Below are 576,716 nucleotides of genomic sequence, written 5' to 3' on the forward strand. Positions count from 1 at the left end.
TCTTTGTCCGGCGACGCGCGGTGCTGAGATCTAGAGTTAGAGACGAGGGAGAGATCCAGATTCCGGGGGGTGTTTCAATAGGCATAGAGGGAGCTAGGAGAGTCCAAATGAGGTGCGGTTTTCGGCCACGCGATCATGATCGAACACTCTAGATGATGGAGCAGAGTTAGGTGGGTTTTGGGCCAAATTGGAGGGTTGTTGGGCTGCAACACACACGAGGCCTTTTCGGTCCCTCGGTTAACCGTTGGAGTATCAAACGAAGTCCAAATGATACGAAACTTGACAGGCGGTCTACCGGTAGTAAACCAAGGCCGCTTGGCAAGTCTCGGTCCAATCCGGAAATGTTTAATCCCCACACACGAAAGAAAGCTAGAAATGACCACCGGAGGAGAACGGAGCCCCGGAATGCAAAACGGACAACGGGGAAAAAGCTCGAATGCATGAGACGAACACGTATGCAAATGCAATGCACATGATGACATGATATGAGATGCATGACAATGACAACAACACACGGAGACAAAGAAACCGAACCCGAGGAAATAAATTAACTTAACGCCGGAAACGGCAAGAGTTGGAGTACAAATTGGGAAAGTTACATTCGGGGTGTTACATTGAGTAGTTGTGAATTTGAGAAATACTTGTGTTGAAGTTTGTGATTACCGTAGCATGCACGTATGGTGAACCGTTATGTGATGAAGTCGGAGCATGATTTATTTATTGACTGTCTTCCTTATGAGTGGCGGTCGGGGACGAGCGATGGTCTTTTCCTACCAATCTCTCCCCTTAGGAGCATGCGTGTAATACTTTGCTTTGATAACTTGTGGATTTTTGCAATAAGTATATGAGTTCTTTATGACTAATGTTGAGTCCATGGATTATACGCACTCTCACCCTTCCACCCTTTGCTAGCCTCTCTAATACTGCGCAACTTTCGCGGTATCATACACCTACCATATACCTTCCTCAAAACAGCCACCATACCTACCTATTATGTCATTTCCATAGCCATTCCGAGATATATTGCCATGCAACTTTCCACCATTTCGTTTATGACACACTCCATCATTGTCATATTGCTTAGCATGATCATGTATTTGACATCGTATTTGTGGCAAAGCCACCATTCATAATTCTTTCATACATGTCACTCATGCATCATTGCATATCCCGGTACACCGCCGGAGGCATTCACATAGAGTCATATTTTGTTCTAAGTATCGATTTGTAATTGTTGAGTTGTAAGAAAAATAAAAGTGTAATGATCATTATTATTAGAGCATTGTCCCAGTGAGGAAAGGATGATGGAGACTATGATTCCCCCACAAGTCGGGATGAGACTCCGGACGAAAAATAAATAAAAGAGGCCAAAGAAGCCCAAATAAAAAAAGAAAAAAAGAGAGAAAAGGCCAATGTTACTATCCTTTTACCACACTTGTGCTTCAAAGTAGCACCATGATCTTCATAGTAGAGAGTCTCTCATGTTATCACTTTCATATACTAGTGGGAATCTTTCATTATAGAACTTGGCTTGTATATTCCAATGATGGGCTTCCACAAAATGCCCTAGGTCTTCATGAGCAAGTAAGTTGGATGCACACCCACTTAGTTTCTTTTTGAGCTTTCATATACTTATAGCTCTAGTGCATCCGTTGCATGGCAATCCCTAATCACTCACATTGATATCTATTGATGGGCATCTCCATAGCCCGTTGATACGCCTAGTTGATGTGAGACTATCTTCTCCTTTTTGTCTTATCCACAACCACCACTCTATTCCACCTATAGTGCTATATCCATGGCTCACGCTCATGTATTGCGTGAAAATTGAAAAGGTTTTGAGAATGTCAAAAGTATGAAACAATTGCTTGGCTTGTCATCGGGGTTGTGCATGATTTAAATATTTTGTGTGGTGAAGATAGAGCATAGCCAGACTATATGATTTTGTAGGGATAACTTTCTTTAACCATGTTATTTTGAGAAGACATAATTGCTTTGTTAGTATGCTTGAAGTATTATTATTTTCTATGTCAGTATGAACTTTTGTCTTGAATCTTTCGGATCTGAATATTCATACCACAATTAAGAAGAATTACATTAAAATTATGCGTAGTAGCACTCCGCATCAAAAATTCCATTTTTATCATTTACCTACTGGAGGACGAGCAGGAATTAAGCTTGGGGATGCTTGATATTGTTGGGTTTCATAGTAATTTCAAAAAAATTCCTACGCACACGCAAGATCATGTGATGCATAGCAACGAGAGGGGAGAGTGTTGTCTACGTACCCACGCAGACCGACTGCGGAAGCGATGACGCAACGTAGAGGAAGTAGTCGTACGTCTTCACGATCCAACCGATCAAGCACCGAAACTACGGCACCTCCGAGTTCGAGCACACGTTCAGCTCGGTGACGATCCCCGGACTCCGATCCAGCAAAGTGTCAGGGAAGTGTTCCGTCAGCACGACGGCGTGGTGACGATCTTGATGCACTACAGCAGCAGGGCTTCGCCTAAACTCCGCTACAATATTATCGAGGACTATGGTGGCTGGGGGCACCGCACACGGCTAAGGAATAGATCACCTAGATCAACTTGTGTGTTTCTGGGGTGCCTCTACCTAAGTATATAAAGGACCAAAGGGGGGAGGCTGGCCGGCCACAAGGGGTGCGCCAGGAGAGTCCTACTCCCTCCGGGAGTAGGATTCCCCCCCCCCCAACCCTAGTTGGAATAGGATTCGCGGAGGGGGAAAAGAGAGAGAGGGGGACGGCCACCTCTCCTAGTCCTAATAGGACTAGGGGAAGGAGGAGGCGCGCAGCCCATGTAGGGCTGCCTCTTCTCTTTTCCACTAAGGCCCATCATGGCCCATTTAGCTCCCGGGGGGTTCCGGTAACCTTCCCGGTACTCCGGTAAAATCCCGATTTCACCCGGAACACTTCCGATATCCAAACATAGGCTTCCAATATATCAATCTTACGTCTCGACCATTTCGAGACTCCTCATCATGTCCATGATCACATCCGGGACTCCGAACAACCTTCGGTACATCAAAATGCATAAACTCATAATATAACTGTCATCGTAACCTTAAGCGTGCGGACCCTACGGGTTCGAGGACAATGTAGACATGACCGAGACACGTCTCCGGTCAATAACCAATAGCGGGACCTGGATGCCCATATTGGCTCCTACATATTCTATGAAGATCTTTATCGGTCAGACCGCATAACAACATACGTTGTTCCCTTTGTCATCGGTATGTTACTTGCCCGAGATTCGATCGTCGGTATCCAATACCTAGTTCAATCTCGTTACCGGCAAGTCTCTTTACTCGTTCCGTAATACATCATCTCACAACTAACATCTTAGTTACAATGCTTGCAAGGCTTATGTGATGTGTATTACCGAGAGGGCCCAGAGATACCTCTCCGAAAATCGGAGTGACAAAACCTAATCTCGAAATACGCCAACCCAACATGTACCTTTGGAGACACCTGTAGTACTCCTTTATAATCACCCAGTTACGTTGTGACGTTTGGTAGTACCCAAAGTGTTCCTCCGGTAAACGGGAGTTGCATAATCTCATAGTTATAGGAACATGTATAAGTCATGAAGAAAGCAATAGCAACATACTAAACGATCGGGTGCTAAGCTAATGGAATGGGTCATGTCAATCAGATCATTCAACTAATGATGTGACCTCGTTAATCAAATAACAACTCTTTGTTTATGGTTAGGAAACATAACCATCTTTGATTAACGAGCTAGTCAAGTAGAGGCATACTAGTGACACTCTGTTTGTCTATGTATTCACACATGTATTATGTTTCCGGTTAATACAATTCTAGCATGAATAATAAACATTTATCATGATATAAGGAAATAAATAATAACTTTATTATTGCCTCTAGGGCATATTTCCTTCAGATATGTCTCCAACGTATCTATAATTTTTGATTGCTCCATGCTATATTATCTACTATTTTGGACATTATTGGGCTTTATTATCCACTTTTAGATTATATTTGGGACTAACCTATTAACCAGAGGCCCAGCGCAGAATTGCTGTTTTTGCCTGTTTTAGGGTTTCGAAGAAAAGGAATATCAAACAGAGTCCAAACGGAATGAAACCTTCGGGAACATGATTTTCTCATCGAATACAACTCAGGAGACTTGGACCCTACGTCAAGCCACGTAACAGGAGGCCACGAGGTAGGGAGCGCGCCTACCCCCCCCCCCCCGCCAGGCGCGCCCTCCACCCTCGTGGGCCCCCTGTTGCTCCACCGACGTACTTCTTCCTCCTATATATACCCACGTACCTCCAAACAATCAGATACGGAGCAAAACCCTAATTCCACCGCCGTAACTTTCTGTATGCACGAGATCCCATCTTGGGGCCTGTTCCGGAGCTCCGCCGGAGGGGGCATCGATCACGGAGGGCTTCTACGTCAACACCATAGCCTCTCCGATGAAGTGTGAGTAGTTTGCTTCATACCTACGGGTCCATAGTTAGTAGCTAGATGGCTTCTTCTCTCTTATTGGATCTCAATACGATGTTCTCCCCCTCTCTTGTGGAGATCTATTAGATGTAATCTTCTTTTTTGCGGTGTGTTTGTTGAGATCAATCAATTGTGGGTTTATGATCAAGTCTATCTATGAATAATATTTGAATCTTCTCTAAATTCTTTTATGTATGATTGGTTATGTTTGCAAGTCTCTTCGAATTATCAGTTTGGTTTGGCCTACTAGATTGATCTTTCTTGCAATGGGAGACGTGTTAGCTTTGGGTTCAATCTTGCGGTGTCCTTTCCCGGTGACAGTAAGGGCAGCAAGGCACGTATTGTATTGTTGCCATCGAGGATAACAAGATGGGGTTTTCTTCATATTGCATGAGTCTATCCCTCTACATCATGTCATCTTGCTTAAGGCGTTACTCTGTTTTTAACTTAATACTCTAGATGCATGTTGGATAGCGGTCGATGAGTGGAGTAATAGTAGTAGATGCAGGCAGGAGTCGGTCTACTTGTCTCGGACGTGATGCCTATATACATGATCATACCTAGATATTCTCATAACTATGCTCAATTCTGTCAATTGCTCAACAGTAATTTGTTCACCCACCGTAGAATACTTATGCTCTCGAGAGAAGCCACTAGTGAAACCTATGGCCCCCGGGTCTATCTTTATCATATCAATCTCCTACTGCTTAGTTATTTACTTTGCTATTTAATTTGCCTTTATTTTACTTTGCATCTTTATCATAAAAATACCAAAACTATTATCTTATCATATCTATCAGATCTCACTCTCGTAAGTGGCTCTATAGGGATTGACAACCCCTATTTGCGTTGGTTGCGAGGATTTATTTGTTTTGTGCAGGTGCGAGGGACTCGTGCGTAGCCTCCTACTGGATTGATACCCTGGTTCTAAAAACCGAGGGAAATACTTACACTACTTTGCTGCATCATCCCTTCCTCTTCGGGGAAAACCAACGCAGTGCTAAAAGAGGTAGCAGCCGCCGTCGCCGTCGGGCAGTGGCCCGACGACACACAGAGCACGGCAGAGGAGTCGCTTCCCACCGCAAGACGCCCCCGCCGCCGCCGCATAATCTAAATTTGCCATGAAAAATGTTTGGATTGCCATGCTTAAAATCCGAAGTTTATCATTTCCGTTTATTTTAGATCGATCGTCGTATAATTTAAAGTCAGAGTCAGACTGAACGAAATCTATGGTTTGATTGATTGAATGTTCTGCTAGAGCCGTATCAAATTAAATATAAAACATCATCAAGCCACATGTATTCCGTGTCATCCAACGACATAGACTGCTTCAATGTCGAGCGATCAACACGTTTAGCGTGCAGTTAATTTCATGCCAAAAATAGTGCTAATCACATAATAACACACAAATAATATCCTACTTAATATCCGCATGCAATTAATATACTTCCAAATTAACGTGCATTGCACATACACACTGACTAGTGCTGCTAGCATGTGAAACTGGTGCCATAACTTGTGAACGCATCCAGATATGGTTAACGGCAACATCGCTCGCGAGTTCTTTGTGTTTGCCCGTGCGTCTAAACGAAGAAGGGGAGGAGAGAGAGAGAGCACACATGGAACCCACCAGTAAGTGAAGGCAAATAGTACTAAAAATAATATTACATGTTATCAATTAAATAGGCTGTGGTAATATAAAAACATTATGTGAACAAAGGGAGGTACAACAAACATTGTTGTTCTACGTATGTTGCCTATTGACGTGCGGCTTGAAGGCCCTGGTCGCATGTTCGATCCTCGTCCTTTATTTTTTAATTTTTATATGGGTCCAAATTTGTTTCATGACATGTGGGCCCCTCGGTGTGTAGTTTGTAGCACTTTAATTTGTGGGTCGAAATTTGCTCCATCCCAAGTGGACTATCGGTGTGTAGTTTTGTAGCTTATTTATAATAATTAAAGAGAACAACAGAGTTTTTTTTGCAATAATACCATGGTGCAACATTGAAGGAGAGAAAGGACGTGTGAGAGAGCGATGACCGAGCCAGAGGGGAATCAACTAGGGGAGTTGCGGGGGTTGCAACGGTGTTTCGAGTAGTTGTGGACCGAATGCTACGAAAGTATAATCTAAACCGACCGGAATAAATGCCTACACAAATTAATCCAAGGTTGGAGTGCCCCTCGCAATGTAAATAGCTCCGGCTTTGCGAGGGATGGAGAGGTAGCTTCAATGTGTGGAAGATACGGCGTGAGAAAGCAAGGTCAATCGAGAGACATATAGGTAGAGAGACAAAGTGAGTGTGGTCCGACATTCATTGAACAAATATATATGCTCTGGAGAGATATTGTACGATTGAGCTTTTGGCAAGGGTGAGGGCTGTAAGATAGAGCTTGAGAGATGATCCACTCACAGACGTGTAGATATATTTTGTGCGTGGGAGGAAGCAAGGTCAATCGATCACATAGGGTCGTCGTGCGATCGAAAGAGTGAGACGGGTTGGAGAGAGTGACCTAGATAGACAATGTGCATGAGAGAGTATACAATGTGAATAAGTCGAATTGGGCTCAAACATGGTGATATATCATTTTTGTTTGAGAAAGAGCGAGGTCAATCGAGACATACAAAGAGAGAGAGAGAGAGAGAGAGCGTGGCCCGCCATGAGGTCGAAAGAGTGGGGGCGGCTTCGATGGACTGACCTAGATAGACAATCTACGTGAGAGAGTATAGAGTGTGTTGATCGAGGCCCGAACAGGGAGATATATCATTTGTGTGTGAAAGAAAACAAGGTTAAACGAGACTCAGATAAAGAGAGCGAGATTGAGTGAGTGTGGCCCGCCGAGCGGAAGAAAGAGTGAGACAGTCTCGAGGGAGTGACCTAGATAGAAAACATGCGTGTGTGCGCACGAGAGGTTGGGGGCAAGATAGCAATGCATGTATTTAGCGCGAGAGGGTGAGAGGGAGAGGTAGAGAGAGAGAGAGAGAGCTCAGCATGGGGTGCAATGGCGGGTGTGTGAGGTAAATACATTTCGTAACAGAGTGGAAAAAGGGGGTTGTGTTGTTGAGAGAGTTAGAGATCGAAACATGGAGAGAAAGAATGGATGTGTGTTGGAAACCGATAGATTCCTAAGGTGGTTAGGAGAGGAAGATTGACCGATACAGGAATTATGTAGCGTGTGTGCGGGGGGGGGGGGGGAGGGGGGGCTAAAAACAACATTTGAATGTAGATAGTACGAGACTTAATATCGATGTTTCAATTCGGTGTACATTGTAAGATTTGAACTGAGGACCATGCATATGGGTAATTATTTCGAATTCGTGCCATACTAGGTTTCGAAAAGTTGACATTGACTCAATTTGTTGTGCTATTTTGTAGGTCATATGTTTGAATCCATCCAAAAGTTTTCTCACTACCATGGTGTTCATCATATACATATGAATTTGTATTAAAAAGTAGTGTGGATACAGTGAAATGCGAAATCCACGTTAGAATTGGAGATCGCTATATGACACACACTCTAATTCAAATAACTAATTATGTGACACACACTCTAATCCACGTTAGCGTGGATACCGTGGATACCGTTTCAATTTTTTTCAAATAACTCCTCATTAATTAATTTATAGTATCTCGTTTCGAATGTCTAATTATTGCAAGGAAAACACGGGCATGGTAATACATACAGATTTGTTTGCAAATGAAAGAAGATCCGTTTGCATTCTCAAATGTAGGCGCACTAGGCAGACCAGGGTCGTGTCGTGGTGGTCGCATGTGTCGGACAGACGCTTAGCACCCAGCCACCCCCCTCCCTCCCCCCTCCCCCCCCCCCAAAAAAAGGACGACAACAAAATAAGTTCGCGCTTCCATGTTTTGGATTGAAATATCTGGCGGCCCCAATTCCAGCCCTGCAAAATCTTCCTTCTCCACCGTCCCCTTCTGCGCCCAGATTGCTCAAATCCCTAATTCGCTGCCAACCCAAGCAAAGTTCGAATCGCCCCTCGTCTCGTCTCTATGCGCACCTCTTTGCCAGACGACGACGACGACGAAGACGACAGTCTCGCTTCACAACCGCACCGGAACTACCTCATCTACGCCATCGTCCACCACACCGGGTGGTCCACCGACAACGTCGGCCGCCGCAACCGACGTGCCTCAGAGACACCGACTTCCACCGCATCAGGAGCGCTTCACCGACGCCGTCTCCCAGCTCACCGGGGCTACTTCACCGAGCACATCGTCGCACCTCCGCCCCCCGAGGCCGCTGGGGCTTCACCAACGGTCTCGTCCACCGCATCATAGCGCTCCGCTGCCACTCAAGATCTGCATCCGTGCGCGGCCAGCCAACGCAAGCACATCACCCTCAACGGCTCTGAAGTGACCCGCACTCTAGCTAGGCGAGCATGCCCAAACGCCGGCCCGAACTAGGTATCCACACATCACTCCATTGTGCACTGTTCCGACGATGTTTGGATATCCTTTCACTGCTCTCTTAGCTTACACGCCTATCCAACTCTGACTTTAACTCTTATTTCTTCTGGAGATATCATCTGAAACAAGCAAATCCATTTTTTAGTGAAGCATGACGGTGCTACGGGATCTGGTACACATCCTCCACACCCGTATAACCTTGTAAGTATCTGTCCTCCGGTACAACAGCAAGACCGATTCCTCTTATTTGATCAGCCATTTGCCGTGTCAAAAAATGCAGAGGGGGATGCAAGGAGCACAAGGCCTGCACATCCAAGAAAGTGGTAACATGGACTTGTACATGGAACATCCCAAGCGCAAGCAGAGCTACAGTGAGCCTGTACAACGAGCTAGCGTAAGTCCCTGCATTTCATTTAATTCGTACTGGCATTCGTGTATGATTTGTGTGTAGTGGCGGATCCACGAACTCAAGTTACCAGGGGTGAACATTTAACTTAAAAAATAGAAGGCACTTGAACTCCGAAAATCAACATAACTTGAGAAATGTGAAGCTACATGCACTTTGAAAACCAGCTAATGATCCAAAGTAGTTCAGATTATAAACACTAAATGATGCAAGCACCAAAAAACACAAAATGCAACATGGTGTACAAGGACTACAAACATGGTATGTACCTGCTTGAATTATTCGTTCTCTGGCTGAAAATATCGAAGTGTAATTGCACCTATAACCAGTGTGGAAACTGCATATCAATATATCTATCCTGCACAAGTATGCCAATAGTTTCAAACAACAGATTAGAAAAGTATTTATGCTACGTTGTCATGATACGGGGACTTTCTGGTAGATGGCCTCGACGTTTCCTCAAGCCATGAAAATGCACTATATTTTGCTTGTCATCAATGCCTGCAGATCTCTATGTCTCTCTCAACATAGCAGATCATCATTAGACACTAAAATCATGCAATGGGAGCTTGCAAAATGCTTGCATTAGATGCCTCATTAGACACTATATGTTCATCACCAGGAGCATGTAAAATGTTTGCATCAAACCCTTCATTAACAGTCGGTTCATTAGACACTTCAGGCTCAAGAACAACATGAGCTTGGATATTTGCACCTGCAAACTTGATTAGATTCATCAGATTCAGTCAGTTCAGTATTGATTGGGGGAGTTATAAAATAAGTAGAAATTGGTTTCATTTTCTCATAGATTCCCTACATACAAGCAGCTTTACAACACCGTCGGGTTTAATTACTGGCCAGAAATTGAAGAGTTGAATTAGATATAATCAGGGGTGTGATGTACCTGCTCGTTGCGCATGCTACTCGTGCAAGCTGCGACTGTCCGTTTACACAAGCTCGATGCCATGCACGTGCTGCCGCTGCTGCCTCCTACGCAGGCTACACCCAGGGTTGGATCTTCATATTCTTGTCCTTCCGTTCGCTTGAAGCCCGGCGACTGCCCTCCAACGAGGGCGCGAGGAAGTGCTGTGTCGGTCTGTCCAACGGCAGCTAGGTTAGGAGCGAACCAGACTGGAGGCTGGAGCGGATGAATTGAGATTTTTCCTGCTGTCGATCGATATGGGAGGCGCTCGTTTGGGCCGCGAGCCTGCTATAGGGCCTGCCTTGCACTTATGTTATTGTCCTATCCAAATTGAATCATTTTTCTTCATTTTTTACATTGTTTGCTCATGCGTTGGGACGGAAAAAACTAGCCTGGGCAAACCTGGACGACTCAAACTAGGTGCACACTTTCGATCCACCCGAGGCGGCCGCCCATACCAGCCCCTATGGTTGCGTCGCCCCTTTTTGCGTGTATGATAGGGGTAGTGAAAAATATTCCAGTGGCGCTTTTGATTTACCCACAAAATGGTTGAATTGCTTGTTTCTATGAACTGAGTTCGCCGATAATGTGAAGGATGACAGTCTTTTCATCCTATTGTAGATTGCTTAGATCTCGATATGCCAAAAGTAATCACATGAAATATACAGTAAAAGCCAGTGTGATGTGTGTGGCTACAACTAGTCTGACTGCATGTCCTCATATAACATATCAAGGACGCACCATCTTACCAGATTAACCATTCGACTTACCAATGCAGTGTGGGAAGAAAGAAGTATTGAGACTGCGTATCCAAGCAATTGATGCCATGGACTCCTTTGTACAACCTTGTAAGCGAAAAAGAAGTTGCAGTGCGCCTGTACAAAGAACTAGCGTAAGTTCAGTTACCTGCTTCTCAGAATTTTAGTTAGCCACTTATTGCAAAATTGTTCAATTACGTTGCTTGGCTTAATTTAGTTTGCTACTGAATACATAATGCCACAGCCTGTTAATCCTATTATAGACTGCGCCTATCTATGTGTTGGATACTTACTGTTAAGAATTACCTATTTGCCTGAACATAAATAGCTACTTGTTTGTTTAACTGCTTTGCTGCTGCAACAACGAGTTACAATGATGTTAATAATTACTTTTCAGCATCGAATTGGAACTCTTTAATTCCTTGTTTGTTTAACTGGTTTGCTGTTATAACTCCCAGTTTAAGATGTTTTGCTAACTTCAACTTTTCTAAATCCAATCGAAACTTTAATGGCAAAACAGGTTAGCCTAAGATCAAAGAGGGAGGTCCCCGTGGACGTTGTATCATCCCACAACAGTGGCGCCGGCCCAATCGTGCATTATGAATTGCCAATTGCTGATGCTCTAGAGGCTAAACTAGTGGTAGAAAGAGATTCTGCTTCTGCACTTAGATATGAAGTTGACATGTTGAGGAAGCAAACAACACAATCAGTAGCAGTACTCAAGACAACCATTAAATATTTGGTGGATTTCAAAACGAAGCAAGCTGAGACTGACCACACTGTTAAGGTTCTGAAGGAGAAAAGGAGATTAAATTCCCACTTGGTAAATCATAGGTGAAATGTTCTTTCCATCGTTGAATAACCTTTGTGTTGTTTGTTCATGTAATCAATCAAAACATTTGTTTTAGAGATCATGTAATAATTGTTTTTTGTTTTTTGGTTTGTAATTTTATTTGAGCACAAGTCTGTATTAATTGATAAGACTCGGAGACATTTCATTTTGGTTGTTGTGCCAGACCTACAAATATGCCAATCGGGCTGAATGTGCATTCAGCAATAATAGTAGTATAGATGGTCCATAAGTGGCACGCATCGGAAAGGGCCAAGATGATGTAGTAGTTTGGCTAAAAAAAGGATGTTGTTGTAGCAAAGAAAAGTACAGCGGCCTGGCTTATGTATGTTAGTTGATATTACCGATCCATATACTCTATAAGTGTTTATATGTCTGTTAGTACATTCTTGGTTGATTGACTCGGTATTTGAATCTTGATACATCGCTTGTGTACATATCTAAATGGGAGTACAAATTATGTTGCGTGTGACATTTGAGTTGGACATGAAGTGTTCCAAATATTCGAATTCACCTTAAACTAGATTCTAGCTTCTGAATTTGAGTATCGGCATTTGTAAACCATATTCATATATGACAGTGGAATACATCTTTGTCGTCCTTTTGAAGATATATAAAAACACATAGAATGATTTATAAAGATTCGTATAGGAATACAAAATGGATTCGAATTTAGTTGCCAGGGTAAACGTGGATGCTTATTGTCCCAAAATTCGGAAGAAGCGGCAAAATATTCACTCCCACGTCGGCTGCCCGAAGCCAAGTGTTTGGGAGATGGAAATTACTGTCTACCCATTACACGGACAATCCATCGGCCCGATTTCCACTGCTCTAAATAGGGGTAGGATAGTAACTTCAATTAGACGTGACACGACCACCTCTGAGCCCATTCCGACACGGTGGGCACCAAACATGGGTGGCAAAACACATTTGATTCAAGCTCGTCCGAAAAACCTCTGTTTCTCCCTCCATTTCCCCATTCATACACGGTGGGCGGCAAAACAAACTCGACTCGGGCGAAACTGATGTAGGCAAATATTTTCAATAGGGGCAGGTTTGTAACTTCACTCAGACATGACACAACCACCCTACCTGTCAGCCCCGTTCATACACCGTGGGCGCCAACCATGGGTGCCAACCACCCTCTCATCGCCCAAAATCGCTCTGGGCAAATATTGGCGAGATGTGAGATTACCGTCGTATCCCCAACCGACGAACGTCCAAATTTTAAACGGGGGCTAAGTTCGTAACTTTCCCATATTTCAGACAGGCGCGTCCCAAAAACATGGTTCCCCGTACCTCTCCCTCCATTTTCCCATTCATACACCGTCCGTGCTAGAACACCATCCCCACACCAGCCTCCGTCCGCCACCCCATCCATCGCCGCCGTCCTCCACCACATCCATCGCCGCCGTCCTCCACCACATCCATCGCCACCGTCCTCCACCATGACGGAGCGCCTATCAAGACCGCGTTGTCCACTCCTAGAGATGGACGTTTCTCATCCATGGCGACGGACCAAGAGCCTTGCATCACGTCCTCTCGCTTCATCAACGTCGTCGTCCTCTTTGCCGGGGCCACTCACACGACCTTCTCTTCCACCGCAACGGGACTTATCCCCAGATGCACCCGTCTACCGTCGCAGATCTGCTTCAACGCCACAGACAGCCATCGCACCCCTGACGCCTACACGGCGCCGCAAGAGAGGTGGTACTTCATATCTCACCAACTTTTTGATCTCAACCAGAAAATAGATCTTAACTTAGTTACTCTACTTTCTTTACAGATCTTAGAGTTTAGTTCTTAGTTCAAAGCAAACAATGGCTGGTAAATATCATTTCTCCGGTTTCCCCCTTTATGATCATTATACGATCAGAATACGTGCTTCGTGTCATAATAACACTGCTCGACCCATCAAGCTAGACAAGCTTAATTGTTCAAATACGAATCTGATATTATTAAAACAGATTTGTTTAATTGGTCAGCTGAATGTTCCTAAATTATTTTTGAAAATGCATGTTCGCTGCTCGGGTGTGTATCTCTACAGGGTGCCCACGATGGGCCGGCCCACCCTGGGATTTTGGGTCGTCCCAGGCCCCGATTCCCCTCTATTCTGCTGCGCACTTCTGATCTCTACTCTCCCCCAGCCGCCTGTCTCGCCGGCGACCTGTCGTCCCCGTACGTCATGACTCTAGGAGGAGACGCCGGACTAACCGGAGGTCAGGAGCCGCTCGCCCAACAGCGTCACCGCTGCCCGGACGCGTCGTCGTGCCTACCTTCCTAGTCCGTTCAGGGCTCAGGCGTGCATCACCCGCTAAGCCAACCCTATTTATCCTGAGATAAGCCCTCAACACTCAGTAGCCACTCCTCATCACCCATTTTCTAATTGATTCATTACTCATTAGGCAGGACTATCATTAGGGTTTGTTGTGTGCTCAGTGCTACCTACACTTAATGGTTCAGATGTATTTTGGCAATCTTTAGTACCAGTAAAGTTCACAGGGTTTTCAAAATTCCGGCCCTAGGAATAGACACTAGTCATTTTGGATTGTTGGTCATAGTGACATTGACCCAGATTACTACTGCAAGCCAGGTTTGTTGACAATTTTACTTGTCTTTCTTACTCATTTGATATAATATCCAATTATTCACGTCGATTAGCTGGAAACAATAAGTGCTAGACAAACTTCTTGATTCAGATTTTGGACGGTCTCTATTGCAGTTACAATTCTACATACTTGTCCTAGTAAGCTCACAAGTAAATAATTGATTCAGTACATCTATGCTTGCCTTGTCATATTTGTTGTCAATATTCTTTTAGGGTGGACCACCCCGTTTCTAAATACTGCAACCGTAGGCATGAGTGAATAGTATTTCTCTATGTGATCTCTTCCATCATATGTGGGCAACGAACACTGCATTGTATAGAAAGAAATTGTCATTTCCAGCTTTTACATAGGCTTTGATCTTTTAAATGGAATACAATCTGCCTACTTGCTTTGTGTCGCACTACCAACACTCCACCCTTAAAGCTAAACATTATTCTACTCATAATTCCTTAGTTTATTTGTTCAAATACGAATTTCATATGATTCTAATGTTCCTACTTCAATTTTGAAATGTGTGTCTGCCTGTTATAGAGACATAAGGGGTTTGTATTTCTGTGTGTGGTCTGGTCAGCACGGTTGGGGGGTGAACTTTGCATATGCAGGGGTTTATAGGGAGACACTCTTCGAGTTGAATCCGCAATGCATTCCATAGATAATCTGACTACTTTTTATGTTTTCATGAATCTCAGATTCTAAACAGCATCATAATGATTATGAGCTTGCGCGCATGAAAAGAATAAAGCAGGACAATGCCATGGCTATCAAACCTGGCATTAAGGGACTGAAATCAACTCTGGATGCAATGCAATGCAAACGCTCTCCACCTACAGATTCATGCTCAGAATATGATCCTAACAGTGATTCTGAGCTAGAGGGAGACCTAAGTCAATGTAGCTCCCTAGTGGAGGAGTCAGAGGAAGATACCCTATCTTATTCACCCATCAAGGTGCTTCCTCTAACTTTCCAAGGTTATATTTGTCGCACATATCTTGCAACTGATGCTTTGCATTGCTTCTACTTTGTTGAACTGCGATTAGCTTAGTTTACACATCATGTATGTGAATACGCCCTGCCTATCCATTTTCAGTACATATTCCATCTGTCATCATACCATATTTGTCCATTCAAATGATGTTCTTGTGTATCAGACGTTCAAAAGGAAGAGGGCGATTGCTGATCGTGGAGGAGCACAAGCAAAGTATTTGGAAAAGGTAGTGGCACCTGATAAATCAAATAGCACATTAGGTGTAGTTGCAATATCACCTGACCCACAAAACACCCCAACTTTAGCAGACTCTAGCCCTACTACACAGGTCATTTCTGATGCCCCAACTGCAGCAAACATTATGATTACGCCATTTGACATAGCACCAACTCTATGACGCAAACCCCCCTTTCCAACAAAGAGTACACCAAATCCAATTCCCAAATCCCTTTTCGAGCCAGAGAGAGCCCCAATTGCAACAAATAGGACCCCTTTTCCATTTCTTCCCAGTTTAGAAGACAAAGCTTATATTGTTGTCAGGAACTTTGTGCGCATTTTTCCTTCATCGAAAGATTATACCACAGACACAGAATAATTTCCGGTCTTCCTCCCCAACTTACGCGTAAGTAATGTACTAATGTTATTCATGGTCATTGCTGCATATGTTTCTGCCGACAGAAGACACAAGATTTCATTCTTTTAAATAGGCGAGGACCAAACTGGATTGTGAAGACGAGCAAGGGTTGGTTGCGCTTTTCAAGCACTCATTGATGAAGTATAGTTCCTACCTGAGGTAAGTGCACTTCAATGGCAAGCCTCTAAACGAAATTTATGTAAAGTCTCCGGTGCTACATTTATCCGACGGTGACTGGAATAATCTTGTTACACATTGCTCTCGGCTGCAGCGTAAGGTACTATATATGATATCACATCATAATTTGAACTACATTTCTGCATTTGCCTTAACATCTCACTTGTACGAAAACTATTAGCAGAAGAACATTGTCGGTGTCAAAACCGGCGAATCTCGGGTAGGGGGGGTCCCGAACTGTGCGTCTAAGGCGGATGGTAACAGGAGGCAGGGGACACGATGTTTACCCAGGTTCGGGCCCTCTTGAAGGAGGTAATACCCTACGTCCTGCTTGATTGTTCTTGATGATATGAGCAGTACAAGAGTTGATCTACCACGAGATCAAAAGAGGCTAAACCCTAGAAGCTAGCCTATGGTATGATTGTATGTTGTTCTACGGACTAAAACCCTCCGGTTTATATAGACACCGGAGGGGGCTAGTGTCGGCGATATACCCTGCGGTATGACCCGGCTGGAGTTGTAAACCGACTGGGACTTGGTAAACCGGCGGATGGTAAACCGGCGAAGAGTTAAGACAGAGAGTCAAGACAGATGGCTAAGACAGACGGTAAACCGTCTGGTGGTAAACCGACAGACAGTTAAGACAGATGGCTAAGAAAGACGGTAAACCGGCGGGTGTTAAACCGGTAGATGTTAAGTCAATCATAACTCGGCAGACAATGTTAAACCGGCAGACGTTAAGAAGCCCAGGAAGGGAAGTCAAAATAGTTTATGTCTTAGTCCGAGATGGACTCTACATGTAACCCGCCCCTTCAACATATATAAGGAGGGTTAGGGCTCCCCGAAGAGGAGGCGACAGGCAAGAAGAAACAATCTTAGGGCTAGACACAAAGAGGAGAGACGGTTTACGGCGACTCCCTCGTAATGATAATGAGATCTAGCCTCAAACAGCATGTAGGGTTGTTACCGGATAATGTTTCCCGGGGCCTGAAGCTGTCTAAATCCCTGTCTTGTGCTGCGTCTCTCGATTCCGCTCAACCCCTCTCAAGCTACCACATAGATGTGTTGGCCTCACGACTAAGTCCTCACCCTAGGACATCTGCCGTGACAATTCTACGACAGTTGGCGTCCACCGTGGGGCCGGCACAAGATGGTGTTGAATTTTTGGAGGGATCTCTCTGAAGGTTCGAGAAGTTTGCAATTTTCGGATGAAAAAGAATCATCAAGGAAGGATTTGTATTTTCGAAGGCAAATTGTCAGATCAAAGGCCAGTATAAGTTTGAGTTTAAAAGAAATTAGGGTTTGGCGGTTTGTGCGCTATCGGCGTGATACGCGTCACCGAGGTAGACAAAAATCCATAATCGCCGCACGCCGGGTCAAGATCAATCCGTATCAACATGTACTATTGCTAGAAAGCTGATCCGCCAGAGAAAAGAAAAGGAGGATTTAATCCATGGTCCAATGATGACACACAAAACTTGGCAAGTCCATCCTAATCCAGGAAAGAAAAACGGTCACAATCCGGACTCTGAGTCGCCCGACCGAGCGCCTCGCTGCAGCCTTCGAGTCGCCCTACGCCCGCCAAGCTACCAGGGTCGTGCCGACCTCGTTTCTGCAGCTGAGAAGAATCACCGAGCCGCCGAGCCGCTGCTTGTTTTTTATTAAATCACAGGCCTCACCCACGCCTTGCTCCGGTTCACTAAAGCCTCCAAGTCACAGTCGCAAACCGGCTCGATCTCCGTGTTGTTGGGTCGCCTCCTTCTCGCATATGCCGTCTCCTCCGGTGGGCCTCAGTGCCACCTCTACAGCGTGGCCGCAGCCCAGTCAAATCGCCGCGGCTGCCTCGCCTTGCCTCTGAGGCGTCCTCCGCAGCTACGCCACGCTCGAGCGCCTGAACTGCCACCACCGAGACTCGCCATAGCTTGTTCCGATTGATCTCAGCCAGTTCTCCTCCGAGCCTCCAATTGCTCCGCCTCGTTTGTTGCGAAATCATCCCGCGCCTCCGTCAAATTGCCGTTGCCGGTTCACCTCAGCCTCAAGCCGGATGCTGCTTCGCCAGATTTGCTCACCCGCCATGGGATGAATTGGTGACGATAGGGCAGCATGCACCGTGGATTCAGATTTGGATGAGTTCAAAGTTCCATCAATCACAATCGCGACTTCATTATTGCGTCGTCAGGTGACTTGTGGGTTTGGAAATCTTCAACAACATGTGCGCCGTTCCACTAATTCCCTAATTCTCTGTTCGGGTCAGGTTCTAACTCGGCTAGTTCCAAGCCGGTTTTGCGTTGTATCAAGGGATTCGTCGCTTCAGGAGTTCTGACGTATTTGGAATCAACCCGGGGGTCCAACGTCTGCCTCTGTCCAAGGAAATTGTCCGATTATTGGAGAGGTTAGAGTCACGTGTGGGTGCACTGCGGCGAAGTCACCGAGACCAAGTCCACGGCGGTGTTCTTGTCGATCTACGGTCTACGCTATCGGCAATCTCGCAAGGCCTCCAGGGTGAGCCCGTCCGGATCGAAATCTGCAGCAGGCAAACCAGCTGGAGTCCCAAAGCACACAGAGCTTTGACCGATCGCTGCCGCTAAATACTACTCCCTCCGTTCCTAAATATTTGTCTTTCTAGACATTTTAAATGACTACTATATACGAATGTATGTAGACATATTTTAGAGTGTAGATTCACTCATTTTGCTTCGTATGTAGTCACTTGTTAAAATGCCTAGAAAGACAAGTATTTAGGAACGGAGGGAGTATATCATATACAAGAAGTGATCTGCTATGTCATGGCAAGTGGAAACAAAACTAGCCACAGCCGGCTGATTAACATGTCCGCGAAAGTTCCAAAGGAAAACGCGGATAGGGATTTGTGTAACCGACCGCGACTCGGGAGCAGCTTCCGCCGGTGTGACCTTGCTGTACGGGCGCCCGACGTCGCCTCCGAGCTGGCCGCCTCCGCTGTCCACTCTTGAGCCGCCGCTGCCGATGTGCCAAGCTGCCACCGACTAGCGCTGCGCTGAGCGCCGTCTCCCTCACGACGGGTTCGGCAGCCTCAAGCCCCCGTAGTTCCGCAACAGCAAGCCGCCCGCGGCCTCCCGCCGGAACCAGCCGCCGACGCGTCTCTGCCTCCGGGCAGAGTTGCCACGGCCTCGCGACCACTGCCGCTGTTGGTCTCCGCCGGATTACCGCGCATTCAAACTGCCGTTTCCCGAGCCGTCTTCGCCATGGCCCCGGGCTGCCGGTCTATGCCAGCGCACCTCAGCGGGTGAACCGCCGCCGTTTCTGCGTCCTCAAGGTGCCTCTGCCCGCTCATCTCTGTACTGAACCATCGCCGCCTGTTGAGGTTCTGCCACGGCCCTGTTACCTCAAGTCGCCAGATCACCCCCGTCTTGCCAAATCACCGCACCCCTCCACTGCTACGATCAGTTACAAACCGCCTTTGTTGACCTCTGACTCGGACTTATCACCGGGTTGCCGCGCCGTAGAGCGCCCCGACCACAGTCACCGCCTGTAAAGTCGCGGTTTTGTTGAGTGCCGCCGCCTCCGAGCTGCCGTATTCACCTCGGACGGACTCCGTTGAACCGGCGTAACCGCTTCAAACCGCCACCTCGCCAATGCGCCGCCTCCGCGCCTCCGAACTACCATCGCCGGCTTCGGCCTCTGCCGGTGCGCCCTGCGCAGCCTCCGTCATGGCCGGCTCCACGCGCGGTCGCGGGCTCGCCTCGCACCTGTCCCCTGACAAACCGCCGGAGTTGCTTTAATCCGCCTCTGCGCTGGGCTCGCGCACTGACGAACCGGCCTCGGGTCAGTGCCCCGCCTTGGTGCTACCACGGCGGCCCTGCGGCGTTGCCTGACGAACCGCCGGAGTTGCTCCGACCCGCCCTGCACCTTCGTCGCTTCACCCCGAGCCGGTCCGGTTGCCTCTGCTATTGCGTCTTGCGACGCATCAGTGTGCTGATAGTTCTTCAGCAGCAAACGGGATATACGAACCAGGAAAGAAGATGTGATATGAGAAAATAAACCGGCGCGGTCCTGCCTCCGCCTCTGCGACATATGTTGACAAGTTTAAGAAACATCAGTGGTACTAGTGGTAATCCGGTTGATGGAAGACCGGCTGATAAAGTATTTTTGACCAACATCCCGGATCAGTTAATGGAAGCAGGATTGACAAGTCAATAGAGGTGTATGCAAAGATTTGATCCTGGGTTTGGAATTAACGAGGCACGTACACCATTCAACCTTCCACGTGAAGACTACGGCTACAGTCATTATAAAAAGGACAAAGGAAGATTGTCAAAACATCTGCGTCCATCCAGCGAAAAAATACCGGATGATATACACTGATCGTTCATCGTTTGAATAAATCTGATGAAATCCATCCATTCAATTTTTAATTGATATATTTTGTTTTCTTTTGAAAACAATTACTCGGTCTTGCAATGTTTGTTGTTTTCAGGACGATTATGCACGGCAAAAATAGTTTATACCACGGGTACGGAGCATGTGCTGGCAATATTTCGACTGGCGTTAGTCCATGCCACATTACACGGGTGTGCGTAAGCCGCCGCCCGTGCAGCTTGATCTACATCAACTCACTGGGACTGCGCCTGCGATTGATTGGCCCGTCCACACCAACATCGGCTTACAACGCCGTGGTTGACTCATCTGCCTGCTCCTACGGCGGACTCATCCATGATTAATTCCCGCTTCACCGTGGTGATCATCAATTCCGCGGTGAATAATTTCTGGCCTAATATATCAGGTGAAATCCATCTAGTATATTTTTTATATATTGCTTTCTTTGAAAGAGCAATTACTCCGGCTTGCAAAGTTATTTAATGTAGGACCCTAAACCGCCATATTGGTGCAAATTTAAAAACCGTTAGAAAATTTCTGGCTTAAAAAAAGGATTCCGGTTTAAAAATCCGACTCAAGGGAAGGTTGTCTCCCACAAAGCTTTGAAACTCTCAAAATCCGGTTTAAGAATTTTCGGCTCAAGAAGAGTATTATTTCTCGCAAAGTTCGAGCTCTCAGAAAAAATTAAAGGGACCAAAGAGAGTCTGCTGCACAGCACAGCTCAAACATAGGTACCCCTTGAGCACAGCTCACAGTATCATTTGGGAGCTTGGTCGTATTCGAACCATAGTTGCACCTCTTGATCCGGCTATCAAGCCAATATTATCATAAGAGCACAGCTCTGGTTACTTCGGTAAATCCGGCTATCAATCCAAATATTATCATAAGGGGCCAAAGAGAGTCTGCTGCACAGCACAGCTCAAACATGGGTATCCCTTGAGCACAGCTCACAATATCACTTGGGGGCTATGCTCGAACCATAGTCACACCTCTTGATAGGCTTAAAGCCACCAGGGAAATCATTTGGGGGCTTTGGTCGTATCCGAACCATCGCCACACCTCTTGATAGGCTTAAAGCCACCAGGGAAATCACTTGGGGGCTCTGGTCGTATCCGAACCATCGCTACACCTCTTGATAGGCATAAGGCCACCAAGGAAATCACTTGGGAGTTATGGGTTCGAACCATAGTTACACCTCTTGATATGCATAAGGGCACTAGGAAAATCACTTGGGGGCTTGGTCGTATTCGAACCATAGCTACACCTCTTGATCGGCGTAATGCCACAATTATGACTACATGGGGGCTCTGGTTGTATCCGAACCATAGTGTCGTGGAATTGTCACGGCAGATGTCCTTAGTGTCAGGACTTAGTCATGAGGCCAACGCATCTATGTGGTAGCTTGAGAGGGGTTGAGCGGAATCGAGAGACGCAACACAAGACAGGGATTTAGACAGCTTCGGCCCCCGGGAAACATCATCCGGTAACAACCCTACATGCTGTTTGAGACTAGGTCTCATTATCATCACGAGGGAGTCGCCGTAAACCGGCTCTCCTCTTTGTATCTAGCCCTAAGATTGTTTCTCTTCCTTGTAGCTTATCCCTCTTGGGGTGCCCTGCCCCTCCTTATATATCTTGAAGGGGCGGTTTACATGACTAGTCCTATTAGGATTAGGTTTATTCTATTACAAGTGGAGTCCTAGTCTTGCTTCCTTTGTAAGGGAATATTCTTTGTGCTTTCCTCATAAACCGGCCCACCATTAAACGTGAACCGGCCTTCTGGGCCATGGGCCTTATCATCCATCTGACCCGCCCGCCGGGTTACTAATGAACCGCCAAGACGGGACGGGTAGCCCGTGAATCGCCAAGCTCCAGGCGGGTTACCAGTGAGTCATCCAGTCCGGCCGGTTTATACTTCCGGTCGGTTTACGCCACGGGGTATATCCCCGACATTAGCCCCCAATTTAATTTGGATTTATCCATGTTAAACTGATCTGCAACATAAACTCAAGAGCAAATTTGATAGGTTATGCTCCGGGTTAAGAATTTTTGTAAACCGGTACCTGATCATCCTTAAGTCCTTGTTATTTCCTCCTTCTGGGAAATCCGGGTCAACAGACCAGCTTCATAATCAATTTTGTCGACATTGGTTTGTCACCGAGAAATATTGTGAAAAATAACTCCTTTGACTCAGCTCCCAAAGCGCCGATTTAAGAAATATGGGTCTGAAAATACTTATCTGATTTTCAGCCGGTTTGAAGATGTAAAACTTGCCGATTTAATATTACCAAAAATGACCGGTTTATATATATTGATGGCACCAGGTCATAATTGTTATCAACACCGGGTCATGTAATTGATCTTCCTGATTTGCTCAACACTGATAAAAAGAAGATGTTCCTCCTTTATATGCATAATACCTGTAGCCCCAAGTCTTAAGAGGAGAACATAGTGATAACTTAAGACTTACTCCAATAAGTGTTTCAACCTTGAAGAAATCTGGTTTGTTCAGCTCAATCATATAAACTGAATACTCCATATATGTAGCTCCCAAGTGTCGGGTTGTCATGCTTGCAGCTACCTGGGACTTGTAATTGCTTAAAAACTTCAATCAGTGTAGCCCCCAAGGGCCAGGTTATTTTGCAATAATTAGCAGGGACTTTATAAATATAATCATGTAGACTTAAGCAGTGATGCGTAGCCCCCAAGGGCCGGCTTAGTAAAATAATACTGAACCGGTACTTGACATATATTTCAATGAAAATAACACCTTATAATGTAGCTTCCATCGTAGGGCTTGAACCCACGTCCACAAGGTTAAGAGTTTTGTGCTTTACCAACTGAGCAATGAATCCTTCAATATTATGGACAAAAATTTGTGTACCTTTAATTGTTGACAGGAGCAATTGGTAGCCCCCAAGGGCCGGCTCATTATAATATGATGAGTCGGGTCTTCACTGAGACTAGTAAAAATGACTTTGCATTAGCCCCCAAGTGTCATGGTGCATGCTTGCAGCGACATGAGACTTGCATGTAATCTCAATTTGAATAATGTAGCCCCCAAGTGCCGGGTCGTGAGCCTGCAGCGACTCAGGACTATTCCTTCCATTGTAGAATAAATCATATCCTTTGATAAAATAATAACTGTTGCGCTAAAGCGACTTTTGAAAACTCAATAATGCCGGTTATTAATAACCATAAAAATCCAGCCATGTTGGCTATTCAAGATAATATAATCCGGTATGAAAACCTTATTCATTCAATATCATAATGAAAATCCAGCCAAGTTTGGCTATTTGAATAATATAACCCAATGATTTATAAGCGCATAATTCCGATGGCGCAATCCAAATATATATATGCTGGTGACTTATAGTCCAAAAACCAGGTCGGTTTAACAAACCTGTTTCTGCATACAACAAGTTTAAAGTGTCCTGGCGGTTTACCGCCGGACGGGTCATAATATCCAACATATAACCTGGGTTTATAACCAAGGTTGCATTTAGAATAATCAAATATGAAATATATCATACCTGTGACATTGAATCACATCGTTGGTTTTACCAACTTTTTGTAGTAAGGGTGATAACCCAAATCTTGAGTACTAATAACTCCTTCCATATTGTGCCGGTTTATGATAAAACCGTGCCGGGTTGTGATAAACACTGGTTTACTCCATAAGAGGATGTTAAACCGGGCAAGTAGTCTCCGGATTGACGTGAACTGTGTTCCGTCAATTGAAAATAAAATTTGTCGGTTTAAGAAACACAATGAAAAGCAAAAAAAACCCTTCAAAGAAAAGTGTGAAGCAAAAGAAAAGTTTTATTTAAGCTGATCAAATGGCGTTACCATGGCTAAACATGACCAAGTTCCCGTTAGGTGTAACTATGGTTCTAGTTAGCCAGGTCCCCAAGTGATTCTTGTGGCATTTATGCCGACCAAATGGCGTGGTCATGGTTCGGGTTCAACCAAGCCCCCAGTGATTCTGTGGCCTTTGGCCGATCAAGAGGCATGACTGGTTCGGACATGACCAAGTCCCCAAGTGATCTGGTGGCTTTCGCCTATCAAGAGGCATGGTATTGGTTCGGACATGACCAATCCTCCAAGTGATATAACACGATACTTTTAGCAAAGCGAACTCAAGGGGTAAACCGGAGGCCGCTTTAGAGCAACTCCGTGTAACCTCACATGATGTAAAAGAACAAAGACCCCGCTTTATAAAGCAGAAGCCCCCATGTGATCAATATTATGTCAGGCCAGTAAGGCGGGATACCCATGTTTGAACCGCGCATCATGGCAGCAGGTCCTCTTTGGCAATTTTTAAATTTTTTGCAAGAGATAAATTCTTCTTGAACCGGGATCTTGAACCGGATATTGAGAGCTTCAAAGCTTTGTGGGAGACATCTTTCCCTTGAACCGGATTTTAAACCGGAATCTTCAATTTTAGCCGGAAATTTTCTGACGGCCTTTAAACTCGAACTTGCGAGAAGTTAATTCCTTTTTGAACCGGACATTGTTAAACCGGATTTGAGTGCTTCAGAGCTTTGTAGGAGAATAGGTTTTTCTTGAACCGGACTATAAACCGGATATTTGAGATCTTCAGTCAGACTGACTTTCCTTGAGCCGGATTTTAAACCGGAATCCTTTCTGATGACCCGGATCTTCTTCATTGAGCCGGGATTTTGTAACCGTCATATACTTTCTAAACCAAAAAATTTCTGACGGCCTTTAAACTTTCATCAATATAACAGTAGCCTCCGGGACCGGGTTATCCTTCCCTCCATCGTCCTGGGTTTTTTTAACTTTGCTGAAACTGGCAATATTCGCTGAGTCATGTCATCGTAGCCCCCGAGTCTCAAAGGTGACTCGAGGAGTTGGCTTGAGGCTCTCCATATTTGACCGTGATATAAACCGGCATAACTTGTATATCATTGGCGTTGATAGCACGATGTGAATCCATAGAAGGTTGAGGTGACTGCGGCGGGTTGTAAATGATCCCATATGAGCCGTGTCAGCAACTCGGCCAATGGTTCCTTCCAACTGGCGACTTGAAGTTAACCAAACTGTAGTGGCAGCGACTTGTGCGCCAACCCATTGAACCATCCAGTGCAGACGGCGGCTGATAATATATGATAATTTCCCTCCAATTTGTTGGAAGAAAAACGGGCTTCCCAAGTAGTGACTTGCTCATAGTCAATAAACAGTTCATCCAGACAAGTGCGGCCCGGTATGTTGATGTAGACTAGGCCGCGGGGGCAGACGACAAAGACGACCGCAGCATCACAGGCGGCACAGACAGATGAGTCGGTCGCAGCGTTGTAAGCCGGTGCAGACGAGGAGAGTCGGCACTGGTGTTCTAAACTGGTGCGGACGCATGAACCGGCCACGGGCATTGTAAACCGGCGCGGACGGAGAGTTGGCCGCGGGCATTTGCAAACCGGCGCGAACGGAGAGTTGGCCGCGGGCATTGTAAACCGGCGTGATTGATCGTCGGTGTAGACAGACGCCAGCAATGTGCTCTCCGTATCTGTGGCACGGTAGCCACTCTTATAATGAGTAATTTTCCTGCATATCAAAATATACGGTCCAAAGTAATTGTTCCCTTGATAAAAACAATATATACCAAGAAACTAGATTTAGATGGATATCACCTGATGTTTTTTGTTCGGACAACGGATGATCTGTTTGTCGCGACAAAGGCGGTTTAGGCTGGTCGGCGACTCAATATGGTCCCGGCGGTTCAAGCAGAAACCCTCCGGGTTATTCTCCAGGTCTTTAAACGCCCGACACGGGTGGTGCAGATGTATACGTTGCCTCCGACGCTGGTGCACGAGGACCGGATCATACCTTGGCCATGAGTCCGTTGACCTGTGTATAGCATAGCATACCGTGGAAAAAACTTTGGATGATACTTAATTATACCATTAAAAGTTTAGAAAAATAGCACCTGATTTGTTCATATGGCAGATGATCCATATGTAATATCCATCAATAAATTTGGGAGTGAAGCGCAGCAGAAGAGGCAGGCAAGCCGGCAGGCATAGCGGTGAAAACGCCGTGGTGAGGTCAGCGGAAACGCGGCCAGCCCGTGACTTCGGCGACTTGGAGCAGAGGACGGCTTCAGGTCGTAGCTACTCCTCCCATTTTTTTATCTTTTTTTTCCGCAAAGGCTGTCGCATGTCCTCATTAGTTCTGACATTTATCTGGAGGTACGTGGCTGACGATCCTTTGATATCACATCCTTGTGAGATTTTGGGCCCTGTGCTAATTCATTTGATGAATAGTACTAGTACTAGACCTCCCGTACTAATAATAGTCCTTTCCTTATTCTCCTTTTCTCTTGGCCTTTTGACTCCCGCGGATTTCTCCTGCATGTGCGTGCCCCGTCAAACAAGGCTAGCGGGCACATGCCCCGAGTACCTCTTTGTCCGCGGCCTTGGGCGTCTGCTATTGTATATATTTCTTTTGTCGCAGGTGACAGCCATAACAGTAGATCCTGCCGCTGCCCCTTTACTTTGTTGATGCTTTCCACACGCAGCCGCTAATCATCGTCCATATGATTTCTATCAGTATTAAAACCCAAGCCCTCCTGACCGCTGCTCCATCAATCGGTTTAGCCGACCGATCCCAATAAACCGCCCGCTTTTTCATCAATCCGGTAGGCATCGTCCAATTTGAGTACGCAACACGGGCATGGGCCCGAGTCCAACTCTAGTACAACTCGGTGTTATTGCTTCTGCTTTATGCTTCCGAGTCGCCGAATCCGTATTGTCCTCCGGTGCAGCAGCAAAGTCCCTGATGTTCATTGAAGAAAATCTGACCAGCTAAAATCTCAATCACGCGCACAACGCTCCACGCGAACAGCCACTCTCGGGAAAGCCAACCCTAATTTTTCTTAAACTTAAATCTCATAGATTGTAAATCTGAACCGATGAACTTGAAGTTGATGAAGATCTTTCAAAACTGACTCTTCTTATCCGGAAAATCACGCTTCTCGATCTCTCGGAGAAGTCCCTCCAAGAACTCAACACCACCGTACGCAGGCCCCACGGTGGGCGCCAACTGTCGTGGAATTGTCACGGCAGATGTCCTTAGTGTCAGGACTTAGTCGTGAGGCCAACGCATCTATGTGGTAGCTTGAGAGGGGTTGAGCGGAATCGAGAGACGCAACACAAGACAGGGATTTAGACAGCTTCGGGCCTCGGGAAACATCATCCGGTAACAACCCTACATGTTGTTTGAGGCTAGGTCTCATTATCATCACGAGGGAGTCGCCGTAAACCGGCTCTCCTCTTTGTATCTAGCCCTAAGATTGTTTCTCTTCCTTGTAGCTTATCCCTCTTGGGGTGCCCTGCCCCTCCTTATATATCTTGAAGGGGCGGTTTACATGACTAGTCCTATTAGGATTAGGTTTATTCTATTACAAGTGGAGTCCTAGTCTTGCTTCCTTTGTAAGGGAATATTCTTTGTGCTTTCCTCATAAACCGGCCCACCATTAAACGTGAACCGGCCTTCTGGGCCATGGGCCTTGTCATCCATCTGACCCGCCCGCCGGGTTACTAATGAACCGCCAAGACGGGACGGGTAGCCCGTGAATCGCCAAGCTTCGGGCGGGTTACCAGTGAGTCATCCAGTCCGGCCGGTTTATACTTCCGGCCGGTTTACGCCACGGGGTATATCCCCGACACATAGCTTAAACCCCCTTGATCGTACATATACATCATCATATATTACATCATATATCATCATTACATCATCATAGCATGTATCATATGTGCATGGATATACCATCTTATATGGCATGAATCAGTTTTCAATCCAGGTTATATTATTCAAAATGTTTAAAAGCCAACACGGCTGGATTTTATTATGGTTATCAATAACCAGTATTATGATTAAGGTTTTCAAAGTCGCTTTAGCGCAATGACTATCATATTATCAATGGATATGATTTATTCGACAATTGAAGGAATAGTCCCGAGTCGCTACAGGCTTACGACCCGGTACTTGGGGGCTACATTATTCAAGTTGGGATTACATCAAATACACAAGTCTCATGTCGCTGCAAGCATGCACCATGATACTTGGGGGCTAATGCAAAGTCATTTTTTGCTCACCTTATTGAAGACCCGACTCATCACATTGTAATGAGCCGGCCCTTGGGGGCTACCAATTGCCTCTGTCAACAATTTAAGGTACAAAGCTTTTTATCCATTACATTGAAGGGTCCACTGCTCAGTTGGTAAAGCACAAAGCTCTTAACCTTGTGGACGTGAATTCAAGCCCCATGATGGGGGTTACATCATATGATGTTATTTTCATTGAAGAATATATCAAAGTCCCAGCTCAATATTATCTTACTGAGCCGGCCCTTGGGGGCTACACGTTGCTGTTCAAAGTTTACAAGATTATATTTACAAAGTCCCTGCTCATTATTGCATAATAACCCGGCCCTTAGGGGCTACACTGGTTGAAGTTTTCATGAGCATAAGGCAATTTCAAGTCCCAGGTTGCTGCAAGCATGACAACCCGCCACTTGGGGTCTATATATATGGAATACTCAGTTCTGACTGGTGATTGAGATGAACAACCTGGATTTCTTCAAGCTTGTGACATTCATATTGAAGCAAGTCTTAAGCTGTTGCTATGCTACCTTCTTAAGACTTGGGGGCTACAAGTGATAGGCATATAAGAGGTATATGATGTTAACAAACAGTTCTGATCTGGTGCCATCAATATTCTTAAACCGGTAATTTTGGCAATGGTAAACCGGTAAAGTTCTACATTCTTAAACCGGTTGAAGATCAAATGAGTATTTCAAAGGCCAATATTTTTGTTAAGCATTGGGAGCTGAAGTCAAAGGAGTTATTCTTCACAATATTTCTCTATGACAAACCAATGTCAGCAAATTGATTATGAAGCTGGTCTATTGACTCGGATTTTCTAGAAGGAAATGACAAGGATTTAAAGATGCTCAGGATCGGTTTAACATGGATAAATTCAAATTAAACTGGGGGCTAATGTCGGGGATATACCCCGCGGTATGACCCGGCTGGGACTTGGTAAACCGGCGGAGAGTTAAGATAGAGAGTCAAGACAGATGGCTAAGGCAGACGGTAAACCGTCTGGTGGTAAACCGGCAGACAGTTAAGACAGATGGCTAAGAAAGACGGTAAACCGGCGGGTGTTAAACTGGCAGAGTTAAGACATATGGTAGTACCGATAGATGTTAAGTCAATCATAACCCGGCAGACAATGTTAAACCGGCAGATAATGTTAATCCGGCAGACGTTAAGAAGCCCAGGAAGGGAAGTCAAAAGAGTTGAAGTCTTAGTCCGAGATGGACTCTACATGTAACCTGCCCCTTCAACATATATAAGGAGGGGTATGGCTCCCCAAAGAGGAGGCGACAAGCAAGAAGAAACAATCTTAGGGATTGACACAAAGAGGAGAGCCGGTTTACGGCGACTCCCTCGTGATGATAATGTGACCTAGCCTCAAACAGCATGTAGGGTTGTTACCGGATGATGTTTCCCGGGGCCCGAAGCTGTCTAAATCCCTGTCTTGTATTGCGTCTCTCGATTCCGCTCAACCCCTCTCAAGCTACCACATAGATGTGTTGGCCTCACGACTAAGTCCTCACCCTAGGACATCTGCTGTGACAATTCCACGACAGCTAGGGTTACACAAGGTCGGTTAAAGAGAAGGAGATATACATATCCGTATTGCCTAGCTTGCCTTCCACGCCAAGTAGAGTCCCATCCGGACACGGGACGAAGTCTTCAATCTTGTATCTTCATAGTCCAACAGTCCGGCCAAAGGATATAGCCGGCTGTCCGGAGACCGCCTAATCTAGGACTCCCTCAGTAGCCCCTGAACCAGGCTTCAATGATGATGAGTCCGGCACGCAGTGTTGTCTTCGGCATTGCAAGGCGGGTTCCTCCTCCGCATACATCATGGAAGAGTTTTGAATACAAGGATAGTGTCCGACCCTGCAAAATAAATTCCACATACCACCATAGAGAGAATAATATTTTCACAAATCTAATCTGCTGACATGTTTTGACAGCACGACATTGCGCCATGGCCCGGTTATTATTCGAACCGCTTTTCTCAACTAGCTCCGCACATATCGCGAGGCGGTTTTCTTGACACGTCTTGTTAAAGCAGAGATCGTGTTCCCCTTATCATGGGATTCTCATCAATACGGACGTGGGTAACCCAACCGCGCCATCAATTACGGTGCCTGGGGAATAAGCGGTTTTACCAGGCAAGTGGGGAGACACATCTCCTCTTCCGCCCTTATAAAGGGACAAGGATTCACTCTTTTCACCCACGCCTTCTTCCTCCTTGCTTACCCATTCCCACACACTCGAAATCTAGCGCCCAAGCTCGCGTTCCTCTTCTCAAACCACTCCAGCCATGTCCGGAGCAGGAGGCAAGTGGATGGTCTCCTCCGTCACGGAGGATAACATCAAAAAATTATGGGAAGCCGGATATTTGGCCACGAATATCGCGCACCGGCTGCCAAATGCGGGGCAGATCATCCCGACGCCCGAACCCCATGAGAGGGTAGTTTTTCTTACCCATTTTGTCCGCGGACTGGGATTTCCCCTCCACCCATTTGTCCGTGGGCTCATGTTCTACTATGGGCTGGATTTTCATGATCTGGCCCCCAATTTCATCCTCAATATCTCGGCATTTATCGTCGTGTGCGAGGCCTTCCTCCGCATCAGGCCCCACTTCGGCCTATGGCTGAAAACCTTCAATGTCAAACCAAAGGTGGTGGGTGGCCAGCAAGCAGAGTGCGGAGGCGCCATGGTGGGCAAGATGCCTAATGTCACCTGGCTCGAGGGCACCTATGTGGATACCATAAAGGGGTGGCAATCGGGGTGGTTCTACATCACCGAGCCGCGCGGCTCCAACAGGGTGGCGGCCCCCAAATTTCGATCCGGAATCCCCACGTGGCTCACCTCCTGGAAAAAGAATGGCCTGTCCTGGGGCTCTTCGGCAGAGTTGACCAGACTCCAGACCTGCATCCAGAACATGACGAGAAGAAAAATCAAGCTTGTCAATGTGGTCCAGGTTATGCTCTTCCACCGGATCCTTCCATGCCAAAGACGGGCATTCAATTTGTGGGAGTTCGACTCGGCCAAGCACCAGGCGCTGCGAGAGCTTTATGACACGACGCATGAGGACGTCTGGAGGGTGCTGTTCAAGGGCACCGAGATTGCTCCTTCCCTCACCGAGGACCGCGGACTCAGCGCAAAACGCCGCGTCAATCCGGTAAGTTTTTATATCTCTCAGGGTATTTATTTGCCCCGGTATAGTTATATGCTGGATCTAAGCTTCCATGTCATTAACAGGACTGGATAGAGACAGCGGAGCAACTTGATTGTCCAGCCCCCTGCCCGAAGATCCTGCAGACGCTCTTCTAACGAAGATGCTAACTCCGGCACCTTACGAGGTCCCGGCAAAGAAGGCCAAGAAGAAGGCCACGGGGACCCGAAAGGGTCTCCGGTGCAAGGTTGTATCGGACTCATCGTCCGATGACTCCGACGCGCACTCCTCCCACGGAAACGAAGAGGAGGAGGAGAAAAGTTCTCCCCCCAGCCGGGGGAGACAAGAAAAGGAAGGCCGACCCATCCGGGGAGGCCGAAGGGTCCAAGAAGGGAAGGACCCTCCCTCCGGACTGTGCCACGATGGCCGCCGACAGCGGTGACGAGTGGCTACCCAGGGACAAGCCCCTGGCGAAGTCGTAAGTGTCCGGACACCATAGTACTTCATGGTATGTTTTATTGTACTACCTCTTCTCATGCCGAACATGATTATGCAGTCCGTCCCGAGCTCATCTTGACGTACCCTCGTTGAGCGGCTCTTTGGACTCGTCGGATATGAACAACGGTTCTCTTCCGACCGCTTCCACCCCTCGCCCTACGGACAATGCCGAGGTGTTGTCTCAAAAGGCACCGAGCCAAGGGGAGGTGGTCCTGGGGGCGCCTCGCGGCGACTTCCCGGACCCTGGGTACCAAGGGAGCGAGGCTCCTATGGGCTTCGAGTTCGGGCCCAGCCAGACACTACGCCGAAACCTTTGATGGTTCCGGACTCCGGCAGGCGGTCCCCAGTCAAGGGGGGCCAACCATTCGTGCCGGTGTCCTCTGTCCAACCAGAGGCACCGGACAACCTGCTGGAAGCGCTTCGCAGCGCTTCCATTAAAGAAGAGCACCGCACTATCATGAGTGCGGTGGTCGAGAAGGTTCAGTCCGCCAAAAACGGACTGGCCGAAGCTTGCGCCAGCCTCCTAACAGGCTTTTTGGTAACCAATCAAAATATAAGAAAATATTACTGGATAGATAGTAGCCTGTAACGCCCTCGATGCGGCTATATCTCCTACATGTTGAAGCACGACTTAGAGGCATAACCGCATTGAAAGCAATGTCGCAAGTAAGGTAATCTTCACAACAACCCATGTAAATAGATAATAGGGGAAAAGGTACATAGTTGGCTTACACTCGCCACGTCACACAAATACATGAATAACATTACAATCATCCAATACACTCATGGTCCGACTACGGTACCAAAATAAAAGATCAACCCCAACATGCGACACGGTCCCCGATCGCCCCAACTGGGCACCACTACTGATCATCTGGGAAAGACACATAGTAACGACGAGAGTCTTCATCGAACTCCCACTTGAGCTCAAGCGCATCATCTGGAACGGTATCATCGGTCCCTGCATCTGGTTTGGAAGTAATCTGTGAGTCATGGGGACTCAGCAATCTTGCACCCTCGTGATCAAGACTATTTAAGCTTATAGGTAAGGCAAGGTAATATGTGGAGCTGCAGCAAGCGACTAGCATATATGGTGGCTAACCTGTTCGCAAAAGAGAGCGAGAAGAGAAGGCAAAGCACGAATGAAGAACTATGATCAAGAAGTGATCCTATAACAACCTACGTCAAGCATTACTCCAACACCGCGTTCACTTCCCGAACTCCGCCGAGAAGAGACCATCACGGTGACATACGCGATTGATTCATTTTAATTAAGTTAAGTTTGATGTCATCTACAACCGGACATTAACAAATTCGCATCTGCCCGAATGTGCCGACAAATCCCGATAGGAGCTACACATATCTCGTTCTCAGGGCACACTCAGATGAGACATCCTACGAGTAAAACCAACCCTCAAGTTGCCCCGAGGTGGCCCCGCAGTCTACTTGGTCGGACCAACACTCAGAGGAGCATTGGCCCAGGGGGTTTAAATAAAGATGACCCTTGGGCTCCGGAAACCCAAGGGGAAAAGAGGTTAGGTGGAAAATGGTAAAACCAAGGTTGGGCATTGCTGGAGGAGTTTTATTCAAGTCGAACTGTCAAGGGGTTCCCATTATAACCCAACCGCGTAAGGAACGCAAAATCCGGGAACATAACACCGATATGACAGAAACTAGGGCGGCAAGAGTGGAACAAAACACTAGGAAAAAGGCCGAGCCTTCCACCCTTTACCAAGTATATAGATGCATTAATATAACAAGATAATATGGTGATACCCCAACAATAAACAATGTTCCAACAAGGAACGATCTCCAATCTTCACCTTCAACTAGCAACGCTATAAGAGGGGCTGAGCGAAGCGGTAACATAGCCAATCAACAGTTTGCTAGGACATGTGTTGGGTTTCGTAGTAATTTCAAAAATTTCCTACGCACACGCAAGATCATGGTGATGCATAGCAACGAGGGGAGAGTGTGATCTACGTACCCTTTGTAGACCGACAACGGAAGCGTTTGGTTGATGTAGTCGTACGTCTCGACGATCCGACCGATCAAGCACCGAAACTACGACACCTTCGAGTTCTAGCACACGTTCAGCTCGATGACGATCCCCGGACTCCGATCCAGCAAAGTGTCGGGGAAGAGTTCCGTCAGCATGACGGCGTGGTGATGATCTTGACGTACTACTGCTGCAGGGCTTCGCCTAAGCACCGCTACAATATTATCGAGGACTATGGTGGCTGGGGGCGCCGCACACGGCTAAGGAATAGATCACGTGGATCAACTTGTGTTCATGGGGTGCCCCTTGCCTCAGTATATAAAGGATGGAGGAGGAGGAGGCCGGCCAAGGCTAGGTGCGGCCAGGATGTGGAGTCCTACTAGGACTCCAAGTCCTAGTAGGAGTCCACCAAGAGGGGAGGAAGGGAGAAGGAAGTGGAGGAGAAGGAGAGGTGGCCGGCCCCCTTTTCCCTAGTCCAATTCGGACTAGAGGGGAGGGGGGCACAGCAGCCCCTTGGCCCTTTCTCCTCTTCCCACTAAAGCCCATCAAGGCCCATTGCTTCTCCCGTAACTACCCGGTACTCCAAAAAATACCCGAATCACTCGGAACCTTTCCGATGTCCGAATATAGTCGTCCAATATATCAATCTTTACGTCTCGACCATTTCGAGACTCCTCGTCATGTCCCCGATCTCATCCGGGACTCCGAACTCCTTCGGTACATCAAAACTCATAAACTCATAATATAACTGTCATCGAAACCTTAAGCGTGCGGACCCTACGGGTTCGAGAACAATGTAGACATGATCGAGACACGTCTCCGGTCAATAACCAATAGCGGGACCTAGATGCCCATATTGGCTCCTACATATTCTATGAAGATCTTTATCGGTCAGACCGCATAACAACATACGTTGTTCCCTTTGTCATCGGTATGTTACTTGCCCGAGATTCGATCGTCGGTATCTTAATACCTAGTTCAATCTCGTTACCGACAAGTCTCTTTACTCGTTCCGTAATACATCATCTCACAACTAACTCATTAGTTGCAATGCTTGCAAGGCTTATGTGATGTGCATTACCGAGAGGGCCCAGAGATACCTCTCCGACAATCGGAGTGACAAATCCTAATCTCGAAATACGCCAACCCAACATGTACCTTTGGAGACACCTGTAGAGCTCCTTTATAATCACCCAGTTACGTTGTGACGTTTGGTAGCACACAAAGTGTTCCTCTGGCAAACGGGAGTTGCATAATCTCATAGTCATAGGAACATGTATAAGTCATGAAGAAAGCAATAGCAACATACTAAACGATCGGGTGCTAAGCTAATGGAATGGGTCATGTTAATCACATCATTCTCCTAATGATGTGATCCCGTTAATCAAATAACAACTCTTTTGTTTATGGTTAGGAAACATAACCATCTTCGATTAACGAGCTAGTCAAGTAGAGGCATACTAGTGACACTTTGTTTGTCTATGTATTCACACAAGTATTATGTTTCCGGTTAATACAATTCTAGCATGAATAATAAACATTTATCATGATATAAGGAAATAAATAATAACTTTATTATTGCTTCTAGGGCATATTTCCTTCAGTCTCCCACTTGCACTAGAGTCAATAATCTAGTTCACATCGCCATGTGATTTAACAGCAATAGTTCACATCACCATGTGATTAACACCCATAGTTCACATCGATATGTGATCAGCACCCAAAAGGTTTACTAGAGTCTATAATCTAGTTCACATTATTTATGTGATTAACACCCAAAGAGTACTAAGGTGTGATCATGTTTTGCTTGTGAGAGAAGTTTAGTCAACGGGTCTGTCACATTCAGATCCATATGTATTTTGCAAATTTCTATGTCAACAATGCTCTGCATGGAGCTACTCTAGCTATTTGCTCCCACTTTGAATATGTATCCAGATTGAGACTTAGAGTCGTCTGGATCAGTGTCAAAACTTGCATCGACGTAACCCTTTACGACGAACCTTTTGTCACTTCCATAATCGAGAAACATATCCTTATTACACTAAGGATAATTTTGACCGTTGTCCAGTGATCTACTCCTAGATCACTATTGTACTCCCTTGCCAAAATCAGTGTAGGGTATACAATAGATCTGGTATACAGCATGGCATACTTTATAGAACCTATGGCCGAGGCATAGGGAATGACTTTCATTCTCTTTCTATCTTCTGTCGTGGTCGGTCTTTGAGTCTTACTCAATTTCACACCTTATAACACAGGCAAGAAACTCTTTCTTTGACTGTTCCATTTTGAACTACTTCAAAATCTTGTCAAGGTATGTACTCATTGAAAAAACTTATCAAGCGTCTTGATCTATCTCTATAGATTTTGATGCTTAATATGTAAGCAGCTTCACCGAGGTCTTTCTTTGAAAAACTTCTTTAAAAACACTCCTTTATGCTTTGCAGATTAATTCTACATTATTTTCGATCAACAATATGTCATACATATATACTTATCAGAAATGCTGTAGTGCTCCCACTCACTTTCTTGTAAATACAGGTTTCATCACAAGTCTGTATAAAACTATATTCTTTGATCAACTTATCAAAGCGTATATTCCAACTCCGAGATGCTTGCACCAGTCCATAGATGGATCGCTGGAGCTTGCATATTTTGTTAGTACCTTTAGGATTGACAAAACCTTCTGGTTGTATCATATACAACTCTTCTTTAATAAATCTATTAAGGAATGCAGTTTTTTTATCCATTTGCCAGATTTCATAAAATGCAGCAATTGCTAACATGATTCGGACAGACTTAAGCATAGATACGAGTGAGAAACTCTCATCGTAGTCAACACCTTGAACTTGTCGAAAACCTTCTGCGACAATTCTAGCTTTGTAGATAGTAACACAACTATCAGCGTCCGTCTTCCTCTTGAAAATCCATTTATTTTCTATGGCTTGCCGATCATCTGGCAAGTCAACCAAAGTCCATACTTTGTTCTTATACATGGATCTCATCTCAGATTTCATGGCCTCAAGCCATTTTGCGGAATCTGGGCTCATCATCGCTTCCTCATAGTTCGCAAGTTCGTCATGGTCTAGTAACATGACTTCCAGAACAGGATTACCGCACCACTCTGGTGCGGATCTCACTCTGGTTTTCCTACGAGATTTGGTAGCAACTTGATCTGAAGTTACATGATCATCATCATTAGCTTCCTCACTAATTGGTGTAGTAGTCACAGGAACAGATTTCTGTGATGAACTACTTTCCAATAAGGGAGCAGGTACAGTTACCTCATCAAGTTCTACTTTCCTCCCACTCACTTCTTTCGAGAGAAACTCCTTCTCTAGAAAAACTCCGAATTTAGCAACAAAAGTCTTGCCTTCGGATTTGTGATAGAAGGTGTACCCAACAGTCTCCTTTGGGTATCCTATGAAGATATATTTCTCCGATTTGGGTTTGAGCTTATTAGGATGAAACCTTTTCATATAAGCATCACAACCCCAAACTTTAAGAAACGACAACTTTGGTTTCTTGCCAAACCACAGTTCATATTGTGTCGTCTCAACGGACTTAGATGGTGCCCTATTTAACGTGAATGCGGCTGTCTCTAATGCATAACCCCAAAACGATAGTGGTAGATCGGTAAGAGACATCATAGATCGCACCATATCTAATAAAGTACGGTTATGACATTCGGACACACCATTATGCTGTGGTGTTCCAGGTGGCATGAGTTTGTGAAACTATTCCACATTGTTTTAATTGAAGACCAAACTTCGTAACTCAAATATTTTACTTCTGCGATCATATCGTAGAAACTTTCATTTTTGTTACGATGATTCTCCACTTCACTCTGAAATTCTTTGAACTTTTCAAATGTTTCAGACCTTTGTTTCATCAAGTAGATATACCCATATCTGCTCAAATCATCTGTGAAGTTCAGAAAATAACGATACTTGCCGTGAGCCTTAACACTCATCGGACCGCATACATCAGTATGTATTATTTCCAATAAGTCAGTTGCTCGCTCCGGAGAACGGAGTCTTAGTCATCTTGCCCATGAGGCATGGTTCGCAATCATCAAGTGATTCATAATCAAGTGATTCCAAAATCCCATCAGCATGGAGTTTCTTCATGCGCTTTACACCAATATGACCTAAATGGCAGTGCCACAAATAAGTTGCACTATCATTATTAACTTTACATCTTTTGGTTTCTATATTATGATTATGTGTATCACTACGATCGAGATCCAACGAACTATTTTCATTGGGTGTGTAACCATATAAGGTTTTATTCATGTAAACAGAACAACAATTTATTCTCTTACTTAAATGAATAACCGTATTACAATAAACATGATCAAATCATATTCATGCTCAACGCAAACACCAAATAACACTTATTCAGGTTCAACACTAATCCCGAAAGTATAGGGGAGTGTGCGATGATGATCATATCAATCTTGAAACCACTTCCAACACACATCATCACTTCACCCTTAACTAGTCTCTGTTCATTCTGCAACTCCCGTTTCGAGTTACTACTCTTAGCAACTGAACTAGCATCAAATACTGAGGGGTTGCTATAAACACTAGTAAAGTACACATCAATAACATGTATATCAAATATACTTATGTTCACTTTGCCATCCTTCTTATCCGCCAATCACTTGGGGTAGTTCCGCTTCCAGTAACCAGTCCCTTTGCAGTATAAGCACTTAGTCTCAGGCTTAGGACCAGACTTGGGCTTCTTCACTTGAGAAGCAACTTGCTTGCCGTTCTTCTTGAAGTTCCCCTTCTTCCCTTTTCCCTTTTCTTGAAACTAGTGGTCTTGTCAACCATCAACACTTGATGCTCTTTCTTGATTTCTACCTTCATCGATTTCATCATCATGAAAAGCTCGGGAGTCGTTTTCGTCATCCCTTGCATACTATAGTTCATCACGTAGTTCTACTAACTTGGTGATGGTGACTAGAGAATTCTGTCAATCACTATCTTATCTGGAAGATTAACTCCCACTTGATTCAAGCGATTGTAGTACCCAGACAATCTGAGCACATGCTCACTAGTTGAGCGATTCTCCTCCATCTTTTAGCTATAGAACTTGTTGGAGACTTCATATCTCTCAACTCAGGTATTTGCTTGAAATATTAACTTCAACTCCTGGAACATCTCATATGGTCCATGACGTTCAAAATGTCTTTGAAGTCCCGATTCTAAGCCATTAAGCATGGTGCACTAAACTATCAAGTAGTCATCATATTGAGCTAGCCAAACGTTCATAACGTCTGCATCTGCTCCTGCAATAGGTCCGTCACCTAGCGGTGCATCAAGGACATAATTCTTCTGTGCAGCAATGAGGATAAACCTCAGATCACGGATCTAATCCGCATCATTGCTACTAACATCTTTCAACACAATTTTCTCTAGGAACATATCAAAATAAACACAGGGAAGCAACAACATGAGCTATTGATCTACAACATAATTTGCAAAATACTACCAGGACTAAGTTCATGATAAATTTAAGTTCAATTAATCATATTACTTAAGAACTCCCACTTAGATAGATATCCCTCTAATCCTCTAAGTGATTACGTGATCCAAATCAACTAAACCATGTCCGATCATCACGTGAGATGGAGTAGTTTCATTGGTGAACATCACTATGTTGATCATATCTACTATATGATTCACGCTCGACCTTTCGGTCTCCGTGTTCCGAGGCCATATCTGTATATGCTTGGCTCGTCAAGTATAACCTGAGTATTCCGCGTGTGCAACTGTTTTGCACCCGTTGTATTTGAACGTAGAGCCTATCACACCCGATCATCACGTGGTGTCTCAGCACGAAGAACTTTCGCAACGGTGCATACTCAGGGAGAACACTTCTTGATAATTTAGTGAGAGATCATCTTATAATGCTACCGTCAATCAAAGCAATATAAGATGCATAAAAGATAAACATCACATGCAATCAATATAAGTGATATGATATGGCCATCATCATCTTGTGCTTGTGATCTCCATCTCCGAAGCACCGTCGTGATCACCATCGTCACCGGCGCGACACCTTGATCTCCATCGTAGCATCGTTGTCGTCTCGCCAAGCTTGTGCTTCCACGACTATCGCTACCGTTTAGTGATAAAGTAAAGCATTGCAACGCGATTGCATTGCATACAATAAAGCGACAACCATATGGCTCCTGCCAGTTGCCGATAACTCGGTTACAAAACATGATCATCTCATACAATAAAATTTAGCATCATGTCTTGACCATATCACATCACAACATGCCCTGCAAAAACAAGTTAGACGTCCTCTACTTTGTTGTTGCAAGTTTTACGTGGCTGCTACGGGCTTAAGCAAGAACCAATCTTACCTACGCATCAAAACCACAACGATAGTTTGTCAAGTTGGTGCTGTTTTAACCTTCGCAAGGACTGGGCGTAGCCACACTTGGTTCAACTAAAGTTGGAGAAACTGTCACCCGCAAGCCACCTATGTGCAAAGCACGTCGGGAGAACCGGTCTCGCGTAAGCGTACGCGTAATGTCGGTCCGGGCCGCTTCGTCCAACAATACCGCCGAACCAAAGTATGACATGCTGGTAAGCAGTATGACTTATATCGCCCACAACTCACTTGTGTTCTACTCGTGCATATAACATCAACATATAAAACCTAGGCTCGGATGCCACTGTTGGGTTTCGTAGTAATTTCAAAAATTTCCTACGCACACGCAAGATCATGGTGATGCATAGCAACGAGGGGAGAGTGTGATCTACGTACCCTTTGTAGACCGACAACGGAAGCGTTTGGTTGATGTAGTCGTACGTCTTCACGATCCGACCGATCAAGCACCGAAACTACGGCACCTCCGAGTTCTAGCACACGTTCAGCTCGATGACGATCCCCGGACTCCGATCCAACAAAGTGTCGGGGAAGAGTTCCGTCAGCACGACGGCGTGGTGACGATCTTGACGTACTACTGCTGCAGGGCTTCGCCTAAGCACCGCTACAATATTATCGAGGACTATGGTGGCTGGGGGCGCCGCACACGGCTAAGGAATAGATCACGTGGATCAACTTGTGTTCATGGGGTGCCCCTTGCCTCAGTATATAAAGGATGGAGGAGGAGGAGGCCGGCCAAGGCTAGGTGCGGCCAGGATGTGGAGTCCTACTAGGACTCCAAGTCCTAGTAGGAGTCCACCAAGAGGGGAGGAAGGGAGAAGGAAGTGGAGGAGAAGGAGAGGTGGCCGGCCCCCTTTTCCCTAGTCCAATTCGGACTAGAGGGGAGGGGGGCGCAGCAGCCCCTTGGCCCTTTCTCCTCTTCCCACTAAAGCCCATCAAGGCCCATTGCTTCTCCCGTAACTACCCGGTACTCCAAAAAATACCCGAATCACTCGGAACCTTTCCGATGTCCGAATATAGTCGTCCAATATATCAATCTTTACGTCTCGACCATTTCGAGACTCCTCGTCATGTCCCCGATCTCATCCGGGACTCCGAACTCCTTCGGTACATCAAAACTCATAAACTCATAATATAACTGTCATCGAAACCTTAAGCGTGCGGACCCTACGGGTTCGAGAACAATGTAGACATGACCGAGACACGTCTCCGGTCAATAACCAATAGCGGGACCTGGATGCCCATATTGGCTCCTACATATTCTACGAAGATCTTTATCGGTCAGACCGCATAACAACATACGTTGTTCCCTTTGTCATCGGTATGTTACTTGCCCGAGATTCGATCGTTGGTATCTTAATACCTAGTTCAATCTCATCACCGGCAAGTCTCTTTACTCGTTCCGTAATACATCATCTCACAACTAACTCATTAGTTGCAATGCTTGCAAGGCTTATGTGATGTGCATTACCGAGAGGGCCCAGAGATACCTCTCCGACAATCGGAGTGACAAATCCTAATCTTGAAATACGCCAACCCAACATGTACCTTTGGAGACACCTGTAGAGCTCCTTTATAATCACCCAGTTACGTTGTGACGTTTGGTAGCACACAAAATGTTCCTCTGGCAAACGGGAGTTGCATAATCTCATAGTCATAGGAACATGTATAAGTCATGAAGAAAGCAATAGCAACATACTAAACGATCGGGTGCTAAGCTAATGGAATGGGTCATGTCAATCACATCATTCTCCTAATGATGTGATCCCATTAATCAAATAACAACTCTTTTGTTTATGGTTAGGAAACATAACCATCTTCGATTAACGAGCTAGTCAAGTAGAGGCATACTAGTGACACTTTGTTTGTCTATGTATTCACACAAGTATTATGTTTCCGGTTAATACAATTCTAGCATGATTAATAAACATTTATCATGATATAAGGAAATAAATAATAACATTATTATTGCCTCTAGGGCATATTTCCTTCAACATGGTGGGTTAGAGGTTTGACATGGCAATATGGAAGGCATGATAAGCAAGTGGTAGGCATCGTAGCATAGGCATAGCAAAAGAGCGAGCATCTAGCAAGCAAAGATAGAAGTGATTTCGAGGGTATGATCATCTTGCCTGCAAAGTTGTCAGAGTTGACTTGATCCTCGTAAGCAAACTCAACGGGCTCCTCGTTAGAGAACTCGTCTCCCGGCTCTACCCAAACAAGACAAACAAGCAAAAGGAACACAATCAACCACGTGCAATGCTCGAACAACATGATGCAAACATGGTATGCTATGCGGGATGCGATATGTGATGCATATGCAAGATTTGACAAGGAATGATTGAACCTGGCCTCAACTTGGAAATCCAAGAGTGCCACTGGAAAGGTGAGATGATTTCGGTTGAAATCGATATAAAGATCACCGGAATCGGATGCACGGTTTGGAAATGGCAAGCAAAACAAATATGACACCGGCCTACGATAAACAGCAAATAGCCATCTAAAAGCATCAAGATAATTATGCTACAGCACTCAAACATGACAACAAAATAGATAGAAGGGATCCACTCATGATGCTTGACAAAAGATGAACACTGAGCTACGGCCAATTCATCCATTAACAGGTTTAAACAAGCATGGCAAAAGTGCAAATGATAACAGGTTTCGGACTTAGTGAAATTAACACAAGTCTGGAATTTAACATCAGGTAGCACACTTTGGAGCATGAAAACTACATGCTACAGGAACTTAACATGGCAAAGCAAGGAACGACATGAAGCTACTCAAAGCACTTAACAAAAGTCCTTTAGTGACCTTGAGCCAAAAGGGATCAGACAATACAATTGCAAGCATGTGAACATGGCAAAAACATAATCAGATTACAAACTTGGTGAAAAACTGGAGCATGCAAATCTCTTAACGAGTAGGCATGTTTACGAGCTCGATGCACTCACTACAGAGCATGGCATGACAAACTAAGCATACACCCATCAAGAATACATGACATAGAAGCTAGACATGGCAACAACAACGACATAACATGCACGGATCAATAGCAACATCCTTGGCAAAATCGCTAACAAGTCAACAATCTGCCAGGATTCACGAAATAGCAAAAGTAGAGATCGATTGACTCAAGCTAGGGTGCTCCATAAATGCAAACAAAGACATGGATGGATAGAGCACCCCAATGTTAACAAATCATCCTTACTGATCATCCTCAAAAGAGGCACGGATCACTCGGAAACAACATGAACATATGGCATATTGACAAAATCAGATCAAGGACTTAGTGAAATTCTAAGTCCCTGAAATTAGCATTACCGATTGCACTACTTTGCAAGCTTGTGCTAGTCACCACACATATCACAAAAATACATGGTAAGCACCTCTGTAAATATGGCATGGCATATAACAAAACACTTGTAGAGATCAGGAGCATATCATGCACACATTTAACTTGGCAAAAATGACAAATATCTATTTGATGAAACAGATCTGGCAATTTTATCACATAGCCCTCTTCCAACAGCATTTCGGGCATCAAGATGAGCTCAAATGAAAATGATGCAATGAGATGAAATGATGTACTCGTCGAGGCGAACATTTTGATATGCTCCACGCACAAATCGAAGCTACGGATGCGGAGTTACGGCATGCCAAAGATTGCAATATAAATCTGAGAGAGGGGGAGAAAGTCAACCCAGATCTAGGGTTTACTGTAGCGGGTACTGTAGCAGCAGCGCGAACTCGAGGTCTCCGGCGAGGTTCCTCGCTCCGGCGAGGTGGCAAGGGCGCGGGGTCGACCAGAGGAGGCCGGATCCGTCCAGATCCGGACCGGGACGCGCGGCGGCGAGGTCGGGGAGGCCGGGCGGCGAGGTAGGCGCCGGCGAGGTGGTGAGGGCGAGGCGGCCGGCGAGTGCTCCGGCGAGGTCGCGGTGGCCTACGGCAGCGGGCGGCAGCCGGACGCGAGGAGGAAGACGGGGCGCGGGCGGCGCGAGGAGATGGGCGGCGCGAGTTCGGGCCCTCGGGGGCCGGCTACGGGCTCGGCGGGCCTCGCGCGGGGGCGGCCGGCGGTTGCCACGTGGTGGCTGTTCACTGGCTCGGGGCAGTGTCCGGCGCGGAGGCGGACATGTCCGGCGGCGGTGCGAGGAATTTTAGGGTTAGGGAAAGAAGAGACCCGGGATTTGGAATGAGGGGTCTATATATAGAGGTAGGAGGAGCTAGGAGACTCCAAATGAGGTGCGGTTTTTGGCCACGCGGTCGTGAGCGAACGCTCTAGATGATGGAAGGGTATTTGTTGGGTTTTGGGCCAAATTGTAAGGGTGTTGGGCTGCAACACACACGAGGCCTTTTCGGTCCCTCGGTTAACCGTTGGAGTATCAAACGAAGTCCAAATGGCGCGAAACTTGACAGGCGGTCTACCGGTAGTAAACCAAGGCCGCGTGACAAGTCTCGGTCCAATCCGGAAATGTTTAACCCCCACACACGAAAAGAGGTAGAAAGGACCACCGGAGGAGATAGGAGCGCCGGAATGTAAAGCGGGCAACGGGGAAAATGCTCGGATGCGTGAGACGAACACGTATGCAAATTCAATGCACATGATGACATGATATGAGATGCAAGACAAAGCAACAACACACGGAGACAAAACCCGAACCCGAGGAAAATAAAATAACTTAGCACCGGAAACGGCAAGAGTTGGGATACATATAAGGTAAATTACATCTGGGGTGTTACAACACTCCACCACTACGAAAGGATCTCGTCCCGAGATCTAGGACTGGAAAAACGCCGGGTACTCAGAACGGAGGCGATCCTCGCATTCCCAGGTGGCTTCACGGTCGGAATGGTGTGACCACTTGACTTTGAGGAATTTGATTGACTTATTGCGAGTCTTGCGTTCAGTTTCTTCAAGGATAGCAACGGGGTGCTCACGATAAGAAAGGTCTTCTTGGAGATCAATGTTTTCGAAGTTGACGGTGCGGTTAGGAGTCTTGAAGCACTTGCGGAGCTGAGAGACATGGAACACGTCGTGCACATTTGCAAAGTTGGAGGGAAGCTCGAGTTGATAGGCGAGGTCGCCTCTCTTGCTAACGATTTTGAAAGGACCCACATATCTAGGGGCAAGCTTCCCTTTGATACCGAAGCGACGAGTACCTTTCATTGGAGAGATGCGGAGGTAAACATGGTCTCCGATCTCGAAAGCCAAATCACGACGCTTACTATCATAGTAGCTCTTCTGGCACGATTGCGCTGCTTTGAGGTTATCACGAATGACTTTGCACATTTCCTCTGCCTCTGTGATCAAGTCATTTCCAAGAAGTTGACGTTCACCGGTCTCTGACCAGTTAAGAGGAGTACGGCACTTCCTGCCATAGAGAATTTCAAATGGGGCCTTTCCTGAACTTGCTTGAAAACTGTTGTTGTAGGAGAACTCGGCATATGGAAGACAATCTTCCCACTTCATACTGAAGGAGATAACGCAAGCCCTGAGCATATCTTCGAGAATTTGATTGACACGCTCGACTTGGCCGCTAGTTTGAGGATGGAAAGCAGTGCTGAAGCGGATGTTGGTGCCCATGGCCTTTTGAAAAGAATCCCAAAATTTGGAGGTAAAGATGTTGCCACGGTCTGAAAAGATCAACTGTGGAATGCCATGCAGAGAGACAATCCGAGAGGTATACAGCTCCGCCAATTGAGCTGCAGTGATAGACTCTTTGATAGGCAGAAAGTGAGCCACTTTAGTGAGTTTGTCGATGACAACGAATATAGCATCATTGCCACGCTTGGACTTTGGAAAACCTGTCACGAAGTCCATCTCAATGTGGTCAAACTTCCATTCTGGAATGGCAAGAGGTTGGAGGAGACCAGCTGGTCGCTGGTGTTCTGCCTTCACTCTTCTGCAGACATCACATTCATTCACGAACTGAGCAATCTCGCGCTTCATTCGAGTCCACCAATAAGCCTGCTTGAGGTCCTGGTACATCTTCGTACTCCCAGGGTGGATGGAGAGGAGTGAATTGTGAGCCTCATTCATAATGACTTTACGAAGGTCACCTTTAGGCACAACAATGTGATCCTCAAAGAAGAGAGTATCCTTGTCATCAAGGCGATAGCACTTGTACTTGGGTTGACTCTTGGCAATCCCAATCTTCACCTTCTTCACCATAGCATCAAGAAATTGAGCCTCGCGAATATGATCTTCCAAAGTAGGAGAGACTTGAAGGTTGGCGAGGAAACCTTGAGGAACAACTTGCAGATTGAGTTTGCGGAAAGCTTCACAAAGCTCGGGCTGGTAAGGCTTGAGAATCAGACTGTTGCAGTAAGCCTTCCTGCTCAAAGCGTCAGCAATCACATTGGCCTTGCCTGGAGTATATTCGATACTCGGATTATACTCTTGAATCATTTCGACCCAACGAGTCTGCCTGAGGTTGAGATTAGGCTGAGTGAAGATGTACTTGAGACTCTTGTGGTCAGTGAAGATGTCCACTTTTCTTCCCAATAAGAGATGTCTCCAAGTCAAAAGAGCATGCACAACTGCCGCCAACTCGAGGTCATGAGTGGGGTAGTTCTTCTCGTTGGGCTTCAACTGGCGAGAGGTATAAGCCACAACTTTCTTCTCTTGCATCAACACTGCACCAAGACCTTGAAGAGAGGCATCGCAGAAGACCTCGAACGGTTTGGATTCATCAGGAGGAGTCAGAACTGGAGCAGTGACTAGTTTCTCTTTCAGGGTGTTGAAAGCGATGTCACATTCCGCAGACCAAACGTACTTGATGTGCTTCTGGAGAAGGTTGGAAAGCGGCTTTGCGATCTTTGAAAAGTTCTCAACGAACCTTCGACAGTAGCTAGCGAGACCAAGGAAGCTGCGGAGTTGCTTCACGTTCTGAGGTGGTTCCCAATTCACAATGGGACAATTCCAGTTCTGCCCCTAACTCGAACCCACTACTCAGTTTTGCCCCTAATTTTCAGGTATGCTCAGTTTTGCCCCTCCGCCGTTAGTGTCACTTATAGAAATGCCCTTTTGCGCCGTTACAGTCCGGTCAAAGTACTTTGACCATCCAGAAAAAAATAGCAAAAAAAATCAAAAAAATATGAAATTTGGTGGGATCGAAGATAGTCATGTCCGCAAGGCGCGTGCACAATTTTGTGTTGGTTGGACACTCTGGGAACTCGTGGCAAAGGAAAAAAAAATAATTTATGCTTATGAACAGTAAATTCGAAAAAAAATAGCAAAAAGGTTAAAAAAATTGAATTTATTTGGCGTCAAAGAGGCTTGAGTGCACAAGGTGCTTGCAAGTTTTGGTGATCAAATGACGTACGAGGCGCTCTAGAGAAAAAAAACAAAATACTGCATTTTTTCAAAGTTTTTTTGAGCTAGAATTTGTTTTTTTCTCCACGAGCTCCTACGATGTCCAAACACAACAAAAACGTGCACACATCTTGCGAACCTGAATATCTTTAGTCCCACAAACTTCCATATTTTTTGATTTTTTTCTTTTTTTTTGAATTTACTGCTCGCATGCGTACAAAATTTATGTTTTCCTTTGACACGAGCTCCCGGAGTGTCCAAACGACATGAAAATGTGCACGCGCCTTGCGGACATGACTATCTTCGATCCCACCAAATTTCATATTTTTTGATTTTTTTTGCTATTTTTTCAGGACGGTCAAAGACCTTTGGCCGGACAGTAATGGCAGAGAAGGGCATTTCTATAAGTGAAACTAACGGCGGAGGGGCAAAACTGAGCATACCTAAAAATTAGGGGCAAAACTGAGTAGTGGGTTCGAGTTAAGGGCATAGATGTAAATGTCCCATTCACAATTGCAGACACCTTCTCCAGATTCACCGCTATGCCCTTGGCAGAGATGATATGCCCAAGATAAAGAACCTCATCGAGCCAAAACTCGCACTTTGAAAACTTGGCGTAGAACTGATGTTCTCTGAGCTTATCGAGCACCAAACGCAAGTGCTTGGCATGATCTTCCTTGTTCTTCGAAAAGACCAGAATGTCATCGAGGTAGACAAAAATGAAGTCATTTGTGTAGGCGTTGAAGATGAAGTTCATCATGCGAGAGAAAGTCGGCGGAGCGTTGACGAGGCCAAAAGACATGATAGTGTATTCATATGAACCATAGCTTGTTCTGAAAGCCGTATTGGGAATATCTTGCTCACGGATTCGAATCTGGTGATAGCCCATACGGAGATCAAGCTTGGAGAATACTTGAGCACCTTCAAGCGTGCTTCGACTTGTCACGCGGCCTTGGTTTACTACCGGTAGACCACCTGTCAAGTTTTGCGCCATTTGGACTTCATTTGATACTCCAACGGTTAACCGAGGGACAAAAAAGGCCTCGTGTGTGTTGCAGACCAACACCCTTCCAATTTGGTACGAAACCCAACAAAGACCCTTCCATCATCTAGAGCGTTTGCTCACGATCGCGTGGCCAAAAACCGCACCTCATTTGGAGTCTCCTAGCTCCTCCTACCTCTATATATAGACCCCTCATTCCAAATCCCGGGTCTCTTCTTTCCCTAACCCTAAAATTCCTCGCGCCACCACCGGACATGTCCGCCTCCGCACCGGACACCGCCCCGAGCCAGTGAACAGCCGCCATGTGGCAACCGCCGGCCGCCCCTGCGCGAGGCCCGCCGAGCCCGTAGCCGGCCCCGAGGGCCCGAGCTCGCGCCGCCCATCTCCTCCTCGCGCCGCCCACGCCCCGTCTTCCTCCTCGCGTCCGGCCGCCGCCCGCCACCGCAGGCCACCGCGACCTCGCCGGAGCACTCGCCGGCCGCCTCGCCCTCACCACCTCGCCGGCGCCTACCACGCCGCCCGGCCTCCCCGACCTCGCCGCCGCGCGTCCCGGTCCGGATCCAGACGGATCCGGCCTCCTCCGGTCGTCCTCGCGCCCTTGCCACCTCGCCGGAGCGAGGAACCTCGCCATAGACCTCGAGATCCCGCCGCTGCTACAATACCCACTACAGTAAACCCTAGATCTGGGTTGACTTTCTCCCCCTCTCTCAGATTTATTTTGCAATCTTTGGCATGCCGTAACTCCGCATCTGTAGCTCCGATTTGCGCGTGGAGCATATCAAAATGTTCATCTCAACGAGTACATCATTTCATCTCATTGCATCATTTTCATTTGAGCTCATCTTGATGCCCGAAATGCTGTTGGAAGAGGGCTATGTGATAAAATTGCCAGATCTGTTTCATCAAATAGATATTTGTCATTTTTGCCATGTTTAATGTGTGCATGATATGCTCCTGAGCTCTACATGTGTTTTGTTATATGCCATGCCATCTTTACAGAGGTGCTTACCATGTATTTTTGTGATATGTGTGGTGACTAGCACAAGCTTCTAAAGTAATGCAATCGATAATGCTGATTTCACGGACTTAGAATTTCACTAAGTCCTTGATCTGATTTTGTCAATATGTAATATGTTCATGTTGTTTACGAGTGATCCATGCCTCTTTTGAGGATGATCAGTAAGGATGATTTGTTAACATTGTGGTGCTCTAACCATCCATGTATTTGTTTGCACTTATGGAGCACCCTAGCTTGAGTCAATCGAGCTCTACTTTTGCTACTTCGTGAATCCTGACAGATTGTTGACTTGTTAGCGATTTTGCCAAGGATGTTGCTATTGATCCGTGCATGCTATGTCGTTGTGGTTGCCATGTCTAGCTTCTATGTCATGTATTCTTGATGGGTGTATGCTTAGTTTGTCATGCCATGCTCTGTAGTGAGTGCATCGAGCTCGTAAACATGCCTACTCGTTAACAGATTTGCATGCTCCAGTTTTTCACCAAGTCTGTAATCTGATTATGTTTTTGCCATGTTCACATGCTTGCATTTGTATTTTCTGATCCCTTTTGGCTCAAGGTCACTAAAGGACTTTTGTTAAGTGCTTTGATTAGCTTCATGCCATGCCTTGCTTTGCCATGTTAAGTTCCTGTAGCATGTAGTTTTCATGCTCCAAAGTGTGCTACCTGATGTTAAATTCCAGACTTGTGTTAATTTCACTAAGTCTGAAACCTGTTATCATTTGCACTTTTGCCATGCTTGTTTGAACCTGTTAATGGATGAATTGGCTGTAGCTCAGTGTTCATCTTTTGTCAAGCATCATGAGTGGATCCCTTCTATCTATTTTGTTGTCATGTTTGAGTGCTGTAGCATAATTATCTTGATGCTTTTAGATGGCTACTTGCTGTTTATCGCAGACCGGTGTCATATTTGTTTTGCTTGCCATTTCCAAACCGTGCATCCGATTCCGGTGATCTTTATATCGATTTCAACCGAAATCACCTCACCTTTCCAGTGGCACTCTTGGATTTCCAAGTTGAGGCCAGGTTCAATCATTCCTTGTCAAATCTTGCATATGCATCACATATCGCATCCCGCATAGCATACCATGTTTGCATCATGTTGTTCGAGCATTGCACGTGGTTGATTGTGTTCCTTTTGCTTGTTTGTCTTGTTTGGGTAGAGCCGGGAGAAGAGTTCGCTAACGAGGAGCCCGTTGAGTTTGCTTATGAGGATCAAGTCAACTCTGACAACTTTGCAGGCAAGATGATCATACCCTCGAAATCACTTCTATCTTTGCTTGCTAGATGCTCGCTCTTTTTCTATGCCTATGCTACGATGCCTACCACTTGCTTATCATGCCTTCCATATTTCCATGTCAAACCTCTAACCCACCATGTCCTAGCAAACCGTTGATTGGCTATGTTACCGCTTCGCTCAGCCCCTCTTATAGCGTTGCTAGTTGCAGGTGAAGATTGGAGATCGTTCCTTGTTGGAACATTGTTTATTGTTGGGATATCACCATATTATCTTGTTATATTAATGCATCTATATACTTGGTAAAGGGTGGAAGGATCGGCCTTTTGCCTAGTGTTTTGTTCCACTCTTGCCGCCCTAGTTTCCGTCATATCGGTGTTATGTTCCCGGATTTTGCGTTCCTTACGCGGTTGGGTTATAATGGGAACCCCTTGACGGTTCGCATTGAATAAAACTCCTCCAGCAATGCCCAACCTTGGTTTTACCATTTGCCACCTAGCCTCTTTTCCCCTTGGGTTTCCGGAGACCAAGGGTCATCTTTATTTAAACCCCCTGGGCTAGTGCTTCTCTGAGTGTTGGTCCGACCGAGTAGACTGCGGGGCCACCTCGGGGCAATTTGAGGGTTGGTTTTACTCGTAGGATGTCTCATCTGAGTGTGCCCTGAGAACGAGATATGTGCAGCTCCTATCGGGATTTGTCGGCACATTCGGGCGGTGTTGCTAGACTTGTTTTACCATTGTCGAGGATGTCTTGTAAAACCGAGATGCCGAGTCTGATCGGAATGTCTCGGGAGAAGGAATATCCTTCGTTGACTGTGAGAGCTTGTGATGGGCTAAGTTGGGACTCCCCAGCAGGGATTTGAACTTTCGAAAGCCGTGCCCGCGGTTATGGGCAGATGGGAATTTGTTGACGTCCGGTTGTAGATAACATGAAACTTAGCTTAATTAAAATGAATCAACCGCGTGTGTAACCATGATGGTATCTTCTCGGCGGAGTCCGGGAAGTGAACACGGTGTTGGAGTAATGCTTGACGTAGGTTGTTATAGGATCACTTCTTGATCATAGTTCTTCGTTCGTGCTTTGCCTTCTCTTCTCGCTCTCTTTTGCGAACAGGTTAGCCACCATATATGCTAGTCGCTTGCTGCAGCTCCACATCTTACCTTGCCTTACCTATAAGCTTAAATAGTCTTGATCGCGAGGGTGCGAGATTGCTGAGTCCCCGTGACTCATAGATTACTTCCAAACCAGATGCAGGGACCAATGATACCGTTCCAGATGATGCGCTTGAGCTCAAGTGGGAGTTCGATGAAGACTCTCGTCGTTACTATGTGTCTTTCCCAGATGATCAGTAGTGGTGCCCAGTTGGGGCGATCGGGGACCGTGTCGCATGTTGGGGTTGATCTTTTATTTTGGTACCGTAGTCGGACCATGAGTGTATTGGATGATTGTAATGTTATTCATGTATTTGTGTGATGTGGCGTGTGTAAGCCAACTATGTACCTTTTCCCCTATTATCTATTTACATGGGTTGTTGTGAAGATTACCTTACTTGCGACATTGCTTTCAATGCGGTTATGCCTCTAAGTCGTGCTTCGACACGTAGGAGATATAGCCGCATCGAGGGCGTTACAAGTTGGTAATCAGAGCCTTCCCCGACCTTAGGAGCCCCCCTGCTTGATCGAATAGCTGGCGTTGTTAAGTCTAGAAAAATGTTTTGAGTCATTTAGGATTATATATATCGGAGAGTTAGGACTTCTTTTTACTCCCAGTCCCTTCATCACTCTGGTAAGGCATCCTGACGTAGAGTTTTGACTCTTCCAAGAAGCGAGGAAGGGACTGGGGAGTAAAAAGAAGTCCTAACTCTCCGATATATATAATCCTAAATGACTCAAAACATTTTTCTAGACTCAACAACGCCAGCTATTCGATCAAGCAGGGGGGCTCCTCAGGTCGGGGAAGGCTCTGATTACCAACTTGTAACGCCCTCGATGCGGCTATATCTCCTACATGTCGAAGCACGACTTAGAGGTATAACCGCATTTAAAGCAATGTCGCAAGTAAGGTAATCTTCACAACAACCCATGTAAATAGATAATAGGGGAAAAGGTACATAGTTGGCTTACACTCGCCACGTCACACAAATACATGAATAACATTACAATCATCCAATACACTCATGGTACGACTACGGTACCAAAATAAAAGATCAACCCCAACATGCGACACGGTCACCGATCGCCCCAACTGGGCACCACTACTGATCATCTGGGAAAGACACATAGTAACGATGAGAGTCTTCATCGAACTCCCACTTGAGCTCAAGCGCATCATCTGGAACGGTATCATCGTTCCTGTATCTGGTTTGGAAGTAATCTATGAGTCACGGGGACTCAGCAATCTCGCACCCTCGCGATCAAGACTATTTAAGCTTATAGGTAAGGCAAGGTAATATGTGGAGCTGCAGCAAGCGACTAGCATATATGGTGGCTAACCTGTTCGCAAAAGAGAGCGAGAAGAGAAGGCAAAGCACGAATGAAGAACTATGATCAAGAAGTGATCCTATAACAACCTACGTCAAGCATTACTCCAACACCGTGTTCACTTCCCGGACTCCGCCGAGAAGAGACCATCACGGTTACACACGCGGATGATTCATTTTAATTAAGTTAAGTTTCATGTTATCTACAACCGAACATTAACAAATTCCCATCTTCCCATAACCGCGGGCACGGCTTTCGAAAGTTCAAATCCCTGCAAGGGAGCCCCAACTTAGCCCATCACAAGCTCTCATGGTCAACGAAGGATATTCCTTCTCCTGAGACATTCCGATCAGACTCGGCATCTCGGTTTTACAAGACATCCTTGACAATGGTAAAACAAGTCCAGCAACACCGCCCGAATGTGCCGACAAATCCCGATAGGAGCTGCACATATCTCGTTCTCAGGGCACACTCATATGAGACATCCTACGAGTAAAACCAACCCTCAAGTTGCCCCGAGGTGGCCCCGCAGTCTACTCGGTCGGACCAACACTCAGAGGAGCACTGGCCCAGGGGGGTTTAAATAAAGATGACCCTTGGGATCCGGAAACCCAAGGGGAAAAGAGGCTAGGTGGCAAATGGTAAAACCAAGGTTGGGCATTGCTGGAGGAGTTTTATTCAAGGCGAACTGTCAAGGGGTTCCCATTATAACCCAACCGCATAAGGAACGCAAAATCCGGGAACATAACACTGATATGACGGAAACTAGGGCGGCAAGAGTGGAACAAAACACTAGGCAAAAGGCCGAGCCTTACACCCTTTACCAAGTATATAGATGCATTAATATAACAAGATAATATGGTGATATCCCAACAATAAACAATGTTCCAACAAGGAACGATCTCCAATCTTCACCTGCAACTAGCAACGCTATAAGAGGGGCTGAGCGAAGCGGTAACATAGCCAATCAACGGTTTGCTAGGACATGGTGGGTTAGAGGTTTGACATGGCAATATGGAAGGCATGATAAGAAAGTGGTAGGCATCGTAGCATAGGCATAGCAAAAGATCTAGCATCTAGCAAGCAAAGATAGAAGTGATTTCGAGGGTATGATCATCTTGCCTGCAAAGTTGTCAGATTTGACTTGATCCTCGTAAGCAAACTCAACGGGCTCCTCATTAGCGAACTCGTCTCCCGGCTCTACCCAAACAAGACAAACAAGCAAAAGGAACACAATCAACCACGTGCAATGCTCGAACAACATGATGCAAACATGGTATGTATGCGGGATGCGATATGTGATGCATATGCAAGATTTGACAAGGAATGATTGAACCTGGCTTCAACATGGAAATCCAATAGTGCCACTGGAAAGGTGAGGTGATTTCGGTTGAAATCGATATAAAGATCACCAGAATCGGATGCACGGTTTGGAAATGGCAAGCAAAACAAATATGACACCGGTCTGAGATAAACAGCAAGTAGCCATCTAAAAGCATCAAAATAATTATGCTGCAGCACTCAAACATGACAAAAAAATACATGGAAGGGATCCACACATGATGCTTGACAAAATATGAACACTGAGCTACGGCCAATTCATCCATTAACAGGTTCAAACAAGCATGGCAAAAGTGCAAATGATAACAGGTTTCAGACTTAGTGAAATTAACACTAGTCTGGAATTTAATATCAGGTAGCACACTTTGGAGCATGAAAACTACATGCTACAGGAACTTAACATGGCAAAGCAAGGCATGGAATGAAGCTACTCAAAGCACTTAACAAAAGTCCCTTAGTTACCTTGAGCCAAAAGGGATCAGAAAATACAATTGCAAGCATGTGAATATGGCAAAAACATAATCAGATTACAGACTTAGTGAAAAACTGGAGCATGCAAATCTGTTAATGAGTAGGCATGTTTACGAGCTCGATGCACTCACTACAGAGCATGGCATGACAAATTAAGCATACACCCATCAAGAATACATGACATAGAAGCTAGACATGGCAAGAACAACGACATAGCATGCACGGATCAATAGCAACATCCTCGGCAAAATCACTAACAAGTCAACAATCTACCAGGATTCACGAAATAGCAAATGTAGAGATCGATTGACTCAAGATAGGGTGCTCCATAAATGCAAACAAAGACATGGATGGATAGAGAACCACAATGTTAACAAATCATCCTTACTGATCATCCTCAAAAGAGGCACGGATCACTCAGAAACAACATGAACATATGACATATTGAGAAAATCAGATCAAGGACTTAGTGAAATTCTAAGTCCCTGAAATCAGTATTACCGATTGCACTAATTTGCAAGCTTGTGCTAGTCACCACACATATCAAAAAATACATGGTAAGCACCTCTGTAAATATGGCATGGCATATAACAAAACACATGTAGAGCTCAGGAGCATATCATGCACACATTAAACATGGCAAAAATGACAAATATCTATTTGATGAAACAGATCTGGCAATTTTATCACATAGCCCTCTTCCAACAGCATTTCGGGCATCAAGATGAGCTCAAATGAAAATGATGCAATGAGATGAAATGATGTACTCCTTGAGACGAACATTTTGATATGCTCCACACGCAAATCAGAGCTACGGATGCGGAGTTACGGCATGCCAAAGATTGCAAAATAAATCTGAGAGAGGGGGAGAAAGTCAACCCAGATCTAGGGTTTACTATAGCGGGTACTATAGCAGCGGCGGGATCTCGAGGTCTCCGGCGAGGTTCCTCGCTCCGGCGAGGTGGCAAGGGTGCGGGGACGACCGGAGGAGGCCGGATCCGTCCGGATCCGGACCGGGACGCGCGGCGGCGAGGTCGGGGACTCCGGGAGGCGAGGTAGGCACCGGCGAGGTGGTGAGGGCGAGGCGGCCGGCGAGTGCTCCGGCGAGGTCGCGGTGGCCTGCGGCGGCGGGCGGCGGCCGGACGCGAGGAGGAAGACGGGGCGCGGGCGGCGCGAGGAGGATATGGGCGGCGCGAGCTCGGGCCCTCGGGGCCGGCTACGGGCTCGGCGGGCCTCGCGCGGGGGCGGCCGGCGGTTGCCACGTGGCGGCTGTTCACTGGCTCGGGGCGGTGTCCTGCGCGGAGGCGGACATGTCCGGCGGCGGCGCGAGGAATTTTAGGGTTAGGGAAAGAAGAGACCCGGGATTTGGAATGAGGGGTCTATATATAGAGGTAGGAGGAGCTAGGAGACTCCAAATGAGGTGTGGTTTTCGGCCACGCAATCGTGAGCGAACGCTCTAGATGATGGAAGGGTCTTTGTTGGGTTTTGGGCCAAATTGGAAGGGTGTTGGGCTGCAACACGCATGAGGCCTTTTCGGTCCCTCGGTTAACCGCTGGAGTATCAAACGAAGTCCAAATGGCGCGAAACTTGACAGGCGGTCTACCGGTAGTAAACCAAGGCCGCGTGACAAGTCTCGGTCCAATCCGGAAATGTTTAACCCCCACACACGAAAAGAGGTAGAAAGGACCACCGGAGGAGATAGGAGCGCCGGAATGCAAAACGGACAACGGGGAAAATGCTCGGATGCGTGAGACGAACACGTATGCAAATGCAATGCACATGATGACATGATATGAGATGCAAGACAAAGCAACAACACACGGAGAAAAAAACCCAAACCCGAGGAAAATAAAATAACTTAGCGCCGGAAACGGCAAGAGTTGGGATACATATAAGGTAAATGACATCCGGGGTGTTACATAGCCCCTGATGCTCTGTTCGGCGTTCGCGAAGAAAAGCCGAATAGATGATCAAATGATGACTCAGGGGTCTAATTAGAGTATGTCTATGTGTATGTGCAGGCTTCACTGCTGGCCGCTGCCGCACGTACTGCGGAGGTCTCTGCGCTGAAGCAAGACCTGAAGCGGTCCGACGACGAGCTCGGCCTTACCAAGAGGCAGCTCGAAGAGAGCAAAGGTAAGAAATACCCATGTCTATATAGTTAAAAAAGAAGTTCGGGTGTAAAGTAATAGGATCATCATGGATTTGTTAGGGGCCACGACCGAGGTGGCGACCCTGAGGAAGGTGTTGTCCGAGGCCGAAGACAAAGCGGCCAAAGAACGCATTGAACGGGAGAAGCAAGAAGCCCGAGTAGGCGAGGTGCTGCAAGAGCTCGAGGCTCTCGCCAAAAAGCACGAGTCCTTGGAGCTTGACTCTAAGACGCAAGAGTCCAAGCTCGCGCAGGCGCTTGAAAGCGTCCGGAGAGCCAAGGCCGAAGCTCACAAGGCCCTCCAGGAGATTGACGCAGTGAAGAAGATAGCAGCGGGTAAGGCATTCATTATGCAAAGCAAGCACGTGAAGGAGACTTTCCTTTTTCTTACCCGAGTTCGGAGCTCTCCAGGAGCATTTGCAGATCTTCCCCGCAGTGTATTGGATGTCGTGGAGTCTTACCGGGCTGAGGAGGGGAGCTCAACGGAGAAGTTGTTCTGGTCTCAGTATACTGGGACCGAACACCCCGTTCCTTTGAGCGACCAGCTGAAGCAGTTGGTCGAGGTTCACAAGGCGGCCGAATAGGCCATGAGGGGCCTTATAGTCCGGATGTGGCCTGGCGAGCCCCTGTCCGGCAGCTACTTCGGTCTGGTGAGGCGGCTTGTGGAAGCCTGCCCATGGCTTGAAGTCATCAAGCAGTCCGTCTGCATCGAGGGTGCACGCAGGGCTTTTTCCGGGTGAAGGTGCACTGGGAGAAGCTGGACGCTATGAAGATGGTGAAGGAGGGGCCGCCGGAGGGCAAGGAGCATCACTGCCCCGAGAATTATTATGAGAGTGTCCTGAAGGGTTCTCGCCTAGTGGCAGATGAGTGTGCCAAGGATGTAATTTTTGAATGAACATGCTCATGTGATCCTGTAATATGAAACGAGTTCATTTGCGCCATGCGATGCTTCCTTAATTTAAAATATTACCTTCTGTGCGGCCGTTTATAAAATCTAAGAGTTGTCCAGTCGTTGGCTTCGATCCCCATGTAACTAGTACTGGGGTGTTCGGGATAAACCTGAACACTCTTTACCCCAATTTTGGGTCCTTCAAGGGAGGTGTTCAGCGCAACGAACCAGGCAATCGGACTATAATGCTTTATCACTCTCACTTAGCCATAGAAGTCTATGATTTTAAATTTTGGCGAAGCCCCTGGTATTCGGAGGGCCGAATTTGGGGCGCTATACACGCCTAAGCCGGACAAGGCCGACTCCTCGCCCAAAGCCGAAAAAGTCTTTAAGGACTTGAGACCTCTCAAAGAGCGACCAGTCTCTCGCCTTATCATGACAGTCAGTGTTTGGCTTTCTCTACTGAGGTGCTCGTCCGGAAGAACCGGGACACAATCGCAGTAGTTCTCCCACCTCTACCTTAGCCGATATAGCGGAACGCAAGGTACCAAAGCGTGGGAGCCGGGCAACCCAACATTTGACCAAAGACATGATTCAGAGCTGATGCATATAATGCTATAAGTTCGGGGTGCCGCACTGTCGAAAGTGTTCGGACTTCTTGCGTTGTATTATGGGGTAAACGAGAACCCCTAGCGAACTGACCATACCCGAACGTGCGGGTGTGGATTGTCGTAAGTGGACATATAAGAGAAAGAGAAAAACTTAAATAATGCAATGACAGATTAATGATATGCATTGCTATGTAAATAATACGTCAAAGCGTACTTGGTACAGGTAATGCAATAAGCATAAAGTAGGACAATTCGAAATGTCCTATCCCAGGGCAAGCTATGCATAAATAGTGAAAAGCGGGTATATCAATTATTACTAGAGACCACCCGGCGGTTCCCGTGTTCATCTTAGCTTCTTGCCGCCTTGGTTGTTGCTTCCGGAATGTGTCCGGCAATCGTACTGTCAGAAAGGGCTTCCAGAGAGTTAGGACCTGAAAGAGAGAAGGAATGACAAAGGTATACAGCCCCTAGTGCGGTTAAGCCACAATGCGGGGCATGTCCTGGTCGTGCCCCCGCCTATGTCCATGGTATTTTCAATGCGTAGTTATGTACGCGCGGCACATATTTTGTTGCTTCACTAGGACTGGGACGGGGGCCGAATTTCTAGGCGAGCTCTGATCATGCCAGGCGATCCTGTTGCAGCTTGTTCCGGAATCGCTTGAAGGTGTCCCGGGGCTGTGACACCGAATGAGTGGTCTGTCTGAACAGGCTGCTTTGTGCTTCTGCTGCAAGGGCCACAGTGTGCTCTTCTGTACGGAGCGAGCGCTCTGTGTTTCCATTTACTGTTATGACCCCGCGAGGTCCTGGCATCTTGAGCTTGAGGTATGTGTAATGTGGCACCGCATTGAATTTTGCAAATGCTGCTTGTCCGAGCAGTGCATGATAGCCACTGTGAAACGGGACGATGTCGAAGATTAACTCTTCGCTTCGGAAGTTATCCGGTGATCCGAAGACCACTTCCAGTGTGATTGAGCCTGTGCAATGGGCCTCTACACCTGGGATGACGTCTTTAAAGGTGGTTTTGCTGGGTTTGATCCTCGAGGGATCGATACCCATTTTTCGCATTGTATCCTAATAAAGTAGGTTCAGGCTGCTGCCGCCGTCCATAAGGACTCGAGTGAGGTGAAATCCGTCAATGATGGGGTCTAGGGCAAGTGTGCTGGATCCGCCATGACGGATGCTAGTGGGGTGGTCCCTGCGACCGAAGGTGATCGGGCAAGCAGACCATGGGTTGAACTTTGGGGTGACAGGCTCCAGCGCATAAACGTCCCTTAGTGCATGCTTCCGCTCCCTCTTGGGAATGTGGGTTGCGTATATCATGTTCACCGTCTTCACTTGTGGGGGAAACCCCTTCTGTCCTCCTGTGTTCGGCGCCCGGGGCTCCTCCTCGTCGTCGCTATGCAGCCCCTTGTCCTTGTTTTCAGCGTTTAATTTGCCGGCCTGCTTGAACACCCAGCATTCTCTATTGGTGTGATTGGCTGGCTTGTCGAGGGTGCCGTGGATTTGACACGAGCGGTCCAGTATGCGATCCAGACTGGACGGAGCCGGAGTATTTCTTTTAAATGGCTTTTTCCGCTGACCGGATCTAGAGCCTCTGAATCCGGCATTGACTGCCGTATCTTCGGTGTTATCGCCGTTATTGCGGCGCTTTGGTCTGTTACGACGCTGCCTACCATTAACATCTTTGGTATCTGAGGTGTCCGGATTCCTCGATGTGTTGTTGCTACGAGCCAGCCAGCTGTCCTCGCCCGCGCAAAAGCGGGTCATGAGTGTTGTCAGGGCTGCCATAGATTTCGGCTTTTCCTGGCGGAGGTGGCGGGCGAGCCACTCATCGCAGATGTTATGCTTGAATGCCGCTAGGGCCTCTGCGTCCGGACAGTCTACAATTTGGTTTTTCTTAGTCAGGAACTGTGTCCAGAATTGGCTGGCCGATTCCCCTGGCTGCTGGGTTATGTGGCTCAAGTCATCAGCATCCGGTGGCCGCACATAAGTGCCCTGGAAGTTGTCAAGAAATGCGTCTTCCAGATCCTCCCAACTGCCGACGGAATCTGCTGGCAAGCTATTCAGCCAATGTCGAGCTGGTCCTTTGAGTTTTAGTGGGAGGTACTTGATGGCATGTAGATCATACTGCAAGCCATGTGGATGTGAAGGAGGAAATCCTCGATCCATACAGCGGGATCTGTTGTGCCATCGTATGATTCGATATTTACGGGTTTGAAACATTCCGAGAATTCATGATTCATAACTTCATCAGTGAAGCATAGGAGGTGTGCGGCACCTCTGTACCGAGCTATATCCCGACGTAGTTTGTATGAGTATTGTCTGCTGTATTCGGCCCGGTCGAATTTACTCTTGGTGTATCCGACACGACGATCGTCGTCCCATGTGGGCGCACGTGCCCGTGTCCCGTATATTGACCTTGCGATTTTTGCCTTACTGTCAAATATGTCTCGCAGGTCCTCTGTGTTGCCCCAGGCCTTAGTATTTTTGACTGAGTGGTGACGGGGTGCAGGATGAAATTTAGGCTGAGACGCCTCTCTGGCTCGGCCGCGTAGTGGTCGGTCAGCCGCATCGTACACTGGTGAATGAGGTTTCAATGCTTCCTCCTCAAGGTGACGTAGCAACCTGCATTTTGGGTAACTCTTGGACGGGCACTCGAGTTCATGCTCCTCGGCCGCAAGGACTTCGGTCCACCTGTCTACTAGCAAGTCTTGATCAGCTTGAAGTTGTTGCTGTTTTTTCTTTAGGCTATTTTCCATGGCCATAAGCCGGCGCTTGAAGCGCTCTTGCTCGACGGGGTCCTCAGGCACGATAAACTCGTCGTCACCGAGGCTCGCCTCGTCTTCGGAGAGAGGCATGTAATTGTCCTCATCCGGTTCTCCATCCGTTGCCTGCTCTGGAGGGCTAGCTTGTTCGTCCTCTAGCTCTACATCGTGCTGGAGGGGATTGTTGTTGTCTTCGGCGCTATCCGGAGTGTTATTATCTCCTGTGTCGATATCACTGCTCTTGCTGTGGCGGGACTTAGAGCGACGCCACTGACATCGGCGCTTGGGTTGCTTCTTGGAGGGGTCGTCCTCCGCTGTCTCGTCGCCATTGCCTTCTTTGGGGGTGTCCACCATGTATATATCATATGATGAGGTGGCGGTCCAGCGCCCTGAGGGCGGTGGTTCCTGTTAGTCTCTGGCTTCGTCGTCCATACCGTCGAAGTCTTCGGAGTCGAAGTAGAGCATGTCGGTTAAGTCGTCGACAGTGGCTACTAAGTGGGTGGTGGGTGGGCAGCGAATTTCTTCGTCATCCGCATCCCATTCTAGCCGAACATAGTTCAGCCAAGGTTCTCCTGATAGGGAGAGAGACCTTAATGAATTTAGCACATCTCCGAAAGGTGAGTGCTGAAAGATATCTGTGGAGGTGAACTCCATGATCGGCGCCCAGTCGGATTCGACGGGCACGGATGTGAGCGGCTCGGAGTCCGTGGCCGGAGATGAATCCGGTGGTTCGGCGACACGGCTCTCGTAATGGGTGAAGTCAGTATTTGGCTCTATCGCCACTAAGAGTGCGGCCTCCATGGCGGGGTCTATCCCTCCGCTCTCGGATGGCGCGATTTACCCCGGATTAACGGTCGGAGCAGTTGCGGATGCGATCTCCCGAACATCGTCCGACGGCGGAGTTACATCATGCTCATCATGGCTGTGCGGCGCGTCCAACATGGGCTCGAATCCGTCGAAGATCAAGTCTCAGCGGATGTCGGCCGTGTAGTTCAACTTTCCAAATCTGACCTGATGGCCAGGGGCGTAGCTCTCGATCTGCTCCAGATGGCCAAGCGAATTGGCCCGCAGTGCGAAGCCGCCGAATACGAAGATCTATCCGGGGAGGAAAACCTCACCCTGGACCGCATCGTTAGCGATGATCGAAGGAGCCATCTAGCCTTATCGTGACGACACAATGGAACTCTCAATGAAAGCACCGATATCGGTGTCAAAACCGGTGGATCTCGGGTAGGGGGTCCCGAACTATGCATCTAAGGCGGATGGTAACAGGAGGCAGGGGACACGATGTTTACCCAAGTTCGGGCCCTCTTGAAGGAGGTAATACCCTATGTCCTGCTTGATTGTTCTTGATGATATGAGTAGTACAAGACTTGATCTACCACGAGATCAAAGAGGCTAAACCCTAGAAGCTAGCCTATGGTATGATTGTATGTTGTCCTACGGACTAAAACCCTCCGGTTTATATAGACACCGGAGGGGGCTAGGGTTACAAGGTTAGTTACAGAGAAGGAGATATACATATCCGTATTGCCTAGCTTGCCTTCCACGCCAAGTAGAGTCCCATCCGGACACGGGACGAAATCTTCAATCTTGTATCTTCATAGTCCAACAGTCCGGCCAAAGGATATAGTCCGGCTGTCCGGAGACCCCCTAATCCAGGACTCCCTCAAACATTCATTCTCAAGGGACCACAGAATCTCGCAACTATACTGCACACTGCATTGCTCTTGTGAGTACCTCTTGCCCTATATGACCATACTTACTTTCATAGCTGTTGGATTATGTAGCATCACTGCACATGTTAGCCTCGTTATCGTCCATTTGGTGGACATTATAAGATCCGTATGGACTCTTACATAAATTTAGAATCAAACCAATGCTTTTGAAGAGGTTTAGCTCTGCAGTCCTCTTATAAGGACTGAACGTCGTCTATCACTGTACTTACATTAATAGCTACTCCCTCCGTCCCATAATATAAGAACGTTTTGTATAGTACACCAGTGTTCAAAACACTCTTGTATCATGGGAAGAGGGATTGGTTCATTGTGTAGCATTCTGCATCTTATCTCCCTCGCCCACCATTTACTAAAAAAGATCAGATCTATATTTAATCTTACCAAAAAGTAGAATACATAGACAATGTCAGTGCAGAAGTGTAGCCCATTCCTCTTGTCGGTACATTTTGTCCTGTAATGCTTGTACTTCCAGGGATTGGTAGTTGATTATGTAGCATCAATCTGCATCTTATCTTCATTATCCTCTGTCCCTTCTAGTATTATCATATCTATAATTACTCTCTACAAAATGTAGAGTATAAGCAATGCTTATGAAGAAGATTTTGTGCTGAAATTCTTGAGTTATCCTTCCTTGACATGGAAAAGGGCATTATAAAGCCGGTGTTAACTGTTAATGTAAGTCAGTCCTTCTAAAGCCTTTATCCTCAATTGCTGTTAATTTGCTCATACTCCATATCATTTACTGCTGTTTAGTTTGTTGTTTCTACCAAAATGCATGTTTGCAAGAACCATAAGTTCTAAGTTTTACTTGTAAAACCAAATTCCTTATTCATACCATGCACATTACTCAATAGTCCCTATATGTATGCTTGTTTTGTGGATCTATAATCGAGTGTGTGGTGAAGCAGCCACGTTTGCACCTTGTCATCTCCTGTTTTATCTTACTGATGTGGCTGATGATATGAACAACATGCCATGCACGTTAACCAAAATAGATACAATGATTTTCTTTGCCCTTCATCTATGCTTGTTATATTGACATGGTAATCCAGTAGTGTGGTGAAGCTCCCCGCATTATGAACAATGCCAAATTATGCTATTGATATTTTGAACTTACTCTTTATTTTCTAATTTAAAATTGGATGGAATTGACAGCACAGTTATCATCTTTGTTTATACACGTGCAAAACATGTCATCTCTCTACTTTGTTTCAGGGTGATATGCCTGATGGCATGCACAAGTCTGCTGAAGGCTGTGAGACAAACCCAACATATATTGCAGCAAAGAAGGCAAAACATCTTGAAGGTAGCGAGACAACCCCAAAGTCTTGTCTTGATGCGGTGTTCAAGTTACTTGAGACTAGCAGTCAGACAAGCTCACAGAGTTCGTTGTCTGAATCAGTTCGACTTCTTCAGTCCCAAGTTCTAGCAGAAAGGCATTCTGCAACTCAACTTCGACTTGAAGTCCTATCTCTAAGAAAGATTGCGGAGAACACCAATGAGAACCTCATCGCTAAACAGCTACACCTGGCAGCTATGACCGACATGCTAGGCCGGTTTCACAGCCTTGCTCAGCAGCTTGCGTAGCAGTTCCCGCGCAAGGCTAACCTTTCTTGAACTGTCTTAGAAGTAGTCTCGGTTCAGTATTATTTTGTTACACTGCAATGGTGCCCAGTTTTTGTAATCTGCTTCTTCGTTGCATGTTATGATCACTGGTGGCGAACTTCGATGCCCAGTGGATGTAATATACCATAAATCCTTTATGGTATAGTGTAGGTTTATTCTTAGTTACTATGCTGTAATTTCTTTATTGTATAGAGTAGGTTTGTTCTTAATTCCTATTAGTTACTGCCATCATTCGCTATCTAAAAAAAATCAGATGTAGTCGACCGGGCCGAAACATTCGCCTCTAACGGGCCTAGTGTTTAGAGGGCCACAATTGGGTCAGCTTGCATCTTTCTTGGGCCCGAATCATTGGGGACTTCACACTTTGCGCGAGGCCCACAACTTACACTGGCCTATATTTTAGTTGGGGCTTTTGTGGACCCAGCGCTTAGTTTGGCCCGGGTAGCGTTGGGCCATTAACAGGTGATGTCTACTATACAACCTTCTTCTTGTTGTTGGGCCTCCAAGTGCAGAGGTTTGTAGGACAGTAGAAAATTTCCCTCAAGTGGATGACCTAAGGTTTATCAATCCGTAGGAGGCGTAGGATGAAGATGGTCTCTCTCAAGCAACCGTGCAACCAAATAACAAAGAGTCTCTTGTGTCCCCAACACACCCAATACAATGGTAAATTGTATAGGTGCACTAGTTCGGCGAAGAGATGATGATACAAGTGGTATATGGATAGTAGATAATGGTTTTTGTAATCTGAAAATATAAAAACAGCAAGGTAACTAATGATAAAAGTGAGCGTAAACGGTATTGCAATGCGTTGAAACAAGGCCTAGGGTTCATACTTTCGCTAGTGCAAGTTCCCTCAACAATAATAACATAATTGGATCACATAACTATCCCTCAACATGTAACAAAGAGTCACTCCAAAGTCACTAATAGAGGAGAACAAACGAAGAGATTATGGTAGGGTATGAAACCACCTCAAAGTTACTCTTTCCAATCAATCCGTTGGGCTATTCCTATAAGTGTCACAAACTGCCCTAGAGTCCGTACTAGAATAACACCTTAAGACACAAATAAACCAAAACCCTAATGTCACCTAGATACTCCAATGTCACCTCAAGTATCCGTGGGTATGATTATACGATATGCATCACACAATCTCAGATTCATCTATTCAACCAACACATAGAACCTCAAAGAGTGCCCCAAAGTTTCTACCGGAGAATCACGACGAAAACGTCTGCCAACCCCTATGCATAGGTTCATGGGCGGAACCCGCAAGTTGATCACCAAAACATACATCAAGTGGATCAATAGAATACCCCATTGTCACCACGGGTATCCCACGCAAGACATACATCAAGTGTTCTCAAATCCTTAAAGACTCAATCCGATAAGATAACTTCAAGGGGAAAACTCAATCCATTACAAGAGAGTAGAGGGGGATAAGCCTCATAAGATCCAACTATAATAGCAAAGCTCGCGATACATCAAGATCATATCACCTGAAGAACACGAGAGAGAGAGAGAGATCAAACACATAGCTACTGGTACATACCCTCAGCCCCGAGGGAGAACTACTCCCTCCTCGTCATGGAGAGCACCGGGATGATGAAGATGGCCACCGAAGAGGGATTCCCCCTCCGGCAGGGTGCCAGAACGGGTCTAGATTGGCTTTCAGTGGCAACGGAGGCTTCTGGCGGCGGAACTCTCGATCTATTGTGCTCCCCGATCGTTTTAGGGTATATGGAGATATATAGGTGGAAGAAGTACGTCAGAGGAGCCACGAGGGGCCGACGAGGGTGGAGGGCGCGCCCAGGGGGGTGGGCGCGCCCCCCTACCTCGTGGCTTCCTTGAAGCTTGCCTGGCGTGGACTCCAAGTCTCCCGGGTTGGTTTCCTTCCAAAAATAAGTTCCGCAAAGTTTCAAGTCAATTGGACTCCATTTGATTTTCCTTTTCTGCGATACTCTAAAACAAGGAAAAAACAGAAACTGACACTGACACTGGGCTCTGGGTTAATTGGTTAGTCCCAAAAATAATATAAAAGTGTATAATAAAGCCCATAAACATCTAAAACAGAAGATAATATAGCATGGAGCAATCAAAAATTATAGATACGTTGGAGACGTATCAGCATCCCCAAGCTTAATTCCTGCTCGTCCTCGAGTAGGTAAATGATAAAAACAGAATTTTTGATGCGGAGTGCTACTTGGCATAATTTGAATGTAACTCTTCTTAATTGTGGCATGAATATTCAGATTGGAAAGATTCAAGATAGAAGTTCATACCGACAGAAAAATAATAATACTTCAAGCATACTAACTAAGCAATCATGTCCTCTCGAAATAACATGGCCAAAGAAAGTTCATCCCTACAAAATCATATAGTTTAGTCATGCTCCATTTTCGTCACACAAGAATGCTCTCATCATGCACAACCCTGATGACAAGCCAAGCAATTGTCTCATAGTTTAGTAATCTCAAACCTATAAACTTTCACGCAATATATGAGCGCGATCCATGGACATAGCACTATGGGTGGAATAGAATATGATGGGGGTTATGTGGAGAAGACAAAAAGGAGAAAGTCTCACATCAACGAGGCTAATCAATGGGCTATGGAGATGCCCATCAATTGATGTCAATGCAAGGAGTAGGGATTGCCATGCAATGGATGCACTAGAGCTATAAATGTATGAAAGTTCAACAAAAGAAACTAAGTGGGTGTGCATCCAACTTGCTTGCTCACGAAGACCTAGGGCACTTGAAGAGGCCCATTGTTGGAATATACAAGGCAAGTTCTATAATGAAAATTCCCACTAGTATATGAAAGTGACAAAACAAGAGACTCTCTATCATGAGGATTATGGTGCTACTTTGAAGCACAAGTGTGGCAAAGGATAGTAGCATTGTCCCTTCTCTATTTTTCTCTCATTTTTTGGGCCTTATCTTTTTTATGGCCTTTCTATTTTTTTGGGGGGGGGGGCTTCTCTTTTTTTATTCCTCACTTGGGACAATGCTCTAGAAAATGATGATCATCACACTTCTATTTATTTACAACTCAATGATTACAACTTGATGCTAGAACAAAAGATGACTCTATGAATGCCTCCGGCGGTGTACCGGGATATGCAATGGACCAAGAGTGACAGGTATGAAAGAATTATGAACGGTGGCTTTGCCACAAATACTATGTCAACTACATGATCATGCTAAGCATTATGACAATGATGAATGTGTCACGATAAACGGAATGGTGGAAAGTTGCATGTCAATATATCTCGGAATGGCTATGGAAATGCCATAATTGGTAGGTATGGTGGCTCTTTTGAGGAAGATATAAGGAGGTTTATGTGTGAAAGAGTGTATCATATCACATACTTATTGAAAAAATCTACAAGTCATCAAAAACCTCGGCACTACGCGCATGCTCCTAGGGGGATAGATTGGTAGGAAAAGACCATCGCTCGTCCCCGACCACCACTCATAAGGAAGACAATCAAATAACACCTCATGTTTCAAATTTTTTACATAACGTTTACCATGCGTGCATGCTTCGGGACTTGCAAACTTCCACAAGTATTTCTCAAATTCACAACTACTCAACTAGCACGACTTTGATATTATTACCTCCATGTCTCAAAACAATCATCAAGCATCAAACTTCTCTTAGTATTCAACACACCCATAAGAAAGTTTTTACTAATCTTGAATACCTAGCATATTAGGATTAAGCACATTACCATGTTGTTTAAGACTCTCAAAATAATCTAAGTGAAGCATGAGAGACCAATAGTTTCTATAAAACAAATCCACCATCGTGCTCTAAAAGATATAAGTGAAGTACTAGAGCAAATGACAAACTACTCCGAAAGATATAAGTGAAGACAAATGAGTAGTCGAATAATTATGCAACTATGTGAAGACTCTCTAACATTTAAGAATTTCAGATCTTGGTATTTTATTCAAATAGCAAGCAAAACTAAATAAAATAAATGACGCTTGAGGGAGTCCTGGATTAGGGGGTATCCGGACAGCCGGATTATATCCTTTGGACGGACTGTTGGACTATGGAGATACAAAATTGAAGACTTCGTCCCGTGTCCGGATGGGACTCTCCTTGGCGTGGAAGGCAAGCTTGGCAATACGGATATGTAGATCTCCTTCCTTGTAACCGACTCTGCGTAACCCTAGCCCCCTCCGGTGTCTATATAAACCGGAGGGTTTAGTCCGTAGAACCAACAACAACAATCATACCATAGGCTAGGTTCTAGGGTTTAGCCTCTTCGATCTCATGGTAGATCAACTCTTGTAATACTTATATCATCAAGATCAATCAAGCAAGAGTAGGGTTTTACCTCCATCGAGAGGGCCCGAACCTGGGTAAAAACATCGTGTCCCCCGTCTCCTGTTACCATCCGCCTAGACGCACAGTTCGGGACCCCCTACCCGAGATCCGTCGGTTTTGACACCGACATTGGTGCTTTCATTGAGAGTTCCTTTGTGTCGTCATCGTCAGGCTTGATTGCTCCTTCGATCATCGATAGCAATGCAGTCCAGGGTGAGACTTTTCTCCCCAGACAGATCTTCGTATTCGGCGGCTTCGCACTGCGGGCCAACTCGCTTGGCCATCTGGAGCAGATCGAGAGTTACTCCCCTGGCCACCAGCTCAGGTTTGGAAGCTTAAAGTACACGGCCGACATCTGCGGAGACTTGATCTTCGACAGATTCGAGCCCCTGCCGAGTGCGCCACACGGTCACGATGAGAACGATTTAGCTCTACCATCGGACAGTGTTCAGGAGACCGCACCGGCAACCGCTCCGACCCTCAATTTGGAGCCAATTGCACCATCCATGGACAGGTGGATAGACCCCGTCACGGAGGTCGCATTCTCAGCGGGATCGAGCCGAGTATCGACCTTACCCTTCACGAGAGCTGTGATGCCAAACTGCCGGATTCTTCCCCGGCCACGGACTCCGAATCGCCTGCGCCCATGCCTATCGAATCCGACTGGGCGCTGATCATGGAGTTCACCTCCACGGATATCTTTCAGCACTCGCCCTTCGGCGACATACTGAACTCATTAAGATCCCTCTCCTTATCAATAGAGTCTTGGCCGAACTATGTCCAGCAGGATTGGGATGCGGATGACGAAGAAATTCGCCGCCCACCCACCACCCACTTAGTAGCCACTGTCGACAATTTGACCGAAATGCTCGACTTTGACTCCGAAGACATCGACGGTATGGACGATGATGCAGGAGACGAACAAGAACCACTGCCCACAGGGCACTGGACAGCCACCTCATCATATGATATATATATATGTGGTGGACACACCCAAAGAAGGCAATGGCGACGGGACAGCGGAGGATGACCCCTCCAAGAAGCAACCCAAGCGCCGACGTCAGCGGCGCCGCTCTAAGTCTCGCCAAGGCAAAAGCGGTGATACCGACACAGGAGATAATAGCACTCCGGACAGTGCCGAAGATGACGACAATCCCCTCCAGCAAGATTTAGAGCAGGAGGATGGAGAAGCCAGCCCTCCCGAGAGAGCGGCAGGTGGAGAGGCGGAGGATGATAATTACATGCCTCCCTCCGAAGACGAGGCAAGCCTCGACGATGACGAATTTGCCATGCCTGAGGATCCCGTCGAGCAAGAGCGCTTCAAGCGTCGGCTTATAGCCACGGCAAATAGCCTTAAGAAAAAGCAACAGCAGCTTCGAGCTGATCAAGATTTGCTAGCTGACAGATGGACTGAAGTCCTTGCGGCCAAGGAATATGAACTCGAACGCCCCTCCAAGAGTTACCCAAAGCGCAGGTTGCTACCCCAGCTGGAGGAGGAAGCATTAAAACCTACATCTCCAGCGTATGACGCGGCTGATCGGCCACCTCGTGGCCGCGACGGAGAGGCATTTCAGCCAAAAGCTCAGCCCACACCCCGACGCCACTCAAATAAAAATGTCAAGGCATGGGGAAACACGCTAGACCTGCGAGATGTATTGGAGGACAAAGCAAAACACGCAAGATCGATCTTAGGATCACGAGGGCGCGCCACTATGCGAGACGGTAACCGTCACGCCGGATACAGTAAAAGTAAATCCGGCCGGGCCAAACACAGCGGACAAGACTCATTTGAGCTGCGTCGCGATATAGCCCAGTACAGAGGCGCCGCACACCCCCTATGCTTCACAGACGAAGTAATGGATCACCAAATCCCAGAGGGTTTCAAATCCGTAAATATCAAATCATACGACGGTACAACAGATCCTGCGGTATGGATCGAGGACTTACTCCTGCACATCCACATGGCCTGACGATCTACACGCCATCAAATAGCTCCCACTCAAACTCAAAGGACCAGCTCGGCATTGGCTCAACAGCCTGCCAGCAGAATCCATTGGCTGTTGGGAAGATCTGGAAGCCGCATTCCTCGACAACTTCCAGGGCACTTATGTGCGACCACCAGATGCCGATGACTTGAGCCACATAATTCAGCAGCCAGAGGAATCGGCTAGGCAATTCTGGACACAGTTCCTGACAAAGAAAAATCAAATTGTCGACTGTCCAGATGCAGAGGCCCTAGCAGCTTTTAAGGACAACATCCGCGACGAGTGGCTCGCCCGGCACCTTGGCCAGGAAAAGCTGAAATCTATGGCAGCCCTCACGACACTCATGACCCGCTTTTGCGCGGGAGAGGATAGCTGGCTGGCTCGAAGCAATAACATATCAAAGAACCATGGTACTTCGGATACCAAGGATAGCAATGGCAGGTCACGTCGCAACAAACACAAGCACCGCATCAACAGCGACAATACCGAGGATACGGCAGTCAATGCCAGATTCAGAGACTCTAAACCCGGTCAGCGGAAAAAGTGATTCAAAAGAAGCACTCCGGGCCCGTCCAGTTTGGACCGTATACTCGATCGCTCGTGTCAAATACACGGCACCCCCGACAAGCCAGCCAACCACACCAACAGGGAACGTTGGGTGTTCAAGCAGGCCCGCAAGTTAAATGCCGAAAACAAAGATAAGGGGTTACATAGCGATGACGAGGAGGAGCCCCGGCCGCCAAACACCGGAGGATAGAAGAGGTTCCCCCCACAAGTGCGGACGGTGAACATGATATACGCAACCCACATCCCCAACAGGGAGCGGAAGCGTGCGCTAAGGGACGTATATGCGTTGGAGCCAGTCGCCCCAAAGTTCAACCCATGGTCCTCCTGTCCGATCACCTTCGATCGCAGGGACCACCCCACTAGTATCCGTCATGGCGGATTCGCCGCACTGGTCCTAGACCCAATCATCGACGGATTTCACCTCACTCGAGTCCTTATGGACGGCGGCAGCAGCCTGAACCTGCTTTATCAAGACACAATGCGCAAAATGGGTATAGACCCCTCAAGGATCAAACCCACAAAAACGACCATCAAAGGCGTCATACCAGGTGTAGAGGCCCATTGCACAGGCTTAGTCACACTGGAAGTGGTCTTCGGATCCCTGGATAACTTTCGAAGCAAGGAGTTAATCTTCGATTTAGTCCTATTCCGTAGTGGCTATCACGCACTGCTCGGGCGAACCGCATTTGCAAGATTCAATGCGGTACCGCATTATGCATACCTCAAGCTCAAGATGCCAGGACCTCGGGGGGTCATCACAGTCAATGGAAACACAGAGCGCTCTCTCCGCACGGAGGAGCACACCGCGGCCCTCGCAGCAGAAGCACAAAGCAGCCTCTTCAGGCAATCCACCAGTTCGGTGATTAAACACCTGGACACCGTCAAGCGCGCCCAGAGTAATCTGCAACAAGACCGCTTGGCACGTTCCGAGCTCGCATAGCAATGTGGCCCCCACCCTAGTCCCAGCCAAACGGCAAAATCTGTGCCACGCGTACATAATTACGCATTGAAAATACCATGGGCATAGGTGGGGGGCACGACTACGGCACGCCCCAAAATGCGGCTCAACCGCACTAGGGGCTTCCCGCTTTGTTATTTTTTCTCTCTTTTAGGACTTTACTCTCTGGAAACCCCGTCCGGCAGTACGATTGCCGGACACACGATACAACAACCAAGGAGGCAGAAAGCTATGTCGCACCATGGAACTCGCAGGTGGTCTCTGATAACGAGTGAAATACCTGCTTTAAATACCATTCCTCAGCTTGCCCTTGGAGGGGACATGTCAAATAGTCCTACTTTTTGCTTATCTCACTACTTGTATCATTCTGCTTCGACACACCTTTTTGAAAAACAATGCATAGCACTAGACTATTACCGCATTCTCTATTCTTTTTAATATATATGTTCATTCATGACATTCAGCAGCCGTACACTCTGGTACGGCCAATACGCCAGGGGCTTAAGTGTACCCCATAATACGGCGTGAGAAGTCCGAACACTTTTGACAGTGTGGCACCCCAAACTTATAGCATTATATGCATCAGCTCTGAATCATGTCTTGGGTCAATAGTTGGGTTTGCCCGGCTCCCATGTTTTGGTACCTTACGTTCCGCTATATCGGCTAAGGTAGCACTGGGAGAACTACTGCGATTGTGCCCCGCTTCATCTGGGCAAGCACCTTAGTAGAGAAAGCTAAAACTGACTGTCATGATAAGGTGAGAGATGGTCGCTGTTCGAGAGGTCTCGAGTCCCTAAAGACTTATGCCGCTTAGGGCGAGGAGTTTGCTTTGTCCGGCTTAGGCGTGTATAGCGCCCCGAATTCGGCCTTCCGAATACTAGGGGCTTCGCCAAAATTTAAAATTGTAGACTTCTATGGCTAAGTGAGAGTGATAAAGCATTATAGTCCGATTGCCTTGTTCGTTGTGCTGAGCACCTCCCTCGAAGGACCCAACAATGGGAAAAAGAGTGCTCAGATTTATCCTGAACACTCCAGCACTCGTGGCATGGGGGTAGAAGCCGACGACTGGCCATCTCTCAGATTTGATAAACAGCCGCACAGAAGGTAATATTTTAAATTCAAACAAGTGTTGCATAGCGCACATGAACAAGTTTTCATAATACAGAATCACACGAGCAAGCTCATTCAAAAATTACATCCTTCGCACACTCGTCCGCCACAAGATGGGCACCCTTCAGGACACCCTCATAATACATTTCAGGGTGGCAATGCTCCTTGCCCTGCGGTGGCCCCTCCTTCACCAGCTTCTCAGTGTCCATCTTGGCCCAGTGCACCTTCGCACGGGCAAAAGCCCGGCGGTCACCTTCGATGCAGACGGACCGCTTTATGACTTCTAGCCGTGGGCATGCATCCACAAGCCGCCTCACCAGGCCGAAGTAACTGTTGGGAAGGGAGTCGTCAGGCCACATCTGGACTATAAGGCCCCTCATGGCCTTTCGGCCGCCTTGTGCAGCTCGACCAGTTGCTTTAGCTGGTCGCTCACAGGCATCGGGTGTTCGGTCCCAGTATACTGAGACCAGAACAAATTCTTCGTCGAGCTTCCCTCCTCGGCCTGGTAGTACTTTGCGGCATCCGACACGCTGTGGGGCAAATCGGCGAATGCTCCTGGAGAGCTCCGGACTCGGGTAAGTAACAAGTAATTTACTTTCACATGCTTGCTTTGCATAATGAATGCCTTACCCGCCGCTATCTTCCTCATCGCCTCAATTTCCTGGAGGGCCTTTTGGGCTTCAGCCTTGGCATGCTTTGTGCTTTCAAGGGCCGCGGCAAGCTCGGACTCTCGCGTCTTTGAGTCAAGCTCCAAAGTCTCGTGCTTCTTCACGAGAGCCTGGAGCTCTTGCTGCACCTCGCCCACCCGTGCCTCTTGTTTCTCCCGCTTGGTGTGCTCCTCAGCCGCTTTGTTTTCGGCCTCGGACAGCGCTCGCTTCAGGGTTGCCACTTCGGTCGTGGCCCCTGGCACATCCATGATGATCCTATCATTTTGCAACCACATCTTTTATATATATATAGACAAGGTATTACTTACCTTTGTTCTCCTCGAGCTGCCTCTTGGCAAGGCCGAGTTCTTTCTCGGACCGCTCGAGGTTCTGCTTCAGTGCGGCGACCTTCGCAGTCAGTGCGGCAGAGGTTAGCAGCGAAGCCTGCATACGCATATAGACATACTTGTATTAGACTCCTACAGATATTATTTGATCCTCTATTTGGCTTTTTTTGTGAACACCAAACAGAGCATCAGGAGCTACTGTATATGCGGTAATATTTTCCAATATTTTAAATACTTACCTCAAAGCCTGTTAGAAGGCTGGCACAGGCTTCAGTCAGTCCGCTCTTGGCGGACTGAACCTTCTTGATCACCGCACTCATAGTAGTGCGGTGCTCTTCATCGATGGATGCACCGCGAAGCGCTCCCATCAGGTTGTCCGGTGCCTCTGGATAGAGAGAGGTCACCGGCACGGGCGGCTTGCCCCTCTTGGTAGGGGGCCGCCTGCCGGAGTCCGGAACCACTGGAGGTTCCGGCGCGGTGTTCGTCTGAGGGCCGAACTTGGAGCCCTTGCGAGTCTTGCTCCCTTTGCGCCTGGAGTCCGGAAGGTCGCCCTGAGGCGCCTCCAGGACTACCTCCCCTCGATTCGGTGCCCCTTGAGACAATACCTCGACATTGTCCGTAGGGCGAGGAGAGGAGGCGGTTGGAAGTGACTCGCTATTCATATCCGACGAGTCCAAGGAACCGTCCGATGAGGATACGTCGATGCGGGCTCGGGGCGGACTGCATGATCATATTCGACGTTAGGAGAAGTAGTGCAATAAAAGTATGCTATGAGTTACTCTGGTATCCAAGTACTTACGACTTCGCTAGGGGCTTGGCCCTGAGTAACCACTCGTCTTCGCTGTCGACGGCGGTGGTGGAACAGTCCAGAAGGAGAGTCCTTCCCTTCTTGGACCCTCCGTCCTCCCCGGTTGGGGCGGCCTTCCTTTTCCTGTCTCCCCCGGCTAGAGGGGGAGAACCGTCATCTTCCTCCTCCTCGTTTTCACGGGAGGAGTGCGTCTCGGAGTTATCAGACAATGAGTCCGATACCACCTGGCGCCGGGAACTCTTTCGGGTTCCCGTGGCCTTCTTCTGGATCTTCTTCTCCGGCACCTCATAAGGAGCCAGAGTCCGCATCTCCGTCAGGAGAGCATCTGCAGGGTCTTCAGGAAGAGGGGCCGGACAGTCAATCTGTTTTGATGTCTCCACCCAGTACTGTCAAAGGCATGGGAGCTCAGACCCTGTCGGTGTTCTAGGAATGGGGGTCCCCAGACTTGCCTGCCTGCGGCCTGCGGCGTGGCTCGAGTGGGGGCCTAGTGGGGCCCAGCCGCATCAGCTCAAGCTCAAGATCCTCGCAAGGGGCCAAGCCTTGCGGGGCGGACGACATGAGGCTTCCTCAGGAGCAGCCTCATCAGGCAGGCTCGCGAGGAGGCAGAGAGATCAAGGCAGGGGTGCCTCGCGAGGAGCCCGTGGCGCAAGCCATGACGATCGAGATTAGGCGGGCGCCAGGCGGGCGCCGGCCTGCGCAGTGTCCTTGTTTCCCCTTCGGTGCAAAGGGAGCAAGCACAGGCCAAGGCATCGGGCAAAGGTTACCATTCCGGTGCAATGAGACCAAGACCAACAGAGCGGCAGGACGGAGGTCACCGTGGAGCCCAAGACAGCGTCATCACCAGTGCTTTTGGTAGCCGAAGACCACCTTTGGTCAGGATAACTTGTACTAGATGTTCCCCTTTAAAATGGCCAATTGTTGGCGCCCTTCCCGCTCATTTTTTGGGAAGAGGACCAGGGCCTCTATAAATAGGACTAGCCCCCGAGTGAGGAAAAAGAAGAAGGGAGAGGAGAAAGAAGAAGAGAGAGGTCCAGAGAGAAAGAAAGATAGAAGCGAAAGAAAGAGAGAAAGGTCCGGACCAAGTAGAACACACTGCACCAGCTCAAGAACACCTCTCGCGAGGCCGTCCTTCCTCTGTATTGTTCATCATCAGCCCCTGAGGCAATCCACTACACCACACACTGGAGTAGGGTATTACACCACATCAGTGGCCTGAACCAGTATAAACCTCGTGTCCCTTGTGTGTTCTTCTTTCTAGCCTAGATTTCTTGCAAGCCATAGAAGCGCGAGTCGGTAGGGGAAAGATCTCCGTGCGCACCCCAGAGTTCAAACCTTAAGGGTCTGCCGGAACCCGAAATCCGACAGACCCCGCACATGGTTAAACTATGGAAAATAAATACCCTACGAGGTGTACAAAACTTACCGGATTCGCAGGGCGCGTCGCGCTTAGCCCGCGGTCCTCGGTTAGGGGATGGGGGACCTCGGCGCCCTTGAAGAGCACCTTCCAGACGTCCTTATGCGTCGTGTCAAAGAGCTCGCGTAGAGTCTGGTGCTGGGCCGGGTCGAACTCCCATAAGTTGAAAGCCCGTCGTTGACACGGGAGGATCCGGTGGAAGAGCATGACGTTGACTATGTTGACAAGCTTGAGTTTGTTGCCTATCATGTTCCGGATACACTTCTGGAGTCCGTCTAGCTCCACCGATGAGCCCCAAGACAGGCCCTTCTCCTTCCAGGAAGTGAGCCGCGTGGGGATTCCGGATCGAAACTCGGGGGCCGCCACCCAGTTGGTGTCGCGCGGCTTGGTGATGTAGAACCACATTGATTGCCACCCCTTTATGGTCTGCACATAGGAGCCCTCGAGCCATGTAACGTTGGGCATTTTTCCCACCATGGCTCCGCCGCATTCCGCTTGTTGGCCGCCTACTACCTTCGGTTTGACATTGAAGGTGTTCAGCCACAGGCCAAAGTGGGGCCGGACGCAGAGGAAAGCCTCGCACACGACGATGAACGCCGAGATGTTGAGGATGAAATTCGGAGCTAGATCATGGAAGTCCAGCCCATAATAGAACATAAGGTCGCGGACGAATGGATGGAGGGGAAACCCTAGTCCGCGGACGAAGTGGGTGAGGAAAACCACCCTTTAGTAAGGTTCCGGGGTAGGGACGATCTGCCCCGCGGCTGGTAGCCGGTGCGCAATATCCGCGGCTAATTATCCGGCCCCGCGCAGCTTTTTGATGTCTCCCTCCGTAATGGAGGAGACCATCCACTTGCCACCCGCTCCGGACATGTTTGGAGAGGGTTGAGGTGAAGGATGTGGACTTGGGCGCTGGAGCTCGAGTGCGCGAGAATGGATGAGCAAGGAGGAAGAAGGCGTGGGTAGAAAAAGGTGAACCCTTATCCCTTTATAAGGGCGGACGAAACTATGCGCCCCCACCAGCCTGGTAAAACTCGCTTATCCCCCAAGCGCCGTAATTGATGGTGCGGTTGGGTTACCCACGTCCGTATTGATGGGAATCCCGTAATAAGGGGACACGATCTCTGCTTCGACAAGATGTGCCAAGGAAACCGCCTCGCGAAACACGCTGAGGTTGGTTGTGAAAAACGATTCGAATGGTGACCTGGCTGTGGTGTGATGTCACACTGCGGAATGCGTCGGCAGATTAGATTTGTGAAAATAGTATTCTCTCTACGGTTGTATGTGGAACTTGTTTTGCAGAGCCGGACACGACCCTCGTGTTCAAAATCTTCTATGAAGTATTCGGAGGAGGAACCCGCCTTGCAATGCCGAAGACAATCTGCGCGCCGGACTCATCGTCATTGAAGCCTGGTTCAGGGGCTACTGAGGGAGTCCTGGATTAGGGGGTATCCGGACAGTCGGATTATATCCTTTGGCCGGACTGTTGGACTATGAAGATACAAGATTGAAGACTTCGTCCTGTGTCCGGATGGGACTCTCCTTGGCGTGGAAGGCAAGCTTGGCAATACGGATATGTAGATCTCCTTCCTTGTAACCGACTCTGCGTAACCCTAGCGCCCTCCGGTGTCTATATAAACTGGAGGGTTTAGTCCGTAGGAGCAACAACAACAATCATACCATAGGCTAGCTTCTAGGGTTTAGCCTCTTCGATCTCGTGGTAGATCAACTCTTGTAATACTCATATCATCAAGATCAATCAAGCAGGAGTAGGGTTTTACCTCCATCGAGAGGGCCCGAACCTGGGTAAAAACATCGTGTCCCCCGTCTCCTGTTACCATCCGCCTAGACGCACAGTTCGGGACCCCCTACCCGAGATCCACCGGTTTTGACACTGACAACGCTCCAAGCAAAATACATATCATGTGGCGAAGAAAAATATAGCTCCAAGTAAAGTTACCGATGAACGAAGACGAAAGAGGGGATGCCTTCCGGGGCATCCCCAATCTTAGGCTTTTGGTTGTCCTTGAATATTACCTTGGAGTGACTTGGGCATCCCCAAGCTTAGGCTCTTTCCACTCCTTATTCCATAGTCCATCGAATCTTTACCCAAAACTTGAAAACTTCACAACACAAAACTTAATAGAAAACTCGTAAGCTCAGCTAGTATAAGAAAATAAATCACCACTTGGGTAATGTTGTGAACTCATTCTAAATTCATATTGGTGTAATATATACTGTATTCCAACTTATCTATGGTTCATACCTTGCGATACTACTCATAGATTCATCAAAATAAGCAAACAACACATAGAAAACAGAATCTGTCAAAAACAGAACAGTCTGTAGTAATCTGGATCAAACGTATACTTCTAGAACTCATAAAATTCTCAAATAAATTGGTGGACCTGAGTAATTTATCTATTAATCATCTGAAAAAAAGAATTAACTAAATAGCACTCTCCAAATAAAAATGGCAGCAATTCTCGTGAGCGCTAAAGTTTCTGTTTTTTACAGCATGATCAACAAGACTTTCCCCAAGTCTTCCCAAAGGTTCTACTTGGCACAAACACTAATTAAATGCATAAAACCACATCTAAACAGAGTCTAGATGAATTATTTATTACTAAACAGGAACAAAAATAAAATTGGGTTGCCTCCCAACAAGCGTTGTCGTTTAACGCCCCTAGCTAGACATGATGATTTCAATGATGCTCACATAAAGGATAAGAATTGAAATATAAAGAGAGCATCATGAAGAATATGACTTGCATCATGAATAATATGTCGTCTAACCCTCTTCCTATGCATAGGGATTTTGTGAGCAAACAACTTGTGGGAACAAAAATTAACTTGCATAGGAAGGTAAAGCAATCAAAACTTCAAAATTTTAAGCACATAGAGAGGAAACTTAATATTATTGCAATTCCTACAAGCATATGTTCCTCCCTCATGATAATTTTTAGTAGCATCATGAATGAATTCAACAATATAACTATCGCATAAAGCATTCTTTTCATGATGCATAAGCATAGAATTTTTATTACTCTCCACATAAGCAAATTTATTATCATGGATAGTAGTGGGAACAAACTCAACAAAATAACTATCATGTGAGGCATAATCCAATTGAAAATTAAAATCATGATGACAAGTTTCATGGATATCATTATTATTTAAAGCATACATGTCATCACAATAATAATCATAGATAGCAACTTTGTTCTCATAATCAATTGGAACCTCTTCCGAAATAATGGATTCATCACTAAAAAAAGTCATGACCTCTCCAAATCCAGTTTCATAAATATAATCATCATAAATAGGAGGCATGCTTTCATCATAATAAATTTGTTCATCAAGACTTGGGGGACAAAAATATCATCTTCATCAAACATAGCTTCCCCAAGCTTGTGGCTTTGCATATCATTAGCATCATGGATATTCAAGGAATTCATACTAACAACATTGCAATCATGCTCATCATTCAAATATTTAGTTCCAAACATTTTAATGCATTCTTCTTATAACACTTTGGCACAATTTTCCTTCCCGTCATACTCACGAAAGATATTAAAAAGATGAAGCGTATGAGGTAAACTCAATTCCATTTTTTATAGTTTTCTTTTATAAACTAAACTAGTGATAAAACAAGAAACAAAAAGATTCGATTGCAAGATCTAAAGATATACCTTCAAGCACTCACCTCCCCGGCAACGGCGCCAGAAAAGAGCTTGATGTCAACTACACAACCTTCTTGTAGACGTTGTTGGGCCTCCAAGTGCAGAGGTTTGTAGGATAGTAGCAAATTTCCCTCAAGTGGATGACCTAAGGTTTATCAATCCGTAGGAGGCGTAAGATGAAGATGGTCTCTCTCAAGCAACCCTGCAACTAAATAACAAAGAGTCTCTTGTGTCCCCAACACACCCAATACAATGGTAAATTGTATAGGTGCACTAGTTCGGTGGAGAGATGATGATACAAGTGGTATATGGATAGTAGATAATGGTTTTTGTAATATGAAAATATAAAAACAGCAATGTAACTAATGATAAAAGTGAGCGTAAACGGTATTGCAATGCGTTGAAACAAGGCCTAGGGTTCATACTTTCGCTAGTGAAAGTTCCCTCAACAATAATAACATAATTGGATCACATAACTATCCCTCAACATGCAACAAAGAGTCACTCCAAAGTCACTAATAGCGGAGAACAAACGAAGAGATTATGGTAGGGTACGAAACCACCTCAAAGTTATTCTTTCCAATCAATCCGTTGGGCTATTCCTAGAAGTGGCACAAACAACCCTAGAGTTCGTACTAGAATAACACCTTAAGACACAAATCAACCAAAACCCTAATGTCACCTAGATACTCCAATGTCAACTCAAGTATCTGTGGGTATGATTATACGATATGCATCACACAATCTCAGATTCATCTATTCAACCAACACATAGAACCTCAAAGAGTACCCCAAAGTTTCTACCGGAGAATCACGACGAAAACGTGTGCCAACCCCTATGCATAGGTTCATGGGCGGAACCCGCAAGTTGATCACCAAAACATACATCAAGTGGATCAATAGAATACCCCATTGTCACCACGGGTATCCCACGCAAGACATACATCAAGTGTTCTCAAATCCTTAAAGACTCAATCCGATAAGATAACTTCAAGGGGAAAACTCAATCCATTACAAAAGAGTAGAGGGGGAGAAGCATCATAAGATCCAACTATAATAGCAAAGCTCGCGATACATCAAGATCGTATCACCTCAAGAACACGAGAGAGAGAGAGAGAGATCAAACACATAGCTACTGGTACATACCCTCATCCCCGAGGGAGAACTACTCCCTCCTCGTCATGGAGAGCACCGGGATGATGAAGATGGACACCGGAGAGGGATTCCCCCTCCGGCAAGGTGCCGGAACGGGTCTAGATTGGCTTTCGGTGGCTACGGAGGCTTCTGGCGGCGGAACTCCCGATTTATTGTGCTCCCCGATCGTTTTAGGGTATATGGAGATATATAGGCGGAAGAAGTACGTCAGGGGAGCCACGAGGGGCCCATGAGGGTGGAGGGCGCGCCCAGGGGGTGGGCGCGCCCCCCTACCTCGTGGCTTCCTCGAAGCTTCCCTGGCGTGGACTCTAAGTCTCCCGGGTTGCTTTCCTTCCAAAAATAAGTTCCGTGAAGTTTCAGGTCAATTGGACTCCGTTTGATTTTCCTTTTCTGTGATACTCTAAAACAAGGAAAAAACAGAAACTGGCACTGGGCTCTGGGTTAATAGGTTAGTCCCAAAAATAATATAGAAGTGTATAATAAAGCCCATAAACATCCAAAATAGAAGATAATATAGCATGGAGCAATCAAATATTATAGATGCGTTGGAGACGTATCAACAGGCTGAATATTGTACTAGCCTGTTACGGCCTAGATGAAACCATGGGCCTTTAGCAGGCCAAAATGCATATTGGGCCTCAATTTTCACTAGTCGTCGACGGGCCTTCAACGGGCTAAAATGTAGACCGGGCCTTTTTGGGCCCAGTTATATCACGGGCGGTTACCAGGCCGAAACATATCTCGGGCCTTAGTTGGCCCACTGATATCATGGGCCTTTAAGAGACCGAAAGTTTAGTACAGAGACATCAACGAGCCGAATTATGCAATAGGCCTTTAACAGGCCCAAAGTCACGTTGGGCTTAACTGTTGCCACCTTTATCACGGGCCGTTAGTGGGCCCGATGTCCCATAGGACCATATATGGCCCATGGGTAGCACGGGCCATTCCCAGGCCGAAAGTCACACCGGGCTGAAATGGGCCCATGTCTACATCGGGCCTCTAACAGGCCGAAAGTCACTGGGCTATAATTGGGACCAAATATTCGGCGAACAGTTAACGGGACTGGTCTGGCTTCGGGGCGTAAATGGGCCCAAATATTCGGTAAACAATTCATGGGCCAGATCTAGCTTCGCGCCGTAAATGGGCCTTTATTAAGCAGGCCGTTATTGGGCTGGCCCACTAGTACCTGAGTAAGTACTATGGGCCTTTGAATGGGCCAACCTTTTTAATCTATATGGGCCTCTATTGGGCTGTGCCACGTGTCGACGTATCATAGGCGCTTTGGGTCCAATGAGTGGATGACCTTTGTCCCAATAGTGAGCCGACACATGTTTCCTCCAGCCAATGATGATTTTACACGTGGAAAATCCCCATTGGTCGGGGCTGTTAACGGGTTATCGGATCCAAAGCTTAATGGTGTTCCGTTACGGTGGATGCCACGTGTCGGTCACCCTTGACGAAAGCACTTCTGTGACGCGCGATTTATCGTCATGGAAGTGGACACTTCCGTGATGATAATTTTGGTAATGTCATGGAACACTTCTACGACAGCACAGGTATGACTATCTTGATTCTGTCATAAATTTGTCATGGATGTACATGCATGATAGAAAACGTGACCTACTCTGACAAACACATATCATCACGGAAGTGTACTTTTTTTGTAGTGCTCACTGCCGTGCGTGAGTAATTCCATCGTAGGCTTGCCGGACGGTGATGGGTTGGATGAGATTTATCATGTAATCAAGTTAGTTTTGTTAGGGTTTGATCCCTAGTATCCACTATGTTCTAAGATTGATGTTGCTATGACTTTGCTATGCTTAATGCTTGTCACTAGGGCCCGAGTGCCATGATTTCAGATCTAAACCTATTATGTTTTCATGAATATATGTGAGTTCTTGATCCTATCTTGCAAGTCTATAGTCACCTATTATGTGTTATGATCCGTTAACCCCGAAGTGACAATAATCGGGATACTTACCAGTGATGACCGTAGTTTGAGGAGTTCATGTATTCACTATGTGTTAATGCTTTGGTCCGGTACTCTATTAAAAGGAGGCCTTAATATCCCTTAGTTTCCAATAGGACCCCGCTGCCACGGGAGGGTAGGACAAAATATGTCATGCAAGTTTTTTTCCATAAGCATCTATGACTATATTCGGAATACATGCCTACATTACATTGATGATCTGGAGCTAGTTCTGTGTCACCCTATGTTATAACTGTTGCATGATCGATCGCATCCGACATAATTCTCCATCACCGATCCAATGCCTACGAGCTTTTCATATATTGTTCTTCGCTTATTTACTTTTTCGTTGCTATTGTTACAATCACTACAAAACCCAAAAATATTACTTTTGCTACCGTTACCATTATTATCATATTACTTTGCTACTAAATACCTTGCTGCAGATATTAAGTTTCCAGGTGTGGTTGAATTGACAACTCAGCTGCTAATACTTGAGAATATTCTTTGGCTCCCCTTGTGTTGAATCAATAAATTTGGGTTGAATACTCTACCCTCGAAAACTGTTGCGATCCCCTATACTTGTGGGTTATCAAGACTATTTTCTGGCGCCGTTGCCGGGGAGCATAGCTATATTCTTTGAGTCACTTGGGATTTATATCTGCTTATCACTATGAAGAACTTGAAAGATCAAAGAACTAAGATTTTTCCCTCAACTACGAGGGGAGGTAAGGAACTGCCATCTAGCTCTGCACTTGATTCACCTTCTGTTTTGAGTAAACTTGCGACACCTGCACATGCTATTGATTCCGATAGGTCGCATGTTATTGATGATGCCACTTCTGCTTTGCATGATACTTATGATGAAACTACTTCTATGGTTGATAATACTGTGCCACTAGGTGAATTTCTTGATGAACAACTTGCTAGGGCTAGAGAGAATGAAATTATTGAACCTGATAATATTGATGAAAGTGATGATGAAGATTCTCCACCTAGATATGAATTGCCTGTTGTTCCTGAGGGTTATGTTATGGATGAAGAAACTGCTAGAGACTTCTTAGCTTGCAATGATATATCTGATCTTAAGAAATTATTAGCTAAGCTTAAAGAAAAATCTTTGAATGCTAGAATGAAATATGACCTTGCTTTTGCTACTTCACCTATCTTTATTACTGATAAGGATTATGATTTCTCTGTCGATCCTGAGTTAATTACTCTGGTTGAATATGATCCTTTTTATGGCTATGAATCTGAAACTGTTGTGGCACATCTTACAAAATTAAATGATATAGCCACACTCTTTACACATGATGAGAAAACTCGCTATTACTTTATCCTTAAGTTGTTTCCGTTCTCATTAAAGGGTGATGCTAAAACATGGTTTAATTCTCTTGATCCTGGTTGTGTGTGTAGTCCCCAGGATATGGTTTATTACTTCTCTGCTGAATATTTCCCCGCTCATAAGAAACAAGCTGCTTTAAGGGAAATATATAATTTTGTGCAAATTGAAGAAGAGAGTCTCCCACAAGCTTGGGGGAGGCTTCTCCGATTACTTAATGCTTTGCCTGATCATCCTCTCAAGAAAAATGAAATACTTGATATCTTTTATAATGGACTAACCGATGCTTCCAGAGACCACCTGGATAGTTGTGCTGGTTGTGTTTTTAGGGAAAGAACTGTTGATCAAGATGAATTGTTATTGAATAATATGTTGACTAATGAAAATAATTGGACACTTCCTGAACCAACTCCTAATCCAACTCCGAAGAAAAGGGGTATTCTATTTCTCTGTCCTGAAGATATGCAAGAGGCAAAGAAATCTATGAAAGAAAAAGGTATTAAAACAGAAGATGTTAAGAATTTACCACCTATTGAAGAAATACATGGCCTTAATTTGCTGCCTGTTGAAGAAACACATGGTCTTGATAACCCGACACAGGTAGTAAAGGTAAATTCTCTCTATAGATTCGATAAATGTGAAATCCCATTTACTAAGTTTGCTAGCCCATGCTTGGATGAGTTTGATGACTTTATGGTTAAACAAGAAAACTTCAATGCTTATGTTGGTAGACAATTGAAACACAATGCTGATATGCTTGAACACTTGGGTGATTATATGGCTAATGTTAAAGGTGAACTAAAACTTATTAGTAAACATGCTTCTATGGTTACCACTCAAGTAGAACAAGTACTTAAAGCTCAGAATGATTTGCTCAATGAATTAAATAATAAGAAGAATGATAATGTTGTTAGAGTTATGACTAGATGTGGTAAAATGACTCAGGAACCTTTGTATCCTGAGGGCCATCCTAAGAGAATTGAGCAAGATTCTCGGAGAATTAATATTGATGCACCTAGTCCTTCTAAAAGGAAGAAAAAGAAAAATGATAGGACTTTTCATGCTTCTAGTGAACCTGTTATTGACACACCTGAGAATCCCAATGATATTTCTATTTCTGATGCTGAAACACAATCTGGTAATGAACATGAACCTAGTGATAATGTTAATGATGATGTTCATGTGGATGCTCAACCTAGCAATGATAATGATGTAGAGATTGAACCTGTTGTTGATCTTGATAGCCCACAATCAAAGAATCAACGTTATGATAAGAGAGACTTTGTTGCTAGGAAGCACGGTAAAGAAAGAGAACCATGGGTTCAGAAACCCATGCCTTTTCCTCCTAAACCATCCAAGAAAAAGGATGATGAGGATTTTGAGCGCTTTGCTGAAATGATTAGACCTATCTTTTTGCGTATGCGTTTGACTGATATGCTTAAAATGAATCCTTATGCTAAATATATGAAGGAAATTGTTACTAATAAAAGAAAGATACCGGAAGATGAAATTTCCACCATGCTTGCTAATTATACTTTTAAGGTTGGAATACCAAAGAAACTTGGAGATCCAGGAGTACCAACTATACCATGCTCCATTAAAAGAAACTATGTTAAAACTGCTTTATGTGATCTTCGAGCCGGTGTTAGTGTTATGCCTCTCTCTTTATATCGTAGAATTGATTTGAATAAGTTGACACCTACTGAAATATCTTTGCAAATGGCTGATAAATCAACTGCTATACCTGTTGGTATTTGTGAGCATGTGCCTGTTGTGGTTGCAGACGTTACTATTTTAACGGACTTTGTTATTCTTGATATTCCCGAGGACGATAGTATGTCTATTATTCTTGGAAGACCCTTCTTGAATACTGCAGGGGTTGTTATTGATTGCACCAAAGGCAATGTCGCTTTTCATGTTAATGGTAATGAGCATACGGTACACTTTTCGAGGAAACAACCTCAAGTACACAGTATCAATTCTATTGGAAAATTTTCAACAATCACTATTGGAGGTTTTGAATTTCCTCTTCCTACTGTCAAGAAGAAATATGATATTCTTATTGTTGGGGACATGCATATCCCCGTTGAGGTAACCTAGTGTTATTCGAAAATTCTCCAGTTTCATGTTATTCGAAATGAGTTTCTTAACAAGACCTGATCAACCTTGTTAGTGGATTCCTTTTGATGAGCATGAGATGGATGAATTTAGAAAACACAACTCTCTGTACCCTGTTTTTACTTTCTATTATTTATATTAAATAAAGCAAAAATAGTATTTTTTCTGTCTGTTTTCTGAATTACCCATGCAATAAAAAATACCCCGAAAATAAAAGTTCTCCAAATGCCCTGAAATTTGAATATGATTTTTTCTAGAACATTTGAGAATATCTGGCACTGAAAACACAGCAGGGGGAACAGCCACGTGCCCATGAGGGTGGAGGGCGCGCCCACCCCCCTGGGCGCGCCCCCTGCCTCATGGACCCCACGTGGGTCCCCTCCACTTATTCCAGCCACCACACACTCCTTCCTCCCAAAAAAATCACCAACCAGCTCAAACCCGAGTTCTTGCTCATCTTGCTGCCATTTTCGATCTCCTTGATCAAAGCACCATTCACAAAACTGCTTTGGGGGATTGTTCTTTGGTATGCGACTCCTCCAATGGTCCAATTAGTTTTTCTTCTAGTGATTTATTCATTGCAAATTTTTGCTGCTTAGGTGACCCTGTTCTTGAGCTTGCATGTCAAATTTATATGGTCAAAAGTAGTTTTAATGCATGATATATCCTCTGGGCACTTGTAGGAGTAGTTGCTATCAATTTTGTTGAGTTTGGTTCACTTTTATTTTTGAGTTACTAAAAAATTTCAGAAATTTTTCAGAGGAAGAAATATGTTTAGGAAAATGTACCAAGGTGGTTCCTCAAGGAAGCAAGGACCCAGGCCCGCAATACGCAAGCCGGACAATGAACTACCAAGAGATGCTCAAGTGCGGCCTTATGAATGGCCGTCAGAGGACTTCATGATTCGAGTAGGAATCAAGGAGGAATTTGACGCATATGTGCGTAACGCCGATCTTGAGAGCTTCGTGGCAGATAAGTGCCGTCAGTACCTGTACTTAACTGATTCATTTGTGAGAAGGTTTAAATTTTCATCATCATGCAATTCTCAAACTGTCATGTTTGATCTTTATGATAAATCTTATACCATGGACTTAGAAGATTTTAACACTGCTTGTAAACACCCACAGTGGGGTAATGTTAGTGAACCTCTCAAATCTGAATATAAAGACTTTCTTGCTATTATAACTGTGGGGGAATCTAGGGAAATCACACAAGCTACCATAGGGAGCATTCATTTTCCTGTCATACATTATTTTGCTCTCTTCAAATGTAGATGCATAAATGGTAAGGATGAGGCATGTCACATGTGTGTTCCAAATCTTAGTGTTCTCAAGAGTGATGTGTTAGGAGATAGACGATATAATTTGGGGGCCATTGTTGCACGTAAGTTGCATAATAATAGTATTGATGGAGATTTCTTTGGTGGAATTTATGCTACTCGTTTAGCTGATTTTCTTGAGATACCCATTCATGGAGATGATATTGAGTTGCCTCCTGCTTATTTAGATTATAATGCCATGGTTCGTCATCAGTTTGTTGAGAGGAACAGTCAGTTCCTCCAGTACTGCCTAATCTTCGATAGACGATGCACCTACCACGTCACTCTCCCTGCTCCTGCTTTCTTTGACTTTCAGGCAAAGGGGATATATGTTATAACCAGGGAGGAGGCGACCTAGTACGAGAGGAGGGCGGAGGCAGCTCGCCTCCAAGCTACAGCTCATCAGGCAATTGCCGCTGCATCTCAGTACGACCCCAGCTACAACTTTGATCCATGGGCATAGACCAACTTAGCCAAAAGCCTAAGCTTGGGGGAGTATGTATCTCTCATCGACATTACATTCATGTTCACACACTCATGCCAATTGTCGGTGCTCATACTTTTTCATTGTATCATCCATGCTAGTTTATTTTCATTTTCTCGCTTTCTTCTTGTGTGTTTGAAAAACCTTAAGAAAAACAAAAAAAATTAGTTATAGCTTTTAGTTAGTTTACTTTCCATGCCTGTAGTAGTAGTAATTAAAAAGAAAACCCAAAAAGATTTCTCGTTCTTCTTTGCTTGTTGGGAGCTTTCCCGTGTAAATAGTTTTGTTTCTTTTCTTTCCTTTGGCAGTCGAGGGGAGAAGACTGAGGGAGTCCTGGATTAGGGGGTGTTCGGGTAGCCGGACTATACCTTCGGCCGGACTCCTGGACTATGAAGATACAAGATTGAAGACTTCGTCCTGTGTCCGGATGGGACTTTCCTTGACGTGGAAGGCAAGCTTGGCGATGCGGATATTCAAGATCTCCTACCATTGTAACCGACTCTGTGTAACCCTAACCCTATCTGGTGCCTATATAAACCGGAGGGTTGTAGTCCGCAGGCAATCAACTCCATACACAACAATCATACCATATGCTGGCTTCTAGGGTTAGGCCTCCTTGATGTCGTGGTAGATCTACTCTTGTACTACCCATATCATCAATATTAATCAAGCAGGAGTAGGGTATTACCTCCATCGAGAGGGCCCGAACCTGGGTAAAACAAAGTGTTCCCTGCCTCCTGTTACCATCCGGCCTAGACGCATAGTTCGGGACCCCCTACCCGAGATCCGCCGGTTTTGACACCGACATTGGTGCTTTCATTGAGAGTTCCTCTGTGTCGTCGCTTTTAGGCCCGATGGCTCCTTCGATCATCAACAACGATGCAGTCTAGGGTGAGACTTTTCTCCCCGGACAGATCTTCGTCTTCGGCGGCTTCGCACTGCGGGCCAATCCGCTTGGCCACCTTGAGCAGATCGAAAGCTACGCCCCTGGCCATCAGGTCAGGTTTGGAAGCCTAAACTACACGGCTGACATCCGCGGGGACTTGATCTTCGACGGATTCGAGCCACAGCCAAGCGCGCCGCACTGTCTCGATGGGCATGATATAGCTCTGCCACCGAACAGCGCCTTGGAGGCCGCACACGCATCGGTTCCGACCATTGATTCGGAGCCTACTGCACCGATCGAGGATCAGCGGTTAGACACTGCCTCAGGAGCTACGATCTCAGAGGCGATTGAGCCGAACTCCAGCCCCACACTCCGCATGGCCCGTGACTCCAAGGATCCGGATTCCTCTCCGATCTCCGAGCCCCCCGCGCCCGTGCCAATCGAATCCGATTGGGCGCCGATCATGGAGTTCACCGCCGCGGACATCTTTCAGCACTCGCCCTTCGACGACATCCTGAATTCTCTAAAGTCTCTCTCTTTATCAGGAGAGCCCTGGCCGGGCTATGGTCAGCAAGGTTGGGATACGGACGATGAAAAAATTCAAAGCCCACCCACCACCCACTTCGTAGCCACTATCGACGACTTAACCGACACGCTTGACTTCGATTCCGAAGACATCGACGGCATGGACGATGATGCAGGAGACGAACAAGAACCAGCACCTGTAGGGTGCTGGAAGGCCACCTCGTCATATGACATATATATGGTGGATACTCCCAAAGATGGAGATGGCGATGGAACAGTGGGGGATGACGCCCCCAAGAAACAGCAAAAGCGCCGACGTCAGCGGCGCCGCTCTAAATCCCGCCAAAGCAAAAACGGTGATTCCGGCACGGGAGATAATACTACCCCGGATAGCGCCGAAGAACACCCACCTCAGCAAAATTCGGCACAGGAAGATGGAGAAACCAGCCCTCATGAAAGAGTGGCAGACCGAGAGGTCAAGGATGATAACTATACGCCTCCCTCCAAAGACGAGGCTAGCCTCGATGACGACGAATTCGTCATACCATCAGACCCCACTGAACAAGAGCATTTTAAACGCAGGCTTTTAGCTACGGCAAGCAGCCTCAAGAAAAAGCAGCAATAGCTTAGAGCTGCCCAAGAATTGCTAGCTGACAGATGGACTGAAGACCTTGCGGCCGAAGAGTACGAACTCGAACGCCCCTCCAAGAGTTACCCGAAGCGCAGGCCGCTACCCCGATCAGAGGAGGAAGCACCTACATCACCATCATATGACATGGCAGACCGGCCACCTCGCGGCCGCGACAGAGAGGCCTGTCGGCCCTCCACCCAAGCCATGCCCCGACGCCGCTCAACTAAGGCACGGGAAAATGCACCCGACCTGCGAGACATACTGGAGGATAAGGCAAGACAAACAAGATCGATCTACGGATCACGCAGGCGCCCTACGGCATGTGACAATGATCTTCACTCCGGATACAAAAAATCCGGCCGGGCCGAACACAACAGACATAGCTCTTTCGAGCTGCGTCGTGATATAGCCCAGTACAGAGGCGCCGCACACCCGCTATGCTTCACGAATGAAGTAATGGATCATAAAATCCCAGAGGGTTTCAAACCCGTAAACATCGAATCATACGATGGCACAACAGACCCGGCGGTATGGATAGAGGATTATCTCCTTCACATCGACATGGCACGCGGCGATGATCTACACGCCATCAAATACCTCTCGCTCAAACTTAAAGGACCAGCCCGACATTGGCTCAACAGCCTGCCAGCAGACTCAATCGGTTCTTGGGAGGACCTGGAAGCCGCATTCCTCGACAACTTCCAGGGCACTTACGTGCGACCGCCGGATGCCGACGACTTAAGCCACATAATTCAGCAGCCAGAAGAATCGGCCAGACAATTCTGGACATGGTTCCTAACAAAGAAAAAACAGATAGTCGACTGTCCGGACGCAGAGGCCCTAGCAGCCTTCAAACATAACATCCGCGACGAGTGGCTTGCCCGGCACCTGGGACAGGAAAAGCCGAAATCCATGGCAGCCCTCACGACACTCATGACCCGCTTTTGCGCGGGAGAAGACAGCTGGCTAGCTCGCAGTAACAACTTATCAAAGAACCCTGGTAATTCGGATACCAAGGACAAAAGTGGCAGGACACGTCGGAATAAGCAAAAGCGCCGCGTTAACAGCGACAGCAATGAAGACACGGCAGTCAATGCCGGATTCGAAGGCTATAAATCCGGTCAGTAGAAAAAGGCATTCAAAAAGAATACTCAGGGCCCGTCCAGTTTGGACCGAATACTCGATCGCTTGTGCCAGATACAGGGCACCCCCGAAAGGCCAGCCAATCATACTAACAGGGATTGTTGGGTGTTCAAGCAGGCAGGCAAGTTAAGGGCCGAAAACAGAGACAAGGGGCTGCACAGCGATGACGAGGAGCCCAAGCCGCCGAACAACAATGGACAGAAGGGCTTTCCCCCAAAAGTGCGGACGGTGAACATGATATATGCAACCCACATTCCCAAGCGGGAGCGGAAGCGTGCGCTACGGGACATATACGCGATGGAGCCAGTCGCCCCAAAGTTCAACCCATGGTCCTCCTGCCCGATCACTTTTGATCGAAGGGACCATCCCACTAGCATCCGTCATGGCGGCTTCGCCGCATTGGTTCTCGACCCAATAATCGACGGATTTCATCTCACAAGAGTCCTCATGGACGGCGGCAGTAGCCTGAACCTGCTTTATCAGGATACAGTGTGGAAAATGGGCATAGATTCCTCAAGGATTAAACCCACAAGAACGACCTTTAAAGGCGTTATACCAGGTGTAGAAGCCAACTATACAGGCTCAGTAACACTTGACGTGGTCTTCGGATCCCCGGACAATTTCCGAAGCGAAGAGTTAATCTTTGATATAGTCCTGTTTCGCAGTGGCTATCACGCCCTGCTCGGACGAACCGCATTCGCAAAGTTCAATGCGGTGCCGCACTACGCATATCTCAAGCTCAATATGCCAGGCCCTCGAGGAGTAATTACGGTCAACGGAAACACCGAACGCTCCCTCCGTACGGAGGAGCATATGGCGGCTCTCGCAGCAGAGGTACAAAGTAGCCTTCTCAGGCAATTCTCCAGTCCGGCCATTAAAAAGCCAGACACTGCCAAGCGCGCCCGGAGTAATCCACAGCAGGACCGCCTGGCATGCTCTAAGCAAGCGTAGCAATGCGGCCCCAACCCCAGCTTTCGCAACATAGCAAAACCAGTACCTCGCGTACATAACTACGCCCTGGAAATACCATGGGCACAGGGGAAGGGGCACAATAACGGCACGCCCAAAATACGGCTTAAAACGTACTAGGGGCTGCCGAATTCTTCTTTTTCTTACTTTCAGGACTCCATACTTCGGATGACATGTTCAGCAATTCGACTGCCGCACAAACGATGCAAGATCCAGGGAGGCAGACAAGCCATGCCGCATTATGGAACTCCCAGGTGGTCTCTGTTACGAGCGGTATACCTGTTTTAAATACAATTCCGCGGCCTGCCCCTGGTCAGGACATACTGAATAGTCCAATATCTTTTGCTTACCGCACTATTTGTATCGTTCGGCTTTGATAAATAGCCTCTCTATAAACAATGCATAGCTTTTTGTCTATTTTTCGCATTACTCTCTTTTATATATGTTCATTTATGACATGTTGCACCCGTACACTGTGGTACGGCAAGTATGCCAGGGGCTTCAGTACCCTTTAACATGGTGTGAGAAGTCCGTACACTTTCACAAGTGCGGCACCCCGAACTTATAGCACTATATGCATCGACTCCGAATCATGATTTGGGTCAATAGTTGGGTTTGCCCGGCTCCTATGTTTTGGTGCCTTACGTTTCGCTATATCGGCTAAGGTAGCACTAGGAGAACCACTGCGATTGTGCCTCGGTTGAGCTGGGTTAAGCACCTCAGTGGAGAAAGCTAAAACTGACTGTCATGATGAGGTGAGAGACCGGTCGCTGTTCGAGAGGTTTTTCGAGTCCCTAAAGACTTATGCCGCTTCGAGCGAGGAGCTGGATAACCCCAGCCAAGGCGTGGATAGCGCCCCGAACTCGGTCTTCCAAACTAGGGGCTTCGCCGAAATTTAAAATTATAAAGTTCTATGGCTAAGTGAGAGTGTTCAAGCATTATAGTCCGATTGCCTGGTTCGTCGTGCTGAGCGCCTCCCTCGAAGGACCCAAACATGGGAAAAAGAGCGCACAGGTTTATCACCGAACACCCCAGCACTAGTGGCATGGGGGCAGAAGCCGACGACTGGCCATCTCTCAATTTTTGATAAACGGCCGCACAGAAAATAATATTTTAAATTCAATAAGCATTGCTTAAAGCGCCTATGAACAAGTTTTCAGCGCACAGGATAAAACGAGCGAGTTTATTCAAAAATTACATCCTTGGTACATTCATCCGCCACAAGGCGGGCACCTGCAAGAACATCCATGTAATAGTTTTCGGGCTTGCGATGCTCCTTCCCCGGCGGCGGCCCGTCCCTCACAAGCTTCTCACCGTCCAGCTTACCCCAGTGCACCTTCACATGGGCAAGGGCCCTACGGGCTCCTTCGATGCAGACGGACCGCTTGATGACCTCGAGCCTTGGACAGGCCTCCACCAGCCGCCGCACCAGCCCGAAGTAGCTCCCAAGCAGGGCCTCTCCAGGCCACAGCCGAACTATGAAGCCCTTCATGGCCTGTTCGGCCGCCTTGTGGAGCTCGACCAGCTGTTTTAGCTGGTCGCTCAAGGGCACAGGGTGTCCGGCCTCAGCATACTGAGACCAGAACACCTTCTCCGTCGAGCTGCCCTCTTCAGCTCGGTAGAATGCGGCAGCGTCGGATACGCTGCGGGGAAGATCTGCGAGCGCCCCTGGAGAGCTCCGGATTCGGGTAAGTAACAAGTAGTTTACTTTTATATTTCTGCTTTGCATAAAGAATGCCTTACCCGCTTCTATCTTCTTCATCTCCTCCAACTCTCGGAGGGCCTTTTGGGCTTCGGCCTTGGCAGACTTGGCAGTCTCAAGGGCCACCGCGAGCTCGGACGCTTGGGTCTTTGACTCAAGCTCCAAACTCTCATGTTTTTTCATGAGAGCCTAAAGCTGTTGCTGCACCTCACCGACCTGAGCCCCAAGTTTCTCTCGCTCGGTGCGCTCCGCGGCCGTTTTCTTTTCGGCCTCGGACAGCGCCTGCTTGAGGGTCACCACCTCAGTCGTGGCCCCTATAATAAGCAGTGCAATCCTATTATTTTTTGCAATCACGTCTCTCTATAGGCACCTTTTTTTTGTAAGGTATTTCTTACCTTCTTTCTCCTCGAGTTGCTGCTTGGCAAGGCCGAGCTCTTGCTCGGTCCGCTCGAGGTCCTGCTTTAGGACACCCACCTCCGCAGTCAGTGTGGTGGTGGATAGCAGCGAAGCCTGCATACGCGTATTGACTCTTTATTGTTAGACTCCTGCGAAATTTAATAGATCCTCTATTCGGCTTTTCTTTCCGAACGCCAAACAGAGCATCAGGGGCTACTGTCTATGCGGTAATATTTTTACATATTTTTTACTTACCTCGAAGCCTGTTAGGAGGCTAGCACAAGCTTCACTTAGTCTGCTCTTGGCGGACTGAACCTTCTGGATCACCGTACTCATAATAGTACGGTGCTCCTCGTCGATGGAGGCGCCTTCAAGCACCTCCAGCAGATTGTTCGGCACCTCCGGTTGGACAGAGGCTGCCGGCTCAGAAGGCTTGCTCCTCTTGGAAGGAGTTCGCCTGCCGCGGTCCGGAATTGTTGAAGATTCCGGCACAGTGTCCGGATCAGAGACGGACTTGGAGCCCTGGGGGGTCTTGTCCCCTTTACTCCTGGAGTCCGGGAGGTCACCTTGCGGCTCCTCCAAGACCACCTCCTCCTGCCCCGGAGCTCATTGCGACGCCACTTCGGCGTCATCCGCAGTGCGGGGGGAGACAACAGGCGGAACTGAGTTCACGTCCGATGAATCCAGGGAGTCGCTCGACGACTCATTGAGTTCGGCCCGGGGCGGGCTGCATGATTATATCCGACATTAGGGAAAGTTGTGCAACAAAAGGAATATCATGAGTTACTCTGGTATCCGAACACTTACGATTTCGCCAGACGCCTGGCCCTGTCCGGCCACTCCTCTTCGTCCTCGTCGGCGTCGGGGGCGTAGTCCGGCGGAGGGGTCTTCCTCTTCTTGGACCCTTCGGCCTTCCCCCTTGGGGCGGCCTTCCTTTTCTTTCCTCCCTCCGCTGGGGGGGAGAGCTTTCTTCTTCCTCCTCCTCTTTTTCATGGGAGGAGGGCGTCTCAGACTCGTCGGATGACGAGTCCGACAACACCACGTTGCGGGTACTCTTTCGAGTCCCCGTGGTCTTCTTCTTCTTGGCCTTCTTTTCCGGCACCACATAAGGCACCGGAGCCAGCAGCTTCACTAGTAGAGCTGGGGCTGGGTCTTCGGGCAGCGGAGCCGGACAGTTAATCGGTCCGGATACCGCCCGCCAAGCCTGTCAAAGGTAAGGGAGTTTAGATCCCGCATAGAGTTAAACTATGAAAAAAGCTGAACATCCTGTAAAAGGTGAAAATAGCTTACCTCGCTAGCGTGACGCTGCGAGCTGTATCCACGGTCCTCGGAAGCGGATGCGGGAGCCTCGGCACCTTTGATTAGCGCCTTCCAGACGTCTTCATACGTCGTGTCGAAGAGCCTGTTAAGGGTTCGGTGCCGTGCCGGGTCGAACTCCCACAGAGTAAAGTCCCGTTGTTGACACGGGAGGATTCGGCGAACGAGCATGACCTGGACTACATTTACAAGCCTGATTAACTTGTTTACCAGAGACTGGATGCATGTCTTCAGTCCGGTCACCTCTTTCTCGTTGCCCCATGATAGGCCCGTCTCTTTCCAGGACATGAGCCGCGTGGGAGGTTCGGATCGGAACTTGGGGGCTGCGATCCATTTCGGATCGCGTGGCTCGGTGATGTAGAACCACCCGGCTTGCCACCCCTTTAGGGTCTCTACGAAGGAGCCCTCGAACCACAGGACGTTGGCAATCTTTCCCGCCATGGCGCCTCCGCACTCCGCCTGGTTGCCGCACACCACCTTGGGCTTGACATTGAAGGTCTTGAGCCAGAGGCCGAAATGGGGGCGGACGTGGAGGAAAGCCTCGCACACGACGATAAACGCCGAGATGTTGAGGATGAAGTTCGGGGCCAGATCGTGAAAATCCAGGCCGTAGTAGAACATGAGCCCCTGGACGAATGGGTGAAGTGGAAAGCCCAGTCCGCGGAGGAAGTGGGGAAGGAATACTACCCTCTCATGGGGCCTTGGGGTGGGGAGAAACTGCCCCTCCTCGGGAAGCCGGTGCGCGATGTCTTTGGACAAGTATCCGGCCTTCCTTAGCTTTTTGACGTCACCCTCCGTGACGGAGGAGACCATCCACTTGCCTCCCGCTCTGGACATTGCTGGAGAAGGTTGAGGTGGGAAGTGCGGGCTTGGGCGCTGGAGCTCGAGTGCGCTGGAGATGGATAGGCAAAGGAGGAAGAAGGCGCAGGTAAAAAGGTGGATCCTTATCCCCTTATATGGGCGGATGCGGTTGTGCGTCCCCATCTACCTAATAAAACTCGCTTGCCTCCCAAGCGCCGTGGTAAATGGCGCGGTTAGGGTTACCCACGTCCGTATTGATGAGAAACCCGTAAAAAAGGGCACGCGATCTCTGCTTTGACAAGACATGCCAAGGAAACCGCCTCACAAAACATGCTGAGGTGGAAAAGTAAAAACAATTCGAGTAAAGGACTTGGCTGTAGTGTGATAGCGCACTGCGAAATACGTCAGCAGATTTGATTTGTGTCAATATTGTTCTCTCTATGGCAATATGTGGAAACTTATTTTGCAGAACCGGACACTACTCTTGGTGTTTACAAATCTTCTATGAAGGAGTTGGAGGAGGAACCCGCCTTGCAATGCCGAAGACAATTTGCGCGCCGGACTTGTCGTCATTGAAGCCTGGTTCAGGGGCTACTGAGGGAGTCCTGGATTAGGGGGTGTTCGGGTAGCCGGACTATACCTTCGGTCGGACTCCTGGACTATGAAGATACAAGATTGAAGACTTCGTCCCGTGTCCGGATGGGACTTTCCTTGACGTGGAAGGCAAGCTTGGCGATGCGGATATTCAAGATCTCCTACCATTGTAACCGACTCTGTGTAACCCTAACCCTATCCGGTGCCTATATAAACCGGAGGGTTGTAGTCCGTAGGCAATCAACTCCATACACAACAATCATACCATAGGCTAGCTTCTAGGGTTAGGCCTCCTTGATCTCGTGGTAGATCTACTCTTGTACTACCCATATCATCAATATTAATCAAGCAGGAGTAGGGTATTACCTCCATCGAGAGGGCCCGAACCTAGGTAAAACAAAGTGTTCCCTGCCTCCTGTTACCATCCGGCCTAGACGCATAGTTCGGGACCCCCTACCCGAGATCCACCGGTTTTGACATCGACAAAGACCATGATGAAAATGTTGAGTGGCTCTCATATGCATTATTGTTGATCTAACAAAGAGCCCATATTACCTTGTCTTCTCTCTTGAATTGAATGCTTGCAGATTCCAGCTTAGTCCAATGCACGTGCACTATTATTATTATCCACACTATTCAGTCGTGCAAGTGAAAGGCAATAATGATGATTATATGATGAACTTATTGAGATGAGAAAAGCTGGTATGGACTCGACCTCTCTTGTTTTTGTAAATATGATTAGTTCATCGTTCTTGGTTCAGCCTATTATGAAAGAAACATATTTGCAATGACAATTAGAGATTATAGTTGCTTATGTCATGCTTAATTAGCTAGGAGTTTATAATGGTTTACCTTGCATACCAACATGCTATTAAAATGGTTGTGATGTGGTATGATAGGGTGGTATCCTCCTTTGAACGATTCGAGTGGCTTGACTTGGCACATGTTCACGCATGTAGTTGAAACAAAATCAACATAGCATCCATGATATTTATGTTCATGGTGCATTATATCCTACTCATGCTTGCATTCGGTGTTGATTAATTTTAATGCATGTTCATGACTGTTGTCGCTCTCTAGTTGGTCGCTTCCCAGTCTTTTTCTAGCCTTCACTTGTACTAAGCGGGAATACTGCTTGTGCATCCAATTCCATAAACCCCAGAGTTATTCCATATGAGTACACCATACCTACCTATATACGGTATCTATCTGCAGTTCCAAGTAAATTTGTATGTGCCAAACTCTAAACCTTCAAATAAACATTCTGTTTGTATGCTCGAATAGCTCATGTATCAACTAGGGTTGTTTGTATCCTCCATGCTAGGTGGGTTATTCTCAAGAGGAGTGGACTCCGCTCCTCATTCACGAGAAAAATGGCTGGTCACCGGGATGCCCAGTCCCATGCTCAAATCAAATCAAAATAATTGCAAACAAAACTCCCCAGGATTGTTGTTAGTTGGAGGCACCCGTTGTTTCGGGCAAGCCATGGATTGATGCTTGTTGGTGGTGAGGGGGTATAAACTTTACCATTCTGCTTGGGAACCGCCTATAATGTGTGTAGCATGGAAGATATCAAGATATCTCGGTTGTTATGTTGACAATGAAAGTACACCGCTCAAAATATTGTTCATATCTATTTCAAAATTGAGCTCTGGCACCTCTACAAATCCCTGCTTCCCTCTGTGAAGGGCCTATCCATTTAATTTTATGTTGAGTCATCATCCTCTTATTAAAAAGCACCAGTTAGAGAGCACCGTTGACATTTGCATCCATTACTGTTAGTTTACATTGAGTATGACTGTGACTGGATCTCTTTTACCATGAACTAAAATGTCTAGTCAATCCTTGATCTTTAAAGGTGCTCTTCATTTATGTTTTGCGGTCTCAAAAAGGGCTAGTGAGATACCATCTTGTTATATCATATCATGATTGTTTTGAGAAAGTGTTGTCATCCAAGATTTGTTATTATTGCTCGCTGCTACCTATTGAGCACTGCGTTGGATTTCCTTGAAGAGGAAAGGAGATGCAGCAAAGTAGCGTAAGTATTTCCCTCAGTTTTTGAGAACCAAGGTATCAATCCAGTAGGAGGCTACGCGCGAGTCCCTCGTACCTGCAGAAAACAAATAACTCCTCGCAACCAACACAATAAGGGGTTGTCAATCCCTTCATGGTCACTTACGAGAGTGAGATCTGATAGATATGATAAGATAATATTTTTGGTGTTTTTATGATAAGTGAGGGAGTCCTGGATTAGGGGGTCTCCGGACAGCCGGACTATCTCCATTGGCCGGACTATTAGACTATGAAGATACAAGATTGAAGACTTCGTCTCGTGTCCGGATGGGACTCTACCTGGCGTGGAAGGCAAGCTAGGCAATACGGATATGGATATCTCCTCCTTTGTAACCGACCTTGTGTAACCCTAACCCTCTCCGGTGTCTATATAAACCGAAGGGTTTTAGTCCATAGGACAAGAATCACAACATACAATCATACCATAGGCTAGCTTCTAGGGTTTAGCCTCTCTTATCTCGTGGTAGATCTACTCTTGTACTACCCATATCATCAATATTAATCAAGCAGGACGTAGGGTTTTACCTCCATCAAGAGGGCCCGAACCTGGGTAAAACATTGTGTCCCCTGCCTCCTGTTACCATCCGGCCTAGATGCACAGTTCGGGACCCCCTACCCGAGATCTGCCGGTTTTGACACCGACATTGGTGCTTTCATTGAGAGTTCCTCTGTGTCGTCGCCGTTAGGCTTGATGGATCCTACTATCATCGATAGCGATGCGGTCCAGGGTGAGACTTTTCTCCCCGACAGATCTTCGTATTCGGCGGCTTTGCACTTCGGGCTAATTCGCTTGGCCATCTGGAGCAGATTGAAAGCTACGCCCCTGGCCATCAGGTCAGATTTGGAAGCTTAAACTACACGGACGATATCCTTGGAGATTTGATCTTCGACGGATTCAAGCCTCTGCCTTGTGCGCCACGCGGTCACGATGAGCATGACTTAGCTCTCCCATTGGACAGTGTTAAGGAGATCGCACCGGCTGTCGCTCTGACCCTCAATTCAGAGACAGTCGTGCCTTCCACGGACGGGTGGATGGACCCCACCACGGAGGCCTTACCCTCAGCCGCGATCGAGCCGAACATCGACCTTGCCTTGCACGAGAGCCGTGTTGTTAAACTACCGGATCCTTCTCGGGCCACGGACTCCGAACCGCCTGCGCTCGTTCCTATCGAATCTGATTGGGCGCCGATCATGGAGTTTACCTCCACGGATATTTTTCAGCGCTCGCCCTTTTGCAACATACTGAACTCATTAAGGTCTCTCTCCTTGTCAGGAGAATCCTGGCCGAACTATGTCCGGCAAGATCGGGATGCGAACGACGAAGAAATTCGACGCCCACCCACCACCCACTTAATAGCCACTATCGATGACTCAACCGACATGCTCGACCTCGACTCCGAAGACATCAACGGTATGGACGACTATGCGGGAGGCGAAGAGGAACCACCGCCCACAGGGCGCTGGATGTCCACCTCATCATATGACGTATACATGGTGGACACACCAAAAAAAGACGATGACGAGGAACGGAAGGACGCAACAAAGGCTTGTTCCCTCGAGAAGCAGTCAAAGCGGCGGCGTAAGCGCCGCCCCAAATCCCGCCTCGGCAGAAATAACGATCATATAGACCCAGCGTTGGAGCAGGGCGAACCACCGCCGGACCACGGCAATACGGAGAATCAAACCGAACAAACCAAGTCTGTCAAAGATAATAGTCCGGACGACATAACGCCGGACAGGCACCCGGAGCAGCATAATGCCCGTCAAAGGCTTGTTGCCACCGTGAGGAGTCTGAAAAAGCATAAGCAAAGGCTCAAGGCTACGCAGGACACACACTCCAAATCAGATGGAGTAAAGTACTCAACACAGCAGCGAAGTACGGCGGCAATCGCCCCACCAAGAGCTACCCAAAGCGGAAGTTGCTACCTGAATTCGATGAGGAGGCCTTAGACCCCCCCCCCCACAACCAAAAATTAAAACAACCATCTCGCCGAATAGACGACCTCATGGCCAACATAAAGCGGCAAGAAACGCCGCACATAAGCCAATACGCGGTCTACGCGAGGGCTCGCATCAAAAGGACAGCGAAACCAGATCCATCTATGGACCACGCAAGCGTGCTCCAGCATACGATGCAACACAACAAACATCCGAACAACGCGGTACACCCAGATATAGGGGTGTCGCACACCCCCTATGTTTCACCGATGAGGTGCTGGACCATGAATTTCTAGAGGGATTCAAACCCGTAAACATAGAGGCATACGATGGAACAACAGACCCTGGGGTCTGGATTGAGGACTATATCCTCCATATCCACATGGCTCGGAGAGATGATCTCCACGCCATTAAGTATTTACCCCTCAAACTCAAAGGGCCAGCTCGGCACTGGCTTAAGAGCCTCCCCGAAAGCTCCATTGGAAGTTGGGAAGAGCTCGAAGACGCCTTTCATGCAAATTTTCAAGGGACTTATGTCTGACCTCCGGACGCGGATGATTTGAGTCATATAACTCAACAGCCCGGAGAGTCAGCCCGAAAGCTTTGGAACAGGTTTCTTACTAAAAAGAACCAAATTGTTGACTGTCCGGACACTGAAGCCTTGGCAGCTTTTAAGCATAGCGTCCGTGACGAATGGCTTGCCAGACACCTCGGCCAAGAAAAGCCGAGAACGATGGCAGCATTAACAAGCCTCATGACCCGCTTTTGCGCGGGTGAGGATAGCTGGCTAGCCAGATGCAGCACCAGCGACCCCAGTACATCCGAAGTTAGAGATGGAAATGGGAAATCACGGCGCAACAGCAATAACAAACGCCGGAATAAAGAAGACAGCACGAAGAGCATGGCAGTAAACGCCGGATTCAAAAGCTCTCGGCCAGGTCAGCAAAAGCCGCCCTCTAAAGGCGCCAGAGACGAACTGTCCAGCCTAAACAAAATTCTGGACCAAATATGCTAGATCCATAGCACCCCTGGTAAACCCACTAATCATACCCACAGAGAATGTTGGGTCTTCAAGCAGTCCGGCAAGCTCAACGCCATACACAAGGGGGAGGATACACCAAGCGAAGACGAGGATGAGCCTCTCAAGCAAGACATTGGGGAACAAAAGAAATTTCCACCAGAAGTCAAAGCAGTAAACGTGTTACACGTGATCAAGGGAAGAAACAAAACAACACTCCCAGAAAAATATGCCCAAGGGCCTATCACCGCGGAGTCCTGCCACTGGTCGTCTCAACTGATCACTTTCGACCATCGTGATTACTTAGCAAGTATCTGGCGTGCAGGATGGGCTTCCCTGGTATTAGACCCAATAATTGACGGATACCACTTCACACGAGTCCTGATGGACGGTGGCAGCAGTCTAAACCTGATATACCAGGATACAATCCACGAAATGGGGATAGACCCAACGAAAATTTGCCATAGCAACACTACCTTTAAAGGAGTAATGCCAGGCCCAGGGGCTCATTGCACGGGCTCCCTGCTACTAAAGGTTATATTCAGCTTCCCTGATAACTTCCGTAGCGAACATTTAACCTCCCACATCGCTCCATTCCAAAGTGGCTATCAAGCACTACTTGGACGCGAAGCTTTTGCTCGCTTTAATGCAATACCACATTGCGCTTCCCTGACGCTCAAGATGCTCGGTCCACGCGGCATCATTACAGTGAACGGAAGTATTAAGCGATCCTTGCACGCCGAAGAGAATGCGACTGCCTTGGCAGCCGCACACTAAAAACGGCCTCGCCAACTAAAGTATTTGATAGGTCGTCAAGACCACGGACGCGGTTAGACGAGTCCGGCGCTGCTATATGTAATTTATACCGGATTGATGGCCACACCCCTATTACAAATACAAGGGGCCCAACGCGCGTAGACAAGTGGCAATTTATACTCATTTCTAGTTGTACATGGTTTCTTTAAAAAACTATCTCTCTGCATGATAACTTTTTCACCCAAATTCCTCTTTTTTACAGATGACCATCATGCTACACCCGTCCAGGATACGGCACAACGGAGACACAGGCGCAGACGTGTAGCGGGGACCCGCTCCAAGGATTCTTTTTAGATTAAGACCCTGCGTAAACCTTTTTTACTGTCTCTTCTTGATACACATCCACCGAATTCTCAGCACAATTGAGAAGGATGCTGACGTCTTGGCATGTGGCCACGTCAGAATAATGCACGTACCTGGACACAAGGGGCTTCTTACAAAGGGCACTATTTAGGCCCGGTTTATACCATAAAGACCGAATACCTTAGGGAGTGTTCGGCATCGCGAGTTTGGCCTTATATGCATCAGCTCCGAATCATTGTCTTTGGTCAAATGTTGGGTTTGCCCAGCTCTTGTGTTTTGGTGCCTTACGTTCCGCTTTATCGGCTAAGGCACCACCAGGAGAACTACTGCGATTGTGCCCTGGTTCATCCGGACGAGCACCTTAGTAGAGAAAGCCGAAAACTGACTGTCATGATATAGCGTGAGACTGGTCAACCACTCGATGACCTATCAGGATGTTAGAATTCCTCCACCTTAACGAAGGGCCGTTTTCCGGCCAGGCATGTACGCACCCCGAGATCGGGAGAGTGCGGAGCCACCAGGGGCTATCTAGTAGCCCCATTGTCAAACTCCTATGGCTAAGTGAAAGTGTTAAAGCATTATAGTCCGGTTGCCTTGTTCGCTACGCTATCACCTCCTTAATAGGACCAAGACATTGGGTTAAGTGTGAACACGCGTTTTTCGCGAGCACCTCCGCATTATATGCGTGAGGGTTGAAGCCGACGACTGCAATCTTTCAGGTTATACACATGTATACATAAACGGCCGCACAGGAGGCATCATACTACTTTCAGGCAAAAGTATAAACATAGCCTTATAAAATTTCATAAAAGCATTGTGTTTACAATGAGAATACATATCACTCAAACATAATATTCTTCGAGCACTGGGCCTCTATCAAACGAGCACCCTCGAGAACCTCCTCGAAATAGTGCTCGGCAGCCACTCGGCCTATGGCCGAACCCTGCGCCGCAACAGTGGTAGCGTCCATCTCCGCCCAGTATGCTTTAACACGGGCAAGGGCCATCCGCGAGCCTTCTATGCACGCCGACCTCTTCATCGCATTAATGCGCGACACCGCATCAAGGAACCGCTGCACTAAACTGAAATAGATGTTCGGCTTTGGCTTTTCCGGCCATAGCTGATCCACGACAGACCTCATGGCGAGTCCGGACAACCTATTTAGTTCGGCCCATTCGGCTAGTTGATCAATCAATGGAAGCGGACGCTCTGGAACGTTGAATTGCGACCAGAACAGCTTGTCCACTTCACGATCTGTTTGACCTTGGAAGTATTTGGCCGCATCGGCAGCGCTCGCCGCCAAGTCCATATACGCATCTGCTGAACTCCACAGACGATCCAGAGGGGCATACCGTGGATCTCCGAACTTCCTCCGTAGCATGAAGGGCTTCCCAGCCACAATATCCCCGGCTTCCCGCAGCTCCTCCTTCTTCGCTCTCATAGCAGAGCGGGTGTCTTTGTCCGCCATCGTGGCCTTCTCAAGGTCCGTTGCCTTCGCTCGGTTTTCTTTTTCAAGGAGCCGGCAATGGTCGGCAGTGTCTTTTAATTCTACGGCCATCTTGGCCATCTTCTCTTGGCTCTCACAATGTGCGGCCTTCTCAGCTTTCAACTCTTCGGCTGCCTTCAAAGCAGCCGCATTACTAATCCTCGCTTGTTCTTTGGCTCGGGCAAGTTCTGCCCGCAAGGTTTCCAGGGTGGCAGCTCCATCTGCAGTCACGACATATTAAAGATACTGGCATCATGCTGCTCTTAATATGTGGCGTTCACCAGATAATAACACTTACCTTGTGCCTCGTCAATCCTCTTGTTAACAAGCTCAATGTCGGCGTCTGCCGCATCCAGTTGTCGTTTTAATTTGGCAAACTCACTAGTCCGGCTAGCCACCAGAGCTTCCACCACCTGCACATAAGGGCAGTCTGGTTATTGCCTGGGACTATGATCCTCTGTTCGCCGCCGTTCTCGACGACAACCAGAGTCTCAGGGGCTACTATCTACATAGGGCACACCTAACATGTGCGGTTCTATCACATATTATCTCACGTACCTCAAAGCCTGTCAGTAGACTTATAAAGGCTTCATGTGATCCGCTTTCGGCGGACAAAATTCTCTCCATCACCGTACCCATCAGCATACGGTGTTCTTCTGAGATGGCCGCTCACCCCACCAACTCCCTCAGAACATCCGACCGCATACCAGACGGTGCTGGACTCTTTTGTTTGCCCTCTTCGGGAGCCGAACGCTGGGGACTTCGGGGGTCTATGGGATTATCTTCTGGCCTCACCGTATCCGGAGAGGCCCTCCGTGACGACACTTCGGGGTCTCCCGCTTCTTGAGCGGAGGAGGCCGGGGGAGGTGTTTCGCTCTCCATCATCTCTGGAAGAAGATCCCCCAAAGACAAGCTCAGCTGAGAGTGGCTAAGGCCCGAACTGCAAGATATATACGGCGGTTATTTTCTCAGAAGAAAGATAGTATACCTTCACTATTAAAGTATTTTTTGGATCACTTACGACTCGTTGGAGGGATGATCCCCCTGCGGGCTTTGTGCGGCAAAAGCACCCCCCAAGGCAAGACCCTCTGTGGGAGACTTCTTCTCCCGTTTGAAGGCCTCGGCTTCCGGATCCTCGGAAGCAGTCCTTTTCCTCCCCCGGTTTTCCTCCTTCATGGAGATGCTCATTCCCTCGGTTGGAAATGGCAGTGATGGGGGCCCGCGTCCACCCGTATTACCCCCCCCCCCCCCCCCGTATCTTCCTTCGAGGGCTCCGGGCAAGGTGCGAGCTCGAGCATCTTTTCCAATACCAGATTTTCCAAACCCTCGGGGAGGGGGGCCAAACACCGAATCATCTTTGCCTTTGTTAGCCAGTCCTGGTCAAAGAGCGAACTCTCAGAAATAACTTCATGATGAATAAAAGACGGTGTGTTCGGCTAGAGGATTTCTTACTTGTTCGGCGGCACAGTTACTGCTCAAGCCCACGTCCTCGATAGTATCCGGACACTCTATTTGAGGTCCGAAGAATGACTTGTACATCTCCTCGTGCGTCAGGCCGAGGAAACTTTGAATGGCACGCGGTCCTTCTGGGTTGAACTCCCACAAGCGAAGGGGCCGGCGTTTGCAAGGCTGGACTTGACGAACCAGCATAACTTGTATTACCACAACCAAATTAAAATCTCCCTCGAAGAGATCTCGAATGCGGCTTTGCAGTATAGGCACGTCCTTGGCTGGACCCCAGCTCAGACCTCTGCTTATCCATGACATTAGTTGTGGTGGGGGGTGAGCAGAAAGTGGGGGCAGCCGCCCACTTGGCACTTCTGGGAGTCGTGACGTAAAACCACTTCCGTTGCCATAATTCGGACACCTCTGGAAAGGAACCTTTCGGCCATGGAGCTCCTGCCATCTTGCCAATTGATGCACCTCCGCATGCTGCATGTTGCCCCTCGATCATCTTCGGCTTCACTTCAAAGGTCTTGAGCCATAGGCCGAAGTGAGGGGTAATGCGGAGGAAGGCCTCACACACGACAATAAATGTCGAGATGTGGAGAAAGGAGTCCGGAGCTAGATTGTGGAAATCTAGCCCGTAATAGAACATCAAACCCCTGACGAAGGGATCCAGAGTGAGGCCTTGGCCCCGGAGGAAGTGGGAGACGAACACGACGTTCTCGTTGGGTTCGGGAGTAGGGACGACCTGCCCTCGAGCAGGCAGCCGATGCGAAACCTCGGCGGTCAGGTATCTGGCCTCCCTCAACTTCTTGATGTCCTCTTTCGTAACGGAGGAGGGCATCCATCGGCCTTGAAGGCTGGATCCGGACATGATTGAAGATCCGGAGCACCTAACCTGGGCTTTGGGTGTTAGAACTCGAGGCGGGGGATGGTTCGATTGAGCATGAGAGGGAAAAAGCGAAAACCTTGTCCCTTTATAAAGAGGGTGAATATCAAGCGTCCTCTCCATAGCCGTTTAGGACTTGCCTATAATCTAGGAGTCCTAGACACGGTTGGGTTACCCATGACCGCATTAATGAGAATCCCGTAATTGGGGGAACACGATCTCTGCTTTGACAAGACGTGTCAAGAAACCACCTCGCGTTATGTGTGGAGCTGGTTGAAGAAAAACGGTTTGAATAATCACCGGGCCATGACATAACGTCATGCTGCCAAAACAAGTCAGCAAATTGGATTTGCGAAAATATTATTCTCTCACGGCGGTATGTGGAACTTATTTTGTAGGGTCGGACACTATCCTCGTATTCAAATTCTTCCGTGATATATTCGGAGAGGGAACCCGCCAAGCAATGCCGAAGATAATACTGCGCGTCGGACTCATCGTCATTGAAGCCTAGTTCAGGGGCTACTGAGGGAGTCCTGGATTAGGGGGTCTCCGGACAGCCGGACTATCTCCATTGGCCGGACTGTTAGACTATGAAGATACAAGATTGAAGACTTCGTCTCGTGTCCAGATGGGACTCTACCTGGCGTGGAAGGCAAGCTAGGCAATACGGATATGGATATCTCCTCCTTTGTAACCGACCTTGTGTAACCCTAACCCTCTCTAATGTCTATATAAACCGAAGGGTTTTAGTCCGTAGGACAAGAATCACAACATACAATCATACCATAGGCTAGCCTCTAGGGTTAAGCCTCTTTGATCTCGTGGTAGATCTACTCTTGTACTACCCATATCATCAATATTAATCAAGCAGGACATAGGGTTTTACCTCCATCAAGAGGGCCCGAACCTGCGTAAAACATTATGTCCCCTGCCTCCTGTTACCATCCAGCCTAGACATACAGTTCGGGACCCCCTACCCGAGATCGGCCGGTTTTGACACCGAAAATAAGGATGCAAAGTAAAAAAGCAAAGGAAATAACTAAGTATTGGAAGATTAATATGATGAAGATAGACCTGGGGGCCATAGGTTTCACTAGTGGCTTCTCTCAAGAGCTTAAGTATTTTACGGTGGGTGAACGAATTACAGTTGAGCAATTGACTGAATTGAGCATAGTTATGAGAATATCTAGGTATGATCATGTATATAGGCATCACGTCTGAGACAAGTAGACCGACTGCTGCCTACATCTACTACTATTACTCCACTCATCGACCGCTATCCAGCATGCATCTAGAGTGTTAAGTTCATGAAAACAGAGTAACACCTTAACCAAGATGACATGATGTAGAGGGATAAATTCATGCAATATGATAAAAAAACATCTTGTTATCCTCCATGGCAACAATACAATACGTGCCTTGCTGCCCCTACTGTCACTCGGAAAGGACACCGCAAGATTGAACCCAAAGCTAAGCACTTCTCCCATTGCAAGAAAGATCAAACTAGTAGGCCAAACCAAACAGATAATTCGAAGAGACTTGCAAAGATAACCAATCATACATAAAAGAATTCAGAGAAGATTCAAATATTGTTCATAGATAATCTTGATCATAAACCCACAATTCATCGGTCTCAACAAACACACCGCAAAAAGAAGATTACATCGAATAGATCTCCACAAGAGAGGGGGAGAACATTGTATTGAGATCCAAAAAGAGAGAAGAAGCCATCTAGCTAATAACTATGGACCCGAAGGTCTGAGGTAAACTACTCACACTTCATCGGAGAGGCTATGGTGTTGATGTAGAAGCCCTCCATGATGGATGCCCTCTCCGGCGGAGCTCCGGAATAGGCCCCAAGATGGGATCTCGTGGATACAGAAAGTTGTGGCGGTGGAACTAGGGTTTTGGCTCCGTATCTGATCGTTTGGGGGTATGTAGGTATATATAGGAGGAAGGAGTACGTCGGTGGAGCAACAGGGGCCCCACGAGGGTGGAGGGCGCGCCTGGGGGGGTAGGTGCGCCCCCCTACCTTGTGGCCTCCTCCTTTATTTCTTAACGTAGGGTCCAAGTCTCCTGGGTTATGTTCGGTGAGAAAATCATGTTCTCGAAGGTTTCATTCCGTTTGGACTCCATTTGATATTCCTTTTCTTCAAAACCCTAAAATAGGCAAAAAAACATCAATTCTGGGTTGGGCCTCCGGTTAATAGGTTAGTCCCAAAAATAATATAAAAGTGGATAATAAAGCCCAATAATGTCCAAAACAGTAGATAATATAGCATGGAGCAATCAAAAATTATAGATACGTTGGAGACGTATCAAGCATCCCCAAGCTTAATTCCTGCTCGTCCTCGAGTAGGTAAATGATAAAAAGATTTTTTTTGATGTGGAGTGCTACTTGGCATAATTTTAATGTAATTCTTCTTAATTATGGTATGAATATTCAGATCCGAAAGATTCAAGATAAAAGTTCATATTGACATAAATATAATAATACTTTAAGCATACTAACTAAGCAATTATGTCTTCTCAAAATAACATGGCCAAAGAAAGTTCATCCCTACAAAATCATATACTTTAGTCATGCTCCATTTTCGTCACCCAAGAATGCTCTCATCATGCACAACCCCGATGACAAGCCAAGCAATTGTTTCATACTTTAGTAATCTCAAACCTATAAACTTTCACGCAATATATGAGCGCGAGCCATGGATATAGAACTTTGGGTGGAATAGAATATGATGGGGGTTATGTGGAGAAGACAAAAAAGGAGAAAGTCGCACATCAATGAGGCTAATCAATGGGCTATGGAGATGCCCATCGATTGATGTTAATGCAAGGAGTAGGGATTGCCATGCAATGGATGCACTAGAGCTATAAATGTATGAAAGCTCAACAAAAGAAACTAAGTGGGTGTGCATCCAACTTGCTTGCTCACGAAGACCTAGGGCACTTGAGGAGGCCCATTGTTGGAATATACAAGCCAAGTTCTATAATGAAAAATTCCCACTAGTATATGAAAGTGACCAAACAAGAGACTCTCTATCATGAAGATTATGGTGCTACTTTGAAGCACAAGTGTGGAAAAAGGATAGTAACATTGTCCCTTTTATTTTTATTTGGCCTTTTCTTGTTCTTTCTTTTTTATTTGGCCTTTCTCTTTTTTTGGGACAATGCTCTATGAATGATGATCATCACACTTCTATTTACTTACAACTCAAGAATTACAACTCGATACTTAGAACAAGATATGACTCTATATGAATGCCTCCAGCGGAGTACCGGGATATGCAGTGAACCAAGAGTGACATGTATGGAAGAATTATGAACGGTGGCTTTGCCACAAATACTATGTCAACTACATGATCATGCTAAGAAATATGACAATGATGAATGTGTCATGAGAAACAGAATGGTGGAAAGTTGCATGGCAACATATCTCGGAATGGCTATGGAAATGCCATAATAGGTAGGTATGGTGGCTGTTTTGAGGAAGATATGAGGAGGTTTATGTGTGAAAGAGTGTATCATATCACGGGGTTTGGATGCACCGGCGAAGTTTGTACCAACTCTCAATGTGAGAAAGGGCAATGCACGGTACCGAAGAGGCTAGCAATGATGGAAGGGTGAGAGTGCGTATACTCCATGGACTCAACATTAGTCATAAAGAACTCACATAATTATTGCAAAAATCTACAAGTCATCAAAAACCAAGCACTACGCGCATGCTCCTAGGGAGATAGATTGGTAGGAAAAGACCATCGCTCGTCCCCGACCGCCACTCATAAGGAGGACAATCAAATAACACCTCATGTTTCAAATTTGTTACATAACGTTTACCATATGTGCATGCTACGGGACTTGCAAACTTCAACACAAGCATTTCTATAGTTCACAACTACTCAACTAGCACGACTTTGATATTATTACCTCCATATCTCAAAATAATCATCAAGCATCAAACTTCTCTTAGTATTCAAAACACTCATAAGAAAAATTTACTAATCTTGAATACCTAGCATATTAGGATTATTTAAGCAAATTACCATGCTATTTAAGACTCTCAAAATAATCTAAGTGAAGCATGAGATATCAATAACTTCTATAAAACAAATCCACCACCGTGCTCTAAAAGATGTAAGTGAAGTACTAGAGCAAAACTATATAACTCAAAAGATATAAGTGAAGCACATAGAGTATTCTAACAAATTCCAAATCATGTATGGCTCTCTCAAAAGGTGTGTACATCAAGGATGATTGTGGTAAACTAAAAAGCAAAGACTCAAATCATACAAGACGCTCCAAGCAAAACATGTATCATGTGGTGAATAAAAATATAGCTCCAAGTAAAGTTACCGATAGAAGTAGACGAAAGAGGGGATGCCTTCCGGAGCATCCCCAAGCTTTGGCTTTTAGGTGTCCTTAGATTATCTTGGGGGTGCCATGGGAATCCCCAAGCTTAGGCTCTTGCCACTCCTTGTTCCATAATCCATAAAATCTTTACCCAAAACTTGAAAACTTCACAACACAAAACTTAAAGTAGAAAATCTCATGAGCTCCGTTAACGAAAGAAAACAAAAGACCACTTCAAGGTACCATAATGAACTCATTATTTATTTATATTGGTATTAAACTTACTGTATTCCAACTTCTCTATGGTTTATAAACTATTTTACTAGCCATAGATTCATCAAAATAAGCAAACAACACACGAAAAACAGAATCTGTGAAAAACAGAATAGTCTGTAGTAATCTGTAGCTAGCGCAAGATCTGGAACCCCAAAAATTCTAAAATAAATTGCTGGACGTGAGGAATTTATATATTAATCATATTTAAAAATAATTAACTAAATATCACTTTCCAAATAAAAATTGCAGCAGTTCTCGTGAGCGCTAAAGTTTCTGTTTTTTACAGCAAGATTAACAAGACTTTCCCCAAGTCTTCCCAACGGTTCTACTTGGCACAAACACTAATTAAACACAAAAAAACACAACAAAAACAGAGGCTAGGTAAATTATTTATTACTAAACAGGAGAAAAAAGCAAGGAATAAAAAGAAAATTGGGTTGCCTCCCAACAAGCGCTATCGTTTAACGCCCCTAGCTCGGCATAAAAAGGATAGATCTAGGTATTGCCATCTTTGGTAGGAAATCCATAAGTGGCTCTCATAATATATTCATAAGGTAATTTAATTTTCTTTCTAGGAAAGTGTTCCATGCCTTTCCTTAATGGAAATTGGAATCTAATATTTCCTTCCTTCATATCAATAATTGCACCAATCGTTCTAAGGAAAGGTCTACCAAGAATAATAGAACATGAAGGATTGCAATCTATGTCAAGAACAATAAAATCTATGGGCACATAATTCCTATTTGCGATAATAAGAACATCATTGATTCTTCCCGTTGGTTTCTTAATAGTGGAATCCGCAAGGTGCAAGTTTGAAGAGCAATCATCGAAATCACGGAAACCTAACAAATCACACAAAGTCTTTGGAAATGTGGAAACACTAGCACCCTAATCACACAAAGCATAGCATTTATGATCTTTAATTTTAATTTTAATAGTTGGTTCCCACTCATCATAAAGTTTTCTAGGAATAGAAACTTCCAACTCAAGTTTTTCTTCATAAGATTGCATCAAGCCATCAACGATATGTTTAGTAAACGCTTTATTTTGACTATAAGCATGAGGAGAATTTAGCACGGATTGCAACAAGGAAATACACTCAATCAAAGAGCAATTTTCATAATTAAATTCCTTGAAATCCAAAATAGTGGGTTTAGCAACATCTAGGGTTTTAATTTCTTCAATCCCACTTTTGTCAAATTTAGCATCAAGATCTAAAAACTCCGAATTTTTGGAATGCCTTCTAGGTAAAGGTGGATCATATTCAGTCCCATCATTATCAAGATTCATATTGCAAAACAAAGATTTAATAGGGGACACATCAATAACTTTTAGATCTTCATCTTTATTTTCATAGGAACTACAAGAACACGCTCTTATAAAGGCATCTTTCTTAGCACGCATCCTAGCGGTTCTTTCTTTGCACTCATCAATGGAAATTCTCATGGATTTGAGAGACTCATTGATATCATGCTTAGGATGAATAGATCTAAGTTTCAAAGAATCAACATCAAGAGAAATTCTATCAACGTTCCTAGCCAACTCATCAATCTTAAGCAATTTTTCTTCAATCAAAGCATTGAAATTCTTTTGGGAAGTAATAAATTCTTTAATGTTAGATTCAAAATCAGAGGGCATCTTATTATAATTTCCATAAGAATTGTTGTATGAATTACCATAATTATTGGAGGGATTACTAGGATAAGGCCTATGATTAAAATTTCCTCTATATGCACTGTTACCAAAATTGTTCCTACCAACAAAATTCACATCCATAGATTCATTATTATTCTCAATCAAAGTAGACAAGGGCTTATCATTAGGATCAGGAGAAACACTCTTACTAGCAAATAATTTCATAAGTTCATCAATCTTTCCACTCAAGACATTAATTTCTTCTATCGCATGCACCTTTTTATTAGTAGATCTTTCAGTATGCCATTGAGAATAATTAACCATAATATTATCTAGGAGTTTAGTAGCTTCACCTAAAGTGATTTCCATAAAAGTGCCTCCCACGGCCGAATCTAAAAGATTTTTAGAAGCAAAATTCAATCCGGCATAAAAAATGTATAATCATTCACAAATTCAAACCATGAGTAGGGCAATTACGTATCACTAATTTCATCCTCTCCCAAGCTTGTGCAACATGTTCATGATCAAGTTGCTTAAAATTCATAATATCGTTTCTAAGGGAGATGATCTTAGCGGGAGGAAAATACTTAGAGATAAAAGCATCTTTGCACTTGTTCCAAGAATCAATACTATTTTTAGGCAAAGACGAAAACCAAGCTTTAGCACAATCTCTAAGCGAAAAAGGAAATAGCTTCAATTTAACAATATCATTATCCACATCTTTCTTCTTTTGCATATCACACAAATCAACGAAGCTATTTAGATGGGTAGCGGCATCTTCACTAGGAAGGCCGGAAAACGGATCTTTCATGACAAGATTTAGCAAAGCGGCATTAATTTCACAAGATTCAGCATCGGTAAGAGGAGCAATCGGAGTGCTAATAAAATAATTGTTGTTGGTATTGGTAAAGTCACACAATTTAGTGTTATCTTGAGCCATCGTGAGAAGCAAGCAATCCAACACATAAGCAAACAAGAAGCAAGCGGGCAAAAAAGAGAAAAACGGGAAAGAGAGGGAGGATAGAGAGAGACAGGGCGAATAAAATGGCAAGGGTGAAGTGGGGGAGAGGAAAACGAGAGGCAAATGGAAAATAATGTATTGCGGGAGATAAGGGTATGTGATGGGTACTTGGTATATTGACTTTTGTGTAGACTTCACGGCAACGACGCCAGAAATTCTTCTTGCTACCTCTTGAGCACTGCATTGGATTTCCTTCAAGAGGAAAGGAGATGCAGCAAAGTAGCGTAAGTATTTCCCTCAGTTTTTGAGAACCAAGGTATCAATCCAGTAGGAGGCTACGCGCGAGTCCCTCATACCTGCACAAAACAAATAATTCCTTGCAACCAACGCGATAAGGGGTTGTCAATCCCTTCACGGTCACTTACGAGAGTGAGATCTGATAGATATGATAAGATAAGATTTTTGGTGTTTTTATGATAAGGATGCAAAGTAAAATAAAAGCAAAGTAAAAAAGCAAAGGAAATAACTAAGTATTGGAAGATTAATATGATGAAGATAAACCGGGGGGCATAGGTTTCACTAGTGGCTTCTCTCAAGAGCATAAGTATTTTACGGTGGGTGAACGAATTACTGTTGAGCAATTGACAGAATTGAGCATAGTTATGAGAATATCTAGGTATGATCATGTATATAGGCATCACTTCTGAGACAAGTAGACCGACTCCTGCCTGCATCTACTACTATTACTCCACTCATCGACCGCTATCCAGCATGCATCTAGAGTAGTATGTTCATGAAAACAGAGTAACGCCTTAAGCAAGATGACATGATGTAGAGGGATAAATTCATGCAATATGGTAAAAAACATCTTGTTATCCTCGATTGCAACAATACAATACGTGCCTTGCTGCCCCTACTGTCACTCGGAAAGGACACCGCAAGATTGAACCCAAAGCTAAGCACTTCTCCCATTGCAAGAAAGATCAATCTAGTAGGCCAAACCAAACTGATAATTCGAAGAGACTTGCAAAGATAACCAATCATACATAAAAGAATTCGGAGAAGATTCAAATATTGTTCAGAGATAATCTTGATCATAAACCCACAATTCATCGGTCTCAACAAACACACCGCAAAAAGAAGATTACATCGAATAGATCTCCACAAGAGAGGGGGAGAACATTGTATTGAGATCCAAAAAGAGAGAAGAAGCCATCTAGCTAATAACTATGGACCCGAAGGTCTGAGGTAAACTACTCACACTTCATCGGAGAGGCTATGGTGTTGATGTAGAAGCCCTCCGTGATGGATGCCCTCTCCGGCGGAGCTCCGGAACAGGCCCCAAGATGGGATCTCGTGGATACAGAAAGTTGCGGCGGTGGAATTAGGGTTTTGGCTCCATATCTGATTGGTTGGGGGTACGTAGGTATATATAGGAGGAAGGAGTACGTCGGTGGAGCAATAAGGGGCCCACGAGGGTGGAGGGCGTGCATGGGGGTAGGCACGCCCCCTACCTCGTGGCCTCCTCCTTTATTTCTTGACGTAGGGTCCAAGTCTCCTGGATCATGTTCGGTGAGAAAATCACGTTCTCGAAGGTTTCATTCTGTTTGGACTCCGTTTGATATTCCTTTTCTTCTAAACCCTAAAATAGGCAAAAAAAAGAGCAATTCTGTGTTGGGCCCCCGGTTAATAGGTTAGTCCCAAAAATAATATAAAAGTGGATAATAAAGCCCAATAATGTCCAAAACAGTAGATAATATAGCATGGAGCAATCAAAAATTATAGATACCTTGGAGACGTATCACTCGCTAGCTGATTATGCCATTGATATGAGTAAACATGAGACATAAATGTTATTGTGAATAAGGTTAGTTCATAATCTTTGCTGAAAACTTGAGTGCTGGCTTTACATATTTACAACAACAAGAGCAAACAGAGTTTGTAAAAGTTTTTCTTTATCACTTTCAGTTTATCAACTCAAAGGCTTTAGGACAAGCAAAGGTTTAAGCTTGGGGGAGTTGATACGTCTCCGTCATATCTACTTTTCCAAACACTTTTGCCCTTGTTTTGGACTCTAACTTGCATGATTTGAATGGAACTAACCCGGACTGACATTGTTTTCAGCAGAATTGCCATGGTGTTATTTTTGTGCAGAAATAGAAGTTCTCGGAATGACCTGAAAATCAACGGAGATTATTTTTGGAATATATAAAAAATACTGGAAGAAGAATCCATGTCAGGGGGCCCACACCCTGTCCACGAGGGTGGGGGCCGCGCCCCACTGCCTCGTGGGCCCCCTGATGCTCCACTGACCTCAACTCCAACTCCATATATTCGTGTTCGGGGAGAAAAAAAATCAGGGAGAAGGATTCATCGCGTTTTATGATACGGAGCCGCCGCCAAGCCCTAAACTCTCTCGGGAGGGCTGATCTGGAGTCCGTTCGAGGCTCCGAAGAGGGGAATCCGTCACCATCATCATCATCAACCTTCCTCCATCACCAATTTCATGATGCTCACCGCCGTGCGTGAGTAATTCCATCGTAGGCTTGCTGGACGGTGATGGGTTGGATGAGATTTATCATGTAATCGAGTTAGTTTTGTTAGGGTTTGATCCCTAGTATCCACTATGTTCTGAGATTGATGTTGCTATGACTTTGTTATGCTTAATGCTTGTCACTAGGGCCCGAGTGCCATGATTTCAGATCTAAACATATTATGTTTTCATGAATATATGTGAGTTCTTGATCCTATCTTGCAAGTCTATAGTCACCTATTATGTGTTATGATCTGTTAACCCCGAAGTGACAATAATCGGGATAGTTACCAGTGATGACCGTAGTTTGAGGAGTTCATGTATTCACTATGTGTTAATGCTTTGGCCTGGTCTCTATTAAAAGGAGGCCTTAATATCCCTTAGCTTCCAATAGGACCCCGCTGCCACGGGAGGGTAGGACAAAAGATGTCATGCAAGTTCTTTTCCATAAGCACGTATGACTATATTCAGAATACATGCCTACATTACATTGATGAACTGAAGCTAGTTCTGTGTCACCCTATGTTATAACTGTTGCATGATCGATCGCATCCGACATAATTCTCCATCACCGATCCAATGCCTACGAGCTCTTCATATATTGTTCTTCGCTTATTTACTTTTCCATTGCTATTGTTACAATCACTACAAAACCCAAAAAAATTACTTTTGCTACCGTTACCATTATTATCATATTACTTTGCTACTAAATATTGTTGGGGAACGTAGTAATTTCAAAAAAATTCCAACGCACATGCAAGATCATGGTGATGCATAGCAACGAGAGGGGAGAGTGTTGTCCACGTACCCTCGTAGACCGAAAGTGGAAGCGTTAGCACAACGCGGTTGATGTAGCCGTACGTCTTCACGATCCGACCGATCAAGTACCGAACGTACAGCACCTCTGAGTTCGGCACACGTTTAGCTCGATGACATCCCTCGAACTCTGATCCAGCCGAGTGTTGAGGGAGAGTTTCGTCAGCACGACGGCGTGGTGACGATGTTGATGTTCTACCGACGCAGGGCTTCGCCTAAGCACCGCTACAGTATTATCGAGGTGTACTATGGTGGAGGGGGCACCGCACACGGCTAGGAGATAAATGATCAATTGTTGTGTCTATGGGGTGCCCCCTGCCCCCGTATATAAAGGAGCAAGGGGGGTGCAGCCGGCCATAGGAGGAGGCGCGCTAGAGGAGTCCTACTCCCCCTCCTTTTCCTAGTTGGATTAGGACTTGGGGGGGAGGAGGAGAGAGGGGAATGGAAAGGGGGGGCGCCGCCCCCCTCTTTGTCCAATTCGGACTTGGGGGGGAGGGGCGCGCGGCTGCCCCTTGGCCGCCTCTCCTCTTCCTCCACTTGGGCCCATAAGGCCCAATAGCCTCCGGGGGGTTCCGGTAACCCCTCCGGTACTCCGGTAAAATCACTATTTCACCCGGAACACTTACGATATCCAAACATAGGTTTCCAATATATCAATCTTCATGTCTCGACCATTTCGAGACTCCTCGTCATGTCCGTGATCACATCCGGGACTCCGAACAACCTTTGGTACATCAAAACACATAAACTCATAATAAAATTGTCATCGTAACGTTAAGCGTGCAGACCCTACGGGTTCGAGAACTATGTAGACATGACCGAGACACGTCTCCGGTCAATAACCAATAGCGGAACCTGGATGCTCATATTGGCTCCTATATATTCTACGAAGATATTTATCGGTCAGACCGCATAACAACATACGTTGTTCCCTTTGTCATCGGTATGTTACTTGCCCGAGATTCGATCGTCGGTATCTCAATACCTAGTTCAATCTCATTACCGGCAAGTCTCTTTACTCGTTCCATAATACATCATCCCGCACCTAACTCATTAGTTGCAATGCTTGCAAGGCTTAAGTGATGTGCATTACCGAGAGGGCCCAGAGATACCTCTCCGACAATCGGAGTGACAAATCCTAATCTCGAAGTACGCCAACCCAACAAGTACCTTCGGAGACACCTGTAGAGCACCTTTATAATCACCTAGTTACGTTGTGACGTTTGGTAGCACACAAAGTGTTCCTTCGGTAAACGGGAGTTGCATAATCTCATAGTCATAGGAACATGTATAAGTCATGAAGAAAGAAATAGCAACATACTAAACGATCGTGTGCTAAGCTAACGGAATGGGTCATGTCAATCATATCATTCTCCTAATGATGTGATCCCGTTAATCAAATGACAACTCATGTCTATGGTTAGGAAACACAACCATCTTGGATTAACGAGCTAGTCAAGTAGAGGCATACTAGTGACACTCTGTTTGTCTATATATTCACACATGTATTATGTTTTCGGTTAATACAATTCTAGCATGAATAATAAACATTTATCATGATATAAGGAAATAAATAATAACTTTATTATTGCCTCTAGGGCATATTTCCTTCAGTCTCCCACTTGCACTAGAGTCAATAATATAGATTACACAGTAATGATTCTAACACCCATGGAGCCTTGGTGTTGATCATGTTTTGCTCGTGGAAGAGGCTTAGTCAACGGGTGTGCAACATTCAGATCCGTATGTATCTTGCAAATTTCTATGTCTCCCACCTGGACTAAATCTCGGATGGAATTGAAGTGTCTCTTGATGTGTTTGGGTCTCTTGTGAAATATGGATTCCTCCCACTCACTTCTTTCGAGAGAAAGTCCTTCTCTAGAAAGGATCCATTCTTGGCAACGTATGTCTTGCCTTCGGATCTGTGATAGAAGGTGTACCCAACAGTCTCCTTTGGGTATCCTATGAAGAAACATTTCTCCGATTTGGGTTCGAGCTTATCAGGTTGAAGCTTTTTCACATAAGCATCGCAGCCCCAAACTTTCAGAAACGACAACTTTGGTTTCTTGCCAAACCAAAGTTCATAAGGCATCGTCTCAATGGATTTCGATGGTGCCCTATTTAACGTGAATGCGGCCGTCTCTAAAGCATAACCCCAATATGATAGCGGTAAATTTGTAAGAGACATCATAGATCGCACCATATCAAGTAAAGTGTGATTACGATGTTCGGACACACCATTACGCTGTGGTGTTCCGGGTGGCGTGAGTTGCGAAACTATTCCACATTCTTTCAAATGTAGACCAAACTCATAACTCAAATATTCTCCTCCACGATCAGATCGTAGAAACTTTATTTTCTTGTTATGATGATTTTCAACTTCACTCTGAAATTCTTTGAACTTTTCAAATGTTTCAGACTTATGCTTCATTAATTAGATATACCCATATCTGCTTAAATCATCTGTGAAGGTGAGAAAATAACGATATCCGCCACGAGCCTCAACATTCATCGGACCACATACATCTGTATGTATGATTTCCAACAAATCTGTTGCTCTCTCCATAGTACCGGAGAATGGCGTTTTAGTCATCTTGCCCATGAGGCATGGTTCGCAAGTACCAAGTGATTCATAATCAAGTGGTTCCAAAAGTCCATCAGTATGGAGTTTCTTCATGCGCTTTACACCGATATGACCTAAACGGCAGTGCCACAAATAAGTTGCACTATCATTATCAACTATGCATCTTTTGGCTTCAACATTATGAATATGTGTATCACTACTATTGAGATTCATCAAAAATAGACCACTCTTCAAGGGTGCATGACCATAAAAGATATTACTCATATAAATAGAACAACCATTATTCTCTGATTTAAATGAATAACCATCTCGCATCAAACAAGATCCAGATATAATGTTCATGCTCAACGCTGGCACCAAATAACAATTATTTAGGTCTAATACTAATCCCGAAGGAAGATGTAGAGGTAGCGTGCCAACCACAATCACATTGACTTTGGAACCATTTCCCACGCGCATCATCACCTCGTCCTTTGCCAGTGTTTGATTAATCCGTAGTCCCTGTTTCGAGTTGCAAATATTAGCAACAGAAGCAGTATCAAATACCCAGGTGCTACTGCGAGCTCTAGTAAGTTACACATCAATAACATGTATATCACATATACCTTTTTTCACCTTGCCATCCTTCTTATCCGCCAAATACTTGGGGCAGTTCCGCTTCCAGTGACCAGTCTGCTTGCAGTAGAAGCACTCAGTCTCAGGCTTAGGTCCAGACTTGGGTTTCTTCTCCTGAGCAGCAACCTGCTTGCTGTTCTTCTTGAAGTTCCCCTTCTTCCCTTTACCCTTTTTCTTGAAACTGGTGGTCTTATTGACCATCAACACTTGATGCTCCTTCTTGATTTCTACCTCCGCAGCATTTAGCATTGCGAAGAGCTCAGGAATCGTCTTATTCATCCCTTGCATATTATAGTTCATCACGAAGCTTTTGTAGCTTGGTGGCAGTGATTGAAGAACTCTGTCAATGACACTATCAACCGGAAGATTAACTCCCAGCTGAGTCAAGTGATTATGGTACCCAGACATTCTGAGTATATGCTCACTGACAGAACTATTCTCCTCCATCTTGCAGCTGTAGAACTTATTGGAGACTTCATATCTCTCAATCCGGGCATTTGCTTGAAATATTAACTTCAACTCCTGGAACATCTCATATGCTCCATTATGTTCAAAACGTCATTGAAGTCCCGGTTCTAGGCCGTAAAGCATGGCACACTGAACTATCGAGTAGTCATCATCTTTGCTCTGCCAGGCGTTCTTAACGTCTGCAGTTGCATCAGCAGCAGGCCTGGCACTCAGCGGTGCTTCCAGGACGTAATTCTTCTGTGCAGCAATGAGGATAATCCTCAAGTTACGGACCTAGTCCGTGTAATTTCTACCATCATCTTTCAACTTTGCTTTCTCAAGGAATGCATTAAAATTCAACGGAACAACAGCACGGGCCATCTATCTACAAACAACATAGACAAGCAAGATACTATCAGGTACTAAGTTCATGATAAATTTAAGTTCAATTAATCATATTACTTAAGAACTCCCACTTAGAAAGACATCCCTCTAATCCTCTAAGTGATCACATGATCCAAATCAACTAAACCATAACTGATCATCACGTGAAATGGAGTAGTTTTCAATGGTGAACATCACTATGTTGATCATATCTACTATATGATTCACGCTCGACCTTTCGGTCTCAGTGTTCCGAGGCCATATCTGCATATGCTAGGCTCGTCAAGTTTAACCTGAGTATTCTGCATGTGCAAAACTGGCTTGCACCCGTTGTAGATGGACGTAGAGCTTATCACACCCGATCATCCTGTGGTGTCTGGGCACGATGAACTTTGGCAACGGTGCATACTCAGGGAGAACACTTTTATCTTGAAATTTAGTGAGAGATCATCTTATAATGGTACCGTCAATCAAAGCAAGATAAGATGCATAAAAGGTAAACATCACATGCAATCAATATAAGTGATATGATATGGCCATCATCATCTTGTGCTTGTGATCTCCATCTCCGAAGCACCGTCATGATCACCATCTTCACCGGCGCGACACCTTGATCTCCATCGTAGCATCGTTGTCGTCTCGCCAATCTTATGCTTCCACGACTATCGCTACCGCTTAGTGATAAAGTAAAGCATTACAGGGCGATTGCATTGCATACAATAAAGCGACAACCATATGGCTCCTGCCAGTTGCCGATAACTCGGTTACAAAACATGATCATCTCATGCAATAAAATTTAGCATCATGTCTTGACCATATCACATCACAACATGCCCTGCAAAAACAAGTTAGACGTCCTCTACTTTGTTGTTGCAAGTTTTACTTGGCTGCTACGGGCTTAGCAAGAACCGTTCTTATCTACGCATCAAAACCACAATGATAGTTTGTCAAGTTGGTGTTGTTTTAACCTTCGCAAGGACCGGGCGTAGCCACACTTGGTTCAACTAAAGTTGGAGAAACTGACACCCGCCAGCCACCTATGTGCAAAGCACGTCGATAGAACCAGTCTCGCGTAAGCGTACGCGTAATGTCGGTCTGGGCCGCTTCATCCAACAATACCGCCGAACCAAAGTATGACATGCTGGTAAGCAGTATGACTTATATCGCCCACAACTCACTTGTGTTCTACTCGTGCATATAACATCTACGCATAAAACCTGGCTCGGATGCCACTGTTGGGGAACGTAGTAATTCAAAAAAATTCCTACACACACGCAAGATCATGGTGATGCATAGCAACGAGAGGGGAGAGTGTTGTCCACGTACCCTCGTAGACCGAAAGCGGAAGCATTAGCACAACGCGGTTGATGTAGTCGTACGTCTTCACGATCCGACCGATCAAGTACCGAACGTACGGCACCTCCGAGTTCAGCACACGTTCAGCTCGATGACGTCCCTCAAACTCCGATCCAGCCGAGTGTTGAGGGAGAGTTTCGTCAGCACGACGGCGTGGTGACGATGTTGATGTTCTACCGACGCAGGGCTTCACCTAAGCACCGCTACAGTATTATCGAGGTGTACTATGGTGGAGGGGGCACCGCACACGGCTAAGAGATCAATGATCAATTGTTGTGTCTATGGGGTGCGGCCGGCCATAGGAGGAGGCGCGCCGGAGGAGTCCTACTCCCATTGGGAGTAGGACTCCCCTCCTTTTTCCTAGTTGGATTAGGACTTGGGGGAAGGAGGAGAGAGGGGAAAGGAAAGGGGGGGCGCCCCCCCCCTCCTTGTCCAATTCGGACTTGGGGGGAGGGGCACGCGGCTGCCCCTTGGCCGCCTCTCCTCTTCCTCCACTTGGGCCCATAAGGCCCAATAGCCTCCGGGGGGTTCTCGTAACCCCTCCGGTACTCCGGTAAAATCACTATTTCACCCGGAACACTTCCGATATCCATGTCTCGACCATTTCGAGACTCCTCGTCATGTCCGTGATCACATCCGGGACTCCGAACAACCTTCGGTACATCAAAACACATAAACTCATAATAAAAATGTCATCGTAACGTTAAGTGTGCGGACCCTACGGGTTCGAGAACTATGTAGACATGACCGAGACACGTCTCCGGTCAATAACCAATAGTGGAACCTGGATGCTCATATTGGATCCTACATATTCTACGAAGATCTTTATCGGTCAGACCGCATAACAACATACATTGTTCCCTTTGTCATCGGTATGTTACTTGCCCGAGATTCGATCGTCGGTATCTCAATACCTAGTTCAATCTCATTACCGGCAAGTCTCTTTACTCGTTCCGTAATACATCATCCTGAAACTAACTCATTAGTTGCAATGCTTGCAAGTCTTAAGTGATGTGCATTACCGAGAGGGCCCGGAGATACCTCTCCGAAAATCAGAGTGACAAATCCTAATCTCGAAATACGCCAACCCAACAAGTACCTTCGGAGACACCTATAGAGCAACTTTATAATCACCCAGTTACGTTGTGACGTTTGGTAGCACACAAAGTGTTCCTACGGTAAACGGGAGTTGCATAATCTCATGGTCATAGGAACATGTATAAGTCATGAAGAAAGCAATAGCAACATACTAAACGATCGTGAGCTAAGCTAACGGAATGGGTCATGTCAATCATATCATTCTCCTAATGATGTGATCCCGTTAATCAAATGACAACTCATGTCTATGGTTAGGAAACACAACCATCTTTGATTAACGAGCTAGTCAAGTAGAGGCATACTAGTGACACTCTGTTTGTCTATATATTCACACATGTATTATGTTTCCGGTTAATACAATTCTAGCATGAATAATAAACATTTATCATGATATAAGGAAATAAATAATAACTTTATTATTGCCTCTAGGGCATTTTTCCTTCAATCTCCCACTTGCACTAGAGTCAATAATCTAGATTACACAGTAATGATTCTAACACCCATGGAGCCTTGGTGCTGATCATGTTTTGCTCGTGGAAGAGGCTTAGTCAACGGGTCTGCAACATTCAGATCCGTATGTATCTTGCAAATTTCTATGTCTCCCACTTGGACTAAATCTCGGATGGAATTGAAGTGCCTGTTGATGTGTTTGGTTCTCTTGTGAAATCTGGATTCCTTCGCCAAGGCAATTGCACAAGTATTGTCACAAAAGATTTTCATTGGACCCAATGCACTAGGTATGACACCTAGATCAGATATGAACTCCTTCATCCATACTCCTTCATTTGCTGCTTCCGATGCAGCTATGTACTCCGCTTCACATGTAGATCCTGCCACAACGCTTTGTTTAGAACTGCACCAACTGACAGCTCCACCGTTTAATGTAAACACGTATCCGGTTTGCGATTTAGAATCGTCCGGATCAATGTCAAAGCTTGCATCAACATAACTGTTTACGATGAGCTCTTTGTCACCTCCATAAACGAGAAACCGATCCAATGCCTACGAGCACTACAAAAAGAATACACTTCCGTGATGATACGTGTTTGTCACAGTAGGTCGCTTTTTTTGTCATGCATGTACGTCCATGACAAATTTATGACAGAATCAAGATAGTCATACCAGTGCTGTCGTAGAAGTGTTCCATGACATTACCAAAATTATCATCACGAAAGTGTCCACTTCCATGACGATAAATCACGCGTCACAGAAGTGCTTTCATCAAGGGTGACCGACACGTGGCATCCACCGTAACAGAATGCCGTTAAGCTATCGGGTCGGGTTTTGGATCCGATAACCCATTAACAACCCCGACCAATGGGAAATTTCCACGTGTAAAATTCTTAATGGCCGGACAAAACACGTGTCAGCCCGTCAGTGGGTCAGATAGGCGCCTATGATACGTCAACATGTGGCACGGCCCAACAGAGGCCCATTCCTGTGTAAAGGCCGGCCCGTTTGACTTGCTCAAAAGCTGGCGGGCTGGCCCATGGAAAGCATGTTAACAGCCTATTCGAATATAGCCCATTTACAGCCTGCTAACCCAAGGTCCGTTATGCCCTATCCGAATTAGGCCCAGTAGCGTCATCTGGGCCATCCAATATGATTCCAACCCGTTTTCACTTCTGGCCCATGTATGGCCCATGATGTCTTTCGGCCCATATGAGGCCCTATGTAACTCTTGGCCTACTAACGGCCCGTGGTGAAACTGGCCCGTAATGAACAGTGTATCACTTTACACCCATTAACGGCTCGTGGTGAAACTGGCCCGTGATGAACAGTGTATCACTTTATACCCATTGACGGCCTGTTATTCCGTTGGGCCGTTTCCAGCCCATGTTATCTTTCGGCCTTCTCAGAGCCCATTTATTCTTGGGCTCATTTCCAGCATTCGTTTACTTACGGCCCGTTACTGTCATTTTCTGCTTGTGGGCCAAATTCAGCCCGTGGTTACAGTCGGCCCGTTTATGGTCCATTAATTCGTTGGGCCGTTTTCATAGCGTCATCAAATACGGCCTATTAACGATGGCCCGTTATGGTCGGCCCATGAACGGACGATTCCAACTCTAGCCTGTTTACGGCCATAATGAGGCCTGTTATTGGCCCATGTTTGGCCAATCGATCATACGGCCCGTATAATGCCCATTGATGATACGACCCATAGAAGGCCCATTGTTTCTATGGCCCGTAGAAGGCCCATTGTTTCTACGGCCCGTAGAAGGCCTACTATTTCTACAGCCCGTAGAAGGCCCACTGTTTCTACGGCCCGTAGGAGGCCCAGTGTCACTACAGTAAATATTAGCCCATGGTTATTGTGGCCTAGTTTTAAAAAATAGGTTATTGCATCCACTAGCAAACCACGGAAAAAGAACTGCACTGACTACAAGCAAACAAATAAACAAAACAAGGAAATAAATAAGCGAGCAACTTATGCTAGGCTATCACGGCTATTACACATATTACATCCACTGGGCATCAAAGTTCGCCACCAATGCAAATATAGGGAACACACCAGCATATAAACGCTGCAGCAAAACAAGTCCAAGACTGAAACCACTTCAGAAGAGCTCAAGAAACAATATCCTGGGTACCCATAATGCTGGCAAGATGCTTAGCAAGCTTATTAACTTTCTCTTGTTTGGTGCTTAAATCCTCCAGCGCTTGCTGTTGCATAAGAAAGTACGCATCTGAATTCTGCAGGGACTTCCTCAGTCCTTCGGCTTCTTGCCGCAGCACAGCTGACTGATGCCTTTCAGCTTGTAGCTGAGACTGAAGAAGCCGAAGTGATTCAGGCAGCGAGTTGGAAGAGCTTGTGCCAGTGGTACTGGCCAGTAACTCGAACACTACATCAACGCAGGACTGTGGGGTTTTCTCACTGTCTACAAGATCGTTTTTATCACCTTTCTTGGAGACTAACAGGGTTGTCTCACTATCTTGAACCTTATCTGCATTACTTTCTCTACCATTGCATAGTGGGGTGCTCTTCTCCAATATTCTGTTTGCATACTACAAGAGAAACAAGCAGACACATCACAGGTTTAGCTTGTAGTATACGAAACTCATTTTGGTAAACCGGTTCAGTAGTAAGGTGGACAGGATAACAGCATGAAACAAACATATATCTATGTACTATGGTCACTGTATTGTCCATATCATTCTAGTTTATGTTCCCTAATCAAGATAGAGACACAGTTCAACTCATATATTTTTAAGACACAGCAGCATAGACAGAATATAAGTGTGAGAAACTACACAGCATTGGCAGCACTTGTAATGTGCATCACATGAGAACATAACTGTCTATGCAACTTAAACTGAAATCAACATAGAGCAAGAAGTTAGAACAGCAATCCAGTTAAAGAAATAGGTTTAAAACATACCTGTTGCGCCATTGGAGTTTCAATTGGATCCTTCAAATTCGAAAGTAGTTGGTATGAATAAATACAGTGATGCAATAGCAAAGGAGTACGGACCATAGCTACGGTATGAGTAAATACAATGATGCAACAGGTATGAGTAAATACAGTGAAGATGGCATTGCATAATTCCCATATACTCCCTCCGTTCCTAAATAATTGTCTTTTTAGAGATTTCAAATGGACTACCACATACGGATGTATAAAGACATATTATAGAGTGTAGATTCACTCATTTTGTTCTGTATGTAGTCACTTGTTGAAATCTCTAAAAAGACAAATATTTAGGAATGGTGGGAGTATGATATAGAAACCAAACAGGTGGCATTCACACAAAGCAAATCTAAACTAAGCTGATGACATATAAGATGTATAATGTAAGCAATGCAAGGCGCCATATGCATGATATGACCAACATCAGCATGTCAGGTTAGAGCAAACACCTCAGGTGGTAAACAGGCGTGGTCGGCTCCTTCTGAATCTCCATCTGAATAGTTATCTTCCTGAATACAATCTGGAAATGCGGGAGGGGGGCACTTCGCCCACCATGGAGCGGCATCTGCATGACATTATATTCGCATGCAACGGTCTTCTCTTTTTCTCTACATGTTCAGTACGATTGTGTACAATATCTGACATGCATAATAAAAAATAGTTAGATTTTGTAAGGCCTAAGGGGTGCATGCAAAAATCAAGACTGATGGTAGCAAACGAGTGGATGGATCCAAAACTAATGATACCAGGTAGATTATAGCTTCAGTTTAAAAAGATAGACAATGGATCATCTATTGTTTGTTGCCCACCCAACATGAACCACATAGAAGACCCCAGATGAACCAGATAGTAGACAGATACTATTCGTTGCTGGCTCGATATGAGACCCATGGGCAATTCAAAACTCAAGATTGAACGATAAAGTAGCAGGTAATAATAACCGATGTATAACGTAAGCAAACACAAATACTGTGACCTCTCTTCCGAAACTGTGTTGTCCTCAGGTTCATCTGCTCAGTCAGTGATGGTAATGCGGTTGGCGTGGCCGCCGGCAACGGGGAAGATGATCTGAGGCGGCGAAAGGAAGTCTGCAGGGGGATCTCTGCTGCAGTGAACGCTTTTGTCGATGGTGCACCTCAGGTGGGGTGGATGACGGCACGGCAGGAGCAGGACATAACACACAGAGTTTTCTTTGACGCCTATCTGAAAATGAAGTAAATCTGTAAGGGCTCCTTAGAATTGGAGGATTCTATAAACGCAGGGACAGGAAAAACACAGGAATAGGATAGGAATGCACATGCAAAACAGAGCATTTGGAAACATAGGATTTTAGTCAACCTGTGTGTTTGGCTCACATGAATTGGAAGAACAGAGGAATGGAGAAACAAAGTGATGCGACGAGTGTACAACCTCTTTGGCATAGCCTTGTGGACCTTAGCATCATTCAGTTTGGCATGGAGGATGGTGATGATGCTGGTGTGACTGTCGGAGGCGGGGAAGAAGATCCGAGGCCTCTAGAAACGGCGCCGAGGGTACTGCTCCGCTATGATGGACGGTTCCGTCATTGGAGCTGCTCCGCTAAGGTGTACAGCGACGAGGCTGAAGCATGACAAGATAGACAACGTTAATCTGAAGTGGGACCCTAATATCATCTGCAATAGATGATGTAAAATACATCACCAAAAAGTGCTAGATGTAAAACGCATCAGCCGCGCCACGGCCGCTCCGACAGATGCTATAAGTACTGGTCACTCTGAACTTAACTGAAGAAAATGAACTTCACAGTCAAAACTGAATTTTACTGTCGAAACTGATTGAACTAGTAATAGAGCATTGCAATAGATGTTTAGGGCGTTCGAGCACTAGTAGCAGAGAAGTAGTGATCTAAATCAGCAGATGCTCGGGCAGGGAACACACTAGCAGAGAGCAAGTCGTGCAGTAGCACCACGAGCGAGTGCTAAAGCAGCAACTCTTGTAGCTACCGGAGGTCATGCAGCAGCAGCAGCAGCGCAAGCGAGAGCAAGAGCAAGAGCAGAGCAGCGGCACGAACGAAAGCAGGAGCAGTGCAGCAGCGCGACCGATAGCAAGAACAGAGCCGCAGCGCGAGCGAGAGCCGGAGCAGCTGCAGCTAGTGCCGTTGTGGAAGTTGCCACCGAGGAAGCAATGACATGGGGGAGAGACGTCATGGATGATGTGGCCGGCGACGGCGCTGTCGATGGAGACACGCCATGTCTGCTCGGTATCGAGCACCGGCAGCCCCGTGAGATCAAATAAAAGATAAAATGCAGTGGTGAGTGCAGAACCTCCTTGGTTGCGCCGAGTTGGCCTCGGCTTCATCGGAGGAATTGGTGAGGGTGCTGCAGTTCTGGTGGGGCAAGTCAAGACGGCGCTGTGGGGATTGAGGTGGCACGATAGACGAGGCGAACGTCAGGGCAGCTCCTTGGAGGTGAAGGACGGGGCGGCTGATCCGGCGGGACGACGAGATCGACAACGGATCCTCGTCCGGTGCGGTGGATGAGGGACGGCGAGCTGTTGCGGTGGACGACGTAGTCAGGGAAGAGTCTCTGGCTGGGCGGTGGTCGGGAGGCCGATGGAGGAGCGTGGGGTTTCATGGGTTTTGGCGGCCTCGGTGTACGAATGGGGGCGAAGGGGGAGGGGGGAGCCAAGCTTAGGGACGTGCTTGTCCAAAATGTAGGGTAAGTTACCAGCGTACCCCCACCGGTTTTGACACCGCGACGTGGAGCTTCATTTCCGGCTGAGGGGTAGAAGGGGGATTTCGCGTGTCTGGGCTGCGGGAGCGATTTCGGACGAGGAGGGAGTTCTCGCGCACGTCCAAATTTCGGGATAACAAGGCGCGGCGCGAGTTGAAGAAGCGGGAGTTTCAAAGCAGGTGAGACAAAATATACTCGAGCTTGAAAATTTCGGGATAACAAGGTGCGGATTCCTTGTTCGGCAGAACAAACTTAACGTGTAAAAAAACAATTCATATAAGACACAAGAGAACAAACTTAACATGTCCCCTTTTACTATATTGCTATAGATGCCATTGAAAAAACTACAAGAAAAATGTAAAAAAAATCGGGAGAACAAGATTACCCTGCACAGTACCAAATTGATTCGCACATCCCTCAACAAGAACAAAAAACAAATCAATTCCCACCAAAGAAAGAGTAATGTCCCTTTTTATATGATTACAGATGCCATGATCTCGAATTTCAATTTTTGAATCCGCGTTATGTTGAATTCGAATATATCGTTAGGTGACCTTGCGGTTTATAATTGATGTAGTCGTACATTTTGATCTTCCATCATATATGAACATTTTACTCCACCATGTGAACATATATATTGTCGTCTACCATATGGACTAAATTTGAATCAATTTTCCTTATTTGAATACGATTGTTGTCAAGTTATACAATAATTTAAATATTATCTTGATAACAAAAAACATACATATAGCAGTAATCATATTTCACTATGAACTACATGTACCATACGCTCTCCAATTCAAATATTTGTATCCATTTTATGTTGAATTCAAATCATAGTACATTATTGGTCTAGGTAGCGAGATGTTTGGGATAATCTAAACCCTATTTTCATACGTATAATTTTTGGCTGAATTGGGACAAGTTTTCGTATAAGCCTCTTGCAAAACCGGAGATTCTCTCAACAAGCCTCATGGTTCCGAGAGGGAACGTGTCACCTTTGTGTGCGAAACAATATACGCTGCCTCCCCCTGATTTTATTTACAGAGGCAACATAGAACTATATGAGTGCCCTGTTAAATTTTGGAATTATTTCGGGTTCATTTGGCCTTTTTATACATTAATTGAGTTTCTGGACTTTTAATGTGCATAATCTAAATATGAATTGCATGCACATGCTCCGGTGCACCAAAGTGGGTTGAAAAATCACATGTGTGTCCTTGGTTGAATTTCTAGGTCCCATGGAAGAAATGAGAATGAAATTCAAACATCTGGGCGTCATGACTCGGCCGAGAACATCGAGAAACTTTGATTTTAAATTCACGTAAATCCAAAACTCGCCTGGAAATCATGAAACTTGGCATGGTGTCATGTCATGGCACTAACATGTTGTGGTAAAAAATTGGGCCGATTTGGAAGCTCGTGGTTCTAAGAGGGAACGTGCCACCTTTGAGTCTGAAACGATATACGCTGCCCCCCCCCCTTGAGTATAACAAAGGCAACATAGAACTACATTAGTGCCCTGTTAAATTTTGGAATTATTCTGGGTTCGTTTGTCATTTTTTATACATTAATTGAGTTTCTGGTCATTTAATGTGCATAAGTCAAATTTGAACTACAAGCACATGCTCTCGTGCACCAAAGTTGGTTGAAAAATCACATTTGTGTCCTCGGGTGAATTTCTAGGTCCCATGCAAGAAATGAGAATCAAATTCAAACATCTGGGCATCGTGGCTCGGCCGAGAACATTGAGAAACTTGGTTTTAAAATTCTTGTAAATCCAAAACACGTCTGAAAATCATGAAACTTGGCGTGGATGTCATGTCATGGTACTACCATGTTGTGGTAAAAAAATTGGCCGAATAGGAACAGATTTTGGTATAAGCTTCTTGCAAACCCAAGCTTCTCTCAAGAAGGCTCGTGGTTCTGAGATGGAACATGCCACCTTTGAGTGCGAAACGATATACGTTGTCCCCCTTGAGTTTATTTACAAAGGCAACATAGAACTACATGAGTGCCCTGTTAAATTTTGGAATTATTCCAGCTTTGTTTGGCCTTATTTACACATTAATTGAGTTTTTGGTCATTTAATGTGCATAATTCAAATTTGAACTACAAGCACATGCTCCCGTGCACCAAAGTTGGTTGAAAAATCACATTTGTGTCCTCGGGTGAATTTCTAGGTCCCATGCAAAAAATGAGAATCAAATTCAAACATCTGGGCATCGTGGCTCGGTCGAGAACATTGAGAAACTTGGTTTTAAAATCCTGAAACTTGGCATGGTGTCATGTGATGGTAGTACCATGCCGTGGTAAAAAAAATTGGCCGAATAGGAACAAATTTTGGTATAAACTTCTTGCAAATCGGAGCTTCTCTCAAGAAGGCTCGTGGTTCTGGGAGGGAACGTGTCACCTTTGTGTGAATAATTCAAATTTGAAATACAAGCACATGTTCCAGTGCACCAAAGTTGGTTGAAAAATCACATGTGTGTCCTCGGGTAAATTTCTAGGTTACATGCAAGAAATGGGAATGAAATTCAAAATTCTGGGCGTCGTGGCTGGGTTGGAAACATTGAGAAACTTAGTTTTTTAATTCCTGTAAATCCAAAACACGCATGAAAATAATGAAACTTGGCTTGGTGCCATGACATGGCACCAACATGCTGTGGTAAATTTGCAGTCCGATTTGCGAAGGCGCACACATTAACAATCAACAAAGTCATTTTGGAACAAGTGCCGTCACGTTACAATCGGAAACACAAGTATTGTTGAAACCGTGGGCATTCTACTTACTAGTACCATTTACGTGCCGCCACGCGTCCCCATTTTTTATTAGCTAGGAGGCGCCGTGCAGGGTAGCTATTTGAGTAGTACGAGAGGCGTGCGATCAGACCCCTGCGCATGCTTATCGAGAGGAGAGCCCTTCGACCTCCATCTGCCGTCCACCTCTCTCCCAAGGTCTCCATTAATGGCGCCCGAGCCTCTGTTTAATGGCATGGCTATGTCTCACTCGACTGAGATTTAAGAGAGAAAAAGGAAAATCTGAAAGCACGGATCTTGATGTAAGATCCGACGGACCTATATAGCATCTACTACGACTTATAGCAAGACTGATGAATATATAGGGACGATTAATTTATTTATTTTTTGATCAAAGAAGGGCTTGTCCCTTCCGATTTTCATTACTGAAAACCACCACAATTCACAAGAAGTTCAGCACAACTCCAGCCTAACACGAAGGACTAAAAGCTACCAGATTGAAATCGCAACATCCCAAGAGGCCAACAAAGGCCAAACATCCGCCCTAGAACCCAACATTACAACCGACGACACAATCCACATCCTAAACCGATTATTACATCAAAAGAAACCAGGAAACTGAAGGAAGCCCAGCAGCAACTAGAAGAACAACAACGCCAGGGTCGCCACAGCAAGAGTTTTCTTCATCCCAGCCTCGCAACATTGATCTTCCACAGAAAGATAAGGATGATTAATTGTCTTACATAATTAGAAAGATAATTAAAAAATCCACATGCGGCTATGCCCGAAATACACAAGGGCAAAAGAAGAAGGAAGACAAGGATCTGGCTCGCTGATCTCTACTTTCTTGATGCGTTGTTGCAGGCCGCGGGAACTAGTCTCCGCGGTGAGCGGTGATGAGCTCTTTCGTGTCCTCAAGACGCTGCTTGAGAACATCCATGGATTCCTCCACCAGCCTTTGGCGCTCGTTGCGGAGCATGTCATTCTCGTCCATAAGTTTCTTGACGATGACGCCGGTCCTCTTCAACAAGGCACTGGTCTCCTCCTGCTGGTCTGCACTTTGGATGATCTTCTCCCTCAGCAGGTCGCGCTCAGCCCGGAGCCTCTCATTGCCCTCCCTTAGTGTGCCGATAGCCTGTTCAAACGAGGCTTTCATGTCATCCTGCAACCTCGCAAAACGGGAGATCTGATCCATCTGGCCATGGACGATCGCATACATGCGCCTGTAACAGTCGTCGCCTGCACGCAGGAAATTTTCCCAGGCCGCCGCGGTGCGACGGGACATCTCCGCCGCATTCGTGGCGTGGCAGGACATCTCTGCTGCTTCCGCGGTGCGGCCGGACCAGTCTGCTGCATCAACGGCGCGGCGGGACCTCCGTGCTGCTTCAGCGGCGCGGAGGGGCCTCTGTGCTGCTACTTCCGCGCGGCGGGACATGTCGGCTGCTCTCGCAGCGAGGCGGGACATCTCTCGTGCTTCCGCTTCCATGCTCGCCTCTCCCTGGTGGCAATCTCTCGACCCAGAACTCACGCTGGCCATGGCAGACGCAAGGGAAGGATGCTGAATGGCTTGTTTGTTTTTGTGGATGAGGAGTTGAGGAGGAATGCGCAGTCATCTTGGCATACTAGTATTTATAACCGAGTACTAATACACTCCTAAGTGGGAAACCGTTTAGGTTGTGATCGGTGTGAACAGGTTTGCAATTCAATATAGCGTGGAGTAATTTGGAATGTGACGAGACGCAAGCTCAAAATTTATTGACGGTTCAAGTTTCGACGTGCGGCACTATTCCCGGATGGAGTACTTCTTTTTCTACTCTCTCCTTTCCGGTTTTATAGGGCTTATCTCAAAATTTTAGTTTTTCCATTTTATAAGGCTCAATTTGGTTGTTCAACAACACATGTTCAGATTCCAAGGTTCATTAAATCATTGCATGCAAGTATTAAGAGAAAATTGACGTAGTAAGTGACGTAGAGCCCACAGCCTTCGTGCGGGCACTCCACCCTCATTGACGAAAGGACGGAGTCCACCGCCGTGTTCCGCACGTCGAAGCCACCGCCGCGCTCGCACTTCTAGCACTGCCGCTGGTTCCCAGGGCGCTCGACGCGGCAGTCCGTGCAGGCCAGGTGCCCTCCCTTGCACTGCAGAAATCAATCGAACAGCACATCAATCAAGAAACCTGCACCTTGCTCAATCAGCTGAACAGATGAGGTGTATTCGAACCTCATACACTGGAGGCGTCAAGGGGCAGAGGCACAAGGGGCAGTGGAGCACGGTGAGGTCCATCGAGACCTTAGAGAGCTCCATCGTCGGGTCCTGTTCGGTCTGCATGATCTCGCCCTCCTCGTGCACAACCATCTCTCGACTTGGGCCGGGGTATTACAAAGCTTTACCGTCACATATTTTATACTACTTCAAGGTGCATTAAATCAACACATGCAAGTATCAAAAGGAGAGTCACGGCATGCATGCATGTGTTGTAATTAATGCATCGGTAAACGCAAATTATTGAAATATATCGAGTGCGGTGCTTTGATGTGTCGCGTCAACTCGTACATCAACGAGAAGTTTGATTATCCTCTCCCTCGCCGACTTAACTGCACCTGCCTTTGGTTGTATGACAGGTTGGCCACACACATGTCGGGCCCACCTGTCATACACGCAAAGGCAGGAGCGTCCCTCCCTCGCCCATGAGCGTGGTGGCTGGCAAGACTAGGAGAAGCTTTCGCTACACTTTCTCCCTCCCGCGCGCGGTGGACATGCAGCAGTTCAATCGGTGTCAGATGGCCAGAAGCGTACTGTAGTACTCCTCCAGTGCAGTAGTACTCCATCATTGTTCGACTTCCCGAAGAGGCGAAGAGCCAAGCGCAGCCCAGACGCTCGTGTGGCAGTTTCATGTGTAGAGTACTCTAGGATAGCGTGTACCGTGCCTGTAAGCTTAAAATCGTTGGGGTCGGCTCCATGCTATGTGGCCGCCAGCATCCGGGTCGACGTGTCATGCACAAGATTAGAGCGTGGAATGGAAGGGGGGCATTGTTGGGGAACGTAGTAATTTCAAAAAAATTCCTACACACATGCAAGATCATGGTGATGCATAGCAACAAGAGGGGAGAGTGTTGTCTACGTACCCATGTAGACCGGAAGCGGAAGCGTTAGCACAACGCGGTTGATGTAGTCATACGTCTTCACGGCCCGACCGATCAAGCACCGAAACTACGGCACCTCCGAGTTCTAGCACACGTTCAGCTGGATGACGATCCCCGGACTCCGATCCAGCAAAGTGTCGAGGATGAGTTTCGTCAGCACGACAGCGTGGTGACGATCTTGATGTTTTACCGTCGCAGGGCTTCGCCTAAGCACCGCTACAATATTATCGAGGATTATGGTGGAGGGGGGCACCGCACACGGCTAAGAGATCAATGATCAATTGTTGTGTCTCTGGGGTGTCCCCCTGCCCCCGTATATAAAGGAGTGGAGGAGGGGGCCGGCCAAGGAGGGTGGCGCGCCCTAGGGGGGAGTCCAACTCCCACAGGGAGTAGGACTCCCCTTTTTCCTATTAGGAGTAGGAGAGGGAAGGAAGAGGAAGGAGGGAGGAAGGAAAGGGGGGCCGGCCCCCCTCCCAATTCGGATTGGGCTTGGGGGGGCGCCCCCTCCCTTGCTCCTTTCCCCTCCTTTCCACTAAGGCCCAATAAGGCCCATATACCTCCCGGGGGGTTCCGATAACCTCCCGGTGATCCGGTATTGTCCCAATCTCGCCCAGAACCTTTCCGGTGTCCAAATATAGTCGTCCAATATATCGATCTTTATGTCTCGACCATTTAGAGACTCCTCGTCAAGTCCGTGATCACATCCGGGACTCCGAACAACCTTCGGTACATCAAAATATATAAACTCATAATGAAACTGTCATCGTAACGTTAAGCGTGCGGACCCTACGGGTTCGAGAACAATGTAGACATGACCGAGACACGTCTCCGGTCAATAACCAATAGCGGAACCTGGATGCTCATATTGGCTCCCACATATTCTACGAAGATCTTTATCGGTCAGACCACATAACAACATATGTTGTTCCCTTTGTCATCGGTATGTTACTTGTCCGAGATTCGATCATCGGTATCTCAATACCTAGTTCAATCTCGTTACCGGCAAGTCTCTTTACTCGTTCCGTAATACATCATCTCGCAACTAAATCATTAGTTGCATTGCTTGCAAGGCTTAAGTGATGTGCATTACCGAGAGGGCCCAGAGATACCTCTCCGACAATCGGAGTGACAAATCCTAATCTTGAAATACGCCAACCCAACATGTACCTTTGGAGACACCTATAGAGCACCTTTATAATCACCCAGTTACGTTGTGAAGTTTGGTAGCACACAAAGTGTTCCTCCGGCAAACGGGAGTTGCATAATCTCATAGTCATAAGAACATGTATAAGTCATGAAGAAAGCAATAGCAACATACTAAACGATCGGGTGCTAAGCTAATGGAATGGGTCATGTCAATCACATCATTCTCCTAATGATATGATCCCATTAATCAAATGATAACTCATGTCTATGGTTAGGAAACATAACCATCTTCGATTAACGAGCTAGTCAAGTAGAGGCATACTAGTGAGACTTTGTTTGTCTATGTATTCACACAAGTATTATGTTTTCGGTTAATACAATTCTAGCATGAATAATAAACATTTATCATGATATAAGGAAATAAATAATAACTTTATTATTGCCTCTAGGGCATATTTCCTTCAGTCTCCCACTTGCACTAGAGTCAATAATCTAGTTCACATCGCCATGTGATTTAACACCAATAGTTCGCATCACCATGTGATTAACACCCATAGTTCACATCGTCATGTGACCAACACCCTAAGGGTTTACTAGAGTCAATAATCTAGTTCACATCACTATGTGATTAACACCCAAAGAGTATTAAGGTGTGATCATGTTTTGCGTGTGAGAGAAGTTTAGTCAACGGGTCTGCCACATTCAGATCCGTAAGTATTTTACAAATTTTTATGTCAACAATGCTCTGCATGGAGCTATTCTAGCTAATTGCTCCCACTTTCAATATGTATCCAGATTGAGATTTAGAGTCATCCGGACCAGTGTCAAAATTTGCATCGACGTAACCCTTTACGACGAACCTTTTTGTCACCTCCATAATCGAGAAACATATCCTTATTTCACTAAGGATAATTTGACCGATGTCCAGTGATCTACTCCTAGATCACTATTGTACTCCCTTGCCAAAAACATTGTAGGGTATACAATAGATCTGGTACACAACATGGCATATTTTATAGAACCTATGGCCAAGGCATAGGGAATGACTTTCATTCTCTCTCTATCTTCTGCCGTAGTCGGGTTTTGAGTCTTACTCAACTTCACACCTTGTAACACAGGCAAGAACTCTTTCTTTGACTGTTCCATTTTGAACTACTTCAAAATCTTGTCAAGGTATGTACTCACTGAAAAACTTATCAAGCGTCTTGCTCTATCTCTATAGATCTTGATGCTCAATATGTAAGCAGCTTCACCGAGGTCTTTCTTTGAAAAACTCCTTTCAAACACTCCTTTATGCTTTGCAGAATAATTCTACATTATCTCCGATCAACAATATGTTATTCACATATACTTATCAGAAATGCTTTAGTGCTCCCACTCACTTTCTTGTAAATACAGGCTTCACTGCAAGTCTGTATAAAACTATATGCTTTGATCAACTTATCAAAGTGTATATTCCAACTCCGAGATGCTTGCACCAATCCAAAGATGTATCGCTGGAGCTTGCACACTTTGTTAGCTCCCTTTGGATCGACAAAACCTTCTGGCTGCATCATATACAACTCTTCTTCCAGAAATCCATTCAGGAATGCAGTTTTGACATCCATCTGCTAAATTTCATAATCATAAAATGTGGCAATTGCTAACATGATTCGGACAGACTTAAGCATCGCTACGGGTGAGAAGGTCTCATCGTAGTCAATCCCTTAAACTTGTCAAAAACCTTTTGCGACAAGTCGAGCTTTGTAGACAGTAACAGTACCGTCAGTGTCAGTCTTCTTCTTGAAGATTCATTTATTTTCAATTGCTTGCCGATCATTGGGCAAGTCAACCAAAGTCCACACTTTGTTCTCATACATGGATCCCATCTCAGATTTCATGGCTTCAAGCCATTTTGCGGAATCTGGGCTCACCATTGCTTCTTCATAGTTCGTAGGTTCATCATGATCTAGTAGTATGACTTCCAGAACAGGATTACCGTACCACTCTAGAGTGGATCTTACTATGGTTGATCTACGAGGTTCAGTAGTAACTTGTTCTGAAGTTTCATGATCATCATCATTAGCTTCCTCACTAATTGGTGTAGGTGTCACAGAAACCGGTTTCTGTGATGTACTACTTTCCAATAAGGGAGCAGGTATAGTTACCTCATCAAGTTCTACTTTCCTCCCACTCACTTCTTTCGAGAGAAACTCCTTTTCTAGAAAGGATCCATTCAAAGCAACGAATATATTGCCTTCGGATCTGTGATAGAAGGTGTACCCAACATTTTCTTTTGGGTATCCTATGAAGACGCACTTCTCTGATTTGGGTTAGAGCTTATCAGGTTGAAACTTTTTCACATAAGTATTGCAACCTCAAACTTTAAGAAACGACGGCTTAGGTTTCTTGCCAAACCATAGTTCATACGGTGTCATCTCAACGGATTTAGATGGTGCCCTATTTAATGTGAATGCAGCTGTCTCTAATGCATAACCCCAAAACGATAGTGGTAGATCGGTAAGAGACATCATAGATCGCACCATATCTAATAAAGTACGGTTATGACGTTCGGACACACCATTACACTGTGGTGTTCCAGGTGGCGTGAGTAGTGAAACAATTTCACATTGTTTTAACTGAAGGCCAAACTCGTAACTCAAATATTTTACTTCTATGATCATATCATAGAAACTTTTATTTTTGTTACGATGATTCTCCACTTCACTCTGAAATTCTTTGAACTTTTCAAATATTTCAGACTTGTGTTTCATCAAGTAGATATACTCATATCTGCTCAAATCATCTGTGAAGATCAGAAAATAATGATACCTGCCACGAGCCTCAATATTCATCGGACCACATACATCAGTATGTATGATTTCCAACAAATTTGTTGCTCGCTCCATTGTTCCGGAGAATGGAGTCTTAGTCATCTTGTCCATGAGGCATGGTTCACAAGCATCAACTGATTCATAATCAAGTGATTCCAAAAGCCCATCAGCGTGGATTTTCTTCGTGCGCTTTACACCAATATGACCTAAAGGGCGGTGCCACAAATAAGTTGCACTATCATTATTAACTTTGCATCTTTTGGCTTCAATATTATGAATATGTGTATCACCACGATCGAGATCCAACAAACCATTTTCATTGGGTGTGTGACCATAGAAGGTTTTATTCATGTAAACAGAACAACAATTATTCTCTAACTTACATGAATAACCGTATTGCAATAAACATGATCCAATCATATTTATGCTCAACGCAAACACCAAATAACACTTATTTAGGTTCAACACTAATCCCGAAAGTATAGGGAGTGTGTGATGATGATCATATCAATCTTGGAACCACTTCCAACACACATCATCACTTCACCCTTAACTAGTCTCTGTTCATTCTGCAACTCCCGTTTCGAGTTACCACTCTTAGCAACTGAACTAGTATCAAATACTGAGGGGTTGCTATAAACACTAGTAAAGTACACATCAATAACATGTATATCAAATATACCTATGTTCACTTTGCCATCCTTCTTATCCGCCAATTACTTGGGGTAGTTCCGCTTCCAGTGACCAGTCCCTTTGCAGTAGAAGCACTCAGTTTCAGGCTTAGGTCCAGACTTGGGTTTTTCACTTGAGCAGCAACTTGCTTGCCGTTCTTCTTGAAGTTCCACTTCTTCCCTTTGCCCTTTTCTTAAAACTAGTGGCCTTGTCTACCATCAACACTTGATATTTTTCTTGATTTCTACCTTCGTCGATTTCAGCATTACGAAGAGCTTGGGAATCATTTCCGTTATCCCTTGCATATCATAGTTCATCACGAAGTTCTACTAACTTGGTGATGGTGACTAGAGAATTCTGTCAATCACTATTTTATCTGGAACATTAACTCCCACTTGATTCAAGCGATTGTAGTACCCAGACAATCTGAGCATATGCTCACTGCTTGAGCTATTCTCCTCCATCTTTTAGCCATAGAACTTGTTGGAGACTTCATATCTCTCAACTTGGGTATTTACTTGAAATATTAACTTCAACTCCTGGAACATCTCATATGGTCCATGACGTTCAAAACGTCTTTGAAATCCCGATTCTAAGTTCTTAAGCATGGTGCACTAAACTATCAAGTAGTCATCATATTGAGCTAGCCAAACGTTCATAATGTCTGCATCTGCTCCTGCAATAGGTCAGTCACCTAGCGGTGCATCAAGGATATAATTCTTCTGTGCAGCAATGAGGATAAACCTCAGATCACGGATCCAATCCGCATCATTGCTACTAACATTTTTCAACTTAGTTTTCTCAAGGAACATATAAAAAATAAATGGGGAGCAACATCGCGAGCTATTGATCTACAACATAGATATGCTAATACTACCAGGACAAAGTTCATGATAAATTAAAGTTCAATTAATCATATTACTTAAGAACTCCCACTTAGATAGACATCCCTCTAATCATCTAAGTGATCACATGATCCAAATTAACTAAACCATAACCGATCATCACGTGAAATGGAGTAGCTTTCAATGGTGAACATCACTATGTTGATCATATCTACTATATGATTCACGCTCGACCTTTCGGTCTCAGTGTTCCGAGGCCATATCTGCATATGCTAGGCTCGTCAAGTTTAACCTGAGTATTCTGCGTGTGCAAAACTGGCTTGCACCCGTTGTAGATGGACGTAGAGCTTATCACACCCGATCATCATGTGGTGTCTGGGCACGACGAACTTTGGCAACGGTGCATACTCAGGGAGAACACTTTTATCTTGAAATTTAGTGAGAGATCATCTTATAATTCTACCGTCAATTAAAGCAGGATAAGATGCATAAAAGGTAAACATCACATGCAATCAATATAAGTGATATGATATGGCCATCATCATCTTGTGCTTGTGATCTCCATCTCCGAAGCATCGTCATGATCACCATCGTCACCGGCGCGACACCTTGATCTCCATTGTAGCATCGTTGTCGTCTCGCCAATCTTATGCTTATACGACTATCATTACCGCTTAGTGATAAAGTAAAGCATTATAGGGCGATTGCATTGCATACAATAAAGCGACAACCATATGGCTCCTGCCAGTTGCCGATAACTCGGTTACAAAACATGATCATCTCATACAATAAAATTTAGCATCATGTCTTGACCATATCACATCACAACATGCCCTGCAAAAACAAGTTAGACGTCCTCTACTTTGTTTGTTGCAAGTTTTACGTGGCTGCTACGGGCTTAAGCAAGAACCAATATTACCTACGCATCAAAACCACAACGATAGTTTGTCAAGTTGGTGATGTTTTAACCTTCACAAGGACCGGGCGTAGCCATACTCAGTTCGACTAAAGTTGGAGAAACTGACACCCGCCAGCCACCTGTGTGCAAAGCACGTCGGTAGAACCAGTCTCGCGTAAGCGTACGCGTAATGTCGGTCCGGGCCGCTTCGTCCAACAATACCGCCAAACCAAAGTATGACATGCTGGTAAGCAGTATGACTTATATCGCCCACAACTCACTTGTGTTCTACTCGTGCATATAACATCAACACATAAAACCTAGGCTCGGATGCCACTGTTGGGGAACGTAGTAATTTCAAAAAAATTCCTACGCACACGCAAGATCATGGTGATGCATAGCAACGAGAGGGGAGAGTGTTGTCTACGTACCCTCGTAGACCGGAAGCGGAAGCGTTAGCACAATGCGGTTGATGTAGTCGTACGTCTTCACGGCCCGACCGATCAAGCACCGAAACTACGGCACCTCCGAGTTCTAGCACACGTTCAGCTCGATGACGATCCCTGGACTCCGATCCAGTAAAGTGTCGGGGATGAGTTTCGTCAGCACGACAGCGTGGTGATGATCTTGATGTTTTACCGTCGCAGGGCTTCGCCTAAGCACCGCTACAATATTATCGAGGATTATGCTGGAGGGGGGCACCGCACACGGCTAAGATAACGATCACGAAGATCAACTCGTGTGTCTAGAGGTGCCCCCCTGCCCCCGTATATAAAGGAGTGGCGGTGGGGGCCGGCCAAGGAGGGTGGCGCGCCCTAGGGGGGAGTCCAACTCCCATAGGGAGTAGGACTCCCCTTTTTCCTATTAGGAGTAGGAGAGGGAAGGAAGAGGAAGGAGGGAGGAAGGAAAGGGGGGGCCGGCCCCCCTCCCAATTCGGATTGGGCTTGGGGGGGGCGCCCCCTCCCTTTCTCCTTTCCCCTCCTTTCCACTAAGGCCCAATAAGGCCCATATACCTCCCGGGGGGGTTCCGATAACCTCCCGGTGATCCGGTATTGTCCCAATCTCACCCGGAACCTTTCTGGTGTCCAAATATAGTCGTCCAATATATCAATCTTTATGTCTCGACCATTTAGAGACTCATCGTCAAGTCCGTGATCACATCCGGGACTCCGAACAACCTTCGGTACATCAAAATATATAAACTCATAATGAAACTGTCATCGTAACGTTAAGCGTGCGGACCCTACGGGTTCGAGAACAATGTAGACATGACCGAGACACATCTCCGGTCAATAACCAATAGCGAAACCTGGATGCTCATATTGGCTCCCACATATTCTATGAAGATCTTTATCGGTCAGACCGCATAACAACATACGTTGTTCCCTTTGTCATCGGTATGTTACTTGCCGAGATTCGATCGTCGGTATCTCAATACCTAGTTCAATCTCGTTACCGGCAAGTCTCTTTACTCATTCCGTAATACATCATCTCGCAACTAACTCATTAGTTGCATTGCTTGCAAGGCTTAAGTGATGTGCATTACCGAGAGGGCCCAGAGATACCTCTCCGACAATCGGAGTGACAAATCCTAATCTTGAAATACGCCAACCCAACATGTACCTTTGGAGACACCTGTAGAGCACCTTTATAATCACCCAGTTACGTTGTGACGTTTGGTAGCACACAAAGTGTTCCTCCGACAAACGGGAGGTGCGTAATCTCATAGTCATAGGAACATGTATAAGTCATGAAGAAAGCAATAGCAACATACTAAACGATCGGGTGCTAAGATAATGGAATGGGTCATGTCAATCACATCATTCTCCTAATGATGTGATCCCGTTAATCAAATGACAACTCATGTCTATGGTTAGGAAACATAACCATCTTCGATTAACGAGCTAGTCAAGTAGAGGCATACTAGTGGCACTTTGTTTGTCTATGTATTCACACAAGTATTATGTTTCCGGTTAATACAATTCTAGCATGAATAATAAAAAATTATCATGATATAAAGAAATAAATAATAACTTTATTATTGCCTCTAGGGCATATTTCCTTCTTGCATCACCCCGGTCGGAGCGCCAGTAATTCATGACTATAGTGAGTGGTCATATCACAAGTCTTTCCAGCAGTAACGCGCCGTCAAATCGCACAGCCCCACTCGCTCACCCTCCTCACCTCTCTGTCAAACCGCCTACCCGAAAACTGCCGCGCATACTGCCCGAGAAAAGACCCGCCCTCAACTTTTAATTACGCGAAAATAGTTCGAGCTTGTTCGTTCTATATAAATACAGTAAGTACTGTATGTTTATTCACCCGTGGGGTTGTTCAATGAATGGAGGGGCAGGGAGCACAAGTGAACAATACTATAGTACTACTAGTAGTAGTAAGTAGGAGTCGTACAGTAGTCACCTTAAATATAGAGTTTCTTTTCTTTAATGCCACGTACACAAATTGAAACGCTTGTTGTGGAGAGAAAAAAGATAATCACTCCACTATATATGGACGTAGGGGCCTGAGCGCTTGCTTTACTAGGGTTGCTCTCTTCATTCTCTCATCCTCTCCAGATATAAACAAGACAGCGGTAGCGACATTTTCTCTCTGCTCACCGCTGGTCACAGATCCGGCCGGATCCCTTTGGCCGGTGTGTGTAGAGGACTAAAAGGTGCATCGTTCACGCGGTCGCCGCCGAGGGAGGAAACCCACAGCTGCCGGAGGGGCCCGATCCTCTGCCCGTGTCGTTCTCTCCGACACAGCGTTGGCTCGGCAGGTCCTCCAACCCTTCTTCCTTCCTGCCGTATTGTCCGCAGATCCAACCTGCCGCCGCCGACATCCTGGCGACCCTCAGGTATAAGTTCTTCGAAAGCGGCCTTGCTCTACTGCCCCAGCTCCCCACGTGTCTGCATGTGCATCTTTTTCTACTCCCATCAGCTCTTCCAAAGCCACCTAAATTTTTAGTATTATTAGAGGTAAAGCTACTTCATGCATTCGAATCTAGGGCTTTGTTCAAACAACAAAGAAAGGGGGGAAAGTTGTAGCATGAATCTAGGACTTGATTCAAAGAGGAAATAATATGGTGAAAGTAGTAGAGACCGGATACCCAACCGGTCTCTTGGCTGAAAAGGGAAATAATGGGAAAACGCAGTACAAACTGGATAAGGAACAGATCTATTATTGGTTAAAAAAAGGATAGGAAGTGGCGGCTGGTGGACAAGTCAACAGAGTATGTCCAGGATTAGATTTGCTGCCATCACATAGTAAAAGGTCTCCAGGATTAGATTTGCTGTCATCACATAGTAAAAGGTCTCCAGGATTAGATTTGCTGCCCTCACATAGTAAAAGGTCTGAGGATTAGATTTGCTGCCCTCACATAGTAAAAGGTCTCCAGGATTAGATTTGCTGCCCTCACATAGTAAAAGGTCTCCAGGATTAGATTTGCTGCCCTCACATAGTAAAAGGTCTCCAGGATTAGATTTGCTGCCCTCACATAGTACAAGGTCTCCAGGATTAGGTTTGCTGCCCTCACATAGCATGAACAAACTCGGCATCACCACTTTATGCCTCCTTGTAGGTACATTGTGCTGATGCGTCCACTGTCGCATGTCCTTATACCAACCTTTTGCTATTGTTAATGTAAGGGCGCATGTAAAATGAAGCGATCACACTGTTACCTTAGGGACATGTCTAACCAGTGTTATTGTTAATCTAATGCCTCCGGTGATAAGATGCAATTAAACTGTGTTACAAATGGCACTCCTGCTGTTTTCCCCAGTATGATAAGTAAGTTGCTCCTTTACGCTGCTGAGTGTCCTGGTGTCCCCACGGTCCCATGCCCTTAAACCAACTCTTTAGCTGCTGTTGATTTACTGTGTCTGGTAAACAAGCAATGCCACCATTAAAGTAATCCCATATTTGAGGAATCTCATTGTTGAACGTAATGCTTCTGGTAACATGAAGCATTGCTGACGTTTTAAAATTTCTACTGTCCTTGCGTGATTGCCATGAACATAATTAAGATGCTTCTTTTCATTTTGTATATGTTTCGTATATTCTTATTGACCAGCAACTGTTTACTTTCTATCTTTTTGTGCAGATAGGGATATCCATTTCACCTTGTTGCTATTGTGACCTTTTGGTGAACTGCACAAAACACTTTTTTTGGAATGAGTGTCTTGTGCAGTTCAACTAAAATGTCACGTGGGCAACATCTCTCAATTTTGGTGGAACTGCACAAAATGGTGATTGGAGTTTCCAAAATCTCCGTCTAGTTCTGCTGGTAATCTCGTGCAACATTTTATTAGCCTTTGCAAGATGAGCCATCACTGTCACCATAATGGCACTTTATTTTAGTGGAAATGCACAAAAGGATAACAAAATTATAGTTGCACCTTACATGAGCCGGACAGCCAACCTTAATGTTCCTCAATTTTAGTGCAACTACTAAAGAAGAACCTGCCAGCTCACGAGAGCAAGTACTTCTTGCTAGCTAAATGATGCAATCTTTGCTTCATTTCAGGTGAACTGCAGAAAAAGGCGCATGAATTGAATCATGGAAGTCCAGGCAGGCTTCATCCGAGTGGAGCTGCAGGTTGAGTAAAGGAGGCCACTATTAAAGTGAAATCATGCTCTCCTGGTTTGTGCTATGCAAACAGGAATACTCAACTACAGATGTTGTGACGGTCAAGAGCATTCGCCAAGTTCTTCGATTGTATGACATGGCTAGCGAAGATGGATTTAATCCCGATATTCACTTTATCAAAAGGCTCTAATGGGTTGGTTCTGAATCTTGCAAGCTGGGAATCAGTGAGATGTGTAGGGATATTTGTTGTACTTATTATTTGAATCTTATTTGTTGGTTCTGAATCTTGCAAGCTGGGAATCAATGAGATGTGTAGGCATCTTTGTTGTACTTATTATTTGGATCTTATTTGTTGGTTCTGAATCTTGCAAGCTGGGAATCAATGAGATGTGTAGGTATCTTTGTTGTACTTATTATTTGGATCTTATTTGTTGGTTCTGAATCTTGCAAGCTGGGAAACACGGCATGATGATGCAGAGGACAACAACCATAACAAATAGTTCAAACTTGGTAGTATTATCTTTGTGAAAGTGCGACAAATGTGCTGATCATGTGCGTCCTGAGAATAATAATTCTAATTGTTGTGCATGTTGATCCTGTGGCACTGATAGAACGAGCGAATGCATTGCTTGTTTTAAGTATACATTTCTATTAGAGCTAATTAAATTTAAGTAAAGTGACCACTAACTCCTGTTATTACAGTACCAATACAGACCCGCTCGTGAACCGACGTGTGGTCGAGGGTGCATCTTCTGCCGGGTGTGCAGCGGATGAGGGAGGGGTAGTAACTGTTGTCGCATGTACACACTCAGCTTACTGTTGAATCCAGTTTCCCATGAGCTGAAAAACGAACTGCTGCCACCGCCTACACACTCGTTCACTCGAAGAGACTCCAATGGCGATCCGAGGGGTGAGCCTGTTGGATATGGACTTCAGCAAGGAGTTCCCCTTTGAGTTCGCCGTTCAGTCCTATGGCTGCACCAAGTTGAATGTGATGTACACCAACGATACGGACTCGGTGAAGCTCTGCCTCGCCTCAGTCCTATGGCTGCACCAGGTTCTGGAGCATTCGCCCGTTTCATCGGCAGCGCCGACTGCACCTTCGCTACGGTGGAGAGAAGGAAGAACGCGATGATTCGGCCATCTGGTGCAACAAGCTTGTCGACATCCAGAAGCAATACGAGATCATCAGCAACGGGCAGGAGAAGGACTCCGTGGTTGACCTCGCTGAGACCATCATCGACCCCTGATACGCCAACATGAAAGAAGACGACCTGAACACGTGGGAGGTACCTCTGAATCTAGCCTACATAACCTACGCGGCCAAGGACGCATACGCATGCTACGACATGTACAGGCAGATCTTGGACATGAGGGCGTGTCTGCTTCCCGTAACCGACAAGTACACGGACAGCCGCAGCGTCATGATCAAGCGTGCCAGGAAGGTCTAGATGTTGTACTTTATCTATTTATAAGCACATTTATCATCTGAGTGTTTCATGCATTAGCCTATGTGTCGTAATTATCTATTTTGTCCGAAATATTTCTTTTAAGAACCCATTAACCTGATTGCTTTTTTTAGTGAATATTTGCTTATGTATGTAAACTAGTTCACTTGTCCGTAAAAAACTAGTTCACTCGGCTGCCGTGCTTTGAATCTCCTTCCTCCCAACATATTCCCCTCCTCAGGTGGACCCAGCAGGTCTCTGAATTTTCTCCCACTTTCTTTTTTGATGGAAACTGAGTTTTCTCCCAGTACTTTCCCCTAGAACCAACTCAACTATCCCACGTCTAGCCTAAAAAATAATAATACCCCACGTACTATTAACTCATCAAATTCAAATGATATTTTATTTCGTAAGTTGAAAGTTCTTACAAAATAATAATAATAATTGTTTATATATAACTTGGCAAGTTAACTCCTAGTGATTGCGTACATAAGCTTGCAAAGATTTTACTGACGTGCAATCATGTGTTTATGTTTTTATAACATTTCTCCGTCTAGCCCAACATGATATTTTCACCCAGCCCAGCAAGTCCGCGGATTTTGAGAAAAATGCAAATGGGATTTAAACGGGCTGCATAGATGCTACATCATTGTTTCACCCAGCCCACCAAATGGACTAAAAAACGTTCCCCCCGCTGACAGGTCAGACCCACCAGCTATATCTTCACACGCAAGGAAGTGCCTCCTTATTACGCACAAAATAACGATGTCCATCCAACGGCCGTAGTGCTTCTTCAACCTCTGGTCTTCTTGCTCCAGCCGCCCAAAGCAGCGCTGATCGTGCCGCATGCTCCTGCTTCCCGTGGCCGGCTGTGCTGCCGCGGAGGCCTCACCGCCCCCTACTATTCCCACCGCTGGCCAGGCCCTGCGGCGACGGCAGCCTCACACCGCAGCCGAACCAGTGAACCCTCGTACTCCTCTCTGCACGGGCTTCCACTGCCGCGTCGTCCCCTTCCTAGGCCTCGCCGTCGTCCACCGCCGTGGTGCTCTCCGTGCGGCGTGGTCAACATGATCAAGGAACGACTTCCATCGAAAGAGTATGTACGTGGAGAGGCTGACAGCTGGGTTCACGACCACGCCCCAGTTTTTTTTGTGATTTGCCAAGCAAGTCACTTTGTCAGGCCTGTTGGGCTGCAAATCTTTCAAGACGAGGAGAGCTTTCATTCGGCTGGCCGAGAAAATGGCCCATCAGTAATGAGAAATGGGTTGTACATTTTTAAAACACATCAAACCGGCAATTAGTTTCAAATATCTTTTTTTCATTTCAAGATTTTAAATTACATTAATTTTTATGCGTGGAGAATTTGTTGGATTTTATATTGATATACATTTATTTTTAAAATCTGTTTGAATGTGAGTCGAAATTTCGGGATCAAAAACAGTTCGGACCGCACCGAAATATGCAAAATTTCATATATTTTTTTAACCATGGCCACAATTTGGGCTGTAATGCTAACAAAAAGAATATGGGCTCCAAAAAAACCTTAAGAATTAGCAAATGGGCTGAAAATTATTAGAAATAATGGCAGATGGGTTGTATGCTGTTTTCCACAGATTTGAGGCTTTCCTAAAGAAAGGTTGACGCACAAGCAGTGACCGTTGGATGTCCATCCAACGGCCGTCGTGCTTCTTCAATCTCTGCTCTTCCTGCTCCAGCCGCTCAAACAAGCGCTGGCGGGACTGCCTGCTCCCTCCTCCCCGCGGCCGGCTGTGCTGCCGCGCAGGCCTCACTGCCCCACCGTACTCCCATCGCTGGCCTAGCCATCCCTCTACTCACCCACACCTGCTGTTATTCTCCGGCGACGGCAGACGAACCAGTAAACCCTCATACAGTCATACTCCCCTCCGCGTGGGAAACAAAAACAACGGCCGAGTCTTCCCTGCCTCCATGTCGTTCCCTTCCTAGGCCTCGCCGTCGCCCACCACCATGGTGCTCTCGGCGTGGCGTGGTCAGCGTGGTCAACGACCGACATGCATCTAAAGTGGACTGTATGTGGAGAGGCTGACAGCTGGGTCCACGGCTGCACGCAAGAAAATGCCTCCTTATTATGCGCGAAATAATGATTTCCTCCACCTGACATCTGGGACCCACCGGAACGGCCTCTGTATTTCATGAAAAAAATGTTACCGCCGCTGACAGCTCGGACCCACCAGCTATATCTTCGCACGCAAGGAAGTGCCTCCTTATTACGCACAAAAAATGAATACTCCCCCTGCTAGCTGGGACCCAGTATAGTGGGCCTACTAAGTTGACGGGGACGAAGGGCTTTGTCAACTTAGTCAATATGCACGATTCTAGCTCGACTGACCGTACGATGTCCATCCAACGGCCGTAGTGCTTCTTCAACCTCTGGTCTTCTTGCTCCAGCCGCCCAAAGCAGCGTCGGTCGTGCCGCCTGCTCCTGCCTCCCGTGGCCGGCTGTGCTGTCGCGGAGGCCTCACCGCCCCCATACTACTCCCACCGCTGGCTAGGCCATCCCTCCACTCCACTCACCCACACCCCCTGTTATTCTGCGGCGACGGCAGCGCAGCCGAACCAGTGAACCCTCGTACTCCTCTCCGCATGGGCATCCACTGCCGCGTCTTCCCCGGCTCCGCGTCGTCCCCTTCCTAGGCCTCGCCGTCGTCCACCGCCGTGGTGCTGTCGGCGCGGTGTGGTCAATGTGGTCAATGACCGAATTCCATCGGAAGAATACTGTACGTGGAGAGGCTGACAGCTGGGTCCACGGCAGCCGCAAGGAAGTGCCTCCTTATTACGCGGAAAATAATTATTCCTCCACCTGACAACAGGGACCCACCGGACGCCCACCAGTATATCATGAAAAAAACGTTTGCCCCTGACTGCTGGGACCTACCTGACGGGCCACCGTATTTCGCGAAAAAATGTTCCCCCTGCTGTCAGCTCGGACCCACCGGAAGTGCCTCCTTATTACGCACAAAAAAATGAATACCCCCTGCTAGCTGGGACCCACCTTGGTGGGAGGCTAACTTGTGGGCCTACTAAGTTGACGGGGATGGAGAGCTTTGTCAACTTAGTCAATATGCACGATTCTAGCTCCAGTGATCGTACGATGTCCATCCAACGGCCGTAGTGCTTCTTCAACCTCTGGTCTTCTTGCTCCAGCCGCCCAAAGCAGCGCCGGTCGTGCCGCCTGCTCCTGCCTCCCGTGGCCGGCTGTGCTGCCGTGGAGGCCTCACCGCCCCCTACTATTCCCACCGCTGGCCAGGCTCTGCGGCGACGGCAGCCTCACACCGCAGCCGAACGAGTGAACCCTCATACTCCTCTCCGCGTGGGCATCCACTGCCGCGTCTTCACCGGCTCTGCGTCGTCCCCTTCCTAGGCCTCGCCGTCGTCCACCGCCCTGGTGCTCTCGGCGCGGCGTGGTCAACGTGGTCAAGGAACGACTTCCATCGTACGTGGACTGTACATGGAGAGGCTGACAGCTGGGTCCATGGCGGCAGCAAGGAAGTGCCTCCTTATTACGTGGAAAATAATGATTCCTCCACCTGACAGCAGGGACCCACCAGACGGGCCACCATATTTCGCGAAAAATACGTTTCCCCCCTGACTGCTGGGACCCACCAGCTACACCTTCGCATGCAAGGAAGTGCCTGACAGTCGGGACCCACCTGGTCGAAGCGTACGTAGCGTTGTCATTCTGGTCGCGAATGTGTACGTACATATATACTGGTGGATGTAGAGGCGCGCACGTGTCGTAGTAGAGGCGGCCAGGGTGCAAGAAAGAAAATACGGCCACGTATGTGTACATACGGGTGGGGTCTCGAACGCCTACTCGCGCATACGTACGGCGAGGGCTCATGTACATGGCTGGGTCAAAACGGAGAAACAGCGTCGTCGTCGTGTTCATGGGTCGAAACGGAATGCGTGGCCATGTTCATCGGGAGGGCTTGGATGGAAGAGCCAATGGAAACGAGGACCGGGGTACCGCACAATGGAGGAAACTGACCTCCTACGGTCGAAACGGGGGTCCTATTGATCGAGAGGGGTGTGGCGTACCGCAAAACGGAGGAAACGGACCTCCTACAGTCGAAACGGGGGTCCTGTTGATTGGGAGGAGTGTGGCGTACCGCAAAACGGAGGAAACGGACCTCCTACGGTCGAAACGGGGGTCCTGTTGATCGGGAGGGGTGTGGCGTACCGCAAAACGGAGGAAACGGACTTGTGTTGGAGCGCTATGGTCGAAAAGGGGGTCCTGTTCATCGGGAGGGGTGTGGCGTACCGCAAAACGGGACTCCACGGGATACTGTTCATCTCCACCGTCGACCCCCTCCAGCCTCCACGAGCTACTGTTCATCCACCGCCGACCTCCTCCAGCCTCCACGGGCTCCTGTTCATCCAGCCTCCACCGGCTACTGTTCAACCACCCCTCCACCGTCTACTGTTCATCCAGCCCTCCACACCACGGGGTCCTGTTCAACCACCCCTCCACGGGCACCCCTCCACCGTCTACTGTTCATCCTGCCCTCCACGGGGTGGTCCTATTCATCCAGCCCTCCACGGGGTCCTGTTCATCCAGCCCCAACCGGCTCGATCGATCGGGGTCATGTTCATCTAGAGGCAACACCATGGGGTCCTGTTCATCCACCCCCACCGGGAACTGTTCATCCAACCCCCCCCCCCCCCCCCCCGCAACGCTCATTGTTCATCCAGAGGCAGCATCGATCGGCTTCAGTTAGCAGCAGTAGCCAAGGAATCGCTCGATCGGGTTCAGTTAACAGCCATCGATCGATCGCTCGGGTTTAGTAACGCGTAGCCTACAATGCAATCGCTCGGGTTCAGTTAGAGCCCAACGCCTCGCTCGGGTTCAGTTAGAGCCAACGCCTCGCACACACACGCGTACGTGTATGAGAGAAACGCGCATTCCTCGGCCCCCGACCTCCCAGCGTAACTGGGAACTCCCCGAAATTTTCCTCCCCCTCGCTTCTACCATGGTTTTTTCCGTCATGGACGGCCCAAAGAATGTCATGCAGCTGCGTCTCCGGCCCACCCAGGATGAAAAGCCCATTTTCTGTCATGATTTTTTGTCATAGAAGTAGGAGCCCACCACATCTATGATGATACCGGGTTTTGTCACAATTATCGTCATAGAAGTGTCATATGTATGACAGAAAAAAAATTGTTCGGCCCAAAATGTCACGGATGTGTCTTTTTTTGTAGTGGAGCTCTTCATATATTGTTCTTCGCTTATTTACTTTTCCGTTGCTATTGTTACAATCACTACAAAACCCAAAAATATTAATTTTGCTACCGTTACCATTATTATCATATTACTTTGCTACTAAATACCTTGTTGCAGATATTAAGTTTCCAGGTGTGGTTGAATTGACAACTCAGCTGCTAATACTTGAGAATATTCTTTGGCTCCCCTTGTGTCGAATCAATAAATTTGGGTTGAATACTCTACCCTCGAAAACTGTTGCGATCCCCTATACTTGTGGGTTATCACCTACAAGATGGAGGAGAATAGCTCAGCTAGTGAGCATGTGCTCGGAATGTCTGGGTACTACAATCGCTTGAATCAAGTGGGAGTTAATCTTCCAGATAAGATGGTGATTGACAAAGTTCTCTAGTCACTATCACCAAGTTACTAGAACTTCATGATGAACTATAATATGCAAGGGATGAACAAGACAATTCCCGAGCTCTTCGCAATGCTAAAGGTTGCGGAGGTAGAAATCAAGAAAGTGCATCAATTATTGATGGTTAACAAGACCACTAGTTTCAAGAAAAAGGGCAAAGGGAAGAAGGGGAACTTCAAGAAGAATAGCAAGCAAGTTGCTACTCCCGGGAAGAAGCCCAAGTCTGGACCTAAGCCTGAAACTGAGTGCTTCTACTACAAAGGGGCTGGTCACTGGAAGCGGAACTGCCGCAAGTATTTGGCGGATAAGAACGATGGCAAAGTGAAAGGTATATTTGATATACATGTTATTGTCGTGTACTTTACTAGTGTTTATAGTAACCCCAGGGTATTTGATACCGGTTCAGTTGCTAAGATTAGTAACTCAAAACAGGAGTTACAAAATGAACAAAGACTAGTTGAGGGCAAGGAAACGATGTGTGTTGGAAGTGATTCCAAGGTAGATAAGATCACCATCGCATACTCCCTCTACCTTCGGGATTAGTGTTGAACCTAAATAAATGTTATTTGGTGTTTGCGTTGAACATGAATATGATTGGATCATGTTTATTGCAATACAATTATTCATTTAAGTCAGAGAATAATTATTGTTCTGTTTACATGAATAAAACCTTCAATGATCATCACCCAATGTGAATGGTTTGTTAAATCTCGATCGTGGTTATACACATATTCATAATATTGAAGCCAAAAGATGCAAAGTAAATAATGATAGTGCAAATTATTTGTGGCACTGCCGTTTAGGTCATATTGGTGTAAAGCGCATGAAGAAACTCCATGCTGATGGACTTTTGCAATCACTTGATTATGAATTACTTGATGCTTGCGAACCATGCCTCATGGGCAAGATGACTAAAACTCCGTTCTTCGGAACAATGGAGCGAGCCACTGACTTATTGGAAATAATACATACTGATGTATGCGGTCCGATGATTGTTGAGGCTCGCGGCGGGTATCATTATTTTCTGACCTTCACAGATGATTTGAGCAGATATGGGTATATCTACTTAATGAAACATAAGTCTGAAACATTTGAAAAGTTCAAAGAATTTCATAGTGAAGTAGAAAATCATTGTAATAAGAAAATAAAGTTTCTACAATCTGATTGCGAAGGCGAATATTTGAGTTACGAGTTTTGGTCTTCATTTAAAACAATGTGGAATAGTTTCGCAACTCACGCCACCTGGAACACCACGGCGTAATGGTGTGTACGAACGTCGTAACCGTACTTTATTAGATATGGTGCGATCTATGGTGTCTCTTACCGATTTACCACTATCGTTTTGGGGTTATGAATTAGAGACAGTTGCATTCACGTTAAATAGGGTACCATCTAAATCTATTGAGACGACACCATATGAACTATGGTTTGGCAAGAAACCAAAGTTGTCGTTTCTTAAAGTTTGGGGTTGCAAGGCTTATGTGAAAAGGTTTAAACTGATAAGCTCAAACCTAAATCTGAGAAGTGCGTCTTCATAGGATACCCAAAAGAAACTATTGGGTACACCTTCTATCACAGATCCGAAGGCAAGATATTTGTTGCTAAGAATGGATCCTTTCTAGAGAAGGCTCAAAAGAAGTGAATGGGAGAAAAGTAGAACTTGATGAGGTAATTGTACCTTCTCCCGAATTGGAAAGTAGTTCATCATAGAAATCAGTTCCAGTGATTCCTACACCAATTAGTGAGGAAGCTAATGATGATGATCATGAAACTTCAGATTAAGTTACTACCGAACCTCGTAGGTCAACCAGAGTACGGTTCACACCAGAGTGGTACGGTAATCCTGTTCTGGAAGTCATGTTACTAGACCATGACGAACCGAAAAACCATGAGGAAACGATGACGAGCCCAGATTCTGTGAAATGGCTTGAGGCCATGAAATCTGAGATGGGATCCATGTATGAGAACAAAGTATGGACTTTGATTGACTTGCCCGATGATCGGTGAGCCATTGAGAATAAATGGATCTTCAAGAGGAAGACGGACACTGATAGTAGTGTTACTATCTACAAAGCTCGAATTGTCGCAAAAGGTTTTCGACAAGTTCAAGGTGTTGACTACGATGAGATTTTCTCACTCGTATCGATGCTTAAAGTCTGTCCAAATTATGTTAGCAATTGTCGCATTTTATGAAATCTGGCAAATGGATGTCAAAACTGTATTCCTTAATGGATTTATTAAAGAAGAGTTGTATATGATGCAACCAGAACGTTTTCTCAATCCTAAAGGTGCTAACGAAGTGTGCAAACTCCAGCGATCCATCTATGGACTGGTGCAAGCATCTCGGAGTTGGAATATACACTTTGATGAGTTGATCAAAGCATATAGTTTTATACAGACTTGTGGTGAAGACTCTATTTACAAGAAAGTGAGTGGGAGCACTATAGCCTTTCTGATAGGTTTATGTGAATGACATATTGTTGATAGGAAATGATATAGAATTTTATGGAAAGCATAAAGGAGTGTTTGAAAGGAGTTTTTCAAAGAAGACATCGGTGAAGCTACTTACATATTGGGCATAAAGATAGATCAAGACGCTTGATAAGACTTTCGATAAGTACATACCTTGATAAGATTTTGAAGGAGTTCAAAATGGATCAGTCAAAGAAGGAGTTCTTGCCTGAGTTGTAAGGTATGAAGTTGAGTAAGACTCAAAACCCGACCACGGCAGAAAATAGAGAGAGAATGAAAGTTGTTCCCTACGCCTCAGCCATAGGTTCTATAAAGTATGTCATGTTGTATACCAGACCTATTGTGTACCTTGTCATGAATTTGGCAAAGGGGTAGAATAGTGATCCAGGAGTAGATCACTGAATAGCGCTCAAAATTATCCTTAGAGGACTAAGGAAATATTTTTCGGTTATGGAGATGATAAAGAGTTCATCGTAAAGGATTATGTTGATGCAAGCTTTAACACTGGTAGGAGTTGTGTCCTAATAGAACACTTGTATCCTAGGCCTCTCATATATATCAGAGGTAGACACACGATGTAACATATGCCAACATAATAGCACAGGCATGCGGGGGGAGCCGGCGATGTGTGCCGGCGCCAGTCAGGGTGCGGTATTGTAGCGGTGTCATGGGAAGGAGCGCCTGTAGTCATACTCCGGGGATATAGCTATGATGTGAATCTTGTTAACAAATCCCGATGTCGTGCTTGTGTAATTGCTTGATCCTTGATAAATCAACGATGCGCCTCGGATTTATTCTAACACACCAAATCCGGCATGTACATTCAGTCGGGCATGTAGCCAGGCTACACCTAATCTGACACGTACACTAACCAGGCACAGACACACAACAACAAAATTGGGCATCGGACAGCAGGAGCGGGACGGCGACAATGATGATCCTATTTTTTTAGATGAACAATGATGATCCAAATAATAATTTAGGATCGTCATCGTTCAACTAAGAAAAGGAACATCGTAATTTGCAGAAGGTTACAAACAATGTAAGCGCGCTGGGCCATGGCGAGACCAGCCCATCAGAGACCCGGTTGAACACGGCTCACTTGGCCCACTAGAGACCCAATTGAGCACGGTTCACTTGGCCCATTAGAGACCCAGTTGAACACGGCTCACTTGGACCGGGGTGTAGCCCGACTCAATTTCTCTCGGCGTTCACTTCTGTTCCTACGACTTACGGACGAGAGGTCCTATATGGCGCGCCACGCGCTGAGAACGCAGCGGGCGCACACCCCCTGCTCCCCCCCTTCGCGCCCTTCTGGTCCGGCCCATGTGCGGCCGGCATGCCGCCAATTTTTTTCCGTCTTTTTCTTTGCGTTTTTTTCTCTTTTTTCAATAATTCAGGATATCAAATAGTTTATAAATTTCAGTTAAAGTTGCTAACTAAAAAAACAATCATGATTTCGAAAAAAAATCACTATTTCAAATATATACCCGGGAATTCAAAATATGTTCCAAAATTTTAAAAATGTTCACGAAGTAAAAAAAATCATGATTTCAAAAAAAGTTCATCATTCGCGAAATGTTCACGAATTGGCAAAAAAATGTTCACAAATTTAAAAAATGTCCTCTAATTTAGAAAAATGTCCTCTAATTTAGAAAAATGTCCATAATTTCAAAAAAGTTTATGCATTGGTGAAATGTTCACGAATTTGCAAAAAATGTTCTTGATTCCAAAGGAATGAACATTTTATTGAATTTGATGAACATATTTTGAACATCGATGAACAAATTTGGCGTTTGATGAACATTTTTTTTAATTTGAAGAACAAAATTTGTGTTAGAGAAATTTTTTGGAAAAAATATGAACAAAATTTGCATTCGATGAACATTTTTTTGAAAAAATGATGAACTAATTTTTAATCCAGTGAACAAATTTTGAATGTGATGAATTTTTTGAATCTGATGAACAAAAAAGTTAATTAAAAAAAAGAAACCGATGAACATTTTTTTAGTTTGATGAACAACTCTTGCATTTTTGTGAACATTTTCTAAATCGATGAACAAAAAATTGAATTGGATGAACTTTTTTGGATTGTTGAACATTTTTTTGCATGGTTGAACATTTTTTGAATTCGATGAAAAAAAGTTGTTAACGAATTCAAAATAGAAAAATTGTAAAAATAGTCCAAACGTGAAGAAGAAGAAGAAAATAGGGAAAAAGGGAAATAAAAAACGAAAAAGAAAACGAAAGAAAAAATTGAAAAGAACAGAAAAACGAAAAAAAACAGTACAGAAAACATAAAAAAGAGAAAAAAAGGTTCCGGACCAAATACCGGCAGAACCAGAGAAAGGGAAGCGAACTGGGCCGGCCCGATAAGGGAAGAAATGACGCCTGTCAAGCAAACCTTTGGACTTGTCTGAAAAAAAAAAAGCAAACCTTTGGAACGACGGGTCAACCGCCCAGGGACGTACCGGACCAAGACGGGCCTGTCTCTTCGATTCGATCCATAGCTCGTCCTCCCCCAAACCCTACCCCATGTCCGACGGCGGCGGCGGAGAGCCCGGGGCCGGCGGCTCGGCGCCGGTGTGCAACTTTGTTCGGAAGCCACCGAAGAATATCCGGAAGCGTCCCGCCGCCTCCGTCGGCTCTGACGACGAAGAAGGTAGCGGCGGCGACGATTCCGGGGCCATCGCGGCGGCGCGATCTAAGAAGCCGCCCTCTACTACCAGCAAGCTCTTCTTCTCCTCCGCCGACAACTCACACGAGCCCCGCCGTTTCCAGTTCGAGTCGTCCCGGACGATTCAGTCCTCCACCGACAACCGCGCCACTGCGACGCTCGAGACGGAGACGGCGTACGACCGCGATGCGCGCGCCATCCGCGAGCGGCAGCTCAAGCAGGCTGAGGAGTCCCTCAAGAAGAACCCCTCTGCCTCCTCCTCCTCCGGGGAGCTCTACAAGGGGATCCACGGCTACACAGATCACAAGGCCGGCTTCCGGCGGGAGCACACGGTCTCCGGAGAGAAGGCTGGCGGCGCGCACGGTCCCCTGCGGGCGTCAGCGCACATACGCCTCTCGACGCGGTTTGACTACCAACCAGACATCTGCAAGGATTATAAGGAGACCGGCTATTGTGGCTACGGCGATTCCTGCAAGTTCATGCACGACAGAGGTGACTACAAGTCTGGGTGGCAGCTCGAGAGGGAGTGGGATGAGGCCGAGAAAGCCCGCAAACGCCGCATAGCGATGCGTGAGTTGGATGGTAGTGATGCCGAGGCAGAGGAGGAGGACAGCGACGACGATGAGGCACTGCCCTTTGCCTGCTTCATATGCAGGGAGCCCTTTGTTGACCCGGTGGTCACAAAGTGCAAGCATTATTTCTGCGAGCATTGCGCATTAAAGGTACCCCGCAATTTGTTCTGATTTTGTGCTGATAATTATGCCTACTCATCGATGCAAATCTAGTTCATTTGCTTAGCTAGGCTAACAGTTTGTCATATATATAGAGAGATGTAACATGGAACCATGATTGTTTGAGTTCGAGCCATGAACTATTGAAACATTAGCACTTGCGCAAGACTTCTAATTCTGAAGATATTGAGTATTCAGCCCAAATATATATGAATTTACCCTATTACGTAAAGCACCTATGATTATGGATATATGGCAGTGTGGTGGAAACAAATTTCCATATCCATACTGGCTGAATGTGTTTTTTTGGACTAGCTGAATGTTTTGTTGGTTCAAGCTTCAGCCATATGGCCCATTATAGCATGCAGCACTGCATTATATCTGGAATGTCAAATCCAAGTTTATAGTTGATTTGTGAGTTCTTAGAAATTCTCCTTCCCATCTATATTTAGCTGTGTGATATGAATGCTTTTTTAATTGAAATGTTAGTACAAAGAGTACCATGCATGACCGCTTAATAATTGAAATATTATTCACTTGGTGCACCTTTTCTGTTGGAGTTAGAGATCTTTATTTGATTGCATAGGACCATCTTGCAGCCTGTCCTGCGTGCAAATTATAGTTTACATATACAGAGAGATGCCAATGGGGTTCAAAGGGAATATGGAAAATATACTTGACAATAGATAAGTTTTTTACTTTGATATGGAGGAGCAAGTGCATTCACAGAGCTTGCATAGTTGACTTATTCGTTAGCCTCTTGACGTTCTAGGAAGTGCATTCACAGGGCTTGCATAGTTTGTCCAGATCTATACTCTATAGAGAATGTGAGCAAGGAGTCTGGAAACGTAAATTCTGCAGACAACCTGTTACATACAATTGGATGCTGCGTGTCACCAGTGCATGGGTCAATTGTAGTCTTTTGTGTACAAGACTCTAGGGTTTATTTAACCTCATTGTAACAGACTAACAAAAACATTAGGTGTTCCCCTTAGGAAATTTCATCTAGATACTCAGGAGTTACCGAGTAATTGTACAAAGAAAATAACTCTCGAGGTTTCGTAGTTCTCAGAATGATTGTTGCTCATATTGCAAATATAGTTCTGACAATCTGCATCCGTTGATTTCAGCATCACTCGAAGAACAAGAAGTGCTTCGTCTGCAATAAACCGACGCTTGGCATCTTCAATGCGGCACAGGAGATCCGGAAGAAGATTGCCCAGGACAAGAAGCAGCAGGACCTTTGATGACTGTTGCGCAATGTAGCTTGTATCATGCAGGATTACTTCTCTTCTGTAATTGTATTGTTTGAAAATGAGGGGGAAATATCCAGGAATCAGTTTTGTTTCTTTAGCTCTGCACTAGCTCCTACTTACCATTGGCCACCAAAATCTCAGCTTCTTGTGGCATTGCAGAAGCTTGTGTCATCATGTCGAACTGGTTCTGAATGGATGTGAAGTGTCATGCACATTTACGGCTACTTAAAAAAATGGATCTTTGCCGAGGTATTATTTGTCTTGACGGACCTTCATTTGCACTACACTTGCACTTGGCGGCGCCATCTGTCTGCCTTTGACTGCACCGTCCCAGGTCGACAGTGTGGCACATACTTCGGCATTACTCATTGCAGAAATGGTATTTGACACAAAAATGAATGTATTTTTAGCTTTAGATACATCCATTTCTATCTGTTGTCACGAAAATGGATGTATCTAAATGTATTTTAGTTTCAGATACATCCATTTCTATCCATTGTGATAAGTAATTCGAGACGGAGGGAGTAATAGAGACGACAACAAGACCTGATCATCTAAAGAAAGACCTGAAAGTGACAACTCTCTAGGTGGCCAACGTCGTTCGTAAAGAGTCAAATGGCAAATCTTGCAATCCCAGTGTTGGGATATGGGCGACTGCTTCCCCGACCAAGCTCGAGCAGCCCTATGTCACCCAAGGAAATCGCAATTCAAAATTCCTAATACAATAGATTTCGGGCACCTTGCTACATGACATATATTGCGCATTGCATTAGATAATAACTCCTGGAAGTCATCAGCCTGTTATCCCTGACGCATCTTTGATGTGTTGAGCGAGAGACCTTCCACACGTGACTCCCAGGTCACTATGGTCGACTCTCGTCTATGTTCGACCAGTCAGTCTCACAGTCGGCAGACTTATATCATTACGCTCACGAGCAGAATCAACGCTTGAGCCTATCTTCGCACTCCTCTATTCTCTTTAGGAGGCATCCGTCCCATATAAACTACCCATCATGCAGTATCCCCCCACCCCCGGCCCACGTGTGAATGATCGGTGCGGCGATTAGGCATCCTTAGACGAAAGAGTGGTCTTTTAGGATTGGTCGTTGCGTGTCACCACCTCGCACCTATCCTACACTGCTTTCTGAAGGTGCACTCCACCGCCATCTGCGTTTTCATGTGTGGTACAATGGAAATGTGCAACCTTTTCCCCTAGCTCATTGGAATGGCACAAAAATGGTCTTTCAACTTGAGGAGAGGCTCATTTTCAGTCCTATGAGCGCCTTTAAGGAATCTTCATCGTCAACATCCTGGGGAACTATGTGTAACCCTTGATGTCGATGAAACCCATCACCTTGCAGCAAAAAGCAAGGGAATCCCTCCAACTTTTTTAAGAGCTTTTCCACAATTCGAAGTCACATAGCCAAAACTCCCAAGTCGATAGTCATCCATGCATTTATGCAGACTTTGCTCTAAGGGGAGCTAAATTGGGCTCTCAACCTCAAACCGCCCTGAACCACCAAAAAGTTGTACTACAGTAACCTCGCCAAGAGATCGACAGAGGCCCAGAGCCGTGTTAGTCATCCAACGTCCGAACCCAAGAAACTCCTCGAAGACTCCAAGGTTGAAGTCATCCATATCGCAATAAGTGACTGGTCATGGTGGTCATTAATGCCAAGCCGAAGAACCTGAAGAAAACATGTCCTAGAGGCAATAATAAAGTTGGGACAACGCTAACGCCCACGTGTGGTGGGAGCCAAACCCGCCCACACGCTCTATAACACACGTACTATGCCATGTCACCGCATGCATGCATGTGAGAATTTTTTTGGATTTTCTGTTTTTAAAATGTTTTATCTCTTAAATAAAAAATCCGATTGAAGATCCGTTTTCACCATTAAATCCCTCGCGACGAGATCTTCGAAACTAGATCTCATATCAATATATTTCGACGAATTTTTTTTGGTTAAAAGTTGCCGTGTCTATTGCACATGAATTGCCATGATGTTTACACTGAAGTTGCCATGATATGTGTCAGCTATTTTCTTCTACATTTAAAAGTAAATTTTGACATATTATAAAACGGGGAATTAAGAAACTAGACTTATCATGCATCATAAACTAAAATTGCCATGATACATGCACTTAAAATTGTCATGGTTCATACAATTTTTTTTCATGGTCAAAGTACTGAAATTGCCATCATAAAAAAACTAAAATTGCCACATGGCAACTGCAGTGTAAACATCATGGCAACTTTTGGGCAAAAAAAATCGTCGAAACATATCAACATGGGGTCTAGGTTTGAAGATATCGTCGAGACGGATTTAATGGTGAAAACAGATTTTTAATTCCGTTTTTTAATTAAGAGATAAAACATTTTTAAGCCGAAAACCAAAAAAAATCCTGCTGATATCTCTTCATACATGGAAAAATGAGTGGTGATGAAGACATGTGGGCGATGTGCAAACGCCCACACGTGTGGGCGTTAGTTTTTCCGTAAAGTTGTTATTTATATTTCCTTATGTCATGATAAATATTTATTATTCATGCTAGAATTATATTAACCGGAAACTTAGTACATATGTGAATACATAGACAAAGAGAGAGTCCCTAGTATGCCTCTACTAGACTAGCTCATTAATCAAAGATGGTTAAGTTTCCTGATCAAAGACATGTGTTATCATTCAATGAACGGGATCAAATCATTAGAGAATGATGTGATGGACAAGACCCACCCATTAGCTTAGCTTTATGACCGTTTAGTTTTATTGCTATTGCTTTCTTCATGACTTATACATGTTCCTCTAACTATGTGATTATACAACTCCCGAATACCAGAGGAACACCTTATGTGCTATCAAACGTCACAACGTAACTGGGTGATTATAAAGATGCTCTACAAGTGTCTCCGATGATGTTTGTTGACTTGGCATAGATCAAGATTAGGATTTGTCACTCCGAGTATCGGAGAGGTATCTCTGGGCCCTCTCGGTAATGCACATCACTATAAGCGTTGCAAGCAATGTGACTAATGAGTTAGTTGTGGGATGATGTATTACGGAACGAGTAAAGAGACTTGCCGGTAACGAGATTGAACTAGGTATGATGATACCGATGATCGAATCTCGGGCAAGTAACATACCGATGACAAAGGGAACAACGTATGTTGTTGTGCGGTTTGACCGATAAATATCTTCGTAGAATATGTAGGAGCCAATATGAGCATCCAGGTTCCGCTATTGGTTATTGACCGAAGATATGTCTCGGTCATGTCTACATAGTTCTCGAACTCGTAGGGTCCGCACGCTTAACGTTCGATGACGATTTGTATTATGAGTTATGTGATTTGATGACCGAAGATTGTTCGGAGTCCCGGATGAGATCACGGACATGACGAGGAGTCTCGAAATGGTCAAGAGGTAAAGATCGATATACTGGAAGGCTATATTCGGACATCGGAATGGTTCCCAGTGATTCGGGTATTTTTCGGAGTACCGGAGGGTTACGGGAATTCACGGGGGAAGTTAATGGGCCTTATTTGGCTTTAGTGGAGAGAGGGAAGAAGGGCCACGAGGTGGCGCGCGCCTCCCCCTGCCCAAACCGAATTGGACAAGGGGTGGGGCGCTGCTCGTCCTTTCCTTCTCCCTCTCCCTCCTTTCCTTCTTTCTTACTCCGAAAAGGAAAGGGAATCCTAGTAGAACTTGGGAGTCCCAGTAGGACTCCCTATACTTGGCGCGCCCCTAGGAGGGCCGGCCTCTCTCCCTCCCTCCTTTATATACGTGGGCAGGGGCACCCCAAAGACACACCAAGTCTTCTCTTAGCCGTGTGTGGTGTCCCCCTTCACAGTTACACACCTCGATCATATCGTCGTAGTGCTTAGGCGAAGCCATGCGCTGGTAACTTCATCATCACCGTCGCCACACCGTCGTGCTAACGGAACTCTCCCTCGTCCTCAACTGGATCAAGAGATTGAGGGACGCCATCGAGCTGAACTAGTGCTGAACACGGAGGTGCCGTACGTTCGGTGCTTGGATCGGTTGGATCGCGAAGATGTTCGACTACATCAGCCGCATTACTAAACGCTTCCGTTTTCGGTCTACGAGGGTACGTAGACACACTCTCCCCTCTAGTTGCTATGCATCTCCTAGATAGATCTTGCGTGATCGTAGATAAATTTTTTGAAATACTGCGTAACCCCCATTTAACACCATCGTCGACTCTCCTGAAATGCCTCACGAAGATGGAGCCAACCTCCTCAACGAAATCCAGGTCAAGATGTGTAGGAAACATCCTACATGGAGGTCTCTACTGCCGCCAAGGCACTCATACAAAGCTTCTACCAGTCCACAATGGTCAAAGACCAATTTACACTCTTCTGCAGGTGCCGTCACAAAATTGGGCAATGCTCCGGTATGCATACTCAAGAGCATTTATATTGCCAGGGATTGATCGCGAAAGAGCGATAAAAAATGTGGGTCAGGCCCAATACTGTACAAGTGCACATTATAGCTACACCTTTTTTGAATTGCTACAAGCAAAGAATAGGCAATTTCGAACGAAAAGCCTTACTTGGCGCTTAAGGCACACACCAAAATATAAAACCGACCGACCCATAAAGGCTAAAGGGGTTATTCTAGCTTTGGGAACCATCTAGAAGGTTTCCCTGTTTTTTCCAGCCAATTCCACTGTGTTTTTCTTGGCTAGTTTTTACTCATTTTGTCCAGTTTTTTGTACTTTCCATTGTTTATTTTACAAAATATATATTATAAAGAATTTCAACATTTTTTCAAATGCTTGGTTTTTCAAAACTATATACATTTTTCAAAATCTTGAGTTCTTACATTTTTTAATATTTTCTTAAAATTTGTAATTTTTCCAAACTTGCATTTTTTATTTTACCATAAATTTAAAGCAGGCCACATAAAGCGAGCTGCCAGCCAGCCCGACCGTACGAGTTTTATTGGGCAGGCCAATGGGAACCCATGTGCGGCGGGGTGACAGTTGGTGCCTTAACTGTCGCTATATTCTGTTCGGAATTGCCTACGGGCGAGCAAATCGGTCTGGCCCATTAGTACAATTTCTCGCTGCCGCTCTGCTTCGCTCGCTCGCTCTTTTTTTTTGTTTTCTTTTGTTCTTTCCTTTGAGTTTTCACCGTTTTCTTCAGTTTTTTTCCTTCGTTATACTTTGTTTTAACTTGTTTTTCATGGTTTTCTTTGGTTCTTTCTTTCTTCATTATACTTTTGGTTCATTTTTCCTTTCTAAACACATGTCCTCTTTTAGTGAGTACACCATTTATATTTTGTAGCGCACACTTGAAATGTAGTTTTTTTATACAATTTGGACATTTTTAAATACAAGATTCATATTTTTAAATACATGTTTTGAGCACTTTCTTGAATATGTGGAGAATTTTTTTCAAATGTACATGGTACATTTCAAATGGCAATAAACATTTTCTTAAACTACATGAATATTTTTATGTTATAGAAATATTTTTAAAATGTCAGGCTGCATTTTTTACTGAAAATAAAAAAATTAACTTATGAGAATATTTTTTCACACATGTATAATGTTTATTAAATTCACAAATATTTTTTTGAAACAGGAATATTTCTATCAAATGTGATTTACATTTTTTTTATTGGCACAAACATTTTTTCTACATTACGCATTTTTTATGTTGTACACACTTTTTTTCTACACTTTTTTATTTTCACATTAGTTTTTATCATTCTGCACGTATTTCTAAGATTTAGGTTTTTGGGGGGTTATTTTAGTTTTTGGGTATTCGTCTGCTTTTCGAAAGGTTTTGTGGATTTTTTCGCGAACCACAAGTATCATAGAGTTGTTTCATTTTTCTAATGGATGCACATATTTAACTTTCACGAGAAGCAAGATTTGCTCTCTTGAAAACAGAGTTTTGGTTCTGCAAGAAGCACAATCGTGCTTTTCAGGGAAAAACAAGTCTATGCTTCCACGATAACAATGGATTTGCTTACGCATTGCCAAAAGGGGGGGGGGGGGGGGGGGTATATGAAAAAACCGCAATCGTGCTTCCGGGCTCTGATTCGTTTTTTCATTTTTCCTGTATTTGTTTTTGGGTTGTTATTTTTTGTTTTTACTCTATTTTATTCAATATTCTTTTTTTGGTTTCCAAATTTTTTTTCTAGTATTCGTTTTTTCCATGAAGAGATGTTCATCAAAATCTATTAACATGAGATCTAACTGTGAACATCTCAACATTAGAAATCTGACGGTAAAATGATTCAGGGTTTAAACACACAGTTCAAGAGATAAGATATTTTAAACAAACAAATTTACGAAGAAAACGAAAACTCCTTGGTTGTGACAGATGGCACCACTTGTGAGCGTCTGAGAAGGTGGGAGACAACTTTTGCAAAGGACAACCCTTAACTATTAATTAGTGATTTCGCGCACCCCTTGAGTGCTCTATATATGGCTTATAACGACATGTTAGCTCCTCTCGCATGAAGCTTCCCTGCAGCGTGCACGCGTGTGGGCCGACTCAATAGCATGCTATCCATTTCTTCGTCGGTGGTCAGTTCGCTAATGTGCTAGTTTGGGTGTTTCGATTTTAGTGTTTTTGTTTTTATTTTATTTTTTGTTTGGTTTTCTTACTTCTTCATTGGTTTTCTTTCATTTTCCTTTTTCGTCATTGTACTTCATTTTTTGTTATTTCTTCATTTTTTGGTTTCTTTCATATTTTTTGTTGTGTTTTCTCTTATTTCTCATTTTCTTCATTTTTTCGTTTCTTTCTTGGTTTCATTTTTTGGGTTTTCTTTATTTCTTTTTCGGTTTTCATTGTTTTCAATTTTTTTGCATCTGTTTCTTTGGTTTCCTTTTCCCTTTTTTTATTTTTCTGATTTTTTACATTTTTTATTACATATGTAATTTTTTTAATTTACCTTTAACATTTGGAAATTCATTGTTAATATTTTTTCGAATAAATGTTTGGATGTCTATTGTTTCATAGACATTGTACATTTTTGGTATACATCTATGACTTATTTAATACATGTTTAACATTTTTTTGTGCATATGGTTAACATTTTTCAAATATATGTTTTGATGTCTACTTTTTACACATCATACATTTTCGTTATGCATTTGATACATTTTTTACATGCTTATACTTTATGTATGCATGTTTAACATTTTTCCGAATACATGAGTAACATTTTTAAACACATAGTTTTTTCATATACATTGTACATGTTTTGTATACATCAAAAATATTTTTGTACACATTTAATATTTTACAAGTACATGAATAAAATTTTTGAAACTTTTATTTTTTTATGTTAGTTTTTTCCATACACATGGTATATTTTTTTTGTATACATCACAAACATTTTTTGTATACGCATTTAACATTCCCAGGCACCGGCCAGGGCGTGCCGTGCCTGGCCCAGCTGTGCCGGCGTGGTCGCGGGCTGGCCTGGTTGGCCCGGCCCGTTTGGCCAGCTTTGCCACTGGGGGCTCAGCCGATACCGAGTCTCAACGTCACACGAACTCAGTTCCTTCTTTCCTGTACCAGTATTTTTTTTCGTGTTTCTGCGCCCCCCACAGACTCCACACGCTTTCCCCCAAATCGCCGCCGCCATGGAGAAGGAGAAGAAGCTGTCCTTCTCCATCCCTTCCAAGCTCAGGCCGCCCAAGCCGCCCCGCCCCGCCGCCGGCGCTGATTCCTCCGCCGCCAGCGGCAACTCTGCTTCCGCGGCCGCTGCCCCCGCCCAGCAATTCGTCACCGAGTTCGATCCGTCGCAAACCCTAGCCGCCGGCGCCGCGTCCGCCGTCATCGCGCCCCTCCCCAACTCCGGCCACTTCCTCAACCACCGCTCCCGCAAACCCTCCTCCCTCCCGACCCCCGAGGAGGAGGCCGCCCTTGCGGCCTCCACCGCCGGTGGCCCCACATTCGTGCTCGACACCTCCGAGGCCCCCGACAACCCCTCCTCCCACATAGGGTATGGCCTCACCCGACGCGGCGCCGACGCCGACGCCGAGGCTGACGCCACGGAGCCAGGTAAGACGCAGTCTTCCAAGGAATCAGAGAAGAAGCCGACCTCTCCAGCCAGAGATGGCGGCTCCAGCGGTGACCTTATGCTGCGACGGTACAAGGAGGACATGGCCAGCCTCCCTGACCACCGTGGTATAGATGAGTTTGAGGAGGTGCCTGTGGAGGGCTTCGGTGCTGCCCTCCTTGCTGGTTACGGCTGGTCGGAAGGCAAAGGGCTCGGCCGCAATAACAAGGAAGATACCAAGGTTGTTGAGTATAACCGCCGTGCCGGTACGCTGGGATTAGGCTACGACCCTTCTGAGGCAGACCCTAAGAAGACTCGCTCCGGCGACTGGGTTATTGGTGGAAAGAAGCCGACAGAGAATGGTGGAAAGAAGTCCGCAGAGAATGGAAATGCAAAGAAGAGAGATAGGGACAAGGAAGACAGAGTCCGGGAGAGGGATTCAAGTTCCCGACAGAAGAGATCTGGTGATCTTAGGGCCGAGAGGGAGGTTCGAGAGAAAGAGAGAAAATCTCGGGATAGTCGAGAAGAAAAGAGTAGCCGTGATGTTGGTAACAAAGTGCGCTGGTTACAGAGCAATATTAGGGTTAGAGTGGTTAATGAGAGGTTCAGCAGAAGGTTGTACCTGCAGAAGGCAAAAATTGTCGATGTGGTTGGACCAACGACATGTGACATAATGATGGATGACGGGTCAGAGCTTGTGCAGGGGGTGGAGCAGGATATGCTTGAAACAGTCCTGCCACGGACAAACGGCCAAGTGCTTGTGCTCTGTGGGAAGCACAAGGGGGTGTATGGGCATCTGGTAGAGAAGAATTCAGAGGCAGAGACTGCAGTAGTGGAGGATGCGGATACAAAAGACATGGTGCGTGTGAAATATGATCAGATTGCAGAGTACGTTGGGGACCCAGAATTGCTTGGGCATTGATTATTTCTTCTTGAGGAGGGGACATCTGTTTTCCAGGAGCTCTTCTAATGTGCGGTAATATCTGTTCCTTAGTAATAACTATCAGTTGCTGCTTGGATGTAAAATCTTGAACACAATGTTAATTGTGTTATTACTATTATTTGTTGCTTGGATGTGTAAAACCTTCAGCAAACTGTCAGTTTTTGCTTTGTATAATCTGTTTGTTTAAGTCTGCTGCATATGGGTCAAAACCTCATGCTAATCGATGATGTCAGAAGGTGATTCTTGTATCTAAGAGTGATTATCGGAATGCATGCTAAAAATCTCATGAACTTCTTGGCGTCTTGGTGATGGGGTGATCAATAGTTACTATACCGGGACCCTGCCCTTAAACTGCAGATGCTCCGCGCGGGGTTGATTTTGTTTTGGAGTTCTCCTGCTATCCACCATAAGAGATGAAAGTTTTGCTGAAAACATCTAAAGAAAATCTGAACTACAAATCTCTAAGTTGAAGATAAAAAATTAAAAAGTACTACCTCTGTTCCTAAATATAAGATTGAACTGCCAAAACGTCTTATGTTTATGAAGCATCAAACCACAGGATTAAAAGAAAGGTCAACTAACCTGTTGCCAGGGCTCAAACTGTGCTATTGAAGATCTGTCCCTCCGTTCTTTCAAGTATGTCCATTGCATCTGTGTGTGTTGTTGGGGGGGGGGGGGGGGGTGTGGGGGTGGTGGTGGTGGTGGTTAAGGGCCTGTGAGTTGAGCCCTGGGCGTTGGTTGAGCTTGGCCACCACCCACCAACAATTTGGCTGGGTTGTTATAGGTTTCAGTTACCACAGTTGCAAGTATTGAGGCCTTGCTGGCTTACCACAAAGCTGCGACTTGCAAGTAGTGAGGTCTAGCATTTGCATGTTAGATCGTGTGAACCATGAGTATCTTCTAAGTACCGCGTCCTGTTGCCACCAATCCACAACCTAAGGTAAGCATTATGAGCCCGTATTCTTTGTAGGTATTACGCACTGTCTCTCTAATTTTGCTGGCAGCCGCATGCTCTGGACTGGCTGCACTCATCTATTGTATCACATATGTGAAACCTTCCGCATGTCAATGTTAATTATATGCCCCGTTTGTAGATGATTCGATAGACAGTACAAAAAAATTCATTGTAGGTTTGGAATATTTTGGGATGTGAACAAGTTGCAAAGCTCAGTTCTCCATATGAGATCAAGAAATAATACGTATTTAGTTTTGCTCAGTTTCATTGAGGAATGAAACAGTCATATTGGCTTTTGTGTTTAGGTGTTATCTTTTATCTATATGGCATAAGGCTTGTGTGGATTTACTTATGGAACTGCAATTTGTGTTGTCTTATTCGGCATATGCTAACCAATCAATGGTATCTTTCTAAAGACCTAGGTAAATACTCTGAGGAAAGAGGCTGGTATTGATGCCTTCAAAAGGGATAGTGATAGATCTAAGAGAGTGGTGAGGAGAGCCGCGCGGAACACTTAAATACATTTCTGGTTTACTTCAAAATACAACTAGGCTCTGCTTTATAGGGGACTTCTAAAGGATGGCTTGAAAAGGGATGGATGCAAGGATGGTGAAGATTTGGTAATAGATAGTTTTCGCCCAGTTTTATGCAAATTAACTGGGCAATTCTCTTCTGCTTAACTAATAGGTAGAGGCAAATCTTTTGCCTCCGTTTCGAAAAGAAAAAAAGATTCGATCATAGGGGGATGGAAGAAGGAGCCGGGAGGAACGATTAGATACATCCTTGTTTCCTTCAAAATACAACTAAGTTCTGCTTTATAAAGAGGACTTCTAACCGATATTAGAGAACTCTCTGTAGTATAAGATGCAAACATTATTATGAAAGGATACCATCAAAACAAACAGTATACAACTAAAAGATACTGCCTCCTTTCCAGTTTAAAAGGCCTACGCGTATCTCTAGGTTGACAATTTTTCCAAACTAAGACGAGTCATAGATCGTAAATTTATACCATTAGAAACTTCAAATGTTATATTTTCCAAGTTATAATTTTTGTGTATACAATTTGCATCGCATCTACTATATCTAAATAGGAGAACCCCACTACATGATTTCTCTGCACATGCAGCCTATCCACCTCATCACTTGCCACATCAGCCTATCTAAACATGCAGGCGTGTAACGCCAGCCACCTCTTGCGTTTGGTTTTCAGCGGTAAATCACTTTCCCACTTCATGCATTGCATGCTCCCATGTCTTTATAATTTTTGTGATATACAATTTGCATCACATTGGTTGAATTGGCAAGCCCAAACTTGCATGTGACATAAACAACCTTCATCTACAGTATATTTCAGTGGGCCTCTTGACATAGCATGATTACAGTTTTGGGTAATGTTTCTGCTCACCAGTTTTGCATAATAGCAAACTGTACCATAGGCCATAGTCATGTTGGCTTCTAGTTTATGGATTACCTTCCAAGATTTGTCATCTTCATTTTATAAAATAGATTAGTGTGTCACCCAAACATGATTTTTAAATCGAATATGGTTCAGATCAGATCAAGGATATTGTGATTCACTATAATATCACAACTCTGCTATACTAGCATGGCACGGCAATTGGAATTTTGTGCCAATTAGAGACTGTATTCGTCCCTAATAGCGAATCAAACACAACAAGAATTGTATATAATTCAGATAGTAGTTTCTGTGTCTAGCTGTGTTGCACTGAAATTACAAACATTAAAAACTGTAGAGACACCGATATTTGATAATTACAATACGTGCACATGGTATTCAAGCGCATGCATTTCAAACCCTTACTCAGTAGTTGAGTTATCTTTCTCCTTATACTCTCCCTCGTTGTTGCCTTCTGCAACTTTTTTTGACTCGTTGCATCATGTAGCCGACTTGTCAACTTTTTCCTTCTGAGCAATTGCAATCAATGTCTTGTTTATAGGTTGATGACTTTTCTCCTATAGTGCCTACTGCTGAAGATCACAATGGAAATACAGAGCGCCTGGCAAAACAAGTTTCCAGACGACAGGCTTGGCGACCGATATTTACAGGTGCTCTGCTTTTATGTATGACAGTGACATATGATGCCCTGTTTCCAGTTTGCGCATAGCACTGTTTCAATCAGTGTCAATTCCTCCACAATTTACATACCAACCTATTCTATGTGAAGAGTCTTGATCATATTCGGAATGGTAGCTTCCTTCTTTGTGGTATCATCACTTTGTGCATGCGATAATCTGATGGCGGGGTATGCAAATATCACTTTGGTCTACCAGTCAAGATATGAGATGACATGGTTCACTGATACTCAGGTTGGGAAATAATTTTCTTTCCAGCATGGTAGTTGGGAAAAGAAACTGGACTCTGTAAATCAGGGACATGATACACATTTGCTTTGGTCCCAAGCTTCAGTGTGTAAATTACCAGTGTTGCAAAATTGTAAACTCTTGTACCGATGTATAACCGGATGGTTAGCTGAATGGATATCAATTTGAGTCACTTGGGCTCGATTGTGTTGAAACTGCTGGAACTCAGAGAGCCTGAGATATCCAGAGAATGCAAGCAGAGCACGGCCCATGCACAGTACCTGTATGGGCTGACATTTCGGCGCCATAGCCTGCCTCCTGCCGAAAGCATTGCGGAGATCTGTATTTTTACTCCATTTTTTCTGTTTTGCCATTTCTAAATTTATTAAGTGAACTGGTCCTTCCACGAAAGGAATCATTTTGTAAAATAGTCATCTATCCACTGAGAGCGATGTATGTCAACTCCAATTATATGTACCTGCACGGCATAATTCTTATGGTTGGACTTGGATGCTTCCAAGCTAATCATTTCGGAATTTCTCGCTCAACGAACTTCATAATCATTCTGATGATCAGTTAGCAGTTGCCAGATTAATCTCCCCCATTTCTTCTTCTCAGAGGACCAATATTGTTGTTGGCGAGAGACAAGAATGTCCGCCGAGCGCTTCAGCTTGTAAGACCTTTCGTTGTTGTTGAGATAAAGTCCAAACCTGCAATTGCATTACCACTTGGAATCCATAATTTCTAGTACTCCCTCCGGTCTTTTTTACAACGCACATGAGATTCATGTCGAGTCAAACTTTGCAAAGTTTAACCAAAATTATCTTAAAAACTATCAACATCTACAATACCAAATATATTAGCGGGTACCGAGTAAAATGGCTCAATTAATCAGTATTCAGAATTTTCCAGGCAACTCACATCAAGCAAAAGCATTCATTTCACTAAACAAAAGGAAACGGAATGTAAGAGCAACCACAACTCCACAAGACTGGTTAGAAAATGCAGGCCTGATGTTCCTCCCCATCACCCATTCTAAGTCCAACGATTCAAAACAATTGATTAACAGTCGTCCAACCGATGGACACCCACACGCAGCACGTCCCCATGTTGCGCTAAGCAAGGACACGGCCTCATTTCTTTACGGCAACTTGCCACAGTCCCATGAGAAATGATTAGTTCAAAAATGTCAATTAGGGGGGGTGGGGAATCTCCTCTCAGATCACGATGTGCCCTCATGCGCGCCTAATAACAGCGGCATCGCTTTGCAGGCAGGCAGGCAGCACATCCCAGAGGCGAAATTAAGAAGGCATATCACAGTGCATTATTATTAGAAGATCGTGGTGCTCCTCGTGCCCAACGGTAGAGAATTTTGTGAACTGGCTTGGCTTCGATTTTCTTTTCTTTTCCCTCAACTACTGGCAGCGGCATGGCTTAAATTCCTGCGATCCCTCTGAGAGTGTATTTTAATCTTTTCCCATGGAATATCTACAGCTTGAATAACATGAAATAATTCAAGTGGCAGGGCATGGCAGTCTTGCCAGACTAGAGAATATTAGTACAAGAAAGCCAAGTGATTAATAACACGATCCCCTCGATTTAACACAGGGATAGCTAGGATGATTATGTGTTGAGATAAGTACTTACTACGTACTCCCTCCGTTCCGAATTACTTGTCTTAGGGCTTGTTTGATTTAAAGGAATTTTATAGGATTTCTGGAGGATTGAAATCCTTAGGATTTTTTCCTATATTGGTCCTTTGATTCATAGGATTGGATCCCATAGGAATTTTTTCTATGGAATCTTTTGTACTACATTTCATAGGAAATTTAACATCCACTCCAACCTCTTTTCATAATTTCTTTGTTTTTTCCGTGGCATCAAACAATCATTGCTAATTCTATAGGATTCAAATAGGCATGCCACTTCAACCCTACACTTTTCCTATTCCTGCGTTTTCAAAATCCTACGAATTAAAGAGGCCCTTAGATTTGTCTAGATACGGAGGTATCTAGCACTAAAATGAGTCTAGATACATCTGTATCTAGACAAATCCAAGACAAGTAATTCGGAACGAAGAAAGTACTTAACATATTTTACTAGCAGAAGAAGAAGCTGATGGATGGAGCACCGTGTTTGTGCCAGGCGAAAAGCCAAGGGAGGGAATATGCTGCTCGCCGGCAAAGGCAATTTGGGGCTGAGAGCAAAAGGAAGGGGTGGAGGAAAGGGGAGAAAGGTAGCTGGCTGGCTCCCGGAGAATGTTCATTTTGTGCGGTACGTTCTCCGTCGTGGAACGGAGTGCAGCACGTCACGCGCGCTCAATCCGCTCCTCTTGTAGCTTCCACCACCGGACGGAATAAAGCTGCGTGCTCCTCCTTTTTCCCTCGGCATCCTCGACGATCTTTCTTCTTCCTCCGTGGAATAAAACAGTATGCCATATGCGTAATGGGGATCTGGCACTGCCCGGACCGGATCGCCAGCATGGTCACATTGCCATGGCTAGCGCACTAATGATCCATCACGCACCTGCAGCCTCGTCCAAACTGAGATGCCCGCCACGAGATGGGGAAGGAAGCATCGCTAGATCATCTCTATCGTACATATTTTGTTAGAGAAATAATCGTACTCCTTTCGATCCATATTACTTGTGAAGAAAAATGTGTATGGATTGAGGCGACGGTCGATGAGGGGCCATGTACATGATTAGCACGCCGTGGGGATGCATGCATGGCCTTTGGCTTGCAAAATACTCGTACAAATGCATGTGACGCGTCGCCGGCCGTGTCTCGTGCCGCATCGATCCCACTGTCCCAAGCCGGCCGGCGGTTGAATCTACCCTACCCCCTCTCGATCATTGCGTTGCGATGCTCGACATGGGGAATTCCGGTCATATGCTCCGTGTGAAATGAGGCACCGGTACCAGCCTACGTGCATGCACCCAAAATTTGTGACAGACTTAACTATAGCATAATATGTTTCCGAGGGGCCGGGCACGCACAGGACTAGTTTTGTAAGGGCATCTTCAGCCGTTGGCCCCTCAGGGGGCGTCTAAAAGCGCCGTCTAGGGGTAAGCCGGCGCAAAAAATGGCTCTGGGGGCGAGTCGGTCCCCAGCCGTTGGCCCCCAGGGCCGCCACCAGACGCGTATTAAAAAAAAAGGACTGTTCGGTGAAGTTATGATAAAAACTAGTTAAATTTCGGCCAAACATGATAAATTTTGATGAAATTCACGCATTTTCATTACATTAACCTAATCTAAAAAAGAAAAGGGTTGAAGTCGTCGCCGCCATCGTCATCGTTGGCCTTCTCCTCCTTGACGCGGGCGCCCCTGCTGGACCCCTGCTTGGCGTCACCATGGCGGACTGGCGGCGGCGCGTCGTCGTCGTCGTCGTTGTCGCATAAGACGACGACCCCGTCTTCAACGCCGCCTCGTCTCCGGGGAAGCGCTCTGCTATGGCGACGGGCTCGGCGGTGGTAGAGAGGGAGAGAGAGGGGCTGCCGGTGGCGCTTGGGAGAGGAAGACGTAGACGGAGAGAGGGGCTGGGCGGCGGCGAGGGGCGAGTCTGGTGTGGGCACCGGCGAGAACCGCCGGCTTTTATAGCCGTTTCGCGCCAAAACAGTTCGCCCCGACGCCCCCGGGCGCCCCCCCAGCGCGCTGGGTTCGGCCTGGATCCGCCGGCATTGTTTTCGGCCTAGGCCGGCGAAAATCGGGCTACTGGAGACGCGACTGTGCCGTTTTTTCAGCGCCGGCGTAAAAAAAAATGTCTGAGAAGGCTTTCCTGAGGCGCGGCTGAGGATGCCCTAAGCACCCCGATGAGCATAGTCTGCGAATACTTGTAGTCGATTCAGCGCAAAGGACCGGCTGAAACCGACAGCAATATACTACTGAGTACTGACTGCGTGCATATTCTACTCGATCAGATGCTCCTATCCTCGCCTCGTTTGACATCTCGTGCGCGCGCCAGCATCGGGGGCTGACCGGTTCTCTGAACGTGTTCACTTCGCCATCGATCTTCTGACATTTACTAACAACTGTCCGTTCATAATTAAAACTCGGGCGAACGGTTCACGGAATCACGAATGGTGATTACTACTACTAATAGCAACAGCACATCACATCACAAGATGCGTCCACGCACCATTTCCCAGTTATTGCGATTTGTGAACGTACCACTCCTGCAAGTTTCGAACTCTTTTGGGACCTCTTCTGTTAACAAGTTTCCAACCCTTTTCTTTCTCTTGTTCTTCTCACCGGGACGATCTACGTCACTCAATTACTCTTCAACTTGTAATAGCTGACCACACCTGCTGTGCGGTTATCCCTGAACGGAAGTAATTAAGCCCGACGAAGCGGTGAGATATAGACAGATGTAACCGATGAGATCGATCATCGTACGTACATCACACTCCGACAGTGTTAGGAGGAGCTGAGCTAGGCTGAGCTCCGATGTAGCTCAGCTCCGATGCCTCACTCGCTCACTCACTCACATGCAGGCATGGCATGGATTTCAGGCGCCGCGCGTGCTCACTGAAACTGAAAGCAAGCCAAAGACAAAGGCACGTAGTAGCAGCATCGAGGAGGGGCGATAGATACAGTGCACTGCATGGGAGTGCGGGAAAGCGATCACCCGCAAAAGGCACATTCCCTGATCGATCGACCCGGCCTCTCGCCTTTAACCTGCGGCTGTGTCATCGTCGATCTGCACTGCACTTTGGCACCTCTCCCGCCCGGCCAGGACCGGCCGGAGGCCATCGCTTTGCAGGTTTATTCGCATGGCATGCATGTCTCCCTTTCTCGTCTCGTACGTCCTCGTCTGGCCTGGGCCAGGAACCGGCATGGCCATGCCAAGGCCAGCCAGACGCCATTCACCAGTGAGTGTGTTGCATGCGCTGGTGGTGCACACACAAGGTACGTACGTACGTATATATGCATGCGCCTCATGGCTGATGCCCGGCGGCGTGGCGCGCTGGTGACCCCGCGACCTCAGCGCCGGCTACGTAGACGTATGCTAGTGTCGCCGTCGTTCCCCGGCAACCCTCGCTTTCACCTAGAGGAAGAGCAAAACGATGGGAGCATCTATGCGCGCGTACGTACATTTTGTTTAGTTATTGGTAGTAATCATAGGTGTGTGTAGCCAGTACGTACGCCCCCCCACGCTCCGCTGGGTTCATGCATGAACCATCTCCTTGATCGATCCAATCATTGTGTAAGATGCACATAAACTATGAATGTAACAGAAAATGCCAACGACCGAGAGAGGAAGTGCATGCGTCTTCTCTAGTTTTATTCGTGAACCTCCAGATCTGTATACTTATAGTTAGTGGGCCGTTTCATACCGGTCGGTCGGCGAGGCGCACTTCAGGAAAAAAAAGTTTTAATGGGGTCATGTTTATTACAGTAAGGTCATCTCCTATAAATTTATAATGATTAGTTAGTAGTACTAAGTTAGTGAAGGATTTGCTAATTGCATTGGGGACAATTGACCCCAATGCCTACAAGGCAGCTCCGTCCAACTTCACGTAGATTGGTAGTAGTAGGAATTAATACCTCCTCCATTCAGATGCATAAAGCACGTGGTGAAAAATAGATATTTCTAAAGTATTAGTTGCATTTTAATTAGATATTAGTACTAACAAATTTAAGTTGTGATCACCACGTACAATGCATGTGGGCGTGATATAGGCATATTGTTAAGAGATATGACAGGCAAATAGAAAAGAGGAAAATCAAATCAACATAGAGAAATACAAGATTTTAGTGTGAAACCCCTCCCCCTTCAATGCGAAACAGGAGAAAAAATCACGGACGCCGGCCAGTGAAACTTCACTAGATTGGAAGAGATTACAAACACCGGGGATTTTCAACGATGATCTTATCCCATATTGCGGTTTACAAGAGGTATATATAATATCCCTTATAATAGAGGTGATCTAGGTTGAAACTGATCAATACCGTACGCTAGGGTTATCGGAGTCCCCTGGCATGGGCAAGCCATTTTTTTTTTTGAGGGGGGTCAAAGGCAAGCCAATATGAGCTAACTTCAGAGTCCGCTCCGCTATAGCCCAAGCCTCCTAGAAACGGGCCTCCACTCTGCTCGGTTAAAAAATTAGCCTTTATACTTTATATGAATTCGAATCACAACTTGGGAGCACAAGAGAAAGTGTCCAATTCAAGCAAATGTTCAGAAGGGGAAATGTTATAATGAGAGCTCCACAAATTTTCGAATTCAATACACAGTGTTCAAGATATCAGATACTCTACTTGCTGTTGGTCAAAGACGTGATACCCGGACCTGGACTGCTGACATTTAACTTGCGACGGCAACCGGTCAATCTGTCAGAGATGAACCCACTGTAATATAAGTACTACCGCTAAAGTACTACTCCCTCCATTTGAAAATACTTGTCATCAAAATGAATAAAAAGGGATGTAGATGTATTTTAGTTCTAGATACATCTTTTTTATCCATTTTGATAACAATATTTTCGGACGGAGAGAGTACTAGTAGTAGTACCGTTATGAGAAAACAAAGAGGTTCTCAGTGAACAAGGGATGAAGTTTCTCCATATACGGGCACGGATCAAACCATGTCAACGCAGTGACACACATCGCCTCGATCTTTGTACAAACTACAAAGCTCCTCTCCTCCTGCTCCTCACAGCCTCGCCGATCGATCGCGATCCCTTCCATTTCTATACTCTATACACGCCACGAACCCTAATTTACCAGATTAAAACGAACGCACGCAGCAAAAAACACAGGAACTGGAACAGATTCATGGTTTCATTCTGCTCGTCTTGGTCTTCTTGGATCGGCTCTCATGGTTCCAGCTCATCAGCTTGCGGAAAACCCCCTGCCGCTCCTCGTAGCTCGACCTCCTCCCGAAGCTGCTGCTCTTCTTGAAGCTACTGCTCTTCTTGAAGCTGCTGCCGCCCAGGCTGTTCCAGCTCCCGAGCTTCGCCTGCCTGGCGGCGGAGGCGGGGGACGCGGCGGCGGCGGCGTCGGCCTCCGGCACCACCGGCGGCGTCACGCACCGTATCAGCGCCCAGTCCACGCCCGCGAAGAACGGGTGCCGCTTGATCTCGGCCGCCCCGCGCGCGGACCCCATGCGCCGCCGCGGGTCCCTCTCCAGCAGCCTGCCGACGAGGTCCTTGAGCTGCGCGGCCGCCTCGGCCTCGCCGTCCAGCTTCGGGTACGTCACCTGCTTCGACAGGATGTTCTTGAGCGTCACGTCCTTGGCGGGGCCCTTGAACGGCGTGCGCCCATACACCAGCTCGTACAGGAACACCCCGAAGGCCCACCAGTCCACGCCGTTGCCGTGCCCGTTCCCGCTCACCAGCTCCGGCGCCAGGTACTCGTGCGTGCCCACGCAGTCCTTGGAGTTGGCGGCCGTCGGCTCGGCCACGAACTCGAACCGCTCCTTCGCGTCCACGTCGTCCTCGTCGCTGCCGCGGTTGGAAGAGAAGCACGACGGCAGGAGGCTCCTCTTGCGGCGCTGGCTCTGCTGCCGCACCTGGCGCCGGCGGACGGCGGGCTCCACGGACGCCGGGAGCGCGAGGTCGAAGTCGGAGAGCACCACGTGCCCGTCTCCTCGGAGCAGCACGTTCTCCGGCTTGAGGTCGCGGTACACGAAGCCGAGCACGTGCAGGTACTCCAGAGCGAGCAGCACCTCGGCGGCGTAGAACCTGGCCGCTGCGACGGGCAGGCGGCCTCCGGGGCGGCGGCGGAGCACCGAGTGCAGGTCGCCCCCGGAGCAGTAGTCCATGAGGAAGCAGGCGTAGCGTCCGGCGTCGAGGCGCGCGTAGAGGGTGGGCACGAATGGGTGGTCGAGCGACGAGAGGACGCGAGACTCGGCGAGAACGTGGCAGACACGGGAGGGATCGTCGTCTCGGAGGTCGACGACCTTGAGCGCGAAGAGCGGCGAGGCCGGCGGGGAGGACTTGAGGCGGCAGAGGAAGACCCGCGCGAGGTGTCCCTGGCCGAGCTCGCGGACGAGGTGGAGGTGGGCAAGGCGGAGTACGCCGTCCGGTGTGGCGGCGCGGGCGGCTGCGAGGTGCGTCCAGTGCGGGGAGGTGGACGACGAGTGCGGGCGCGGCGAGAGCGAGGTGGAGGAGGAGAAGGACGGCAGGGAGAGCGAGCTCCGCGCGCTGAAGGTGGTGGCGGTGGTGAAGGAGGAGGTGGATGCGGAGGCGGTGGAGGTGAAGGAGAGGTCCAGCGCGCCGGCGCCGGCGTCCGCAATGGACAGTGGGAAGTGTGGGGAAATGTCAGAGAAGAGCGGGGACGGCGGGGCGGGCTCATGGACGTCCATTGGCGGATGAATGTGCGGTGCTTCCATGGGAGCGAGAGCGAGAGAGAGGGGGGGGCAAAGGAAGGGAGGAATTGTTTGGAGTCTGTGTGTGATGACGGGTTGGAGTTATAAAGGCGTCGCCGAGACTTGCGGGGCGTAGAATGAAGCGGGAGATCAACGGAATGGGCAAGCAGTAGTAACTGCTAACCAGCTGGAGGGTTCATTCCGGGTCTGGCCACTGTAATAAATGGACCCAACGGAATGAGTACTGTATTACCTACGTCCAAAAAAGCTTGTTATCTAAGAACGGACGTATCTTACACTAAAACGTCTCTAGATACAACTGTACGTAGACAAATCTAAAATAACCTTTTTGGGACGGAGTATGTGCCAATAAAAAATGACGCCAGGGTGAATGGGCGTAAATTATTTGTATTTCTAAGACTCTAACGTGTTTGTTATTTTTCTGACGGTGGGTCAGTCGATTATGGGAGTGAGACGCGGATCACCAAGCCGAGATGATGTGGCTAGCTGCAACACCGGCAGCGCAGGTGGGTTGACAAGTGCGGGTGCCGCGGGGGGAGGGGGGGTCGTCAGTGCCGAAGGAGAGGGGTTGTTTAGAGGGATGGACAGGACGATGACCGGCAGAAGAGGAGGCGAGGATAGGGCAGGGGCGGCGAGCCGGCGTTATGGCCACATTGGGTGCAGGTGGTGGGTGATATCGCTTCGCATGGTGATGACGAGTGGGTCACGGACGGTGGCGCTCGGTGACAGCAGAGGTGAGAGGTAAAAAGTGAGGAAATAGTTGCCACATTTTTTGGATGCAACCACTTTTTTCTATCTTTGGAAGTTCTTTTTTAGTACAGTAGAGACGCAAACACATACTCACTCATATAAACACACAACCCTACCTCTATGAGCGTCTTCAAGTGACTAAACTGACACATCATCTTGAGATTCACAAAGCCACGATAGGCACCTCCGTAGTCGAGGCGAATGTCTCCGACCATTGAATGAACATCGTCGAAAAGTCTAAAATAAATCCACAAAAACGCAAGCAACAATATAAGTTTAGGACTTGAAGCCTGTTGAGCCGGTTCCACCCCCCCCCCCCCCCCCCCCCCCAAAAAAAAAACTAACACTTGAGCTGTGCTCCGTTCGCTCTAGTTCAAGGATTTGTATATGAGAACTATTTTTTTCCTGATTAAAACACTTGTATTACTCAAAACCCGGGAGGATTACAATCGGCATTGTTCAGCTCTATCACTTAGGAGGGCCAGACCCCGACCAGGTCATGGTTCTACTTTCCACACGAGCAAAAGTAGCTAACCTTATTTTGAGAGCGTCTAATATGAATAATACTAGTTTTAATCATATCATACGAGGCATAAATGAGTTAGCCTATTCTATTTTTTTCTTTGGCATAGGTTTGGCCTTATATGACTTTGTTATTTATCGGAATATTTATTTTTGTGTGTGTGTTGGCGTTTGATATGTGTATCATAGCTATGCAGAGGTTGGATGTGTGTGCTCATTGTGTTTGAATCCCACGGATTTTTATTTTGAGTCAACAAAATCCACCCTTTGTAAAAAAAAAAACTTTACGTTGAGCTTAAATGATTAGCATGCAAAATAAAAGAAAACTATAACTATTATAAGAAGTTAGATGTTATCCTCCTTAAAAAAACTACTCTATGATAGAAAAATGAAAAAAAATCTCTGAAAAGGGAAAACAACAAAAACTCATTATAATTGATAAAATGTTGACGAAAAAAGTGATTACATCTAAAAAGTTATAGTATCGCGCCAGTCGTGGTTCTAAGTCTGACAGTAGTGTAAGGGGGTAAGTATGGAGAGGCAAGATCTTAGCTATGGAGAAGTTGTAAGCACGCAAGGTTTACGAGTCCAGACCCTTCTCGGAGGAAGTAATAGCCCTACGTCTCGGAGCCTGGAGGCGGTCGACTGGATTATGTGAGTATGAGTTACAGAGGTGCGAACCCTTGTCTCGGAGGAGGGGGTGGCTTATATAGAGTGCGCCAGGACCCCGGCCAGCCCACGTTACAAAGGGTTCAATGTACATTAAGGCGGGGCGTTACTGGTAACGCTGGTAATAAAGTGCTATGATGACCATAAAAGCTATTTAATGACCGACCGTTAGCGTGCAGAGTGACTTTAGGTCTCCTGGCCGTCGAGTGGTTGGATCTTGGTCGAGTGATTGCTTCTTGGTCGAGTGTCTTCGAGTCTGTCGAGTGGAACACCTTCAAGTCGATTGAAAGGTGGTTTCTTCTAGAGATGTCCTTGGGTAGGGCAGTTAGGACAGGTCCATGACCCTACCCTAGGTACATAGCTTCATCATTAGCCCCCGAATGGATCGAGGTTTGAGTGGGGAAGGAGTTGAGGACCTCTCCGACTCGTGTTTCATGCTGTGAGCATATCTTGTTCCGGATCAATGGACCTGAGTGATGACAACAACTTCCTTTTCAGTCGCCTTGATCCATTCTTAATTCTTCGTCGAGTGAGTTTCTTTACTTGTAAGGCTCCGAGTGACGGTGCGGAGGAGATCTTTTAGTCTGACAAGTTTGTTTGTTGCCCGCAGATTTTGTGGGATCCGAATTTTGGGAAGCGCGCGGGACGGGGGAGGCCGCAGTAATCGGATGGGATAGAGCGGAGACGCCTTGATCCCCGCGCCGCCTTTTTCGCCACGTACCGCACGCGCGATCGTTACGGGATTTGACAGAGCCACCTGGGCCTACCTGTCAGCCACTCGGAAGCGGCCTCATATAAGGCGTTGGACCGGAGTCTCCCGAACAGTGCGTTCCCATTTCCTCTTCTCCTCTTCACATCCCTCCGCTGCGCTCGCCCTCGCCCCAGCATCATCGCTCCGTACGCGTCTCGCCGGCGACAATGGGGAAGGAGAAGACGGCGGCTCTGGAGCGGGCAAAGAAGGTGACGGCGAGGTCGAAGGGGAAGGCGATAAGCCGGGGCGGATCTTCCTCGCGGACCGGCCTGCCGAAGGGCTGGATCCAGGGCGATTGGATCCACTCGAGGATCACCCAAGAAGACCTCGACGACCTGGCCGAAGGGGGGCTGATCCCCTATGACTCGGCGCGGCTTCCGGGGAAGGAATCTGAGCCGCAACCTCGGGAGGGTGAGCGTGTTCTTCTTGCCACCCACGTCGACCGTGGATTTTCCTTGCCTCCTCACCCTTTCTTTCGAGGGTTTTTGAACTTCTTTGGGGCACAACTCCACCATTTTACCCCCAACTCTATCATTTATCTCGCCGCTTTCATTTCTTTGTGTGAGAATTTCGTGGGTTGCCGGCCTCACTGGGGGCTTTTCAAGCATATTTTCACTTGTCGCTCCCAGACAGTGAAAAAGGCTAACCCGAGTGATGAGAGGACCCAAGTGATCCAGATGTGTGGGGGTCTTGGCATCCAGACGAGAGGGAAAAGCTCCTTTCCGGCCATGATTCTTCCCGACTCAGTTCGCGGATGGTAGTCGACCTGGTTTTACTGTAAAGACCAGTCGACGCCCAGATAATCGACTGGCCTCCCTCCCTTTACCATGGACCTGAAGGAAATATGCCCTAGAGGCAATAATAAAGTTATTATTTATTTCCTTATATCATGATAAATGTTTATTATTCATGCTAGAATTGTATTAACCGGAAACATAATACATGTGTGAATACATAGACAAACAGAGTGTCACTAGTATGCCTCTACTTGACTAGCTCGTTAATCAAAGATGGTCATGTTTCCTAACCATGAACAAAGAGTTGTTATTTGATTAACGGGATCACATCATTAGGTGAATGATCTGATTGACATGGCCCATTCCATTAGCTTAGCACCCGATCGTTTAGTATGTTGCTATTGCTTTCTTCATGACTCATACATGTTCCTATGACTATGAGATTATGCAACTCCCGTTTGCCGGAGGAACACTTTGTGTGCTACCAAACGTCACAACGTAAATGGGTGATTATAAAGGTGCTCTACAGGTGTCTCCAAAGGTACATGTTGGGTTGGCGTATTTCGAGATTAGGATTTGTCACTCCGATTGTCGGAGAGGTATCTCTAGGCCCTCTCGGTAATGCACATCACATAAGCCTTGCAAGCATTGCAACTAATGAGTTAGTTGCGAGATGATGTATTACGGAATGAGTAAAGAGACTTGCCGGTAACAAGATTGAACTAGGTATTGAGACACCGACGATCGAATCTCGGGCAAGTAACATACCGATGACAAAGGGAACAACGTATGTTGTTATCCGGTCTGACCGATAAAGATCTTCGTAGAATATGTAGGAGCCAATATGAGCATCCAGGTTCCGCTATTGGTTATTGACCGGAGACGTGTCTCGGTCATGTCTACATTGTTCTCGAACCCGTAGGGTCCGCACGCTTAAGGTTTCGATGACAGTTATATTATGAGTTTATGAGTTTTGATGTACCGAAGTTAGTTCGGAGTCCCGGATGTGATCACGGACATTACGAGGAGTCTCGAAATTGTCGAGACATAAAGATTGATATATTGGACGGCTATATTCGGACACCGGAAGTGTTCCGGGTGATTTCGGAGAAAACCGGAGAGCCGGAGGGTTACCGGAACCCCCCCGGGAGAAGTAATGGGCCATATGGGCCTTAGTGGAGAGAGAGAGGCTGCCAGAGGTGGGCCGCGCGCCTCCTCCCCCCTGGTCCGAATTGGACTAGGAGAGGGGGGGGGGGGCGGCGCCCCCCTTTCCTTCTCCCTCCCCACTTCTTTCCCCCTCCTAGTAGGAGTCCTACTCCTACTAGGAGGAGGACTCCTCCTGGCGCGCCTATAGGGGCCGGCCGGCCTCCTCCCCTTGCTCCTTTATATACGGGGGCAGGGGGGCACCCCTAGATACACAAGTTGATCTTCGCGATCGTTCCTTAGCCGTGTGCGGTGCCCCCCTCCACCATATTCCACCTCGGTCAAATTATAGCGGTGCTTAGGCGAAGCCCTGCGATGGTAGAACATCAAGGTCGTCACCACGCCGTCGTGCTGACGAAACTCCTCCCCGATGCTTTACTGGATCGGAGCCCCGGGATCATCATCGAGCTGAACGTGTGCTAGAACTCGGAGGTGCCGTAGTTTCGGTGCTTGATCGGTCGGGCCGTGGAGACGTACGACTACATAAACCAAACGCTTCCGTTGTCGATCTACAAGGGTACGTAGATCATACTCTCCCCTCTCATTGCTATGCATCACCATGATCTTGCGTGTGCGTAGGAATTTTTTTGAAATTACTACGAAACTCAACAGTGGCATCCGAGCCTATGTTTTATATGTTGATGTTATTTGCATGAGTAGAACACAAGTGAGTTGTGGGCGATATAAGTCATACTGCTTACCAGCATGTCATACTTTGGTTCGGCGGTATTGTTGGACGAAGAGGCCCAGACCGACATTACGCGTACGCTTACGCGAGACCGGTTCTCCCGACGTGCTTTGCACATAGGTGGCTTGCGGGTGAAAGTTTCTCCAACTTTAGTTGAACCAAGTGTGGCTACGCCCGGTCCTTGCGAAGGTTAAAACAGCACCAACTTGACAAACTATCGTTGTGGTTTTGATGCGTAGGTAAGATTGGTTCTTGCTTAAGCCCGTAGCAGCCACGTAAAACTTGCAACAACAAAGTAGAGGACGTCTAACTTGTTTTTGCAGGGCATGTTGTGATGTGATATGGTCAAGACATGATGCTAAATTTTATTGTATGAGATGATCATGTTTTGTAACTGAGTTATCGGCAACTGGCAGGAGCCATATGGTTGTCGCTTTATTGTATGCCATGCAATCGCGCTGTAATGCTTTACTTTATCACTAAGCGGTAGCGATAGTCGTGGAAGCATAAGATTGGCGAGACGACAACGATGCTACGATGGAGATCAAGGTGTCGCGCCGGTGACGATGGTGATCACGACGGTGCTTCGAAGATGGAGATCACAAGCACAAGATGATGATGGCCATATCGTATCACTTATATTGATTGCATGTGATGTTTATCTTTTATGCATCTTATCTTGCTTTGATTGACGGTAGCATTATAAGATGATCTCTCACTAATTATCAAGAAGTGTTCTCCCTGAGTATGCACCGTTGCGAAAGTTCTTCGTGCTGAGACACCACGTGATGATCGAGTGTGATAGGCTCTACGTTCAAATACAACGGGTGCAAAACAGTTGCACACGCGGAATACTTAGGTTATACTTGACGAGCCAAGCATATACAGATATGGCCTCGGAACACGGAGACCGAAAGGTCGAGCGTGAATCATATAGTAGATATGATCAACATAGTGATGTTCACCAATGAAACTACTCCATCTCACGTGATGATCGGACATGGTTTAGTTGATTTGGATCACGTAATCACTTAGAGGATTAGAGGGATGTCTATCTAAGTGGGAGTTCTTTAAGTAAATTAATTGAACCTAAATTTATCATGAAACTTAGTACCTGATAGTATCTTGCTTGTTTATGCTTGATTGTAGATAGATGGCTCGTGCTGTTGTTCCATTGAATTTTAATGCGTTCCTTGAGAAAGCAAAGTTGAAAGATGATGGTAGCAATTACACGGACTGGGTCCGTAACTTGAGGATTATCCTCATTGCTGCACAGAAGAATTACGTCCTGGAAGCGCCGCTGGGTGCCAGGCCTGCTGCAGGAGCAACACCAGATGTTATGAACGTCTGGCAGAGCAAAGCTGATGACTACTCGATAGTTCAGTGTGCCATGCTTTACGGCTTAGAATCGGGACTTCAACAACGTTTTGAACGTCATGGAGCATATGAGATGTTCCAGGAGTTGAAGTTAATATTTCAAGCAAATGCCCGGATTGAGAGATATGAAGTCTTCAATAAGTTCTATAGCTGCAAGATGGAGGAGAACAGTTCTGTCAGTGAGCATATACTCAAAATGTCTGGGTACAATAATCACTTGATTCAATTGGGAGTTAATCTTCCAGATGATTGCGTCATCGACAGAATTCTCCAATCACTGCCACCAAGCTACAAGAGCTTCGTGATGAACTATAATATGCAAGGGATGAATAAGACTATTCCCGAGCTCTTCGCAATGCTGAAAGCTGCGGAGGTAGAAATCAAGAAGGAGCATCAAGTGTTGATGGTCAACAAGACCACTAGTTTCAAGAAAAGGGGCAAAGGGAAGAAGAAGGGGAACTTCAAAAAGAACGGCAAGCAAGTTGCTACTCAAGAGAAGAAACCCAAACCTGGACCTAAGCCTGAAACTGAGTGCTCCTACTACAAGCAGACTGGTCACTGGAAGCGGAACCGCCCCAAGTATTTGGCGGATAAGAAGGATGGCAAGGTGAACAAAGGTATATGTGATATACATGTTATTGATGTGTACCTTACTAATGCTCGCAGTAGCACCTGGGTATTTGATACTGGTTCTGTTGCTAATATTTGCAACTCGAAACAGGGACTACGGATTAAGCGAAGATTGGAAAAGGACGAGGTGACGATGCGCGTGGGAAACGGTTCCAAAGTCGATGTGATCGCAGTCAGCATGCTACCTCTACATCTACTTTCGGGATTAATATTAGACCTAAATAATTGTTATTTGGTGCCAGTGTTAAGCATGAACATTATATCTGGATCTTGTTTGATGCGAGACGGTTATTCATTTAAATCTGAGAATAATGGTTGTTCTATTTATATGAGTAATATCTTTTATGGTCATGCACCCTTAAAGAGTGGTCTATTTTTATTGAATCTCGATAGTAGTGACACACATATTCATAGTGTTGAAGCCAAAAGATGCAGAGTTGATAATGATAGTGCAACTTATTCGTGGCACTGCCGTTTAGGTCATATCGGTGTAAAGCGCATGAAGAAACTCCATACTGATGGTCTTTTGGAACCACTTGATTATGAATCACTTGGTACTTGCGAACCGTGCCTCATGGGCAAGATGACTAAAACACCGTTCTCCGGTACTATGGAGAGAGCAACAGATTTATTGGAAATCATACATATAGATGTATGTGGTCCGATGAATATTGAGGCTCGTGGCGGATATCGTTATTTTCTCACCTTCACAGATGACTTAAGCAGATATGGGTATATCTACTTAATGAAACATAAGTCTGAAACGTTTGAAAAGTTCAAATAATTTCAGAGTGAAGTTGAAAATCATCGTAACAAGAAAATAAAGTTTCTACGATCTGATCGTGGAGGAGAATATTTGAGTTACGAGTTTGGTGTACATTTGAAAAATTGTGGAATAGTTTCGCAACTCACGCCACCCGGAACACCACAGCGTAATGGTGTGTCCGAACGTCGTAATCGTAATTTACTAGATATGGTGCGATCTATGATGTCTCTTACTGATTTACCGCTATCGTTTTGGGGACACGCTCTAGAGACGGCCGCATTCACGTTAAATAGGGCACCATCAAAATCCGTTGAGACGACGCCTTATGAGCTGTGGTTTGGCAAGAAACCAAAGTTGTCGTTTCTGAAAGTTTGGGGCTGCGATGATTATGTGAAAAAGCTTCAACCTGATAAGCTCGAACCCAAATCGGAGAAATGTGTCTTCATAGGATATCCAAAGGAGACTATTGGATACACCTTCTATCACAGATCCGAAGGCAAGACTTTTGTTGCTAAGTTCGGACACTTTCTGGAGAAGGAGTTTCTCTCGAAAGAAGTGAGTGGGAGGAAAGTAGAACTTGGCGAGGTAACTATACCTGCTCCCTTATTGGAAAGTAGCGCATCACAGAAAACTATTTCTGTGACACCTACACCAGTTAGTGAGGAAGCTAATGATGATGATCATGAAACTTCAGAACAAGATACTACTGAACCTCGTAGATCAACCAGAGTGAGATCCGCGCCAGAGTGGTACGGTAATCCTGTTCTGGAAGTCATGCTACTAGATCATAATGAACCTACGAACTATGAAGAAGCGATGGTGAGCCCAGATTCCGCAAAATGGCTTGAAGCCATGAAATCTGAGATGGGATCCATGTATGAGAACAAAGTATGGACTTTGGTTGACTTGCCCGATGATCGGCAAGCAATTGAGAATAAATGGATCTTCAAGAAGAAGACTGACGCTGACGGTAATATTACTGTCTACAAAGCTCGACTTGTCGCGAAAGGTTTTCGGCAAGTTCAAGGGATTGACTACGATGAGACCTTCTCACCCGCAGCGATGCTTAAGTCTGTCCGAATCATGTTAGCAATTGCCACATTTTATGATTATGAAATTTGGCAGATGGATGTCAAAACTGCATTCCTGAATGGATTTCTGGAAGAAGAGTTGTATATGATGCAACCAGAAGGTTTTGTCGATCCAAAGGGAGCTAACAAAGTGTGCAAGCTCCAGCGATCCATTTATGGACTGGTGCAAGCCTCTCGGAGTTGGAATAAACGCTTTGATAGTGTGATCAAAGCATTTGGTTTTATACAAACTTTTGGAGAAGCCTGTATTTACAAGAAAGTGAGTGGGAGCTCTGTAGCATTTCTGATATTATACGTGGATGACATATTACTAATTGGAAATGATATAGAATTTCTGGATAGCATAAAGGGATACTTGAATAAGAGTTTTTCAATGAAAGACCTCGGTGAAGCTGCTTACATATTAGGCATTAAGATCTATAGAGATAGATCAAGATGCTTAATTGGACTTTCACAAAGCACATACCTTGACAAAGTTTTGAAGAAGTTCAAAATGGATCAAGCAAAGAAAGGGTTCTTGCCTGTGTTACAAGGTGTGAAATTGAGTAAGACTCAATGCCCGACCACTTCAGAAGATGGAGAGAAAATGAAAGATATTCCCTATGCTTCAGCCATAGGCTCTATCATGTATGCAATGATGTGTACCAGACCTGATGTGTGCCTTGCTATAAGTCTAGCAGGGAGGTACCAAAGTAATCCAGGAGTGGATCACTGGACAGCGGTCAAGAACATCCTGAAATACCTGAAAAGGACTAAGGATATGTTTCTCATATATGGAGGTGACAAAGAGCTCATCGTAAAAGGTTACGTTGATGCAAGCTTTGACACTGATCCGGACGATTCTAAATCGCAAACCGGATACATGTTTACATTAAACGGTGGAGCTGTCAGTTGGTGCAGTTCTAAACAAAGCATCGTAGCGGGATCTACATGTGAAGCGGAGTACATAGCTACTTCGGAAGCAGCAAATGAAGGAGTCTGGATGAAGGAGTTCATATCCGATCTAGGTGTCATACCTAGTGCATCGGGTCCAATGAAAATCTTTTGTGACAATACTGGTGCAATTGCCTTGGCAAAGGAATCCAGATTTCACAAGAGAACCAAGCACATCAAGAGACGCTTCAATTCCATCCGGGATCTAGTCCAGGTGGGAGACATAGAGATTTGCAAGATACATACGGATCTGAATGTTGCAGACCCGTTGACTAAGCCTCTTCCACGAGCAAAACATGATCAGCACCAAAGCTCCATGGGTGTTAGAATCATTACTATGTAATCTAGATTATTGACTCTAGTGCAAGTGGGAGACTGAAGGAAATATGCCCTAGAGGCAATAATAAAGTTATTATTTATTTCCTTATATCATGATAAATGTTTATTATTCATGCTAGAATTGTATTAACCGGAAACATAATACATGTGTGAATACATAGACAAATAGAGTGTCACTAGTATGCCTCTACTTGACTAGCTCGTTAATCAAAGATGGTTATGTTTCCTAACCATGAACAAAGAGTTGTTATTTGATTAATGGGATCACATCATTAGGTGAATGATCTGATTGACATGACCCATTCCATTAGCTTAGCACCTGATCGTTTAGTATGTTGCTATTGCTTTCTTCATGACTTATACATGTTCCTATGACTATGAGATTATGCAACTCCCGTTTGCCGGAGGAACGCTTTGTGTGCTACCAAACGTCACAACGTAAATGGGTGATTATAAAGGTGCTCTACAGGTGTCTCCAAAGGTACATGTTGGGTTGGCGTATTTCGAGATTAGGATTTGTCACTCCGATTGTCGGAGAGGTATCTCTGGGCCCTCTCGGTAATGCACATCACATAAGCCTTGCAAGCATTGCAACTAATGAGTTAGTTGTGAGATTATGTATTACGGAACGAGTAAAGAGACTTGCCCGTAACAAGATTGAACTAGGTATTGAGATACCGACGATCGAATCTCGGGCAAGTAACATACCGATGACAAAGGGAACAACGTATATTGTTATGTGGTCTGACCGATAAAGATCTTCGTAGAATATGTAGGAGCCAATATGAGCATCCAGGTTCCGCTATTGGTTATTCACCGGAGACATGTCTTGGTCATGTCTACATTGTTCTCGAACCCGTAGGGTCCGCACGCTTAAGGTTTTGATGACAGTTATATTATGAGTTTATGAGTTTTGATGTACCGAAGTCAGTTTGGAGTCCCGGATGTGATCACGGACATGACGAGGAGTCTCGAAATGGTCGAGACATAAATATTGATATATTGGACGGCTATATTCAGACACCGGAAGTGTTCCGGGTGATTTCGGAGAAAACCGGAGAGCCGGAAGGTTACCGGAACCCCCCCGGGAGAAGTAATGGGCCATATGGGCCTTAGTGGAGAGAGAGAAGGGCTGCCAGAGGTGGGCCGCGCGCCTCCTCCCCGCTGGTCCGAATTGGACTAGGAGAGGGGGGGGGGGCGGCGGCCCCCTTTCCCTCTCCCTCCCCACTTGTTTCCCCCTCCTAGTAGGAGTCCTACTCCTACTAGGAGGAGGACTCCTCCTGGCGCGCCTATAGGGGCCGGCCGGCTTCCTCCCCTTGCTCCTTTATATACGGGGGCAGGGGGGCACCCCTAGACACACAAGTTGATCTTCGTGATCGTTCCTTAGCCGTGTGCGGTGCCCCCCTCCACCATATTCCACCTCGGTCAAATTATAGCGGTGCTTAGGCGAAGCCCTGCGATGGTAGAACATCAAGATCGTCACCACGCCATCGTGCTGACGGAACTCCTCCCGACGCTTTGCTGGACCGGAGCCCGGGGATCATCATCGAGCTGAACGTGTGCTAGAACTCGGAGGTGCCGTAGTTTCGGTGCTTGATCGGTCGGGCCGTGGAGACGTACGACTACATCAACCAAACGCTTCCGTTGTCGATCTACAAGGGTACGTAGATCACACTCTCCCCTCTCGTTGCTATGCATCACCATGATCTTGCGTGTGCGTAGGAAATTTTTTGAAATTACTACGAAACTCAATAGTGGCATCCGAGCCTAGGTTTTATATGTTGATGTTATTTGCACGAGTAGAACACAAGTGAGTTGTGGGCGATATAAGTCATACTGCTTACCAGCATGTCATACTTTGGTTCGGCGGTATTGTTGGACGAAGCGGCCCAGACCGACATTACGCGTACGCTTACGCGAGACCGGTTCTCCCGACGTGCTTTGCACATAGGTGGCTTGCGGGTGACAGTTTCTCCAACTTTAGTTGAACCGAGTGTGGCTACGCCCGGTCCTTGCGAAGGTTAAAAGAGCACCAACTTGACAAACTATCGTTGTGGTTTTGATGCGTAGGTAAGATTGGTTCTTGCTTAAGCCCGTAGCAGCCACGTAAAACTTGCAACAACAAAGTAGAGGACGTCTAACTTGTTTTTGCAGGGCATGTTGTGATGTGATATGGTCAAGACATGATGCTAAATTTTATTGTATGAGATGATCATGTTTTGTAACTGAGTTATCGGCAACTGGCAGGAGCCATATGGTTGTCGCTTTATTGTATGCAATGCAATCGCGCTGTAATGCTTTACTTTATCACTAAGCGGTAGCGATAGTCGTGGAAGCATAAGATTGGCGAGACGACAACGATGCTACGATGGAGATCAAGGTGTCGCGCCGGTGACGATGGTGATCACGATGGTGCTTCGAAGATGGAGATCACAAGCACAAGATGATGATGGCCATATCGTATCACTTATATTGATTGCATGTGATGTTTATCTTTTATGCATCTTATCTTGCTTTGATTGACGGTAGCATTATAAGATGATCTCTCACTAATTATCAAGAAGTGTTCTCCCTGAGTATGCACCGTTGCAAAAGTTCTTCGTGCTGAGACACCACGTGATGATCGGGTGTGATAGGCTCTACGTTCAAATACAACGGGTGCAAAACAGTTGCACACGCGGAATACTCAGGTTATACTTGACGAGCCAAGCATATACAGATATGGCCTCGGAACACGGAGACCGAAAGGTCGAGCGTGAATCATATAGTAGATATGATCAACATAGTGATGTTCACCAATGAAACTACTCCATCTCACGTGATGATCGGACATGGTTTAGTTGATTTGGATCACGTAATCACTTAGAGGATTAGAGGGATGTCTATCTAAGTGGGAGTTCTTTAAGTAAATTAATTGAACCTAAATTTATCATGAAACTTAGTACCTGATAGTATCTTGCTTGTTTATGCTTGATTGTAGATAGATGGCTCGTGCTGTTGTTCCATTGAATTTTAATGCGTTCCTTGAGAAAGCAAAGTTGAAAGATGATGGTAGCAATTACACGGACTGGGTCCGTAACTTGAGGATTATCCTCATTGCTGCATAGAAGAATTACGTCCTGGAAGCACCGCTGGGTGCCAGGCCTGCTGCAGGAGCAACACTAGATGTTATGAACGTCTGGCAGAGCAAAGCTGATGACTACTCGATAGTTCAGTGTGCCATGCTTTACAGCTTAGAATCGGGACTTCAACGACGTTTTGAACGTCATGGAGCATATGAGATGTTCCAGGAGTTGAAGTTAATATTTCAAGAAAATGCCCGGATTGAGAGATATGAAGTCTCCAATAAGTTCTATAGCTGCAAGATGGAGGAGAACAGTTCTGTCAGTGAGCATATACTCAAAATGTCTGGGTACAATAATCACTTGATTCAATTGGGAGTTAATCTTCCAGATGATTGCGTCATCGACAGAATTCTCCAATCACTGCCACCAAGCTACAAGAGCTTCGTGATGAACTATAATATGCAAGGGATGAATAAGACTATTCCCGAGCTCTTCGCAATGCTGAAAGCTGCGGAGGTAGAAATCAAGAAGGAGCATCAAGTGTTGATGGTCAACAAGACCACTAGTTTCAAGAAAAAGGGCAAAGGGAAGAAGAAGGGGAACTTCAAAAAGAACGGCAAGCAAGTTGCTACTCAAGAGAAGAAACCCAAACCTGGACCTAAGCCTGAAACTGAGTGCTTCTACTGCAAGCAGACTGGTCACTGGAAGCGGAACTGCCCCAAGTATTTGGCGGATAAGAAGGATGGCAAGGTGAACAAAGGTATATGTGATATACATGTTATTGATGTGTACCTTACTAATGCTCGCAGTAGCACCTGGGTATTTGATACTGGTTCTGTTGCTAATATTTGCAACTTGAAACAGGGACTACGGATTAAGCGAAGATTGGCTAAGGACGAGGTGACGATACGCGTGGGAAATGGTTCCAAAGTCGATGTGATCGCAGTCGGCATGCTACCTCTACATCTACCTTCGGGATTAATATTAGACCTAAATAATTGTTATTTGGTGCCAGCGTAGCATGAACATTATATCTGGATCTTGTTTGATGCGAGACGGTTATTCATTTAAATCTGAGAATAATGGTTGTTCTATTTATATGAGTAATATCTTTTATGGTCATGCACCCTTAAAGAGTGGTCTATTTTTATTGAATCTCGATAGTAGTGACACACATATTCATAGTGTTGAAGCCAAAAGATGCAGAGTTGATAATGATAGTGCAACTTATTTGTGGCACTGCCGTTTAGGTCATATCGGTGTAAAGCGCATGAAGAAACTCCATACTGATGGTCTTTTGGAACCACTTGATTATGAATCACTTGGTACTTGCGAACCGTGCCTCATGGGCAAGATGACTAAAACACCGTTCTCCGGTACTATGGAGAGAGCAACAGATTTATTGGAAATCATACATATAGATGTATGTGGTCCGATGAATATTGAGGCTCGTGGCGGATATCGTTATTTTCTCACCTTCACAGATGACTTAAGCAGATATGGGTATATCTACTTAATGAAACATAAGTCTGAAACGTTTGAAAAGTTCAAATAATTTCAGAGTGAAGTTGAAAATCATCGTAACAAGAAAATAAAGTTTCTACGATCTGATCGTGGAGGAGAATATTTGAGTTACGAGTTTGGTGTACATTTGAAAAATTGTGGAATAGTTTCGCAACTCACGCCACCCGGAACACCACAGCGTAATGGTGTGTCCGAACGTCGTAATCGTACTTTACTAGATATGGTGCGATCTATGATGTCTCTTACTGATTTACCGCTATCGTTTTGGGGACACGCTCTAGAGACGGCCGCATTCACGTTAAATAGGGCACCATCAAAATCCGTTGAGACGACGCCTTATGAACTGTGGTTTGGCAAGAAACCAAAGTTGTCGTTTCTGAAAGTTTGGGGCTGCGATGCTTATGTGAAAAAGCTTCAACCTGATAAGCTCGAACCCAAATCGGAGAAATGTGTCTTCATAGGATATCCAAAGGAGACTATTGGATACACCTTCTATCACAGATCCGAAGGCAAGACTTTTGTTGCTAAGTTCGGAAACTTTCTGGAGAAGGAGTTTCTCTCGAAAGAAGTGAGTGGGAGGAAAGTAGAACTTGGCGAGGTAACTGTACCTGCTCCCTTAGTGGAAAGTAGCGCATCACAGAAAACTATTTCTGTGACACCTACACCAGTTAGTGAGGAAGCTAATGATGATGATCATGAAACTTCAGAAAAAGATACTACTGAACCTCGTAGATCAACCAGAGTGAGATCCGCGCCAGAGTGGTACGGTAATCCTGTTCTGGAAGTCATGCTACTAGATCATAATGAACCTACGAACTATGAAGAAGCGATGGTGAGCCCAGATTCCGCAAAATGGCTTGAAGCCATGAAATCTGAGATGGGATCCATGTATGAGAACAAAGTATGGACTTTGGTTGACTTGCCTGATGATCGACAAGCAATTGCGAATAAATGGATCTTCAAGAAGAAGACTGACACTGACGGTAATATTACTGTCTACAAAGCTCGACTTGTCGCAAAAGGTTTTCGGCAAGTTCAAGGGATTGACTACGATGAGACCTTCTCACCCGTAGCGATACTTAAGTCTGTCCGAATCATGTTAGCAATTGCCACATTTTATGATTATGAAATTTGGCAGATGGATGTCAAAACTGTATTCCTGAATGGATTTCTAGAAGAAGAGTTGTATATGATGCAACCAGAAGGTTTTGTCGATCCAAAGGGAGCTAACAAAGTGTGCAAGCTCCAGCGATCCATTTATGGACTGGTGCAAGCCTCTCGGAGTTGGAATAAACGCTTTGATAGTGTGATCAAAGCATTTGGTTTTATACAGACTTTTGGAGAAGCCTGTATTTACAAGAAAGTGAGTGGGAGCTCGGTAGCATTTCTGATATTATACGTGGATGACATATTGCTAATTGGAAATGATATAGAATTTCTGGATAGCATAAAGGGATACTTGAATAAGAGTTTTTCAATGAAAGACCTCGGTGAAGCTGCTTACATATTAGGCATTAAGATCTATAGAGATAGATCAAGACGCTTAATTGGACTTTCACAAAGCACATACCTTGACAAAGTTTTGAAGAAGTTCAAAATGGATCAAGCAAAGAAAGGGTTCTTGCTTGTGTTACAAGGTGTGAAATTGAGTAAGACTCAATGCCCGACCACTTCAGAAGATGGAGAGAAAATGAAAGATATTCCCTATGCTTCAGCCATAGGCTCTATCATGTATGCAATGCTGTGTACCAGACCTGATGTGTGCCTTGCTATAAGTCTAGCAGGGAGGTACCAAAGTAATCCAGGAGTGGATCACTGGACAGCGGTCAAGAACATCCTGAAATACCTGAAAAGGACTAAGGATATGTTTCTCATATATGGAGGTGACAAAGAGCTCATCGTAAAAGGTTACGTTGATGCAAGCTTTGACACTGATCCGGACGATTCTAAATCGCAAACCGGATACGTGTTTACATTAAACGGTGGAGCTGTCAGTTGGTGCAGTTCTAAACAAAGCGTCGTAGCGGGATCTACATGTGAAGCGGAGTACATAGCTAGTTAGGAAGCAGCAAATGAAGGAGTCTGGATGAAGGAGTTCATATCCGATCTAGGTGTCATACCTAGTGCATCGGGTCCAATGAAAATCTTTTGTGACAATACTGGTGCAATTGCCTTGGCAAAGGAATCCAGATTTCACAAGAGAACCAAGCACATCAAGAGACGCTTCAATTCCATCCGGGATCTAGTCCAGGTGGGAGACATAGAGATTTGCAAGATACATACGGATCTGAATGTTGCAAACCCGTTGACTAAGCCTCTTCCACGAGCAAAACATGATCAGCACCAAAGCTCCATGGGTGTTAGAATCATTACTATGTAATCTAGATTATTGACTCTAGTGCAAGTGGGAGACTGAAGGAAATATGCCCTAGAGGCAATAATAAAGTTATTATTTATTTCCTTATATCATGATAAATGTTTATTATTCATGCTAGAATTGTATTAACCGGAAACATAATACATGTGTGAATACATAGACAAACAGAGTGTCACTAGTATGCCTCTACTTGACTAGCTCGTTAATCAAAGATGGTTATGTTTCCTAACCATGAACAAAGAGTTGTTATTTGATTAATGGGATCACATCATTAGGTGAATGATCTGATTGACATGACCCATTCCATTAGCTTAGCACCCGATCGTTTAGTATGTTGCTATTGCTTTCTTCATGACTTATACATGTTCCTATGACTATGAGATTATGCAACTCCCGTTTGCCGGAGGAACACTTTGTGTGCTACCAAACGTCACAACGTAAATGGGTGATTATAAAGGTGCTCTACAGGTGTCTCCAAAGGTACATGTTGGGTTGGCGTATTTCGAGATTAGGATTTGTCACTCCGATTGTCTGAGAGGTATCTCTGGGCCCTCTCGGTAATGCACATCACATAAGCCTTGCAAGCATTGCAACTAATGTGTTAGTTGTGAGATGATGTATTACGGAACGAGTAAAGAGACTTGCCGGTAACAAGATTGAACTAGGTATTGAGATACCAACGATCGAATCTCGGGCAAGTAACATACCGATGACAAAGGGAACAACGTATATTGTTATGCGGTCTGACCGATAAAGATCTTCGTAGAATATGTAGGAGCCAATATGAGCATCCAGGTTCCGCTATTGGTTATTGACCGGAGACGTGTCTTGGTCATGTCTACATTGTTCTCGAACCCGTAGGGTCCGCACGCTTAAGGTTTCGATGACAGTTATATTATGAGTTTATGAGTTTTGATGTACCGAAGTCAGTTTGGAGTCCCGGATGTGATCACGGACATGACGAGGAGTCTCGAAATGGTCGAGACATAAAGATTGATATATTGGACGGCTATATTCGGACACCGGAAGTGTTCCGGGTGATTTCGGAGAAAACCGGAGAGCCGGAAGGTTACCGGAACCCCCCCGGGAGAAGTAATGCGCCATATGGGCCTTAGTGGAGAGAGAGAGGGGCTGCCAGAGGTGGGCCGCGTGCCTCCTCCCCGCTGGTCCGAATTGGACTAGGAGAGGGGGGGGGGGGCGGCGCCCCCTTTCCCTCTCCCTCCCCACTTGTTTCCCCCTCCTAGTAGGAGTCCTACTCCTACTAGGAGGAGGACTCCTCCTGGCGCGCCTATAGGGGACGGCCGGCCTCCTCCCGTTGCTCCTTTATATACGGGGGCAGGGGGGCACCCCTAGACACACAAGTTGATCTTCGTGATCGTTCCTTAGCCGTGTGCGGTGCCCCCCTCCACCATATTCCACCTCGGTCAAATTATAGGGGTGCTTAGGTGAAGCCCTGCGATGGTAGAACATCAAGATCGTCACCACGCCGTCGTGCTGACGGAACTCCTCCCGACGCTTTGCTGGACCGGAGCCCGGGGATCGTCATCGAGCTGAACGTGTGCTAGAACTCGGAGGTGCCGTAGTTTCGGTGCTTGATCGGTCGGGCCGTGGAGATGTACGACTACATCAACCAAACGCTTCCGTTGTCGATCTACAAGGGTACGTAGATCACACTCTCCCCTCTCGTTGCTATGCATCACCATGATCTTGCGTGTGCGTAGGAATTTTTTTGAAATTACTACGAAACTCAACAGTGGCATCTGAGCCTAGGTTTTATATGTTGATGTTATTTGCACGAGTAGAACACAAGTGAGTTGTGGGCGATATAAGTCATACTGCTTACCAGCATGTCATACTTTGGTTCGGCGGTATTGTTGGACGAAGCGGCCCAGACCGACATTACGCGTACGCTTACGCGAGACCGGTTCTCCCGACGTTCTTTGCACATAGGTGGCTTGCGGGTGACAGTTTCTCCAACTTTAGTTGAACCGAGTGTGGCTACGCCCGGTCCTTGCGAAGGTTAAAACAGCACCAACTTGACAAACTATCGTTGTGGTTTTGATGCGTAGGTAAGATTGGTTCTTGCTTAAGCCCGTAGCAGCCACGTAAAACTTGCAACAACAAAGTAGAGGACGTCTAACTTGTTTTTGCAAGGCATGTTGTGATGTGATATGGTCAAGACATGATGCTAAATTTTATTGTATGAGATGATCATGTTTTGTAACTGAGTTATCGGCAACTTGCAGGAGCCATATGGTTGTCGCTTTATTGTATGCAATGCAATCGCGCTGTAATGCTTTACTTTATCACTAAGCGGTAGCGATAGTCGTGGAAGCATAAGATTGGCGAGACGACAACGATGCTACGATGGAGATCAAGGTGTCGCGCCGGTGACGATGGTGATCACGACGGTGCTTCGAAGATGGAGATCACAAGCACAAGATGATGATGGCCATATCGTATCACTTATATTGATTGCGTGTGATGTTTATCTTTTATGCATCTTATCTTGCTTTGATTGACGGTAGCATTATAAGATGATCTCTCACTAATTATCAAGAAGTGTTCTCCCTGAGTATGCACCGTTGCAAAAGTTCTTCGTGCTGAGACACCACGTGATGATCGGGTGTGATAGGCTCTACGTTCAAATACAACGGGTGCAAAACAGTTGCACACGCGGAATACTCAGGTTATACTTGACGTGCCAAGCATATACAGATATGGCCTCAGAACACGGAGACCGAAAGGTCGAGCGTGAATCATATAGTAGATCAAAGCAATAATAAAGTTATTATTTATTTCCTTATATCATGATAAATGTTTATTATTCATGCTAGAATTGTTTTAACCGGAAACATAATACATGTGTGAATACATAGACAAACAGAGTGTCACTAGTATGCCTCTACTTGACTAGCTCGTTAATCAAAGATGGTCATGTTTCCTAACCATGAACAAAGAGTTGTTATTTGATTAACGGGATCACATCATTAGGTGAATGATCTGATTGACATGGCCCATTCCATTAGCTTAGCACCCGATCGTTTAGTATGTTGCTATTGCTTTCTTCATGACTTATACATGTTCCTATGACTATGAGATTATGCAACTCCCATTTGCCGGAGGAACACTTTGTGTGCTACCAAACGTCACAATGTAAATGGGTGATTATAAAGGTGCTCTACAGGTGTCTCCAAAGGTACATGTTGGGTTGGCGTATTTCGAGATTAGGATTTGTCACTCCAATTGTCGGAGAGGTATCTCTGGGCCCTCTCGGTAATGCACATCACATAAGCCTTGCAAGCATTGCAACTAATGAGTTAGTTGCGAGATGATGTATTACGGAACGAGTAAAGAGACTTGCCGGTAACAAGATTGAACTAGGTATTGAGATACCGACGATCGAATCTCGGGCAAGTAACATACCGATGACAAAGGGAACAACGTATGTTGTTATCCGGTCTGACCGATAAAGATCTTCGTAGAATATGTAGGAGCCAATATGAGCATCCAGATTCCGCTATTGGTTATTGACCGGAGACATGTCTCGGTCATGTCTACATTGTTCTCGAACCCGTAGGGTCCGCACGCTTAAGGTTTTGATGACAGTTATATTATGAGTTTATGAGTTTTGATGTACCGAAGTCATTTTGGAGTCCCGGATGTGATCACGGACATGACGAGGAGTCTCGAAATGGTCGAGACATAAAGATTGATATATTGGACGGCTATATTCGGACACCGGAAGTGTTCCGGGTGATTTCGGAGAAAACCGGAGAGCCGGAAGGTTACCAGAACCCCCCCGGGAGAAGTAATGGGCCATATGGGCCTTAGTGGAGAGAGAGAGGGGCTGCCAGAGGTGGGCCGCGCGCCTCCTCCCCGCTGGTCCGAATTGGACTAGGAGAGGGGGGGGGCGCCCCCCTTTCCCTCTCCCTCCCCACTTCTTTCCCCCTCCTAGTAGGAGTCCTACTCCTACTAGGAGGAGGACTCCTCCTGGCGCGCCTATAGGGCCGGCCGGCCTCCTCCCCTTGCTCCTTTATATACGGGGGCAGGGGGGCACCCCTAGACACACAAGTTGATCTTCGTGATCGTTCCTTAGCCGTGTGCGGTGCCCCCCTCCACCATATTCCACCTCGGTCAAATTATAGCGGTGCTTAGGCGAAGCCCTGCGACGGTAGAACATCAAGATCGTCACCACGCCGTCGTGCTGACGGAACTCCTCCCCGACGCTTTACTGGATCGGAGCCCGGGGATCGTCATCGAGCTGAACGTGTGCTAGAACTCGGAGGTGCCGTAGTTTCGGTGCTTGATCGGTCGGGCCGTGGAGATGTACGACTACATCAACCAAACGCTTCCGTTGTCGATCTACAAGGGTACGTAGATCACACTCTCCCCTCTCGTTGCTATGCATCACCATGATCTTGCGTGTGCATAGGAAATTTTTTGAAATTACTACGAAACTCAACAGGACCGAGTGGAGAAACCCTCCCCTTTGAAGGTGCTCCTGGAGGAGAAGGCGCACGTGAAGCTGTTGGTCGACCGAGTGGTCCAGCTTATTCGTGATGGGGTCACTGGTATGGATCTCTTGGAGGTCTTCCTTCAGCGGCGTATCCAGCCTCTTCAAGCTCGAGACCATCCGATGTGGATGTATTCGGGTCTTGAAGACTCCACTCGGATCCACCCAGAGGAGGTCGACGACGACACACTAGAGAAGTGACTGTCGGGCATTACCGGGAACAAGGACAATCCCAGGGGATCCAGGAGAGTTCCCCCTTTCGACCAGTCTCATGCTCCAGAGCAGGTCTGATTCTGAGTTTTTGCTTGTAATCTAAATTTACTCGCGCAGCTGTCTATATTGCGTCGACTGACTTTGTTCTCCCTGCTTCCTTTCAGGCCATTATTGAAATGTACTCAATGCCCAACGGGGAGTAAGAGCAAGTACTGGAAGGCGAGGCGTGTGGCGGCGACAGTGGCGAGTGGACTTCCGATGGTGAAGGGGATGGAGGAAGCGACGACTCAAGTGATGGAGAAGAAGTCGAGTTGCCCCCTCGCAGGGAGAGGCGATCCAAGCTCGACCAAGAACGGCCGAGTGCCCGCGACAAGGCAACTACTCAGGCTGGTCAGTCTTCGAAGCGTCCTCGGATCTCTTCACCAACCCCGATTGAGAAGGCGCCAGAGCACCCCAAAGTTGCAGAGCCGAGGACTCGGAAGGCGTTGCCGAAGATCAAGATTGATATCCCCGTTGCCTCCGCGTGAGTGTCTCTCTTTGTATTCACTCGTCACTCCGCGCTGTTTGTTTTTCTTGTTTTAACTGGACGAACTTTGGAATTGTCAGCGCTGCCACTTCCGGGACCTCAGCTTACAGGGATGATGATGAGGTGATGGAGGATGCGGTCACTTCTAATCCGGGTATGATTTCTGCCATACTATCTTTATTCAGTCGATTCAACTGCAATGTGCCTCATTGGGTGACGTGATTTTGGCAATTGAACTTTGCACAGCTCCCAACATTATTGACCTCCCTGATGATGATGAAGAGTCCGAGAGGCCTTTGACGAGGAAGAATAGGCGAGCTCCTGTAAGTGAGGCGCTACATTCGACGCCGAGGGCGGAGCCAGTCGTTCAGGACACTGGCGACGTCAATCGGGGTTATGTTACTTTCGCCGAGCCACTGTCGAGTGCCTTGCCTTCTTCGTCGACTGCTCGAGCCCCTGCCAACCCGCCTTCACTTTTTGCGACCCATCATGTCCCGAAGGACGAGGTGAATGCTGCTAGGGAAGCCATACGCCAGGCGGGCATTATGATGGACAAGATGAAGACGGTGCGGGACGCCAGCCAAGCCACCTATGATGCCAGCTCGGCTCTCCAGAGCAACGTCCAGGTTAGTTGGTCGCCGCTTGTTCTGTTAGGATATGCTATCTGAAGATTCTTTCCGAAAATCTTTTCATCTGTACACCTAGTGGGTGTGTCGATTGAATTTTTTGGACTAGTGGGGGCACGCTGAGTGCACCCACTGGGTGTAGTCCCCGAGACTATGGTGGACTGCTGGCAGTCGACTATAGTCTTTGTATTTTGCCGAATGTATAAACCAAACTGGTAGTTTGTCTCTTCCACTCGGTCTGGTCGAGTGGGATCAGAACCGGTGGGGGCATGCAAAGTGCACCCACTGGGTGTAGTCCCCGAGACTACGGTGGATTGCTGGCAGTCGACTGTAGTCTGAGTTCTACTTTCTCTCTTTCTGCCTTTTTTTGGACTCGACTTCGGCGGGCCGGTCGAGTGGGATCAGAACCGGTGGGGGCACGCAAAGTGCACCCACTAGGTGTAGTCCCCGAGACTATGGTGGACTGCGGGTAGTCGACCGTAGTCTTAGTATTTATTGGCTTTGTTGTTTTTTGCTGTAAAAATAACTTCTCCCCTTTGATTTCAGAAATCTTGTGATCTTGGAGCTCGCTTTGCTGACTTGGAGAAGCAGCAGATTCAACTGAACCTTGACTTGGAGCTGGCCAGGACAGAGCTGTAAAAGGTCAGAGACGGCGCCGCAGGTAAGACGAGTTTGTCGACTGGTCAGTCTTAGGCTTGAGTACCCTTCTGCTATTTCTGAATCAATCATCATTTCTTTGCAGAAAAACTGAGAGAAGCTCTGGCGAAGAAGGATCAGGATTTGGCCGCTGCTCGTAAGGAGGCTGACGACAAGACCGCTCTAGCCGAACAGAAGCAGGCTTCGGTCGGCCAGTTGGAAGAAGAGAATACCAGGCTGAAGACCGCTCTGAATGACTCCAACAAGGAGTGCTCGCGCTGGAAGAAGGTGAATCTCATCCAGGGCGAGAAAATGGAAGGCATTGCTCGTAGGAGGGATGATCTGGAGAGCTATCTGAGAAGTCTTGCCAAGAAGTTGTTCATCAAGCTTAAAAGTGCACATTCTGTTCCGACTGATTTTTTTTGTGTCGACTCAGTGTACGAAAATCGACTTATCCTTGGATCGTGAATGCAGAGTTTTGCCAGAACTTTGAAGAGGAGACTGGGCGGATCGAACCAGGTTTGGATCCAATCAACTCTCCCGTGAAAGATGAAACTGCCATGAATCTGCTCCGTCCGGAATCTCGCATCGACAATGCCGTGGACTACTTGGCTCGATTGAAGGTCTCCATGTCACGGATTGACCCGGCACTTTGGCCAGAGGCTGTGCTCCAAAATGATATTGAGTCCCCGATGACTCGACTAAATGAAATCCCCGACCGAGTGCAGGAGTGGAAGAAGTCTGCTGCTCGGTGTGGCGCTGACATGGCTCTGTCTTTGGTTCATGTCCACTGCAAGGAGGTGCGACAGGACAAACTGGCAGCAATCAAGGTCGCCAACACCCAGAAGCATGACTTCCGAACCTTTATGGAGACTTTCATCGCTGCAGCCACTCGGATAGCCGACGGCGTCGACCTGGATGAGTTCGTCGAGCCTGCCAGCCCTCCTCCCGCGGAGTGAACAAACTCTTATGCCCCACCTTAAATTTGCCTCGGAATGCCGAGTGGTTTTTGTAACCGTTAAACTTTCTCGGGCTGCATGCCCGAGTACTTTGATCTGTGATCTGGAACCTTTAGAATTTACCTGAACTTGGTTTACCGTTGAATATCTTTATGAATCTCCTGCTGAGTGAACCCATTCTTCATTCGAGACAACCTTTGTATTCGTAGCGCAGCTCCGAAGGAGAGGGAAGCAGTTGGCCCATGTCTTGTATTTGTGGCGAAGCTCCCAAGGGGAAGGCGGCGGTCGACCCACACCCCGTTACTGCAGAGTGGACGGAGCGCACATTGTATTTGTGGCGAAGCTCTCCAGGAGAAGGTGGCAGTCGACCCGCACTTTGTTACTGTAGAGCGGGATGAATCGCGCATTGTATTTGTGGCGAAGCTCCCCAGGAGAAGGTGGCAGTCGACCTGACCCTCGTCGTTCTCGAGAATTGAGATGTGTTTCATACTTAAGCGAGTTCTGTACTGCAGCTAAGCCCCCGAGTGGGAGGATTGCCCTCCACTCGGCAGGATTTTTTCAAACTTAGGCGAGTGCCGGACTGCAGCTAAGTCTCTAAGTGAGAGAACTTAGGCGAGTACTGGACTGCAGCTAAGCCCCCGAGTGGGAGGATTGCTCTCCACTCGGTAGGATTTTTTTCAAACTTAGGCGAGTGCCAGACTGCAGCTAAGTCTCTAAGTGAGAGAACTTAGGTGAGTACTGGACTGCAGCTAAGCCCCCGAGTGGGAGGATTGCTCTCCACTAGGTAGGATTTTTTCAAACTTAGGCGAGTGCCGGACTGCAGCTAAGTCTCTAAGTGAGAGAACTTAGGCGAGTACTGGACTGCAGCTAAGCCCCCGAGTGGGAGGATTGCTCTCCACTCGGTAGGATTTTTTCAAACTTAGGCGAAACGGATTCGCGGCTAAGCCCCCGAGTGGGAGGCTGGCTCGCCACTCGGTAGGAAACTGTTTTTACAAACTTAGGCGAAGCGGATTCACAGCTAAGCCACCCACTCGGTAGGATTTCTTATGCAAACAAAAACAATAATAATCACTGGGAAAATTATAACGCTCTTGTCTTTGATAAATAAACTACGGGAGTTTTTCTTATTACATCTCATCCGAGCGAGAATTCAAGTATAAAAGGGGCGGAGTAGCTCCACATTCCAGGCTCGTGGCTCATTAATCTGGCGATCGACATTGTAGAGGTGGTATGCTCCATTGTGGAGGACTCTGGTGACTATGAAGGGGCCTTCCCAAGTAGGAGCGAGCTTGTGTGGTTTCTGCTGATCCACTCGGAGGACTAAGTCTCCTTCTTGGAAGGCTCGGCTCTTCACGTTTCTGGCATGGAATCGACGCAAGTCTTGCTGATAGATGGTCGATCGAATCAAGGCCATTTCTCTTTCTTCTTCTAGGAGGTCTACTGCGTCCTGCCGGGCTTGTTCTGCTTCATCTTCTGAGTAGAGCTCGACTCTGGGAGCGTTGTGAAGCAGGTCACTCGGTAAGACTGCCTCGGCTTCATAGACCAGAAAGAATGGGGTTCTTCCGGTCGATCGATTCGGGGTTGTCCTCAATCCCCAAAGGACTGATGGAAGCTCGTCGACCCATGCACCTACTGCGTGCTTGAGATCGCGCATCAATCGGGGTTTCAGTCCTTTGAGAATTAGGCCGTTTGCCCTTTCTACTTGCCCATTCGACTGGTGGTGAGCGACCGAAGCATAGTCGACCCGAGTGCCCTGAGAGGCGCAAAAGGCCCTGAATTTGTCGGAATCGAAGTTTGGCCCATTGTCAGTGATGATGCTATGTGGAACTCCATATCTGAATATCAACTCTCTGATGAAACTGATAGCAGTGCAAGCATCAAGATTCTTGATAGGCTTGGCTTCAATCCATTTGGTGAACTTGTTGACTGCTACCAGCACATGAGTGAAGCCACTCCTGCCTGTTCTTAGTGGTCCAACCATGTCCAACCCCCAAACAGCGAAAGGCCAAACGAGTGGAATGGTTTTCAGGGCTGATGCGGGCTTGTGCGGCATATTGGAGTAATACTGACATCCTTCACATTTGTCGACTATCTCTTTGGCCATCTCATTGGCTCTTGGCCAGTAGAACCCCGCTCGGTATGCTTTAGCCACAATGGTCCGAGAGGATGCATGATGACCACAGGTCCCCGAGTGGATATCGTTAAGGATCATCTGACCTTCTTCTGGTGTAATACACTTCTGGCCGACCCCAGTCGCGCTTTCTCTATATAACTGTCCCTTTATGACTGTAAAGGCCTTGGATCGACGGACGATCTGTCGAGCCTCTTCTTCGTCTTCTGGGAGTTCTTTCCTTAGGATATACGCAATGTACGGTTCTGTCCAGACAGGAGTGATAACCAATACTTCCATGATCAGGTGGACCACAGCTGGAACTTCAACTTCAGTCGGATCCGTGGCACTTTTTGGCTGCGGGGCCCCTTCAGTGAAGGGATCCTCCTAGACTGATGGTGTGTGGATGTGTTCCAAAAACACATTGCTGGGAATGGCTTCTCTTTTGGAACCTATTTTTGCCAGATCATCAGCTGCTCGATTTTTCAGTCGGGGTATGTGATGAAGCTATAACCCCTCGAATTTCTTCTCCAGCTTTCTCACTGCATTGCAATAACCAGTCATGGCTGGACTTCTGACGTCCCATTCCTTCATCACTTGATTGACCACCAAATCTGAGTCGCCATAGACCATGAGGCGACGGATGCCGAGTGAAATGGCCATGTGCAACCCATATAAAAGTGCTTCGGATTCTGCCTCATTGTTAGAGGAATCAAAGTGGATTTGAAGAACATATCTGAGTTTATCTCCTCTGGGGGAGACCAACACCACTCCGGCTCCGGAACCATTTAGCATCTTGGAACCGTCAAAGAACATGGTCCAATGCTCCGAGTGAACCTGAGTCGGCAGTTGCTGTTCAATCCACTCAGGGACGAAATCCGCGATTGCCTGGGACTTGATAGCTTTCTTTGCCTCAAACTTGATATCTAGAGGAAGAAGTTCAATTGCCCATTTTGCCACTCGACCAGTTGCATCCCTGTTATGCAAGATCTCTGACAACGGAGCGTTGCTGACGACTGTAATGGAATGATCAGAGAAGTAGTGGGCAACTTTGTTTGTGGTCATGTAAATCCTATATACGAGCTTCTGATAATGAGGATATCTTTGCTACGATGGGGTCAAGACTTCAGAAATATAATACACTGGGCGCTGAACTTTGAAGGTTTTCCCTTCTTCTTCCCGCTCGACCGTAAGTACCGTACTGACGACTTGTCCTGTGGCTGCAATGTAAAGCAGCAAAGGCTCCTTGCTGATTGGGGCAGCAAGCACCGGCTGGGTGGAGAGCAGAGCTTTGAGCTCTGCGAACGCTGCGTCAGCTTCAGGAGTCCACTCGAACTTGTCAGACTTCTTCATCAATCGGTAAAGAGGCAATGCCTTTTCACCGAGACGAGATATGAATCGACTTAGGGCGGCCAATCAACCAGTAAGCTTCTGAACATCGTGCACTCGCATAGGACTTTTCATTCGGAGTATAGTACCGACTTTTTCTGGATTGGCGTCGATTCCCCGTTCGGAAACGAGAAAACCGAGTAACTTTCCGCCAGGAACCCCGAATGTGCATTTTGATGGATTAAGCTTGATATCAAACCTTCTGAGGTTGGCAAAGGTTGCAGCAAGGTCAGTCAGCAGGTCGGAACCCTTCCGTGACTTGACCACAATATCATCCATGTACGCCTCCACATTCCGACTGATTTGGGTGAGCAAACACTTCTGAATCATCCACGTGAATGTGGCTCCGGCATTCTTGAGGCCGAATGGCATGGTAACATAACAGAAGCACCCGAATGGAGTGATGAAAGCTGTTTTGATTTCGTCAGGCCCTTACAGACGGATCTGATGGTACCCGGAATAGGCGTCTAAAAAAGACAGTCGCTCACATCCCGCGGGCGAGTCGACTATCTGGTCGATGCGGGGGAGAGGAAAATGATCTTTCGGACAGGCCCGATTGATATGTTTAAAGTCAATGCACATGCGCAGTGACTTGTCCTTCTTGGGGACCATGACAACATTGGCGAGTGTGACGCCCGGATAATCAAGCTACAGTAACCTCTGCTAATGATGCCACGTCACCACTCTTACTGTTGTAAATCTCACGATGGTTCAATCCCGTTCGAATTCAAAATTTCAAAATCAGGTCAAACGGTAAAGTTTTCAAACATTAAAATTAAAATGTTCTAGAGGTGGCAAATAATGCTTAGGTAATTATGGTGGAGGATCACATTTTTATAAAATAATTAAAAGCACTGAACTAAATAAAACAGTGGCTTATACAAATAATTAGATGCATTTTATAAATATTAAAACATTAAACTATTTTATTAGGTATGAGAAATTAATGTGGTAATAGAGTATTTATAAATACTAATTTAGGGGCTAGTGGTATATTTTATAAAACCAAAAAAATAAATAAAACAAAAGAAACAACAAAAAAAACAAAGAAAAGGAAAAGTGCCCCTGGCCCGACTGGGCCAACCGGCCCAGCTGGCCACATCCGCCGGCCCGGTCGAACCGGCCCAACCGGCCACCCCTTATCCCCACGACCGAACCCTAACCCCACCCCGTCGCCCCACTCGCACCCCCCACTCCTCTCCCCCTCTCCTGATCCGATCTGGGGGCGGGATCGAACCCCCCCAGCGCCCGAGGCCGCTGCCCCTGATGCCGCCCCGACGGCCGTGCCCCGCCACCCGGTGCTGCCCGACGCCGCTTGCCGTTGCCCACCGACGCCGTTGCTCGTCGCCTCCCCGACCCCGTCGCTGGTGCCGTCCCAGGCCACCGTCAACGCTCACCGGAGCCCCACGCCGCCACGACTGCGTCGCCGCCCGTCGTCCTCGTCTCCCCCTCGCCGGGACGCGACCTCAACTCCTCCCCGAGCCACTGCCAGATCCCTACGCCCCCCTGTGAGCTCCCCTTCTCCTGGCCCAGTCACCGTGCGACCGCGTCGCCCCGCTCACCGCGGTCGGGCCGCTCCCAGGCCACGCCCGTCGCCCCGCACCAACGCGCCTCGCCTCCCCTGCTTCCTGCAGCCTCGCCTGCGTCGTCCAGCCGCGCCCGCCGTGGACCTCTGGTCGCGAACGGCTACGTCCGGCAGCGCCTCCACGCGCGCCTTGGCTGCCCTATGCGCGCCTTGGCCACGCACCTCGCCCTGCCCCCAGCCGCGCCTGTACCCCTCCTCGACGCCGTTCAAGCCGCCCCGGTCGCCGCCGTCGACCGCCGTCGCGCGCCTGGCCCCAGGCCGCGCCGCGCCCGTGCCCCCTGTTGGCCTCTCCGAGGCCACGACCTTGCACCACCGTGCCGGGCTACGGCCCCGCCGACGCCCTGTTGCCCCGTGCCCTCGCACGGGCGCACGCCCGTTAACCGCGCCCGGTAGGCCCCCTGGGCCTATGACAACGGGCCCCACCGCCCCAGAACGTTTTAATTAAAAAAAAGAGAAGAAAAGAATTAAAAAGATATAATAATAATAAAAATAATTAATTAATTAATTATAATTAGATTAACCTAATCACTAATTAACCTAATTAACTGTTAGTTAATCAAAACAGAGTGTGACGAACGGGACCCACCTGTCAGGTTGACCAAGTCAACTACTGACGTCATGCTGACGTCATGATGACATCAGCAGACACTATTCTGGATAATGTTGATTAAATTAATTAAATAAATCCTAAAAATGATTTAAATCTTTTAAAATTAATATAAAATAAACCGTAGCCCGGATGGAAAAACTTTGTACATGAAAGTTGCTCAGAACAACGAGACGAATTCGGATACGCAGCCCGTTCGCCCACCACGCGTCCCTAGCATAGTGAACCTGCAGCATTTCACCTCTGGTTCATCTGTCCGAAAACACGAAACACCGGGGATACTTTCCCGGATATTATCCCCCTTCACCGGTATCACCTAATACCGCGTTAGGGCACCTCTAACGTCGTTACTTGTCATGTCATGCATCACTATGCATATGCTTGCTTATATATTTATTGTTTCTCCCCCCTCTTCTCTCGATAGACACCGAGAACGACGCCGCTGCTACCTAGTACGACTACGGAGTTGACGATCCCTCTCTCTTGCCAGAGCAACCAGGCAAGCCCCCCCTTTGATCACCAGATATCGCCTACTCTTCTCTATACTGCTTGCATTAGAGTAGTGTAGCATGTTACTGCTTCCCGTTAATCCTATCCTGATACATAGCCTATCCTTGCTACTACTGTTGTTACCTTTACCTGCAATCCTAATGCTTAGTATAGGATGCTAGTATTTCCATCTGTGGCCCTACATTCTTGTACGTCTGCTGTGCTATACTATCGGGCCGTGATCACTCGGGAGGTGATCACGGGTATATACTATTTACCTTATACATGATACATGTGGTGATTAAAGACGGGTCGGCTTGAGGAGCACCCGCGAGTGGAGTTTTGAGGCGGAGCGGCAGAGCAGGTTCCGACCACCTAGGAGAGAGGTGGGCCTGGCCCTGCTCGGCGTTCGCGGATACTTAACACGCTTAACGAGATCTGGGTATTTGATCTGAGTCTGGCCATTTGGTCTATACGCACTAACCATCTACGCGGGAGTAGTTATGGGTATCCCGGCGTCGTGGTATCAGCCGAAGCCTTCGTGACGTCAACGACTGAGTGGCGCGTGCCGGATTGAACTGGAAGGCCACTAGGCTAGGTCTGCTTTCGGCCGCGTTCGCAACGTGCAGGTGTGCTAAGGGCGATGGGCCCAGACCCCTGGGCGCTTAGGTTTAGACCGGCGTGCTGACCTCTCTGTTGGTCTAGGTGGGGCTGCGACGTGTTGATCTTCCGAGGCCGGGCATGACCCAGGAAAGTGTGTCCGGCCAAATGGGATCGAGCGTGTTGGGGTATGTGGTGCACCCCTGCAGGGAAGTTAATCTATTCGAATAGCCGTGATCTTCGGTAACAGGACGATTTGGAGTTGTACCTTGACCTTATGACAACTAGAACCGGATACTTAATAAAACACACCCTTCCAAGTGCCAGATACAACCGGTGGTCGCTCTCTCTCAGGGCATTGAGGAGGGGATTGCCGGGTAGGATTATTGCTATGCGATGCTACTTGGAGGACTTCAGTCTACTCTCTTCTACATGCTGCAAGACGGAGGCTGCCAGAAGCGTAGTCATCGAAAGGACTAGATATCCCCCTCTTATTCCGGCATTCTGCAGTTGAGTCCACCTATGATAGCCTTATTCCAGTTGATACCAATGCATACATATGTAGTGTGGCTCCTTGCTTGCGAGTACTTTGGATGAGTACTCACGGTTGCTTTCTCCCTCCTTTCCCCCTTTCCTTCTTCCTGGTTGTCGCAACCAGATGTTGGAGCCCAGGATCCAGACGCCACCGTCGACGACGACTCCTACTACACCGGAGGTGCCTACTACTACGTGATGCCCGCTGACGACGACCAGGAGTAGTTAGGAGGATCCCAGGCAGGAGGCCTGCGCCTCTTTCGATCTGTATCCCAGTTTGTGCTAGCCTTCTTAAGGCAAACTTGTTTAACTTATGTCTGTACTCAGATACTGTTGCTTCCGCTGACTCGTCTATGATCGAGCTCTTGTATTCGAGCCCTCGAGGCCCCTGGCTTGTAATATGATGCTTGTATGACTTATTTTTATTTGTAGAGTTGTGTTGTGATATCTTCCCGTGAGTCCCTGATCTTGATCGTACACGTTTGCGTGTATGATTAGTGTACGATTGAATCGGGGGCGTCATAAGTTGGTATCAGAGCTGACTGCCTGTAGGAATCCCCCTTCCAAATTCCTTGGCCGAAGTCGAGTCTAGTCAGTGAAAACTGTTTACTAACATGGTTGTGTGGCTTACGGGCCCACGTCGCCATTTGGGTGGTATTAGAATCTTTTATTCCTCGACCTATACTCTGGGACTCTGATCTCTCTTCTATTCGGGTTAAATGATTTTTCTGAAATCTAACTTTAGGTTCTCGAAAATACTTCCTCCCGAAGAGCCCCATTCAGGCCAGATGATCGCCTGCTGCACTAGAAGATTTCGAAGATACTCTCTTATATTCTGTTGAGACCTTGTGCGTGTTGCTTTTGCAATTCCCTTCTATCGATAAACCTCTATGGATAACCACGTACACGTGCCATTCATATAATCATTCCTCATTGATCTTGTTATTACAAGATGCCCCAAAATTCTCTCTATTGTTTTGAGAATACTTTGTGCCTACTGCCTTGCATTCCTTGCCACATGAATACCACTATGGGTAATTTCTAGCACTCACCGGATATTTGCTCATCCCCAGTTGGTTCATGTATTTCACAAAAGTCTTCAAAATACTATTTGAACTTCCGAAAATCCTGAGTAGCCTATTACTCTTGAAGTTCTTACTTGATTGCATTATGGTTAATCCCATAAGTCTATAATTTTATTGGCATCCCTTGTCATTATCATTTTGAGTCCGTTGATTCAAAATGTTGTGAATGCTCGCCAGCCTCAATCAGATCCAATGATTCATCCTTCCGGCTCACACGTCATTTTAAACATGAGCTGGTTATCGACCAATCAAATTGTCGTCGATTGTACCCCTAAGTCTATTTGACTGATCCATTCTTAATGAGAGCGTTGGCTTTTGATCCCTTGATTTGGAAATGCTAATCTGATGCCTTTGCATTCCTTCTTCCTCTGATTGAGAACCGATACTCACATCAGCCCTGTTATGGACCGTCAGATACTTTTTGGATTTTATCTGACATCGTCCTTCATATTCAATAACCTTGTGAGTCTTCCCTCGGATACATAATGCCTTTGGTAAATTGTATCATGTACTTTCTCAACCTTGCTCTACTTTCGAGCTTGTGATATTTACCCTTGAAACTTGTGGTATATGTTTCTAAGAAGCCCCTATGGGTTGAACATATGCCTTCTCTAAACTATGTGAACTCGAAATTTTTCATGAGTCATACACTTCTGGTATTTTGCCAGATGAAATTTCAACACTACAACTTCTTCAAAAGTGAGAAGTGAATGAAAGGTTATGCATTGGAGAAGTGGGAGTCGACCTTGAACTTTGTGTTCATGCCCATGGACACGATGTAGATCTTATCGTTAAAGCTTCCCTTAAATTAAATTATTCCTTTGGTATAAGTTCATCTTATATCTAGGATCTGGCCTTTTGCAATCGTGGTTCCGGCCATGTTCTTCTTTAAATACCATTTTGCGTGCAAGTTTAAGCGCTTGTCTTTTGTAGAGCAATACCCCAGTACAACCTCTACTTTGATCTGTCATCGAGTATTACCCCCTCTGGTATCTCGAGATTATCACGGAACTACATAACTTCTTATGAGTTCTTCTTCAAGTATTATTTGACTTTCACTGCATCATCATTGACTTGATGTCATCGCCAACCGATTACATCTTCATGAAATCTCTCGACAAATGTGTCGTGGTCATCATCAACATCCTGAGCTCTTCCAAGTTATATATCGAATTCTTGATGGGAAATATGATCCTCGCCCCTCAATGGTTTGTGTTATCATCGACCACTTTATTGCCTTCCGTTCAACACAAACTTATTCCTGTTTTGTGTTATATCTTGAGATCCTTGCTATCCAGCATTTGTTCTTCTTTACCTTGGAATATTACCACCTTTTATGTCAAGAATGTCGTGGTAATTTCACCACCTCTTGATAATTCTTGATATAGATGATACTTATCGCCATCACCATTCTTGTCTTGGTCCCCGTGTTGTTCCTAACCGGAATACCGACAAATGGACTAGTAATTTTAAAACTTCTAGCAACCTTATTGCTTTGAAGTTAATGGTCGACATCTCATTCTTAGGCCATTTGCCATCGAATCACCTTCTAACATTGATTATGCTACCTAAGACCGTAGTTCGGGTGCACCTTCTACCAATGTTTAATTGTGTATGTTTTCCTCGAGCATACCTCACTATATCATTTGATCTGACAAATGTTATCTCTTTGTTCGCATAATTGTGGAAATCCATCTTTTGGAAATCCCAATGATTTGTCGCTGAGTTCATCAGCCACCTCCTCATCCTCTCCTTGGTTTACTGATGAACTCTTGTTTCGAAACTCGCTTCCATAGTTCATTTCCCGAGAATCTTACGAGGTCTTCTCATAAATTCTTGTCGTACCTTTTTATCTTAGGCATCCTGAGTCTGATGTATCCTGACTCCAATCAGATCTGAAACTCAGTCAGATATGATGGTTGGAATATTTTCCAAGAGTCATAACATTGGTCCTTATATGACCCGGTAAGATGATGTCATGCCTAGCACACCTGGCCGGAGGACCTATTGTTATAGTTTCCTTTTCAGCAAGGTTATCCATTCTTCCATGAGGAAATCGTAAGACTTATTCTACAAGTTATTCCTAATAGACTCTTTGTGTTTCCAAAGTCTGATATTCACCTGTTGACCATGTCCATGCTATCTTGAAGCATGTCTGTGGTACTCCGATTTTGAACAGGAACAATTGAAGCCCAATGTTAAATGTTTCCTGCTCAATTATCCAAACACCGCTGTATGGATAATGTCATGAAAATTCTCTCCCGTACCTAAAGAGTTTTCTACATTATATCATGTCATGGATATCATGATCTGCTTGTCCTTGGGTAGGATATACCCTTGAAATATGTGTTTAAACACAATTTCCTTTCCATTGTCCTGTTTAATCTGATAATCGTATTTTCCCTTCCATTGGTTGGTTTAACGTTTCTTGTGATCTATATGATCTAAGCAGGAATATTCTCCTGCTTATGTAAACACCTCGGTGTATAACTCTGTCAGTAAGACCCTGTTACTATTGTTGATGACATTCTGGTATCCACCGATGGAAGAGAACTTTGGCTAATGGTCCGCCTCGTTCAACGAGCAGGAAAATGGTTCTCTTTGCCCCTCGCCCTTGGTACCAATGATGCTACCAACATAACTGACCGGTTATTCACTGACATGCCTTGCTAACATGATCGTGCAATACGTCACCGCCCTTCCTGCTTTTAACCCACATGGTGGGCCCATAACCCACAGTTCCTCAGGATCGAAAACTGACTCTCCTGTACACCCCCTGTTCCCAAAGTTATTCCTCACGCGTGGCCTCGTGTGTAATTCATGAGCCACCTTCTGATGAGATCATTAATCTGGTATCTGACGCAATACTTATTCCCATTGCTCCGAACCCCTCTCACACTTCACTTCAGGCAACGAATGATTGCCTATGCGCTTGAAACTTCCCATGTTATCTCCTTACCTTGCTCGCGATATTTTTGTAAATTTCAATTCGAGAGTTACTTTTCGCCACGTTCCCTAATGATTATCTACCGGATAAGCAACCATGCAGAATTCCATTCTTCCGGTATACCCATCCTTTACTCCTCTGTAAGTACGATGGAGCTCCCAAAGGAAGGACGACAGCTTCCTCATGATGCATGGGTGTAGAGAAATGAAGACATCAACGCTATGGATCAACCTCTTCAAGAAGGGCAACCCAGACTGAGAAGACACGTTAGAATTTCGTAACCAGAACTTCCCCCCTACTCCCCTCTTAAATCTCGGGACGAGATTTCTTGTAGTGGAGGAGAATTGTGACGCCCGGATAATCAAGCTACAGTAACCTCTGGTAATGATGTCACGTCACCACTCTTACTGTTGTAAATCTCACGATGGTTCAATCCCGTTCGAATTCAAAATTTCAAAATCAGGTCAAACGGTAAAGTTTTCAAACATTAAAATTAAAATGTTCTAGAGGTGGCAAATAATGCTTAGGTAATTATGGTGGAGGATCACATTTTTATAAAATAATTAAAAGCACTGAACTAAATAAAACAGTGGCTTATACAAATAATTAGATGCATTTTATAAATATTAAAACATTAAACTATTTTATTAGGTATGAGAAATTAATGTGGCAATAGAGTATTTATAAATACTAATTTAGGGGCTAGTGGTATATTTTATAAAACCAAAAAAAATAAATAAAACAAAAGAAACAACAAAAAAAACAAAGAAAAGGAAAAGTGCCCCTGGCCCGACTAGGCCAACCGGCCCAGCTGGCCACATCCGCCGGCCCAACCGGCCACCCCTTATCCCCACGACCGAACCCTAACCCCACCCCGTCGCCCCACTCGCACCCCCCCACTCCTCTCCCCCTCTCCTGATCCGATCTGGGGGCGGGATCGAACCCCCCCAGCGCTCGAGGCCGTTGCCCCTGACGCCGCCCCGACGGCCGTGCCCCGCCACCCGGTGCTGCCCGACGCCGCTTGCCGTTGCCCGCCGACGCCGTTGCTCGTCGCCTCCCCGACCCCGTCGCTGGTGCCGTCCCAGGCCGCCGTCAACGCTCACCGGAGCCCCACGCCGCCACGACTGCGTCGCCGCCCGTCGTCCTCGTCTCCCCCTCGCCGGGACGCGACCTCAACTCCTCCCCGAGCCACTGCCAGATCCCTACGCCCCCCCCCTGTGAGCTCCCCTTCTCCTGGCCCAGTCACCGTGCGACCGCGTCGCCCCGCTCACCGCGGTCGGGCCGCGCCCGTCGCCCCGCACCAACGCGCCTCGCCTCCCCTGCTTCCTGCAGCCTCGCCTGCGTCGTCCAGCCGCGCCCGTCGTGGACCTCTGGTCGCGAACGGCTACGTCCGGCAGCGCCTCCACGCGCGCCTTGGCTGCCCTATGCGCGCCTTGGCCACGCACCTCGCCCTGCCCCCAGCCGCGCCTGTACCCCTCCTCGACGCCGTTCCAGCCGCCCCGGTCGCCGCCGTCGACCGTCGTCGCGCGCCTGGCCCCAGGCCGCGCCGCGCCCGTGCCCCCTGCTGGCCTCTCCGAGGCCACGACCTTGCACCACCGTGCCGGGCTACGACCCCGCCGACGCCCTGTTGCCCCGTGCCCTCGCACGGGCGCACGCCCGTTAACCGCGCCCGATAGGCCCCCTGGGCCTATGACAACGGGCCCCACCGCCCCAGAACGTTTTAATTAAAAAAAGAGAAGAAAAGAATTTAAAAAATATAATAATAATAAAAATAATTAATTAATTAATTAATTAATTAAGGAATTAATTAAGTTAATTAATTATAATTAGATTAACCTAATCACTAATTAACCTAATTAACTGTTAGTTAATCAAAACAGAGTGTGACGAACGGGACCCACCTGTCAGGTTGACCAAGTCAACTACTGACGTCATGCTGACGTCATGATGACGTCAGCAGACACTATTCTGGATAATGTTGATTAAATTAATTAAATAATTCCTAAAAATGATTTAAATCTTTTAAAATTAATATAAAATAAACCGTAGCCCGGATGGAAAAACTTTGTACATGAAAGTTGCTCAGAACGACGAGACGAATTCGGATACGCAGCCCGTTCGCCCGCCACGCGTCCCTAGCATAGTGAACCTGCACCATTTCACCTCCGGTTCATCTGTCCGAAAACGCGAAACACCGGGGATACTTTCTCGGATATTATCCCCCTTCACCGGTATCACCTAATACCGCGTTAGGGCACCTCTAACGTCGTTACTTGTCATGTCATGCATCACTATGCATATGCTTGCTTATATATTTATTGTTTCTCCCCCCCTCTTCTCTCGATAGACACCGAGACCGACGCCGCTGCTACCCAGTACGACTACGGAGTTGACGATCCCTCTCTCTTGCCAGAGCAACCAGGCAAGCCCCCCCTTTGATCACCAGATATCGCCTACTCTTCTCTATACTGCTTGCATTAGAGTAGTGTAGCATGTTACTGCTTCCCGTTAATCCTATCCTGATACATAGCCTATCCTTGCTACTACTGTTGTTACCTTTACCTGCAATCCTAATGCTTAGTATAGGATGCTAGTATTTCCATCTGTGGCCCTACATTCTTGTACGTCTGCTGTGCTATACTATCGGGCCGTGATCACTCGGGAGGTGATCACGGGTATATACTATTTACCTTATACATGATACATGTGGTGATTAAAGACGGGTCGGCTTGAGGAGCACCCGCGAGTGGAGTTTTGAGGCGGAGCGGCAGAGCAGGTTCCGACCACCTAGGAGAGAGGTGGGCCTGGCCCTGCTCGGCGTTCGCGGATACTTAACACGCTTAACGAGATCTGGGTATTTGATCTGAGTCTGGCCATTTGGTCTATACGCACTAACCATCTACGCGGGAGTAGTTATGGGTATCCCGGCGTCGTGGTATCAGCCGAAGCCTTCGTGACGTCAACGACTGAGTGGCGCGCGCCGGATTGAACTGGAAGGCCACTAGGCTAGGTCTGCTTTCGGCCGCGTTCGCAACGTGCAGGTGTGCTAAGGGCGATGGGCCCAGACCCCTGGGCGCTTAGGTTTAGACCGGCGTGCTGACCTCTCTGTTGGTCTAGGTGGGGCTGCGACGTGTTGATCTTCCGAGGCCGGGCATGACCCAGGAAAGTGTGTCCGGCCAAATGGGATCGAGCGTGTTGGGGTATGTGGTGCACCCCTGCAGGGAAGTTAATCTATTCGAATAGCCGTGATCTTCGGTAACAGGACGATTTGGAGTTGTACCTTGACCTTATGACAACTAGAACCGGATACTTAATAAAACACACCCTTCCAAGTGCCAGATACAACCGGTGGTCGCTCTCTCTCAGGGCATTGAGGAGGGGATTGCTGGGTAGCATCTTGGAACCGTCAAAGAACATGGTCCAATGCTCCGAGTGAACCTGAGTCGGCAGTTGCTGTTCAATCCACTCAGGGACGAAATCCGCGATTGCCTGGGACTTGATAGCTTTCTTTGCCTCAAACTTGATATCTAGAGGAAGAAGTTCAATTGCCCATTTTGCCACTCGACCAGTTGCATCCCTGTTATGCAAGATCTCTGACAACGGAGCGTTGCTGACGACTGTAATGGAATGATCAGAGAAGTAGTGGGCAACTTTGTTTGTGGTCATGTAAATCCTATATACGAGCTTCTGATAATGAGGATATCTTTGCTACGATGGGGTCAAGACTTCAGAAATATAATACACTGGGCGCTGAACTTTGAAGGTTTTCCCTTCTTCTTCCCGCTCGACCGTAAGTACCGTACTGACGACTTGTCCTGTGGCTGCAATGTAAAGCAGCAAAGGCTCCTTGCTGATTGGGGCAGCAAGCACCGGCTGGGTGGAGAGCAGAGCTTTGAGCTCTGCGAACGCTGCGTCAGCTTCAGGAGTCCACTCGAACTTGTCAGACTTCTTCATCAATCGGTAAAGAGGCAATGCCTTTTCACCGAGACGAGATATGAATCGACTTAGGGCGGCCAATCAACCAGTAAGCTTCTGAACATCGTGCACTCGCATAGGACTTTTCATTCGGAGTATAGTACCGACTTTTTCTGGATTGGCGTCGATTCCCCGTTCGGAAACGAGAAAACCGAGTAACTTTCCGCCAGGAACCCCGAATGTGCATTTTGATGGATTAAGCTTGATATCAAACCTTCTGAGGTTGGCAAAGGTTGCAGCAAGGTCAGTCAGCAGGTCGGAACCCTTCCGTGACTTGACCACAATATCATCCATGTACGCCTCCACATTCCGACTGATTTGGGTGAGCAAACACTTCTGAATCATCCACGTGAATGTGGCTCCGGCATTCTTGAGGCCGAATGGCATGGTAACATAACAGAAGCACCCGAATGGAGTGATGAAAGCTGTTTTGATTTCGTCAGGCCCTTACAGACGGATCTGATGGTACCCGGAATAGGCGTCTAAAAAAGACAGTCGCTCACATCCCGCGGGCGAGTCGACTATCTGGTCGATGCGGGGGAGAGGAAAATGATCTTTCGGACAGGCCCGATTGATATGTTTAAAGTCAATGCACATGCGCAGTGACTTGTCCTTCTTGGGGACCATGACAACATTGGCGAGTGTGACGCCCGGATAATCAAGCTACAGTAACCTCTGCTAATGATGCCACGTCACCACTCTTACTGTTGTAAATCTCACGATGGTTCAATCCCGTTCGAATTCAAAATTTCAAAATCAGGTCAAACGGTAAAGTTTTCAAACATTAAAATTAAAATGTTCTAGAGGTGGCAAATAATGCTTAGGTAATTATGGTGGAGGATCACATTTTTATAAAATAATTAAAAGCACTGAACTAAATAAAACAGTGGCTTATACAAATAATTAGATGCATTTTATAAATATTAAAACATTAAACTATTTTATTAGGTATGAGAAATTAATGTGGTAATAGAGTATTTATAAATACTAATTTAGGGGCTAGTGGTATATTTTATAAAACCAAAAAAATAAATAAAACAAAAGAAACAACAAAAAAAACAAAGAAAAGGAAAAGTGCCCCTGGCCCGACTGGGCCAACCGGCCCAGCTGGCCACATCCGCCGGCCCGGTCGAACCGGCCCAACCGGCCACCCCTTATCCCCACGACCGAACCCTAACCCCACCCCGTCGCCCCACTCGCACCCCCCACTCCTCTCCCCCTCTCCTGATCCGATCTGGGGGCGGGATCGAACCCCCCCAGCGCCCGAGGCCGCTGCCCCTGATGCCGCCCCGACGGCCGTGCCCCGCCACCCGGTGCTGCCCGACGCCGCTTGCCGTTGCCCACCGACGCCGTTGCTCGTCGCCTCCCCGACCCCGTCGCTGGTGCCGTCCCAGGCCACCGTCAACGCTCACCGGAGCCCCACGCCGCCACGACTGCGTCGCCGCCCGTCGTCCTCGTCTCCCCCTCGCCGGGACGCGACCTCAACTCCTCCCCGAGCCACTGCCAGATCCCTACGCCCCCCTGTGAGCTCCCCTTCTCCTGGCCCAGTCACCGTGCGACCGCGTCGCCCCGCTCACCGCGGTCGGGCCGCTCCCAGGCCACGCCCGTCGCCCCGCACCAACGCGCCTCGCCTCCCCTGCTTCCTGCAGCCTCGCCTGCGTCGTCCAGCCGCGCCCGCCGTGGACCTCTGGTCGCGAACGGCTACGTCCGGCAGCGCCTCCACGCGCGCCTTGGCTGCCCTATGCGCGCCTTGGCCACGCACCTCGCCCTGCCCCCAGCCGCGCCTGTACCCCTCCTCGACGCCGTTCAAGCCGCCCCGGTCGCCGCCGTCGACCGCCGTCGCGCGCCTGGCCCCAGGCCGCGCCGCGCCCGTGCCCCCTGTTGGCCTCTCCGAGGCCACGACCTTGCACCACCGTGCCGGGCTACGGCCCCGCCGACGCCCTGTTGCCCCGTGCCCTCGCACGGGCGCACGCCCGTTAACCGCGCCCGGTAGGCCCCCTGGGCCTATGACAACGGGCCCCACCGCCCCAGAACGTTTTAATTAAAAAAAAGAGAAGAAAAGAATTAAAAAGATATAATAATAATAAAAATAATTAATTAATTAATTATAATTAGATTAACCTAATCACTAATTAACCTAATTAACTGTTAGTTAATCAAAACAGAGTGTGACGAACGGGACCCACCTGTCAGGTTGACCAAGTCAACTACTGACGTCATGCTGACGTCATGATGACATCAGCAGACACTATTCTGGATAATGTTGATTAAATTAATTAAATAAATCCTAAAAATGATTTAAATCTTTTAAAATTAATATAAAATAAACCGTAGCCCGGATGGAAAAACTTTGTACATGAAAGTTGCTCAGAACGACGAGACGAATTCGGATACGCAGCCCGTTCGCCCACCACGCGTCCCTAGCATAGTGAACCTGCAGCATTTCACCTCTGGTTCATCTGTCCGAAAACACGAAACACCGGGGATACTTTCCCGGATATTATCCCCCTTCACCGGTATCACCTAATACCGCGTTAGGGCACCTCTAACGTCGTTACTTGTCATGTCATGCATCACTATGCATATGCTTGCTTATATATTTATTGTTTCTCCCCCCTCTTCTCTCGATAGACACCGAGAACGACGCCGCTGCTACCTAGTACGACTACGGAGTTGACGATCCCTCTCTCTTGCCAGAGCAACCAGGCAAGCCCCCCCTTTGATCACCAGATATCGCCTACTCTTCTCTATACTGCTTGCATTAGAGTAGTGTAGCATGTTACTGCTTCCCGTTAATCCTATCCTGATACATAGCCTATCCTTGCTACTACTGTTGTTACCTTTACCTGCAATCCTAATGCTTAGTATAGGATGCTAGTATTTCCATCTGTGGCCCTACATTCTTGTACGTCTGCTGTGCTATACTATCGGGCCGTGATCACTCGGGAGGTGATCACGGGTATATACTATTTACCTTATACATGATACATGTGGTGATTAAAGACGGGTCGGCTTGAGGAGCACCCGCGAGTGGAGTTTTGAGGCGGAGCGGCAGAGCAGGTTCCGACCACCTAGGAGAGAGGTGGGCCTGGCCCTGCTCGGCGTTCGCGGATACTTAACACGCTTAACGAGATCTGGGTATTTGATCTGAGTCTGGCCATTTGGTCTATACGCACTAACCATCTACGCGGGAGTAGTTATGGGTATCCCGGCGTCGTGGTATCAGCCGAAGCCTTCGTGACGTCAACGACTGAGTGGCGCGCGCCGGATTGAACTGGAAGGCCACTAGGCTAGGTCTGCTTTCGGCCGCGTTCGCAACGTGCAGGTGTGCTAAGGGCGATGGGCCCAGACCCCTGGGCGCTTAGGTTTAGACCGGCGTGCTGACCTCTCTGTTGGTCTAGGTGGGGCTGCGACGTGTTGATCTTCCGAGGCCGGGCATGACCCAGGAAAGTGTGTCCGGCCAAATGGGATCGAGCGTGTTGGGGTATGTGGTGCACCCCTGCAGGGAAGTTAATCTATTCGAATAGCCGTGATCTTCGGTAACAGGACGATTTGGAGTTGTACCTTGACCTTATGACAACTAGAACCGGATACTTAATAAAACACACCCTTCCAAGTGCCAGATACAACCGGTGGTCGCTCTCTCTCAGGGCATTGAGGAGGGGATTGCCGGGTAGGATTATTGCTATGCGATGCTACTTGGAGGACTTCAGTCTACTCTCTTCTACATGCTGCAAGACGGAGGCTGCCAGAAGCGTAGTCATCGAAAGGACTAGATATCCCCCTCTTATTCCGGCATTCTGCAGTTGAGTCCACCTATGATAGCCTTATTCCAGTTGATACCAATGCATACATATGTAGTGTGGCTCCTTGCTTGCGAGTACTTTGGATGAGTACTCACGGTTGCTTTCTCCCTCCTTTCCCCCTTTCCTTCTTCCTGGTTGTCGCAACCAGATGTTGGAGCCCAGGATCCAGACGCCACCGTCGACGACGACTCCTACTACACCGGAGGTGCCTACTACTACGTGATGCCCGCTGACGACGACCAGGAGTAGTTAGGAGGATCCCAGGCAGGAGGCCTGCGCCTCTTTCGATCTGTATCCCAGTTTGTGCTAGCCTTCTTAAGGCAAACTTGTTTAACTTATGTCTGTACTCAGATACTGTTGCTTCCACTGACTCGTCTATGATCGAGCTCTTGTATTCGAGCCCTCGAGGCCCCTGGCTTGTAATATGATGCTTGTATGACTTATTTTTATTTGTAGAGTTGTGTTGTGATATCTTCCCGTGAGTCCCTGATCTTGATCGTACACGTTTGCGTGTATGATTAGTGTACGATTGAATCGGGGGCGTCACAGCGAGCCACTCGGAGTGGTCGATTTCTCGGATGAACTCCGCCGCTAAGAGCCGAGCCACCTCTTCACCAATGGCTTTTCTCTTCTGGACGGCGGACCGTCGGAGATGTTGCTTGATAGGTTTTACTTTTGAGTCGACTCTTAGGCGGTGCTCAGCCAGCTCCCTGGGAACACCCGGCATGTCAGAGGGCTTCCATGCGAAAAAGTCCCAGTTCTCACGGAGGAACTGGATGAGCGCTTCTTCCTATTTGGAGTCGAGTGTTGTCGAGATATGAGTTGGAGCAGCGCTGGGGTCAGTCGGGTGGATATGAGCTGTCTTTGTATCGCCAGTCGACTGAAAAGCTGACTCCGTAGCGGGCTTCTTGGCTCGCAACAAATCACTCGGGTCTGCAATCTTCTGGTATTCCTGCAACTCCACCACTGCCATCTGAGCATCGGCGATCTTCGAACCTTTTTGAAAACATTCTTCCGCTTTCTTCCGATTGCTGAAAGTGCAACTATCCCTAGGTGGTTTTGGTAATTCATAACAACACATAGCTCATTGAGCTAATGCTATTCCAAGATGATTATTTCAGGAAAGCTCAATGATTGGCATGGCATGGATGTGAAAGTGGAACCCTCAAAATGCTAAGGAAAAAGGATTGGCTCAAGCTCAAAAGCTCAAGACTCTTCATTTTATATTTTAGTGATCCAAGATCACATTGAGTCTTTAGGAAAAGCCAATACTATCAAGGAGGGATGAGGTGTTGCTTAATGGGCCTCTTGCATCATGTGCTTAGTGATATGATCCAAAAACCCTCAACTACTTTCCCATATCCACATTTGACCTAAACCCTAAGCCAAACTCGGTCCTACCGATTCTTCCTATCCGGCACCACCGAGTTTCACTTGTCATTAGCCACTGCCAAACCCTAGCAATTCGGTTCTACCGATAGGGATCTCGGTCTCACTGAGATGGGATTGCAAACTCTCTGTTTCCCTTTCGTAACTTTTCGGTCTCACCGAAAGAGCGAATCGGTCCCACCGAGGTTGCAATGTAAATTCAGTGTTTCCCCTTTGTAACTTTTCGGTCTCACCGAAAGAGCAAATCGGTCCCACCGAGTTTGCCTGACCAACTCTCTGGTTAGCTAATTACCAAATTCGGTCTCACCGAGTTTGTGTAATCGGTCTCACCGAGATTACGTTATGCCCAAACCCTAACCATATCGGTCCTACCGAGTTGCATGTCAGTCCCATCGAAAATCTCTAACGGTCACTAGGTTTACCTTTTCGGTCCGACCGAGTTTGTGATTCGGTCCCACCGAGATTGGAAAACTGTGTGTAACAGTTGGATTTTGTGTGGAGGCTATATATACCCCTCCACCTCCTCTTCATTCGAGGAGAGAGCCATCAGAACACATACACCATTCCAACTCGTATGTTCTGAGAGAGAACCACCTACTCATGTGTTGAGACCAAGATATTCCATTCCTACCATATGAATCTTGATCTCTAGCCTTCCCAAGTTGCTTTCCACTCAAATCTTCTTTCCACCAAATCCAAATCCTATGAGAGAGAGTTGAGTGTTGGAGAGACTATCATTTGAAGCACAAGAGCAAGGAGTTCATTACCTACACACCATTTGTTACTTCTTGGAGAGTGGTGTCTCCTAGATTGGCTAGGTGTCACTTGGGAGCCTCCGACAAGATTGTGGAGTTGAACCAAGAAGTTTGTAAGGGCAAGGAGATCGCCTACTTCGTGAAGATCTACCGCTAGTGAGGCAAGTCCTGTGTGGGCGATGGCCATGGTAGGATAGACAAGGTTGCTTCTTCGTGGACCCTTTGTGGGTGGTTGCTTCTTCGTGGACCCTTCATGGGTGGAGCCCTGTGTGGACTCGCGCAACCATTACCCTTTGTGGGTGGAGCCTGTGTGGACTCTCGCAACCGTTACCCTTTGTGGGTTGAAGTCTCCATCAACGTAGATGTAGGATAGCACCACCTATCCGAACCACGGGAAAAACATCCGTGTCTCATATTGCGTTTGAATTCTCCAAACCCTTCCCTTTACATTCTTGCAAGTTGCATACTTTACTTTCCGCTGCCAATATACTCTTTGCATGCTTGCTTGAATTATGTGATGATTGCTTGACTTGTCCTAAAATAGCTAAAATCTGCCAAGAACTAAAATTGGGAAAAGGTTAAGCTTTTATTTGGTCAAGTAGTCTAATCACCCCCCTCTAGACATACTTTCGATCCTACAATTGCCCGTAATAGTGATCACACCTTTGGGGCCAGGCATCTTCAATTTGAGATACACATAACACGGTCGGGCCATGAAGCGTGCATAAGCCGGTCTGCCCAAAATAGCGTGGTAGGCACTCTGGAAGTCTACAACTTCAAATGTCAACTTCTCTTTGCGGTAATTCTTGGAATCACCGAAAACCACATCAAGAGCAATCTGGCCGAGTGATTCAGCCTTCTTCCCAGGAATGACTCCATGGAAACTCATGTTGCTGGCACTAAGTCTGGACATCGGAATGCCCATCCCTTTCAACGTCTCAGCATACAATATGTTCAAACCACTGCCACCATCCATCAAGACTTTGGTCAGTCGAGTGCCTTCAACCACTGGGTCGACCACCAGAGCTTGCCTCCCAGGGGTGGCAATATGCGTTGTGTGATCGGACTGGTCGAACGTGATGGCAGTCTGGGACCATTTCAAATAACTTGGTGTCACCGGAGCAACCATATTCACCTCTCGGTTGATGACTTTCAGTCGACTTTTGCTCTCAACATCAGCAAAAATCATTAAGGTGGAATTGACTTGAGGGTATCCGTCGTCACTGTCCTCTTTGTCCTCGACCTTGTCCGACTCCTTTTCCTTACCTTTGGGCTGCTTGCCCTGGAACTGCTGGATTAAGAGTCGACACTGTCGAGTGGTATGTTTCAGATAAATGAAATTACCCTCTTCATCTTTCTTTGTGTGGACGAGACATGGCAAGTCCAACACATCATTTCCGTCCTAGTCTTTAACCTTTTTGGGGTTCCAAGGCCCTTTAGGTTTCCCTTTAAACTTTCCTTGGGTTAAAGCCAAGGCTTCCCCGGGAGCCGCTGGCTCGGCTTTCCGCTTCTGTTTTCGATTGTAATTGCCTCCGGTTTCTTGGGCGACTGACTTGAGTTTGCCACTCCTGAGTCGATCCTCATCTTCACCATTAGCGTACTTGGTGGCAATCTCCATCATCTGATTCAGGGACATATCCCCGGTTCGACCGAATTTCAAATTCAGTTCTCTGTACTTGACGCCTTCCTTGAAGGCACAAACTGCTTGGTGGTCAGGCACATTCTCCACCGAGTGGTGTAACGTGATCCATCTCTGGATGTAATCCCTCAAAGTTTCATTTGGCTTCTGCACGCAAGACAGCAGTTCCGTCAGCCCTGCCGGTCGCTTGCATGTGCCTTCAAATGTGGTGACAAACACTCGGGAGAGATCTTCCCAAGTGTAAATGCTGCTAGGTGCTAACTGGTTCAGCCACGCTCTGGCCGAGCCCTCCAACATGAGAGGCAGGAGCTTCATGGCCACTTCATCATTGCCGCCGCCAATCTGGACGGCCACTCGGAGTCCTCAAGCCAAGTATCGGGCTTGGACTCGCCAGTGAACTTACTGACTCCAGTCGCCAACCTGAAGTTGGGAGGAATCACAGCGGCCCTGATGGCTCTACTAAAGCACTGAGGACCCGAAACATGTACTCTGCTGCTTGTAGGTGCATCTCTGTCGTGACCTTCTCGGTGAGCCCTGTTCCTGTCGACCAAACCTTGGACGAGAATGGATCTCGCGTCAAAGCCTGGCCCTCTGGGGTCGACTGAAATCCTTCGCCCACCACTATGAGGGCGCCTGTCATCCTGCTGGCGAGGCACATACGACCCGCTCTTCGGGGAAGGCGTGGGCACTCGACGTCGACCGTCACGATTGACTCGGCGATCATACTGCTCCTGGTTCCCATACTGGTAACGCCGGTCTCCACGTCCCTCACGCCTCGGGGGCGATCTCGGGCTGTGAGCCGACTGGACTGTGTCCGCGGCAACGGATCTGCTGTGAATCCTGTTCCACGACTGAGAAATAGCGGAATTCTGATCTCCTGCTGCTCGGAGCAACACTCTGATCTACAGCAAGCCTCTGCCAGCCTCCGAGTGGGAAGGCTGAATCAACTCCGCTATACGGGCCACAACTGCTAAATTCTGAATCGGAGTTCGATATACCTGCGGGGGCGGGAAGAGCCGACGTCGACTGGATTCGGGAACCCGTTGTCGCGCACGCTCATCGAGTGCTCGCTGGAGGTTCTCCAGTCGAGTGCGCTCGGCCAAGTTTGCCAGGCGCGCGTCCTCCAAGGCACGAGCCTCGGGGGTTTCTCCAACGATAGGAGTGTGCAGTGCATCCATGTTCCGGCGGCGAAGTTCTTCTCTTTGCAGCGACGTGAGAGGCTCGGGAAGATACTCCTCGTGGAGACGCGACGGGTCGCCTCCACCCGCGCCTCCGTCGGTGCGGGGAAAATCGGGATGACTAGGCGGTCCATCGACCATCAGAACCTCCGCTGCCGGATCGCTGCTGTCGCACTCGGATGCGGTCTCTACGGAGCCAGTCGACAAGTCGAACAGGCCGTACAGGGATTCGTCGGGCTCGATCGCCGCGACTTGGGGGGTGGCCGACTGACATGCCACCGCGTGCCTCACCCACCGCTGAAGTCTCGACCATCCGGAGCGCTTGCGCCGGCGGGAAACGGGGAGGGAGGACAACACAGGAGCCGGCCGGTAGGGGGTCGACGGTTGCCGCAGGAGAACGCCGCGGACGCACGTGGGCGATCTCGGGCTGTGAGCCGACTGGACTGTGTCCGCGGCAACGGATCTGCTGTGAATCCTGTTCTGCGACTGAGAAACAGCGGAATTTTGATCTCCTGCTGCCCGGAGCAGTGCTCTGATCTGCAGCAAGTCTCTGCCAGCCTCCGACTGGGAAGGCTGAATCGACTCCGCTATACGGGCTGCAGCTGCTAAATTCTGAATCAGAGTTCGATATACCTGCGGGGGCGGGAAGAGCTGACGTCGACTGGATTCGGAAACCCGTTGTCGCGCACGCTCATCGAGTGCTCGCTGGAGGTTCTCCAGTTGAGTGCGTTCGGCCAAGTTTGCCAGGCGCGCGTCCTCCAAGGCGCGAGCCTCGGGGGTTTCTCCAACGATAGGAGTGTGCAGTGCATCCACGTTCCGGCGGCGAAGTTCTTCTCTCTGCAGCGACGTGAGAGGCTCGGGAAGATACTCCTCATGGAGACGCGACGGGTCGCCTCCACCCGCGCCTCCGTCGGTGCGGGGAAAATCGGGAGTACTAGGCGGTCCATCGACCATCAGAACCTCCGTCGCTGGATCGCTGCTGTCGCACTCGGATGCGGTCTCTACGGAGCCAGTCGACAAGTCGAACAGGCCGTACAGGGATTCGTCGGGCTCGATCGCCGCGACTTGGGGGGTGGCCGACTGACATGCTACCGCGTGCCTCACCCACCGCTGAAGTCTCGACCGTCCGGAGCGCTTGCGCCGGCGGGAAACGGGGAGGGAGGACAACACAGGAGCCGACCGGTAGGGGGTCGACGGTTGCCGCAGGAGAACGCCGCGGACGCACGTGGGCGATCTCGGGCTGTGAGCCGACTGGACTGTGTCCGCGGCAACGGATCTGCTGTGAATCCTGTTCTGCGACTGAGAAACAGCGGAATTCTGATCTCCTGCTGCCCGGAGCAGCGCTCTGATCTGCAGCAAGCCTCTGCCAGCCTCCGACTGGGAAGGCTGAATCGACTCCGCTATACGGGCTGCAGCTGCTAAATTCTGAATCAGAGTTCGATATACCTGTGGGGGCGGGAAGAGCTGACGTCGACTGGATTCGGGAACCCGTTGTCGCGCACGCTCATCGAGTGCTCGCTGGAGGTTCTCCAGTCGAGTGCGCTCGGCCAAGTTTGCCAGGCGCGCGTCCTCCAAGGCGCGAGCCTCGGGGGTTTCTCCAACGATAGGAGTGTGCAGTGCATCCATGTTCCGGCGGCGAAGTTCTTCTCTCTGCAGCGACGTGAGAGGCTCGGGAAGATACTCCTCATGGAGACGCGACGGGTCGCCTCCACCCGCGCCTTCGTCAGTGCGGGGAAAACCGGGAGGACTGGGCGGTCCATCGACCATCAGAACCTCCGCCGCCGGATCGCTGCTGTCGCACTCGGATGCGGTCTCTGCGGAGCCAGTCGACAGGTCGAATAGGCCGTAGAGGGATTCCTCGGGCTCGATCGCCGCGACTTGGGGGGTGGCCGACTGACGTGTCACCGCGTGCCTCACCCACCGCTGAAGTCTCGACCGTCCGGAGCGCTTGCGCCGGCGGGAAACGGGGAGGGAGGACAACACAGGAGCCGACCGGTAGGGGGTCGACGGTTGCCGCAGGAGAACGCCGCGGACGCACGCGCTAAAGTGCGTTGCCCCGCGAGCAGGGAGTGCGTCCACGTCGAGCGGAGCCTCCTGGAGCCAAGCAGAGTCGTCGACGATGAACGTGAGCACGCCGAGACGGATCTCGCGGCCCTCCACCGAAACTCCGCCGAAAACCATGATGATTCGGGTCGGAAAAGGTCGCAACTCCTCCAATAAACGCTAAAACACCTGCCCCACGGTGGGCGCCAACTGTCGTGGTTCTAAGTCTGACAGTAGTGTAGGGGGGTAAGTATGGAGAGGCAAGATCTTAGCCATGGAGAAGTTGTAAGCACACAAGGTTTACGAGTTCAGGCCCTTCTCGGAGGAAGTAATAGTCCTACGTCTCGGAGCCCGGAGGCGGTCGACTGGATTATGTGAGTATGAGTTACAGAGGTGCGAACCCTTATCTCGGAGGAGGGGGGTGGCTTATATAGAGTGCGCCAGGACCCCGGCCAGCCCACGTTACAAAGGGTTCAATGTACATTAATGCGGGGCGTTACTGGTAACGCTGGTAATAAAGTGTTATGATGACCATAAAAGTTATTTAATGACCGACCGTTAGCGTGCGGAGTGACTTTAAGTCTCCTGGCCGTCGAGTGGTTGGATCTTGGTCGAGTGATTGCTTCTTGGTCGAGTGTCTTCAAGTCTGTCGAGTGAAACACCTTCAAGTCGATTGAAAGGTGATTTCTTCTAGAGATGTCCTTGGGTAGGGCAGTTAGGACAGGTCCATGACCCTACTCTAGATACATAGCTTCATCAGCGCCCCCGTCTGTGAATCAAATTGATGCACACAACCATATTTATTAATGGTTGATGTACATGTCCCTGGCTATACGGACTTAATTCTTTCTTTCTCTAGCACATACTGTTCACATCATCATCTTCAGCGTGTCTGTCAATTCTAAAAGTAATATACTCATACGATCGGCTATCGTTAATTTTGGCCGGTGTGGCGATCGAAGGCATCGAACTAGGTTCCATGAAAAGGACCAGTCAGTCAAGACGTTTGAACGCTGAAACGTTGGCTTCTGGATGTGTGTCGTGTGCCCTACAAAGGTTAGATTAGCTAGCGACGCCCTCGATTTCAGCTTCTACACGTTCCACAAACCTCTCGTTTTCGCGGCGTCACTTCAGCCTATATATCTCAGATTCGCGCCATGTCCAATTTCCTCTACAGCTCTCGGTTCCCCCGGCGACCAGAAAGGTTGTGTGACATTTGCCGTACTTAATTCAGGCGTGTCGTGGCATCTCGTTGCACGCGTAGACGCGCACTGTTTTCCCTTGTTTTTTCGCAGTGTGCGTGCTGTGCTTGCTACCCCGGCACGCCTGGATAGGTAGCTGCATCCGGTGTTGGCGCACTGTTGCGGGCGATGCGCACGGGGCGTGGTCGGCGTTGAAGTTTCTGGTGATGGATGGATCGGATCGGATCGGTCGAATGATTAATTGACATGATCCGTCGTGTGTTCAGTTCACCGGGCCCCGGCCGGGGCGGCAGGGAGAGGAGCCAGCGCGTCGATCGACATGGCCATGGCCTAGCGTAGCTTCCGCCTTTCGAGGTTTCAGATAGAGCTCTGGCATGCTGCTCCTGCAGGGCTGAAGCTTCCAAGCAGCGGAGCAGCCCCCGGAGCAAAGAGGGCGAAGATTCTCCATACTTTTTCCTGTAGCTTCTCTATAACTCAATCCGAAAATTTGATCCGTGGACTTTGTTGAGATTTTCTGTAAATCTACAAAGTTCAGTATAGCGTTTGCTTCGACCTATCCATTCAGGTAGAAATTCACATGGTTAAACATTCTGGCCACCAATCTATCCTCTGTAAATGATGGTGGTAAAACAACATGGCAAAATAAATAAATTCTAACAATCAATTTGTCCTCGGATTCCTTGATGGAGCAGTATCTTCTTGGGTTGAGCTGCAAAGGCTAAATGCGTGCAAACGTGTGCCACACCTTTGCAGGAATTCAATGCACTTCAATTAAGAACTCCTGCGGTCGCCGCCATAACTCCGAGGTCAACGTCCAGTGGACACACGATGCAAGTGTCCGAGTTAGGCAGCGCATATAGTACATGGCGGCGTTGCCTCGACGCACGCACCGGCCGGTTCGTCACGGATGGCATCACAGCCAAAATACCAGCACAACCGATGAACCGAATGCGTCCGGTGCATTGCATGCCAGGCTTGAGGAATAAGTTGGTGGTAAAAGCCCCAATTCCCGGTCGTAATTCTCGATGCCCCTGTACCAAACACACGGATCAGACGCATCCGCTTAACTTTGACGACGCCGATGATGATGATGATGATGATAGAATTGTTCCCTTGTTCTCTCTCTGACCTGTTGTTGTTCGATTTGCTTCGAGCCAAATCAGAGCGGCTAAACAAATCAACCACTCGGACGCAGATTGTGCAATCATGGCTGGACAAGTTAACTGACCCCTCTGGTCCAGCAACCTACCGTTGGTTAACCCATCTTGTAAAGCTGTACAGTAGTAGCTACGTTGTTCACCTCTAGTCCGTGCGTGCACCCAGACAGTTACGTGCCCGGCCGGGTGGTTGAAGGAAGATTGGACGTTCGCTGGTTGATGCCGTGGGCAGTGGCATCTCCGGCGCCGTCCACCCTTGAGATTCCCTCCCATGCACGCTGGCTGCATGGCAATCGATCTCACGCCTCACGCGCACGCAGGCACAGCTCGACCGCTGTGTTGTTTTATTTTCTTCGCGCAAAGATTCCTGCATTTATTTTTCCCTCCTGCGCCAGTGAAAGGAAATTCGGGCAAGTAGTACGTAGTACAGCTTTAGGAACGGCCGCACATGCCGAGATTTCACGCAGAAAATAAAAGAAGGTTGGCTTCGCTGCGTGCCCCGCGCGCCCCTGCCGTTTGAAACGTACAAAAATCGGCCGGTCGCAACCTTTGCGGCTAACAAAGTTTGCTCTCTGCCTTTGCCCTTTGGGCTCTAGTTTGTTCTGGCTATGGAAGGGGCTACCGGCTAATCGATCCATCGATCTCTAGGCCGCATTATGCACCTCCTTCTTTCCGTAAAGATAATCAGAGGCAAATCAAGGCAAACTTGTTCAAAGGCAAGATTTGCAGGGATACTATGTCGCTGTAACAGCCATGCCAAGTCATTAGAAAAGACTGAAAATAGTGCTACCTGCGATACATGTAGTAGTAGTAGATAGATCCAAGTCAGAGAGGCTGCGAACGCTCTGAGACGGCGCTAGTATAAGGTGCGTGGTCCCGAGCCAGGCGGCAGCCAGCTGACTGTGCTAGCAACACAGAACGTATATATACTCCTACATGGCGCAAGTTGCAAGCTTGGTACCGACCAGATAATCTTTCACCGTCAAACTAGGAGCTACATCATGATCCGGGATCTAGCTAGGCCACACTAACCACTGCATATGCAACAGCCGCTTAATTGAACTATACTATGCACGCCTGATGCACTAGCGCCATAGTTTAGCATTGTACGTACCCCCACTACATTGTCGATCGATCTCCGTATCCCTATTCCTGTATCCAATTCCGATCCCTTGAGTGAGTGCACAACTTTTTTCCCCCGGGAAACCCAATGCATACAATACATAATCGGTCTGGAGTCCCGAGCTACAAGCTAGCTACCGGATACCAGTGCGTCAACAGCTACGTAGTACGTAGATGCTGCCTGGAGCCAGCCAGTTGCCGCCGGCCGGCCGTCCGCCGTCCTCTGCCGATTGTAACATGGACTTCGAGGATCGGTGTATATACAAGTTTCCTCCGTACTACCGCGATCACGTGCATCGAAGGAAGCGCTCTGCGTGTGCGTCGTGGTACCGGTAAAACCGAACCGGGGATAACAATTGGTGAAGGTGACGAGGATAACACATGGCCGATGCCAGAGGCGACTGCTCGCTCATGTTACGGCCAGTTTAATACTGCCGTTCGGAGAGGGTCGGTAGCTGGTTTTGGCTGCCGATGTCGAGGAGGCGGGCGGTTACTTGGAGCGGAGGACGAGGGCACGCACGCACGGACGGACGACTTTGCTTGCTCTTGTGTCGATGGGCGCGTCCGCGTCCGCGTCCACGCGTGCGGCATGTTGGGGCGGCCGAACCCGTGTTGGACATCGCGGATCCCTGCGCAGAACCACCGCGCTCTCCATCGATCTCCGCGCACGCGTCGACCAGCACGATTAAGCAACCTCGCTAGCTTGCTGTGCACATCGTGGTAGATGATCTAGGGATGGCAATGGATAGGGTATGGATGAGTACAACCTCCTTCTACTCAAACCCATACCCACAGAAAATTTTTGTACCCACCCATTTCAATACTCATGGGCATAAATTGGCACCCATGCCCATATCCATCGGATATCCTATACCCAATGGGTATCCAGTAAATATAATATATAGCATTTAAAATTTTAAAATATAGAGAAATGGGATACCCGATGGGTATCCAGTGGATATAATATATAACATTTAAAATTTTAAAATGTAGAGAAATGGGTTTAAACTTCAAGTGATCATGGACGAGTAGTATATCACCAACACATGCTACTATGGTGGGTGGCCTCTTTGAGGCATCAAGGGAGTATGAGCGGCGGTTAGTAGAAACCCGGTACAGTGGGATGTCGTGCTGAGAATGGGGAATCGCTGGATCAAGCATTGGATAGGAGTCTGGTAGCAAAGAGTCAAGATTTCATCTTTTTAATGAGTCACATAGGACGCGTGAGGAGTGGCAAGCGGGTGATTACGGGCCTATGAGCTATGGCCAATTTAAGGAATTGAGATTTAGGATGGGCCATAGGAGATGGATGATGACCCCATATGTCATAGGAGTTATTTTCATTTATTAAATGTTTCTAGGTATCCATTGGGTTACCCATGGGTGCAATGTCATACCCATATTCTACCCATATATTTTGTGAGTATGGATACCCATTACCCATGGGTACAAAATCTCTTCAAGTCTCGTCCATACCCGTTGTTTTTGGGTAGGGTACCCGTGGGTACCCATACCCATGGACAAAACTGCCATCCCTAGATGATCATCGATCCTATGCATTTTTCTTCTTCCGTAGATTTGTGGTCATGAACAACAACTAATAATGAGGTAATAGATTCGGCGTGAATCCATTGCATCCGCTCAAATGGTGCTTGGATCCGTTGGGGCTGGTGGTTTGAGGAGGGTAACCGCCTCGCCGGACGCGGTGGCCGCCGCTTGGCGTCGCAACCCCTTCGGTGGCGCCAAGTCCTCACGGCGTCAGGCTTCGTGCCGAAGGCTATTAAGTTGTCCTTGCATTCCAGCGGAGTAGGGTGTCACTCTGGATTTCAAGCTACTTACCAAAGAGTTTAAGCCTTATTCTCCCAGCCTGCTATGAAACAAACAATACAAGATTATGTGAAGGATTGTTCTGTCTGTCAACAAGCAAAAGCAGAGCACATTAAGAAACCAGGGTTACTGAGCCCTTTTCATATAAGGAAGCCTGGAACATGGTTTGCATGAGTATTTGACGAAAAACTACCACATTTCACGTTTTCGTCCCAGAGAACAACCACATTTTGAAAGCTGACCAAAAAATCCAGATTAGTGTTAATTTCATGACAAAAAACTACCAGGTCGAGTTGAAGACCGCTTTAATCGTTTTAAACGCCTTTTTGATAGAGCTGGCCCACCGGTCAGGACGGCGGCCGCACTAACGACTAACGGCGCTCGCCTGCCACCCATTAGCCACACACGTCGGTCGGACCTGGCCGGACTAGGACTAACCTGGCCGACCGGCTCGCTCGTCGTCCTTCCCCCTCACTTTTCCCCGATCTCACTCACTCACTCTACTCCTCTGCTATCAACTGCTTCTCTTCTTCTTCTCGCACTCCGGCGATGTCGCGACCATGCCGTCGTGGCCCAACAGCAACGAGACGTCTGACGATGATGAGTACATGAGCGAGTTCAGTAGCATGCAGATGGAGTACTTTGTAAGTCAGCTCGGTCTCTCCTCTCATCTGCTAGGGTTAGGGTTTGAAGAAGGGTTGGGATTTCTCCATTTAAGTTCATATATGTGAGGTGTAGTTGATATATATGTGTTTCCTGCTACAGCAAACTCTAGATACTGTCAAAGATCCAAGCTTTTATGGGCTTGTGACTGAATTTGACCGTAGGTGCATCCTGCACAGGCAGAGGCCAGGCAGATTTGTGGCATTTGAAGGCACTAACACTGGCAGGAGATTCATAGGATGTGCAACTGAGGTAATGAACCAAGTTGTCATGGTTGTGATTGATTCATTTTGTGCTTTTCCGAATAATGCCGCTTTTCTCATTGTTGCTTAATTGTAAGAACATTGCTCTGTCTAAATTCTGTACTTGTAGCAAAGAGCAACGGAAACATAGCACTGATTTATATTTGTAGTATAGAGTTAGCTAGTGTAGTGTAGCTACATACTACTATTTTATGATTTGTTAATGAAGAATAAAGCTCACTGTAAATTTAACTGAATTTTCGGGATGGTGTGAACTGTGGTGTTTTAGAGTGGCTAGATGTCCTGTAATTTTGCAAATGTGCTTAACCAAGCTCTGGGATATGTACCATGAGCAGAACCTTGGTAGAGTCCATGATAACGAGGCTCATGAGATAGAGGTTGCAAAACTGAAGAAGGAGCTGGATTCTCTGGCCAATCAGTACAGCCAGCTTGTCAATGATGTTTCCAACTTGTTTGATTATCAGGATGGAATGAAATCTCATGACATGGATTAAACAAGCCAGGCAATCAATGAACTGAAGGAGAAGAAGAAGCAACTTGAGGAGCAGTCAAAAATTGAGGTTCAAATGGAGAAGCTTAAGCTAAAAAATGAACAGAGGTGCATCCTGCAGAGTCAAGCTGGTATAATTCGTAACACCAGGAAGTCCATGAAGGAGACATAGGTGGAAAGGGACCTCCTTAAAGAAGAGAAGAAGAAGCTGGATCATATCATTGCTGAGCTCCTGAAGGCTGGTCATGAGTGCAAAGAAAAGCTAGACAAGATCAAAGAAGTTGTCATGGAGGAGTGAAGTGGTACCTATGGTTGGTAAGTAAATATGAGGCATATATATATAACTGGCTTAGTACTAGAATCTGATGTAGATATGCATCTTAGTATTAATATGAACTCCCTATTAACTGCCATGGTTCATTTTGGTTGTGTTGTTGGGTGCTGTAATGCCCCTGATCTGTAATACTCCAAGATTATCCTATGTGTAATGGCCCCTGAACCATATTATCCAGATATTTTTATATCTCCTACCTGCAATTTGTTGCTGCTAGCTAGTTGTTGCTAATACTTACACTTGAACCTGGTAACACCAAACTACATTGAATCTAAAAATGAAAATGAAACTGAAACTTGCATTACATAGGAGGTAGCATAGATAACACAAATTGTCTGAGGATGCAACATAGATAGCATTACATATATAGATAGCACCAATAGTTTGAGGATAACTGAAACTAGCCAACACTGAATAAAACTAACGAAACTGAATAGTTTTAGATTTAGTTTCAGTTAGGCGCCTGCCCTGCTAAGCGGCCTGAGCGTCATACCTCCTGCTTCACTTGGGTAGGATGATTTGACAGCATCCGCACCTCATGTTCTTGTTCATCTTCGTCTTCATCGATGAAGATGATGGGAGGAGGACGGAGGAGAGCCTGCAGTGCTGGTGGTGCGATGATCTGGAGGTCGTCGTCCTCGTCTTGGTGCTTGTTTGCGTTTGCTTCAGCCGTAGATTGTGCTGGTGAAAGATCATGGATGTCGCCTAGAGGGGGGGGGGTGAATAGGCGTTTTAAAATGATTACGATTTAGGCTTGAACAAATGCGGAATAAACCTAGCGGTTAATTTGTCAAGCACAAAACCTAAAGCAACTAGGCTCACCTATGTGCACCAACAACTTATGCTAAGCAAGATAAGCAACTATGTGATAGCAAGATATATGACAAGAAACAATATGGCTATCACAAAGTAAAGTGCATAAGTAAAGAGCTTGGGTAAGAGATAACCGAGGCATGCGGAGACGACGATGTATCCCGAAGTTCACACCCTTGCGGATGCTAATCTCCGTTTGGAGCGGTGTGGAGGCACAATGCTCCCCAAGAAGCCACTAGGGCCACCGTAATCTCCTCACGCCCTCGCACAATGCAAGATGCCGTGATTCCACTAAGGGACCCTTGAGGGCGGTCACCGAACCCGTACAAATGGCAGCCCTTGGGGGCGGTCACCGAACCCATACACTTTGGCAACCCTTGGGGGCGCTCACCGGTACCCGTCAAATTTCTCGGGGCGATCTCCACAACCTAATTGGAGACCCCGACGCTTTCCCGGAGTTTTACACCATAATGATTGAGCTCTGAACAACACCAACCGTCTAGGGCGCCAAGGCACCCAAGAGGAACAAGCTCTAGGGTGCCCAAACACCCAAGAGTAATAAGCTTCTCAAACTTCACTTCCACGTATCACCGTGGAGAACTCAAACCGATGCACCAAATGCAATGGCAAGGGCACACGGAGTGCCCAAGTCCTTCTCTCTCAAATCCCACCGGAGCAACTAATGCTAGGGAGGAAAATGAGAGGAAGAACAAGAAGGAGAACACCAAGAACTCCAAGATCCAGATCCAAGGGGTTCCCCTCACATAGAGGAGAAAGTGATTGGTGGAAATGTGGATCTAGATCTCCTCTCTCTTTTCCCTCAAAAACTAGCAAGAATCCATGGAGGGATTGAGAGTTAGCAAGCTCAAAGAAGGTCAACAATGGGGGAAAAAATGAGCTCAAGAGATAGAGAACCATTGGGGAAGAAGACCCCCTTAAATAGGTCCCCACGAATCTGCCCGTTATGTACAGAACAACATAGGAGCGGTACAACCTCTATGAGCACCGGTACAACCGGTAACAAGCAATAAGCGGTACAACCAGCCCACAACCGCCCAACAACCGCACCACAACAGAGACCAGTCCGGTGATAGAGCGGTACATGACCGGTACAACCTCCGGACCAATTCTGGAGCGGTACAACCTCTCCATGGGGCGGTACAACCTCTCTGTGTAAAACAGGCAATATCAAAACAGCCACAACTTTCGCATACGAGCTCCGAATTCAACGAAACCAAGTTTGTTGGAAAGCTAATGACAAGGGCTAACACAATCTTGAGAGAAATATCAATAAGAAGCAAATGAGAAAAGGACCATAATAAAATGGTGAGAACCCTTCCTCGGATAAGACCGGTAAAACCTCCAACACCGAAAACATCATAGAAGATGCATGCGAACTCCATTTTCGATGAACTCAAGCTTGTCATAAAGATGACCATAAGATCTAAGACTCACAAATGAAACCAAACAAGAACCAAGAAAGATGATGCAAGGATGCAATGGTTTGAGCTCTCGACCAATGTTACGATCAAGCTACTCCCTAGAGAGCCCCCCTTGATAGTACGGCAATCGATCCTACAACCCGGTCTCCCAACTACCACTATGAGACCGGTAAAATAGAAAACCTATCAAGGGCAAACCTTTGCCTTGCACATAGTCCACTTGAGCTAGATGATGACGATCTTGACTTCCTCAAGTTGGACCACCTTTCTTGATTGTGTTGGCTCGATGAAGACTAGTTGATTGCTCCCCCATACTTCACTATGGGTGAGCCACTCTTTGGCACATCTTCACAATTCCATTGACACCACAATGGACAGCAAGCTTCAAGCTTGATTGCTCCCCCATAATCCATTATGGGTGAGCCACTCTTCGAGTTGCTCCACTTGAACTTGCACACTGCAAACTTGATGACGATCACCACTTGATGTCATCCTCCATGGGTTGTATGAGATCTTCCTCTTGACGCAAGACCATGGATACATACCTAACCCCACAAAGAACTCTCACGTAGACCATGGGTTAGTACACAAAGCGTAATGGACAATGCTTACCGTACCATGGGATCACTTGATCCCTCTCGGTACTTCTTCTACGCTTTGTGAGTTGATCAACTTGATTCACTCTTGACTTAGTCTTGATCAACATTGAATCTTTCCAACTCTCATTTGGATGATGTCTTGAAGGTAACCATGAATGATCACACAATCTTCTTCTTCAAGACATGCTTGCAATAAGCTCAACTCACACATGACCAATCTTTGGATAATTCCTTAAAAAGCACTTTGGCCATCTCAACTCACACATGACCAATCTTTGGATAATTCCTTGAAAAGCACTTTGGCCATCTCATAAACTCCTTGAAACCAACACATGGACTTCAAGACAATCCTATGGACAAATCCTTCAAATATAACTCAAGGCAACCGTTAGTCCATAGAGATTGTCATCAATTACCAAAACCACACATGGGGGCACGGCATGTCCTTTCAATCTCCCCCATTTTGGTAATTGATGACAATCATTTTTAAGAGAGTTTATATAAGGAATTATTTATCACCATGCAATGCAACAACCAATAATGCATGTGTATGAGATGCAAATGCTTAGGTACGAAACCAAAGCAAGAAAAAAACTCTCTAAACTTATCCACAAAACTCTCTGAAACTTCTCCCCCATTGGCATCGATTGCCAAAATGGGCGAAAAGCTTAGAAGGCCAATATAAATTGTGTTCCTCCATAAGTTGTGTATTTCTCAACAAGAGAGTGGAATGCAATACACATATCCAACGATAATACTTGGAGGAAGACCAACTATATTGAGGCACCAAGATTGCTAAAGGAAGATATGCCACAAAGACATAACCGAGAGAGACACAAGCAATCAAGCAACCAAAAGATACCAATTGAAGCAAGCTGTCAAAAGATACCAATTGAACCAACTAGACCAAAGATCCTACGAGCCATGTGAATAAAGGATATTATGATATGAGCAAAGGAGTGTTCTAAAAAAACTAGAGAAGCTCCCCACGATTTGTGCACACATAAGAATATTTGTATTTGGATACAAAGTGCACAAAATAGGATCATAGCTCCCCCAAAATCAATAGAAACTTACAAAAAGTGCAAGTGAGCATATAGGAAACAAAGTCTAGTACTTGCAACACACACATGGTTGAGCAACAAGTAATAAAAGAGGCAACTTAAGAATGGGCTCAACCGAAATGATGTGTGTGAGTTAAGGCAATGCACTTGAGAAGACTAAAGTACGGATGAGCATTAGGCATCAATAAAGTCTTGAAAGAATGAGGCACACGGTGCAAGGCCTATCATTCCCACACACAACTAGCAAATGGGTTCACAAGCTTACTAATAAGCATATTAAGAACCTATGCTTGTGACAACCCGTGGTGAAGATAGAAGATGAAAGCCTCATCAAGACGAGGGATACCAATTAAGATGGCAAAAGCCTCGTAAAGATAAGCATGAGGAAAATAATCTTCACCACACACAAGAGTGCATCAAGATGCAACGATAGAAGACACACACTCAAGGCAAAAGCTTTCACGAAGCCACCAAAGAAATAACATAAGAAAGACAAGGTGGACGTGAAAGAACGGATATCAACTAGATATGCAACTTAATCTCAAGTGTATAAGATTCTAGGTAGACGAAATCATGATGATATATATCTACAAAGAAGGATGTACACCCGAAATAGTTACAACACGAGGAACAAGATATCCAAAGGGAGGTCATACATATACCAATAAGATATTTGCTTGGAAGCATATCACATGGCTAGATATGATCTTATTGTATATAAATGAATTCCTACCACACACCCATCAAAGACATCACAACTAGCAACAAGAGATCATTGTTGGGATGCTTTGAGAAAGGGAACAAGTATCACAAGAATGAATGAATAACATGCCATGATACAACCTACACAAGGTTGATGCAAGAAATGTGTGCATGAAGAATATGAAGATACTTGTTACCGAGTTAACATTGGAAGGATGTAGTAGATACCAATTGAAGGTAGATAGTAGTTCATTGATCATCCTAGCTCGACTCCAATAAGCACATGATGACAACACCTTCCTTATGAGTGAGCCGAGCATCCAATGTATCTCCAATTGTTCCTAGAACAACAACACAAACAAAATGGTACCCAAACTCATTGGGACCAAAGAGTTAGAGAACCAACAATACATAGGACAAACTCCACATAAAAATGTGCATATAGATACGAAAATGAATTTCATGCACATCTCATCCAATTTGAGACTTGGTGGAGTTTCCTCTATATATTGGGTCAAAGAAAGAAAGCATGCCAAAGATACTACACAAAGTTAATATGCATGCTCAAGACTTTCAAGAACCGATACCAAATGACGAAGAAAAACCAAGTGAAGAAAAGATACCAAATGAATAAATCATCACTTGGAGGATATCAATAAAAGATACATCAAGGAATGAGATATCCATTGATACCCACTAAATAAAGGATATCAAACCCCCAAAAGAGAGGATGGTTCCAAACAAACCAAGCTATCTACAAAGTTTCATGATGGCACAAAGTACCAAAACGAAAATGGCTTGCCTTCCACCAACACACGCTTGATAAGGATCGTAAGATGAGTGTTTTTAGAGAAAATAGGATAGCTCCCCCACGACTAGTGCATTATAGAGAATTTGCATTTGAATACAAAATGCACAAGGTGGGATCACCACTTTCACTATATCTAGAAAACACTAGACAAGATCAAGAAATAAACAAGATCCACAAGTGGTATGGAAGACAAAGGGAGTTGATACAATCCTTGGCAAGAGAAAGGCAAATAAAGGCACAAGCCAATGTAAAGACGATCAATAAATTCTACCACAAAAGTGAGTACCAATTGTCAAAAGACAAGAAGTAAACGGAAATAATTCCCGGTGGTAGATAGCAAGGATATCCGACATCATCTTCACACCAAACAAAAAGCAAATTGCAACTTGTAGAGCTAACATGCCACCTAGGAACAAGATAATTAACAATATCAACTCTAGGTGACAATATCTCAAATGTACACATTTTCTAGACTAGTAATATACACATAGCATATTACTCCCCCATAATGTGATACCAATTAAAGATAGACAAGAGGCAATTAAAGGATCCAACAAGAGATAATTAATGGACTATTTAGAATGTGAATTTCTCATGAGAAGACATACCACATAGTGACTAGATAATCTTGAAATATTAATACTAGATGGTATTACTCATGTACACACATTTATAGGATTGTGAGGTGCACAAAGCACATCATTCCCCCATAATGGGATATTCCATTAATCTCTCACAATAGCCTACTAAGTAAGAAATAAACAAGATGCAAAAGGCTCAACGCATGACACACACGTACATGATGTGCAAACCAACACACACATACTTGATTGCTCAAGATAATCAAGTTGGAAGCACAACATATACAAACACATGCAAGGAACAAAACCAAAACATGCAAGGGGGCAAGTAACTTTCAATGTAAGCAATTGAGGTACAAGTTACCGCAAGGAGGCACATTGGATATAAGATATAATCTTGATGATTCAATTGACTTAGCTTGAGACAATAAGAATGATGAAGTCCCCTTAATTCTTCATAATGTAGCCAAGTCTCCAATGACCTCCATCAACACCTATTGATCAAGTATGAGATAGTTGGTCCCCAACCAAGTTGGGTCCTAAGAGGTTAGTCACAATAGGCTTGGATACCCAAATGGTTCTTTTCTTGACACCACTTTGAGTACCAACAAATTTGGCAAACACATTTCCGACCTTATCCTTCCCAAGAGAATAGATATCATCAATTAGAATAGGGTTGTATAAGGTACAATTTGTGCATGAAGAAGCGACATGACCTTTTTCACGACATAGGTAGCAACGTCTACTCTTCACTTTCTTCTCACTTGATTTCTCAACTTGAGAAGCATTAGATCGAGTCTTCTTGGGAAGAGGCCTTTCTTCAACTTGAGGTTGAGCATGAGAATGCACTTGTAGCCGCTTCCCTTGTTGCTTGTCACTAATGGCCTTCTTCTTCAATGGGCAAGATCTAACATGGTGCCCTTCAATTTTGCACTTGAAGCAAATAATCATGGCCAAATTCTTGACGTGTTCTTGGCCCTTCTTCTTGTTGGAGTTGAATCCAAGTCCACCTTTGTAATTGGGAGATTTTTGCACACTCCAGATATTGTTGAGTGTGGATTTCCCTTCATAACACTTTTCCAAGTCTTTCTTCAAAGAAGTGACTTGGGCCTTGAGCTCTTTGATTTCCTCTACATGGTTAGTCTCAACACAAGTACTAGAGGAAGTATAAGCTTCATCATTGGAGCAACAAGGCAAGGAAAGCAATTCATCACAGGATGTACCAATGTTATGCATAGACGAATTACGAGGACTAGCACAAGGCAATATAGCATTTTGACTAAAAGTAGTGCTAATGTCCACATGAGGCTCACTAGATGTTACCTTAGAAATCATAGCCTCATGAGCTATTTTTAGCACATTATGGGATACAAGAAGATCATCATGAGAGCTAGAAAGCTTTTCATGACTTTCTTCCAATTTCCCATAATTGCTAGATAGCAACTCATGTTGAGCCCTTAGCTCAACATTCTTCTTTAAAATGGATGCTTCACAAGAAATAGAGTTAGTAGCACAAGCATCATCATTAACGACAAGAGGAGAAGGCAACTTGGCAAGCTCTTTTAAATAAGAAGCTTCAAGTTGAGCATGAGACTCGGTGAGTTTGATGAGCTCACCCTTGATGACCCTTGAGCCATTTTCGAGGTGCTCAAAATCCTCAAGGAGTCCAGCATGAGCAACTTCAAGCTTAGCATTTTTAGTTTCAAAAACACTGGCCACCTCAAGAGCTCTATCATGAGATTCCTTCACTCTAGATAACTCTAGAGCAAAAGTCTCCTCAAGAGATTCCTTGGTGGTTTGTTCAAGTTCAAGAGCTTGAGAGAGGTCCGCAATCTCATTAGCGTAATCACGCTCATGACCTTCCATTTTATCAATGGTGACCTCATGCTCCTCAAGACGAGATTCCAACTCATCAATATATTTCTTGCCCTCAATAGCAATAGACATGATTTCCATGAAGTTGGAACGAGCAATTTTATTCTTAAGAAGAGCTTTAAAAATTATTTCCCCCTTAACTTTTAAGGAGGCAACATCATCATTCTCTTCATCATAATCGGCATTATCATCACTCTTGCCATCATCAATATTATCACAAGATATATTGGGATTCAAAGTGGGAGATAACTTTGAAGCCTTGGCCATAAGGCAAAAAGCAACCGATGATGATGTAGGATCCCTTAAAGCACCGTTCAAGACCACATCTTGTTCCATGGAGTGTTGGGTTTCCTCTAATTGTTAGCACAACAACTCGAGGAAATAGATACATTTTTATCATGGCAACAAGACATAGCAAGCATATCATCATGAGATTTAGTCAAGCAATCTACATGATATGAAAGGACTATCAACACAAGCCTATGAAGCATTTCGAGTGCTCGAAGTGTTAAAGCCCAAAGAAGGAGCATTGCAATAAGATAGTGATGAAGGATCATACACAATAAGCATACTATCATCATTGCAATGACCAACACTATTCACCATATCATTACCTTGTGGCAAACCACATGTAGGTGAAGTAGAAGAAGTTGAGAAGACTATACAACCATAGGTGGAGGGAGAACAATCATCCCCACAAATCTTGGACACACCATATTTTTCTTGAAGCTTTGTCCACAACTCATGAGCATCCCGGAACGACATGAGTTGAAATATAACTACATTGCTCAAAGCATCGAAAAACACATTAGAAGCTTGAGCATTGAGATAAGAGTTTTTCTCATCCTCTAAAGATAATCTTTGGGGATCCTTTGGAGGAGAAAAACCCATATCTACAATTCGCTCTAAATTTGGGTCCATGACCCTAAAGAGATTAAGCATGCGAATTACCCAAACATCAAAATTTGTGCCATCGAAACTAAGAGTGTCAGAGAATCCTAATCCCCTAGTCGACATCTTTACTATCTAGGCGGTAAAGCCTAATAAAGAGATACGAGGCTCTAATACCAATTGAAAGATCGTGGATATCGCCTAGAGGGGGGGGGGTGAATAGGCATTTTAAAATGATTACGATTTAGGCTTGAACAAATGCGGAATAAACCTAGCGGTTAATTTGTCAAGCACAAAACCTAAAGCAACTAGGCTCACCTATGTGCACCAACAACTTATGCTAAGCAAGATAAGCAACTATGTGATAGCAAGATATATGACAAGAAACAATATGGCTATCACAAAGTAAAGTGCATAAGTAAAGAGCTCAGGTAAGAGATAACCGAGGCACGCGGAGACGACGATGTATCCCGAAGTTCACACCCTTGTGGATGCTAATCTCCGTTTGGAGCGGTGTGGAGGCACAATGCTCCCCAAGAAGCCACTAGGGCCACCGTAATCTCCTCACGCCCTCGCACAATGCAAGATGCCGTGATTCCACTAAGGGACCCTTGAGGGCGGTCACCGAACCCGTACAAATGGCAGCCCTTGGGGGCGGTCACCGAACCCATACACTTTGGCAACCCTTGGGGGCGCTCACCGGTACCCGTCAAATTTCTCGGGGCGATCTCCACAACCTAATTGGAGACCCCGACGCTTTCCCGGAGTTTTACACCATAATGATTGAGCTCCGAACAACACCAACCGTCTAGGGCGCCAAGGCACCCAAGAGGAACAAGCTCTAGGGTGCCCAAACACCCAAGAGTAATAAGCTTCTCAAACTTCACTTCCACGTATCACCGTGGAGAACTCAAACCGATGCACCAAATGCAATGGCAAGGGCACACGGAGTGCCCAAGTCCTTCTCTCTCAAATCCCACCGGAGCAACTAATGCTAGGGAGGAAAATGAGAGGAAGAACAAGAAGGAGAACACCAAGAACTCCAAGATCTAGATCCAAGGGGTTCCCCTCACATAGAGGAGAAAGTGATTGGTGGAAATGTGGATCTAGATCTCCTCTCTCTTTTCCCTCAAAAACTAGCAAGAATCCATGGAGGGATTGAGAGTTAGCAAGCTCAAAGAAGGTCAACAATGGGGGCAAAAATGAGCTCAAGAGATAGAGAACCATTGGGGAAGAAGACCCCCTTAAATAGGTCCCCACGAATCTGCCCGTTATGTACAGAACAACATAGGAGCGGTACAACCTCTATGAGCACCGGTACAATCGGTAACAAGCAATAAGCGGTACAACCAGCCCACAACCACCCAACAACCGCACCACAACAGAGGCCAGTCCGGTGGTAGAGCGATACATGACCGGTACAACCTCCGGACCAATTCTGGAGCGCTACAACCGCTCCAAACACCGGTTGTACCGGTCAAGCGGTACAACCTCTCCATGGGGCGGTACAACCTCTCTGTGTAAACCAAGCAATATCAAAACAGCCACAACTTTCGCATACGAGCTCCGAATTCAACGAAACCAAGTTTGTTGGAAAGCTAATGACAAGGGCTAACACAATCTTGAGAGAAATATCAATAAGAAGCAAATGAGAAAAGGACCATAATAAAATGGTGAGAACCCTTCCTCGGATAAGACCGGTAAAACCTCCAACACCGAAAACATCATAGAAGATGCATGCGAACTCCGTTTTGGATGAACTCAAGCTTGTCATAAAGATGACCATAAGCTCTAAGACTCACAAATGAAACCAAACAAGAACCAAGAAAGATTATGCAAGGATGCAATGGTTTGATCTCTCGAGTAATGATACGATCAAGCTACTCCCTAGAGAGCCCCCCTTGATAGTACGGCAATCGATCCTACAACCCGGTCTCCCAACTACCACTATGAGACCGGTAAAATAGAAAACATATCAAGGGCAAACCTTTGCCTTGCACATAGTCCACTTGAGCTAGATGATGACGATCTTGACTTCCTCAAGTTGGACCACCTTTCTTGATTGTGTTGGCTCGATGAAGACTAGTTGATTGCTCCCCCATACTCCACTATGGGTGAGCCACTCTTTGGCACATCTTCACAATTCCATTGACACCACAATGGACAGCAAGCTTCAAGCTTGATTGCTCCCCCATAATCCATTATGGGTGAGCCACTCTTCGAGTTGCTCCACTTGAACTTGCACACTGCAAACTTGATGACGATCACCACTTGATGTCATCCTCCATGGGTTGTATGAGATCTTCCTCTTGACGCAAGACCATGGATACATACCTAACCCCACAAAGAACTCTCACGTAGACCATGGGTTAGTACACAAAGCGTAATGGACAATGCTTACCGTACCATGGGATCACTTGATCCCTCTCGGTACTTCTTCTATGCTTTGTGAGTTGATCAACTTGATTCACTCTTGACTTAGTCTTGATCAACATTGAATCTTTCCAACTCTCATTTGGATGATGTCTTGAAGGTAACCATGAATGATCACACAATCTTCTTCTTCAAGACATGCTTGCAATAAGCTCAACTCACACATGACCAATCTTTGGATAATTCCTTGAAAAGCACTTTGGCCATCTCAACTCACACATGACCAATCTTTGAATAATTCCTTGAAAAGCACTTTGGCCATCTCATAAACTCCTTGAAACCAACACATGGACTTCAAGACAATCCTATGGACAAATCCTTCAAATATAACTCAAGGCAACCGTTAGTCCATAGAGATTGTCATCAATTACCAAAACCACACATGGGGGCACGGCATGTCCTTGCAGCTGGAGTGACGTAGTGGTGGTCTGCCCACCGCTGCCTCTGCCCAGCATCGGTGGATCTCGCCTCTTTCATTGCCCATAGCAGTATATCTACGGGCAAGATCCCCTTACCTCGGTTTCCATACTGCTGGTCCATGCGTTGCTTCTCCTCACTCGTCGCCTTCTTCCTCACTTCGTCTGCTCCATCCACCAGCCCTTGAACACCGGTGTACCTCACGGCGACCTTCATGTAGTCGACGAAGAGGTCTTGGTCGCCGCACGCTGAACCATAAAGCATGGAAACCCATCCCTTGCTAGTTGGGAATGGGTTGAGCCATGGGTCCGAATAAGAGGAAGAAGCAGCCATGGTTGGAGTAGGAAGTGGTGAGTGCAGTGGTGTTGAGTGATGTTAAGTTATGGTGAGTGAGAGTGATGTGAGTAGAGTAGCGGAAGAAAGAGGAGATGTAGTAAAGTAGGGGGAGTTAAAGAGAGGTGGAGTGAGGCAGTGGAGAAGTAAAACTTGTGCAGCAGTAGTTGACAGGGTGGTAGTTGTGCAATAGTTATTGTGTGGTGAAACTTGTGCTGGTTAAGTGATGTTAGTTGAAACTTGTGCAATAGTTATTTCATGGTGAAAACATATTTGGTTGACTGAGGTACTGTTGAAATCAAACTGCTTCAGAGCACAAGTTCACATACATTCATAGCACAAATTCAGAAAATTCAGTTAAATCCACGCATACAAGTTCACATACATTCAGAGCACAAATTCAGAAAATTCAGTTAAATCCCCGCATACAAGTGTGCATACATTCAGAGAAATTTCAGACAAATCATCACATACATAGAACCAGAGACTTGGAGAATTCAGATAACAATGAAGAACTTAACCTCGAACTATTTCAAGACGCTGAATCAAGGATTCTGCTCCACCTAGTCCCTGTGACTTGATAGCGATGGAAGGTTGCCCTATCTCTAGTCCACCAAATGATCAAATCATCGGTGATGTTTGTTCCATCTGGGAATGCCTCCTTGAACTGCTTCACGTCGTTGGAGTTGCGTTCTGCCATAATCATGGCAGCCAGCCTTGGGCGTTGCTCACATGCATGGGCCCTACGATGCCTCCTTTCTGCTCTTGCGGCCCTTCTTTCTGCTCTAGAACTCTCTTCCTGGTCATCGACAACCTCTCCTAAGCTTGGATCCATCTTTGTGGCTAGGCTAGGGTTGGAGTGGTGCTGGCGGCTAGGGTTGTAGTGGTACGGGAAAGGACAGGTTAGGTCTTTTTATAGACACCTACACAGGCTTGTGGACTGTGGTCCAATACGAGAGCCTAGTCTGAGGCCCATTTCCACAGTTATGTGAACAAAACACTTTCAAACAAATGCACAAAGTGCACAATAGTTTCAGAAGGTGCACAACAGGTTCAGAAAAGTGCACAACAGGTTCAGAAAAGTGCACAATAGGTTCAGAAAATGCACAACGGGTTTCAATAGTTACCACTATAGTAGAAGTAGCCTGCTAATTTTGAGCTTGGGGTCCTCTTCCTCTTGGTCCCAACTTGAATATCTGAAGTGGTTGCAGCTCTTGGTGCAGTGAATCCACGAGTCCTCCCTCCACCTGTAGTCCTACCTCTTTTAGCTCTTGGTGTAGGGCCTGGTGCAGAAGCAGAAGGACCTGGTTGAGATGCAGCACGTCCACTACTGCAGGATGCTGCTAACGTGACACTACAATCAGAGACCCTTCGAGAAACTGTGTGCGATGCCATAATCGCAAACAGTGGTGTATGAAAACCGTCATGAATGTATAAAACATTTGCGATGACGGATACATCAAACACGGTTCAGGTTTTAGTTGCGTGTGCGATGAAGGGCATTCGGTTCAGTTCAATTAACTGTTTGCGATGAGGAGGAACAAAAAAACGGGCAGCCAGATAAAGGCGTGTGCGATACACAACATACGGTTCACTAGGATGAACTGTTTGTGATTAGGTAACACAAAAGAAACGGGCAGCCAGATGAAGGTGTGTGCAATATACAGCATACGGTTCACTCAGATGAACTGTTTGTGATTAGGTAAGAGAACAGAAACGGTTCAATATAACAAGATGTGTGTGATACACGGCAAACAGGTCTATAATCAGAAATGTGTGCGAAGACCGATAATAACGCAGACGATTGCTTCTAATAAGACGTATGTGATATGCTCTGTCTACACAACATCTATTGGCCATTGTGGGACGGGCGGTCATCCGGATACGCCATAAGGATATGAAGAGGAATTCCTATCAGCAAGGACTAGCTGTTCCACCAGTAGCTCATGTAAGAAAACTATCAAGTTAAGTGTGCTCAAGCTGGAGCAGCCATCGGATGGGTGACTGGATGGGAAGTTGTGTCGATGTTAAATTAGCTGATGGGATGGGTCATTTCGGTCAAATGACCAAAATGCCCCATTCCTTCAGCTAATTTAACCTCGAGGTCCTTGTTTTTATTTTTTAACACATGTTAACGTTAATTAAAGAAGGTCTACCGCATTACTTTTTGACAATGTGCGATACGGGCATACAGTTGATCCATCCGACCTATTTGTGATGAAATAGGCCGTGTGTGTTGTGGGCAAACGCTTGCTAGTATTCAACCATTTGGGATTGATGAATTCATCACCGACGGGTTCCCTAGTGTGTTCATCCGGTCATCATCTACGACTTGTGCTAGCTCGATGCTAAGTTTTCATTAATTGATGGCGTTTTATGAACACGCCTTTGTTTCCCGCCATTTCCTCACCTGTTTCCCGCCACCCTGCTATATCACGCATAGGGGGCATGCGACGCATGGAGGTGACAAGCGCAGCCTGTAGCACATCAACTTTTTCCAAGCATGCCAACCCACCAAAGCGCCGCCTCTGCCATCAACCTCGTCGACGAGGAAAACGAGCAAGCGCCATGGCCCATCGAGGCCTAGGCGCTCCCCGGCAACGCAATGGACGACACCGTGATGCGCGTCATCGCCAGGGTTGAGCAGACCTTTAGCGCATGGCGCTTGAGCGCCGCGGATCAAGATAGGCATGTCAGCGCCGACAGGCTGCAGCTCGCCGCACAACATGATCGATGGCGCGCCGCAGAGCAAGCTAGGCGCGTCCGCGCCGATAGGCTGCGGCTCGCCGCACGACGAGACCGTTGGAGCGCCGCAGAGCGAGAGGCGTGGCGCACCGCACAGCAACAACGGATCCATCAACGCTTGTCTGCTGTCCACATGGCGTCGCAGCTGGGTACACGTCCCGTCAGCACCCCCATTCCTCGCCAGGAGTGGGTAGAGGCCCTCAGCGCCGAACTTGCACCAGAGGTCGACCGCGCCGTACTTGCACCGGACGCCCGCAGCGCCATTCGCGTGGGTGCCGCTGTTCGCCTTGTCCGCGGCCCGCTGGATGCCAACGCGCTGATCCGTAGGCTCGACCGCCTCCTTGGCCCAGGTGTCCACCAGGGCGCAGTTGAGGAACATGGCCGTCGCATCCTCGAGCTGGTGATCTCCGATGAAATAGCCAACTTGGAGCTCGCGATCGCGCTTTAGATGTACCGCGAGCGTGTCGACCGCTTGGATGAATGCCTGCACGAGTTCAGGCAGAGCCAAGAGCTACCCTAGACAAGGGTTGCTGGTCATGGTCTTATGGATGCGTTTTATTTTGAAAAGTCGTTTCGACGTGGATAGCTATGTATTCACAGCAATCATACTATTGCTCTGTTTATTGCTCTGTTTCAATGTGTGTACTCTGTTTTTTCCATTTTTATATGTTCTATTTCAATGTGTGTATATATGCTTTCCATTCTGTATATATGAATGATAACAACTAGATTCAAATTAGTATAAAAACAGATAGAAAATGGAATTCATAATATATATATATATTAATTGTTTATTAGATCATCACAGTATATATATATATATATATATATATATATATATATATATATATATATATATATATATATATAGTGGCACTATTCTAATCCTGAGATTGGAATAGTTATTTGGATCTTGACGGCCCTATACAGGAGGCGAGGAGATCTTTCGGAACTTCAGAACTGGCAGCGACAGAAAAAAAAACCACCAACATCCTCGATCCCCAGCCTCCCACGATCCCCCACCAGCGCGCCCTACACCAACCCCGGCAACCTCCCCAATCCACCGTCCGCCTCTCCGCCTTTCCTGGATAACCACGCGTCGCCCACGGTACTGGATCCCGCGCGTTGCCGCCGGCAGTGGATCCTCGCTCGTCGCCGCCGGCCCTGGATCCCGAGCGTCGCCATTGGGCCATGGTTCTCCGCACGATGACCAACCCCCCTGCTTCAACGGCGTCCGTCGTCCTCCCACTGCAGCTAGCCAACTCCGCATCCCTCCTCCACATGCTGACCTGCCTTCACACGCCGACGCGACCTTCCTCCACCTGCCGCCGTGGCCCTCAGTCACCACCATCGTTTTGTTTTGTGGCGCCGACGAACCAAATCCCAACCACCACATCTGCGACGGCGGCACCCTGTGGCCTTTAACACCCATCATCCAACGGATTGGGCAGGAGAAGGCAAGATCCGTCCACCGCACTGTTGCCAGCATCGTCGCCCGCCATGCCGCCTGCCACTGTGAATCCTCTCCCCCAACGAGGCTGCGTACGAGCATCCTACCTGCCTGCTTGAGTCGCTGCTGCCAAAACTCCCATCCGCTTCCGCAAAGTCCAGGCAGTTCGCCGACGGCACCGCAGGCCGTTCGCCTTGGTCGGCCACCGCACGCATGGAGCACACCGACGCTCGCGATTCACCTCAGCTCCGAATCTCCAGCGACCTTCCTCCACCACGCTCGGACTGACGCAGTCAACTGTGCGCCGCCAATGCCCAACCTGTCACCATGGATCCTGCACTCACGCATCCAGCCATGGCTCCTGGCCTTTTCCACGGTGTTCTATCCCCAAATGCCGCTGCTGGTCGTCGCCCCATCCATCGCCGTCACCAACCTCCAGACAAGCAGCCCCGCCCCTGCATCTCCAGCCAAATTGACCTTCTCGTGAGGCCCACCGTGACCTTCCCGAGGAAGGTTCATCCTTGGGGCGGCTACTGCAGAGGGAAGCTACAGAGCGGCCTCCGATCTAAGAGATGGGGGTGGGCTCCCATCCCGACGACATGTTCTGCATCAGAACGGTGACGAGCACAACAGGGCGCCCTCCCGACAGCCGCTCTGCTCCTTTGTCCCATTCTCTGGCCTTCCTCTTGTGCGATACAGAATTGCAACACATACTTGAATTTAATTGCATGCATGCAATCGTCTAGAGGTCAAACATCTCTGAACCTGAACTCTTGCTCCGCCCCGAAGAAGTATTGAGATGATGTGATTGTGTTGGTCATGCTAGATACCATAGCGCAGTGGTGAAGGCTTTGCCAACATGTAGACTGGAAAAAGAGAGAAACAGAAACAAGGAGATGGTGTTGAGTTTAGATAAGCGAAAGGATAAAATTTCAGCATCCTTATCCACTGCGGCACCCTGCATCCTCCATGTAGTAATAATACTACTACTACTTTCGTTTTTGATTCATGGGAAACACTATACTACTTCAAGGTGTCCCATTTCTTCTCTGGTCAAACTTGACTTTTCTTCTAAACAAAGGTTTTTCAAGTTCCTCTTCTCTTCTTCCATCGTAAGTGTGAGTTGTGTAAAAAAAATTGGCATCGGCCTTCCCACCTGCTAGCTTTATGCGCTACTTTTTATTAAACAATGATACTAGCAAATGATTGTAATTAGCATTACGATGTCCCAGTTTTTTGTATGATCAAGTTGTACTATAATGAAGCATTTATATTTTTTAGTGTGTATCTCCTAGAAAATTCAGCAATAAAAAATATAGAAGTTCGGACTGTTCTTCAACTTAGAATGTCTGCAGGCCAATGTTTTAATTTTATGCAGATATTGCATGACTGTAACCTTTTTTTTGCAAGGCCCTCTGGTAGCTAGAAACTTGTTTTTTCTATGATTGTGATAATGCTACATAGAGTGGGGGAGAAAGTTCTACTTCTCCTGTGCGCTAACAGTATAAATATAAATATCATTTTGGGAATTCACATAAGTTTGGGATGCTTGAAAAAAGGATATTGAAGTTAATTTACCAAAACAAATGATTTGCTATGCAAAAGAACATGAGATGTTTAAAAAATAAAGGAAAAATGAAAAGTATAAATATAAATACCGAAAAACCATCACAAAAGTTTGTGTGTTAAATGGCGTAGAGCGTTAGAGCAATAATTGTTAACAAAGCCTCACCCACAAAATGTTAACTCTAGAAGTTCAAATTCAATAAACCGGAGAGTTTGAAAATAATGGGAAAAGCGAAAAGAGACACCTACTTGTTTGTACAGATTCACCCCCCATGAATTTCCTTGTTACTAAATATATTTTTACGTATTAAAAAAAATCTTATGAACCGTCACGGGTATGAAAAAATGATCAACATGGAAAAGTTGAGTGTTTTCAACAGCTTTCCATCGGTATATCATTAGCTAAATTCCGTTAGGTGGTCGGGGAGTTACAGGCAAAAAACAGCACACGAAAAATAGAGTAAAGTTCAAATTGACATGGCCTAGAAGTTCAATTTCTGCACGCAGTGCATCTCCGAACACTCTGTTTTGGCGATGAAAACATAACGCATGATTTCATCGTTTTCAAAATTTATAGAGAAAATGCAATTTCCCCGTTCTACAAAAAAACCTAGAGGTTCATATTTAAATTGGGGAAGTTAAATGTTTATTATAATATCAAGAAGGTCAAATTGAAAAAATCGAGCAGTTCAAAAAGTTTATAAAAATAGATTTTTCCTTCTTTTAGAAATAATACCTAGAAGTTCAACTTTAAATAATTGAGCAGTTCGATATTTATTACATAAGTAGTACTTTTCCCGTTACTAATGAATAACACCAAGAAGTCCAAAATTTTAAAAAATTGAAGTTGTTTAATGTTTATAAAAACGCAGATTTTCCCCAATGCTAAAGATTAAAACCAAGAAGTTTAACTTTGAAAAACGGAGTAGTTCAATGTACATAAAAAACTCAGGTTTTCATGTTACAAGCGAATAAAACCAAGAAATTCAATTGAAAAAGGCAGAGCAGTTTGATATTTACTAGAAAAATTGGATTTTTCTAGTTGGGTAGAGTGGTTCAATGCCTATAAAAAATCAGATATTTTCACATAACCGGGAGAAGTTTAGAATGATAACTGCCAGAAATTCACGTACTACACGATGTGCATTTTCCTTGTTACTAAAGAATAAAATGTTGAAGTTCAAATTAAAATAAAGGAGTAGTTTGATGTATATGAAAAACTCAAATTCTTTCCGTTCTCTATGGAAAATAAAAGCATGAAGTTCAGTTCAAAAAAAAGTTTGATGCTTATTTAAAAACATATTTATTTCTAAGAATAAGGGTAAGAAGTTCAAATTAAAATAATAGTGAAGTCTGAAGTGTATAAAAATCTCAGATTTGTTGCAAGAAGTTCACGTGCACCTCCGTGCACGGTTCAGAGTTTATATTACGGTATGTCCGACCTCCAATTACATGTTTTAAAATGGCAAAAATAATGCCCGACCTTCAATAGTGTGTAATTCAACGTATACACAAAAAATTGACAGAAGTTCATTGTGAAAACAACGAGAAATTCAACTACAAGGTGTGTGTTTAATATGAGAAAAATGAATAAAAAGGCAAGGTCCAATTTTTTTGTTGATATAAGTTCAAGTCCTCCATTGGAGAAAGTTAAAAAATATATTGTGAGAGAGGTTTATACAAAAGAAATACCATTTGTGTAACACTTGACGAATGGATGAGAAAATTATAAATGAAAAATATGTCACAGAAGTTCAACGTGAAAACAGCAGGAAGTTCACCTACTGCACTGAATGAATATCAGATGAAAAACTTTTAAAATCACCGCGAGTATGAAAAAATGATCAACACGGGAAAGTTGCGTGTTTACAACAGCTTTCCATCGGTATATCACTTGCTCAATTCCGGTGAGTGCCTGGAGAGCTACGAGTAGTGGATGGAGATCTACGAGCAAAAAAAGCACGTGAAAAACAGAGTGAAGTTCAAGTAGACATGCTGAGAAGTTCAGGTTCTTCATGTGGTGCATTTTCGAAGAATCTGTTTCGTGATAAAGGCAGAACAAATGATCTCGCCATTTTCGAAATTACTTGAAAACGGCCAGGATTCAGAGAAAACCATCAACATGAAAAAGTTTTGCATTTTCCATAGCTTTTCAGCGGTATATTATTTGCCCCATTCCGATAAAGTTTGTAGAAATTAAGGCAAAAATACGTTTTTAACCATTTTCAAAACTGACATAAAACCGTAATGAATTAGGAGAAACAATACATACAAAAAAGTTTCGTATTTCTTCAAGCTTTCCAATGCCATATCATTTGCTGCATTTGGACGTACGGTTAAAAAATTACCTCGAAAATACGAACTCGGTGGAACTTGTACCGTTTTCTAAATTACTTTTAAACCATTCAAAAATAGAAAAAACTTTTAACATAAAAAGTAGCGCATTTTCATAAGCTTTCAAACACCATATTATTTGCCTCAATTGGATTAGCCGTTTAGAAATGACGTCGAAAATGCGAACTCGGGTGTTCGGTTTGCGAAATTTTACGATTTTCCGAATTACTCTTTAACCATAGGGAATTAGAGAAAACTTTCAACATGTGGAAGGAGCGGTTTTTCAGCAGCTTTCCAACGCCATATTATTTGCCTCATTCCAATAAATGTTTTAAAAATGCGATCAAAAATACGATTCACGTTTTTTGTATGAAGAAAAAACGGTTTTCAAAACTGCTCTTAAACCGCTTACATTTTGCCAAAAATTTAACTTGGGTCATGATACTGATGTCCATAGCTATCCAAGGGTATATCGCAAGCCCCATTTGGACACCTTTTAGCTGAAGTTCAACCTAGTACTCGGGGAAGGTCAGGCACGTTACTCAGGAAGTTCATGTTGTGATCAGAATATTATTCTGATCCCGTGATCAGAATAGTGTTTATGTATATATATATATATATATATATATATATATATATATATATATATATATACATAAACACTATATATATATCACCTGACCTGCCCCGCTAGTACTACGTTGAACTTCCTTATGAACTAGGTTGAACTTCCGCCAACGTTGCCCAAATGGGGCTTGCGATATACCGTTGGAAAGCTATGGACCCCAATATCACGACCCAACTTAAATTTTTGGTAAAATATAAGCGGTTTAAGAGAAGTTTGGAAAACCGTTTTTCTTCGCACAAAAAATGTGAATCGTATTTTCGATCGCATTTCTAAACCATTTATCGGAATGAGGCATATAATATGGCGATGGAAAGCTGCTGCAAAACCGCTCCTTCCACATGTTGAAAGTTTTCTCTAATTCCCTATGGTTAAGGAGTAATTTGAAAAAACGTAAAATTTCATAAACCGAATAGCTGAGTTCGTTTTTTCGATGTCATTTCTAAACGGCTAGTCCAATGGAGGCATATGATACGGCGTTTGAAAGCTTATGAAAATGCGCTACTTTTTCATCTTGAAAGTTTTTTTTTTCTAATTTGGAATGGTTTAAGAGTAATTTAGAAAATGGTCCAAGTCCTACCGAGTTCGTATTTTTGAGCTAATTTTTTAACCGTGCGTCCGAATGCACCAAATGGTATGGCGTTGGAAAGCTTGAACAAATGCGAAACTTTTTGGTATGTATTGTTTCTCACAATTCTTTATGGTTTTAAGTCAGTTTCGAAAATGGCAAAAAACGTATTTTCGCCGTAATTTCTACAAACTTTATCGAAATGGGGCAAATAATATACCGCTGAAATGCTATGGAAAATGCGAAACTTTTTCATGTTGATGGTTTTCTCTTATTCCTAGCCGTTTTCAAGTAATTTCGAAAACGGCGGGATCATGCGTTCTACCTTTATCGTGAAACAGATTCTTCGAAAATGCACCGCGTGAAGAACCTGAACTTCTTCGGCGCGTGTACCTGAACTTCACTCTGTTTTTCACGTGATTTTTTTGCTCGTAGGTCTCCATCCACTGCTCGTAACGCTCCATCCATTCACCGGAATTGAGAAGGTGATATACTCGATGGAAAGCTGCTGTAAGCACGCAAGTTTCCCGTGTTGATCATCTTTTCATACTCGCGGCGATTTTAAAAGTTTTTCATCTAAAATTCATTCAGCGTAGTAGTTGAACTTCCTGCAGTTTTCACGTTGAACTTCTGTGACGTATTTTTGTTTGTAATTTTCTCATCCATTCGTCAGTGTTACACAAATAATATTCTTTTTGTACAAATGTCTCTCACAATAATTTTTTTAACTTTCTCCGACCGAGAACTTGAACTTACACAAATGATATTCCTGTCGTTTTGAGGTAAATTAAAAAATGGCGAGATCATGATTTATGCGTTCATCGCGAATGAAAATGCACTGTGTGAAGTAGTTGAACTTCTGGGGCATGTTTGTTTGAACTTCACTCTATTTTTGACGTGCTGTTTTTTGACGTGTTGTTTTTTGCACCGCGTGAAGTAGTTGAACTTCTGGGACATGTCTGTTTGAACTTCACTCAGTTTCATTTTATTGTATTTTTATTATATGAAATACACACCATGTAGTACGTGAACTTCCGATCGTTATCACTCTGAACTTCTCTCTGGTTTGAGAGAATTATTTTAAAACACAAAAACAACATATATTTTTTTGTATTTTCGACATCTAAATACACGATGAAGCTCTCTCACAAGAATTTTTTAAACTTTTCCTCGCCGAGCACTTGAACTTCTAGCAACCATTTTTTTCGTATATGAGTTGTTTTTAAAAGTGCAAAAAATAGATTGTGTTTTTTATTTTTTTAACAGGTAAATCCTATGTTTTAATAAACTCCGAACTTCTCTGTTATTTCAATTTGAACTTCACCTTTTATATTTTTGAGTAAAGAATTGTATTCGATTTTTATACGAAAAAATCGAACATGGAAATACAAGGTGAACCTCTCTCGCAAGAATTTTTGAACTTCTCTGGACAGAGCACTTGAACTTCTAGCAACATTTTTTTATCCTTTGCTTTTTCGTTCTTTTTCTCATACAAAAATGTAGACTATGTAGTACGTGAACTTTCGACAATTATCAATCTGAACTTCTCTCGGTTACGTGAAAATATATGAGTTTTTTCAATTTTTTGAACCTCTTTTGTGTATTTTTCTAGAAATGTGAAAATTGGAGTTTTTTTAGTAAATGTCAAATTCTTGGTTATTTCAAACCAAACTTCTTGGTTTATTCATTAGTAACGGGAAAAATTCGAGTTTCTTCAATAAATATTCAACTTCTCTCTTTTTTAAATATACCTTCTTGGTTTATCATTTAGTAACGAGGAAAATCCGAGTTTTTCATATACATTGTACTATTCTATTTTTTAAAATTGAACTTCTTGGTTTTTTCAATTTGGATTTTCTTGGTGTTATTCATTAGTAACGGTTCAAGTCCTAGTTATGTGAAAAACATCAAACCGCCGAATTATTTAAATTTGAACTTCTAGGGCTTTTTTAAAAAAATAGGAAAAATCTATTTTATATACTTTTTGAACTGCTCATTTTTTCAACTTGACCTTCTTGGTATCTTAATAAAAGTTGGACTTCTCCATTATTTAAGTTTGAGCCTCTAGGTTTTTTGTAGAAATGAGAAAAAAATCCATTTTCTCTACAAGCACTAGAACAAATAGTTGAACATCGAATTGATGATTTTATTTCTTCGGTAACAGGGAAAATCTAAGTTTTTTATATTTTTTTTTATCTATCTACTATTTTGGATGTGTTGGTTTTATTTCTTTCATTTACGAAAAATCATAGTTTTTCAGTAAACATGAAACTCTTCGCTCTTTTAATTAGAACTTGTAGGTTCTTTTAGAAATGGGAAAATCCATTTTTAGATAATTTTTGAACTTCTCTGTTTTTATAGTTTGACCTTCTCTGTTTTTATGGCAAAAATTGTTATTGTTGCTTAATTTGAACTTCTTGATTTTTTTGGAAATGGGAAAGTTCCAAAAAATTATAAACATTCAACTGATATGTTATTTTTAATATGAACTTTTTGTCCTTTTTGACCCTTCTTTGTTTATTTTACAAACTGCAAGTGTGTTGTTCTTTTTGAACTTTTTTGTTTTTAGTGTAAACAAAAATCTATAGCGTCACAAGAACAAATTAACAACAATCTTTCCGTCATTCTCATTTCGACATTTCCAGAAGAAAAAAATGAGTGCAAGGACACAACCATAATAGAACAATTTTTGGGAATGGGATCCGTATAGAAAAGACACTCGTTTATGGGAATTAAGGTACATTTTGTTTTATACACTAAAAGTCATGAATTGTATCCACCAGTCATTTTTTATGCTTATCCTTTGCCACTTTGACCACCGCACATGCCCTCTGTTTCAATATCCCATGTTGTTTTTCCTTCTGTCGCATTGCACCCTTACGTTGAATGCCTTTTTTTACCAAATTGTTGCTGCAGTACACACATATATAAGTAAATTTATTCCTATTTATATTGAACTGCTTTTTTTTCTAGCAAACCGCTAGTAAACAACTTTTTGGACTGTTGTAATACACATAGAAAACTCAATACAATTTAAACGCTAAAACTAAAAAGATCACAGAATGGTTGAATACAGAATCATTCATTTTTTATATTCAAATTTGATGAGCGAGCACATACAATTTTCCCTTTATCAGGAATAAGAATAAACACCCACATGGGTGGCCAAATTCTACCCATCTACAGTAGCACAACAAGTTGATTTCCCTAAATTTCTGTTAAATTACAGAATCTTCAGAACAACAACAACAGTAGCCAGTAGTGACATCACGCACACACACAACATGCCGTCCACGGTCATCGCCATGCACACTGTTAGCTGATATCAGGATGTCATATGTTGCTCTAGTGAATCTATGATTCAACAAAGAGAAAGCCATGGAGAAATGCGCAAACGGGAGAGGGAGCGAGCAGGAACATAAAACTGAACTTTTTATCTGGCACGAGGCTGAACTTCTTTGAATCTAAAGACATACTGTAGTAGAAGAAGAGCAGCAACAAACCAATCACTTTGTTCGTCCTTGTGTTGGGGGAAGCAACTAGGAGCATGCAGGGTAATGGATGCTGCTTCAAGGCAAGCTAGCTGCTTTTTCCATGAGAACATGGTAAGAGATGCCATCAACACGCTGTTGTGCTGATCCTGTGGCCAAGCAGCCGTTCGATTGGAGGCCTGGACACCAACGCAAGCAAGGAGGAAGCCAAGGGAGGCTCAACTTGGACTGCACTACAGAAATCTGCTGATGCCGACCCGCGCTGCCCATCTTTTGAATAGTAGGAAGCCTGCACAACTACCTGGCAGAGTCACCCGGACGCGTCTACTGTAGAACTGCAGGCCGAGTCCTTCTCTAAATGCAGGTCGAGGCCTCCTCTACCTGCAGGCTAACGCCTTCTCCATTTGCAGGTGGTGGCGATGGCAGAGGGCGGTGGTGGAGGTGGTCGGGGCGGTGGTTGGAGGCGAGGGCGGAGGTGGCTGGGGCGAAGAGTGGGCACGGAGGTGGGGCGGAGGGCAGTGGTGGAGGCTATTGGGGCCAGGACAGCGGCGACAGAGGTGGTCGGGGGAAGGACGGCGGCGGAGGTTGTCGGCGAGAGGACGCCGACGACGGAGGTGGTTGGGGCAGATGGCCAGGGCGTCCGGTAGCAACAAGATCTAGGCGATGCACTGGACGGGCTAGGAGGGGCGACGCGGGGCCGACGGGGAGTGGCGGCGTAGTGCCGATGGGGAGGGGCAGCGCAGTGGCTTGGACGGGGAGGAGAAGGTCGTGGGCTGCGGTAATGGGCTGGTCGGGCTGTTTCTTTTCTCCGTTCGGGATCTCCGCAGCATCCCCTCGGCCCCTATATAGCCGCTCTGTGATCCAAATAACTATTCTAATCCTGGGATTAGAATAGTGTTGTCCTATATATATAATATCATCACATATACGTGATGATACTTAACTACTAGGTAAAGTTGAAAACAATCAATACTAAAACTAATAATCCCTCCTGGCGCCAGTATTCCGATAGCCCCACGCCAGCAGTTCCCTGGTGCACGACGTCTTCCTAGTGCGCGAGCAGTACTCTAACTCCTCCGCCTCGCAGCGCTTGACGTACCGATCTGCCTCTTGCTGGCGGACGCGCGCGACCAATTTTGCCATTTTGTTGGGCGCCCACCGAAGCTCCTCGTCGGTGGCATGCTGGAGCTTATCGGCCCACCTCCACACAGCGACGAGGCGCCCAACGCCTATGACCTTCCCAACGAATTACCCATCTTCGTACACCTCCTTGGCACGACAACGCGCCCGCCCCCAAAGCTCCGCCGCCTCCTTTGTCCAGGCAGCACCACGGGCTTCACAGGCCACCTGGTACCTGGCTTCCTCCTCCGCCATCTCCTTCTTGAAAGCCACTTACCTGGCTTTCTCAGCCGGCGGTAGCGACTTCCACAGACAAAGATTATACTGGCCCCAAAACCAATCCAAAGTTGGGGGGTCCGGCGCAACCTCGTCAGGAGACGCGTAGGGGTCCTCGTCGCTGCTAATCGAGTGAGCGTCCTCGAGGGGCGGCGACTCCTTGTCGGCACGTGGGCAGACCAGCGGCACCATGGCAGAGATTTGAGAGTGAGAGAGAGAAGGCGAGCAAGGGGAGGATGTAGATGAGAATGTAGGCGGGACGAAGTGAGCAAGGTAGTATTTATTGGCGACCGGAATCTAGATCGAAAGGGACAGTACACACGCCGGTCGCCGGAATTTACGAGTACTGTAGTTTGAATTACACACAATTCCCGCAGCAAATCCATGTGTGAACATAATAGCTGACGGTTTCCAATACAAAACCGTGTCTGATTAATGATCCCCGCTAATCACCTACCAAATCTCGAGCCGCGAGATAGAGTGCCAATCGTGTGGGGGCCGGTTGTCTTGCCAGATCTTTACATTTTCTTTTTTGAACACCAGATATTTACATCATCTGATGATTTTTTAACTCACACACAAGTACATAAAATATGATTTTTCAAACCGTGTTGGCTAGGCGTTACATGTAGATGTAGTTCGAATTTGAATTACGGTCATTAAATGGTTACAAAATCAGTTAAATGTCTTTAAAAGGTCAAATGACCCCTGAAAATTTCCAAATTTTCACATGACAGTTGTATTAGTGCACGTTAAACGTAGGAAAAAATTGAACACCGTAAGAGGAAGCTATCTCCCGTCCATCAGCAAACATGCATTGTTCCCTCTCGGAACCACGAACCTTCTAGTGAGTTGCTCCGGTTTGTGAGGGGTGTGTGTCCAAACTTTTGTCAAACAGGCCAATTTTTTACCACATAATCTTGGTGGCATGACATTAAATCAAGCAAGATTTCATGTTTTTCTGATCATTTTTTTTATTTTTTGGAATTAAAATGCCACGGCATGCACTCCATGCATCTGCCCATGCCTTGACACCAATATGTTTGAAAATTCCTTCAAATTTACTGCACATGGAATTAACTCGCACACAACTACACAAAAATATGATTTTCAAACCGTTTTGGTTAGGCGTTGCATGTAGATGTAGTTCAAATTTGAATTACGGTCATTAAATGGTTAAAAAATCACTGAAATGTCTTTAGAAGGTCAAATGACCCCTGAAATTTACCAAATTTTCACATGACAGTTGCACGTTAAACGTAGGAAAAAATTTGAAGGCCGTAAGAGGAAGCTATCTCCTGTTCGTCATCAAACATGCATTGTTCCCTCTCGGAACCACGAACCTTCTAGCGAGTTGCTCCGATTTGTGAGGGGCGTGTATCCAAACATTCGTCAAACATGCCAATGTCTTCACCACATCATCTTGGTGGCATGACATTACATCAACTAAGGTTTCATGTGTTTTTGATCATTTTTCTATTTTTTTTGAATTAAAATGCCATGTCACTCCATGCATATGTATGCGTGTGTCCATGTCATGAGACCCAATATGTTTGAAAATTCCTTCTAATTTACTGCACATGAAATTAACTCGCACACAAATACACAAATATGATTTTTCAAACCGTTTTGATTAGGCGTTGCATGTAGATGTAGCTAAAATTTGAATTACAGTCATTAAATGGTTAGAAAATCACTTAAATGTCTTTGAAAGGTCAAATGACCCCTAGAATTTTCCAAAATTTCACATTACAGTTGTAGTAGTGCGTGTTAGATGTAGAAAAAATTTCAAGGCCGTAAGAGGAAGCTATCTCCCGTTCGTTATCAAACATGCATTGTTCCCTCTCGGAACCACGAACCTTCTAGCTAGTTGCTCCGGTTTATGAGAGGTGTGTGTCCAAACTTTCGTCAAACATGTCAATTTCTTTACCACATCATCTTTGTGACATGACATTAAATCAAGCAAGGTTTCATGTTTTTCTGATCTTTTTTTTAGTTTTTTGGAATTAAAATGCCATGGCATGCACTCCATGCATGTGCCCATGCCTTGACACCAATATGTTTGAAAATTCCTTCTAATTTACTTCACATGGAATTAACTCGCACACAAATACAAAAATATTATTTTTCAAATTGCTATGGTTAGGTGTTGCATGTAGATGTAGTTCAAATTTGAATTATGGTCATTAAATGGTTAGAAAATCACTTAAATGTCTTTAAAAGGTCAAATGACCCCTGAAATTTACCAAATTTTCACATGGCAGTTGTATTAGTGCATGTTAAACGTAGGATAATTTTTGAAGGCCGTAAAAGGAAGTTATCTCCCGTTCGTCATCAAACATGCATTGTTCCCTCTCGGAACCACGAACCTTCTAGCGAATTGCTCCGGTTTGTGAGGGGTGTGTGTCCAAACGTTCGTCAAACATGCCAATTTCTTTACCACATCATCTTGGTGGCATGACATTACATCAACCAAGGTTTCATGTGTTTTTGATCATTTTTCTATTTTTTGAATTAAAATGCCATGTCACTCCATGCATACGTATGCATGTGTCCATGTCGTGAACCAATATGTTTGAAAATTTCTTCTAATTTACTGCACATGGAATTAACTCGCACACAAGTACACAGATATGATTTTTCAAATCGTTTTGGTTAGGTGTTGCATGTAGATGTAGTTCAGATTTGAATTATGGTCATTAAATGGTTAGAAAATCACTTAAATTTTTCTTTAAATGGTTAAATGTCCCCTAGAATTTTCCAAAATTTCACATTACAGTTGTAGTAGTGCACGTTAGACGTAGAAAAAATTTGAAGGCCGTAAGAGGAAGCTATCTCCCGTTCGTCATCAAACAAGCATTGTTCCTTCTCGGAACCATGAACCTTCTAGCGAGTTGCTCCGGTATGTGAGGGGTGTGTGTCTGAACTTTCATCAAACATGTCAATTTCTTTACCACATCATCTTGGTGGCATGACATTACATCAACCAAGGTTTCATGTGTTTCTAATTTTTTTGGAATTAAAATGCCATGCCACTCCATGCATATGTGTCCATGTCGTGATACAAATCTGTTTGAAAATTCCTTCTAGTTTACTGCACATGGAATTAACTCGCACACAAGTACACAAATATGAGTTTTCAAACCGTTTTGGTTACGGTTGCATGTAGATGTAGTTCAAATTTGAATTGTGGTCATTAAATGGCTAGAAAATCACTTAAATGCCTTTAAAAGGTCAAATGACCTCTAGAATTTTCAAAAATTTCACATTACAGTTGTAGTAGTGCACGTTAGATGTAGAAAAAAATTGAAGACCGTAAGAGGAAGCTATCTCCCATTCGTCATCAAACATGCATTGTTCCCTCTCGGAACCATGAGCCTTCTAGTGAGTTGCTCCGGTTTGTGAGGGGTGTGTGTCCAAACTTCGGTCAAACATGCCAATTTTTTTACCACATTATCTTGGTGGCATGACATTACATCAACCAAGGTTTCATGTTTTTCCGATTATTTTTATTTTTTGGAATTAAAATGCCATGTCACTCCATGCTTAATTGTGTCATAGCCGTTAGAACAATATGTTTGAAAATTCCTTCCAATTTATTGCACATAGAATTAAATCGCACATAAGTACACGAAATATGAGTTTTCAAACCGTTATGGTTAGCTGTTCCGTGTACATGTAGTTCAAATTTCAATTACGGTCATTAAATGGCTAGAAAATCACTTAAATGTCTTAGAAGGTCAAATGACCCCTGAAATTTTCCAAAATTTGACATGACAGTTGTATTAGTACTACAAAATTTCTAGTTCATTTAAAACACCATCCGTAGGCACTTTATTCCAAATTTGTCTTTCACTGCTAATAAAAAATATCTACAACATCACACACAGTTGTTTTCTAGGAATCGTTTGCGATGAAAATATCTGGGTCTATTTAAGTCTCCCTCCTTAAGCTTCGCCGACTCGTCTGCTCTAGTGTCGGCAACCCCCGAATCCACAAATCCCGATCCCCATTCCCGCACCCCTTTCTTGTAAAGATGACGCCGTGGAAACGCTTCGCGAAGGCCCGTACGATGGCCGCGTCCCCTCGAGCGCCACCGCCTACGTCAAGAGCGCGGCCGCCTACGCCGAGAGTGCCGCCGCATCCGCATTGAGCGCGGTCGCTTCCGCCGAGAGGGCGTCTGCTGCAGCCGACAGGGCAGTTGCAGCAGCCGAGACGGCTGCATCAGCTGCTGCGACGACGGCTGCAAACACCGAGAGCGCTCGAGCTGCCATCCGTGCCGCTGATGTCGCCCTGGCCCGTGTCGAGGCCATCCACGCCAAGATCGAGGATGCACACGCCAAGATATTCCAGGCCACCTCGGACTCCAGCATGCAACCCACGTCCAAAAAGGCGGCGGTGGCCATGGAGCACCTGCTTCCTCATGAGGTCGCCGAGCGGGAGCTGGAGATGCAGGAGGCGGCGGAGATCGAGGAGCGCTGGGAGGAGGAGTTGCGCGTGGCCGAGGTCAAGGTAGAGAAGAGTCTCTCCGTCGAGGAATCAGCGGTGGAGTACCAACGCGAGCTCTAGTGCAGCCACTAGTACGAGTACTACAACCTTAAGGGCGGTGCCGAGGACGAGGACGAGGACGCGATCGACTTCAGCAGGGGGGACGCGGAGTCCACCAACGGTGGCATGTCACCAGGACAAGTCATCGACATCTCATCTCACACCGGCGATTCATAGGCCGGCGCAGCGGTGGATTTTTAATTATGCGTACTTAGGCTTTGTTTTTAATGCTGGTCTTTTGTTAGATCAATGTTTAGGTCAACTGGCTCTGTGTAATTACTAAAATAGCTCGATTCAGTAAGTGTGGTATGTCTGCTGTACGCTCTTTTGTGTGCCCAGATTAGCAAGCGATGTTAAATTATGCAATGACGTACCCGGGGAAATTTCCACCAAAATTTGAATTATCAAACTCATCCCATGCGCGTAAGGCAGAAAAATCGTTTGCGATGCACACAATCGTTCAAAGTGAATGGTCCAGCGGCACCGCGCGCGTTCAAAGTGAATGTGCCCATGCCTTGAGACCAAAATTTGAATTATCAAACTCATCCCATGTGCGTAAAGCAGAAGAATCATTTGCGATGCACACAATCATTCAAAGTGAATGGTCCAGAAGCACCGCACGCAAAGTTTCCCTCCATATTTCCAAAATTTTGGCCTACCGCCAAAATATCTACCCCCGCCCCCCTTTCCCCCCCTTTTCTCCCCGACCACAAGTCACATTTCCCCTATTTCCTCCTTCCTTCCTTCCTTGCTAAGTTATAGCCGCTTCCTCGCTCTCGCCGTCTCGCATCCTACCGCCGGGGTCGCCATGGTCTTCTTCAAAGACATCTCCAGCGGTTCCTCCTCCGGCGACTAGTCTTTCACCACCCGGGTATGCCTCTCTTCTTTCTCTCGGGCTATGACTTGGAATGAAGGATTTTTACCTGGAGGTCGATGTGAGTCGTTTGTACCTCTTGTAGCTCCCTAAGACCATCAGTGGCAACGAATGGAGCGGGGTGGCTGAAGATCTATCTTCTCGTTGTCACCATCAATCGCCATGCGTGAAGCTACTTCGTTTGATTCTGTGGACACTGGGAGGAAGTTTCTGGCATGTGCAGATAAGGTTAGACCCTCTTCTGTTGTTAAAAATCATTTGTTAGATGTGATTCATACACTGTCACGGTCCCAACCCATTCATACCACACCTTCAACCAAACACATCCTAAGATAGTGACACAGTTTGTACCTAGTATCTTAAATTGTTGCCATCTCATCAGCGGTGCCATTAGAAAATTATTTGGCACCGCTTCAGTAGTTTGTGCAGCCAACTTTGGTCCACACATCCGAGAACCAAGTAGTAAACTACTAAATCTTTATGGCACAAAGGAACTGGGCATCGGAGCAACTACGTGCTCCGGAGTCCGGGTCCCTGGTTTTTTTCCGCTGCATCGGCTCGCCAGTTCAGGGCACCAGTGCGAGATGTAGCAACAGTTGTCTTTACACTAGTTTTGGCATACATAGTGGACGACCTTAGTGCTATTAGTTCTATGTTACTAAATTTGTGCATGTACACATCTGTTAGTATCAATTTGCTGTCATCCAAACACTGTCGCTATGCTGTTGTAGTTATATTTACCTTCCTCATAAAATGTTCAATTTGTTACTTATTGTACATGAGTAAGACCTTGTAGCGTCGTTGTAGTTAATTATAGCTTCTGATGTTCCAGAATTTGGTTGTTGTCTCAGTACCAATTATTTCATTTGCACATTGATCTTTTTGAGAAGATATGTCATAATTAACATGTTTCTTCAGTTTTTCAAAATAAGCATTGGTGATTTTCTATGTTGCTATAAACCCATTTCCCCTACAATTGTTACCGATCTAGTTTCAAATATTATAAGATGAACGGAAGTGTTCTTACTTGGAGTGGGTTGATCAAGAGTGGCCATAGTCTTTGAAGATGTGCCTAACGAAGCTCTGGAGCATGTATGAGGAAGTGAACACACATAGGCTTATAGAAAGTCTTGTCAACGCTGAAGCATATTTCAAGATGCGGGATAAAAACTTGAAGGTGGAGAATGAGCTCAGATTTTTTAAATCAGACTTTGCTAAGATGGTGTTGGCGCAGGAGGAGGCACTTTCCTAGTTGGCCCGTGCAAAACGGGTTCTTACTGAACTAAAAGCAGAGGTGGATAAGACGAGCCTGTATGATCTTGATTAGAGAAATGAATATATTGTTCTTATGAAGTTGAACTAGCTATATGTTGTACTGTGCTGTTTTCATGTAGCTACCGTACTGTGATGTTATAATATATTTATGTGCCTGATATGAAATTGGCAAATAGTTGTTCGATATGAAATGTGAATTTGCGTAATACTGGAATTATTAATTGTAAACTAATAAACCTGCTAAATGTGTCATGGACCTTTGCAAACGATTCTAGCAGTAAGAGCCCTTGCGATGGATAGCCCAATGCCACACAGTTTTCTTCATCAAATCGTGTGTGATATAGTTGATAAAAGCAAACAGTTAACCAAGGAAGACCGTGTGTGATGTACATAAGAACGAAAACGTATTCCTTGGATTGATTGTGTGGGATGTACATAAGAACGAAAACGTATTCCTTGGATTGATTGTGTGTGATATACATACGAACGGAAATGATTTTCTGGGATTCACCGTGTGGAATGTACATACCTACGGAAATGATTTCTGGGATTTACCATGTGGGTGTACATACGTACGGAAATAATTTCTGGGATACACCGTGTGGGATGTACATACCTACGGAAATGATTGGGTTTCGATGCCTCGCCCGATCGCACACGACCCCAGCCTGGGTCCCAGGAGGGCCTACCCCCGACGATTTCTAGGTCGTGTGGGAAGGACCCCCTATCGCCCACACTGACTTGGCGACGGTTCCAAATGCTGTCGCGGAAAGGGGTTTTAAAACGTTTTTTTAGGACCGACGCTCACCAGTGGCCTACATGAAGCTTGTGCTCCTCTTCTAGCTCTTGCAACATGGACTGATGTGGTTCTTGCAGCAGGTATATTAGAGTAAACTACCCTGTTTTCGTACATGTCAAACATAACTTTTATTTCTAAAAAGCGTACTAATTCAAAAGTGTCTGAGATTTTTTCGAAGCTTGCTAATTACCTGGTGTTTGTTTTTCCTCATCTAGAGACTAGGCTTTAGAGTCTTGTTGCGGGTTGTATACATGTGTCCTTCCAAACCATAGTTTCCACATGTGATAGTACCCATCCTACTTGTGCCTCTTTAAGCTGGAACCTCAAACTCCCCCTTCCTTCTTGTTGTCTGCTTTTTGCCTGCCTTTTGTTTAAACACAGGAGGCTGAATGTCTTGAGTGTTTGTATCAGGCCAGCAATCTGGACTAGGGATAGGGTAAATAATTGCTTTGTATGTCTCCATGTACAATGTCTTCTTGAAGAATTCAGAAACATAGTCCTCATGATGCAAATTTTGCTTTGTCACTGCACATATGCCATTATGATACGTCTCCAACGTATTTACTTTTCCTAACGCTTTTCCTCTTGTTTTGGACTCTAATTTGCATGATTTGAATGAAACTAACCCTGGACTGATGCTGTTTTTAGCAGAACTACCATGGTGTTGTTTTTGTGCATAAATAAAAGTTCTCGGAATGGAACGAAACTTTGCAAGGAATTTTTATACAAATAAAGAGAATTTCTGGAGCCAAGAACCACCGGAGGGGGGCACCTGGGTGGGCACAACCCACCAGGGCGCGCCCCCTCCTGGCACACCCAGGTGGGTTGTCCCCACCTGGCGGCCCCGCAGACCCTGAAACCGACGCTATGAAATCCTATTTTTCCAGAAAAAAATCAGGGGAGAAAGAATTATCGTGATCCAAGAGACAGAGCCGTCGTCACCTCCTGTTCTTCATCGGGAGGCCATATCTGGAGTCCGTTTGGGGCTCCGGAGAGGGGGATCTTCGTTCTTTGTCATCACCAACCCTTCTCCGTCGTCAATTCCATGATGCTCCCCACCGGAAGTCAGTAATCCTTCGTAGGCTCACTGGTCGGTGAGGAGTTGGATGAGATTCATCATGTAATCGAGTTAGTTTTGTTAGGGCTTGATCCCTAGTTTCCACTATGTTCTAAGATTGATGTTGATATGACTTTGCCATGCTTAATGCTTGTCACTTTGGGCCCGGGTGCCATGATTTCAGATCTGAACCATTTATGTTATCACCATTATATTCATGTTCTATATCCAATCTTGCAAGTTATAGTCACCTACTACGTGTTATGATACGGCAACCCCGGAGTGACAACAGTCGGGACCACTCCCGGTGAGGACCATAGTTTGAGGAGTACATGTATTCATCGTGTGTTAATGCTTTGTTCCGGTTCTCTATTAAAAGGAGGCCTTAATATCCCTTAGTTTCCAATAGGACCCCGCTGCCACGGGAGGGTAGGACAAAAGATGTCATGCAAGTTCTTTTCATAAGCACGTATGACTATTTACGGAATACATGCCCACATTATATTGATGAATTGGAGCTAGTGTCGTATTGCCCTAGGTTATAACTGTCTCATGATGAATATCATCCAACAAGTCACCGATCCAATGCCTACGAATTTATCCAATATTGTTCCTGCTAAGTTACTATTGCTATCCTTATTGTTGCACTTGTTACAAAACTATTGCTATCACTGTTACTATTACCATTGCTACTGTCACTATTATCAAAACTATCATGCTACCTTGCTACTGATCACGTTGCTGTAGATAATTAATCTCCATGTGTGGTTGTGTTGGAAATATGCCCTAGAGGCAATAATAAAATGGTTATTATTATATTTCCTTGTTCATGATAATTTTCTATTGTTCATGCTATAATTGCGTTATCCAGAAATCGTAATACATGTGTGAATACATAGACCACAACATGTCCCTAGTGAGCCTCTAGTTGACTAGCTCGTTGATCAATAGATGGTCACGGTTTCCTGACCATGGACATTGGATGTCATTGATAACGGGATCACATCATTAGGAGAATGATGTGATGGACAAGACCCAATCCTAAGCATAGCGCAAGATCGTGTAGTTCGTCTGCTAAAGCTTTTCTAATGTCAAGTATCTTTTCCTTAGACCATGAGATTGTGCAACTCCCGGATACTGTAGGAATACTTTGGGTGTGCCAAACATCAGAACGTAACTGGGTGACTATAAAGGCACACTACGGGTATCTCTGAAAGTGTCTGTTGGGTTGGCACGAATCGAGACTGGGATTTGTCACTCCGTATGACGGAGAGGTATCTCTGGGCCCACTCGGTAAGACATCATCGTAATGAGCTCAATGTGACTAAGGGTTGGTCACGGGATGATGTGTTACGCAATGAGTAAAGTGACTTGCCGGTAATGAGATTGAACGAGGTATTGGGATACCGACAATCGAATCTCGGGCAAGTAATGTACCGATTGACAAAGGGAATTGTATACAGGATTGCTTGAATCCTCGACATCGTGGTTCATCCGATGAGATCATCGTGGAACATGTGGGAGCCAACATGGGTATCCAGATCCCGCTGTTGGTTATTGGCCGGAGAGTTGTCTCGGTCATGTGTGCATGGTTCCCGAACCCGTAGGGTCTACACACTTAATGTTCGATGATGCTAGGGTTATTAGGAAGATTTGTATGTGATTACCGAATTTTGTTCGGAGTCCCGGATGAGATCCCGGACGTCACGAGGAGTTCCTAAATAGTCTGGAGGTGAAGATTTATATATGGAAAGTCATCATACGGTCACCGGAAATATTCGGGGGTATACCAGTATTGTACCGGGACCACCCGAGGTGTTCCGGGGGTCCACCGGGAAGGGTCCACCTGCCCCGGAGGGCCTTATGGGCTGTAGGTGGAAGGGAACCAGCCCCTAGTGGGCTGGGCGCCATTCCCCCTAGGGCCCATGCGCCTAGGGTTTTGGGGGAACCCTAAAGGGGGGCGCCCCCCTTGCTTGGGGGGCAAGCCCCCTCCCCCTTGGCCGCCGCCCCCCCTCTAGATCTCATCTAGAGGGGCCGACCCCCTTCCCCCTTCTCCCTATAAATAGAGGGGCGAGGGGAGGGCTGCAGCACCACATCCAAGGCGCAACCCCTCCCCAACCCCTCTCCTCCTCCGCGTGAGCTTGGCGAAGCCCTGCCGGAGAACTGCCACTCCATCACCACCACGCCGTCGTGCTGCTGTTGGAGCCTTCTTCCTCAACCTCTCCTTCCTCCTTGCTGGATCAAGGCACGGGAGACATCACCGGGCTGCACGTGTATTGAACACGGAGGCACCATTGTTTGGTGCTTAGATCGGATTCGGCCGCGATCTGAATCGCTACGTGTACGACTCCTCCAACCGCATTCTTGCAACGCTTCCGACTCGCGATCTTCAAGGGTATGAAGATGCAGTCCCCTCTCGTTGCCAGTTACTCCATAGATTGATCTTGGTGATGCATAGAATTTTTTTAATTTCTGCAACGATCCCCAAAAGTGGCATCATGAGCTAGGTCTATGCGTAGTTTCTATGCACGAGTAGAACACAAGTTGTTGTGGGCGTCAATTCTGTCAATTTGCTTGCCGTTACTAGTCTTATCTTGATTCGGCGGCATCGTGGGATGAAGCGGCCCGGATCGACCTTACACGTACGCTTACGTGAGACTGGTTCCACCGACTGACATGCACTAGTTGCATAAGGTGGCTAGCGGGTGTCTGTCTCTCCCACTTTAGTCGGATCGGATTCGATGAAAAGGGTCCTTATGAAGGGTAAATAAAAATTGGCATATCACGTTGTGGTTTTGGCGTAGGTAAGAAACGTTCTTGCTAGAAACCTATAGCAGCCATGTAAAAAACTTGCAACAACAATTAGAGGACGTCTAACTTGTTCTTGCAGCATATGCCGTGTGATGTGATATGGCGAAAAGGATGTGATGAATGATATATGTGATGTATGAGATTGATCATGTTCTTGTAATAGGAATCACGACTTGCATGTCGATGAGTATGACAACCGGCAGGAGCCATAGGAGTTGTCTTAATTTATTTATGACCTGCGTGTCAACATAAACGGCATGTAATTACTTTACTTTATTGCTAACACTACAAAAAAAGACACATCCGTGACATTTTGGGCCGAACGAATTTTTTTACTGTCATACATATGACACTTCTATGACGATAATTGTGACAAAACCCGGTATCATCATAGATGTGGTGGGCTCCTACTTCTATGACAAAAAATCATGACAGAAAATGGGCTTTTCGTCCTGGGCGGGCCGGAGACGCAGCTGCATGACATTCTTTGGGCCGTCCATGACGGAAAAAACCGTGGTAGAAGTGAGGGGGAGGAAAATTTCGGGGAGTTCCCGGTTACGGTGGGAGGTCGGGGGCCGAGCTATGCGCGTTTCTCTCGTACACGTACGCGCGTGTGTGCGAGGCGTTGGCTTTAACTGAACCCGAGTGAGGCATTGGGCTCTAACTGAACCCGAGCGATTGCACTGCAGGCTACACGTTACTGAACCCCAGCGATCGATCACTGGCTGTTAACTGAAACCGATTGAGCGATTCCTTCGCTACTGCTGCTAACTGAAGCCGATCGATGCTGCCTCTGGATGAACAGTGAGCGTTGCGGGGGGGGGGGGGGGGGGTTGGATGAACAGTTCCCGGTGGGGGTGGATGAACAGGACCCTGTGGTGTTGCCTCTGGATGAACAGAATCCCGATCGATCGAGCCGGTTGGGGCTGGATGAACAGGACCCCGTGGAGGGCTGGATGAACAGGACCACCCCGTGGAGGGAAGGATGAACAGTAGACGGTGGAGAGCAGGATGAACAGTATCCCGTGGAGGGGTGGTTGAACAGGAGCCCGTGGAGATGGCTAGTTGAACAGTAGCCGGTGGAGTAGCGCGCGGTGAAGGCTGGATGAACAGGAGCCCGTGGATGAACAGTCGCAGGTGGAGGCTGGAGGGGGTCGACGGTGGAGATGAACAGTATCCCGTGGAGTCCCGTTTTGCAGTACGCCACACCCCTCCCGATGAACAGGGCCCCCGTTTCGACCGTAGCGCTCCAACACAAGTCCATTTCGTCCGTTTTGCGGTATGCCACACCCCTCCCGATCAACAAGACCCCCGTTTTGACAGTAGGAGGTCCGTTTACTCCGTTTTGCGGTACGCCAGACCCCTCCCGATGAACAGGATCCCGTTTCGAACGTGGCCGGTCGAACACAAGGCCGTTTCCTCCGTTCTGCGGTACGTCAGGCCTCGTTTCCGTCACCTGTTCCGTCCAAGCCCTCCCGATGAACACGACGCATTCCGTTGCCTCCCCATGAACACGACGCATTCCGTTGCCTCCCCATGAACATGACGCATTCCGTTGCCTCCCCATGAACACGGCGACGATGTTGTTTCTCCGTTCCGACCCAGCCATGTACACGAGCCCTGGCCGTACATATGCGTGAGTAGGTGTTCGAGACCCCGCCCGTATGTACACATACATGGCCGTATTTTCTTTCTTGCACCCTGGCCGCCTCTACTACGACACGTGCGCGCCTCTACATCGACCAGTATATATGTACGTACACGTTTGCGACCAGAATGACAACGCTACGTACGCTTTGACCAGGTGGGTCCCGACTGTCAGGCACTTCCTTACTTGCGAAGATGTAGCTGGTGGGTCCCAGTAGTCAGGGGGGTGAAATACGGTGGCCCGTCCGGTGGGTCCCGCTGTCAGGTGGAGGAATAATTATTTTGCACGTAATAAGGAGGCACTTCCTTGCTGCGGCCGTGGACCCAGCTGTCAGCCTCTCCACGTACAGTCCACGTCCGATGGAAGCCGTTCCTTGACCACGTACAGTCCACGTCCGATGGAAGCCGTTCCTTGACCACGTTGACCGTGCCGAGCGCACCATGTTGATCTCGGCAGTTGTTTCCCACGTGGAGGGGAGTACGACTGTATGAGGGTTTACTGGTTCGTCTGCCGTCGCCTGAGAATAACAGCAGGTGTGGGTGAGTAGAGGGATGGCTAGGCCAGCGATGGGAGTACAGTCGTGCGGTGAGGCCTGCGCAGCAGCACAGCCGGCCGCGAGGAGGGAGTGGGCAGTCCCGCCGGCGCTTGTTTGAGCGGCTGGAGCAGGAAGAGCAGAGATTGAAGAAGCACGACGGCCATTGGATGGACATCCAATAGTCAGTGCTTGTGCGTTAACCTTTTTTTAGGAAAGCCTCAAATCTGTGGAAAACAGCATACAACCCATCTGCCATTATTTCTAATAATTTACAGCCCATTTGCTAATTCTTAAGGTTTTTTTGGAGCCCGTATTCTTTTTGTTAGCATTACAGCCCATATTGTGGCAACTCTTAAAAAATTATACAAAATTTTGCATATTTCGGTGCGGTCCGAACTGTTTTTAATCCGGAAATTTCGACTCACATTCAAACTGATTTTAAAAATAAATGTATATCAATATAAAATCCAACAAATTCTCCACGCATAAAAATTAATGTAATTTAAAATCTTGAAATGAAAAAAAGATATTTGAAACTAATTGCCGGTTTGATGTGTTTTAAAAATGTACAACCCATTTCTCATTACTGATGGGCCATTTTCTCGGCCAGCTGAATAAAAGCTCTCCCTGTCTTGAAAGAATTGCAGCCCAACAGGACTGACAAAGCGACTTACTTGGCAAATCACAAAAAATTGGGCTGTGGCCGTGGACCCAGCTGTCAGCCGCTCCACATACAGTACTCTTCCGATGGAAGTCGTTCCTTGACCATGTTGACCACGCCGCGCGGAGAGCACCACGACGGTGGACGACGACGAGGCCTAGGAAGGGGACGACGCGGCAGTGGAAGCCCGCGCGGAGAGGACTACGAGGGTTCACTGGTTCGGCTGCGGTGTGACGCTGCCGTCGCCGTAGGGCCTGGCCAGCGGTGAGAATAGTAGGGGGCGGCGAGGCCTCTGCGGCAGCACAGCCGGCCACGGGAGGCAGGAGCATGCGGCACGACCGGCGCTGCTTTGGGCGGCTGGAGCAAGAAGACCAGAGGTTGAAGAAGCACTACGGCCGTTGGATGGACATCGTACGGTCACTGGAGCTAGAATCGTTCATATTGACTAAGTTGACAAAACCCTTCGTCCCCGTCAACTTAGTAGGCCCACAAGTAAGCCTCCCAGCAAGGTGGGTCCCAGCTAGCCGGGGGAGTATTCATTTTTTTGTGCGTAAGAAGGAGGCACTTCCGGTAGGTCCGAGCTGACAGCGTGGGGGGGGGGGCGTTTTTTTCGCGAAATACGGTGGCCCGTCCGGTGGGTCCCAGCAGTCAGGGGGAAACGATTTTTTTCGCAAAATACTGGTGGCCCGTCCGGTGGGTCCCCGCTGTCAGGTAGAGGAATAATTATTTTCTGCGTAATAAGGAGGCACTTCCTTGCGGCTGCTGTGGACCCAGCTGTCAGCCTCTCCACGTAGAGTACTCTTCCGATGGAAGTCGGTCATTGACCACATTGACCACGCCACGCCGTGAGCACCATGGCGGTGGACGACGGCGAGGCCTAGGAAGGGGACGACGCGGAGCCGTGCAAGACGCGGCAGTGGATGCCCACGTGGAGAGGAGTACGAGCATTCACTGGTTCGACTGTGGTGTGAGGCTGCCGTCGCCGCAGAATAACAAGGGGTGTGGGTGAGTGGAGGGATGGCCTGCCCAGTGGTGGGAGTAGTATGGGGGCGGTGAGGCCTCCGCGGTAGCACAGCCGGCCACGGGAGGCACGAGCAGGTGACACGACCGGCGCTGCTTTGGGCGGCTAGAGCAAGAAGACCAGAGGTTGAAGAAGCACTATGGCCGTTGGATGGACATCATACGGTCACTGGAGTATTGACTAAGTTGACAAAGCTCTCCGTCCCTGTCAACTTAGTAGGCCCACAAGTCAGCCCAACAATATGGTGGGTCCCAGCTAGCAGGGGGGTATTCATTTTTTGGGCGTAATAAGGAGGCACTTCCTTGCGTGCGAAGATATAGCTGGTGGGTCCGACCTGTCAGCGGGGGAACGTTTTTTTCGCGAAATACAGAGGCCCTTCCTGTGGGTCCTAACTGTTAGGTGGAGGAATCATTATTTTGCGCGTAATAAGGAGGCATTTCCTTGCGTGCGGCCGTGGACCCAGCTGTCAGCCTCTCCACGTACAGTCCAGTTCCGATGGATGTCGTTCATTGACCACGTTGACCAGGCCGCGCCGAGATCAACAGGGCGGTGGACGACGGCTCGGCCTAGGAACGGAACGACACGGAGCCAGGGAATACTCAGCAGTTGTTTCCCACGCGGAGGAGTACGAGGGTTTACTGGTTCATCTGCCGTCGCTGGAGAATAACAGCAGGTGTGGGTGAGTAGAGGGATGGCTAGGCCAGCGATGGGAGTACGGTGGGGCCGTGAGGCCTGTGCGGCAGCATAGCCGGCCGCGGGAGGAGGGAGAAGGTAGTCCTGCCGGCGCTTGTTTGAGTGGCTTGAGCATGAAGAGCAGAGATTGAAGAAGCATGACTGGCGTTGGATGGACATCCAACAGTCACTGCTCTCGTGTGTTGACTAAGTTGACAGGGCGTTGCGTGTGCGTCAACCTTTTTTATGAAAGCATACGCGTCAACCTGTAGTAGGCGCACAAGTCAGCCTCAAATCTGTGGAAAACAGCATACAACCCATCTGCCATTATTTCTAATAATATACAGCCCATTTGCTAATTCGTAAGAATTTTTTTGGAGCCCATCTTCTTTTTGTTAGCATCACACCCCATATTGTGGCCACGGTTAAAAAGTATACGAAATTTTGCATATTTCCGTGCGGTCAACTGGTTTTAATCCAGAAATATCGATTCATATTCAAACTATTTTGAAAAATAATTTATATAAATATAAAATCCAAATAATTGTCCATGCATAAAAATCAATGGAATTTAAGATCTTGTAATGAAAAAAAATTGAAACTAATTCCCGGTTTGACGTGTTTTAAAAATGTACATCCCATTTCTGGGCAAACTGAATGAAACTCTCCTCATCTTGAAAGATTTGCAGCCCAACAGGGCTGATAAAGCAAGTAGGCCTTGTTTGGGTATTTCTTTTAAAAAATAGAACTGGGCTAGCCATTTTCAGCAAGAAAAAAACACAACTGGGCTCATGATGTGGTAAACATAAATAAAACCCTGGCTAGACGGGCCACAGCCCCCGCACAGCCCCATTGTTACCCTGATCCGTCGCTAAAACTAGTATAAATAACAACTGCTTGTTCCTTAAAAAAAACTGCGTGACTTGCTGGGTCCCTGGTGTCAGCTGCTCGTAGTGTAATTCTCTCATTTATTGACTACGTTGACAATGGCGTGAGCCCCAGATGTCCAACCATTAGGAGGAACCATATTTTTGGGCTTGTACTATAGAGGCACTTGCTTGTGTACTGCCATGACGCTGGTGGGTCCCTACTGTCATCCTCTCCACATACAGTCATCTCCTTGTTCCTCTCGGTTGTTGACGACGTTGACAACGCAAGAGGGCGTTGCACCGCGCACGGCGAGTGAACCAAGGCCGCAAGGCGGAGGACGACGGCGAGGCCTCGGACGGAACGAACAGGAGCCGTTGAAAATGCGCCGGTCCAGTCGCAGGCGGAGGGGAGTACGAGGGTTGACTGGTTCGGGCACGGGTGCGTGTTGGGGCTGACGTCACCGGAGAATAACAGGACGTGTGGGGGAATAGAGGGAGGGACTGGCCAACGTTGGAGGGTACGTATGGTAGGGCGGCGGAGGCGCAACGAGCCATGGGAGGCGGGAACAGGCGGAGCCAACGGGGTGGTTTGGTTTGGGCGATTGGAGGAAGAAGGAGACAAGAGATAGAAGATACACGACAGATGTTGGATGTCAATCCAACGGCTGGTAGGCAGAATCGTTTGTTGACTGGCTAGTAAGTCAACACCACCTTGGATAGGCTATTTCCTTGCGGGTCCCAAATGTCAGAATCCAAATCTGTCACGGTCATGTAGCCTTTCCTATGAAAATTTACAGCCCATTTGATGTGCTAGTTTGAAATAAGTTTGTGGGTGCTGGTGGGGGCTAATCACTTGGCTTCTGTAATGCATAGTGAGCTCAAGCAGTCGGCGAGGGTGATGTTATTTCCCTTGGTTTGGATTTGTTACAATATTTCACTCTAAATTAAGCGAATGGCAAGCCATTTGCCTTGTTTCAAAGAAAATATGACAGTCACAACCGAGTTGAAAAGGGCAGGAACATCTAACTCCAGCTTACAAACTGTACAAAAGCACGAGGGTTAATTATTCATCAGGTTTACAAAAAAAACCAGATTGAAAAGGGCAACAACATCTAACTCCAGCACTATTTTTGGCAGTCATAGTCAAATGGATCGGTCAGGTCCATAGAATGAACATCCTGGGTCATAAAATTTACTGGATTATGACCACAATATGTTGTAAATAGAAGCCCGGCACATTCAGAAGCTCTTTTGCCCACCTGAAACTCCTTTTTTTGCTCTTTGACATACCCATCCGTCAAAACCATGCTGCTGATAAACTTAAGCCTGATGGACAATAGTAACCTCACATTCAGCAGAAAGAATGTGACAAATCTTATGTTCGCACGGTTGGCTACATATCGCTCTAGCGTTATTGTCTTCAATCGAATCTCATGAGAAGTGAGAAAATCCCGATGCTTACGAATCCACCGATTGGTTATAACTTTCTTACCCCGTCCTGTTGCCTAAATAGACATGAAGATTGAAGACAGTTAAGGTCTAAAAGAAGAGTGTCGAAAGAGCAACAGCTGAACGGTTAATTCTAGTACACTATATGCGGGCTTCCAATGTGCGTGAAATTATCACCTTTATATACAACTTCTCCAGACATGGAAAACATTGCAGCAAGCCAATAATCTTGTTCAGATCAAAACTATTCATTTGTATATATACGATCTTAAAAGAATCCAGCACCATTGATAGGCCATCCATGGAGAAACTCTTCATTGAGCATAGAACATAATATTAGTACAAAATGTGTACTCCAAGATGATATATAAATGATGCGCAGAAATTTAAAATGCAGCTTATGGTTACAAGTGTAGATGATAATATAAAGTACCTGAAGAACTGTGGATCCAAACACCATATTGAAATGAGCACACAGATCATGTATTACACCCAAGGTCTCCAGTTTAGGCGCAGAGAGGACGGTTATTTGCAATGGTGAATAACTAGAATCAAGGATCAACCTTTGAAGTGAAGGGGCATCTTGGATGATGAGCTGCCTTCCGTCAAAAGAAATTCCAATTCTTACAAGGTTAGGCGACTTTATTTGGAGACAACCGATTCTAACTGTGAAAACAAGCACCAAGCACTCCAGTGCAGGGCAACTGGAGTGGATGATGTTATGCAATGAGGACTCAGATATACGAACCCGCACAAGTGAAAGTTTCTTGAGAAATGGGAGTCGAAGGTTTAGTACCAGATTGTCTGGTAGGTAGCACTGCGCAAAGGTGGCGGTGTGGAGAGAGAACGAAAACCCCGGGATGGACATCGGTGCTGAGGGCACAAGTTCATGACGTTCGGTATGTGGTATGTGATTTCCAGGGGAATAGTAGAACTCAAGTAGCTATAGTTCTATGAATTCAGGGGATTCCAGCCAGGCGTCCACCGTGCAGGGCATGGTATGCTTGCTCAGGTAGCATGATGGGATGCAGAGGCTTTGAACGGAGCCCTGGTGGGAGGAGATGATGGCTCTAGGGATTTCAAAATCATTGAAGAGAGATAGCTGACGACAGTCGAGATTAAGGGGAACGGCACGCCATAGAGGGCGCCACCGAATTGAGAGGACTTGAGTGCGGCAGCAATCCTTGGTGGGGAGAAGCGAGATGATCTCCCCAAGGATGGCATCCGGGAGATCGCTGATGCGGTCCACCCGAGATTCAACGGGTTCCTGGGATTCGGTGGGGGCGGTGTCACCGCTTCTCCCTGCGCTGCCGGGTGCGGGATCTACAACAGGCGTTGCCGCTGGCGGGAGCCTCATCTTCTTGGCGCTGGGGTTAGCCGACTCCATTTTCCTCGAGGGCGTCGCGTCGCGCTCACGGATTTGAGCAGAGTAACGAATGACGAGCCTAGTTGTAGTGCGAGCGAAGAAGAAGGGGAGCTTGGGGTTTTCTGTTGGAGTGAGGAAGAAGGGGAGCTGGGGTTTTCTATAGGAGTGAGGTGAGGAATTTGGGGGTACGAGTGGAGCAAGCTGACGTGAGGTGGGTGGGAGCGAGGAGGAAGAAGAGCACCCAGGTTTTTGAATTGATTTTACTATTTACTAGTGTGGATGGGCTGTTTTGTCTTGGGACCTGAGAAACAATTACTACTAGTACAGTGGAGACACTCTACAGCTACCGAGAAAAACAATTACTACTAGTACAGTGGAGACACTCTACCGCTTCTGGCTCCTCCTAGGTCATTGAAACGTCTCCCTCTACTGAATGCCATTATACTTTTGTTCACCGACATGCGGGCCATGCAGCGCGCGGGCCCAAATGCCATCCACCAAATTAGAAGGCAGTATGCAGGCAGAGAGTCACCCCGGTCGTAGCACGGCAGTAACGAGCCGTCGTATCACAAAACCCCACCTCCCCGCAGTCTAAGTTTGATGGACGAAGCAACCATCATTTCACTCTTCGCTGAATCCCCTTCTCCCTCACCGTCTTCAAGAAAGGCAACACTTGCATCTGCCACTGTTCTTCTCTCCGAACGAAGGGAAGGTAAGCGGATCTATGATGTTGGTATATTTTCGTTCAGAGGAAAAAAAAAGAACTTTTGCAAAGCAGTAACCGATCCCCACTCTCCTTTTTGTTTCATTGTCATTGCGATTGTGTTTTCCTTTTAGTGGACTCCTAGTATTCATCAGTTTCATGATGGACCAAGGAGAACCAGGCAAAGATCTGCCGATATTGGAGCAGACGCGGGAGGCTGATCCCCACGAGACAAAGAGCTCCAAGAAGATGGAGGCAACCACCGAGGCGACCCCAGATACTGAGATGGTCAACGCCCCGTTTGAGGTTACAGCCCCCGTGGCACCGCAGGAGCAGTTTTCCCCCTTCAAGAATGTGTCCCCCCCGCTGAGCTGCCCAAGGTGATTTCCTTCTTTGCCGATCTTGATTGTGGTTTTTCATCTAAGTATGTGGTGATTTTTTTAGAAAAGGAAGTATGTGGTGATTAATAATGCACAATTTTATTAGCTTCGATGCCATGGTATACGTAGTGGTTTAAATAACTTGTGTTTCTTATACTGAAAAGTAATTCAGAATTTGTTTCTGTTTCAATTAGAGCCCTGATGCAGACAAGGATTGTGTGGTTGTACATGTCACTCGCTATGAGGCGGACGACCTGAATATACGCACTGGGAAAACAGAGTTCTTAGGCTGTTGGATCCTGGAAGCCATTTGCGGTTATACCAATGAAGAGTTGAATTCCAGCCTCACTGTTGTCAGGCGTGTTGTCCAGGGTGTATTGAAGCACAAGAGTTCAAAGCTACTCCTTCGTTTGTGAGGGATACTGTTGTTGTCAAGCTTACGCAGGAAGATGACGTGGCATGCCTCCACAAACAAGTTTATCAGTGGCAAGGCCACAAGGTTGTCTTCATGAAGGTTCACAGGATTGAGCTGCTGTGGGACGTCCTCGATGATGTTCATGGCAAGGTCCGTCTTGTGTCCAGCCCAAATTAGATCGAGGCATGAAATCGTTGCCCCAGCTTGTTGGGGAACGTTGCAGAAAACAAAAATTTTCCTAATCGTTTCACCAAGATCTATCTAGGAGTTCATCTAGCAACGAGTCATCAGATGCATCTACATACCTTTGTAGATCGCGTGCGGAAGCGTTCAAAGAACGGTGATGATGTAGTCGAACACGACGTGATCCAAATCACCGATGACCAAGCGCCGAACGGACGGCACCTCCACGTTCAACACACGTATGGGACGTGAGACGTCTCCTCCTTCTTGATCCAGCAAGGGGAGGAGGAGAGGTTGATGAAGATCCAGCAGCACGACGGCGTGGTGGTGGATGTAGGGCGTCACAGTAGCAGGGCTTCACCTATACTACGAGGGAGAGACGTAACGGGGAGAGAGGGAGGCGCCAAGGCTGAGGTATGAAGTCCTCCCCTCTCCTCAACTATATATAGGGGTGCCAAGGGGGGTGGCCGGCCCTAGGAGATGGGATCTCCTAGGGGGGCGGCGGCCAAGGGGTGGGGGGCTTGCCCCCCAAGCAAGGGGGCGCCCCCCTTAGGGTTCCCCCCCAACCCTAGGCGCATGGGCCCTTGGGGGGTGGCGCCCCAGCCCACTTTGGGCTGGGTTCCCTCCCACTTCAGACCATGGGGCCCCCCGGGATAGGTGGCCCCACCCGGTGGACCCCCGGGACCCTTCCGGTGGTCCCGGTACAATACCGGTGACCCCGAAACTTGTCCCGATGGCCGAAACAGCACTTCCTATATATAATTCTTTACCTCCGGACCATTTCGGAACTCCTCGTGACGTCCGGGATCTCATCCGGGACTCTGAACAATATTCGGGTTACTGCATATACATATCTTCACAACCCTAGCATCACCGAACCTTAAGTGTGTAGACCCTACGGGTTCGGGAGACAAGCAGACATGACCGAGACGACTCTCCGGTCAATAACCAACAGGGGGATCTGGATACCCATGTTGGCTCCCACATGCTCCACGATGATCTCATCAGATGAACCACGATGTCGAGGATTCAATCAACCCCGTATACAATTCCCTTTGTCAATCGATATGCTACTTGCCCGAGATTCGATCGTCGGTATCCCAATACCTCGTTCAATCTCGTTACCGGCAAGTCACTTTACTCGTACCGTAATGCATGATCCCGTGACCAGACACTTGGTCACTTTGAGCTCATTATGATGATGCATTATCGAGTGGGCCCAGTGATACCTCTCCGTCATACGGAGTGACAAATCCCAGTCTTGATCCATGTCAACCCAACAGACACTTTCGGAGATACCCGTAGTCTACCTTTATAGTCACCCAGTTACGTTGTGACGTTTGGTATACCCAAAGCACTCCTACGGTATCCGGGAGTTACACAATCTCATGGTCTAAGGAAAAGATACTTTGACATTGGAAAACTCTAGCAAACGAACTATACGATCTTGTGCTATGTTTAGGATTGGGTCTTGTCCATCACATCATTCTCCTAATGATGTGATCTCGTTATCAATGACATCCAATGTCCATAGTCAGGAAACCATGACTATCTGTTGATCAACGAGCTAGTCAACTAGAGGCTTACTAGGGACATGTTGGTGTCTGTTATTCACACATGTATTACGATTTCCGGATAACACAATTATAGCATGAATAAAGACAATTATCATGAATAAGGAAATACAATAATAACACTTTTATTATTGCCTCTAGGGCATATTTCCAACAGTCTCCCACTTGCACTAGAGTCAATAATCTAGTTACATTGTGATGAATTGAACACCCATGGAATTCTGGTGTTGATCATGTTTTGCTCTAGGGAGAGGTTTAGTCAACGGATCTGCTACATTCAGGTCCGTATGTACTTTACAAATCTTTATGTCTCCATCTTGAACATTTTCACGAATGGAGTTGAAGCGACGCTTGATGTGCCTTGTCTTCTTGTGAAACCTGGGCTCCTTGGCAAGTGCAATAGCTCCAGTGTTGTCACAGAAAAGTTTGATTGGCCCCGACGCATTGGGTATGACTCCTAGGTCGGTGATGAACTCCTTCACCCATATTGCTTCATGTGCTGCCTCCGAGGCTGCCATGTACTCCGCTTCACATGTAGATCCCGCCACAACGCTTTGCTTGCAACTGCACCAGCTTACTGCCCCACCATTCAAAATATACACGTATCCGGTTTGTGACTTAGAGTCATCCAGATCTGTGTCGAAGCTAGCGTCGACGTAACCCTTTACGACGAGCTCTTTGTCACCTCCATAAACGAGAAACATTTCCTTAGTCCTTTTCAGGTACTTCAGGATATTCTTGACCGCTGTCCAGTGTTCCTTGCCGGGATTACTTTGGTACCTTCCTACCAAACTTACGGCAAGGTTTACATCAGGTCTGGTACACAGCATGGCATACATAATAGAACCTATGGCTGATGCATAGGGGATGACGCTCATCTCTTCTATATCTTCTGCCGTGGTCGGACATTGAGCTGAGCTCAATTTCATACCTTGTAACACAGGCAAGAACCCCTTCTTAGATTGATCCATATTGAACTTCTTCAATATCTTATCAAGGTATGTGCTTTGTGAAAGACCTATGAGGCGTCTCGATCTATCTCTATAGATTTTGATGCCTAATATATAAGCAGCTTCTCCAAGGTCCTTCATTGAAAAACTCTTATTCAAGTAGGCCTTGATGCTGTCCAAGAGTTCTATATCATTTCCCATCAATAGTATGTCATCTACATATAATATGAGAAATGCTACAGAGCTCCCACTCACTTTCTTGTAAACGCAGGCTTCTCCATAAGTCTGCGTAAACCCAAACGCTTTGATCATCTCATCAAAGCGAATGTTCCAACTCCGAGATGCTTGCACCAGCCCATAAATCGAGCGTTGGAGCTTGCACACCTTGTCAGCATTCCTAGGATCGACAAAACCTTCCGGCTGCATCATATACAATTCTTCCTTAAGGAAACCATTAAGGAATGCCGTTTTGACGTCCATTTGCCATATCTCATAATCGTAGAATGCGGCAATTGCTAACATGATTCGGACGGACTTTAGCTTCGCTACCGGTGAGAAAGTCTCATCGTAGTCAACCCCTTGAATTTGTCGATAACCCTTAGCGACAAGTCGAGCTTTATAGATGGTCACATTACCATCCGCGTCTGTCTTCTTCTTAAAGATCCATTTATTTTCTATGGCTCGCCGTTCAACGGGCAAGTCGGTCAAAGTCCATACTTCATTTTCATACATGGATCCTATCTCGGATTTCATGGCTTCTATCCATTTGTCGGAATCCGGGCCCGCCATCGCTTCTTCATAGTTCGAAGGTTCACTGTTGTCCAACAACATGATTTCCAAGACAGGGTTGCCGTACCACTCTGGTGCGGAACGTGTCCTTGTGGACCTTCGAATTTCAGTAGGAGCTTGATCAGAAGTATCTTGATCATTATCATTAGCTTCCTCTCTAGTCGGTGCAGGCACCTCAGGAACATTTTCTTGAGTTGCGCCATTTTCCGGTTCAAGAGGTAATACTTCATCAAGCTCCACTTTCCTCCCACTTACTTCTTTCGAGAGAAACTCTTTCTCCAGAAAGAGTCCATTCTTGGCAACAAAGATCTTGCCTTCGGATCTGAGGTAGAAGGTATACCCAATAGTTTCTTTAGGGTATCCTATGAAGACGCATTTTTCCGACTTGGGTTCGAGCTTCTCAGGTTGAAGTTTCTTGACATAAGCATCGCATCCCCAAACTTTTAGAAACGACAGCTTAGGTTTCTTCCCAAACCATAATTCATACGGTGTCGTCTCAACGGATTTCGACGGAGCCCTATTTAAAGTGAATGCAGCAGTCTCTAAAGCATAGCCCCAAAAAGATAGCGGTAAATCGGTAAGAGACATCATAGATCGCACCATATCTAATAGAGTGCGATTACGACGTTCGGACACACCATTACGCTGAGGTGTTCCAGGCGGCGTAAGTTGTGAAACTATTCCACATTTTCTTAAGTGTGTGCCAAATTCATGACTCAAGTATTCTCCTCCACGATCTGATCGTAGAAACTTGATTTTCCTGTCATGTTGACTTTCAACCTCACTCTGAAATTCCTTGAACTTTTCAAAGGTTTCAGACTTGTGTTTCATTAAGTAGATATACCCATATCTACTCAAGTCATCAGTGAGGGTGAGAACATAACGATAGCCACCGCGAGCCTCAACACTCATTGGACCGCATACATCAGTATGTATGATTTCCAATAAGTTGGTTGCTCGCTCCATTGTTCCCGAGAACGGAGTTTTGGTCATCTTACCCATGAGGCATGGTTTGCACGTGTCAAATGATTCATAATCAAGAGACTCTAAAAGTCCATCTGCATGGAGCTTCTTCATGCGTTTGACACCTATGTGACCAAGGCGGCAGTGCCACAAGTATGTGGGACTATCATTATCAACCTTACATCTTTTGGTACTCACATTATGAACATGTGCAGTATTACGTTCGAGATTCATAAAGAATAAACCATTCACCATAGGAGCATGACCATAAAACATATCTCTCATATAAATAGAACAACCATTATTCTCGGATTTAAATGAGTAGCCATCTCGTATTAAACGAGATCCTGATACAATGTTCATGCTCAAACTTGGCACTAAATAACAATTATTGAGGTTTATAACTAATCCCGTAGGTAAATGTAGAGGTAGCGTGCCGACGGCGATCACATCGACCTTGGAACCATTCCTGACGCGCATCGTCACCTCGTCCTTCACCAGTCTCCGTTTATTCCGCAGCTCCTGCTGTGAGTTACAAATGTGAGCAACGGCACCGGTATCAAATACCCAGGAGCTACTACGAGTACTGGTAAGGTACACATCAATTACATGTATATCAAATATACCTTTGGTGTTGCCGGCCTTCTTGTCCGCTAAGTATTTGGGGCAATTCCGCTTCCAGTGACCCTTCCCTTTGCAATAAAAGCACTCAGTCTCGGGCTTGGGTCCATTCTTTGGCTTCTTCCCGGCAGCTTGCTTGCCGGGCGCGGCAACCTCCTTGCCGTCCTTCTTGAAGTTCTTTTTACCCTTGCCTTTCTTGAACTTAGTGGTTTTATTGACCATCAACACTTGATGTTCCTTCTTGACTTCTACCTCCGCTGATTTCAGCATTGAGAACAACTCAGGAATGGTCTTTTGCATTCCCTGCATGTTGAAGTTCATCACAAAGCTCTTGTAGCTTGGTGGAAGCGACTGGAGGATTCTGTCAATGACCGCATCATCCGGGAGATTAACTCCCAGCTGAGACAAGCGGTTATGCAACCCAGACATAGTGAGTATGTGCTCACTGACAGAACTATTTTCCTCCATCTTACAGCTGAAGAACTTATCGGAGACTTCATATCTCTCGATCCGGGCATGAGCTTGAAAAACCATTTTCAGCTCTTCGAACATCTCATATGCTCCATGTCTCTCAAAACGCTTTTGGAGCCCCGGCTCTAAGCTGTAAAGCATGCCGCACTGAACGAGGGAGTAGTCATCAGCACGTGTCTGCCAAGCGTTCATAACGTCTTGGTTCTGTGGGACGGGTGGATCACCTAGCGGTGCTTGTAGGACATAATCTTTCTTGGCAGCTATGAGGATGATCCTCAGGTTCCGGACCCAGTCCGTATAGTTGCTGCCATCGTATTTCAGCTTGGTTTTCTCTAGGAACGCGTTGAAGTTGAGGACTACATTGGCCATTTGATCTACAAGACATATTGTAAAAAAATTTAGACTAAGTTCATGATAATTAAGTTCATCAAATCAAATTATTAATGAACTCCCACTTAGATCAGACATCCCTCTAGTCATCTAAGTATTACATGATCCGAGTTAACTAGGCTGTGTCCGATCATCACGTGAGACGGACTAGTCAACGTCGGTGAACATCTTCATGTTGATCGTATCTTCTATACGACTCATGCTCGACCTTTCGGTCTTCTGTGTTCCGAGGCCATGTCTGTACATGCTAGGCTCGTCAAGTTAACCCTAAGTGTTTTGCATGTGTAAAACTGTCTTACACCCGTTATATGTGAACGTAAGGATCTATCACACCCGATCATCACGGCGTGCTTCGAAACGACGAACTTTAGCAACGGTGCACAGTTAGGGGAGAACACTTCTTGAAATTTTATGAGGGATCATCTTATTTACTACCGTCGTTCTAAGTAAACAAGATGCAAAACATGATAAACATCACATGCAATCAAATAATAAACGTGACATGATATGGCCAATATCACACAGCTCCTTTGGTCTCCATCTTGGGGCTCCATGATCATCTTGTCACCGGCTTGACACCATGATCTCCATCATCATGATCTCCATCATCGTGTCTGCATGAAGTTGCTCGCCAAATATTACTTCTACTACTATGGCTAACGCGTTTAGCAATAAAGTAAAGTAATTTACATGGCGTTTCTCAATGACACGCAGGTCATATAAAAGAATAAAGACAACTCCTATGGCTCCTGCCAGTTGTCATACTCATCGACATGCAAGTCGTGATTCCTATTACAATAGCATGAACATCTCATACATCACATATAGATCATTCATCATTCATCATAACTTTGGCCATATCATATCACAAACCACTTGCTGCAAAAACAAGTTAGACGTCCTCTAATTGTTGTTTGCAAGTTTTACGTGGCTGAATTAGGGTTCTAGCAAGAACGTCTTGTTACCTACGTTTAAGCCACAACGTGATTTGTCAACTTCTATTTACCCTTCATAAGGACCCTGTTCATCGAATCCGCTCCAACTAAAGTGGGAGAGACAGACACCCGCCAGCCACCTTATGCAACTAGTGCATGTTAGTCGGTGGAACCGGTCTCACGTAAGCGTACGTGTAAGGTTGGTCCGGGACGCTTCATCCCACAATACCGCTGAAGCAAGAAAAGACTAGTAGTGGCAAGAAAGTTGACAAATCTACGCCCACAACAAATTGTGTTCTACTCGCGCAAGAAGAACTACGCATAGACCTAGCTCATGATGCCACTGTTGGGGAACGTTGCAGAAAACAAAAATTTTCCTACTCGTTTCACCAAGATCTATCTAGGAGTTCATCTAGCAACGAGTCATCAGATGCATCTACATACCTTTGTAGATCGCGTGCGAAAGCGTTCAAAGAACGGTGATGATGTAGTCGAACACGACGTGATCCAAATCACCGATGACCAAGCGCCGAACGGACGGCACCTCCGTGTTCAACACACATACGGGATGGGAGATGTCTCCTCCTTCTTGATCCAGCAAGGGGAGGAGGAGAGGTTGATGAAGATCCAGCAGCACGACGGCGTGGTGGTGGATGCAGGGCGTCACAGTAGCAGGGCTTCGCCTATACTACGAGGGAGAGACGTAACGGGGAGAGAGGGAGGCGCCAAGGCTGAGGTATGAAGTCCTCCCCTCTCCTCAACTATATATAGGGGTGCCAAGGGGGGTGTCCGGCCCTAGGAGATGGGATCTCCTAGGGGGGCGGCGGCCAAGGGGTGGGGGGCTTGCCCCCCAAGCAAGGGGGCGCCCCCCTTAGGGTTCCCCCCCAACCCTAGGCGCATGGGCCCTTGGGGGGTGGCACCCCAGCCCACTTTGGGTTGGGTTCCCTCCCACTTCAGACCATGGGCCCCCCCCGGGATAGGTGGCCCCACCCGGTGGACCCCCGGGACCCTTTCGGTGGTCCCGGTACAATACCGGTGACCCCGAAACTTGTCCCGATGGCCGAAACAGCATTTCCTATATATAATTCTTTACCTACGGACCATTCCGGAACTCCTCGTGACGTCCGGGATCTCATCCGGGACTCCGAACAATATTCGGGTTACTGCATATACATATCTTCACAACCCTAGCATCACCGAACCTTAAGTGTGTAGACCCTACGGGTTCGGGAGACAAGCAGACATGACCGAGACGACTCTCCGGTCAATAACCAACAGGGGGATCTGGATACCCATGTTGGCTCCCACATGCTCCACGATGATCTCATCAGATGAACCACGATGTCGAGGATTCAATCAACCCCGTATACAATTCCCTTTGTCAATCGATATGCTACTTGCCCGAGATTCGATCGTCGGTATCCCAATACCTCGTTCAATCTCGTTACCGGCAAGTCACTTTACTCGTACCGTAATGCATGATCCCGTGACCAGACACTTGGTCACTTTGAGCTCATTATGATGATGCATTATCGAGTGGGCCCAGTGATACCTCTCCGTCATACGGAGTGACAAATCCCAGTCTTGATCCATGTCAACCCAACAGACACTTTCGGAGATACCCGTAGTCTACCTTTATAGTCACCCAGTTATGTTGTGACGTTTGGTATACCCAAAGCACTCCTACGGTATCCGGGAGTTACACGATCTCATGGTCTAAGGAAAAGATACTTTGACATTGGAAAACTCTAGCAAACGAACTATACGATCTTGTGCTATGTTTAGGATTGGGTCTTGTCCATCACATCATTCTCCTAATGATGTGATCTCGTTATCAATGACATCCAATGTCCATAGTCAGGAAACCATGACTATCTGTTGATCAACGAGCTAGTCAACTAGAGGCTTACTAGGGACATGTTGGTGTCTGTTATTCACACATGTATTACGATTTCCGGATAACACAATTATAGCATGAATAAAGACAATTATCATGAATAAGGAAATATAATAATAACGCTTTTATTATTGCCTCTAGGGCATATTTCCAACACAGCTAGTGTTTAATAGTAGTTTGGATTGTGTCTAATTATGCGAACCTTGCCTATTATCGACCCCTCTGGGGCTAGTACTCTGTTTGAATCCGTCTATGGGAACTGCTGCTACTTTTGTGTGCCCGTGAATCATGTGATAACCATCGTAATTGTTGCCGAAACAGATGCGTCCTCACTAGTTTTTTCATGAATATGGCATGGTAAGACATAAGTTGTCACGGTTTATCATACGAGCAGTGTGTGTTTTGATGAAATAGAGCACTCGTGAGAGAACCGTGCGCCGACGTATACATAAGTACTTCTAAACACTGTTGGTGCTACCCCACTTGTAAGCAGTGGTGCAAAACACGGCACATTGGCTCAGCTCGCTTGAACACTAGGCTATCGACCAGCTAACAATCAACAATCTGTTATCTGACATATAAGCAACTATGTATCTTGTTACAGTGGTTCATGCAGTTAATTGAGGCCACAATGTAATAAATTCCAAACGTTCACACGCTAGTCCAGCTCTCATGTGGAACACTCACATTAAAATCGTCTTCATAAAAAACTTGAAAAGCATAAGTTAAGCAATTTTATACATCTCAATGATTCATAGAACATAACAAACATATACTAGTTCACAGCAAAAGACAAAGTTGTGAGAAGGTTTACAAATCAGGAAAAAACAAGCAAGGTTTCTCTCTGAGCAAAGGGCCTCCCGGCAGGCTTAAATTTCCTGGAGTTCACTCTGGTTTTTTCTTGTTGCCACCATTCAGGGTTAGGTTCTCTCATTCCAGAATAACCAATTATAATTGTGGTATCAGCTGGAATGCTGAACTGAACCATGCAGTGTATTGACCAACTGAAATGCTTGTGCATTCCACTAAATTTAAGCACCGCTATTTGCAGAAATAAGCAGACCACAATGCCTCTTGTCCGCGCACCTGTCCAAAAAACCGCCGTGCAGCTGTGCCAGCTAGTCCTTGGTCCATGGATGAACTGGTAGAAAGTGCATTCTGGACTAGGATGTAGTTGTTTTCGCTCGTCCCTGCACTGCAATCAGGAAGTAAAATGTACAAATCAACTTATTTTAGATTGCGTTGGTCATTCTACCTTAGTTACTACTAATGTAGGGATACCTTGAAGACGGGAGGTTAGACGACGGCAGCGAGGGATAGCCATCTCATTTTGCGCAGTTGTACTAAAACTGAGGTGTGTGCTTTTGATTGCGCGGATAGAAACGATACGGAGATAGACATCCCAAAACAATATGGAGACAGACATCCCTGTTTGCGCAAATAAGATATACGGTTATTTAAAAAGTGACAGATATTACTACTTTCCCCCGTTTCCTCTTAGAACCAAGTCCTGGTTTCATGCTACAGCTTTCCCACTTTCTTCCCTATTTGAACCAACGCTTTGAGTCGACTGTATGAAATAGCTTTACTTCTAATCTACTACTACTATAATGCGGCAGTTTTGAAATTGGATTTACCACTCCATCTTCGGTTCTCCCGCCCAAACAAGCATTGGCTCAAAATCCACCATTCGTTTCCCCTCTCATGCATATCACTGCCGTCCATCAAACAAAGGATGACATGATCTGACGGCTAAGAGCTGCCGGATTCGCTCCCGCTCCTTGTGCACATGGCCGACTCTGCTCTCCAAGTAAACAAATAAAGAAGTCCCCGTTGAATCTGGATTGCACCTACTGAAGTTGAGAAATGTCTAGAAACTGCTGCCACCTCCTCACATGCAAGTACGACAAGTTGGCAAATAGCTAGCACATTTTGGTTCCCCGTTGTCACCTGGGAAATAAACACTCTACTACTAACTATTTTTTTTAGATTACTGTAAAAATGGATTTTTTAGATGCCGCTATACTGCAAAGTTTACACTGTTCACATAACATAACATTTCATGGCTGGTGCTAGCTAAAGTTTTATTCTGCTTCATCGAGAAATGTAATATTTTTATTATTCGCAGAAAAAGTGTAATATTTTATTTCAGTCATACATAAGCTATACCTCAAGCTAATACAGGACATGAGTGTCTGTCAGACCTAAATGACTTATTTAGTTGCACAAAATAGTCCATAAACATGCATGTAAACCGTCAAACAACTCTGGAACTATACATCAGTGGAACCCAGGAAACAACATATAATAAAACTACAACTTTTATCTTGTAATCAAATTCTTACTTGGAACTCAGTTTGATTTGTGCAAGTGATTTGCTTCTTATTTCAGAATAGTCCTTAGATCATGCAAACAAACACACTATGATATCTACTCAAGATACGAGTACCAATTTCTCTCTCTAAAAAGAAGGTATATGAGTATCTATCATACAGAATATACGTGCAAAGCACGTGCCTTAGTAGAAGTCTAGGTGGCTTTGGAACAACGGACGGAAGTAGAAAAGGATCCACACGAAGGGAGCTGGGGTAGTAGAGCAAGGCAGGTTTCGAAGGAATATATACCTGAGGGTCGTCGGCATGTCGCAAAGACGGCGTCGGGAGGCCACATCTTGGCCACAATACCGCAGGGAGGAAGAAGGGGTCGGAGGCCCTCCCGAGCCGGCGCTCTCTCAGAGAGGACAGCACGGTCGCCGATCGGGACGCGCGGGTAGCCGTTGGTCTCCTCCCTCGCCGCCGACGACAGCGTGAACGATGCACCTACACCCCTGCCCCGGTCGAGGTTGTCTGGCCGGATTTGTGACCAGCCGTGAGTTGAGAGAGAGTGTGGCCACCTATGTGTTGCTTAGATCTGGAGAGCATGAGAGAGTGAATGAGAGGAACCCTAGTAAAGCAAGCGCTAAGGCTCCTGCTTTTATATATAGTGGAGTGATTTTGTTGTACCAGCTTCAAAAAAATGCGCTCCTATGTGTACCCGCGAGTGGGTGTGAGAGAACTAGTGCATGCGTGCACCGCTTCTCTTCATGAGAGTACAACATACTATGTCCAAAGAACGTTCGCCGCAAGAGTAATAGTACAAGTGTGTGACGTGTGAGCTAAAATAAAATGTGCGCGCCGTCTTTTGTTTTTTAGAAGTTCTGAGGGTAGGGTGTGAAGAGCACATATGTGCGTGACGTCTACCTGTAGATAGATGGTGGGTGCGATGTGCGAGTCTGCGAGAGGACTTGGGAGAGTCGTGACTCGTGAGGGTGCGTGTGCATGAGAGAGAGGGGGGCACATATCAATGCAATGCATGTGTCCATAAATCATTATCTGACAAACGTTCGCCACAAGCCTTTTCCTGACGAACGCCGTAAGGACCGTTAGATCGGCATCCGACAGTGTCAGTTTTGCCATGTCATTTAACAGAACAGCCACTCCTCCTACACACAAATCTTCCATGTGAGTGTTAGCAACTGCCGTATGCTCCCTCCGTTCCGAAATGCAGTGCATATAGCTTTATTGAAAATTCGAACCTCGCAAACTTTTACCGAGTTTTCGTGTACCAAATTGCACATGTAGAATACCATGTATATATCATTTCATTCATCTTCTAGAGGTAACTATAAAGTTGGGTGAGGAGTCTACAAAGAAAGACCATCGTATCACCCGCAGCAATTTCAAGCATCCTTTAGTGTCGAGGAATATCATAGGAACTCTATATGATATGATTTTTATAGGATTTTTTCCTTTAGAGCCAATTGGTTCATAGGAATAGATTCATATACTCCACATTTCAAAGGAAATAAACATGATATCATTTCTATAGCTTTAGAGCCACTTGGTTCATATGAATGGATTCCTATACTCCCTTAATTTCAAAGAAAAATAAACATTAGCGTATATTCAATAGAAAAGTTCCTACGATATGAACCAAATTACATCTCTTTTCTAATCCCTCCTCATAGGAATTGAGAAACATGTCATCTCTATATTCAATAGAAAAGTTCCTATGATTTGAACCAAATGACATCTCTTTTCTAATCCCTACTCATAGAAATTGAGATGCTCCATGTCATCTCTTTCCCTACAACTTCCATGTATACATCTTCTATTCCTAAATAGATAGTACAACCTACTAGTAGCTTTTTTCCAAAACATGCAACTATGGCACAAGAACTATATAGTGTGCCAATAACTTTGAAGGATGGTCGCTGGATGAAGCTAACCCGACAGTGTAGAGATAGGCAAATCCGAGCACTACTGGCCGTTGGATATCATCAACATTCCACCAGATCTGCCACATGTACAATTTAGAAGACTCCATGGTTGAACTTAAGCATAATGCACAAACCTCAAAACACAAGCACTTCTCCTTTGTTCTAGAATCTTCTGTATCATAATTGATTATTTTTTTCTAAATGAATTGCCATTATTTTTGTTTTTTACTTTATGATTTACTCCCTCCGTTCCAAAATAGATGACCCAACTTTGCACTAACTTTGTACAAAGTTAGTGCAAAGTTGGGTCATCTATTTTGGAACGGAGGGAGTACAATGCACAACCCCATGAATCTTAACATTTTTATAAAACTTATTGATTTTGAATGAGATGAACTATAAGAACTAAACAAACATCTACATCATGCATATATGACTCAAAACTTTACATCATATAGTGTGTATTTATTCATAATTTGGTTTTGAAATATCATGCGTTCAATACATGTGTACCTTACTAGTTTTGAGTAGAGTAGCAAATTTCACGCGGCCCCGGGTATATCAAAATGGAGGGCCCATGCATCATTGCCTTTCGGTCGAACCTACGTCCACAATTTTTTGTACGTACTATATCTGCACTTGTCCCCGAACCCAAAATGCTGCCTCGTTCCCGTAAAACCAAGCGGCCCACACATATTTAAGGCGTCGGCTCGAACCCGTTTACTACGACGTGGCCCCGCACGCCGTAGTACTCCTACAAACCCTACCGCCGCAATCATCATCGGTTTTCTTCAAGAGGATGAGGGAGAAGCCGATTTGTAGTGGAGGCGCTTTCAAAAAAAGGATCTGAAGTGGAGACCCCTACCCTAGGGTGCCCTAGGTAGCTGCCGCACGCATCATTGTTTTCTCTTTTCTTTATGCTCTTGCGCCCTAGAGTGAAATGATGGTTGCTTCGTCCGTCCAGCTTAATGCGGGAAAGGTGGGGCTTTGTGATTTGACCCCTCGTCGCTCATTTTCTACTACTGCAGCGCTACGACCGGGGTGCCTCCAATTCCAACCGCTGCTCCGAACTGTAATTTGGTGCATCGCACGTGGAACAAGACGGTGGATGAGCCACTTGTCGGCCAAAGGGGTCCTGTTAAGTGTGTCACCATTTCGTGTGCGGACTGACCCTGCTTGAGTTGCTACGCCAACACGACAGGAGCAGCCTACCACTTGGTTTTGCTCCTTGGTGAATCCCGACTATATTGATCTAAAAAGATACGTGCTGAACTACCCTCTCCGTCTCGGTTTTTTTATTTTTAGGCGTCTCGGTTTATAGGGCCTGCACATAGTTCTAGGTCATCCATTTGACTAACTAAATATGAGTTATTATGTCACAAAAAGTATATCATTGGATTCTTAAGCGGATGTAGTTGTATTTAAAAGTCTAGGGAGGGGCTTTTGCTGCGCGGTAGGTGGCGGGGCAGTTCCGCCTAGTCGGTTCGACAAAGACGCGAGAAGATGAGGGAGTAGGCTGCTGCAAACATAGGGCTATGTGATTTGACAGCGAGTTACTGCTGGACAGGTGGGGCCCCGTGATTTGACTTGCCATTATCATTTTAACTGCGGCGCTACGGCCGGCGTGAGTCTCCCGGATTCCTGACCACCTCCATACAGGTGCCTCTCCCAATGCTCCACCATGTAGTAGAGGCTGGCTCTTGCATGAGAGCCCACTTATCCACTTTTTCCTTGCCTCTCTTTCCTCCACATATGCAAAAATGCCATGTAAAGCGCACTATTGTACTTACTTTTACTTGCTCCTACAGGTGTTTAAGCTTGCCACATAAGCATAAAGTCTGATGTGGCAAGTTAATCAAGAAGAGAGAGACTAGTTTGGTGACTGTCGGTGTCAAAACCGGTGGATCTCGGGTAGTGGGTCCCGAACTGTGCGTCTAGGCCGGATGGTAACAGGAGGCAGGGAACACGATGTTTTAACCAGGTTCGGGCCCTCTTGATGGAGGTAAAACCCTACGTCCTGCTTGATTAATATTGATGATATGGGTAGTACAAGAGTAGATCTACCACGAGATCAAGGAGGCTAAACCCTAGAAGCTAGCCTACGGTATGATTGTTGTATATGGAGTTGATTGCCTACGGACTATAACCCTCCAGTTTATATAGACACCGGATAGGGTTAGGGTTACATAGAGTCGGTTACAATGGTAGGAGATCTTGAATATCCGCATCGCCAAGCTTGCCTTCCACGCCAAGGAAAGTCCCATCCGGACACGGGACGAAGTCTTCAATCTTGTATCTTCATAGTCCAGGAGTCCGGCTGAAGGTATAGTCCGGCTACCCGAACACCCCCTAATCCAGGACTCCCTCAGTAGCCCCTGAACCAGGCTTCAATGATGACGAGTCCGGCGCGCAAATTGTCTTCGACATTGCAAGGCGGGTTCCTCCTCCAAGTTCTTCATAGAAGATTGTAAACACCAAGAGTGGTGTCCGGCTCTGCAAAATAAGCTTCCACATATTGCCCTAGAGAGAATAATATTAACACAAATCAAATCTGCTGACGTATTCCGCAGTGCGTCATCACACTACAGCCAAGTCCTTCATCCGAATCATTTTCACTTTTCCACCTCAGCGTGTTTTGCGAGGCGGTTTCCTTGGCACGTCTTGTCAAAGCAGAGATCGTGTGCCCCCCTTTTACGGGATTCTCATCAATACGGACGTGGGTAACCCAATCGTGCCCATTAGCATGTTTTCTCGATTAAAGGCGAGTCCCAAACGGTTACGGGGAGGGCTCCTGGTATTCAACCTCTTATAAAGAGACCAGGGCCTTACTCCTTTTCTCCAATCCCAAAACAAGTTCGCCCGTCGCCTCGAGTTCCAACACCCTAGGCTCCAAATTCTGGGCACCTCAGACCTTTGACAATGTCCAGTTCCGACCTTCAAGGCCGATGGAGGACGTGCTAAAGTTGAGAGAGGCTAAGTTCTTGACCGCCGAAATTTCGCACAGGTTGCCTGCTCAAAGGCAGGCTATCCCCAGTCCCCAGCCCGGTGAGAGCGTAGTGTTCGTGTCTCACTTCCTTCGGGGGTTAGGCTTCCCGATGGACCCCTTTGTGAGGGGACTGCTATTTTATTATGGGCTGGAATTCCACGACTTAGCTCCAGAGTCCATCCTCCATATCTCCTCGTTTATCGTTGTATGTGAAGCGTTCCTCCGTGTTACCCCTCACTTCGGATTATGGCTCAAGACTTTCAAAGTGGAGCCGAAGATGATCAAGGGACGTCACGCAGAGTGCGGAGGCGCTGTTATAAGCAAAAATGCTGATGCTCCATGGCCCGAGGGCTCTTTTCAAGAGGAGCTAGGCTTGTGGCAACGAGAGTGGTTTTATATCACCGCTTCCCGGAGCACCAAGTGGGTGGCGCTTCCTGCCTTTCGCTCGGGTCCCCCACCATGGCTAGCGTCATGGGTTAACAGAGGGTTAGATTGGGGTTTGCCCAAAGACGTGCCCCTGTTACAGGGCCGAATTAAGGATCTCTTGGAAGGAGACCTCAGCTTGGTCAAGGTGACGCAGGTCATGCTGATTCGCCGAATATTGCCCGAAAACGTCGCCCCCTTCGCCTGTGGGAGTTTAATCCAGAGGGACCGCGAGCTCTCCAGAACTTTATGGGTGCAACGCCCGCGGAGATGTATAGACTGTTCTTCGGATCACAAGAGATGTGTCTGGATTTAACCGAGGACGCAGGCCTAAGCTGCAATCGCCCGGATACTCAAGTAAGCAACCTTGTGCCCGGACCTTTTATCCGTATAATTGTCATAAACTTGCCCCTAAAAGAGCCATCCTTTTAAATAGGAGTGGATAGCAAAGGCAAAGCTGATCAGGTGTCCGGCTCCCCTTCCTGAAACCAGGCCGGATCCTGTGCTGGTCAGGATGCTGGAGATAATGCCTTTGGAGGGGGAGGACAAGGAAGCTATGGCCTCCTCGAAGGAGGCTGCTCCGAAGGGAGGAACCAACAATTCCTCCCCTAAGGGGAAGAAGAGAGCCGCCTCTGACGACCCGGAAACCATGGTCTCGAAACAGGGGAGAAAATCCTCGTCAGAGGGTCCGACGCCGGGGAGTTCCTCGGTCGGACTACGCCCTCAAGGGGATCAGCCCTCCAGCGAGCCGTAAGTGGAGAAAAGATTTTCCTTTTGAGGGATGAGGGAAGTCCTTGATTTATATCTGAGAAGATTAACCAAACCTTTATCTTGTAGCTCGGACCTCAGCCCTTCTCAGCAGAGCTTGTCTTCGGGGGATCTCCTTCCGGAGATGATGGAGAGCGGGACGCCTCCCCCTGCCGTGCCGCCTAGCGAGGCGGGCGACCCTGAGGTGTCGTCGCGGAGGGTTTCTCCAAATCCGGCAGGGGCGGAAGGTGGCTATGCGCCCCCCCGAGGTTCTCCGCGTCCGGCCTTCGAAAGAGGTCATGGGACGAGCCCGGCACCGTCTGGTGCTCGGCCGGAGGAGCTAAAGATTCTGCTAGGGCGAGCTTCTATCTCAGAGGAGCACCGCGCATTGATGGGCACGGTGATTGAAAGGATTTCATCCGTAGAGAGCGGATTGTATGAGGCCGTCAAAAGTTTACTGACGGGTTTCGAGGTACATTAGATAATGTATAATTTTGTCAGTTGCGCATGAGTAAGATGCGCCCTGTGTAGATAGTAGCCCCTGAGACTCTGCGCGTCGTCAAGAAATGACAGCACGCGGAGGATCATAATCCCAGGTCTAAGATGTCGCCTTTGAATGTAGGCGGCAAGGTGTCCGGAATCGAGCCGAACTGACGATTTTGCCGAACTAAAGCGGCAACTGGACGTGGCAGATGCCGACATCACGCTTGTCAATAAGCGGCTTGATGAGGCTCAAGGTATGTAATTCCTCGGGCGGCATCAGGTAAGAACAGTTTTATGCCTGTGTCTTACGATGTGTGTGCTTGACCCAGATGGTGCGGCCGCCGTGGAGAGTCTCAGGGCAGAACTTGCCCGAGCTAAAGAACAAGCCAGCGAAAGTGATGCGGCCACCAGGAAAGCCCTTGAAGAGTTGAGAGCCGAACAGGCTGCTCATTGCCGAAGCAAGGAAGAGATGGCCGAGATGGCCGAAAAGTTAAAAAGCTCTACAGACCGTTGCAAACTTCTTGAAAAAGAAGACCAGGCGAAACAGACGGACTTAGAGAAGGCCGTTGCCAATGCCAAGGACGCGCGCTCTGCGATGAGAGCTGTGAAGGAGGAGCTGCGTCAGGCCGAACAGATTGCGGCTGGAAAGCCCTTTATGCTGCGAAGGAAATTTTGTGATCCGAAGTTTGCTCTGTTGGACCGGATGTGGAGTGTGGAGGATACCTATCTGGACTTGGCAGCGAGTGCTGCTGATGCGACCGAACACTTTCGAGATCAGAAAGATCGCGAAGTGGAAAAGCTTTTCTGGTCACAGTTTCACAATCCAGAGCGTCCACTGGCAGTGGATGATCGTTTGGCTCAATGGGCCGAACTGAATAGGTTGTCTGGACTCGCCATGAAGTACGTCATGGGTCACCTGTGGCCGGGGAGATCGGAGCCGAAGAGTTATTTCAGCTTGGTGCAGCAATTCCTTGACGCAGTGCCGCGTATAAATGCAATGAAGAGGTCAGCATGCATAGAGGGCGCTAGGATGGCTCTTGCCCGTGTTAAGACATACTGGGCAGAGATGGAGATCACCGTTGTTGCGTCCCGAGATTCGGACAAAAGCCGAGTACCCTCCGAGCACTATTTTCAGGAAGTTCTTGAAGGCGCTCGTGTAATAGAGACGCAGTGCCCGAAAGATGCTATGTTATGATAGCATATGTAATTATAAAGTAGTATTTTGATAAACTGTAGTGGCCTTTTTTATACTTGTGCCTCCAAGTATTGGGAACACCTCCTGTGCGGCCATTTTAAGATATATATAGAATCTGAAAGATGGCAGTCATTGGCTTCAGCCCCCACGCACATAGTGAGGGGGTGCTCGCAGAAGACGCATTTTCACACTTAACCCAACGTCTTGGTTCTACAAAGGAGGTGATAGCGCAGCGGGCCAGGCAACCGGACTATAATGCTTTAACACTTTCACTTAGCCATAGGAGTTTGACAGTGAGACTATTTAGGTAGCCCCTTGGTGGCAACTGCGCTCGTCCGAGTTCGGGGCGCGTATGTGCCTGACCGGGAAGTGGCCCTTCGTTAAAGCGGAGGAATCTGATAGATTCCGATAAGTCATCGAGTGGCTGACCAGTCTCACCCTACATCATGACAGTCAGTTTTTGGCTTTCTCTACTGAGGTGCTCGCCTGGCCGAACCGGGGCACAATCGCAGTAGTTCTCCTGGTGCTACCTTAGCTGATAGAGCGGAACGTAAGGTAGCCGAACTCTGGAGCCGGGCAACCCAACATTTGACTGAAGACATGATTCGGAGCTGATGCATATAATGCCAAAACTCGCGACGCCGAACACTCCCTAAGGTGTTCGGTCTTTTATGAGTGCGGGCGAAACAACACTCTTTATTAAAAAAGCCCCTAGTGTCCAGGTACGTGCAAAAATTCTGACGTGGCCACATGCCAAGACGCCAGCCTCCTCCTTGGTTATATCAGAAAGAAAAAACCAGGGGATGTGTAGCAACAAGAGACAGTAAAAAAGGTTTACGCAGGGTTTTAATCTGAAAAGAATCCTTTAGGACGGGTCCCTACTGCACGTCTGCGCCTGTGTCTCCATTGTGCCGTATCCTGGACGGGCGCCGCACGACGTTCATCTGTAAAAGAGAGGAACTGAGTTGGAAACGGGTCATGCCGAAAAAGTTTAAAATAAGCAAAGTATAAAGTAAGATATATAAGATTGAGCTTTATTGTCTCTTATTGTATATGCATGGAGCCCCTAGTGCGGGGGTATATGGCTTCTAGGCCTGCATCAATGATGATTTTGCACCGAACTCGTCTATCCGCGTTCGTGGTCTTGAATGACCTATTTCGAAGTTTTTTGGCCGGTGAGGCCGTTTTGCTGTGGGGCTGTCAAAGCGGCCGCACAGTCCTCCGCTTGGGGAGGCGCACTTTAGTGCTTCCCCTTCAAAGAGATGATGCCTCGTGGACCGGGCATCTTAAGCGTAAGAGATGCATAATGCGGTATTGCGTTAAAGCGAGCGAAAGCTTCGCGTCCCAGTAGTGCTTGATAGCGACTTGAGAACGGGACGATCTGGAAGGTCAGCTTTTCGCGGCGGAGGTTATCGGCAGAGCCGAATATGACTTCGAGCCTTAGAAAACCCATACAATGGGTGTCCGGACCAGGTGTTACCCCTTGAAAGGAGGTTTTGCTGCGGCGGATTCTTGCTGGGTTTATCCCCATGTGCTGGATTGTATCCTGATATATCAGGTTTAGTCCACTGCCGCCGTCCATAAGGACATTTGAAAACTGGAGTCCGCCAATTATTGGATCGAGTATCAAGGCAGTCCAGCCTACATTCTTGATATTCCTAGAATAATCTAGCTGATCGAAGATGATCGGTTTTGACAACCAGTGGCGGGACCCTTTGGGGATGGGCCGTGTGGTGCGTACCTTTACGGGCGCCGCACGTTTTGTTATGTGAAGTGAGTTCATTGTTTTTTACTTCTTGTGGGAAGTTCTTTTGTTTCCTGGTGCTCTGCTTTTGGGGTTCGTCCTCGTCTTCGCTTGGTGTGTCGAGCCCCTTGTGTTCGGCATTGAGTGTGCCGGATTGTTTGAAAACCCAACAGTCTCTGTGGGTATGGTTAGCAGGCTTCCCGGGAGTACTGTGTATCTGACATATCCTGTCCAGGACTTTATTTAGGTTGGATGGATCGTCCCTGTTATCCTGGGGGGCGATTTTTCCTGATTTTGTCGTGAGCCTTTGAATCCGGCATTGACTGCCGTGCTCTTCGGACTTTTGTCCTTAGTCCAGCGACGGTCCTTGTTGCGTCGCGGTTTTCCTTTTCCATCCCTAGTTTCGGATGTGCTTGGGTTGTTGGGGCTGCACCTTGCCAACCAGCTGTCCTCCCCTGCACAAAAGCGGGTCATGAGGCTTGTTAGTGAGGCCATTGTTCTTGGCTTTTGTTGGCCGAGGTGTCTGGCGAGCCATTCGTCTCGGACGTTATGCCTGAAAGCTGCTAAGGCTTCGGCGTCCGGACAGTCGACTATCTGGTTCTTTTTAGTGAGGAATCTATTCCAGAACTGCCGAGCTGATTCTTCGGGTTGTTGAGTTGTGTGACTAAGATCGTCTGCATCCGGAGGGCGGACATAGGTCCCTTGAAAGTTTGCTCAGAAAGCATCCTCGAGCTCTTCCCAGCTTCCAATTGTGTTTTCGGGAAGGCTTTTAAGCCAATGCCGGGCTGGCCCTTTAAGCTTAAGGGGTAGATATTTTATGGCGTGGAGATCATCTCCACTAGCCATGTGTATGTGGAGGATATAATCCTTGATCCAAACTCTAGGGTCTGTTGTTCCATCATATGCCTCTATGTTTACGGGTTTGAATTCCTCTGGGAATTCATAGTCCAGGACCTCATCGGTGAAACATAGGGGGTGTGGGGAGCCCCTATATTTGGGTGTGCCGGATTCTGATGATGGCTTCATAGCGTTGCTTACGAGAGCTTGCTTTCTTGGCCCATAAATGGACCTGACTTGGCCATGATGAGAATCCTTAAGTGGGTCACATGCCGATTTAGGTGCGGCGCCGCTTGCCGCTTTATGCGGTCGTCTATCCGACCGTGTGGCTTTTTCATTTTTTGAATGCGAGGGCTCTAGGGCCTCTTCGTCGAATTCAGGCAGTAGCTTTCTTTTCGGATAGCTTTTAGTGCGGTGACTGTCGCCGTACTTATCTGTGGTATTGATTACTTTGCTCCATCTAATCCGGAGTGCATCTTCCGCTGTTTTTAGCTTCCGCTTCTGCTTTTTTAGGCTGCGTGTAGTTGCAACGAGCCTCTCGTGGAGATTCTTCTGCTCCATAGGTTTATTTGGCGTGAGGTCGTCCGGAATGCCGTTTTCGCCAGAGGAGGGATGTTTGGTTTCTCTATTCGTGTTGCCCTGTTCGGACGATTGCTCTAAGGCCTGCTCATCGTCTACCGGCTAGTCCTGCTCTATGGCTGGGTTTTTGTCGAGGCGGGGCTTGGGTCGGCGTTTACGCCGACGCTTTGATTGCTTTTCGGGGGGTCGATCTCCCGTCCCGTCCCCTTTTTCCTCGTTGTCGCTTCCTTTAGGGGTATCCACCATGTACACATCGTGAGATGAGGTGGCTGTCCAATGCCCTATGGGCGTTGGTTCCTCGGTATCTCCTGCATCGTCATCCATGCTGTCGATGTCTCCGGAGTCGAAGTTAAGCACGTCGTTTAAATTGTCGACAGTGGCTACCAAGTGGGTGCTGGGTGGGCTTTGAATTTCTTCATCGTCCGTATCCCATCCTTGCTGATCATAGTTCGGCCAGGGCTCTCCTGATAAGGAGAGAGACTTGAGAGGGTTCAGGATATCGCCACAAGGCGAGTGCTGAAAGATGTCTGCGGCGGTGAACTCTATTATCGGCGCCCAATCGGATTCGATCGGCAGGGGCGCGGGGGGTTCGGAGTTCGGAAAGGAGTCCGGATCCTCGGAGTCACGGATCATGCAGAGTGAGGGGCTAGCGTTCGGCTCGATCACCTTTGAGATCGAAGCCCCCGAGGTGACGTCCAACTGCTCATCCTCGATTGGCGCAATAGGCTCCGAGTTAGGGGTCGGAACCGATGCGTGTGTGGCCTCCAGGACACTATCCGGAGGCAGAGCTAGGTTATGCCCCTCGAGATAGTGCGGCGCGCTTGGCCGTGGCTCGAACCCGTCGAAGATCAAGTCTCTGCGGATGTCAGCCGTGTAGTTTAAGCTTCCAAACCTGACTTGATGGCCAGGGGCATAGCTTTCGATCTGCTCCAGGTGGCCGAGTGAATTGGCCCGCAGAGCGAAGCCGCCGAAGACGAAGATCTGTCCGGGGAGAAAAGTCTCACCCTGGACCGTATCATTGTTGATGATCAAAGGAGCCATCGGGCCTAAAGGCGACGGCACAGAGGAACTCTCAATGAAAGCACCAATGTCGGTGTCAAAACCGGCGGATCTCGGGTAGTGGGTCCCGAACTGTGCGTCTAGGCCGGATGGTAACAGGAGGCAGGGAGCATGATGTTTTACCCAGGTTCGGGCCCTCTTGATGGAGGTAAAACCCTACATCCTGCTTGATTAATATTGATGATATGGGTAGTACAAGAGTAGATCTACCACGAGATCAAGGAGGCTAAACCCTAGAAGCTAGCCTATGGTATGATTGTTGTATATGGAGTTGATTGCCTACGGACTATAACCCTCCGGTTTATATAGACACCGGATAGGATTAGGGTTACATAGAGTCAGTTACAATGGTAGGAGATCTTGAATATCCGCATCGCCAAGCTTGCCTTCCACGCCAAGGAAAGTCCCATCCGGACACGGGACGAAGTCTTCAATCTTGTATCTTCATAGTCCAGGAGTTCGGCTGAAGGTATAGTCCAGCTACCCGAACACCCCCTAATCCAGGACTCCCTCAGTGACCCAAGGAAGAAACGGTGCTAAGGGCGTGTACCTAGGTGAAAAGACAATTTTGAGTCTATAGCTAATTAAATGAAGCAAACTTAGCAACACCATTTCATTGGAAGAGGTCACTCCTTGGCAAATGCAATAAATACACGCGCTTAGCACCGTTTCTTCCTTGAGTACGAAGAAAGAGATAGAGAGGAGTAAAAAAATACACCTATAGCCAACCTTGATGTAGTATGAGTGACTTAAGTGATGACTATGTATGACATGCCAACATCAGATAGCCTAACGCACCGTGTTAAATCTCCAAGGGCGTGACCGCGCGAGCGACGCGGCGGTCGTGGTAGGCGCGACCATGATACGGGCTGCTGGCAGCCCTTGGATCTGAGATCAAACGGTCGCATGCTAAGTTGCTGAAAATTTGCAGAATAACCCTCCAGGATAGGATATTCACCCATAGGTCTAGAATCACGCCATGCAACCGTTCGATCTCAGATCCAAGGGCTCTCGGAAGCCCGTATCATGGGAGAATGGAAAGCCACTACCCTACCGTTCGCACGCTGGCAGTTCGCTCCTACTCGTCCCCGCACGTCCTTCAATACTATGGCGGTTCGCTCCTAGTCATCCCGTCCATTCACATTACGGCAGTTCCACTAATCCTAACCCTCCTCCCAAATCCATGGCGTCCCAAATCTCCACGATCGGCGGTGAGTACAAGGTTAGAACCATCACTGGCGATGAGTTCGATGTCATCTACACCCGTTCTTCCGCGACGGTGAAAGGATGCCTTTCTCGCTTCAAACGCATGTTCGAAGACTCAGATGATGAGTGGGTCGCTGGGTTAGATGTTGAGTACACCACATTCCTGGGACGAGAGAAGGATCTAAAGGACGAAGAGAGGAAGAAGCCCGCCGTGATCCAGGTTTGCGTGCATGACTTATGCTTGGTCTACCACATATGGCATGCCGACGTTGAGTGCCAGGATTTTCAGGACTTCCTCGAGAGCAACCTAGTCAAATTCGTTACTGTAGACTTTGGTAACGACAAAGAAGTCCTGCATCAGATAGGCCTCATTGTAGGCAACACCTTCGACCTCCAGAAGAATCGGCTGGTGTCCTCTCGTCAGCCTTCAATGCTGACCCTGGCAAGAGCCATGGTTCATCCTTCGTACGGTAAACTGGAGAAACCTCATTACACGTTTCATCATCATGCATGGCAGCGGAATGTACTAGATATAAACCACATCCACTACGCTGCAATGGATGGCTACCTTTGCTTCAATATCTACAAGGGTTGGATGAAGAGCAACAACCAAGTGTGCAGTTCAAGCAAAGAAGTATCGGCCAAGAGGAAGAGGGACAAGGACGAAGTCGAGGACGTGGACGAGGACTCCGAGTAAGGTGGCAGTGTCGTTGCTCATGGTGGTTCTAATGCAATGTCTACCGGAATAGTTGCAAAGTTTAATTTCAGGTGTGCTTAATTTAATTTGAGGGGTGTGTTGTGCTGAGCCCCCAGCAGAACTATGTTATGTTTCTTCTCGTTACTTTAACTCTTCAGTACATACATACTAGTATTTCTAACATTTCATCTTTTAGTTGGTATAGTACTACCACTCGTTTCTTCACATTATATACGTACAATATATATGGCCAACATCATATAGCCAGCAGTTTAGTTGTCAAAGAATTTCAGGGTGCTTAGTTTTGTCAAAGAATTCCATGATGCTTAGAGGGTGCTTGGATCCAAGGGACTTATTTTAGGCTGACTAAAAATATTCTCTTTAAGAGGCTAAAGTTCCAAGCACCCCTGACTAAGGCTGGTTGTAATGGGGAGTATCATATACTAGTATCATGCATATGATACTAGTGTATGATACTACCTCCCTAATGCATAGTATCACATATTAGTATCATGTAGTACTCTATTTATTGCCATGCATGACACAAAGTAGCATATCATTTATTATGATACGGTATCATGATATGATACTCCACCCTCTCTTTCTTCATTTAATACTATGACACCTCATCAAAATTGCCTAGTTGGCATGCATGATACTAGTTATGATACTACCATTACGACCAACCTAAAGAGGGGCTAAAACTAGACTTGAGACTAAATTTTTTTAGTCAGGGGTACCCCTACTAAAATGTGGATTAGTCCTCTCTCTACTCATTTAACTCCTCTCCTTTAACACAGGCGAGTTCTGGATTGGAGGGTGTCGGTGTCAAAACCGGCGGATCTTGGGTAGGGGGTCCCGAACTGTGCGTCTAAGGCGGATGGTAACAGGAGGCAGGGGACACGATGTTTTACCCAGGTTCGGGCCCTCTTGATGGAGGTAAAACCCTACGTCCTGCTTGATTTATTCTTGATGATATGAGTATTACAAGAGTTGATCTACCACAAGATCGGAGAGGCTAAACCCTAGAAGCTAGCCTATGATATGATTGTTGTGATTGTGTCCTACAGACTAAACCCTCCGGTTTATATAGACACCGGAGGGGGCTAGGGTTACACAGAGTTGGTTACAAAGAAGGAGATCTTCATATCTGTATTGCCAAGCTTGCCTTCCACGCCAAGGAGAGTCCCATCCGGACACGGGACGAAGTCTTCAATCTTGTATCTTCATAGTCCAATAGTCCGGCCAAAGGTTATAGTCCGGCTATCCGGAGACCCCCTAATCCAGGACTCCCTCAGTAGCCCCTGAACTAGGCTTCAATGACAATGAGTCCGGCGCGCAGTATTGTCTTCGGCATTGCAAGGCGGGTTCTTCCTCCGAATACACCACGGAAGAATTTGAATACAAGGATAGTGTCCTACCCTGCAAAATAAGTTCCACATACCACCATAGAGAGAATAATATTTCCACAAATCTAATCTGCTGACTTGTCTTGGCAACATGACATTAAGCCATGGCCCGATGATTATTCGAACTGTTTCCTTTAACTAGCCCCGCACATAACGCAAGGCAGTTTTTTGACACGTCTTGTCAAAGAAGAGATCGTGTCCCCCTTATTACGGGATTCTCATCAATACGGGCGTGGGTAATCCAACCGCGCCATCGATTACGGCGCTTGGGGGATAAGCGAGTTTTACCAGGCTAGTGGGGGCGCATAGTTTCGGCCGCCCTTATAAAGGGACAAGGTTTAACCTTTTTCTACCCACACCTTCTTCCTCCTTGCTGATCCACTCTTGCGCACTCGAGCTCCAACGCCCAAGCCCACATCTTTCCCCTCAAACTTCTCCAATCATGTCCAGAGCGGGTGGCAAATGGATGGCTTCCTCCGTTACGGAGGGACACATCAAGAAGCTGCGCGGAGCCTGATACTTGGCCGCGAATATCGCGCATCGGCTGCCCGCTGCGGGGCAGATCGTTCCTACCCCTGAACCTCACGAGAGGGTAGTCTTCCTCCACCACTTCCTCCACGGACTGGGGTTTCCCCTCCATCCATTCATTCGTGGTCTCATGTTCTACTACGGGCTAGACTTCTATGATCTGGCCCCGACCTTTGTCCTCAACATTTCGGCGTTCATCGTCGTGTGTGAGGCTTTCCTCCGCATCCGGCCCCACTTCGGCATGTGGTTAAAGACTGTCAGTGTCAAAACCGGCGGATCTCGGGTAGGGGGTCCCGAACTGTGCGTCTAGGCCGGATGGTAACAGGAGACAAGGGACACAATGTTTTACCCAGGTTTGGGCCCTCTTGATGGAGGTAAAACCCTACGTCCTGCTTGATTAATATTGATGATATGGGTAGTACAAGAGTAGATCTACCACGAGATCAAGGAGGCTAAATCCTAAAAGCTAGCCTATGGTATGATTGTATGTTGTGATTGTTGTCCTAGGGAGCAAACCCTTTGGTTTATATAGACACCGGAGAGGGTTAGGGTTACACAAAGTCGGTTACAATGGTAGGAGATCTTGAATATCCGCATCGCCAAGCTTGCCTTCCACGCCAAGGAAAGTCCCATCCGGACACGGGACGGAGTCTTCAATCTTGTATCTTCATAGTCCTGGAGTTCGGCTGAAGGTATTTTCCGGCTACCCGAACACCCCCTAATCCAGGACTCCCTCAGTAGCCCCCAAACCAGGCTTCAATGACGACGAGTCCGGCGCGCAGATTGTCTTCGGCATTGCAAGGCGGGTTCTCCTCCAAATTCCGTGTACCTGCTGAATAATGTCTGATTTTCGTAATGTAGCGCACCTTGGCTTCCACGCCCAGTAATGGCCGTCTTCCACATGTCAAATTAATGTGAAAAGTCGGGGTGTTTTTACATTCACACCCCTAGTCGCATAAACGAGCCACCTATTTAATGGGATGGGGATTCAGATCCAAACCACAGCTTCTCCTCTCCGCGAGTAATCATCAGAGCGCCTCCAGCAAAGGTTCATTCCAACATGGCCAGCCGTCGCAGCTCCTCCTCTCGCCCTTCCAGTCCTAAACCTGGAGACTGGGAGAGGTGCTCCATCCCGCACAGCGAGCTAGTGTCGCTTCAGGCCAAGGGATTTCTCCCTCAGGCCTATATGGTCCCGGTCCGAGCCGGACTCGCCACCTATAATGGCGGAGAGCAAGCGGAGAGCATCCCCAGTCCCTCCAGAGGAGAGCGGGTGTGCCTCGTCCCTTATCTAGTAAGAGGACTTGGATTTCCAATCCATCCATTTCTCCATGGGCTTCTGGAGTTCTACGGCCTCCAGCTGCACGATCTCACGCCCGCCTCTATATTGCATATCGCGGGCTTCGTCGCTCTTTGCGAGCTATTCTTGGGCGTTGAGGCTCATTTCACGCTGTGGGAGAGATTATTCTGTCTGGTGCCCCGCTCTCAAGAGGGGTCTATATATCAAGTGGGCGGAGCCGAAGTGTGGCGTATCGCCGGGACCGGATATCTATCCGGAACCCCAAAGAAGGCGTCCGAGGACTGGCCTTTGGAATGGTTTGATATAGATGATGTCCTTCTACCGGACCCTATCCGGGTCGGTCTCCCCGAATTCAACAGTGCTCCCTTAAAGAAACGCCTAAGCTGGCGTCCGCGGAGCTCTCAGAGAGAAAGCGACAGGGACGTCCTTCACCTGATGGGCCGGATAAGACTATTGGCTCATTCCGGACTAACCATGATTGGAGTCATGGCCGCATGCATTATGCGGGGGGTGCAGCCGCTTCAATATAGAGGCCACCCCATGTGGGATTTTAACAGGGAGGATGACGCCACTCGTTACGGTCGTAAGGGGCCAGCCTCAGCTGCCGCTCTAGTAAAGATCTTATCCTCTTTGTACAAGGGAGAAGAGGAGGAATTCCTCCGCGTCAACCCGCAGGGGGATTTTTTATGTACAACCCCCCGAGTTGGGTAAGTGAATAATTGTGCCTGCCCATCCGCTTTACGTTCCCATGATTAAATATGTAGTCCAACGATTTCAACGCAGGAACTGCGTCAGGAAGTAAAGGATATAAACAGCCGTCCCCCACAACCCGAGGATCTAGAACGGTCCCTCGATTTGGACTCCGAAGAGGATCCGGATATATCGGTGGAGTTGATTGACGGGGTGTTTCATCAGTTAAGCAAGGACAATACCTTGGTGGCCATTACGGTTGATTACCCAGGGTTAATCCTGGCCTCCCAGGTAACAGAGAGCGGAGTCTCATCCCTTTGAGAAGGAATCCATTCTCACGCATTTCAGTTCTCCTGACAACGACCGTGTTTTGCAGGGGAGGTTTCCAAGGCGGGAGGCCGAACCTGCGGCGGCTAGCCAATGAGGGGCCACAGGGCCCCGTGGGGCAAAAAGGAATGTAGTCCGGACTGGGACGCTGGCTCAAAGGTATAGCGCATCCTCTTTATCCCTGGTGTTATTTCTTCAGGGCATATTAACGTTCGTGCTATCTTCAGGACGAAGAGACCTCGCCGGACTACATCCGGAGAGGTTGCCAATCGCGCCTCCACCAGCCAGGCTCCAACGCCTGGCCCAGAAGCGGGAGCAAACACGAGGCGCGCATCGTACGCTCCTCCGACAGAGAATGCGGACAGGCTGTCTATAACGCCCTTGATGCGGCTATAGCTCCCACGTGTCGAGGCATGACTTAGAGACATAACCGCATTGAAAGCAATGTCGCAAGTCGGGCAATCATTACAACATCCCATGTAATACATAATAAAAGGGGGAGATACATAGTTGGCTTACACTCGCCACGTCACATCAGAGTACATAAATAACATCCATCAAACAAACACTCATGGCCCGACTACGGCGCCAAAATGGAAAAGAACCCAACATGTGACAAGGCCCTGAATCTAACTCCGACTAGGCATCACTACTGATCATCCGGAAAAGACACGTAGTATCGCTGAGAGTCCTCGTAGAACTCCCACTTGAGCTCGTAATCGTCATCTGGAGCGGAAACACCTGGACCTGCATCTGGAGTTATAGTATCTGTGAGCCACAGGGACTCAGCAATCTCGCACACTCGCGATCAAGACTATTTAAGCTTATAGGAATGGATGAGGCAAAAATATGTGGAACTGCAGCAAGCGACTAGCATATATGGTGGCTATCTTATACGCGAAAGAGAGCGAGAAGAGGAGGCAAAGCGCGAGCGAGAATCTAGAGGAACAACCTGCGCAAGCATAACTCCAACTCCGTGTCCACTTCCCGGACTCCATCGAGAAGAGGCCATCACGGCATCACACACGGTTGATTCATTTTAATTAATTAAGGTTTAAGTTATCTACAACCGGACACTAACAAATTCCCATCTGCCCATAACCGCGGGCACGGCTTTCGAAAGTTCAATCCCTGCAGGGGAGTCCCAACTTAGCCCATGACAAGCTCTCACGGTCAACGAAGGAATAGACCTCCTCCCAAGACGTTCCGACCAGACTCGGTATCTCGGTAACTCAAGACACTTCGACAGGTTAAAACAAGACCAGCAACACCGCCCGAATGTGCCGACAAATACCGATAGGAGCTGCACATATCTCTTTCTCGGGGCACACTCAGATTGTCTAAACTTCCGGTAGGCCAGCCCAGAGTTGCCCCTGGTAGCCACCGGCGGCTGACGGTTTGGACCAACACTCAGAGGAGCACTGGCCCGGGGGGTTAAAGTAAGATGACCCTTGAGTCTACAGAACCCAAGGGAAAGAAAAGGGTAGGTGGCAAATGGTAAAACCAAGGTTGGGCATTGCTGGAAAAGCTTTAATCAAGGCAAACTATCAAGGGGTTCCCATTATAACCCAACCGCGTAAGGAACGCAAAATCCGGGAACATAACACCGATATGACGGAAACTAGGGCGGCAAGAGTGGAACAAAACACTAGGCGAGAGGCCGAGCCTTCCACCCTTTACCAAGTATATAGATGCATTAAGATAACATAGCAATATAGTGATATCCCAACAAGTAAATAAATGTTCCAACAAGGAACGGCCTCCAATCTTCACCTGCAACTAGCAACGCTATAAGAGGGGCTGAGCAAAGCGGTAACATAGCCAATCAACGGTTTGCTAGGACATGGTGGGTTAGAGGTTCAACATGGCAATTGGGAGGCTGACAAGCAAAAGGTAGGAATCGTAGCATTGGCATAGCAAGAGCGAGCAAACTAGCATAGCAAAGATAGTAGTGATTTCGAGGGTATGATCATCTTGCCTGCACAGTTGTCAGAGTTGACTGGATCCTCACAAGCAAACTCAACGGGCTCCTCGGTAGCGAACTCGTCTCCCGGCTCTACCCAACAAGACAAACAAGCAACAAGGATACAATCAACCACGTGCAAGATCAAGCAATATGATGAAATGATGATATGCTATGCGGGATGCGATGCGGGATGCAAAATGCAAGATATAACAGGAAATGTATGAACCTGGCCTCAACTTGGAATTCCAAGGGTGCCACTGGATATAGGGGATGAAATCGCTTGAAAACAATATAAAGATCATTGGAATCGGAGTTACGGTTTGGAAATGGCAAGCGTTTTAAGATATGACACCGGTCAGCGATTTACAGCAAGTAGGCATCTAAATGCAACGAAAAGAACATGCTACAGCCACCAAACATGACAACAAAATAAATGGCAGGGTTTCCCACAAGATGCTTAACAAAAGACTAGCACTGAGCCACGGCCAATTCATCCATTATGAGGTTCAAACAAGCATGGCAAAAACGCAAATGCAAAACAGATTCCAGACTTAGTGAAATTAACACTTGTCTGAAATTTCAGATCACGATGCTCTCTTCGGAGCAGCAAAACAACATGATACATGACCTGAACATGACAAGTAAGAACATGGCATGGAGCTACTAAACAAGGTTAACAAAAGTCCCAAAGTGACCTGGGGCCAAAAGGGATCACAAAATATATTAACGGGCACACGAACATAGCATAAAACACAATCAGTTTTCAGACTTAGTGAAAACTGAGACATGCTGAAATATAACTCACGAAGGCATGTAAACGAGCTCGATGCACTCACCACGGTGCAAGTCATGGCAAGGCAGGCATACATCCATTAATAATGCACAAAATACAAGCTAGACATGGCAAGAACAATGGCATGGCATGCACGGATCAACTACAACAATGCCGCAAAATCGCAAACGAGTTGACGATCTGCCCAGATTCACCACGAAGCAAAAGTAGAGCTCGATTGACTCAAGCTAGGGTGCTCCATAATTGCAAACAAAGACATGGATGGATAGAGCATAACATGAATAACAAAAGTCCCTTACTGATCATCCTCAAAAGAGGCACGGATCATTAGGAAACAAGCTGATCATATGGCATCATGAACTAAAATATCCCAGACTTAGTGAAAACAACTAAGTCCCTGAAAACAGCAATCTCAGGTACCTCTCTTTGCAAGCTTGCACAAGACAACACACACATCCTAAAAATGCATGGGAGGCACCTCTGGAAAGACGACAAAATGCTTAACAATACATCCCAAAGAGTCACAGGCATATCATGCACGGATTAAACATGGCAAAAATGACAAAAGTCTATGATGAACTAACGGATCTGACAATTAACTCACGAAGCCTCCTTCTAACAGCATTTTGGGCATCAAGATGAGCTCAAATGAAAATGATGCAATGGAATGAAATGATGTACATGTCGAGACGAAGACTTTGATATATTATATGCCCAAAACGGAGTTATGGATGCGGAGATATGAGCAGTCAAACATAGCATAAAAATTATGGGGGAGAAGAGGGAAGTCAACCCAGATCTAGGGTTTCGGCACTGTTCGCGGGCGCGCGAACCGAGGAAGGCCGGGATCTCGCCGGAGTCTCGCCGGAGAGGAGGAGGCGCCGCGGAGGAGGAGGGGGCCGGCCGGACCGGGGCGGCGACGGCGCCCGAGGCGGGGCCGGGCGTGGCGGCGCCGGTCTTCACGGGCGGCGGCGACCTCCGGCTGGGGCGGCGGCGGTGCCCGCGGCGGCGGCGGCGGCCGGCCGGGAAGAGGACGGCGGCGGGGCGCGGGACGAAGGGCGGCGGCAGATCGGGATCGCGGGGGCCCCTCCTGGGCCTCCCGGGCCGGCGGCGGGGATGTGGGCGCGGCCCACGTGGCGGCGCGTGAGTGGACAAGGGGCGGCGGCGGACGCTGTCCGGTCCGATCCGGACACGTCCGTCGGTGGCGGGGGTTGATCTGTTTTTTTAACTAGGGTTTCGGACGGGGGAAGAAGAGATCCGAATGGAGGGGGTATTTATAGGCATAAGTAGAGCTAGGAGAGTCCAAATGAGGTATGGTTTTCGGCCACGCGATCGTGATCGAATGCTCTAGGACATGGAGCAGAGTTTGGTGGGTTTTGGGCCAAATTGGAGGGGTGTTGGGCTGCAACACACACGAGGGCTTTTCGGTCCCTCGGTTAACCGTTGGAGTATCAAACGAAGTCCAAATGATACGAAACTTGACAGGCGGTCTACCGGTAGTAAACCAAGGCCGCATGACAAGTCTCGGTCCAATCCGGAAATGTTTAATCCGCACACACGAAAGAAAGCTAGGAATGGCCACCGGAGGAGAACGAAGCGCCGGAATGCAAAACGGACAACGGGGAAAATGCTCGGATGCATGAGATGAACACGTATGCAAATGCAATGCACATGATGACATGATATGAGATGCATGAAAACGAAAACAACACACGGAGGCAAAGACCCAAACCCGAGAAATAAATATAACTTAACGCCGGAAACGGCAAGAGTTGGAGTACAAATAGGGAAAGTTACATCTGGGGCGTTACAACACTCCACCACTACGAAAAGATCTCGTCCCGAGATCTAGGACTGAAAGAACTCCGGGTACTCAGAACGGAGGTGATCCTCCCGTTCCCAGGTAGCTTCACGGTCGGAATGGTGAGACCACTTGACTTTGAGAAATTTGATTGACTTGTTGCGAGTCTTGCGTTCGGTCTCTTCAAGAATAGCAAGTGGGTGCTCACGATAAGAGAGATCTTCTTGGAGCTCAATGTCCTCAAAGTTGACGGTGCGGTCAGGAGTCTTGAAGCACTTTCGAAGCTGAGAGACATGGAACACATCATGAACATTTGCAAAGTTTGAAGGAAGCTCGAGTTGATAGGCGAGGTCGCCTCTCTTGCTGACAATCTTGAAAGGTCCCACGTATCTAGGGGCAAGCTTCCCTTTGATACCGAAGCGACGAGTACCTTTCATGGGAGAGACGCGGAGGTAAACATGATCTCCGATCTCGAAAGCCAAATCACGGTGCTTACTATCATAGTAGCTCTTCTGGCGGGATTGGGCTGCTTTGAGGTTATCACGAATGACTTTGCACATTTCTTCTGCGTCTGTGATTAAGTCATTACCCAAAAGCTGACGTTCACCGGTTTCAGACCAGTTGAGAGGGGTACGGCACTTCCTGCCATACAAAATTTCAAATGGGGCCTTGCCCGAACTTGCTTGAAAACTGTTGTTATAGGAGAATTCAGCATAAGGAAGACAATCCTCCCACTTCATGCCGAAGGAGATCACACAAGCCCTGAGCATATCTTCAAGAATCTGGTTGACACGCTCGACTTCACCGCTTGTTTGAGGATGGAAAGCAGTGCTGAAGCGGATGTTGGTGCCCATGGCCTTCTGAAAAGAATCCCAAAACTTCGAGGTAAAGATGGTGCCATGGTCTGAAGATATCACTTGAGGAATACCGTGCAGAGAGACAATGCGAGAGGTATAGAGTTCCGCCAATTGAGCTGCAGTGATCGACTCTTTGATAGGCAGAAAGTGAGCCACTTTGGTGAGCTTGTCGATGACAACAAATATAGCATCATTGCCATGCTTGGACTTTGGAAACCCAGTCATGAAGTCCATTTCAATGTGGTCCAACTTCCATTCTGGAATGGCAAGAGGTTGGAGGAGACCAGCTGGCCTTTGGTGTTCTGCCTTCACTCTTCTGCAGACATCACATTCATTCACGAATTGAGCGATCTCGCACTTCATTCGAGTCCACCAATAAGCTTGCTTAAGGTCCTGATACATCTTCGTACTCCCAGGGTGGATGGAGAGGAGAGAATTGTGAGCCTCGTTCATGATCACTTTACGAAGTTCACCTTTGGGCACAACAATACGATCCTCGAAGAAGAGAGTGTCCTTGTCATCAAGGCGGTAGCACTTGTACTTGGACTGACTCTTGGCAATCCCAATCTTCACCTTTTTCACCATAGCATCAAGAAGCTGGGCTTGGCGAATCTGGTCTTCTAAGGTAGGAGAGACTTGAAGGTTGGCGAGGAAACCTTGAGGAACAACTTGCAGATTAAGCTTGCGGAAAGCTTCACAAAGCTCGGGTTGATAAGGCTTGAGAATCAGACTATTGCAGTAGGCCTTTCTGCTCAAAGCGTCAACAATCACATTGGCCTTGCCTGGAGTGTACTCAATACTTGGATTATACTCTTGAATCATTTCAACCCATTGAGTTTGCCTTAGGTTGAGATTAGGCTGAGTGAAGATGTACTTGAGACTCTTGTGATCAGTGAAAATGTCCACTTTTCTTCCTAATAGAAGATGTCTCCAAGTCAAAAGAGCATGCACAACTGCCGCCAACTCAAGATCATGAGTGGGGTAGTTCTTCTCATTAGGCTTCAATTGGCGAGATGTATAAGCAACAACTTTCTTCTCTTGCATCAAAACTGCGCCAAGACCTTGGAGAGAGGCATCACAAAAGACCTCGTACGGCTTGGATTCATCAGGTGGAGTCAGAACTGGAGCAGTGATCAACTTCTCTTTCAAAGTGTTGAAAGCAATATCACACTCTGGAGACCAAACGTACTTGACATGCTTCTGAAGAAGATTAGAGAGAGGCTTCGCGAGCTTGCGAGACCGAGAAAACTGCGGAGTTGCTTCATGTTCTGAGGAGGTTCCCAATTCACAATTGCGGATACCTTCTCGGGATTCACGGAAATGCCCTTGGCAGAGATGATATGATCAAGATAAAGAACCTCATCGAGCCAAAATTCACACTTGGAGAACTTGGCGTAGAACTGATGTTCCCTGAGCTTATCGAGAACCAAACGCAAGTGCTTGGCATGATCTTCCTTGTTCTTCGAGAAAACTAGAATGTCATCGAGATAGACCAAAACGAAGTCATTGGTGTAGGCGTTGAAGATGAAATTCATCATGCGAGAGAACGTCGGAGGAGCGTTGGCGAGGCCAAAAGACATGACAGTGTATTCATATGAACTAAAGCTTGTTCTAAATGCTGTCTTGGGAATATCTTCTTCACGAATGCGAATCTGGTGATAACCCATACGGAGATCAAGCTTGGAGAATACTTGAGCACCTTTGAGTTGTTCGAACAGCTCATTGATGTTGGGAAGTGGGTATTTGTTCTTGATGGTCTTCTTGTTCACTGGACGGTAATCAACACAAAGTCGGTCCGTTCCATCCTTCTTCTTCACAAAAAGAACACCACAACCCCACGGAGAATAACTAGGCCGGATGAGACCCATTCTTTCTTGCTCATCGAGTTGCTTCTTCAGCTCCTTCAACTATTCAGGTCCGAGCTTGTAAGGACGTTTGCACACAGGTTCCGTGCCAGGCTCAAGTTCAATAACGAATTAGACTGGCCGGTGCGGAGGCATTCCTGGGAGCTCTTTTGGGAAAACGTCTTGATATTCGCAAACGACTGGAATTTGAGAGATGGCATCCAATTCACCCTTCGCATTGAGAGAAAACAGACGGATAGTATTATCCCGAGCGGCAAAGACAATTACATCCTCAGACGAATGAGTCAATTGAATCTGCCTGGCAGCACAATCAAGCTGAGCCTTGTGCTTAGAAAGCCAATCCATCCCGAGAATAACATCAATATCCGAGTTGCCAAGAATCATTGGAGAAGCCAGAAACTTGAAATCACCCATCATGATAGAAATATCCGGAACTTCGTAGTTAGCAAGCAAGCATCTACCCGGAGAGACGACTGCTAATGGCTTATGCATAACTTGGGAAAACCACCCATGCTTAGATGCAAAAGGTCTGGAAATGAAGCAATGCGATGCACCCGTGTCAAAAAGAACTTTTGCAGGAACATTGTTAACAGGAAGGTTACCCATGATCACATCTGACGAGTCCTCTGCCTGAGCTGCATTCACCATGTTGACCTTGGCGTACTTGGGGTTATGCTTGACCACAGCTGTACTTGCCGATCTCACAGGAGGAGGAGGAGGAAGGCGCCTCTGGTTGAAACACTTGTTGGCATAGTGACCCTTCTGTTGGCACTTGTTGCACGTGACCTCTGAAAGCGGACGGTGATACGGAGCACTCGATCTTGGAGCTTGAGACGAAGTCTTGTTCTGAAAGCCTGGGTTGGGTGGGTGGGAAGAACCACTGCCACCTTTGCTCTTCTGCTGATACGGCTGACGGAACGGAGGAGGAGGAAGCCAGAACTTCTGCTGCTTGGCCACTTGAGTAGAGGAAGAAGGAGTAACATCTGTGACTCGCTTCCTGGACGCATCACACCTCAACTGAGCAGCCTCTTGCTTCAGTGCCATGTTGTAGAACTCATCGTATCTCAAAGGCTCAAAGAGAACAAGAGCGAGCTGAATATCTTCTCTGAGACCACCCCTGAACTGATATATCATGCTCTTCTCATCAGGCACGTCCTGCTTGGCAAAGCGGGCAAGCTTCTGGAACAATTTGTTGTAGTCATAGACAGACAAAGAGCCTTGCTTTAGATTGCGGAATTCCTCACGCTTGCTTTCAACCATGCTCTGCGGAATGTGATGAGCTCGGAAATCTCGACGGAAATCATCCCAAGTGATAACACGTTCGCCTCTAGAATCCTTGTACTGCTGGAACCATTCTGCAGCTTGATCTTTGAGTTGGAAGGAAGCGAACTTGACAAAGTCCTCAGGCCTGACGTTGCTGCACTCGAAATGCTTACACAGATCCACAAGCCAATCATCAGCATCGGTTGCCTCAACGCAATTACTGAAAGTCTTTGGCCCATTAGCAAGGAACTGGTTGAGTGTAGCAAAGTGACTCTGATTGCTGCCTTGATTCCCTTGACTGCCTTGATTGCGCTCTTGGAGAATTTGCATGATCAGCTGAGTGTTTGCATTGGTTGCGGCCATCACAGCTTGCCATGCCTCTGGAGGAGGTGGAGGTGGTGGCGGATCTTGATTCTGGTTCTGACTGGTGCTCTTAGCGGGAGCCATCCTGAAGAGGTTGACCACCGTTAGCACATTGACAGATAAATATTTAAGCTGAATCCAACGGAATGAAAATTGCAACATATAGCCTTCACATCCGAACAAAATGAACGAATGCATTCCTCTTCAAATGGTCACATATCCATAATTGTGAAGCCACGTAGAATTAAGGTAGAGAAATAAATCAACAAGGTACGGATCAAGAACGAATAATCGGTAAGAAATCCCAATCTCAAACCAATATCCGTGGAAGAAGAACTAGAGCTACTAGAGTTCCCACCTATGAAACTCCCGAACTTTTCCGGTTATGCAATCAGGTGTTGGGGATACAGGGGAAGCATAATATCTCACCCAAACTAGCAAATCCTACATCCAGCTGTATCCATCCTTCAACACATAACCAAGAAAACTTCGGAAACCATCTACCTCAACCTTCGAAAAGCATCCGTTATACAAGTTATGGCGATACTCCCGAACTCCCACCCCAGTACTGGGTGGCGTCGAGGTTATCTCACCAACGAACTGCATAAAAGAGATTTTCGATGTCGGCGAACATATCTCAAGTATTCCAGAATTGCAATGATAAAATTATGATGACAACACCTCAGAGCTCAACTCCCCGAGACACTTCCACTAAACCCCTGACAGGAGGCACCAAGACAGTGTTCTCATCATAAGCCATCGGAACAAATCCAAGATACTCGCGTGATCCTAAATTTTTTTTCTTAGTGAAATTTGAGAAGAGAAGAGTCAAAACTCTACGGCAGGATGCCATACTAGAGCGATGAGGAGACTGGGAAGTAAAAAGAATTCCTAACTCTCTGATATATAAATCCTAAGTGACTCAAAACATTTTTCTAGACACAACTCGGCTGCTAAGATGATCAAGCAATGGGGCTCCTAAGGTCGGGGAAGGCTCTGATACCAACTTATAACGCCCTCGATGCGGCTATAGCTCCCACGTGTCGAGGCACGACTTAGAGACATAACCGCATTGAAAGGAATGTCGCAAGTCGGGCAATCATTAGAACATCCCATGTAATACATTATAAAAGGGGGAGATACATAGTTGGCTTACACTCGCCACGTCACATCAGAGTACATAAATAACATCCATCAAAAAAACACTCATGGCCCGACTACGGCGCCAAAATGGAAAAGAACCCAACATGCGACAAGGCCCTGAATCTAACCCCGACTAGGCATCACTACTGATCATCCGAAAATGACACGTAGTATCGCTGAGAGTCCTCGTCGAACTCCCACTTGAGCTCGTAATCATCATCTGGAGCGGAAACACCTGGACCTGCATCTGGAGTTATAGTATCTGTGAGCCACAGGGACTCAGCAATCTCGCACACTCGCGATCAAGACTATTTAAGCTTATAGGAATGGATGAGGCAAAAATATGTGGAACTGCAGCAAGCGACTAGCATATATGGTGGCTATCTTATACGCGAAAGAGAGCGAGAAGAGGAGGCAAAGCGCGAGCGAGAATCTAGAGGAACAACCTGCGCAAGCATAACTCCAACTCCGTGTCCACTTCCCGGACTCCGTCGAGAAGAGGCCATCACGGCATCACACACGGTTGATTCATTTTAATTAATTAAGGTTTAAGTTATCTACAACCGGACACTAACAAATTCCCATCTGCCCATAACCGCGGGCACGGCTTTCGAAAGTTCAATCCCTGCAGGGGAGTCCCAACTTAGCCCATGACAAGCTCTCACGGTCAACGAAGGAATAGACCTCCTCCCAAGACGTTCCGATCAGACTCGGTATCTCGGTAACTCAAGACACTTCGACAGGTTAAAACAAGACCAGCAACACCGCCCGAATGTGCCGAAAAATCCCGATAGGAGCTGCACATATCTCTTTCTCGGGGCACACTCAGATTGTCTAAACTTCCGGTAGGCCAGCCCAGAGTTGCCCCTGGTAGCCACCGGCGGCTGACGGTTTGGACCAACACTCAGAGGAGCACTGGCCCAGGGGGGTTAAAGTAAGATGACCCTTGAGTCTGCAGAACCCAATGGAAAGAAAAGGGTAGGTGGCAAATGGTAAAACCAAGGTTGGGCATTGCTGGAAAAGCTTTAATCAAGGCGAACTATCAAGGGGTTCCCATTATAACCCAACCGCGTAAGGAACGCAAAATCCGGGAACATAACACCGATATGACGGAAACTAGGGCGGCAAGAGTGGAACAAAACACTAGGTGAGAGGCCGAGCCTTCCACCCTTTACCAAGTATATAGATGCATTAAGATAACATAGCAATATAGTGATATCCCAACAAGTAAATAAATGTTCCAACAAGGAACGGCCTCCAATCTTCACCTGCAACTAGCAACGCTATAAGAGGGGCTGAGCAAAGCGGTAACATAGCAAATCAAAGATTTGCTAGGACATGGTGGGTTAGAGGTTCAACATGGCAATTGGGAGGCTGACAAGCAAAAGTTAGGCATCGTAGCATTGGCATAGCAAGAGCGAGCAAACTAGCATAGCAAAGATAGTAGTGATTTCGAGGGTATGATCATCTTGCCTGCACAGTTGTCAGAGTTGACTGGATCCTCACAAGCAAACTCAACGGGATCCTCGGTAGCGAACTCGTCTCCCAGCTCTACCCAACAAGACAAACAAGCAACAAGGATACAATCAACCACGTGCAAGATCAAGCAATATGATGAAATGATGATATGCTATGCGGGATGCGATGCGGGATGCAAAATGCAAGATATAACAGGAAATGCATGAACCTGGCCTCAACTTGGAATTCCAAGGGTGCCACTGGATAGAGGGGATGAAATCGCTTGAAAACGATATAAAGATCATTGGAATCGGAGTTACGGTTTGGAAATGGCAAGCGTTTTAAGATATGACACCGGTTAGCGATTTACAGCAAGTAGGCATCTAAATGCAACGAAAAGAACATGCTACAGCCACCAAACATGACAACAAAATACATGGCAGGGTTGCCCACAAGATTCTTAACAAAAGACTAGCACTGAGCCACGGCCAATTCATCCATTATGAGGTTCAAACAAGCATGGCAAAAACGCAAATGCAAAACCGATTCCAGACTTAGTGAAATTAACACTTGTCTGAAATTTCAGATCACGATGCTCTCTTCGGAGCAGCAAAACAACATGATACATGACCTGAACATGACAAGTAAGAACATGGAATGGAGCTACTAAACAAGCTTAACAAAAGTCCTAAAGTGACCTGGGGCCAAACGGGATCACAAAATATATTAACGGGCACACAAACATAGCATAAAACACAATCAGTTTTCAGACAGTGAAAACTGAGACATGCTGAAATATAACTCACGAAGGCATGTAAACGAGCTCGATGCACTCACCACGGTGCAATTCATGGCAAGGCAGGCATACATCCATTAATAATGCACAAAATACAAGCTAGACATGGCAAGAACAATGGCATGGCATGCACGGATCAACTACAACAACGCCAGCAAAATCGCAAACGAGTTGACGATCTGCCCAGATTCACCATGAAGCAAAAGTAGAGCTCGATTGAGTCAAGCTAGGGTGCTCCATAATTGCAAACAAGGACATGGATGGATAGAGCATAACATGAATAACAAAAGTCCCTTACTGATCATCCTCAAAAGAGGCACGGATCATTAGGAAACAAGCTGATCATATGGCATCATGAACTAAAATATCCCAGACTTAGTGAAAACAACTAAGTCCCTGAAAACAGCAATCTCAGGTACCTCTCTTTGCAAGCTTGCACAAGACAACACACACATCCTAAAAATGCATGGGAGGCACCTCTGGAAAGACGACAAAATGCTTAACAATACATCCCAAAGAGTCACAGGCATATCATGCACGGATTAAACATGGCAAAAATGACAAAAGTCTATGATGAACTAACGGATCTGACAATTAACTCACGAAGCCTCCTTCTAACAGCATTTTGGGCATCAAGATGAGCTCAAATGAAAATGATGCAATGGAATGAAATGATGTACATGTCGAGACGAAGATTTTGATATATTATATGCCCAAAACGGAGTTACGGATGCGGAGATATGAGCAGTCAAACATAGCATAAAAATTACGGGGGAGAAGAGGGAAGTCAACCCAGATCTAGGGTTTCGGCACTGTTCGCGGGCGCGCGAACCGAGGATGGCCGGGATCTCGCCGGAGAGGAGGAGGCGCCGCGGAGGAGGAGGGGGCCGGCCGGACCGGGGCGGCGACGGCGGCGTGGCCGCGCGGCGGCGGCGCCCTTAGGCGGGGCCGAGCGTGGCGGCGCCGGTCTTCACGGGCGGCGGCGACCTCCGGCTGGGGCGGCGGCGGTGCCCGCGGCGGCGGCGGCGGCCGGCCGGGAAGAGGACGGCGGCGGGGCGCGGGACGAAGGGCGGCGGCGGATCGGGCTCGCGGGGGCCCCTCCTGGGCCTCCCGGGCCGGCGGCGGGGATGTGGGCGCGGCCCACGTGGCGGCGCGTGAGTGGACAAGGGGCGGCGGCGGACGCTGTCCGGTCCGATCCGGACACGTCCGTCGGTGGCGGGGGTTGATCTGTTTTTTTTAACTAGGGTTTCGGACGGGGGAAGAAGAGATCCGAATGGAGGGGGTATTTATAGGCATAAGTAGAGCTAGGAGAGTCCAAATGAGGTGCGGTTTTCGGCCACGCGATCGTGATTGAACGCTCTAGGACATGGAGCAGAGTTTGGTGGGTTTTGGGCCAAATTGGAGGGGTGTTGGGCTGCAACACACACGAGGCCTTTTCGGTCCCTCGGTTAACCGTTGGAGTATCAAACGAAGTCCAAATGATACGAAACTTGACAGGCGGTCTACCGGTAGTAAACCAAGGCCGCATGACAAGTCTCGGTCCAATCCGGAAATGTTTAATCCCCACACACGAAAGAAAGCTAGGAATGGCCACCGGAGGAGAACGAAGCGCCGGAATGCAAAACGGACAACGGGGAAAATGCTCGGATGCATGAGATGAACACGTATGCAAATGCAATGCACATGATGACATGATATGAGATGCATGAAAACGAAAACAACACACGGAGGCAAAGACCCGAACCCGAGAAATAAATATAACTTAACGCCGGAAACGGCAAGAGTTGGAGTACAAATAGGGAAAGTTACATCTGGGGCGTTACTCTGTCTGCCACCAATTCCGAGGTGGAGAGTGCCATGAACCACAGGCGTCACCGGATAGTTCTTCGCGACGCTTGTTTCTCCCGAGAGGCATTAGATGCCTTCAATTCGGGAGATGCGTACCTTCGTGCCGCTCAAAATGGTTTAACCAGAGCCACGGAGCAATATGTAAAAGACATACGGGTAAGAAAATTTTGGTAAATATATATGTATATACCAGTAGCCCCCGAGACTTGAAACAGTTAGAGTAACTAGTTTAAGGATCATTTGTTATGCAGGTTCTTACAGAGAAGAATACCGTACTGTCCCAGGAGCTGAAAGAGTGCAAAGCCCAACTGGAGGCCGCACTAGCCGCGACAGGGGATCCTAAGGAGACCCCCTCTGGTAAGATACACTTCGAAAGATTAATATCTTGCGAAGTGCAGCGTGGGTATGAATCTGCCAAATCATATTGCAGATGGCGCCGGACTGGATCCGGAGAGGCAACAACTCTTACGCCGGCTAAAGGCCGGTGAAAGTATGTTGACAAGGGTGAGGCGGGAGAAGAATGAGCTTCAGGATGCCAACACCAAGCTGGACGTTGAACTTAAAGATGTTCGTGGCTAGCTGTCGGACTCTACTAAGGAGAATCAGCGGCTTCGATGCGGCATATTTAGTAAGTGCTTAAGCGAATCTTTGAAAGAAAAGAGTTTGGCGAGGAAGTCGACTAACAGAGTAATGTCTGTAGGTATGCTAATGGGTCGTCCTGCAGAGGAGATGCCCGGTTCTACGGGTGACCTTCTTCCTGAGCTCTCACAACTGCACGAGCGAGTTCGGCAGGCGATGCGAGGCGTTGCCCAAGCCTTATGGCCTTCCCACTCCATGCCCGAGGGCCTTGGAGAGCTTTTAGAGAAGCTTAGGGGAGCTCGGCGGCGCTTCCGGTTGTGGAAGATATCGGCCTGCCGACAAGGCGCTAGGGAGGCCTGGGCCATGGTGAAGACGCGGTACACGAAGTCTGACCCAAACCACATGGCCGAGATCGGACCTGTGGGGCCTGACGGGAAGGAGATCCCTGTAAGCTTAGTGTACAGCCAAGTAGAATTGGCCGCAAAGTATTCCCAGCAGGACTGTAAGTTAGATAGCCTGTTAGATGGTATTGAAGAGGAATACAATCAGTCAGAGTGACTATGTAATTTTTAATTGACATGTGTAATGCCTTCTAGCCGGATTGTAGATCGTTTGTCGTTGCCAACCTTTTTGCTTCAACCTCAGGACCTGACGGTCCGGAGTGTGTCCGAATACCCTACCGGTTATGTAAAAACCGCGGTATGCATGGAGACCAGGCGTAGGGGTCATTAGTGCTTTATCATACAAGTGCCCAACTAGTTATGTTATATTACATGGTTAGTAAGAAACATCTTCCAGAGAGAATAGTTCCGTTAGGGGTTCCTTTCTCTGGGAGGCATGCCCTAAAGTGCATGTCCGGACTGCAAACGCAGGAAAATCATCTGGGGGCATATACATAAATAAGTAAAAAAGGTCATCTTTCAGTTCACCGACCGAATATTCCCTTAAGAACGCTAGCTTTCGGCTTCACCCAGTCTGAGGTACACATCCGGCTGATCCGGCAGTAACAATCACAGAGGTGCTCCCTTTACCACCTAGCCGAACAATCGGGAACGTAGGGGTAAGCACAGGAGCCAGGCAACCTGGCTTGGCCAAAACTTAAGTCATATCGATGCATATAATGGTGAAGAAAAGGTGCATGCGGAAGTTTGACACATGTGGTGGGCGTGAAGCCCGTATAAATAAGCTTGTGTTAAAGAAGCCCCCAGGTTTAATGAGCGCGAGTAGCACTTCACTTGAGGAGCCTTTAAGGGCTATAAAAGAGAAGAGGGGAAGGAGAGAAATGTAAGACAGAAAATGTAAAAAATGGACAGAAGAAGGAGACAAACACAGAGTCCGGCGCTAGGCATAGAATCTTGGGAGACGGGCTGCGTTCCATGGGTTCGGCTCGAGTCGGTTATCCAACGCATCTCGCAGGCGGTATGCTCCACCGGTCAGGATTTGGTCGATTATGAAGTGGCCTTCCCACTTGGGCTTCAGCTTGTCCTTTTTCTTGTCCGGCAGGCGTAGAACTAATTTGCCAACATTGTAGCTTTTGGCCCGCACTTCTCTGCTTTGATATCTCCGAGCCTGCTGTTGATAGAATGCGGAACGTGCTTTTGCCACGTCGCGCTCCTCCTCTAAGGCATCCAAACTGTCCCGCCGATCGAGCTCGGCCTCCCTTTCTTCGTACATGCGCACTCGAGGTGAGTCATGAATTATGTCGCAGGGCAAGACTGCCTCTGCGCCGTACACCATAAAAAATGGTGTGTATCCGGTGGTGCGGTTCGGCGTGGTCTGCAGCCCCCAGAGTACGGAGTCGAGCTCCTCTACCCAGTGCGTGTTAGATTCCTTGAGGGACTGCACCAATCTGGGTTTGATGCCGCTCATGATGAGACCATTTACACGTTCGACCTGACTGTTAGTTTGTGGGTGATAGACGGAAGCATAATCGAGCCTGATGCCCATGTTTTTGCACCAGAGTTTTACCTCATCGGCCATAAAGTTCGTGCCATTATCGGTGATGATGCTGTGGGGGACGCCATAACGGTGTACGACCCCAGATATAAAGTCTATCACAGGTCCGGATTCGGCCGTCTTAACAGGCTTGGCTTCTATCCATTTGGTGAACTTATCCACCATGACCAGTAAATATTTTTTCTTGTGGGTTCCACCTTTAAGGGGTCCCACCATGTCAAGCCCCCAGACCGCGAAAGACCAAGTGATGGGGATAGTTTGGAGGGCGGTGGGTGGCATATGGATTTGGTTTGCAAAAAGCTGGGAACCGACGCATTTATGGACCAAGTCCTGAGCATCCGCCCGGGCTGTCGGCCAATAAAAGCCTGTACGGAAAGCCTTGCTTACAAGGGACCGGGCTGCGGCGTGATGGCCACCGAGTCCGGCATGAATTTCAGTCAGCAGGTTCCGCCCTTCCTCTTCGGAGATGCACCTTTGAAGGACTCCGGTAGTGCTTTTCTTGTAAAGTTCTCCCTCATGGACTTTATAGGATTTAGATCGCCGCACTATACAGCGTGCCTCGTTTTGGTCCTTTGGGAGTTCCTGCCTAGTAAGGTAGGCTAGGAACGGTTCTGTCCACGGGGCGATAACGGCCATTAGTACGTGGGCTGAGGTTGTTATTTCATTGGCAGAGCCTCCGATTATGTCAGATTGTTCGGCGTCGGACAGTGCGGTTGGGTCCGGACTAATATTGCCATGTTCCCCTTCCCATACTACGGATGGCTTGAACAGCCTTTCCAGGAAGATGTTGGGGGGGGGGGACCGCATCGCGTTTTGCGCGGATGCGTGCGAGGACGTCTGCCGCCTGATTGTTTTCTCGGGCTATATGGTGAAATTCGAGCCCTTCAAACCGAGCTGACATTTTGAGGACGGCGTTGCGGTAAGCTGCCATTTTTGGATCCTTGGCATCAAAGTCTCCATTTATTTGGGATATCGTGAGGTTCGAATCCCCACGCACCTCTAGGCGTTGAATGCCCATGGATACTGTCATCCGGAGACCATGTAAAAGGGCCTCATATTCAGCTGCATTGTTGGAGTCCGTGTACATAATCTGGAGTACATATTGAACCGTGTCTCCTCTGGGGGATGTCAAAATGACGCCGGCCCCTAGTCCGGCCAACATTTTGGAATTGTCGAAGTGCATGATCCAGTTTGAATATGTGCCGTACTCTTTAGGGAGTTCGGCCTCCGTCCATTCTGCGACGAAGTCGGCCAAAACTTGTGACTTGATAGCTCGCTGTGGCCTATAAGTTATGTCGAACGGGAGGAGCTCGATGGCCCATTTTGCAATCCAGCCCGTTGCGTCACGGTTGTTTATAATGTCATTGAGTGGTAGTTCCGATGCTACTGTGATTGAACACTCTTGAAAGTAGTGTCGAGCGGGAAACGGACGGACACAAATTCCCCCTTCAAAAGCCGATGGGTTGCTGCAATGTACAATAGCATTGGTTCACCGATGTTTGGCGCGGCCAGGACGGGGTTTGTTGCCAATATGGCTTTTATTTCCTCGAGTCCGGCCATGGCGACGTCCGTCCACTTGAAGTGTTCGGTGCGCCGAAGGAGGCGATAGAGGGGTAGCGCCTTTTCTCCCAACCAAGAGATAAAGCGGCTTAGAGCCGCCACGCATCCGGTTAATTTTTGTATTTGTTTGAGGTCCTTTGGGATATCCAATTGTGACAAAGCTCGGATCTTGGCTGGATTTGCTTTGATTCCCCTACCGGATACAATGAAGGCCAAGAGCTTTCCGGCTGGAACGGCGAAAACGCATTTTTCCGGATTTAGCTTGATGTCATATGCTCGGAGGTTGTCAAATGTAAGCCTCAAGTCGTCTACTAGAGATTCGACATGTCTTGTTTTTACGACCACATCATCCACGTATGCCTCTACTGTTTTGCCGATCTGGTTTGCCAGACATGTCTGAATCATGCGCTGATATGTTGCGCCGGCGTTTTTGAGCCCGAAAGGCATTGTGTTGAAGCAGAATGGGCTGTATGGGGTGATGAATGCCGTTGCGGCTTGGTCTGACTCGGCCATCTTGATTTGATGGTAACCGGAGTATGCGTCGAGGAAGCACAACGAATCGTGTCCTGCAGTGGCGTCGATAATTTGATCGATGCGAGGGAGGGGGAAGGGATCCTTTGGGCAGGCCTTGTTGAGGTCTTTGAAGTCAACGCACAGGCGCCAGGATTGTCCTTCTTTGGTACCATCACCAAGTTTGCTAGCCAGTCCAGATGTTTTATATCTCTGATGAATCCGGCCTCCAATAGTTTGGCTAGCTCCTCTCCCATTGCCTGTCTCTTGGGTTCAGAGAAATGCCGAAGGGCTTGTTTGACAGGTTTGAATCCCTTTAGGATATTTAAGCTGTGTTCGGGCAGCCTGCGTGGGATTCCTGGCATGTCCGAAGGGTGCCATGCAAAAATGTCCCAGTTCTCCCGTAGGAATTCTCGTAGTGCGGCGTCTAAATCGGGGTTTAATTGTGCCCCGATGGAAGCTGTTTTATTGGGGTCCGTTGGATGGACCTGGAATCTGGCTATTTCATCCGCTGGTTTAAAGGAGGTGGACTTGGATCTTTTGTTGAGTATCACATCATCCCTGTTTACCATGGAGCGCAGCGTAGTCAGTTCCTCAGCCGCTAGGGCTTCGGATAGTGCCTCAAGGGCCAGTGCGTCTGTCTTGTTTTCGGCGCGGAGTGCTATGTCCGGATCACTAGCGAGAGTGATGATTCCGTTCGGCCCGGGCATCTTGAGCTTCATGTACCCATAATGGGGTATTTCTTGGAAGATTGTAAACGCTTCCCGCCCCAGCAGAGCGTGGTATCCGCTGCTGAACGGGTCCACTTGGAATGTGACCTCTTCGGACCTATAATTATCCGGCGTGCCGAACACCACATCTAGTGTGATTTTTCCTGTACAACGTGCTTCCCGACTGGGGATTATTCCTCTGAAGGTTGTGCTGCTTCGCTCAATGCGGTTCCAGTCTATTTCCATTTTCTGAAGGGTTTCCTCGTAAATGAGGTTCAATCCGCTTCCTCCATCCATGAGTACCTTGGTGAGGCAAAAGCCGTCCACTATAGGACTGAGTACCAATGCGGCTGGTGCTCGAGATGTTCGGAATTTAGGTTCGTCGCTGGCATTAAAGGTAATAGTCGTGTCACTCCATGGGTTTATTGTTGCTACTCGATAGACTTCAGCGAAGCTGCGGAGTGTTCTTTTTCACATTTTATTTGATGCGAAAGTCTTGAAGACTATTAAGACTGTACTAGATTCCCTGAGGTGGCTTTCTGCGGCCTCCAGAATTAGGAGATCTTCGCCCCTTTTGGCCACCTGCCGGAGTATCCAACATGCTCTAAGGCTATGAGTTGGTGTGGCGTCCTCTGTACTTTGAATTTTACCGGGTCCATTAAGCCATCCCTCCAGTACGGTTCCATGCCCTGTAGAGGGTTTTGGTTTTTTGGTTTTTAACCCGGGTTTCTGATGATGATGCACCCTTTTATTTTGGGCGAGGTTTCTATTCAAGGCCGGATTGTCCCAAAATTTAGTTTCGGTTTTCCGGGCGCTTTCCATCGCATAGTACTTTTGTACTATGGACGCCAAGTCAGCGAAGCGTGTAAGATCACGACGACCTGTGGTGTTTAGGATTCCCTTGTCCGTGCAATTATTGCAGAAGATTGAGATTGCGTTTTCCTCGCGGCAGTCCTTTATCCTGTTCATAACCAGGAGGAACCTTGCCCAATAATGATGTACTGTTTCTTCAGGCTTTTGCCTGATTTGGGATAGATCGCTTATGTTCGGGTGGGTGGGTGGAATTAAATCCGGAACTTCACCCAATCTCAGACTCAGAGGCCAAGGAGTTTCCGAACTCTGAGGTTCGGATTTTTGGATGTTATCCAGTGAATCTAACCCATTGCCTGGTTCTAAGTTCAGGTCTTGAGTTACATCCTCCCCTCCGCAGGTATCCGGCTTGGAGGGATCTGGAATCCGGACGTAGCTAGTCCTTAAGATAGATGAAGAGTCGCCGCACTGTGCCTCTACTACGGCAACGTGATGGGTGACTTGGGGAGAATTAATTTCTCTTAGATCGGGTTTAAGCCCAACCTGGTCATAATCCGTAGTGACCCCCAAGGCGGCGATGCGATCCAAGAGCTCGTTTACGGAACAGAGCTCCATTGGATCTAACTGCTCGACGAGTTCCGAGCTAACATGAAGATTGCTTTTGATGACCCGAGAGGTCACCGTCGGCGCAACGGCCGAACAGGCGGTCATGAGAAAACTGCCTAGCCGGAGAGTTTGGCCGACAACCAAGGCTCCCTTAGTAACGGCGCCGTCTTTAAAGATGGGAAGAGGCATGCTTCCTGATTGCGACGACACAGAGGAACTCTCAATGAAAGCACCAATGTCGGTGTCAAAACCGGCGGATCTCGGGTAGGGGGTCCCGAACTGTGCATCTAGGCCAGATGGTAACAGGAGACAAGGGACACAATGTTTTACCCAGGTTTGGACCCTCTTGATGGAGGTAAAACCCTACGTCCTGCTTGATTAATATTGATGATATGGGTAGTACAAGAGTAGATCTACCACGAGATCAAGGAGGCTAAACCCTAAAAGCTAGCCTATGGTATGATTGTTGTATGATGAAGTTGTCCTACGGACTAAAACCCTCTGGTTTATATAGACACCGGAGAGGGTTAGGGTTACACAAAGTCGGTTACAATGGTAGGAGATCTTGAATATCCGCATCGCCAAGCTTGCCTTCCATGCCAAGGAAAGTCCCATCTGGACACGAGACGGAGTCTTCAATCTTGTATCTTCATAGTCCTGGAGTTCGGGTGAAGGTATAGTCCGGCTACCCGAACACCCCCTAATCCAGGACTCCCTCAAAGACCTTCAATATCAAGCCAAAGGTGGTGGGCGGCCAACAGGTAGAATGTGGCGGAGCCATGGTGGGCAAGATGCCTAACGTTATATGGCTTGAAGGCTCCTTCGTGGAGACCATAAAGGGGTGGCAATCGGCGTGGTTCTACATCACCGAGCCGCGCGACGCCAAATGGGTGGCTGCCCCCAAGTTTCGATCTGGAATCCCCACGTGGCTCACCTCCTGGAAAGAGAAGGGCCTGTCCTGGGGTTCATCGGTAGAGCTGGACGGACTCCAGAAATGTATGCGGAATATGGCCGGCAAGAAGCTCAAGCTTGTCAATATAGTCCAGGTCATGCTCATCCGCCGGATCCTCCCGTGCCAATAATGGGACTTCAACTTGTGGGAGTTCGACCCGGCCCAGCACCAGACTCTGAGCGAGCTCTTCGACACGACGCACAAGGACGTCTAGAAGGTGCTGTTCAAGGGTGCCGAGGTCCCTCCCTCCCTCACCGAGGACCGCGGGCTAAGCGCGAAGTGCCAAGCGCATTCGGTGAGTTCTATACATCCGGTAGGATATTTATTTCCCCTAGCTTAACCATGTGCGGGGTCTGAGCTCCATGCCTTTGACAGGACTGGGTGGAGACGTCGGGGCAGATTAACTGTCCGGCCCCACTGGCCGAAGACACTGCGGACGCTCTCCTGACGGAGATGCTGACTCCGGCTCCTTACAAGGTGCCAGAGAAGACCAAGAAGGCCAAGGGAACCCGAAAGAGCTCCCGGCGCCAGGTGATATCGGACTCATCGTCCGAGGACTCCTCGGCGCACTCCTCCCACGAAGACGAGGAGGAAGATGAAGACGCTCCCCCTCCAGTCAGGGGAGACAAGAAAAGGAAGGCCGCCCCAACTGGGGGGGGGGGCGAAGGGTCCAAGAACGCAAGGACTCTCCTTCCGGACAGTTCCACCACCGCCGCCGAAGGCGAAGACGAGTGGCTGCCCAGGGCAAAGCCCCTGGCGAAGTCGTAAGTATTCGGATACCAGAGTAACTCATAGAATTCCTTTGTCGCACTGCTTCTCCTAACGCCGAATCGTGATTATGCAGACTGCCCCGAGCCCGTATCGACGTATCCTCATCGGACGGCTCCCTGGACTCGTCGGATATGGATAGCGATCCACTTCCGACCGCCACCTCCCCTTGCCCTACGGACAACGCCGAGGTGTTGTCTCAAGAGGCACCGGGTCGAGGGGAGACAGTCCCGGAGGCGCCTCAAGGCGACCTTCCGGACTCCGGGAGCAGAGGGAACAAGGCCCCCGAGGACTCCGAGTTCGGCCCTCAGCCGAACACCGCGCCGGAACCTCTAGTGGTTCCGGACTCGGGCAGGCAGCCTCCTTCCAAGAGGGGCAAGACGCCTGTGCCGGTGACCTCTGTCGATCCAGAGGCACCAGACAATCTGCTGGGAGCGCTTCGCAGCACTTCCATCGACGAGGAGCACCGCACTATTATGAGTCTGGTGGTCCAAAAGGTTCAGTCCGCCAAGAGCGGACTGACTGAAGCCTGTGCCAGCCTTCTAACAGGCTTTGAGGTAAGTATTTGAAATATGGGGAAAATATTACCGCATAGACAGTAGCCCCTGATGCTCTGTTCGGTGTTCACAAAGAAAAGCCGAACAGAGGATCAACCAATATCGCAGGAGCCTAATATAAGTATGTCTATATGCGTATGCAGGCTTCACTGCTGGCCTCTGCCACACTTACTGCGGAGGTCGCCGCACTGAAGCAGGACCTCAAAGGGTCCAAGGAAGAGCTCAGCCTTGCCAAGAGGCAGCTCAAGGAGAACAAAGGTAAGTAGTACCTAGTCTATGGACATATATGAAAGGGATGTGATTGCAAAATGATAGGATCATCATGAATTTGCCAGGGGCCACGGCTGAGGTGGCGACCCTGAAGCAAGCGCTATCCGAGGCCGAAAACAAAGCGACCAAGGAGCGCACCGAGTGGGAAAGGCAGGAGGCTCGGGTGGGCGAGGTGCAGCAAGAGCTCCACGCTCTCGTGACAAAGCACGAGGCGTTGGAGTTTGACTTGAAGATGCGAGAGTCCGAGCTTGCCGCGGTCCTCGAGAGCACAAAGAATGCCAAGGCCGAAGCCCAAAAGGCCCTCTAGGAGATTGATGCGATGAAGTAGATAGCGGCGGGTAAGGCATTCTATATGCAAAGCAAGCATGTGAAAGTAAATTACCTGTTACTTACCCGAATCCGGAGCTCTCCCGGAGCATTCGTAGATTTGCCCCGCAGCGTGTCGGATGCTGCAACGTTTTACTAGGCCGAGGAGGGAAGCTCAACGGAGAAGTTGTTCTGGGCCCAATATACTGGGACCGAACACCCGGTGCCTATGAGCGACCAGCTAAAGCAGCTGGTCGAGCTACACAAGGTGGCCGAACAAGCCATGAAGGGCTTTATAGTCTGGCTGTGGCCTAGCGACGCCCTTCCGAACAGCTACTTCGGCCTGGTGAGGCGGCTTGTGGATGCCTGCCCATGGCTGGAAGTCGCCAAGAGGTCCGTCTGCATCGAAGGTGCACGCCGGGCTTTCGCCCGTGTGAAGGTGCAATGGGCCAAGCTAGACGCCATGAAGCTGATCAAGGAAGGGCCGCCGGATGGCAAGGAGCATCGCCACCCTGAGATGTAATATGAGGGTGTCCTGAAGGGTGCCCGTCTCGTAGCGGAGGAGTGTACCAAAGATACAATATTTGAGTAAACCCGCTCGTGTAATCCTGTGTTCATGAAAACTTGTTCATACGCGCCATGCAACGCTTGTTTGAATTTAATATATTACCTTTTGTTCGGCTGTTTATCAAATCTGAGAGATGGCTAGTCGTCGGCTTCTGCCCCCATGCCACGAGTGCTGGGGTGTTCGGGATAAACCTGAGCACTCTTGTTCCCATTTTTGGGTCCTTCGAGGGAGGTGCTCAGCACAACGAACAAGGCAATTGGACTATAATGCGTTATCACTCTCACTTAGCCATAGAATTCTATAATTTTAAATTTCGGCGAAGCCCCTAGTGTTCGGAAGGCTGAACTCGGGGCGCGATACACGCCTTAAGCCGGACAGGGCCGACTCCTCGCTCTAAGTGGCATAAGTCTTTAAGGACTCAAAAACCTCTCGAACAGCGACCAGTCTCTCGCCTTATCATGACAGTCAATTTTAGCTTTCTCTACTGAGGTGCTTAGCCTAGCAGAACCGGGGCACAATCGCAGTAGTTCTCCCAGTGCTACCTTATCCGATATAGTAGAACGTAAGGTACCAAAACATGGGAGCCGGGCAAACCCAACTATTGACCCAAGACATGATTCGGAGCTGATGCATATAATGCTATAAGTTCGGGGTGCTGCACTGTTGAAAGTGTCCGGACTTCTCACGCCGTATTGTGGGGTATGCTTAAGCCCCTACCGTATTGGCCGTACCAGAGTGAATGGGTGCTGGATGTCATGAATGAACATATATATATGTAAAGAAGAATGCAATAATAGTCTTAATGCTATGCATTGTTTATTCAAAAAGGTGCGTTAAAGTAGAATGATACATGCGGTGCAATAAGCAAAAAGTAGGACTATGTCCCCTCCAAGGGCGAGCTAAAGAATAGTATTAAGGCAAGTATTACACTCGTTATCGTAATCCGCCTGGGAGTTCCGTGGTGTGACCTAGCTTTCTGCCTTCTTGGTTGCTGCATCATATGTTCGGAAATCATGCTGCCGGACCGGGTTTCCAGAGATTAAAGTCCTGAAAAGAAAAAAATAACAAAACGGGAAGCCCCTAGTGCGGTTTAAGCCGCGTCTTGGGGCATGCCGTAGTCATGCCCCCCTCCCCGCCTATGCCCATGGTATTTTTAATGCGTAATTATGTACGCGTGGCACGAATTTCGCCGTTTGGCTTGGGCCAGGGTGGGGGCCGCATTGCTATGCGAGCTCGGAATGTGCCAGGCGGTCCTGTTGCTGATTAATCCGGGCGCGCTTGAAGGTGTTTGGGTCCTTAAACGCCGAACTAGTGGATTGCCTTAAGAGACTGCTTTGCGCTTCCGCTGCGAGGGCCGCAGTGTGCTCCTTCGTTCGGAGAGAGCGCTCTGTGTTTCCGTTAACTGTAATGACCCCCTGAGGTCCTGGAATCTTGAGCTTGAGGTATGCATAATGTGGTACCACATTGAATCTCGCAAATGCGGTTCGCCCGAGCAGTGCATGATAACTACTGCGGAACGGGACTATATCAAAGATTAACTCTTCGCTTTGGAAGTTATCCGGGGATCCAAAGACCACTTCCAGTGTGACTGAGCCTGTGCAATGGGCCTCTACACCTGGTATGATGCCTTTAAAGGTTGTTTTTATGGGTTTGATCCTTGAGGGGTCTATACCCATTTTGCGCACTATGTCCTGGTAAAGTAGGTTAAGGCTGCTGCCGCCATCCATAAGGACTCGAGTGAGGTGAAATCTGTCAATGGTTGGGTCTAGGACCAGTGTGGCGAATCCGCCATGACGGATACTAGTGGGGTGGTCCCTCGATCGAAGGTGATCGGACAGGAGGACCATGGGTTGAACTTTGGGGCGACTGGCTCCAACGCATATACGTCACTGAGCACACGCTTCTGCTCCCTCTTGGGGATGTGGGTTGCGTATATCATGTTCACCGTCCGCACTTGTGGGGGGAACCTCTTCTGTCCTCTGGTGTTCGGCCGCCGGGGCTCTTCCTCGTCATCGCTTTGTGGCCCCTTATCTTTGTTTTCAGCATTTAACTTGTCGGCCTGCTTGAATACCCAACAATCCCTATTGGTGTGGTCGGCTGGCTTGTCGGGGGTGCCGTGTATTTGACACGAGCGATCGAGTATGCGGTCCAAACTGGACGGGCCTGGAGTGCTTCTTTTAAATGGCTTTTTCCACTGACCGGGTTTAGAGCCTTTGAATCCGGCATTGACTGCCGTATCCTCAGTATTGTCGCTGTTAATGCGGCGCTTATGTTTGTTGCGACGTGTCCTGCCATTGCCATCCTTGGTATTCGAAGTACCATGGTTCTTTGATATGTTATTACTGCGAGCCAGCCAGCTGTCTTCTCCTGCACAAAAGCGGGTCATGAGTGTCATGAGGGCTGCCATAGATTTCGGCTTTTCCTGACCAAGGTGCCGGGCTAGCCACTCGTCGCGGATGTTGTGTTTAAAAGCTGCTAGGGCCTCTGCATCCGGACAGTCGATGATTTGATTTTTCTTTGTTAGGAACCGTGTCCAGAATTGCCTGGCCGATTCCTCTGGCTGCTGAATTATATGGCTCAGGTCATCGGTGTCTGGTGGTCGCACATAAGTGCCCTGAAAGTTGTCGAGGAATGCGGCTTCCAGATCTTCCCAACAGCCAATGGACTCTGCTGGCAAGCTGTTGAGCCAATGCGGAGCTGGTCCTTTAAGTTTGAGTGGGAGGTATTTGATTGCGTTTAGGTCATTACCGCGGGCCATGTGGATGTGCAGGAGGAAATCCTCGATCCATACCGCAGGATCTGTCGTGCCGTCGTATGATTCTATGTTTACGGGTTTGAAACCCTCTGGGATTTGATGATCCATTACTTCATCTGTGAAGCATAAGGGGTGTGTGGCACCTCTGTACTGGGCTATATCGCGACGCAGCTCCAATGAGTCTTGCCCGTTGTGTGCGGCCCGGCCGGATTTACTTTTACTGTATCTGGCGTGACGTTTATCGTCTCGCATAGTGGCGCGCCCTTGTGATCCGTAGATCGATCTTGCATGTTTTGCTTTGTCCTCCAATACGTCTTGCAGGTCTGGCGTATTTCCCCATGCCTTTTTATTTGAATGGCATCGGGGTGCAGGCTGAGCTTTTGGCTGGAATGCCTCTCTATCGCGGCCACGAGGTGGCCGATCAGCCGTGTCATACGCTTCTTCCTCCAGTCGGGGTAGCAACCTGCATTTTGGGTAACTCTTGGAGGGGCATTCGAGTTTATATTCCTCGGCTGCGAGGACTTCAGTCCATCTGTCAGCTAGCAGATCTTCATCAGCTTGAAGCTGCTGCTACTTTTTCTTAAGGCTATTTGCCGTGGCTATAAGCCGGCGCTTGAAGCGCTCTTGTTCGACGAGATCCTCTGGCACGACGAATTCGTCATCGTCGAGGCTTGCCTCGTCTTTGGAGGGGGGCATGTAATTATCATCCTCCGCCTCTCCATCCTCCGCTCTCTCTGGAGGGCTGGCCTCTCCATCCTCCTGTGCTGAATCTTGCTGGAGGGGGTTGTCTTCGGCACTGTCCGGGGTGTTATTATCTCCTGTGCCGGAATCACCGTTTTTGCTTTAGCGGGACTTAGAGCGGCGCCGCTGACGCCAGCGCTTAGGTTGCTTCTTGGAGGGGTCATCCTCCGCTGTTCCGTCGCCATTGCCTTCTTTGGGTGTGTCCACCATATATATGTCATACGACGAGGTGGCTTTCCAGTGCCCTATAGGAGCTGGTTCCTGTTCGTCTCCTACATCGTCGTCCATACCGTCGATGTCTTCAGAGTTGAAGTCGAGCATGTCGATCTAGTCATCGACAGTGGCTATGAAGTGGGTGGTGGGTGGGTGTCGAATTTCTTCATCGTCCGCATCCCAATCCTGCAGGTCATAATCCGGCCAGGACTCTCCTGACAAAGAGAGAGACCTTAGTGAATTCAGTATGTCGCCGAAGGGCGAGTGCTGAAAGATATCCGCGACAGTGAACTCCATGATCGGCGCCCAATCAGATTCGATTGGCAGGGGCGCGGATAGTCCAGAGTCCGGAGGAGAGTCTGGCGATGGGGAGTCACGAGCCTCGCGAAGGATAAGGTTTGTGTTCGGTTCGATCTCCATTGAGGCTGCTGCCTCTGTGGCGGGGTCTAACCACCCGCCCTCGGATGGCGCAGTTGGCTCTGAATTAAAGGTCAGAGCGGTTGCAGGTGTGGTCTCCAGGACACTGTTCGGTGGCAGAGCTAAATCATGCCCATCGTGACAGCGCAGCGCACTCGGCAAGGGCTCGAATCCGTCGAAGATCAAGTCTCCGCGGATATCGGCCGTGTAGTTTAGGCTTCCAAACCTGACCTGATGGCCAGGGGCGTAGCTTTCAATCTGCTCCAGATGGCCAAGCGAATTGGCCCGCAGTGCAAAGCCGCCGAGTACAAAAATCTATCCGGGGAGAAAAGTCTCACCCTGGACTGCATCGCTAACGATGATCGAAGGAGCCATCAAGCCTGATGATGACGACACAGAGGAACTCTCAATGAAAGCACCAATGTCGGTGTCAAAATCGGCGGATCTCGGGTAGGGGGTCCCGAACTGTGCGTCTAAGGCGGATGGTAACAGGAGGCAGGGGACACGATGTTTTACCCAGGTTCGGGCCCTCTTGATGGAGGTAAAACCCTACGTCCTGCTTGATTTATTCTTGATGATATGAGTATTACAAGAGTTGATCTACCACGAGATCGGAGAGGCTAAACCCTAGAAGCTAGCCTATGGTATGATTGTTGTGATTGTGTCCTACGGACTAAACCCTCCGGTTTATATAGACACCGGAGGGGGCTAGGGTTACACAGAGTCAGTTACAAGGAAGGAGATCTTCATATCCGTATTGCCAAGCTTGCCTTCCATGCCAAGGAGAGTCCCATCCGGACATGGGACGAAGTCTTCAATGTTGTATCTTCATAGTCCAACAGTCCGGCCGAAGGTTATAGTCCAGCTGTCCGGAGACCCCCTAATCCAGGACTCCCTCAGAGGGTTTGGAGGATAATAAATGCTCATTAACTTGATTTTAGCCTTTTAGTATTTGGATCCAAGTATGGGTGAGGCTAGCATGTTTTAGTCCCACTACTTTTAGTCATGGGACTAAAACATATCCAAGCACCCTCTTAGTTTTATTTGAGGGGTGGGTTGTGCTGGACACCATTATTGTCACTAGCCTTTTTAATAGTACTATATGCATAATTTGGCGACGAGCGCTCTCTATATGTACCACCTTTTTTTAATTTCAATTTTTTCTCCCTGGCGCAATCCATCGATAGTACTGCTGTACAAAAGTATACATTTTTTTAAAAGTCTAGAGTACTATTCATCACATATATAGCCAGTTAAATTCTCAACCTAGAACGACGTGCATGCCATGTAGTAAACCGATACGGAGGAAGTATAGTAAAAATGAGGTGATTTTACCGAGCGATCGGCGGGGGAGCATGGCTTGTCATGCGGTCCCACATGTCATGATGTACCAAGGCGATGCGCGTGTCCCTCTTGAGGCAGAAGCAATACTAGTACGTGGTTTGAGATGATGGCGAACTGAAGTGTGAAATAATGGCTGCTTCGTCCGTCTGGGAAAGTGCGGCATTGTGATTTGACGTCTCATTGCTCATTACTACTACTGGGCCGGTACGAGTGGGGTGCGTCCCCCTGCTGTTCTGCACTGTTATTTGGTGCTTGGCACGTTGACCCGGTTGCTATATGTCCCACATGTTGGCGATAGGAAGTACATAATTCATGAAAGGGAGCGTCGACGGAGGAGTATACTAAAGAATTCATGAAAGGGAGCGACTTAGTTTTGGAAAAATCTGTTTTTACGGAGTACGTACCCACTAGGGTTTATAGGGCTCATCTAAAAAACATTCGTTTTTCCGTTTGATAAGTCTGAATTCTACTATACTAGTAGTAGTACCATTAAATGTTGGATTTCGAGGTGCGTTAGATCACCCGACGCAAGCAGTGTCAAGAGGAAACTAACCAATGCATGTACAAGTTCAGGGAAATTTAGTGGTCATTCATGCATTCGTTCTAATTAATGCCTCGGTAAACATAACTTCGTGAGAAAAACGAGCGTACTAATTACTTGTGCAAAATACGAAATTAATTCGACCACTCACCATCTACCTTGGTTGGAGAGATTTTGAAATTGAGCCATAAACTGGGAAGGAGGGAGTAGTAACTTTTGTCTCGATTACTATTTGTGGCCTTGTATAGATGCATAATGTATTTTTTATAGTGGCCTTGTATAAGTAAATGGAGGGAGTACTAACCAAAGTACGTAGTAGGGACGAGGAGTAAACGGAGGGAGTAGTAAAATTTTCTCCTCGTGCTGCGAGCCACCGCGCGCGTGGGCGAGGGAGCGGGCGTAAGGCGTACTAGTAAGCAAGCTTCACCTCATCCTGCAAGCCACCGCGCCCGTGGGCGGGGGAGACGGTGTACTAAGCAAGCTTCTCCTCGTTCTGCGAGTTGACGGGACACATCAAAAGTACTCCAGTGTATAGAGCCTTGCCTCTAAGGTAGGCCCCACATGGTTTGCCTCTTTTTTTAATTTAACATAACGCGTCAAGTCGCAATTTGTTTGTTCACCCGTGGTAGACGATCCTCCCTCCACCAAGTGGACAACCAGTACATGTGCCAAATTACCACGTGGGCTGCCTTTTTCGTACAAAAATGAGCTCCACCGTGTACCCGCGTGGGTGTGGTTGGGAAAGAGACCGGAGTACGTGCGCCGTGCGTGCACCTCTTCTCTTCGTGCACGTCCCCCACCTACGTGGGTGTGTGTGAGAGAGATACAAACCTAGACATAATGCGCCATCCATCCCCATGCCTCCGCCCAGTCCGACCACCAGTCACCACCACGCCCCACTCCTCCTCACCTTATCTCTCATCTTTCTCCCTCCATTTTTATATACAAGGGGACACTATCAAAATTACAATTTGCAGATATACAAGGCCACTAACACTAATCAATGCAATATTAATGGTGTTTGCCTCGTGGTACTAGCAAATGAGGACATTAATTATCCCTTGCATGCATGCGGGGGTTTGTAAAAATGCATCTTGATGTTCCGTGCAATGCACGGGCATCTTGCTAGTCCATGAAAACAACACATGGCAAAATTCCACGGCTTGGGGCGGCAACTGGCTCCGTCGGGCGAGGGGAGGGAGGTGGATCAGCGAGCTGCATAGCTCGTATCCGGCGGGCTACCCAGCCGGCTTGGATGCGGAATAACTACTCTTCATAAGCCATTGTAAGAGTGGACAAAATGGTGGAGGAGATAGGGGAGCGGCTCGGTCATGAACGGACGTGTGTCCAGAGTGGGTTTCTCAGCTTCCACACGGGCGGGTTTCATGGAGGCGTTTGAATGCGGCACGGAGGTGTGTTCAGCCGGGCATGCCGCGAGTGGCGCCCTCGACTCTGACCTAGGACACCGCGCCGTTCTTCCAGTGACATGTGGGCTCTTTGGGTGCATGGCATGCATGTCAGTGACCCAACGCAGGCAGCGCACAGCAGAGGAACCTTTGGTGGGCCAGGGCGATCAGAAGCAGGCATTTCATAAACCGATGATTGTTCATTGAGTGTGACGTCATCTTTTTCATGTAGATAAGCCTACTATGTTGATAGCCCGTTCGATACGTTCTGATTCATAAAGACCGCTGCAAACATCAATGTTCTTCTTATCACATATAAGATTGATTAATACCCGTAACAATCCATGTCCTTAACAAAGGGTGCATGCACGTATAGGTTGAACGTGTGTCTTGCGTCGTGTGTTGTGTGCATGCAGGCGTGCGAGTGTTGCGTGCGTGCAAGGGTACGTTTTAGTGTTGCATGCATGGGTGCGTACGTGCGTGTGTTCGTGAGTGCATGTGTACGTGTCAGTGTTGCACGCTAGCATGCGTGCGTGTGTACGTGTCAGTGTTGCATGCCTACTTGCGTGCGTGTCTTGCGTGCGTGTCTTGTGTGCGTGCATGTGTACGTGCGGGGTGAGGCTACACGTTAGTCGGCTGACTTTTTCATCTCTGGTCATTAGATTTTCCAGCCGTTGGATATGAAATGAAGGGCCTCCAGTTTATCATCAAACTCCACCCCCCTGAGCCGCCAGCCACCACCGGCCGAACTGCCAGCCCCCGCCGCCCGCGGCCGGCCCGCCCTCCCCGAAACCACTCATTTATTACCATTTTTGTCCTTCATATACGCGCTGACGGGTGGGCCCTATGGTAATGTGCGCTGCTGAATATGGACTGTTTGACTGGTCAATTGATCGTGTTATCAACAAATTACGGAGCTGTATGGTGAGCCAGTGACCGTATGATCACCCTAAAATGCACTCCTATTTTATTAACACAGTACAGACTCAAACTACCATTTCTTTCTTTCATATACGGGCTGACAGGTGGGCCCCCCGGTTACGTGCCTCGATGGTACAACACTAGTTGCGCCGCGTGGAATGTTTGACTGGTCAATTGATTGTGTCATCAACAAAATATGGAGTTGTACGGGTGAGCCAGTGACCGTATAATCATGATATGTATTTGTCTAACACGGTACAGACGCAAGGGCTCATATATACGCGCAAGCACTCACCGCTATAAGCGTACACACGCGAACCCTACCCCTATGAGCACCTTCGAGAGAGTGGGCCAGCATATATGATCTTGAGATTTTACGAAGTCACCATAGGTGCCTCGTAGTCGAGTGGAAGTATCCTCCCACTGGACGTACGTCGTCGGAAAATACTGAAATTGACACAAGATAAATGCGAGCACCGGGACTTTAACCTTGGTGGGCTCGAGAAACCACTGTCCTCTAACCATGCAACCACATGTTGGTTAGCACGACAAAATGTATGTGGTGACCATGATGAGCTTATTCTGAAGTCCAGTGACCATATCGTGCTTTCGCTTCAAATACAATGACCGTAAGTGTCGTCAACAAAATACGGAGCACGCATCAAATGCAAAGTCCGTCAGTGCCATCAACAAAATATGGAGACGTATCGTGAGGTAGATACCGTTGTACTATTGTATATGCTTATTTTCTTAGTGGCCAATTGCGTGTGTGGTGTGGTGGGCACATAATTTCTAGTTGTGGTGGGTCAACATGAAGACTCATGGGTCGGTTCCATCCAGCGCCACATATAGGTTGGACCGAGACGTGTTATACGAAGACCCATGTGGAGGACTCGGAGTACAACATGAAGCTACCAGAGTCGTGGAGGACTCTATCCCCACTGGAGATAAGCCGACTATATATGATTTGTAACACTAGGCCCTTAGTATGTTATACAAGCTTGGGGGCTAGTTCGTCGATAGTATACACACACGCACAATACCTGGTATTCACGTGTACTTTGTACACACCCCTATCACTAATATACAGTACCAGGAGTAGGCTCTTTCTTCAACTGCAATTGAATTCTAGCATGTGCATGTGTTTATTTCATATTATCGATCCATAGAGTGAGAGCGGTTTGAAATACAGGCAATGGATGCTTTTGCAATTCATATATAAACATTAATTAGTGCACTCCATGTTTTTAGTGTGAAGCACTTTATACATTTGTCACTTGCATGGATACATTCCAAATTGCTAGCTACGAAATAGAATACATGTCGAATTCAACATAAAGGGGGTTTCGAAGATTTAAATTCATAGGAAGTGCATTCATCTATTTGAACCTGAGATAATGGCATTTGTAAATCAGATGTAAAAGGGGGCATCAATCTTTGTTGTGAGTTTGAACATGCTATATATATTCATACGCATATCTAACTTTTTTTTGCAAACAAGGAGATTATATCTGGAACCATGCATGAACTGAGGTAAGTTGCATATTTTTAAATACATACTCGTGTACAATGTATATTCAAATGTACCCCCTCCATTCCAAAATAATCGTAGCTTTAGGATTTTCAAGAGTGAAGATTTGTGAAGTTTGACAAATCCTGAAAGTTCAATTCAAGAGAACCGAAAACGTTAAATGCTTCTGCTCCCAAATATTGAGGGCTCCTTTGATTCAAAGGAATTGCATAGGATTTTTGGAGGATTTAAACCCTTAGGAATTTTTCCTGTGATGCTCGTTTGATTCGTAGGATTGGCATCCTTAGGAATTTTTCCATATGATCCATCTGTACTACATTTTCGAGGAAAATTTCCATCCACTCAAACCTCTTTGTAAAATTCCTTTGTTTTTCCTATGCTATCAAACATTCTTTCAAATCCTGTAGGATACTATGGGACATGTCACCCTATTCCTGCATTTTTCCTATTCCTTCATTTTGACAATCCTGTGAATCAAAGAGGCCCTGAACGAAGCGCCAAATAGGCCTCTGGTCACCCAAAACTGCGCGAGACTAATGTTTTGGTGGTAGGAAATTACTGTCCTGACTCTGGCCCATGTAGCTTATCGGCCCGATGTCCAAAGGTCTAAACCGGGGTAGGTTTGTAACTTCACCAAGACGCCAGAGAAGCATTCATACGCCGTGGGCGCCTACCCATGCGCTCGGCCGAAATCTATCCCGCCCACATTTGGGGCACCTGACATGACTGTCCTACCCCCAACCCGCAATATGTCTGAAATTTTAGATGGGGGGAAAGTTTGTAACTTTCCCCAAATTTCAAACAAGCGCGTCTCAAACCGAAACATTGTTCCCCCTTAGTTCCCCGCCTCCCTCCGTTTCCCCATTCATACTCCGTGGGCGCGAAAACGCCCTCTCCACCAGCCGCAAAACCCCAGCCTCCTCCGTCCTCCACCCCATAGAGGCCAATCCACCGCCGCCCTCCTCCATCACACCGGAGCCGGTACCCCGACGTCATCGTCCAACGCAACAGCAACCGCAACGCCCTCAAGGACTTAGCAGCTGAAGCCGAGGCAGAGCTGCCTCCACGATGCCGACGCCGACGTGCGCCGTACCAGAACCACTCCAACCACGCCGTCCTGTGCATCACTGTTGCGGCTCCACTGTCGCAACCGTCCACTGCACCGGAGCTGTTCCCGCTACACCGTCGTTCGCCGCCTCGGATCTACTTCCCCGCCGCCGACAGACAGCCACCGCACCACACTCAACAACTTGGCCATGGGTTCGTCCAAGGCTGCACCGTCCTCCACAACTTCTGGTTTCCGGCGAACAACAAGAAGATCGTCGGAAAAACAGAAGGAGACAGCACTACCAGCAGAAAGAGGTACTCCTCTTCCCTTATTCATGGAAATCTTACGTCTCCGCTCACACAGTATTCATCCCACGAAAGAAACTAGTTGATCGCTTCTTACTGCATCTTCTTCATGACACTAAATGCATAAGGTTTCCTCCCTTTTACTATTTCACCTTTGCTAGAGGTTAGTAGCCCGCCTGGATTTCAATTCAGGGTCAGTCGAACCGCAATTAAAAGAAGCAGCACCCGCTTAGGCGCGCGGAGCACCTAGTCCGCCTGTTCCCCGGGGAAGCGGCGCATCGGTGTCTATCATAGGGGTGTGGGGCGCAGGAGCTGCTTGCGCCCGATCTGGAGGTCAGCGGGGCTTGAATGGATGGCCGGGGGCGGCGCCAAGCACGGCGGTGCGGTGAGGTCGAGGGGAGCGCGCAGGTAGGGGAGGAATACTGGGCCGGTGGTCGCTGGCGTTTCGAGGAAGATCATCAACACTGACTCGCTGGAGGTAGATGAAGGCGATCTTCCCGTTCTTTGTACATTGGACGGTGCAGAAAAAATGGACTGACCTATTTGCTTTCAGTCGACTGTTATTTTCATCGAATCCTATAGTAATTTAGTGTGCCATGCATGTTGTAGAGCTATCATATGTCTCCCCTCATTTATTTCTCACCGACCTGCTATCTGCTACCTTTACACTGTACTAATTGTGCACACACTTCACCCATACTCACACTATTGTTTTTTTGCATGGGTATTTCAGACTCTGACGCGGTGTTGATGAATGTAGAAAAGAAAAGACAAAAGTCGCTCCAGTGTAATTCGAAGATAAGCACTAAGCGTTCTAGCGCTCTAACGGGTGCAGTGTTAGCAGTTGGAGACAGTAAACTTAGCTCTGCAGTTGATGATCTCAATTGCCACACACAACCATCCCAGGTCCTTGCTTTAACTTCGCGCTGTCAAATGTGGTTGCATGTTGCATATGGTGTCTAGCTTGTATTGCTTCCAATTTGGTTAAATTGCATCTGCTTACTTTACACATTATACCTTTGATAATGACATGCCTTCCTGTTTTTGATAAATACTACATATGTCTATTAACCATGTTCGTACATCAAACTAATGCTCTTTTGTATCCCTCGTCAATCACTTATGGTGAGACAGTCACCCGGGTGGGTTTCTGTGAGACGCCATACTCGCTTAAAGAGTGCAGTGTCATCCTCCCCACATGATTCTCAAGAAACAGCAAGGCTAAATGAAGATAGTCAACGTAGCTCTCTAGTTGATCACTGCAATTCCCCCACACCACCATCGCAGGTGCTTGCTCTTACTTGGTAGTGTGATATGTAGTGCTCGTCTTACATGAAAGTAGTGTTCGTCAGTATCATGCATCAATGAGTTCTGAAGAGCAAATTTTATTCCTTTTTCTTATGGATTTTACTTGACAAGGCAAAATCAAGAAAGAGGGAGGAAAAGAGTAAGGAAGGCGATGATGGTGGTCCTGTTGGGGAACGTAGCAGAATTTTAAAATTTTCTACGCATCACCAAGATGAATCTATGGAGTCATCTAGCAACGAGGGAGAGGGGAGTGCATCTACTACCCTTGTAGATCGCGAGCGGAAGCGTTCAAGAGAATGGGGTTGATGGAGTCGTACTCGTTGTGATCCAAATCACCGATGACCGAGCATCGAACGGACGGCACCTCCGCATTCAACACATGTACGGTTGGGAGAGACATCTCCTCCTTCTTGATCCAGCAAGGGGAGAGGAGAGGTTGATGGAGATCCAGCAGCACAACGGCGTGGTGGTGGAAGCAGCGGGATCTCGGCAGGGCTTCGCCAAGCACCAACAAGAGGGAGAGGTGTCATGGGGGGAGAGGGAGGCGCCAGGGACTTGGGTGCGGCTGCCCTCCCTCCCCTCCACTATATATAGGGGCCAGGGGGCGCCGGCCCCTCTAGATCCCATCTAGATGAGGGGGGCGGCGGCCAAGGGGGGGGACTTGCCCCCAAGTTCGATGGGGCGCCCCCACCCCCAGGGTTTCCAACCCTAGGCGCAGGAGGAGGCCCATGGAGGGGGCGCACCAGCCCACTAGGGGCTGGTTCCCTTCCCACTTCAGCCCATGGGGCCCTCCGGGATAGGTGGCCCCACCCGGTGGACCCCCCGGGACCATTCCGGTGGTCCCGGTACAATACCGATGACCCCGAAACTTTCCCGGTGGCCGAAACTGGACTTCCTATATACAAATCTTTACCTCCGTACCATTCTGGAACTCCTCGTGATGTCCAGGATCTCATCCGGGACTCCGAACAACTTTCAGGTTACCGCATACTAATATCTCTACAACCCTAGCGTCACCGAACCTTAAGTGTGTAGACCCTACGGGTTCGGGAACCATGCAGACATGACCGAGACAACTCTCCGGCCAATAGCCAACAGTGGGATCTGGATACCCATGTTGGATCCCACATATTCCACGATGATCTCATTGGATGAACCACGATGTCGAGGATTCAATCAATCCCGTATTCAATTCCCTTTGTCAATCGGTACGTTACTTGCCCAAGATTCAATCGTCAGTATTCCAATACCTCGTTCAATCTCGTTACCGGCAAGTCACTTTACTCGTTCCATAACACATCATCCCGTGACCAACCCTTAGTCACATTGAGCTCATTACGATGATGTTTTACCGAGTGGGCCCAGAGATACCTCTCCGTCATGCGGAGTGACAAATCCCAGTCTCGATTCGTGCCAACCCAACAGACACTTTCGAAGTTACCCGTAGTGCACCTTTATAGTCACCCAGTTATGTTGTGACGTTTGGCACACCCAAAGTATTCCTACAGTATCCGGGAGTTTCACAATCTCATGGTCTAAGGAAAAGATACTTGACATTATTAAAGCTCTAGCAGACGAACTACACGATCTTGTGCTATGCTTAAGATTGGGTCTTGTCCATCACATCATTCTTCTAATGATGTGATCCCGTTATCAATGACATCTAATGTCCATACTCAGGAAACCATGACTATCTATTGATCAACGAGCTAGTCAACTAGAGGCTTACTAGGGACATGTTGTGGTCTATATATTCACACATGTATTACGATTTCCGGATAACACAATTATAGCATGAACAATAGACAATTATCATGAACAAGGAATAATAATAACCATTTTATTATTGCCTCTAGGGTATATTTCCAACAGGTCCTCTGCAGCAACGTAAACGGAGCATCTATACTGATTCTCCTTGTACTGATAGTGCATTACAAGGTCCAAGTCTCCGCTCCCCTACTCCACCATCCAAGTTGCTTGCTCTAACTTGGCAGTGTGATATGTGGTTGCATGTTGCATATGGTGTCTATCTCGTATTGCTCCTAATTAGTGTAAACTGCATCTGCTTAGCTTACACATGATACATGTGAATATGACACGCTTTCGTGTTTTTGGTACATACTATATCTTATGCTAAGACACTTTTCTTGTGTATCCCTCATCAATGCTCCTAATTTGTTAAATTGCATCTCCTTAGCTTACACATTATACATGTGGATATGACATGCCTTCCTGTTTTTGGTACATACTACATCTGCCTATCACACCATGTTCTTACATCAAACTACTGTTCTTGTGTATCCTGCGTCTATAGCTTATGATGAGACAGTCATGCGTGTGGGTTAATATGAGATGCAATACTCTTATAAAGAATGCAATTTCATCCTCTCCACATGATTCTCAAGAAACAGCAAGCCTGAATGAAGATATTGAGCGTAGCTCTGTACCTGAAGACCGCACTTCCCCTACACCACCATCACAGGTGCTTGCTCTAACTTCGTAGTGTGATATGTGGTTGCATGTTGCATATGGTGTCTAGCTTGTAATGCTTCTAATTAGGGTAAATTGCATCTGCTTAGTTTACACACTATACCTGTGAATATGACATGCCTTCCTATTTTTGGTACACACTACATCTATGTGTTAACCTTGTTCTTACATGAAACTACCTCTTTTCTGTATCCTACATCAATCACTTATGATGAGTCGCCTTTATTCGTTGCATATTGCATATTATTTCTAGCTTGTTGCCATGTATTGCTTCTAATTTGGTCAAATACATTTGTTAGGGCACCCTTTTAATTTGGCAGAGTGATATTAGTTTCATCTTTCATATGGTTTCTAGCTTGCATCGATTCTAACAAGTTCAAGCACCTTGTGCTTAGTTTACACTTTATACATCATAGATGTCAATATGTCACGCCGTCCTATTTTTCATATATATTCCATCCTCCTATCATGCGGCTGCCTTACATGAAAGTAGTGTTCGTCAGTATCATGCATCAATGAGTTCTGAAGAGCAAATTTTATTCTTTTTTCTTGTGGGTTTGACTTGACAAGGCAAAATCAAGAAAGAGGAAGGAAAATAGTAAGGAAGGCGATGATGGTGGTCCTCTGCAGCAACGTAAACGGAGCATTTGTACCATTTCTCCTTGTACTAATAGTGCATTACAAGGTCCAAGTCTCCGCTCCCCTACTCCACCATCCAAGGTGCTTGCTCTAACTTGGCAGTGTGATATCTGGTTGCATGTTGCATATGGTGTCTAGCTCGTATTGCTCCTAATTAGTGTAAACTGCATCTGCTTAGCTTACACATGATACATGTGAATATGACACGCTTTCCTGTTTTTGGTACATACTATATCTGTCTATCACACCATGTTCTTACATGAAACTACTCTTCTTGTGTATCCTACATCAGTCACTTATGATGGGACACCTTTAAGTTGGTAGTGTGATATTGGTTTGCGTCTTGAATATGATTTCTAGCATGTATTGCTTCTAGTTTGATGAACGCCACCTATGACGAGACAGTTTTAACTTGGCAGAGTGATATTGACTGCACCTTCCATATGGTGTGTTGCAGTGTTTCTAATTTGTTGAAGTGCCTTCTGCTTAGTTACCACATCATAGGTGTGAATATGTCAAGCTATCCATTTCTTCGTACATATTGCATCCTCGTATTATGACTTTGCCTTTCATCAGAGTAGTGTTCGTCAGTATCATGCATGAATGAGTTCTGAAGAGCGAATGATATTCCTTTTTCTTGTCGGTATGACATAACAATGCAAAATCAATAAAGCTGAAGGAAATTGGCAAGGCATTGGATGATGGTGGTCCTTCCGAGCAACTGAAACGGAGGTCCTCTACAGATTCTACTCCACCATCCTCCCAACAAGTTGCGCAAGACAATGCAAGGCTAGATAGTCAACGTAGTTGTGTAGATGATGAGCACATCTCCCCTACTACACCATCACAGGTGCTTGCTCTAACTTGGCACTATTATATGTGGTTGCATGTTTCGTATGATGTCTAGCTTGTATTGCTTCTAACTTTGTTGAATTGCATCTGCTTACTTTACACATAATGCCTGTGAATATGACATGTGTTCCTGTTTCTACATCAGACTACTATTCTTGCATATCCCGCATCAGTCACTTATGATAAGGCACCTTTAAGTCGCCACTGTGATATTGGTTGTGTCTTGCATATGATTTCTAGCATGTACTGCTTCTAATTTGTCGAAACGCCATACAGTTTGAACTTGGCGGAGTGATATTGGTTGCATCTTTCATATGGTGTCTAGCTTGCAGTGCTTCTAATTTGTTGAAATGCCTTCTGCTTAGTTACCACATCATAGGTGTGAATATGTCACACCATCCTGTTTTTCATACATATTCCATCCTCGCATCATGTGTTTGCCTTTCATCCGAGTAGTGTTTGTCAGTATCATGCATGAATGAGTTCTGAAGAGCGAATTTTATTCCTTTTTCTTATCGGTTTGACTTCACAATGCAAAATCATTACAGCTGAAGGAAATTAGTCCAGCAGTGGATGATGGTGGTCCTTCGGAGCAACTCAAACAGGGGGTCTCTACAGATTCTACTCCGCCATCCTCCCAACAAGATTCACAAGACAACACAAGGCTGGACAGTCAACGTAGTTGTGTAGATGATGAGCACATCTCCTCTACTCCACCATCACAGGTGCTTGCTCTAACTTGACACTATTATATGTGGTTGCATGTTGCGTATGATGTCTAGCTTGTATTGCTTCTAACTTGAATTGCATCTGCTTACTTTACACATAATGCCTGGGAATATGACATGTGTTCCTGTTTCTAGAACATACGTGTACATGATGAGCACATCTCCCCTACTCCACCATCACAGGTGCTGGCTCTTACTTGGAACTGTTATACGTGGTTGCGTTTTTTGTATGATGTCTAGTTTGTATTGCTTCTGATTATGTTGAATTGCATCTGCGTAGCTTACAACTTATACCTGCAATGATCACTTACCCATAAGACACATTTAACTTGGGACTGTGATGTAGGTTGCATCTTGCATTGTCTTCTAGCTTGTACTGCTTCTAATTTCTTGAAATGGCTCTTACGACGAGACACTTTTTACCTGATAGAGTGATATTGGTTGCATGTTCATATGGTGCCTAGCTTTCATTTCTTCTAATTTTGTTGAAATGCCTTCCGCTTACTGTTTTTTCATACATATTCCATCCTCCTATCGTATGTGTGAATATGAAACGCTGTATTTTTTTGTATATATTCCATCCCCCTATCCTACGCTTGCCTTACATCAAAGTAGTGTTCGTCTGTATCATGCATCAACCAGTTATGCAGAGCTAATTTTATTCATCTTCTTGTGGTTTTGACTTCATAAGGCAATATCAGAAAATAGGAAGGAAAAGAGTAAGTTAGGGGATGTTGGTGGTCCTCCGCACCAATGCAAACAGAGACTCTCTAGATTTGCCATTGCTACTGCTAATGAAGTTGAAGTCCCAAGTCTACATGATGAGTTCATCCCCCGTACTCCACCATCGCAGGTGCTTGCTCTAAGTTGACAGTGTGATAATTGGTTTCATGTTGCATATGTTGTCTAGCCTGTATTTCTTCTATTTTGATTAAATTGCACCTGCTGAGTTTATACGTTATACATGTGCATATGACATGGCTTTCTGTGTCTAGAATACACTTCATCTATCTGTCATACCATGTTCTTACATCAAAGTACTGTTGTTGTGTATCCCGCATCAGTCACTCATGATTGGACGCTTCTAACATGTCAGTTTGATAGTGGTTGCATCTTGCATTGATTTCTACATTGTACTGCTTCTAATTTTTTGAATTGCCACTTATGACAAGACACTTTTAACTTGACAGAGTAATATTGGTTGCATCTTTCATATGGTGTCTAGCTTGCATTACTTCTATTTTCTTGAAAATCCTTCTGCTTAGTTTGCACATCGTAGCAGTGAATATGTCATGCCTTCCTGTTTTTCTTACATATTCCATCCTCATACGGTTGTCTTACATCAAAGTATTGCTTGTTTGTATCATGCATCAATGAGTTCTGAAGAGTGATTTTATTCTTTTGTGTTGTGGGTATAGCTTGACATGGCAAAGTCAAAAAAGAGCAAGGAAAATAATATAGTAGGGAGTGCTGTTACTCGTCGGGTGAAACAGAAAAGGTTCTGCCGTCGAGATTCTGCTGGTAATTATAGTGCAGTAGAAGGTCCAAGTCCACCGGCTAAATCTACAAACACAGTATCACCTGCTCCACCAGCTGCAGCATCCGCTTCAACTGTACCAGCATCTCCACCAGTTACTCGTTCGTTTGCTCCAGAACTGGCCAGTTCCCAAGCTGCCTTCACACCTAACACTACTTTCGAAGCACTGCTGACACAACAGGACTTGGCAACATCAGATGAACCTCATGAGCATCAACACCAAGACGGTACCTGACCGAGTCAAGTTGCAGTTGCATGCTCCTTTATATGTACTCTCACAGTTTGATGTACACTAACACTTTCCATATTCGTTGTTGAACTAGCACCACGGCGCAAGAGGAAACAGACATCAGGGATAATGCTTGACAGATTAACAAAATCTAAAGGAGGAAGAATGGAGATCCATTTTCAGGCAGGTTTAAAAAGGCCACGTGATGCTACAGAGTCATCCAAGTTAGTATCAGAGGCAGCCGTTGCCGTTAGGTGTCATGCACATATCCTCCCAACGTGGATCCAGTACACGAATGAGAAAGACAATACCCAGTTTAACACCTTCCTTGACCATTTATCCGTAAGTAATGTTATTCATCGCAATTAGTAATATTGTCTTGCTCTGTTCCATACTTTCTAGCTTCCTCCTAATAATACTTACATTCTTTTTTCAACAGATGAGGTTCAAGTTGGATCTGAAAGATGATGCAACTAGACAAGCATGCACTCATGTTTTTTAGTCTGCTTTGCGACAATATCAGTACCACCTTAAAAAAATCTCACTTTGAAGGCAAGGCTAACAATGAAATTGCCCAAACATCTCTAGTGGAATATATTACAGATGAAGACTGGACAGCCCTCATTAAACACTGGTCTGATCCAAAGTATCAGGTAGGCTATATGTATTTGATCAGACCACATATTGAACTTATATTTATGTATGTGCCTTACAAGTGTATCTTCTTCTAGTCTAACTGTTTGAAGAACAAAACCAACCGTTCTAAAGTGAAATTCCAACAGACCACAGGATCTCGTAGCTATATTGCACACTGCGAGGCTCTTGTAAATAGCTGCTACTTCCTTCTTTTTTTTGTGCCATATTATCGTATCTATATTGACTTGTTCCAAATACAGAGGAAATCCCATGCGGACCAAAAAGAACTTGAACCGAATGCAGTGCAAATCTTCAAGGATTGCCACACCAGCAAGATGAAGGGCATGAGCACACCAGTTCAAGCCGCTGTTGTAAGTCCTTACTCCTCATGCCTTGAACCGATTGGTATTGTGATGTGTTCATTTAACTACTTGGTTTGCAGCCAATGTCAGTTACTCTATTCACTTTTATTCACAGTTGTCTTAATGTATCATTTCACCTTACATGGATTAAAAGAGAGGAAGGATATTCTTTTGGTCTTGATCTGTAATCTAGTTGTTATGTTCACGTGCGCACACAATGATAAAATAGCATGTTTGTTTTATATCTGTTTTCCCATGATATGAATGATGTCATACTATGTTCATCCTACTTTAAACCATGTCTCTTTATCCTTAGATGTCAACGAATGTGAGGAAATAGACAATACAGTAGGCATGCTACATGGACATATGTTCCGAAAGTGATTTTATTATGTAGTTGGCACTACAATACATGCTAATGTATTACAATAGTTCACCAAAATAAGTTATGTATAAACGTTTAACCTAATTTGTTTGTTTTTGTCTCATTAGTAACTTATCTGGTACACTAATATACAAGTTCAAACTTTCAGGAAGCTATGGAACAAATGATTGAATAGCCACAACCACCTGAAGGTGACGAGGCTACTACAGGCACAATGTCACCTCTTGCTGCACTGCGTCAGTATCTCTCCACTAACAGTGCAAAAAGCACCTTCCTGCGCAATTCTGGGTTGGTTGTCAAGGTAACCTCGTCCAAATCGCCTACTGAACAAAATCTTCCTGCTAGACAGAGTGATATATCTATGCTCTAGACACAAGTCCAATCCCTAGTGGACGTTGTTTCGGAAACAAGAATAGTGGTTGAGAAATGTCGTCAAGATATGAATGGTTTTGAAACCAGACTATGAGACATTCGCTTCGTTGTTCAAGAGCAATGGCGGAAAAAAGGTGGAGATCGTGCTGCTCCATCAGATTATACAGCCTGAAACATTAGCACTCAGGTCAAATAATATGTGCTTCTATACATCTGATGGTGCTTTTATCCGGAAGGACTGCAAACTTTATGCCAACAGGCCTTTTGTTGTATGGTTGGAATTTATTTTGTTGTGATACAACATTTATGATGCAGCCTCAGGCTGCAGTAATTACGACGCTATTTTTGTATAGTGTAGGTTTATCTTAGTAATGTATTCGACCTAAAGCTTCGTAGGAGCCCAACATGCCAACATTCGTCGGGCCCATTCCAATTGGGCTAAAAACGATTATGGGCCGAAATTGGCATGTAGCCCACTAAAAATAGCTGGGCCTAAATCAGCATAAGCTTTCATATTTTTCTGGTAGGCCTGTGCCCATAGTGGGCCTTTAACGGATCTAAGCATAATTTGGGCCCTCAGTAAAAGCAGGCCATTTACTGGTGTAAATATCTCGAGCCCATAAAATACATGGGCCTTTAATAGACCGAAAGTGAGATTGGGCCCTCATTATGGTAAATAACCCATTGGACTTTAACAGGCCAAAATTCGGACGAGCCATAAATGCGCCGACCTAATATACGGGCCTTTAACAGGTCGAAACTTCAGTCGGGCTAGATTATCGTCATTTTTATATGGGCCGTTAATGGGCCCGATATGACGTTGGGCCACATATGGCCCATGGTTTAGGTCCGGTGTTAAGAGGCCGAAAATGACAACAAGCCAAAAGTGGCCCAAAGCTATAGTGGGCCTCTAACAGGCCGAATGTCAGACATGGTCGAATATGACCCAAATCCTTCACGATCGTTTATGGGCCGAAAGTTCTGATGGCCTGTAAATGGGCCCAAATGAAGCTGGACCTTTAACAGGCCGGAAATACACCGGGCCGTAATTCGGCCCAATTACTTAGCGGACTGTTAACAGGCCAGAAGTGACCATGGGCCGCGTTGATGACAAGTTTAGGACAGGTCGTTGACGGGCCGATTTGACAGAGAATGTTAGGCCTTTAGCTGGGCCGGCCCATTATGGTCGGCAGAATCTAGTGGGCCTTTAGCTGGGCCGGCCCATTGTGGTCCGCAAAATCTTGTGGGCCTTTAGCTGGGACGGCCCATTATGGTCTGCAAAATCATGTGGGACTTTAGCTTGGACGGCCCATTATGGTCCGCTAAATTTTGTGGGCCTTTAGCTGGGCCGGCCCATTATGGTCCGCTAAATCTTATGGGCCTTCGGTTGGGCCGGTCCATTTAATCTTTGTGGGCCACTTTTGGGCCGGTCCACGTGTCAACATATCATAGGCCCATCTCGACCATTGGATGAGTGACACCTGTGCCAACGCGGAGCTGACGCGTGGATCCGTCAGCCAATGAGAATTTTACACGTGGAAAATCGGCATTGGTCGTGGCTGTTAACGGGTTATCGGATCCAAAATCCGACCCGATAGCTTAACGGCGTTCCGTTACGGTGGATGCCACGTGTCGGTCACCCTTGATGAAAGCACTTCTGTGACGCGCGATTTATCGTCATGGAAGTGGACACTTCCGTGATGATAATTTTGGCAATGTCATGGAACACTTCTACGACAGCACAGGTATGACTATCTTGATTCTGTCATAAATTTGTCATGGATGTACATGCATGATAGAAAATGCGACCTACTGTGACAAACACGTATCATCACGGAAGTGTATTTTTTTGTAGTGTAACCGTTAGCCATAGTACTAGAAGTAATAGTTGGCGAGACAACTTCATGAAGACACAATGATGGATATCATGATGATGGAGGTCATGGTGTCATGCCGGTGACAATGATGATCATGGCGCCCCGAAGATGGAGATCAAAAGGAGCAAAATGATATTGGCTATATCATGTCACTATTTGATTGCATGTGATGTTTATCATGTTTTACATATTATTTGCTTAGAACGACGGTAGCATAAATAAGATGATCCCTCGCAATAATTTCAAGAAAGTGTTCCCCCTAGCTGTGCACCGTTGCTAAGGTCCATTGTTCCGAAGCACCACGTGATGATCGGGTGTGATAGGTTCTAACATTCGCATACAACGGGTATAAGCCAGATTTACACACGCAATACACTTAGGTTGACTTGACGAGCCTAGCATGTACAGACATGGCCTCAGAACACGAAAGACCGAAAGGTCGAACATGAGTCGTATAGAAGATACGATCAACATGAAAATGTTCACCGATGATGACTAGTCCGTCTCACGTGATGATCGGACACGGCCTAGTTGACTCGGATCATGTATCACTTAGATGACTAGAGGGATGTCTATCTGAGTGGGAGTTCATTATATAATTTGATTAGATGAACTTAATTATCATGAACATAGTCTAAAATTCTTTGCAATATGTCTTGTAGATCAAATGGCCCACACTAATGTTGCCCCCAACTTCAACATGTTCCTAGAGAAAACCAAGCTGAAAGACGATGGCAACAACTACACGGACTGGGTCCGTAACCTAAGGATTATCCTCATAGATTCCAGGAAAGCATATGTCCTTGATGCACCGCTAGGTGAAGCACCTATTTTCCCAGCAGAACAAGACGTTATGAACGCTTGGCAGACACGTAGTGATGATTACTCCCTGGTTCAGTGCGGCATGCTTTACAGCTTTGAACCGGGGCTCCAAAAGCGTTTTGAGCAACATGGAGCATATGAGATGTTCCAAGAGCTGAAAATGGTTTTCCAAGCTCATGCCCGGGTCGAGAGATATGAAGTCTCCGACAAGTTCTACAGTTGTAAGATGGAGGAGAATAGTTCCGTCAGCGAGCACATACTCAAAATGTCTGGGTTGCACAACCGCTTGTCTCAGCTGGGAGTTAATGATGCAGTCATTGACAGAATCCTTCAGTCGCCCCCACCTAGCTACAAGAGCTTTGTGATGAACTTCAATATGCAGGGGATGGAAAAGACCATTCCTGAGGTATATTCAATGCTGAAATCAGCGGAGGTGGAAATCAAAAAGGAACATCAAGTGTTGATGGTGAATAAAACCACTAAGTTCAAGAAAGGCAAGGGTAAAAAGAACTTCAAGAAGGACGGCAAGGGAGTTGCCACGCCCGGTAAGCAAGCTGCCGGGAAGAAGCCAAAGAATGCACCCAAGCCTGAGACTAAGTGCTTTTATTGCAAGGGAAACGGTCACTGGAAGCGGAACTGCCCCAAGTACTTAGCGGATAAGAAGGCCGGCAATGCCAAAGGTATATGTGATATACATGTTATTGATGTGTACCTAACCAGCGCTCGTAGTAGCTCCTGGGTATTTGATACCGGTGTAGTTGCTCATATTTGTAACTCAAAACAGGAACTGCGGAATAAACGGAGACTGGCGAAGGACGAGGTGACGATGCGCATCGGGAATGGTTCCAAGGTCGATGTGATCATCGTCGGCACGCTACCTCTACATTTACCTACGGGATTAGTTTTAAACCTCAATAGTTGTTATTTAGTACCGGCTTTGAGCATGAACATTGTATCTGGATCTCGTTTAATGCGAGATGGCTACTCATTTAAATCTGAGAATAATGGTTGTTCTATTTATATGAGAGACATGTTTTATGGTCATGCCCCGCTGGTCAATGGTTTTTTCTTATTTAATCTCGAACGTGATGTTACACATATTCATAGTGTGAATGCCAAAAGATGTAAGGTTGGTAATGATAGTCCCACATACTTGTGGCACTGCCGCCTTGGTCACATTGGTGTCAAACGCATGAAGAAACTCCATGCAGATGGACTTTTGGAGTCTCTTGATTATGAATCATTTGACACGTGCGAACCATGCCTCATGGGCAAAATGACCAAGAATCCGTTCTCCGGAACAATGGAGCGAGCAACCAACTTATTGGAAATCATACATACTGATGTGTGCGGTCCAATGAGTGTTGAGGCTCGCGGTGGCTATCGTTGTGTTCTCACCCTCACTGATGACTTGAGTAGATATGGGTATGTCTACTTAATGAAACACAAGTCTGAGACCTTTGAAAAGTTCAAGGAATTTCAGAGTGAGGTTGAGAATTAACGTGACAGGAAAATCAAGTTCTTACGATCAGATCTTGGGGGAGAATATTTAAGTCACGAATTTGGCACGCACTTAAGGAAATGCGGAATTGTTTCACAACTCACGCCACCTGGAACACCTCAGCGTAATGGTGTGTCCGAACGTCATAATCGCACTCTATTGGATATGGTACGATCTATGATGTATCTTACCGATCTACCGCTGTCATTTTGGGCTTATGCTATAGAGATTGCCGCATTCACTTTAAATAGGGCTCCATCGAAATCTGTTGAGACGACACCGTATGAATTGTGGTTTGGTAAGAAACCTAAGCTGTCATTTCTGAAAGTTTGGGGATGCGATGCTTATGTCAAGAAACTTCAACCTGAAAAGCTCGAACCCAAATCGGAAAAATGCGTCTTCATATGATAACCTAAAGAAACTATTGGGTATACCTTCTACCTCAGATCCGAAGGGAAGATATTTGTTGCCAAGAATGGATCCTTTCTAGAGAAAGAGTTTCTCTCAAAACAAGTAAGTGGGAGGAAAGTAGAACTTGATGAAGTATTGCCTCTTGAACCGGAGAGTGGCGCAAGTCAAGAAAATGTTCCTAAGGTGCCTGCACCGACTAGAGAGGAAGTTAATTATGATGATCATGAAACTTCAGATCAAGTTGCTACTGAACTTCATAGGTCCACACGGACACATTCCTCACCAAAGTGGTACGGCAACCCTGTCCTGGAAATCATGTTGTTAGACAATGGTGAACCTTCGAACTATGAAGAAGCGATGGCAGGCCCAAATTCCGACAAATGGCTGGAAGCCATGAAATCCGAGATAGGATCCATGTATGAAAACGAAGTATGGACTTTGACTGACTTGCCCGATGACCGGTGAGCCATAGAAAATAAATGGATCTTTAAGAAGAAGACACACGCGGATGGTAATGTGACCATCTATAAGGCTCGGCTTGTCGCTAAGGGTTATCGACAAGTTCAAGGGGTTGACTACGATGAGACTTTATCACCCGTAGCGAAGCTGAAGTCCGTCCGAATCATGTTAGCAATTGTCGCATTCTATGATTATGAGATATGGCAAATGGACGTCAAAACAACATTCCTTAATGGTTTCCTTAAGGAAGAATTGTATATGACGCAGCCGGTAGGTTTTGTCGATCCTAAGAATGCTGACAAGGTGTGCAAGCTCCAACGCTCAATCTATGGGCTGGTGCAAGCCTCTCAGAGTTGGAACATTCGATTTGATGAGATGATCAAAGCGTTTGGGTTTACGCAGACTTATGGAGAAGCCTGTGTTTACAAGAAAGTGAGTGGGAGCTCTGTAGCATTTCTCATATTATATGTGGATGACATACTATTGATGGGAAATGATATAGAATTCTTGGAAAGCATAAAGGCCTACTTGAACAAGTGTTTTTCAATGAAGGACCTTGGAGAAGTTTCTTATATATTAGGCATCAAGATCCATAGAGATAGATCGAGACGCCTCATTGGTCTTTCACAAAGTACGTACCTTGACAAGATATTGAAGAAGTTCAATATGGATCAGTCCAAGAAGGGGTTCTTACCTGTATTGCAAGGTATGAGATTGAGCATAGCTCAATGTCCGACCATGGCAGAAGATAGAGAAAAGATGAGTGTCGTCCCTATGCCTCGGCCATAGGGTCTATTATGTATGCCATGCTATGTACCAGACCTTATGTAAACCTTGCCGTGAGTTTGGTAGGAAGGTACCAAAGTAATCCCGGCATGGAACACTGGACAGCAGTCAAGAATATCCTGAAGTACCTGAAAATGACTAAGGATGTGTTTCTCGTCTATGGAGGTGATGAAGAGCTCGTCGTAAAGGGTTACGTCAATGCTAGCTTCGACACAGATCTGGATGACTCTAAGTCACAAACCGGATGCGTGTATATTTTGAATGGTGGGGCAGTCAGCTGGTGTAGTTGCAAGCAAAGCGTCGTGGCGGGATCTACATGTGAAGCGGAGTACATGGCAGCCTCAGAGGCAGCACAAGAAGCAATCTGGATGAAGGAGTTCATTACCGACCTAGGAGTTATTCCCAAAGCATCGGGCCTGATGACTCTCTTCTGTGACAACACTGGAGCTATTGCCCTTGCCAAGGAGCCCAGGTTTCACAGGAAGACCAGGCATATCAAGCGTCGCTTCAACTCCATTCGTGAAATTGTTCAAAATGGAGACATAGATATTTGTAAAGTGCATACGGACCTGAATGTCACAGATCCATTGATTAACCTCTTCCTCGAGCAAAACATGATCAACACCAGAACTCCATGGGTGTTCGATTCATAACAATGTAACTAGATTATTGACTCTAGTGCAAGTGGGAGACTATTGGAAATATGCCCTAGAGGCAATAATAAAATGGTTCTTATTATATTTCCTTGTTCATGATAATTTTCTATTGTTCATGCTATAATTGTGTTATCCGGAAATCGTAATACATGTGTGAATACATAGACCACAACATGTCCCTAATGAGGCTCTAGTTGACTAGCTCGTTGATCAATAGATGGTTACAGTTTCCTAACCATGGACATTGGATGTCATTAATAACGGGATCACATCATTAGGAGAATGATGTGATGGACAAGACCCAATTCTAAGCATAGCACAAGATCGTGTAGTTCGTATGCTAAAGCTTTTCTAATGTCAAGTATCTTTTCCTTAGACCATGATATTGTGCAACTCCCAGATACTATAGGAATACTTTGGGTGTGCCAAACGTCACAACGTAACTGGGTGACTATAAAGGTGCACTACGGGTATCTCTGAAAGTGTCTGTTGGGTTGGCACGAATCGAGACTGGGATTTGTCACTCCGTATGATGGAGAGGTATCTCTGGGCCCACTCGGTAAGACATCATCGTAATGAGCTCAATGTGACTAAGGGTTGGTCACGGGATGACGTGTTACGCAGTGAGTAAAGTGACTTGCCGGTAACGAGATTGAACGAGGTATTGGGATACCGACGATCGAATCTTGGGCAAGTAACGTACCGATTGACAAAGGGAATTGTATACGAGATTGCTTGAATCCTCGACATCGTGGTTCATCCGATGAGATCATCGTGGAACATGTGGGAGCCAACATGGGTATCCAGATCCCGTTGTTGGTTATTGGCCGGAGAGTTGTCTCGGTCATGTCTGCATGGTTCCCGAACCCATAGGGTCTACACACTTAAGGTTAGATGACGCTAGGGTTATTAGGAAGATTTGTATGTGATTACCGAATGTTGTTCGGAGTCCCGGATGAGATCCCGGACGTCACGAGGAGTTCCGAAATAGTACGAAGGTGAAGATTTATATATGGGAAGTCATCATGCGATCATCGGAAATATTCGGGGGTATACCGGTATTGTACCGGGACCACCGGAGGGGTTCCGGGGGTCCACCGGGAAGGGTCCACCTGCCCCGGAGGGCCTTATGGGTTGTAGGTGGAAGGGAACCAGCCCCTAGTGGGCTGGGCGCCATTCCCCCCTAGGGCCCATGCGCCTAGGGTTTTGGGGAAACCCTAAAGGGGGGCGCCCCCTTGCTTGGGGGGCAAGCCCCCTCCCCCTTGGTCGCCGCCCCCCATCTAGATCTCATCTAGAGGGGCCGGCCCCTTCCCCCTTCTCCCTATAAATAGAGGGGCGAGGGGAGGACTGCAACACCACACCCAAGGCGCAGCCCCTCCCCTCCCCAACACCTCTCCTCCTCCGCGTGAGCTTGATGAAGCCCTGCCGGAGAACTGCCACTCCATCACCACCACGCCGTCGTGCTGCTGTTGGAGCCTTCTTCCTCAACCTCTCCCTCCTCCTTGCCGGATCAAGGCGCGGGAGACGTCACCGGGCTGCACGTGTGTTGAACGCGGAGGCACCGTTGTTCGGTGCTTAGATCAGATTCGGCCGCGATCTGAATCGCTACGTGTACGACTCCTCCAACCGCGTTCTTGCAACACTTCTGACTCACGATCTTTAAGGGTATGAAGATGCACTCCCCTCTCGTTGCTAGTTACTCCATAGATTGATCTTGGTGATGCGTAGAATTTTTTTAATTTCTACAACGATCCCCAACAGGTTGAATTGACAACTCAGCTTCTAATACCTTCAAATATTATTTGGCTCCCCTTGTGTCAAATCTATAAATTTGGGTTGAATACTCTACCCTCGAAAACTATTGCGATCCCTTATACTTGTGGGTTATCAAGACCTTTTTCTAGCGTCGTTGCCGGGGAGCATAGCTATATTTGTTGAGTCACTTGGTATTATTGTCAATTTATCACTATGAAGAATCTGAAGGATGCAAAGTCTAAGATTTTTCCCTCAAAGACGAGGGGACGTGAGGGAGTCCTGGATTAGGGGGTCTCCGGACAGCCGGACTACATCCTTTGGCCGGACTGTTGGACTATGAAGATACAAGATTGAAGACTTAGTCTCGTGTCCTGATGGGACTCTACTTGGCGTGGAAGGCAAGCTAGGCAATACGAATATGGATATCCCCTCCTTTGTAATCGACCTTGTGTAACCCTAACACTCTCCGGTGTCTATATAAACTGAAGGGTTTTAGTCCGTAGGACAACAATCACAACATACAATCATACCATAGGCTAGCTTCTAGGGTTTAGCCTCTCTGATCTCGTGGTAGATCTACTCTTGTACTACCCATATCATCAATATTAATCGAGCAGGACGTAGGGTTTTTCCTCCATAAAGAGGGCCCGAACCTGGGTAAAACATCGTGTCCCCTGCCTCCTGTTACCATCCGGCCTAGACGCACAGTTCGGGACCCCCTACCCAAGATCCGCCGGTTTTGACACCGACATTGGTGCTTTCATTGAGAGTTCCTCTGTGTCGTCGCTGTTAGGCTCGATGGCTCCTACTATCATCGATAGCGATGCGGTCCAGGGTGAGACTTTTCTCCCCGGACAGATCTTCATATTCGGCGGCTTTGCACTGCGGGCTAATTCGCTTGGCCATCTGGAGCAGATTGAAAGCTACGCCCCTAGCCGTCAGGTCAAATTTGGAAGTTTGAACTACACGGCCGACATCCGCGGAGACTTGATCTTCGACGGATTCGAGCCACAGCCGGGCGCGCCGCACTGTCGCGATGGGTATAAACTAGCTCTGCTGCCGGACAGTACCCCAGAAGCCGCGCCCGCATCAGCTCCGACCCTTAGCTCGGAGCCAACTGTGCCAATTGAGGACGGGTGGTTAGACACCACCTCAGGGGCTGCAGTCTCAACGGTGGTCGAGCCGAACACCAGCATAACCCTCTGCGCAGCCCGTGACTCCAAGGTGCCAGACTCTTTTTCTGACTCCGAACCGCCCGCGCCCTTGCCAATCGAATCCGATTGGGCGCCGATCATGGGATTCACTGCTGGAGATATCTTTCAGCACTAGCCCTTCGGAGACATCCTGAATTCACTAAGTCTCTCTCTTTGTTAAGAGAGCCCTAGCCGGACTATGGCCAACAGGATTGGGATGTGGACAACGAAGAAATTCGACGCCCACCCACCAGCCACTTCGTAGCCACTGTCGATGATTTAACCGACATGCTCGACTCCGACTCTGAAGACATCGACGGTATGGACGACGATGTAGAAGACGAACATGAACCAGCGCCTATAGGGCACTGGAAAGCCACCTCGTCATATGACATATACATGGTGGATACACCCAATGAAGGCAATGGCGACGGGATAGCGGAGGATGACCCCTCCAAGAAGCAACCCAAGCGCCGACGTCAGCGGTGCCGCTCTAAGTCCCGCCAAAGAAAAAGTGGTGATACCGGCACAAGAGATAATAACACTCCGGATAGCGCCGAAGACAACAACAATCCCCTCCAGCAAGATTTAGAGCAGGAGGATGAAGGAGCCATCTCTCTTGAGAGAGCGGCAGACGGAGAGGAGGAGGATGACAATTACATGCTCCCCTCCAAAGACGAGGCAAGCCTCGGCAACGGTGAATTCGCCGTACCAGAGGATCCCGTTGAACAAGAGAGCTTCAAGCGCCGGCTTATGGCCACGGCAAATAGCCTGAAGAAAAAGCAGCAGCAGCTTCAAGCTGATCAAGATCTGCTAGCTGACAGATGGACTGAAGTCCTCGCGGCCGAGGAATATAAACTCGAGCGCCCCTCCAAGAACCACCCAAAGTGCAAGTTACTACCCCGACTGGAGGAAGAAGCGTATGATACGGCTGAGCGGCCACCTCGTGGCTGCGATAGAGAGGCATTCCAGCCAAAAGCTCAGCCTCCACCCTGACACCATTCAAATAAAAAGGCATGGGGAGATACGCCAGACCTGCGAGACATATTGGAGGACAAAGCAAAGCATGCAAGATCGATCTATGGATCACGACGGTGCACCACTCTGCGAGACGATAAACGTCACGCCGGATACAGTAAAAGCAAATCCAGCCGGGCCGAACACAGCGGGCAAGACCCATTCGAGCTGCGTCGCGATATAGCCCAATACAGAGGTGCCGCACACCCCTTATGCTTCACAGACGAAGTAATGGAACATCAATTCCCAGAAGGTTTCAAACCTGTAATTATTGAATCATACGACGGCACAACAGATCCCGCAGTATGGATTGAGGACTTCCTCCTCCACATCCACATGGCCCGCGGTGATGACTTACACGCCATCAAATACCTCCCACTAAAGCTCAAAGGACCAGTGCGGCATTGGCTTAACAGCTTGCCAGCGGACTCCTTTAGCTGTTGGGAAGATCTAGAGGCCGCATTCCTTGACAACTTTCAGGGCACCTATGTGCGACCACCGGATGCCGATGACTTGAGCCACATAATTCAGCAGCCAGAAGAGTCGGCCAGGCAATTCTGGACTCAGTTTCTTACAAAGAAAAATCAAATTGTCGACTGTCTGGATGCGGAGGCCTTAGCGGCTTTCAAGCACAACATCCGAGACGAGTGGCTAGCCCGGCACCTTGGTCAGGAAAAGCCGAAATCTATGGAAGCTCTCACGACGCTCATGACCCGCTTTTGTGCGGGAGAAGACAGCTGGCTGGCTCGCAGTAATAACATATCAAAGAACCATGGTACCTCAGATACCAAGGACGGCAATAGCAGGTCACGTCGCAACAAACATAAGCGCCGCATTAACAGCGAAAATACTAAGGATACGGCAGTCAATGCCAGATTCAAAGGCTCTAAACCCGGTCAGCAGAAAAAGCCATTCAAACAAAGTACGCCGGGTCCGTCCAGCTTGGACCGTATACTCGATCGCTCGTGTCAAATACATGGCACCCCAGACAAGCCAGCCGATCACACTAACAGGGATTGTTGGGTGTTCAAGCAGGCCTGCAAGTTAATTGCCGAAAACAAGGACAAGGGGCCGCATAGCGATGACGAGGAGGAGCCCCGGCAGCCGCACACTGGAGGACAGAAGAGGTTTCCCCCGCAAGTGCGGACGGTGAATATGATATACGCAACCCACATCCCCAAGAGGGAGCGGAAGCGTGCGCTCAGGGACGTATATGCGCTGGAGCCAGTCACCCCAAAATTCAACCCTTGGTCCTCCTGTCCGATCACCTTCGATCGCAGGGATCATCCCACTAGTATCCGTCATGGCGGATTCGCTGCACTGGTCCTAGACCCAATCATTGACGGATTTCACCTCACTCGAGTCCTTATGGATGGCGGCAGCAGCCTGAACCTGCTTTATCAGGACACAATGCGCAAAATGGGTATAGACCCCTCAAGTATCAAACCCACAAAAACGACCTTTAAGGGCATCATTCCAGGTGTAGAGGCCCATTGCACAGGCTCAATTACACTGGAAGTGGTCTTCGGATCCCCAGATAACTTCCGAAGCGAAGAGTTAATCTTCGATATAGTCCCGTTCCGCAGTGGTTATCACGCGCTGCTCGGGCGAACCACATTTGCTAGATTCAATGCGATACCGCATTATGCATACCTCAAGCTCAAGATGCCAGGACCTCGCGGAGTTATTACAGTCAATGGAAACACAGAGCGCTCTCTCCGGACAGAGGAGCACACCGCGGCCCTTGCAGCAGAAGCGCAAAATAGCCTTTCAAGGCAATCCACCAGTTCGGCATTTCAAAACCCGGACACCTTCAAGAACGCTCGGAGCAACCGGCAAATAGATCGCCTGGCGCAATCTGAGCTCGCGTAGCAATGCGGCCCCCACCCCAGTCCCAACCAAACGGCGAAACTCGTGCCGCGCGTACATAATTACGCATTAAAAATACCATGGGCACAGGTGGGGAGGGGGGCACAACTGCGGCACGCCCCAAGACGCGGCTTAAACCGCACTAGGGGTTTCCCGTTTGGTTATTTTTCTTTTTTTTTCAGGACCTTAACCTCTGGAAACACTGTCCGGCAGCACTATTGCCGAACACATGATGCAGCAACCAAGGAGGCAGACAACTATGTCATACCATGGAATTCCCAAGTTGATTACAGTAACGAGCGAAATATTCGATTTAATATCATTCCTCAGCTTGCCCTTGGAAGGGACATAGTCCTACTCTTTGCTTATCGCACTATATGTATCACTTTGCTTTAACGCAATTTTTTAATAATCAATGCATGACATTACGACTATTATTGCATTCTTGTTATATATATATATATATGTGTGTGTGTGTGTGTGTGTGTGTGTTCATTAACGACGCCTTGCAAACGTACACTTTGGTACGGCCAATACACCAGGGGCTTACGTACCCCACAATATGGTGTGAAAAGTCCGAACACTTTCACAAGTGCGGCACCCCGAACTTATAGCATTATATGCATCAGCTCCGAATCATGTCTTTGGTCAAATGTTGGGTTTGCCCAGCTCCTATGTTTTGGTACCTTACGTTCCGCTCTATCGGCTAAGGTAGCGCTAGGAGAACTACTGCGATTGTGCCCTGGTTCTGCCAGGCTTAGCACCTAAATAGAGAAAGCTAAAACTGACTGTCATGATAAGGCGAGAGACTGGTCGCTGTTTGGCGAGGTTTTTCGAGTCCCTAAAGACTTATGCCGCTTAGGGCGAGGGGCCGGCCCTGTCCGGCTTACAGGTGTGTATCGCGCCCCGAATTCGGCCTTCCGAATACCAGGGGCTTCGCCGAAATTTAAAATTATAGAATTCTATGGCTAAGTGAGAGTGATAAAGCATTATTAGTCTGGTTGCCTTATTCGTTGTGCTGAGCACCTCCCTCGAAGGACCCAAATATGGGAACAAGAGTGCTCAGGTTTATCCCGAACACCCCAGCACTCGTGGCATGGGGGCAGAAGCCGAAGACTAGCCATCTCTCAGATTGGATAAATAGCCAAACAGAAGGTAATATTTTAAATTCAAACAAGCGTTGCATAGCGCATATGAAACAAGTTTTCATAAATGCAGGATAAAACGAGAAAGTCTCATTCAAATATTACATCTCTTGAACATTCATCCGTGATAAGACAGGCACCCGGCAGAACACCCTTCTAGTACATCTCCTGGATTAGCTTCACGGCGTCTAGCTTGACCCACTGCAATTTCACACGGGAGAAAGCCCGGCGCGCACCTTCAATGCAGACAGATCGCTTGACGACCTCCAGCCGTGGGCAGGCATCCACAAGCCGCCTCACCAGGCCGAAGAAGCTGCTCGGAAGGGCGTCGCTAGGCCACAGCCGGACTATAAAGCTCTTCATGGCCCGATCAGCTGCCTTATGTAGCTCGACCATCTGCTTCAGTTGGTCGCTCATTGGCACCGGGTGCTCGGCCTCAGCATACTGAGACTAGAACAGCTTCTCCGTTGAGCTTCCATCCTTGGCCTGGTAAAATTGTGCGGCATGGGACACACTGCGGGGCAAATCTGCGAATGCTCCTGAAGAGCTCCGGATCTGGGCAAGTAAACGGTAATTTACTTTTACATGCTTGCTTTGCATATTGAAAGCCTTACCCGCCGCTATCTTCTTCATCGCGTCAATCTCTTGGAGGGCCTTTTGGGCTTCGGCCTTGGCACTTTTTACACTCTCGAGGGCTGCGGCAAGCTCAGACTCCCACGTCTTTGAGTCAAGCTCCAATGCCTCGTGCTTCGCCACGAGAGCCTGGAGCTCTTGCTGCACCTTGCCCACCCGAGCCTCATGCTTCTCTCGCTCGGTGCGCTCCTTGGCCGCTTTATCTTCGGCCTTGGTTAGCACTTGCTTCAGGGTCGCCACCTCGGTCGTGGCCCCTGGCAAACATACGATGATCCTGTCATCTTGCAATCGCGTCCTCTTTTATATATACATATCTATAGACAGTGTATTACTTACCCTTGTTCTCCTCGAGCTGCCTCTTGGCAAGGCCGAGCTCTTTCATGGACCCCTCGAGGTCCTGCTTCAGTACGGTGACCTCCGCAGTCAGTGCGGCGGACGCCAGCAGCGAAGCCTGCATATGCATATTGACACAATTATTTTAGACTCTTGCCATATTATTTGATCCTCTATTCGGCTTTTCTTTGTGAACACCGAACAAAGCATCAGGGGCTACTGTCTATGCGGTAATATTTCTACTACATTTTAAAACACTTACCTCAAAGCCTGTTAGAACGCTAGCACATGCTTCAGTCAATCCGCTCTTGGCGGACTGAACCTTCTGGATCACCGCACTCATGATAGTGCAGTGCTCCTCGTCGATGGAAGCGCTACGAAGCGTTTCCAGCAGATTGTCCAGTGCCTCTGGATGGACAGAGGTCACCGGCATAGGCGTCTTACCCCTCTTAGAAGGAGGCCGCCTGCCCGAGCTAGGAACCGCTGGAGGGTCCGGCGTGGTGTTCGGCTGAGGGCCGAACTCGGAGCCCTCGGGGGCCCCGTCCCCGCGGCTCCCGGAGTCCGGAAGGTCGCCTTGAGGCGCCTCCAGGACTGTCTCCCCTCGATCCGGTGCCTCTTGAGATAGCACCTCGGCGTCGTCAGCAGGATGAGGGGAGGTGGTGGTCGGGACTGGATCGCTATCCATGTCCGACCACCCCAAGGAGCCGTCCGATGATACATCAATACTGGCTCAAGGCGGCCTGCATAATTGTGTTCGGCGTTAGGAAAGCAGTGCGACAAAGGAATCCTATGGGTTACTCTTGTATCCGAATACTTACGATCTCCCCGGGGGCTTGGCCCTGGGCAACCACTCGTCTTCGCCTTCGTCGGCGGCGGTGGAGCTGTCCGAAAGGAGAGTCCTTCCCTTCTTGGACCCTTCGCCCCTCCCAGTTGGGGCGGCCTTCCTTTTCCTGTCTCCCCCAGTCGGTGGGGGAGCATCTTATTCTTCTTCCTTGTCTTCGGGGGAAGAGTGCGCCGCAGAGTCATCCGACGGTGAGTCCGACGACGCCTGGCGCCGGGAACTCTTTGGGGTTCCCTTGGCCTTCTTGGTCTTCTCCGGCACCGTATAAGGGGCCGGAGTCAACATCTTCGCCAGAAGAGCGTCTGCGGGGCCTTCGGGCAAAGGAGCCGGACAGTGTATCTTCCGGCCATCTTCTGCCAGTCCTGTCAAAGATACGGGAGTTTAGATCCCGCATAGAGTCAATCTATAAAAAACAAGTAAACGTAAAGCAGCTTACCGCACTGGCTTGGCGCTTCGCGCTGAATCCGCGATCCTTAGTAATAGGCGGGGGGACCTCGGCACTCTTGAACAGCACCCTCCAGGCATCTTCATGAGTCGTGTTGAAGAGCCTGTTTAGAGTTCGGTGCTGCGCCGGGTCGAACTCCCACAAGTTGAACTCCCATTGTTGGCACGGGAGGATCCGGCGGATGAGCATAACTTGGACTATGTTGACAAGCTTGAGCTTCTTGTTCACCATGTTTTGAATACATGTTTGGAGTCCGGTCAGCTCTTCCGAACTACCCCAGGACAGGCCCTTCTCTTTCCAAGAGGTGAGCCGCGTGGGGATGCCAGATCGGAACTCGGGGGCCGCTGCCCATACAGGGTCGCGCGGCTCGGTGATGTAGAACCACCCCGATTGCCACCCCTTTATGGTTTCCACAAAGGAGCCCTCGAGCCATGTTACGTTGGGCATCTTGCCCACCATGGCGCCTCCGCACTCCGCCTGGCGGCCGCCCACCACCTTCGGCTTGACATTGAAGGTCTTCAGCCATAAGTTGAAGTGGGGCTTAATGCGGAGGAAGGCCTCGCACACGACGATAAACGCCGAGATGTTGAGGATGAAGTTCGGGGCCAGATCGTGGAAATCCAGGCCGTAATAGAACATGAGACCCTGGGCGAATGGATGGAGAGGGAATCCTAGTCCACGGAGGAAATGGGTGAGGAATACTACCCTCCCGTGGGGCCTGGGGTGGGCATGAGCTGCCCCTCATCTGGGAGCCGGTGCGTGATGTTGTCGGGCAGGTATCCGGCTCTCCTCAGTTTCTTGATGTCTCCCTCTGTGATGGAGGAGACCATCCACCTGCCTCCCGCTCCAGACATGGTTGTAGAAGGTTGAGGTGGGAAGTGTGGACTTGGGCGCTAGAGCTCGAGTGTGCGAAAATGGATGAGCAAAGGAGGAAGAAGGCGTGGATAGAAAGGTGAATCCTTATCCCTTTATATGGGCGGACGAAGCTAAGCATCCCCACTTGCCTGGTAAAACTCGCTTATCCCCCAAGCGCCGTAATTGATGGCGCGGTTGGGTTACCCACGCCCGTATTGATGAGAATCCCGTAATAAGGGGACACGATCTCTGCTTTGACAAGACATGCCGAAAAACTGCCTCGCGTTATGTGCGGGGTTGGTTAAAGGAAATGGTTCGAATAATCACCGGGCCATGACATAACATCATGCTGCCAAAACAAGCCAGCAAATTAGATCTACGAAAATATTATTCTCTCTACGGTGGAATGTGGAACTTATTTTGTAGGGTCGGCCACTATCCTCGTATTCAAATTCTTCTGTGATGTATTCGGAGAAGGAACCCGCCTTGCAATGCCGAAGACAATACTGCGCGCCGGACTCATCGTCATTGAAGCCTGGTTTAGGGGCTACTGAGGGAGTCTTGGATTAGGGGGTCTCCGGATAGCCGGACTATATCCTTTGGCCGGACTGTTGGACTATGAAGATACAAGATTGAAGACTTCGTCTCGTGTCCGGATGGGACTCTACTTGGCGTGGAAGGCAAGCTAGGCAATACGAATATGGATATCTCCTCCTTTGTAACCGACCTTGTGTAACCCTAACCCTCTTCAGTGTCTATATAAACCGAAGGGTTTTAGTCCATAGGACAACAATCACAACATACAATCATACCATAGGCTAGCTTCTAGGGTTTAGCCTCTCTGATCTCGTGGTAGATCTACTCTTGTACTACCCATATCATCAATATTAATCGAGCAGGACGTAGGGTTTTACCTCCATCAAGAGGGCCCGAACCTGGATAAAACATGGTGTCCCCTGCCTCCTGTTACCATCCGGCCTAGACGCACAGTTTGGGACCCCCTACCCGAGATCTGCCGGTTTTGACACCGACAGGAGGTAAGGAACTTCCATCCAGTTCCGCTTTAGATTCACCTTCTGTTATAAGTAAACTTGCAATACCACCAAATGCTATTAATTCTGATATGTCGCAAGTTATTGATGGTGCTACTTCTGCTATGGATAATGCGTATGGTGATGCTAGAGTACCTTGCTTTATAATGATGATGTGCCACTTGGTGAATTTCTTGATAAACAAGTTGCCAGAGTAATACAACATGATGTTGTTGAATCTGATGATGAGCTTGAAACTGAATCTCCTGAAACACCTGCTAGAACTAGCCTTCCTAGATATGAATTGCCTAAGGTACCGGAAGGCTATCTTATGAATGAGGAGACAAATAGAGATATTCTTGCTTGTAAGGATAGAGATGATCTAGAGAAATTACTATGCAAGTATAAAGAAAAATCTCTGAATGCTAGAATGAAATATGATCCTAAGTTTGCTACTTCACCGATCTTTATTGATGATAAGGATTATGAATTCTCTGTCGACCCAGAGTTAATTACTTTGGTTGAATCTAATCCTTTCCATGGTTATGAAATTGAAACTGTTGTGTCACATTGTACTAAGTTGAATGACATAGTCACCCTTTTTACTGATGATGAGAAAACTCGCTATTACTTTACTCTCAAATTATTTCCTTTCTCATTAAAGGGTGATGCTAAAGCTTGGTACAATACTCTTGCTCCTGGTTGTGTGCGTAGTCCCCAGGATATGATTTATTACTTCTCTGAAAAATATTTCCCTGCTCATAAGAAACAAGCTCCCTTGCAGGAAATATTTAACTTTGTACAAACTAAAGAAGAGAGTCTCCCACAAGCTTGGGGGAGGCTTTGCCAATTACTTAATGCGTTGCGTGATCATCCCCTTAAGAAAAATGAAATACTTGATATCTTCTATAATGGACTAACCGATGCTTCTAGGGATTTCCTAGATAGTTGTGCTGATTGTGTTTTCAGAGAACGAACTGTTGGTGAAGCAGAGGAATTATTGAATAATATATTGAAAAATATGATGATTGGACTCTTCCTGAACCACCGGCTAAACCCACTCCGAAGAAGAGGGGTATATTATATCTCATTCCTGAAGATATGCAAGAAGCAAAGAAATCTATGAAGGAAAAAGGTACTAAAGTTGAGGATGTTAAAAATGTACCTCCTATTGAAGAAATACATGGGCTTAATACACCACCACTACCTAAGGTGGTAGAGGTAAATTCTCTAATGAAGTTCAATGATAATGACAATCCTCACAATATGCACCCTAGCCAATGCCTTTATAAGTTTGAAAATTACATTAGAAAACAAGATCACTTCAATGCAAATGTTATGAAACAATTGAAATACAATTCTGATATGATTGCTCGCTTGAGTGACTTGTTATTTAGAACTATTGGAGATATGCCCTAGAGGCAATCATGTATGATGATACTTCCTATGTGTTTAAGAATAAAGATAGTCCTTGGACATTATCAATGATGTGTATTAGCAAGTACGTGACTTGTTTGTGGGAGATGCATTGTATGATGAACGTCCTAAAAGGTCCCTAGTCAAAAGGACCGTGTGGACGCGCAGCCGACTAGACTATCATATGACACGATCGATGGCTTTGTCTCACTAGCCATGGAGCATTGGATGCTAATTGGATAATATGGACTCGGAAGGATCTGGTCGGATTCGACGTAGTCAGAACTGAGTTGAGATAAGGTCCGAGTCGGACAGACCCAACTATGAGACGCAACGATATGTCATCTGTCAATCTCTAGTACAACATATGTTCTATGTCCTAAGAACTGAGCTGGCGCATGTACTCGGGATGGTGACAGACTTGCTTTGGGCCAACCAAATGCCACTCTATGACTGGGTAGTTACAAAGGTGGGTTTCGGGCTTGTCCAGACCCATGCTGCGAGACGTGGTCGAGCAAGATGGGATTTGCCCCTCTGATCAGGAGAGATATACTCTGGCCCCCTCGTGTGATCCGACCAAGATAAGCATGGCCATGCGATTAGGATTATGAGATAATTCGATTTGTGGTCGACATCACTGGAACGAGAAAGAGGTCGGGCTAGCACAAGGATGATGGACTCGGCTTGAGCCCGACAACATATATCGTGTGGCAAAGGGAACAGAAGTATGATGTACGGGTTCGCCTAACCAGCTTCATAGTCCGCTTGGTGTTCGGCATGCCTTGCTAGGGGCCACTACCAACTGTGCAGTTTGGAGGTGATCCAAACTATGACCAAGTCGGCTTGAACCTCGCGCGCTTAAGGGAAGGAACCTATGAGGTCAGATCCGAGGACAATGGTCGGATGTGATCCGAGCTGTATTCGGATTGTGGTCGAGTAGACTTACGGGCTTTAGGGTCCGTGCGAGGCCCAAGTGTTGAGCCCGTGACGGACGCCTATATAAAGTGGGGGTGCAGCACACTCATTAGATCGATCGCTTCAGCGCTGTCACTAGGGTTTGCATGTGTTGCGAATAGCCACCTCCACTCGACCGCCAACTGTGTGATCGGACCTAGCAGTCCGCTGCACTGTGTTCCTCCTGTATGCGCGGATACCGTTAGAGGCGGTGCACTTGCGCCGCTCCGGCGAACCTGTACGTGGGAACCGATGACCGACTGTTCGAGGGAGATCGGATGAGGAGGAGATGCGCTGCCCCAACTCTTCTTCCGCTGCACGGCACTTTGCGTCTAGTGGTAACGATCCATGATCCATCTCCCGTAGCAAGTTCTTGGTTGTTCTGCGCATAGGAAAATTTTAATTTGCAGTCGACGCACCCTAACGTAGAACCCAAAAAGAATCTCCAATGATGTTAGAGCTGTTGGAAAACATGCTTCTATGGTTCAAACTCAGTTAGAACAAGTTCCTCAATCTCAAAGAGAATTGCTTGATGAAATGAATAATAATATACATGACTTTGCTGTTAGAGTTGTAACTAGAGGAGGTAAAATGACTCAGGAACCACTTTATGCTGAGGGACACCCAAAAAGAATTGAACATGATTCACAAAGGAACAACACCACTGCACCTAGTTCTTCTAAAATAAAAAGAAAAAGAAAATTGATAGGACTTTGCATGCTCCTAGTGAACATGAAATAGAAAAACCTCCTGACAATGATAATGAAGTTTCTATCTACGATGCTGAAACTCAGTCTGGTAATGAACGTTCACCTAGTGATATTGAAAAAGATGATGATGATGTTCATGAAGACTCTCAACCTAATAATAATAAAGAACCCGAAAATGATGTTGAGATAGAACCACCTGTTGATTGATGTCTACTACACAACCTTCTTCTTGTAGACGTTGTTGGCCTCCAAGTGCAGAGGTTTGTAGGACAGTAGCAAATTTCCATCAAGTGGATGACCTAAGGTTTATCAATCCGTGGGAGGCGTAGGATGAAGATGGTCTCTCTCAAACAACCCTGCAACCAAATAACAAAGAGTCTCTTGTGTCCCCAACACACCCAATACAATGGTAAATTGTATAGGTGCACTAGTTCGGCGAAGAGATGGTGATACAAGTGCAATATGGATAGTAGATAATGGTTTTCGTAATCTGAAAATATAAAAACAGCAAGGTAACTAATGATAAAAGTGAGCACAAATGGTATTGCAATACTAGGAAGCAAGGCTTATGGTTCATACTTTCACTAGTGCAAGTTCTCTCAACAATAATAACATAATTGGATCATATAAATATCCCTCAACATGCAACAAAGAGTCACTCCAAAGTCACTAATAGCAGAGAACGAACGAAGAGATTATTGTAGGGTACGAAACCACCTCAAAGTTATTCTTTCTAATCGATCTATTCAAGAGTTCGTAGTAAAAAGCACGAAGCTATTCTTTCCGTCCAATATGTCCTAGAGTTTGTACTAGAATAACACCTTAAGATACAAATCAACCAATAACCTAATGTCACCTAGATACTCCAATGTCACCTCAAGTATCCGTGGGTATGATTATACGATATGCATCACACAATCTCAGATTCATCTGTTCAACCAACACAAAGAACTTCAAAGAGTGCCCCAAAGTTTCTACCGGAGAGTCAAGACGAAAATGTGTGCCAACCCCTATGCATAAGTTCACGAGGTCACGTAATTCGCAAGTTTATCACCAAAACATACAACAAGTGGATCACGTAAATATCCCATTGTCACCACAAATAAGCACATGCAAGACATACATCAAGTGTTCTCAAATCCTTAAAGACTCAATCCGATAAGATAACTTCAAAGGGAAAACTCAATTCATCACAAGGAGTAGAGGGGGAAAAACATCATAAGATCCAACTATAATAGCAAAGCTCATGATACATCAAGATCGTACCGAATCAAGAACATGAGAGAGAGAGAGAGATCAAACACATAGCTACTGGTACATACCCTCAGCCTCGAGGGTGAACTACTCCCTCCTCGTCATGGAGAATGATACGTCTCCAACGTATCTATAATTTTTGATTGCTCCATGCTATATTATCTACCATTTTGGGAATTATTGGGCTTTATTATCCAATTTCATATTATTTTTGGGACTAACCTATTAACTGGAGGCCCAGCCCAGAATTGCTGTTTTTTTGCCTGTTTTAGGGTTTCAAAGAAAAGGAATATAAAACGGAGTCCAAATGGAATGAAACCTTCGGGAACGTGATTTTCTCAACGAACAAGACCCAGGAGACTTGGACCCTACGTCAAGACACAAAAAAGGAGGCCACGAGGTAAGGGGGCGCGCCTACCCCCCCCCCCCAGGCGCGCCCTCCACCCTCGTGGGCCCCCTGTTGCTCCACCGACGTGCTCCTTCCTCCTATATATACCTACGTACCCGCAAACGATTAGATACGGAGCCAAAAACCTAATTCCACCGCCGCAACTTTCTGTATCCACGAGATCCCATCTTGGGGCCTGTTCCAGAGCTCCGCCGGAGGGGGCATCGATCATGGAGGGCTTCTACATCAACACCATAGCCCCTCCGATGAAGTGTGAGTAGTTTACCTCAGACCTACGGGTCCATAGTTATTAGATAGATGGCTTCTTCTCTCTTTTTGGATCTCAATACAATGTTCTCCCCCTCTCTTGTGGAGAACTATTCGATGTAATCTTCTTTTTGCGGTGTGTTTGTTGAGACCGATGAATTGTGGGTTTATGATCAAGTCTATCTATGAACAATATTTGAATCTTTTCTGAATTCTTTTATGTATGATTGGTTATCTTTGCAAGTCTCTTCGAATTATCAGTTTGGTTTGGCCTACTAGATTGATCTTTCTTGCAATGGGAGAAGTGCTTAGCTTTGGGTTCAATCTTGCGGTGTCCTTTCCCAGTGACAGTAGGGGCAGCAAGGTACGTATTGTATTGTTGCCATCGAGGATAACAAGATGGGGTTTTCATCATATTGCATGTGTCTATCCCTCTACATCATGTCATCTTGCTTAAGGTGTTACTCTGTTTTTAACTTAATACTCTAGATCCATGCTGGATAGCGGTCGATGAGTGGAGTAATAGTAGTAGATGTAGGCAGGAGTCGGTCTACTTGTCTCGGATGTGATGCCTATATACATGATCATACCTAGATATTCTCATAACTATGCTCAATTCTGTCAATTTCTCAACAATAATTTGTTCATCCACCGTAGAATACTTATGCTCTCAAGAGAAGCCACTAGTGAAACATATGGCCCCCGGGTCTATCTTCATCATATTAATCTCCTACTACTTAGTTATTTCCTTTGCTTTTTTACTTTGCCTTTATTTAACTTTGCATCTTTATCGCAAAAATACCAAAAATATTATCTTATCATATCTATCAGATCTCACTCCCGTAAGTGGCAGTGTAGGGATTGACAACCCCTATTCGCGTTGGTTGCGAGGATTTATTTGTTTTGTGTAGGTATGAGGGACTCGCGCGTAGCCTCCTACTGGATTGATACCTTGGTTCTCAAAAACTGAGGGAAATACTTACGCTACTTTACTACATCATCCCTTCCTCTTCGGGGAAAACCAACGCAGTGCTCAAGAGGTAGCAAGAAGGATTTATGGCGCCGTTGTTGGGGAGGTCTATGCAAAATTCGACATACCAAGTACCCATCACATACCCTTATCTCCCGCATTACATTATTTGCCATTTGCCTCTCGTTTTCCTCTCCCCCACTTCACCCTTGTCGTTTTATTCACCCTCTCTCTCTCTCTATCCTCCCTCTCTTTCTCTATTTGCCTCTTTTTGCCCACTTGCTTTTTGTTTGCTTGTGTGTTACTTTGCTTGCTTGTCACGATGGCTCATGATAATACTAAATTGTGACTTTACCAATACCAACAACAATGATTTTATTAGCACTCCGATTGCTCCTCTTACCGATGCTGAATCTTGTGAAATTAATACTGCTTTAATGAATCTTGTCATGAAAGATCCATTTTCCGGCCTTCCTAGTGAAGATGTCGCTACCTATCTAAATAGCTTCGTTGATTTGTGTGATATGCAAAAGAAGAAAGATGTGGATAATGATATTTTTAAATGGAAGCTATTTCCTTTTTCGCTTAGAGATCGTGCTAAAGCTTTGTTTTCGTCTTTGCCTAAAAATAGTATTGATTCATGGAACAAGTGCAAAGATGCTTTTATCTCTAAGTATTTTCCTCTCGCTAAAATCATCTCTCTTAGAAACGATATCATGAATTTTAAGCAACTTGATCATGAACATGTTGCACAAGCTTGGGAGATAATGAAACTAATAATACGTAATTTCCCTACTCATGGTTTAAATTTGTGGATGATTATACAAAAAATTTATGTCGGATTGAATTTTGCTTCTAGAAATCTTTCAGATTCGGACGCGGGAGGCACTTTTATGGAAATCACTTTAGGAGAAGCTACTAAACTCCTAGATAATATTATGGTTAATTATTCTCAATGGCATACTAAAAGATCTATTAATAAAAAGGTGCATGCGATAGAAGAAATTAATGTTTTGAGTGGAAAGATGGATGAACTTATGAAATTATTTGCTAATAAGAGTGTTTCTTCTGATCCTAATGATATGCCCTTGTCTACTTTGATTGAGAATAATAATGAATCTATGGATGTGAATTTTGTTGGTAGGAACAATTTTGGTAACAACGCGTATAGAGGAAATTTCAACCCTAGGCCTTATCCTAGTAATCCCTCTAATAATTATGGTAATTCCTACAAAAATTCTTATGGAAATTATAATAAGATGCCCTCTGATTTTGAATTTAAAGAATTTATTACTTCATAAAAGAATTTTAATGCTTTGATTGAAGAAAAATTGGTTAAGATTGATGAGTTGGCTAGGGACGTTGATAGAATTTCTCTTGATGTTGATTCTTTGAAACTGAGATCTATTCCACCTAAGCATGATATCAATGAGTCCCTCAAAGCCATGAGAATTTCCATTGATGAGTGCAAAGAAAGAACCACTAGGATGCGTGCTAAGAAAGATGCCTTTATAAAAGCGTGTTCTTCTAGTTCCTATGAAAATAAAGATGAAGATCTAAAAGTTATTGATGTGTCCCCTATTAAATCTTTGTTTTGCAATATGAATCTTGATAATGATGGGACTGAATATGATCCACCTTTACCTAGAAGGCGTTCCAAGAATTCGGAATTTTTTGATATTGATGCTAAAATTGATAAAAGTAGGATTGAAGAAATTAAAACCCTAGATGTTGCTAAACCCACCATTATGGATTTCAATGAATTTAAATATGAAAATTGCTCTTTGATTGATTGTATTTCCTTGTTACAATCCGTGCTAAATTCTCCTCATGCTTATAGTCAAAATAAAGCGTTTACTAAACATTTCGTTGATGCCTTGATGCAATCTTATGAAGAAAAATTTGAATTGGAAGTTTCTATCCCTAGAAAACTTTATGATGAGTGGGAACCAACTATTAAAATTAAAATTAAAGATCATGAATGCTATGCTTTATGTGATTTGGGTGCCAGTGTTTCCACGATTCCGAAGACTTTGTGTGATTTGTTAGGGTTCCGTGATTTTGATGATTGCTCTTTAAACTTGCACCTTGCGGATTCCACTATTAAGAAACCTATGCGAAGAATTAATGATGTTCTTATTGTTGCAAATAGGAATTATGTGCCCGTAGATTTTACTGTTCTTGACATAGATTGCAATCCTTCATGTCCTATTATTCTTGGTAGACCTTTCCTTAGAACAATTGGTGCAATTATTGATATGAAGGAAGGAAATATTAGATTCCAATTTCCATTAAGGAAAGACATGGAACACTTTCCTATAAAGAAAATTAAATTACCTTATGAATCTATTATGAGAGCCACTTATGGATTTCCTACCAAAGATGGCAATACCTAGATCTATTCTTGCTTGTTATGCCTAGCTAGGGGCGTTAAACGATAGCGCTTGTTGGGAGGCAAACCAATTTTACTTTTATTCCTTGCTTTTTGCTCCTGTTTAGTAATAAATAATTTATCTAGCCTCTGTTTTGGTTGTGTTTGTTGTGTTTAATTACTGTTTGTGCCAAGTAGAACCGCTAGGAAGACTTGGGGAAAGTCTTGTTACACTTGCTGTAAAAAACAGAAACTTTAGCGCTCACGACAACTACTGCCATTTTTATTTGGAAAGTGATATTTAGTTAATTATTTTTGCAGATGATTAATACATAAATTCCTCACGTCCATAAATTTATTTTAGAATTTTTGGGGTTCCAGATCTTGCGCTAGCTACAGATTACTACAGACTGTTCTGTTTTTGACAGATTCTGTTTTTCGTGTGTTGTTTGCTTATTTTGATGAATCTATGGCTAGTAAAATAGTTTATAAACAATAGAGAAGTTGGAATAAATTAGGTATAACACCAATATAAATAAATAATGAGTTCATTACAGTACCTTGAAGTGGTATTTTATTTTCTTTCGCTAACGGAGCTCACGAGATTTTCTACTTTAAGTTTTGTGTTGTGAAGTTTTCAAGTTTTGGGGAAAGATTTGATGGATTATGGAACAAGGAGTGGCAAGAGCCTAATATTGGGGATGCCCATGGCACCCCCAAGATAATCTAAGTACACCTAAAAGCCAAAGCTTGGGGATGCCCGGGAAGGCATCCCCTCTTTCGTCTACTTCTATCGGTAACTTTACTTGGAGCTATATTTTTATTCGCTACATGATATGTGATTTCCTTGGAGCGTCTTGTGTGATTTAAGTCTTTAATTTTTATTTTACCACAATCATACTTGGTGTACACACCTTTTGAGAGAGCCATACATGGTTTGGAATTTGTTAGAATACTATATGTGCTTCGCTTATATCTTTTGAGTTATATAGTTTTGCTCTAGTACTTCACTTATATCTTTTAGAGCACGGTGGTGGATTTGATTTATAGAAACTATTGATATCTCATGCTTCACTTAGATTATTTTGAGAGTCTTAAATAGCATGGTAATTTGCTTAAAATCCTAATATTCTTGGTATACAAGATTAATAATAAAACTTTCTTATGAGTGTGTTGAATACTATGAGAAGTTTGATGCTTGATAATTGTTTTGAGATATAAAGATGGTGATATTAAAGTTGTGCTAGTGGAGTAGTTGTGAATTTGAGAAATACTTGTGTTAAAGTTTGTGATTCCCGTAGCATGCACGTATGGTGAACCGTTATGTGATGAAGTCGGAGCATGATTTATTTTTTGATTGTCTTCCTTATGAGTGGCGGTCGGGGACGAACGATGGTCTTTTCCTAGCAATCTATCCCCCTAGGAGCATGCGCGTAATACTTTGCTTTGATAACTTGTAGATTTTCGCAATAAGTATATGAGTTCTTTATGACTAATGTTGAGTCCATGGATTATACGCGCTTTCACTCTTCCACCTTTGCTAGCCTCTCTAATACCGCGCACCTTTCGCCGGTATTATACACCCACCATATACCTTCCTCAAAACAGCCACCATACCTACCTATTATGGCATTTCCATAGCCATTCCGAGATATGTTTCCATGCAACTTTCCACCGTTCCATTTATTATGACACACTCCATCATTGTCATATTGCTTAGCATGATCATGTAGTTGACATCGTATTTGTGGCAAAGCCAGCATTCATAATTCTTTCATACGTGTCACTCTTGATTCGTTGCATATCCCGGTACACCGCCAGAGGCATATCCAGGTACTGGGCGCGCCCCCCTACCTCGTGGGCACCTCGTGTGCTTTCTGGACTCCGTTTTCTTACACGATACGTATTTTGGTCCGTAAAAACTCATTATATAATCTCCCGGGGGTTTTGACTCCCGTATCATGCAAATATCTCCTGTCTTTGTTTCGAGCTGTCCTGTTGCAGATTTGAACAACATATCCTCCCAATATTCGGAAGGAGAGAGCTATGTGGCCGATTACCTTGCAGATCCTAAAGTCTATGGGGATGTGGAGCATTGTGGTTGGACTACGAAAGAAGAAGAGGACTATGAACCCAAGGGAAAGGAGGAGACGAGCTCAGATGAAGATGAAGTCCCACTACTTCAACCTGGGGACATGCATGTGGAGTTCAAAAAGTCAAGCCTCCCTGACAGAATAAAGAAACCTAAGATCGAGTTTATCCCTTTTCGCCTCTTGCAGGAAAACAAACAGGAACTATGCAAAAAGATACTGAGCCTGGAGCAGGAGATCGAGGACCTAAGGGACCAAAATTCTGTCCTCAAGCGCAAATTAAGGAAGAAGCCTACACCATCAACAAAATCACCACTGTCTCCACCAACAAAGAAGAATTGAGTATATGGTATGGGCACTCCACTTGGCAACTGCCAAGCTTGGGGGAGTGCCCCAGTATCGTATCACCATCACTTTATCTTTATCGTTTTTCTTAGTTCGATCCTTTTGGTAATATTTTGATCTAGTAGAATAAAAGTTCTTAGTATGATCTAATTGTGAGTTTTACTTTATAAATCCTTCTATGTAATCGAGTCCGTGAGCTATATAATAAAGATTAGTGTTGAGTCAAGGGCTTGATTATTTTGCCATGATCCTAAGTGAATAAAAGAAAAGAGAAAGAGATAAAAAGAAACAAAGAGATCATGTGAGCCTTATGGAGAGTAATGAGCTCACATAGAAAGAGTATGATGAATAAAAGTTGTTGAGGGTTAACAAACATAGTTTTGGTCATCGTTGCAATTAATAGGAAGTAATAAAGAAAGAGAGGTCTTCACATATAGATATACTATGTTGGACATCTTTTATGATTGTGAGCACTCATTAAAATATGACATGCTAAAGAGTTGACGTTGGACAAGGATGTAACGCCCCAGATGTAACTTTCCCTATTTGTACTCCAACTCTTGCCATTTCCGGCATTAAGTTATATTTATTTCCTCGGGTTTGGGTTTCGTCTCCATGTGTTGTTGTCGTTGTCATGCATCTCATATCGTGTCATCATGTGCATTGCATTTGCATACGTGTTCGTCTCATGCATTCGAGCTTTTCCCCGTTGTCCGTTTTGCATTCCGGCGCTTCGTTCTCCTCCGGTGGCCATTTCTAGCTTTCTTTCGTGTGTGGGGATTAAACATTTCCGAATTGGACCGAGACTTGCCAAGCGGCCTTGGTTTACTACCGGTAGACCGCCTGTCAAGTTTCGTATCATTTGGACTTCGTTTGATACTCCAACGGTTAACCGAGGGACCGAAAAGGCCTCGTGTGTGTTGCAGCCCAACACCCCTCCAATCTGGCCCAAAACCCACCAAACTCTGCTCCATGTCCTAGAGCGTTCGATCACGATCGCGTGACCGAAAACCGCACCTCATTTGGACTCTCCTAGCTCCACTTATGCCTATAAATACACCCCCCTTCGTTTTCGGATCTCTCACTCCCCGAAACCCTAGTCTAAAAAAAGGATCTCTCCGCGCCGGACGTGTCCGTCCGCCGCCGGACACGCCGCGCCGCCGCCCGCGCCCAACCACGGGGCGGCACGTGTCGCCCGCCGCCGCCTATAGCCGCCGGCACGGGAGGCCCGTTCCCGGCCCCCGCGGCCCGAAGTCGCCGCCACCAGCCTCGCCTACCCCGCCGCCCGCGCCGCCTTCGCCTCCTCCGCGACCGGCCGCCGCCCGCAGCCAAGTCCGGTGCCGGCCGCCCCGTTCCTCGTTGCCGGCGAGAGGAGAGCCCGACGCCGGCCGCCTCGAAGATCGCCGCGCCGCCCCGCTCCGCCGCCTCCCTGCCTCGCCGCCGGCCGGATCCGGCCGCGGGAGAGCCGGATCCGCCGCCGACGACCCCGGCCGCCGCCGTCCTCTTCGTCTCCGGAGAGACCGCCGCCGCCTCGGTTTGCGTGCATCGGGCCGATCCATATCTGGTTGCTACAGTAACCCTAGCGAGGGTTGACTTTTGCCTCTCTCCGTTAATTTTTTATGCCTAGTTTGACCGACCGTATCTCCGCGTCCGTAGCTCCGATTTGGGCATATAGCATATCAAAATGTTCGTCCCGATGAGTAAATCATTTCATTCCATTGAATCATTTTCATTTGAGTTCATCTTGATGCCCAAAATGCTGTTAGAAGAGGGCTTCATGAGTTAATTGTCAGATCTGCTAGTTCATCTTAGACTTGTCATTTTTGCCATGATTATTGTGTGCATGATATGCCTGTGAGTCCTTCATATGTTTTGTTAAGGATCTTGTCTTCTTTCCAGAGGTGCAACCCGTGCATTTTTAGGATGTGTGTGGTGACTTGTGCAAGCTTGCAAAGTGAGGCACCCAGTAAATCTGTTTTCAGGGACTTTGTAGTTTTCTCCAAGTCTGGGATTATTTAGTTCATGATGCCATATGTTCAGCTTGTTTCCTAGTGATCCGTGCCTCTTTTGAGGATGATCAGTAAAGGAGTTTTGTTAATCATGTTATGCTATATCCATCCATGTCTTTGTTTGCAATTATGGAGCACCCTAGCTTGAGTCAATCAAACTCTACTTTTGCTTCGTTGTGAATCTGGGCAGATCGTCAACTTGTTTGCGATTTTGCCGATGTTATTGTAGTTGAACCGTGCATGCTATGCCATTGTTCTTGACAAGTCTAGCTTGTATTTTGTGCCTTCTTAATGGGTGTATGCTTGTCTTGCCATGACTTGCACCGTAGTGAGTGCATCGAGCTCGTTTACATGCCTTCATGAGTTATATTTCAGCATGTCTCAGTTTTCACTAAGTCTGAAAACTGATTATGTTTTTGCTATGTTCGTGTGCTTGTTAGTATATTTTGTGATCCCTTTTGGCTCAAGGTCACTAAGGGACTTTTGTTAATCTTGTTGAGTAGCTCCAATTGCCATGTCTTTCCTTGTCATGTTCAGGTCCCGTAGTATGTTGTTTTGTTGCTCCGAAGAGGGCTATATGATCTGAAATTCCAGACAAGTGTTAATTTCACTAAGTCTGAAATCTGTTTTGCATTTGCGTTTTTGCCATGCTTGTTTGAACCTCTTAATGGATGAATTGGCCGTGGCTCAGTGCTAGACTTTTTTTAAGCATATTGTGTGCATCCCTTACATGTATTTTGTTGTCATGTTTGGGTGCTGTAGCATGTTCATGTCATTGCATTTAGATTCCCACTTGCTGTAAATCGCAGAGCGGTGTCATTCTTAAAACGCTTGCCATTTCCAAACCGTAACTCCGATTCCGGCGTTCTTTATATCGTTTTCAAGCGATTTCATCTCATCTTTCCAGTGGCACCCTTGGAATTCCAAGTTGAGGACAGGTTCATGCATTTCCTATCATATCTTGCATTTTGCATCCCGCATCGCATCCCGCATAGCATATCATCATTTCATCATATTGCTTGGTCTTGCACGTGGTTGATTGTATCCTTGTTGCTTGTTTGTCTTGTTTGGGTAGAGCCGGGAGATGAGTTCGCTACCGAGGAGGCCGTTGAGTTTGCTTGTGAGGATCCAGTCAACTCTGACAACTGTGCAGGCAAGATGATCATACCCTCGAAATCACTACTATCTTTGCTATGCTAGTTTGCTCGCTCTTTGCTATGCCAATGCTACGATGCCTACCATTTGCTTGTCAGCCTCCCAATTGCCGTGTCAAACCTCTAACCCACCTTGTCCTAGCAAACCGTTGATTGGCTATGTTACCGCTTTGCTCAGCCCCTCTTATAGCATTGCTAGTTGCAGGTGAAGATTGGAGCGGTTCCTTGTTGGAACATTTACTTACTTGTTGGGATATCATTATATTGCTATGTTATCTTAATGCATCTATATACTTGGTAAAGGGTGGAAGGCTCGGCCTCTCGCCTAGTGTTTTGTTCCACTCTTGCCGCCCTAGTTTCCGTCATATCGGTGTTATGTTCTCGCATTTTGCGTTCCTTACGCGGTTGGGTTATAATGGGAACCCCTTGATATTTCGCCTTGATTAAAGCTTTTCCAGCAATGCCCAACATTGGTTTTACCATTCGCCACCTAGCCCCTTTTCTTTCCCTTGGGTTCTGCAGACTCAAGGGTCATCTTATTTTAACCCCCCCAGGCCAGTGCTCCTCTGAGTGTTGGTCCCACCGAGCGATGTCCGAGGCTACCGGGGGCAACTCTGGGCTGGCTTACCCGACGTCTGGCTCATCTGAGTGTGCCCTGAGAAAGAGATATGTGCAGCTCCTATCGGGATTTGTCGGCACATTCGGGCGGTGTTGCTGGTCTTCTTTTAACCTGTCGAATTGTCTTGAGTTACCGAGATACCGAGTCTGATCAGAACGTCTTGGGAGGAGGTCTATTCCTTCGTTGACCGTGAGAGCTTGTCATGGGCTAAGTTGGGACTCCCCTGCAGGGATTGAACTTTCGAAAGGCATGCCCGCGGTTATGGGCAGATGGGAATTTGTTAATGTCCGGTTGTAGATAACTTGAACCTTAATTAATTAAAATGAATCAACTGAGTGTGTTACCGTGATGGCCTCTTCTCAACGGAGTCCGGGAAGTGGACACGGTGTTGGAGTAATGTTTGCGCAGGTTGTTCTTCTAGATTCTCGCTCGCGCTTTGCCTCCTCTTCTCGCTCTCTTTTGCGAATAAGTTAGCCACCATACTTGCTAGTCGCTTGCTGCAGCTCCACTCATATATTTGCCTTACCATTCCTATAAGCTTAAATAGTCTTGATCGCGAGGGTGCGAGATTGCTGAGTCCCTGTGACTCACAGATTACTATAACTCCAGATGCAGGTCCAGGTGATTCCGCTCCAGGTGACGAGTACGAGCTCAAGTGGGAGTTGGACGAGGACTCTCAGCGTTACTACGTTTCCTTTCCCGATGATCAGTAGTGGTGCCCAGTTGGGGGTGATTGGGACCGTTGTCGCATGTTGGGTTCTCTTCTATTTTGGCACCGTAGTCGGGCCATGAGTGTTTTGGATGATGTAATGTTATTTATGTTCTTGATTGACGTGGCGAGTGTAAGCCAACTATGTTCTCCCCTTTATTATTCATATTACATGGGATGTTGTGAAGATTGCCTAACTTGCGACATATGCCTTCAATGCGATTATGTCTCTAAGTCGTGCCTCGACACGTGGGAGCTATAGTCGCATTGAGGGTGTTACAAGTTGGTAATCAGAGCCTTCCCCGACCTTAGGAGCCCCATTGCTTGATCGTTTTAGCAGCCGAGTTGTGTCGAGAAAAATATTTTGAGTCTTTAGGAATTATATATCGGAGAGTTTAGGAATTCTTTTTACTTCCCAGTCTCCTCATCGCTCTGGTAAGGCATCCTGACGTAGAGTTTTGACTCTTCTCTTCTCAAATTTCACTAAAAAAAATTTTAGGATCACGCGAGTATCTTGGAATCGTTCCGATGGCTTATGATGAGAATACTGTCTTGGTGCCTCCTGTCAGGGGTTTAGTGGAAGTGTCCCGGGGAGTTGAGCTCTGAGGTGTTGTCATCATAATTTTATCGTTGCAATTCTGGAATACTTGAGATATGTTCGTCGACATCGAAAATCTCTTTTATGCAGTTCGTTGGTGAGATAACCTCGACGCCACCCAGTACTGGGGCGGGAGTTCGGGAGTATCGCCATAACTTGTATAACGGATGCTTTTCGAAGGTTGAGGTAGATGGTTTCCGAAGGTTTCTTGGTTATGTGTTGAAGGATGGATACAACTGGATGTAGGATTTGCTAGTTTGGGTGAGATATTATACTTCCCCTGTATCCCCAACACCTGATTGCATAACCGGAAAGGTTCGGGAGTTTCATAGGTGGGAATTCTAGTAGCTCTAGTTCTTCTTCCACGGATATTGGTTTGAGATTGGGATTTCTTACCGATTATCCGTTCTTGATCCGTACCTTGTTGATTTATTTCTCTACCTCAATTCTACGTGGCTTCTCAATTTATGGATATGTGACCATTTCAAGAGGAATGCATTCGTTCATTTTGTTCGGATGTGAAGACTATATGTTGCAATTTTCATTCCATTGGATTCAGCTTCAATATTTATCTGTCAATGTGCTAATGGTGGTCAACCTCTTCAGGATGGCTCCTCCAACGCGCATGACTCCGAATCTTGATCAGCCACCACCTCCACCTCCTCCAGAGGCATGGCAAGCTGTGATGGCCGCAACCAATGCAAACACTCAGCTGATCATGCAAATTCTTCAAGAGAGCAATCAAGGCAGTCAAGGGAATCAAGGCAGCAATCAGAGTCACTTTGCTACACTCAACCAGTTCCTTGCTAACGGGCCAAAGACTTTCAGCAATTGTGTTGAGGCAACCGATGCTGACGATTGGCTTGTGGATCTGTGTAAGCATTTCGAGTGCAGTAACATCAGGCCTGAGGACTTTGTCAAGTTTGCTTCCTTCCAACTCAAAGATCAAGCTGCAGAATGGTTCCAGCAGTACCGGGACTCCAGAGGTGGACGTCTGATCACTTGGGATGATTTCCGTCGAGATTTTTGAGCACATCATATTCCGCAGAGCGTGGTTGAAAGCAAGCGTGAGGAATTCCGCAATCTGAAGCAAGGCTCTTTATCTGTCTATGACTACAACAAGTTGTTCCAGAAGCTTGCCCACTTTGCCAAGCAGGACGTGCCTGATGAGAAGAGCATGATATACCAGTTCAGGGGTGGTCTCAGAGAAGATATCCAGCTACCTCTTGTTCTCTTCGAGCCCTTGAGGTACGATGAGTTCTACAACATGGCACAGAAGCAAGAGGCTGCTCAGTTGAGGTGTGATGCTTCCAAGAAGCGAGTCAGAGATGTTACTCCTTCTTCCTCTACTCAAGTGGCCAAGGAGCAGAAGTTTTGGCTTCCTCCTCCTCCGTTCTGTCAGCCGTATCAGCAGAAGAGTAAAGGTGGCAGTGGTTCTTCCCACCCACCCAACCCTGGCTTTCAGAACAAGACTTCGTCTCAAGCTCCAAGATCGAGTGCTCCGTATCACCGTCCGCTTTCAGAGGTCATGTGCAACAAGTGCCAACAGAAGGGTCACTATGCCAACAAGTGTCTCAACCAGAGGCGTCTTCCTCCTCCTCCTCCTGTCAGATCGGCAAGTACAGCTGTGGTCAAGCATAACCCCAAGTCCGCCAAGGTCAATCTGATGAATGCAGCTCAGGCAGAGAACTCGTCAGATGTGATCATGGGTAACCTACCTGTTAATGATATTCCTGCTAAAGTTCTTTTTGACACGGGTGCTTCGCATTGTTTCATTTCGAGGCCATTTGTTTCTAAGCATGAGTTGCCTTTGCAAGATTTTCCTAGACAGTTATCTGTTGTTTCTCCGGGTAAATTCATGAATGCAAGCGCGATTGCCCCAGATGTTTCTATCACGTTGGGCGATTACAAGTTTCTCTCTTCTCCGGTGGTGCTTGGTAACTCAGATATTGATCTTATTCTCGGAATGGATTGGCTTTCTAAGCACAAGGCTCAGCTTGATTGTGCAGCCAGGCAGATTCAATTGACTCATTCGTCTGAGGATGTAATTGTCTTTGCCGCTCGTGATGATACCATTCGTCTGTTTTCTCTCAATGAGATGGGTGAATGGGATGCCATCTCTCAAATTCTAGTCGTTTGCGAATATCAAGACGTCTTTCCAGAAGAGCTCCCAGGAATGCCTCCGCACCGGCCAGTTGAATTCGTTATTGATCTTGAGCCCGGCACGGAACCTGTGTGCAAGCGTCCTTACAAGCTCGGACCTGAAGAGTTGAAGGAGCTAAAGAAGCAACTCGATGAGCAAGAAAGAATGGGTCTCATCCGGCCTAGTTCTTCTCCGTGGGGTTGTGGTGTTCTTTTTGTGAAGAAGAAGGATGGAACGGACTGACTTTGTGTTGATTACCGTCCAGTGAACAAGAAGACCATCAAGAACAAATACCCACTTCCCAACATCAATGAGCCGTTCGAACAACTCAAAGGTGCCCAAGTATTCTCCAAGCTTGATCTTCGTATGGGTTATCACCAGATTCGCATTAAGACAGCATTCAGAACAAGCTTTGGTTCATATGAATACACTGTCATGTCTTTTGGCCTTGCCAACGCTCCTCCGACGTTCTCTCGCATGATGAACTTCATCTTCAACGCCTACACCAATGACTTCGTTTTGGTCTATCTCGATGACATTCTGGTTTTCTCAAAGAACAAGGAAGATCATGCCAAGCACTTGCGTTTGGTTCTTGATAAGCTCAGAGAACATCAGTTCTATGCCAAGTTCTCCAAGTGTGAATTTTGGCTCGATGAGGTTCTTTATCTTGGTCATATCATCTCTGCCAAGGGCATTTCCGTGAATCCTGAGAAGGTGTCTGCAATTGTGAATTGGGAACCTCCTCAGAACGTGAAGCAACTCCGCAGTTTTCTCGGTCTCGCAAGCTATTGCCGAAGATTCGTTGAAAACTTTTCCAAGATCGCGAAGCCTCTCTCTAATCTCCTTCAGAAGCACGTCAAGTACGTTTGGTCTCCAGAGTGTGATATTGCTTTCAACGCTTTGAAAGAGAAGTTGATCACTGCTCCAATTCTGACTCCGCCTGATGAATCCAAGCCATACGAGGTCTTTTGTGATGCCTCTCTCCAAGGTCTTGGCGCAGTATTGATGCAAGAGAAGAAAGTTGTTGCTTATACATCTCGCCAGTTGAAGCCTAATGAGAAGAACTACCCCACTCATGACCTCGAGTTGGCGGCAGTTGTGCATGCTCTTTTGACTTGGAGACATCTTCTATTGGGAAGAAAAGTGAACATTTTCACTGATCACAAGAGTCTCAAGTACATCTTCACTCAGCCTAATCTCAACCTCAGGCAAACTCGTTGGGTCAAAATGATTCAAGAGTATAATCCGAGTATCGAGTATACTCCAGGCAAGGCCAATGTGATCGCTGACGCTTTGAGTAGAAAGGCCTACTGCAACAGTCTGATTCTTAAGCCTTATCAACCCGAGCTTTGTGAAGCTTTCCGCAAACTTAATCTGCAAGTTGTTCCTCAAGGTTTCCTCGCCAACCTTCAAGTCTCTCCTACCTTAGAAGACCAGATTCGCCAAGCCTAGCTTCTTGATGCTATGGTGAAAAAGGTGAAGATTGGGATTGCCAAGAGTCAGTCCAAGTACAAGTGCTACCGCCTTGATGACAAGGACACTCTCTTCTTCGAGGATCGTATTGTTGTGCCCAAAGGTGACCTCCGTAAAGTGATCATGAATGAGGCTCACAATTCTCTCCTCTCCATCCACCCTGGGAGCACGAAGATGTATCAGGACCTTAAGCAAGCTTATTGGTGGACTCGAATGAAGCGCGAGATCGCTCAATTCGTGAATGAATGTGATGTCTGCAGAAGAGTGAAGGCAGAACACCAAAGGCCAGCAGGTCTCCTCCAACCTCTTGCCATTCCGGAATGGAAGTTTGACCACATTGAGATGGACTTCGTGACTGGGTTTCCAAAGTCCAACCATGGCAATGATGCTATATCTGTGGTCATCGACGAACTCACCAAAGTGGCTCACTTTCTGCCTATCAAAGAGTCGATCACTGCAGCTCAATTGGCGGAACTCTATACCTCTCGAATTGTCTCTCTGCACGGTATTCCTCAAGTGATCTCTTCAGACCGTGGCAGCATCTTTACCTCGAAGTTTTGGGATTCTTTTCAGAAGGCAATGGGCACTAACATCCGCTTCAGCACTACTTTCCATCCTCAAACAAGCGGTCAAGTCGAGCGTGTCAACCAGATTCTTGAGGATATGCTCAGGGCTTGTGTGATCTCCTTCGGCATGAAGTGGGAGGATTGTCTTCCTTATGCTGAATTCTCCTATAACAACAGTTTTCAAGCAAGTTCGGGCAAGGCCCCATTTGAAATTCTGTATGGCAGGAAGTGCCGTACCCCTCTCAACTGGTCTGAAACCGGTGAACGTCAGCTGCTGGGTAATGACTTAATCACAGAGGCAGAAGAAATGTGCAAAGTCATTCGTGATAACCTCAAAGCAGCCCAATCCCGCCAGAAGAGCTACTATGATAGTAAGCACCGTGATTTGGCTTTCGAGATCGGAGATCATGTTTACCTCCGTGTCTCTCCTATGAAAGGTACTCGTCGCTTCGGTATCAAAGGGAAGCTTGCCCCTAGATTTGTGGGACCTTTCAAGATTGTCAGCAAGAGAGGCGACCTCGCCTATCAACTCGAGCTTCCTTCAAACTTTGCAAATGTTCATGACGTGTTCCATGTCTCTCAGCTTCGAAAGTGCTTCAAGACTCCTGACCGCACCGTCAACTTCGAGGACATTGAGCTCCAAGAAGATCTCTCTTATCGTGAGCACCCAGTTGCTATTCTTGAAGAGACTGAACGCAAGACTCGCAACAAGTCAATCAAATTTCTCAAAGTCAAATGGTCACACCATTCCGACCATGAAGCTACCTGGGAACGCGAGGATCACCTCCATTCTGAGTACCCGGAGTTCTTTCAGTCCTAGATCTCGGGACGAGATCTTTTCGTAGTGGTGGAGTGTTGTAACGCCCCAGATGGAACTTTCCCTATTTGTACTCCAACTCTTGCCGTTTCCGGCGTTAAGTTATATTTATTTCCTCGGGTTTGGGTTTCGTCTCCGTGTGTTGTTGTCGTTGTCATGCATCTCATATCGTGTCATCATGTGCATTGCATTTGCATACGTGTTCGTCTCATGCATTCGAGCTTTTCCCCGTTGTCCGTTTTGCATTCCGGCGCTTCGTTCTCCTCCGGTGGCCATTTCTAGCTTTCTTTCGTGTGTGGGGATTAAACATTTCTGGATTGGACCGAGACTTGCCAAGCGGCCTTGGTTTACTACCGGTAGACCGCCTGTCAAGTTTCGTATCATTTGGACTTCGTTTGATACTCCAACGGTTAACCGAGGGACCGAAAAGGCCTCGTGTGTGTTGCAGCCCAACACCCCTCCAATTTGGCCCAAAACCCACCAAACTCTGCTCCATGTCCTAGAGCGTTCGATCACGATCGCGTGGCCGAAAACCGCACCTCATTTGGACTCTCCTAGATCCACTTATGCCTATAAATACACCCCCCTTCGTTTTCGGATCTCTCTCTCCACGAAACCCTAGTCTAAAAAAAGGATCTCTCCGCGCCGGACGTGTCTGTCCGCTGCCGGACATGCCGCGCCGCCGCCCGCGCCCAACCATGGGGCGCCACGTGTCGCCCGCCGCCGCCTATAGCCGCCGGCCAGGGAGGCCCGTTCCCGGCCCCCGCGGCCCGAAGTCGCCGCCGCCAGCCTCGCCTACCCCGCCGCCCGCGCCGCCTTCGCCCCCTCCGCGACCGGCCGCCGCCCGCAGCCAAGTCCGGCGCCGGCCGCCCCGTTCCTCGTCGCCGGCGACAGGAGAGCCCAACGCCGGCCGCCTCGAAGATCGCCGCGCCGCCCCACTCCGCCGCCTCCCCGCCTCGCCGCCGGCTGGATCCGGCCGCGGGAGAGCCGGATCCGCCGCCGCCGACCCCGGCCGCCGCCGTCCTCTTCGTCTCCGGCGAGACCGCCGCTGCCTCGGTTCGCGTGCATTGGGCCGATCCAGATCTGGTTGCTACAGTAACCCTAGCGAGGGTTGACTTTTGCCTCTCTCCGTTAATTTTTTATGCCTACTTTGACCGGCCGTATCTCCACATCCGTAGCTCCGATTTGGGCATATAGCATATCAAAATGTTCGCCCCGATGAGTACACCATTTCATTCCATTGCATCATTTTCATTTGAGTTCATCTTGATGCCCAAAATGCTGTTAGAAGAGGGCTTCGTGAGTTAATTGTCAGATCTGCTAGTTCATCTTAGACTTTTGTCATTTTTGGCATGATTATTATGTGCATGATATGCCTGTGAGTCCTTCATATGTTTTGTTAAGGATCTTGTCTTCTTTCCATAGGTGCAACCCGTGCATTTTTAGGATGTGTGTGGTGACTTGTGCAAGCTTGCAAAGTGAGGCACCTGGTAAATCTGTTTTCAGGGACTTAGTAGTTTTCTCTAAGTCTGGGATTATTTAGTTCATGATGCCATATGTTCAGCTTGTTTCCTAGTGATCCGTACCTCTTTTGAGAATGATCAGTAAGGAGTTTTGTTAATCATGTTATGCTCTATCCATCCATGTCTTTGTTTGCAATGATGGAGCACCCTAGCTTGAGTCAATCAAACTCTACTTTTGCTTCGTTGTGAATCTGGGCAGATCGTCAACTTGTTTGCGATTTTGCCGATGTTATTGTAGTTGAACCGTGCATGCTATGCCATTGTTCTTGACATGTCTAGCTTGTATTTTGTGCCTTCTTAATGGGTGTATGCTTGTCTTGCCATGACTTGCACCGTAGTGAGTGCATCGAGCTCGTTTACATGCCTTCGTGAGTTATATTTCAGCATGTCTCAGTTTTCACTAAGTCTGAAAACTGATTATGTTTTTGCTATGTTCGTGTGCTTGTTAGTATATTTTGTGATCCCTTTTGGCTCAAGGTCACTAAGGGACTTTTGTTAATCTTGTTGAGTAGCTCCAATTGCCATGTCTTTCCTTGTCATGTTCAGGTCCCGTAGTATGCTGTTTTGTTGCTCCGAAGAGGGCTATATGATCTGAAATTCCAGACAAGTGTTAATTTCACCAAGTCTGAAATCTGTTTTGCATTTGCGTTTTTGCCATGCTTGTTTGAACCTGTTAATGGATGAATTGGCCGTGGCTCAGTGCTAGACTTTTGTTAAGCATCTTGTGTGCATCCCTTACATGTATTTTGTTGTCATGTTTGGGTGCTGTAGCATGTTCATGTCATTGCGTTTAGATGCCTACTTGCTGTAAATCGCAGACCGGTGTCATTCTTAAAACGCTTGCATTTCCAAACCGTAACTCCGATTCCGGCGTTCTTTATATCGTTTTCAAGCGATTTCATCTCATCTTTCCAGTGGCACCCTTGGAATTCCAAGTTGAGGACAGGTTCATGCATTTCCTATCATATCTTGCATTTTGCATCCCGCATCGCATCCCGCATAGCATATCATCATTTCATCATATTGCTTGGTCTTGCACGTGGTTGATTGTATCCTTGTTGCTTGTTTGTCTTGTTTGGGTAGAGCCGGGAGATGAGTTCGCTACCGAGGAGGCCGTTGAGTTTGCTTGTGAGGATCCAGTCAACTCTGACAACTGTGCAGGCAAGATGATCATACCCTCGAAATCACTACTATCTTTGCTATGCTAGTTTGCTCGCTCTTTGCTATGCCAATGCTACGATGCCTACCATTTTCTTGTCAGCCTCCCAATTGCCGTGTCAAACCTCTAACCCACCTTGTCCTAGCAAACCGTTGATTGGCTATGTTACCGCTTTGCTCAGCCCCTCTTATAGCATTGCTAGTTGCAGGTGAAGATTGGAGCGGTTCCTTGTTGGAACATTTACTTACTTGTTGGGATATCATTATATTGCTATGTTATCTTAATGCATCTATATACTTGGTAAAGGGTGGAAGGCTCGGCCTCTCGCCTAGTGTTTTGTTCCACTCTTGCCGCCCTAGTTTCCGTCATATCGGTGTTATGTTCTCGCATTTTGCGTTCCTTACGCGGTTGGGTTATAATGGGAACCCCTTGATATTTCGCCTTGATTAAAGCTTTTCCAGCAATGCCCAACATTGGTTTTACCATTCGCCACCTAGCCCCTTTTCTTTCCCTTGGGTTCTGCAGACTCAAGGGTCATCTTATTTTAACCCCCCCAGGCCAGTGCTCCTCTGAGTGTTGGTCCCACCGAGCGATGTCCGAGGCTACCGGGGGCAACTCTGGGCTGGCTTACCCGACGTCTGGCTCATCTGAGTGTGCCCTGAGAAAGAGATATGTGCAGCTCCTATCAGGATTTGTCGGCACATTCGGGCGGTGTTGCTGGTCTTCTTTTAACCTGTCGAATTGTCTTGAGTTACCGAGATACCGAGTCTGATCGGAACGTCTTGGGAGGAGGTCTATTCCTTCGTTGACCGTGAGAGCTTGTCATGGGCTAAGTTGGGACTCCCCTGCAGGGATTGAACTTTCGAAAGCCGTGCCCGTGGTAATGGGCAGATGGGAATTTGTTAATGTCCGGTTGTAGATAACTTGAACCTTAATTAATTAAAACGAATCAACTGAGTGTGTTACCGTGATGGCCTCTTCTCGGCGGAGTCCGGGAAGTGGACACGGTGTTGGAGTAATGTTTGCGCAGGTTGTTCTTCTAGATTCTCGCTCGTGCTTTGCCTCCCCTTTTCGCTCTCTTTTGCGAATAAGTTAGCCACCATACTTGCTAGTCGCTTGCTGCAGCTCCACTCATATATTTGCCTTACCATTCCTATAAGCTTAAATAGTCTTGATCGCGAGGGTGCGAGATTGCTGAGTCCCTATGACTCACAGATTACTATAACTCCAGATGCAGGTCCAGGTGATTCCACTCCAGGTGACGAGTACGAGCTCAAGTGGGAGTTGGACGAGGACTCTCAGCGTTACTACGTTTCCTTTCCCGATGATCAGTAGTGGTGCCCAGTTGGGGGTGATTGGGACCGTTGTCGCATGTTGAGTTCTCTTCTATTTTGGCACCGTAGTCGGGCCATGAGTGTTTTGGATGATGTAATGTTATTTATGTTCTTGATTGACGTGGCGAGTGTAAGCCAACTATGTTCTCCCCTTTATTATTCATATTACATGGGATGTTGTGAAGATTGCCTAACTTGCGACATATGCCTTCAATGCGATTATGTCTCTAAGTCGTGCCTCGACACGTGGGAGCTATAGTCGCATCGAGGGTGTTACAAAGGAAGACAACGTAATGGATTATGTTTTCTTACATCTAAGATAAATTATATTGTCTTGGATCCTCCAACATATTGAGCTTGCCTTTCCCCCTCATGCTAGCCAAATTCATTGCACCAAGTAGAAATACTACTTGTGCTTCCAAATACCCTTAAACCAGTTTTTCCATCAGAGTCCACCATACTTACCTATGGATTGAGTAAGATCCTCCAAGTAAGTTGTCATCCGTGCAAGCAATAAAAATTGCTCTCTAAATATGTATGACTTATTAGTGTGGGAGAAATAAGATTTATATGATCATGTGATATGGAAGAAATAAAAGCGACAGACTGCATAATAAATGTCCATATCACAAGTGGAAATATAAAGTGACGTTCTTTCACATTAAGATTTTGTGCATCCAACCATAAAAAGCGCATGACAACCTCTTCTTCCCTCTGCGAAGGGCCTATCTTTTACTTTTATCTCCTACATTGCATAAGAATCATGGTGATCTTCACCCTTCCTTTTTACATTTTATCCTTTGGCAAGCACGGTATGTTGGAAATATCCTGGTATATATGGCTAATTGGATGTGAGTTTTCATGAACTATTATTGTTGACATTACCCTTGAGGTAAAACGTTGGGAGGCAAAACTATAAGCCCCTATCTTTCTCTTTGTCCGATTAAAACTTCATACCCATAAGTATTGTGTGAGTGTCAGCAATTGTGAAAGACTATAAGATAGTTGAGTATGTGGACTTGCTGAAAAGCTCTTATATATTGACTCTTTCCTATGTTATGATAAATTGTAATTGCTCCAATGACTGAGATTATAGTTTGTTAGTTTTCAATGAAGTTTATTATTCATACTGGAGATTTTGATTGAATTATTACTCTAGCATAAGAAATCATATGACAAGAATTATATAAGTTGACGTTCTAAGAATGATCATGATGCCCTCATGTCCGTATTTTATTTTTATCGACACCTCTATCTCTAAATATGTGGACATATTTTTCGATTTCGGCTTTTCGCTTGAGGACAAGTGAGGTCTAAGCTTGGGGGAGTTGATACGTCCATTTTGCATCATGCTCTTATATCGATATTTATTGCATTATGGGTTGTTATTACACATTATGTCACAATACTTATGCCTATTCTATCTTATTTTACAAGGTTTACATAAAGAGGGAGAATGCCGACAGCTGGGATTCTGGGCTGGAAAAGGAGTGAATATTAGAGACCTATTCTGCACAGCTCCAAAAGTCCTGAAACTCCACGGAAGACATTTTCCAAATATATAAAAAATACTGAGAGAAAGAACTTCACTAGGGGGGCCACACCCTGCCCACGAGGGTGGGGGCGCGCCCTACCCCCTTGGGCACGCCCCCTACCTTGTGGGCCCCCTGGTGGCCCTCCGATGACCATCTTGTGCTATATGAAGTCTTCCGATGGGAAAAAAATAACAAGCCATCTTCTCGGACGAAACTCCGCCACCACGAGGCGGAACCAATCTAAGGCTCTAGTGGAGCTGTTCTGCCAGGGAAACTTCACTCACGGAGGGGGAAATCATCACCATCATCATCACCAACGCCCCTCTCATCGGGAGAGGGCAGTCTCCATCAACATCTTCATCAGCACCATCTCCTCTCAAAACCCTAGTTCATCTCTTGTATCCAATTCTTGTCTCCAAGTCCGGGATTGGTGCTAGTAGGTTGATAGTAGTGTTAATTACTCTGTGTAGTTGATGCTAGTTGGTTTAATTGGTGGAAGATCATATGTTCAGCTCCTATATGCACATTAATACCCCTCTGATTATGAACATGTTTATGCTTTGTGAGTAGTTACGTTTGTTCCTGAGGACATGGGAGAAGTCTTAATATTAGTAGTCATGTGAATTTGGTATTCATTCGATATTTTGATGAGATGTATGTTGTCTCCCCTCTAGTGGTGTTATGTGAACGTCGACTACATGACACTTCACCATTATTTGGGCCTAGAGGAAGGCATTGGGAAGTAATAATACATGATGGGTTGCTAGAGTGTCGGAAGCTTAAACCCTAGTTTATGCGTTGCTTCGTAAGGGGCTGATTTGGATCCATATGTTTCATGCTATGGTTAGGTTTACCTTAATACTTTTGTTGTAGGTGCGGAGGCTTGCAACAGAGGTTAATCATAAGTGGGATGCTTGTCCAAGTAAGGGCAGCACCCAAGCACCGGTCCACCCACATACCAAATTATGAAAGTACCGAACGCGAATCATATGAACATGATGAAAACTAGCTTGACGATATTCCCATGTGTCCTTGGGAGCGCTTTTCTCTATATAAGAGTTTGTCCAGGCTTGTCCTTTACTACAAAAAGGATTAGGCCACCTTGCTGCACTTTATTTACTTTTGTTACTTGTTGCTCGTTACAAACTATCCTATCACAAAACTATCTGTTACCACTTATTTTAGTACTTGCAGAGAATACCTTGCTGGAAACCGCTTATCATTTCCTTCTGCTCCTCGTTGGGTTCGACACTCTTACTTATCGAAAGGACTACAATAGATCCCCTATACTTGTGGGTCATCACCTCTCCCGGCAGAGCCATCCTCTCCCAGCAGAGACCCTGCCGGAAACAACTCCTCATAGCCTGTTGGACCATCCCCACTAGCCGGGCCTATGGACCTTGAGAACGAGGCTGGTGCTCCCGCAGCCGCAGAGGTGTCGCTAGTCCTCGTTGCCGAGCCCCTGGCTCCAACTTGGGCAAGGCACATTGTCCACTTCCGCCAAACCGGAGAACTTTCCGGCGACCAAGATGAAGCTGAGAAAGTAGCCCGGAGGGCCAGTATGTATCAGTTCGTCGATGACACTCTATACAGAAGAAGGCCCAACGGTGTGAAATTGAAGTGTGTCTTCCAGGAGGAGGGGAAGGGACTGCTGGTTGAGATTCACAGAGGAATGTGCGGCTCACACATTGGATCAAGGGCGTTTGATACGTCTCCAACGTATCTATAATTTTTGATTGTTCCATGCTCTTACATTATCTGTTTTGGATGTTTATGGGCTTTATTATACACTTTAATATTGTTTTTGGGACTAACATATTAACCAGAGGCCCAACCCAAATTGCTGTTTTCTTGCCTATTTCAGTGTTTCGAAGAAAAGGAATATCAAACGGAGTCCAAACGGAATGAAACCTTCGAGAGAGTTAGTTTTGGAACGTAAGCAATCTAGGAGACTTGGAGTTTACGTCAGGGAAGCTTCGGGGTGACCACGAGGCAGGGAGGCGCCTACCCCCCTGGGCGCCATCCACCCTCGTGGGCCCCTCGTGGCTCCCCTGATCAACTTCTTTCTCCTATATATGTCCATATACCCTAAAAACATCGAAGAACAGAATAGATCGGGAGTCATATTTTGTTCTGATTATCGAGTTGTAATTCTTGAGTTGTAAGTAAATAAAAGTGTGATGATCATCATTATTAGAGCATTGTCCCATGTGAGGAAAGGATGATGGAGACTATGATTCCCCCACAAGTCGGGATGAGACTCCGGATGAAAAAGAAAAAAAAAGAAAAAAAGAGAGGCCATAAAAAAAGAGAAAAGGCCAAAATAAAAAAAGTAAAAAAAAATGAGAGAAAAAGAGAGAAGGGACAATGTTACTATCCTTTTTCCACACTTGTGCTTCAAAGTAGCACCATGATCTTCATGCTAGAGAGTCTCCTATGTTGTCACTTTGATATACTAGTGGGAATTTTCATTATAGAACTTGGCTTGTATATTCCAATGATGGGCTTCCTCAAAATGCCCTAGGTCTTCATGAGCAAGCAAGTTGGATGCACACCCACTTAGTTTCTTTTGTTGAGCTTTCATATACTTATAGATCTAGTGCATCCGTTGCATGGCAATCCCTACTCACTCACATTGATATCTATTAATAGGCATCTCCATAGCCCGTTGATACGCCTAGTTGATGTGAGACTATATTCTCCTTTTTGTCTTCTCCACAACCACCATTCTATTCCACCTATAGTGCTATGTCCATGGCTCACGCTCATGTATTGCATGAAGATTGAAAAAGTTTGAGAACGTCAAAAGTATGAAACAATTGCTTGTCTTGTCATCAGGGTTGTGCATAATTTAAATATTTTGTGTGATGAAGATGGAGCATAGCCAGACTATATGATTTTGTAGGGATAGCTTTCTTTGGCCATGTTATTTTGAGAAGACATAATTACTTTGTTGGTATGCTTGAAGTATTATTATTTTCATGTCAATATTAAACTTTTGTCTTGAATCTTATGGATCTTAATATTCATGCCACAATAAAGAGAATTACTTGGATAAATATGTTAGGTAGCATTCAACATCAAAAATTCTGTTTTTATCATTTACCTACTCGAGGACGAGCAGGAATTAAGCTTGGGGATGCTTGATACATCTCCAACATATCTATAATTTTTTATTGTTCCATGCTATTATATTATCTGTTTTGGATGTTTATGGGCTTTATTATACAATTTTATATTGTTTTTGGGACTAACATATTAACCAGAGGCCCAACCCAAATTGCTGTTTTCTTGCCTATTTCAGTGTTTCGAAGAAAAGGAATATCAAACGGAGTCCAAACGGAATGAAACCTTCGAGAGAGTTAGTTTTGGAACGTAAGCAATCCAGGAGACTTGGAGTTTACGTCAGGGAAGCTTCGGGGTGACCACGAGGCAGGGAGGCGCCTGCCCCCCTGGGCGCCATCCACCCTCGTGGGCCCCTCGTGGCTCCCCTGATCAACTTCTTTCTCCTATATATGTCCATATACCCTAAAAACATCGAAGAACAGAATAGATCGGGAGTTCTGCCGCCAGAAGCCTCCGTAGCCACTGAAAACCAATCTAGACCCGTTCTGGCACCCTGCCGGAGGGGGGAATCACTCTCCGGTGGCCATCTTCATCACCCCGGCGCTCTCCATGACGAGGAGGGAGTAGTCCACCATCGGGGTTGAGGGTATGTACCAGTAGCTATGTGTTTGATCTCTCTCTCTCTCGTGTTCTTGAGGTGGCACGATCTTGATGTATCGCGAGCTTTGCTATTATAGTTGGATCTTATGATGTTTCTCCCCCTCTACTCTCTTGTGATGAATTGCGTTTTCCCTTTGAAGTTATCTTATCGGATTGAGTCTTTAAGGATTTGAGAACACTTGATGTATGTCTTGCATGTGCTTATCTGGGGTGACAATGGGATATCACATGATCCACTTGATGATTGTTTTGGTGATCAACTTGCGAGTTCCGTGAACTTATGCATAGGGGTTGGCACATGTTTTCGTCTTGACTCTCCGGTAGAAACTTTGGGGAACTCTTTGAAGTTCTTTGTGTTGGTTGAATAGATGAATCTGAGATTGTGTGATGCATATCCTATAATCATACCCACGGATACTCGAGGTGGCATTGGAGTATCTAGGTGACATTAGGGTTTTGGTTGATTTGTGTCTTAAGGTGTTATTCTAGTACAAACTCTAGGATAGATTGAACGGAAAGAATAGCTTCATGTTATTTTACTACGGACTATTGAATAGATCGATCAGAAAGGATAACTTTGAGGTGGTTTCGTACCCTACCATAATCTCTTCGTTTGTTCTCCGCTATTAGTGACTTTGGAGTGACTCTTTGTTGCATGTTGAGGGATAGTTATATGATCCAATTATGTTATTATTGTTGAGAGAACTTGCACTAGTGAAAGTATGAACCCTAGGCCTTGTTTCAACACATTGCAATACCGTTTGTGCTCACTTTTATCATTAGTTACCTTGCTGTTTTTATATTTTCAGATTACAAAAATCATTATCTACTATCCATATTGCACTTGTATCACCATCTCTTCGCCAAACTAGTGCACCTATACAATTTACCATTGTATTGGGTGTGTTGGGGACACAAGAGACTCTTTGTTATTTGGTTGCAAGGTTGTTTGAGAGAGACCATCTTCATCCTACGCCTCCCATGGATTGATAAACCTTAGGTCATCCACTTGAGGGAAATTTGCTACTGTCCTACAAACCTCTGCACTTGGAGGCCCAAGAACATCTACAAGAAGAAGGTTGTGTAGTAGACATCAACGTTAGTTGGGAAAGCATTCCAGCAAGGATTCTATTGGCCCATAGCCCTCCAAGATGCAGTTGAGATCGTCATGACATGTGATGCCTGCCAGTTCCATTCCAAGAAACACACCTGCCTGCCCAAGCCCTTTAGACAATCCCTCTATCATGGCCATTTTCGGTCTGGGGGCTCGATATGCTCGGACCCTTCCCCCGAGCAATCGGGGGATTTGAATTCTTTTTCGTTGCCATGGACAAGTTTATAAAGTGGCCGGAAGTGACTGCTGTGAGAAAGATGACTGCTCGGTCAGCTATCAAGTTCTTGAAAGAATTGGTGTGCTGTTCCGGAGTTCCGGCAAGGATCATCACTGATTATACGTCTCCAACGTATCTATAATTTTTTAATTGTTCCATGCTATTATATTATCTGTTTTGGATGTTTAATGGGCTTTAATATACCTTTTTATATTATTTTTGGGACGAACCTACTAACCAAAGGCCCAATGCAAATTGCTGTTTTCTTTGCCTGTTTCAGTGTTTCACAGAAAAGGAATATCAAAAGGAATCCAAACGGAATGAAACCTTCGGGAGAGTTAACTTTGGAACAAACGCAATCTAGGAGACTTGGAGTGGACGTCAAGGAAGAAACGAGGCGACCACGAGGTAGGAGGGCACGCCCCCACCCTCGTGGGTCCCTCATGGCTCCACTGACCTACTTCTTTCTCCTATATATATATACTCATATACCCCGAAAACATCTGAGAGCACCACGAAACCCTATTTCCACTGCCGCAACCTTCTGTACCTGTGAGATCCCATCTTGGGGCCTTTTCCGGTGCTCCGCCGGGGGGGAATCGATCATGGAGGGCTTCTACATCAACACCATAACCTCTCCGATGATGTGTGAGTAGTTTATCGCAGACCTTCAGTTCCATAGTTATTAGCTAGATGGCTTCTTCTCTCTCTCTCTTTGGATCTCAATACCAAGTTGTCCTCGATTCTCTTGGAGATCTATTCGATGTAATTCTCTTTGCGGTGTGTTTGTCGAGATCCGATGAATTGTGGGTTTATGATCAAGATTATCTATGAACAATATTTGATTCTTCTCTAAATTCTTTTATGCATGATTTAATATCTTTGCAAGTCTCTTCGAATTATCAGTTTGGTTTAGCCTACTAGATTGATATTTCTTGCAATGGGAGAAGTGCTTAGCTTTGGGTTCAATCTTGCGGTGTCCTTTCCCAGTGACAGCAGGGGCAGCAAGGCACGTATTGTATTGTTGCCATCGAGGATAAAAAGATGAGGTTTATATCATATTGCTTGAGTTTATCCCTCTACATCATGTCATCTTGCCTAATGCGTTACTCTGTTCTTATGAACTTAATACTCTAGATGCATGCTCGATAGCGGTCGATGTGTGGAGTAATAGTAGTAGATGCAGAATCGTTTCGGTCTACTTGTCGCGGACGTGATGCCTATATACATGATCATGCCTAGATATTCTCATAACTATGCGCTTTTCTATCAATTGCTCGACAGTAATTTGTTCACCCACTGTAGAATTTGCTATCTTGAGAGAAGCCACTAGTGAAACCTATGGCCCTCGGGTCTATCTTCCATCAACTTGGTATTTCTCTCATTGTTTATTTTGCAATCTTTATTTTCCAATCTATACAATAAAAATACCAAAAATATTTATCTTATTATCTCTGTCAGATCTCACTTTCGTAAGTGATCGTGAAGGGATTGACAACCCCTTTATCACGTTGGTTGCGAGGTTCTAGTTTGTTTGTGCAGGTATTAGGGACTTGCGTGTTACCTCCTACTAGATTGATACCTTGGTTCTCAAAAACTGAGGGAAATACTTATGCTACTTTGCTGCATCACTGACGGTGTCCTGGACTAGGGGGTACTCACCACGTCATCTCCCGATCTGTTAGATTGGGCGGAGGACCCCCATGGCCGTATACTCATGGGCCAGTTCGGATAGTTACCGCATAAATGGAAGATTCCACAAGACTTGGTGATCAAGGCAAGGACTCCTCCCCACCGGCGTATTCAGCTAAGACTATTGTTATCCTAGGCCTCTGGTGCATTATATAAACCGAGGCCAGGCTAGTCGATAGATCATGTACATACAATCATACCATAGGCTGGCTTCTAGGGTTTAGCCTCTCTGATCTCGTGATAGATCAACTCTTGTAATACTCATATTATTAAGAATAAATCAAGCAAGAGTAGGGTTTTACCTCCATCAAGAGGGCCTGAACTTGGGTAAAACATCGTGTTCCCTGCCTCCTATTACCATCCGCCTTAGACGCACAGTTCGGGACCCCCTACCCGAGATCCGTCGGTTTTGACACCGACATTGGTGCTTTCATTGAGAGTCCCGTTGTGTGTTCGACAAAAGGTTGATGGCTCGCGTGCAGATCAACTGCGACTTCGGCATCTTCGTCACCAGCTCGACTGGTCACCTTGGTTCGACCAAAGACTGCGCCCTACCTCCGATCGTCATGTTCGGATGAGGGCCTTCATAAACATCAACTCCGATCTCTATCAAGATCATGGAGGAATCATCCAGGGAGCCCGGGGGCTCAAAGTCAACATTGCTCTCGGGCGACCGTGCTGTTTTTCCGGATAGCAAACTGGTGTCTGCCGCCACCGCCTCGTCAAGTGTCTTTTCAACGATTACTTTAGTGTAATTGTGCGGAATTGAGTCTACAACAACCCTGGAAAATTTCGTCGAGTTCCGATGGAGGAATCTCTGGCAATCCACGATATACCGAAGCCCTGTAAAATCTGGATGGGAATCTGGACGAGTTTAGGGCGTGGTGTCCAGCTTCTAGCTCGGATGTCCTTTGGAATATCCAACTGTTGATCGGCTGTGGAATTCCTATATCTACCAACTCTCAAAATTTCAGCTCGATCCGACCGTCCAAACTCCGGGAACCTTCCGATTAGTGCATCACTTTTCGGATCTGTTTTCTGCGCGAAAACGAATCTGACCCGAGTTCGTCTTTTTTATGAACGGGATTTTGGACATCCCTTTTGAAGGAAGTTTTGTATGGGGTATTGTGTTTTGTTCCCGAACACATCCCACTAACTTTAAGATCTTTTGAACATGATCTTCATCATCATGCTGGTGTCAAACCAGTCCGGCAATATTGCTCCAGGGCTGCCGACATGCGCTAGACACGTCGTCACTTTGTTGAGCCGAGCTCAACTTCTTTGGATCATCATCTCGGCAAGCCGAACAACAGTTCGACATCGCGAAGGATAAATCATCACCAACATCGCCGCCCCACGGATTACCCGGAGCGGGCACACCGTCATCGCGGCACGGTCACTTCAACAAGCCGGCATTGACCATGCCACGACCTGCATCGGCAGGGCCGCACTGTTGCTCCTTCAAGCCGGTGTCCATCACGCCGACCTACTTCGACTCATCGGCTGACATCAAGGCTTCGACATCTCGGCTGGACCGGGGGCTTCGCCATCTCTTCATCAACCTACTCTGGAGACTTCGGCATCACTAGCCGACCAGCTCTGTCACGTTAGCTGGACCGAGGGCTTTACCTCGGCGAGCCAGCCTTTGCCAGCATCGCCATGCCGTCGCTTTATCGCCCATCAGGCAATGGGTGTGCGGATCGAGTCCCAATTTTGGGAATGACCTTTCTTCGGATTGCTACAACAAATAAACTAGGTGCTATTAATCCTAGTATTTTTTGCTTGTTTGGGTTTATTTTTCCCAAGGAATTACTACTCTGATTTGTCCGTCATCTGTACACAGGTCTATCAAATGATGGCCGCATTAACGATGGTCACGTGGTGGTTCGGTCAGTCTCCGTACATAGTCCGGCGAACGCCGCATCCGGAACTCGGACCGACCTGTGAATTCAGGCTTTGCCACGCACTTACCGCATCATGCCGACGCCCTGCATCGACATTGACTTTGGCGCCATGCCATATTTCTTTTATTACTCATTTTGCATAAATTATTTATTATGCAACGATTTTTTTATACTATTATCTCCGGTTTGCCTCACTTTTTGTGCACAGGAAAATGATCCGGGCTGGGCAGTATCGTTAACTTGGCGTATTGACATACCACGCCACCTCAGCTAGACGGGGGGCTTCGTCAACACTTCATTACCCCATGTCGGGGACTTCAGCATCATTCTGCCGGCCTGCGTTGACCATGCTATGTCAGCACTTCGGCGTCTCGAGCTCTCCGCTCCGCCACCTCGGGACCGGCTTGGGGGGTGGAACCTTGTCCCGCATCACGCTCAGACCGCGTCATCAATGCCGAACACACTAACCAGCTAAGTCGCTTTCATGCTCAAAGTTTTAATTTTTAACTTGTGTTCGGTTCGTCCAAGCATTATACTTTTTTGGAAAAAGTTGCTTGTAAAAAATCTCCTTGTCAAAACTTTGTTTGTGACATGCAAATTCAAATACCCCGTTTACTTGGGGGCTTCCTTCATGAAGCTTTTTCCTCTTGCATATGATTATACTTGTACGGCTTCGTTCCTTGTTCGTGTATTACGCCACAATATGCACCATATTGACTTAAGTGATTTGCAAGCTGGGTTGCCTGGCTCCTGTGCTTACCCCTACGTTCCCGATTGTCCGGCTAGGGAGTAAAGGGAGCACCTCTGCGATTGTCACGATCGGGTCCTCCGAGCTCTGACCTCAGACTGGGTGAAGCCGAAAGCTAGCGCTCTTATTGTTTTCAATCATGGTCGGCACACAACGGAACTCATGAGTACAAAAAATCTATTGCACAAGTCTCATAGTAATAATGAGCACCGAAGAAAGGTATCGGTGGGGGTACTATTTTCTTCGAAGATGCTTCTTACACTTTCTTAGTAATATAGCATAAGTTCCCTGAGCGCGCTTTGTCTGTTACAGCCTTATGGCCTGATTGCCTGGTCATCGGAAACACCGTCAATACTCTCGACAGGCGGAGTACATGACACTTTTCGGCCCTTGGCTGAAGAAGGAGAAGCCGACGGTCGGTTAAGACGCGTTTAAAGTTCGGGCGAACACAAATATGATATAAGTACTTCGGTACATACAATCATTATACATAAAATTCTTACCCAAGTCACTTGGGGGCTCTTAAAATTTATATATGAGATGTAAATGTGTTTTCTTCTTGGTTGTTGTCACAACACGACAGAAGCACAATTTTTCTTTCTCTTCCAATTTTCGGATTGGCACCAAACACCTGATCTTGTTCGGACGTCATGTTTTTACTGACGATTTTTGGTTTTTCAAGCTTTTGGCACTTTTAAACTATTTGTGTGTTTTCAGCACAAGTCTCGCAGTGCAACGCCGGACATCTTTAGAGATTCGGCAAAAACATTCTCGGATATTGCTATATATGCATCGGTGTCGAATTGTGTCTTCGGTCAATAGTTGGCTTGCCCGACTCCTGCACTTGCCTCCTACGTTCCGCTCTGTTCGGCTAGGTGTGCAAAGGGAGAACCACTGCGATTGTGCTTCCAGCTCACTTGGTTAAGCACCTCAGTGGAGAAAGCCGAAAACTGACTGTCACAATAAGCGTAAACTGGTCAGCGATCCGATGAATGTATTAAATGACGGGCCATTCATAACATTGGCCGAAGTGTTTACGGCTTGACCTCGACTATCGCCGAACACTACCGGGGGCTAGTAACTGGCCTCCCAAACTAAAATCCTCAATATTTTGCTCTTACATTAGAGCTGAGGTTTCATGATCATGCTTAGCATGACAACCCAAAGAAAGGGACCAATAGTTGGACTATTTTCTTTGGAAGACATTTCTTATGTTAAACAGTAATGTAACATATCTCTCTACGTACCTTTGTTTATAAAACCGTATGGCCATATTGCCTTGTTTCTCGTAAATCTTTGCCCTCATAAAGGCTTTATAAAGTAGGACAAACACTCCTCGGCTACTAGCCGAGGAGGTGGAAGCCGATGGTCGGTCAACAAAGTTTTGTACAATGCGGATCCGAGCATTAATGACGTAAAGTACTTGGATACATAGAGTCATTACACATAATTTGTGATTATACTATGGATATCGATCCTTAATTCGGCCACCCGTGCCCGCATTAAGGCTCGGGGGCTACTGGGCTTCGGGCTTATTATTTAAAAATATTAAAGGGGCACATCGATCCCCTAGTCTGGTGTTGCCACCCGACCAGTGTCTCGGGGGCTACTGCATTGCCTGTTCAATGCAGAAAATTTTAAGTGCAATACAGTTGCAGAGGAGATTTTGATCCTCAGGTTGGTCGGTCGCACCCAAATTGAGTCTCGAGGACTGAGCACGCCGCTTTTTGTGTCCCGAAGTATTCTGCCGAGCTAGGACTTGATCCTCAGGCCTATTTTGCAAACCAACCTGAGTCTCAGCGGCTACTGGGATCAACGGTCTTACGTCATCCTTCAAGTGCATCTCGGGTTTTAAACCGATACACACCTTGAGGGCTACTGGCTATATATCTTGGCAGAGAATAAATTGCACCAATAAAAAATATTGACAAAAATCGGCCCACAGTCGGGGTGGTGCACCACCTCGGAAGCAGTCGGGCATAAAGCTCGAGCGCTAGTGGCTGGCTCCATAGAGGGCATTTCCGGCATTAATCTCGGCTCAACTCCTTCAACTTTTTTGAACCAAGGTGATATGACACATCGGATATATTCCGGCGTTGGAACTCGGATACAGTCCGACGGTGGAGTTTGGACATAGTCCGGCGTTGGAGCTCGGATACATTCCGGCGTTGGAGCTCGGAAAGCGGTCCGGTGTTGGTGCTCGGCTGCAACAGATACCTCGAATGCAGTCCGGCATTGGAGCACGGATGCAAGAGGACATTGCCTCCCGGGAACAACTTCAAACCCCAGGTGTGGCATAAAAATAACAAGGCATTGATAAAGGCCGGAAACTTAAAGGGGCTCCTCGGATACCCGACGTGTAAACCCGTCGAATGCATTTCGGCAATCCTCAAGATTGAAGATGAGAAGATTTGTTGAACCAGTTTTCAAGACCGACAACTGAAGATGAAGAACAGTTTGGAAGAATCGAGGAGCGTCCCTAACTTGAAGACCGGTTCAGGGGGCTACTGACGGTGTCCTGGACTAGGGGGTACTCACCACGTCATCTCCCGATCTGTTAGATTGGGCCAAGGACCCCCATGGTCGTATACTCATGGGCCAGTTCGGATAGTTACTGCATACATGGAAGATTCCACAAGACTTGGTGATCAAGACAAGGACTCCTCCCCACCGGCGTATTCGGCTAGGACTCTTGCTATCCTAGGCCTCTGGTGCATTATATAAACCGAGGCCAGGCTAGTCGATAGATCATATACATACAATCATACCATAGGCTAGCTTCTAGGGTTTAGCCTCTGCGATCTCGTGGTAGATCAACTCTTGTAATACTCAAATCATTAAGAATAAATCAAGCAGGACGTAGGGTTTTACCTCCATCAAGAGGGCCTGAACCTAGGTAAAACATCATGTTCCCTACCTCCTATTACCATCCGCCTTACACGCACAGTTCGGGACCCCCTACCCGAGATCCGTCGGTTTTGACACCGATAATCACCCTTTCCTCTTCAAGGGAAAACCAACGCATGCTCAAGAGGTAGCAAGAAGGATTTCTGGCACCGTTGCCGGGGAGGTTGCACCAAGTCAAGTCAAGATTTGATCTCCCATCAACAAGCCATTTCTGGCACCGTTGCTGGAGAGATCTACGCACAAGTCAAGACTTACCAAGTACCCATCACAAACTCTTATCCCTCGCATTACATTATTTGCCATTTGCCTCTCGTTTTCCTGTCCCCCACTTCACCCTTGCTGTTTTATTCTCCCTCTTTTCCGTTCGCCTCTTTTTGCTTGCTTCTTGTGTGCTTGTATGTTGACTTGTTTGTCACGATGGCTCAAGACAATACTAAATTGTGTGATTTTTCCAATACCAACAACAGTGATTTTCTTAGCACTCCGATTGCTCCTCTTACCGATGCTGGATCTTTTGAAATTAATACTGCTTTGCTGAACCTTGTTATGACAGATCCGTTTTCTGGCCTTCCTAGTGAAGATGCCACTACCCATCTAAACAACTTTGTTGATTTGTGTGATATGCAAAATAAGAAAGATGTGGATAATGATATTATTAAATTGAAGCTATTTCTGTTTTCTCTCAAAGATCGTGCTAAATCTTGGTTTTCGTCTTTGCCTAACAATAGTATTGATTCATGGAATAAGTGCAAAGATGCTTTTATCTCTAAGTATTTTCCTCCCGCTAAGATCATCTCTCTTAGAAACGATATTATGAATTTTAAGCAACTTGATCATGAGCATGTTGCACAATCTTGGGAGAGGTTGAAATTAATGATACGTAATTGCCCTACTCATGGATTAAACTTATGGATGATCATACAAAATTTTAATGCTGGATTGAATTTTGCTTCTAGAAATCTTTTAGATTCAGCCATGGGAGGCACTTTTATCGAAATCACTTTAGGAGAAGCTACTAAACTCCTAGATAATATTATGGTTAGTTATTCTCAATAGCACACCGAAAGATCTACTAGTAAAAAGGTTCATGCTATAGAAGAAATTAATGTTTTGAGTGGAAAGATGGATGAACTTATGAAATTGTTTGCTAATAAGAGAGTTTTTTCTGATCCTAATGATATGCCTTTGTCTACTTTGATTGAGAATAATAATGAATCTATGGATGTGAATTTTGTTGGTAGGAACAATTTTGGTAACAACGCGTATAGAGGAAAATTTAATCCTAGGCCGTTTCCTAGTAATTCCTCTAATAATTATGGTAATTCCTACAACAACTCTTATGGAAATTTTAATAAGATGCCCTCTGATTTTGAGACTAGTGTTAAAGAATTTATGATTTCACAAAAGAATTTTAATGCTTTGCTTAAAGAAAAATTGCCTAAGATTGATGAGTTGGCTAGGAACGTGGATGGAATTTCTCTTGATGTTGATTCTTTGAAACTTAGATCTATTCCATCTAAGCACGATATCAATGAGTCTCTCAAATCTATGAGAATTTCCATTGACGAGTGCAAAGAAAGAACTGCTGGGATACGTGTAAAAAAAAGATTGCTTTATAAAAGCGTGTTCTTCTAGTTTTCATGATAATAAGGATGAAGATCTAAAAGTGATTGATTTGTCTCCTATTAAATATTTATTTTGCAATATGAATCTTGATAATGATGGGACTGGAGATGAGTCAACTGTAGCTAAAAGGCGTCCCAATGATTCGGAGTTTTTAGATCTTGATGCAAAAATTGGTAAAAGTGGATTAAAGAGGTCAAAAATTTACATAGCAATGAACCCACTATTTTGGATTTCAAGGAATTTAATTATGATAATTGCTATTTGATAGATTGTATTTCCTTGTTGCAATCCGCGCTAATTTCTCCTCATGCTTATAGTCAAAATAAAGCTTTTACCAAACATATCGTTGATGCTTGAATGCAATCTTATGAAGAAAAGCTTGAATTAGAAGTTTCTATCCCTAGAAAACTTTATGATGAGTGGGAACCTACTATTAAAATTAAAATTAAATATCATGAATGCTATGCTTTATGTGATTTGGGTGCTAGTGTTTCCATGATTCCAAAAACTTTGTGTGATGTGTTAGGTTTCCGTGAATTTGAGGATTGTTCTTTAAATTTGCATCTTGCGGATTCCACCATTAAGAAACCTACGGGAAGGATTAATGATGTTCTTATTGTTGCAAATATGAATTATGTGCCCGTAGATTTCATTGTTCTTGCTATAGATTGCAATCCTACATGCCCTATTATTCTTGGTAGACCTTTCCTTAGAACGATTGGTGCAATTATTTATATGAAAGAAGGAAATATTAGATTCCAATTTCTGTTAAGGAAAGGCATGGAACAATTTCCTAGAAAGAAAAATTACCTTATGAATCTATTATGAGATCCACTTATGGATTGCATACCAAAGATGACAATACCTAGATCTATTCTTGTTTTTATGCCTAGCTAGGGGCGTTAAACGATAGCGCTTGTTGGGAGGCAACCCAATTTTATTTATGTTCCTTGTTTTTTCCTGTTTAGAAATAAATAATTCATCTAGCTTCTGTTTAGATGTGGTTTTATGTTTTTAATTAGTGTTTGTGCCAATTAGAACCTTTGGGAAGACTTGGGGGAAGTCTTTGCGATCTTGCTATAAAAAACAGAAACTTTAGCGCTCACGAGATTAGCTGCCATTTTTTACTGGAGAGTGAGATTAAGTTGATTATTTTTGCAGATGATTAATAGACAAATTCCTCACGTCCAACAATTTATTTTAGAATTTTTGGGGTTAGATAAGTATTCGAAACCTATAGATTACTACAGACTGTTCTGTTTTTTGACAGATTCTGTTTTTCGTTTGTTGTTTGCTTATTTTGATGAATCTATGGCTAGTATCGGGGGGTATGAACCATAGAGAAGTTGGAATACATTAGGTTTAACACCAATAGTAATAAATAATGAGTTCATTACAGTACCTTGAAGTGGTGGTTTGTTTTCTTATACTAACGGAGCTCATGAGATTTTCTGTTGAGTTTTGTGTTGTGAAGTTTTCAAGTTTTGGGTAAAGATTTGATGGATTTTGGAATAAGGAGCGACAAGAGACTAAGATTGGGGATGCCCAAGGCACCCCAAGGTAAAATTCGAGGACAACCAAAAGCCTAATCTTGGGGATGCCCCGGAAGGCATCCCCTCTTTCTTCTTCGTCCATCGTAACTTTACTTGAGGCTATATTTTTATTCACCACATGATATGTGGTTTGCTTGGAGCGTCTTGTATGATTTGAGTCTTTGCTTTTTAGTTTACCACAATCATACTTACTGTACACACCTTTTGGAGAGACACACATGAATTGGAATTTATTAGAATACTCTATGTGCTTCACTTATATCTTTTGAGCTAGACAATTTTGCTCTAGTGCTTCACTTATATCTTTAAGAGCACGATGGTTGTTTTATTTTATATAAATTATTGATCTCTCATGTTTCACTTATATTATTTCTAGAGTATTTTAGAACAGCATGGTAATTTGCTTTGGCTATAAAATTAGTCCTAATATGATAGGCATCCAAGATGGGTGTAATAAAAACTTTCATAAAAAGTGCATTGAATACTATGATAAGTTTCATACTTGATAATTGTTTTGAGATTTGAAGATGGTGATATTAGAGTCATGCTAGTTGAGTAGTTGTGAATTTGAGAAATACTTGTTCTAAAGTTTGTGATTCTCGTAGCATGCACGTATGGTGAACCGTTATGTGATGAAGTCGGAGCATGATTTATTTATTGATTGTCTTCCTTATGAGTGGTGGTCGGGGACGAGCTATGGTCTTTTCCTACCAATATATCCCCCTAGGATCATGCGTGTAGTACTTTGTTTCGATAACTAATAGATTTTTGCAATAAGTATGTGAGTTCTTTATGACTAATGTTGAGTCCATGGATTATACACACTCTCACCCTTCAACCATTGCTAGCCTCTCTTGTGCCGCGCAACTTTCGCCAGTACCATACACCCACCATTACCTTCCTCAAAATAGCCACCATACCTACCTATTATGGCATTTCCATAGTCGTTCCGAGATATATTGCCATGCAACTTTCCACCGTTCCGTTTATTATGACACGCTTCATCATTGTCGTATTGCTTTGCATGATCATGTAGTTGACATCGTATTTGTGGCAAAGCCACCTTTATAATTCTTTCATACATGTCACTCTTGATTCATTGCATATCCCGGTACACCGTCGGAGGCATTCACATAGTCATATTTTGTTCTAGTATCGAGTTGTAATTTTTGAGTTGTAAGTAAATAAAAGTGTGATGATCATCATTATTAGAGAATTGCCCAAGTGAGGAAAGGATGATGGAGACTACGATTCCGCCACAAGTCGGGATGAGACTCCGGATGAAAAGAAAAAAAAAGAAAAAAAAGAGGCCATAAAAAAGAGAGGAAAAGGCCCAAATAAAAAAATGAGAGAAAAAGAGAGAAGGGACAATGTTACTATGCTTTTACCACACTTGTGCTTCAAAGTAGCACCATGATCTTCATGATAGAGAGTCTCCTATGTTGTCACTTTCATATAATCGTGGGAATTTTGCATTATAGAATTTGGCTTGTATATTCCAATGATGGGATTCCTCAAAATGCCCTAGGTCTTCGTGAGAAAGCGAGTTGGATGCACACCCACTTAGTTTCTTTTGTTAAGCTTTCATACACTTATAGCTCTAGTGCATCCATTGCATGGCAATCCCTACTCACTCACATTGATATCTGTTGATGGGCATCTCCATAGCCCGTTGATATGCCTAGTTGATGTGAGACTATCTTCTCCTTTCTGTCTTCTCCACAACCACCATTCTATTCCACATATAGTGCTATGTCCATGGCTCACACTCACATATTGCGTGAAGATTGAAAAGGTTTGAGAACGTTAAAAGTATGAAACAATTGCTTGGCTTGTCATCGGGGTTGTGCATGATTTAAATATTTTGTGTGGTGAAGATAGAGCATAGCCAGACTATATGATTTTGTCGGGATAACTTGCTTTGGCCATGTTATTTTGAGAAGACATGATTGCTTTGTTAGTATGCTTGAAGTATTATTATTTTTATGTCAATATTAAACTTTTGTCTTGAATCTTTCGGATCTGAACATTCATGCCACAATAAAGAAAATTACATTGAGAATTATGCTAGGTAGCATTCCACATAAAAAATTCTGTTTTTACCATTTACCTACTCGAAGACGAGCAGGAATTAAGCTTGGGGATGCTTGATACGTCTCCAACTTATCTATAATTTTTGATTGTTCCATGCTATTATATTACCTGTTTTGGATGTTTAATGGGCTTTGATATACCTTTTTATATTATTTTTGGGACTAACCTACTAACCAAAAGCCCAGTGCAAATTGTTGTTTTTTGCCTATTTCAGTGTTTCGCAGAAAAGGAATATCAAATCGAATCCAAACGGAATGAAACCTTCCAGAGAGTTATTTTTGGAAGAAACGCAATCCAGGAAACTTGGAGTGGACGTCAAGGAAGAAACGAGGCGGCCGCGAGGTAGGAGGGCACACCCAGGGGGTAGGCGCACCCCCCACCCTCGTGGGCCCCTTGTGGCTCCGCCGACCTACTTCTTTTGCCTATATATACTCATATACCCCGAAAACATCAAAGAGCACCACGGAACCCTATTTCCACCGCCGCACACTTTTGTACCCATGAGATCCCATCTTGGGGCCTTTTTCGGCGCTCTGTCGGAGGGGGAATCGATCACGGAGGGCTTCTACATCAACACCATAGCCTCTCCGATGATGTGTGAGTAGTTTACCACAGACCTTCGGGTCCATAGTTATTAGCTAGATGGCTTCTTCTCTCTCTTTGGATCTTAATACAAAGTTCTCCTCGATTCTCTTGGAAATTTATTCGATGTAATTCTTTTTGCGGTGTGTTTGACGAGATCCGATGAATTGTGGGTTTATGATCAAGATTATCTATGAACTATATTTGATTCTTCTCTAAATTCTTTCATGCATGATTTAATATCTTTGCAAGTCTCTTCGAGTTATCAATTTGGTTTGGCCTACTAGATTGATCTTTCTTGCAATGGGAGAAGTGCTTAGCTTTGGGTTCAATCTTGCGGTGTCCTTTCCCAGTGTCAGCAGGGGCCGCAAGGCACGTATTGTATTGTTGCCATCAAGGATAAAAAGATGGGGTTTATATCATATTGCTTGAGTTTATCCCTCTACATCATGTCATCTTGCCTAATGCGTTACTCTGTTCTTATGAACTTAATACTCTAGATGCATGCTGGATAGCGGTCGATGTGTGGAGTAATAGTAGTAGATGCAGAATCGTTTCGATCTACTTGTCACGGACGTGATGCCTATATACATGATCATGCCTAGATATTCTCATAACTATGCGCTTTTCTATCAATTGCTCGACAGTAATTTGTTCACCCACCATAGAATTTTCTATAGAGAAGCCACTGGTGAAACCTATGGCTCCCGGGTCTATCTTCCATCATATTATTTTCCTATCAACTTGCTATTTCTCTCGTTCTTTATTTTGCAATCTTTATTTTCCAATCGATACAATAAAACTACCAAAAATATTTATCTTATTATCTCTATCAGATCTCGCTTTCGTGAGTGACCGTGAAGGGATTGATAACCCCTTTATCGCGTTGGTTGCGAGGTTCTTGTTTGTTTGTGCAGGTATTAGGGACTTGCGTGTTACCTCCTACTGGATTGATACCTTGGTTCTCAAAAACTAAGGGAAATACTTATGCTACTTTGCTGCATCACCCTTTCCTCTTCAAGGGAAAACCAACGCATGCTCAAGAGGTAGCAACTGACAACGGCACCCAGTTCACGAGCCACGCCTTTATGCAATATGTTCATGCCCTCGGATGCAAAATCTCATTCGCTTCTGTGGCACACCCCCGGAGCAATGGACAAGCTGAGATGGCGAACGCTAAGTGCTTCGTGGACTCAAGACAAGAACTTTCGATACGCTGTAGAAGCACGGTAGGCGGTGCATTGAGGAGCTGCCGGTAGTTCTTTGGTCCCTCAGAACGACACATAATCGAGCTACCGGGCAGACTCCCTTCTCCCTGGTCTACGGGGCAAGAAGCAGGTATCCCCATGGAACTCATTTACGGGTCTCCTCGAGTGCTTGCCTACGATGAAGTAGCGCAAGAACAGCCCCGGCGTGATGATGATGTGCTACTTGGGGAGAACTGTCTCCGGGCTGCTACGCGTGTTGCACGCTACCAGCAAGCCCTGCGTCCTATCATAGCCACATGGTTCATGCCCGGTGTTTTGGGGAATGTGATCTTGTCCTTAGGCACGCTAAGTCCGCCAAGGGTAGAAACAAGCTGTCACCAAAGTGGGAAGGCCCTTACCGGGTGGTACGAGTCACCAGACCTAGCGCAGTCCGTTTGGAGACCGGAGATGGCACACTGTTGAAAAACTCATGGAATATTGAGCATCTCCGAAAGTTCTACCCATAAGGCGCAGAGGCTGTCGGGCCTTGCACGGTAGCCACCCATCGTACATGGCCTTGCCGAAGTTGCATGTAACCCCATGTACAAGCCGGGGTGATGACCCCGTGCAAGAGAAAATAAAGAAGTGTTCTAGGGGGGCCTAAACTAAGATTGCATGCATGCACGAGCACACCCAGATCATTGCATAAGCATTTGCATATGCATATAGATAGTATTGCATCCTGCATTCATTCTCATCTGCATGGAGTTGCAGGTTCCTGCCGTGAACTTGACCCCGACAAGAGATGAGAAGATTGCACGACACTGCGATCCCCGGCAGAGCCAAACAGATAAGTTTACCTCTTGTCCATTAGTGTTCTATAAAGCTATAACTTTGCATGAGGAAACCCCACCTCTCTTTTTGAAACTTAGGTGCTCCCATCAATGACTTGAACGTTGCTTTAGTCAGGATGGTCGCAATAGCCTTTGGTAAAAATGAGTTGGCGGGGGGCTGGCCCCTTCTGTCCGTTCCCCGGCAAATGGAGCTCTCCGCCAGACAAAGGAGGGGGCCAGCAGGATATACTGCTGGGAAAACTCATTTACCTACATTAAAGAGGCACTCCACCTCTGCATGGACGTATACATGCACGGGTTCCCGACAAGGTTCATCTTTTTCATTAATATGCTAATACAAGTACAAGCATTACAGAACACAAAGATGGACTCGAGAGATTACATTATTTGAATTAAAATTTGGCAATTGCCAGCAGATTTAAGATTGAAAAAAGATAAAAGCCCAATAACCCCTCTTTTCCTTTTTATGCTCCTTTCCCTCAGGGTACTAGAGTGAGAGGGAAAGGAGAATAAAAGGGGCAGTTGGGAGAAGGCAGCAACAAAGAAGATCGGCGGAGTGATCATCCGCCATGGTCCGCCGGTGGCATCCCCCAGGAGCTGCGCAAGGTGACGAGCAAGGATCGTCACCCCTCCCCAAGAAAAAATAAGAGGGGAAAAAGGGGGAAGGGGCGGAGATAGTAGCAGCATCACCGACAATGGGCATGCAGTGCTACCATCACCTTGGTGGACCAGAGTGCGCGCCTCTCATCGACATCGGCTCCAAGGCCTCTGGGAGGGGCAATGCTGGGATTACCAATGGTCTCCAGCCCCACCACTCGGCCGAGCCTCGAAGAGACCAAAAGATTCATCACGCCAAGGACCAAGCTCACTCCCCGAGCGTCAGCACCGGCATAGGGCAACGATTGGCCCAAGCAGAAGCCCAGGGGCTGGCCCCATGCTCTCCTCTTCGACATCACCAGCGGAAGCAGAGAACTAGAGAAGAGGAGGAAGAATGCAAAGGTGAATGACTTCGCCCTCCTCCGCCCCTCCTTTTATAGGACGGGAGGGGAGGGGCAGCTGCTCCATCAACGGGTGACCACCTCCCTTCTCCGCCAATTCAAGGCGGGCAGACCCACTTCAAGATGCCCTCCAGCGCCACGCGCCTCCGTTACCTACCCCACGCGATGCATGCAGCATACGTGGCTAAGGATAAGAGCGCACCGCGGGAAGGGTAATTTGGCAGTTTCTACCCCGTGCGTTAAAGTCATTCACGTGCCATCATTGTCATGGCCCCACCACTTTTGGCTTTACACCACGCGTGGGGAAAACGGAAACCGCCCCGAGATCAAGGCTAATGAAGCAGCATCGAGAAACCTCAAGGGGCCAACCCCTTCAACAATTCTGCATGTGCACTTATTAGGCCCCCTACCCCAACGATGCTTAGCAGCACATTCGGGGCAGGCCCAGGGGCTTCTGTCAGTGCAACAAACCCTGGGTCTGTTGACCAATGATGCACAGGCACAAGATCAAGATTGAAGCACCAGGACAAGCCAGAGGATGAAGAACCAAGAGATTTGAAGAACCAACATACAGCTCAGAGAGACCAAGACCGAGCTAGAGAAGCAAGCCCTCGGCAAGAGAAAGGCCTCCCTTGCCAGGCAGGCGAGCCCGACGAGGGGCGAGGCCACCACCAGGAGCAAGCAACCGAGGCTCCCCGGCAGAGCCTGCCAAGGGTTCGCGGGGGCAGAACCGCCCCACCAACCACTCAAGCACGACTCACGTCGTCAATCAGTGCAGTGTCAAGCCGCGGGATGATTAAATGGCAGCCATTCGCCACATGGCAACCGTTTTCTATAGAGAAACCCACAGATGACACCCATCCTGTGATATGTCAAGAGAGCGGGAGCGGAGCTGGCAAGATAGCCCGGCAGGCCTTGTCGGGTGCTCAATGATGTGACACTAAGCGGTGCATTTAATGCACCCTGTCAGCCCGCAGAGTTAGGTATAATAACACTGTTTGCTATCATATCAGTGGATAATGACCACTTTGCCACTGTGGTGACCCCTTAATCTATAAAAGGAGGCCCATCGCACTTATAGGAGGGGTTAGAAGGTTGGAAAGTTGACAACCCCAAGCCACCACACACAAGTAGTCACCTTAGGCAACCCTTGCCGAGAAAGTGCACTACGCACCACCACATTCATTCCACCATCAATCCACCAAAGCAGGAGTAGGGTCTTACGCCTCGCGGCGGCCCAGACCTAGGTAAATCGATTGTGTTCTCTCTGTCGTGCTGCCGTGCGCTGGTCTGCTCTTTGTGCAACGCGACGTTCCCCCACCGAACCAGCAAGGGGCCTCCCGGTCCCATAGGTGGCCGCATGTCGGGACCCCGATCCTAAGTCACACCGATCTAGCATGTAACACATCATATCACTTTGCGGCCTCACGCACGGTATTCCCACGGGTGCCACCTTACCTGGCCTGGGACTGTTTGCTCCTTTTGGCTCACGTATATGATAGTGTCGCTAGCATCCATATGACAGAGAACCCGGGCCGACATGACTAGTCGTGAACCCAAGGTGGCACCAACTTACGGGGACAGGCATACATGAATCAACCTCGAGCATGTCGGTCAACAGCGTATGAATCCGGGCTGTAGCACTGGGCTAACAGGACTCCGGGAACCCAGGCTGTAGCTGGCTAGGCATGACTCCGGATGTCACCGCGTGACATTTCCCCGAAGGGACAGACACAGGAACGAAGTGAATCACATGCCGGCCAGTCAAGTGTTCCGGAGAAGTAGTGCTGGGCTAGCAGGACTCCGGTGAACCGGGCTGTAGCGGACTACTATGGCTCATGGAAGCACAAGACTACATTTCCCCATAAGAGAGGCTACTAGGGATAAACAACTAGGTTGTCGGATCCCACACATAGCAATACACGTTACACGTACCCATAACATGCAAGTATGTGATGTACAACATGGCATCACAACATAATTCAAACTCATATAGATAAAGGCCCAGAAGAGCCACATAGCATTCAATTAAAACAGGGGTCACATGACCCAACATTCAGAGCATACAAACAATGGAAGCATACATGTCTGAGTACACACAACTACAAAAAGAAAAGACTAAGAATCCTGACTAAACACGACCCTCCCAAGGGTACAAGATCATAGCTGGGATACAAGCTACTTGTCGAAGTCACTAGTGTAACCAACTGCAAAACATAAATAAGAAAACGTGAGTACGAAGGTACTCAGCAAGTCTTACATCAGAACTTCTGCATATGCAACATTATCAACAAGGGGGGTGGTGGAGTTAACAGCAGCAAGCCAGCTTTGACTCAGTGGCTAACCTATACTACGAGTATCAGAAACTTCTTTGAGGTAAGAAGACGCACACGAGTCCACATATTCACCATATCAATACTCCACTATGGATCCGTTCCCATCTCCCTACGAGAAGTCCATCCATAGCACTCACACTTATCTTGCGGATTTTAGAGTATCCACTTCAAGTTGTCTATGTACTACATAAGTCCTCCAAGTTACGATATCCGAGGAAAACGGCTATTCGAATAGATAATGTTGACCCTGCAGGGGTGTACTTCTTCACACACACTCTCGCCACTTATCGCCTTGTACACATCATGTACCTCGGCAACCTTCAAGCGGAAGCCGGGCGAGGGTGTCGGCCACGACCTGACTAACCACACAAGTCTCTCGTCCAGGTTTATCGCCTATTCGAGTTCCATCCGCAAGGAGTTTCGACCGAAGTCTCCAGTACGGCCCCAAACGATGTGTGCAGGGTTCCCAAGCCCACCATCCGGGTGCCACTTGGTACACCGTGCCACGGTGCCTAGTCTGTCCCAAGCCCGTCCCGTCGGACACCACCTGGTAGACAAGTAGCACTACCTACAAACGCCAGAAACTAGGTGCAACTCCTGGACAGAGATCAAGTGGATTAATAAGCCGGGAGGGGCCGGATAACCGGAACCCAATGTGTGGTAGTAACTGGACTTGGATAACATACACAGAACTCAGTGCTTAAGGACGGTTCCAATGAGACAACCCACCATGTACTCCTACATGGCCTCTCATCGCTACCTTTACCAAAACATGTTCACACACTTAGCCTTTATCGGTAGGACATGTTCACCACTCCGATTCATTCTCGATGAATCAGACCTGACACAACTCTAAGCATAGCCGGCATAAAGAAAACAAGCATGGATGAGTAGGTACATCAAGGCTCAAGCAACTCCTACTCATGCTAGTGGGTTTCAACTATTTACTGTGGCAATGATAGGTCATGCAGAGGAATGGGTTCAACTACCGCAACAGAAAAGTAGCAGTTGAATCGTTGTTGTCCTAATGCAGTATAAGGAGCAGGAGTGAGAGAGTGGGATTTATCGAAATGCTCAAGGGGGTTTGCTTACCTGATAGAACGACGAAGTGGTACGGCTCCTCTGACAGGTACTCGGGAACACCTTCCGGAGTGGAACCTATCGAGAAGAAACGGTGCCGGCGATCAACACACAAACAAATGCAACTAAATTATGCATGAACATGACATGTGCAAATGCTAGTGTTTGGGCTAATGCAAGATGCTACCAAGTTGGTTGAAGCCCATTTGAATCAAAGATTCAAATGCAATTCAAAATGAAGCATTTAAAATGCCCATCTTATGTTTTCACTTATACAGCATGTATAAGTTGGTTTTTCATGCATGTAACTATCATAAATGGATTCCTTGCATTTTTCTGATAATTTTTCATATATAATTTATTTCATTCTGAGCTACGGTTGAATTATTATGAATTTTTAAAGTTTAAGCAATATTCTTGAATTTCCTGAGTTAAAATAATTCCAAAAATCAATTATTGCATCAGCTTGAGGTCAGCACTGCGTCAGGAGGTCAACTGGGTTGACCCAGGTCAAACCTGACGAGTGGGACCCACTCGTCAGTGACTAACTAAACTAACCTAGTTTAATTAGCACTAACCTAGGTTAAACTAATTAGTTTTTAAACCTAAGCTAGACTAATTAACCGGGCGGGGCCCACATGTCATAGACCCAGGGGAGGTCAAATCCCCTGGTCAACCGGGCAAAACTGCCGGTGGCTCGACGCCGGCGAGGCCAGGCGCGGCGGTGCGCTGCGGGTTTTGCCCACAGGGAGCCATTTGGCTCGCGGAGTGCAGCTACGGGATGCGGACGCTCGTCCGCATCCAGCCGTGGTGGTGGCGCGGTCGGAGTGGCGCCGGCGACGACGAGTGCGGCGGTCGGAGTTCGTCCAGGTGCGGGGACGCAGTTGCAGCGCTCGAGAGAGCGAGTTGGGGTGCGGGTTGGGTTCCTGGCGAGGTCTGGAGCATGTCCATGTGCGTAGGAGCGACGAACACAGCCTTTGGCCACGGCGGCGAGGAGCTCAGGCGGCGGCGCGAATCGGTCTCCGATGGAATGGTGGCCAGAGAGGGAAATATAGCACGGGGAGAGAGGGGATAAGCAGAGGAGCTCACAGCGAGGCTAACGGAGGGCTCGGCAGGCGCGGAGACGGCCGGTGGGCAGCAAATCGACGGCGAGGGTCTCCGGGCACCGAAGTTGAAGAAGACGTCGGGGACGGCGTTGCAGGGCCTCCGGCAAAGCCTGGCTCGGCGTGGAGGTTGAGGACGGCAGCGCGGAGCTAAAGGGCATGTCCAGGGGGCAAGGGGGAGGCAGTGGCCGCGGTGGTGCTTGTCGGCGGCGACGGTAGCGCTTCGGCTGTCGCAGGAGAGGGTGACAGAGGAGGAGACGGGGACGAGGGAGAATGAGAGGGGGTCGGGGAGGCTGTGTGGCGTCTCCAAGGACATCCAGAGGGAGGCGACAAGCAGGAGGTGGCCGGGCGTGTGCCGGCGTGCGTCGGCCACGCGCTCGGCGTCCTCCTTGCGCGGTGGAGAAGACGACTGGCAGGGCCATCTGGGCCGCATAGTGCCAGGCCTCAGGTAAGTGGCCCAGATAAGTGTTTTTCCCTTTTTTATTTCTTTTTATATTTATGATATTTGTTTTTGATTTAAAATAAATACTAGAACAATTCTAAAAATGTTGGGATTCCTTATGGCCACTAGTTATAATACACTAGAGGCCCTCACCAAATTCCAACATTTTTGGAGCCTTTAAAATATTTATATTATTTTAAACAGCTCCAATTCAAATACATATGGGTTCATTAAAAATCCAAAATGTTTAGCAAAAATGTGCATCACCTCTGGTTGTTGTTTCCAACATTTTCCAAAGACCATGAACATTTTTTAAAAGCATTTTGGGTTCACTGAATTTCCATTTTTAATTTGAACCTATTTGAATTTGCTTTGGTGCTAGGGTTTGAAACATCCCCATTTCAATTTCATTTGAAACATAACATGATGCACAAAGCAAACCTACATCATACCCGAACTAGGGATGTGACAACTCGCCCCCACTCGGAAGAATCTCGTCCCGAGATTCAGGAGTTGGCGGAAAGAAAGCGGCGTACTCAAGTCGAAGACGATCTTCTCGCTCCCAAGTAGCTTCTCTCTCGGCATGATGAGACCACTGAACCTTGAGAAACTTGATGTTATGAGGTCGAGTGACACGCTCTGCTTGATCCAGAATGCGAACGGGGTACTCTCGATAAGTGAGGTTATCTTGGAGATCAAGCGTTTCGTGGTCCACTCCGCGGATGGGATCCGAGAAGCAACGCCTGAGTTGAGAGACGTGGAAGACATCATGAACTCGAGAAAGATGTGGGGGTAGTTCCAATTGGTAGGCAACCTCTCCTCGTTTAGCAAGAATACGAAAAGGACCGATGTAACGAGGAGCCAACTTGCCCTTGATTTCGAAACGATGGATACCCTTCAAAGGAGTAACCCGAAGGTAAGCCTTGTCGTCAACTTCATAAGCCACTTCCTTATGATGACGGTCATACTGGCTCTTTTGATGAGATTGGGCTATTTTCAAATTCTCACGAATGATGTGAACTTGCTCTTCTGCCTCCTGGATCATATCCGGCCCAAAGAATTGTCTTTCACCGGTTTCTGACCAGTTCAAAGGTGTTAGACATCTTCGTCCATAGAGAATCTCAAAAGGAGCTTTCTTAAGACTGGATTGGTAGCTATTGTTATAAGCAAACTCGGTGAAAGGAAGGCACTTCTACAAATCCATACCGAATGAGATAACACAAGCTCTAAGCATGTCTTCGAGAATTTGGTTGACCCTTTCCACCTGACCACTTGACTGAGGGTGGAAAGCGGTACTGAAAGAAAGATGGGTTCCCATGGCATTCTAGAAACTTTCCCAAAAATGAGAGGTGAAAAGACTGCGACAGTTTGAATTGATCTCTAGTGGGACACCATGGAGTGACACTATTCGGGAGATATATAAGTCAGCGAGCTGACTAGCAGTGATACTTTCTCGAACAGGTAGGAAGTGAGCCACTTTGGAGAGACGATCAATGACTACGAAGATAGCATTATTTCCTTTCTTGGTCCTGGGAAAGCCGATGATGAACTCCATACCAACTTTGTCCCATTTCCACTCGGGAATAGCTAAAGGTTGAAGGGTGCCAGCAGGTCTTTGATGCTCTGCCTTAACGCGACGACAAACGTCACAGTTGGCAATATACTAAGCGATTTCTCTCTTCATCCTAGTCCACCAGAACCTCTGGCGTAGGTCCTGATACATCTTGGTACTGCCGGGATGAATCATGAGAGGAGATTCATGGGCCTCCTTAAGGATCAGTTGCTGCATCTGTTGACATTTGGAAACCAACATTTGGGAACCACCAAACGGTTTCCAAAGTAAACAACACCTCGTTCATCCATAGAGAAACAGCCAGCAACTCCCTTGGAAATATTTTTCTTTATCCGGGAGATTCCCGTATCATGCTTCTGAGCCTCTATGATCTGATCCGTAAGGGTAGGTTTCGCCACCAAGGTAGAAAGGGAACCATGAGGAGCTATGTGAAGGTTAAGCTTACAGGATTCCTCATGGAGGGGTGATTGACATTGTTGCAACATGAGGTTGTTGCAATAGGATTAACGACTTAGAGCATCAGCCATGACATTGGCTTTGCCTAGGGTGTAGGTGATTCCTAAGTCGTAATCCAAGATCAACTCCAACCAACGTCTCTGTCTGAGATTCAGATCCGGTTGGGTGAAGATATACTTGAGACTCTGATGGTCAGTGTAGATTTCGCAATGGTTACTAAGAAGGTAATGTCGCCAAGTCTTAAGTGCATAGACTACAGCTGCAAGCTCTAGATCATGTGTAGGATAATTTTCCTCATGGGGATGCAACTGTCGAGATGCATAGGCAATCACATGACGATCCTGCATAAGAATGCAACCTAGTCCTTGACGCGAAGCGTCGCAATAGAGAACAAAGTCTTTAGTGAAATCCAGTGGCACGAGTATGGGCGCAGAAGTCAGGCATCTTTTCAGTTCCTGAAAACTGTGCTCACACTGTGGGGTCCACTCAAACCTTTTATCTTTCTTGAGAAGTTCCGTGAGGGGTTTGGCCACATTGGAGAAGTTTTCAATGAAGCGGCGACAATAACTGGCTAGACCAAGGAAACTCCTAACTTGTTTGACCGTTTCGGGTGGAGTCCAATCGAGAACGGCTTTAACTCTCTCGAGATTGACAGCAATGCCCTTACCAGAGATCACATGGCCCAGATAGGTCACTTCTGGCAACCAAAATTCACACTTGGAGAACTTGGCATAAAGGCGGTGCTCTCTGAGTTTTTCTAACACAAGTCTAAGATTTTCGGCATGCTCTTCCCCGTTCTTCGAGTAAATAAGAATATCATCGAGATAAACCACGACGAACTTATCTAAGTACTCCATAAAGATCGAGTTCATTAAGCGGGAGAAAGTAGCTGGAGCATTGGTTAGGCCGAAAGACATCACGGTGTACTCGTATTGACCATAACGAGTGACAAATGCCATTTTGGGGATGTCCCCGTTTCTTATTTTGATTTGGTGGTAGCCTAACCTCAAATCCATCTTGGAAAAGACTGAGGATCTAGCGAGCTGGTCATACAGGTATTGATCCTGGGGAGCGGATACTTGTTTTTTATCGTGACCACATTAACGGGTCGATAATCTACAACCATCCGATCCGTACCATCCTTCTTCTTGACGAAGAGGACAGGACAAGCCCAAGGAGAAGAACTGGGATGGATGAAACCCTTTTGCAAGGACTCATCAAGCTGTTTCTTAAGCTCGGCTAACTCCAAAGGTGCCATCTTGTATGGTCTCCTAGAGATTGGAATAGTTCCTGAGATAAGTTTTATGACAAACTCTACATCTCTGTCAGGTGGAACACCTGGCAGTTCTTCTGGAAAGACATCCGGGAAGTCACGGACTACCGGAATATCTTCAAGGTCTGGAAGAGGGCTGGCATTAAGAGAATAGAGTTGACGCCTTGCAACTCTAGTGGAGACAGTGACTATTTTGCCAGATGGATGTGTAAGTTGAACAGATCTGGTGTAACAATCGATCTTGGCATGATGAGCTATCATCCAGTCCATGCCCAAGATGATGTTAATATCTGAAGACTTGAGAGATATCAAAGAAGCAAGGAATACCAGTCTGTCAACAAGGATTTCATTACCATGGCTTACCTTGGAGGTTTGCCATTTGGAACCAGGAGTCTGGATTATTAGTGGAGTTGGCATATCACAAAATGACATGTCGTGCAACCAAGCATAACCTTCGGATATGAAGGAGTGAGATGCTCCAGTATCGAACAGAACTGAAGCTGGGTGACAATTGACAAGAAGCGTTCCCAGTACAACGTCGGGATCATCTTGAGTTTATGTAGCTGAGACATGGTGCACACATGCTCGTTCAATGGAGGCTGGCTTGGTACTGGTCATCTTGCCTGATGGCTTTTCACGGCCAACAGACCTCTCAGACTGGGGTGGAGTATAACTGGACTGAGGGCAGTCACGTGCATAGTGTCCTGGTTCTCCGTAGGTGAAGCAAGTTCCTGAGGTAGGACGTGGTCCTACATTGGCAAGTGGTCCACTAATAGGCCTGGTGGAGCACGTTGCTGAGCTGGGTGAGGCGCCACATCGGATGGCCTCGGTGCATATCTAGGTGGAAGAGCTGAGTTCGGAATCCAAATCCGTCGCTTCTAAGAGCCAGAGCGGGAGGAGGAACCCAGATCATGGTTGTGCTTACGAGACTCCTTGTAAGTGAGCTGAGCTATCTCTGCATTAATGGCCTTGTTCACAAGAGCCTGGAAAGTATCACAATGATGCAGGTGGAGATCACGACGCAACTTAGGGTTGAGACCCTTCCGGAACCTAGCCTGCTTTTTAGCGTCCATGGACACTTCTTCTGTAGCATAGCGGGCGAGGTTTCCAAACTCCCTACTGTAAGCATCAACAGGCAGCTTACCCTGGGTAAAACTACAGAACTCTTCCCTCTTGCGGTCAATGAGAGCCTGAGGAATGTGGTGCTCACGAAAAGCCTCGGTGAAATCCCTCCAGGTAGGAATCTGACCAGCTGGAAGCATAGCCTCATAACTCTGCCACCAAATACTAGCAGGACCTTCCAGGTGATAGGTAGCATAGGTGACCTTGTCACCTTCAGCTACGTTCGCAGAATGCAACTTGTGAGTGATGCTCCGGAGCCAGTCATCTGCATCGAGTGGCTCAATGGAATGATGGAAGGTGGGTGGTTTCAGACCAATGAAGTCGGCGATGGAAACCAACTTCTTACGCTGATGTGCGATGTTCTGCTCAATCTATGCTAGCAAGCGGTTAGTCTCACGCTTGTTCCTCTCAGATGCTAACAAGAACTCTGCCATCAAAGGCTGGTCAGGAGGATCCTCATCCCTACCATCTCCGTGGTTCTTGCTATGGGCAACTGAACCTCGGTTAGTAGACGACATCCTGGCATAGAAACCAAGCAAACAAGGATGGAATTAGCATCGACATGAGGATGCGGAATGTAATGCAAAAGCATTGGAAACTCTTAAATCCTAGGACAATTTCGGCAGCATAACGGCTGTAAATGCTCAAAAGGATTTTGAGACATTCATCAAAGGAATAGCATAATTAATCAGCATCATAATATCAATGTTCTGGGTCAAACTGATGACACATGGAAGTAATAGAACTATACGGAGACACAACCCAACAATCCTAAGACTTTACGGTTTAGTAACACGTCATCCTGAGAGATAGAGGAGAAACCTAGGCCTTAACCCTCGTAGAAAAGAAGAGGCTGACTCAACAAGAATAACATGAGGTAAAGGAGTAAAAAGAGCCTTACGTTCCCTTCCACAATCAATTCCCTTATATAACTAAAGCATTTCTAGACTCAACTTCGACCAGTTTGGCTTGGTAATCCTACAGTCAGTTAGGCTCTGATACCAACGCTGTTGGGACCCCGATCCAAAGTCACACCAATCTAGCATATAACACATCATATAACTTTTCGGCCTAACGCACGGTATTCCCACGGGTGCCACATTACCTGGCCCGGGACCGTTTGCGCCTTTTGGCTCACGTATATGATAGTGTCGCTAGCATCCATATGACAGAGAACCTAGGCCGACATGGCTAGTCATGAACCCAAGGTGGCACCAACTTACGGGGACAGGCATACATGAATCAACCTCGAGCATGTCGGTCAACAGCGTATGAATCCGGGCTGTAGCACTGGGCTAATAGGACTCTGGGAACCCGGGCTATAGTAGGCTAGGCAGGACTCCGGATGTCACCGTGTGACATTTCCCCGAAGGGACAGACACAGGAACGAATTGAATCACATGCCGGCCAGTCAAGTGTTCCGGAGCAGTAGTGCTGGGCTAGCAGGACTCCGGTGAACCGGGCTGTAGCGGACTACTATGGCTCATGGAAGCACAAGAATACATTTCCCCATAAGAGAGGCTACTAGGGATAAACAACTAGGTTATCGGATCCCACGCATAGCAATACACGTTACACGTACGCATAACATGCAAGTATGTGCTGTACAACATGGCATCACAACATAACTCAAACTCATATAGATAAAGGCCCAGAAGAGCCACATAGCATTCAATTCAAACAGGGGTCACATGACCCAACATTCAGAGCATACAAACAATGGAAGCATACATGTCTGAGTACAGACAACTACAAAAAGAAAAGACTAAGAAGCCTGACTAAACATGACCCTCCCAAGGGTACAAGATCATAGCTAGGATACAAGCTACTCGTCGAAGTCACTAGTGTAACCAACTGCAAAACATAAATAAGCAAACGTGAGTACGAAGGTACTCAGCAAGTCTTACATCAGAACTATCTACATATGCAACATTATCAACAAGGGGGTGGTGGAGTTAATAGCAGCAAGCCAGCTTTGACTCAGTGGCTAACCTATACTACGAGTATCAGAAACTTCTTTGAGGTGAGAAGACGCACACGAGTCCACACATTCACCATATGAATACTCCACTATGGATCTGTTCCCGTCTCCCTACGAGAAGGCCATCCATAGCACTCACGCTTATCTTGCGGATTTTAGAGTATGCACTTCAAGTTGTCTATGTACTACATAAGTCCTCCAAGTTTCCATATCCGAGGAAAACGACTATTCGAATAGATAATGTTGACCCTGCAGGGGTGTACTTCTTCACACACGCTCTCACCACTTATCGCCCTGTACACGTCATGTACCTCGGCAACCTTCAAGCGGAAGTCGGGCGAGGGTGTCGGCCACGACCTGACTAACCACACAAGTCTCTCGTCCAGGTTTATCGCCTATTCGAGTTCCATCCGCAAGGAGTTTCGGCCGAAGTCTCCAGTACGGCCCCAAATGATGTGTGCAGGGTTCCCAAGCCCACCATCCGGGTGCCACTTGGTACACCGTGCCACGGTGCCTAGTCTGTCCCAAGCCTGTCCCATCGGACACCACCTGGTAGACAAGTAGCACTACCTACAAACGCTAGAAACTAGTTGCAACTCCTGGACAGAGATCAAGTGGATTAATAAGCCGAGAGGGGCCGGATAACCGGAACCCAATGTGTGGTAGTAACTGGACTTGGATAACAAACACAGAACTCAGTTCTTAAGGACGGTTCCAATGAGACAACCCACAAGGTACTCCTACATGGCCTCTCATCGCTACCTTTACCAAAACGTGTTCACACACTTAGCCTTTATCGGTAGGACATGTTCACCACTCCGATTCATTCCCGATGGATCAGACCTGACACAACTCTAAGCATAGCCGGCATAAAGAAAACAAGCATGGATGAGTAGGCACATCAAGGCTCAAGCAACTCCTACTCATGCTAGTGGGTTTCAACTATTTACTGTGGCAATGACAGGTCATGCAGAGGAATGGGTTCAACTACCGCAGCAGAAAAGTAGCAGTTGAATCGTTGTTGTCCTAATGAAGTATAAGGAGCAGGAGCGAGAGAGTGGGATTTATCGAAATGCTCAAGGGGGTTTGATTGCCTGATAGAACGACGAAGGGGTACGGCTCCTTTGACAAGTACTCGGGAACACCTTCCGGAGTGGAACCTATCGAGAAGAAACGGTGCTGGCGATCAACACACAAAAAAATGCAACAAAATGATGCATGGACATGACATGTGCAAATGCTAGTGTTTGGGCTAATGCAAGACGCTACCAAGTTGGTTGAAGCCCATTTGAATCAAAGATTCAAATCCAATTCAAAATGAAGCATTTAAAATGCCCATATTATGTTTTCACTTATACAGCATGTATAAGTTGGTTTTTCATGCATGTAACTGGCATAAATGGATTCCTTGCATTTTTCTGATAATTTTTCATATATAATTTATTTCATTCTGAGCTACGGTTGAATTATTATGAATTTTTGAAGTTTAAGCAATATTCTAGAATTTCCTAAATTAAAATAATTCCAGAAATCAATTATTGCGTCAGCTTGAGGTCAGCACTGCGTCAGCAGGTCAACTGGGTTGACCCAGGTCAAACCTGACAAGTGGGACCCACTGGTCAGTGACTAACTAAACTAACCTAGTTTAATTAGCACTAACCTAGGTTAAACTAATTAGTTTTTAAACCTAAGCTAGACTAATTAACCGGGCGGGGCCCGCATGTCATAGACCCAGGGGAGGTCAAATCCCCTGGTCAACCGGGCAAAATTGCCGGCGGCTCGACGCCGGCGAGGCTAGGCGCGGCGGTGCGCTGCGGGTTTTGCCCACAGGGGGCCATTTGGCGCGCGGAGTGCAGCTACAGGATGCGGACGACAAGTGTGGCGGCCGAAGTTCCGCCAGGTGTGGGGACACAGTTGCAGCGCTCGAGAAAGCGAGTTGGGCTATGGGTTGGGTTCCTGGCAAGGTCTGGAGCACGTCCATGTGCGTAGGAGCGACGAACACGGCGTCTAGCCATGGCGGCGAGGAGCTCAGGCGGCAGCGTGAATCGGTCGCCGACGAAACAATGGCCAGAGAGGAAAATAGAGCACGGGGAGAGAGGGGATAAGCAGAGGAGCTCACAGCGAGGCTAATGGAGGGCTCGGCAGGCGCGGGTACGGCCGGTGGGCAGCAAATCGACGGCGAGGGTCTCCGGGCACCGAAGTTGAAGAAGACGTTGGGGACGGCATTGCAGGGCCTCCGGCGAAGCTTGGCTCGCCGTGGAGGTTGAGGACGGCAGCGCGGAGCTAAAGGGCATGTCCAGGGATCGAGGGGGAGGCAGTGGACGCGATGGTGCTTGTCGGCGGCGACAGCAGCGCTTCGACCGCCGCGGGAGAGGGTGACAGAGGAGGAGACGGGCACGAGGGAGAGTGAGAGGGGGTCGGGGAGGCTGCGTGGTGTCTCCAGGGACGTCCAGAGTGAGGCGGCAAGCAGGATGTGGCCGGGCCTGCGCCGGCGTGCGTCGGCCACGCGCTCGGCGTCCTCCTGGCGCGGTGGAGAAGACGACTGGCAGGGCCATCTGGGCCGCACAGTGCCAGGCCTCAGGTAAGTGGCCCAGGTAAGTGTTTTCCCTTTTTTGTTTGTTTTTCTATTTCTGACATTTGTTTTTGACTTAAAATAAATACTAGAACAATTCTAAAAATGTTGGGATTCGTTATGACCACTAGTTATAATATACCAGAGGCCCTCACCAAATTCCAACATTTTTGGAGCCTTTAAAATATTTATATTATTTTAAACAACTCCAATTCAAATACATATGGGTTCATTCAAAAATCCAAAATGTTTAGCAAAAATGTGCATCACCTCTGGTTGTTGTTTCCAACATTTTCCAAAGACCATGAACATTTTTGAAAAGCATTTTGGGTTCATTGAAATTCCATTTTTAATTTGAACCTATTTGAATTTGCTTTGGTGCTAGGGTTTGAAACATCCCCATTTCAATTTCATTTGAAACTTAAGATGATGCACAAAGAAAACCTAGATCATACCAGAACTAGGGATGTGACACCGCAGATATCCCGCAACAGTTTGCTTGCTAGGGAAAAAGTGGGTGCACTCAGTGCACCAGACTTTGTTGTTTTACATTGTGCACTAGAGGGCGACAACACTTATAGCTTGGGAGCTATTGTGGCACATCGCCTCCACATTAATAGGTCCAAGGGTAAAATACATGGTGGGATTTTCGCTACTCGTTTGGTGGCTCACTTCGAGGTTGAGATACGCCCTCATGATTACCCTCTGACCTAGGTTTACCTAGATCGGGCGGCCATGGATCACCACCATTTTACTGATATCGAATCTCCCAACATTCTTGTTCCATATAACTTGGTTCTCAATAGCTGAAAGTCGTGATATTATTCCATTGCCTGCTCCTGCTTTGTTTGATCATGTTGCCAGGGGCGGATATAGGATTATGCTTGCGGACATCATCGCCTACCGGAACGATCAGGCTGCAGAGGAGGAGGAAGAGCCTCAGCAGTGGGACCAGTGGATGCCCGCTCCTCAGTACCCCAACTACTATCGAAGCTTTTTATTGATTAACAAGTTAGGCCAAAAGCCGAAGCTTGGGGGAGTACGTGTTTCTCACCGACATTACATTCATGTCCATTTATTCCATTTGTCGGTGTTCACACTTTTTCGTTGTATCATCTGTGCCTAATTTTGTTTTCTCGATTTCTTCTTGTGTGTTTGCAAAACCTTAGAAAAACCAAAAAAATTAGTTGTAGTTAGTTTACTTTTTATGTATGCTAGTATTAAAAAGAAAACCCAAAAATATTTCCTTGTTCTTCTTTTGCTTGTTGGGAGCTTTCCCGTGTAAATAGTTTTTCTCATTTTTGCTTTTCCCTTTTATTTGCTTGTTCAAGAAGACCAAAAACTCCAAAAATATTTAGTGTGTTTCTCTGAATTTCTGTTCTTTTTATTCGAGTTGTACCGAGGAGAAGACCACGATGAAAATGTTGAGTGGCTCCCATATGAATAACTGTTGATCTAATAAAGAGCTCATTTTACCTTGTCTTCTCCTGTTGAATAAAATGTTTGCAGATTCCAGCTTAGTCCACGACACTCTTGCACTATTATTATTTTCACATCATTCGGTCATGCAAGTGAAAGGCAATAATGATGATATTCGATGAACTGGTCGTGGCAGAGAGAAACGGGTATGAACTCGACTTGTTCTATTTGTGTAAATATGTTTAACCTAGTATCCATGATTCAACCCATTATGATTAACACATGTTTGATATGACAATTAGAGATTATAGTTTCTCGCCATGCATAAGTAGCTAGGAGTGGATAATGATTTATCTTGGATATCAACATTGCGTTAAAATGATTGTGATGTAGTATGATGATATGGTATCCTCCTCTGAATGTTCGAGTGGCTTGACTTGGCACATGTTCATGTATGTAGTTGAATCAAAACCAGCATAGCCTCTATGATATTTATATTCATGGTGTTCATATCCTACTCATGCTAGTGTCCAATGTTACTTACACATAATGCATGTTCATGACCGTTGTTGCTTCTCAATCTAATTGCTAGCCTTCGCCTGTACTAAGTGGGAATTCTGCTTGTACATCAAAAACCTTGAACCCAAAGTTATTCCAGATGAGTCCACCATACCTACCTATATGCGGTATTACCCTGCCGTCCTAAGTAAATTTAAATGTGCCACCTCTAAAAACTTCTAAAAAATATCATTTTTGTGTGCCTGGATCGTTCATGGAACGACAGGAGGTGGTGGGTATCTTCCAAGCTAAGCGGGTTATTCTCAGGTCGAGTGTTTATTCACTCGCCATCGCACGAGAAAAGGGCGATAATAGGGATTCCCAGTCCTGAACTAGAAAATGCAAATAACTAAACAAAACTCCCCCGGGACTGTTAATGGTTTGGACGGTACCCGTTGTTTCGTACAAGCTGGGGAGTGTGATTGTTGGTGGAGGGGGAGTAAACCTTTACTTTTATCGCTTGGGAACCGCCACTAGCGTGCTTAACATGGAAGATATTGATAACTCATAGTCGTGAAGTAAAAGAGAAGGGTGCATGTCTCAAAATATAATTTACCTCTGTTTTAAAAACTTGAGCTCTGGCACCACTGCAAATCAATGCTTCCCTCCGCGAAGGGAATATCTATTTACTTTTATGTTGTGTCATCACCTTCTAAAACAAGCGCCAGAACCTGAAAGCACTGCTTTCATGACTTATGCATTGTGTATAGCTAATGTTGGGTGCATCATTACTGGATCTTTTTTACCATGAATTACAATGTTTAGTCGCTGCTTGGTGATACGTCTCCAACGTACCTATAATTTTTGATTGCTCCATGATATATTATCTACTGTTTTGGACTATATTGGGCTTTATTTTCCACTTTTATATTATTTTTGGGACTAACCTATTAACCGGAGGACCGGCCCAGAATTGATGTTTTTTGCCTGTTTTAGGGTTTCGAAGAAAAGGAATATCAAACGGAGTCCTAACTGAATGAAACCTTCGGAAACGTGATTTTCTCATCAGATAAGATCCAGGAGACTTGGACCCTCCGTCAAGAAAGCCACGAGGCGGACACGAGGGTGGAGGGCACCCCCCCTAGGGCGCGCCCCCTGCCTCGTGGGCCCCTCGAAGCTCCACTGACGTACTTCTTCCTCCTATATATACCTACGTACCCCCAAACAACCGGGGACGGAGCCAAAAACCTAATTCCACCGCCGCAACTTTCTGTATCCACAAGATCCCATCTTGGGGCCTATTCCGGAGCTCCGCCGGAGGGGGCATCGATCACGGAGGGCTTCTACATCATCATCCAAGCCCCTCCGATGAAGTGTGAGTAGTTTACTTCAGACCTACGGGTCCATAGTTAGTAGCTAGATGGTTTCTTCTCTCTTTTTGGATCTCAATACAATGTTCTCCCCCTCTCTCGTGGAGATCTATTTGATGTAATCTTCTTTTTGCGGTGTGTTTGTTGAGACCGATGAATTGTGGGTTTGTGATCAAGTATATCTATGTATAATATTTGAATGTTCTCTGAATTCTTTTATGTATGATTGGTTATCTTAGCAAGTCTCTTCGAATTATCAGTTTGGTTTAGCCTACTAGATTGGTTTTTCTTGCCATGGGAGAAGTGCTTAGCTTTGGGTTTGATCTTGCGGTGTCCTTTCCCAGTGACATAAGGGGCAGCAAGGCACGTATTGTATTGTTGCCATCGAGGATAACAAGATGGGTTTTTTTATCATATTGCATGAAACTATCCCTCTACATCACGTCATCTTGCTTAAGGCGTTACTCTATTTTTAACTTAATACTCTAGATGCATGCTAGATAGCGGTCGATGAGTGGAGTAATAGTAGTAGATGCAGGCAGGAGTCGGTCTACTTGTCTCGGATGTGATGCCTATATACATGATCATACCTAGATATTCTCATAACTATGCTCAATTCTGTCAATTGCTCAACAATAATTTGTTCACCCACCGTAGAATACTTATGCTCTTGAGAGAAGCCACTAGTGAAACCTATGGCCCCGGGTCTCTTTCTCCTCATATCAAACTCCATCACTTTATTATTGCTTTGCTTTTACTTTGCTTTTACTTTTTACTTTGCATCTCTATACCAAAAATAATATTATTTATCATCTCTATCAGATCGCACTTTCGTAAGTGACTGTGAAGGGATTGACAACCCCTAAGCGCGTTGGTTGCATTGAGCTATTTTTTCTGTAGGTACGAGGGACTCGCGCGTAGCCTCCTACTGAGGGAAATACTTACGCTACTTTGCTGCATCATCCTCTCCTCTTCGGGGAAATCCAATGCAGTGCTCAAGAGGTAGCAAGAAGAATTTTTGGCACCGTTTTCGGGGAGTTTGCGCAAAATTCAACATACCAAGTACCCATCACAATCCCTATCTCCCGCGTTACATTATTTGCCATTTGCCTCTCGTTTTCCTCTCCCCCACTTCACCCTTGCCGTTTTATTCGCCCTCTCTCTCTCTATCCTCCCTCTCTTTCTCTATTTGCCTCTTTTGCCCGTTTGCTTTTTGTTTGCTCGTGTGTTGGATTGCTTGTTTGTCACGATGGCTCAAGATAATACTAAATTGTGTGACTTCACCAATACCATCAACAATGATTTCCTTAGCACTCCGATTGCTCCTCTTACCGATGCTGAATCTTGTGAAATTAATGCTGCTTTGCTGAATCTTGTCATGAAAGATCCGTTCTCCAGCCTTCCTAGTGAAGATGCCGCTACCCATCTTAATAGCTTCATTGATTTGTGTGACATGCAAAAGAAGAAAGATGTCTATAATGATATTGTTAAATTGAAGCTATTTCCTTTTTTGCTTAGAGATCATGCTAAAGCTTGGTTTTCATCTTTGCCTAAAAATAGTATTGATTCATGGAACAAGTGCAAAGATGCTTTTATCTCTAAGTATTTTCCTCCCGCTAAGATCATCTCTCTTAGAAATGATATTATGAATTTTAAGCAACTTGATCATGAACATGTTGCGCAAGGTTGGGAGAGAATGAAATTAATGATACGTAATTGCCCTACTCATGGTTTGAATTTGTGGATGATTATACAAAAAATTTATGCCAGATTGAATTTTGCTTCTAGAAATCTTTTAGATTCGGCCGCGGGAGGCGCTTCTACGGAAATAACTTTAGGAGATGCTACTAAACTCCTAAATAATATTATGGTTCATTATTCTCAATGGCATACTGAAATATCTACTAATAAAAAGGTGCATGCAATAGAAGAAATTAATGTTTTGAGTGGAAAGATGGATGAACTTATGAAATTATTTGCTAATAAGAGTGTTTCTTCTGATCCTAATTATGTGCCCTTATCCACTTTGATTGAGAATAATAATGAATCTATGGATTTGAATTTTGTTGGTAGGAACAATTTTGGTAACAACGCGTATAGAGGAAATTTCAATCCTATGCCTTATCCTAGTAATCCCTCTAATAATTATGGTAATTCCTACAACAATTCTTATGGAAATTATAATAAGATGCCCTCTTATTTTGAATCTAATATTAAAGAATTTATTTCTTCGCAAAAGAATTTTAATGCTATGATTGAAGAAAAATTGCTTAAGATTGATGATTTGGCTAGGAACATTGATAGAATTGTTCTTGATGTTGATTCTTTGAAACTTAGATCTATTCCACCTAAGCATGATATCAATGAGTCTCTCAAAGCCATGAGAATTTCCATTGACGAGTGCAAAGAAAGAACCGCTAGGATGCGTGCTAAGAAAGATGCCTTTATAAAAGCGTGTTCTTCTAGTTCCGATGAAAATAATGATGAAGATCTAAAAGTTATTGATGTGTCCCCTATTAAATATTTGTTTTGAAATATGAATCTCGATAATGATGGGACTGAATATGATCCACCTTTACCTAGAAGGCGTTCTAAGAATTCGGAATTTGTTGATCTTGATGCTAAATTTGATAAAAGTGGGATTGAAGAAATTAAAACCCTAGATATTGCTAAACCCACTATATTGGATTTCAAGGAATTTAATTATGAAAATTGCTCTTTAATTGATTGTATTTCCTTGTTGCAATCCGTGCTAAAATCTCCTCATGCTTATAGTCAAAATAAAGCGTTTATTAAACATATCGTTGATGCCTTGATGCAATCTTATGAAGAAAAACTTGAATTGGAAGTTTCTATCCCTAGAAAACTTTATGATGAGTGGGAACCTACTACTAAAATTAAAATTAAAAATATGAGTTTTATGCTTTGTGTGATTTGGGTGCTAGTGTCTCTACTATTCCCAAAAACTTTGTGTGATTTGCTAGATTTCCGTGATTTTGACGATTGCTCTCTAAACTTGCATCTTGCGGATTCCACTATTAAGAAACCTATGGGAAGAATTAATGATGTTATTATTGTTGGAAATGGGAATTATGTGCCCATAGATTTTATCGTTCTTGATATAGATGGAAATCCTTCTTTCCCTTTTATTCTTGGTAGACCTTTCCTTAGAACGGTTGGTGCAATTATTAATATGAAGGAAGGGAATATTAGATTTCAATTTCCATTAAAAAAAGGGCATGTAACACTTCCCTAGAAAGAAAATAAAATTACCATATGAATCTATCATGAGAGCCACTTATGGATTGCCTACCAAAGATGGCAATACCTAGATCTATTCTTGCTTGTTATGCCTAGCTAGGGGCGTTAAACGATACCGCTTGTTGGGAGGCAACCCAATTTTATTTTTATTCCTTACTTTTTTCTCCTGCTTAGTAATAAATAAATTTTTTACCCTCTGTTTTGGTTGTGTTTTTTGTGTTTAATTAGTGTTTGTGCCAAGTAGAACCGTTGGGAAGACTTGGGGAAAGTCTTGTTGAACTTGCTGTAAAAAACAGAAACTTTAGCGCTCACGAGAACTGCTGTCATTTTTATTTGGAAAGTGATATTTAGTTAATTATTTTCTCAGATGATTAATAGATAAATTCCTCACGTTCAGAAATTTATTTTAGAATTTTCGGGGTTCCAGATCTTGCGCTAGCTACAGATTACTACAGACTATTCTGTTTTTGACAGATTCTGTTTTTCGTGTGTTGTTTGCTTATTTTGATGAATCTATGGCTAGTAAAATAGTTTATAATCCATAGAGAAGTTGGAATACAGTAGGTTTAACACCAATATAAATAAAGAATGTGCCGGGGTACTGATCCACGGGCACCTATGGGACCGGCGGACCGGGTCCCTTTCGGTTCGGCGGGGGCGGAGGTCGTGCAAAGAGCAAATCGAGGCGATGCACGCGAGCGATTTAGCCAGGTTCGGGCCGCACGGATGCGTAAAACCCTACTCCTGCTTTGTGGTTCGTATTGATTTCTAGCTCGGGAGCGCGGAGTGCTACACTACACTTCAGCAGCTAACGAGACCGAGCGTGAGTGTTCTCTGAAATGGCTAACCCCCTCTACGTTGCACACGGGCCTCCTTTTATATGCTCAAGGGGTCACTGACAGGTGGCAACGGAGGTAAAGGGAAAAAATGGAAAGGTGCTGTGGTAGGCACAGCTACCTGCTACAGTGTATCATACCTAACCCTGACGGCAGGGGACAAGGGCATTAAATGCCCGTCTGTGTCGCCTAAACAGTGCAAAAAAGGACCGCCAGGGACGCCACCGTTCGCCACGATGGCGATCTTGTCAGCGCCGCTTGCCACCGCGCACCGCAAGCTGCACAGCCTTCCGCCACGTACGCCTGGAGGGGTCCCAGAGCGACACGTTGGTGGATGTGCTGGAGCGCGGGCACAGTGGTGTCTTGCCGCGGCAAGCGTCTTGCCGCTGTCGTCGTCTTGTCGCGTCCGGGAGCTTGTCGCTCACCGGGCCTTGCCGGGATGCGTGGTGCGCTGCGGCAAGTTCCTTGAAATGCCTTGGGTGGCCTTCCCGGCAAGCTCCTCTTGCCGGGGCCTTGTCTCCTTGACTTGGATACTTTGTTCTTGAATGGCTCCAAAGGAACCCCGGAGGACCTTGGCGGTCACCCGGCAAGCCTTGTCGCGGGATGCTGTCACTGCCCGTGCACAAGTTCGGGATACTAGGGTACCCCTAGTCTAGTACACCAACAGGAGCCCCCGGGCCTGGGCCATACACGGTGCCGAGCGCTGTTGGGCCAGGCCCAAAACAGGGCACGGGCACGCGCGGCCTAGGTTACGCCGTATCTTACTCCGTATCCACCGCGCCCTCCCCGAACGGCACGCGTTGAATGCGGCGTCGTGGGAGAGATCGTGGGTGGTTTCTTTATTCGGAAATGCGGAACGTCCGCCCCCTCCCTCTTTATAAGCAGGGGAAACAGGGGCAGTTCGCCCACTTGCCCGTTGCCGATCTAATCTCAGAAATCTCCGCCGCTCCCTCGCCTTCCCAAAGCTGAGAGAGAGAGAGCAGCGCTCCGCCCCCACATCACCACCAGCACCACCGACGCCGTCGACCTCCTCCACTGCTTCCACCATGGCTCCAAAAGCCGACAAGGGGAAGGCCGTGAAGTCGACCGAGGCGCAGCGGCTCGCGGCGCTGCGGAAGGAGCGGGTCGTCTTCCCCCCCAAGCTTGGTGCGAAGGAGCTGAGGGAAAACTACTACCTTTTCTGGTCGGCGGAGACGCGCGCGCATCCACGCACAAAGGTACTCCCCGCCGCCGCTTGGAAGAAAGCCCCAAACGGATATCCCTTCTTTGCTCTGTTCTTCTACTGCGGGCTCTGCCCGCCTTTCTCTGATTTCTTCTGCGACATCATGAATACCTATGGATTCCACCTCCTTGACTTCACCCCCAACGCCGTCCTGACAATGGCAGTTTTCGCACATCTCTGCAAAAATTTTGTCGGAGTCCTTCCCAACGTAGCCCTCTTCCGCCACTTCTTCATACCCCGAGTAGAGAGAGGAGAGGCTCTATCCAGCGGAATCGCCTGGATCTCAAGGGCCGGCAAGAAGGAGACCTATCTGGAGGGAGAATTCCGCGGCAAGTGGGAGGAGTGGAGAGCTGATTGGTGCTGGATTGACGAGGAGAGCCCGCAGCCATTCACCACCCGGCGCCGAATCCCAGTAGCACGCGGCAGCGATTGGAGTGACGTGGCCCCGGAGGACGACAGGCTGAAGATTGCCGTCACCAGGATCCTGCGCCTCAAGCTTGCCGGGCTTACTGTTGGCGCTGTTGGCGCAGACTTCCTTCGCCGCCGCATCGCCCCCCTGCAGGAACGGGGGAGACCCACTTGGGAGTTCAAGAACGTGGCAGATATCATGAGGCTGCGGCCGGGCCTCAACTACAACTTCACAGTCCTGGAGCTCAACGCGATGCTGCAGGAACTGTTCAAGTATGACCCCCAACATCCCGAGGTGTTCAGGTTGCCGGGGGGCGTCGTTCATTTGTGCAACAACTCCTCGCTCGACCGCATCCGCGCAATGATGCCGGAGTGCGATTCGCATGGGATCGTGCCAACTTGGCAGGAGCCTGCAGACGAGGTCGTGTAGCAGTTCTTCGACGACTTGGTGGAGGTGCCAATCCGCCCCGACGAGAAGGACGGCCTCACCCGTGACACCACGGATGCGGAGATGGCGCTCATCGCCACTAGGCTGGAGGAGGCAGCGGCAGCCGCAGCCGCGGGTGAATTTGGGTTCACTATGGAGGAAGCAGATGCAGCGGAGGCGGCAAGCCGTGCCGAGCGAGGGGAGCCCGCCGGCAAGAAGGAGCTTGCCGGGCGTGGCGCTGAGCCGAGCGAGCCCGCCAAGGACACGAGCGGCTCGTTGGAAATCAACTCCTCTTCCACCTCGTCTTCAGACAGCCCACCGAAAGCAGAGCCTCCATCCCCACCAAGAAGGCGTCTCCGCAAGGTCGGTGATGTGGCAGAGCGGCAAGCGGGTCAACAGTCGCCACGCCGCGTGACACGCTCCACCGCGGCAAACACCGTTGCCGCGGGAGCGCCTCATGCTGCGACGGCCACTGGAGCGGAGTCTAGCCGGACCACCGCTTCAGTTCCTGCCGCTGCTCACGCCGCGCCGACAGCCGGAGCGGGGTCATCTCAGACCGCCGCCACTGCTCCCGCCAAGCGGCCAAGGGAAGCTTCTCCTCCGCCTCCTCGCGCCGGGCACGCGCCGGGCTTCGACTTCTCCGCGTTAAGCTCCGACGAGGAAGAAGAAGAAGAGTAAGCTTCTCTTGCTGTACTTGCATTTCTTCAGTTCTTGTTGTTTGTCTTGTTTCTCACTTTCTTTTCTCTGAACTTGTTCCTCTTTAGGACTCTGGCCCAGAGAGCGGCAAAGAGAGCCAAGGTCCCGGTGATCGTCATCGAGGACGAGCCTACTGCGACAGCAGGTGGCGCGCCCGAGACAACCTTGCCGGACCCGGCGACTTTTCTCCAGGGCAGCCTCCAGCGTAAGTGTTTGATTTTCTTTCTGCTGCGAGGCGTGCATGGGTACTTGTCTTTGCTGATATCTGCTTGTTGACTTGTGTAGGAGCCGAGCAGCCCCACCAGGAGCCAAGGGAGAATTCCCCGACAAGGGAGAACTCTCCGGCAAGGAAGGGCTTCCCGGTAAGGGAGAAGTCTCCGGCAAGGGAGGGTTCTCCGGCAAGGGACAGCACCAGCGGCCCCCTGACGGCGGAGACCACTACTGCAGAGCCTGGTGCAGGTACTCCTCTTGCTTCAAAACTTCCCTTGGGTTCTTCTTCTTTTGATCTTCTTGAGTTTTTGCTGGATTTTGCTTGACTCTTCTCCCCTTGCCGGCTGTCAGACCCATCTACTGCGGAGCGGATGGAGATCGAGGTCGCCGCCGAGGACGTAGCCGGCGCGGGTGATCCCGCCGGCGCCGAGGCCGCCAAGGCTGGCGCCGCGGCGACTGGCGAGGGATCTGGCGATCGTACTGGCGGCCCAGAGGCCGCAGGAGCGCCAGGCGCTACACCGACCGCCGACCCGTCCGCCGAAACCGCAGCGCCAAGCACCGAGGAGCCCCAGTCGGGCGTTTACTTGAAGGCCGGCGAAGGCGTCTTCATCAACCTCCCCTGGGCGTCAAGCTCCAGGGCGCCGGTCGAGGGGGAGATCTTCGACGGAGAAGTGCTTGCCTCCGCGGGGTTGAAGCTGGTCGACGCGCCAAGCAGCAGCAGCAACGAGCCCGAAGAAGAGCGGCTGCTACGGAAGTTGATGTCGCTCTACCACGCGCGGCAAGCCAAGCTGGAATCCCACGAGGTGCTTGTCGCGAAGGCGGGAGCAGACATTGAAAAGCGCGCAGAGGAGCTCGGGGGTTTCCACCGGGAAGCCCTCCGAAATCTGGCGGAGGAGCGGGAGCAGCTCGCTGAGGCACAGAAGGCCTTCCTCCTCGAGAAGGCCGAAGTCGAAGAGCGGCAGCGACTTGCCGCTGTGAAGCTAGCCGCGGAGGAGGGCGAGCTGGCGCAGCGGAAGGTCAATCTCGACTCCCATGAGGAGGAGCTTGCCGCGCGCGAGGGAAAGCTCGGTGAAGCCCTCAAACAAGCAGAGGACGCCGTCGCCGCTGCCGAGGCCGCCAAGGAGGAGTTGAAGACGAGGGTGGCGCAGCTAGAAGCCGATCTCGCCGAGAAGGGCAGAGAGCTCAGCGCCGCCAAGGTCTCCAACGTGGATCTTGAGTTGAAGCTAACCACTTTGACCAAGACTCTGGACAGCGCCAAGAAGCGGGAGGCGGCCTTGAAGGAGGAAATCAAGGCCGACAAGGCGCTGTTGGAGAGCGCTGCCGCCGCCCAGAACGCTTTCAGGGAGACCGTGACGCACTGGACGGAGAGTCTTGTGAACGCCGCCACAGATATCGACAAGGAGCTGGCGCAGCTGGGGATGGAGGATCTCGGGTATCCCTCCGACGACAACCTCCAACCCAGCGCCAAGCTCATCCTGTTCTTCAAGGGCGTGGCGACGGCCCTTCAGTGGCTCCGGGAAAGGATCCCCAAGCAGCTGGCCGACGAATCGCGCAAGATCTACGCGGGAGCTCTTCAGAAAGTGTTGATGAAGGTGGCCTTCCGCAATCCGGGCCTCCGCCTCACCAACATCCTCAGGACCTTGCCGCCGGAAGCTGATCTGGAGTAGCTCAAGGCCCTTGTCGCACCAATTGTGGACAAGGTGAGCGGGATCAAGAGGGTCGAAGGCGATCGCGTAGATTAGGCCGCCCATTTCTTCTTTCCTTTTATTATGTCATAAAAACAATCTATTAGAGCTGCGACAAGCTATCTTTGTAATATAGCTTTGTTCTATGGAATGATTGCAATGTTATTCCCTTTACTTGATCCCTTCCTTTGTATGTTTTTTTTACCCTACGCTTTTAGGGAACTTGCCGGTGCAGGCACCAGAGCAACGAGCGCTGAGTGCGGGACGTCAGCAGCCTGCTGGCAGTGCCGCTACCGACAAGAAACCTTGTCGCAACTAGTTGCAGCTCACTTAAGTTGCTGAGCGAACTCAAAACAAAGTAAGGGCGCTAGCGGCTCACTTAAGTTGCTGAGCGGACTCGAAGCAAAGTAAGGGCGCTAGTAGCTCACTTAAGTTGTTGAGCGGACTCGAAACAAAGTAAAGGCGCAACTAGCTACGAGTTGGTTCCTCCGCGCACAAGTTTTCCATACAAAGTGTGGTCGTTCAAGGGAGATAACTTAAAATTTAAAAAAATTGATTGCTCAAACTTTGGCAACTTAGCTTTTCTATTGTTTGCTTCCCGGCAAGGCAAAACTTTTCTTGAACGACGCCTGGTCCATTCCATCGTCTTCTCCTTCCCCCCGGCAAACTTGTGGGCGAGGGGAACCTTCCTTTCAAAAGAAAGAAGAGACAATACAGATATGGGCCTTCACGGCTCGTTATTGCTTACCGTGGGATAGGTGCTGCACAAAGTGTCAGATCATATATGCCAAAAATAGAAAGCATGAAATCGACAAAGTGTGCGATGCACGTGAGCTTTACTTATGCACGGGGTCTGCGCCCGGCTTTGTACAAAGGATTACATGCAACAGCGGCAAGACTTGTACAAAAGGTGGTTGCCGGAACAGGTTCCGACAACCGCGCCTTACGGGTAAAACTTACGAAGATGCTCAATGTTCCAGGAGTTGCTCACCGGAATGCCATCTTCGGTCTCAAGGCGGACAGCGCCAGGCCTAGTGACTCGTTTCACCCGGTAAGGGCCTTCCCACTTCGGCGTCAACTTGTTGGAATTCTTGGCGGACTGAACTCGCCGAAGAACAAGGTCGCCTTCCTCGAGACTTCTGGCGTTAATTTTGCGGCTATGGTAGCGGCTCAAAGCTTGCTGGTAGCGAGCAGCTCGCACAGCAGCCTGAAGACGATCTTCCTCAAGGAGCAGCGCGTCATCTTGTCGCAGCTGCTCTTGCTCAAGCTCATCATAAGCGAGCACTCGAGGTGACTCGTATACGAGTTCCGTGGGGATAACTGCCTCTGCTCCATAGACTAGAGCGAAAGGTGTCTGTCCAGTGGCTCGATTTGGCGTCGTTCTGATTGACCAAAGAACCACCGGCAGCTCCTCGATCCAGTTTCTTCCGCACTTGTGCAGCCTGTTGAAAGTTCTGGTCTTGAGCCCGCGCAGCACTTCAGCATTTGCCCTCTCCGCTTGACCGTTGCTTCTCGGGTGAGCAACAGAAGCAAAGCAGACCTTGGCGCCAAGATCTTGGACGTACTGCATGAAGGTGTGGCTCGTAAATTGTGTACCGTTGTCGGTGATTATCCTGTTAGGGATCCCGAAGCGGTAAACAATCGACCTGAAGAACTTGACTGCTGACTGTGCTGTCACCTTCCTCACTGGTTCCACTTCCGGCCACTTTGTGAACTTGTCGATTGCAACGTACAAGTACTCAAAGCCCCCGACAGCTCGGGGAAAGGGGCCGAGGATGTCGAGCCCCCAGACCGAAAATGGCTAGGATAAAGGGATCGTCTGGAGAGCTTGAGCTGGCTGGTGTATCTGCTTGGAATGGAACTGGCACGCTTCACTCTTGGTTACTTGTGCAGTTGCATCCTGGAGGGCTGTTGGCCAGAAGAAACCTTGCCGGAATGCTTTGCCGACAAGTGCTCTTGCGCCAATGTGGTGACCACATATGCCTCCATGTATCTCTGCCAACAGCTTTTGTCCGTCTTCCTGGTGAATACACTTCAATTTCACACCGTTGAGTCTTCTTCTGTACAGTGTCTTGTCGACAAACTGGTACATACTTGACTGCCGGGCTACTCTTTCCGCTTCTTCTTGCTCTTCGGGAAGCTCTCCTGTCTGAAGGAAACGGACAATCTGCTGCGCCCATGCTGGAGCTTGTGGCTCGACAACAAGGACTAAAGGCAAATCTGCAGCTACGGGAACGTCCGTTTCTACGGCGAGAACCTGGGTTTTTGCCGGAGCTTGACGTTCCCCGGCAAGCTTGCCGGAGCAAAACTTGTCGGGAGCTTCTGCTACAACGAAACAAACCCTGGGGTTTGCCGGAGCAGATTGATCCTCAGCGCTTTTGGCGTTGATCTTGTGGACTGCTGCGGGAACATCCGCTTCTACGGCGAGAACCTGCAGCTCTGCCGGAGCGTGACGTTCCCCGGCAAGCTTGCCGGAGCAAAACTTGTCGGGAGCTTCTGTTTCAATGGAACAAACCCTGGGGTTTGCCGGAGCAGATTGCTTCGCAGCGCTCTTGGCGTTGATCTTAGGGACTTTCTTGGCGGCGGCTTCGGGAAGCTCTGCCGGCAAGTAGTCACCAGAAACCAACTTCCTCTTCTTGCTCTGTCCAGTTGATGGCGTCACGGACGGTTGAGTCAGCTTGAGCACAAAGATCCCTGGTTCCACAGGTAACTTAAGTGCGGCGCACTTTGACGGGCCATCTGCAATGGCGTTCTGAGCTCTTGGAACATGTTCCATTTGTAGGCCGTCAAAGTGCTCTTCTAGCTTTCTCACTTCGTCGACGTTAGCTTCCATCAACGGACTCTGATAATTCTTGTTTACTTGGCGGACGACAAGTTGTGAGTCACCCCTGACAATGAGCTTCTTGATCCCAAGGTCTGCCGCGATCCTGAGACCGGCAAGCAAGCCCTCATACTCTGCAGTATTGTTTGTTGCTTGCTCCTTGGGAAAGTGCATCTGGACTACGTACTTGAGGTGTTCTCCGGTGGGTGCGACAAGCAGCACGCCAGCGCCGGAGCCTTGCAGCGAAAAGGCACCATCAAAGTACATCAGCCACTCTTTGCTTGCTTCTTCGACGGGGATGCTCGTCTCTGGAATTTCTTCATCTGGTGTTGGTGTCCATTCTGCTATGAATTCTGCCAATGCTCTGCTCTGAATAGTTGAAGTACTTTCAAACTTGAGGCCAAAGCTTGACAGTTCCAGTGCCCACTCAACAATCCTGCCTGTCGCTTCTGGATTATGCAGTATCCTCTTCAGCGGAAAGCGAGTGACAATTGTGATCTCATGTGCTTGGAAGTAATGGCGCAGCTTTCTCGAGGCCATGAGGAGGCCGAAAAGCAATTTCTGCACGCCAGAGTACCTTGACCTAGCCCCCTGCAGAAGGGAACCGACAAAGTAAACTGGGCGCTGCACCATCTTCTTCTGTATCTCCTCTTGCATCTGCGTAGATCCATCTTTGTCGGGACCAGAGCTTGCCGGGGAAGCCCCCTGCTTGTCGCTGGATGTGCTTGCCGTGGTTGCGGGCTCGTCATCCTCCTCCCTCTCTGCCACTAACGCAGCACTAACCACTTGATTGGTTCCCGCTACGTACAGCAGCAACTTCTCTTGTGGCTTAGGTGCGATAAGTATTGGAGGGGAGGACAGGTATCTCTTCAAGTCTTGCAGCGCAGCCTCCGCTTCCAGAGTCCATCTCATTTTACCTGCCTTTTTCAATAATTTGAAAAAGGGCAGGGCGCGCTCAGCAGACCTAGAGGTAAACCTGCTGAGAGCAGCCACGCAACCGGCAAGTCTTTGTACATCTTTGACGCGCTTGGGTGCTTCAATCTGCTCAATGGCCTTGATCTTGTCGGGATTGGCTTCAATTCCCCGCTGAGACACGAAGAACCTGAGAAGCTTGCCGGAGGGGACTCCAAACACACACTTCTCTGGGTTGAGCTTGAGGCTGATCTTGCGCAGATTTGCAAAGGTCTCGTTTAAATCTTGTATCAGGGTTGCTCTGTGCTTGCTTTTGACCACTATGTCATCCATGTAAGCTTCCACATTTCTGTGTATTTGCGGCTCAAGAGCAACATGGACCACTCTTGCAAATGTTGAACCAGCATTTTTTAATCCGAAAGGCATCTGTATAAAGCAATACGTGCCACATGGAGTAATAAATGCGGTCTTCTCCTCATCTTCTTCTGCCATGAAGATCTGATGATATCCTGAGTATGCGTCAAGAAATGAAAGCAAATCACATCCGGCTGTGGAGTCAACAATCTGGTCAATGCGCGGCAAAGGAAATGGGTCTTTGGGACAAGCTTTGTTAACATCGGTAAAATCGATACAAAGTCTCCATTTTCCAATCGCCTTGCGCACGACTACAGGATTGGCCAACCACGTGGGATGGAGCACTCCTCTGACAAGGCCTGCTGCATCTAGTTTCTTGATTTCTTCTGCAATGAATTATTGGCGCTCCACTGCCTGCTTCCTGACCTTCTGCTTGACGGGCCGCGCATGAGGACAAACGGCAAGGTGGTGCTCAATCACTTTCCTGGGAACACCGGGGATGTCAGACGGTTGCCACGCAAACATGTCGACATTCGCCCGCAGGAAAGCAACGAGCGCACTTTCCTATTTAGGGTTGAGAGTGGCACTGATGGTGAAGGTACCACCAGTGCCGTCCTCCTTGGCGGACACCTTTTTCGTCTCTGGCAGAGCTGCCATCGTCTTCTTACACTTGCCGGTGGAGCTTGATGGTGCGTCCTTGACGGCAGCGCAGCACTCCGAAGAGGTGCGCTTGCCGGAGTGGGCATCAGAACTCTTGCCGGACTTGGTCTTCTTCCCCCGGGAGCTTCAGCGGCAAGTGATTTGTGATCTGCTGCGGCTGCTGCTTCCCGGTAAATCTTGTCGGCACATATAAGAGCATCCTTCTTGTCGCCGGGGACAGAGATGACGCTTATCGGGCCTGGCATCTTCAGCATGTCATATGCGTAATGAGAGGCTGCCATGAACTTGGCGAGTGCTGGACGGCCAAGTATCCCATTGTAAGGCAATGGAATATCGGCAACGTCAAATGTGACCCTCTTAGTCCTGAAGTTGAGCTCGCTGCCAAATGTCACCGGCAGCGTGACTTTCCCCTTCGGCTTGCTCCTTCCCGGGTTGATCCCTTGGAATGTACCGGTTTCTTCAAGCTCGCTGTCGGGGATCTAGAGTTTTTGGAGTACAGCGGAGGAGATCAGGTTCAAGCCGGCCCCGCCATCAACTAGCATCTTGGTGACCTTGAGGTTGCGGATAGTTGGTGAAACCAACATCGGCAAACACCCGACCGCAGTTGTGCGATCAGGGTGGTCCTCAATGTCGAAGATGATAGGCGTGCTGGACCATTTCAGAAGTTTACGCGATTCGACAGGTGGTTCCGCTGCATTGACTTCCCGCACCGACTGCTTGAGTTGGCGGTGCGAAGTATGCAGGGAAGCACCGCCGTCAACGCACAAGACCTCTGTGGCTTTCTGAAACTCCTGCTCACTGGTCTCAACATCTTCCATGTCTTCGTCGTCATCGCGGCCGCGGGGAGGTCTATCTCCTTGCCGCTGCTTGGCCTTGTCGCGGCGTCCTCCCCGGCCGGCGCGCTTCTTGCCGGATTCTCCAGCACCTCCTTGGGCCCTCTCCTTGTCGCGTCGCTCGTACTCAGCCTTCTGCTGCTGGACAAGCTGCTCGACCTTCTTGCAGCTTTGGAGGTCATGGCCCTTGGTGCGGTGAATCTTGCAATACTGCTTGTCGGAGCCGTCCTGCTTGTCGGCGACCGCCACAGCCTGGCAGTTGGCGCACGCGGCAACCTCCTTGCCGGAGCTACCAATTTTGGCCTGCTTGGCGCCACCTTCGTTGCCGGACTGCTCAACGACTAGCACCTCTTTACCTTTCTTCTTCCTGTTGTGCCGCCGGTTTTTCTTTGCCGGGGCAGCATCCTCACTGTCAGATCCTTCTGCTCCGGTCTTCTCTCCGGGGAGTCTCCTCCCTTCCTCAGCACGTGCACACTTGTCGGCCAGGGCGTACAGCTCACTGACGTCTCTGATCCTGCACATCGCCATCTCCTCCCGCATCCTGCGGTTACGCACATTCTGATGGAACGCGTTGATGACCGCGGCTGGGTGGACGTCTGGGATGTTATACTGCACACGGCTGAACCTCTAAATGTACTTGCGCAGTGGCTCTCCTTCCTTCTGGGCGAGCAGATGAAGGTCACTCTCTTGGCCATGACGTTTGTGGCCGCCTGTAAAGGCGCCAACAAACTGATGGCATAGGTCCGCCCAGGAGGATATGGAGTTGTCCGGCAAGTGCATGAGCCAGGACCTGACGTTGGGCTTGAGCACCAATGGGAAGTAGTTGGCAAGGATCTTGTCGTCCCGCCCCCAGCAGCCTGCACCGTGATGGTGTAGATGCTGAGGAACTCCGACGGGTGCGTCTTGCCGTCGTACTTCTCTGGTACATCTGGTTTGAAATTCTACGTGCTGGGCCACTGGACTTGCCGCAGCTCACGAGTGAACGCAGGGCAACCTACCAAGTACGGCAAGTCGCCTGGTTCCCCTGGCGCATGCATGTCAACAGAGGGCCCAGCGCGCTGGTCTGATTGACGCCGCGCTTCTCTTTGGCACTCGATGCGAGTACGAGCGTCTTCTTGTTGTCGTTCTTGAAGAACTTGGCGCTGATCGCGACGAGCTCGCGGATCTGACGACGCGGTGGAGTCGCTGTCGAGGTGGATCCGGCGAGTCGGCGATCTTGGCCTTCGGGGCGGAGAGTGCTCAGTAGTTGCACCCCCACCAGTCTTGTCGTCTCCGGCTCGTGCCTGGCCGGCTTGCCGCGGCTGCAACGTGCTCGGCTGCCGTGGAGGATCGCCGTTGGCGAAGCCGATGAGACTCTGGATGGTGGCCCTCCAATCGTCGATCTTGTCCGCCGTTGGAGGGTAGTCTAGGAGCAGCTGAGCTCGCGCCAAAGCTTCTGCTGCAGTGGCGGGTGGCGGTGGCGAACGGTGCGAGGAGCGGGATATGCTCGGACTTCTAACCACGTTAGAAGGAGCAGTGTCCCGTCCAGGCGACCGTGTTTCGCTCACGCCAGCACGTTGGCGTGCATGGTGGTCCTGAGCGCTCCGGGATCCACCAGCTCGATCTTGGTCTAGCGAGCGCATGGTACCGTGAGTTCCATGATGCTGCCGGTCCCGCGCCTCCTGAGATGGGCGCGGTGCATGCATGGACGCCGAGGTCTTGGAGTGCGCCCGGTCATTGTGGGAGCCAGCTACGCCGCCGATGGGCAGCGCAGCCCTGTCCTTGGACCTGGCAGCACCGCGAGCTTCCTCGTCGACGCCCGTTCTCCCGCCGGCGTTTGCCCCACCAACCGTTTGCTCCGGTGGTGGTTGGCTCGGCGCGGATGGTGCAGCTGCCTCCGAAACCTTCTTCTTCGGCGGCATGTTGATGAAGATGATGAAGATCTAGCTCGCGAGAACGTCGGATCTGGTTCACACAACTTCGACGCCCCCTACCTGGCGCGCCAAAGATGCCGGGGTACTGATCCACGGGCACCTATTGGACCAGTGGACCGGGTCCCTTTCGGTTCGGCGGGGGCGGAGGTCGTGCAAAGAGCAAATCGAGGCGATGCACGCGAGCGATTTACCCAGGTTCGGGCCGCACGGATGCGTAAAACCCTACTCCTGCTTTGTGGTTCGTATTGATTTCTAGCTCGGGAGCGCGGAGTGCTACACTACACTTCAGCAGCTAACGAGACCGAGCGTGAGTGTTCTTTGAAATGGCTAACCCCCCTCTACGTTGCACACGGGCCTCCTTTTATATGCTCAAGGGGTCACTGACAGGTGGCAACAGAGGTAAAGGGCAAAAATGGAAAGGTGCTGTGGTAGGCACAGCTACCTGCTACAGTGTATCATACCTAACCCTGACGGCAGGGGACAAGGGCATTAAATTCCCGTCTGTGTCGCCTAAACAGTGCAAAAAAGGACCGCCAGGGACGCCACCGTTCGCCACGATGGCGATCTTGTCAGCGCCGCTTGCCACCACGCACCGCAAGCTGCACAGCCTTCTGCCACGTACGCCTGGAGGGGTCCCAGAGCGACACGTTGGTGGATGTGCTGGAGCATGGGCACAGTGGTGTCTTGCCACGGCAAGCGTCTTACTGTTGTCGTCGTCTTGTCGCGTCCGGAAGCTTGTCGCTCACCGGGCCTTTCCGGGATGCGTGGTGCGCCGCAGCAAGTTCCTTGAAATGCCTTGGGTGGCCTTCCCGGCAAGCTCCTCTTGTCGGGGTCTTGGGATGCTTTTGCTAGCCTTCCCGGCAAGCTCCTCTTGCCGGGGCCTTGTCTCCTTGACTTGGATACTTTGTTCTTGAATGGCTCCAAAGGAACCCTGGAGGACCTTGGCGGTCACCCGGCAAGCCTTGTCGCGGGATGCTGTGACTGCCCGTGCACAAGTTCTTCGGGATACTAGGGTACCCCTACTCTAGTACACCGACAGAATGAGTTCATTACAGTACCTTGAAGTGGTCTTTTGTTTTCTTTCGCTAACGGAGCTCGCGAGATTTTCTACTTTAAGTTTTGTGTTGTGAAGTTTTCAAGTTTTGGGTAAAGATTTGATGGATTATGGAACAAGGAGTGGCAAGATCCTAAGCTTGGGGATGCCCATGGCACCCCCAAGATAATCTAAGGACACCTAAAAGCCAAAGCTTGGGGATGCCCCGGAAGGCATCCCCTCTTTCGTCTACTTCTATCGGTAACTTTACTTGGAGCTATATTTTTATTCACCACGTGATATGTGTTTTGCTTGGAGCATCTTTTATGATTTGAGTCTTTGCTTGTTAGTCTACCACAATCATCCGTTCTGTACACACCTTTTTAGAGAGCCATACATGATTTGGAATTTGATAGAATACTCTATGTGCTTCACTTATATCTTTTGAGCTTTATAGTTTTGCTCTAGTGCTTCACTTATATCTTTTAGAGCACGGTGGTGGATTTGTTTTATAGAAACTATTGGTATCTCATGCTTCACTTAGATTATTTTGAGAGTCTTAATAGCATGGTAATTTTCTTAAAATCCTAATATGCTTGGTATGCAAGATTAATAATAAAACTTTCGTATGAGTGTGTTGAATACTAAGAAAAGTTTGATGCTTGATGATTGTTTTGAGATATGGAGGTAATAATATCAAAGTCATGCTAGTTGAGTAGTTGTGAAATTGAGAAATACTTGTGTTGAGGTTTGCAAGTCCCGTAGCATGCACGTATGGTAAATGTTATGCAACAAATTTGAAACATGAGGTGTTATTTGATTGTCTTCCTTATGAGTGGCGGTCGGGGACGAGCGATGGTCTTTTCCTACAAATCTATCCCCCTAGGAGCATGCGCGTAGTGCCGAGCTTTTTGATGACTTGTAGATTTTTGCAATAAGTATGTGAGTTCTTTATGACTAATGTTGAGTCCATGGATTATACGCACTCTCACCCTTCCATCCTTGCTAGCCTCTTCGGTACCGTGCATTGCCCTTTCTCACATTGAGAGTTGGCGCAAACTTCGCCGGTGCATCCAAACCCCGTGATATGATACACTCTTTCACACATAAACCTCCTTATATCTTCCCCAAAACAGCCACCATACCTACCTATTATGGAATTTCCATAGCCATTCCGAGATATATTGCCATGCAACTTTAAATCATTTCGTTCATCATGACACATTCATCATTGTCATATTGCTTAGCATGATCATGTAGTTGACATAGTATTTGTGGCAAAGCCACCGTTCATAATTCTTTCATACATGTCACTCTTAGTTCATTGCATATCCCGGTACACCGCCGGAGGCATTCATATAGAGTCATCTTTGTTCTAGTATCGAGTTGTAATCATTGAGTTGTAAAAAAATAGAAGTGTGATGATCATCATTATTAGAGCATTGTCCCAAGTGAGGAATAAAAAAAGAGAAAGTCCATAAAGAAAAGAGAAGGCCCAAAAAAAGAAAGGCCATAAAAAAGAGAAGGCCCAAAAAATGAGAGAAAAAGAGAGAAGGGACAATGTTACTATCCTTTTACCACACGTGTGCTTCAAAGTAGCACCATGATCTTCATAGTAGAGAGTCTCTCATATTATAACTTTCATATACTAGTGGGAATTTTTCATTATAGAACTTGGCTTCTATATTCCAACAATGGGCCTCCTCAAGTGCCCTAGGTCTTCGTGAGCAAGCAAGTTGGATGCACACCCACTAGTTTCTTTTGTTAAGCTTTCATACATTTATAGCTCTAGTGCATCTGTTGCATGGCAATCCCTACTCCTTGCATTAACATCAATCGGTGGGCATCTCCATAGCCCATTGATTAGCCTCGTTGATGTGAGACTTTCTCCTTTTTTGTCTTCTCCACATAACCCCCTCATTATATTCTATTCCACCCATAATGCTATGTCCATGGCTCGCACCCATATATTGCGTGAAAGTTTATAGGTTTGAGATTACTAAAGTATGAAACAATTGCTTGCCTTGTCATCGGGGTTGTGCATGATGAGAGCATTCTTGTGTGACGAAAATGAAACATGACTAAACTATATGATTTTGTAGGGATGAACTTTCTTTGGCCATGTTATTTTGAGAAGACATAATTGCTTAGTTAGTATGCTTGAAGTATTATCATTTTTATGTCAATATGAACTTTTGTCTTGAATCTTTCGGATCTGAATATTCATACCACAATTAAGAAGAATTACATTAAAATTATGCCAAGTAGCACTCCGCATCAAAAATTCTGTTTTTAACATTTACCTACTCGAGGACGAGCAGGAATTAAGCTTGGGGATGCTTGATACGTCTCCAACGTATCTATAATTTTTGATTGCTCCATGCAATATTATATACTGTTTTGGACTATATTGGGCTTTATTTTCCACTTTTATATTATTTTTGGGACTAACCTATTAACCAGAGGCCCAACCCAGAATTGTTGTTTTTTGCCTGTTTTAGGGTTTCGAAGAAAAAGGAATATCAAACGGAGTACAAACGGAATGAAACCTTCGGAAACGTGATTTTCTCATCAGATAAGATCCAGGAGACTTGGACCCTCTGTCAAGAAAGCCACGAGGCGGTCACGAGGGTGGAGGGCGCCCCCCCAGGGCGCGCCCCCTGCCTCGTGGGCCCCTCAAAGCTCCACCGACGTACTTCTTCCTCCTATATATACCTACGCACCCCGAAACAATCGGGGACGGAGCCAAAAACCTAATTCCACCGCTGCAACTTTCTGTATCCACGAGATCCCATCTTGGGGCCTATTCCGGAGCTCCGCCGGAGGGGGCATCGATCACGGAGGGCTTCTACATCATCATCCAAGCCCCTCTGATGAAGTGTGAGTAGTGTACTTCAGACCTACGGGTCCATAGTTAGTAGCTAGATGGCTTCTTCTCTCCTTTTGGATCTCAATACAATGTTCTCCCCCTCTCTCGTGGAGATCTATTCGATGTAATCTTCTTTTTACGGTGTGTTTGTTGAGACCGATGAATTGTGGGTTTGTGATCAAGTCTATCTATGAATAATATTTGAATCTTCTCTGAATTCTTTTATGTATGATTGGTTATCTTTGCAAGTCTCTTCGAATTATCAGTTTGGTTTGGCCTACTAGATTGGTTTTTCTTGCCATGGGAGAAGTGCTTAGCTTTGGGTTCGATCTTGCGATGTCCTCTCCCAGTGACAGAAGGGGCAGCAAGGCACGTATTGTATTGTTGCCATCAAGGATAACAAGATGGGGTTTTTATCATACTGCATGAAACTATCCCTCTACATCATCTCATCTTGCTTAAGGCATTACTCTGTTTTTAACTTAATACTCTAGATGCATGCTGGATAGCGGTCGATGAGTGGAGTAATAGTAGTAGATGCAGGCAGGAGTCGGTCTACTTGTCTAGGACGTGATGCCTATATACATGATCATACCTAGATATTCTCATAACTATGCTCAATTCTGTCAATTGCTCAACAGTAATTTGTTCACCCACCGTACAATACTTATGCTCTTGAGAGAAGCCACTAGTGAAACTTATGGCCCCCGGGTCTCTTTCTCATCATATCAATCTCCATCACTTTATTATTACTTTGCTTTTACTTTTTACTTTGCATCTCTATACCAAAAATACCAAAAAATATTATTTATCATCTCTACCAAATCTCACTTTCGTAAGTGACCGTGAAGGGATTGACAACCCCTAAGCACATTGGTTGCATTGAGCTATTATTTTTGTGTAGGTACGAGGGACTCGCGCGTAGCCTCCTACTGGATTGATACCTTGGTTCTCAAAAAACTGAGGGAAATACTTACGCTACTTTGCTGCATCATCCTCTCCTCTTCAGGGAAATCCAACGCAGTGCTCAAGAGGTAGCACTTGTACTTTGGAGGTGCTCTGCATTTATATTTTGCGGTCTCAGAAAGGGCTAGCAAGATACCACTATTGTCATATTATATCATGATTATTTTGACAACGTGTTGCCGTTTGAGATATCTTATTATTGCTCGCTAGCTGATTATGTCATTGCGATATGAGTTAATATAATCTTTAAGAGTTATTGTCGGCATGGTTAGTTATAATGTTGGCTGAAAACCTGGGTGCTGTTTAAGCTTATTTACGCAAACAAGAGCAAAAGAGTTCGTAAAAGTTTTTCTTTTTCACTTTCAGTTTATCAACGGAAATGCTTGAGGACAAGCAAAGGTTTAAGCTTGGGGGAGTTGATACGTCTCCAACATATCTACTTTTCCTAATGCTTTTTCCTCTTCTTTTGGACTCTAATTTGCATGATTTGAATGAAACTAACCCCGGACTGACGCTGTTTTCAGCAGAACTACCATGGTGTTGTTTTTGTGCAGAAATAAAAGTTCTCGGAATGGAACGAAACTTTGCGAGGATTTTTTATACAAATAAAGAGAATTTCTGGAGCCAAGACCATCGGAGGGGGGCACCTGGGTGGACACAACCCACCAGGGCGCGCCCCCCTCCTGGCACGCCCAGGTGGGTTGTCCCCACCTAGTGGCCCCGCAGACCCTGAAACCGACGCTATAAAATCCTTTTTTTCCAGAAAAAAAATCAGGGGAGAAAGAATTATCACGATCCACGAGACGGAGCTGCCGTCACCTCCTGTTCTTCATTGGGAGGCCATATCTGGAGTCTGTTTAGGGCTCCGGAGATGTTCGTTCTTCGTCATCACCAACCCTTCTCCATCACCAATTCCATGATGCTCCCCACTGGGAATGATTAATTCCTTCGTAGGCTCGCTGGTCGGTGAGGAGTTGGATGAGATTCATCATGTAATCGAGTTAGTTTTGTTAGGGCTTGATCCCTAGTATCCACTGTGTTCTAAGATTGATGTTGCTATGACTTTGCCATGCTTAATGCTTGTCACTTTGGGCCCGGGTGCCATGATTTCTGATCTGAACCGTTTATGTTATCACCATTATATCCATGTTCTAGATCCGATCTTGCACGTTATAGTCACCTATTGCGTGTTATGATCCGGCAACCCCGGAGTGACAATAGTTGGGACCACTCCAGGTGATGACCGTAGTTTGAGGAGTTCATGTATTCACTGTGTGTTAATGCTTTGTTTCGGTTCTCTATTAAAAGGAGGCCTTAATATCCCTTAGTTTCCAATAGGACCCCGCTGCCACGGGAGGGTAGGACAAAAGATGGCATGCAAGTTCTTTCCATAAGCACGTACACTACTGCAGGATGCTGCTAACGCGACACTACGATCAGAGACCCTTTCACGAAACTATGTGCGATGCATTAATCACAAACGGGGATGTAAAAAATCATCAAAAAAGGTGCAAAACGTTTGCGATGGCAGAGCCATCAAACACGGTTCAGATTTTAGTTGCGTGTGCTATTCAGGGCACACGGTTAACCCGTTCGAACTGTTTGTGATGAGGCAGAACAACAGAAACGGGCAGCCATATCAATGTGTGTGCGATATACGGCATATAGTTCGCTCCGATGAACCGTTTGCTATTAGGGAGTGCAACATAAACGGTTAGCCATATCAAGGTGTGTGTGATATAGGGCATACGGTTCACTCGGACGAACTGTTTTCGATTGGCGAACGCAACATAAACGGTTCAACTTAACAAGATGTGTGTGATACGTGGCAAATAGCCGACTCGGATGAACTGTTTGCGATGAGAAATTACAACACAGACGGTGAAAGTGCAACTATCCCTGGGTGGGTTTGGTAATTATTAACAACATATAGCTCATTGAACTAATACTATTTCAGGATGATCATTTCAGAAAGTTCAATGATTGGCATGGCATGGATTAAGAATGTGGACCCCTCAAAATGCTAAGGACACATATTGGCTCAAGCTCAAGACTCTACCTTTTTCATTTTAGTGATCCAAGATCACATTGAGTCCAAAGGAAAAGCCAATACTATTAGAAGGGGATGAGGTGTTGCTTAATGGCTTACTTGCTCAAAATGCTTAGCGATATGCTCCAAAAACCCTCAAACACTTTCTCATATCCACATATGTCCCAAACCAAAAGTCAAACTCTGCCCCACTGAAATGTTCTATCCGGCACCACCGAGTTCACTTGACATAGCCACTGCCAGAAAACCTAGTCATATCGGTCTCACCGATAGGGATCTCAGTCTCACTGAGATGGGATTGCAAACTCTCTGTTTCCCTTCGTAACGTTTTGGTTCAACCGAGATGAGTGATCGGTCCCACCGACTTCGCAATGCAAACTCTCTGTTTCCCTTTCGTAACGTTTCAGTCTCACTGAAATGAGCGATTCGGTCCCATCGAGTTTGTCTGACCAACTCTATGGTTAGCTTATTACCAAAATCGGTCCCATTGAGTTTGTGTAATCGGTCTCATGGAGATTACGTTATGCCCTAACCCTAATCAAATCGGTCCCACCGAGTAGACATGTCAGTCCCACTAAAGAGCCTAACATTCACATTTTCAACTGAATCGGTATGACCGAGTTTTCTTATTCGGTCCCAGCGAGTTTGGTGAATTGTGTGTAACGGTTAGATTTTGTGTGGAGGCTATAAATACCCCTCCACCCACTCTTTACTCGTGGAGAGATCCATCAGAACATGCCTACACTTCCAACATTCATTTTTTGAGAGAGAACCACCTACTCATGTGTTGATACCAAGACATACCATTCAAACCATATGAATCTTGATCTCTAGCCTTCCCCAAGTTGCTTTCCACTCAAATCATCTTTCCACCAAATCCAAATCAGTGAGAGAGAGTTGAGTGTTGGGGAGACTATCATTTGAAGCACAAGATCAAGGAATTCATCATCAACACACCGTCTATTACCTTTTGGAGAGTGGTGTCTCCTAGATTGGTTAGGTGTCACTTGGGAGCCTCCGACAAGATTGTGGAGTTGAACCAAGGAGTTTGTATGGGCAAGGAGATTGCCTACTTCGTGAAGATCTACCCTAGTGAGGCAAGTCCTTCATGAGCGATGGCCATGGTGGGATAGACAAGGTTGCTTCTTTGTGGACCCTTCGTGGGCGGAGCCCTCCGTGGACTCGCGCAACCGTTACCCTTCATGGGTTGAAGTCTCCATCAATGTGGATGTACGATAGCACCACCAATTGGAACCACGCCAAAAATCTCCGTGTCTACATTGCGTTTGCTCCATCCAAACTCCTCCCTTTACCTTCATGTGCAATGTTTTACATTCCGCTGCTATACTCTTAGACTTGCATGTGTAGGTTGATTGCTTGACTTGTGCTAAGTGGTTAAAATCTTCCAAGACTTAAAATTGGGAAAAGGCTAGATTTTTATTTGGTCAAGTAGTCTAATCACCCCCCTCTAGACATACTTCCGATCCTAAAAGTCGTATCAGAGCTTTGGTCTCCATTTTCCTTGATTTCCATAGCGTTTGGTGATCATAGCCTTTGTTTCACAACCTAGGTGAGTATGGCGTCTAGCGAGAGAAATTACCAACGTAGAGGTCCTTAATTTGATGGTACTAATTTTGCTAGTTGGAAGCATAAGATGAAAATGCATATTCTTGGACATAACCCCGCCGTTTGGGCTATTATGTGTATTGGCTTGCAAGGTGAATTCTTTGATGGGAGAGAACCAAACTGTGAAGCTATCGCGGAAGAGTTGAAGATGCCGCAATACGATGCTCAAGCTTGTGGTATCCTCTTCAATGGATTGTGCCCCGAAGAATTCAACAAAATCAGCCGTCTTGAGAATGCAAAGGAAATTTGGGATACTTTGATTGATATGCATGAAGGTACCGACTCCGTCAAGGAATCCAAATTGGATGTGCTTCAAAGTCAACTTGACAAGTTTAAAATGAAGGATGGTGAAGGTGTCGCTGAAATGTACTCTGGGCTTGCTCTCATCACAAATGAGATTGCCGGCTTAGGAAGTGAAGAGATGATCGATAGATTCATCATCAAGAAGATCCTAAGAGCCTTGGATGCAAAATATAATATCATGTGTACATTGATTCTAATGATGCCTAATTACAAAGATCTCAAGCCAACAGAAGTCATTGGAAGAATTGTTGCTCATGATATGTCACTCAAGGATAAGGAAGAGCTTCACAACAAGTCAAGTGGTGCTTACAAAGCCTCATGTGATGCTCCTACATCATCAAGTGAGAAACAAGCCTTCAATGAAGAATTGAGCCTAATGGTGAAGAACTTCAACAAGTTCTACAAGAGTAGAAGCAAGGAAAGAAGTTCCAAGTCAAGGTCCTACAATGACAAAAGATCTTCGAGTCGTGAACGTAATTGCTAAAATTGTGGAAGACCCGGACACTACTCCAATGAGTGTATGGCTCCCTACAAAAGAAGAGAAGATTCACCCAAAAGGAAAAGTAGAAGAGAAGAATCACTACCAGGAGAGAGAAGGATTAGAGATGACCGTTATGAACGAAGAACATCACAGAGAACTAAGGATTCGGAAAGGAAGGACAAATCATCAAGGAGCTACTCAAAATGAAGACATCAAGCTCATGTTGGTGAATGGGTATCCGGCTCCGGCTCCGATAATCACTCCGAGAGAAGTTATCGCTCCGACTCCGAATATACTCAAGATGAAGGTGTTGCCTGTCTAGCACTTGTGTCAACCAACTACTATGACATATTTGACTCACCAAATGAAGGAATTGGAAGATGCTTCATGGCTAAAGGTCCAAAGGTGTCACACCCCGAGTATGGTGATTTCAATATGATGAAGATGATTTGCTAGGTGATGATGATTTACTTGTTGACAACTCTAGTGATGAAAACTATGATGAACTTGCTATTAATCATGCTAATCAAGATAAAACGAATGACAATGATAAGAAGGAGATTGAGCGTCTAACTAAAGAACTAAACACTCTTAAGTTAGCTCATGAAACTATCTTGGAAGATCATTGAGAACTTTTAAAGACTCATGAGAAGTTACGCTTTGAAAAGCTCAACCTTGAGCAAGAGCATGGGTTCTTAAAGGGAATCAATGATGATCTTCGCAAGAATATCTTCTTACATTGCCAAGCGTTTACTCTTGTCTACTTACATGCCACAAGTTAAATCTAGCAACAATAGTAAGAAAGATTCTTCTTCTAGTAGTAACAACAATCATATTAAATCCAATATTATTGCTTCTAGTAGTTCTCTTGATTCCAATAATGATTCTCTTATCCAAGTTACACTTGAGCAAGAAAATAGCTTATTGAAGGGAATTATAGAGAAAGATGCCTACAAGAGTCTTGCCAGAAGTAAGCAATTTGAGGAAATTGTACGCAAGCAAGGAAGGCACAGGAAGAATCAAGGTATTGGTTTTGAACAAAAGTTCAATGCCAATGGAGTTGAGTGGGAAGAAGATCAATACCCCAAGACGAAGTTTGTTCCTCAACAAGAGAAGTATGATCCTACTTCTTTCCAAGGGACACAAGCTCAAGATGATCTTCCACCACAAGACCAAAAGCAAAAAGGGAAGGACAAGCTTCAAGAGGAGATTGATGCAATTGAAGAACCTCCTAAGGCCTTGGTCAAGTGGGTTCCCAAGACTACATCAAGTTGTACTTCATCAAGTACGACTACAACTCCAAGGATTCCCATCAAGATGATGTGGATCCCGAAGAAGAAGAAGTAGGGAGTTCTCGAGGGTGACTCCGCCAACGTACTTCACTCATATCTTTTTGGCAAGGACAAGTGCAAACAACTTCCACATCTTGCACTAGTTCAAGGAGTCACAAACCCTCTTGTTGGTAAGACAAGGGACAAGGTAACCTAATGCTTTCATGGACATCATCTTGTGTGTACATAACTCTATGTCTATGGATATCCTTGTTTGTTCCTTGTGGGACTAACCCGTATAGGTATTGAAAGTGCAACTCACTCCAATGGATTGCTCCAAATGATCTACATCCACATTGAGCATCCGCATCTTCAACACCTACATGAAGTCATCATCGAAAAAACGCAAGGTTAGTTCATCCCTCTTAGGGGGGATATCACATCTAGGGGGAGCTTTACTCTAATCAATTGAGCTAAAGCAACTCTAAAGGTGTGAGCACAACAATGCTTTATGTAAAAGTGGTAACCCCACTTGTGCTTAAATGATGAGTATGACCTATGATCAAATGTTCTCATTTGACTCCTCAGTCCATATACTCATATATAGATGACCTAGTCATCGCCAATTGCTTGATAGATGCTAGAGTGTTTGTGCATGCTTTGCCACATATTTCATTTGCCATTTTATTGTGTGAGCATGTTGATTGCATACTTTACTCATTCGAGGACATCCACTTGTTGTTTTGATTTTTTGGCGTTTTCTCTTTTACCAAGTGGATGGACAAGAATGCCTAAGAACCTCCTCTAGCTATCTATGTTTTTCTCGTCTCAAACTCTATTCATGCTACATCACAAAGTTTGATCAAGTCAGATTCGAACCACTCTATGTGAGGAGCACTCGGAGTCCCCGATTCGTCATAGACTTAAACTTCCAAAACCTCTCTGTGCATTTCGGTCTGACTGATCCATCCTTTTCGGTCACACCGAGTTCACTGAGTTGATCTAGGTTTTCAATCTCGGTGCAACCGATTTGAACTTTTCGGTCACACCGAGTTGCAGTAGCCGCTTGTGATTTTGCATCTTGGTGCCACCGAGTTGTTCCACTCGGTCAGACCAACAGGGTCGGGATATATATACCCACGGGTGAGAATTTGGAAATTTCTTCAAACCTCCTCAGCCCGCGCGTATCCTGCTCTACCTCCTCGGGTCTCCGGATCGTCTCCTTGCTGCCAGCGAGCTCCCGCCGCTGGTTTCCGTTGCTGTCAACATAATTCTGCTCCGCCGTTGTCGCCGTAGCGAACTCCCGCCGAACTAGGGTATGGGTTCGATACTTTGTGCTATTTCCTTACTCTAATTCATAGCACATTGCTTTGCCATGATCATTACCACGTATGAAAACAATCTATCCAGAGAAAACATCCTTTAGGTTAGGTTTGGTTCGAAAATTTAGGGTTAGGTTTCCGCCGAACTCATCTCGGACCGACCGAGTTGTAGAAATCTATCTCACCGATTTGGCTTAGGCCATTGCACATGCGCTTTTCGGTCTGACCAAAAATTGCAAATCGGTATGACCGAGTTCGATTCTCTACGAAACCCTAGCAATCTCGGTGCCACCAAACTGTGACTCAGTCTGACCGAGTTCACTAGTTTAGGCTCCAATAGTTGCTTCGGTATCACCGAGTTTATCAAATTGGTAGCTCCAAAATGGTTTTTGTGGAGAACTAAAACTAAGTTTTTGACTCATTTGTTTTGGAAAAACTCTGCACTTTGTGATGCTCATCTATTCTACCTCATCTATATCTATTCACAGGGTTTGATGTCAGTTTGCTTGCCAGAATGTCAGACGAGAGTGATCGCCAAAACAGGTCAGAAGAGAAAGTGCAAATGAGTGAGGGCACTAGTCCCTCAAGCAGCTATGATGAGGGCAGCAGGAACACACTAAGAAACTTGCCCAAAGTAGCCACCAGAACAAGGAAGAAGAAAACCTCTGATTCTGAAGATGAGGACTATGTGGCTGTTGAGGAGGAAGTCAGCTCCAAGAAGAAGGTGCTGAAGAAAGAGTATGGTACTGCTGCAACTTCAAAGCCTGGTTTGCACAAGAAGGACCCTGACAAGAGGGTGCTGTAAGTGCATGTAGTGCCACCCCTAGTTGGTTTTGGAGTATTGACGACAAACCTAGTTGAGGGACTAATGTGTTTGTGAGAATTGCAGGATAACACAGGTAGAAGTCCCTCATTGATTCGGTTTTCCTACCAGAGATGACCCCTAAAAATGTATGAAGACATTGAAGTCAAAGGTGGTATGTGAAGACATTCACATTGAGGACTATGACAAGAGAAGACATCGTGTGAAGACTATGGAGCGCGAAGACTTAGCAGTTTCGTCGTTCTGTGTTTTTCTTTATTGAGTCATAGGAACCACAGTACTATTAAGTGGGGTCCAAGAGAACCAGTCAGAATGACTGAAGTGATGCTTAACCAAAATCCTATGTCTTCGAGTGAAGACTATGAGAGCAAATCTTGTCCAGAGTTGGATAAGTCAGCCTTGCTTGTAGCCCAAGTAAAGTTGTCGTGTGTGTTTGAAATTTAACCGTTGGAACACGTGTCAGTTCCTTAGTGACCCAGGGTCATTTCGGATAAATCAGGTCGGGTTGCCTAGTGGCTATAAATAGCCCACCCCCTACAACCATAAACGGTTGGCTGCTCAGAGTTAAAGCACGACTTTTGTCATTTGAGAGCAACCCACCTCGAAGCCTTTGAGAGAGAATTCCTTGCGAGGATAAAGCCCTAACCACCCAGAGCCAAAGAGTGTTAGGCATCACTTAATTCTTCCTGTCTGTGTGATCTGAAGACTTATTACACTTGAGGACTGTGAATCCTCCAGCCGGTTAGGCGTTGCGTTCTGAGCATCCAAGAGTCATTGTGGATCGCCGGTGAACGAAGTCTGTGAAGGTTTGGAAGTCTACCTTGAAGACTTACCAGAGTGATTGGGCGAGGACTGGGTGTCCTTAGCTCAAGGGGAATAAGGTGAAGACGAGGTCTTCTGAGTTGAATCTCATCCTCCCTAACCAGACGTACAGTTGTCACAGCAACTGGAACTGTTCCAACAAATCATTATCTTCAACGAGTCACTGGTTTCATCCTTCCCTTCCCTTTACTTACTGTTGGTCCTTGTGAAGTCATTGTACGATTGCATCACCATTTGGCTTCACTGAGTGATTACTTGTCCTGATTGGCTTCACAATATCTTCCTACCTGATCCTTACTGCCTAGCTGCTATTAGTCATTGTGCTTTCACTTCATTGAATACTTGACTATGGTTTGCCTAGTGTAGTCTACCTTTCGCTGCATGGTAATAGGTTTATTTCTATCGTTTGTCTTCGAAACTTACATGTTTTGAAGACTTCCATAAAAATCGCCTATTCACCCCCCTCTAGTCTATCACTAGCACTTTCAATTGGTATCAGAGCAAGGTACTCCCTTGTTCTATGTGATTCGGTTTAACCACCTGGAGTTTTAGCTATGTCGACTGCAGGAATAATTAAAGTCTCCGCTGCGTGCCCCGTCTTCAACGGAATTGAATATCCCTACTGGAAGAATAAGATGCACATGCATCTTGAAGCTATTGATGTCGACCTATGGTATGTCATCAAGAACGACGTTCCCAAGGCTGGAGAAGGTGTCACTGCTGCTGATGTCAAAAAGTTCGTTCAACTGGACTCTACTGCCAAGAATATCATCTGTGGTCATCTGACCAAATGACAGTATGGCCGCGTGAGTGCTTTGGAAACATCTAAGCTAGTCTGGGACTGGCTCTCCAAGGTCAACGAAGGCGTCTCAACCCAGAGAGATCAGAGAATCAGTGTCCTTCGCAACCTCTTCAACCGCTTCCAGAGAAATGACAATGAGAATGTCCAGCTCACGTTTGATCGACTCACTGACATCACAAATGAGCTTCAAGCCCTCGGCACTACTGAGATCATCAAGCATGAAGTCGTCAAGACACTCCTGAGATCACTTGATAGTTCATTTGACACCCTAGCCCTGATGATTCAAGAAAGTCCTGATTTCAAGACACTCGATCCGTCTGACATACTTGAGAGGCTCAACACACACGAGTTTCAGCTTTCTGAGAAAAGAGACATCTACGGTCCCAACTATGGGCGAACTCGTGCCTTGAAGGCAAAAGTTGTCTCCTCATCTGAAGAAGAATCTGACAGCAGTTCTGATGATCCTGAAGACATTGGAAAGGAGCTTGCTATGCTTGTGAAGAAGTTCCAAAAATTCACCAAGAAGAAAGGCTTCAGAAAGTCTTCACGATCAAGCTCAAGGAATGATGAAGCTTCTGCTCATGACTACAAGAAGAGAACATGTCACAAGTGCAAGAAACCTGGCCACTACATCTCTGAGTGTCCACAGTGGGACAATGAGAACAAGAAGAAGAGCAAGGAGTATGACTCTGACGACAAGAAGAAGAAGAAGAAGAAATACTCAAAGTCTTCTTCCAAGTCTTCCTCAAAGTCTTCATCACACAAGAAGAGCTCATCTGGCAAGGCACGTGCGTTTGTTGGCAAGGAAATGGATTCTAAGGAGGAGTCCGCTTCTGAGGAGGCAGAGGTGGAGTCTGAGGAGGAGTCCGATTCTGGTGTTGCGAGTCTGGCTACAGCATACGTTGCCAAGTCCATCTTCAACACTGAAGACAATGACTTCATCACCGACACCGATGCAAATGACAAGGACTACTCCACTCCTTCCTACTGCTTCATGGCACGCGGTGCCAAGGTAAACACACGCACTACTCACTATCAAACATCTAGTGACGATGACTCTGATTGTGGTTCCAAACCCAGCTACAAAACACTTGCTAAAATTGCAACTGAACAACAGAAAGCTATGGAACACATTCAAAAACTGTTAGACAAAAAGTGATGATCTGTTAGACGCTGAAATGACTCGATCTCAGTCCTTAATTGAAGACATAAAAAATCTTCATGTTAAGTATGAGGAACTTGAAAGTCGTTATGTAACGCTCTCAACAACTCATGAAAGACTTTCCTATGATTATCTTCAAAGGAAGCAAGATCTTGAGAAATTGAAAGCGGCTCATGAAGATCTTCAAAAGGAAAATGAGTCACTTCGCGCCGAACAGATCAGTTCAGCTCAGGAAGGATTTGAACCACCATGTCTTAAATGCATTGAGCGTGATAACGCTACTTCTGTTGTTGAATGTTCTACTGCTGCTACTATTGCAATATCTTCAACTGTTGATGTGGTAACTAACCCCTCTGCTGAGGATACCACTGCTATTGCTGAAGAGAATGCTAGGTTGAAGACACTGCTTGAAACAGGGATGTACAAAAGTCTCAAAGGGCATCAGACACTATGTGATGTCCTCAAAAGGCAGATCCTGAACTGAAACCCTAGGAAAGAGGGTGTTGGGTTCGAAAGGAAAATGAATGCTGATGGCTCTTACTGGAAACCTGAGCAGTACCCCAAAACCACATGGGTTGCTGCAAAGGAACCTTCAGCGGATCCACCCACCCTATCTGGCTTCACTTGTGCTAATCCCATTGTTATTGATGAATCCTTTGATGCAAACTATAAACTGTTTAAGAATTAGAATGGTGAAGTGTTTGCCAGGTATACTGGTACTAACTGCAGGAGTGGGGGTGCCGAAAAGGTGTTTGGAGAATCTTCCTGTGAATGTCGTCATGACACCACAAGTGAAGAAGACAAATCCCAGAACACAGGCTTCATACGGCCCAAAGGCTTCATATAGATAGAGGACTCACCTGAGTCGCACTAATGCAAATGTTTTGCAGGGAAGCCATACTCAGGCCTATGAATATGAGCGTGGTTCATCAAACCGCCATGTTCATAAGACCAAGAACTATTCTGCTTATTCTTATGAGTACTATTGTCCACCTGCAAGACTTTTTGCTAAGGCTCCAAAGCCAAAGTTCTTAGATGCTGCACTTAGACTCATTGCTTCGAAGCCACCCTTGAAGATGTGGGTGGCTAAGAAAGCTTAACTCTCTTTTGCAGGGAAAGGTCTCCAGACGAAAACCAAAATCGTCTGACGCTATTGCTGGGGACCTTACACATCTTGTAGGGCGCAAGATCAAATGCCCAAATGGTCTTATTATGTACTTTGTTCCTGAGTCGCTTGCTACTTGCCCTATCAGTCCTAATCTCGATCTAAGCTTTAATAATCCACTAGTTCGTCAAATGTTTTTGCTTCACAATTCTCTTCGTGAAGCCTATCCCCCTAACTGCACTGTAGGGTACGACACCAGCAGCTTCAGAATGGATTGTTGATAGTGGGTGTACAAATCACATGACTGGCAAGCGAAGCCTTCTCATGGACTCAACCTTACGTCCATCTGACAGAAGTCACATCACATTTGCTGACACTGGTAAAAGCAAGGTATTGGGTCTAGGTAGAGTTGCAATCTCAAAGGATCAACACATGGATAAAGTCATGCTTGTTGAATCCCTTGGTTTCAACTTAATGCCTGTCTCAATGCTTTGCGATTTAAACATGATTGTGATATTTGGAAAATATCATTGCCTTGTTCTAATGGAATCTAACAAGTCTCTAGTGTTTGAAGGGTATCGGAAAGATGATTTATACGTGGTAGATTTATCAGCATCGGAGGCTAGGGCATGCTGGCATGAGGAACCTCCACACCCTTGCAAGGAAGAAGCATGTCATAGGCATCGAGGGCGTCAAGTTCAAGAAGGATCACTTATGCGGTGCCTGTGAAGCAGGAAAGATGACGAGGGCCAAGCATCCCTCGAAGACAATCATGACAACGACTCAACCCTTCGAACTGCTCCACATGGATCTTTTCGGTCCCACTCATTACTCAACTCTTACTACTACTGCTTGTCTCTATGGCTTTGTCATTGTTGATGATTATTCAAGATATACTTGGGTGCATATAATCCTCTACAAGACTGAAGTGCAGGATGTCTTCAGACGCTTCGCCAATCGAGTAATGAACAACTATGGCGCCAAGATAAAGCACATCAGAAGTGACAATGGCACTGAATTCAAGAACACTAGCCTAGATCATATCTTGAAACCTTAGGCATCACACATGAATTCTCAGCTCCGTACACGCCACAGCAGAATGGCGTCGTCGAACGCAAGAACAGAACACTTATTGAGATGGCCCGGACGATGCTTGATGAATACAAGACTCCAAGAAAATTCTGGCCGGAAGCCATTGATACTGCATGGCATATCATCAACCGTGTTTATCTTCACAAGCTTCTAAACAAGACATCCTATGAGCTCCTTACTGGCAAGAAGCCAAATGTCAGTTACTTCAAAGTATTTGGCGCCAGGTGCTGGATCAAGGATCCACATCACACTTCAAAATTTGCACCAAAAGCACATGAGGGTTTTATGCTTGGATATGGAAACGATTCGCACTCCTACAGAGTCTTCAACCTTTTTCACTATAAAGTGGTTGAAATAGTGGATGTGCGGTTTGATGAGACGAACTGCTCACAAAGAGAGCACCTGCCAAATGTGCTAGATGAAGTTCCATCTAGTGAATCAATCAAACTTATGGGAACTGGAGAAATCATACCGTCTGAAGCTCAGCCTGAAGAGGAACTTATCATCTCCGCACCTGATCAACCTGAAGACAATGCTCAGCCTGAAGACAATCCCTCTAACGCTGACAATGATCAGCAAGAGCAAAATCTTCGTCCTGTACATCCTCGTGTTGCAAATGAAGTACAGATTGAGAGAATAATTGATAGCATCAATGCACCAGGTCCACTCACTCGTTCAAGGGCAACACAGCTAGCAAATTTCTGTGGGCACTTCGCATTCGTCTCAATATATGAACCCAAGAAAGTTGAAGAAGCCTTCATGGAACCTGAATGGATTCAAGCTATGCAAGAAGAGCTTCAACAGTTTGAGCTAAATAATGTATGGGAACTGGTTAAGCGTCCTGATCCTCGCAAGCACAATATAATAGGCACCAAATGGATATATCGCAACAAGCAAGATGAGCATGGTCAAGTTGTTAGAAACAAAGCTCGTCTCGTTGCTCAAGGGTACACTCAAGTTGAAGGGATTAACTTCGATGAAACATTTGCTCCTGTGGCTAGACTTGAAGCCATACGCATACTGCTGGCCTATGCAAATCATCATAACATACTTCTATATCAAATGGATGTGAAGAGTGCTTTTCTCAATGGCAAGATTGAAGAAGAAGTGTATGTTGCACAACCGCCTGGCTTTGAAGATCCAAAACATCCTGACATGGTGTACAAGCTCAACAAGGCACTGTATGGCCTCAAACAAGCCCCTCGGGCTTGGTATGACACACTCAAAGACTTCCTGAAGAGCAAAGGCTTCAAATCTGGTTCCCTCGACCCCACTCTCTTCACGAAGACATATGATGGTGAACTGTTTGTGTGCCAAATATATGTGGATGACATTATCTTCGGCTGCACCAATCAGAAATACAGTGAAGAGTTTGGATATATGATGCAAGAGCAATATCAGATGTCCATGATGGGTGAGCTGAAGTTCTTCCTTGGCCTTCAAATACGTCAGCAACGCAACGGCATCTTTATATCTCAAGAGAAGTACCTCAAATATTGCCTGAAGAAATTTGGTATGCAAGACTGCAAAGGCTTCACGACGCCAATGCCAGCCAAACATCATCTGGGTCCCGACGACAATGGTAAAGAGTTCGATCAAAAGGTATACCGCTCTATGATTGGTTCTTTACTTTATATATGTGCATCTAGGCCAGATATTATGCTTAGTGTTTGCATGTGTGCTCGATTCCAAGCGGCACCAAAGGAATCGCATCACTTAGCTGTGAAGGGAATTTTTCGATATTTGGCTTACACCCCAACACTAGGATTATGGTATCCAAAGGGCTCAGAGTTTGATCTGGTTGGATTCTCGGATGCTGATTATGCTGGTGACAAGGTGGATCGCAATTCTACATCAGGCACATGTCATTTTCTGGGACGATCACTTGTATGTTGGTCTTCAAAGAAGCAGAACTGTGTATCTCTCTCCACTGCTGAATCTGAATACATTGCTGCTGGATCTTGCTGCGCTCAGCTTCTGTGGATGAAGTGTAACGCCCTCGATGCGGCTATATCTCCCACGTGTCGAAGCACGACTTAGAGGCATAACCGCATTGAAAGCAATGTCGCAAGTGAGGTAATCTTCGCAAACAACCCATGTAATACAATAGGGGAAAAGAGACATAGTTGGCTTACAATCGCCACTTCACACAAATACATGAATACAGCATTGCACCATCCAAATACAATCAAGGTCCGACTACGGAACCAAAATAAAAGAAGAACCCCAAATGCGACAAGGTCCCCGATCGACCCCAACTAGGCTCCACTACTGATCAACTAGAACGAAACAACACAAAGGACAAGATCTTCATCGATCTCCTCCTTGAGCTTGGTTGCGTCATCTGCACGGTTCAACGACACCTACAAGCTGGTTTTGGAAGTATCTGTGAGCCATGGGGACTCAGCAATCTCGCACCCTCGCGATCAAGACTATTTAATCTTATGGGTAAGGTAAAGGTATGAGGTGGAGCTGTAGCAAGCGACTAGCATATATGGTGGCTAACATACGCAAAATAGAGCGAGAAGAGAAGGCAAAGCACGGTCGAGAAACTATGATCAAGAAGTGATCCTAGAACAACCTACGTCAAGCATAACTCCAGCACCGTGTTCACTTCCCGGACTCCGCCGGAAAGAGACCATCACGGTTACACACGCGGTTGATGTATTTTAATTAAGGTCAACTTCAGGTTTTCTACAACCAGACGTTAACAAATTCCCATCTGCCCATAACCGCGGGCACGGCTTTCGAAAGTTCAAATCCCTGTAGGGGTGTCCCAACTTAGCCCATGACAAGCTCTCACGGTCAACGAAGGATATTCCTTCTAGCAGGAAGACCCGATCAGACTCGGAATCCCGGTTACAAGACATTTCGACAATGGTAAAACAAGTCCAGCAACACCGCCCGAATGTGCCGACAAATCCCGATAGGAGCTGCACATATCTCGTTCTCAGGGCACACTCAGATTGTCCAAACTTCCGGTAGGCCAGCCCAGAGTTGCCCCTGGTGGCCACCGGCGGCTGACAGGTTGGACCAACACTCAGAGGAGCACTGGCCCGGGGGGGGGTTAAAATAATGATGACCCTTGAGTCTGCAGAACCCAATGGAAAGAAAAGGCTAGGTGGCAAATGGTAAAACCAAGGTTGAGCATTGCTGGAGGAGTTTTATTCAAGGCGAACTGTCAAGGGGTTCCCATTATTACCCAACCGCGTAAGGAACGCAAAATCCGGGAACATAACACCGATATGACGGAAACTAGGGCGGCAAGAGTGGAACAAAACACCAGGCATAAGGCCGAGCCTTCCACCCTTTACCAAGTATATAGATGCATTAATTTAATAAGAGATATTGTGATATCCCAACAAGTAAACATGTTCCAACAAGGAACAACATCTCCATGTTCCAACAAGGAACAAACTTCAATCTTCACCTACAACTAACAACGCTATAAGAGGGGCTGAGCAAAGCGGTAACATAGCCAAACAATGGTTTGCTAGGACAAGGTGGGTTAGAGGCTTGGCTTAACAATATGGGAGGCATGATAAGCAAGTGGTAGGTATCGCAGCATAGGCATAGCAAAATAGAGAGCAACTAAGCAAGCAAAGATAGAAGTGATTTCGAGGGTATGGTCATCTTGCCTGAGATCCCGCAAGGAAGAAGAACGAGTCCATGAAGGAGAAAAATGGACATAGTCGAACGGTTCCTCACAAATGCGACGTTATCGAAACCAACCCAAAGAGGCAACACCGGAAAGAAGCAAACAACATGGTAAACAACCACGACATGAACATGGCATGATGCACAACCAAGTATGATGCATGTCCGGTTTAATGAAGCATGGCATGGCAAAGTGCACAAGCAACCCTACAAATTAAGTGGAGCTCAATATGCAACGAGTTGCATATTGACGAAACACCATGACAACTTATTTAGTTCAATCTCGTTATGTACCCAACAATATTAAATGTTCTTAACATGGCAAGGGGTGAAACACAACAAAACTACCTATCTAGGCAAGTTTAAATGAGGCCGGAAACAACGAACAACAATTCCGGAAACTCCTCATGAGCATATTATAGAATTTGGTACTGTTCTGCCCTAAATATAATTTTTAGTGTTGTTAAACATGCAAAGTAAAGCCACCATGTTAAACTAGGCAAAATTCTACCCCATTTACATATAAAGTTTATTAAAATACAAGTTACGGTTATTTAGTTATGAAATAAATCATTTTAGCATGGCAATAGGCAAATATAAGCAAACATCATTTTAAACATTTTAAACATAGATGAAAATGGCATATTAAGAAACTAGATGAACAACTAAGCATATTTCATATATAAATTGTTTTAATCCGACGCACGGTTAATTAGTTATTAAATGCATGAACTCTAAGGACTAAACTGCAAAACTGTCGTTCTCTGGAATAATAACTAAATCATAGAACTAAAAAAAATAGATATCGGGCCGAATCCGGCTAGCCCAATAGAGGAAAAGCCAGGGTGCTGCTCACATTGGGCCTTGAGGCCTGTGCGTGGCTGGGGCGAAGAGGGAGCTGGGCCTTGGCCTGCCCTAGCGGCGCGCTGGGCCGGAGCAGAGGAGGTCCAAGCGACGATGCAGGGGCGTGCATGGTCAACGCGACAGGGAGGAGCGGGCGCGCTGCTCTGCTCGACAGGAAGCAGAAGCAGAAACAGAGCAGCGGCGGCGCAAACTCCGGCAACGTCGAGGGCTGAAGGCAGCGGCGACTTGGCGGAGGCCGGCCGGATCTGGAGCGGGCTGGACCTTGGCAACCGAAGGCGGCCCCAGGCGCGGGAGTCCATGCACGGCTGCAGGTCAATGACGATGAGCGGCGCTCCTGCTGCTCGTTGAAGTGGAAGCCGAGGATGGCGTGATGGAATTGAGGCAGCGGCGGCGCTGGAAGGTGCAGGGACGTCGAGGAACGGCAAAACGGGGCGGCACCGAGCGGATCTGGATGGCGTTCTCCGGCGGAAGGGGGCGCAGGGGCTTGCGGCTCGGCGCGGGGCTTCCCCCATCCATGGCGGCGGAGCTTCATCCTGGGGCAGAGAGGAACAGAGAGAGAGTTGAGAGAGGGGGAAACAGGAGGAGCACGGGAAGATGGAGAAGGAGCGGAGCGGCCGGCGCTCATCTGCTGGCTGCTGGTTCGCTCGCCGGCGTGGAGGTTGGCGGTGACGCAGGGTCGAGGGGCTCCTCCCCTCGATCCAAATGAGAGCGAGGGAGCAGGGAGCAGCACGAGAGGAGCTCGGGGTAGGGGCGCGCGGGAGCAGGGGCTGGAAGGCTCCCGGTGGCTTGCGTGCTCGCGAGGGCGAGGCACTGGTTGGCTTGCTGCCGAAAACGAGGAAGAGAAGGTGAGAGGCGGCGGTGGATCCGAGAAGGAAAACTGGTTGGCTAGGTTGGGGGGATCTGGCCGGGGAGATCCCAAGGGAAAGGTGGTGTAGTGGCGGCGGTGGCGATGGGTGGATGGGACATGAGGCCTAAAATTTAGGTTTAGGTCCTAAATTAGACTAGAGAGTCAATATATATAGGGAAAGAGGGGAGTTTGGAACATCTGATTGAAATCCGACGATCGAGAATAAATGGCTAGGAAATCCAAATGAGAAAATGGTGATGTTTTGTAGACGTTTGGGGATGTTCCGGACCCATTGGTGACGACTGCCCGGGTCGGGTCCGGGACAACTTTCGGATGCGTGCGCGATGAGGTCCGCGGGCTGACGAGAGAGGTTAGGTTAGGCCTGGCGGATTGAGAAGAGCGGGTTGGTCTGAGAGAAGAGGGGAGAGATGCATCCCGGCACGGTTTCCGGAGACCGAAAACGTCCGACGTTAGACCGGCTATACTGCCGCTATAGTTATCCGTTGGGGCATCAAACGATCTCCGAATGCGATGAAACTTGACAGGCGGTCTATCTACACTATAATAAGACCACAAGTAAACTCTCATCCTATTCCGAGAACATTTTCCGGCCACTTATAAAATACTATTTCGGACATGCCGTGGGCGCGTGCAAGTGTGTCTGGGCTCAGAACGAACAACGGAGAGAACGAGGAGGCCGGGATGGATGCAAGTTTTGAAAACATGATGATGTAATGCACATGATGACATGATAAGATGCAACACGCAAGCGAATGACATGGCAAAGACAGCGAATAACTGGAAGACACCTGGCACATCGGTCTCGGGGTGTTACATGAAGCAAACACTCAAAGACTATGGCATTCATCTGAAGCAAGTGCCACTCTACTGCGACAATGAAAGCGCCATCAAGATTGCCAACAACCCAGTTCAGCACTCGAAGACAAAGCACATTGAAATTCGTCATCACTTTCTCAGAGATCATGTTGTGAAGGAAGATATTGATAGCATACACGTCAACACTGAAGAGCAATTGGTAGATATCTTCACCAGGCCCTTGGATGAGAAGAGATTTTGCAAGTTACGGTGTGAGCTAAATATCTTGGAATCCTCAAATGTCCTGTGATCAGGCACACATCCTAACACTTATGCATATTGATGACTTAGATGTGCAACACACGAAGTAAAGTATATCTTCAATCAATGAAGACATACATTTTAAGTGTGAATGCATTAATGTGGAATTTGACTTCGGAGCACCACGATAATTGTGCGCCGTGTCTGGGTCTAATACTTCCTATACGGTGGGTAACGCCACCACCAAATTCTTCTGTTTGAAGTGTTTTACCTAAGGCGCTACATTTGCTATGTCTTCACATTTTGTTTGTCTTCATTTTCAACTTGTCTTCATGATTATCGTCACTATGTTGATTTGATTGTCTTTCTCATATATATATATACACTAGTGTTCTGTCCTCTACAGCATTCACTTATAGCTATGTCTTCTTGTTGAATCTTTTGAACTAAGTGAATGTGATCGGACCCTGACCTCTCTATGCTTTCTATCTCAAACTCTATCTGTCCAAATCATATGCATTCTCTTGAAACTGTCAAATGTCTTCTCTGCGTCCTTGTCAGCAGAAGATACAGAGACAAACATTAAGTCCGTTTTCAATGATAATTTCATCACCTGAAACCCGGAGAAGTGGGAACGACCACCCGACAATCCAGGAGTGCGTGGGAACGTGGAACAACCTCCGATATGTTGCATGATGGCCACGTGTCCTTGATATGTGAATCGCCAGGGGCACCTGTGTAATAACACTGTGCCGTCCCTATCCCTATAAATACATGCCTCACCACAGTCATTATCCCTTCTTCCACTCTCGCACAAACCCTAGCGCCACCGCTAGCCCTCGACAACGCCGGCGACGAAGCGCTTAGCTGCCGCGACCTCTCCGACGTCGTCTTCACGCCGGCCTCGGACATCGTCTTCTCCGCCGTCGCCGTAGTGTCCTCCGTCACCAAGTTAGGGCACGGACAATCAAACTGCTCGGCCTCATCTCCCTCTCCGTCTAGTAGTTCTTCGTGTGGTAAATAAAACTTCCTTTTTACGGCCCCTTTGATCCTATAGATTCATCACTTTCTGCCACAAGAAGTTTCTATTCACACAAGTTGGATCTATTTCATACTGCATCTCATAATATGCCTAGTATGTTCACTTATGCTTCACAAAGTAGTTAGATTCCTCACTTGTACTGATTCGTGGATTCATACAAATCTGGAACCAACTCTTTATCTATGAGTGAATGTCTTCGCACGATGAGGTCAATGTCTTCTAAACTGATTTATCTTCAAAATCTTCTGAGAATGCATATGACCTCTTCCCCTTCCCTCGCACCTTAATGTTGTCACAGGTACATGTCCGTGGGAGAATCCCTTGGTTCTCATAGTCTGCATTCATTTGCAGAATTCTTACAGCATCATATAAATTCTCCCGAAGCCAGTTCCTGTTTGTCCAGCAAGCGAAAGCCTTTGAAGCCTTTGAACATGTTGAAGCCATTTAGTTTGAAGTTCATGGCTGCAGAGAAATCAGTAAGGAAGGGTGGCAGACAGCGTCGTGGGGGAACGTCAAGAGATTTGCCTGATGACCTCTCAAAGCTTTACAAGACAGATCCTGAAGAGGATTACACTCAGCGCAAGACCTGAATCCAATGGATTCAAAGATATTGGGCAGAACAATGGTTCAAGTACCGGTTTGTGACCCAGGAATATGCTGAGAAAAATGCCATCAAGCAACCATGGGGAGACATCCTATACAGAAATCTTCAACCCAGGTCCAGAGATGAAGCCATTGAACAAGGCTTGTATCCCTGCATGGTCCGTGGACCACAGCCTGCGGATGCACACCCATCATCATTGCTATGGTGTCGTGACGACAATCTGTTCAAACGCAACTTCTAGTTTGCCAAGAATTCGTCTAAGCAAAACAAGAAGTCATTGGGACTAGACTTCAACCCTGGTCCTTCTGCTCCCCGTGCCGATGGCACCCGCGAAGCTGAACCCAATCTTGTTGGGCCCTTCTACAACCTGGAAGGTCTCATCACTCATATCATGGTTCAAGGGACAGTCGTGGATGAGCCTGCAGATGACACTGAATCTGATGAAGCGCCTGCACCACCGAAGCCAAAGAAACTGAAGAAGTCTAAAGCTTCAAAGCCTGCCTCAGCACCAAAAATCTCACGGGCGAAGCCACTGGCTACTGCACCTCCTGAAGACAGTGTGCAGTCTGAAGATTTGTCACGCATCTCCAAGCCCTCGAGAGTAAAGATGCCTTTGCAACACACCAGCCAAGAACTGACTGCTGCTATTCTGCGCAACGACGCCATTGATCTGTCCAGCGATGAAGATCTTGCAGACGACGCTCTTGAGCAACTGATCAAGAGCAAAGAAGAAGCAGAAATCTTCAATGATTTGCCTCTCTTTGACGTGGCAATCATCCACAACTTCATTGATGAGTGGTTTGACACGCCCAACCTCAGCTTTGAAGATCTGCAACTTCCAATTGGCCTCAGTGTCGCCTTCCATGGCGCCATTGCTTCAGAGCTAGCTCTAGCTCAGCGCATCGTTGAACTGAAGCAATAGATCGACTTTGAGAAAGCTCACTTCAAGAAGCACATGGCCAAGCTCAGCGTGCAAGGTGAAAAACTTCAAGATTATGCTGCACGAGCTCAAGGAAGCCTTTCTCAAGAAGCGTGAAGAAGCTCAAGGTTCTCGTGAGCGCATGAAGAGCCTGGCTGACAAGTGTGTGCAAGCCCACAATGAGGTTGAGAAGCGCAAGGCTCTTGGTCATCCTGGCATCGATCTCAGGATGGTTGCAAAGAAGAAGAAGCCAGCTGTGGCCAAACCCGAAGCACCAAGGCAGGAAGCACATCCCATTGTCTTCCCAGCCAGCATGACTGCCTCGAAGCCAAAGGTCAGGTCAACCACTTCAGAACTGAAGAAGACGAGGAATGCTGAGGCTGAAGCGAGAAAGAGGAAACATCCTGAAGCCTCTGATGCTGCTCCCTCCAAGAAGAAGCGCAAGACCAAGAAGGATCGGGCTGCTCCCACAGAGCCCTTAGTTGTTGAACCTATCTCAATGGTTCGCCCTGCATCTGAACATCAAGAGCGCCAACTGATTGTCCATGAGCCTGCTTCCACAGGCTCATGAAGCTGAAGACGTTCCAGCAGTTGATCCCACCGCTGCTGAAGACATTGGTCACCATGACAATGTTGAAGATGATGTAGTTCTTCCTCAGATCGAGCACCAACTGGTATCATCGCCTGTGCTTACGCACAGCGAACTCATCAGCATTGGTCGTCCTATGATGCCAATTGCTCAGGATGCATCATGGGCTGATCACCCACAACAACAAGTCACACCACCCCGGCAAGAAGAAGAAGAAGATGACTTTGAGGCCCAGCCAACTCCATCTCCAGAGGCGTCGCCGGTGTTACGCAGGCTTCGCAAAGGACCAAGGTCTCAAGTCCCTCTTTCGAGCGTTCTAGAAGGAGAAGTGCCCCACCAATCTGTTGCACGTCAAGTGTTTCCAGATGCCACTCCTACTGTGAATGTCTCTGAGTCTGAGGCTAAAGCTGCTGAAGACATTCCGGCTGCATCAGCCGACAACACACAAGAAGAAGAACGTGTCCCTACTCCCCCCATTACTGAAGAAGCTGTTCTCGAGGAGAACGTGTCTGTGCCCGACCCTCCAGCTCATCAAGTGGAGGTTGAGAATCTTGTGGCTGCCACCACCAACACAAATGAAGCCAATGACGTAGTCATGGCTGAAGCAAATGTGGAGCCTACACCAACCAATGTGCCAGAAGTCAATGAAGCCAATGATGCCACTGCTCCTGTTCCTGCACCTGCTGCTGGTCCTCAGTTTGACTATCACGTTGAGCACAGGCCTCAGGTACAGAAGCCAATGCCAAGGTTGCCCAGGTTTCCAGGTCCTGCATCGGCACCCGGATCTTTTAATGTCAACGGCTTCAAAGCAGACAACACCTTCTTCAATAGCACCAAGAACCCCTACTCCATGGAAAGAATATCTTCTGATCGGTTCTGGAGCTATCCGCAACGAAGTTATTACTCATGCATTTTGTACAATCAAGGTCGCATTTTCCCTCATATGCGTCTTGACACTGAAGCCATAACTGTTCTGCCTTGCTTGGAAGAAGCTCTGGATTGCTTCAAAGAGTCTGGATTGTTGCCGTTCGTCACCAACAAAGAGCACTGGAACGAAGAATTGCTGCTCCAATTCTATGCCACTCTTCACATTCGTGGCTACAACAGAGATCCGAAGACTTGGGTCCTTGAGTGGATGACCGGCAATGTTCATCACGAAGCCAAAGCCTTTGATATCATTGAGCTCACTGGTCTGCCCACTCCTGGAGATCTTTATGAACTTGGTTGTCAGCTTCACAGTGCAGCTATGGAGAGCATCTTTCAGAAGCCTGAACCAAACATGAGTTAGATGCTTAGCATGATGAAGCCTTTGCCTCCAGATGCTGCATATCCTAAGGAGTTCTTTGTTGAAGACCTTGAGTATCTGCCATGCACTATCTATCACATTATAAGGCGAACTCTCTGGCCCATCAAAGGACATTCTCCACATGCAAAGATGGAAGGTGCAATGAAGACTTTGGTCTTTTATATTCTTCATGGCAAATGCTTCAATGCACAAGACTTCTTCATCCGCCAACTTGCTGCATCAGGATCTAATCTTTTTGGCTTGAAGTTTTACACTCCATGGATAATGCGGCTGATCAAGCTACACTCAGTTGTCTCATATCAGCCCTCTGCTCACAATCATCGGATCTTTCTGCCTGACGTTGATATGTCCGTTGAAGCCATCTATCCAGAGCCTACCAAGGAGCCTCTTAGTCTTTAGAATGCTGGGCATCAAAGCTTCTCTCAAAACATTGAAGGAGTTGAAGCAGTCACTCGTGTTTATCCTCTGGCTGGTACTACACGTGCACCTCATCGTGCCCTCACTGAAGCCACTGAAAGCACCATTGCCCAACGGCCCAAGAAGCGATCTCGTGTTCTCAATGACCGAGAGCTTCTGGTTGCCCTTCATCAGAAATAGGATCGGCATCATGACTGGCTGAAGCGCCAAATGCAAAGCCTCTTGGTGGACGTAAACAGGATTCGCAATCTTGCCACCAAGAATGCCTTTGTTGCCCATGAAACCTGTCGGCGTACATGGAAAGGATTGACGCTTATGTGCTCTAAGAATGATCTTCAAGAGGATGGCTTCTCTGTACGCTTCAAGTTTGACTCCACACCTCCAAGAAGGACTGTGCTATGACGAACTCCGTCTCTTGAAGACTCTGAGTTCTCTTCCTCCGCGGCAACTGTGAATGCCAGAGTGATCGATGACGAAGACAATGCTACTTCACCGCCCCCTACTTCTGCACGCATTGACACTGCCCCGAGTTCGTCTTCACCGCCTAACAACACCGACGACCTTGCTGCTTCACCTACTCCTCATGGGAACGAGTAGATGCTCTATGTCTTCAAACCTTTTTGGTCCTTACTGACAAAAGGGGGAGACGCATATGAGTTTGATAGTCTTCAAGCGGGTCCATATGGGCGGTTGCTTTATATTTTGCCTAGTGTTTACAACTCTCGTTTTGACACATTTGGTTCTTTGAGTTGTAACACTTAAACTCGATGGTCGTTTGCTACTTATTTGCTATTCTGTGATGCGATGATAAATTCCGCATGTGCGACAATAAATTCCGCACTTAGATCATTTTGCAGACGTCCATCTTTCATTATGCACGTCATTATCTTCACATACTTTTCATGCATGATGAATTGTCATCATAAGTTGAAGAGGATCTCCACAAGTACAACCTGCCATGTGAATTTGCATTCCAAAAGCAAATTACTTATATGCACATCTTCAGGGGGAGCCCTTACAACTTATGAAGACAATCCCCTATCCTTTACAATTTCACATATTATATTCCCCGTTGAAAACTTCAACTAGTTTGTCATCAATCACCAAAAAGGGGGATACTGTAAGTGCATCTAGTGCCACCCCTAGTTGGTTTTGGAGTATTGACGACAAACCTAGTTGAGGGACTAATGTGTTTGTGAGAATTGCAGGATAACACAGGTAGAAGTCCCTCATTGATTCAGTTTTCCTACCAGAGATGACCCCTAAAAATGTATGAAGACATTGAAGTCAAAGGTGGTATGTGAAGACATTCACATTGAAGACTATGACAAGAGAAGACATCGCGTGAAGACTATGGAGCGCGAAGACTTAGCAGTTTCGTCATTCTGTGTTTTTCTTTATTGAGTCATAGGAACCACCGTACTGTTAAGTGGGGTCCAAGAGAACCAGTCAGAATGACTGAAGTGATGCTTAACCAAAATCCTATGTGTTTGAGAGAAGACTATGAGAGCAAATCTTGTCCAGAGTTGGATAAGTCAGCCTTGCTTGTAGCCCAAGTAAAGTTGTCGTGTGTGTTTGAAATCTGACCGTTGGAACACGTGTCAGTTACTTAGTGACCCAGGGTCATTTCGGACAAATGGGGTCGGGTTGCCTAGTGGCTATAAATAGCCCACCCCCTACAACCATAAATGGTTGGCTGCTCAGAGTTAAAGCACGGCTTTTGTCGTTTGAGAGCAACCCACCTCGAAGCTTTGAGAGAGAATTCCTTGCGAGGATAAAGCCCTAACCACCCAGAGCCAAAGAGTGTTAGGCATCACTTAAGTCTTCCTGTCTGTGTGATCTGAAGACTTATTACACTTGAGGACTGTGAATCCTCCAGCCGGTTAGGCGTCGCGTTCTAAGCATCCAAGAGTCATTGTGGATCGCGGGTGAACGAAGTCTGTGAAGGTTTGGAAGTCTACCTTGAAGACTTACCAGAGTGATTGGGTGAGGACTGGGTGTCCTTAGCTCAAGGGGAATAAGGTGAAGACGAGGTCTTCTAAGTTGAATCTCAGCCTCCCTAACCAGACGTACAATTGTCACAGCAACTGGAACTGTTCCAACAAATCATTGTCTTCAACGAGTCACTGGTTTCATCCTTCCCTTCCCTTTACTTACAGTTGGTCCTTGTGAAGTCATTGTACGATTGCATCACCATTTGGCTTCACTGAGTGATTACTTGTTCTGATTGGCTTCACAATATCTTCCTACCTGATCCTTACTGCCTAGCTGCTATTAGTCATTGTGCTTTCACGTCATTGAATACTTGACTATGGTTTGCCTAGTGTAGTCTACCTTCCGCTGCATGGTAATAGGTTTATTTCCATCGTTTGTCTTCGAAACTTACATGTTTTGAAGACTTTCATAAAAATCTCCTATTCACCCCCCCTCTAGTCGATCACTAGCACTTTCAGGTGCCAACCTTAAAGGTTAGAGCCTCAACTGCTAAAACCTCCAAGCCAACTGGAGAGGCTACTAGAGAGGGAAAGAAGAAGAAGGAGAGGGTCAAGAAGACGACTACCAGAGTCCTTGGTAGATCCTCCATAATGAGAGAGCCATAAGAAGAGGAAGAGGAAGAGGATGCTGCACCAGCACCCAAGTCCCAGAAACTCATGGGAGATGCTATCAAGTCAGGGGCTGCCACATGAAAGCCCAAAACTGCTCCCAAAGCAACAGCTCAAGCTCAAAATCCCTCTAAGCCCAAGAGAAGCACCAGGAACATTCCTGCTGAACAAAAGAACAAGGCCCCAGTGCCTGAAGCTGAAGAAGAAGATGTTGAAGCCCAAGTGCTGAGGAAACTAAAACCTAAGATTCCAGACCATAATGACACTCATCCAGTGGCCGAGAAAATGAACATCAGGAAGGATGCAGGACTGAGACTTTGGAGACTGTCTGATCATTATGCTATGAGGAGGAGGACCGATGTTGACTATAGGTTCCACACCAAGGAACAGTAGGATTTCTATGAGACCATTCTGCTTGACAAGAAGCCAATTGTCTGTGATATGAAATGGGTCAACTGGGAATTCATTGATGAGAATGAAGACTATTTCCCAGGTGTACATGAAAGCTTCAGAGCTTGTGGATTTCATGAGTTTGTGGGTCAAAACTTGACCAAATGGAATGATGAGCTTGTTATGCAGTTCTACTCCACTGCTCATTTCTATCCAGATGGCAGGATAGTGTGGATGTCTGAAGGTACAAGGTACCAATCAACTGTAGATGAGTGGGCCAAGTTGATCAATGCCCTAGAAGAGCAAGAGGATGATTTGGATGTGTATGCCAAGAATAAAAAGGACCACAACTCAATGGAAAATATGTACAAGGAGATCCCTGATAAAGCTTTGGAGACACACAGGCTTGGATCTATGCACTATTTGTTGTCTGGTCTGCCTACAATCAACACAATATTGAGGCATACTCTGTTACCCAAATCTGGAGATCACAATATGATTAGAGGACATTCCATCAACTTGCTGCAAATTTTTGATGTACCTCAAAAATTCAAAGTCATGAGTCTGATTGTAGAGACAATCAAGAGGACAGCAGCAGATCACAAAAGATCTTGTGGGTATGCTCCACACATTCAGGAGCTCATCAACTCAAAGATGGACACATGCACTTACCTATTGGACAAGGAGAATTTACCTTTGCACCTAGAACTTGAAGATAAAACAGTTGTGATGAATCATGATGAACCTTCATCAACACAAGCACAAGAGAAGAGAGCTAAGGCTAAGGCAGAAAAGGCTGCCAGGATGCCAAGTGCGGAGGAAGCATCTCAGGTGTTCTTAAAGAGCAAACAAGATCAATTGGGTTATCTAATTCAAGATACATTGAGGACTGAGAAGGGCTTGGCCACCCTGACTCGGAATCAAGAGAGCTTGGAAAGGATTGTTGAGTCAAAATTCTATGATCTTGACCTGAAGGTGACTAAGATACAGACTGCAGTTGAGCAGGTCCAGGAGCAAGCCGAGGAGAAGAGAGGGAAGGCAACTACGAATGCTTGTTAGCGTGTGCCAAGGAGTAAGAGGTCAGCTGTAGTGCCAGTACCATATACGAGAGCTACTTCATCTACACCAGCAACGGCTTCAGTACCACCTCCAGCACCCACTCCATCAGCTCCAACTACATCAACTGATGCCTTCAACCTTCGAGTTCTATCTACACCACCTCCCGACCAAGCCTGAGAGACGCATAGCACTATGCATTTTCGAACTTTTTGGTAACTTGTTGCCAAAGGGGGAGAAATGTATAGATCATAGGCTTCGAGAGAGAGTGTTGCTTTGCTGCTTTGTCTCTCTTGCTTTCTTGTTTTTAGTTGAACTTATGTGTGTGCTCGTTTGATACTCTATGTCCTTGTGTGAGATACTTGTATGATCATATGTTTGATCATATGCTACCTTAATGTTTGCCTGGATGCCATTATCTTTTATATCTTTTTATGATCATTCACTTTGCTTGGTGATGAGTGCATGCTTTAATTCATATCATTTTGAGCGCTCCACCAAGATGTATGTGACATGGAAGAGTGACCCATGATCCTAATCGATTGTGCATTTGCATTCAAAAGCAAATATTAAATAGTGCACAAATTTAGGGGGAGCTCTTGCTTACCACATACTTCTCAAAGAGACGATGTATTTCAATCTTATTATCATTTGTCGAAGCTTTGATCTATATGTTGTCATCAATTACCAAAAAGGGGGAGATTGAAAGTGAAACTATCCCTGGATGGTTTTGGTAATTATTAACAACATATAGCTCATTGAACTAATACTATTTCAAGATGATCATTTCAAAAAGTTCAATGATTGGCATGGCATGGATTAAGAATGTGGACCCCTCAAAATGCTAAGGACACATATTGGCACAAGCTCAAGACTCTACTTTTTCATTTTAGTGATCCAAGATCACATTGAGTCCATAGGAAAAGCCAATACTATTAAAAGGGGATGAGGTGTTGCTTAATGGCTTACTTGCTCAAAATGCTTAGTGATATGCTCCAAAAACCCTCAAACACTTTCTCATATCCACATATGTCCCAAACCAAAAGTCAAACTCGGCCCCACCTAAATGTTCTATCCGGTGCCACCGAGTTCACTTGACATAGCCACCGCCAGAAACCCTAGTCATATCGGTCTCACCGATAGGGATCTCGGTCTCACCGAGATGGGATTGCAAACTCTCTGTTTCCCTTCATAACGTTTTGGTTCAACCGAGATGAGCGATCGGTCCCACCGAGTTCGCAATGCAAACTCTCTGTTTCCCTTTCGTAACGTTTCGGTCTCACCGAAATGAGCGATTCGGTCCCACCGAGTTTGCCTGACCAACTCTCTGGTTAGCTTATTACCAAAATCGGTCCCACCGACTTTGTGTAATCGGTCTCACCGAGATTACGTTATGCCCTAACCCGGATCAAATCGGTCCCACCGAAAAGCCTAACGTTGACATTTTGAACTGAATCGGTATGACCGAGTTTTCTGATTCGGTCCCACCAAGTTTGGTGAATTGTGTGTAACAGTTAGATTTTGTGTGGGGGCTATAAATACCCCTCCACCCACTCTTTACTCGTGGAGAGAGCCATCAGAACATGCCTACACTTCCAACATTCATTTTCTGAGAGAGAACCACCTACTCATGTATTGATACCAAGACATTCCATTCCAACCATATGAATCTTGATATCTAGCCTTCCCCAAGTTGCTTTCCACTCAAATCATCTTTCCACCAAATCTAAATCAGTGGGAGAGAGTTGAGTGTTGGGGAGACTATCATTTGAAGCACAAGAGCAAGGAGTTCATCATCAACACACCGTCTATTACCTTTTGGAGAGTGGTGTCTCCTAGATTGGTTAGGTGTCACTTGGGAGCCTCCGACAAGATTGTGGAGTTGAACCAAGGAGTTTTTACGGGCAAGGAGATCGCCTACTTCGTGAAGATCGACCCTAGTGAGGCAAGTCCTTCGTGGGCGATGGCCATGGTGGGATAGACAACCGTTACCCTTCGTGGGTTGAAGTCTCCATCAATGTGGATGTACGATAGCACCAACTATCGGAACCACGCCAAAAATCTCCGTGTCTACATTGCGTTTTCTCCCTCCAAACTCCTCCCTTTACCTTCATGTGCAATGTTTTACATTCTGCTGCTATACTCTTAGACTTGCATGTGTAGGTTGATTGCTTGACTTGTGCTAAGTGGTTAAAATCTTCCAAGACTTAAAATTGGGAAAAGGCTAGATTTTTATTTGGTCAAGTAGTCTAATCACCCCCCTCTAGACATACTTTCGATCCTACAGACGGTTAATACAGTTAGTTCATGTGCAATTTTTTGTGTACAAAAAACTTTGAAAAATGCAAACTAGCTGCTTGCGGTGGCTAGGAGTATCACTCACGATGCGTCTGTGAGTACTCGTGTGCGATGATTAGTAAGTTACACATACGTTTCCTTATGTTAACACTTGTGTGATAAATAACACGTGGCACCGGATACGGTATTCCGGTTGTTTGCGTGCTCCACTCTTCCCGCGGTCCAACGAATGCTTCCCGCGCTCCACATGGGTGAATTGTAAAATCCACGCCTATTCCCTCACTGGTTTCCCGCCACCAGCTAACGGCTTGCTGCATATAACCCAGGCGGTAACGCACCGCCGTGACACTCTGCCAAGATCTAGTCCTCAGCCATCTACCATTAGTTATTCCAAGCATACCAGGCAACGACCAAAGCTTTGACGTCGACGCCTACCTGTGTTACATCTTCGGCGAGGAGAACGGGCCGGAGCAGGTCGGGGAGAAAGAGCTTCATCGGTCGGTGCAGGCACCATGGCCCATCGGCAGAGATATCGGCGTCATCGTCCTTGGGAGCACAATCGACATATTGCAGAGGAGGTGTGATGAGCAATTTGCCATCCACTGTGCAAAAGATCCAGAGCTGCTCGGCGGCATGATCGATGACCCACCCGAAGAGCCGCCATCACCAGTGCTCATCGAGAGCCTGATGCCCCGCAAAGATGGGCAGAGGACCTCTGGGATTCAGTCAAGACAAAGGCAGCCTGTGCTACCTCTTGAGCTTGCGTTGGATTTCCCCAAAGAGGAAGGGATGATGCAGCAGAGTAGCGTAAGTATTTCCCTCAGTTTTTGAGAACCAAGGTATCAATCCAGTAGGAGGCCACGCTCAAGTCCCTCGTACCTACACAAAATGATAGTTACTCGCAACCGACGCGATTAGGGGTTGTCAATCCCTTCACGGTCACTTACGAGAGTGAGATCTGATAGATATAATATTTTTGGTATTTTTGGTATAGAGATGTAAAGTGAAAAGTAAAAGGCAAAGTAAAAAAGCAAAGCAAGATTAAAGTGATGGAGATTGATATGATGAGAATGGACCTGGGGGCCATAGGTTTCACTAGTGGCTTCTCTCAAGAGCATAAGTATTATACGGTGGGTGAACAAATTACTGTTGAGCAATTGACAGAATTGAGCATAGTTATGAGAATATCTAGGCATGATCATGCATATAGGCATCACGTCCGTGACAAGTAGACTGAAACGATTCTGCATCTACTACTATTACTCCACTCATCGACCGCTATCCAGCATGCATCTAGAGTATTAAGTTAAAAACAGAGTAATGCTTTAAGCAAGATGACATGATGTAGAGAGATAAATTCATGCAATATGAAATAAACCCCATCTTGTTATCCTCGATGGCAACGATGCAATACGTGCCTTGTTGCCCCTTCTGTCACTGGGAAAGGACACCGCAAGATCGAATCCAAAGCTAAGCACTTCTCCCATGGCAAGAACTACCAATCTAGTTGGCCAAACCAAACGGATAATTCGAAGAGACTTGCAAAGATAACCAATCATACATAAAATAATTCAGAGAAGATTCAAATATTATTCATAGATAGACTTGATCATAAACCCACAATTCATCGATCTCAACAAACACACCGCAAAAAGAAGATTACATCGAATAGATCTCCATGAGAGGGGGGAACTTTGTATTGAGATCCAAAAACAGAGAAGAAGCCATCTAGCTACTAACTATGGACCCGAAGGTCTGAGGTAAACTACTCACACTTCATTGGAGGGGCTATGATGATGTAGAATCCCTCTGTGATGACGGCCCTCTCCGGTGGAGCTCCGGAATAGGCCCCAAGATGGGATCTCGTGGATACAGAAAGTTGCGGCGGTGGAATTAGGTTTTTGGCTCCTGTTATGATCGTTTGGAGGTACGTAGGTATATATAGGAGGAAGGAGTACGTCGGTGGAGCACCGAGGGGCCCACAAGGCAGGGGGCGCGCCCTAGGGGGTGGGCGCCCCCCCCCCCCACCCTCGTGACCGCCTCTTTGACTCCTTGGAGTAGGGTACAAGTCTCCTGGATCATGTTCGGTGAGAAAATCACGTTCCCGAAGGTTTTATTCCATTTGGACTCCATTTGATATTATGTTTCTCCGAAATACTGAAATAGGCAAAAAAACAGCAATTCTGGGCTGGGCCTCCGGTTAATAGGTTAGTCCCAAAAATAATATAAAAGGGGAAAATAAAGCCCAATATAGTACAAAACAGTAGATAATATAGCATGGAGCAATCAAAAATTATAGACACGTTGGAGACGTATCAGGCATCCCCAAGCTTAATTCCTGCTAGTCCTCGAGTAGGTAAATGATAAAAAGAGAATTTTTGATGCGGAGTGCTACTTGGCATAATTTCAATGCAAATCTTCTTAATTGTGGTATGAATATTCAGATTAGGAAGATTCAAGACAAAAGTTCATATTGACATAGAGAATAATAATACTTCAAGCAAACCAACAAAGCAACTATGTTTTCTTAAAGTAACATGGCCAAAGAAAGTTCATCCCTACAAAATCATATAGTTTAGTCATGCTCCATTTTCATCACACAAGAATGCTCTCATCATGCACAACCCTGATGACAAGCCAATCCATTGTTTCATACCTTAATAATTTCAAACTCATAAACTTTCACGCAATACCTGAGCGTGAGCCATGGATATAGCACTATGGGTGGAATAGAATATAATGATGGGGGTTATGTGGATAAGACAAAAAGGAGAAAGTCTCACATCAACGAGGCTAATCAATGGGCTATGGAGATGCCCATCGATTGATGTTAATGCAAGGAGTAGGGATTGCCATGCAACGGATGCACTAGAGCTATAAATGTATGAAAGCTCAACAAAAGAAACTAAGTGGGTGTGCATCCAACTTGGTTGCTCACGAAGACCTAGGGCACTTGAGGAGGCCCATTGTTGGAATATACAAGCCAAGTTCTATAATGAAAATTCCCACTAGTATATGAAAGCGATATCTCAAGAGACTCTCTATATGAAGAACATGGTGCTACTTTGAAGCACAAGTGTGGAAAAAAGGAATAGTAGCATTGCCCCTTTTTTGGGGCCTTCTTTTTTTTCTTTGGCCTTTCTCTTTTTTTTTGGGACAATGCTCTATTGAATGATGATCATCACACTTTTATTTATTTACAACTCAATGATTACAACACGATACTAGAACAAAGTATGACTCTATATGGATACCTCCGGCGGTGTACCGGGATATGCAATGAATCAAGAGTGACAAGTATGAAAAAATTATGAACGGTGGCTTTGCCACAAATACTATGTCAACTACATGATCATGCTAAGAAATATGACAGTGATGAATGTGTCATGATAAACTGGATGGTGGAAAGTTGCATGGCAATATATCTCGGAATGGCTATGGAAATGCCATAATAGGTAGGTTTGGTGGCTATTTTGAGGAAGATATAAGGAGGTTTATGTGTGAAAGAGTGTATCATATCACGGGGTTTGGATGCACCGGCGAAGTTTGCACCAACTCTCGATGTGAGAAAGGGCAATGCACGGTACCGTAGAGGCTAGCAATGATGGAAGGGTGAGAGTGCGTATAATCCATGGACTCAACATTAGTCATAAAGAACTCATATACTTATTGCAAAAATCTACAAGCCATCAAAAACCAAAGTATTACACGCATGCTCCTAGGGGGATAGATTTGTAGGAAAAGACCATCGCTCGTCCCCGACCGCCACTCATAAGGAGGACAATCAAATAACACCTCATGTTTCAAATTTGTTGCATAACGTTTACCATACGTGCATGCTACGAGACTTGCAAAATTTAACTCAAGCACTTCTCAAATTCACAATGACTCTACTAGCATGACTTTGATATTACTACCTCCATATCTCAAAACAATTATCAAGCATCCAAATTTTCTTAGTATTCAACACACTCAAAAGAAAGTTTCACAAATCTTGAATACCAACCAAATTACCATGCTATTAAGACTCTCAAAATAATTTAAGTGAAGCATGAGAGATCAATAGTTTCTTTAAAACAAATCCAACACCGTGCTCTAAGAAAAAATCTAAGTGAATCACATAGAGCAAAATTATAACGCTCAAAAGATATAAGTGAAGCACATAGAGCAAAACTACATAGCTCAAAAGATATAAGTGAAGCACATAGAGTATTCTATAAAATTCTAATTCATGTATGGCTCTCTCAAAAGGTGTGTACAGCAAGGATGATTGTGGCACACTAACACACAAAGGCACAAATAATACAAGACGCTCCAAGCAAAACACATATCATGTTGGTGAATAAAAATATAGCTCCAAGTAAATTACCGATGGAAGTGGACGAAAGAGGGGATGCCTTCCGGGGCATCCCCAAGCTTTGACTTTTTGGTGTCCTTGGATTATCTTGGGGGTGCCATGGGCATCCCCAAGCTTAGGCTCTTGCCACTCCTTGTTCCATAATCCATCAAAAGAATTCACCCAAAACTTGAAAACTTCACAACACAAAACTTAAAGTAGAAAACTCGTGAGCTCCGTTAGCGAAAGAAAACAAAAAAACCACTTCAAGGTACTGTAATGAACTCATTCTTTATTTATATTGGTGTTAAACCTACTGTATTCCAACTTCTCTATGGATTATAAACTATTTTACTAACCATAGATTCATCAAAATAAGCAAACAACACACAAAAAACAGAATCTGTCAAAAACAGAACAGTCTCTAGTAATCTGTAGCTAGCGCAATATCTGGAACCCCAAAATTCTAAAATAAATTTCTGGACGTGAGGAATTTATCTATTAATCATCTTAAAAAATAATTAACTAAATATCACTCTCCAAATAAAAATGACAGCAGTTCGTGAGCGCTAAAGTTTCTGTTTTTTACAGCAAGTTCAACAAGACTTTCCCCAAGTCTTCCCAACGGTTCTACTTGGCACAAACACTAATTAAACACAAAAAATACAACCAAAACAGAGGCTAAATAATTTATTTATTACTAAACAGGAGCAAAAGGCAAGGAATAAAAATAAAATTGGGTTGCCTCCCAACAAGCGCTATCGTTTAACGCCCCTAGCTAGGCATAAAAGCGAGGATAGATCTAGGTATTGCCATCTTTGGTAGGCAATCCATAAGTGGCTCTCATGATAGTTTCATATGGCAATTTTATTTTCTTTCTTGGAAAGTGTTCCATGCTCTTTTTTAATGGAAATTGAAATCTAATATTCCCTTCCTTCATATCAATAATCGCACCAACCGTTCTAAGGAAAGGTCTACCAAGAATAATAGGGCAAGAAGGATTGCAATCTATATCAAGAACAATGAAATATACGGGCACATAATTTCTATTTGCAACAATAAGAACATCATTAATCCTTCCCATAGGTTTCTTAATAGTAGAATCCGCAAGATGCAAGTTTAGAGAACAATCATCAAAATTGCGGAAATCTAGCAAATCACACAAAGTTTTGGGGATAGTGGAGACACTAGCACCCAAATCACACAAAGCATAATACTCATGATCTTTAATTTTAATCTTAATAGTTGGTTGTAGGATCGAAAGTATGTCTAGAGGGGGGTGATTAGACTACTTGACCAAATAAAAACTTAACCTTTTCCCAATTTTAGTTCTTGGCAGTTTTTAGCTATTGTAGGACAAGTCAAGCAATCATCACACAATTCAAGCAAGCATGTAAAGAGTATATTGGCAGCGGAAAGTAAAGCATGCAACTTGCAAGAATGTAAAGGGAAGGGATTGGAGAATTCAAACGCAATTGGAGACACGGATGTTTTTCCCGTGGTTCAGATAGGTGGTGTTATCCTACATCCACGTTGATGGAGACTTCAACCCACGAAGGGTAACGGTTGCGTGAGTCCACGGAGGGCTCCACCCACGAAGGGTAATGGTTGCGCGAGTCCACGGAGGGCTCCACCCACGAAGGGTCCACGAAGACGCAACCACCCACGAAGGGTCCACGAAGAAGCAACCTTGTCTATCCCACCATGGCCATCGCCCACGAAGGACTTGCCTCACTAGCGGTAGATCTTCACGAAGTAGGCGATCTCCTTGCCCTTACAAACTCCTTGGTTCAACTCCACAATCTTGTCGGAGGCTCCCAAGTGACACCTAGCCAATCTAGGAGACACCACTCTCCAAGAAGTAACAAATGGTGTGTTGATGATGAACTCCTTGCTCTTGTGCTTCAAATGATAGTCTCCCCAACACTCAACTCTCTCTCATAGGATTTGGATTTTGTGGAAAGAAGATTTGAGTGGAAAGCAACTTGGGGAAGGCTAGAGATCAAGATTCATATGGTAGGAATGGAATATCTTGGTCTCAACACATCAGTAGGTGGTTCTCTCTCAGAACATATGAGTTGGAATTGTGTATGTGTTCTGATGGCTCTCTCCACGAATGAAGAGGAGGTGGGGGGTATATATATAGCCTCCACACAAAATCCAACCGTTACACACAGTTTTCCAATCTCGGTAGGACCGAATCAACAAACTCGGTCGGACCGAAAAGGTAAACCTAGTGACCGTTAGAGATTTTCGGTGGGACTGACATGCAACTCGGTAGGACCGATATGGTTAGGGTTTGGGCATAACTTAATCTCGGTGAGACCGATTACACAAACTCGGTGAGACCGAGTTTGGTAATAAGCTAACCAGAGAGTTGGTCAGGCAAACTCGGCGGGACCGATTTGCTCTTTCGGTGAGACCGAAAAGTTACAAAAGGGAAACAAAGAGTTTACATTGCAATCTCGGTGGGACCGATTCGCTCTTTCGGTGAGACCGAAAAGTTACGAAAGGGAAACAGAGAGTTTGCAATCCCATCTCGGTGAGACCGAGATCCCTATCGGTAGAACCGAATTGCTAGGGTTTGGCAGTGGCTTATGACAAGTGAAACTCGGTGGCGCCGGATAGAAAGAATCGGTAGGACCGAGTTTGGCTTAGGGTTTAGGTCATATGTGGATATGGGAAAGTAGTTGAGGGTTTTGGAGCATATCACTAAACACATGAAGCAAGAGGCTCATTAAGCAACACCTCATCCCTCCTTGATAGTATTGGCTTTTCCTAAAGACTCAATGTGATCTTGGATCACTAAAATATAAAATGAAGAGTCTTGAGCTTTTGAGCTTGAGCCAATCCTTTGTCCTTAGCATTTTGAGGGTTCCACTTTCACATCCATGCCATGCCAATCATTGAGCTTTCCTGAAATAGTCATCTTGGAATAGCATTAGCTCAATGAGCTATATGTTGTTATGAATTACCAAAACCACCTAGGGATAGTTGCACTTTCATTGGTTCCCACTCATCATAGAGTTTTCTAGTGATAGAAACTTTCAACTCAAGTTTTTCTTCATAAGATTGCATCAAGGCATCAACAATATGTTCGGTGAAGGCTTTCTTTTGACTATAAGCATGTGGAGAATTTAGCACGGATTGCAACAAGGAAATACAATCAATTAAAGAGCAACTTTCATAATTAAATTCCTTGAAATCCAATATAGTGGGTTTATCAACATCTAGATTTTTATTTCTTTCAATCCCACTTTCATCAATTTCATCATAAAGATCTAAATACTCCGAATTTTTAGAACGCCTTCTAGGTAAAGGAAGATCATATTCAGTTTCATCAAGATTCATACTGCAAAACAAAGATTTAATAGGAGACACATCAATAACTTTTAGATCTTCATCTTGATTTTCATAGGAATTCGGTTTAGCGGCCATCTTATTGACTAAGGTGGCATGCATATCCAAAATTTCAGCAGTCATCTTTTCTAGACGAGCAATTTGGGATCTTATACCATCAAATTCTTTAGACATATCATCAAGCTCTTTATTCATATAACTCATACAACTTTTTTGTTCCTTAAGCTCGTTTCTAAAGAAATTATTATGCTCAAATTGCAAAACCATAAACTTCCTAACGTTGTTTTCGATCTCCTCTAACCTTTTAAGGTGAAGATCACCAAATCTCGGTTGAACCATCGCGACAAACAAGCAATCCAACACACACGAGCAGGCAAGCAAGAAAAAGGCAAACGGAAAAGAGAGGCGAAGAAGGAGAAGGAGATTGGGAAAGAGAGGGCGAATAAAACGGCAAGGGTGAAGTGGGGGAGAGGAAAACGAGAGGCAAATGGCAAATAATGTAATGCGATAGATAGGGATTGTGATGGGTACTTGGTATGTTGACTTTTTGCGTAGACTCCTCGGCAACGGCGCCAGAAATGGCTCGTTGTCGGGAGTCAAATCTTGACTTGCGCGAACCTCCCCGGCAACGGCGCCAGAAATTCTTCTTGCTACCTCTTGAGCTTGCGTTGGATTTCCCCGAAGAGGAAAGGGATGATGCAGCAGAGTAGCGTAAGTATTTCCCTCAGTTTTTTAGAACCAAGGTATCAATCCAGTAGGAGGCCACGCTCAACTCCCTCGTACCTGCACAAAATGATAGCTACTCGCAACCAACGCGATTAGGGGTTGTGAATCCCTTCACGGTCACTTACGAGAGTGAGATCTGATAGATATAATATTTTTGGTATAGATATGTAAAGTGAAAAGTAAAAGGCAAAGTAAAAAAGCAAAGCAAGATTAAAGTGATGGAGATTGATATGATGAGAATGGACCCGGGGGCCATAGGTTTCACTAGTGGCTTCTCTCAAGAGCATAAGTATTCTACAGTGGGTGAACAAATTACTGTTGAGCAATTGACAGAATTGAGCATAGTTATGAGAATATTTAGGCATGATCATGTATATAGGCATCATGTCCGTGACAAGTAGACCGAAACGATTCTGCATCTACTACTATTACTCCACTCATCGACCGCTATCCAGCATGCATCTAGAGTATTAAGTTAAAAACAGAGTAACGCTTTAAGCAAGCTGACATGATGTAGAGAGATAAATTCATGCAATATGAAATAAACCCCATCTTGTTATCCTCAATGGCAACGATGCAATACGTGCCTTGCTGCCCCTTCTGTCACTGGGAAAGGACACCGCAAGATCGAACCCAAAGCTAAGCACTTCTCCCATGGTAAGAACTACCAATCTAGTTGGCCAAACCAAATGGATAATTCGAAGAGACTTGCAAAGATAACCAATCATACATAAAAGAATTCAGAGAAGATTCAAATATTATTCATAGATAGACTTGATCATAAACCCACAATTCATCGGTCTCAACAAACACACCGCAAAAAGAAGATTACATCGAATAGATCTCCACGAGAGAAGGGGAGAACTTTGTATTGAGATCCAAAAAGAGAGAAGAAGCCATCTAGCTACTAACTATGGACCCGAAGGTCTGAGGTAAACTACTCACACTTCATCGGAGGGGCTATGATGATGTAGAAGCCCTCCGTGATGACGGCCCTCTCCGGCGGAGCTCTGGAATAGGCCCCAAGATGGGATCTCGTGGATACAGAAAGTTGCGGCGGTAGAATTAGGTTTTTGGCTCCTGTTCTAATCGTTTGGGGGTACGTAGGTATATATAGGAGGAAGGAGTACGTCGGTGGAGCACCGAGGGGCCCACAAGGTAGGGGGCGCGCCCTAGGGGGGTGGGCGTACCCCCCACCCTCGTGACCGCCTCTTTGACTCCTTGGAGTAGGGTCCAAGTCTCCTGGATCACGTTCGTTGAGAAAATCACGTTCCCGAAGGTTTTATTCCGTTTGGACTCCGCTTGATATTCTGTTTCTCTGAAATACTGAAATAGGCAAAAAACAACAATTCTGGGCTGGGCCTCCGGTTCATAGGCTAGTCCCAAAGATAATATAAAAGTGGAAAATAAAGCCCAATATAGTCCAAAATAGTAGATAATATAGCATGGAGCAATCAAAAATTATAGATACGTTGGAGACGTGTCAGCCTGCAGCTTCATCATTGCCCACGGCGGCCGTGTCAACCTCGATCTCGATGATGTGGTGGCCAGGCTCGAGCACATCCTTGGCAGAGTTGACGTCCCCGACTAAGTAGAACATCGCCAACGTGATCTTGATGATGCAGGTGATCGACGGAATTTGCTACCAGGCTAGAGACATGGAAATGGAGCGGTTCCACAGAGTTGTCATGTGCGCGATTGCACGCTGTCAAGCTCTTCTGGAAGAGGCCCAGCATCCCCAAGAGCCTCCCAGCGCCAGCAGCTCCGTAGGCGGAGGCGGGTCGGGACACTTGGAGTGAATGGCCGCAAGGGTGCTATGCTGATCATGGAGTCTGAGAAGACTGTGGCACTCCGATCCGCATGGAGCAGGGGGCCTTCGCACGTCAGCCCAGGATAACACCTGACGCACGACAGGTCCATAATACAGCACTCCAGGTACAAGAATATTCATCAAATACATGTATAGAAGATTAAATTGTTGATGAATACAATTATGTGGCATAGCCCTAAGGCTATTAAAATGACAGCAGAAATTGATTTAACTGGCGGCGGAAGTCTTGGTTTGGCAGCATAACAACTCTGGCTGGGCTCCACACTCACAGGACTGGCAGGGTTACGGCCTAGCATGATGGGTCAAGCGAACACTTTGGGTATGACCTACAAAACTGGCATGACATGCCAGGTCAGTACATTGAATGTACTTGCAAGACAACCAAATACATAGCATCCAAACCAGCAGAAGACAAAGCAAGAACCAAGTGCATGCAACAACCTATCTCATGTAAAATTACTAATCATGGCATGATAAAGATCAACTAAGCTTGAACATCATAGCATCTACTTTCATGGTAATAACATGGCATATCAAAACATGCTTCTAACATGGCAATAACAAAACATAGCATATCATCTCAATCATGACATAATCAATCCAAGCATGGCATGTCATCATGAAACTATGCTGGAATTAAACTATCGTTCATATTCAATGTAGACATAACATGTTAACTATATGCAGCCATCTTCTGTTCTGCCATGGTTCTCTTAAATGCAACAACAACATATTTCTCATGCAATGCAATCAAACTTGTGCACTGAGTCCCTCGGACTCTCTTACCAACAGGTTGCCGTGTAACCAAACGACGATCTTTCCGGCGATCACAACCATGACCAACACTTGGTCTCCAACAGTGATCTTTCCGGCGATCACAACCATGACCAACACTTGGTCTCCAATAGTGATCTTTCCGGCGATCACAGCCACGACCAACACTTGGTCTCCAACACTCCCAGAGACCTCGTCTCGTGATCATATCAAAACATCGACTATCTTATAGTCCAACTCACCACATTCTTGTTATCACATTAATTTACTTAATTATTTCAGGTTTATCCTCCATTTCGACCAAGACCCAATAGTGTGACCTACTACGAACTGTGTTGCTATCGATAGACTTTATAAACACTCTGCAGAGGTAGCGCACTGTACCCACACCCCGGAACCCATGGCCTTGTCATCCCATTCGAGTGGACCAACGGCATTCTGACGAAACCGACCTACTGCCATGAAACTCTCCCGGCCACTCCGGCTCACTCCCCTCTGGGCTAGTCCTGGGTGGCCCCGTGTCTAATAAAGACACACGGCCACCGTCGTGGCCAAAACATAAACTATCCCACACGGGGACACTGTACCAAAAATCTCAACAACGGGCACACAAAGTTATGTCCGCCTACCTGATCAGGGTAGCGCGCGCCCATAACCTTCCCACTTTGGAGGTACCGGCGAGAGGCATGACAATAGATCGCATTAAGGCCTTCCCATAAAGGCAAATGTGGTTGCACTGAAAAAGTTCGATTTGGTGGCACTATGACTCGATCCCATCGATGACGGATGAGGTTGTTATCTTTAAGTCATTTTTATTAGCTTCTCCATCATCATGAACATGGATGCAAAAATGAACATGCATCATACAAATGCTTTAATAAAATATCGAACTTCTCAATACAGCAAAAAGAACATGACAATACCAAGTACTAGCATATCCATGGTGCATTACAATCATCATAGCCATCATAATAGCCACTAAGAATCCAAAGGCACATGTCGTCCACATAATCATCCAAATATAAGTCCTAAAACTCCAAGCAATATCGATAATAACATTCTAATTAGCATGGCAAAAGATATCATGAAAACATAAGCATGCCTGATAATCATAATTGCAGACGAAAACAGTAAGGAGCAACTGTAACTACACACACACAAGGCGCAAGCAAAGTCAACATGCAGGTTCGGGGCTCATGATAAGAGGTTGGCTTGCCTGGGGGTTGACAAATACTCCAGGAAGAAGTGTGAAACGATCGCGGAAAGATTTGCCGGAAAAACTTCTCTCTCGGAGGGGGCTGTTTACGGGCAAGGGAAAAATGGTCATTTTCAGAATGTGCAAACATCAAGAAAATGGTCCCATCGAAAAGGGTTCGATGAACAGAGAAATTGAGCGTTTGAATCACCTCATTCGGAGTTACGAGCGCAAAGTTGTGGCCGTTCACTTTTTAGGCAGAAAAGCAACTAAAGCAGTGAACTTTCACAAAATAAGAACATCGGCCGGTTGAGCTGAAAAAGAGAAAGCGCCTTTGAGGAAATACGTTTCCACAGAATAGAAAGCGTATTTTAGGAAATACGTCTTCGGCTAAGGAAAACGTAAAGGGCTGGGGCGTCTCCACTTAACTGACCTGGCATCACCCTCTCGCCGACAGGTGGGGTCGCGCGGTGTGGGGCCTGCCTGGCCTGGCCTTCTTATTCCTCCCGCGCGGGAGCGAGCGTGGCCGAGGGGGGAGGTCGCCCCGACGGCGGTCATCGGCGCGTCCGGCCATCTCTCGGGTCGTGCGACCTACCGAAATGCGCAGGACGGAGAGCTTCGCAGCGGCCGCAGCAGGGCGTGCTGCGGAGCAGGGCTTCGGTCGCCAGTGAACTGGGGGCTACAGAGGACGAGAGGAGAGGCAGAGCCCACGGGGAGGCTCGCCGGAGCATGGGGAATGCAGTGGTGGTGGAGGAACGGCGAGGGGAGCTCAGGATCACCGGAATCAGGCGAGACCCGAGGCGGCGGCTATGGCGACGGTGGTGGTCAGAGAGGGGCTCCGGGCTCAGGGAGAGGCTCGGGGAGGGATGGTGGACTGCGAGAGAGCTTGGGGCGCTATTTATAGCCGCGGGGAGAGCTCGGGAAGGAGGGGAGGAGGTGGCATGCGGTAGGTGACATGTCCGTGCACCGGCGAGGGCGCAGTGTCGGCAGGCGCGGCCAAAGCTCATGGGAAGCGATGGGAAGGCGATGAGGAGGAAGCAGACGCGGCGCAGAGGCTCACGGAAACGAGCAACGCTTGTGGACGAGAGGGAGAAGAAGAAAGAAGTGAGGAAGGCGTCGAGGGCTACAGCAGCGCACTATTCGGTCGTTGGCACGGCCCGCCGGAGAAGAAAATGAAGGGGGCCAGAGGTCCAGGGGGAAGACAACGTCGAGGGGGAGCTGTAGGACATTAATGGCGAGGCCAAAGCCGGTCGGAGCAGCGTTGCCGACGAGAACAGTGGCTAGACCACCATTTTGGGCTGGTTACTCCCGTGGTCACCACAGTCAAGGCGCGCTCCAGGTTTTTTTACTTATGCCAGTTCATGTCTACCGCGTAGTCCTTCGAAAAGAGAGTCTTACTACGGTAAATAAGCAAGCAAAGACACAGGGAGTAGAGTAAACCAAGCTCCACAAGTTTGCTGTTGCAAACTTGACCGCATCCTAGAGATGAAACCAGAGGAGTTAAAAGGTAAAATTGATGTCTAAGAGGCTAAGGGTAGAAAGGACTACGGTCCTGGAAATTATGAGGTAAAATGGGCAACTATTTACCATAGTTGTTGTACAACTACCAAATCTGACCCAGAAATTGAATCATGAAGAAGCACTCAGTAGGAGTGATGGATTGAGCTAAAACTTGGCAAAGCTTAATAATTTGGACATACCATGATGTTGTAAAACTTTCATACCAAATGGACTTGCCAACATGGTACTTGTTTCACAAACATCTCCTCTGTCCTGAAACTTGAGAAAATTCCTCAAGGCAAATGTCTAAATGAGATGAGCCAAAACCTTGTGGAGATGGATCATATGGATATGAGAAGGTCTGGAAAAAGTTTCAGCCATAATGGAGCAAGATAAAATATACTTGCTTCACAAACTGAAAGTTTTGATAGAAACCAAGAATTGCTCCTGTGCTCACATAGTTCAATGAAAGGAACTGAATTTGGGTAGAGGCTAATGGTTTGAGATACCTGAGAGGATGGAAAAGTTTCATCCCATTTGGAAACTCTATGAAGGTACTTCCTTCACAAAGTTGTGTTCTGGTCAGGAACTTTGAAGAAAATTGCACAGGGAGCTAGGATGAATTCATTGAGCTCATATTTGGCATACATGGGCTATTTATCCATGTTAATCACCCTGCCAAATTGCAGCTCAATTGGAATTAGGAATAAAGCACTTCCTTTGCAAAATTTCAAAGAAGGCAGAAACTTGCATTGGATCATGTGCTCCATTTTTTATCTTTGGAACATGAGATAAGGATGGAACTAGTGATTATGTAGCAAGGACAAGCTCCACAATTTATGTGGGAATTTTCTCTACTATAAAAATGGTAGTTCCTTTAGAAAGTGGCATAAATGCAATATTGGCATTAAATAAGAAAAAGGAAATTTTCCTTATTTAATTATGGCCAATATATTTGCCAGAGCTTGGATTAGGCATAATAATCAACTCCACCAATTCTCATGAATTTAGGAGATGGCTAGTTATGCCTTTGGATTTTATTCCTGAGAAAGGCAAGAAAGGGAATAAATCACAATTCAAAAATATTGCATGGGACTTAGCAATATTTTTGCACATCCAAGGATCAGAAAGACAGGAGGATCTCTGGGAACAATTGGGAGGCTCAACATATCAAGGAAAATGATGGCTCCTTTGTATGCACAAAGGGCATATCCAAATTCCAAAAATTTGGAATTAGGGTTTGAGAGGGTTGAGATGAACCAAATGAGGGCTTGCCCACTGACAAATACATGAGCAAGGTTTTTGCAAAGGTTGAAAATGACAAGAATTGTCAGAGTCATCCAGCAAACTCAGGAGAAATTTTTGAAAAATGAGTGCCAGGAAGGAATAACAACACCAAAATTGATAACCCAATTTTGGGGTTGTTACAAAGACCATCGCCGGAAGGCCGCCAGCTCAGCCTATTAGCTTATATTTTATTATAATTATATGCATATGTAGGTCGTGAGTGTTTTGGGCCTTGCCGCATTTGGCATTTTAAATAATCCTGAATATGTAAGACAATTATTAAGAATTATTAACCGTCGCCATTGTAACTTTGCCTCAACGGCGAGCAGAGCGTGCGTAGGGATGCCAGAGTGGAGCGCGCCGCGGTCGCCTCAAGGGCGAGCAACCACGTGGTCAATATTCTACCATCAACAAATTTTGACATTGTTTCTCATGACATTTCTGATTACAACAGAATAAGTAATTGCAAATATGTTCACAACTATCAAACTAATATGTGTTCACACTTAGCACCGGGCTATAAAAAGCACCCATGCGAAAATTACTTCATAGTTCCTCTCCTCATCACCCACAAAACTGGTTTTTTCTGTCAAGTCATTCCGCCATGACCGATAGGAGGAGTTTAGGGTGGACATATAACCGGGCAGCAAAGACCAAGGTTGCGGAAGCACTAGAGAGGTCCCGCCGCGAAGCCGTAGCCACAGCAGAGATGTCCCGGTGCGCCGCGGAGCCCTCGAACGAGCTCTCACGGGCACGCGAGGGCTCTCATAAGCGCATTCGTGGGGTCGGCTATCGCGACGAGCCGGCGTTCCTGAAGTCCTTCACCGGCGACGACGACATTCTCGCTAGCGTCACTACGCAGCAAGAGCTGGTCGACGGCTTGATGAAGCTGCTCAAGATTAATGATGCCTCGGTTGACAAGGCGACCGGCCTCGTCGAGCAACTCATGGGTGACAATGCGAAGCTCCTCAAGTTGGTCACCAAGAAGGAGGAGGAGGCTGCCGGCTAGAAGATGTTGCATGAGCAGAGTAGTGCCTCGGAGATGACACTAAAAGCGGTCATCGAGGAACTAATGGGTGGCATGAGGAAGCTACGGATCGAGCCTGAGCAGGAGGTGGAGGAATCTGTGGCTACTTTCAACCAAAGTCATGAGGAATTGAAGAAGGAGCTAGAGGATTTCTCCGCCCGGTGATCCATCAATGAGTAGAGATAGTAGCGACCCAGATCGTTGTCTGCAATTTCCTTCTTCTCTTGCCCCCATGTCTTCCGGGCTTTGCCGCATGTGGCATTTTAAATTATCCGGAATATGTAAGACACTTATTATCTGCGCCATTATAAATTTGTCGTCGTATTATCCGTTGCCATTTTATTTGTCGTCGTACTATCCGTTGCCCTATGTGGCAATTTAAATTAGGGCGGAATACGAGTTGAAAACAAGAACAAAGAAAATGCTGCCATGGGATCACAAGCAAACACCCTCCGTCCAAGTGCTTTAATTAACCCATTAATAGAGAAGTTGTGAGCGAGGCGGGGCGGCGGCTGGTGCATGGAGGTCAAAGAGCTCGCTTCCCGGTGAGCATGGGCGGCCTTGCTTCTCGCACGTGTCCCATCGAGCCTGCGAGGTGGACAGGATGCACGCGTCCCATCAAGCCTGCACGGCGGACTGCTCGCACGTGTCCCGTCGAGCCTGCACGGCGGACTTCTCATGCTTGTCCCGTCTAATCAAACAGCTGCACGCACACCACCGAGTATGGTTAAATTTCGACATAGTTAATATAATACAACCGTTTGCGATATTAACGTGTCAGCCTTTTATTTCAAAAAGGACTTCGTTGGCTACTAATGTGTGCGCCTCTTCTCAAACTAGACGATTTTTTTACCACGGCATATATGTGCCATGTCATGAAACCATGCCAAGTTTCATGTTTTTTGGGTGACTTTTTGATTTACTAGGATTTAAAAACCAAGATTCTCAATGTTTCAGGATGACAACAAGTTTGTAATTCATTCCCATTCCTTAAATGAGACCTAAACATGCACCCAATGACACATGTATGATTTCCCACCCATTTTGCTTCACTAGAGCATGTGGTTGTAGTTCAAATTTGAATTATGGACTACATTAAATGCATAGAAAACTTAGTAATTAGTAATATATATATACAATGGTCAAACGAACCCTGAACAGTTTCAAATTTCAGACTGATGATCCTGTTATTCTATGTTGCTTGTAGAAAACAAAGTTCAAGGCGAGAAGAGGTAGCGATTATCATTTCGCCCACAAGAGGGGCATGTTTCCCTACCGGAACCACGAGGGTTGCGACATGCTTTGGTTTGTAAAAGGCTTGTAATATAGCTTCGCCCAAATTGGATAATTATATGTACCATGTAGTGACATCATGCCAAGTTTCATGATTTCCTGGTGAGTTTTGGATTTACAGAGATTTAAAAACCGAGATTTGCAATGTTTGTAGCCAAGCCAGGACGGCGAGACGGTTGAATTCGTTCCCATTCGTTCCATGGGACCTATACATGCACCCCAAGGAAACATGTACATTTTTTCTAGCCATTTTGGTGCACTGGAGCATGTATTTGTAGTTCAGATTTGAATTATGGACATTGAAATGCCTAGAAAACTCAATTAATGAATAAAAAGGTCAAACGAACCCTGAATAATTTCAAAGTTCGGCGCGAATCTCCAGTTGTTCCGTGACGCGTGTAGAAGAAAATACGAGGCTAGAAGAGGGAGTGATTATCGTTTGGCCCACAAGGGGACACGTTTCCCTATCGAAACCACGAGGGTTCTTGCGACAGGCTCCGGTTTGTAAGAGGTTTGTAATAAAGCTTGGCCCAAATTGGCAATGTTTTTACCACGACATATATGAGGCATGATGTGACACCATGCCACCTTTGATGACTTTATGGTGAGTTTAGGATTTATGGGGACTTAAAAAAGGAGATTCGAAATGTTTGAGGATGAGCCAGGACACCGGTACGGTTGTAATTCGTTCCCATTCCTGGCATGAGACCTAAACATGCACCCAAGGACACATGTATAATTTTTCTAGCCATTTTGGTGAACTGGAGCATGTATTTGTAGTTCAGATTTGAATTATGGACATTAAATGCCTAGGAAACTCAATTAGTGTATAAAAAGGCCAAACGAACCCTGAATAAGTAAATTTCAGCACGGATATCATGTCGTTCCATGTTGCCCATGGAAGAAAATACAAGGCGAAAAGAGGCAGTGATTACGTTTCGTCCACAAGAGGAACACGTTTCCCTATCGGAACCACGAGGCTTCTTTGAGAGAGGTTCTGATTTTTGTAAGTGGTTTGTAATAAAGCTTGGCCCAAATTGGACAATGTTTTTACCATGACATATATGTGCCATGACGTGACACCATGCCACCTTTGATGACTTTCTGGTGAGTTTAGGATTTATGGGGACTTAAAAACCGAGATTCGAAATGTTTGAGGACAAGCCATGACACCTGTACGGTTGTAATTCGTTCCCATTCCTGGCATGGGACCTAAACATGCACCCAAGGACACATGTATAATTTTTGTAGCCATTTTGGTGAACTAGAGCATGTATTTGTGTTCAAATTTGAATTATGGGCATTAAATGCCTAGGAAACTCAATTAGTGTATAAAAAGGCCAAACGAACCCTGAATAAGTTTAAATTTCAGCACAGATATCCTGTCGTTCCATGTTGCCCGTAGAAGAAAATACAAGGCGAAAAGATGCAGTGATTACATTTCGCCCACAAGGGGGACACGTTTCCCTATCGGAACCACGAGGCTTCTTTGAGAGAAGCTCCGGTTTGTAAGAGGCTTGTAATAAAACTTGCACCACAATGGACGAAAAAAATTCCTCGGCATATAAGTGCCATGTCGTGACACCATGCCAGGTTTCATGATTTTCGTCTTAGTTTTGGATTTACGGGGATTTAAAAACTGAGATTATTCTCACGAAATGTTTTCAAATAGCACATGGTTCACTCACGAAAGCCGATATTCAATGAAAACTTCGTGGAAACCATATTTTAAAGTTTCATAAAAATCTGAAAAAATGTGGGATGTTAAGAAGGTGATGTTTTATTACGACACAAAATTTCAACTTGAAAAACATTACGAGATGAGAGCTATGAAAAAGACAAATTCAGCCCTGAATAGTGACATTACTATTCGGCACTATTCAGCGCTGATTTTGTCTTTTTCATAGCTCACATCTTGTAATGTGTTTCAACTTGAAATTTTGTGTGGCAATAAAACATCATCCTCTTAACATCCCGCATTTTTTTCAATTTTTTTGAAACTTCAAAACATCTTTTTCTCGTGGTTTTCAACGGTTTCCACCGAATGTTGGTTTCCGTATGATATCCCCCTGCTGCGCGCGTGATCTAAGTCGTGCATTCTGATTGGCCAGAACCCAAACCCCACGGATCGTACGTCTGCACCGTTGGATTCTCCTTGATCGAACGGCAATCCTCATCCCTTTTGATAGCACATGTAAATGTTTGCAAATAGCCCCTCCAAAAATGTTTTCCAATAGCACATGATTCACACACGAAAGCCGTGTGCCTACTAAACCGTGGCCGGTGCCTCCCCTTTGCTGCGCATGCGATCTGAGTCGTGTGTTCTGATTGGCCAGAATCCAAGCCCCACGGATCGTACGTGTGCACCGCTGGATGCTCCCAGATCTAACGGCAAACCTAAGCCCTTTCGACAGCGTGAAACGCCTTAATGGCAAGGAGGCAATTCTTATCAGCAAGGGCCGGCTTCCCATCCACTAGCCTAGTGGAATAGAACGCATAAGTTAAGCATACTAAATATCATTACAAATATATATTAATATATCTCTATGATGACCTATCATGGCAATTATATAAACCTTGGGATCCTTGTTTTGCTAATTTGTAGACTATATTTTTATGGGTTATTTTTTGCTCTAAAATATTAAAGAATGATTGACCGGACTTGTCATGGCGATTATATAAACCTACTATGTTTTTATGGGTTATTTTTCCTCTAAAAAATTAAAGAATGATTGACTTGACCTATATGGCGATTATATAAAACTTTTTCAGGTTGCATGCAAGATATAGGGGGCAGGGTGTTCTTCTCGAGCATGTCTCCCTTCTGCGGCTTATAGACGCGGCACATATCTGTGTGCTCGCCGAGGTATATATACTATCATTTACCGACAATTAGGGGGCCCCACACAATCTATCCCTTTAACCCAGAACAAGAAGGGTTTGACCATGATGGTTTCCTATTGATACTAGTAAGGTACACGTGCATTGCACGCATGAGATTTGGTAACCAAATTATGAATAAATACCACACTATAACATGTAAGCTTTGAGTCATATATGCATGATGTAGATGTTCGTTTAATTCTTATAGTTCATCTCATCCAAAAACAATTAGTTTTATAAAAAAAATCTATTTTAAGATTCATGGAATTGTGCATTGTAAAGGTAAAAACAAAAAGTGACAATTCATTTAGAAAAAAAGGATTAGGCAATTAAGATATGGAAGATTATAGAGAACAAAGGAGAAGTGCTTGTGTGTTTGAGGTTTGTGCATTATGCTTAAGTTCAACCACGGAGTCTTCAAGATGATATCCAACGGCCAGTAGTGCTCGGATTTGCCATCTCTGTACCGTCGGATTGGCTTCATCCAACGACCAACTTTCAAAGTTATTCACACACTATATAGGTGTATAGATGTATGTATATATATATGTGTGTGTGTGTGTCCCATGCTAGACCAAATAAAGTTTGAGCGCATGCGTGGGACGACCCCCCCCCCCCCCCCCGCCGCCGCCTCAAAGTTGGGAAACTGACATCGTACGTACTGAACCAGGCTTGGAGTCAGGTACGGTGTTCGGTTTGTAATGTATTGTGCATTATGCTTAAGTTCAACCACGGAGTCTTCAAGATGATATCCAACGGCCAGTAGTGCTCGAATTTGCCATCTCTGTACCGTCGGATTGGCTTCATCCAACGACCAACTTTCAAAGTTATTCACACACTATATAGGTGTATAGATGTATGTATATATGTGTGTGTGTGTGTGTCCCATGCTAGACCAAATAAAGTTTGAGCGCATGCGTGGGACGACCCCCCCCCCCCCCCCGCCGCCGCCTCAAAGTTGGGAAACTGACATCGTACGTACTGAACCAGGCTTGGAGTCAGGTACGGTGTTCGGTTTGTAATGTAGTTGGTGGCCCATTAAAGTTGTGCATTTGGGATTTAAACACATCACACAACACTATACCCATACATATTTTCGGGTCGCATGCAGTGTATACGGGGTCTTCTGATCGACCACGTCTCCGTTGTGCGGTTTTTTGTGACGACACGCATATGTGGGCTCCTCGAGTGTATATATATCATCCCTTTGACCGATAATGAGGGGTATTATGTGTTGTCCATGAATGGATTCCTCCTAGTTCGTGTTAGGGCCGTTCACCGTCACATGTCGCTCAACCAAAGCTCGAGCTCATGTGTTGTCAGGATTCCCTCCCACATGCTCGGATTGCTGGGTTCGGCCTACATCAAACCCTTCGTATCTCGTCCTTAACTACCTTGCCTTCATGGTTGTTGTCTGTATCGAGAGGTAAGCACCACATCTAAATTGTACATTATTCTATATTGAAAAGACACATCACCCCTTCCCAACGTACATCATTTTGGGCCACATGCAAGAGGTGCTAGTTTTGTGGTCCCTCACGTGCGATTTTTATGATGGTTCAATCTATTGGCCCAAGCGGTTTATCGACAACAACAACAACTGTCATTTGACCAAACGATAGATTCATTGGTCCGTCTTATGGTAGGTCATGGCGACATGCATGTATGACCAAAGTATCGATCATTACATGCATCCGCCCCGCTGACACGAAGTGGGAGGTGGTGGGCCAAGCATCCTAGCTAGGTACGACATTATGTCATTATATATATCCTAGCTAGGTGGTTGTTAGGGTGCTTTCAGGTTTGCGAGGAAGGTGCCACCAAAGTTATGCATTGTGTATTTAAAGTTTTAAACATCCCCAATATTTGTACATATATTTGGCCACTTCCAGGTGGTTCTTAACTTCTGGCCCCTCTCATCGATCTTCAACGACGCACCCAACTGTGGGCTCATGCGGTCAAAGTTGTGCATTGGAATTTTGAACATCACAAACCACCCTTTGCACTCATATATATTTGGGCCACCTGCTGGTATGGCTGTCTTTTGACCCTCTCCAACGTTATTTTTTGCTGCAAATACTCTGATGACGCTCAACGGACACGGGGTATAATATCTTAACCGTGTGCGATACAAGTGCGATGTGAATCACCACGCCTGCGCAAGCGTGAGCAAATTAAGGTGGAGGTATGATACGTCTCCAACGTATCTATAATTTTTAATTGTTCCATGCTATTATATTATCCATCTTGGATGTTTTATATGCATTTATATGCTATTTTATATGATTTTTGGGGCTAACCTATTAACCTAGAGCCCAGTGCCAGTTTCTGTTTTTTCCTTGTTTTTGAGTTTTAGGAAAAGGAATACCAAACGGAGTCCAATTGACGTGCCAATTTTTTGATGATTTTCTATGGACCAAAAGAAGCCCTGGGAGTAAAATAGTTGGGCCAAAAGAGTCCCGAGCCGTCCACGAGGGTGGAGGGCACGCCCTACCCCCTTGGGCGAGCCCCCAACCTCGTTGATGAATCGGATACCCCCCTGACGTGAGACCGACGCCAAAAATTCCTATAAATACAGAAACCCCCAAAAAGAAACCTAGATCAGGAGTTCCGCCGCCGCAAGCCTCTGTAGCCACCAAAAACCAATCGGGACCCTGTTCCGGCACCCTGCCGGAGGGGGGATCCCTCACCGGTGACCATCTTCATCATCCCGGCGCTCTCCATGATGAGGATGGAGTAGTTCACCCTCGGGGCTGAGGGTATGTACAAGTAGCTATGTGTTTGATCTCTCTCTCTCTCGTGTTCTTGATTTGGCACGATCTTGATGCATCGCAAGCCTTGCTATTATAGTTGGATCTTAAGATGTTTCTCCCCCTCTACTCTCTTGTAATGGATTGAGTTTTCCCTTTGAAGTTATCTTATCGGATTGAGTCTTTAAGGACTTGAGAACACTTGATGTATGTCTTGCATGTGCTTATCTGTGGTGACAATGGGATATTCATGTGATCTACTTGATGTATGTTTTGGTGATCAACTTGCAGGTTCAGTGACCTTGTGAACTTATGCATAGGGGTTGGCACATGTTTTTGTCTTGACTCTCCGGTAGAAACTTTGGGGCACTCTTTGAAGTTCTTTGTGTTGGTTGAATAGATGAATCTAAGATTGTGTGATGCATATCGTATAATCATACCCACGGATACTTGAGGTGACATTGGAGTATCTAGGTGACATTAGGGTTTTGGTTGATTTGTGTCTTAAGGTGTTATTCTAGTATGAACTCTAGGATAGATCGAATAGAAAGAATAGCTTCGTGTTATTTTACTAAAGACTCTTGAATAGACTGATCAGAAAGGATAACTTTGAGGTGGTTTCATACCCTACAATAATCTCTTCGTTTGTTCTCCACTATTAGTGACTTTGGAGTGACTCTTTGTTGCATGTTGAGGGATAGTTATATGATCCAATTATGTTATTATTGTTGAGAGAACTTGCACTAGTGAAAGTATGAACCCTAGGCCTTGTTTCCTACCATTGCAATATCGTTTACGCTCACTTTTACCACTTGCTACCTTGCTGTTTTTATATTTTCAAATTACAAAAACCTATATCTACCATCCATATTGCACTTGTATCACCATCTCTTCGCCGAACTAGTGCACCTATACAATTTACCATTATATTGGGTGTGTTGGGGACACAAGAGACTCTTTGTTATTTGGTTGCAGGGTTGTTTGAGAGAGACCATCTTCATCCTATGCCTCCCACGGATTGATAAACCTTAGGTCATCCACTTGAGGGAAATTTGCTACTGTCCTACAAACCTCTGCACTTGGAGGCCCAACAACGTCTACAAGAAGAAGGTTGTGTGGTAGACATCAAGGTACTGGCTCAACCATGTGCGATGCAAGTGCACTGAAATCACCACGACCATGCAAGCGCGAGCAAATTAAGGTGGAGGTACTGGCTCAAACGTGTGCGATGCAAGTGCGCTGAAATCACCATGCCCGTGCAAGCGCGAGCAAAGGGTGGAGGTACTGGCTTAACCGTGTGTGATGCAAGTGCGCTGTAAAACCATCATCCGTGCAAGCTAAAGGCGGGTAAGTTTATTTGGAAATTAGGATGAACCATGTGCGATAGACGAGCTAGCTAGAAATATAAAAAACAAACTACCCACCTTGAGCATTGCAAAAATCGGCGGATCTGCGCCACTTTTCCTTATTATCATACACGCATATTGTTATTGGACCGTGCGCGATCTTGGTCACTCCTGCCTCGCATCAATTCCTTTACCCAAATTTTAGTATCCGCCGTACTTCAACCGTCGCCCACACTCCTCCAGCACCGACCTTATAGTAAAATTGCAGTAGCCGAGGTATTTGAATAGTCGCCCTCCTTTGTCCACCACCATCTCCACCACCATTACTAAAATTTTCAGTAGCCGCGGCTTATCCTCAAACACCCCTCCACAGTCCCCCACCCGCCCCTCCCCCCTCGAACCCTAGCTCGAGGCCGCCGCCGGCGCCGCCGCCAACCCCTGCCGGTCTGCCCGTTCCACCTAGCTTAGATAATAAAGTTCAGGTTACCCATCGATTCCCATACTGTCGCCCCACTCCCCTAAGTTTTTATATGAGGCCTGCGGTGTCCCTCCGCGCCAGATCCACATCCCCTGCGCCAAAATGTCGTACCCTAGGCTCGACCACGTATACCGGGGAGCCCGACGAGCGTTCGGCCAAGAAGAGGTTTATCATGGCCTCTCCGGCGGACGTTGGCAAGGTGGCTGCCGTTCGCCACGACCTGTCAATCCCGGAGCAACACGTCGCTGCGGAAGCCGGTGAAGATGTTGATGTTGGGGAACGTAGTAATTTCAAAAAATTTCCTATGCACACGCAAGATCATGGTGATGCATAGCAACGAGAGGGGAGAGTGTGATCTACGTACCCTTGTAGACCGACAGCGGAAGCGTTAGCACAACGCGGTTGATGTAGTCGTACGTCTTCACGGCCCGACCGATCAAGCACCGAAACTACGACACCTCCGAGTTCTAGCACACGTTCAGCTCGATGACGATCCCCGGACTCCGATCCAGCAAAGTGTCGGGGCAGAGTTCCGTCAGCACGACGGCGTGGTGACGATCTTGATGTACTACCGTCGCAGGGCTTCGCCTAAGCACCGCTACAATATTATCGAGGACTATGGTGGAAGGGGCACTGCACACGGCTAAGAATATGATCACGTGGATCAACTTGTGTGTCTAGGGGTGCCCCCTGCCCCCGTATATAAAGGATCAAGGGGGGTGCGGCCGGCCAGGAGGAGGGCGCACCATGAGGAGTCCTACTCCCACCCGGAGTAGGATTCCCCCCTTTCCTAGTTGGAATAGGATTCGGGAGTGGGAAAGAGGAGAGAGAGAAGGAAGGGGGGGCGCCGCCCCCCTCTCCTTGTCCTATTCGGACTAGGGGGAGGGGCGTGCGGCCCAGCCCTGGCCACCTCTCCTCTCTTCCACTAAAGCCCACTAAGGCCCATATACCTCCCGGGGGGTTCCGGTAACCTCCCGGTACTCCGGTAAAATCCCGATTTCACCCGGAACACTTCCGATATCCAAATATAGGCATCCAATATATCAATCTTTATGTCTCGACCATTTCGAGACTCCTCGTCATGTCCGTGATCACATCCGGGACTCCGAACAAACTTCGGTACATCAAAATGCATAAACTCATAATATAACTGTCATCGAAACCTTAAGCGTGCGGACCCTACGGGTTCGAGAACAATGTAGACATGACCGAGACACGTCTCCGGTCAATAACCAATAGCGGAACCTGGATGCTCATATTCGCCCCTACATATTCTACGAAGATCTTTTATCGGTCAGACCACATAACAACATACGTTGTTCCCTTTATCATCGGTATGTTACTTGCCCGAGATTCGATCGTCGGTATCTCAATACCTAGTTCAATCTCGTTACCAGCAAGTCTCTTTACTCGTTCCGTAATACATCATCTCACAACTAACTCATTAGTTGCAATGCTTGCAAGGCTTATGTGATGTGCATTACCGAGAGGGCCCAGAGATACCTCTCCGACAATCGGAGTGACAAATCCTAATCTCGAAATACGCCAACCCAACATGTACCTTTGGAGACACCTGTAGAGCACCTTTATAATCACCTAGTTACATTGTGACGTTTGGTAGCACACAAATTGTTCCTCCGGCAAACGGGAGTTGCATAATCTCATAGTCATAGGAACATGTATAAGTCATGAAGAAAGCAATAGCAACATACTAAACGATTGGGTGCTAAGCTAATGGAATGGGTCATGTCAATCAGATCATTCACCTAATGATGTGATCTCGTTAATCAAATAACAACTCTTTGTCCATGGTTAGGAAACATAACCATCTTTGATTAACGAGCTAGTAAAGTAGAGGCATACTAGTGACACTCTGTTTGTCTATGTATTCACACATGTATTATGTTTCCGGTTAATACAATTCTAGCATGAATAATAAACATTTATCATGATATAAGGAAATAAATAATAACTTTATTATTGCCTCTAGGGCATATTTCCTTCAGTCTCCCACTTGCACTAGAGTCAATAATCTAGATTACACAGTAATGATTCTAACACCCATGGAGTCTTGGTGCTGATCATGTTTTGCTCGTGGAAGAGGCTTAGTCAACTGGTATGCTACATTCAGATCCGTATGTATCTTGCAAATCTCTATGTCTCCCACCTGGACTAGATCCCAGATGGAATTGAAGCATCTCTTGATGTTCTTGGTTCTCTTGTGAAATCTGGATTCCTTTGCCAAGGCAATTGCACTAGTATTGTCACAAAAGATTTTCATTGGACCCGATGCACTAGGTATGACACCTAGATCGGATATGAACTCCTTCATCCAGACTCCTTCATTTGCTGCTTCCGAAGCAGCTATGTATTCCGCTTCACACATAGATCCCTCCACGATGCTTTGTTTAGAGCTGCACCAACTGACAGCTCCACCGTTTAATGTAAACACGTATCCGGTTTGCGATTTAGAATCGTCCGGATCAGTGTCAAAGCTTGCATCAATGTAACCATTTACGATGAGCTCTTTGTCACCTCCAAAAACGAGAAACATATCCTTAGTCCTTTTCAGGTATTTCAGGATGTTCTTGACCACTGTCCAGTGATCCACTCCTGGATTACTTTGGTACCTCCCTGCTAGACTTATAGCAAGGCACACATCAGGTCTGGTACACAGCATTGCATACATGATAGAGCCTATGGCTGAAGCATAGGGAACATCTTTCATTTTCTCTCTATCTTCTGCAGTGGTCAGGCATTGAGTCTTACTCAACTTCACACCTTGTAACACAGGCAAGAACCCTTTCTTTGCTTGATCCATTTTGAACTTCTTCAAAACTTTCTCAAGGTATGTGCTTTGTGAAAGTCCAATTAAGCGTCTTGATCTATCTCTATAGATCTTAATGCCTAATATGTAAGCAGCTTCACCGAGGTCTTTCATTGAAAAACTCTTATTCAAGTATCCCTTTATGCTATCCAGAAATTCTATATCATTTCCAATTAGTAATATGTCATCCACATATAATATCAGAAATGCTATAGAGCTCCCACTCACTTTCCTGTAAATACAGGCTTCTCCAAAAGTCTGTATAAAACCAAATGCTTTGATCACACTATCAAAGCGTTTATTCCAACTCCGAGAGGCTTGCACCAGTCCATAAATGGATCGCTGAAGCTTGCACACTTTGTTAGCTCCCTTTGGATCGACAAAACCTTCTGGTTGCATCATATACAACCCTTCTTCCAGAAATCCATTCAGGAATGCAGTTTTGACATCCATCTGCCAAATTTCATAATCATAAAATGCGGCAATTGCTAACATGATTCGGATAGACTTAAGCATCGCTACAGGTGAGAAGGTCTCATCATAGTCAATCCCTTGAACTTGCCGAAAACCTTTTGCGACAAGTCGAGCTTTGTAGACAGTAATATTACCGTCAGCGTCAGTCTTCTTATTGAAGATCCATTTAATCTCAATTTCTTGCCGATCATTGGGCAAGTCAACCAAAGTCCATACTTTGTTCTCATACATGGATCCCATCTCAGATTTCATGGCTTCAAGCCATTTTGCGGAATCTGGGCTCACCATCACTTCTTCATAGTTCGTAGGTTCATCATGATCTAGTAGCATGACTTCCAGAACAGGATTACCGTACCACTCTGGCACGGATCTCACTCTGGTTGATCTACGAGGTTCAGTAGTATCTTGTTCTGAAGTTTCATGATCATTATCATTAGCTTCCTCACTAATTGGTGTAGGTGTCACAGAAACAGGTTTCTATGATGTACTACTTTCCAATAAGGGAGTAGGTACAGTTACCTCGTCAAGTTCTACTTTCCTCCCACTCACTTCTTTCGAGAGAAATTCCTTCTCCAGAAAGTTTCCGAATTTAGCAACAGAAGTCTTGCCTTCGGATCTGTGATAGAAGGTGTATCCAATAGTTTCCTTTGGATATCCTATGAAGACACATTTCTCCGATTTGGGTTCGAGCTTATCAGGTTGAAGCTTTTTCACATAAGCATCGCAGCCCCAAACTTTCAGAAACGACAACTTTGGTTTCTTGCCAAACCACAGTTCATAAGGCGTCGTCTCAACGGATTTTGATGGTGCCCTATTTAACGTGAATGCGGCCGTCTCTAGAGCGTATCCCCAAAACGATAGCGGTAAGTCAGTAAGAGACATCATAGATCGCACCATATCTAGTAAAGTAAGATTACAACATTCGGACACACCATTACGCTGTGATGTTCCGGGTGGCGTGAGTTGTGAAACTATTCCACATTGTTTCAAATGTACACCAAACTCGTAACTCAAATATTCTCCTCCACGATCAGATCGTAGGAATTTTATTTTCTTGTTACGATGAGTTTCAACTTCACTCTGAAATTCTTTGAAGTTTTCAAACGTTTCAGACTTGTGTTTCATTAAGTAGATATACCCATATCTGCTTAAGTCATCTGTGAAGGTGAGAAAATAACGATATCCGCCACGAGCGTCAACATTCATCGGACCACATACATCTGCATGTATGATTTCCAACAAATCTGTTGCTCTCTCCATAGTACCGGAGGACGGTGTTTTTGTCATCTTACCCATAAGGCACGGTTCGCAAGTACCAAGTGATTCATAATCAAGTGGTTCCAAAAGCCCATCAGTATGGAGTTTCTTCATGCGCTTTATACCGATATGACCCAAACGGCAGTGCCACAAATAAGTTGCACTATCATTATCAACTCTGCATCTTTTGGCTTCAACACTATGAATATGTGTGTCACTACTATCGAGATTTAATAAGAATAGACCACTCTTTAAGGGTGCATGACCATAAAAGATATTACTCATGTAAATAGAACAACCATTATTCTCTGATTTAAATGAATAACCGTCTCGCATCAAACAAGATCCAGATATAATGTTCATGCTTAACGCTGGCACCAAATAACAATTATTTAGGTCTAATACTAATCCCAAAGGTAGATGTAGAGGTAGCGTGCCGACTGCGATCACATCGACTTTGGAACCATTTCCCACGCGCATCGTCACCTCGTCCTTAGCCAATCTTCGCTTAATCCGTAGTCCCTGTTTCGAGTTGCAAATATTAGCAACAGAACCAGTATCAAATACCCAGGTGCTACTGCGAGCATTAGTAAGGTACACATCAATAACATGTATATCACATATACCTTTGTTCACCTTGCCATCCTTCTTATCCGCCAAATACTTGGGGCAGTTCCGCTTCCAGTGACCAGTCTGCTTGCAGTAGAAGCACTCAGTTTCAGGCTTAGGTCCAGGTTTGGGTTTCTTCTCTTGAGTAGCAACTTGCTTGCTGTTCTTTTTGAAGTTCCCCTTCTTCTTCCCTTTGCCCTTTTTATTGAAACTAGTGGTCTTGTTGACCATCAACACTTGATGCTCCTTCTTGATTTCTACCTCCGCAGCTTTCAGCATTGCGAAGAGCTCGGGAATAGTCTTATTCATCCCTTGCATATTATAGTTCATCACGAAGCTCTTGTAGCTTGGTGGCAGTGATTGGAGAATTCTGTCAATGACGCAATCATCTGGAAGATTAACTCCCAACTGAATTAAGTGATTATTATACCCAGACATTTTGAGTATATGCTCACTGACAGAACTGTTCTCCTCCATCTTGCAGCTATAGAACTTATTGGAGACTTCATATCTCTCAATCCGGGCATTTGCTTGAAATATTAACTTCAACTCCTGGAACATCTCATATGCTCCAGGACGTTCAAAACGTCGTTGAAGTCCCGATTCTAAGCCGTAAAGCATGGCACACTGAACTATCGAGTAGTCATCAGCTTTGCTCTGCCAGAGGTTCATAACATCTGGTGTTGCTCCAGCAGCAGGCCTGGCACCCAGCGGTGCTTCCAGGACGTAATTCTTCTGTGCAGCAATGAGGATAATCCTCAAGTTACGGACCCAGTCCGTGTAATTGCTACCATCATCTTTCAACTTTGCTTTCTCAAGGAACGCATTAAAATTCAACGGAACAACAGCACGGGCCATCTATCTACAATCAAACATAAATAAGCAAGATACTATCAGGTACTAAGTTCATGATAAATTTAGGTTCAATTAATCATATTACTTAAAGAACTCCCACTTAGATAGACATCCCTCTAATCCTCTAAGTGATTACGTGATCCAAATCAACTAAACCATGTCTGGTCATCACGTGAGATGGAGTAGTTTCATTGGTGAACATCACTATGTTGATCATATCTACTATATGATTCACGCTCGACCTTTCGGTCTCCGTGTTCCAGGCCATATCTGTATATGCTTGGCTCGTTAAGTATAACCTGAGTATTCCGCGTGTGCAACTGTTTTGCACCCGTTGTATTTGAACGTAGAGCCTATCACACCCGATCATCACGTGGTGTCTCAGCACGAAGAACTTTCGCAACGGTGCATACTCAGGGAGAACACTTCTTGATAATTAGTGAGAGATCATCTTATAATGCTACCGTCAATCAAAGCAAGATAAGATGCATAAAAGATAAACATCACATGCAATCAATATAAGTGATATGATATGGCCATCATCATCTTGTGCTTGTGATCTCCATCTTCGAAGCACCGTCGTGATCACCATCGTCACCGGTGCGACACCTTGATCTCCATTGTAGCATCGTTGTCGTCTTGCCAATCTTATGCTTCCATGACTATCGCTACCGCTTAGTGATAAAGTAAAGCATTACAGCGCGATTGCATTGCATACAATAAAGCGACAACCATATGGCTCCTGCCAGTTGCCGATAACTCGGTTACAAAACATGATCATCTCATACAATAAAATTTAGCATCATGTCTTGACCATATCACATCACAACATGCCCTGCAAAAACAAGTTAGACGTCCTCTACTTTGTTGTTGCAAGTTTTACGTGGCTGCTACGGGCTTAAGCAAGAACCAATCTTACCTACGCATCAAAACCACAACGATAGTTTGTCAAGTTGGTGATGTTTTAACCTTCGCAAGGACCGGGCGTAGCCACACTCGGTTCAACTAAAGTTGGAGAAACTGTCACCCGCTAGCCACCTTTGTGCAAAGCACGTCGGGAGAACCGGTCTCGCGTAAGCGTACGCGTAATGTCGGTCCGGGCCGCTTCATCCAACAATACCGCCGAACCAAAGTATGACATGCTGGTAAGCAGTATGACTTATATCGCCCACAACTCACTTGTGTTCTACTCGTGCATATAACATCAACACATAAAACCTAGGCTCTGATACCACTGTTGGGGAACGTAGTAATTTCAAAAAATTTCCTACGCACACGCAAGATCATGGTGATGCATAGCAACGAGAGGGGAGAGTGTGATCTACGTACCCTTGTAGACCAACAGCGGAAGCGTTAGCACAACGCGGTTGATGTAGTCATACGTCTTCACGGCCCGACCGATCAAGCACCGAAACTACGGCACCTCCGAGTTCTAGCACACGTTTAGCTCGATGACGATCCCCGGACTCCGATCCAGCAAAGTGTCGGGGAAGAGTTCCGTCAGCACGACGGCGTGGTGACGATCTTGATGTACTACCGTTGCAGGGCTTCGCCTAAGCACCGCTACAATATTATCGAGGACTATGGTGGAAGGGGCACCGCACACGGCTAAGAATATGATCATGTGGATTAACTTGTGTGTCTAGGGGTGCCCCCTACCCGCGTATATAAAGGATCAAGGGGGGGTGCTTCCGGCCAGGAGGAGGGCGCGCCAGGAGGAGTCCTACTCCCACCGGGAGTAGGATTCCCCCCTTTCCTAGTTGGAATAGGATTCGGGAGGGGGAAAGAGGAGAGAGAGAAGGAAGGGGGGGCGCCACCCCCCTCTCCTTGTCCTATTCGGACTAGGGGGGAGGGGCGTGCGGCCCAGCCCTGGCCACCTCTCCTCTCTTCCACTAAAGCCCACTAAGGCCCATATACCTCCCGGGGGGTTCCGGTAACCTCCCGGTACTCCGGTAAAATCCCGATTTCACCCGGAACACTTCCGATATCCAAATATAGGCTTCCAATATATCAATCTTTATGTCTCAACCATTTCGAGACTCCTCGTCATGTCCGTGATCACATCCGGGACTCCGAACAAACTTCGGTACATCAAAATGCATAGACTCATAATATAACTGTCATTGAAACCTTAAGCGTGCGGACCCTACGGGTTCGAGAACAATGTAGACATGACCGAGACACGTCTCCGGTCAATAACCAATAGCGGAACCTGGATGCTCATATTGGCTCCTACATATTCTACGAAGATCTTTTATCGGTCAGACCGCATAACAACATACGTTGTTCCCTTTGTCATCGGTATGTTACTTGCCCGAGATTCGATCGTCGGTATCTCAATACCTAGTTCAATCTCGTTACCGGCAAGTCTCTTTACTCGTTCCGTAATACATCATCTCACAACTAACTCATTAGTTGCAATGCTTGCAAGGCTTATGTGATGTGCATTACCGAGAGGGCCCAGAGATACCTCTCCGACAATCGGAGTGACAAATCCTAATCTCGAAATACGCCAACCCAACATGTACCTTTGGAGACACCTGTAGAGCACCTTTATAATCACCCAGTTACGTTGTGACGTTTGGTAGCACGCAAAGTGTTCCTCCGGCAAATGGGAGTTGCATAATCTCATAGTCATAGGAACATGTATAAGTCATGAAGAAAGCAATAGCAACATACTAAATGATCGGGTGGTAAGCTAATGGAATGGGTCATGTCAATCAGATCATTCACCTAATGATGTGATCCCGTTAATCAAATAACAACTCTTTGTCCATGGTTAGGAAACACAACCATCTTTGATTAACGAGCTAGTCAAGTAGAGGCATACTAGTGACACTCTGTTTGTCTATGTATTCACACATGTATTATGTTTTCGGTTAATACAATTCTAGCATGAATAATAAACATTTATCATGATATAAGGAAATAAATAATAACTTTATTATTGCCTCTAGGGCATATTTCCTTCAGTTGACTACGTTGCCATGCTGAAGGCTTCATGTCAGCGGGCTAGCATATTATTGTATCTTGGGAAAGCTGACTACAACATCAAGCTCGTCCACATCGATGGCTTCACATGGGCCATGTCACGGGTTAAGTGGTCCATCCCCAACCCCTCTGGTTCAACCATCGTCGATCTCTTTGATGGCCCTGCCGCTGATCTCCTCCGCCAAGCGTTCAAGGATTTGCGAGCTTTATACGCCATCGATCCTATTTTGTCATTTCTAAAGGACACGTTCTACGGCGGCGGCTTGGGATCCTCAATTACCAAGTCAAATCTCATCAACCACGACCACGACCATGAGGAGGGCACACATGAAGGTTCTTCCAAGGTAAAACAGCCCATCTGTGACATCAGAAGGATCCTGTCCATGAAATGTGAGGCAACATTCTATTAGCAAATCTTACCTTTTCTAGCTTGCCAACCCGTACCCTTTGTTGTAGTAGCATTTGAAGTGCGGTGCTTTAACTGTGCCGTGTTTAATTCTTTCAGTTATGCAAAAAATGTATTGTTCAATAGGTCTATGTGATGTTTAAGTATGAATTGTCCACTTCAGTTTCACGAATGGCTATATTTGGTTGTTTATAGTGAGTAGATGCCTTGTTTATCTATATTTGGTTGTTAGGTTGGTTGGAGTGAGCATTTTTCCAGTTATCGAGCAGATGCCTTGTTTATCTGTATTTGGTTCTTAATTTGGTTGCAGTGAGCATTTGTCCAGTTATCAAGCAGATGCCTTGTTTATCTGTGTTTGGTTGTTCGGTTGCTTTTTTTTAGCATTTGTCCAGTTATCCAGCAGATGCCTTGTTTATATGTATTTGGTTGTTAGGTTGCTTTTTTTAGCATTTGTCCAGATATCAAGCAGATGCCTTGTTTATCTTTATCTGCTTGTTAGGTTGGTTGCAGTGAGCATTTGTCCAGCTTTCAAGCATATGCCCTGTTTATCTGTATTTGCTTGTTAGGTTGGTTGAAGTGAGACTCTGTCCAGTTTTCAATGGCTATATTTGGTTGTTATACTGGTCATTTATGCCTTGTTTATTTTAGTCATTCACAATGTGTTGTTCATTATGTGCAAGTCGGAACTGTGCCGCTCGACTACATCAATACCAGTTTGAACGGCTATATTTGGTTCCAGTTATTCCTGGTGTAGTTAACACATGCCCTTTATTTCAGTTTTACACATTTACCTAGTGTGATGTTTAAGCATTACCTACATTCTATTCATTTCAACAATACCAGTTTGAATTGCAATATTTGATGACTGTTAAGCCTGCTGTCGGTAACATTGCCTTCCATTTTATACCTGCTTTAACAGCATGCTGAAACCAACACATTCAAGCTATCATTTGGAGATGATGTTGTTTTCCTTTACTATATTTGTTTGATGTTAAGGTTGCTGTACTTATCATTCCTTTCCACTACTTATGCAGGACAACAACTAGAGTGGCCACCATTTTCCGCCGAGGTTAGCTTCATCCCTCGGCTTGTACTCTCCCCGTTGTTCCATAATGTACTGCATATAGATCCAGGCCTGGACACTATTTAGCTTCTATTGGGGAACGTAGTATTTCAAAAAAATTCCTACAATCATGCAAGATCTATCTAGGAGAAGCATAGCAACGGGCAGGCAGAGTGTGTCCACGTACCCTCGTAGACCGAAAGCGGAAGCGTTAAGTAACACGGTTGATGTAGTCGAACGTCTTCGCGATCCAACCGATCAAGTACTGAATGCACGGCACCTTCGCGATCTGCACACGTTCAGCTTGGTGACGTCCCTTGAACTCTAGATCCAGCTGAGGCCAAGGGAGAGTTTTGTCAGCACGACGACGTGTTGACGGTGATGATGAAGTTACCGACGCAGGCTTCGCCTAAGCACTACGACAATATGACCGAGGTGGAAATCTGTGGAGGGGGCACCGCACACGGCTATGAAAAACTTGTGTGTCTATGGGGTGCCCCCTCCCCCGTATATAAAGGAGGGGAGGAGGGGGCAGGCCAGCCTCATGGGGCGCGCCCCAAGGGGGGGAATCCTACTCCTACAAGGAGTAGGTTCCCCCCTTTCCTAGTCCAACTAGGAGGGGAAGAGGGAGAGAAGGAAATCCCCCCCCCCAATTCGGATTGGGCTTGGGGGGCGCGCGCCTCCTACTTGGCCGCCTCCTCCTCTCTTCCACTAAAGCCAATGAAGGCCCATTAAGCCCCCGGGGGGTTCCGGTAACCCCGCAGTACTCCGGAAAATGCCCGAACCTATCCGAAACCTTTCCGGTGTCCAAACATAACCTTCCAATATATCAATCTTTATGTCTCGACCATTTCAAGACTCCTCGTCATGTCCGTGATCACATCTGGGACTCCGAACAACCTTCGGTACATCAAATCACATAACTCACAATACATATCGTCATCGAACGTTAAGCGTGGACCCTAGGGGTTCGAGAACTATGTAGACATGACCGAGACTCATCTCCGGTCAATAACCAATAGCAGAAACTAGATGCTCATATTGGTTCCTACATATTCTATGAAGATCTTTATCGGTCAAACCGCATAACAACATACGTTGTTCCGTTTGTCATCGGTATGTTACTTGCCCGAGTTTGGATCGTCGGTATCATCATACCTAGTTCAATCTCGTTACCAGAAAGTCTCTTTACTCGTTCCGTAATGTATCATCCTGCAACTAACTCATTAGTCACATTGCTTGCAAGGCTTATAGTGATGTGCATTACCGAGAGGGCCCAGAGATACCTCTCCGACAATTGGAGTGACAAACCCTAATCTCAATCTATGCCAACTCAACAAACACCATCGGAGACACCTGTAGAGCATCTTTATAATCACCCAGCTACATTGTGATGTTTGATAACACACTAAGTGTTCCTCCGATATTCAGGAGTTGCATAATCTCATAGTTATAGGAACATGTTTAAGTCATGAAGAAAGCAATAGCAATAAACTAAAAAATCATAGTGCTAAGCTAACGGATGGGTCATGTTAATCACATCATTCTCTAATGATGTGACCCCGTTCATGAAATGACAACTCATGTCCATGGCAAGGAAACTTAACCATCTTTGATTAACGAGCTAGTCAAGTAGAGGCATACTAGTGACACTCTGTTTGTCTATGTATTCACATATGTACTAAGTTTCCGGTTAATACAACTCTAGCATGAATAAGAAACATTTATCATGATATAAGGAAATTGTCGGTGGTTGAGTGCGACGTATGCCAATGGATGGCTTATCATGGTGGGGGCGAGTAGAACGTCGCCGGTGCCTGGAAACGGGATGAGGCATAGACACGAACACCGGCGTACTTTACCCAGGTTCGGGGCTCTCCTAGGAGATAACACCCCTAGTCCTGCTCTGCGGGGTCTCCGCATGATCACTAAGGCAAAGTGAGTACAAAGGCGCTCCTCGAGCTGTATCTGTGAACAGGAGAAGGCAGGGCTAGCTCTCTCCTTTCTCTAAGGTCTGGTCTAGTTCTAATGAATCGGGACCCTTTGCATGGGTGTCCTGGGGGGCGGGTTTATATAAGCCTACCCCCCAGGGGTACAATGGTAAACTGTATGGACATAGGGCCCAGCTGTCAGTCTCTTCGCCCGCGGGCCCTTTGGCTAACTGCTGGGGCCCACCGATTGGTGGGCCCAGCCGACTGGTCTGGTACGGAGCCGACAGGCCGCACCCGCCGCTGGCGGGTCCTACCGGCTGCTGATTACTATAGCCGTGCCTCTAATGACACCGGCTTGGTCATGGGGTCGTGGCTACAGGCCTACCGCCTGGCAGGCGATTACTGTAGCCACTCCCCTACTCGTCTGGTTAACGGCGCGTGGGACCCATGGGAGGGGCAGGCCGACTTCCATGGGCCGGCTCCCTACGGGTCCGACTGGTGACGCCCTTGCCGTCTTCCAGACTCTCACTGACTCATAGGGCCCGTCTTCCGTGGATCGTACTATCAGACCGTCGTGGGTACATGACTCCGCCACTGTTGCTGACGTCAGGGATGGTATGGCAACAGTGCTGCGCCAGACGGAGATCTCCGCTGGTACAATGCACTATGCCCTGGCCATCCCCCAGAAAAGGGGAGGGAGTGGGCTTTACCGTCGCCACCCCCTGTCCCATCCCCCCTGGTGAGGGCATGGGCTTTGCTGGTGTCGTGGGCCGACTCCCGGTGGCCGGCTTCTCTGGAAGCCGCCAGCCGGAGTCGGCCGGTCTTGATCTCTTCTCTAGGGCTCGGACGCATATGGGCTGTCGGCTGTTCCTCCAGCCGCCCTCCTGAAGTCGGCTCTCCGTCCGTTGTCTTGAGGGGCGCAGTCAGCCCCGATGTCTTGAAAGGTTATGGGCCTCGGGTTAGCCTACCCGCGGCCCATTGCTCCGACAGTAGTCCCCGAAGCTGATGAGGTACCATGGTCATCTAGCCGAGGAGCCTCAGTAGCTTCATTCTCCGAGTAGTTGAGGTGGGGATTCCGCTTGACTCTACCGGGCCGACTGGTAGGAGTCAGAGTCGCCTGACTTTGACTCGTCCAAAAAATACATTTGAATCCCCAGGCGGGAACTCAGTGGCGTACAAGCTAAGCTTCCCGGCCGCCACCCACTTCGTACCCACCATGTGGCAACCAGTGGCCGGGCCAGCCTGCCTACCCGTCCACGAAATGGGACATGTCCACAGGCGGGGCCCGCCACTACCACGCCTCGGCACGCGAGCGGATCCGCTGCGGCCGTGGGGGACGGTTGAGGTTCCCACGGAGTTACCGCACGCAGTAACTTTGCGCGATAAACGCGGGGGGCGTGGGGTAGTAGGCGCAGTAAATCCCACAACCGCCCCCTCGCCTTCGCAGCCCAGTGGGCTATAAGTAGGGGGAGGAGGGGAAACGGCGGAGCATGCGCGCCCCGCCTCCCCACTGCTTCCTCTCCTTCTTCTCTCTCTCTCTCTCTCTGCTCCTCGAGCCTCGTCAAACATTGCGGCGGTCCGCTCATGATGAGCTCTTCCTCCGACGTCATGCCCCCGACGGTGCACTCCGGTACCAGGGATGGTCCGGAGGTCCACAAGGATCACATCGACTTCCTCCGCAAGACGCGTCGATTGCCCGACGAGGACCTTGTGAGGGTCCGCCTCGCGCAGAGGAGAGAGATTTCGCCGGCGCTACAAGAGGGCGAGCGGGTCGTCTTCCGCTCGCACTGCCTGCGCGGCCTGGGCCTGCCATTGAGCAACTTCTTCCGCTCCTTCCTCGAGTTCTACGGACTCCAGCCGCACCACCTCACCCCCAACACGGTGGTGCTGCTGTCCGCCTTCATTACCCTGTGCGAAGGCTTCATCGGCGTTCTCCCCACCATCGAGCTTTGGGGGGAGTTCTTCTTCTCCAAGCTCAGCACCCAAGCCGCGGGCGTGCCGGCTCAGTGCGGCGCGTTCATCGTCGTGCGGAGGTCGGGGGCCGACAACCCATTTCCCTCCATCAGGCTGATCAAGTCGGTGAAGATGTGGCAGCGGTCGTACTTCTACGTGAAGAACGTCTCCGCGGAGGGTGATTGGGTCAACCTGCCGGCCTACGTGGCTGGCCCGCCGGCTGGGAGACAACCCAACTGGTCACACCGGGCCCGGACGCTGACGCCTGCAGGAGCTGACGCCGTTGCGCGGCTTCGAGTACTGGCGTAGTCGGAGGGCCTGACTAGGACGGACTTGCTGGCCGCCTTCGTGGCGCGCCGAGTGCTGCCCCTCCAAAGTCGCCCCCACATGATCTGCCAGATGAGCGGGCACCGAGACCCGAGCCGAATGTGCACCAAGGAGATGCCTCACGAGGAGGTAGCCTACATGGTGAACTATCTTGCGAGCGGCGACCTCAACTAAGAGTGGCAGTTTGGCAAGGAGCCGTATTCACGTGCTGCCCCTCCACCTCTGGTGAGTTGTTTTCCTTCTCTCTTTTTCTTCGATTCTCCTGACATTTTTACTGCCAAGTCCGTCTTGCTCGTTCTGACCAGTCGGCTTTGGTCAGAACCCCCTCCTCCAGCCTCCAGCCGGCACCGCGGGGCCGGACCGCGAGTTTCTCCCCGACCGAGCAGAGAGCGATGTGGATGACCCCGACTTGGGGGCGGCGGCCCTGGAGGACGACGCTGAGGGAGGAGGCGGCGCGTCAGGTGGTCCGAGACTTGGGGCCAGTCTCGAGGACTGGCCTGATGATGACGAGGAGGTCTCCCCACGCCACCAGCCAGGGGCCGGCCAGCCGGGCGCGGGCTTGTCGGCCCCGCTGGACGCTCAAGGCGGCGGCAAAAAGCCCAGGGCCGGGACAAGCCTGTTCGGCAGCCGGCCGAAGAAGCCCAAGGGATCAACCGCGGCGACCAAGCAGGACGAAGCGGCCGCAAAGGCCAACCACTTCCGCAAGGTGGTGAAGACGCCGCAGCTGATTTCGGCATAAGTACTACCTCCCTTCGTACCTTCACGTTTCTTTATTGAGTCTGTCTCAAATCCCTTTACTTTATTTTCCCAACTTTAGGGCCCCTCTCTCTCTCTTGAGAAATCGGCCGCCGACTGTTGGAAATATGCCCTAGAGGCAATAATAAAATGATTATTATATTTCCTTGTTCATGATAATTGTCTATTATTCATGCTATAATTGTATTATCCGGAAATCGTAATACATGTGTGAATACATAGACCACAATGTGTCCCTAGTGAGCCTCTAGTTGACTAGCTCGTTGATCAACAGATAGTCATGGTTTCCTGGCTATGGACATGGGGATATCATTGATAACGGGATCACATCATTAGGAGAATGATGTGATGGACAAGACCCAAACCTAAGCATAGCACAAAGATCGTGTAAGTTCGTTTTGTGAGAGCTTTTCTAATGTCAAGTATCATTTCCTTAGACCATGAGATTGTGCAACTCTCGGATACCGTAGGAGTGCTTTGGGTGTATCAAACATCACAACGTAACTGGGTGGCTATAAAGGTGCACTATGGGTATCTCCGAAAGTGTATGTTGGGTTGTCACGAATCGAGACTGGGATTTGTCACTCCGTATGACGGAGAGGTATCTCTGGGCCCACTCGGTAATGCATCATCATAATGAGCTCAATGTGACCAAGGGGTTGGTCACGGGATCATGCATTACGGTACGAGTAAAGTGACTTGCCGGTAACGAGATTGAACAAGGTATTGGGATACCGACGATCGAGTCTCGGGCAAGTAACGTACCGATTGACAAAGGGAATTGAATACGGGATTGATTAAGTCCTCGACATCGTGGTTCATCCGATGAGATCATCGAGGAGCATGTAGGAGCCAACATGGGTATCCAGATCCCGCTGTTGGTTATTGACCGGAGAGGCATCTCGGTCATGTCTGCGTGTCTCCCGAACCCGTAGGGTCTACACACTTAAGGTTCGGTGACTCTAGGGTTGTAGAGATATTAGTATGCAGTAACACGAAAGTTGTTCGGAGTCCCGGATGAGATCCCGGACGTCACGAGGAGTTCCGGAATGGTCTGGAGGTAAAGATTTATATATAGGAAGTCCAGTTTCGGCCAGCTGGAAGGTTTCGGGGGTTACCGGTATTGTACCGGGACCATCGGAAGGGTCCCAGGGGTCCACCGGATGGGGCCACATATCCCGGAGGGCCCCATGGGCTGAAGTGGCGTGGGAACCAGCCCCTGATGGGCTGGTGCGCCCCACCCAAGGGCCCAAGGCGCCTAGGGTTGGAAACCCTAGGGGGCCGTTGCCCCCCGAGGGGGCATGCGCCCCCCTGGTTGGAAACCATAAGGGGGCCGTTGCCCCCAGGGGCCGCCGCCCCCCTTTAGATGGGATCTCCAAGGGGGCATGCGCCCCCCCTAGCCCCTATATATAGTGGAAGGGAGGGAGGGCAGCTGCACCTTGCTCTTGGCGCCTCCCTCTCCCTCCGTAACACCTCTCCTCCCCGCTTGTGCTTGGCGAAGCCCTTTTGGGATCCTGCTGCATCCACCACCACGCCGTCGTGCTGCTGGATCTTCATCAACCTCTCCTTCCCCCTTGCTGGATCAAGAAGGAGGAGACGTCTTCCCAACCGTACATGTGTTGAACGCGGAGGTGCTGTCCGTTCGGCACTTGGTCATCGGTGATTTGGATCACGGCGAGTACGACTCCATCATCCCCGTTCACTTGAACGCTTCCGCTCGCGATCTACAAGGGTATGTAGATGCACTCCTATTCCCCTCGTTGCTAGAATACTCCATAGATTGATCTTGGTGATGCATAGAAATTTTTTAATTTCTGCTACGATCCCCAACAGTGACATCATGAGCTAGGTCTATGCGTAGTTACTATGCACGAGTAGAACACACAGTAGTTGTGGGTGTCGATATTGTCAATTTGCTTGCCGTTACTAGTCTTATCTTGATTCGGCGGCATCGTGGGATGAAGCGGCCCGGACCAACCTTACACGTACACTTACGTGAGACCGGTTCCACCGACTGACATGCACTAGTTGCATAAGGTGGCTAGCGGGTGTCTGTCTCTCCCATTTTAGTCGGATCGGATTCGATGAACAGGGTCCTTATGAAGGGTAAATAGAAATTGGTAATTCACGTTGTGGTTTTGGTGTAGGTAAGAAATGTTCTTGCTAGAAACCTATAGCAGCCACGTAAAACTTGCAACAACAATTAGAGGACGTCTAACTTGTTTTTGCAGCAAGTGTTTTGTGATGTGATATGGCCAAAGGTTGTGATGAATGATGAATGATATATGTGATGTATGAGATTGATCATGTTCTTGTAATAGGAATCATGACTTGCATGTCGATGAGTATGACAACCGGCAGGAGCCATAGGAGTTGTCTTTATTTATTTATGACCTGCGTGTCAACATAAACGTCATGTAATTACTTTACTTTATTGCTAAAGCGTTAGCCATAGTAGTAGAAGTAATAGATGACGAGACAACTTCAAGAAGACACGATGATGGAGATCATGGTGTCATGCCGGTGACAACGAGGATCATGGAGCCCCGAAGATGGAGATCAAAGGAGCAAATGATATTGGTCATATCATGTCACTATTTGATTGCATGTGATGTTTATCATGTTTTACATCTTATTTGCTTAGAACGCCAGTAGCTTAAATAAGATGATCCCTCGTAATAATTCAAGAAAGTGTCCCCCCTAACTGTGCACCGTTGCGAAGGTTCGTTGTTTCGAAGCACCACGTGATGATCGGGTGTGATAGATTCTAACATTCGAATACAACGGGTGTAAGACAGATTTACACACGCAATACACTTAGGTTGACTTGACGAGCCTAGCATGTACAGACATGGCCTCGGAACACAGAAGACCGAAAGGTCGAGCATGAGTCGTATAGAAGATACGATCAACATGAAGATGTTCACCGATGTTGACTAGTCCGTCTCACGTGATGATCGGACACGGCCTAGTTAACTCGGATCATGTTATACTTAGATGACTGGAGGGATGTCTATCTGAGTGGGAGTTCATTTAATAATTTGATTAGATGAACTTAATTATCATGAACTTAGTCTAAAATCTTTACAATATGTCTTGTAGATCAAATGGCCCACATTGTCCTCAACTTCAACGCGTTCCTAGAGAAAACCAAGCTGAAAGACGATGGGAGCAACTATACGGACTGGGTTCGGAACCTGAGGATCATCCTCATAGCTGCCAAGAAAGATTATGTCCTAGAAGCACCACTAGGTGACGCACCCGTCCCACAGAACCAAGACGTTATGAACGCTTGGCAGACACGTGCTGATGATTACTCCCTTGTTCAGTGCGGCATGCTTTACATCTTAGAACCGGGGCTCCAAAAGCGTTTTGAGAGACACGGAGCATATGAGATGTTCGAAGAGCTGAAAATGGTTTGTCAAGCTCATGCCCAGGTCGAGAGATATGAAGTCTCCGACAAGTTCTTCAGCTGTAAGATGGAGGAAAATAGTTCTGTCAGTGAGCACATACTCAAAATGTCTGGGTTGCATAACCGCTTGACTCAGCTAGGAGTTAATCTCCCGGATGACGCCGTCATTGACAGAATCCTTCAGTCGCTTCCACCGAGCTACAAGAGCTTTGTGATGAACTTCAATATGCAGGGGATGGAAAAGACCATTCCTGAAGTATTTGCAATGCTGAAATCAGCAGAGGTAGAAGTCAAAAAGGAACATCAAGTGTTGATGGTGAATAAAACCACTAAGTTCCAGAAAGGCAAGGGTAAGAAGAACTTCAAGAAGGACGGCAAGGGATTTGCCGCGCCCGGTAAGCAAGCTACCGGGAAGAAGCCAAAGAATGGACCCAAGCCCAAGACTGAGTGTTTTTATTGCAAGGGAAGTGGTCACTGGAAGCGGAACTGCCCCAAATACTTAGCGGACAAGAAGGCCGGCATCACGAAAGGTATATGTGATATACATGTAATTGATGTGTACCTTACCAGTACTCGTAGTAGCTCCTGGGTATTTGATACCGGTGCGGTTGCTCACATTTGTAACTCAAAGTAGGAGCTGCGGAATAAACGGAGACTGGCGAAGGATGAGGTGATGATGCGCGTCGGGAATGGTTCCAAGGTCGATGTGATCGCCGTCGGCACGCTACCTCTACATTTACCTATGGGATTAGTTTTAAACCTCAATAATTGTTATTTAGTACCAGCTTTGAGCATGAACATTGTATCAGGATCTCATTTAATACGAGATGGCTACTCATTTAAATCCGAGAATAATGGTTGTTCTATTTATATGAGAGATATGTTTTATGGTCATGCTCCGATGGTGAATGGTTTATTCTTAATGAATCTCGAGCGTAATGCTACACATATTCATAGTGTGAATACCAAAAGATGTAAGGTTGATAATGATAGTCCCACATACTTGTGGCACTGCCGCCTTGGTCACATAGGTGTCAAACGCATGAAGAAGCTCCATGCAGATGGACTTCTATAGTCTCTTGATTACGAATCATTTGACACGTGCGAACCATGCCTCATGGGTAAGATGACCAAGACTCCGTTCTCAGGAACAATGGAGCGAGCAACCAACTTATTGGAAATCATACATACTGATGTGTGCGGTCCAATGAGTGTTGAGGCTCGTGGTGGCTATCGTTATGTTCTCACTCTCACTGATGACTTGAGTAGATATGGGTATGTCTACTTAATGAAACACAAGTCTGAGACCTTCGAAAAGTTCAAGGAATTTCAGAGTGAGGTTGAGAATCAACGTGACAGAAAAATAAAGTTCTTACGATCAGATCGTGGGGGAGAATATTTAAGTCATGAATTTGGCACACACTTAAGGAAATGTGGAATCGTTTCACAACTCACGCCGCCTGGAACACCTCAGCGTAATGGTGTGTCCGAACGTCGTAATCGCACTCTATTGGATATGGTGCGATCTATGATGTATCTTACCGATCTACCGCTCTCATTTTGGGGCTATGCTTTAGAGACTGCCGCATTCACTTTAAATAGGGCTCCGTTGAAATCCGTTGAGACGACACCGTATGAATTATGGTTTGGGAAGAAACCTAAGCTGTCGTTTCTAAAAGTTTGGGGATGCGATGCTTATGTCAAGAAACTTCAACCTGAAAAGCTCGAACCCAAGTCGGAAAAATGCGTCTTCATAGGATACCCTAAGGAAACCATTGGGTATACCTTCTACCTCAGATCCGAAGGCAAGATCTTCGTTGCCAAGAATGGATCCTTTCTAGAGAAGGAGTTTCTCTCGAAAGAAGTAAGTGGGAGGAAAGTAGAGCTTGATGAAGTAATGCCTCTTGAAGCAGAGAGTAGCACAGCTCAGGAAAATGTTCCTGTGGTGCCTGCACCGATTAGAGAGGAAGTTAATGATGATGATCAAGATACTTCGGATCAAGCTCCTACTGAACTTCGTAGGTCCACAAGGACACGTTCCGCACCAGAGTGGTACGGCAACCCTGTCTTGGAAATCATGTTGTTAGACAACGGTGAACCTTCGAACTATGAAGAAGCGATGGCGGGCCCAGATTCCGACAAATGGCTAGAAGCCATGAAATCCGAGATAGAATCCATGTATGAAAACAAAGTATGGACTTTGATTGACTTGCCCGAAGATCGGCGAGCCATAGAAAATAAATAGATCTTTAAGAAGAAGACAGACACGGATGGTAATGTGACCATCTATAAGGCTCGACTTGTCGCTAAGGGTTATCGACAAGTTCAAGGGGTTGACTATGATGAGACTTTCTCACCCGTAGCGAAGCTGAAGTCCGTCCGAATCATGTTAGCAATTGCCGCATTCTATGATTATGAGATATGGCAAATGGACGTCAAAACGGCATTCCTTAATGGCTTTCTTAAGGAAGAATTGTATATGATGCAGCCAGAAGGTTTTGTCGATCCTAAGAATGCTAACAAGGTGTGCAAGCTCCAACGCTCAATCTATGGGCTAGTGCAAGCATCTCGGAGTTGGAACATTCGCTTTGATGAGATGATCAAAGTGTTTGGGTTTATGCAGACTTATGGAGAAGCATGCGTTTACAAGAAAGTGAGTGGGAGCTCTGTAGCATTTCTCATATTATATGTGGATGACATACTGTTGATGGGAAATGATATAGAATTCTTGGAAAGCATAAAGGCCTATTTGAACAAGTGTTTTTCAATGAAGGACCTTGGAGAAGATGCTTATATATTAGGCATCAAGATCTATAGAGATAGATCGAGACGCCTCATCGGTCTTTCACAAAGTACGTACCTTGACAAGATATTGAAGAAGTACAATATGGATCAGTCCAAGAAGGGGTTCTTGCCTGTATTGAAAGGTGTGCGATTGAGCACAGCTCAATGCCCGACCACGGCAGAAGATATAGAAGAGATGAGTGTCATCCCCTATGCCTCAGCCATAGGGTCTATTATGTATGCCATGCTGTGTACCAGACCTGATGTAAACCTTGCCGTAAGTTTGGTAGGTAGGTACCAAAATAATCCCAGTAAGGAACACTGGACAGCGGTCAAAAACATCCTGAAGTACCTGAAAAGGACCAAGGATATGTTTCTCGTTTATGGAGGTGGTGAAGAGCTCGTCGTAAAGGGTTACGTCGACGCTAGCTTCGACAGAGATCTGGATGACTCTAAGTCACAAACCGGATACGTGTATATTTTGAATGGTGGGGCAGTAAGCTGGTGCAGTTGCAAGCAAAGCGTCGTGGCGGGATCTACGTGTGAAGCAGAATACATGGCAGCCTCGGAGGCAGCACAAGAAGCAATCTGGGTGAAGGAGTTCATCACCAACCTAGGAGTCATACCCAATGCATCGGGGCCGATGACTCTCTTTTGTGACAACACTGGAGCTATTGCCCTTGCCAAGGAGCCCAGGTTTCATAGGAAGACCAGGCATATCAAGCGTCGCTTCAACTCCATTCGTGAAAGTGTTCAAAATGGAGACATAGAAATTTGTAAAGTACATACGGACCTGAATGTAGCAGATCCGTTGACTAAACCTCTCCCTAGAGCAAAACATGATCAACACCAGAATTCCATGGGTGTTCGATTCATCACAATGTAACTAGATGATTGACTCTAGTGCAAGTGGGAGACTGTTGGAAATATGCCCTAGAGGCAATAATAAAATGATTATTATATTTCCTTGTTCATGATAATTGTCTATTATTCATGCTATAATTGTATTATCCAGAAATCATAATACATGTGTGAATACATAGACCACAATGTGTCCCTAGTGAGCCTCTAGTTGACTAGCTCGTTGATCAACAGATAGTCATGGTTTCCTGGCTATGGACATGGGGATGTCATTGATAACGGGATCACATCATTAGGAGAATGATGTGATGGATAAGACCCAAACCTAAGCATAGCACAAAGATCGTGTAAGTTCGTTTTGTGAGAGCTTTTCTAATGTCAAGTATCATTTCCTTAGACCATGAGATTGTGCAACTTCCGGATACCGTAGGAGTGCTTTGGGTGTATCAAACGTCACAACATAACTGGGTGGCTATAAAGGTGCACTATGGGTATCTCCGAAAGTGTCTGTTGGGTTGGCACGAATCGAGACTGGGATTTGTCACTCCGTATGACGGAGAGGTATCTCTGGGCTCACTCGGTAATGCATCATCATAATGAGCTCAATGTGACCAAGGGGTTGGTCACGGGATCATGCATTACGGTACGAGTAAAGTGACTTGCCGGTGACGAGATTGAACAAGGTATTGGGATACCGACGATCGAGTCTCGGGCAAGTAACATACCGATTGACAAAGGGAATTGAATACGGGATTGATTAAGTCCTCGACATCATGGTTCATCCGATGAGATCATTGAGGAGCATGTAGGAGCCAACATGGGTATCCAGATCCCGCTGTTGGTTATTGACCGGAGAGGCGTCTCGGTCATGTCTGCGTGTCTCCCGAACCCGTAGGGTCTACACACTTAAGGTTCGGTGACGCTAGGGTTGTAGAGATATTAGTATGCAGTAACCCGAAAGTTGTTCAGAGTCCCGGATGAGATCCCGGACGTCATGAGGAGTTCCGGAATGGTCCGGAGGTATAGATTTATATATAGGAAGTCCAGTTTCGGCCAGCGGGAAGGTTTCGGGGGTTACCGGTATTGTACCAGGACCACCGGAAGGGTCCCCGGGGTCCACCGGATGGGACCACCTATCCCGGAGGGCCCCATGGGCTGAAGTGGCGTGGGAACCAGCCCCTGATGGGCTGGTGAGCCCCACCCAAGGGCCCAAGGTGCCTAGGCTTGGAAACCCTAGGGGGCATGCGCCCCCCTGGTTGGAAACCCTAAGGGGGCCGTTGCCCCCAGGGGCCGCCCCCCCTTTTAGATGGGATCTCCAAGGGGGCATGCGCCCCCCCCCCTAGCCCCTATATATAGTGGAAGGGAGGGAGGGCAGCTGCACCTTGCTCTTGGCGCCTCCCTCTCCCTCCGTAACACCTCTCCTCCCCGCTTGTGCTTGGCGAAGCCCTGCCGGGATCCTGCTGCATCCACCACCACGCCGTCGTGCTGCTGGATCTTCATCAACCTCTCCTTCCCCCTTGCTGGATCAAGAAGGAGGAGACGTCTTCCCAACCGTATGTGTGTTGAACGCGGAGGTGCTGTCCGTTCGGCACTTGGTCATCGGTGATTTGGATCACGGCGAGTACGACTCCATCATCCCCGTTCACTTGAACGCTTCCGCTCGTGATCTACAAGGGTATGTAGATGCACTCCTATTCCCCTTGTTGCTAGAATACAACATAGATTGATCTTGGTGATGCGTAGAAATTTTTTAATTTCTGCTACGATCCCCAACACCGGCTCCGTCGTAAAGTCGGCGGAGACCTCCTCCACCACCCGGCGGATTGATCCCGCCGCAAACCTCCAGGAGGCGATAGAGCGGAACGCGCGGGAGGCGCGTGAGGAGCGGGAAGCCGCCCGTTTGAAGAAGGAGGAAGCCGACAAGGCGGAGGCCGCCCCTCTGAAGAAGCTGGTGGAGGCCGAGGCCGCCGATGCGGAGAAGAAGCGCGCAGAGGAAGCCGCACACCACCAGTCGGCGGTGTTTGTCGTCCCCTTGAACTCCGCGCTGCCGCCACCGAAGTTCACGGCACAGACTGGGGAAGTCGGCGACGAGAACCCGGTCATGGAGAGGGACGCCGATGTCACCGCTGCGCCGGAAGTCATTGTGCCACCACCGCCACCCTCCGGAGGCGCGCCAGGCGGACAACCGGCGAACCCGCCAGTGCCACCTACCGGAGGCGCGGCAGCGATGGGCCTGGCCCTCGAGGTCAGCACGCTGACACGCCGCCGTCTCGCGAAAAAGGCCTCAACACCGCGTCCTCAGGAGACTGGCGCTGCGAGCTCCACGATCCCGGACACCGAGGTGTCGAGCGGTGCGCCCACCGGGTGGATGCGGGGAGGCGGGACGGGCCCGTTGAACCGGGTGCTCTTGGACGTCCAAGCCAAGCTCCGGGCCGAGGGTGACGCCATCAAGGAGTGCACCAAGGCATATCTGGCGTCACGAACGGCCATCCGGGTACGCATCCTTTCTTTTTGCTTTGCTTCCTTGTTTTTCTTTATGGGGGCGCGCCAGCGCACCCACTGGGTGTAGACCTGGCCATGGGCAGCCCGGCCGGGCTGGCCCGGCCCGACCCAGCCCGACGCTACTCCCGGGCCGGGCTCGGGCCTAGATTTTGAGCCCGATGGCCTGGCCGGGCCGGGCCCAGGCCCGTCATTTTTGCAGTTTTCTGAAGAGGCCCGGCCCGAGGCCCGGCCTGAGGCCCGGCGGGCTTTTGCATGTACGGGCCGGGCTTGAGCCCAAAAACTAGGCCCGATGGCCGGGCCGGGCCGGGCTCGGGCCCAGGTTTTTTGGCTCGGGCTTGGCTAGGCCGGCCCGAAGCCTGGCCCGGCCCAAGGTTTGGCTAGGTATAACTGGGTGTAGTCCCCGAGTTTTGGGCCGGCTGCTGAGCAGGCGGCTCGGAACTCTAATCTGTGAGTTCCAAGTACCAACATTTTTTCTGAAATTTCGATGCAGGATTACCACAATCTTCGTGTAACCTCCTTCAACGCCAATGTTGAGGAGCTGGCCAAGCGGACCGCCGACTTGTCGGACAGCCGGGGTGAGTCCTCTTCTTTCTCTGCAGGGGCGCGCTGGCGCACCCGCGGGTTGTAGTCCCCGAGATTCGGGCCGGCTGCTGAGCAGTCGGGCCGGATCTCCCCGGCAACCTTTCTTCTTTGTTGACGACTAACACCCCTCCCCCTCCTTCTTCAGAAGCCAACGCCGCCCTTCAGCAGTAGCTGGGCAAAGTCAACACCGCGATGCGTGTCAAGGAGGAGGAGTGTGGCCGGCTGACGAAGGAGCGCGACCGGCTGGCTACGCAGCTGGCAGAGCAGAAGGAGCTGCTCCAGAGGGCCCAGAAGGAGGCGGAGGACAAGGAGACCGCCCTTCTCGCCGAATTTGCGTCCGAGCGCTCCTCCTGGACCGACAAGGAGGCGATGATGGTCTCCTGCTTCCAAGCAATCGAAGATCTTGTCTATGGTGAGCTTCCCCTCGTTTCCTTTTCTGGGCTGCCGACTGCTAGTCGAGTCGGCTTTAAAAAAAAATTAACCTTGTTTCTTCGTTCTTCTTCCTTAGCAGACTTCTTCCCCGGCCATTCGGACGCTGCCAATTAAGCCATCGAGGCTGATCGTGAAGCACGACGGGCGGACGGCGCACAGATCACCGCCAACGCCCCCCGGACTCTTGGCGAGCAGATCCTTAGCATCGAGGCCCGCCTTCGGCCAGCCCACCGGATGCTGCGCCGGCTTCAACGTGTCGGCGCCCAGGCGATCGCCGCCCTATGGCCGGATATGCAGGCACCGCGCACCCCCAGTCGGACTACCGACTGGCAGGAGGTCGCAGCCGGCCGTCTTGAGGCCGGGAAGGGTTCTTCGGCCCAGGCTGGAGCACGCCGGCCTTTAGAATTCGCCAAGGCATGGTATCCTGGGCTGAGCTTAGCCCAGTTAGCCACGTTCCGGCTAGAGGCCCAGGCGGAGCTTGTAGCGGTGGAAGACGATCTTATCAAGCGCGCCGCGTCGATCGCCGAGTACACCGACACCAGCGTCTTCATCCCAGAGTGGGCTGAGAACGGCGAGGAGGCGCCGCCGGAGTGGTTCAGGCTGAACCCGGACGACGGCGAGGACTCCGCGGAGGTGATCGACTCCAGTGGCGAAGAGGAAGGCGAGGAGGAGGAAGGAGACGAGGAGGAGGCGCCAGAGGTCGAGGCAGACGGCCAGCCCCAGCTCGACCGTGCCTCTAGCAACGAGCCACGCCCAACTGAGACAGCTGTTGCCAGAGGTGATCAAGCAGAGACCAACCAGCCGGCCGCCCCGGCAACCGGCACCGCCGACCCCTCCGGTCCTTCGAGTCCGCCCGCGGCTTCCTAGGCCGCCACTTTATCTTTATTTTACCTGCCTAGCATTCTCAATGAACTTCTTATTTCGCACAATTCCACCCACTGGGTGTATCTTGAACTTCTGTTTGATGATTCGGCCAAGGGCCTCTCTATGTAAATATTTATCCACATTCTATCTCTTCTTGCTTATTGCTCTTTGACTTTTTCCTTTGCCGCTTTCCCTTGGTTGCCGTCTTGCCAGTCGGACAGCCGCTTTGCGGACTGCCGCTAGATCGAAAACTTGGCTTCTTTGGGAAAGCAAGTACTTAGCCTTTTAGAGTTTTTAGCAAGTTAATTTAGGAAACGGCAAGCCGGCTGCTAAAGAGTCGGTTTTGAAAGGCTGAAAACCGGTTTTAAACTATGAGCGAGCTTTGAGTCCTTAGCTATTTTTCATATGGGCACCCATTCTACCTTACTCCTATTCGCCGGATAGTCGCTCTGCAATCTGCGGCTTCTAACAGGAGACGGCTTAAGTGCCACACATTACTTGTCCGGCTGCAAGAACTTGTTTCATAGCTTAAGTCGGTAAGTCCCCGGGCCGACTAGTCGAACCCGGTGCCAAATGGCATAACAAAGAATAACATATTCATAGGCATAACTCTTTATCATATAGATAAAAGAAGGTAGTCCTCGAGCTCCTCTCGAGGGCCCCGAGGTCTTCGTACTTTAATACAAAAGGTAGCGTGATACATACTGCATTAACTGTAAAATCTTCAGAGGAGGTTTGCATTCCATGGCTGCTCCGTCTCTTTGCTGGAGTCGTCCCTCTTGCGTGTTCGGGGCTTCTGAGCATCGATCAGGTAGTAGGAGTCGTTGCCCAACACTTTGCTGATGATGAAAGGGCCTTCCCAAGGTGTTGAGAGCTTGTGCTGGCCGGTTGTTCGCTGAATCAGCCGGAGCACAAGGTCTCCTTCTTGGAAAGATTGCGGCTTGACCTTCCGGTTGTAGTATCAGCGTAGGCTCTGCTGGTAGATGCTGGATCGGGTGAGTGCCAAAAGCCGGCCCTCTTCCAGCAGATCGACGCCGTCTTGACGTGCTTCTTCTGCTTCCTCTTCGGTGTACATGGTGGTTCGAGGGGAGTCGAACTCTACATCCGTTGGGATGACGGCTTCAGCACCGTAGACGAGAAAGAAGGGCTTGAAGCCGGTTGACTTGTTTGGAGTCATGTGCAGGCTCCAAAGGATGGCTGGCAACTCATCAAGCCAGCAGCCTGCCGAGCGCTCCAGAGGCTCGACCAGCCGAGGCTTGATGCCAGATAGGATGAGGCCGTTTGCTCGCTCTACCTGACCGTTGGACTGTGGATGGGCAACGGACGCTAAGCCAATCGGATGCCCTGCGTCGCGCAGAAACGGGCCAAGGCACCTTTGGCAAAATTTATGCCGTGGTCGGTGATGATGCTGTGCGGTATGCCATACCGAGTTGTGATGTCGGAGATGAAGGTCTGTGATGTCGGAGATGAGGGTCACAGCGGTCGAACCATTTAAACTCTTGATTGGTTTTGCTTCTATCCACTTGGTGAACTTGTCCACTGCGACAAGTAAGTGAGTCAAACCGCCTCGTGCTGTCTTGAATGGTCCGACCATGTCCAGGCCCCAAACATCAAAGGGCCAGGCAATAGGAACAGTTTTGAGTGCCGAAGCCGGCTGATGAGGCTTAGAGCAGAACTTCTGGCACCTCTTGCATTTTTGGACCAAAGACTTGGCGTCTTCAAGAGCAGTCGGCCAGAAGAAGCCATGGCGGAAAGCTTTGGCGATGAGTGCTCTCGAAGCCGCATGGTGGCCACACTCGCCTTGATGGATATCTTTGAGGATTGCCTGGCCTTGCTCTGGCTCCACACATCGCTGGTGAACACCAGTGACACTGCGCCTTATGAGCTCTCTATTGACGATGGTGTACGCTGCCGCCCGGCGTTGTACTTGCCGAGCCAAGATCTCATCGGCTGGCAGCTCTTTGTTTACTACGAATTTGAGGATGGGTTGGTCCCATGAAGGTGCTGCTATTTCTGCAACAGCCAAGACTACGACTTGGACGAGGGCGGCAGGGCCGGGAGGTGGCGGGTTGGAGTCGGCGGCCGCTTGTTGTGTTGATGAAGTCCCCGGGCGGATTGGCGCAGTCCCCGGGCCGGGCTCTGAAGTCTCCGGGCTGACTGTCGCAGTCCCCAAGCGGGGTGCGACTGACACGATTTCCATGCCGCCTGCCGGAATACTCATGCCATCTGCGGGGGCTCTTGAGTCGGATCCGACTACTTCAGGAGGAGCCAGCACGAAGATGGAGTCTGACTCCGGTGATGGCTTGACGGACGGCTTCAGGAGGCACTGGAGGGCGACGCTGAACGGTATCGCCTGACGGCTGGAGCCGATTCGCGCTAGGCCGTCTGCTTGGTCGTTGTCATTTCTTGGTACATGGAGAAACTCGCACCCCTCAAAGTATCCGCTGAGTTGTTGTACGAGGAAGCGGTAGCTTGCCATGTTTGTGTCCTTGGCATCCCAATCGCCTGACGACTGCTAGACCACCAAGTCGGAGTCACCATAGCACAGGATCCGGCGAATGTCGAGCTCTTTGGCTAGCCGGAGCCCGTGAATGAGTGCCTCGTACTCGGCGACATTGTTGAAGGCGGCAAAATGGATTTGCAGCACATACTTGAGCTTGTCGCCCTTAGGAGAGGTGAGGACGATGCCGGCTCCCAAGCCGGTGCGCATCTTGGAACCGTCGAAATGCATTCGCCAATGGGTGGAGTCGGGCGCTGGTGGTAGATACTGGGTTTCGGCCCAGTTGACGAGGAAGTCGGCCAGCGCTTGTGACTTGATGACAGTGCGAGGTTGGTAGTAGATGGTATAGGGGGCCAAATCTATGGCCCATTTGGCCACTCGACCCGAAGCGTCTCGGCTGCCGATGATCTCAGCTAGAGGAGCCGCGCAGACCACAATGATTGGGTGTTCTTGGAAGTAAGGCTTTAATTTCTTGGTGGCAAAATGCACACCATAGCACATCTTCTGGTAGTGGGGGTAGTTTTGCTTGGAGGTCGACAGTACTTCACTCAAATAATATACCGGTCGTTGGACTGGTAGCGCTTTGCCTTCCTCCTTGCGCTCTACCACAATGACTGTGCTGACCACTCGGCTGGTGGCAGCGATGTAGAGGAGCATGGGCTCCTTAGTAGTCGGAGCCGCCAGGACAGGTGGAGTAGTCAGCATCTTCTTTAGTTGGAAAAATGCTTCATCTGCCTTGTGGTTCCACTCAAAAAAAGTGGTCTTCTTCATGAGTTGGTATAGGGGAAGAGCCTTCTCACCTAGCCGACTGATGAATCGGCTGATGGACGCCAAACAGCCGGTGAACTTTTGTACGTCTAGCAGTCGGCTGGGTACCTTCATCCTTTCAATTGCCTTGATCTTCACAGGGTTGCATTCTATGCCGCGTTCGGAGACCAGGAAACCAAGGAGCTGGCCGGCTGGTACTCTGAAGACACACTTCTCCGGGTTGAGCTTGATCTAAAATCGGCACAAGTTCTCGAAGGTCTCCTTGAGGTCTTCCAACAGTGCCCCACGCTTCTCCGTTTTTGCCACCACATCATCCACGTAAACATGAGCATTTTTGCCGAGCTGCTTGAGGAGACACTTCTGCATGCATCATTGGAAGGTGGCGCCGGCGTTCCTTAAACCGAACGTCATGGTCAGGTAGCAGAAAGCTCCAAACGGCGTGATGAAGGCAGTCTTCAGCCTGTCGGCCGGGTTCAACTTGATCTGGTGATACCCGGAATATGCATCCAAGAAACTCAACAGCTCGCATCCGGCTGTGGAGTCTATCACTTGGTCGATCCTTGGCAAAGCGAACGGGTCCTTGGGGCATGCTTTGTTGAGGCTAGTGTAGTCAATACACATTCGCCATTGCTTGTTCTTCTTCAGTACCAGGACCGGTTTGGCTAGCCATTCTGGAAAGAATACTTCCATGATGAAGCCGTCTGCAAGCAGCCAGGCTATCTCTTCTCCAACAACTCTCCTCTTCTCTTCCGACAAGAGGCGCAAAGGCTGCCTGACTGGCTTGGCATCAGATCGGACGTGTAATTTGTGCTCGGCAAATTCCGTCAAGACACCTGGCATGTCCTTGGGGGACCATGCGAAGATGTCTCGATTCTCACGGAGGAAATCGACGAGCTCGCCTTCCTATTTGCTATCGAGGTTGGCGCCTACGATAGCGTACCTCTCTAGGTGCTCTCGGTCCAAAGGTATCTTCTTTGTTTCCTTGGCCGGCTTGAACGAGCCCTCAGCTTCCGACTCTCTAGGGTCAGGCGACATCTTTGGCTGTTTGCTTGCCATTGCCACAACCCAATCTAGCAGTCGCTTCTCAGCTGCGATCACGAGGGACTCGGCCAGCCGACTGCTCTCTGATGCGCAGGCGGATGACTTCTTTAGTCGCCAGTTATGGTCAAGATCCCCTTGGAACTCAGCATCTTTATCTTGAGGTAGGCATAGTGAGGGACGGCCATGAACTTGGCCAGGGCTGGCCAGCCAAGCAGCGCATGGTATGGGCTCTCCAGGTCCACCACCTCAAACCAAATTGACTCTCGACGGAAATGATCCTTGTCTCCGAAGAGGACATCGATCAAGATCTTGCCGATTGGAGAGCAGGAAAGGCCAGGAACTATGCCGTGGAACACCGTCCGGCTGGACTATAGTTGCCTTTGCCTGATCCCTAACTTCTCCATGGTGTCTTTGTACAGGATGTTGATGCTGCTGCCGCTGTCTATCAGGACTCTAGAGAAGCGAGCAGCTCGTTTGTCCGTGGCAAAGGTGGCGTCCAAAACCAAGGCATAGGAGCCGGGTTTGGGCATTACTTCGGGGTGGTCAGCTCTGCTCCAGCTGATGGGCTTCTCAGACCAGTGCATAAACTCTGGGGTGTCAGACGCTACTGCATTCACCTCCTGCTCCTACAGCCGCCTGCTATGTCGATCATCGGCCACACTGGTGAACACGAGATAAGCTCCCTGCTCTTCGGGGTACTCGTCTTGTACTGCACCGACTAGTTTGACCGCCGGCTGCTGGGGCAGAGGAGGCGGCTGCCCTGCAGGTGGGGGAGGCAAAAGTTTGTCTCCCTTGGCTATCCTGGTTAGCCAGTGGCATTTCCGAGTGGTGTGGTTGGACGGTTTTGCGCCACTGTGGAACTTGCAGGGTCCATCCAAGGTCTGCTCATATGAGAAAGCCGGCTGCCAGTTGGGCTTGCCGCCCTTCTAGCGTTTGGGCGGGGGCTGGCCGTCTGGCTGCTGGCTTTCGACTGTCGCCACCTGCCGACTGGTGGAAGTCGGTGGTGGGGCTTTGTGCTTGTGGTCGTTCTGCGGTTGACGTCGACTGGTGTCTCCAGCCGGAGTTCGAGGAGCCTGAGGAGCCACCTTGTCGGTCGCGCTGACTTGAATCTCCGTCTTCATGGAGGAGTCGGCCGTGGCGTACTTGTCCGCTATGATCAATAGCTCATCAAGGGTTGCCGTCTCGTCGCAGAGAAGCTTGTGCTTGAGGAGGGTGCCCTCTCGGCATCCTGCGGTGAAGTACTCAATGGCCTGCACCTCGTGCACGCCTTCGCAGGAGTTGCGAAGCTCGGCCCAACACGTGAGGTAGTCGCGGGTTGACTCGTTGGGGCCCTGTACACATAAGGAGAGCTGGCGAGGCTTGGGAGGCCGCTTGTACGTGCTGGTGAAGTTGCAGACGAAGGCATCAGTGAAGTCGACCCAACTGTTGATGCTGCGGGGCCTTAAGCTATTCAGCCAAGTCCGGGCCGTGCCTTGGAGCATAAGCGAAACGTATTTCACGGCAACACGCTTGTTGCCATTTGCTATGCTGACGGTCGTGGAGTAGTCGACCAGCCAGTCTTCCGGCTTCACGGAGCCGGTGTATTTGGGTGTATCTCTGGGGAGCGTGAACCCTTCGGGGAAGGGCTCGTTTCGGATGCGGGGGCCGAAACACGGCGGACCCAACTCATCTTCTTCTTCAAGCGCCAATGATCGATGGAGAAGGTCGATCCGGTGGCGGGCGTCATTCTATCCGACTCCCTCTTGGCGGCCAAGGCGGTCACTGAGCATCGGGTGATCAACAGGCGGCGGGGAGACTCGCCTTCCCCTCCGAGGGGGAGGAGGCGGACAGTCGTCCCGTCGTTCCACTGTTCTTGGCGGCCGTCTCGGTCGCGCTCTATGGTGATGCGAGTCCGACTGCGGCTGGCAGCCGGCTCCTTGTCCTTTCTTTCGCGGACGCCGCCAGTTGGCGTCCGAGACTCCGCGCCTTGGTCTCGGCGCGGAAGCAGGTTGTCATTCTATCGGCGCGGCGCATCGGTGTGGCAGCTGGCCTCGTTCTGCTCAGCAGCCGCGTCAAGGAGTCGCTGGACGCGCTCCGTCATCAAGCGACGTTCTTCGCCCTCGAACTTGTCCAGCTCGTCCGCCGCCACCTGGGCTGCTCGAATATTCTCCGCATGTGTGGCGTAGACGGGGCGATTCGCCCCGAAAAGATCAGCGATGGCCGCGCCGCGCTGCTGGACCGTGCCAAGGTGGCTAGGCCCAGCCACAGCCGGCGTGCCGCCCACAGCGCGGTCCATCTCGCGCTGGTAGGCTTCTGACAGGCGTCTCATGCTGGCCAGCTTTTTGGCGCCTTCGACTAGCTGAAGGCGGCGTGCCTCCAGCGTCTCGGCGTCGGTGTCTTCGGGAATGGGCGCGGCCAGGTCTTGTAGTGCCGCGTTGAGCGGGTCATAATCACCCCAACCCGAGTGCTCGTCATGATCAATGATGAGCACTTCTGTGACGGTACTTCCGCCGCTCTCCGCGCGAGGAAGCGGTTCGTCGTAGACCACCACGTTGGTGGGGAACGTGTCAAGTGACGCGGTGTCGGAGTCGACCAGCATCGGATCGGTGGAGCCTACGGACTCCAAGTCCCCAGCTGGCTCGCTGGCGACATGGAGTTGATCGAGGAGGCCCGCAAGGAGGCTCTCGGGGCCGCCCGTGCCTGCATCAGATGCGGGCTCATCAGAGAGGCGGACCTCGCCGACAAGATCGGCGAGGCAACTGGCCGCGCAGGCGATTTCAGCACCATGCAGCGCGTCGGCGCAGACTCCGTCTGGCATGCCGGGCTGGCTGCGCTCGCCAGGGAGAAAAAGGGTTCCCGTCCAGAACAGGTCTCCGGACGATGGTGCACCAGGCCCCACGGTGGGCGCCAAATGTTGGGGGTTGGTGCGACATATGCCAATGGATGGCTTATCATGGTGGGGGCGAGTAGAATGTCGTCGGTGCGTGGAAATAGGATGAGGCGTAGACACGAACGCCGGCGTACTTTACCCAGATTCGGGGCTCTCCTAGGAGATAACACCCCTAGTCCTGCTCTGCGGTGTCTCCGCATGATCACTAAGGCAAAGTGAGTACAAAGGCGCTCCTCGAGCTGTATCTGTGAACAGGAGAAGGCAGGGCTAGCTCTCTCCTTTCTCTAAGGTCTGGTCTAGTTCTAATGAATCGGGACCCTTTGCATGGGTGTCCTGGGGGGTTTATATAAGCCTACCCCCCAGGGGTACAATGGTAAATTGTATGGACATAGGGCCCAGCTGTCAGTCTCTTCGCCTGCGGGCCCTCCGGCCGACTGCTGGGGCCCACTGATTGGTGGGCCCAGCCGACTGGTCTGGTACGGAGCCGACAGGCCGCACCCGCTGCTGGCGGGTCCTGCCGGCTGCTGATTACTGTAGCCGTGCCTCTAATGACGCAGGCTTGGTCATGGGGTCGTGGCTATAGGCCTGCCGCCTGGCAGGCGATTACTGTAGCCACTCCCCGTCTCGTCTGGTTAACGGCGCGTGGGACCCATGGGAGGGGCAGGACGACTTCCGCGGACCGGCTCCCTACGGGTCCGACTGGTGACGCCCTTGCCGTCTTCCGGACTCTCACTGACTGGTAGGGCCCGTCTTCCGTGGATCGTACTGTCAGACCATCGTGGGTACAGGACTCCGCCACTGTTGCTGACGTCAGGGGTGGTATGGCAATAGTGCTGTGCCATACGAAGATCTCCGCTGGTACAATGCACTGTGCCCTGGCCATCCCCCGGAAAAGGGGAGGGAGTGGGCTTTACCGTCGCCACCCCCTGTCCCATCCCCCCTGGTGAGGGCATGGACTTTTCTGGTGTCGTGGGCCGACTCCCGGTGGCCGGCTTCTCTGGAAGCCGCCGGTCGGAGTCGGCCAGTCTTGATCTCTTCTCTAGGGCTCGGACGCATATGGGCTGTCGGCTGTTCCTCCAGCCGCCCTCCTGAAGTCGGCTCTCCGTCCATTGTCTTGAGGGGCGCAGTCAGCCCGAATGTCTTGAAAGGTTATGGGCCTCGGGTTAGCCTACCAGCGGCCCATTGCTCTGACAGAAATATAAATAACAACTTTATAATTGCCTCTAGGGCATATTTCCTTCAGCTTCTAATATTGTCTTGTTGCTTGTAGGTACATATGCCATTGGCAAGGATCCACGCATCGACCCTTTTTGTGTATGGGGCAATGAGATATTGATGAACAAGCATCAAGTGAGGAAACTGATAAGGATTATTAGCAAAAAGATATGAATGGTGGCAAGTAAATTATTTATTTATGCTCTATCCAACACAACAGTGAGTTGTAGGATGGTAACTACAAACTCTGCAACCTTCTCTTTTTACTGCCCATAATGAGTTGTTAGACAACAATGTATAAATCTTTTTCGTTCCCAGTGGTTCCCAAAGTAGTTCACTCAAGATTACCCCGCAAAGTACATGATTGGTGGACACGCAATGAAGGTTAAAGTATTTCATCTAGACTACAATGAGCATCGAGAAGTCCTAATGAAGACAGTGAAGGATGGATGGGCAGCCATCACAAGGGGTTGGCCTGGAGTCGTACGCGCATTACGCATGGAGGAGGGCACAATATGGGCATTCCGCTTCACCTTCTCCATCAACCAGAATGTCTTTCGCCTCTCTCTTTACAGTCTTTAGTACAACTTTGGTTCATCATTGTTTACTTGGTTCTTCTGTAGTTCTTCAATATATGTACCTATGCATCGAATTATGCATTCGTGGTTGAACCTATATTTGTAATAAACATGGTTGGATATGAAATAAGTGATTTCCTACTTTCAAATGCAAAACATGTGATTTTTAAATTAGGGATTAATTAGGGATTACAGTGCACATGGTTTACGAAAGCGAAACACCTGCTATATACGTGGGGATCAGAAACGTTTCTAGGATCCACCACATGTGCGATCAATCTCCACTGCACACATGACTTCCTCTTGAAAATTGTTTGCGTTAGGCCACCTTGCGCAAAAGTTTACCACATAAAAACTGTGTGTGATGGACAACCCTTGCCACATAGTTCCTCTATGCATCGTGTGTGATGCATTCAATAACGCAAACGATAAAATTATTAATATCGTGTGCAATGGCAACGCTATCACAAATGATTTAACGGGAAAAAATTGTGTGTGATGTACCTATGAACGGAAACGTTTTTCTTGAAGCGACTGTGTGGAATGTACATACGAACGGAAACATTTAGCAAGGACTGACTGTGTGGATGTACTTGCGACTGGAAACAATTTCGCCTGTATAATTGTATTTTTTTAGCTCTACTGTATGTATTTCCGTATTTGAGCGCTCGCCGGTCACACACGACCTCATTTTGCCGATCGTGTGTGCCAGGAGGGCATATCCCCGATGGTTTCTGGGTCATATGGGAAGGACCCCCCTATCGCCCACACTCACTTGGCGATGGTTCCAAATGTCGTCGCGGAAAGGGGTTAAAAACCGTTTGTATAGCACCGACGCGTACCAGTGGTATGACTATTTACGAAATACATGCCTACATTATATTGATGAACTGGAGCTAGTGTCGTATCGCCCTAGGTTATAACTGTCTCATGATGAGTATCATCCAACAAGTCACCGATCCAATGCCTACGAATTTACCATGTATTATTCCTACTAAGTTACTACTGTTATCCTTACTGTTGCACTTGTTACAAAACTATTGCTATCACTGTTACTGTTACCATTGCTACTATCACTATTATCAAAACTATCATACTACTTTGCTACTGATCACGTTGCTGCAGATAATTAATCTTCAGGTGTGGTTGAATTGACAACTCAGTTGCTAATACTTGCAAATATTCTTTGGATCCCCTTGTGTCGAATCTATAAATTTGGGTTGAATACTCTACCCTCGAAAATTGTTGCGATCCCCTATACTTGTGAGTTATCACATGACTGCAAGGTACACCTGTCATGTTCCATCTCTTGCAATCACATGTGCAGGTTGCCATGTCCACACAATATTGCTTTTCTTTGCTTGTTATTTGCCAAATTGTTTCACCAGCTTTGTCAGCCTGGTAATACTTGGCATATTTTTTTATTCTCCTCTAGAATCTCTGAGTAATTTGGTGTGATTGTCCATCTGCAAGTTTGTAACTTCTCCCTAGATCGTTTGTTATCTCTTGATCATCTGCTTGGTCCCGATCCCTTCAAACATTGTCCTTATTGGTTTGGATCTAACATCAAGTATCATCTTGTTGAAGACTTCACTAAGGTTGTTCACAACTAGATCTGTTTTGCAAGTATGATCCATAGCATACCTAGCCCAAGTAGAGACTTCTATATTTTATGCCATTTCCAAGCATCCTCATACTGTGCTTTCAGCTTTGCCATCCCTAATTCTGTCGGGGAACGCAGTAATTTCAAAAAAAAATCCTACGCACACACAAGATCTATCATAGTGATGCATAGAAATGAGAGGGGAAGAGTGTTGTCCACGTACCCTCGTAGACCGTAAGCGGAAGCATTATGACAACGCGGTTGATGTACTCGTACGTCTTCATGATCCGACCGATCCTAGTACCGAAAGTACGACACCTCCGTGATCTGCACACGTTCGGCTCGGTGACGTCCCACGAACTCTCGATCTAGATGAGTGTTGAGGGAGAGCTTCGTCAGCACGACGGCGTGATGACGGTGATGATGAAGCTACCGGCGCAGGGCTTCGCCTAAGCACTACGACGATATGACCGAGGTGGATTATGGTGGAGGGGGCACCGCACATGGTTAAGGGATCAATGATCAACTTGTATGTCCTGGGGTGCCCCCTGCCCCATATATAAAGGAGCAAGGGGGAGGCTAGCCGGCCCTTGAGGCACGCCAGGAGAGGAGGAGTCCTCCTCCTAGTAGGAGTAGGACTCCCCTTTCCTAGTCCTACTAGGAGGAGGAAGGGGGGAAGGAAGGAGAGGGAGAGAAGAGAAGGAAAGGGGGCGCCGCCCCCCTTCCCTAGTCCAATTCGGACTAGAGGGGGAGGGGCGCGGGGCCCTGCCTTGGCTAGACCTCTCTCTCTACTAAGGCCAATGTTGGCCCATTAGTCCCCCGGGGGGTTCTGATAACCCCCCGGCACTCCGATAATTATCCAGTGACCCTCGGAACTCATCCGGTGTCCAAATATAGTCATCCAATATATCAATCTTTATTTCTCCACCATTTCGAGACTCCTCATCATGTCTGTGATCACATCCGGGAATCCGAACTATCTTCGGTACATCAAAACACATAAACTCATAATACCAATCGTCACCAAACGTTAAGCGTGTGGACCCTACGGGTTCGAGAACTATGTAGACATGACCGAGACACGTCTCCGGTTAATAACCAATAGCGGAACCTGGATGTTCATATTGGCTCCCACATATTCTACGAAGATCTTTATCAGTCAAACCACATAACGATATACGTTGTTCCCTTTGTCATCGGTATGTTACTTGCCCGAGATTCGATCGTCGGTATCTCAATACCTAGTTCAATCTCGTTACCGGCAAGTCTCTTTACTCGTTTCATAATGCATCATCCTGTAACTAACTCATTAGTCACATTGCTTGCAAGGCTTATAGTGATGTGCATTACCAAGAGGGCCCAGAGATACCTCTCCGATACTCGGAGTGAAAAATCCTAATCTCGATCTATGCCAACTCAATAAACACCATCGGAGACACCTGTAGAGCATCTTTATAGTCACCCAGTTACGTTGTGACGTTTGATAGCACACTAAGTGCTCCTCCGGTATTCGGGAGTTGCATGATCTCATAGTTATAGGAACATGTATAAGTTATGGAGAAAGCAATATGAAAGGATTGAGAAGAGGTGTCTAGAGGGGGTGATTAGACACTAATTGCCAAAAGTTGTAGTTTTTAATATTCTTAAGTTTAAGTGGAGTTTAAGAACAAGTTTAACAAACACAATACATATCAAGCAAGCATGCAATGAGTATATGAGCAGCGGAAAGTAAAGCATGCAACTTGCAAGAATGTAAAGAGAAGGGTTTGGAGTATTCAAATGCAATTGGAGAGACGGAGGTTTTTGTCGTGGTTCCGATAGGTGGTGCTATCGTACATCCACGTTGATGGAGACTTCAACCCACGGAGGGTAACGGTTGCGCGAGTCCACAAAGGGCTCCACCCACGAAGGGTCCACGAAGAAGCAACCTTGTCTATTCCATCACGGCCATCACCCACGAAGGACTTGCCTCACTAGCGGTAGATCTTCACGAAGTAGGCGATCTCCTTGCCCTTACAAACTCCTTGGTTCAACTCCACAATCTTGTTGGAGGCTCCCAAGTGACACCTAGCCAATCTAGGAGACACCACTCTCCAAGAAGTAACAAATGGTGTGTTGATGATAAACTCCTTGCTCTTGTGCTTCAAATGATAGTCTCCCCAACACTCAACTCTCTCTCACAGGATTTGGATTTGGTGGAAAGAAGATTTGAGTGGAAAGCAACTTGGGGAAGGCTAGAGATCAAGATTCATATGGTTGGAATGGAATATCTTGACCTCAACACAAGTGTAGGTGGTTCTCTCTCAGAAAATGTGTATTGGAAGTGTAGGTATATTCTGATGGCTTTCTCCACAAATGAAGAGTGGGTGGAGGGGTATATATAGCCTCCACATAGAATCTAACCGTTGCACTCAATTTACCAATCTCGGTAAGACCAAAGGGAAAAACTCGGTCGGGCCGATTTAGTAAACCTAGTGACCGTTAGGGTTTTTGGTGGGACCGACTAGTTCAGATCGGTGGAACCGATGTGCTAGGGTTAGGGTAAAACCAAAACTCGGTTTGACCAATTACTCAAACTCGGTGGGACCGATTTGGGTAATAAGCGAAACAGAGAGTTGGCCAAGCAAACTCGGTGGGGCCAATTGCATATCTCGGTGGGACCGAAAATATTGCAACAGGTAACAGAGAGTTTGCAAGCCCATCTCAGTGAGACCGAGATCCCATCGGTGAGACCGAACTGATTAGGGTTTCTGGCAGTGGCTATGTTAACTGAACTCGGTGGCTCCGGATAGAAAGAATTAGTGAGGCCGAGTTTGACTTTTGGTTTAGGTCAAATGTGGATGTGGGAAGGTAGTTGAGGGTTTTCGAGCATATCACTAAGCACTTTGAGCAAGTAAGCCATTAAGCAACACCTCATCCCTCCTTGACAGTATTGGCTTTTCCTATAGAATCAATGTGATCTTGGATCACTAAAATATAAAATGTAGAGTCTTGATCTTGAAGCTTGAGCCAATCCTTTGTCCTTAGCATCTTGAAGGGGTTCCACATCCTCTAGTCCATGCCACTCCATTGTTGAACTTATCTAAAACATACTAGGTAAAGGTGTTAGTCCAACAAGAGATATGTTGACATTAATTACCAAAACCACCCAGGGAGCACTTGTGCTTTCAATCTCCCCATTTTTGGTAATTGATGACAACATACAGCTTTAGATAAAGATATAGAGAATAGCAAGTAAAGATTTGGAAAGACATGTAACATGCATAGGCTCCCCCTACATGTATGCAATCATGTGAATATTGAATATAGGAGCATGTGAATGCGTAAACATGACAGAGTAAGCAATGTGTTACATGTATCTTGGCTATATGCATCAGAGCAAATGATGTGAATGTGAGAAATGTACCTTCATGCTCATGAGTCCTTCTTGCAAACAGTATGTACATCAGCAAGAACTTCTCATTCACATGACTGTGATGCATATACTTACCTTGTGGTCTTGAGTTGGCTTAGGATGGGATGAACCTGCGCAAACAAGGTTAAATAACACAGATACACCTACTGACCAGAGCAAACAAGTGAAACCACAAGAGAACCAAGACTGGGATGACATGTAGAGTGAGTACTAAGTACCACATTGGATATAGACATGCCCCCAAAGGTAAAGATATGCAATAAAATCAGATATTTCCTTCCCTTAGATGTCTTGCTCCCCCTGAATCTGCATGGGATATTGGGAGAAGATAGGGAACAGAAAATCAGAGCAACAAAAAAGAAACAGCAGAGCTTGAGCTAAAGCAAGCAACCAAACATGTCTTTCCCCTCTTAAAGACATGTGACATCTCTCCTCTTGAACACCAAGCATCTGGGGTCTTTGATGATATTACTTTCTCCTAGTTGAGAAACTATCTCCCCCTGAGTACTCTCTCTTTCTCCCCCTATAGGAAGGATTAAGCTTTGATGTGATCTCTCTCTCCCCCTTTGACATCAATTTCCAAGAAGGGCTCTTCTGGACATGTGATACAAATGGGTTGGTCCTTGAGTCACAGAGCAAAGCAGCATGTCTAATATGATGCTGGCAGAGGACAAGAATCATTGAGTGGAGCTGGAGCAAACAAAAATCAGGAATAAGTGGCAAGTTGGTTTTCCTGTGATGAAATCGGTGACTCCGAGTTGTGTGCTTCGGTTGCACCAAAGGATTTCGGTTGGGCCGAAGAGAACAAACCGGTGTGACCGAGTTCATCAGAGTGAAACCACTTGTCACCTCAGCTCACTAGACAAGTAAGATCTCACAAGGATATGCAAGGAATTAACTGAAAGATTTGCAATGAATTAGATGCAGAAAATGCAGAACAAAAAGGAAAGAAAAGAAACTAAAAGTTCTAGATGAAGTGTTTTTTTGAAAGGGGAAACAAATATGCAAATGCAAAAGCACGGGGAAACACTACAGAACTTCATCTAGAAATGGTCGGTGACAAAGTCACCTATGTTAGAGTATATTGACTTAGGAGTCAAGTGAGAGCACTTGATCATAGGTCATACTCATCGTTTAAGCTCAAAATGGGGTTACCATTTTTCGTTTAATCCTTTTGATTTATTCACATCTTGTCGAGTTGCTTTGACTCATGACTTGGAGTAAAGCTTCTCTAAGATGGAATAACATACCTTGGGTGGTGGTGTTGATCTTGTTCATGTAGTTGAACTTGTGTGGGTTGCTCAAGGTTGATGTAGTTCATCAAGGGTTGGGAGCACCACTTGGAGTTTGAGTTCATCTACCTACATGGGTTAGCTTTGCAAGGAAGAGCACTTGTGTATCCAAAATGACAATCATGAGACTCATCATGGAATTTTCCAAAGGATATGTTTGAATGGTTTCGTGCTTCCTTGTCTTCAACCACCATTGTGTAGAGACTTGGTGATGTAGAGATTGCTCAAGATGTGAGTGAGTTGCAATCTCATAGATATAGATTCAACCAAGTACCTACACAGGTTAGATAACATGCAAGGTACAAATATATCCAAGACATATGAATAGCATCATAAGAGAAATATCGAGGATTAGTCATAGGCTCATGCCCCGCATGTATCAAATGGAGTTCCTACTCCAAGTTTGAAGCATCAATGATGTTCAATTCACCTCTCAACCTGCAAAACACTTTCTCATCAAGTGGTTTAGTGAATATATCTGCCAATTGCTTATCGGTGGGGACATGCTTAAGGTTAATGTCCCCTTTTGCAACATGATCTCAAATGAAATGATGACGAACTTCAATATGCTTAGTTCGAGAATGTTGCACGGGATTGTGAGCAATCTTAATAGCACTTTCATTGTCACATAGCAATGGAACATGTTTCACATATATCCCATAATCTTTAAGAGTTTGGGTCATCCAAAGTAATTGAGCGCAACATGAACCAGCGGCAATGTATTCCGCTTCAGCGGTGGATAAGGATACCGAGTTTTGTTTCTTGGAAGACCAAGACACAAGAGATCTACCAAGTAATTGACAAGTACCCGAAGTGGACTTTCTATCAACCTTGTCTCCGGCATAGTCCGAATCGGAGTAGCCAACAAGATCAAAAGAGGACCTCTTAGGATACCAAATGCCAAAATTTGGTGTATGGATTAGGTATCTCACTATCCTTTTCACAGCCTTAAGATGACACTCTTTAGGAGCAGCTTGATATCGTGCACACATGCACACACTTAGCACAATATCGGGACGAGAGGCACATAGATATAACAATGAACCAATCATAGAGCGATAAACCTTTTGATCAACCGGTTCACCATCTTTTGTCAAATCAAGATGTCCACTAGTAGGCATGGGTGTAATCATACATTTGCATTCTTGCATATTGAACTTCTTGAATAAGTCCTTGGTGTACTTCGTTTGAGAGACAAAGGTACCTTCCTTAGTTTGCTTGATTTGCAAACCGAGAAAGAATTTGAGTTCACTCATCATAGACATCTCAAACTTCTCCGACATTAGCTTTCCAAACTTCTCACTAAAATGAGGGTTAGTTGAACCAAATATGATATCATCAACATAAATTTGGCACATAAATAGTTCTTCGTTAACCCTTTTAGTAAAAAGAGTAGAATCAATTTTACCAATTTCAAAGCCTTTTTCAATAAGGAACTTGGTCAAGCATTTATACCATGCTCTAGGAGCTTGTTTAAGACCATAAAGGGCTTTGTGAAGTTTGTAAACATGGTTAGGTTTCTTAGGATTGACGAAGCCGGGAGGTTGCTTAACATAAACTTCCTCCTCAATTTAGCCATTTAGAAAAGCACTTTTAATGTCCATTTGGTACAAGGTGATATCATGGTGATTAGCATAAGCAAGTAAGATGCGAATGGACTCAAGTCTAGCAACGGGAGCATATGTCTCACCATAGTCCATACCTTCAACCTGTGTGTAGCCTTGGGCGACAAGACGTGCTTTGTTGCGAACCACTTGTCCATCTTCATCTTGCTTGTTGCGAAACACCCATTTGGTACCAATGATGTTGTGGTTGTTGTCGGGCTTCTCGACCAATGTCCACACTGGATTTCTCTCAAAGTTGTGTAGCTCTTCATGCATAGCGTTTATCCAATCCGGATCCTCCAATGCTTCTTCAACCTTCATAGGTTCAATGCTAGAGATGAATGAGTAATGTTCACAAAAGTTAGCTAAACGAGTTTTAGAGCGAGTGATTCTCCCGGTTTGGATATCATTGTAGATTTGCTCGATGGGATGATCTTTGGCAATTCTTGCTCGAACTCGTGAAAGCTTTTGCTTGGGTCGGGGTGGAACATCCTCTTCATCTTGTTCTTCTTCTTGGCCTTCTTCATTGTTGACATTGTCGTTCTCTTGTCGTGGTGGAGAAGGAGGTTGTTGATGTTCATCTTGGTGCGCTCCCTCGTTTTCTTCATCTTGGCGTGTCCCACTTGTGGATGCTTCCGTATCAACTCTTGGTTCACCTTGTCGTGAGGTAGAAGCTTCCACTTGGACGGACGAGGTACTCTCCTTCACTTCTGTTGGACGAATCTTGCCAATGGACAAGTCTTGAATTGCTTCCGAAGGGTCTTTGTCTCCTACATCAATTGGCAATTGCTCTACTTGCGAGCCGTTAGATTCATCAAACTTCACATCTACCGTCTCTTCAACCTTTCGGGTGAAATTGTTGTAGACACGGTAAGTGTGAGAGTTTGAGCCATAACCAAGTAGGAAACCTTCATGAGATTTAGGAGCAAATTTAGAACGACGATGCTTATCAAGAATGTAGCACTTTGAGCCGAATACTCGAAAGTATCCAACTTGGGGTTTGTTACCGGTGAGGAGCTCGTATGCCGTCTTGCCGAGTAGCTTGTGAAGATACAAGCGATTTGTTGCATGACAAGCTGTCTCAACCGCTTCCGCCCAAAATTGCTTTGGCATTTTGTACTCATCAAGCATCGTTCTTGCCATCTCGATAAGAGTCCGGTTCTTCCTTTCAACAACTCCATTTTGTTGAGGTGTGTACGTAGCCGAGAACTCGTGTGAAATCCCTTCTTCGTCAAGAAAGGTGTCCACATTTGCATTCTTGAACTCCGTTCCGTTGTCGCTCCGAACCTTCTTGATCTTCACGTCAAACTGATTTTGGGCCTTCCTAGTGAAGTTTTTGAAGATCTTTTGGACCTGCGATTTGTCATCAAGAAAGAACACCCACGTAAATCTTGAAAAATCATCAACTATGACTAGACCAAATGAGTTACCACCGAGACTCTTGTAGGCATTTGGACCAAAGAGATCCATGTGAAGTAGCTCGAGTGGTCTTCTTGTGGTCATGATGTTCTTCGCGCGATGACTTCCTCCAACTTGTTTCCCTGCTTGACAAGCACTACAAAGTCTATCCTTGTCAAATATGACATCTTTTATTCCAAGGATATGATCACCTTTAATAAGCTTATCAAGATTTCGCATACCAACATGACCTAGTCTTCTATGCCACAACCAGCCTTTAGAAGATTTGGCAATTAAGCAAGTTTTAGGTTGAGCCTTTTTAGTGAAATCAACAATGTAAAGATCTCCTCTACGTATACCGGTAAATACCATTTTATGATTATCTCTACGAAACACTTGGCAGTCTACTTTAGTAAATAGGACATTGAAACCGAAATCAGCAAGTCTAGATACTGAAAGTAAGTTGTAGCCAAGAGATTCAATGAGCATGACATTTTGTATGGAGCTATCATGTGAGATGGCCACCTTACCAAGGCCAACCACCTTACCCTTTGAATTATCACCAAAAGTGACATACTTTCGAGGGTCGTCATTTTCAGCAAGCTCATGGAACATGTCTTTATATCCGGTCATATGATTAGTACATCCACTATCAAGGACCCATTCCTTTCCTCCAGCCATGTAGCCGCGAAGATTTGCCATAAGACCAAAGTGTCTCATCGTATCATCGAGATCATAGTCACTATCATCATCCTCATCCGAGTATTCATGTTCAACATCATCTTGTGATTGATCAATTCCTAGAGAGGGCAATTCATTAGATAAATGATCATTTCTATAGTTATCTTTATGAATTCTAATAGCTCTGGAAATGATATTGCTAATGATTCCAACATCTCCTTTGGCACTCGTAAGATTAGTAAGATCAAATAAGCAGTCGCCAAATTTGGGATCATTGGAACTCATCTTAATGAGGTCGCCGTCCTGACCGGTGGACCAACTCTGTCAGAAAGGCGTTTAAAACGGTTGAAGCGGTCTTGAACTCGACCTGGTAGTTTTTTGTCATGAAATTAGCACTAATCTGGAGTTTTTGGTCAATTTTCAAAATGTGGCAGTTCTGTGGGACAGAAACATGAAATGTGGTAGTTTTTTGTCAAATACTCTAGTTTGCATGGATTTCATGAGTGGTCTACCCAAAAGCAGGAACTATGACGCCATACTAGTGGTAATTTTAGCAAATACTGCCTTTTTCTTCCTTTATCTCATCCTTTTACTGCATTGACTATGGTCCAACTCTATCTGGAAAATGCATGTGAGTTACATGGATTACCAAAGGTGTTAGTAGGTGAAAGAGATCCTTTATTCAATATCACACTTTGGCAAGAATTGTGTCGATTGTGAGATACAAAGATGAACATGAGCACATCAAATCATCCAGAAATAGGTGGGCAGACTGAACAATTAAATTAGTGCTTGGAAACCTTTCTTAGGTGCATGGTTCATCCAGTTCGCAAGAAATGGGCATAGTGGTTGTCTCAAGCAAAATACCGGTACAACAGTAGTTATCACTCCGTTCTTGGCAAGACTCTTTTTCAGGTATTATATGGGTACCAACCACGACATTTAGGGGTTCACAATCTATGGAATTCCACTTCTAGTGATTTGACTGCTTGGCTGGTTGAAAGGAATGTAATGGCGACTCTTTTTAGAGAACATATGTTGCGAGCTCAATGTCGGATGAAATCACATGAAGAGAAAAACAAATCTGAGTGTCAGTTTGCAGTTGGGGATTGGGTTTATCTTAAACTCTAACCGTATATCCAACATATGTGAATAAATGTTTCAAAGGTGGAGCAGAGGACGTCTCCTAACGTATGGACTTGACTGCTTCCAGTAAGATTCACCTAGTCATCCATGTCTCGCTCCTTAAACCTGCCAAAGCCGAGGAATCTGAAAGTACCGATGGTATATCTCTTCAGACTTCAATGCATTGCATCTGGTATCAAAGGGCCTCGCCGAGCTCAATTCTTGCAGACAAGATTGGTGCAATTCAGTGGTGGCATGACCGCATGAGGAAGCAATACATGATTGCGTGGAGCAGCTTGCCATTGTCAATGGCTACCTTTTTTCTAGGGCTACCTTTTCCGTGACGCCGGGGTGTGCACCATGTTGGTCGCATACGCGGAGCACGGACCATACATGGCATGAGTTTCGGTTGTGTGTTTGCTTGCTCAAGTGAAGGGTGAGAGCTCTCCAGCCGTTGGCCCCCAGGCGGCTCATAAAATCACCGCCTGGGGGCGAACCGGCGCAAAAATCGGCCTGGGGGCTTTGGGGTTCCCAGCCGCCGGCCCCAAGGTCGCCCCCAGAAGGCATTTTTGATGTTTTTTAAAAGGAATTTGGCTAAAATTCGACAAACAGGACAAACATCTATACCAATATAAAAAGACCCAAATGGGCAGATCCAAATCATCTCCACCGTCAAATCATGTTATCTAACGGTTCAAATCGCTCTAATGTTGAGCACCAAACACGTTTAACGCTCTAATTATCCATCACTGCCATTGGTTATAAACATGTTTTGACTCAACACCATCCCTTGAAATCTGCCATGTAATTAATATCCTACTATTTCTGCGGAAAAGTAATTGATATCATACCAAATACCAACGTGAAACAGATATATTTTACCTAATATAACATGTAACTAATATCCTACCTTGTAAACGTGCATTGCACGTACATTATTACTAGCTCGGCTAAAATTCGGTGAACATGACATTACGTAGGCGGCTTAAATAGTTTTCTTTTTACATAGGAAACTGAAAATACTTAAAAAACAAAGGCCGCAACTACGGGCCGAAAAACACGTTGAGTGCGGCGAAGTCGCCGCTGTCGCCGTCATCGCCGTTGTCATCATCGTCCTTCTCCTCCACGTGGCCGCCCCTGCTCGAGCCCTGCCCGAGGTCGCCTTGGCGGACCGGTGGCGGCGCATCGTCATCGAGGACGACGATGCCTTTCTCGTCCCGGTCCCGACGCCGAGCGGCGAACTGCTCAAAGGCGCGGCACTGGCGCTCCAGCTCCGTCCGCGCCCAGTCTTCGCGCGCCCACTTCAAGGGCGCCTCGTTGGAGAGCCTCGGCTCCGTCTTCACGACGGCGAGCCCTGACTCTGTCTTCACGGCGGCCGGCTCCGTCTTCGGCTTGACGAAGCGCGGAGGAGCCGAGGAGGAGACGTGCCCGCCCCCTCATTGATGACGATGCCGGCGGGGTGCGCCGGTGAGCGGCGTCTCCGCGGGCTCGGTCTTGACGCTGAACAGTGCCGACGACCCGGAGGAGGAGGAGCGAGAGGAGGAGGAAGAAGAGGACGCCGTCCTCCTCGGCATCCATTGGCCGCCGCGCCGAGCCGAGCCGGTAGGGTACGTCATCGGCGGGTCGTTCCCGCCCTCGAGGTGTCGGAGAACGACGTGAAGCGAGCGGCCGGGGGCGCCCCACCACAGGCGGCGCCCCTCGCTGTTCTTGGTGCCCTGCACCACCGACGCCCCGTTGGTGGAGGCCAGCCGCTGCTGGAAGTACGCCGCCCACGCCTCATGGTTGTTGGCGGCGTACTGCAGGAGGACCCGCTACTCCTCCGTCAGCGAAGTCCGAACGCGGTCGACCTCGTCGGTGAAGTAGTCAGCGCGCGCGGCGACGTCGGGCAGCGGGGGGATGGGGACGCCGCCGGCGCTGAGCCTCCACCCTCCCGGCCCTGCGCGCATGTCGGAAGGCGCCGGGATGTTGGCCTCGAACAGCAAGTACGTCTCCCACTAGTGCGGCGAGCGGCGACCGAAGCCGTTGGCCGCCGCCCCATCACCGGGGAATCACTCGTCCATCGTCGCGGCTGGGCTTGGGGAGAGAGGGGAGGAACTTCGGCGGCGGCGGCGCACAGGGAGTAAGGGGCAGAGCACGTCGGTGAGGCAGATCACGGCGGCTGTGGGCGGGTGTGGCCACAAGCGAGGGGGGCGTTGCTTTTATAGCGGCTGGGTGCCGTGCGTACGTGTGGCGGGAATGGGGGGCGTCGCCGCGCCGTCCGTGAGGAAGCGCCGTCCGTGAGGAATCAATGGAAAGCTGATTGGCGGGCAGCCTTGGCATTGATTTCTCGTGGGAAACGGAGGCGTTGTGTGGACGACGAGGCGAGTGTCGCTGACTCGGCGGGCCTGCGGTTCATTCGCGGCAAAATTGCTTGCCCCGGCGGCCCCTAGCGTGCCGGGTTCGGTCTGGATCCGCCGGCGTCAGTTTCGGCTCAAACCGGTGAAAAAAGGCTCCTGGGACACGACTGGGCCGATTTTTAAGTGTCGGCGTGAAAAAATCCACCGGAGAGCATTATTAGGGACGCGGTTGGAGATGCTTTGACACCGCCATATGCTGCGTGTGTTGAGCATGTTCTCACGATCGAGCCCGGCGCAGCGTCGCACATACGGACACGATCGAGGACCACAGCCACCGGCCGGCCTGCGCGTGGCATCGACCTACACACGAAATGCGCGTCGCGCGCACGAGCCGGGCCGGGCCATGCGCGGGTGCACGCACGCGCGGCGTCGTATAGTGCACCACTCCTGCCAGTCAGTTCACTCAGAGCGGATCCGTAGTATCATCTCAGCACTGCATGGCGTTGGCCGCCGGCCGCGCCGCGCGACAGCAGAGCTCACGGCCATGCACGCCTGCCCCGCGCGGCGCGTCTCTGCAGTGTCTCGGCGGTGCAGGACCATGCGTACGCGGCTGGCTGTGCTCTCATCTGCGACACGTCCACTGCAGCACTGCTTCACTCTATAGTGTACACGTTTTCCCTTTGTCAAGGAATCTATAGGATGCCAAACCATATCGCCCTGGCTTACAGGAAACCTCTGAAGCTCTGACAACCCAGCCTCGTCAGTGAAGGCGGAATTCACGGGCGCTCGACCAGCATGTTCGATCCCGGCCTGATCAATCACTTCTACAGTACATATAACCATGGAGCATCATTGATAATTATGCCGGACACAAGCATAGTAATGCTCGCAGATCTCCAAGTGCATCATTGCCTCATGTGACTTTCCCAAAGGAGAAAAACGTACCACTACTCCTAGCAGATTCATGCGGCAACGTGCCTGCTGCATATGCATACATGTCCATTGCAGACAGAGCAAGGTTAATCACTGTTCTTCTCCGTCTTGCATTGCATGCACCAAGCTCTGCTTTTCACCATCACCAGCGCGGGACAAAAGCAACGACTGCGTTTGGAAAAAAGGGTTTATATGGTTCAGGGCTTAGGGCTAGGGCGAGAGAGGACGCGGCCTTTAACTTTGGCGAACTTTCATGGAGCGAAAGGGCATGCCATGCGTCCCCATCATTTGTCTTCTCCTGCTGGCTATAGCGAGCACACGGCAGTTAACTGTTCATCCATCTCTTTCCTGCATGCATGGCATGGCATGGCATCTCCAACGAACCAATCATTGTCTAGGTTCCATGAACCCTCGCGCCGGCGCGAGCCTGGCCTCGGGTCCTTGCTATGCCCATACCTGTATAATATCGGGTTTTCCTACTTGGATCTTGCCATTTCGCAGGAGGCAGTTAACTAAGTAGCATGCATACATATGTTTGAACACACTAGCATACATATTTGTAAGTACAGTGTTCTATACCTGCCGATCAGCATCTCCGAGCTGGCATTCAATCTCTGCATATTGAAATGCCGGCCTCGGTTAACAACCGGCCATGGACTGAAACACTCTTTGCCAACAAGACTGGGTTAACTGAATTCAGCATTTTCAGATTCTGATTAAAAGGAGCCAGACCTCAATCGTACACATGAAGAGACGCTGAACCAATCTGTTAGCGATAATTCAATGGGGGAACAAACCCACATTGTCTCACATGCCCTGACCAAAATATTTTATTCCACTAGCCCCCCACTAGGCGGGGAAGCCCCAATCATCACATGAACAACAATTTATCTGCAATAAAAGATCAGTCAGGTGATGGTGCACCGCAAGCAAGCAAGCAGAGGTAGTCGGAGCTCGGAGGCCACAGCCACCTGTACAATTAATCCACAACCTCTGGCAACCGTTCCTCCTTAAGCTAGCACGTATGGATAACATACTAGATGAAGTGCGTAGCTGATCGATCTGTCTATCATTCATGTAGATGGCGATGGGTCGCTGATGGAGCCTATCATAAAGCAATTCTCGTCGTCAGGTCCGGTTCGTAAAGCTCAGAGACGATCGATGGACGCATCATCGAGGAAATAATGGACCATAACGTGTCCCTGCCGGAAGAAACCGGAGAGCTCGATCGATCGCCTGCGACGCCCATTGACCGCGCTTTGTTTAAGGGGGAGGAGATTATTTTGTTTGCGGTTTATTAGTGATCTGACCCGGCATGTTCATCAGATGGGAGGTTTGCTATGCTATGGTTGGGGTTTGCATGCAGCGGCCAAAGATTCCTCCAACTAACTGCATCGTAACCATATGCACCTTTCTTTTAGGATAGGCAACCATATGGAACAACCTACTCCGGGGGTTAGTTATTTGTTATTTATTTTTCTTGTCAGGGGTAGTCGGCTATAGCCTGCTACATGCCATGGCGGTTTTTGTAGGGAGGACGAAATGGTGGCAGCAACGTTTCGGTTATGTGTGCTCGAGAGATATGTTATACTGTCTATAGCATTTTGCAGGCACCAAAGAACATGATTGCATTTTAGTTTTGGAAGTCCTGTGGTGATATTAAAAAAAAAACTGTGGTGAGGACTCTCGTTTTCAACTCCAGAGTTTTTCATCTCTAGACGCCATGTCGTCCCCTCTAAAACGAGATTAAGACTAGTGGCAGAGATCCATGTTCTCCGGCTTGTTCTCGGGCGGTGCTACTCGGTCAGCCAAGTACTGTAGCTGCATGTAGCTGCAGCCTGCCCTCCGCTCCCCTTTCTCTGGTTTCTTACCGTTTTCCAATGTTTGCATCAGTTTTTCTTTGTTTTTCCTTTTTTCGGTCTTCTTTGTCCCTTTCTTCTGTTTTCACCGTTTTCTTCTATTTTATTCTTTATTCTTTTGATTTTTAACGCATGTTAAGATTTTACATACACATTGTAATTTTTTGTATAAATTAGGATTTTTTATACACATTTAACATTTGTCGATTACGTCATTAATATTTGCTCAAATATATCTTTTTTAATAGAGGAAGGCGCACAAAGCGCCAACATTTTCATTCAACTTAATAACATCTTACAACGTGGAGTACATAACCCTGAAAATTAAAGTTGGAAAGGAGGGAAACTACAGGGCAAGACCTGTTTCTATGAGCTGAAGCAAAACAACTAATGTCAGGTTCTATAGAACTTCTAAGAACTTGATGAGCCACGTTGTCAGCTACCTGTGCATGGAGATCTTTAGTAAAAGAGAATAATTCAACAAGATATTTCCTGATGGACCAAAGGGTAGAATAAGCTAAATCACTTCTTTCCGCTGCCGCTCTTGTCAAGGAGAGACAATCAGTAAGGAAAGTAGGCCTAGAAATCTTAAGCCTATGTGCAACTTGAGCTGGAAGACAAATATATGTTTTGATGTCTATCATTTTCATACACATTGTATACTTTTGGTATAAATATAAGACCTTTTTTATATATGTTTCGCATTTTTCAACTACATGCTAAACATTTTTCAAACACATATTTTCGAACATTCTTTAGAAATTGTGTTAAGCAATTTTTTAAATATAGTTGAAACATTTCTTTGAATAATACAAAACCATTTTTTAAAGTATGTAACCATTTTTACATTCTATAATTTTGTTTTGAAATTTTACTAACATATATTTGAAACTCATGAACATGTTTTTAAATGAAACATACATTTTAATGGTATTGTGCAATTTTTTTGAATTACACAAATATTTCTTTTACAAAATGTCACGTACATTTTTCTTAAAAACCATTTTAGATGTCACAAACATTTTTCGAATGCTGTCAACATCTTTTTAAAGTTGTCGAACACTCTTTTTACATTGGATGAACATTTCCGTAAATGTTTTAAAAAACTTAAATTAAATACGTTTCATTTTGAGAAATATAAATAAATGTATAAAAATGAAAAATGTTCCCAACGAAGGCGATCCTCCCACGTTGAGCCGACTTATTTAGGGCGACCATGAGGCGAGTGAACCATTCATCACGGATATCTCCTCAAGCCCCATATGCCATCGAGAGTTTCCATGGGGCTGCTCAAAACCGGAGCCATTTGGGCTCAGCCCATATTCGTGTCCTCCTAGCCCGCCCATCAACGAGATCGAGTCCATCTCAGAGAAAAAAAATACAATATCGAGCCAGGGCTGGCCAAACAGGTCGTGCTTCGTGGGCCAGCCAAGAAGCCAGCATGCCCGCCACGTCACACGACTAAATGGGTCGTGCCAGGCCTGCAACAAGCCTGGGGTCGTGCAAGGCCTGCGTGCCGGCATGGTCCTGTTCATTTCTTTATTTTTCCTGAACTTTTATTTTTAAACAGCCCAAAAAGGCCGAAGAGCACGTAGGCAGGCCGGCACGCGTGTCGTGCCGGCCCACATGTATACGGGCCTCGACGTGCCATGCTGTGCCCGGGCCGTCCGGCCCGTTGGCCATGTCTGGATAGGCACGTGCCGGGCCAACTGCAACTCCGCACGGCCGTCGTCGTCGAAAGTCTCTGCAGAACGCCGCGCGGCGACTCCCCGTCCACCAGCCACCGCTCCTCCTCGGTTCCTCCGCCGTAGGCAGAAACGTGCTGCCCTGCGCGCCGTGCCGCACGAGCGCCGCATCGCACTCCACTCCAGTCGCCGAGAAGGGGAAGCCCATGGAAGTGTGAGTCGTCGGACACTGCTAGATTTCGCCTACCCTGCTCGGCTCTGCATCTGCCTCTCTGCGTGCCTGCCTCCGCAGTCGGGCCCCGATCCGGTCAGCTCACCCCGCTCGGTCGTGTGTCTTCAGGGTCGCGTCGGCGCCGGGGAAGGTGCTCGTGGCGGGAGGGTACCTGGTGCTGGAGCGCCCCAACCCCGGCCTCGTCCTCAGCACCACCGCCCGCTTCTACGCCATCGTCCGCCCGATCCACGACGAGCTCAGCCCCGACTCCTGGGCATGGGTGAGGCCGAGCTCTGCCCGGTCCTCCGGTTTCCGTACCACCAGATCGCCGCTTATCCTGTACCCTTGTGCTGTATCAGGCGTGGGCGGATGTGAAGGTGACCTCCCCTCAGCTCTCCCGGGAGGCCGCCTACAAGCTATCCATCAAGAATTCGACGCTCCAATTGACGTCCGCAAGGCGAGTTGTGGATCATTCGCTCGGACCAAAGCCCTGCATAGCACTCTTGATTTGTCATAGTGTTGTTGGAGTTCAGTTGTTTGCAGCAGTGTGCTGTTATTGATTTGTGCTAATGTTGCAGGGAGTCTACAAATCCTTTTGTGGAGCAGGCGATACAGTTCTCCGTAGCCGCTGCCAAAGTGTCTATTACTGACAAGGAGAAGAAAGATGCACTAGATAAGCTGCTGTTGCGAGGTCATGCAACTTCCCATTAGTTAC

The 576,716-nt window shown here is 46.7% G+C and overlaps 4 protein-coding genes across 11 annotated transcripts in view; 3 read left to right on the forward strand and 1 right to left on the reverse strand.

Moving 5' to 3' along the window:
• The first annotated feature begins 160,704 nt into the window (after window positions 1-160,704).
• LOC125530939 (Zinc finger (CCCH-type/C3HC4-type RING finger) family protein) lies at window positions 160,705-163,167 on the forward strand. The gene is made up of 2 exons (XM_048695355.2): window positions 160,705-161,650; window positions 162,790-163,167. The coding sequence occupies exons 1-2, from the start codon at window positions 160,787-160,789 to the stop codon at window positions 162,904-162,906; spliced, it is 981 nt and encodes a 326-aa protein (XP_048551312.2). The 5' UTR covers window positions 160,705-160,786; the 3' UTR covers window positions 162,907-163,167.
• Window positions 163,168-170,460: 7,293 nt separating this feature from the next.
• LOC147976265 (protein MOS2-like) lies at window positions 170,461-175,376 on the forward strand. 8 transcript variants are annotated; one of them, XR_015601404.1, is made up of 3 exons: window positions 170,461-171,936; window positions 173,988-174,073; window positions 174,820-175,376. XR_015601404.1 is itself a non-coding variant. In XM_087518657.1 (2 exons), exon 1 carries the CDS (start codon window positions 170,542-170,544, stop codon window positions 171,880-171,882), a length of 1,341 nt encoding a protein of 446 aa, XP_087374783.1. In that variant the 5' UTR covers window positions 170,461-170,541; the 3' UTR covers window positions 171,883-171,931; window positions 174,820-175,376. The 8 variants fall into 8 exon arrangements, 2 of the variants coding, with proteins under 2 accessions (XP_087374783.1, XP_087374784.1); XR_015601407.1 differs by having other exon boundaries at window positions 174,842-175,376; XR_015601406.1 differs by having other exon boundaries at window positions 170,461-171,931.
• A 6,348-nt stretch (window positions 175,377-181,724) lies between these two features.
• LOC147976266 (serine/threonine-protein kinase WAG1-like) lies at window positions 181,725-183,578 on the reverse strand. Its single transcript, XM_087518659.1, has one exon. It carries the CDS (start codon window positions 183,515-183,517, stop codon window positions 181,958-181,960), a length of 1,560 nt encoding a protein of 519 aa, XP_087374785.1. The 5' UTR covers window positions 183,518-183,578; the 3' UTR covers window positions 181,725-181,957.
• Window positions 183,579-575,807: 392,229 nt separating this feature from the next.
• Window positions 575,808-576,716, forward strand: part of LOC125552262 (GHMP kinase family protein) — a 4,470-nt gene continuing 3,561 nt past the window's right edge. Inside the window, exons 1-4 of the mRNA XM_048715758.2 lie at window positions 575,808-576,004; window positions 576,131-576,281; window positions 576,361-576,458; window positions 576,580-576,692. Coding sequence (XP_048571715.1) covers window positions 575,997-576,004; window positions 576,131-576,281; window positions 576,361-576,458; window positions 576,580-576,692 — 370 coding nt within the window. The 5' untranslated portion in view covers window positions 575,808-575,996. The remainder of the gene's footprint in view (window positions 576,005-576,130; window positions 576,282-576,360; window positions 576,459-576,579; window positions 576,693-576,716) is intronic.

This window comes from Triticum urartu, chromosome 4A, assembly GCF_056163025.1.
Source record: "Triticum urartu cultivar PI428250 chromosome 4A, HENAU_Tu73, whole genome shotgun sequence".
NCBI lineage: Eukaryota > Viridiplantae > Streptophyta > Magnoliopsida > Poales > Poaceae > Triticum > Triticum urartu.

What these genes read in the sequence shown, in the direction of transcription:
- LOC125530939 (XM_048695355.2), top strand. Translation starts at nt 160,787, where the DNA reads ATGTCCGACGGCGGCGGCGGAGAGCCCGGGGCCGGCGGCTCGGCGCCG. An exon ending in GCGAGCATTGCGCATTAAAG is followed by an intron (nt 161,651 to 162,789) that starts GTACCCCGCAAT and finishes CGTTGATTTCAG; the next exon opens with CATCACTCGAAGAACAAGAA.
- LOC147976265 (XM_087518657.1), top strand. Translation starts at nt 170,542, where the DNA reads ATGGAGAAGGAGAAGAAGCTGTCCTTCTCCATCCCTTCCAAGCTCAGG.
- LOC147976266 (XM_087518659.1), bottom strand. Translation starts at nt 183,517, where the DNA reads ATGGAAGCACCGCACATTCATCCGCCAATGGACGTCCATGAGCCCGCC.